We start from the raw sequence: 576,716 nt of genomic DNA on the forward strand, positions 1-576,716 counted from the left end.
CATTCACCAGTCATGCTTGGTTGGGGGGCTGAGCAAGACACATCCCCAGACACTCCCGAGAGGTTCCACAGTACTAAATGGGTTTTATTTTAAAACAAGGTGCTCAGGACTTGATACGTTATAAAATGTCCCTGTCACCCATTTTCACTCTCTGTGGCTCCGTGTCCAATTTCTTAGTCTCTTGATCAGTGAATTTTTTCTGCCTAAGTGAGTCTGTTGAGACTCATTTCTTCAGCAATATTTACGGAGTGCCTTCTATGTGCCAAGCACTTGGGGTGCTGGGCAAGAGGCTGGTACTAATCTATAACATGTGTTGAGTGTTTGAGGACCCAGCCTGGTGCTATGTATTTTCCATTTCCATTTATTATCTCATTTAGGCATCACTACAGGTCTACAAGCTAGGTTTCTTCTTACTCCATTTTACAGATAACATAACTGACGCTCAGAGAGGTTAATTAACTTCTTCCAGGTCATAAAGTCAATACATGAACCCAGCTGGGATTTGAGCCCCAGTAAATTAGTCTCTTCAGACCTAGGCTTTCAGTCCTTACTGTATGCCTTCAACAAGCCCACAGTCTAGGCAGGGTTCTAGCAATAGATCAGTGTTGAAATGATGAGGTGAAAAGGGCTACAGGGAGGGTCAGCTTAGGGTCTCTGGAAGTCCAGTGAAGAGATACCTAATCTAGGCTCAGGAGGCCCTCAGAGAAGGCTGCCTGGAGGAGGTGAGTTTGACATTGTTCCTGTCCTCTCTCGTGTCCCAGTGGTGACTTGGCCACACTAGTCAGTCTGGAAGGAAATGTTTGTGTGTTAGTATGTCTGCACCGCTTACTCTGTAGGTGTTAGGATATTCGGCAGATCTGTCCAGTCACTGAAAATGTCTGCTTCTTATATCCTACTCAGCGAAGTCCCATCTGGGCTGGTAAGAGATGGGACAGCCACATTCCTTCTACTTTTTAGATGGATTCAATCGCTCTCCTGTTCCTCCTTCCCCTCCCTATTTCCTCTCTCTTCCTCTTCATCCCTCCCCTCTTCGCCCCCACCCTCTTTCTCTTTCTTTCTGGTAGTTTAAAAAATGCCACTTTTCATTAATGTGACCAAAATGTCATCAAGTAGTTTAATGCTCTTTAATGTCCTTGTATCGTTTACGTTTTGCGAACAGTGTGGAAATGAATCCCATCTGTGGGTTCAAGAACATCAAAAAAGTTGGACAGGCTATTTAGACGTGCTCCTTCACATCGCATTAGTGTGTACAATGTCAGGGGGCTGAGCCAGGCACGGCCTGTCCGGGCCTCAGCCCGCCCCTTCCTCAGCTGGGGAGCAACAGATCCTTCACCTCGGGAACTCAGTCAGTCCTGGGGATGGGGCTCCTGGAAGGCTGCCCGGAGGCCCCAGGAAAAGTGTGAAGGCTAAATAAAAAATGAGAAATGATTCAGGAAAATCTCTCTCTTCCTTTCTGGTGCCAAGACGCCCCAACAATAGCTTTTTCATCACTTGGGTAAGAGGCTGGTTATAACGCTGTCTGACTTCTTCCAAATCATTAGCTAGTCTCTCTCTGTCTTTCTCTATCTCTCTCCTCCCCCGCCATCCTACCCCGGTCCCCCAGGGAAGGAAACTCTGGAGCCAAAATTAAGCTGATGGTTTGTATGGAGATGGCTATATCCCAAAAATGACTGCAGAGCATCAAGTTCAGGGCCAGCAGAACTCCTAAGAGAGGTGCTCTCCAGAGGACCCTGAGAGGGTCTCAGAAGCCCTGTCAGCAGGGTGATGATTCCAGGATGATGGATTTGCTGTGGCAACTGACAAAGGGTGCTGACTCTGGAGTCACCCTGCTAGAATTCTGGCTCCTCTATCTTCTAGGAAGACGGTCTTGAACAGGTGAACCCCTGTCTCAGTTTCCTTACCTGCAAATTGAGGGTACTAATTACATCAACCTAATCAAATGAGCTAATGGATGTACAGCACCCAGACCTGTGTCTGGCCACAGAGAGTCCCCAATAAAGGTTAATGATCAGCTGTTGTTAGCACTGCTTGGTGGCCCTGCTCTTGCCATATCCTGCCACCTACCCTGAGCCCCTTCGGTTGTACTTCCAGGTGGAGTCAGTCCTCCTTCCCTCCCACTGAGCACTCAGTCTGAGCCCTACCTCACCCTCCCCTGCAAGGGTAGTGGCAAGGGGGAGGGGCAGGGGACCTTGACTCCAAAATATCCTGGCTTTTTTCCAGCTCTGTGAAAACCCCTATTCTAATGCATTCCCTGGAAAGAAAGATGTAGCTTTTTATTTCAGGGGAAAAAAACCTCTCCAAAACAAAAGCTTCTATTCTTCCCCCAGACATAGAGCAAGAGTGGATTTTTAACTGTTAATCATTACAGCAGAATGAATAATAATCCACCTCTCTGAAGGCTCTTAATCAGTAACCAGTATTACAACCCCCTCCTTATTTTGCATTCGCTCATATGAATACTTAATCCTAAATATAAACATAAGCAAATAACTTCTGATGATTATTTCACAATTTTCAAGACAAGGTCATTCTGTTTTAACTTCTAAGGTAAACAAACAAATATGTTCCCTTAATGCAATTACCAGAAGGGCAATTTTCTTCTAAGTTCTTTATAGGATGTGGTTTCTAAGATGTGCATCTGTCAACCTGTTGGTTATTTATACTGAGGCAACTGGAAGAAGGCCAGGGGGTGTTACATCTGCAGTTCCCAGGAGACCCGTGAGCTCGGCTTATAGAAGCCCCCACTCCAGTCTTTGTGCTTAGCCTGTTGAGAAGGACACTGGATTCTAAAGTGCCGCCTGACCCCAGGCCTGACTCGAAGACCTGAATCATGCCTTACTTGCCGTGTGACCTTGGATAAGTCCGATAGTCTCGTTCAGCCTGATTTTCCATCAGTGTAAAATGCAGCTGTGCCCTGTGGGGCTCTCAGTGTCCTGTCTTTGTGGCATTAACATCTGTTCATCCTGCAGGCTTCAGCTTAGAAGGCTTTTCCTGACCTCTCTACTGGGTTAAATCCCAGAGCCTTCTTGATCCATCTACTTTCCATTTTAACTCTAGCAACACTGCTGTTGGCCCGTGGTTTCAGTGCTACGGCTAAGAGCACAGACTCGGGAGTCAAGCTACATAAGTTTGATTTCTGGCTTTGTTAGTTGCTGGCTGGTGACCCTGGATGAGTTCCCCAACTTCCAAGACTAATAATAGTATCTCTCTCAAAGGACTATTGTAAGGATTAATTGAGTTAATATGTGTTGGGCCCTTAGCCTAGTACCTGACACGCAGTGAAAGCTAGGTATTAGTACATCAGCTATTACTTTCTCTTCAATAATTTAACCTTTCTTTATAGCTACACTGAGAGTTCTCTGAGAACAAAGACCACTTCTGCTTCCACTGCCATAGGCTACCGCTGAACACGGTGCCCGGCACTTGGAAGATTCTCTCTATTATTTGTTGAATTGTATCGAAGTGAAATAAATGATATAGAAATGTGTTGTGAATCACCGTGGGAAAAATTGTTTATTATTAGCTCTGGAAAGAGTTTATTAGATGAACTATAGCTGCTGCCATTGAATATAATACAATGTCGATCCGTCGACTATTCGGTCTGTGAGTCACCTCTGTCATCAGCATTCTCTGTGTTTAGTTTTATCCTCCTTGTTGGCTCAGTGAGTAAAGAATCTGCCTGCAATGCAGGAGACACAGGAGACTCGGGTTCGATCCCTAGGTCAGGAAGATCCCCTGCAGGAGGAAATGCAACCCACTCCAGTATTCTTGCCTGAAAAATCCCCTGGACCGAGGAGCCTGGTGAGCTATGGTCCATAGGGTTGCAAAAAGTCAGAAGTGACTAAGCACAAATGCATACAGAGTATCCTGTGCCCCTGGACATAGTAAGAAATCAATGCCTGTTCCAACCCTGGTCAAAGTCTTTCCTCAGGAATTTATTTATGGTAACTGAGAGACGCAAGGTCTCTCTTTCCTTTGGGGTCAAAGACTGGTTAAATGCAAGCCTGGACATGTCTGGAGGCCATACTCACTCTTTCTATGTTGCCTGGGGGGTACCCATTGGAGGTGGCAAAAGATGAAGACAACTCACAAAGTGAAATGGCGGTGCTGTGAGGGAGAGCTCTGGGGGTCTTTCATTATTGTAGCAAAACCAGTCTACTCAGCTAACATAAGCTCAGTTCAGTTGCTCAGTCGTGTCAGACTCTTTGCGACCCCATGGACTGCAGCACTCCAGGCCTCCCTGTCCATCACCAACTCCCGGACCTTACTCAAACTCATGTCCATTGAGTCAGTGATGCCATCCAACCATCTTATCCTCTGTCATCACCTTCTCCTCCCGCCCTCAATCGTTCCCAGCATCAGGGTCTTTTCAAATAACTCAGTTCTTCGCATCAGGTGGACAAAGTTTTGGAGCTTCAGCTTTAGCATCAGTCCTTCCAATGAATATTCAGGACTGATTTCCTTTAGGACGGACTGGTTGGATCTCCACCCTGTCCAAGGGACTCTCAAGAGTCTTTTCCAACACCACAGTTCAAAAGCATCATTTCTTCAGCGCTCAGCTTTCTTTGTAGTCCAACCCTCACATCCATACATGACTACTGGAAAAACCATAGCCTTGACCAGATGGACCTTTGTTGGCAAAGTAATGTCTCTGCTTTTTAATAAACTCTCTCTTTCCTAAGTCTTTGTATGATGCCACATACCAAGGCCTGAAATTCCTATCGTTTGGAAAGCTTGGGCAATGAGTTAAAGGATTCCACAGCCGTGGAATGTGCAGGAATCTTGAGCAGGGCTCTGTTTGTATCTGTCTTGTTGTTGACATCCTGGTCCCTAATGAGGTCATTTGAACATCTGTAGCGTATCTGCCAAGAGCCAGTTAACTGGAAATGACATTAGTCACTGTTAGCACAGTGTCTCTTTCCCTTTCTCCCTTGGCTGTGTGCCTTGGGGACACTCCGGCACAGCTCAGAGGTTCTTAGGGCCCAGACATCAAAGGCAGGGATATAGTCATCAGCAGCCCCCTGTCAAAACATCCAGCCTTGTGCTTGCTGCCTCCCAACCTTGCTGATACTGAAGACCTCTTTTAGTAATCCCTCCCTCTGAGTTTTGAAAGATCGAGTCTTCAAACATAAAGCACTGATTAAGTCATAATATACTTATTTGCTCATTTGCTGTTAATCCACCTTCACATAGAGTACTGATCAAATAACACTAAAAACATGGAAGTGATATAATTTCAGACCAAAGAAATTTTAGTTTGGTGAGGTGGGTTTAAACTATAGTTAAGAGGAGGGTTTCCAGTAGGTCTCTTATTTTACTTTTAATTTGCTTTCAAAACTGAGAAATTGTTGTAGATCTTTTAAATGAATGAAATAGTCCAGAAATCACTACCCTTTAGCATCTTAAAGACTATGATCTCTAAAATGGCCTTATACTCTGCTATTAATGATCACTTTATACCCTGCCAGTAATGCCTGCAGGACATAGGACCAAGGTGCAAGGCAGTCTGCGTACTCATTGTGTCCCAGGCCTAGGACAGGGACTGTAGAGTATTAATTCCTTTTACTCATCCCCAAGCCCTGCAGTAGAACTACAGGCATGTCCCAGCATGGCTAAACTTTGGCATTATCAGGTTAGCTCTTAGCTCCTGGGGATAAGGGGCAAGAAAAGCCAGAAGCCCCCAGGACAACCCTACTGACCTTGCCTAGTGCCCCGCCCATCCCTCCCCACCCAGTGTACTTAGAAGGAGCCAAGGAGCAGCTTCTCTGAAAGGAAAGGCCTGGTGTCCCCTCCCAGGTTGTGTGTATGTGTGTGTTTGCACAGAGGAGTTGGAGTCCTTATAAATATTTCTCGCCTTGAGGTTTTCACAATTTCCATCAACACAAGTTACCAGGCAACTATGCTGTGACTTAATGGAAATTCATGTTAGACAGGACCAGAAATCTTTATTTCAGAGATGAGGAAATGATGACAGGGAAGAGCTCTGAGGTGCCGGAGGTCACACATCAAGTAGGGAAAAGTTTTTGGTTCCAAAGCCCATGTTCTTACAACTTGGTGGAGTGGCAGGGTCAGGTGGGCCCCTATCATTGTGCAGATAGAGAAACTGAGGCTCAGAGAGGGTATATCCATGACCAGGGTTACAATTAGTTCATAAAAGGGGCAGGAATAGGACCCAGGTCTCCGAACTCCAGTTCCAGGGCATCTAAAATTTTTGAATGGCCATCAGAGATGAATGGAAACTTAGAGATTCATTCATTCATCCAACTGACCAACCTTCACTCCTTGTTAGAAATGAGGAAGCCTTGCCCAGAGGCCTCCTTCAGCCATGTCTCATTGGCTAGAAATTGCACCCCATGCTGAAGTCTAACCAAAGCACTGGTCAGGGAACTAGGACCCTCTATTCTCCTGAATGTTACACTCCTGTATCTACCTGCAAGCCTACTTAATATTTGCACCCGAATGTCTAGTAGGTTCCCGCAAATCCAGCATATATCAACCCAAGTTCTGGATCTCTTCCCACTCAGAAGCGCTCATCCTCTGGTGTTCTTTATCTCAGTTCAAAATGGCACTCTTACTTATTCAGTCGTGCAGACCCAGTGGTTCAGTGGTAAAGAATCTGCCTGCAATGCAAGAGATACAAGAAACACGAGTTCAGTCTCTGGGCTGGGAAGATTCCCTGGAGGATGGCATGGCAACCCGTTCTAGTAGTCTCACCTGGAGAATTCCATGGACAGAGGAGCCTGGTTGGCTACAGTCCATGGGACTGCAAAGAGTGACTTAGCACACACAGCAGGCCCCAAACGTTCATTCTCCATACCAAATTCAGCAGCAATTCGTTTGCCTCTACCTTCAAAATAGGTCCCAAATCCAACCAGTTATCGCCCCCTCCCTGGCTGCCACCCTGGTTCACCATGCTCACTGGTCTCCTGCTTTCTCTCTTGCCCTGCTTCAGTCAGTTTTCCACATGGCAGCCATGGCAATCCTCTGAATATGTAAGTCAGATCAATTATCTCTCTTAGTGAAGAGTCCCTGGTAATTCCCTATCACATGTAGAACAAAATTCAAAGTCACAACCCTCCAGCCACTACAGCCAACACTTCAGCTAGTTGGCCTTCTAGCTCGTCTCAACATGCAGGTTCGTCCCATACCTGGGGCTTTTGAGCCTACTCTTCCCTCTGGCTGGACTGCTTCCCATCACCCCTGTCCCCACCCTTAAGAGTCACATGGCTGGTGCCCTGCCTTATTCATGTCTCTGCTGAAATAACCACCACCCTCCATCCCCTTATCTGAAATAGCAGGACTGTTTCTCTCTCTCTCTTTATCTGCATTTATTTTTTTTCATCAAATCTATCATTGCTTGGCTTGACACTGTATATTTACCATATAGCATATATTTATGTGTCTATTTCCTATCACCCCAACTAGAATTAAGGCCACATGAAGGTGAAGACTTTGTCTGATATTTTCATGACTCTACCTTCAGTGCCTAGAACAATGACAAACATAAATTGTTGTTTAGTCGCTAACTCCTGTCTGAGTCTTTGCGAACCCATGGACTGTAGCCCACCAGGCTCCTCTGTCCTTGGAATTTTTCAGGCAAGAATACTGGAGCAGGTTGCCATTTCCTTCTCCAGGGAATCTTCCCAACCCAGGAATTGAACCCACATCTCCTACACTGGCAGGTGGGTTCTTTACTCATGAACCATAGATGCTCCATAATGTTCATTGAATGAACATATGATGAATGATTAAATGGCTTAGACCCATGAGGATCCACCCCTTGAAGGTGGGGATGCACCAGTCTCTCCCAGAGGAGGGTACAGATGAGAGCAAAATGGGTTCCACCAGCTCAGGAGGAAAAGTATATGGATGTGGAATAGATGATCAGTAGAGTCTGCTGTATTTAGCTTGTCCAGTTTCTATTGTTACAGAGTCATGAGCACTTTTGGGCACGCTCAGCATGACCCACTCTGTTTTGTTTAAGCAGAGCAGCCAGCAAGTGGGTGTGCACTAGCTCTCCTGGGCTTGGTCAGGGTGGGAGCACAGGGTGTCTACTCTCTAGGCCCACAGTGAAGCCACAAAATGAACTGTTACTTCCTGGGGCAGTGGGGACTTAGGGCCGGTCTCCATTTGTTATCTCCCTTGGTGACAGGCTGGTCCCCAGTGATGTCATCTGAGCATCTGTAGGCACCTCTGCCAGGAACCCACTAACTGGAAATGACATCAGCTACCAGCAAAGTGACTTGGGCGCCCAGCAGACATGTCCCACTGATTCCCTGTCTGGAGCTCATCTCCTGCCTACCTGGAAGTCTTCTGGCTGGCACTTTGGCAAACAAAGAGGCATTTGAGAGAGAATTAAGTTGACTTTAAAAGATAGCCTCAAAGTGTTTCCCAACATGTTGATGCTTACATTGAATTATAGGTGCTAATAAAGCTGTCAGAGCCTTGGCGCGAGGACCAAACTCAAGCTAATGATCCCTGAGAAATGATGAGAATTCCTCTGGGCCTGGAATCAGTCCCTGGCCCAGCTGGAGGCTCACACACACACACTGCAAAGTTGAGGAAGGGCTGGAATTACCCATTCTTACTGCCATGACGATTGGCCCAAAGGGCTTGCCGTCATCTTACAGTGGAAGGCAGCTTTGCTGGAGTCCCCTGTGTATCCTTGTATTCTGGGAAGACCTGATCCTTTCCTTTCTAGAATACTCAGTGTGGTCATAGAGCCTGAGTGACTATCAGAATTTGCAGTTAAGAGTAGTGTTCAAAGTGTTAGGGAAAAGGAGGTACAACAGAGCACTCCTCCTGGGACTTAACTAAGATCAGGTCTGTGATTTTGTTCAAAAGACACACAGATAAGTCCCAGATGTCACATAGGTTCCTACTTCCTGGGGACTTATTAAATGCCAGGTCTGATACCAAGTTCTACACATTTTGAAAGCATTTAATAAACTGCATATGCATGTATGTATGTATGGATGGGTGAATGGAGGAATATATGTATGTATTCATTTCACCAAATATTTATCAAGAAACAATAATGTGCTAGGCCTTGAGTTAGACTCTTGGGATATAATGAGGAGCAAGAGACATATACTGTACCCCTGTCCCTCAGATTTGGTCACGTGAACCACAATCGTCAACAATTTTAAGTGTAGTGAGTACTAAGGAGTAGTCGAGGGGGCTGTGTGAAGATGTAATTGGGAAACATAAGGTTAAAGTGTCAAGGAAGGCTGCCTTGAGAAGGAGAAATTGAAGCTATGAGCTCAAGAGTAAGTGACAGTTAAGGAAGGCAAAGGATGTGCCAGAAAACACAGGCTGGGCTAGTGCCACTGTGTTAGTTTCCTGTTGCTGCTGTACCAAATTTGCTATAAGCTTGGCTGAAAACAAAACAAATTTATTCTCCTTCTTAAAAATTCTTGCAGTCTGAAGTCCAAAATCAGCTTTACTGGGTGAGAGTCAAAGTGTTGGCAGGGCTGTTTCCTTCTGGAGACTGGAAGACTTAGTTCCTTGCTTCTTCCAGCTTTGGGTGACTGCCAGCATCCCTTGGTTTGTGGCTGCATCACTCCAATCTCTGCCTCCATGCTCTCATTGCCTTCTCCATTCTGCAGTCAAATCTCCCTTGGCTTCTGTCTCATAAAGACATTTGTGATTACACTAGTGCCAACCCAGATAATATAGGATAAATCCTCTCATCTGAAGTAAGGATCCCTAACTTATTCACTTCCGCAAAGTCTCTTTTGCCATATATGGTAGCATTCACAGGTTCTAGAGATTAGGATGTGAATATAGTTGGGGACCATTATTCAGTCGACCATAGCCACAAAATGGGAGAAAATCTGTGGAATGCATTTACAGAGGTAGCATCGTGTAGTAGTTAACCTATGGGCTTTGGAGGTGTGCCTGTGTGTGTCCTGTCACTTCAGTTGTGTCTGACTGTTTGTGACTCTATGGACTGTAGCCTGCCAGGCTCCTCTGTCCATGGGATTTCCCAGGCAAGAATACCGGAGTGGGTTGCCATGCCCTACTCCCAGGGATCTTTCTGACCCAGGGATGGAATGCGTCTCCTGTGGCTCCTGCATTGCAGGTGGATTCTTTACCCCTGAGCCGTCTGGAAAGCCCTGGGCTCTGGATACTGGCATCTAGGTTTGCAACCTGACTATAATGACTCTTTACTGTCTGACATTGAACAAATTATTTAACCTCTCTGTGTTTCAGTTTTTCTTTTTTTTTTTCAAAAGAAAAACTTTATTTTTGGTCAGATCACAAGGCACCCATTTATCAACCTTTTCCACCTTTCCAATTTGCTTCAAATGCCTAATGACCACAGCATGGTCGACGAGTTCTGCAGCAACTTCTAGTGTAGTTTTAAGAGCATCAGTTTTGATGATGGCTCTCAACTGGTCATTGTCAACTTCTGATGATTGGCCACTACGCTCCTCATCTTCAGTTTTTCAATCTATAAAGTTGGGGTAATAATAGTATCTACTTTACAGGAGTGTCTTAAGGCTTCTGAGGTGATAAAGAATCCTCCTGCCAATGCAGAAGATGCTGTTTTGATCCCTGGGTCAGGAAGATCCCCTGGAGAAGGAAATGGAAACCCACTCCAGTATTCTTATCTGGGGAAATTCCATGGACAGAGGAGCATGGCAGGCTACAGTCTATGGGGTCACAAAGATTCAGACACTACTTAATGACTAACCAACATAAGGGTTAAATGAGTTATTTCAAGTAAAGTATTTAAAGCACTGCCTGACATCTTGTATGTGCCCAATAAATGTTCATTTTTATTATTAAATATTATTAACTATTTTTTTGCAATTTTATTGAGATATAATTGACAGCACATTTAAAAGCAGAGACATTACTTTGTCAACAAAGGTCCGTCTAGTCAAGGCTATGGTTTTTCCAGTGGTCATGTATGGATGTGAGAGTTGGACTATAAAGAAAGCTGAGTGCAAAAGAATGGATGCTTTTAAGTTGTGGTGTTGAAGACTTTTGAGAGTCCCTTGGACTGGAAGGAGGTTCAACCAGTCCATCCTAAAGGAGATCAGTCCTGGGTGTTCATTGGAAGGACTGATGATGAAGCTAAAACTCCAATACTTTGGCCACCTGATGCGAAGAGCTAACTCATTTGAAAAGACCCTGATGCTGGGAAAGATTGAGGGCAGGAGGAGAAGGGGACAACAGAGGATGAGATGGTTGGATGGCATCACTAACTCAATGGACATGGGTTTGGGTGGACTCCAGGAGTTGGTGATGGACAGGGAGGCCTGGCGTGCTGCGGTTCATGGGGTCACAAAGAGTTGGACACGACTGAGTGACTGAATTGACAGCATTGTATAATTTAAGGCATACAACTTCTTGATTTGATATATTAATATATTGCAAGTAATTACCACCATAGCTTAGCTAACACATGTCTCATGTCACGTAATTACCATTTCTTTTTTACGGTAACAACATTTAAGATTTACTCTCCTAGTAACTTTCCAGCACATAATACAGTATTAGTAACTGTAATCAACATGCTGTACATTAGATCCTCACAACCTATTCATTTAAGTGGCCTTAAACTAGTTTGAGTCTTCATTTGTTAAGTCGCTAAATTAACAAAAAGTGGGACTTAAACCAGTGAGATTTGAAATCAAGTCAGCTTGATTTCAAAGTCTGTACTCTTTACAGCACTAAATGGCTGCCATATCCATGGTAACATGCTTCCTAGCATGTTAGAAAGACTTGCTTCCTAGATACATCAGGAGTAACTATTATATGGTAACATGCTTCCTAGCATGTTAGAAAGACTTGCTTCCTATATACATCAGGAGTAACTATTAAGGATCTGATGGTAGACCCTTATATGAGAGAAGCCTTTGCTTTCCTTGTTGTTGCTCTAGCTCAGTTTCTCTCGCATTGACAGAGAAAGGCTTCTTAAACTATAATATACTTGCATTTCCATTTAATGAATCTCCCACTCTACATACACCCTGGTTCACTATTCACCTTGTCCCTTCAGGTTAGGGTGTCTTGGTCCTTGACAGCTTGGTCTTTTCCCTGAAAGTCCCCTCTCTTGATGGTTCAGTGGCAGTCCTGTCAACCATGGCCATTTTCTGTAGCCCTTCTGGACCAGGGCCCTCATATTATACTACATATTTCCAGATGTTAATGATAAAAATGTAAATCAATCTGGCTTAAGAATAAATGGGAATTTTTAAACTCATAAAACTAAAATAACAAACCTGGAGGTGTTGTCTTCAGACATGGCTAGATCTAGGTGTTCAAATGATGCTGAAGATTCATCATGCTTTATTTCTCAGCACTACTTTTATTTTTTATTGACTTACTTCTTGGAGTGATTCATTTCATAAGAAGACATTCACTAACTCTTACAACTTCTGGCTAACATTTAACCCAAGTCTAGTGGGAAGATGCTTTTAAACTGTGGTGTTGGAGAAGATCTTGAGAGTCGCTTGGACTGCAAGGAGATCAAACCAGTCAATCCTAAAGGAAGTCAACTCTGAATATTCATTGGAAGGACTGACGCTGGAGCTCCAATACTTTGGCCACCTGATGCTAAGAGCCAACTCATTGGAAAAGACTCTGATACAGGGAAAGATTGAAGGCAGGAGGAGAACGGGACAACAGAGGACAAATGGTTGGATGGCATCACCGACTCAAAGGACATGAGTTTGAGCAAGCTCTGGGAGATGGTGAAGGACAGGGAAGCCTGGCATGTCGTAGTCCTTGGGGTCACAAAGAATCGGACATGACTGAGCAACTGAACAACAAGTGAGAAGACGGAATCCAGATGGAAAGATGGAAAAAGTTTCAGTGTGAGTTTCATTGGATCTTCTTGAGTGACATGCCCCTATTTAAACCAATCACTGTGGTAAGGGGAATGAAATACCCTACTTTTCTGTAGCAGGATTATATATTTCCCCTGATGCTAGGTGGAGTGGGATCAGTCTTATCCAAACCAGGGGGACTGAGAGTAGGGGAGTGGGTGCCCCGGAAAGGTGAATTTCCATGCTTTTATCCAAAGAAAGGAAATTGCTGATGGGCTCATGAAGACCCAATAAACGTCCACTCCTTTCACAAATTCCATGTGCATTTCAGTCTTTCCACATTGACCTACCTAGTCACTTCTACTCAAAACTTCCTACCTTGACACTTTACTTGTTGGGCCATACTTAATTTCTTCTTCCCAGGCAACTCTCCTTTATCTCAAGGACAGTCTCCACCTCTTACTCTGCCCCATACCCCTCTAGTTACATCTTTATTCAGTTCAAAAATCTTTATATTACAGTTATCTGGGTCAGTCCTTCCCACCTCTCCTGACGGGGTATGGCCTGAGAAGAAACTAGAACATCCACATGGAAGTTTGTCCCCTCTGCACCAGGCACAGATGGGATAGTCACATGATATTTGCAAAATTAATGATTGTCCCTGATATAGTCATGAGAAAAAAGTCTTCCAAAGATACAATCAATAATGATAGCAATGAGTTACTCAATCAGTAATGAGTTGAAGTGAGAGACTTCACCACTCCTCATCCCCTTCTGCTCCCTTTCCTGCTCCTCTATCCCCTCTCAGGCATCCCTGCTTCGTGGAATTAGAGACTCTTCACCCTGGAAGAGGCCTCAGGGAGCATCTAATTCATGCAGTGCTGGACTAGATCTGAGTCTCCTAACAACCTGTTCAGCAATCTTCCCATTCCAACCCATTTTCCTTTTCTCTTTTTTTGAATATTTGCTTGTCCTCAATAAAGAATTTGCCTGTAGTGTAGGAGACCTGGGTTTGATCCCTGAGTCAGAAGGTCCCCTGGAAGCAAATGGCAACCTGCTCCAGTTTTCTTGCCTGGAAAACCCCATGGGCAGAGGAGCCTGGTGGGTTATAATCCATGGGGTCACAAAGAGTTGGACATGACTGAGTGACTTTCACTTCTTCACAACAATCTTACAAAAAAGATTCTTCTATTTTATGATGTGGAAACTGAGACTCAGAAAGATACAGTGGCCTGCCCTAATCCAGGTTTGGTTTTTATAACCCTGCCGCTTATATTCCCCTCATCTAGTCTGTTTAATATGTGTGCATCTTTTTATTTTAACTTTATTTCCTTATATTATGTTAAAAGTGTTTAGGGTGGACCACCTAGAAACCATTTTTTAAGGATGTAGGGTATGAACAAATATATAGAGTAATTCACCCCAAAACACATGACCTGGAGCTGAGGTCTCAGCCACTTAGATGGCCTGGGTTCCCCGGACTCCTTGCTGCCAGGATGTCCCCACACACTGGGGCTGGGAGGGGAGATTCCCCCAGAGGAGGGCAGGAGGATAGGATTACGCTTGGAGCCGAGTGACAATATGATTCACTTCCCATCACCCTCAGATGCCTTTTTCTTTCCCCACCAGACATGAGCTCATGGAATTCTGTTTCACGTTCCTTTCGATAGACTTTCCTTTTCCTGGGGTAAGGTTAAATGGAACCATCACAGGGATGCATTCATCCAGAGCAGCCATTGGATGGTAACGGGATAATTGTGCTGGTCCTGGGACCACAGAGATGATCACTAACGTTGCTTCAAGAATGTGCAGAGGCCACATTTACGTTTTAGGGCAGCCCCTCTGACAACTTTGGCAAAAGTCCCCAGCACTGCTTTCCTTCCCGCAGAGCGATGTGAGAACACTGCTACAGTACAATCCTTGTTTAAGCACAAGCCAGGCACTGTGCCGCCTGGGAGGTGGATTACGGCCCAGATGATGGCGGAAAGCCTCGGCGGGGAGGGATTCGTTTCCTCCAGGCTCGGTGTATATATTTTACAATAATGTCTGTTGCCCACAAACTCCGTGGCTATCATAGCCATGTAAGGAGCAGCTGAATCCACACTCAGCAAAATGTTTTCATTATTCGTATTCTTGGTCTTGACATTCAGGGCTCTCTGAGCTTTGATCCAGTCTCCTTTTCCACTACTGGCCTACGTGTGTACTAAGTTCCTTCTGTTGTGTCCTACTGTGTTATCCTATGGAGCCTGCCAGTCTCCTCTGTCCATGGGATTCTCCAGGCAAGAATATTGGAGTAGGTTGCCATTCCCTTCTACAGGGGGTCTTCCTGACCCAAGGATTGAACCCATGTCTCTTGCATATGTTGTTATATATACTTTAAAACAAGAGAGCAAAGAGGTTTCGTTCTACATTATCTGCTGTGATCATTTGGGAGTGGCTGCCTGAAACACTGTTGAGAAGCTTTCTTAGGCCGCACCCTGACTAAGGAGGATGAAGCTCTGCGATTGACTGGTGAGGTCTGCTATAGGTGAAGGTGAGGACTGAGTAGCACACACATCTGCCTTCCCCTCTCTCTGCCCAGCAGGGGCTTCCCAGCTGGCTCCGTGGTAAAGAATCTGCCTGCCGATGCAGGAGATGCAGGAGACTCGGGTTTGATCCCTGGGTCAAGAAAACCCCCTGGAGTAGGAAATGGCAATCCACTCCAGTTTCCTTGCCTGGGAAATCTAACGGACAGAGGAACCTGGCAGGCTACAGTCCACAGGCTCGCAAAGAGTCAGATGTGACTGAGCACACACACACGCATCTCTGCCCAATACATTACATTCACTTTATTACCTAAGGTGCAATTTCATACCCATTTGCCTTTCCCCATCTTTTTCTCACTTGTTTGGAATTCCTGTGAATATCTGTTAATATTCTCCATGGGTCATCACCATCTGCAGCTTTTCTCTAAAGCTACTATCAAGTCCTCCTAAGCAAGCATATTTATCTTTCTTCATCATTCCTTTAGCCTTTGGTAACACTCTTAAAGCACCATCTTCTAGTTTGAGCTAGAGAGTTGTGTATGTATGCACCTTATTTCTCCTGCAGGTTCATAAACTCTTTGATGGTAGAAATCAAATCTTTTATTTTTGTATCCCCATGGCCAGTTGCTGAAAGAAGAGCTAAAATCCAAGAATGAATCTAAGCACATTTTACAGATTGGAAAACTGAGACTTAGGAGAGGATGAGAGAGTTGCTGAAGGTCACGATGAAAGTCAGAAACACTGATTCTGACTCCAAAAGTCATACTCCTGGAATGTTAAATTTGGAAGGAGTCCCTTAGGCTGCTTGGTTTAGCTTTGGTGGCTAGAAAGTGCTAAGTGAAAAGACATTGCTCTTTTGATTGTTCTTCCTTATCCTGGTCTTTGATGTTCTTGTTTCATTGTGATCACTCTGTGGTAAACATGAACCATGACAAATCATTTTTGGACATAAACTGAGAGTAAACACTGAACAAATAAAAATAAATTCTATGCATTCATTCATCCATGGGAAATTATTGACACTATCCTATGTCCTAAGGATATAGTAGCCTACAAATTGGACAAAAGCCATGCCTTTATGGAGTTTAATTCTAGGAGTGTGTGTGTGTGTGTCTGTTTGGTTTTACTTGTATCAATTCATTAAATTCTCACAAACTATATGGGACAGTTAATATTATCATAATCCCCATTTTGCTAATGAGAAAATTAAGGCTCAGAGAGATATGGTTACTTTCCCAATGTTGCACAGTTAGAATATGATGGAAACAGAATTTGAACTCAACCCACTCCAATATTCTCATCTGTAGAATCCCCATGGACAGAGGAGCCTGGCAGGCTAAGGTCCATGGGGTCACAAAGAGTGGGACACGACTGAGCGACTAAGCACAGCACAGTATAGTCTGGCTATTTACAGAAAGAAAACTGAACTCAGAGAGGGTAAGCCATTAATCGAAGGTCACACAGCGGCTTAGGGTAGGACTGGTCTATCAGACTCTTAGATCAGGTTCTTTCCAGCCCAGTAGCCTTCCTTTCTTTCCCAAGCTATGGGGAGGAATGGGATAGCCAGAATCCATGGGTGTAATGGCCCGGTAAGATCTGAGAACACAAGATTTAGACATGGGCTGTTTGTTTCTCACCCGAGTGAGATGGTGGGAGGGTGGGGAACAGACTTCCAACACACCAAATATTGCCCTAATTGGCTCAAAGGCCATGATTGTATCAAGTTCCAGAAATTATGAGTGAACCAGACAGTTAGGCCACCGCAGCTGGTCGGCAAATTATTGGCTCAAGTGTTGTAATTATTAAATGCAGCAGAGAGAGAGAGCAAGAAACTCAGACACTTAGTCCGGGATAATTGATCCAAAAATTATGGGTTCCAAGAAGGCCAACACTTGCTTAAATTTAGATTTGGACTCAGCTCCTGTCACACGCACACAAATGACTACTGTTTCCTGGACACCCACTCAGCGCACACAATCGGCCCCTCAGCTCTGCCAGCCCGCAGGAACAAAAGGGATTTTGATTCTGATTATTTTTAAACTTTAATGACAAATCCTTTCCTTCTCCACATTAAAAAATAAAGGCTGTGCATAGTACCATTAAGGGACTGCTCACTGCCGCTTGATTCTCGGAGGCACTTACATTGTTTAAATTTTAATTTCCGGGTTGAAAATTTTATTGAAAACATCACTATCTTTCTAAACAACAAAAAAAAGTTTCTCCTCTTGTCACTGTGCTAGTTTGTTCTTTTACCTGCTCTCAATTCTCCTCCACAGGAGGTTTCCCTCCCTCTTCATGGCTCCCTGAAGTCTCCCTCCAGCCCTGTGATTGGAACTTGCTGTTCCTACCCCAAACAAAGGGTTTTTAGTAGTGTTTTTCTTTTGTAAGTGGGTTTGTCATGGGGCAGGCTGAGGACTAAAGTCTGTAAATCCTTGACCACCCAGGGGCAGTGTCCCTAAGTCGTCCCTCCCCATTGAAAACAATGGGGAGGAGGGGGATGACTGTGATATAATGATAATGATGAGACTTTGCCATGTGACAGGCCCAGTTCTAGGTGCTTATCAGGCACCATCTCCTATATCCTTCAACACACTACAGGGAAGAGGTTTTTACTCTCTCTTACAGAAGAGCAGACAGATTCTGAGAAGTCATTATCATTCTAGAATAATGTTGGCCATGACAAATGCCACTAGAAAGGCAGATGGGAAGGGCTGAGCAAGAACAGAAGAGAGACATGTTTTTAGTAAGTTGCTGGGATAAACCAGGAAGTTCAAGGCAAAGGGGACTTGGAGCCAAATAAGCAGGATCTTGACACACAGAGGAAAGGCCAGAGAATGCCCTTAGTGATCAGACAAGGAAACTGGAGGTGTATTTGGGACCCTAAGTGTCTTGGCCAATGAGGGAAGATAAAGAGTGATGTAAAGGGCAAGATTTAGGGATGTGATGGTACATTATTAGAGGCCCTTGAGTATCAGCCTGATGGCATTGGTCATTCCTCATGGGCAGAGGAATCAGCCAATGGTTTTAACCAAGGGGGTGACTACATTGGAACTGCAATTTTGAAAGACCATTCTAACAAAGTGTGAAAGAGAAATTGGAGGCAGTAAGACAGGAGGCTGGGAGATCAGGATGGCTGTTGGATAGACCCCCTCCCAGTTCCCTGTCTTAACGTGCCAGGGTCTTCCTGGTGACTGGCCTTGGGTTCCAGCCCTCCACCCGGGACTCCCAGGCGGCCCACCGGTCACGGCGGGCCCTCCGATAGCTCTCTGCTGCCCCCACCTGGCCCAGGCAGCCCCTGCACAGCTTGCTTGCAGGGCCTGGTCCAGAGTATGTGTGAGTGTACTTACCCTGCTCAGCTGTACTTGACTCTTTTGCAACCCTGTGGACAGTCGCCCACCAGGTTCCTCTGCCCGTGTAATTTTCCTGGCAAGAATACCAGAGAAGGTTACCATTTCCTACTCCAGGAGATCTTCCCAACCGAGGGGTCAAATCTGCATCTCCTGCTTGTCAGGCAGATTCTTTACCATTGCGCCACCTCGGTCCAGAGCGTAACTGGCTTCCCCAGTGGCTCAGCAGTAAGGAATGCACCTACCAAGGCAGGAGACGTGGGTTTGGTCCCTGGGTCAGGAAGATCCCCTGGAGGAGGAAATGGCAGCCCTCTCTGGTATTCTTCTCTGGGAAATCCCATGGACTGGGGAACCTGGTAGTCTACAGTCCATGGGGGTAACAAAAGAATCAGATATGACCGTCCAACTAAACAACAATTACTAGCCAAGATTCAGAGCATAAACTCTGTGCCAGACATTATTCGTGTCTATTACACTACTAAATGCTCACCTCCCATAGGAATTCATGGAAATGGCTACTATTATTGCTTCCATTTTACAAGTAAGGATGCTGAGGCTTGGATCTGCTCTATCTCCAGGGTCATAAGATATGGGAGTTTTGCCAGGAGCCTACCCCAGGTTCTGGGGTTCCTGCATTAAAGTCACTACTGTCCAGATCCTGAAGGAAGATCTGGTCAGAGTGCAGTGGGGAGACTTGCCCATGAGGGTGTAGCTATTTTTAGAGGGGTGGCCAGGCTAGAGAGGCATGAGGAATGAGGGTAGGGGTAGTGGTCTTGTCTAGCATCATAGTGCTGAGAACTGGGGTCACAGGGAGAGCTGAGCTTTATATGAGGAATGGAAGCAGCACTCCTTGGAGATACACAGAAAAAAGAAAGGAGCTTGGGGAACACCAGAGCAAAGCTTTGGGCTTCCAGCTGTGACTGGCATGTGGGTTTGGGGCTGGCTTTGTGTTTGTTGATTTCTTTAAGCAGACAAGTTTCTGACTGCTCAAAGTCATCTTTCAGGCTTGACAATATGTGGGGTGAAGGCGCTGACTCTTAAGAGATTCCTGTTAAGGAAAACCCTCTGGTATATTTCAAGCCGAGAGCAGGGCCCTGAGGAGGCTGGAGACGGACAGGGTAGTTTTTAATAGCAAGATGCAGGGCAGGGCGCAGCTGGCAGTCAGCAGGAAGGAGCGGGCCCAGAGAGGTGCGTGGAGAGCCAAATGCTAACTTCTCCCACTTCCCAGTTTTGCCTGGGGCCAGCCCTGGGCACAATGATAACGTTTCTATAAAACAATTCTCAGGAAGGCTGGTACGAGAAGGCAGAGTACCTTTCCACAGTTAAGTACATCCTGCCAAGTTAAAGAGCTCTCTGGGACCAGCTGAGGTTGGGAGCATGTTCCACATGAAGCAGCAGACCATTAGTGGAGGGGAAGCTGGCAGTGTGTGTCTGTGTGCACATTCTCCATGTCACGTCTTCCGTTTGTCCAACTGGTCATCTCACTTCCCCCAAACACTCACTGTCTCCTGGCTGATGGTGTAATACAGTAGCAGCTGAGCCCCACCCCAGACAGACTAATGAAAGGATGTGAATAAGAGTGGGAAGGAAACCGTGTGGGGAGTGTTACTCAGATTGTTGCTGGCAGGAAACAAAAACCATCTTAAGAGAGGTTTATTGTTAGGATGAGAGTAGACCAAAGCTGAACTTACATACGCTTCAAGACAGCCTATGGACACACTTCTCTCTCTCATGAGCTGTGAGAGGGCATGTGTTCACAGCATCTCTACTTCCTGCTCCAGTCAGATCCCAAGATGTGAGATGTGGTGGACAATCCTGTCCGTATGCTGCAGCCCAAGTTGTGGAGGGAGTCCATGTTTAATTAATGACTGTTGGTCCACTGGCGAATGTCCTTCATGACAGCCTCATGGGGATAGAGTCTGGCCAATGGGCAAGCCACCTTGGATGGGATGTCCTCCCCTAGTGAATTGCTGGTTACCTGGTACTAAGGACATCATGTGGCTACTTTCCTCAGCAGAGATGCAGATGGGCTGGTTTTGGATAGCTGGGGGGTCAAACACCATATAATACACATTATAAAGAGAGTTGCCTCTGATTTTAATCTCCATGCAAGTCATCCTATGAGTAGGAGAAGGAATTAGGGAAAGAAGAAACCATAAGGACATGCATAGAAACAAAAAAGTATTTTCTGAAACCACAAAAGTCATACCCGAGACGTACCTTAAAGAAAGCCTGGTCAAAAGTCTGTGTTACACATGAGGAAACCAAGCATGAGAGGAGGAAACCAACATGACCGTACACTGCTTCTTCCTTCATTGCTGTCTTCTCTCCTTCAAGCCACCGGCACAGGAGAAGAGAGTTCTCGGAGCAAATGATTCAATGAGTCAGTCTGTGTCTTTATATCTAGAGGACAGATCTGTCCTGTATTAAACTGGGATTCCTGAGACATGCTTAAGTAAAGACCTTGTCAAGGAAGGACACTTGAAGTACATAGGATTAGGAGTGAAGATCAAACCACAGAAATGAAAGCAAAATTTAAATTAAAATTTGATTAAATATCTGAATTAGGAATGGCTTTATAATCTTAAAACCAACACAGATACCAAAAGGAAAGGACATATTTGATTACATAAAAGTATAATACTTCTGTATGTGAAAATTAGCATAAACAAATTAAAGTGGAAAATGGAAAATTGGCACAAATGTCAAAGGATTAACATCCTCCTGGAGTATGGGAATTTTCTAAAAATTGATAAGTAAAACACTAAGGTCTCAATGGATAATGAGGAAATATGAACATGCATAAGAGGAAGAAATATATGATTAATTAGCATCCAAACAAAGTATCTGCAGTACTATTCAGAACAATGAAAATGAAAATAGCAACAGGATGCTTCTCTCCCCTTTTCTCTACCCAGATTAGTAAAGATTACAAACAACCCCTGCTGCAGGTGGAAAGACAGTGAAATAGCTACCTTCCTGAACTTTGGAGAGGAGTTTAATACAAGACACTCATTTTGGAAAATAATTTGGGACTAGTTATCTGGGAATTTGTCATAAAGAGATAATCTGGAATCTAAAGATGTTTGTTAAAGTACTATTTATCATAATGAATAATTAGGAAACCCCTTGTACCTCTCTTGAGGAACGTTAAAGTAGACCACAGTTCCTCTCTGTGCGAGCATATGTAGCCCTTAGAATTTTTCCAACAACCTGTGGAGATGTTAACATCGTGGTGTTAAACCTGTGTGCACATATAGTGAATATGACCATGTACAAAAAAGGCACAGGAGTAAAGCTCACTTGCCAACATGTTTGCATTTCATCTGCTTAATGGACATTCTAGATCATTCTATTTTTATTTAAAATGTGTTCTTTTCAATCAAAATAAGCACAAACAAAATTAATCAGAAAAAAAAATGAGTGTGAGAATTTATTTGGACTTGAGTGCAGCCCATAAAAGGGATTGAGCGAGTGAGAGAAGAAATGTAGAGGGCAGTGGGGTGGGTCCCGCATGCTGTCTCAGCATTGCAATTCGGGAAGGACTGACCCCGCGACCAGCTCTGGAGATGGGCTCTGATTGGTATGTCAGTGAAGGTAGCCCCTCCTGCCTGCCCAGGCTCAAGCCAAGGTGACTTTGTGGTTATCCTGGGGCCCCAGTGGAGCAAAGTGAAGCTACTTGCAATGATATGTAGGGGGCTCTCCTCTCTCTAGGAAGTGTGTGGCCCCCGCTGCTGCTGGTGGCCTACGTGCAAACTTGAGGGAAGCCAACCTGCAGGCAAAACCAATACCAAGAGGACGACAGAAACTGCAGGGCAGCAGAGGGGCCGTGACCTCAAACCTTTTCTACTACGGGGACTTCTAAGGCAGGAAGCTGGTTTGAGATTTCTGGTTTTCTTTCTTTCTTTTTTAATAGTGTCACTTACAACTGTAAGGATTCCTGATACAGAGAGATGTCAGAGATTGCTTTCCACTGACAGAATATACCAGAAATAGAAAGGAATGTAGGGAAAGGTGAGGGTATGTGTCTGACTTTGCTACTGAGAAAAAAAGAGCCTGAGTAAGAGGCCTAGAAAGCAGGATGAGCCTTGGAAACAAGCAATCTGAGAAAGAGGTAGAAATGCCCAGAAGGGAAAACCCTTTATGAATGATGCTTGACACCATCAGCCCTATGGCATCTCATCTTATCTCATCTGACCATCTTGATGGACCTGCTAAATCATAAAGACTAGAGAAAGAAAGAATGACAACTCCTGGGAAGGACATTTTTGGTTCCCTCTTGACTTGCTAGCCAGAATCTAGATAGTCTCTGGGAATTGGGATGTGCTCAGTTGGTCATCTGGATAAATCATGATGCCAACAAACACATAGCATCTTATGAAGGGGGCCAGAGTCCATGCTCTACGAATGACTGACTCTGCCAAAGAGCAACTGGTTAGGGATGAAAGCACAGGATATTTCGCAAGATCTTTACAGTCCTGATTTTGGACTTGGAACAGAAAATCCTCAGCTGGATTTGAGGAAGAAAATCCTTAGCTCATCTAAGTAATTCAACCTTTGAAATTAAATACAAATTGCTGCTCAAATTTTGCTGAAGGGTTGAACAAACACACAGACACACACCGATACATAGACAGACAGACAGACACACACACAACTAAAACAGTGATTTTCCTATTTGAGACTATGGTTTCTAGGAGATCTATGTGTCTCTAGTAAGTTTTCTCACTCTACTCATTCAGTTGAATGAGCTGATCTATTTAACCATTTACTTAACATATGTTTCCTTGGAACTACCTACCTAAGGCTTGGGGGAGGTAATAAGAATAATAAAAATAATAATAAAATTTACTTACTATAGTAAGTAAAGTGCTTAGTAAGCACTTCCATGGTATTATTTATTGCATTTCATCCACCAAAACAAGTATATAGTTCACCTCTATTATTTTTTCCAATTTAACAGATAAGAAAATTAAAAATCTGACAGGTAGTTTTCCCATGGTCAGATAGTGTCCAAGAGGTGGAACCAGCATTCAGTCCAAGAGCTTATGTACACTAATTTAATCCTTATGTCAAGGAGAAGACAGAAGCCCCCTAAATGAGTTAGATTCCCTTGGGATCCATATATATATTTGGTACTGGGGAAGCTGAGAAGGTGATTGCTAATCCTGTTAGGGAACACTAACAGGAAACCTGAAAGACAAATTAGCATTTGATCTGGATCTTAAAAACTATGGAGAAAAATAGTAGGTACTGGGGAGAACATAAATTCCTAGTAGAGAGTAGAACTGAGCAAAGGTGTGGAGATGAAAGAGCATGGTGGGCTTGTGCCTGGGTAGCACCTCAGGTTTAGCAGGGGAGCAGCAGGAAAAAGGATAATGAGAAAAGCTTTATCTGCCAAGTCAAAGAGTTTGAACTTGAACAAGAGGAGCCAAAGAGGTTTTCCAGCCTGGAGGCAACATGATCAGCTTTATGTTTTAGAATGATCTTGCAGCCAGTGTGCCAGGAGGGATTCTTAAGGAGGGAGAGACCAGATGTACAGAAACTTGTTGGGGTGGCCTCTCTTAACCCCAGGAAGCAAAATGTAGAGGACTTGTGCTATCCTGGCCCCCACCTCACAATCATAAGTTAGTTCCAATTTGGAATTTTTTTTTTCTGGAGTTAGGGAATAACTCATCATGAAGACACCTCCAACTCTTACACCGTATGACTTCAAATAACAGAGCTGGAGGAATCTCAGAGAGAACTTCCAGGTCAACTTTTGCATGGAACTTGGGTGTCCTGAATTGGCAAGTGACACGAGCTGCAGTCCATGGGGTTGCAGAGTCAGAAATGACTGAGCAACTAAACAACAACAGAGCATCGATTTTTGTCTTGACTCTTGCCTCTTTTACAGGAGAGTGATAAGGCTTCTATTAGTGCTCGACATGGGGTGGGCTAGAACAGAGATCGTTGGCTCATGGAAGATATTCCCTCCAGCCCCACATAAACTCACAAAGTAAATAGAACAATTTATGTTTCTAAATCACTATTTCTCTAATTTGGGGACTCAGCTCATGCTGTGCCAGAATCATCTATGTATGGAGTCTATATGTTCTATCCTAGATGTATTAAATCTATGAAAAAAGGGCTCAGGCATTTTCATAAGTGTTGAGCCCTGCTTTGACATTAAGCTCAGGAAAACTTGATCTGTTTGCATGTAATGGTTCATCATTGGTCCAGCACCTCTGGGGCTGGGCAGGATGAAGGTGGAATGACTGGGTGTGATTGCAAAGACTGAGCTTCAAGAGATGCCACTTTCAGGATTCAATGGGGAGCAGCTTCTGGTTAAGTATGGCCCTAGGGGAGTGGAATCACCCAGGGTCCCCCCTTCCTCAGAGGACTTTGAGAGCTCACATAATCTAAAAGAGCACTGGCCTAGAGCTGAGACAAACTAGGCATTGTTGTGCACACACCAGCATTGCCAATGACAGAGGAGTGGGCCAGTGCTCCACAGGGGCACCGCGTGGCAGGGAGAAGCTTTGCCAGCAAGGATGGCAGCTAGAGCAGAGAGTGTTTGCTCAAAAGTGGATGTTCTGTAGACCATTTTAGATTATGCGAGCTCTCAAAGTCCTCAGGCAACTGGAGGGCAAATTACTCAAGAGTGAGACACTGAATATATTATCTCTCTGGTGACTAAGAAGCTCTAGTACTTGAAATTGAGTTTGGAGAAATGGAAGAGAGATGCAGGGATCTGGCCCCTAGAGGTGTAGCAAAATTCAGACTGATTATACCTAGTTGGGAAAACTGAGGCCCAGACAGAAAGTTGACCAGAGCTAAAATAGTAAAAAGTGGCAGAGCTTGCTTTATCCCCAAATCGTCTTATCCCCAGTTCAGCGGAATTATGGAATTATGCTATTCACAGCAAAATCTTCAAAGTCAACAGCAACTTTGTTCACAGAGTTCAACCTCCTCCTTGTCAGACATGGAAAACCAGATACATGGAATTAGATATAGAGAATGGTATGTGAAAATTATTTAACCTCTCTGAGCCTAATACTCACAACTGTCTCATAGGATTAAGCAAAACATTGTAACACTTTGCCTCTTACAGGGTCTGACACATGTGTGTTAGTCACTCAGTTGTGTCTGACTCTTTGCGACCCCATGGGATGAGCCCACTAGGCTCCTCCACCCATGGGATTCTCCAGGCAAGAGTACTGGCGTGGGTTGCCATTTCCTTCTCCAGGGGATCTTCCTGACCCAAGGATCGAACCCAGGTCTCCTGCATTGCAGGCAGACTCTACCATCTGAACCACCAGGGAAGCCCTAAGTCCTATTGATGAGGAAAGCTGAAATGGGAAGAATCTAGGAAACAGAAACCCCAGGACTCTTGTTGTTGTACCCTTGCCAGCCCACCTGGGTGCTTGGCAAGTGTCTCAAGATTTGACATAGCTAATTCTGAAAGTCAGATACTATGATAATGAAACGTGGGAGGAAAAGCTGTTGACCTATTTCCTGGAGAAGAAAAAATTCTGCCAAAACAAAGATGTTTTCAGAGTGGGTTGGTTTTGATAAATAATTAACTTGAGTTGGTTTCATTGTGTCTGGAGGAGTAATTACAACAGCATGTTCATGCCCCTGGAGTTCTGTTGTCACATTTTCCATGATAAAAATCTCCTTTGAAAAAAATGTGTTCAGAAACTTGGCTGTAAAACAGTGCTCTGGTCTGAAGAATGCCATGAAAACTTTCACAGTTTATGGGCAACATTTTTAATTGGATCAAAAGATGCGCTATCATTTCCAACTGGCCTCAATTAAACCAAGGTAAATGAATTGTATTTCTTTGGGAGGTATTTCATGGTCACCAAAGTAGAACATTTCCTCCGATTTCCTATTGAGAATGTTGCTCCTTTCAACAGTTATTGAGTATCCTGTCATCCTGATATATATTTTTCTCTGTGTTAGGTGCTGGGCTGGTTGGAGGTGGATATAGCAGAAGCTTTCATCTGACGTTGAGCTCCCAATCTCACTAAAGAGATGATAGTTTACAATGTAGTAGAAAGAGTGCTGAGCTAAAGTTGTTGATTCAAATTTAAGCACCTCTATTTATAAAACTTAATTTATAAAAACCTGTTTATAAACCTAATTTATAAAAAACCTATATATAAAAAGAAGGCTGAGCCCCAAAGAATTGATGCTTTTGAACAGTGGTGTTTGAGAAGATCTTGAGAGTCCCCTGGACTGCAAGGAGATCAAACCAATCAATCCTAAAGGAAATCAATCTTGACTATTCATTAGAAGGACTGATGCTGAAGCTGAAGCTCCAATACTTTGGCCATCTGATACAAAGAGTGGACTCATTGGAAAAGACCCTGATACTGGGAAAGATTGAAGGTAGGAGGAGAAGGGGATGGCAGAGGATGAGATGGTTGGATGGCATCACGGACTCAATGGACATGAGTTTGAACAAGCTCCAGGAGATGGTGAAGGACAAGGTAGCCTGGCGTGCTATAGTCCATGAGGTCACATAGAGTTAGGCACAATTGAACGACTGAACAACAACAATGGATCTCAAGTCCCTTTTCTGTGAAATGGGATAATTGGATTATATGGTAATTGAATTCTTAGGCCAACTCTGGTGGTAGTGCCTGTTGTATGGAGTAGATTCCTGAGGTCATGTCCATGCTTGGTGAGAAAGGACATCACAAAAGAACAAAAGAATGCTTAGACTCTTCTGTATGAGATAATGAGGGGAAGGGAGGGAAGGGGGAGGCGAAAGGAGAAATATGAGGGAGGAACCAAAAAGATGGTATGGCAGGAAAACTACTGCATTTCCACCAATTTTTTGTTTTTCCTCTGGGATCACTCATTACTATATTTCCTAGCTTCCTCTACAGTAGCAGGGGCCAGGTGACTTAGTTCTGGTCAATGGAATATTGACTGAAAGAGTGTATGCCATTTCCTGGCTTGACCTCTGAGACATTCTGTAAGGTTCTCTATATTCAATTCTTCATCCTCACTTCCTTGTCTCCCAGGTGGATGAACAAGATCCAGAGGAAAGTTTTGAGATGAAAGTACTAGAGAAAAATGATTTGATTCTTGTATCACTGCAGGCAACTTCCCTCTAAATACCCATCTGGGCTGTGACATAGGTAAGAAACACATTTTCTTAAAGCCACTAAGATACTGGGGTTGCTTGTTACAGCATTTAACCTTCCCTGACTAATACAGATTGTGGGAAGCAGGAAACTATATGGGGAGAGGCCAAGGGATGCTCCTAAAGGTAGGGTTGTAGGAGAGATTTTTGGTAAGGGCATGCCCAAGATCTGATTTGAAGTCCTTAACCTAGATGGAATGGAAACTCTCCTTCATCTCAGTCCCACCCCTAAATCACAAGTGTTTTGTAAGAATCAGGTTTCAGTGAAATTTCACAAAAAGGATGAATGTCATACCTGAGCTGCTACAAAAGAGACCACACCCACAAACACAAGAACCTCAAGGCAAATATGACCAAAGTACGTAAGTCCCCTGGGAATTTGCAACAGACTCACACAAAACATGAAGATTTTGACTCATTTTTGTCTAGACGGTAATGGCACAGGGACACTGTAGCTGACCTTAGTGTTTTACCAGGACTTAGAGCTCAAAACAAACCAGCAATGTAGCCAGCCCTGAAGCTCAGGTCTCCCTTCAGGTCCTGCTGGACTCTCAGCCTGGCTCTTGTTTTGCCACCTTCCTCTCTGCTTTTTCATAACCACTCAGACCATGAGAATGCCAAACTTGAGAGAATCTTGTCTGTCAAGAAATCCAAAGGCCCTTTAGTGACACCCTTTAGTGATAGGGTTAGTGTCTGGCTCCAAAGTTTGGATAAGTGAACTAAGATGAGATCTCTGTGGAGCAGGACCGCCTATTCCTCATCCTTGGAGGTGGAACTGCTTCCAAAACAGGACTGGGTTCTAGGAAATTTCCTAGGATAGATGATTGTCTATTTTCTTAAACTATATTTAGATAAGGTTGGATTGGCTGTGATTAGCTCTCCATGAACCAGTGCCAATGGACAGTGGAATGATTTTCATTGGATCAAGTTTCTCCGCAAATCTCAAATAATACATATTTTTAGATGTGAATTTCAGATTCAGAGTCTTCTCCTTTTGCTACTATTTTAGAAGTCTTGCCAAGTGAATGTGTTAGCTTTCTGGGCCAATGGCTGAAATCAGAGCCATTGTTGCCCTTTGGGATTGTTTGTCAGACTCCTGCCATCACATGGCTGGGGATTCAAAATGTATCTTCTGAACTGTTACAGTTTGTGTGCTCTCAAATCCAGGATGATTCCCATACAGATAAGAACCCAACACCTTCCTGCCCTTCCAGCCCCTCCCTGGGCAGCCCAGAAACCAAGGAGGAGAGCAATGCTCAGAAATCCAGATTCAGTGTTTTTGATTTCATGGACTTTTAGCACTGCCAGTGTGCTGAGAGACCACCAAATGCAAACTGGTTACTTAGTAGCTGAGCAAAAGAATGCCCAGGGGGGTGAACTGTATAAAGAAGATTATACAGTGAGTCTGAGTCATAAACAGAAAGCAAAAAACGATAGTATGCTTTTCAGTACACTGTAATTTTATTAAAGCGCACTGTAAAATGGTACAGGTTGAACTGAAAAATAACAAAAGAAGAAAAAAAATGAACAGTTTGGAATTAGAGTATGAAAAAGAAATCAATGATAGGCATCCCAAAAAGAAGATTCATAAAATTTCTTCTTATCCAAATAAAAAGAATTAAAGCACTGGAGCAAAGCTAAACCATTAATGCAAAACTAAGGAAGTATCCCAATCTCATACTCTGAGTATTATGAAAAGGGTTTTTAGATTTTGGACAATTTGGACTGAAATGAAGGAAATGCTTGGCTGCATGGATGCATGACTCCCCTTGGAAACAACAGCACAAAGGAACAGGAAGTAAGCATAGTAAAGCTAAATTTTGTTGACATTCAGATTTGGAGAGATTAGGATTAAGGTATAAATTGTTATGGGTGGGGGGGATGGGGACTATCTTCTGTTGAAGAAGCCCTTTCTCACTGTTGATTTTCAAAAGCACTATAAGCGTGAGCTTGGATTGCTGCAGCTTTGCCTTTGGCCTTTGGCAGGGCAGATGGTATGAGAGACATGGAAGGAACATTTCTTGGGATTCCCTGTTTGAGCTGACCCAATAGCAGCAAACATGGTCTCAGTAGAGTGTAGAAATCAATGTATGTTGAACCCAAATCAAAAGCATGTGAGGAGCAAAGACAGAAATAAGGACAGCACCTCTTAGTCAGTCACCCAGAGAAGGGTGCAAACCCAAGACCAAAGCTCACCTCCCATTCTTCCATGAGACAGGGGAACTGAGTCACCAATATAGTGGTGTGATTCTCAGTTATTTCCAACAAGTACAGAGAAAGAAAGCAAAGCCAGAATTCTCTAATTGTGGTTACACAAAACTCAAGCTCCTTGTCCACACCCTTTGGACACTTGTGTGACTGGAGAGGAAAAAAAAAAATATCCAGTGCTTCAGCTCATATTCCAAGGAAAAGATTTACACAGAGCTCAGGGCAGTAGTAAATCCACAGCTTGGAAAACGAACAGCTTGAGATACAATGGCTCTGTTCAAAGATGAGTGAAAAGAAATCCCTACAATAGGAAACCACAATAAGAATTAGCAAAAATAAATACATGAGTAAATGGAACATAACATGAAAAAATACAAGTAAGTTTTGAAAAATGTATTCCAGGAAATAGAAAATCAGTTGCTACTACTTTCTGCTCTCAAGGCAAACATAGACTTTATGGAATGAAAGACATATTGATAATTATGCAACTAGCTAAAATAAAAAGGAAGCTGATAAATTTAAGAAAATAAGTTAGAGTGAAAAAAATATGTTGGGAACATTAAAATATACTTTCAAAGACCAAAATAAATATTTGAAAATATTAAGTCAATGGTGTGTGGACACAGCACTGAGTCAAAAAAAAAGGATGTAGAACAAACAGGAAAAGATTAAAATATTTACAAATATAATAACATGATAGAACACACTGGAGAGCAGCATAGGACATTTGCGGAAAGGAAACACTGTAAATAAAACAGAACACCTAAGAGAATGAAATGCTTCAGATTTAAAGGAATGACTGATTTTTCTAATTGGAAGTGTTTACTCTATTCCAGGAAACTTAACAGATAGCAAAAATTCCTCAAATATAACCTAGTGAAGCAACTAGATTTAAAAGAAAAAAAAAAAAAAGTAGCTTTTAAACTTCAAGTCATGTTACCTAAAGGGGAAAAATTAGGTTGAGCTCAGAATGCTGGAAAGCAATTGCACAAGAATTCTATAACTAGTTAAATGTGTAAGTAAAATCAACAGAAAGTTGTTCTCAAATACAAAAGGTCTTGGGAAATATTTTATCCATGAGAAATGGATTTCTCCTCCTGAGAAATGAACCAAAAATACAACTTAGCCAAGAAATTTTTAGGAATAGTAAAAGAGTTGAAGAATGGGAAAATCTGAGTATGAAAGGAAATTGAGAATTAAATATGATAGACACATAATTATACCTAAAGAACTGTGATAATTATAGTTAAAATGGTTTATAAATGTTATAATTTAAAAATAGAGCAATGTTGAATTAAAAACAAAGTGACAATAACAAGATCTTGAAAATAGCATGATAACAGATGTGGGGGGTGGGTATCCCAGAGTGATTACGTATTATATTTTATTTCATCATGAGGGTAGGGGTAGAACTGATGACTGTCAATAGATTTGGCTTGGAAGAACATACTGTTTGATCTCATTTATAAATATTGATATAAAAATCCAAAACGAATTGAATACTAACAAGATCTCTTCAAGAAAACTGGAGATACAAAGGGAACATTTCTTGCAAAGGTGGGCACAATAAAGAACCGAAATGACAAGGACCTAACAGAAGCAGAAGAGTTTAAAAAGAGGCGGCAAGAATACACAGAAGAACTGTATAGGAAAGGTCTTGATGACCCAAATAACCACAATGGTGTCCTCACTCACCTAGAGCCAGACATCCTGGAGTGTGATGTCAAGTGGGCCTTAGGAAGCATTACTACAAACAAAGCTAGTGGAGGTGATGGAATTCCAGCTGAGCTATTTCAAATCCTAAAAGATGGTGCTGTTATAAGTACTGCAGTCAATATGCCAGCAAATTTGGAAAACTCAGCAGTGACCACAGGAATGGAAAAGGTCAGTTTTCATTCCAACCCCAAATAAAGGCAATGCAAAGAATGTTAAACTATCATACAATTGCACTCATTTCATATGCTAGAAAGAGTATACTCAAAATCCTTCAAGTTAGGCTTCAGTAGTACATGAACCAAGAATTTCCAGATGTACAAGCTGGATTTAGAAAAGACAGAGGAGCCAGAGATCAAATTGCCCATATCTGTTGGATCATAGAAAAAGCAAGGGGATTCCAGAAAAAATACCTACTTCTGCTTCATCGACTCTGTGAAAGCCTTTGACTGTGTGGATCATAACAAACTGGAAAATTCTTAGAGATGGGAATATCAGCCCACCTTACCTGTCTCCTGAGAAACCTGTATGCAAATCAGGAAGCAACAGTTAGAACCGGATATGGAAAAACAGACAGGTTCCAAATTGGGAAAGGAGTACGTCAAGGCTGAATATTGTCACCCTGCTTATTTTACGTATATGCAGAGTACATCATGCAAAATGCTGGGCTGGATGAATCACAAGCTGGAATCAAGATTGTTGATCAATATCAATAATCTCATATATGCAGATGATACCACTCTAATGGTGGAAAGCGAAGAGGAATTAAAAAGCCTCTTGATGAGGGTGAAAGAGGAGAGTGAAATAACTGGCTTAAAACTCAACATTCAAAAAAACTAAGATCAAGGCATCAGGTCCCATCACTTTGTTGCAAACAAATAGGGGAAAAGTGACAGATTTTCTTTTCTTGGGCTCCCAAATCACTGGGGACAGTGACTGCAGCCTCGAAATTAAAAGATGCTTGTTCCTTGGAAGAAAAGCTATGACAAACCTACACAGCATATTAAAAAGCAGAGACATAACTTTGCTGACAAAGGTCTGTGTAGTCAAAGCTATGTTTTTTCCAGTAGTCATTATGGATGTGAGAGTTGGACCATAAAAAAGGCTGAGCGTTGAAGAATTTATGCTTTTGAATTGTGCTGGAGAAGACTTGAGGGTCTCTTGGATTTCAAGGCAATCAAATCACTCAGTCCTCATGGAAATCAACCCTGAATATTCCTTGGAAGGACTTACACTGAAGCTGAAGCTCCAATACTTTGGCTATCTGATGTGAAGAGCTGACTCATTGGAAAAAATCCTGATGCTGGGAAAGATTGAGTGCAGAAGGAGAAGGGGATGACAGAGGATGAGATAGTTGGATGGCATCATTGACACAATGACATGTGTTTGAGCACACTCTGGGAGATAGGGAAGGACAAGAAAGCCTGGTGTGCTGCAGTCCATGGGGTCACAAAGAGTCAGACATGACTTAGGGACTGAATAACAACAAACTCAATTAGTTTAATTTATGAAATATTTATTGAGCTTCCATTGTAATTTTATTCTAGAGATTTAACAATGATTATAAGATAAAAGGGCTTCCCAGGTGGTGCTAGTGGTAAAGAACCTACCTGGCAATGCAGGAGACTAAAAGAAGCAGGTGTATCTCTAGGTCAGGAAGAGCCCCTGGAGGAGAGCATGGAAACCCACTCCAGTATTCTTGCCTGGAGAATCCCATGGACAGAGGAGCCTGGTGGGCTATGGTCCATACTGTAGTGGGTCACAAAGAGTCAGATATGACTGAAGCGACTTAGCACACACGCATGCCTGCAAACATAAGATAAAATTCCTGTCTCTCCTGGAAGTTATATTCTACACAATGGTTAATAACGATTGATCCCAGGAAAGCAAATATGAGTTGACACTACAGTATCTATTAATACAATTCAGAATCTTAGAAAGTTTTCTAGTTCCACATGCAAGAATTTCCAAAGTCATCAACCTGCCCTAAGAATAAGGACAAAGCTGAACAGACTGAAAAATTTAAAAAATCTCCTAGAGTTTAAGAGAGGTGGGGACATAGGGCAAGCCACTATTTCCAAGATTGGATAGACAGACAGGGAAATATTAATACAAGAAATGACGGCTTACTGGAGCACAGATTCACAAGAGTAAGCCTCAGCGGGAACTAGCTTCAGGAACCAGTGCCAGGGAGGAAAACTTGAGCTGTAATTGATGAATTGCTAGAGGCTCACTGTGGACAGCTCTGAGAGTTAAAAACTAGGGGAATCAATCACAAGGGGCTCCCACAATTTTATGAGTTTTACCTCTAGGAGCTCAACCAGGTTCCCACAGTAAATATCACAGAAAAATCCCTTCGGCTGGGGAATAGGAAAAGGAAACAGCATTCTGTTCTGAACAGGGCCTGTCCTCAGAAGAAACTGGTTAATGAGAGCCTAGTCTATTGAGATATTATCAGAGCCTAACTGACCAGGGGGAGGGAAAATATCCACTCCAGGACACTCTAGCAATCACATCTCATCTAAGGAAGGAGGGGAAAAAATACTAGAAACTCCTGTGAAATCCACAGTTTGGAGACTCACTAAGTTGTTATTCAGTTGCCAATTCATGTCCGACTCTTCTTGACCCCTTGGACTGCAGCACATCAGGCCTCCCTGTGCCTCACCATCTCCCAGACTTTGCCCAAGTTCATGTCCATTACATCAGTGATGCCATCCAAGCTCTCATCCTTTAGACTCACTAAAAGACTAGCCGAAATCATAGGACTGTAGAACATTTCCCCTCTCCCACACCTCACCATCACATTACTAAAGGCCTACTTTTAGCACGTATTTTTATCTGGTACATCAAGTCTGCCTCTCAGGAAAAACTTACAATATATACTAAAAGGCAAAAAAACACAACATAAGTTATCAGAGCGAGCATCAGAAGCATACATGGCAGGGATATTGGAGTTATCAGACTGGGAATTAAAAACAACTATGGTACATATGCTAAGGGCTCTAATGGGTAAAGTGGATAGCATGCAAGAACAGGTGGACAATGTAAGCAGAGAGGTGGAAATCCTAAGAAAGAACCAAGAAAATCTGCTAGAGATCAAAAACACTAAGAGAAATGAAAACTGCCTTTGTTGCACCAACACCTTAAGTTTTTCCCCAGGAATACCACCTTTGGATGTCTTACTTACAGATCTGTAAGGCAGCACATTTGTATGGTTTAAGTCACTGATGGTTATGGCAACCACAGGATACTAACACATCTACCATCTCCACAGTGATTACTGAATACTGTCAACATGGAAGGGAATAGCAAACATTGCTTGCAGATCATATGGTTGTATAGCCGGAAAACTTGAAATAATCAGCAAACTATTGGAAAACAGCAAGTGTTCAGTCAAGAAGATCATTTAAAGATTAATGTAAAAAAAAAGACAATAGCTTTCTTATATTTCAGCAACAAATAGCACATATAATCTGGTAAAGATTCCGTTTATTGTAGAAAAAGTCTATGAAATACATAGCAAATTCATCAAGAAGTGTGTTTGAAGAAAACTGATATACAATAATGAACAATATTTAAAAAATGAAAAAATGAAATTAATTCATTGTTCTGGTATTAGCAGTCTTAATATTGTAGTCTCTAAATTTAACAAAATCCAAAATAATTTATACACTGTCTTGGTAATGGAAATGCTAAAGTTACTCTAAAATTATTGGGACTCATATATGCAAGATTAGGAAGAACAAAACCACACAAAATATTTTTTTAAATTATAAGCTCTATTATTAAACAATGTAATATTACTTTAGGCTAGAAAGATAATTCAGCTGACTATAATTGATCAATTCTAAAGTAGATTTAAATAAATATGGGACTATTATATGACAGGATGCTATTGCAGATGTGTGATAAGAAATATAGATGTTTAATAAATAGTATTAAGAATGGAAATAATTAGAACTGCCATATGACCCAGCAATCCCACTTCTGGGCATACACACTGAGGAAACCAGATCTGAAAGAGACACGTGCACCCCAATGTTCATCGCAGCACTGTTTATAATAGCCAGGACATGGAAGCAACCTAGATGCCCATCAGCAGACGAATGGATAAGGAAGCTGTGGTACATATACACCATGGAATATTACTCAGCCATTAAAAAGAATTCATTTGAATCAGTTCTAATGAGATGGATGAAACTGGAGCCCATTATACAGAGTGAAGTAAGCCAGAAAGATAAAGACCAATACAGTATACTAACGCATATATATGGAATTTAGAAAGATGGTAATGATAACCCTATATGCAAAACAGAAAAAGAGACACAGATGTACAGAACAGACTTTTGGACTCTGTGGGAGAAGGCGAGCGTGGGATGTTTCGAGAGAACAGCATCAAAACATGTATACTATCTAGGGTGAAACAGATCACCAGCCCAGGCTGGATGCATGAGACAAGTGTTCGGGCCTGGTGCACTGGGAAGACCCAGAGAAATCAGGTGGAGAGGGAGGTGGGAGGGGGGATCGGGATGGGGAATACATGTAAATCCATGGCTGATTCATGTCGATGTATGACAAAAACCACTACAATATTGTAAAGTAGTTAGCCTCCAACTAATAAAAATAAATGAAAAAAAAGAATGGAAATAATAAATAGTGAAAACAATGAAGATCAATTAATACTTTGTTTTATACAAAAATAAATTTCAAATAGCTATAACATTGAAATGTAAAAAGTAGAGGCATGATTACTAAAAAATGGTGATATTTTATATTCTTAAGGCTATGGAGGCCATAACTCATAAACCATAAAGGAAGAGACCAAAACATTTCTATATAAAGAAAAATACACGAAGTAAAAATTTTGAAATCAAAATATGAAACAGTCTCAAGTAAGAAAAACATCATATAATCCAATGGCAATTTGGGTAAAAATTATAGGAAATAATAAATATGAACAGCCCATAAACATCAGAAGATATATTCAACTTAGCCTCCAATAAAGTAAATGCATGTATACCTGATAACTTGTTTCTGTTGTACCATATCAGATTGGTACAGAAGGAAAAGAGAGATAACATCCAGGGTTGTAAGGTTGTAGGGAAACAGAAACATTAAATACAAGTTGATAGATGTGAAAGTTAGTACAGTCTTCCTGGATGACAGGATGCAAAGAGATTTAAAATGTATGTCCTGAGACCCTTTTAATATAACTTTAAAAGGTTGGAGATAATTAAAAATGAATTTGATCACACAGGCATGTTCATTAAAATGCTGTGTATAATAGTGTGATAGTAGAAATAGTCACAGACAATGGAATTGTTGTTAGTAGCTAAGTTGTGTTCAACTCTTTGCAACCTTATGAACTGCAGCCAGACTTCCGTGTCCTCCACTATCTCCTGGAGTTTGCTCCAATTCATGTCCATTGAGTCGGTGATGCCATCCAATCATCTCATCCTCTGTCACCCTCTTCTTCTCTTGCCCTAAATCTTTCCCAGAATCAGGGTCTTTTCTAATGAGTCAGCTCTTCGCATCAGGTAGCCAAAGTATTGGAGCTTCAGCTTTAGCCTCAGTCTTCCCAATGGATTTTCAGGGTTGACTTCCTTGAGGACTGGTGGGTTTCATCTCCTTGCTGCCCAAGGGACTCTCAAGAGTGTTCTCCAGCACCACACTTTGAAAGCATCAATTTTTTAGCACTCAGCCTTCTGGTCCAACTCTCACATCCCTACATGACTACTGGAAAAACCATAGCTTCAACTATATGGACTTTTGTCCACAAAGTGATGTCACTGATTTTAATATGCTCTCTAGATCTGTCATAGCTTTTCTTCTAAGAAGCAAACTGTCTGTTAATTTTGCGACTGCAGTCACTGTCTACAAGGATTTTGTAGCCCAAGAAAAGAAAAATCTGCCACTGTTTCCACTTTTTTTCCATCTATCTGCCATGAAGAGATGGGACCAGATTCCATGATCTTAGTTTTTTGAATGTTGAGTTTAAGCCAGCTGTTTCACTCTTTTCTTTCACCCTTATCAAGAACTAAAGAGTTCCTCTTAACTTTATGCCATTAAAGTAGTATCATCTGCAAATTTCAGGTTGTTGATATTTCTCCCAGCAATCTTCATTCCAGCTTGTGCTTCATCCAGTCCAGCATTTTTCATGATGTACTCTGCATACAAGTTAGGGTGACAATATACAGCCTTGATGTACTCCTTTCCCAATTTTGATCCAGTTGCTTCATGTCAGGTTCTAATTGTTGCTTCTTGTCCTGCATACAGGCTTCTGAGGAGACAGGTAAAGTCACCTGGTATTCCTATTTCTTTAAGAATTTCCCACAGTTTGTTGTGATCCACATGGTCAGAGGCTTTCACTGAGTCGAAGAAGCAGTAGATGTTTTTCTCAGATTCCCTTGCCTTCTCTATGATCCAATGGGTGTTGGTGATTGGATCTCTGGCTCCTTGGCCTTTTCTAAATCCAGCTAGTACATCTGGAAGTTCTCAGTTCACATACTCTTGAAGCCTAGCTTGAAGGATTTTGAGCGTCATCTTGTTAGCATGTGAAATGAGTGCAATTGTGAGGTAGTTTGTATATTCTTGGCTTTGCCATTCTTTGGGATTGGAATGAAAACTTACTGACCCTTTCTAGACCTATGGCCACTGCTGAGTTTTCCAAATTTGCTGGCATATTGACTGCAGCACTTTTTTTTTTCCATTTATTTTTATTAGTTGGAGGCTAACTACTTTACAATATTGTAGTGGTTTTTGTCATACATTGACATGAATCAGCCATGGATTTACATGTGTTCCCCATCCCGATCCCCCCTCCCACCTCCCCCCCCACCCGATTCCTCTGGGTCTTCCCAGTGCACCAGGCCCAAGCATTGTCTCATGCATCCAGCCTGGGCTGGTGATCTGTTTCACCCTAGATAATATACGTGTTTTGATGCTGTTCTCTCGAAACATCCCACCCTCGCCTTCTCCCACAGAGACTGCAGCACTTTAACAGCATCATCTTTGAGGATTTGAAATAGCTCAGCTGGAATTCATTCACCTCCACTAGCTTTGTTCATAGTAATGCTTCCTAAGGTTCACTTAGGAAATTGGAGTGCATAAGTAAAATTTTGTATATCTGTACTATGGAATATAGATGAAAGATCCTGATACAGATTTATATCTATTTAATTCTCAAATTCCATTAAAACCTATATTATCCTTAAAACATATAAATGCTCATATGTTATTGTTGAATGAAAAATAGAGATTAGATATCGAGGGGTCTAATAAAATACTTATCAAAAGCCTGACGGTGATTTTGCTGGATGATGATGAATTTTGTTGCTTTGTTTGTCATATTTTTGTTGTCTGTTTATATTTTTATGTAATGTTGGATTTTCCACAATGAAGGTGCACTTCTCTGTGTAGACATACAAAACAAGAACAACAAACTCACACCAAGTTTAATAAAGTTGGTGAACATACAAAAATAAAATCTTCAGATACCTTATTGCAAAATAATGATTCTGTTCAAATTATTTTGGAAGAAAACATTTCACTTACTTGTAATTCTCTTAACAAGAAAAATGCTTAATTTTCTCCTAACAGATCCTATTATGCAAAGATTTTAAAGTAGAAACAATTGCTTCAAGTTGAGTTGTGTAAAGACTTCTTCCTTGGGCTGGTAAGATTTAGAATTTAGAATTTAGAATCATCTGTTCTTTTTTTTTCCTTCTCAAATATTCTCATTGATATTATGGTGGAGAGATCATTCTGGTGGCCCCAAGTAATCACAAAATGGGTTAGTAGATGTAGTGATATAAGGAGGCATAGTGTTGTTGAGATGAAACAAGATGTATTTCTATTAACTTCACTTTATACTTCAGAAAAAAATCATGCTCAGAAGTATACATATAGCTCATGCAACTCAATACACAACAAACAACCCAATCACAAAATGGGCAGCAGATCTGAATAGACATTTCTTTAGAGAAGAAATACAGATAACCAAAAAGCACATGAAAATATGCTCCACATCACTTATTATTAGAGAAATGCAAATCAAAACTACAATGCGATATCATCTCACACTGTTTAGTATGGCCATCATCAAGAAATCTACAAACAGTAAATGCTGGATAGAGTGTGGAGAAAAGGGAACCCTCCTGCACTGTTGGTGGGAAGGTTAATTGGTACAGCCACTGTGAAGAACAGTATGGAGGTTCCTTAAAAAAACAACTAAGAACAGAGCTACGATATGATCCAGCAATCCTATTCATGAGCATATATCCAGAGAAAACATACTTTGAAAAGATATATACATCCCAATGTTATTGCAGCACTATTTGCAATAACCAGGATGTGGAAGCAACCTAAATGTCCATTAATAAAGGAATATGGATAAAGAAGAGGTGGTATAGGTATATAATGAAATGCTACTCAGCAATTAAAAAAAAGAATGAAATAATGCCATTCTCAGCAACATGGATGGACCTATCTACGGATTAACACACTGTGTGTGTGTGCGCTTAGTCACTGACTCATGTCCCACTCTGCGACCACATGGACTGTAGTCTGTCAGGCTCCTTTGTCCATCGGGATTCTCCAAGCAAGAATACTGGAGTGGGTTGCCTTGCCCCTCTTCAGGGGATCTTCCCAACCCAGGGATCAAACTCAGGTCTCTGTCATTGCGAGTGGATTCTTTTAGCATCTGAGCCACACGGGAAGCCCATGAATACTGGAGTGGGTAGCTTATCCCTTCTCCAGGGGAGGATTAACACACTACTACATATACAATAGGTCATCAGCAAGAATCTACTATATAGCACAGGGAACTCTACTCAAAATTCTGTAGTAACTTAAATGGGAAAAGAATCTGAAAAAGAATAAAACTTTTCTTTTTTTCAGTAAAACTGAATCACTTTGTTGTACGCCTGAAACTAACACAACATTGCGATCAACTCTAAGACAAATAAAAATTGTTTAAAAAGTAATGTGACTTGAGCAGAGGCAGACAATGAGTCAATAGCAGCCCTGAGACTTGTCTGGCAGCCATGATTTGCAAATTGCTCCCTGATATGTTTCTCCTAGAGTGTCTCTGATTTGCTTAAGGTGCCTCATGGGTAGGGAGGGGTCCATGTAGATGGAATTCAATCAGAGCAGCTCTGCCTCAGTCTATTTTATATATCAGGCTCCCAGCCAAGTTTGAAAATCAATCTACTAGGTCACAGTATTTTTCCACAGCAATTTGTTGTATGAATATAAACTAATCCCACTAGTGATCCAGCCCAGAGCACTTTCAGACTGAGACTTATTGCTATCATTTGTCTATGGCCTGATTTCCTCGGAATCCAGCCTGAAGTCTTAGGCTGGTTGGCCAGTGCCAAATGATTAAATCTCCTTTTTTCTCTTAGTCTTTTTGAGTTGTTTGGGGAGATGCTGCTTCTGGGTATGGTATAATTCACAGATCTTTAGGAAGCATGCCCTGTGTATGTACATGAATTTCATACCTGGGTGAATTATTATACCCAAAGTGGCAGGAGGAGAGTGAGGGCAGGCAACAGACTCTGTCCATGGTTACTATTCAGGCTCATATTTTTGTTGAGGTCATTGATAAAGTCACAGATGTTGTGCTACTCAATTTGTGGATAGTTAGAGCTGGAAGTAATAGTAAATAGCTTGGTTTAACAAGAATCAGGGACTTAAAGGACTTTAACAGCATGGGCAATGGAAATGAACTACATAATTATCAACACTGTTCAAAACTGCTGATTTTTAAGGTAGTAAAGGAAAGCTGTGACAAGCCTAGACAGCGTATTTAAAAGCAAAGACATCACTTTGCTGGCAAAGGTCCATCTAGTCAAAGCTATGGCTTTTCCAGTAGTCACGTATGGATGTGAGAGTTGGACTACAAAGAAAGCTGAGCGCTGAAGAATTGATGCTTTCAAACTGTGGTACTAGAGAAGACTCTTGAGAGTCCCTTGGACTGCAAGGAGATCAAACCAGTCATTCCTAAAGGAAATCAATCCTGAATATTCATTGGAAGGACTGATGCTGAAGCTGAAACTCTAATGTTTTGGCCACTTGACGTGAAGAGCTGACTCACTGGAAAAGACCCTGATGCAGGGAATGATTGAGGACAGGAAGAGAAGGGGTGACAGCGGATGAGATGGCTGGATGGCATCATCGGTACAGTGGACATGAGTTCGAGCAGACTCTGGGCGATAGTAAAGAATAGGGAAGCCTGGTGTGCTGCAGTCCATGGGGCCCCAAAGATTTGGACGCTACTTAGCAACTGAACAACAACAAAGTAGTAAAGTTCCCACTGCCACAAATGTTAAGTCAGTGCCTGTTTGTCATTTTCAGAGGAATTCTTGGACCTCTACCTCTAGTATTCTCCCCAACTATTGTATTCTTCTCCAGTATGTACAGTGAATTCTTCCTCAACATAACAGATGCTCTTCCATGTTGTTCCTAACAAAGAACCAATAGGAAAATTGTTGGTAAGATATTTTTGTGACTAAGGGCACTGGATTGATCTAAAGGAAACTTTTAAGGACCTTGCAAGCTATTACTTGGTGCATAGCCAAGTCCCTGGTTTGACAATCAGACCCCAGGCTTGTAGTGCAGTTATGGAGCTAGGTATGAAGAAAAGGAAGTCAGATCTTCTGAGAAGCCAGGGGGAGAGTCAGAGAGAAGTGACAGACTTGTGACAGTCAGGGTGGCTGCAGGCCAGTTTCTCATCTTCCCACTTCTTACAACAGGCATCTTCAGGCTTCTTGAAAATTGCCCAGAAGTAAAGCAGCCACCATTTCCAGTTCACAGATCAGTCAAAATAGAGACGTGGGAGGCAGATTTTATACTTTTTGAACTTTGATTATATGTCTGGTATATGCTAGATTCCCATATTAAAGAGACGGGAATACCAGACCACCTGACCTGCCTCCTGATAAATCTGTATGCAGGTCAAGAAGCAACAGTTAGAACTGGACATGGAACAACAGAGTGTTTCCAAATCAGGAACAGTATGTCAAGGCTGTATATTGTCACCCTGCTTATTTAACTTATATGCAGAGTACATCATGAGAAATGCTGGAATGAATGAACCACAAGCTGGAATCAAGATTGCTGGGAGAAATATCAATAACCTTAGATATGCAGATGACACCACACTTATGGCTGAGCAAAGAAGAACTAAAGAGCCTCTTGATGAAAGTGAAAGAGGAGAGTGAATAAGTTCGCTTAAAACTCAACATTCAAAAAACTAAGATCATGGCATCTGGTCCCATCACTTCATGGCAAGTAGTTGGGGAAAAAGTGGAAACAGTGACAGACTATTTTTTTTTGGCTCCAAAATCACTGCACTGATTGCAGCCATGAAATTAAAAGATGCTTGCTCCTTGAAAGGTAAGTTATGACCAACCCAGACAGCATATTAAAAAGCAGAGACATTACTTTGCCAACAAAGGTCCATCTAGTCAAGGCTATGGTTTTTCCAGTGGTCATGCATGGATGTGAGAGTTGGACTGTGAAGAAAGCTGAGTGCCAAAGAATTGATGCTTTTGAACTGTGGTACTGGAGAAGACTCTTGAGAGTCCCTCTGACAGCAAGCAGATCCAACAAGTCCATCTTAAAGGAAATCAGTCCTGAATATTCATTGGAGGGACTGATGCTGAAGCTGAAACTCCAATACTTTGCCCACCTGATGCGAAGAGCTGACTCATTTGAAAAGACCCTGATGCTGGGAAAGATCGAAGGAGGGAGGAGAAGGGGATGACAGAGGATGAGATGGTTGGATGGCATCGCCGACTCGATGGACATGAGTTTGAGAAAGCTCTTGGAGTTGGTGATGGACAGGGAAGCCTGACATGCTGCAGTCCATGAGGTCACAAAGAGTAAGACATGACTGAGTGACTGAATTGACTGACTGACATGCTAGATGTGTTATTAAATTTAACTTCTTATATTTTTATTCTTATTTGACACAAAAAGAAATTAAGACTCAGCAAATGTAGTAAAAATCCCCAGGACCCACAAACAATTAAGTGGCAGAACTTGAATCCTGATTTGTTTGATTTATTTTTATCTGAAATCAAAGACTATCAGAGGAGCATATAAATATATAAAGTAAATATTAACAGACTTGAAGTGTGAAATAGACAATAATACAATAATATTAAGGGACTTTAATATTGTACTTTTGACAATAAATAGATCATCCAGACAGAAAACCAATAAGTAAATATTAAACTATGTTAGATCAGATAAACTTAACAGATTTTGACAGAATAAATCTTTCCAACAGCAGTAGAATATATATTTTTTCTCAAGCATACCTCAAGCATAACTGGAGCATTCTCCAAAATAGATTGTAGTCAGGCCACAAAATATGTCTTAATAAACTTAAGAAGACTAAAATAATATCATATTTTTGACTACCATGGTATGAAACTAGAAATCAGCTATAAGAAAAAAACTGGAAAATTCACAAGTATATGGAGATTAAAAAACATGCTACTGAACAACCAATGAGTAAGAAGAAATAAAAAATGTTTTGAGGCATGTGAAAATAGAAAAACTACATACCAAAACTTATGGGATGCAGCAAAAAGCAGTTCTAAGAGGGAAATTCATAGTGATAAATGCCTATATTAAGAAGAAAGAAAGAGCAAAAATAAACAACCAAAATTTATGCCTCAAGGAACTAGAGAAAAGAACAAATTAAGCCCAAAATTATTAGAAGGAAGGAAATGACAGAGATTAGAATGGAAGTTAATGAAATAGAGACCAGAAAAAAAATAGGGAAAAAATTTATAAAACTAAGAGCTGTTTTTTTAAAGACAAAAATCAACAAACCTTTACCAAGAAAAGAGAGGATTCAAATAAATAAAATTAGAAATGAAAGAGGAGACATTACAACTGAAAGTACACTAATATAAGTGATCATTAAGAGACTATATGAGCAATTATACACCAATAAAAAGGACTACCTAGGAGAAATGGGTAACTTTCTAGAAACATACAGCCTACAAGACTGAATCATGAAGCAACAGAAAATCTGAGATCAATACTAGTAAGGATATTGAGTCAGTAATCCAAAACTTCCCAACAAAGAAAAGCCCAGGATCAGATGGCATCACAGGTAAATTCTACCAAACATTTAAAGAAGAATAAATAAAAATTCTTCTCAAAATCTTCCAAAAAAGAGGAGATGACACTTACAAACTCGTTTTATGAGGCCAGCATTACTCTGACACCCAAACCAGACAAGGACGCTAAAAGAGAAGAAACTTACAAGCCAATGTCTCTGATGTACATAGATGCAAACATCAATAACATATTAGCAAATCAAGTTCAACAACACTTTAAAAGGATCATACACCGTGATCAAGTGAGATTTATTCAAGAGATTCCCTATAAAAATCTCAGTAACGTTTTTCACAGAAATTGAAAAACAATACTAAAATTTATATGGAACTACAAAAGAATTTGAACAGCCAAAACAATCTTGAAAAAGAAGGGCGAAGCTGGAGACATCACACTTCCTGATTTTAAATTATATTACAAAGAAAATTGCCATAATCAAAACAATATGGTACTGGCATAAAAACAGACACACAGATCAATGGAACAGAATAGAGAGCCCAGAAATAAATCTATACATATATGGTTAATTCACGACAAAGGAATTAAGAATACATAATGGGGAAAGGATAGTCTCTTCAATAGAAGATGATGGGAAAACTAGACAGTCACATGCAAAAAATAAAACTGGACTCCTATATTATACAGTACACAAAATCAACTCAAAATAGATTGACGATGTGAATGTAAGAAGACCTGAAAGTATAAAACTCCTAGAAGAAAATGGGATAAATCCTTGATATTGGTATTGGCAAAGTATTTTTTAATTTGACACAGAAGCACAGTTAACAGAAGCAAAAATAAACAAACTACATCAAACTAAAGGCTTCTGCCAAACAAAGGAAACTGTCAATGAAATGAAAATGCAGTCTACAGAATGGGAGAAAATATTTGCCAATTATATATTAATAAGGGGTTAATACCCAAGATATATAAAGAATTCATACAACTCAATATAAAAATAAAAATTCAAGCCATCATATTAAAAATAGGCAGAGAAACTGAATACACATTTTTCCAAAGAAGATATAGGCTGACATGTACTTGAAAAGATACTCAACATCATAACCATCAGGGAAATGCAAATCAAACCCACAAAAAAATATCATCTCACAGCCTGGTAGAATGGTTGTCATTAAAGAGACAAGGGATAACAAGTGTTGGAGAGGATGTAGAGAAAAAGAAACCCTTGTGCACGCTGGTGGGAATGTAAATTGGTGCAGCCACCATGGACAACACATGGAGGCTTCCCCCCAAATTAAAATAGATCCACCATATGAATAGCAATTCCACTTCTGAGTATATATCTAAAGGAAGTAAGAACAGGACCTCAAAGAAATGTCTATACTCCAGGTTTGTTGCAGCACTATTCACAATAGCGAAGATACGGAAACAACCTAAGTCTGTCAACAGATGAATGGACAAAGGAGATGTGGTACATAAATACAGTAGGATACTATTCAGTCATGAGAAAGAAGGAAATTCTGCCATTTGTGACAATGTGGATGAAACTTGAGGGCATTATGCTTCGTGAAATAAGCCAGACAGTGAAAGATACTGCATGGTAATGCTTTTGTTGAAATCTAAACTCAAAAGCAAAATAAAAAATGTCAAAAACAGAGAATAGAAAAGTGGTTGTCAGTGGCTGGGGACTGAGGTGTGGGAAATAGAGTTTGGTTAAAAAGGTACAAACTTTTATTATAAGGTGCATAAGATTTCGGGAGTTAGTGTAAAACATGATGACTGTAGTTAATAACACTGTATTGTATTAAAGAATGTCTTTAATTAAAAAATTGAGTGACGTGCCCAAGATCAGATGCAGGGCTGATAACCCGATGAAGATAATCATGTTCTCCCTCCCCCAAATGGAATCAGCATTTTTGAAAAGATCTGTGAGAGATCAATAGATGAAGCACCTACTGTGTGTCAGGCAGTGTTCACAAAATTACGTATGTTTCATAACTCTCCATTTATGTGCAGCAAATCAAACATCAGATCTAGCGCCTTTGGAAGAAGCTTGAAAAGAAGTAAAACGAGAGATGCATACTCAGGTTGCAGGTGCCAGAAACTCGAAGAGTCTAAGAAACAGCAAACAGAGTCTTTAATGCATGGCAGCTTGTAAAGTTGTTTTTTTAGGGTCATTGTTCAAAGGTATAGCATGTCATTTCTGCTTCCATTTATAGCAGGGGTCCCCCAACCACAGTCTGTGGGCCAAATGCAGCCCTTGACCTGTTTTTGTAAATAAAAATTTTATTGGAATGTAGCCACATCCACTCATTTGCATATTATCTATGTCTGCTTTTGCATCACAATGAGTTTAATATTTGTGATGGAAAAATATGGCTTGCAAATCCTAAAATATTTACTATCTACAAGACTTTATAGAAAACGTTTGCTGACCCTGGTTTACTGTATTTTTCAGCTCACTTCAGCACTTTTTATTGAAATTTCTCACTTTCCCAAAGCCCAGGAATGAATATTAATTCTATTGCTGGTTTTTTAAACTTCTGGCAAGTTGGTTATTTGTAGACGTAAATATTCTGGCACGGTTTCTAGCACATGTGAACCCCTATGTATATACACCACAGTGATGGAATGATTTCTTAAGTTTCACACCCTTTTTATAAGATTTGCCTGTGGCTATGGGGGAGGGGTGGCATCCCGCTCCCTCACTACAAATTCTAATGCAGGGGAGAAAACAGAGCTGTGTGGTCCAGGGTCTGTTTCCTTTGCTTTAACTACTGGTGGACTCATTAAGGACTTGTTAGGTTGGGGAGCAGGTGCCCAGACAAGAATGAATCTTTGACTTTATTGTGCAGAAGCCCTGAGGTCTGAAAATATTAGGTTAAAGCAAGTCTTAGGCCTATATTAAGTGTTGCAAAAAGTTCCACACGAGTCTCTTTTTTAAATAGTGAAAACCAAAGACCTAGCTTTGTTTTAATTTTTGCCCTGGGTTGCAGGACAGTCTTGGTGAAATAAGATGCCCTTTCACGGCACTCATGTTGATCCTAATGATTGCATGTGTGTGCTCAGTTCAGTTCAGTTCAGTTCAGTCACTCAGTCGTGTCCGACTCTGCGACCCCATGAATTGCAGCACGCCAGGCCTCCCTGTCCATCACCAACTCCCGGAGTTTACTCAAACTCATGTCCATTGAGTCAGTGATGCCATCCAGCCATCTCATCCTCTGTCGTCCCCTTCTCCTCCTGCCCCCAATCCCTTCCAGCATCAGTGTCTTTTCCAATGACTCAACTCTTCGCATGAGGTGGCCAAAGTACTGGAGTTTCAGCTTCAGCATCAGTCCTTCCAATGAACACCCAGGACTGATCTCCTTCAGGATGGTCTGGTTGGATCTCCTTGTAGTCCAAGGGACTCTCAAGAGTCTTCTCCAACACCACAGTTCAAAAGCATCAATTTTTCGGTGCTCAGCTTTCTTCACAAGTTCAACTCTCACATCCATACATGACCACTGGTAAAACCATAGCCTTGACTAGACAGACCTTTGTTGGCAAAGTAATGTCTCTGCTTTTTAACATGCTATCTTAGGTTGGTCATAACTTTCCTTCCAAGGAGTAAACGTCTTTTAATTTCATGGCTGCAGTCACCATCTGCAGTGATTTTGGAGCCCCCCAAAATAAAGTCTGACACTGTTTCCTCTGTTTCCCCTCAGTTGTGTCCAAATCTTTGTGATCTATGGACTGTAGCCTGCCAGGCTTCTCTGTCCATGGGATTTTCCCAGCAAGAATACTGAAGTGGAGCGCCATTTCCTTCTCCAGTTGTTACATATTTCCAGTCTTTTTTTCTTGGTCTTGATTTTCCATGTATACTTGCATTTCCCAACGTTTTCATTTTATTTTTATTTCAATGTTTGTATTTTTGTTATACAGTCACTTCAGACACTTAGTGGGTAGAAATGGGGCATCAATATATACAAATATTCAGATAAATAAGGCTAATGGAAAAGGCACACTTGCCCCCAGTGAAGTCAAAGAGCCTATAAATATGTAAAGTTTCTGTGCTTTGGGATGGAATTTCTTTGACTGTGTCTGGTAATCCTGGATATCTCATGTGGAGAAGAAGTTCTGATTGTCTGCTGCTGCCATTGTAGGACTTTCTGAGGTCCCTGGGGGGAAACATGAAAGTGGTCGTTGGCAATGAAAAGCTTGAAAACCATGGTGTTAAAACACGTCTTCCAGACCCTGATGGTGACCACATTGTGGGTGTATTTTCTTTGGCACCGTCTATGAGCAATAACTTTGCAAATGCATGCAGGTGAGTGATACGGTTCCTTGGAGGAGTGAGCCAAGGCTCATGGAGAAAATCGGAGAGCTGAAAGGTCCTATTTAAGATTCAGGGCAGAAGAACATAGATCTAAAAATTACACATAGAACCGGCTTTGGGAAACAGGTGTGATGTTAACAAAGATGGTCCACAGTGCTCCTTGTTTCTTCATTAGCACTTTGTCCCACTTTATTCTCTGGGTTTCTTGCTGTCATATCTCAGTCTAAATTGACTTCTTGTAGCTTTGACTTGTCCCTCCTTCTGTCCCCCTAATGAAAGCTTATCAATCCTTAGAATTTTGCTTTTTGCTAAGGCTAATCTGATAAATGAATTTAAGTCAGAAAGAAATGGGTTCCAATTGTATTAAACCAAGCCCTTTAATAGGGATCTACTCAGAGGTAACCCTTGGGATGTTTGGCCATTCCGAGAACCAAAATAAATGAGTGGAGTAAAAGTAAGAGGACAAAATCAGTCATCGTAAGACCTGGGTTTTGTGCCAGCTCAGTCATTGATTATGTGGCTTTGAGCAAGTCCTCAGAACTCTTCAGATATTAGGTCTCTAATCTGTAATGTACGGTTAGGGATCCTAATGGACTGAGTTGCTGTGAGTAACAGAAGACTTGATTATGCATGCCAAAGGATAAGAACTCCCCAAATCTGCATGAATATAAGATGCCATTATTATTACAAATAATTACATTTTAAACTCCACACCACTATGACAGTTGACACAGAGCCATTGTGAAAAAGTAAAGGACAGTTCACAGTGGTGTTTCAAGTATGTCTCTGAAGGGCATCTTATTACCCAGTATTTTGGAGGACTCTGAGCAGGGACCACAGGCAGGGCAGAGGAGCTTTCCTGCCAGACTTTTAGTCAAGTGTGGGTTACATTATGATACGGTTACATCGGTTCCCAACTATTTAAGCAATTCTACCAATGTGGAAAGTGAAGCTAATAATAAAGTGCACCTGTATGTGACAGATGTCTTTCAAGGCATCATCTTGAACTTACTTAATACTCACAACAATCCTGAAAAGAAGAAATTAAAAATCACAAAATGAGAAGACAGAGATTTTGATATGCTAATGGGCATCTCCTCTTGGTGTTTTTTTCCAGCATGGTCAGAATCACCTGTTGGCTTACAGGCCAGTCCCTCCAAGCGGTGAGTCTCCTCGCTCATCTTAGGCTCATCAGTTCACGAGCACCACATTCATAGGTGACATACAGCATAGAATGATCACTGAGGCTTACATAGTAGGACCAGGAATCAGAATAACATTGAAGGGTTAAAATAATGAGCCCAAAGTATAATAGGTAGTGTGACAAGATGGACGCAATGTCTTTTATTTAGCTTTGAAAAATCAACTGTTCAGTTTAAAGATAAAAAAAATTGGTTCATGAGTATGTGTTGGGAATGCCCTAAGCATTTTAGATGAATAAAAAGTCAATAGAAACCAAAAGTGTGTTACGATTGAAACTAAAAAGGCTGTATTTATATAAGTAGATAGCTCAAATTAAAGGAGATGATACTGCACTGATTTCTGCACTGAATAAAAGCACACTAGCTATACTTCATTCAGATCTAAACCACTATTAAACACTGCTGGTAGGCTAGAGAGAATTCAGTATCTGACCAGGTTGGAGGAGGAATCAGAAACTATACTAAATGGGGAGCAGACCAAATGGTTACTTTTAGAAAGAACAGAATCAAGAACGTACTTGATACTTCAAGGTATATAAAGGGTTGTCACAGGAAGAGGAATTAGGCTCATTGATCAGATGTCAGAATAAAACCTATGAGGGAAAATGTAAGGGATGCAGAATTTGGCTCATATAGGAAATAACTTTCTTTTTCCTATTTTTAAAACAATTTAGCTTACTTCTTAAATTAAATTAAAATAAATTTGTTAATTGAAGAATTTTTATAACATACAAAAATAAAAGTATTAAGACAATGTAAAAATCAGCCACGACTCTACCATCTAGAGATGATTACTGTTAACACCAGGACTGATTTTGTAAGAAACAGAACTATGCAAAGCAGATGAGCTTTCCTTGGGGATTATGGTTATTCGAGCAGAAAGAGCAAGCTACTCTGAAAGCCTGTTCTAAATGCTGAGATTCCATTCTTTACAATTCCATGTAAAACAAATTCAAGCTAATGCACATTTCCAGAAAGCTTACCTGCATCATTTTCACAAAGACCTTCTACAGGGTGAGCCAGGGTCAGAACAAGCGTTGAGGGTTCCAGACTCTAGGACATGATTAGTATTGGGGGGGAAGAGAGAAGAGAGGGCTATTTTGTGTCTTTCTAACCACACATGGTGATTGATGTCATCTGTCAACTTGTTTATAATATATAACACCCACGCTAAGCATCCTATGGCATTCTGGCTTAAGCAAAAATTGTGTACTTCTCTCTTAACATCAAAAGACTGAGAACTCCTGGTGTTCCACCCTGACTAGAGCTGAGCATGGCTTCATAGGAAAAGTGGATTCTGAAGTCACAGCAGATGAATGGCACAGCTACTCAGGAGGGGCTGGGGAGGCAGCAGGAGAAGATACATCTGATGAACAACTTTAGGGTCTGACAGTGCAGACCTGAGCTAGTGTTTGCATAAGAGCTGAGGCTGAAAACTAGTAGGAACTTAATAAAGCAGTAGCAAAAGACAGGGACTGGAGGAGAATATCAGGGCAGACCAGTTAGATTCCTACAGAATATGTTTTGTTAACATGAGACTGTTTTTTTTCTCCCTTCTCTCCCAATAACAGGACTTTCCATTAGGATCCCAAATTCTAGTACTAATCTATAAATAGTAGATATGAAATGGGGAAACATGACTTGGAACAAGGATAGAAGACAGAAGTCCTTGTAAGTTGAACTGGTTTCACATGGCATTTTAATGATACAGGAACGTATGTGCTCACCCCATCTGCTTGGGTGCCAAGCAAGAGTCTGACCTTTGATTAACTGAAGTTAATCCAGGTGCTGGGAGATCAGTTCAGTTCAGTTCAGTTGCTGAGTCGTGTCCGACTCTTTGCGACCCCATGAATTGCAGCACGCCAGGCCTCCCTGTCCATCACCAACTCCCAGGGTCTACACAAACCCATGCCCATCGAGTCGGTGATGCCATCCAGCCATTTCATCCTCTGTCGTCCCCTTCTCCTCCTGCCCCCAATCCCTCCCAGCATCAGGGTCTTTTCCAATGACTCAACTCTTCACATGAGGTGGCCAAAGTACTGGAGTTTCAGCTTCAGCATCAGTCCTTCCAATGAACACCCAGGACTGATCTCCTTCAGGATGGACTGGTTGGATCTCCTTGCAGTCCAAGGGACTCAAGAGTCTTCTCCAACACCATAGTTCAAAAGCATCAATTTGTCGGCACTCAGCTTTTTTCAACAGTCCAACTCTCACATCCATATATGACCACTGGAAAAACCATAGCCTTGGCCAGACGGACCTTAGTTGTGCTGGGAGATGGTGGGCACTATATACCATTTTCCTCCTCCAAGACATACCATCATCAGTATCCAAACAGCCAGACAATCATGCTCATCCCAATTCAGTTTTCAAGCAGTAGTGAAGCTGACTAATTCAAACTAAAAGAAAAACAAAAGGAAAGACATTGGGAGAAGGGAAAGATCACCAAGGTTCTTTCTAGAGTTTAGAGTTTAAACCTTGACATGGCCTTGTTTTTACTGTTGCTGTTTACTTATAAGCAATTTGGGGTCAGAAATCCTTATAAGTGCTTCTCATTATACCTTTGATTTCCCCAGGAGTTGGCAGGATCATGGTCAATATTTGGATGCCTGCTTTGAAGGGGAAGTGACATTCACCCTGGTTCTCTGCTTCATCATGACCTGTTGACTAAGAGTGCACCATAGGCAGTGTGCCCCAGTGACCTGCCATGACGTCTGAGAGATAGGTAGGCAGAGAATTAGAGAAGTTCAGGTTTGCAGATTCAGAGTAGTTTCAGAATTAAGAAGTCCTGAAATCGTAGATTGGGAAGGGCATTGAAGGTCATGCAGTAACCACCTCCAGCCCCTTGCCTGAAAGGATTATAGTAGAAAAGAAAGGGACAGGGAGTCTAGCCAAATTGCAGGAGCTCTACTGAGAGAGATTTAATCCATTTCACTTAAATTTAATTTACGACTGCTTTAGATTGGTAACATTGTCAGTACAGAAAGCCTAAAATATGACTTAGTCTTTGATTCCAAATAATATCAGATTTCTTTATCCTGCAGAGGCATGGGCTTATTTTTGTTGTTGTTGAACTTTGTTCTAATGGCTAAAACAAAACATAGACCAAAAAAAAAAAAAAAAGAGAAACATGGCTTTTTTTTTCATTTTTAAACATCAACTGAAGGTTCAAAACACTTATGATAGATTTTAATAATGAAGAGAAAACTTCAGTAAGGTAGACTACTTAGCAACTCACTGGGAGCCACATGCCATTATAAAGAAGCACGTCTGGTTTGGTCGAAATCCTGCCTTTGTCTCCAGAGCTATTTTGCTGTAAATTTAGAACAGAAATACCCTTTCTGGAATAAAAATGTAGCTTTGTTGGCTACAAGTGCATGTTTGCTGCCTCACAATTTTAGAATTAGACGATGGACTTATTTAGTAGACATCGGAGGGTAAAAAGCAAAAGCCCATAATTTAAAACATTCCACTCCACCACAGTCCAAGAAAAACATGGACCGGTGAACAAAACCAGCAGTATTGTAATAAGAAAACAACTAGGTGCATTTTTTCCAAAACCTAAAAACCAAGAATCTAAATGTATGAGTTACTGGCTAAAAATTCCATTTTCATGTCTCAGTTTTGAGCTGGAAAAACAACGTAGACCCGATAAACATCGTTTTAAAAAATGCACAAGTTCGCCTGCAGCCCGAGGTGTGGACAGCAGCCTCACATCCATCTTTATGTACTCAAGGGCACTTTCTGTGGCCTGGAGGGAGCCTGGGCTAAAAGGATTTTACTTTGCAAAGATTCATAGGCTTCCAGTCAGGCTCGTGGTGACTTCTGAGGCTCCCTCCCCACAAGTTATTTGGCAATGCTGTTAAGGTATTTTATTTTCCCCCTAAACACTTTGAATATCTGTTCAAGGTCCATGGAGTTTTCCAGGGCAAATGATGTGGTAACTGTTAGTAATGCAGGTGGACTTACCCAGGCTGAAAGGCAGGAGGGATTGGCATTTCTTCAAGAAGAGAGCGGAGCAGGCCTCTGTTCTAAGACAATTATAAAATGCCAGTCAACCAATCAGTGGCATGAATGGCATTTGTATTTGAGTGTGTGCGTGTGTGTGTGTGAGAGAGAGACAGAGAGAGAACGAGAGAGAGAGAGAGAGAGAAAGAGAGGAGAGTGCGCACAATTCCTGAAGATGGCTGAAAGTTACTTGGAAACCATCAATGACGAATACAGAAGTCTATTGGCAAGAAAGCAACCTACTTGAGAGTTAAAACTTCAATTCAGTCAAAACTGGTCTTAGAGTTTTAGATGAGGCTGCAGTCAGTGAAGACAGAGGGGGTCTGGCTCTACTATAATGTGAAACATGGTAACGTTAAATGCTGAGGATGATAAAACTTTCGTGAGAGAAGAGGAACTTTCCAGAAGGAGCAAAACTTTCCCTCATCAGTGGTTGGTCACCCACCTGTGGTTGGTCACCCACCTGTGGGTACCTCAGGTCTCATCATGCAAGCAACAGGTGTGACACCTGAGTGGACACATCTATCATTTGAGTGTACGTGATGTCAGAACAAATGTACATGGTCCCTGAAGGTGTACACATATGGAGTTCAAGTCTATAAATTTTAACAGCAGAATCACTTAGCAATCATAATTTTGGTCACGTTCCCCTAAAGAAAATCTCCCGCTTCAAATTTTTGACAGGAGGAATGTGTAGGGACAATGAAAGTGAGGGGACCCGTTTGGGGACCTATCAATGGACTCTGTGTAAACATAGGCTGTCTCTTCTAATTCTTGCATCACTGCTCAAGGAACAAGTCAGGGTTATTTTTTTTTCCTTTTGAATCCTTTTCTTTTACACTTTTGTTGAAAGCAAAAATGAACAGTCCTAGTCACTTGCCATTTAAACAAGATGGGGTTTATTACCTTTAACCAGTTGTTATGGCAAGAATGCTGTACATGTCAGTGGTGGCTAAGTTCCCAGGTGCCCGTTTGGCTTTTCTGGCCTCCAGAGAATTCCTTTTCTGTCTACGCTGCCTACATGTCTGGAGTCTGGCCCTCTGGAGCACGGCCAACTGAGAACCACAGGCTGACACGCTGCTGCCCAGAGATGTTTGCCGAGTCACGTGCTTCCTGACTCCGGGGTCCCCTACTGTTTTCTTCATCACTCAGCTATGGCTTCTTCAGGACTGAGTGTTGCATGCAGAGTAAGTCCTCTTCCTCTGTTAGCCACAGGCTGGTTTAGGTAGGGCTACACTCACTCCTTTGACTATTGGTATGCAGGAAAAATGGAGGAAGATCACCATTGGCTGAATTTAGGCAACTGGTACAGTCTTGGGCTACCTGATTATGTCATAAGCATGAGGGAGATGTAGGGATGTTGATGTATCATGTTCCCTCAAGATCTCCACCTTATCTCTTTTATTTGAAGACCAACCACAGCAATTTCTCTGCTTAAGGACCAACCTACCAGGACATCATGTGGGCAACGTGCCATTCCGGGCATTCAGATAGGTGTACAGCAATTATTTTGGAATGTGTTTGTATGTAGTAAGGGCTTGAAAGTATTCTGCTAGACACTGCCTTCATACTCTTTTGAAAAGTTACAAAGAGACTTGGCAACTTCCACAGTTTTATTAAAACTGGTGATAAGAAAAGGAAATGCATCCAGAGAATAAACTAGAAAATGATCGTATCTGGCTGACCAAAGTTTTCTCAGAGACCTGCACCATTCTACTTCCAGACCTGCCTCCTTGTGACAAAAGCCATTTCCCCATCTAACTCCTATGGTGAAACATCCAGCAATCATTTTTCACATCTATATCCGCTAAAGAAAGTGGGGAGCCTTCTCCCACTTGCAAAAGAGTTCTTGTTTACTGCCTGAGGACCTGACTTTTTGCTGGAACCCTGATGACTGCTAGGCCACACCCACTGCCTGGTTTTCCAAACTTCAGGAAGATACCTTTGAGCACATTCACACTAGAGATGCATACAAACAGTAGTGGAGACAGGAGAGTTCTTTACTTGAAGTGAGTTACTTCTTTCGGAGTCTGATTGAATTGGACTTAGGATTGTGTAGGCACCTGTATTCTAGGGAGCTCATAAACTATTCTGCAAAGATTGTTTATCTGGCTGCCTTAACAAATGGAGTTTATTTTTGCATTTTACTCACTTACCTTTACTGTAAAGAATAAAACAGTAAAATAATAAAATAATTTTATATGCACATCCCATTTACTCTTTTTTATTATGAAGAGAAGCTATTAATTATCCCTACATAGATTACAGAACTGAAGCTTGAAGCAATGGAGTGACTTGTTACAACTTACATAGCTAGCATTCAATATGTATATAAACCTGGGACTGGTTTTAATAGACAGGTATGATCTGCTACCTCACACAAAACTTGTTGAAAGGATGGCAAGTGGCCTATTCGCTATGACTATGACATGTGTGTGTGTGTATGTGTGTGTGTCTGTTGTTCAGCCTTGTCTGACTCTTTGTTACCCCATGGACTGTAGCCCACCAGGCTCCTCTGTCCATGGAATTCTCCAGGCAAGAATACTGGAGTGGGTAGCCCTTCCCTTCTCCAGGAAGCCATGATTATTATTGTGTTAATATACTGCTTCTTAGACTATAAGTTTCATGAGGGCAAGGGTTAGAATTGATTCATCACTGTATCCTTGGTGCCCAGAACAGTACCTAAAACAGAATAAGCAGATAAACTATCTACTGAATTGGTGAGCAAACAAATATTTGGCCTGGTATATCAATACATAAATTATATTTTATAGTGTTGTTCATAATTATGGACTTTCATGTTTCTATAGCACTTAAACTTTGTAAAGGCTTTCCTTTTTCTTAATAAAGTTTGCCTTAGGAGGACAAAGTGAAAGTTAAGGACTCAGATACTGGGGATACACACTGGATTTCTAACCCATGAATAAGAAGATTAATCGTGAAGGAGACAAGCTTCACAAAATTGCTGCTGCAGCCTGTCTTTCTGGACCATATGTTCCAGGTTCTCTGGAACGGATCTGGTTGCTATATCTATTCCATTGTCCCCTTAAGGATATTCTTACTTGTCAACCATGTGTCCTGATTTTTCATTTAGAAAATATGGTCACCATATGCATGTTATAAAACTTGAGTCCCTAGACTAACTTCACCCTTCTGTGCAAGTATTACCAAATCCGATATTCGGCTAAATTTTCTACATGTGCTTCACATGAGTGCTGATTCCAGCTCTTTGCATTGATCATAAATAGATACATTAATAAGCCTATTTAAATTAATAACTTAGTTTTCCATAGAAAGATACTTTCGATGACTAGAAAAATGCATTTTTCAAAATGTATTGAATTATTTATCTAATGTAATTAACTTATCCTTTTTAGTCAACTTGAGCATTTTCTAATTTTCCTAAAATAAAAGATTCTCATAGGGATCCAATAAAATTTATTAAATATGTTGATTCTCATAGGGATCCAGTGAAATTTAATAATATATGGTTTGTCATTATATTGCATTTGTTATTTTACATATTGCTGAAATAAGATGGATCAAGTCAAATGGATATGTTTGAACAACTTCATTATTTGATTCCATGGATATCCTGGATAGATTTTAGAGAGAGAGAGAGTACAGAAGCCTCCATGTGTAAAGTCTGAGCAGACATTGTGTCTGGTTTAGTCTCTACACCAATTTATTCTGTGACTCTGGGCAAAATCCTTCCACTCTGAGGATTCAATGTGCCCTTTTGTAAATTAAGTAACTTAGTCTAGGTTAATGGCTCTCCTCCTTTGCTGTGGTAGCCCTGGAGTCTCTTGGAGGCTTAAGAATTTGCCTTGGAAGACCCCTTCCCCTGCCTTTCCTTCATTTGGAGCAGCTCAGCACATATCTGTTAAGTGCATAATGCCATTCCACTGTGGAAATATGGTTTGGAAAGAAAAAAATTACAACTAAAATAGTTTTATGGTCCTTTGGTGTCTGTTTTAGAGAAGGAAATGGCAACCCACTCCAGTATTCTTGCCTGGAGAATCCCATGGACAGAGGAGCCTGGTGGTCTACAGTCCACGGGGTCACAAAGAGTCGGACAGTGTCTGTTTAGTCTGTACTTCTACCTCACTTTGTTCAAATATATCACTGTGAGGGATATGGGGTTTATCTGTGTGGAAAAAAGGTCTAGGTATGTATATAAGCAGTGAATAGAATAAGACATCTTTTTATGTAACTTGCTAGGGTAGAGTAAGGAGGGAATCATTGACCGGCTTGGACCCTCAAGGGGAGGATCAACGTAGTGAAGGAAAAGTTTGAATCTGGGAAGGGGTCTTTGGATCAAGCACTGGCCGCAGAGAGATGTTGGGTCATTAGCCACAGCACTGAAGTGGAATTTAAAGTGTATTAAATACAGAGATGTATATGTACAGAGAGCTGGTCACCATGGGTATGAGCCAAGCTTTGATACGGTTATATATATGCAGGGATTGAATGGGTCTAATAGGGAAATTTCCAGAAAACTGGAGGAAAAGAAGAGCACTCTCCATCACTGACACGATCAGTCCTTGACTTCCCAAGTGGTAGGTACTGGTGTTTTCCATCAAGCCCATGCTCCTGGTGAAATTCTGACCAAGACTTGGCAGAGCAATTGTAGGGTCAGCCCCTCTATTGAGTGGAGCCTAGAATTAGCCTTGTTGCATTTAGCCCATTAGTCAGGGGGCCTGGAAGTCCTTCATGGCCCCATGTGCTCTCTGCATTGCTGATTTCCTATTATTCCTGATACATGGATCCATTCCAGCTGGGTTTCTTGTTGTTATACTGACCCACTCAGTACACTTTCTTTGATAGGAATTCCAGCCTAAGTCAAGCCTGGGCTCACCACACTGATTTGGGTACCCTTCAATGTTCCTCTTGGAGCAGTTGGGGTTTTTCTTTCATATCCCATCAGTCTGCACTGCTGAGGTCCCAGAATGTCTTAAGATATGTCTGTCCAACCATGAGTACCACATGCTGAAAGCCTTAGAGAGCAGCCAGGTTTTGGCTAGAACCTTAAAGCTCTGCTTTCTTAGAATCCTGTGTGTCTAGAGGAGGACTGTTTCATAGAGCGGGGTCAACCACATGGGGCAGGGGTGGGGGGTGGTGGTGGTGGGGAATGACAAAGAATGCAGCCCAGGTTCAGCCCTGGCAGGTGTCCAGGACCCAGTTTAGTCGTTCTGGCGGCTTGTGGATCTGCCCTAATGCTGCTGTGGCCACTATAACTGAGAGTGAATTTGACTTAAGCTTATTTCCTTTCTAGTTCCTGGCCCCACACATGTTGAATCCATGGTGCTGTCTCCCTATTAGTGTGTCCCTCATCTTGCCCCTGTTGTGGCTCTTTTCCAGGAATTTTTGATCTCTCTCCAAGGACTAGAAGGCATTTCCAAGAGCTGCAGTCTAATTCTGAGGGCAATTGGCTTCCAAAAGTTCCCTGTATCTCCCAGAGCAGGGTCGACCACAATTCCAGGACCTTGGGGACAGGGCTCCATCTTGTTTCTTTCTCCCCTCTAAGGTCCTATGTCAAAATGAAGTTTCACCAGAGGAGGCCATGACAAGTTACTTGATTTCCCCAGAATGTGCCATGACTAATCTGCCTCCCCAAGGAGAGGCGGTGTGACTGTTCATTATGTGTTCTGACCTTCAGAGGCACATATCCTTCCGCCCTGTCACCCACCAGTCGTCTTTGCTTTCCTCCCAGCCCTGTGGCTCTGACAAGGGCTGAGAAGAATGTCTCAGCACACAGTGTCATCTTTGCTCACAAGTTTGTTTTGTTGTCTCCAGTGGAGGGGTCTCCAGGATAGGCTTGAAATCCCCTTCCCTATGCCACCCACCATAGTCTGGCTGAATTCAGTGCTCAGTGCACACTTACGGTTGATTGAATGTGTGATAACACAAACCTGTGTGCTCACGCAGAGATTAGACAGCACCTTTCCAACCATTTCTTCATCTGACCTTTCACCACGGCTGTGGAAATCAGGAAAGCTTGACTAGAAGGCTGAACTTGGCTGGGATGCTGAGATGGCTGAGTCTTTCTTTCTGTCTTCATGTAATCTGGGACCTTCTCTTCTCTGAGTGGCCTCTCCATCTGGTTTCTGCAAGTGTACCTTTCAACAGCTAGCATGCTTTCTTACATAGCAGCAGCTCAGGGCTCCTAAAAGTGCAAAAGTAGTCATCAGGCATTCTTAAAGTCTATGATCAGAATTGGCACATCGTAATAATGTATTCTAGGCCTCCCTGGTGGCTCAGTGGTAAGGAATCCACCTGCCAATACAGGAGACATGGGTTCAATCCCTGGGTTGGGAATCTCCTGGAGGAGGGCATGGTTCAGTATTCTTGCCTAGAGAATCCCACTGAGAGAGGAGCCTGGTGGGCTACAGTACATGGGGTTGCAAAGAGTCGGACATGACTGAGTGAGCAAGCAACAACAAAAATACTGCATTCTACCCATAAAAGTAAGTTATAGACCAAGCCAGATCTAATGTGGGAGGAGGCTATATCAGGGCATGAATACTGGGATTACTGGGGTGGGGGGTCTTCTTATCTTTGAAGACTAGTTACTATGATTTTGTAATCATTTTCTTAGATATGATGCTCTCAGTGCTGTGTTTCTCTCATAATTTCCTAGCTAGTGAGAAGAATGACCAGGTAATTAAAGCAGCAACATAAAGCTCTCCCTCCTAGATAATCCTAGAGTTTATAGGGAGGTACTAATACTTCACGAAAAGATTCCCTTAAATAAAAGAAGTGCTCTGAAGTCCTTTGGATAAAGATAAATGTGACCCTGGACATGTATTGCCTTTTAGCCTTAATGAATAAGCCATGTTGCCTCTTGTAGACAGCATGTTTGAATGCATAGTCAGAGATAAGACAATGGCAAATGAGGATCTGCCTATGCCTGTTTTTATTAACCTCCAGTTAGCCCCAAAACAATGACTGTTGGAGGCAAAATTATAAGAGCAGAGGCATTTCAGTGAGACAGGCCTGGGTTTGGTTCCTTGTATTATCACTTACCAGCTATGGGAGTGATAGGCCCTACTTCAGAGTAGGAGTTTAATAAACATTAGATTTTCTTTTAATCAGATAATTTTGTATATTAACATAAACAACAACATTTAGAGATACCATACAATAAGTCAGGCAATGTTTTAGTTGCCAAGAATACTTGGAGGATGCAGGGGGTGAAGGAGAGGGAGAAGTAGAAGATTACTCATTTGTCTATTTGTAGCTTCAGGAAGCCAGATAGATGGTGAAGTCATTCACTGTATTAAGGAATACAGCAGGAGGAGGCAGTTTCCCCCCTCTTGCAGAACTTCTTATTACACCATCTCTGAAGCTTTGGAGCTTTTCCTTTGAGCTCACATTTCTAGTATAGAAGTATATAAGTCAATCTTCACTGGGTGTGAGGCTCACATTACACATGAACAAAAATAAACCACTGTTTTTGGAAGTCACTGAGATTTTGGGCTGTTACCATGGTCTTACCCAGTGAAAGCTGACTAATACAGAAATTGGTACCAGAAGTGGGGTGTTACCATAACAAAGCAAAATGAAACAAAAACAACCAAATTATGTAGCACTGGCTTCAGAGTCAAGCAGTGGGCAGGGAGGGAACTATTATTGAAGTTGACAACAAAGTGACTCATGTTAGGCTGTGGCTAAACACTTTGGTAAAACCATTTCCTGAGATAACTTGGAAGATAATTTACCTAACAAAGGTGCGGCTCTAGGTGAAGCTTTAGGCAAACAGAATGAGGCCTGTGGGCTTGTTTGTTCTTGGTTGTATGTGACAAGGTATTATAAGAAAGAGATGAGTTCAGAAGTAATTGTCCAGTTTTCAAGCATGAATAAAAGGGAAAAGAGAGAATTCAGAACTTTCAGGCATTGTAGGATGCAAGTGATTCTCCTATACAAGCTATAAAAGTTAAACTGAAAAATATGTTGAACAACAAAAGCTAATTATATTATGGCCCCAAGCAAAGTCCAAATCAAGGGTGTAGCCTCCACACCCTTTGTTAAAACCTGTAAATGAATTAAGGTGATGCTGAGTAAATAATTTAAATTAGACAAAATGGTTCAAGGAAAGGAAGTGTTTGCTCTCTCATGAACACATGATAAGTTTGAAGCACCTCTAATTAATTCTAGAACAAGAAGCATATCTTCAAAGGAATTCTGGGTGTGGCTGTTGGCACATAATGTTGGTTGGTGAAGAGCCAAATGAGGGTTTGAGAGATTTTTACTCCCAAAACAGCCACCAGCATGAATTAAGAGATTGTAACTGTTACATACATAACTAAATTTAAGGCCCCCAAATTTCTGCCATTCAGTTCCCAAGGATAGAATATCCCCTAATGTTCTCTATAGATATATCCAAAGTGGACAATGGCAAAGGGAGAAATTATCAAATTATGAAGGCAAGAGCCATGGAGAGCAATGACTGCACCCAGGGAGCAGACCTGGTATCTAATCGAAGAATATTTCTTACACTAGGTTATGGATTTGACAGAATTTGCCCATCTATATTTCAGAATTGCCATGGACCAGTGATCACCTGCTGCTTCTCCTTTACAAATGGAGAGTTCATTACAGTTATTCTGGCCTTGTTCTACCAACGCATGTTGAATTTGGAGAAAGAAAAGGTAACTGTCTTTTGGTTTGATTTGGTTTTGGTTCATGGCTCTCTGGATCAAGAGAAGCCACAGTTTGACCACCTTTAATGTAGAGACTTTCCATTTACTATCATATCCCATTGGACTTTTGGCCTTCTCATTTGGGGAGTGGTATATATTGTGTGTAGAAGGGAGGGAGCAAATATTTATGAACAAGATACTTATCGTGGAATATTGTATCATTGTTTCCAACATTTGCTTCCTATTTTCCAAGAAGATTATATATCCCTGCCTCTTATGGTGTGATTTGAAGAGCTTCCCTATGGGATGAGTATAGTTCTCTGCCCCATTTTCCACTTGGTTATGCAATTTCTCAGATTAATGAAATATGAGCAAAATTTTCACATGCCATGAGTGAACAGAAGTTTTCAGAACCACTGTGCTTTTCCAGTAGCTCTCTTGACCTTTTTTCTTTGCCATGATAACAGTATAGAGAATGCTTTTTCCAGTCTGATCTCCAGGATAGGAAGACCATACGCAGAATGAAGTCAATCAACAGTCCACGGGTAACATGAGTAAGGAATAAGTTCAATAGGATATTATGTTTCTGTTGTAAGAAATCTTGGAAATTTGAGGATTTTTGTATTTGTAGGCTTACTGAAGTCACAAAGCTGACTGATACATCTGGTATCAGGGCGCAGCATGATCATGTCCCAGGCCTCTGGGTTACATCCTCAGAATTTCACTAAGCAGTTTTTATCTGATTATAAATCATAACTTACCTTCACTGTTCAGAAGCTCAAGAAAGTGATGTTATTTTTCTGAAGGAAACAGTCATAATCTGTAGTACACGGGATATGTAGTACACTGGATATGTATGTACACGGGATATGTATTGCAGTTCAATGCATTAATGCACAATAATGTACAGCAGTACAAGAAATACAAAGTAAAATGAGAGTAGTATTAATAGAATAATATAAAAATCTTATTTCACATATGTATGAATGCACAGATGTATCTATCTATTTCACATATTAACTATAGAACACATGAGAACTACACATGTGCATGCTGAATTGCTAAGCCATGTTTAACTCTTTGTGACCATGTGGACTGCAGCCCTCCAGGTTCCTCTGTCCATGGAATTTTCCCAGTCAGGAATACTGGAATGGGTTGCCTTTTCCTTCTCCAGAGGATCTTCTTGATCCAGGGATCAAACCTGCATCTTCTGTATTGACAGGCAGATTCTCTACCGCTGAGCCACTAGGGAAGCCCATTGTCTAATATATAATCTTAATCAAATATCTCTAACTGTCTCAAAAATGCCTTTTGTGGCAAAAGAAAAAAAATCTGCTCCAAGATCTAATCTATGATCATGCATTGTATTTAGTTTTCATGCCTCTTTATTGTCTCAAACTGGAACAGTTAGCTTCCTCAGTCTTTATTTTCCTCCTTTTATAATCTGACATTCTTGAAGAGTGCAGGTCAGTTTTGTACACTATTCCTCAATTTGGTGTGACTTTTTTCACAATCAGGTTCAAATTATGCATTTTTGTCATGAACATCAGAAAAATAAAATATAGTGTTCTTATCATTATATTATATCAGCCAAAGGATGTAGATTTGTCCCATTACTATGGATGTTAAGGTCTTCCCTGGTGGCTCAGTCAGTAAAGAGCCTGCCTGCAATGTGGGAGACCCGGCTTCCAATCCCTGGGTTGGGAAGACGCCCTGGAGAAGGAAATGGCAACCCACTCCAGTGTTCTTGCCTGGAAAATTCCATGGACAGAGGAGCCTGGTGGGCTACAATCCATGGGGTCACAAAGAGTCTGACATGACTGAGTGACTACACTTTCACTTTATGGATGTTAACTTAGGTCACTTGGCTAAGGTGATATCTGCAGGATACTTCATATATAGTTACTCTTTTTTGCTTTGAAATTAGAGGATGTTTTGTGGGAAGATAGTTTGAGACAAAGTAGATACCATGTTTCTTATCAAAGTTTTGTTAGTTTTAGCATATACTGATAACTCTTGCTTGAGTAACTTAGTACTTTGGTTAGCAAACAGTTATATCTAATTTTATGACTTTTTATTCATTGATCAACAACAAATTCATTGTTGAAATTCTACCTAAGGAAGAACTTTCCATTCTTTTCAATTTTCATATTTAATTAAATTCATTAATTAACATATTTCCCTTATACATTATTTTTATAAACTTAAAACTGTCCCATGCTGAGATTAATTAATTTAAGCATGAGTTCATGGACTCTTACTTTATTTCATGGGTGATAACCCATTGTTACTGTTTTTCAGTTGCTAAGTCATGTTCAACTCTTTTCAACCCCATGGACTGCAGCATGTGAGGCTCCTCTGTCCTCCACTATCTCCCAGAGTTTGCTCAAATTCATGTCCATTGAGTCAGTGATGTTATCTAACCATTTTCACTCTCTGTTGCCCCCTTCTCCGTTTGCCTTCAGTCTTTTCTGGCATCAGGGTATTTTACAAGGAATAGGCTCTTTGCATCAAGTGGCCAAAGTATTGGAGCTTTAGCTTCAGCATCAGTCCTTCCAATGATTAGTCAGGGTTGATTTCCTTTAGGACTGACTGGTTTGATCTCCTTGCTGTCCAAGGGACTCTCAAGAATCTTCTCCAGAACCACAATTTGAAAGTATCAGTTTTTCAGGGCTCAGCCCTCTTTATGGACCAACTCTCACATCAGTACATGACTACTGGAAAAACCATAGCTTTTACTATATGGACTTTTGTCAGCAAAGTGATGTCTCTGCTTTTTAATATGCTGTCTAGGTTTCTGTTAACTTTTCTCCTAAGCAAGCATCTTTTAATTTCATGGCTGCAGTTACCATCTGCAATGTTTTTGGAGTCCAAGAAGATAAAATCTGTCACTGCTTCCTCTTTTTCACCTTCTATTTGCCATGAAATGATGGGACCAGATGACACGATCTTAATTTTTTGAATATTGAGTTTTAAGCCAACTTTTCCACTCTCCTCTTTCACTTTCATCAAGAGGCTCTTTAGTCCCTCTTCACTTTCTGCCATCAGAGTGGTATCATGTGCATATCTGAGGTTGTTGATATTTCTCCCAGCAATCTAGATTCCAGCTTGTGATTCATCCAGCCTGGCATTTCTCATGATGTACTCTGCATATAAGTTAAATAAGCAGGGCGACAATATACACCTTTCCCATTTTTGAAGCAGTTAGTTGTTTCATGTCCAGTTCTACTTATTGCTTCTTGACCCACATATAGGCTTCTCAGGAGGCAGGGAGGGTGGTCTGCTATTCTCATCTCTTTAGGAATTTTTCCAGTTTGTTGTGATCCATACAAAGGGTTTAGCATAGTCAATGAAGCAGAAGAATAATCTATTACCATCATTTATTCAGATTCTCAAACTATCCTCGACTTGGCCAGTGGGAGTTACTTCAATACGGGTTCTTTGTCCTTTTGAAACTCTCCTATCAGTCTTTGAGCACTTCATATTGTTTGAGATGAGACAATATTCCAAGCACATCTTAGGCTTTTCCAGTTTCAACCCTGAAACCAGCCATTTTTCTAAGGATTTCCGGTTCCTTCTAGTGGGGAATCGTATTTGGAAACTAAGATCTGGATGCTAGGCTGTCTTTTTGCTCCCAAAGAAGATGTCTAACATTTTGGTGTTTCTCTTTGCATTTTCCCCTATATATTAGTTTTACAAACTTGAAATTCATCCATCCTGAAATTCTTGTTCCTGATTTTCATAACAGCATAACATGAATATTTTCTGGTTATTCCAAACATCTTTGTAGATGCTTAAAAAGTTTTCATGAATGCTGCTGCTGCTACTGCTGCTAAGTCACTTCAGTTGTGTCTGACTCTATGTGACCCCATAGACGGCAGCCCACCAGGCTCCCCCGTCGCTGGGATTCTCCAGGCAAGAATGCTGGAGTGGGTTGCCATTTCCTCCTCCAATGCATGAAAGTGAAAAGTGAAAGTGATGTTGCTCAGTCGTGTCCGACTCGTAGTGACCCCATGGACTGCAGCCTACCAGGCTCCTCCGTCCAGGGGATTTTCCAGGCAGGAGCACTGGAGTGGGGTGCCACTGCCTTCTCCTTTCATGAATAGTTAATGCCAAAAGTTACTTTTGCATTTGGTATCATTGGAAAATTAAGTTATTCCCAATTTACTTTTGTAAATCACAGTAAGTGATAGTAATAATGGATACATTTATTTTTAAGATGCTTTCCCAAGCCATCTCTATCTTAATTCTCACAATAGTCCTATGATGCCCTTTTACAGCGGAAGGTCGTGGCTCAGAGATATTCCGTGATCCTAAGCTCAGTGGAGCTGGAATGAAGCCTAGATCCTCTGGTTTGCACGCATTGTTGGTCACCTGCTTAAGTGTATGCATTCATCTTCCAGACTTAAGTCTAAGCTACTAGATGGCAGAGGCTGTGTTTTAATGAGCATTGTGTCCCCACAGCTCCGTATACCACTATTCCGTATGCCACTATAGAAGTTTAACACTTGCTTCAGGAAAGTCTGAAAAGTCTTTGACCCAAGCAAATTCTTGGGAAGCTATTCCACTGGGAGTTAGCTATTAAAGCACATCTCCCTCCTTTTTGGACACTGGTGACCAGATGTCTTAATTATTGCAGTTCTTTGCAGGGAATGTCATCAGTGAGGGAGGAAGAGACGAGCAATCTGTTTGGATAGGGAGGGGTAAATCCAATATATTTGCCAGCTGCATTTGCTATCCTAGCAGTAAAACACACCATCCCACACTGCCTTCAACCTCAACAGGAGACAGAGGACATGGTGATAAACTATCCCGTGGTAAGGATCCTTATCTGCAGCAGATTAAGAGGCCCTTAGATCACACGGGGACAAATGTGTAGTTAATGATATTGTTCATATTAGGAACTGGTTCAGCCGAAAACTAAAAGCACAAAATCCAAAATCCCTCCATCCTTAGTCACTTCCTTGCAGACTTCCGGACCAAGAGGCTTTTTGATGTTGATTGTCTCCTTGTAGCTTTCAGTTGAGGATGAGCCAAATTGCAGCACTTGTGCTAATTATCCCTCTCCTGAGATTGCAAATTCCTGGTTAATAGGGGAATCAGTCCAACCTACTTACTGAGGTTTCAAGGTGGCAGCTCTGTGCTGGGGACCTGGGCCAGTACAGACCTCAGCTGCCAAGAGGCCACTGGCATGAATATTTCCACCTGAAGCCATTTAACCAGGGGAGTGAAGGACCTCAAGGCTTTGAAGAAAGAGTAGGAATAATAGGTGCTCCTGTAAGCAAAGAGAAACCATTTCCTCCCCTGGATCCCCTAGCTCATTCACGGCTTTGCCATCTTCCACCTTACTTTTCCATACAGACCCCCAACCTGTAAGTATCCATCAAAACCTGTTGCTTGTGCTGTTTAAGTGTTTCTTCTCTCTCACTTCACCTGTCCTCATTGCACCTAGTTCATTCAGCTGTTAGCATCATTCAGGTGGTAAGAAGTAGAACTGATACTTGAATTCAGAATTTAGGTGCCAAGTCTTTTATCCTTTGCAGTCTGGTGTGTGTCTAATTGCAACAAAATTCTAGTAGGATTTAATATTTTATAGAAAATACTGAATCGAAAAGTTTTTCACAAGCCACATTCTAGCTGAGAAGGCTTAAGGAGCAACCCTTATCCCCCTAATTATGGTTAGATTTGTTTTGCTATCATTGGTAAGTTTTCTGAAGGATATCATAGCAAAGTGAGAAAGGATCTGGTACTGGATCTTCTCTGCTCCTCCAGACTTTCCACCAGTCTCCATCCAGCTCTGTGCCCCGGGAGGCTCTCTCTGCCCTGCCTTGCCCAGACTCTCTTACTCTCTGGCTGTGGCTGGGTTTGGTCAATAGAAAGTACCAGCAGGAGCAAAGAGCACGGGGCTTGGCCTTTCTCCGCCAGGGAACTGTGGGTGGCTTTATCTCTTTCTGAAGGTTGCAGCTCCTATCAGGTGATCCTCTGACAGTTCTTGCTCCCTCTTCTGGCTCCCTTGACCTCTCCCCCTCCACTTGTCCTTTCAGACCTGCCCACACCTCTATAAATAGTCCCTCCATTAAATTCTCCTTTGTTACCTGTTTGAGTAGGCCATCTCTCTCTCTCTCTTGTTTTTTTTTTTTTTTTTTTTTTTTGCCTGGACCCTAATTGATGTAGGGGTTTGGATTACCCATATCTAGTCATGAGAACTAGAAATGTGTGGACAAGGATTATTTGTGGCATGCTTGATTCTGATCAAGTTCTGAGCCCTTAATATAGAGGTTAAGAACTTTGGCCATGCAAAATAACAATCTTGCTTACGATATTAATAGTAGCAAGCTTTGATTCTACTTTTAGCACATGCCAGGCACAGTTCTAATCATTTAATATGTATTAGCTCTTTTTATCCTCACAACAAGCTTATAAGATAGGTACTATTTTTATCACTATTTCCTAGATGAGGAAACAGAAGTATAGAAAAGTGAAGAATCCTGCTTAAGGCCCTGAACCTTAGCGTGTCAATCAAAATCAGGCAATCAGTTTCCAGAGTCCTTAATTTCTACACTAGACTTCTCCAAACAGCCAGGAAGTCAGTGTCAATGGACACATAATGAGATTGCATTTAATTGCCAAAATTATAGAATCATCTGAACATAACTTTTGAAGGAAATATCCATCATGTTGAAAAACTATTTTTAAGTTTGGGATTTCTAACGTAAATGCTAACACCCAGTAGTGCCATTTTTAGAAACGTCATTTACTTAGGCAGATGGAAACGGACATTGTTCTTAGGTTTAAATGTTCAACACTATCTAGGCAGCACAAGGCTGTGGAAAGGACTCAGAAGACGTGGGTGGCCCCATTCATTAGCTGGATGACCTTGAGCCAGTCACTCATGCTCTTGGAAACCAGCTTCCCTTTCTCAGGTTGACAAGGGCTCTAGCCCATCCCCTCCTCTGATGGACATGTTCCCTATGTTGTTGTCCGTAATGTGACTACCATCAACCCTAACATCAACAATTGATATCTGCTTCCTGTTTTGGCTTATAATGCCTAGATATGTGTTATTTATATATTTCGAACAAGGAGACGTTCCCCTTTGGCTTAAATATTTATGGGAATTAGAGACTTGTTTCCACCTCAGGGACTCAGTCTCAAAGGCTGGCCTGACCACTTGCAATGCAGTTAAAAGCCCCTGTAGGGAGTCCAGGTGGAGATGGTGTTATAGTCATTACAGTGGAGGAAGAGAATGGAGAAAGTTTAGGAGGTAGGAAGTGACAGTTTGAAAGATACAAAGGATGCTTTAGGATGAAGTCTCTAGGAGACACCCTTGAAACAAGCATCTGTTACCTGTGACAGGTTTCATGATGGCTTGGCTCGAAGCTCTCTGAACCTTCTCCTCCTTTACCCTTCCATACATTTGTTCATGCCATGCGGTCCGTATAAAAGGACCTCACCTGCCCAGTGAAACCCTCAAGGACAGGTGAAACCTCTGAGACCTCATGAATTCAACCAGAGGTAATGTTTCTCCCTCCTGCCAGAATTCTGTGTTGTTCTGTTTGGACCGCATTCATGGCACTCCTGTTAGGCTGTGTGCCATCATTATTTGTATAGCTACTGAGTCTCCCTGACTAGATGTGAACTCTTTGTGTATTATTTACATCTGTATGTCTGAGTGCATGAAACTGGCTGTATAATTTTTGCCAGGTAGATGGCAGGGAGGGGGGCGGGGTCTACAAAGCCCATTTCTAATGCTAATTGTGTTTACCCACACACACATGCTCAAACATACCATCTGCACATTCATACATACAAGTCTGGCATTTAAAATACCTGGGATGGTATGCCCATCAGTGGGCCTTTGTAATCCAGAGCTTAATCTTAGTTCTCAGCCCTAAGAGATACTGGGAGATGTCTTGGCAAACAGTAGAGGATAGGGTACACTTTTACTCATAAACCTGTGTGTGACACTTTCATCTTCAATCCATATTAGCTTTCAGGCCCACTGGTAATGCCATCCACTGTCAAAGGTAGCAGCCAGTCCCAAATGCTGCTGTCTCCTCGAATCATGATAATTACCAGATTTGCATAACACCCTTGCTTGCCAGCTACCATTCAGCGTACCTGCCTCCTTGGTTGGACTGACCATGTCCAGAGTAAAAATGGTCAGACGCTTTTAAAAATGGTGATTCTTCCTGCTCTGTAGAAATAGAAAAATTAACATAAGCCAAAGAAACTTTGGAATTGTTGGGAGCCGAGAACTGAGGATTGCTTTTTTGCCTCGTTAGCAGAAATGAGCCTCCGAGTTATCTTTTCTGGCTCCACTCTGGGGAACAGGAGCCAGCACCTGACAACCTTATAACTGAGAGAAAAAAGGGTGGAATGTTTGTGTGAGTCTTGGTGGTACACTCAGCCTACACCTGGCAACTCATCTGTGCTTGATAAGCACAGAATTTTTGGTTAAAAGCAATCAATCTCTTCATTTAAATAAATTGTTACCTTTTCTGTTTTGGAAAAATTCATAAAGAGGAAAATAATGTGCACATCTTGGAGGGAAAGATTAATTTGGAGACTAACCTTACGACGGGAGACCCCTCTCTGGGCCCAGGATGGACAGGCGCAGTGGAGGGAGTCATGTGTCAGATTAGTGACGATCAGGGCTGGACTTTGTGGGCTAACTGCAGAGTCTAGGGAGGTTCTGGAATCTGGCAGGAAGCCCAGGCCAGGGGTGGGGCACTGGGAAAGCTGCAGTGGCCTGAGCAAGCTGATCTGCCTCTGTACCTGGGCCCTTACTGGTGCGATGATTAGGATAGATTCAGGTTCCCCATGGGACCATCAGCTCCAGGAGGGTGGGACAATATAATTCAACTTGTATTTCTATTTCAGAACCTAGCACAGATGGGGAACGCAGTCCATCCACCATGACGACTAGTGTGCTAAATGAATCTGCCTCCAAATCAGATCCCTACCTTGAGGGATCTGCTCAGCCCTCATCATGTCCCAGTGCCCTCCCCTCCTCAGCTTGAGCCTAGCATCCTCTCTCCGCTGATCCATAGGAGCTGGGACCCATGGGGACCTAACTCGACCTTGTTCAGCCTGGTATTGGAGTGTGGAAGGGCACAGGGCAGGGACTTGTGAATTGAGGGCTGGGAGTCACTGTGGGGGCCTCTCTGAGAGCGACTCACAGAGGGCCGCAGCCCCTCCTCTTGACACCTCTTCATCTGCACCAGGAGGTTTTTTTTTCCTTGGAGCCCTCAAATGCTTGAAGAGGGATGGGTGTGGTGCAGGACTGCGCTTGCCAAGCCAGCTCCTCGGGTCCTGTAAAAGGTGCTGCAGAGGGCCTCTCCCTTCCCTCTGGCCCTCAGGTGCAAGATCAGAGGATCTGACAGTCATCTATTTATCAGGCGGCTTTCTGCCTTTAAAGGGGGAGCTGGGTGGCATGTACATGGATCTCTGAAAGGCAGGAATCTGCAAGCCATGGGCAGCTTCGGCCAAGCTGTTATCCTCTGGCCCCATCCTCTTGTGATCTGTGAGCTGGGGGCTGCCTTCCCACCCCCAAGGCTGCTAACTTGAAATGGGAACGCTCCACCCTGGAGACTCAGCTGGCCAAAGGTGGTTCTTCCTGAGTTTTATAAACAGCTTCCGCCTTCCCACTTAAGTCTTTGTGATCAAGAAAGAGAATTCTGGCCATTTGTGACTTCAAATTCAAATAATAATACTAATAATAGTGATTATGCTAACATTTATTGAGAGCTCACGCTCTGTGCCAAGCATGGAGTTGATTGTTAACTCATTCCTTTCAACTCAGGAGGAACACATTATTTATTAAGCTTGTTTTCAGATGAGGAAAAGAGGCTCAGATCACAGCTTGCCCTCAGTCACCCAGCTACTCATGAACAGAGCCAGAACTGAAAGCCCAGGAGTCAGGGCCCACACAGTTAAGCTGCTCTCTTCTGCCCCTTGCATGAAGCTTTTTGACCTCGGGACTTTGTCTTTCCTTGTTTCTAGAGATGTCAGCTTGTGGAGTGCCTTGATGTCTCTGTGTGGGGCTGGTCCTACCTACAAGTCAGGTCTCAGCATAAGTGTGACCGCTCAGATTCATGGGATGATACCTATTTATTCTCTCAGAGTTCTGGAGGCCACACTCTGTATAGACGCTGGGGGAGGAATCTGTTCCACGCCTCTCTCCTTCCTTCTGGCAGCTGGGTCCATCTTGGTTGTGAACATAGCCCTCCAGTCTCTGTATCCATCTTCACATGACTGTCACCTCTATGTATCTGTCTCCTCTGCTGACTCAAACATCCTTCTGCCATTAGCTTATAAAGACACTTCACTGAATTCAAGTTTCACCTAGACCATGCAGGGTGACCTTTCCATGTCAAGATCCTTAACTTCGTACATGTGCAAAGACCCTTTTCCCAAATAAGGTTGTATTCACAGGTTCTGGGCATTACGGCATGGAAATAGCATTCAACCTATATGTCATCTAATGCAGAGTAGATCCCACTGGCCCCTCCATCTCATTACCCTGTTTCTTTCCCATATAGTATTTTTTACTATCTTAGAGTCTTCTTTTCCTTTATGTGTTTCCAACCAGGGTGCTTCTAGCATCTGGAGAAGGGCATATCGTCACCATGCATGAACAAGTCTTTCATTACAGCACACTTGTCATTGCCCATTCCTGGCCCAACCTGAATGCCAGAGTGAGGGTGAGGTGGGGAGGGAGAATCTTTATGACAGCCAAACATTCCCCCACTGCCCTTCTCCCTATAGCCCGCAGACATGAGATGTCCCACCTGGCCAGCAATACCAACCCAAGGTCAGAACCACCAATCCATGTGTTTATCATCTGTCTCCTTTCACAGGAACGAGAGCCCCTATTGTAGGAACCTTTTCTGTCTTGCTTGTGCTTCTGCAGTCACCTTGGGTCTGTGGTCATTCTCGCAAGCCTCCTCCCAAGTCACTGCTACAGAATTAAAGGTTGAGCATCAGGTCAGTGTTTTGTGATATTGCCATCTAGCTAAGATGCAGTTTCTCCACCCCTGCTGGCCACCAAAGCAGGTAAGTCATTCTACCTCTGTGATCCTCAGAAACCTCATCTATAAATCAGAGATGATGCTTGGTGGATGTCTCAGCAACTGGGGCCTTTGGCAGATAGTAGTTATGCCATCAAAGCTTATTTTCTTTCCCTTGCCTTTGATAAGGGAAAGAGAGAGTGTCTTCCACCTCCTGGGCCTCAAAGACATCCCCAGTTCATTTGGAGGGGGTGGTGGCAGGGTGGGATGGAGGGATGTAAGCCAGGCCTACAGGTACAGACACATGTATGAAAAGAGGTTAGATTGGTGCAGAAAGGAGAAGGAACTATCACCCAGTGGCTAGACTGAAGTTTTGGAATCAGGAATCCCAAATGTGACCTTGGGCAAGGTTTCTGTAAAACAGAGAAAATAAATAACTTGCCCAAGGTCATACAGCTGGACATGACAGAGCTGGGAATTGACACAGCACAAGTTTATGCTTTTTCTATCACACCATTCTGCTCCCTGACAGAGTCTCTCAGGAACAATTGCTGCTATAGGCCCCAAGGCTGGAAAAACAGCCAAGAATGGTTTTGCTCTGCCCAGTGTATGACTTATTTGAAGGAATGCTCTGTTTTTTATTTTTATTTTTTGATACGTTAGGAAGCAGAGGCACAGATGATAGAAATCAATATGCACTCCCCAGGCTGTATATGAATCGGCTATGATAATCAGCTGGGAACACAGGATCGCGCCCCCCGCCCCGGCCCACCATGATCACCATCGTACAGACACCATCTCAGCTTGGGCCAGCTTGGGAAGTCAGCATGGGGCTGGACAACCACAGAAAAATCAACGCAGCTGAGCACAAGTTGTGGGCAGGTAATCGAGAGGTGATTGTGCAGGGATCATCGCCTCCATTTAGGTGTCAATTGTATAATTTCCAGCTGTTCCTCAGCTCAACAGCTGGAGTTCAATATGCTCAGGGCTTATCTGGAGGCCCCCAGCCAGGGAGCTCAATATTAAGCTGGCTTCCAGGACCTAGGAAAAGTAGCTACTATTGCAGCAAACCACAGAGGAGAGGCCTCTTTTTTCCATCCACTTAAGCAATGGCGGCTCTTTGGGAGCAATATTGGTGCTGCTTATAAATGGCTGGCCTGAAACAGAAGGGAGCTAGGGAGCAGATGATATCCTGACACAAAGATACAAAGTGTGTTAATCCCTTTACAGGGATAATTTCATTTTGTCCTGGCCTGTGGTGCAGTGGTAGTGTTATTTTTTTCCATATTGCACAAAGAAGATACATAGTTTGTCCTATGTCAAGCAAGGCGTAATTTGTAGAACTGGTCACTGAAGCCAGATCTGTTGATTTTGGATCCTAAGCTAGGTATCTCCTTGTAATCAGAGCCCGTCTCCAAGGGCTCCATTGTCTTTTGGAAATGTCACTGCCATGAGATCAGATTCTGCCACTTAGAGATCAGAGATACCAGAGGGCTGATGGGAGTGCTCAGCTAGGCCTCGAGCAAAAGTCAAATGTGAGCAGAAAGGAAATGTCACTTAGAACACAAGGATAATGTCTTCTCTTATGGGGTCGAAAAGCATCATCACTGGAGTCAGTAGGAGATGGAAGACAGTGGCTTTTAGTCTTCATCCCATATTTGCTTCTTGTTTTCATTCTCTGCCTCCTTCTGCAAAACCACAATGCACCCTTCCCTTATTCTCTCTTCTTCCCACCACTTAATTATCTTGCCTGGTGACAGAAAATACTGAAGCCACACCATGTGTCCCTGAGCCCAGGCCAGGCCTTACTAATTAATCACAACAATCTTTCCCAGAAAGCCCAGAAATTGCCCTAGAATTCTTCTTAAACAGAACTCGAGGAATTTATTTCTAATAGTTGTTGGCCCATAAGCTGAAACCTACTTGGATGCCTGGGTTATTCATTCACTTGCTCATTGATATTTATGAATCTTTGTGAAGAATGTACTATGTAATTGTACATTGTACATTTGTAATTGTACAATCTGGGGATTCAGAAGCAAACAGAAGTCTGCAGTCTTGGAACATATATTCAAGGGATGTAGCCCAATCTCTTCAAGTTACAGATGGTAAAAAAACATACAAGGAGAGCAAAGGGACTTGACCTTGGATTCCTGTTGAGGCACATGTTGCAGGGCTTGGGATGATGGAGAGTATTGTGGGTGATAGAAGGGATGAGCCTGGGCCTCCAGCATGTCATTCCTGACTGCAAGGCCTCCTGGGTTCATGGCTCTGGAAAGGTAAGTCTGGTGACCAGAACCAGGGATAAGGGCATCTGGGCTGGGGTATCTGGGTTCCACTGAGGACTCTGCCATTAACTTGATGAGCCCTTGGAGCTCTCTGGGCCTTGCTTCACTTTAGTTCATAGAACTGTCACTGAGCTTCCACTATGGGCCTACCACTGGGCTAGGCATTTGGGACAAAAAGACAAAAGGATGTGCACAGTGAGAAGAGGTGTTCGATTAGGAAACAGATACTTTTCAGTCTCAAGTTTCTCTTCTGTAAAAGAGGATTGGACTATCTATCCCTGAGGCTACTTTCATCTCTGATATTTTATACCAGGTAGGGCAGTCATCTCAGGAACATGACTCCTGACTCTGGCCAGGGAACCAGGCCATTTCATTCTGTATCTTGGGTTTTCTTTGGTGCTGCTGACTGGGAAGGCTTGGTGGTCAGGATGGTTTGCCTGAGGGTGAATCCCATTCTCACACACCATCCTGCATGACATTGCTCAGTATCTCAAGCACTGAGATGCTTGCTCAATTTTTTCTCCAACTGACCACCCAGAGGCACATGCCTTCTAACTTACTAAATGAGAAAAAACAGAAATAGTGTGTGTGCCTTCCCTGGCCTCTCCCTGATTCCAGGTCCCCTGTAGGTGAGCTGCTGAATGTACCATTCCACCCAGAATCATTCTAGAAAGAGTGACTCAAGAAGGAGCAAATTTCACTGGTAGAATAGGGTGGCAGATATAGAACCAGAGTTTAAGCAATCCTTCAATGAGATAAAAAGCTGCTTGCTGTGCCTATGACCAAGTTATAAGGAAGAAAATTAAGGAAAACACTGTGAAAATGTGTGTATTTAGAAGGTGTGTTTAAAATATAATGCAGAAGAGCCATAAATGCATGAAAATATTAATAAGAAAGTTCAGACCAGAATAAAAAAGAAGTAAGAAAAGAGAATGGAGAGCCTATATTAGACTGTATTTCCCCAGAGGGTGGAAAAATGATGTTGAAGGTTTTCTGCTGACAAAGCTCAATAGATTGGATTTGCAAGGTTCTCTTGGAGCTAAGATATACCTCCTAAGCCATCATGCCTGTAACTTGATGAGCAATGTGCCTGCTAAAATAGTTTGGAAATGCAAACTATGAAGAGGCCCATCTAGACCTATGGGCTAGTTGCTGATTTTGTGCTAAAATATATCTTTATATTAAAATGATAGCACGTGTAAAAAAATTATATATATATATATATGTTTGTGCTCATGTATATATATATATGTGTGTATATATATATAATGTGTATATACTATATAACTAGAATCATGATCACATTATTATAGAATCTATATCTTTATCAGTCCTGTCCCACATAATAACCCAGAACAATTTCTGGCACTTAGTTGGGCCTCATTACTCACTGAACTTTTCTTAAATAAATGCAGTTGGAAACAAAGCTTCTTTTCTATAGTGCAGTGATTCCTCCTGTCCTCAGGGGGCAGCCTACTTAAAGGTTGTACAAATGTGTTTATGCTCTTCTGTCCCTATTCCAGATGTTTTTATTTCACTTGTGACTCCCTTATCTATTAACACATGGAATTCCAGAATCCACCTCTATTTTTGTGTTGATCTATTAAGGACAATAGTTGACCATTGCAAAAAATAAAAAAATGATTTTAACTTGTGACTTCAGGGGGCAAAAATTGTTTTCTACATAACAGGATTCACTGTGGAATAATATGCTTGTTACATCCTTAGAGGCTACCACCAGGTAGGAACTAGACATGTTTCCTATATGAAAAGTGGTACTCTTATTGTTAAAAGTATTATTGAACTAAGACACTGAGCTAATACTTGTTTTATCTCATTTAACTGTCACTATGAAATAATTGTTATTATTTACCTTATGCAAATATTGAAATTGAGGCTCCAAGAGGGTTGAGTAACTCACTCTAAGTTACCCAGACAGTGAGAAGCAGAGCCAAAATTCACACCCAAGGAGAGCTGTCTCCAAAGTCAATGCACTTATTCATATGGGGCACTTATCAGGAAAGTGGTAGAAATCATGGAGGCATAAAAGTCACAGATTCTGGTGGGGAGATCACCGTAGTGGTCGCCTCCCAGGGTGGCCATGCAGAGTGGAAGAGATCATGTGTGCCAAGCACCCAGACTGATGCTGGCTAACGGGAAAGACTCAAGAACAATGGCCTCCTGCCCTCTCCCTGTGAAGCAGAAAATGTGACTAATACAATGTATGAAATGCTTAGATTTTCCTTTTGAGTGAGATGCTGATATTTCTCCCAGTTTTGATGGGGCTTCATCTTCAGTGCCTATAGAAATACTCGTAGAAATGCTCCCATTAGACTTATGCCTCTGTTCATCTCACATGTTGATCCTCACGGCAGAGGTTACTATGATAGACCAACAAATAATAAAGCTGATAATAGTCAAGTGCCAAACCTCCAAACTTTGTAATACTGTACGCTTTCTGCCTGAAAGATGTCATTTCTTTCAACAGCTTTAAGTTTCTTCAAGGCAGAAAACCATTGAAGCTGCAGTGTAGCTGAACATCTGTCTTATCATGTGGGCAGATATTGGGATTAAATTAACTAGAAATGAATAGAATGATGTATGACAGGGTGCAGATGTCCCAGGCACAGTGTGATAATTTCATTGCAAAACTATGTAATGAATTCCATACATTATGGAAGTACAAATGTACCACTTTAGGTAATTGTGATGAAAAGGTATAATGTGCAGTGCATAAACAGAGTGTGTACCCAGGGGCGTTTCTCCTCTGCTATTTCTCTTTAGCCATTTCAAAATGACTTTATTTGGTTTAATGTAAGCCTATTATTATTATTAGAGCCTTATTTTTTTGGTTGGCCCCTTCAGCACTTCTTGTCTGTTTGGTATAAGAAATATTTGGAATAGAAGAATAGAATTTGGGCAGGTCAGAGCTTTGGCCTCTTGGAGACTGAGGGCTGGAGACAGCATTTAAAGAAATATTCTGTTGTGAGAACTTCAAAGCAGAAGCTGACTGTCTTTTCTCCCCTCTCTCCCACTCTCTCTCTCTCTTTTTCCCTCTCTTTCCTTTCTTCCTGATGCTGGGGAGAGTGTTTCAGCATCTCCAGCTACTCTGTGCAAGGGAATTCAGGATGATATAATGGGGAAATATGTGGATCTAAAGCCAGAAAACCAATTTTCTTCTCTTGACTCTACTCTGGAATGCTGTGTGTCCTTCGGCAAATCACTCCACCTCTCTGAGTTTCCAGTGTCTCATTTGTCAAATGCAGCTACTATACTATATCATGGTATTGTCAGGTACAAAGAGGGGAGCTTGAACATAAACTCTGAAAGGAGAGGGAGGCATCTATCTCGCTTAGTGCTTTATCCCTATTGCTTAGCTAAATGATCATACAACATGGGCCACTCATAATTTTTAAAAAATAAATATATCAGTGATTAATGTGAAGGTACCTAGCACAATGCCTGGCACAAAGAAGACCTTTAATTAATATTTCTCGAATTTCAGTTGATGTGAAGGAGTTCCCTGAACAGCTCATCACACAAAGTCAAAGGCCAAGCACCCGGCTACAGCTGAAGCCAGAGATGGCCCAGGATCTCCCAGGATTGCACAGGTCAGTAGAGGCAGGGCCAGAACCCCTTCGAGATCAGCAGCCTCCTGTTTGCTAGCTGCACCAGAGGGAGCAGGGACCGGGACAGTGGGAGCCATGGTCAGCACTCGCAAGAAGTCTGCACTCCTGAGACAAGCAATCTTCGCTAACATATTTTTGATCAAGGAACAAGAGGAAGGTTTCATTCCACGGCAAATGGCTGGCCCACACTCCTGCTTCCCAAGTGAGGGTGAGATCCCCTTGGTCACAGCTGGGGCCAGTCCCAGCCCTGCTTTCTCTCCATTTCACTGCTCTGTTCACACAGTCCCTCTCTTTCCCTTTAAGCCTCCTCTCCACCAATTATTTGCCTGGGGTGACATCAGTGGAAAAAGTGAGGAGATGGCAGTAGAGCCGAAACCCTAGCCTTCCCTGGGAGGCCAGAAAAGCCTGTTTTTAATGCTCCGATTGGTCCCTGATTTCCCCAGCTCGTTTGTGCCATGTAATGCTTTCGGCACAGTGAAGCAGGATGCCTGGGGTGACTCGAGGCCACCGGGGGCCTGGGTCTGCCTGCCCACTGGACAGATGCTCTGCTGTCTGGCCTCCTTTTCTCGCTGGGGACACCCTGAAACCAGCCCAAAGAGTGCTCCCATGGTGGGAAAGCCACGTGATAGAGCTTCTTGTGTCCCCCAAGCAAATGTTGCTCCATTAGAAGCTGCGGGTTTGGGGTTTGTCACCATATATCTTCTCTCCCCTGCTCTATTCCTCCCACCCTTCTCCTCTCCCCACAAGCTTCAGGGCTGTCTGCAGGGTCTGGATTTTCTGCCAAATTTGGATGCCTTGAAAGGAACATTGTTCGAAATAGAGACTTGAGGAAGGTGCTAATCTTCTGCTGCTTATCAAATTTGAGCAAAAAATGTTGACATCCCACTTTCCCAAGTGCTAGCTCAGCTCTTTTGTGTTCAACAGCGAGAGGGACCAGCTGTGTATCTAGTTAGGGATTAAAAACTCTACTCTGACTCCCAGCCCTTCTCACCTGGCCCTGCCAGACCCAGAGGCGAGCAGGGGTGGTGGGTGGCTTGGTTTGGGAGTCTCTTCATCCCTGAGAGCCCAGCCCCATCACAATCTAGGAGAGGCCACCCATGGATCATTTCTGCCACTGCTTTGCTTAAACTCTCAAGAGAAAAAAAAAAAAAAATGCTACTGAGAAGTCACTGCTCTAAACGTGGAGAGAGCTCTTCATTTTCTCACGATGAAAGACATATTTGGGATCATCTGGTTTTCCAAGCAGATGCCCAGTTTATCTCACTTTAAATCAACCCTTTCTGACTGGACCCTTTTCTGGATGAATTAATTGAGCGTGGCTAAAACCAAAATGCTCTCGCGGTTAAGGAGCTAGGCAAGGGGCGCTGAGTCAAGGATGTCAGCTTGAGAAGGAGGGTGGCGGCGAGTTGCTTACTTCCATTCTCATAACAGAAGGAACAGGCAGGCTCAGCCCACTGGAAATAATTTTGAATAATCTCACTCTATTACTCGAAGCGAAATTGAGTCTGTTCAAGCTACCCTAGTGATCCGACATTTCAGCGAAACGGGAAAACTAATATCCAATTCATACAGCATAAAATAAGTGACATAAGGAAAAGCAGGATGAAATCTGGAAGTTTTTAGTTTTCAATTTGTATGGCTTGTCTTCTATTACTGGATCAACTCACTAATGCTCACACAGAAGAGGGGGCTTCATTAAGCTGCTGGTCATTAGTGGTGGTGGGCGCGTGTGTGTGTGTGTGTGTGTGTGTGTGTGTGAGCTATTGATGCCTGACATGGATATTGGATATATATTACCCTGCATCAATCAAAGCTACAAAGAGAATTTGTCTAAGCCATGGAAGTGGAGCCCTGATTTATCAACTGGATCTCTCCTGGCTGAAGGGGCAGATGGCCTGGAATTTAGATTTGAGCCTTTAGAAGATGCTCTCAGTGTGAGGGGCTCGACTCATTAGCTTCGCTCACCCACCAGCCATGACACGGTCTGCACTCCCATGTACACGCTTTCTGCTAAGGGAACTGTCATCCGTGAGTCTGGAGAAAAAACCTTAACATCTCTCTTAACTCCTTCCTCCATCACGGCCCTCACAACTTACCCAGAGCTAAATAATAGTTTCTGGCTTCAAATCATTGATGACTTCCATTCTCTCTTCTCTCTACCTGGTTAAGAGCCTGAGCCCATTTTTTTTTTTTTTTTTAGTAATCCTAATTGTTCTTTATCTTGCCCCATCTCCCTGCCTTCAGCTATCCTCTTTCTGAATGCTAAGTCATCCTAAGCACAGATCTAATACATCACTCCCTGCTCAAAAGTATTCAATGGCTCCCTATTGCCTAGTAATTCCATCCAAGCCTCCAGGCTTATCATTCAAAACTCTCTGCAGTCTGGCTCCCGTCCCTGTCTTCCTTCCTGACTGAACCTCAGACATTCCTCTTCACTCATACTGAGTTGCAGCCAAGTGAAAAGAACTCTGATTTTTCTCGCACGTGCAGCAGTGTTCTGCCTGTGTGTTTGCTCACACTGTTTCCTCTGCATGTAATCCCCGCCCTGCAGAGGCAGCTCTAGGCCACATGCTGCCTCCTCCAGAATGACTTCCTTGATCCTGTGGTTGAAAGGCATACCTTCCTCCTTAGAGGCATGTTCATTGTCCTGCCTCCTTCCCCTGTGGCCTATTCTGGCCCAGAGCAGTACATGAGATCATAATTAAGTGCAGAAATTAATTAATTGGGGCTTCCCTGGTGGTTCAGATGGTAAAGAATCTGCCTGCAATGTAGGAGACCCAGGTTCAGTCCCTGAGTCAGGAAGATCCCCTGCAGAAGGGAATGGCTACCCATTATGGTATTCTTGCTTGGAGAATTCCACTTACAGAGGAGCCTGATGGGCTACAGTCCATGGGGTTGCAAAGATTTGGACATGACTGAGCATGCACACACACACAATTAAGGGCATGGGCAATGTCAAATGTCTAAATGAGTATCATAGCTGTGGGGTCTTGTGTATGCCACTTATACGCTCTGTGCCTCAGTTTCTCTTCTGCAAAAGTGGGCTAATAAGAGTATTTACTTCTCAGAGAATTCTAAGGAATTAAGGGGGAAAATAAATGCAATGTTCTTGGCAAGATGCTATTTAATGGCAAGAGTTCAACAAATATTCTTTTTTCCTAGTTACCTTTCTCCTCTGCAGTAATACAAGCTTTATAAGGTTTGCTTAAACTCAGTTTTCAACTCAGCAACGATGAGTTGAATGATGAGCACCTACTAGAAGTCATATTTTTTAAGACATAGTGTTGGCCTTCAAGGAATTCATAATCAAGGGCAGAAGAGATAATGGCAGCACACTGGTTTTAGAGCTCTGATAGAGGTAAGAATGGGTGAAGTAGTGTGGTGAGATGGTTTAGCTCTCAGTGCTGGAGCCAGACTCCTTGGATTTGAATCCTAGTGTGGTCACTTCCTAGCTGTGTGACTTCAGGCTGTGTCATCTGTGTTAGTCTATCTGTGCTTTGGTCTCCATATTTGCAAAATGAGGATGGTAAATGGTACTTACCACAGAGGGTGGTTGTATGGATTCCATGGCTTAAGAACCAAATCATACCTGGAACGGGGCCTGGCATGTTGTAAGAGCTCAGTAAGGCTAGTTATTATCTCAGAGCTCTTCGAGTTCTAATTGGTGTTTTGACTTTGGGCCATTTCTTTCTCCATCTGAGTGGTGAGCTTTTACGAGGATGAAGATAGCATGGTTCACAGAAGCCACCATGGGAGGGTGGGGCATAAGGCTTTAGGTAGTGCACTTTGAAGCAGGTTTGGATATCCCCTTCCCAGACACACCCCCTCCCTCTTTTAGAACCACACACACTCCAGTCTGTGTCTTGGACAGAGACTCCCTTCCTTCTGCTGACTGTAGTTAGTACATGTCATTGCCCAGAGTCTTTCACTTAATCACTTGAAGTTTCCTAGTGCCAAGAAGTCCAATTCTGCCCTCCTGGGCTTCTGTCCAAAAAATTTCCACTCAAAGAATCCTACTCCCACCCTGCATTATGCACAGATATTGAGATCTTAGAAGGCAGGGAAGGGGTGTAATTTTATCAGGCAGGTTTAGCTGGCCTTAACTCTGATACTGCTTTTGTGGCTTTGCTAATTGGTCCTTCTGAAAAATAGAAACTCTTCCACAGTCCAGAGATTCATTTTCCCAAAACCTCATCTCCCTATGGGGTACCTGTATTTCACCCATTTCCCTCATAACCCCAGCAGAGACCCACGTGACTCACTGGCACTCCTTGGTGAGCATTTGGGTTCTGCAGCTCCTGTCTTGGATACTGAGCTCCTGTTTGGGCCTCTCTTGCTCTCATGAAGCAATGCCAATCCATCATTGCTGCTACATTTAGTCTGTGCTGCCCAGATCCTGCCCCAGCCTAGATGGAAAGGATTTCCTCCCACTAGTGTCCCTATTCATTTTTTAGGCTTCCCAGTGGAAGACTAAAACCCTTCTCATACATCCTTTTTTGAATCAGGGATCTTGGGAATGAGTGATAGATTAGAAGACCATTGGAAGGATTCTACCCAAAGCAATCTATAAATTTAATGCAATCCCTATCAAATTACCCAGGACATTTTTCACATAGTACAAATAATCCTAAAGTTTATATGGAACCATAAAAGACCCAGAATTGCCAAAGAAATCCTGAGGGAAAAGAACAAAGCAGGAGACATAATCTTCCTAGACTTCAGACAATACTACAAAGCCACAGTAATCAAAACAGTGTGGAATTGGCACAAAAACAGATATATGGATCAATGGAACAGAATAGAGAGCCCAGAAATAAACCCACATATCTATCGTCAACTAATCTTTGATAAAGGAGACAAGAATATAAAATGGGGAAAAGTCAGTCTCTTCAGCAAATGGTGTTGAGAAAGTTGGATAGCTGCATGTAAATCAATGAAATTAGAGCATCACCCTCACACCATGCACAAAAATAAATTAAAAATGGCTTAAAGACTTATATATAGGACATAACATCAAAAAAACTCCTAGAAGAGAACATAGATAAAATGTTCTCCTACATAAATTTTACCAACGTTTTCTTAGGTCAGTCTCCCAAGGCAATAGAAATAAAAGCAAAAACAAACAAATGTGAATTAATCAAACTTAAAAGCTTTCACACATAAAAGGAAATCTTAAGCAAAATGAAAAGACAACCTATAGATTGGGAGAAAATACTTGCAAATGACGTGACCAACAAAGGCTTAATTTCCAAGATAGCTCATACAACTTAGCAACAAAAAACCAAACAACCCAATAAAATGAGGGGAAAACCTAAACTGACATTCTCCAAAGAAGATACACAGATGGCCAATAGACACATGAAAGGATGCTCAACATAGTTAATTATTAGAGAAATGCAAAGTAAAACTACCATGAGATAGCGCCTCAACCAGTCAGAATGGCCCTCATTAAAAGCTCTATAAATAACAAATGCTGGAGAGGGTGTGAAGAAAAGGGAACTCTCCTATACTGTTGGTGGGAATATAAACTGGCTCAGCCACTTTGAAGAACAATACGGAGATTCCTCAAAAAACTAAAAGTAAAGTTTCCACATGATCTAGCAACTTCACTCCTGGGCATACATCTGGACAAAACTACAACTGGAAAAGACACATGCACCCCTATGTTCAGCAGCACTACTTACAATAGCCAAGACATGGAAACAATGTAAGTGTCCACCAACAGATGAATGGATAAAGAGGATGTGAGATACACATATGTGTGTGTGTGTGTGGTGTGTGTGTGTGTGTATAAAATGGAATATTACTCAGTCATAAAACATAATGAAATAATGCCATTTGCAGCTACATGGAAGGACCTAGAGATTATCATACAAAGTAAAGTAAGTCAGAAACGGAAAGACAAATACCATATGATATCACTTATATGTAGAATCTAAAATATGACACAAATGAACTTTAAACATAAAGTTTAGTTTGTGTCTGGGTCTATGTCTATGAGTCTGTCTATGAAACATAAACAGACTCACAGACAGAATAGATCTGTGGTTGCCAGGACTCGAGGGAGGGGAGGGATGGGTTGAGAGCTTGGGACTAGCAGCTACCAACTATTATATATAGAATGGAGAAACAACAATGTACTATTGTATAGCACAGGGAACTATATTCAATATCCTGTAATAAGCCATTATGGAAAAGAAAAAAAAGCTCATTTATTAATACTGTGAAAGAATTAGATCATCAGAGCTTATTCCTAAATTTTGGGAGCAAAGCTGAATATCAATAAGTAAATAGACAATTCAAAACAAATGGAAAACCCTTGAGGGAATACGGACTAGTGTCACAGTTCAATGTCCACAGGCCCCTGAATTCTTTCTACATCATGCCTGTCTGCCTGGGTAGCCTTTAGAGACGCCAAGTGAATTTGGACTTCTGCTCACTGCCTGGGATCCCAGAAGTGATGGAAGCCCCCCCAGTTCAGGGAAACCCCAGCCAGCCTGTCAACAGAGCAAACACCTACCTAACTGAGCAAACACCTACCTACCTACCCTTCTCGTGTGATGTCTGAGTGCCTAGAAACAGGCACCTTAGGTTCAAACCCCACCTCTGAACTCTTCGAAGCATGGGGCTTTGGCCAAATCACTGAATCATTCCAAGTTTTACTAAATACAAACTAGAAATAATAATCTGTCTTATAGGACTTACAAATAATAACTCATTGTCTTGCAAGATTTCTTGCAAGATTGTTGGGGGAGTCAGAGGTGATGCACGTCAAACGAGTGGCCTAGTGTCTAGCTGGCCGGGACAGTGCTAATATCAGCTGTCATTTACTTCATTGCTTACTGAGTGCCAGACACTAATACATCCTCCACATGTTTGAGTAGGGGTGGTTTTCATAGGCTACACATTCTGCAAGTCAAATAAATATGTGTATTTTTAAAATAATCTTTATTATTTTATTAATTACTTATTTGTTTATAAAACTTTATTTCAAGCTCCCATTGTGCACAATGGCAAACAGTCAATTCTAGTCCTGGCTGGGGCTCAGTAACCCCAGTGTTTTCTAAGTTACACTGGGCTTAAGCTCAGTAAATTCAGAATGTTTCCCTTTCTCGCCTTCCCCTTGGTGTGGTGTTTGCATTCTGGTGCTGAGTATTATCCTGGCATGCATGTAGGTGGAGGAAAGGCTGAGGCTTCTGGCTGCAAGTCATTCTTTTTCCAATGATGGCAGCTGCCAAGATGCATCTCCTAGTCTTTGGTCTCTGGTATCCTTGCCCCAGGCATGTAGGCACTCTGTGTCCCACCTTGTCCCTGGCTGCGCGATCTCTGCTGTTTCCTGCGTGGCATCTTTCTCTCATAATTCTAACACAATTCTATGGGGTACATGAAACCCTGGCTCTTTTCCAGTGCCATGCTGATGTGACTGGAGAGTTATCAGTGCACACAGACTCTGCCTGAGTATCCTGATGACTTTTCCTCTTTTGCAACTGCTACTCGGGGGCAGGAGGGTGGTGTAGCAAGGAAGAGCACCTTCTGAGAGCGCCATTGCTTCCTGTCACATTCTCTCTCCCCACCTTGGAAGATTTTGTGGAGAGTTTTATTGAGAAGATTTTATGGTGGTGAGACAGGAAAACCTGGTTCCACTTGGTCACAGATTTTCCTAAATATTTTCTGTTGTAGTTCTGGACTGAGAGTTTTGAACTTAAAACCCAAGAATGTGAGGTCAGTTTTCTCTGGTTCTACCAAGACAGTTTTCTCAGAGCGGTAGAGGTTTCTGTTTAACTGACTCAGTTTGGGGTGGGGGTTTGAGATGGAAGCAAGGAATGCGGGATGACTGAGTAAGGGGACACTCACCCTCCTACACACAAATAATTTTATTTAATTTTTCACACAATCCTATCCTCTAGCCATTATTATTAACCTCATTTTACAGTCAATGAGCTAAGGCTCAAAGAAAGAACTTGGGTGTCAGACCCAATTCATTTAACTACCAGATATTTATAGAATATCCACTATGTGTTGGGCACTCTTCTGGGCTTTTGGGGAATACAGCAATAACCTATACAGACAAAGCTCCTGCTCCCATGGAGCTTACCTCCAAGTGGAGTGGGAAGGGGAAAGAATAAGGAAAAAGATCAACAGGTAAACTATATAGGTTATCCTGTGAGGATGAGTTCTAGGAAGAAACATTAATCAGGATGGGGTCTTGGGAATTTGAGGGAGGATATATTGAACAGCATGACTTACCAAGACAGTAAGACAGGTGAAGAACCCCATATTGGAGAGAAGCGAAACCCAAAGAAAGGGACAAGAGGGAACCAAAAGTCTTGAGGTAGGAATCTACTTGGCTGAATAGCCTAGGAAAGGAGGGGCTGGGGTTCAAACCCACTTAGTCTGACCAGAGTCTATATTCCTTATTACCATCTAGTGGGGTCCAAAGTATTGACTATGATAGTCATTATTGCTCTTATTTTATTGCATATATATGCCTATCATTGCATTGTATTGTTGATATCAAGCCCCTCTTCTACTTCGGAGTCCTAGCTTTCTCTGTAACTGTGAAACGGTTATGTGACCCAGGTGTAGAAGTACCACCTGGCTGTCAAATCATTTCTAGTGATATGGGGAACAGGGCCCAGAAGGAAGCATCTCTTGTGGCCTGGTGGTGTAGGAGTGGAGCACCACTCGTGGCTGTATGCAAGTGGTGATGGACCTTGACCAGGGTGCCTGTGTCACTGGTGTAAGATGCAAGGTCAGGGCAAGGTGAAGCAGGACTTGTGCTGTGCGTGACCTTGGGCTGTGGCCCTGAGCCAGGTTCCTGAGACCTCATGGCCATTCACTGAATTAGCTATTATCCCTCTGTTTTCTCCTTCAAAAGTAACATAGGTTTATTTTTAGTTTAATAATAAAAAAAAAAGACTAGATGACAGAAACATTTTCTTTTTCATCTTGCAACCTATCCCTCCAAATTTGGAGTTTGCAATTTTTATAAGGTTTGTATGATGATAAATAAGAAATAGAGATGTTATTAAAATTGAAGTGAATTTCCTTTTGGGATGTGGAAAATAATGAAAAAGCTATTTCATCTGCTTTCTTTCCTATTTCAGAATATAAAGTGGAAGATGAGGCTGCTTGCTGTTTTGACACTGTCAGGCATGCCTCAAATGCCCTCCGTGTTCTCACATTACTCCAACAAGGTCTCCCAGCCACTGGAAGAAAGGGTGCAAGGGTTCCTGTTCCTCTCCCCTGCTTCGTCTTCCCAAAGCAGTCAAAAGACCAACTAGTCCATGTAACATTTCATTTTACCTGCAAAACAGCCTTTTCCTCCCCTCTAAAAATATATTTACTAAAATGAACTGGTTTAAGTAGGAAAAGGTCCATCTAGGTTAAAACTATGGTTTTTCCAGTAGACACGCATAGATGTGAGAGTTGGACCATAAATAAAGCTGAGCACTGAAGAATTGATGCTTTTGAACTGTGGTGTTGGAGAACTCTCAAGAGTCCCTTGGACTGCAAGGAGATCAAACCAGTCAATCGTCATATTGAATATTACAATTCAATATTGTCCTGAATATTCATTGGAAGGACTGATGCTGAAGCTGAAGCTCCAGTGTTTTGGCCATCTGATGTGAAGAACTGACTCATTGGAAAAGACCCTGATGCTGAGACAGACTGAAGGCAGGAGAAGGGGATGACAGGATGAGATGGTTGGATGGCATCACTGACTTGATGGACATGAGTTTGAGCAAGCTCCAGGAGTTGGTGATGGACAGGGAAGCCTGGCGTGCTGCAGTCTATGGGGTTGTAAAGAGTTGGACACAACTCAGGGACAGTACTGAACTAAACTGAAGTAGGAAAAACATTAACACAACTTCTTGGGATACCTCATCCCCAGAAGATTATAGTACTCTAGGTAAAGTCCTAACCCAAATCACAAGCCTTTATTTGGGCTAAGTTTTCCCCTTTAAATTTTTCTTTTGTTTTTAAATCAAGTTAATTATGGACAAAATTTGGAGAATTCAACAACTCTATAATATCAGTTACATCAAAGGAAGCATTCTGTCCCCATGTAGTCACCCCTCCTTCCCAGAAGCAAACACTTCACTCTAAAAGCAGACAGTTTTGTCATTTACCTCATACCTCTCAACAACATATTCCTACCACTGTTTTTTAAGGGTTCAGCATGAGCATCATCTAAGCACTTCCCACAGAAAGGAGAATTTAGCAATCTTTGCTCCCCCAACCCACTTCACACTCTTCCCATGTGCCACATCCTTCTGATTACAACACAGTAGTACTATAATTTTGAGAGATAAATTTTCAGTGCATTATATTCTTATCTCTATGCAATGATCTTTACAGGCGATTCATTTAGGAAACTGATTATTTTTCCTTTCCCTCACCTTTGGTTTTTCCTAGAGCTAATATTTGTCATATTTTTCATTTGCTCAGGATTGTATGTACAAATCAGTAAATAAATTCCAAATTCTTTGCCAAATGTTTAACTCTTCTTTTGAGAATTCCACTTATATCAAGTTTTCCAGCATTTTCTTTCCAGGAGCCTCCTGACCTTCTTCAATCACCTTTGCCTGGTTCACAGAAGTCTTCCTGGGATTTGCCTTCTTATCATTTTAGGGGCTGCCTTCACCTCCATCCTACTCTGCTCTCCCTGTTACTGTATCCCGTGTCACCATCTTATTCAATTATTCCCTCATTTTGTTGGAATACATCATCCAGTGGCTTCCTGAGAAATCTGAATGGAAGATAATTTTTCGAGAATGTACTGGTCTAAAAATGTTTTATTTTACCTCTGTACTTTAATTTTTTAATCTGTTTATAGTTTGTCTGGGAATGGAATTTGAGGTCGGAAATTATTTTCCCTTGGAATTTTGAAGGCATTGCTTCATTGTCTTCCAACTTCCAGTTTGATATTGGCCTGTTAGTCATTCTGATTCCCAAGGCTGGGGATTTTTTTTTGTGGTCCCTATTTTTGGAAATTTCACAATAATATGCCCTGTTTTGGGTCTTTTTTTTTTTTTTTTTTAATCAATTGTTCTGTTGTACTCTATTAGTCAAGAAACCCACACTCTTTAGTCCTGGGAAACTTTTTTGAATTACATTTTTGCTGACTGCATTCATCTCATTTCCTCAAATTTCCTAGAAATTCTATTTGGTTATTAGATCTCTTAGACTTATGTTTTAATTTACTTTATATTTTGCTCTCATTTTTCCTCTGCTTTCTTGGAAATCTTTTAAAATTTTCTGTTGTGTTTTTCATTTCTGTTATTTTTAATTTCCAAGATTTCCCTTTTATTCCTTGAATATTCTCAGTTTCGATTTTGTTTTTTTTAATCTTCCTACCTCCATTACTGTTTTGGAAATTTTTCATTCTATGTTTAGTCTTTCAGTTATCATCCTTAATTTTTTTTAACACGCTTGCCTGATGTCACCAGAATGTAAACAAAATAATAGCAAAAAGGTAATCTTAGAGTGCTTTAGTGCCAATCATACTTCCCTCACGTCACACGTCTTTAGTGGTAATTCTCTCTTAGTTTTAGTGTATCCAGAGATGTTTTGTCCTCAGTCTTGTGAATGAGAAATGATATTTAGCTGGACATAGAATTTTAGGTTGATAATTATTTTACCTTGGCACTTTGAAGATGTTATTCTACTGTATTCTGTTTTCTCATGTTCATATAGAGAAACATTCTGTCAGTTAATCTATTCCTTTTCTTGCTGCTTTTGAAAAATGTTTTTGAGTTCCACAGTTCATTATAGTGTATCTCTGTGGATATCTAGCTATCATGTCTATCTGATCTGCTCCTTATGCCTTTTATTAATTATAGAATATTCTCAGCCATTAGCTATTCAGGTGTTACCTCTCCATTAGTCTCAATATTGTCTCCTTTTAGAATTCGTAATAGATGTGTGTTGGACAGTTTCATTCTGATCTTTACATCTTTCAACTTTCCTTTATATTTTTTCCATTTATTTTTCTCTTTGTATTGCATTCTCTGTTATTTTCTTCAAGTTACACTAATTCTTCCTTTCTGCATATTTAGTTATTTAACTCATTCATTGGAGTTTTTTGTTTGTTTCAATGACTTTGTTTTTAATTTCTACTATTATTACTGGTTCTTTAAAAAATCAGCCTGTTTTCTTTCATGTCTTGCTTTTTTATCTACAGCCTATTTCCTCTTTTATGCTTCTAATGATGTAGACAATTATTTTGTAGTCACTTTCCAATATTTATATCATCTAATTTGTTTGAGAACAATCTTGTTTATTTCACCTGCTGACTTGACTTGTGGTAGATTTCCCCCTCATTGTGTTAGGGTATGGTTTTACTGTGAGTAACACAAATAAGGAAAATAATGACTCATACAATAGAAGTCTTTTCTCTCTCGTATAAAAGTACTGGTGTGATATAAATTCATATGGTACCATTTCACAGTCATCCTCACAGTCCAAGATGGAGCAATAGCCATCATAGCCATGCTCCAAATAGCAGAATGGGTAAAAAGAAGGAACAGGCACATAGCAGCTGTCTTTTGAAGAAATTTACTGGATGCTCTCACAGAATACTTTTACTTATAATCTATTGACCAGAATTTAGTCATATGGCTATTTCCAGTTGCCAGGGATCTAAGCAAGGAAGGATGGGAATTCTTGGGATAAGCAATAGAGAGTCTCCTCCATACCCAGATATTTCATATTGAATTATGTACCCACCCTTAGTGAGGTTTTATTTGTATAATTACCTGGATTGAAGGCCCAATCTTCCAGAAAGTTTTTGAGTACTTCTTCTAATACCAGGTGCCCCAAAGTGTCCCTTTTTGCGATCTAACTTTTTTGCTAGTGTCTTCAGTTGGAAGGGCAGCATTACCAAGCAACATTTGAATTCTAACGTGTGAGAGTTCCTGAGGGCTCAGTGGTAAAGAATCTATGCCATGGCTGTTGAGCCTGTGCTCTAAAACCTGGGAGCCACCGAAGCACGAGTGCTTTAGAGCCTGTGGTCTGCAACAAGAGAAGCCTCCTTAATGAGAAACCTGCAGAGACTAGCTCTCGTTGGGTGCGACTAGAGAAAAGCTGGCACAACAAGGAAGACCCAGCACAGTCATAAATAAATAAAATTATTTAAAAAATATATGGGGCTTCCCAGGTGGTGCAGTGGTAAAGAGTCTGCCTGCCAATGCAGGAGATACAGGAAGGAGATGTGGATTCGATCCCTGGGTTGGGAAGATTCCTAGAGGAGGAAATGGCAACCCGCTCCAATATTCTTGATATTCTTGCCTGGACAGTTCCATGAGCAGAGAAGTCTAATGGGCTTTAGTCCGTGGGGTCTCAAAGAGACAGGACTGAGTGACTGAGCAACTGAGCATGCATGCAAGTGTGAGTTATATCCTTATGATTACATGTTCTTAAAGAAGATCTTATTTTCTCTCTTAGAGCTCTATAAAGATGAGCAACCTTGTACACAGAAATTGGGTATATTTTTAAGTCACTTCTTTTACTCATGGTGTAACACCTTGAAGGTCCTGGCTTTATGCAAGGGCCTTTGTTCAAGTGTCAAATTGTCCAGGACCAAGGTTGGTCTTTTTGTTCCAATGTAGTCATTAAATCCAGGTCTTTAGCTCAATGAGACTGACACCCCAGGCCCCTTCTGACCTGCCTACCTATTTACCAAGGCAGTTATAAGGGCATAGTTTCTTCATTTTAATCCCCTTTGGGATTTCTTTTACATTCTCACAAACTCTTACAAGCTCATATACACTGTGTTTATCATTTCTTTCCAACATGTCTAGATATTTTGTAGCAGGAAGATTTTGGATTACCAGTCTACACTTTCACACTTTTAATTTTTGAGTATAAAAGCTAGAATTTTATTTCTATTGCTTGCCACCAAGACTACTAGCAGACAATATCTGTGTTTTAGGATATACCCCCACTGGGACTGGGCCTGGTTCATGTTGATTCCTGAGGTTTAACATCTTGCTGGAGAGCTCTAACCAAAGAATGACAGATGCATACTTCCAGGCTCCTGATATGATTCCCCTTAATAGTGTAACTCACCAAGGGGAACCTATCCCAAGCTGACTCAGGAACTCACTGCTCTCACATGCAAGCATTGGGGATCTCTGGCTCTAGCCCTCTCTCTGTCTGAATCTAGCAGCTTGGGAATTCAGAAAACCGTACCAAGAAGCATACTTGTTGCCTTGGAGGGACTGAAATTCAACCCATTGTTGCCAATTGCACTGAATAATCTTGCCTGCAAAATCCCATGGATGGAGGAGCCTGGTAGGCTGCAGTCCATGGGGTCGCAAAGAGTCAGACACGACTGAACGACTTCACTTTGACTTTTCACTTTCACTCATTGAAGAAGGAAATGGCAACCCACTCCAGTGTTCTTGCCTGGAGAATCCCAGGGATGGAGGAACCTGGTGGGCTGCCATCTATGGGGTCGCACAGAGTCAGACAAGAATGAAGTGATTTAGCAGCAGCAGCACTGAATAAACAGAATTTGGCAGTAAGTCTTTGGAGCATAGGGATGAAGACATATTTGTTCCATCAGGGTGGGTCGGGAAGACCCCTAAATGCCTACAGCTGGGACCAGGTGCTCTCCTAGCAGGCCCTGAGCAGCCATGGGGCAACAAGAAGGTACTGAAGTAGGTGGAGGGTCCCTGGGTGTCTTGGCAGGGGAGTTAGGCTCACCTGCTCTTTGGCCCTGGGTCTGCCTCTCATCTGATAAGTCCCTTTAAGCTCACTCTGCCCCAGGATAGCATCAGCTTTTTTTTAACGAAGGAAATGGAGATAAAGTTGCTGGCCATGCCTACCATGCAGCGTTGCAAGGACCAGACACTTTGCAGATGTTACATATAGTGGGAGAGGTAATGTTACCATCTTAACCTTACAAATGAAGAAACTGAGGCTCTGAGAGAGGAAATGAGTTCTCTGAGGTCACACAGCTAGTGAGTGGCAGAGCTGGGGCTTAGATCTGAAGCTTCTAACCCCAGAACTCATTCGCTTCCACAATGTTGCCACTGGGTAAATGTAAGATAAAAGCAAGAAGAGGAGGATTCACAGCTCATGAGTGCCTCCTCTCTGCCAGCTGCTGTAGGCACAGCGTATTATTTACTAAGGTTAGAGGTTAATTTTCTTACATCTGTTTTACAGTTGAGAAAACTGGGTATCCAAGACTTCCCATGAACTACGCAGGGCGACAGAGTCATTTCAAGAATGAGGTTTTGAATCTGGCAGCGTCTGATTGCAAAGCCTGTGCTCATTCTCTCTCTCAGTTCCTTTTAAACATACTCTCCAGACATTGGCATGCTCTCCTAAAATCCATATGCATTTAGACAAGGTTCAAATCAATTAGTTCACACTTTGCGGCTGAGGCTCCTTTGTGCCAAAGGTGATCAAGGTGCTTCCAGTTTTATGCATTCAAACCCAATGAGGCCTCTTTCTCTACTTCTTGCATGACAGCCCAGAATTGAGAACCACGATGCATATGGTGTTTGCAAAATGCTAGTTGTGTATGGGTGTTTAAACTTTAGTTTTGCAGCTTTTAATTTATTTATGCAAGCAAGCCTCCTTTCATGAATTTTAATCTGCTCTGCCTTAAAGAAGTGCTTGCCAAATGGGACAGCATTTGTGATCACCACTAAGCCATTCTAACTGCTTGCAGGCCTGGGGAGAGAGGCAGCGGAGAATATTAGCAAGCTCTGAGCAGTCCCTGTGTCATCCCGGGCATTGTGGCGTAAAATGCGCTTCGTGTCTAGGAAAAAAAAAAAGCCCTGTGACTTGAGTCTTTGGTTATTTTTAATGCTGAGCGGCAGAGCCACAGGGAATATTACAAGTTCCAAGATTTCTGACAGAAGGGACCTGCAGCCGATGTGCTTTCTTCAGTAGAGAGAGAGAGAGAGAGACTGCTACAAGTCTTTATTCATTTATTTATCACGCTTCAGTTCCCTAAAAAAGAAAACACTTCTCCTGTGCAGGGGAAATTGCTTCAATGGATAGATTGCATTTAAATAATTTAAGTATAAAATTACTCGAACAGGCCGACTGATATTTCGAAAACGAAGCCGTCACAATCACTTAAGAGCGCCGGCAAAGTTCGTGATTCGGTGTGTAGATGAGGTACAAGGAGAGGCTTCTGTCTGATTTGGGGAGGGGGTCCCTGTCCTGCCCACTGGCTGCCCCAGGTAAATGTGGTTTCTGCTCAGGTCCTGCAGGAGAAGATGGGTCTTGCAGATACCAGTCTCCTGAAAGAGAGATGCCTGTGTGTGCTAAGTTGTTTGTCGTGTCCGACTCTGCGACGCCGTGGACTGTAGCTCGCCAGGCTCCTCTGTCCATGGGATTCTCCAGGCAAGAATACTGGAGTGGCTTGCCATGCTCTCCTCCAGGGGATTTTCCCAACCCAGGGATAGAACCCATGTCCCTTATGTCTCCTGCGTTGGCAGGCGGGTTCTTTACCACTAGCTCTACCTGGGAAGCCTCGAAAGAGAGCTAATTGTTTCTAAATTTGGCCCAACCTTTTGGGTTTTACTTTTTAAGTGAGCAATGAGGAGAAGTAGAGAAGGCTAAATTGGTGTCCAGAAGATTCTTATATTGCCTGCTTGAGCTCACTGCCCAGCCTCTGTGGTCGTTGAGTTCCTTTTTTGTGCAATAGGATGATAATGACAACCTCACAGGGTTCTCGGGGGCTAAATTAGCTTTCTGAGAGGACCCAGCATGATGCCTGGCACATAACTGTCCATTGCATTCTGTCTATAGCTCATTTCTCCATGTATCTGGGAGGCTGTTCCTACAGAGATGCCATTTGGGCCTAGAGAGAGTCTTTCTGTTCTCAGGAAGACTTCATTTTTGCCAATGGTAGGCTCCCTGTGGTTTGCCCATTCACACCTATGCAAAATACTGTTAGACAGTGGAGGTTCTCTGCTGGCCTGTGCAGATGGCATTTCTTCAGTTGGTTTTATGTCCATTAGGACCCTGAAGAATCTGGCAAAGACAGGCCTATGTGGTCAAATGCATTTGCAAAATGCTACACTTAGCATGACCTTGTTGGAGATTGACCATGCACACTGGCTTACCAAAGGCTCTGAAAAGTCCTGCAGGTGAGAAATCCTTTTACTTTAAATTCAGTTTAACTTCACATTTATCAATCTTATTTGGCAATGAGAGCCTCCTCCCTGACCACCCCCCCACCCCCCTCCCAACACACACACACGAAATGTTTTATTAATATCCTTTGGGGTAGGACTTACAGAAACATACTTTGGGGAACTCTCCTTCCATCTAGTTCTATTGCCTTCTGTCTTATTTCCCTCTGGACATATTAAAGGACCAGCTTCAGGGGCTTTCAAGGTCTTCTTCCATTTACTATTAACTAATTAATTAAGCAAAGGCACTAAGTGCTGAGCTTAAGATCAATAAAGCATCATCCGTATCATGCAGAGTCAAGACAGGAAATAGACACATCACAGGGAAGGGTTAACCCCTGTGCCTGCTGTTATTAGTAACAGGAGTAAATGCTTGGTTGAGGGGAGACAGAGATGGGGATGATGAGAGACAACTCAGGACTGGTCTGGAAGTGGCAGGTGAGGCCACCTGGAGAAGTCCACATCCTCTTGTATGTTGCCATCGGTTCTTGTGGGGAATTTGCCTTGGAGGCGTTCGAAATTCTAAGGAAGCAGCATGGATGGGTGTGGGTGGCAGTGTCTCAGCGGCACCAATGTTTACTTTGAAGAGAAAATGTCTGCTTTGTAGGCAAATGTTTTCAGCATGGAAATGATCATTGCAATTGCTGTGGTTGTCACAAATGTTTCATCAGAGCCGATAAAGCAGCTGAGTGTTGGCAAAATCGATGAAAACATCTTGAGAAGTGTTCGCTGCCTACTTAGCCGTCTGTGGCTCATCTGGCGAGAGGGAGGAGGGGAAGGAGGCGGTGAGCTGAGGCCACACAGGAGACTCTGAGAGGCAGTGGGGTGTGCTAGATGGGCATGCAGGCTTTGCAGTCAGATTGCCTTGTTTGTTTTAAACTCAGTGACCTTGGACAGATTGCCTGACTTCTCTGTGCCTCCATTTCCTCACTTGGAAACCATGGATAATAATTGTACTGGTTCATGATATTGGGGCTCAGACGGTAAAGAATCTGCCTGCAATGCAGGAGACCCAGGTTCAATCCCTAGGTTGGGAAGATCCCCTGAAGAAGGGAATGACAACCCACTCCAGTATTCTTGCCTGGAAAATTCCATGGACAGAGAAGCCTGGTGGGCTACAGTCCATGGGGTTGCAAAGAGTTGGACATGACTGAGTGACTAACACTTTGCTTCATTTCATGGTATTGTTACAAGTACTTAAATGATTCAATAGATACTTAGCACTTAATAAATATTAGTTAATATGATAACTTAAGGTTCAAAATCCTTATACCCATTCACCTGATAAAGACCACTATTTATTTGACAAGTATTAATTCAGCACCTTTAATGTTTTTGAGTTCTCTTCCTGCTAGGCTAGACAGACTAATCAGACAAATAAATAAGGTGCCTTCAGAGAATGAAAAATGTTATAAAGAACACACATTACAGTAATTGAATGGAGAATGCAGTGGAGTCACAAATTGCCCACTCTGCTCAAATGGGCAGAAACGTATTTTACCTAAAACCTTTGTCATTTTTCTTGTGTTTCCTGATGTTTAGCATGGAAAATAGTTGACTTTCTTAGTCCAATCTATAATTTTGATCTGATAATTCTGAAATTATGAATATCTGAAAATATCTGATAATTCAAAACCTTGAAAATTCTGTAGGATTTTGCTGCCCTACCTTTGACTGAAAAATCAAAGTGAAAACTAGGAGGAATGTATCTTACCTGGAACCTTGTGCTAGTCTAAGAGAAGAGTTCATTAGATCCTTGAGGCATTCTTTTACTGTCCTCCAGCTTTCACTTGTCTTTGAAGCAATGTCTTCTTCTCTCCAATAATATGTATCCCATTTGTGCCTGAGTGTTTTCTTAGCTTGGCTTCTCTCTCGCAACTCAGTCTGGACTTGCTAGCCCTCTCTGGCTAAATGATCTTCATCTCAGATATCCTGGTAGACCCATCTAGGGCTCTGCCTCTGCTAAGACACCACAGCCCTGGCCTCCATCCTGTGTCCTCTGCTGGGAGTCATCCCTACCATTGTTACAGTGGACTCAATGACAGGTCTTCGGCTTCTAAATTGACTGCCTTTTGAGTTTCAGGAACTTCTGAGTTTTTTTTTTTTTTTTTAAATACTCTGTGGAAACCAAGAGAAACCTAGCAGAGTTATAAGCTAGCACCTCCTTCTGCCACCACCTTGAACTGTCAGAGTGGTAGGGGAGGGGACAGCTGCCAGCAGGTGTCGTCTGAAGCAGGGCAGAAAACTCCCTGTCCATGCTCCCCTCCTCCTAGTCTCTTTAAGCGTCAGCCTTCAGATGAGGTGAGGGGTAGGGAACACATGTAAACCTTGACATCAGACCTTTTCTTTCTCTTGCTCTGTCTCCATGCTTTCTCTCAAAATCCTTTAGGTAGAGGAGAATAGAATTCTCCTTCTTCTGTCATAACCTCCTTGTAGTCTAAGTTTAAAAGTCTCATGACTGGGCTCCCAGTGTCTGCTCTGATATGTAAAGAGCTTACAAGTCATCACTTCCATCCTTACAACTAGAAAAGCTGAGAAAGCCAATAATCAATGACTTTTCTTGGCCCATCAGAGAACTAAAATAACAAGGTAAACCAATACCCCAAGATCTGGAAAGACCAGTGAATTCAGAGAGATAAAGGTGCGATCTATTACCCAAAGCCAAAGCTCCTTGAGCCCTGGAGCCATAGAGTTGTAGGAATAGTAAAACGGTAATGTTGATGATTTGCTTGAGACTGACTATGAGCTAGCAAGAGGGTGGAAAACTCTTGAGGGATGCAGTCTTAGGGGAGACACATTTTCATGGTTTTTTTCCTTTAGAAACCCTACTAAGTTCTCATGGTGAAGATCCAAGAATTTGCTGTTGGCTCTGGCAGGGAAAGGGGAAGAGTAAGCATTGGGAAGCATATTCAGAGCATTCTCCATAACAGACACCAATTTCCAGGAGGGATCCAGAATTTGATCCCACCTAGGAGAAAGGTAGGGGAAGGCAATGGCAACCCACTCCAGTGTTCTTGCCTGGAGAATCCCAGGGACGGGGGGATGCTGTCTATGGGGTCGCAGAGTCGGACACGACTGAAGTGACTTAGCAGCAGCAGCAGGAGAAAGGTAAAGTAGCTAGCTCCAGCCCTCTCTAGTTTTCCTATCCCACCTAAAGGGGCAAAAAGCCATACCAGTACAAAAGCACTGTAAATGTGAAAGCCCAGCCCTTGTGGTCCACTGGTTAAGACTTCATGCTCCCAATGCAGGGGCCCCAGGTTCTATCCCTGGTCAGGGAACTAGATCCTACATGGCACAACTACAAGTCTGTGTGTGGCAATGAAGATTCCCGAGGGCTGCAACTAAAAGCTGTGCAGAAAAAGAAAAGAAAAAAAAAGACAGAAATTCTTTAAAAAGAGACCAAAATTTTATCATAAACTTACACCTTGCTTCCCCTCCTACCTACCTGGACACCACACCCACAGAGCTCCAGCAAAATAATGATGAATTTTGGTTGGAAGAACTGCAAGATTCTCTCTGAGGAAGAGTACTTAGGGAAGCCCAAAGACATAGGAGTCAAAGCCAAAGACATGGAAAGTGAAGGTGTTAGTAGCTCAGTCATGTCCAGCTCTTTGTGACTTCATGGACTGTAGCCTATTAGGCTCCTCTGTCCATTGAATTCTCCAGGCAAGAATACTGGAGTGAGTTGGCATTCCCTTCTTTAGGGGATCTTCCTGACCCAAGGATCAAACCCAGGTTTCCTGCATTGCAGGCAGATTCTTTACTGGCTGAGCCACTCTAGCACCTACAGCAAACATTAAACACAGCCAAATCCTAGCCAAATTAACATAAATTCTAAATAACGGTCTATTTGCTTTAGTTCCAACTACTCAATACAACATGTCTGGCTTTCAACAACAAATATTACAAGGCATAATAAAAGTCAAGAAAAAGCATGGTCCAAAGAGACAAACTGAGCATGAGAATCAAACTTAGATATGACACAGATGTTACAGTTAAGAGGCAGTGCATTTAAAATAATTATGATTAATATGTTAAAGGTCTAATGGAAAAAGCAGATAGCATGAAAGAAAGGATGGGTAATATAAATAGGGATCTGGAAATTCTAAAAAATAATCAAAAGGAAATGCTAGAAATTCAATAGACTTTAACAAGAATGAAGAATGTCCTGACAAGGTTATCAGCAGACTGGACACAGCCAAGAAAAATATTAGTGAGCTTCAACAGAAACTTCTGAAAGTGAAATGCAAAGAGAAAAATGAATGAAAAAAGCAAAAGAACAGTGGAATAACCAAGAATTTCTGGGAAATTTCAAGAGTTATGCCATATGATTATTGGAACACGAGAAGGAGAAGAAGGAGAGAATGGAACAGAAGAAATATTTGAAGAAATAATGACTGGGAATGTTCCAAGATTTGGGACAAATACCAAATCACAGATCCAGAAAGCTCAGAGAATGTCAATAAACACCAACAGTCTACACCTGGGCATATCATATTCAAGCTACAAAAAAAAAAAAAGAAGAGAAAATAAAGAAACCACAGCAGCAGATGGTTGTGGGAAGAATATTACCTATTAAGGAACAAGATGAGAATTATAGCCGATTTCTATGAGAAACCACAGGAGTAAGAAGAGAATGGAGCAGAGTATGTTAAGTTTTAAAGAAAAAAAAATACCAAACTATATTTCTGTATCCAGTAAAACTATCCCTCAAAGGCGAAACAGAAATAAGGACATTTTCTGATAGACAAAATCTGAGAGAATTCATTACCAACAAATCTCATCACAAGAAATGTTAAAATAAGTTTTTAAAGTAGAGGGAACATTTTATAAGTAAGAATTTGGAACTTGTAGAAGAAGAAATGAAAGTAGATGAAAAATTTTCACATTTATTTTACTTTTGATTGATAGCTGTTTACTCTAATAATAGTAACAATGTATTTGGTGATTATAGCATAGCGATAAATGAAATGAATAATGACAATGCATAAGGGAAGGAAGGGAGGAATTGGGAATATTCTGTCTCTCTCTCTGTGAAGCAGTATATTGTTATTTGAAGGTGCAATTAGACTAGGTAAAATGTATATTGGAAACTCCAGGGAAATTACTTTTTAAAGAAGTATAATTGATATGCTAAGAGAGGAGATAAATGGGATCATATAAAGTGCTATTCTAATTACGAGATGTTTTAAAAAGGAAAATTACAAAGACAATGAAAAGCTCAGTGGTCAACAGAGGCCTGGGGGGGGGAGACAGGAAGGGTTGAATAGATGATATCCAAGGGGTTTTTATAGAGCAGCGAACTTATTCTGTGTGATGTTGTAATGGTGAGTACATTACACCATACATTTGTAAAGACCCTTTATTGGTTTTACAGCAAAAGAGTAGCCCTTAATTATGCAAGTTAAAAATCATCTAGGAGATCAGGGATCCCAGGATGGAATGTAGAATGTGACAAAACAATATGACTGTTTTACAAATGTATGAAACAACTTCATTGAAAACATCGGAGTAAAAAGGTGCTGACATAAGTAACTTTGGAAATAAGAGGATTCTGGAAGACTAAAGTCAAATGAAACTGTATTTAAGCACTGTATTCTAGTCAATAAAATTGTTCCCCATGCTAGTATTTGTTAACAATTCTGATACCACTATATATGTATTTGGAATTGAACAAATAAATAGATGGTGGTGACACAGTAACTTCCAAAGAGCACAGCCTGGAAAGGGAGGAAAAAAGAGTAACTTTTTTTTTTTTTAATCTGCACTGGGTCTTTGCTGCTGTGTGCGTCTTTCTCCAGTTGGGGCCAGTGAGGGTTACTTTCCAGTTGTGGGGCATAGGCTTCTCCCTGCAGTGGCTTCTTCTGTGTGGAGCACAGGCTCCAGGCTCTCAGCGCTCAGCGACTGCAGCTTACTGGCTCTAGGGTGCTGGCTCGTTCATCGTGGCACACAGGCTTAGTTGCTCCGAGGCATGTGGGATCATCCTGGACCAGGGTTTGAACCTGTGTCCCCTACATTGGCAGGTGGATTCTTAACCACTAGCCCACCAGGGAAGACCAAAAAAGTAATTTGAGGAAACCTGACAATCTTCTACTTCAGCCAAGTGATCATGGTTAGTATCAACAATGTTAAATCATGTTAATGGCGTGTGTTCTTGATGTCATGTGATGAAAATGGCATTTTACCTTTGTGGTCTTCCTCTGTACAACACATAACAGAGTCTAATAATGAGAAAATCGTCTGGTGAATCCCACTCTACAAAATACCTAATCAGACTCCTCAAAATTGTCTAGGTCATCAAAAACAAGCAAAGTATGAGAAAGTGTCACAGTCAGAAGAGCCTAAGAAGACATGGTTACTACATGTAATTCACCATCCTGAATGAGATCCTGGAACAGAGAAATAATGATAGGGAAAAATGAAGGACATCTGAGTAAAGTATGAACTTTAGTTAAATAATCTATCATTGTTGACTAACTGTGACAAATGTACAAGTGTAAGATGTCAACTACTTCTTGTGGGGTATATAAGAACTCTCTGTACTATTTTAACAATTTTTCTGTAAGTGCAACATTTCTAAAATACAAAGTTTATTTAAAATTGGCAGCAATAACAAAAATAAGAAAGTTCTAAGGAGACAATCAGAAATTCTCTATTCTAGAGAATCATTGTGGATATCTGACATGATTTTCTTCTCTATTTTTTATAAATATGAAATGAATATATGCTTGAAATTCCAGATGTTCAAGCTGGTTTTAGAAAAGGCAGAGGAACCAGAGATCAAATTGCAAACTTCCGCTGGATTATCGAAAAAGCAAGAGAATTCCAGAAAAACGTCTATTTCTACTTTATTGACTATGCCAAAGCCTTTGACTGTGTAGATCACAATAAACTGTGGAAAATTCTGAAAGAGATGGGAATACCAGACCACCTGACCTGCCTCTTGAGAAACCTGAATACAGGTCAGGAAGCAACAGCTAGAATTGGACATGGAACAACAGATTGGTTCCAAATAGGAAAAGGAGTATGTCAAGGCTGTATATTGTCACCCTGCTTATTTAACTTTTTTTTTTTTTAATTTTTATTTATTTATTTTTTTTGCTTATTTAACTTATATGCAGAGTACATCGTGAGAAACACTGGGCTGGATGAAGCACAAGCTGGAATCAAGATTGCCGGGAGAAATATCAATAACCTCAGATATGCAGATGACGCCACCCTTATGGCAGAAAGTGAAAAGGAACTAAAGATCCTCTTGATGAAAGTGAAAGAGGAGAGTGTAACAGTTGGCTTAAAGCTCAGTGTTCAGAAAACTAAGATCATGGCATCCGGTCCCATCACTTCATGGAAAATAGGTGGGGAAACAGTGGAAACAGTGGCTGACTTTATTTTTGGAGGCTCCAAAATCACTGCAGATGGTGATTGCAGCCATGAAATTAAAAGATGCTTACTCCTTGGAAGGAAAGTTATGACCAACCTAGACAGCATATTAAAAAGCAGAGACATTACTTTGTCAGCAAAGCCCGTCTAGTCAAGGCTATGGTTTTTCCAGTAGTCATGTCTGGATGTGAGAGTTGGACTATAAAGAAAGCTGAGTGAAGAATTGATGCTTTTGAACTGTGGTGTTGAAGAAGACTCTTAAGAGTTCCCTGGACTGCAAGGAGATCCAACCAGTTCATCCTAAAGGAGATCAGTCCTGGCTGTTCATTGGAAGGACTAATGTTGAAGCTGAAACTCCAATATTTTGGCCACCTGAAGTGAAGAGCTGACTCATTTGAAAAGACCCTGATGTCGGGAAAGATTGAAGGCAGGAGGAGAAGGGGACGACAGAGGATGAGATGGTTAGATGGCATCACCGACTCAATGGACATGAGTTTGGGTAAACTCTGGGAGTTGGTGATGGACAGGGAGGCCTGGCGTGCTGCAGTTCACGGGGTCGCAAAGAGTTGTACACGACTAAGCGAATGAACTGAATTATAGAAACTTGGAATAACATAGAAAATATAAATTTTGTTGTGTTAAAAAATGCTCATGACTTAAACATGAAGGGGTGGTAGGGAATATAGGAATACAATCTAGTCAAGCAGACTTGGCATGTGACATGCTAAAAGGAGGGATTTAGAAATCTGTCTCTACAATCTTGAAAAGTCCGACTTGCAAGCCCTGATATTTTGCAAAATTCAAAACTCCAAAGGTAACACATCAACTTCCTTCATTCATTTTTTCTTTATTTCCCTTCTGCAACATTCTTAATTCTCCTACCAATTCACCCCCTCATATCCCACCTCCACATGTTCACAAGAAGGCAGATGAAAGAGAAGGTTATGGACATGAAATCAAAAAGGGAGACCATGCCAATATTTTTCAAAATATTTTTCCATTTTAAAAATGAGAAAGCAAAAAGCATTATTTAAAGTGGTCAGAGAAGACTTGTCTGAGAAAGTCACAATTAAACTGAGTCCTTCATGAGTAGGAGAAAGCGTCCACTGTGGATCTGCTTGGAGCAGAATGAAACAGGTAAGACAAGTGTGAAATGGGGAGAGATCAGATATTTAGATACATCATCACTGTATGTGCTCAGAGGATAGGTAGCCAAACCTTTAGAAAGGTGAGCACAGAAGTGGTTCCTCAGAAAGAGGACACATCATGAGAAAAAACTGTAAGAAGACATGGTGTATTCAAAGGATTTTGTTAGAGTCTGACTGAAGGAGAGTAAAAAGGAGAGATGAGGAAGTAAAGATATATGGGCAGGAGCTGGCTATGAATGCTGTTTTAACAAAACTGAATCTTAGTCTTCTCTGATGGTGATGCATTGAAAGTTTTAGAACAGGGAAAGCATGTAGTTCGGTTTATGCTTCTCAATCATCATGCTGAGGTGCTGGGGAATAAACAACGGAGGGCGAGGCTAGTGTGTTGAAGGAATCATCTTTCAGGACCTACTTATAAAAGCCTACTATCACTGTACCTCTATTTTCCTTCTACTTGATATCCTTGTATCATTTTATGATAGTATTTCTAAAGTCCATTTTGAAGAAAAATTGAAACAATGTCCTTTATATATATATATATATGTAAATAAAACAAGAACAGTATTTGCCACCCCAGTGCTAAATCCCACTGTGGAATCCTATCCTCAGATAGAGCCTAGACACAGTTACCATCTGGCTTAAGGGGTAACTGAATGGAAACAGTGTTTGTGTTGAATGTGGTAAGAGACACACTTTGCTGTTGCTCATCCTACATCCAGAACTCAGCTCAGACCTGGGCACAGGAACGGGTTCTTGCAGTGCCAGGCCCTGCCAGATGCCTGCATTCAGGAAGAAAGGAAAAGGTCCAGCCATGGACCCTGTTTTCAAGCAGTCCTAGGCCAATGGCTACTGTTGGAGAGGATTTGTGAAGGAACAAGGAGAAAAATCATCTTGAACATGTGAAGTGTGGGAAATCATGGTCACAACAATAACCATAGTAAGTGAATGTCTTACTTCCTAACTCCCTTTTGTGGGTGAGACACTTAGCTCTTTGTGCTCCAGGCTCCTCATCCATGAAGTGGTGCTGAGGGTAAGGAGAAGATCCGAATCACACCTTGCAGGGCTTCATCTTTTTTCTGGACACCTTTGGCAGTCTGTTGACCTTCCTGTTGGCTCTATCTTTGTCTGTGCTCTTCAAGAAGCAGATCCTGAATGCAATTAATTTCTTTGGGAGATACAGGAGGTAATCATAGAGCAATTTATTTGGTAAATACAGGAAGTAACCATAGAGAAGTGGGAAATGAAAGGCAGCCCAACGGTGGACAACTGGAGCTTAATCCTCCAGACTACTCTGGGACAAGGAGGGCAAAACCACTTCTCAGCATTTTCACACCTGAAGGGGGAGGGACCTGGGGTAGTTACATACCTGCCCCTGGCACGCCGCCCTGGCACTTGCAGCCTGCATGCCACATGGGCACCAAGCAATGCTCTTTTGCTAAGGTGGTGGGATGGAGAGTTCTCAAGCCCAGAGATGCAAAGACTGGCAGTTAGAAGCCAGCTGGAGCATCCAGAAAGGTCCGGGGATATGCAGAGGGGCGCTTCCAACATCTGCGACAGACCCCCTTCTCAGAATAATGTTTCGAAATGCAGAAAATAAAATTCATAGGATTACAAAGAAAACCAATTACATTGAAATTCAGTTCTATCCACAGACCCCTTGGGGGACCCCCGATTAAGAAGCCCTGCTAAGGTTTCTTTCCAACGTGAAATTATATGGTTTGATGACCTAAGAGCATGGATTGTGTTACTCTGCCAGGAGGTGGTTAAGTTCTGCACAGTCTCTGCAGAAACTATTTCAGAGGAAAAATGCATTCGCCCAACCTGACAATCCCCTGCAGCTCAGGGACTATGAGTGAGGCTGCTGGCCTCGCTCACTCTCTTTTTATTTTTTACAGTGTTTATTTTGCCTTGTTTATATTTCTGTGTTTTTAATGTGTCCTTTGTTAGCCCTGAAAGCACCGCAGGGCAGCAATTTGCCCGCATCGCTCTGGTGGCCTCTCTGCCTTCCTCAGCTGTCCCTGGGGAGCTCCATCTTTAAAGTTTTGTGTCTGAAGTACAAGGGCCCCAGAGCCTCTGCCATCCAGCCCAGCAGACCTGGGCCCATCCTGTGGCGTCATGGTGCCAACAGGTGTCTGCGTGCGGGGTGCCGGAGAAGGCGCCCCCTGGGAGCTGCATGCCACGGAGACACCACCCACCACCTCCTAATGTGCCTCCATGGCTCTGTTACTCACAGCTAAATTACAGTATTATGACTTCATTGTTGAGTCCCAATTCTCCTAATTATAGCCTAGAGATCTATTATTTGATTTGGTAACACCAAGTGCTTCTTTTCTAAATCATGTAATCTCTTGTAGCTTATTAATGTCAGGTTTGCGCACACGCAGGGACTTGGTTGTTTGCCAGACAGAATCAAATTTTCAAATTTTCACTGTGTTATGTTACAGGGCTTTGCTTGTTACAATCTAATTATATTGGCACTGAAATACCGAAAACCAATTTATATTAGAAAGCACTTTAACTCTTTCTTTGGGGTGAATTTACATGCAGAAGTGTCTGCCACACCATTGGTCTGTTTGTTTTTCCATGGGGAAATGCCTTCTGGGAAAGAGGTAGAACTAACAGTTCCCTTCTGTTAAAAAAAAAAAAAAAAAAAAAAAAAAATCTGCAGTTCATGGACCAGAACTCTGAATGCAGCCATTCTCTTGTTGGAATTATGGGGAAGGAAGGAAGCAGACCTCTCCCATCTCTCTCTGTGTTTCTCCAGGTCTCTCTGTGCAGAAAGACGCTTACCCCAGGTACTCAGAAATCCCTCTCCTGGTGGGTGTCACCTGCTGGAAGCCCCATCCCCAGCTTTGGACCGTTTTACCTCCTCCCTCCCGCCTTCTTCCCTTCACGTGTATTTTCCTATGCTCTGTTTTTTCACTAGGGACGAATCCTTTGCCCTGAAGACACTGTCCCTTGAAGACCAGGGGGCATTTGTTGCCTGTACTACTTGCTCCATCAGTGGGACCACCCTCATCATCCTACTTTGTCTTCTCAGGAGAATCCTGCGGCTATTTCCCCTGACCCTCAGGGTATTTGTCTTGCCACTCTGTCAGTCTCTCTAGTGATGACTGTGACTTTCTGCCCCCGAGAACGCTGTTCCTTGTCAGACTGTTATCACTAGGGAGTACAATCCATATCCAAATTATCCAGTATACTATCTTTAAAAAAGAGTCCCAGCTTCCTCCCAGCTTTTTTTTTTTTTTAATACTTCATTTTGTTTTAGAGTGGTTTTAGGTTCACTGCAATATCAAGAGGAAGGTGCAGAGATATAGTAATGTACCCCCTGCCCTCACACATGCATAGCCTCCCCCATTATCAATGTCCGCCTGAGAGTGGGAGGTACTTTTGTGACCTGCCTCCAACGGTAATTCACTCAGTTCATGCTCTTGTTCACTCCTTAACTCCAGCCACACAGTTTTGTTTTCTTTTCTCTCAATTTCTCTTTCCCACTGTAGGGCATGTGTACACATTCTGTCTGCAACACTCTTGGTATTTCTGACTAAGCTCAGATAAAATGTCACTTTCTTAGAGAAAACTTCCTTTCCCTCTATTTAACCAGGTACCCCACCCCCATTTATTTATTCTCAGTTCAGTTCAGTTGCTCAGTTGTGTCCAACTCTTTGCAACCCCATGGACTGCAGCATGCCAGGCTTCCCTGTCCATCAACAACTCCCGGAGCTTGCTCAAACTCATGGCCATTGAGTCGGTGATGCCAACCCACCATCTCATCCTCTGTCTTCCCCTTCTCCTCCTGCCTTCAATCTTTCCCAGCATCAGGATCTTTTCCAATGAGTCAGTTCTTCACATCAGGTGGCCAATGTATTGGAGTTTCAGTTTCAGCATCAGTCCTTCCAATGATTATTCAGGACTGATTTCCTTTAGGATGGATTGGTTTAATCTCCTTTCAGTCCAGGTGACTCTCAAGAGTATTCTCCAATACCACCGTGCAAAAGCATCTACTCTTTGGTGCTCAGCTTTCTTTATAGTCCAACTCTCACATCCATACATGACTACTGGAAAAACCATAGCTTTGACTAGATCTTTGTTGGCAAAGTAATGTCTCTGCTTTTTAATATTTATTCTACCTTGTATTTATTTGTTTTCAGATTATCTCTGCACGGCCCCATCTGAGACTATAAGATCCATGAGGACAGGGATTTTGTTTTGGTCACCATCGAACTTCTAGTGCCTGGGATATAGATGAAGATCAGTTAACAGCTGTTGAGTATGGGAGTAAGTGCATCCCAGGGAATGTGTATCCTTTGCTTTACGGTAGAGAAGAAGACCAGTTCCAGCTCTCTGGACTTGTCTCACATTCCCTCTGCCTTCCTGGCTCCAACCACGGGAGCCAGCCCCATTCTTCCCGAGGTTATAACGCACAGCCAGTTTGCCGCCCCAGAGCAGGAAGCCAAAGCCGTGGCAGCTTGGCACAGATGGGGCTCAATGTCCCCATCCCAACTTCCCTGCTGGAGTCTGAGCGGCTGACTCAGATTTTGTCTGAACCACACACCTCATCCTCCATGGCACTGTCTCTGTCCCTTCCCTGGATGTGGTTCTGGTGTGGTGCTCGCCAGTGGGTTAGTGGCAGCAGAAAACCTGTAAGTGGCCATGTCACGGATCACTTCTGTTTATCTAAGTGAGGGATGAATGGGTGCGAGGTCAGGAAATCCCCCTTTCATGGCAGACACTGAGTCACAGAAGGGGACGGATGGATGGGAAATAAACAAGACCTCCCCTGAAGCAGGGAGGTGAGCCAGGCACACACTGCTCCACAGAAGTGACCCAGCAGAAACAGCGACACAGTGAGCTTGCACCCACCACGGCTCTGATGAAGACAACTGCAAAGCTGATCTGTGGACTAAGGTGGCTGCTGAACCTCCATTCTAACAAAACATTGATCAAACTTATGGAATTAGCTGACCCATTTTTGTTCCTTTCTCTAGAATTTTCTCCACAACTGTGATGAGGTAAAGGGCTCGTAAGCCACATGTATGTACAAGAGAAGTTCCCCCAGGAGGCAGAAAGCTGAGGGCCTGTCTCCCTTAAACTGTGGGCCTCCAAATATCCAAGATGCATTAAGGATTGGAGAGGTGCCCTCTAGTCAGAGTGGAGAAGGAAATGGCAACCCACTCCAGTATTCTTGCCTGGAAAATCCCACGGACAGAGAAGCCCGTCTGGCTAGAGTCCGTGGGGTTGCAAGAGTCGGACACGACTTAGCGACTAAACCACCACCAGAATTCTGTAGATTCCTGTGCCTATTTCCCTGGAATAAAGGCTTTGAAACACATTTCACAAGCCCCTCCTGAAATCTCTCATTCTGAGATCCTGGCCTGTTTCTTTCTCAGTGCTCCATCTTCACCCAAAATGCTTCCTCTGCCTGGAATGCTCTCCTGCCCCATACCATTTTTGCTTGTAGGAATTTAACCCATCCTTCACAACCTGATTGAAAAATCACCTGCTCAAAGGAGTACTATCAGATCCACCAGATCAGAATTATGCTGTGTCTCCACTGGCCCAGTATTAAGTGTCTTGCGCTGTTTCTAGCTTAGATGATTATGTGTCCCAGTTTGCTTGGGACAGTCTCAGTTTATGCTTGTTCTTCCAGTATTTATTGATGGCATATTTTCACTCTCAAGAATGTCCCAGTAGAATAATAGATAGTGTGGTGTGACTGACACAGCCTCCAGTGACCCCTATTGAGTCATGCCTTTCTCTAATCTTTCTCTTGCATGTAGGCATGCATGGTGACTTGCCTCTGGCCAATAGAATATGGCAATGGTGACAGGATAGCCACTCCCTTGATTATCTAAGACTCCAAAGAGAGAGATTCTCCTGTGGACCCTGAAGAATGAGCTGCTTGCTGCCTATGGTAAGAGCCACGGACACTGTGGCCAGGAACACTGGGCAGCCTCTAGGAGTTGAAGGCCTCCATCTTCCAGATGCAAGGAACTGAATTCTGCTTGCGTTTGGAAAACTCCAAAAAGGAAACTGCTGACTTCTTGATTGCCGCCTTTGAGACCCTGAGCAGAGGCCTCAGCTGAGCTGTGCCTGCACTCCTGACCCACGGACACTGTGAGGTATTAAATGAGTGTTGGTTTAGGCCACTGAGCTTGTGGTCATTTGTTTTCAGCAATCAAAACTGATACATGTGATTGCCCTAGTCATAACACTAACCAAGGTTCAAATGGCTTTGACAGACTGGTCAAGACAAATCTCCCTGACAGACTGGTATTTTTTTAAAGTTGGGTGCATTCACGTCTCTAGTTTCCCTACATTCAAAGAGCAATAACTAATTCCTTTCCAGCTAATGGACCAGGTAGCACAGCACAGGATCCTTCAACAGAGAAAGGTCTCTGGCATCACAGTGTCCTTGTTTGAATCCCAGGTCCACCCCAGGTTATGAGCTATTTGACTTTAAACAAATTACTTAATCTCTCAAGTCCTCAGTTTTCTCGGCTGCAGAATGGGATTACAAAGTAGTGCTTTTCTCAGATAAGATTATTATTAGGAGAAATTGAATTAATATAAAGCTCACAGGGCTTCTCAGGTGGTGCTACTGGTAGAGAACTTGCCTACCAATGCAGGAGAGATAAGAGATGGAAGTCTTATCCCTGGGTTGAAGATTCCCCTGGAGGAGGGCACAGAAATCCACTCCAGTATTCTTGCCTGGAGAATCCCACGGACAGAGGAGTTTGGTGAACTATGGTCCATAACGTCACAAAGAGTCAGACACTACTGAAGTGACTTAGCAAGCACCCACACAGACTCACAACACTCATCACAGTGCTGTGTAAATTTGGTATGCCTTGTATTCTTTCTTTCACTTAATTCTTATATGAAATGTGCTATGATTATCTCCACTTACAGTTGAAGAAACTGATGCTCAGAGACGTTAACATCCTCAAAATTACACAGCAAGTGAGACAAGAGACTCAACCCAAATCCATAAGTGCTTCTCCACATACTGTTCACATTTACATCTTTCTTTTGGACGTACATTTTGGGAAAAAAAAAAAAAGTGGAGGAGGGGGTGCAGATTCTTCTCAGAATTCCATAGTGGATTCCTTAAGAATGGGGGCATACACAGATTTCAAGTTCGGATAAGGCTCATATTCAGGACCCACCCCTTCAGGTATTTCTGGAAGCTCAGGCAGACAATTTAGACTGTTTAGTGGGAGATGGCAACCCATAAATGAGCTCTGGGCCCATTAAGCTGACATACCACCTGACAAATGACAGGGACTTTTAGTCAATTCCAGTCTACTAAAAACTGGATATGAATGTAGGTGCAGACTATTGGGATCCATAGATAATTTGCTACCTGCTCATTTTTAATGTGTTTGTGAGCATTCATGAGAAGCTCATTAATTGTGAGTGTCTGTAAGCTTATTGTGTTGTAAACCAAGCCTGACAGCACAATAGGCGCCGATAAAAGGAAGCGTCCCCTTCGCCAGCCAGTGTTAATGCTGAGAAGGAGCAGGCGTTCCAATCAGTCCAGGGATAATTGACAAGATTGCTGGGATGCACAGGAGCCCCTTATCTGAGGAGCTGAACGTCCCTGTCCTTAGGTAACTGCAGAGAGACACGCTGCTGTGATAAGGGTGGTGCTAACCACATTGACCATGGTGAGGTGACAGGGGCAGGCACCCAGGCCTGGTAATCAGGTAAATCCGTGAAGTCCATGGCCTGACAAGGCTGAAATCCATTTGTTATTCTCTGCTTAGAATGCCCTTGCTCCCTCTCTAGACTGGCGGGTTCCGACTCCACTCTCAAGATGACTCAGTTCCTCCTTGAAGCGTTCTCTGGCTTTGCCAGGGAAAATATTTCCTCCCCAGCACTCTGAAAGCCCCTTGTGCGTCTTTCTGAAAGAGCTCTAAGTGGGCATCTGAAATGCCTGCCGCTTGCTCCATACCCAAGTGAAAGCAGAACTCCAAACTCCTTTATGGATGCCCTCCAGAAAGAAACGTTTTTAAGGATGCACTACTCAAGCAAAAGCATCCATGAGCAATGCAAACTTTGTGAATAATATGGGATCCAAGGGGGAAAATAACATTATCCAGTACCTTGCCTTCCACTGTTCAATTTGCTTCTTTCCCATTCTGGACCCTCTTCTTGCCTTGCAGGAAGGGGCTGTAGAACCCAAAGCCCCAGACGCCACCTCTGCTCCTACCAAGCTTTTCAAATACTCACATTTATTTGTTTTAACAAAGATGAGTTTCTAAGGGAAATTACCTTATTAGAGACTAAAATAATATACTTCCATTGAGCTTGTTATATGTATTCGTATGTACATTATAGTAAACATGGGACTCCAGAAGGGGAAAACATTCATATACTTAATAGATACACAATTGCATCCCTTGCATGCACTCATGCTAAGTTGCTTCAGTTGTGTCCGGCTCTTTTTCACCCCATGACCACAGACTGCCAGGCTCCTCTGTCCATGGACTTCCTAGGCAAGAATACTGGAGTGGGTTGCCATGCCCTCTTCAAGGGGATCTTTCCAATCCAGGGATCGAGCCCATGTCTTTTGCATTTCCTGCACTGGCAGGAGGATTCTTTACCACTGCGCCACCCTTAGCAGAGGCTATCTCTTAGGGAAGCCCTTGTATGCCTTAGTGCAGGATTAACTGCTATAACCAAACAACAACAGAATCAAACAATGTATGAAGGCTTAAACACAATGTGGTCTTATTTCACACTCACGTGGTAATCCCAAGTAGGTGTCCAGGTTGTGTGGAAGTCAGCTCTCTTGCACGCAGCAGTCCAGGGATCCAGTCTTCTTTCGTATTGAGTCTCTGTTATCTTGTACGGTATGGCCCTTGTCTATAACAAAATGACAGAAACAGAAAGAGTATGGAGTAGGCTGTGAGGGAGGTTTCAAGCCTGAAAACAGCAAACATATGACTTCCATTCATATCTCACTGGCTAGAACTTAGCCGCATAGTCATGCCCAGCTGCAAGGGCAGCTTGGATGTGCTTTGCTGTGTTCCTAGGAAGAAGGAATGGTTTTTGGTGGAGAACAGGCAGTCTCTACCACGTCAATCTAAAGTCAGTACCCTTCCCTGTTTCCCCTCCTCATGCTCTGCAGATGACATTGATCACAACGTGCTGGGGTGCACACAACCCCTCGCACAGGTACCCCTCATAATTAAGCATTCATGAAGAGTTTCATGTTTCCGGGTATTTTTTATATTTAACCATGTATTTCCCCCTTACTTCCATAATGATTTTGGAGATATGTTACCAAATGCAGAATATAGATCCCATGTATGAACACTTATATTTACCCCAACTTTGACAATGAATTTGATTCTCCCTACCCAAAATCTGCTATATGGTAACCAAATATACAGTTGGTCTCTATGACATCACATGTTGATTTCAATAAATTAATGTCTTTAATGACTAATTATTAGGGAAATGCAAATCAAAACTACAGTGAGGTATCACCTCACACTAGTCAGAAAGGCTACCACCAAAGAAATCTACAAACAATAAGTGTTGGAGAGGGTGTGGAGAAAAGGGAACCCTCCTACAATGTTGATGGTGGGAATGTAAATTGGTGCAGCCACTTTGGAGAACAATATGGGTGTTCCTCAAAAAAGTAGAAATAGAGTTGTCATATGATCCAGTAACCCCACTCCTTGGCATATATCTGGAGGAAAACATAATTCAAAATGATGCATGCACCACAATGCTCATTGCAGACTTCTTTACAATAGCTAGGACTATCATACTGAATGAAGTAAATCAGAGAAAGACAAATATCATGATATCATTTATATGTGGAATCTAAAAAAACTGTACAAATGAACTTATTAACAAAACAGAAATAGAGTCACAGATGTAGAAACAAATCTTATGGTTACCAGAAATGGGAAAGTGGGGTGAGGGGAGGGATAAGTTGGGAGACTGGGATTGACACATACACATTACTATATATAAAACAGATAACTAATAAGGACATACAGGGCAGTCTTCTCAGTACTCTGTAAGGACCTATCTGGGGAAAGAATCTAAAGAAGAATGAATGTATGTGTATGTATAAGTGACTCACTTTGCCATACACCTGAAACTAACACAGCATTGTAAATCAACTGTATCCAATAAAATTTTTTAAAAAATTAATGTGTTGAGACACAGCATAGGGCAAATAGCCATTTGCTATTTTCCTACTCCATAGGGATTGATTTATCCATCTGCCACAGCGGCTTGGTCATTGTGCTAGCAGACAGCCAGAATCCCTAACGGCAAGAGCCTCTTGAAGATTCGATTTCAGATACTTCCAGGGACTGCCTTTGGTAGGCTATAAGCTTACTCTCTCTAAATGAAGTTTCTGGGTAATGGGCCATATGGTGGTGTGTCTACCTGACCAAACATTTGCTGAACTCAGTGAGCAGAGATTCTGCAGCTGCTGCAGGAAATGACTGCCATGATTCACTTAAACTTGGGGTTCTTGAAACATGGCTGATATCTCCTCTTAGTGATTATGTACAATTAAGAATAACCCTTTTTAAAGTCCTTTCAGCTATTCTCAAACCAGTTGGATAAAGACAATAAACAGCAAGGACACGCTGAAAGGAAATACTAGCTCCTTGTCTTATCATTAACTAAGGATGCTTATAACTGAATACTGCAGAATGACTAGCTAAAAGTGGATTAAAAATGTTCATTCAGCTCACATAACAACAAGTTGGACAGCAAGGCTTTGGGTCAGCTTCTCACCAACTCCCTGGCTTTCTCCTCATGGTCACAAAGTGGCTACTGTAATACCATGCATTAAATCCTCATATACCATATAAAACAGAAAGTGGGGAATAGGGCTTTCCCTTGGAGTTTTCCCTCCCTTTTTATCAGGATGGTTCTCTGCACACTCATTCCAGCACACTGTTCCTTAAGTCTAATTATTTATTTCTAGATCAATCACTAACTTCTGGGCATGGAATTAACATGATTGGCTTAGAATTAGAATGATTCACATTCAGGGGATGAACATTTTGCTCTGAGTTTTGTCTGTTAGCTGAATAAAATTTAGATTATTCTAGAAAGAAGCAGGGATCATTATTGTATAAGCAATCAATGATACCTTCTGTATTCCTCAAAGAGTATCTAGATTTTTCTCTGTACTAAGCTAGATTGAAAGAAAACATTATTTCTGAATATTATCACTGTGACATATAAAAGCTTTTATAAAAAACTATGCTTTGATGTTATAATCTCACCTTCTGCTGAAGCATTTCTTTTTACTGCTAAAATAACAACTATAATTATTGAGTGCTTACTATGTGCTCAGCACTATATTAAGTGATTTAAGCACATTATCTGATTAAAGTCACCAAATAAACAAGATGAAATTGGTGCTGTGAGATCTTCATTTTGCAGATGGGGAACCTGAATGGTTAAAAGCCTTTGTGTAAGCTCCCATATATGGTAAGTGGTGCAGCTAAATTTGAACTCAAGTCCTCTTGCTTCAGAGTCTGAGTTCTTAACCATTGTATTCTATTAGTGTCATTTCTACATTTCTAAGTGCCCTTTAACAACATACCTGACTGACAAATTCACAGATTTCAAGACTTGAAAAATGTGTCCCTAGTAGGCCTTCTACAAGAAGATTAAAGCAATATACCTAATATGATTTTTGGTTTCTAGGAAGCTCAGAGGTATTTTTTGCATTCATTTGCATAATTTTCTTCAGTCAGAGATTCTTTATAAACTTTTTCTCTTCCCTTAACTTGCTCTTATTTTTTATACTTAACTTGCCTTTTGCAAATCTGTTAGTCCTAATATATCTATGCTTTCAGAAGTCATTTTGGAGGAAAAGGATGAGGTAAACAAATCTAATGGTCATATGATATATATGCTGAAGGTTAACAGATGAAAAACACTGAGGTCCAGAACTTATTTTGAAATGCATCAAACATAAGTTAAATTTATACATGGAAGGAGGAATGGATGAATGGATAAATATGTGATAAAGCAAATATTATAGAATGCTAATTGTAGAATCTGAGTTGCAGGTATATGGGTTTCACTCTGTAATTCTTTCAACTTTTCTGTGTTAAAAATATTCATCATAAAAAAATCAGGAAATATAGAGATAAGAATCTAGATTCACTTTTATAAAACAACCTTGCAAAAAGATAGTTCTTCCTAAGTAACCAGAGGTAAGCAGAGACCAAAAAATGCATAGTCTTACATACCAGGCTAAGAAATTGGGACTTAACTCAAGGCCACTGAGAGATCCTAGAGGATTTTAGTGGAGGACTAAAGTGTAAGACATAGGGTTACCCTGATAGCTCAGTTGGTAAAGAACACATCTGCAATGCAGGAGACCCTGGTTCAATTCCTGGGCTGGTAAGATCTGCTGCAGAAGGGATAGGCTACCCACTCCAGTATTCTTGGGCTTCCCTTGTGGCTCAGCTGGTAAAGAATCTGCCTGCAACATCGGAGACCTGGGTTTGATCCCTGGGCTGGGAAGATCCCCTAGAGAAGGGAAAGGCTACCCATTCCAGTATTCTGGCCTGGAGAATTCCATGGACTGTACAGTCCATGGGGTCACACAGAGTCAGACACAACTGAGCAACTTTCGCTTTCACTATTAAAGTGTAAGATGGGCTTGGTGAAATGGAGGAGGAATGGGTGGAAACAAGTTGGAGGCAGAGAGACCAACCAGGGGATTCTATAACCGTCCAATGAGAGTGAGACAACAGTGTCTGAGCAAAAGTGGTTACAGAGAAAGAGATGAGTTTAGGGGAAAAAGCTAAGAGAGAAATGAGGAAGACTTAACACGCTAAAGAGGTCTTCCCCGGTGGCTCAGTGGTAAAGAGTTCACTGAAGAATCTGCCTGCCAATGCAGGAGATGCAGCTTCTATCCCTGGGTCAGGAAGATCCCCTGGAGAAGGAAATGGCAGCCCACTGTGGGGCCATGGATATCAGTAGGACTCAGGCTTCTGACTTGAGGCAGCAGGGATGGTGAGGCTGTCCTCCAGGATGGGGTCCTGGGTGGAGCTTTGCTGCTAAGCAGGCTGCACAGGGAAGACCCATCCCCTATCACAGATCCATTTCTCTCTCTGGATCCCCACCACCATGGTCTGAGATTGGCTGAAGTGCTAGATTTCTCCTACATGGATATGTTTTTCTCTGTGGTGTGATATCAATCCATGCTCTGCCCTCCTATACGGTGACAGCCTGCTGGGGAAGAGCACTGTAGGTTTCTGGAATGATTTCCAAGCCATCTGGATCACCGACTGTGGGAAAGCCCCCCAGCACAGGCCCACCTCTGACTCCTGGGCTCCTGGATCCATACCCCTGGTCTGCTGTCTCTGAGAAGCAAAGCCTGGACTGCTTCACTTTATTATGAAATTAAAATTGTTTCCAAGGACCTCAAAGGGGAAAACAAAATTGTTTTCAGCTTTGATTGCGGTCATAATAAAATAGCTATTTAGGGGGGGATTGTGTTATTCTTGGATAAACGAGGATCAAAAATACTTTTTTACAGTTTCCCATAAAGACAGCAATAGGCCTTTTCACAAGACAAACACAATCAATGATTCAGGGAAGATGAGGGCATCTATATTTGTTCTTCCTTGGACATCATGCACAGTGGGTTATTTGGTCTCTACAAGCTGAGGAAGTGGCAAGGCAGCTTCTGGTCCACTTTCCCAGTTCTACCAGATCTGTCCAGAGGTAGGAGCCCTGGCACCTGGCCTCAGAGGGCCCTACAGGCTGGACGATGGGTCTTGCTGTCATTTACTATGCCCTGTACCTCTTCCGGGTAACTTCTTCCCTGCCTCCTTGTGAAAATTAGTTTCTGGAGACAGAATCAGATTTCACTTACTTATGTGGGACACTGACCATATACACTAGGCCTGAATAAAACACTCTTGCATGTTACCTCATTTGATCATCATAGCAACTCTGTAAAGTAAGGAATGACATTCTTATTTTCTACAATAGTAAAGTAGAGTTGCCCCAGACCTCACAATTGTTGAGCACAGATTCCTCTAAAGTTCTCTCTTCTACTCCAATCTTCCTCTTCTCTCCTTGGGATCCAGGTCTTTGGAGGACTGACACTGTGCAATGGAAATCATGCATGGTTTAGTGACCAAGCCCTGGGACCTTGGGAAAGTCACTCTGAGACTTTATGCATCTTCATGTTCTCACTGGTATAAAGGGGAGAAGTCAGTTTCACCTTAGAGGAATGGACTTTGTCAGGCATGATTGTTAGAACATATATAAAATGTCTCAAATCAGCTTGAAACAAATTAGTTCCTTAATAAGACAGGTTGGCTTGTTCTAGGATGATATAATGCCTCAACTTTAATGAAGATGAAGAAAAAAGATTTTAAAAATGGTACTGAAGGAGAACAACTTCCATATGATATCTTGGCAAAGAAAGTGGGGGTACTTTGGGCTCAAGGACCTTGGAGTAACTTACTGTATACGATAGGTCAGTCTACCTTCTGTCTCATCACTCTGGGCTTCAGCTTGTGCCCAAAGGAAGGAAAGAGCAGAGGCATTTCTTTCTTCCATTCTGAAAACAAAAGGACAGTGTTGTCTGTCTCAAAGTGCATTATGTACTATTAGACCACTTGCAAAAGTCAGTCTTTAAATCAGTGTAGTATTCACCTTCCAAATGAACCAAGTATGTAAGCATTTTGGCTGCTGACAATTAATTTTAAAGCAAGGTTGGATTTTCAGTCTCCTGAATTTTGAGACATCATTTACATCTTGGAATCTCCAATCTGCTCCCTTGTAAATGCTTAATGTAGGCCCACACCAGCCTTCTAAACCTGTTTCTGGGAGGAAAGAAGGCAACAGGAACCATGTGTACACACAGCTCAGTGCTCTTCTCTGTCTAAATCACCTCTACTCATCTTTGGTGTCTAAGCTTTGAACCAAGCTGGGGATCCTAGGAAATGTGCTGCCTCTTATCACACAGCCCTGGGTTTCTCAGGCCTGGTATTGAACCCTTAGACTTGAGCTGATGCCAAATCATATGCCTCTAGCTTTATGCTGGCATAAAGTATAAGGGATCTTTGATTTTCCAATAATAAATAAATCAGGGATTAGTGTAAGAACTGCTGAAATCTTAGAACTCTGCCCCCAGTTTATTGCAAATCTCTTTATATATTCAGATACTTTGGATATACATTAAAGTCTTTGGCCCATATTTATGGTTTTGAACACTGTCTTAACTTTTTACTAATGCATCAATAATTGGGATGGGAATTATAAGGGAATTATAAGGGACCCATGTAGCTCATGCCCCAAATACTGGCACCTTTTGGCAATAATTCCTGATGATTTTGAGGAGTCAAAAACATTGTAGAAAAATCCACATATTTTTCTCATGTGTACTGGGAACTCAGAAGCCCTTGGAGAAGTAAAATTATCCTTAATGTCATCATCAGGATGCATGGGGGTGATATGGACTCTCACCTATTAAGCAGGGTGGGAGGGTTAGTATTATGGAGATGCAAGGGGAAGTTGCTTCTGGGTACATCCAGGAGCCCACACTCAATATCTTCTCCTGCATCTGGACCAAGTTCAATAAAACAACCTTCCTTATGTTGGGCCATCAGTGAGGAGGTGTGTCAGGGGCACGTGAAGGCTCAAAGAGTTTGAGATTGGGATGGGAGAAGACAAGATGGAGAGATGAAAGGTACAAACTTTATCCCCCTCAGAGCTGACCTGCTGATTAGAGTTATGGCACTGTACTAGGATCACTGGCAAAGTAGGATACATGCAGATCAGGGAGACCAGGATAGAGGGGATAACAAACCATGCCACGAGGAAGCTGAAGAGTCCAGAGCTGTTTAATGTGGAAGAAGAGATGACATAGGGACAATGAGAGCTGCTTGTCAATATCTGAAGGGTGACTATGAGGAGGATTTGCCCTTCACAGTCAGAGAAACCAGAACTAGAAAGATGCAAGTGCAAATATTCCAACAACATTTTAAAGGCCCCAACAATCAAGAATAATCCTATTTATTGAGCACCTCTATAAGCCAGGGTCTATATGGGGCATTTTGTGTGCCTTTGATCATGAAGTCCTCACCTTGTTTCTGAAAGTTTGTTTGATGAGAGAACTGAAAGTCAGAGAAGTTATGGAGCTTGTCTGAGGTTCCAGACCAAGTGAAGTACTAGGGAAGAGCTTGGATTTGAACTTCCATCACTTCTCACAGACCCTATTATGGTAGGTTATCAGCAGGGTCTGTGTGACCTCAGGTTGCGGGAACTGAAGAGGGATTCCTATGTGAACCAAGGCTCACACTCACTGCTCTCTGAGGTCCCTTCCAATTCTGAAGCTCTGTGCACAGTCCTGGTGGCCCGAGGAGGCATGGCTGAGTGCTGAGAGCTGGGAGGAGGAAGGCAAGAAGAATGCTCTGTGGGTAAGTCATCTGTTCAGCAGAATTATCTGAATGACAAATGGGCCTCCCTTGGGGACTGATTCCCTCCAACTGTACCCAACAATAAAATGCTCCACAAAGAAACCTGACAATTTCGTTGCTAATTCAAAACATCCTTCTCCAAACTGCCTATAACTATAACCTAATTGTTGCAAGTTGGTGGTTTATTTAAAAAAAAAGAAAGAAAAGAAAGTAGAATCACATTAAAAACAAATGTGCATTTTTTCTGCAATAACTCACTCTGTTTTTATATTCATTTTACCCTGTAGTCTTTCATGTTGCCATCAGATTCTTAATGTATGCACTAAACATTTATTTCTGTAAAAAGTCTAATGTAATTTCAAGAAATGAGAGGTTTTCCACTCTCTTATGAGAGGCAACTCAGTAGTGGAAACAGTCTGGACCCTGGAGCATAGGACCTGATTTTAGGCCAGTTGCTAGCTGGCTAATTAATGTAGACAACTTATTTAACGTCTCTGAACTTTTGTTTCCTCATCAATAAAATCAGTTTAGAATTTATACATTACAGTTTTGGAGGGAGCAGTTAATAAATGATTTTCTATGAGAAAGTCTTTTAAGGTCTAATAGAAAATATTGATTTTTTTTTACTCTTTTCTAAGTCAAAGAACTTGGATCAAGAGGCATTGTTTGGGCTCCTGGGATGGATTTAGATTTACTTATTTAATGTCCATCTATCATCCATCCATCCATTCATCTATCTTTCCACCCCCTATCCATCCATGTCTCCATCCACCTATCTAGGTTTCTATTTAACAGATGTTGACTGACTTTCTGTTATATACCAGATACACAATCAGGAGCTAGGCACATAGGCTTGAATCAGATATAGTATGATTTCTGCTTTCAAAGACCTTCTTTTCAGAGAGAGAGGAAGGTACATTTATATATACTTATGTAATGAAGTAACCATGGTATAAGATTGTACCTCTTAAACCATGGTGGGAAAGGTAACCATCAGAGAATGTTTCGCTTTTCCAATTGTCTATTAGAGATAAGGGAGACAACTGTGAGAATTTTAATTGTGAATCTGTCTCGGGATGGGAAATAGAGCAAATATTAGGTGTAAAGACAAGAGAGACTTTCTCTGGCCTTGGAGGCTGGATGAGGTGTTGGGATGCTCTGGGAGACTGGGAAATGATTCTGGAGGTTAGCACATATGACTCATGGAGCAGGCCAGGTGAGCCGTGCCCCTAACTTCCAACTGTTCTATTCTTGGGCCTTCGGGATGGCAGTTCCAGGGACAGTAATTGTGGGGAATAATACTTCATTTCTGAACTGCTTGCCTTGACAAGCAACAATTCAGAGAACTGAGAATAATGAGGACTCAGGCAGAGCTGATACCACTCCCCAGTCATGGGGGAGAGCTAGTTCTTAGTACAAAGTTGCCCTCAACCTCTGGCAACCCACTCTGGTATTCTTGCCTGAAGAATCCCATGGACAGAGGAGCCTGGAGGGCTAGAATCCATGAGATCACAAAGAACTGAAGCAACTTAGCAGGCACACAGGCCCTCAACCTCAGTCACCTTGCCACATTGAGTGCTCCTTGGAAAAATGAGGAGCCTGCAAGTGAAAGATGAGCCTCGTTGCATGGGACTGGAATGATCTAGTTGTTAGCATTCAGATCAAATGTGTGGATTTCAGCTCACACTGTAGACTGAGCAGGAAACTAGAGTCTAAGCAGTAACTGGGGAATTAGACCCATGAGGTGAACCTTTGCAGTCGGCATCAGGGGAGCAGGAACTTATTCTATGGCCTAAGTAGCAACATTAATCACACTTGCTGGCATGATGGGCAGTTCTGCCCAGTGGACATTCTCATTGACTAGTGGCATGTTGAAGCTCTTTATTCTCTCAAACTTGGCTTGTTGAGATGGGCAGATGCTAGTAATTGTGATCAACTACTATCCTCTTCATGTCTTTATATACTCTTTTTATTCCTGTGTGTGTTCTCAGTCACTAAGTCATGTCTGACTCTGCAACCCCATGGCTGTAGGCCACCAGTGTTCTCTGTCCATGGGATTTCCCAGGCAAAAATACTGGAGCAGGTTGCCGTTTCCTTCTTCAGAGGGTCTTCCCAACCCAGGGATTGAACCCACACCTCCTGCATTGCAGGTGGATTTTTTTTTTTTAATCACTGAGCCCCTGGGACACCCTCTTCTTATTCCTATGTGTATACCAAAGTAACACATATTTTGAAGGGCTTATATAAGATTTAATTTCACTCTCCATCATTTCGTTCTGTGTAACTATAGGTGTCATTTGTGTTTCACTTATTATATGTCAGGTCCTACACTAAACACTTTGCATACACTAATAATATATCTGTTAAGATTCTTTAGGTGGCAAGTAGCCAGAAGAATAAACACAAATCAGCTTCATCAATAGAGAGGGCACTTTGGCTTGTGTAAGGGGAAAGTCCTGAAGCAGGATTAGTGCAGGGGATCAAAGATATCAACAAGAATGGATTTCTTTCCATCTCTTTATTCCACTTTTAACAGTTAGTTTCATCTTAAGGTCGGCTCCATGGTCATGGGATATCTATCAATAACTCCTGGGTCTATATTCTCTCTTGATCCATGTCCACAAAACCTCTTCCCCAACTAGCAGGCAATCTGGTTTCCATATTGGACCAAATTAAGTCAAAGCCCACCCATTAACAGTCACAAAGGAAAGGAGATAGAATTGTGCTGTTTGAAGTCTGCAGCTGCGATCTGCTTGGTCACTGACATTGTCTTTTTCGATTCTCTTTTTTACTCCCTGTTCCTCTCCTCAGTATACAAGATCTGTTTTGGAGGAATCTAACCCAACACAGTATCTTTATCCCACAGTTGTGGTATAGGACTCTTTAGCCATTCTTACCATACCTAAGAAAGTATCACAGACATAAGATGGTTGGGCTTATGAATTCCAACCCAGGAAAGTGGTGACTACACAAAATGTACATTGGCCCTTGCAGGCAGACTATAACCATGATCTTTCCCCACCCCATTTCATTATTTCTTCTTTGGGTCCCAGAGTGATGTAAGAAAGATAGATACAGATCTATCTCTCTAAACCTTAGCAGATTGCTTTGACTGAAGCTTCTACTGACTCCAAGGGAGCAAACTGTAATGGGTAAATGGTTACAAAGCAATCCCAGGGAGGAAACATTCATAGGAACTTTATAAATGAGATTACCACAAAATAGGAGCTTTTCTGACGTCCTCCCTATTACACTCTAGTCCGATACCATGACAACTCACATCTTGGAATATAGATTGGGCATCAGTGGAAGTGACTTCTGATACCCCAATTAAGCAATTTGGATTCAAAAGATTTCTAACCTTTCCAGATGCTCTATAATAGAATGTAAACAAAGTTCCTTAGGGAGTGATAAAATATTATTCATGAGAAAAATGGAGGATATAATAGAAGCATTGTAAAACTGCTAGCAGAGGAAATAACATTTAAGAAAGTAATGCCATATCCCTGGTTGGCAGATTAAGAAAGAAGGGAAGTAAATCATTTTTATTCTTCTGCTCTTCATAATGGTTTGTAATTCTATTGACTCTTGGGTTTCCACATGGCTAAAGTTAGGCCTATAATATTCATTGAAATTAAAGCCTAGAAGGATTTGTTTTTGTGGGTTCACATGTGTATTCAGGTATTCTGAATTAAAGTCAGGAGTAAGTTAAATTAAGAAAAGTGCAAGTTATGATGAGAAGACTTATGAAGGAAAATGACTTCCCAGATCTTTACCATCTAATTATTTTATCTATCAACATTGCTCTGAAATACATTAAATAATACTTAAGTGTTACATAAAAAAAGTATAGTTTGGATAGTCACTTTTGCCTGGACTTGATTGAAATATCACAGTAGCCCACTTACTGAAAGTGTTTCCCCAGGACAACAATGTGGGCAGAAGGAAGGTGGAGTGGGAGGAATTCCACATGTGTTACAGTGAACAAGCTAAACCTGTATGAATTCAGTAAATTGAGAAAGCAAACTACGTATTTGTTTTTTTTTTTTTAGTAACAGCTTTCCCAGGGGATATAATTGGCATAAAATGAACTTAAACGAACTTCTCATATTAGAAGACCCAAGGATAACTTTCAACATATACACACTCATGAAACCATCTCCACAATCACTCCTCAGAATTTCCTTACGACCCTTTATAACCCTTGCCTGTGTGAGTGCTCAGTTGTGCCTGACTCTTTGTGAGCCCACCAGGCTCCTCTGTCCATGGAATTTTCCAGGCAAAAATACTGGAGGGGGTTGCCATATCCTACTCCAAGGGATCTTCCTGACCCAGGGATCAAACCCATGTCTCCTGAGTTTCCTGTTTGTCTCCTGCATTAACAGATGGATTCTTTACCACTGTGTTACCTGGGAAGCCCCTCGTAACCCTTAGAAAAGAACTTAATTTTTAGCTCCTCTTCTTTTTTAAGGGGTTTTCCAGGTGGCTCAGTGGTAAAGAATCTGCCTGCCAAGCAGGAGACTCAGGTTCAATCTCTGGGTCAGGAAGAGCCCCTGGAGAAGGAAGTGGCAACCCATGCTTGATGGGTTCACATGTCTGGTGGTTATTATTGGCTGAGACCAAGCAGTCTAAGAGCACTCACTCTGAGGGCCTTGTTCTTCAACTACAGGTGTCACCTGTGGACTTCCAGGCCCCTGTTATTGAGGATATGGAGATTGGATCACAATTTTTTTCATTCCACAGCCTCAGGTAATTTCAATATCTACGTAAGTCTCTTGTCAAACGACCTGCTTCATAATCTCTGGGCTTCCTTGATTCATTTTACTATCTTGTCTACAGTAAAAGGGCTTCCCAGGCGCTAGTGGTAAAGAACCGTCCTGCCAATGCAGGAGATTTAAGAGACACAGGTTCAATTCCTGGGTCAGGAAGACCCCCCAAAGAGGAAACAGCAACTCATTCCAGTATTCTTGCTAGAAGAATCCCATGGACAGAGGAGCTGGGTGGGCTCCATGAGTCCACGGGGTCTCAGAGAGCCGGACATGACTGAAGTGACAGCACACGGCACATCCCCTCTGTATGATTCAGACCCACATCTTATCACTTGGAGCTGTTCCCTCAGAAAAGTGCCTCTTATGCTTCTTACTTGGCCACAGCTGCCAACCCTTCCCAGTAAATTCATCCCTCCATGTTACCACCCCCACCCAGACTGTCTCCTACCATTCTCTCTCCTCCTTCTCCGTCCATCGAGGACTCCATGGTTGATCACTGCACTTACTTTACCAGACATCCTCAGTTGCTCTGTCCTTGAATCTTTCTGCCATATCTGCCTGACGAAACTTCAACTCAAGACCTCTTTCATACTCTACTTCTACACCTGTGCAGCTGAGTAATGTTGGGGGAAGAAATGAATGACCATAAACTTTGTTACTCTATAGATTCATGATCTTTAACCTTATCTTTGGTCAATTTCCTCTAGCTTCTTCTTTGAAATTATCCCAATCATCACTACTCTGCAAGCCTCCTAGTTATCCTCTACCTACCTCACCCCATCCCACCTCTCAGCCAATAGCATTTTCTTACACTTTATAAAACTCACCATGTGCGTGGGGCCTGGATGTTGGTATTTTGTAAAAACTCCCCAGGTGGTTCTGAGGAGTAGCCACTCTTATGGACCACTGATGTCAAGACACTCTGAAAACACCTGAAACCCAGCTTAGGCAATCTCTCAGGCCTCTGGCTCTACATTGTCTCTACTTATTCTGTTCACCACCCCCTCAGTAGCCCATGATTCCAGCCACTGGCTCAACTTGGCTCCTGGGTGACTCAGATGGTAAAGAATCTGCCTGCAATGTAGGAGACCTGGATTCCATCTCCAGGTTGGGAAGATCCCCAGGAAGAGGGCATGGCAACCCACTCCAGTATTCTTGCCTGGAGGATCCCCATGGACAGAGGAGCCTGGCAGGCTATAGTCCATGGGGTCACAAAGAGTTGTACCAACTGAGCGACTAAGCACACACACCTCTTTTTGCTCCACTAGGATTTGATCACTTTAGACTATTGGCCTGGGTACTGCAATGGTGACCACAGGAGGTACTTGTGATAACCTCAGCTACACACCCACAACTACTGGCATGGGACAGCATGCTTCTGTGTCCCTGTCTATTAAGAAGGGGTATTAGACTGGCAAGATTGAGCTGTAAAAACCTTTTAAAAACAGGCTGCTGAATTAAGACTGTGTTATTGCTGTGTTGGTAGCACCACCACCAAATCCTTCTAAGAACAAATTTCCTTCCCTGTAGAGTTTTGGGTTAATTTGCCAATGAGAAAATGCATGGTATTTGGAAGGTAGGAATGAATTCTTTTCAGAAAGTTGTGGTAGTCAGACACTACAGGCTTCCTTCATGGTCAGAGTGGTTGGAGAACATCCCTACTCCAGTTCATCAGGATTCATTCTAGTCAATATTTCTCTGATCCCCAGATGGTAGATCCTTCTTGATCTTTACCCCCACCCAAATCTCCCTACATTTAAGTTCTTATTCCAGTATTAATCCTCTTATTCCCATACAGTCATAGAGATTACATTTTCTTGACTGAATGTAAACTGATAGAGGGGCTTAATATGCTGGACAGCAGAGAGCTTCTGAAGGTCTGGACTGGAAGGTCATACAATAAAAGAAATACTTAAGGTGAACTGCATATTGGGAACCCAGAAGCCTATCCAACAGTGATGTTGACCACTAACTGCCTGATTTGAGGATGCCACCTGGAGCTGTCTGATTACCTGAAGCTGAGGCCAGCTCTGTTTCCCCACTGGCTCTATTTGATGGTGTGTCAGCACGCACGTTTGTGTGGACCAGGGATGTGTGAGAAGGCAGCGTAGCTCTCTCTGTTGTACTTGGTCCTTTTCTATTGCGAGTCAGGAGAAGGAGCCGACATGTGTTCTCTGGCTCTGGCTCTTGCCAACCACGCGAGCTGGAGCAAAGTACTCCCTCTGCCCCGCCAGGCTTCACTTTCCTCATCTGTTAGTTGGTTAAGCAAGTTAGTTATCCCAGAGGTTCTTTTCAGTCCTAACATCCTACCACTTCATGAATCCATCAGAACACAGTTTGATTTCCTTGGCTCAAAATATTCCACTAGACTGGGCCTGCAACAATGCCAGCAAGGGCTAGGCCAGGTCTGGAAGTTGGAAGCTTCCTCCTGGACCTCTGGGGGCTGATTTATGCTCACGACCTTGTTCTGGGATGGGACCTGAAGGCAACCAGAGAGATGAAAACCCACAGGCACTAGAGAAGCAAATAATTACGTCCACAAAGTCAGGGCCTAGGGCGGATGTGGCCATGCCAGCTACTGATAGACAGACAAATGGATGGACACATCTCACTGTCACCTCTTGGCCCTCCCCTTGCCAGGAATCCTGCCACCTCTGAAGGTGTGATGATTAGGTTAAGAATAAGGCCTGAGTGCAAATTTATGATGTCTATAACCATTCTGTGTTTTCTCAGGGAAGATTCTTTCATCAAGCCTCTCCTTTCCCTTGTCCCAAGGCCCCAAGCCTAAGCCACACACAAATCTTGATTTCATCAGGAGCTCTCTGTTCCCTCAGCTGCTCCTGTTTTCCTTCTGAAGACACATGCCATTTCCTAGAAGTTTTATTGTTCCCCTGACACCTCATTTTCTCACGAGTTCCTTCCTGGGGAGCTGGGCCTCAGCCAGCCTCTTTCTGTGGTGAACAGGCCCAGTGCCCACAAGAAAGTCTTCCCCCCTCTACATTATATCTTCTGTTGTCATTAAAATAAAAGAAAGACAATAAAAATCTCTCTTCCTCCTAGTTCTCTTTATAGATTTTCTCATTAAGAGAATTAACAGCAATCAAAGACAAATCCATAGCTGCTTCTCTTGAGACAAATCAACTTTGCTACTCAAGTCAAAGATAGTGATTGCTGGCTGCCAGCACTGAGCTCCCAGAGTCAGCTTCTGTCCTCACCTCTGCAGTGTAGCCTGGCAGTTGATGAAGGAGAAGATGATGGTGTCAGAGGGTGTACTTTCAGGCCCACAAGCCACCTTCTGGGTAGAACAGGAAGTCTGTGCTTGTTGCTGACCAGGCTTCTGTAATGGGTCTCCACAATTGTTCTTTCTGGAAGCCATCCAGATTCAGAATGGGTTGATGTAGAGAGCTCCCCATTCCTGGAAAGGTTTGCACAGAGAATAAGTGCAGCCTGATGGGCTGAAAAATTACACTGGATGACTGCTGAAGTCCCATTTCACTTGGAAGTCTCCTCACTCCAGGGTACCTTGTCACCTGTCTTGCAATGGCATCAGAACAGAAGGTTCATCAGGGCAGGACCTGATAGGATGTAGATCCAAGGTACAGCCATCAGGGATGAGAAAGTCCTCAGGAAGAATCAGGAAGGAGGCCCCATGCTGGATATAAGAGTGATTCCAGGAGGAGTATCTAATAAGATTCCTTGTAGGTAAATCAGAACTTCTCAGGACAGATGTAAGGACTGCATAACATGACTTGGGCAATGCAATGGATGTGTTTCAGGTTCCCAGTACACCCTGAAGAACAGCTTAGAGTGACATTAGCTTAGAGTGACATTAAGTTGTATCAGAGCACACAATGATCTGAGAATCAGAAGTTGGCTACTGTTCTATTTCTTAGTGTGATTTAGGAAAGTTATTTTTTCTTTCTAGGTCTCATTTTCCTACAGAGTAAAAATTCAGGATTGGTCTGTATATACATTTTTCCAAAGAAAGTTCCAGGTAAACTTAGTTCCATTAGGTACTTCACATAAAATGATTTCATGGTAAAATATGTTTGAAAACACCACATGTAATGATGCTCCTTAGAGAATGACAACACCAATGTGCCTGTGAAAGGCTCTAGAAAACCCTATAGTGAAAACATCCATTTCTTTTTATTTAGCCTTGTGTTTCCAGAATATCTTTAAACATAGGAGTCTTATTTTTCCCAGTACAAGCCTTTATCACCCAATGGAACTAACGGTCCTTAGCACATTGTGTGTGCACTCAGGGAACCAGTGATCTAGGTAATCTCTGAGGATCCTTAGTCCTAGGATAGTATGTGCTTCTCTAGTTAGCAGGAGAATCATCAACAAAAAGCTTTATTGTAATGTGTATGAGCAAGACCCATGCTGCCCACATCTCTGGGTTAATGTCTGCGTCTCTGACTAGTGTCTCTGTTATGGGCTTCTGCACCTATCCTTTCCTCTGCCTAAAACAATGTCCATGCTTCTTGACTAGCTAACAGCCTTCTCATCTCAGATTCAGCAGTACTTCCTCTGGGTTGCCTTCCCTGTGCCTCTGGTCTGTGTAAGGTACTCATTTTATATGTCTTTTCCTTCCCAGATCTGTCTACACCAGAATAAAAGGGATTGTATGTGGTATTCTCCTTCTGTCTCCCATGCCTATTAATGGGTTTGACATATAGGAGGCCCTCAATAAATATTTATAGAATGACTAGATACAAATTAAGTGATATTGAGAACTGCTGCCTTAACTGGGATGGGGGAAGAGTGATTACCACTAACAGAAAGGGGTGGAAACATTTTCTAGTTACTCTAGGGAAGTCATAGATAGAAAGATATGAGTTGTTTGAGACAGAACTGACTGCCTCTCTTAGGACAGACCTTCCCATGACTGAACATGAAAGTGAAAGTGAAAGTCGCTCAGTCATGTCTGACTCTTTGTGACCCCATGGGCTATATGGTCCATGGAGTTCTCCAGAATACTAGAGTGGGTAGCCTTTCCCTTCTCCAGGGGATCCTCCCAACCCAGGGATTGAACCAGAGTCTCCTGCATTACAGGCGGATTCTTTACCAACTGAGCTATGAAGGAAGCCCCATGACTGAACTTGTTCACCATAACCATAAAAGAGGTGGTGGTGGTTTAGTCGCTAAGTCGTGTATGACTCTTGAGACCCCATGGGCAGTAGCCTGCCAGACTCCTCCGTCTATTGGATTCTCTAGAATACTGGAGTGGGTTGCCATTTCCTTCTCCAGGGGATCTTCCCAACCCAGGAATTGAACCCAGGTCTCCTGCATTGCAGGCAGATTCTTTACCAACTGAGCTATAAGGCAAGCCCAAAATTCAATTGGAATTTTGAATGAAATGACTTTGACATTTCCTGCTAATGCCAAAAATCTGGTATTTCATTCTTCTGTATTCCATATTCTGTGTAATTTACATGTTCCTACAAAGTAAGGGCTCTTTTGTCATATATCTTTGGTTTTTGAGAAGTACAACTAAATTTAAACAATAATTAATTTAGTAGCAACCTATTATATTAATAACAGCAATCTAATGCATTAATAAAGATGCAGTTTAAATCTGGAGTCAAGGAACAATTAAACTACATTATGCAGCTCTCAATGATAATAGAGACTAATTTTTTAAGCTTATGGTATAATATTAATTAAAAATACATAGATCTAAACAAGTGTTACATGAACACTATGATTGCAACCTGGTAACATGAAGGAGGGGAGAAGGCAATGGCACCCCACTCCAGTACTCTGGCCTGGAAAATCCCATGGATGGAGGAGCCCGGTAGGCTGCAGTCCATGGGGTTGCTAAGAGTAGGACACGACTGAGCGTCTTCACTTTCATTTTTCACTTTGATGCATAGGAGAAGGAAATGGCAACTCACTCCAGTGTTCTTGCCTGGAGAATCCCAGGGACGGGGGAGCCTGGTGGGCTGCCATCTATGGGGTCGCACAGAGTCAGACACGACTGAAGCGATTTAGCAGCAGCAGCAGCAGCAACATGAAGGAGAGAAAAAAGATGGGAAGAAAATGCACACAAATGCAGAGTATTTGGATAAGGAATATGGGACTGTTTTTTCATTTGCTTCTGCAAAATTTCTCTCCAATTCTTTCTAATGTGCTTGTCTTCTTTGTAAATTTTTCAAAGATAAAAATAAGATTGGAAACGACAGAAAATATGCTCGCTGGCTCTGCAAACATTATTTTGATTTTTTTCCAGCTGAGGTTTGGAGACTTGTTCAAAGATAACTGGACTATAAGAATAATTCTGGCCTCTCTCCTCTCTTCCAGCTGTCTTGAAATGTCCTTCATAAAGAGACAGAATGACAACGATCACCCTAAAATTCAAATATTTTATCTAGTCACTGACAACTTCCAAAGACCCAGAACTGAAAACTAGGCTGAAAGTGAAAAGTTGAGAAGTTTGGACTTCATCTGCCCTCGTTTTCATTTGTGATTTGGAAGTTATGTTTTTTGAAAGATGGAGGGAGGGAGGTGGGGACACTTGGCCCAGGTCAGCAACCCTTTTTCTTTGTCCTAAGACAAATCCCAAAAGCTATTACCAGAAAAAAGAAAAAAAATAAGTTTCTGTTTGGCTTTCTGCTGCTCTGGCCATAAACAACAGTCTGGGATCAAGGGTGTTGTGGGCGCACAGGATTTAATCTCCGCCAGGTTTTCTTCCCATAAACATCCTTTCAGCTGTCCTGGCCCAAGACATCTTTCCCTTTGTGAGGCTACATGGTTTTCGATGGAATGGCCTGCTACATTGCTCTCCATGGACCCAGCTACCATTTCTGACCCTTCAAGCTTGGAACTTCTCAACTCATTCATGCTTGAGATATTTGGACCCAAGACAGTCCCTGACTTGGTGGCTAAATATAATTTAATGGGACAGAGAGGCCTGGCATGGTAGAAAGAGCACGGCTTCAGGGAGTCAGAACAATCTAAGTTTGAATACCAGTCCCTCTGCTAACAAACAACGTGACTTTGGTTCACAAGTCACTTAATTTCCAAAAGCCCTAATTCTCTTTGTGATTCCTACCTTGAGGGCTGTTTTGTGGGCTGAATGAAGTATCACTGCAAAGTGACTGATAGAGCAAGTTTAAGCTCCTATTCCATTGGTCACTAGTGTCACAGACTCAAGTTTTGAAACCACAGTTTCAAAATATTTCTGAGGAGCTAAACTGGGTGCTGAGGAAACTCACCAAGATGATGAGAGGTCTGGAAGCCAGTCCCTATGAGGACTAAGTAAAAGAACTGGACTCATTTCATGGAGAGAAGATCAAGGAACTCTAATAACTGCCTTCACATCTATGATTCACTCAAATCTGAAAGAGGGAGCCAATTTGTTCTATTTTTTCCCTTTACGATAAAGAAATATTTATTGGGTGTCTTCTATGTGCCAGATTCTGTGCATATCACTGAGGTTAGAGTGGGCAACAAGAGATCACCTCCTGACCTCCTGGAGCTTGTAATCTAGTTGGAAAGATAAACACTGCATGAGTAATTTTAAGCGTGACTGGTAACAAAAAGATAAAAATAAGGAGAAAAGACTCTTGCTCCTTGAAAGAAAAGCTTTGATCAACCTAGACAGCATATTGAAAAGCAAACAGCACATTACTTTGCCAACAAAGGTCCATCTAGTCAAAGCTATGGTTTTTCCAATAGTCATGTATTGATGTGAGAGTTGGACAATAAAGAAAACTGAGCACTAAAGAATTGATGCTTTTGTACTGTGGTGTTGGAGGAGACTCTTGAGAGTCCCCTGGACTGTGAGGATTAAACCAGTCCATCCTAAAGGAAATCAGTCCTGAATATTCATTGGAAGGACTGATGCTGAAGCTGAAACTCCAATAATTTGGTCACCTGATGTGAAGAATTGACTCGTTGGAAAAGACCCTGATGCTAGGAAAGATTGAAAGCAGGAAGAGAAGGGGACAACAGAAGATGAGATGGTTAGATGGCATCACTGACTCGATGGACATGAGTTTGAGCAAGCTCTGGGAGTAGGCGATGGACAGGGAAGCCTGGCGTGCTGCAGTCCATGGCATCACAAAGTGTCACACATGACTAAGGGACTGAACTGAACTGAAGGAGAATCAGGGCACTGTGGGGTCTTACAACTGGTAAGAAATAGGATCAACAGACGTGGACTGTAAGGTGATTACATTCCACAAAACAGTCAAAAGAAAGGCATATAATTGCCTGTAGTTGGGCAGTTTGTGTACTGCACAGAGGTTCTAGTTGAGGTGATGAGCGAAGGTTGAAATCTAGGCGTCATATTGTGCATCTTTGGGTTGTATCCGCTTCAGGAGGTGCTTTTTCTAATCTGCACAGAGCCATCATATGGACTGGTAGTAGCCCTGAACTGAAGTCTACAAACTGTGGCCCATGACACATTCTGGGCTACAAATATTTGTTGTTGTTGTTGTTTAGTCACTAAGTGGTACTTGACCCTTTTGCAGTCCCGTGGACTGTAGCCCACCAGGCTCCTCTGTCCATGGGATTTCCCAGGCAAGAATACTGGAGTGAGTTGCCATCTCTTCCTCCAGGGGATCTTCCAGACTCAGAGATAGAACTAATCACTCCTACATTGGCAGGGAGATTCCTTACCACTGAGCCACCAGGGAAGCCCATTCTTTGCTGCCCTTGTGTTATTTTTGTTTGTTTGTTTCATTTTTAGATTGGTTAGATGTTGTATTTTAAAGTCTGGGCGATTTCCCTTTAGGAGCCAGATTTCTGAGCCCTTTGGAAAAGTTAGAAATCTGATAATACTGGCCCCCATGTTGCTACAAGGAAGGAATTAGCTAGAGACAAGTGATGGCTGCTCCATTTAGAGAAATAAAGAACTCCACTGACCCCAATCCTTTACCTCAGGTACTAAAACGAGCTTGCTGTCCCTGTTTTTCATATATACAGAATTGCACAGAATGGGCTGCCTGCTGAGGTGATGGATTCTGTGCCTGGTACTGCTGAAGCAAAAGCAGCAGGATCTGGCTCAGAGATGTCATACAGGGGCCTTCTATATCAGGTAAGAAGTTCTGATCACCCATTAAGTAAGTTTAGTAGGTGCCTGAACTCCTGTGAATGAAAGTCTGTCCTTGGTCTCATGACACAGTCACCGTATATATGGCACCAAAGTATATGAACCAAAATAAGAACTTTCCTTTGCATGTTTGTTTACATGACCATGCCAGACATCTGTATGCATTCAATAATCCTATAGTGAATTCCTGATGGGAACCTGACACTACACTGTATGATACAGAGGAATTACAAAGTTAATATATTTTAGCTTTATTATCCAGTTTATTCAATGATTCAGTGATCAACTAACTAACTAATATGGGCTAAATTTTGTCTCCTCCCCCCATAAAAAATGTCATGTACAGTGGATTCCATCTCTGAACGCAAAATGCGAATTGTGTCTTTCTAGCAACCTCAGAATGTGATTGTATTTGGAGATAAGACTTTTAGAGATGTAATTAAGTTAAAATGAAGTTGTTAGGGTAGGTTCCAACCTAATGTGACTGGTGTTCTTATAAAAAGAAGAAATTAGGACATGGGCACTCAAACATGTGGGTGACTATGTGAGGACACGGTGAGAAGGCGACCACTGGCAAGTCAAGGAGACAGTCTTAGAAGAAACTAAACATGCTGACTCCTTGATCTTGGACTTCCCACCTCCAGAATTATGGGAAAATAAGTTTCTCTAGCTTAAGCCACTCAGATTGTGGTATTTTGTTATGGCAACTGCTATAAACTGAATGTTTATATTTCATCAAAATTTAAATGTTGCAACTAATCCCCAATGTGATGGTATGAGGAGGTGGGGCTTTAGGAGGTGATTAGGTCATGAGTTTGGGACCATCATAAATGGACTAGTGCCTTTTAAAAGATACTCCAAAGAGCTCCTTCATCCCTTCCACCGTGTGATGATACAAAGAAAATAGCCATCTGTAAACTAGGAAGCAAGGTCCCATCAGGCAGTAAATTTTCGCTGGTGCCTTGATATTAGACTTCCCAGCCTCCAGAGGAACTGTGAGAAACAAATTTCTGTTGTTTATAAGCCACTCCGTCTATGGTACTTTGTTATAGTTTAGTCCTAATGGACTGTGATGGCAGGTCTAGGAAACTAAAACACTAACTAATACAAATTCTATGTCTTGCCCTCAAAGAGCTGATCTCATATGAGGGAAAGCTTAATTTGTAAACATTTCCACCAATAGCCCAAGTGATCTTCTTACAGTGAAAATCAAATCCCATCATTTTCCCTATTCTTAATTCTCCAGTGGCTTCTCCTTGTATTCAGAACAAACACCAAATTCTGTCTGGCGAAGTGTTAATGTGGCCTAGTACCTACCACCGAATGGCCCATTCAGTTTGGGACACCATCCTTCTTGCTCAGGACACACAGCCACCCTGACCTGTCTGTTCATCTCACAGGCAGACATCAAGCTCTTTCCCACCTAAGGTCTTAGCTCACTTTGTTCTTCCCTCCTGGAATAGTCTTCCTTCTTTCCCATTCAAACTCACTCCCATTGCTTCTCTCAGTTAGGGCTGGAAGAGGGGAGTTAAAGGAAAAAGAATGAGAACTTGCATTTCCTGAGAACACGTGAATGCTGCACCAAGGCACTGAGTTCAGTAATTTGCGTTTGTTTTCTAAATAAATATGAAACTTTATGAGGTAGGTAATAACCTCATTGAACAGAGGAGGAAACCGAGGTTCAGAGAAGTCACAAAGCCTCAGTAAAAAGGGGGATGAAATCTGCACTCAAGTCTGGCTTACTGGAGAGTCCTCCACACGCTGTCACAGCACATTGATGCATGTGGTGCCCGGTCACCTACTGGAGGGAACTGGAGGGGGCCTCCTGGCCTGTTCAGAAGGCTTACAGCCTAGGAGTCTTTCCTTTGGAGGAAACAAGGCTCTTCATAGGCTTTTCCATTGAGTGCAAAAGACCGCTGAAATCGTCACCATCCACTCCTCTCTGCTAAAGTTGAGAAATAATCTGTCCTACTTCAGAAGAGGTTCTGCCTGCAGCTAGGCTGGGAGAAAGGGAGATCGGGGAGGGCAATGAACAGAGAAAAGGAGAAGAGAGGGCAGAGGGGACATGAAGCTGAGCAGCAGGAGTCGGCAGGGCATGAAGAGTTGACAGTCAAAGCCCTGGGTTCACTTCCAACTCCACTTGCAGGGCATTGCCAGTCACCGTGTCACCCTGAACTTCAGCTGGAGAAGGGAATCGAGGGTGATGCTTGTCCTCTGGGGTGCTCTGTAAAAGCCCAGAGCATGGGTGGTAAAGAAATTTATAAATTATAAAGTAGCATAAAGATGAGAGGTGTTTACATTGTTATTATTATTTTTTTAAATGTTGAGGATGGAATGAACCCAGACTCAGTCCCTTGAACAGAGACAAGATTAGAGGGATTTGACTTAGCCAAAGAGGGCTTTGTGATCTGAAAGGTGACACAGTGTATAAGCCACAGGTATAGCAATTAAGCTTTATCCCAGCTGGATTCAGCGTACAAGGGGGTTCCAGCAGGTGACGGAGCTGTACTTTCCAAGCAGCCAAAATCCAACAGGTCACGGCATTCAGGTCTGAAGTGATCATTCCATGTACAGCATGATGCCAGCCAAGGAGCTGGGACACAGTGATTCTGTCCTATTTCCCAAGGTCAGGCAGAACCTGAAAATTGTTGGATCATGACCAGATAAGCTAGGGTAGAAGGTATGCTTGGGTAACTGGTACCCTGAATGGGGAACGGAGGATGAAGGCCAGGTGGCTGGGAGAACATACTGTGTGGATGCTGTGATGGGCCTCCCAGCTCCCTCTTCAGTGAAGAGCTTGTTGCCTCGGCCACAGAGAGTGTACTTGGCAGTTCGGCCTTCAACTGTCAGTCCCTCAGGATCTGCCCCTTGCCCAAGGTCACACTCTTCCCACAAAGTCCACATTCAGTGATTGATCAGCCCATGCCGGACAACCCTGAAGGGCCAGTCTATGGAGATGGAGCATTGCCTGAAACTGCCATCGGGCCTGCCCTGCAGCTAGACTTCTCCTTCCGCTAGTTTCTTGCCCTCCCTTCCCCAAGTGTTGAACCCAAGGGCACGCCTTAATAAACCTCCAGCCCTTATTTTGTAGGGATAAATGAGCCACACAGAATACTGATTAAAGAAGAATGAAATCCTAGATTCTTGCTAGGATATAGGTGGACAGAATCTAGATACCTCCAGGTGCCATTTTGGCTCCTTCCAATCATAGCTAATATCAACTAACCTCGTAAAGAACCAGATGCTGTGCTGTGTCCTCACCACAGAAAATCTCATTTAATCATCATGACAGTTCTATAGGATACTTCTTATCTCACTGCATATGCGAAAAGCCTGAAATTCAGAAAAGAAAAACAAAAGCTTTGCACAGCAAGTATTCTTTTGTTTGTATGGGATTTGTCCCATAAAACCCTTCAATTTCTCGAGCTTGTATCTTCATGGGAGTTTTTTTTTTTTCTTCCCTCTGCCTTGGAAGGGGCTAATGGAGTTGGTTATGTGCAGGCATCAGGCCACTGTGGGTGATGGAGACATGGGCTTCCTTGGATTTTGGATCCAGGAGCTGTCATTCTGCTTATCCACAAAGAGGTGGATTTGTTCCTTTCAAGGCATAGCGTGTGTGTGTGTGTGTGTGTGTGTGTGTGTGTGTGTGTGTGTGTGTGTGTGTGTGTGTGTGTGTGTGTGTGTGTGTGTGTGTGTGTGTGTGTGTGTGTGTGTGTGTGCGCGCGCGCGCACGTGCGCACGCACTAAGCCACTTCAGTCATATCCAATTCTTTGCGACCCCATGGATTGTGTGTGTGTGTGTGTGTGTGTGTGTGTGTGTGTGCACGCGCTGTCATTCTGCTTATCCACAAAGAGGTGGATTTGTTCCTTTCAAGGCATAGCGTGTGTGTGTGTGTGTGTGTGTGTGTGTGTGTGTGTGCGCGCGTGCGCACATGCGCACGCACTAAGCCACTTCAGTCATATCCAATTCTTTGCGACCCCATGGATTGTGTGTGTGTGTGTGTGTGTGTGTGTGTGTGTGTGTGTGTGTGTGTGTGTGTGTGTGTGTGTGTGTGTGTGCGCGCGCGTGCGCACATGCGCACGCACTAAGCCACTTCAGTCATATCCAATTCTTTGCAACCCCATGGATTGTGTGTGTGTGTGTGTGTGTGTGTGTGTGCGCACACGTGCGCACGCACTAAGCCACTTCAGTCATATCCAATTCTTTGCGACCCCATGGATTGTGTCCCACCAGGTTCATCTACCCATGGGATTTTCAAGCAAGAATACTGGAGTGGGTTGCCATGCCCTCCTCCACCAGGGGATCTTCCTCACCCAGGGACAGAGAGTGAGTCTCTTAGTCTCCTGCATTGGCAGGCAGGTTCTTTACCACTAGTGCCACCTGGGAAGCCCAAGGGATAGCAGCATAGGTCAAAGCTCTGATCAAAGGCAATAAAAATGTATAATAAGGAAATCAAGGCAGAATAAGATTAGAGGTAAGATTAGAAGGCTTATCCATGATAGGAAGGAAATAATATATGTTAAAGAAGCAAGCAAACAGAGGAATTTACTTGAACTTAAACAAGTCAGACAGTTAACTATATGTGTGCATTATGTGAATTATTGGTCAAACTGTAAGAGAAATCAAGAGGAAAGGTTCACATCAGAGCATTATTTGGTTTGAGCTGTCCCTATGATTGCATTACTCCTTTATTTGACAAGTTTTTTTTTTTCTTTTAAGTACTATCTTAGTCTTCTCAGGCTGCTTCAGCAAAACATTATTTCTCCCAGTTCTAGAGGCTGGGAAGTTGAAGATCAATTCAGCTCCTGGTGGAGAATCTCTTTTTGGCTCTCCACTACCTTCTTAATGTGCTCCCAGATGGTGTGCATGTGTGCGCATGCACTCACACACACACACACACACACACACACACACACACACACACACAGAAACAGAGAGAGAGGGACTATTTGGTCTTTTCTTCAGTTCAGTTCAGTCACTCAGTCGTGTCCGACTCTTTTCAACCCCATGGACTGCAGCACGCCAGGCTTCCCTGTCCATCTCCAACACCAGGAACTTATTCAAACTCAAGTCCATCCAGCCGGTGATGCCATCCAACCATCTCATCCTCTGTAGTCCCCTTCTCCTCCTGTTTTCAACCTTTCCCAACATCGGGGTCTTTCCCAATGAGTCAGTTCTTTGCATCAGGTGGCCAAAATATCGGAGTTTCAGCTTCAGCATCAGTCCTTCCAATGAATATTCAGGACTTTTCTTATAAGACCAGGTCTTTTCTTATAAGAATGCTAATCCTATACAGTAATAGGGATCCCACCATCATAACCTCATCAAAATATAAGTATCTCTCAAAGGCTCTCTCTCCACATACCATCTCACTGGGGCTCAGGGCTTCAAGATGAGTTTGGGGAACACAATTCAATCATTTGCAAGTACCCACTACCAGGTCCAGCTCTGGATAATTGAAATGTGTCAGTGACTGAAACAGATTAAAAATTGTGCATTTAGGGTACTTACATTCATGAATGCATGTGTGTTGCAGGGGGTCAAAGAGCAGAAATACAAATAGACGTGGTAAATAAGTAATCTGTTTTAGAAAACAAGAACTGTTAAGAGAAAACAAAAATAGAACTGTAAGTATTAAAGATGGTGTGAGACTTCACTGTAGTTAAAAGCATGGTCATGTAGGGCTCACCAAGAAGGTGGTATTCTAGCAGAGACACCAAGGAGGGAAGGGGGTCACCACAAAGATACCTGGAGGAAAAAGTGTCCCAGGCAGAGGGAACAACCTGTGACAAGGCCCGAAGGTGGGGACAGGCCTGAGGTAAGGAGATCAGCAGGCTGAGAGGAGTGGGTGACCAGGGGACCAAGAGGACAGTCAGAAAAATAATGAGGGCAGGACTGTATCATCCTCATTGGTCATGTGAGGATTTTCGCATGTTCTCTGAGCAATCTGGAGTTCATGGAAAGCGATGTGATGAGGAATGATGTGCTCCAATGGTTTAGAAGGATCCCTCTGGCTGCTGCATTGAGACAGAGCGTACAGGAGACAGGGCACTGCCGTCTGTCCTGCAGTCACTCCCCAAATGGAGGGAAGACACCTCTCCTTGACTCTGCAAATGTGTGGATCGTCATGGGATTCTGGGTTCTCCTCCAGGTTTAGGATTCCGACCCACACTGCTTCTGCAGGGATGGCTGCCCTGCTCTGCATTTCCTGGAGAGGGTCAGGTCCTATGCTATGGAGATGAGACTGCAAGGTTTGGTCTCATCTCCATGGATTCAGATGCTGGCCTTGCCTTAGAAGCAAACAGACCCTTCTGCTGGGTCCTCACTGCCTTGATCATGGTAGTCTTTACACTAAAGTATACTTTGTGCTTAAATTACTGGCTTTTTTGTCTGTTTTCCAAACTGACCCTGCAGAAATGGAAACTTCCTCACTTTTGTTTTAATCTCAAGCACCCAGCAGAGTATTTTACTCAATGAGAGTTTCAGTAGATGTTTGATAAATAAAAGAATGAATAAACTGGGCTTGTCTTCATCTTCTCAAGTTCTTATAACACAATACATAGACTGAGTGGCTTAAACAATAGAAATTTAGGTTCTGGAGGCTTGGAAATCCAAGATCAAGGTGCCAGTAAGGTAAGTGTCAGTCTGAGGGCTCCTGCCCTGCCTTGTGCTCACATGATCTCTTCTTTGTACTAATGAGGAAGGAGCGACTCTCTGGTGTCTCTTTTCACTAATCCCATCCTGAGGTCCCCAACCCCATGACCTCATCTAACCCATCTCCAAATCCCATCACATTGCAAGCTGAGGCTTCAGCATATAAATTTTGAGGAGACACTATTCAGTCCATTCATGATTCAGTCCATTGCAGAGCCAATGGGTGGACATTACAGGAAATTTCAGCCTATTCATTAAAAAAAGTTCTAGTTCCACCTCTTTTCATTGAAGAAAGCAACCAGAATCAGAGAGATGGAGTTAAAAACAAAATTAGTATGATGTTGATTAGAGAAAAGAACTGAGACCTCTAACCACATAGCCTCCCTAATTCCTCCTGCTCTGAGCTGTACTTCCCCATGCAGTTCTGGTGGAGGCGGATGGACCATCACAGACCCCTTGGGAGACTCTAACAAGAGAGAACTCAGAAGGGCAGATGGAGTCCTTCTTCCTCATTTCATCTGCTCCTTGAGAAGCAGTTAGGGGTTAGGAAAGGGTTTATACTATTCCTTCCTTGAGAGTAAAATGGGAATTCATTCCCCTCGGTGAAAAATTGAGGATGAGGAATCAGTGTACTGTTCCAAAGAATAGATAGCAAATCAGGCCCTAAATAATGGGTCCTTTGCTGGTTCCCTTTGCTTGAGACAGCCAAGTCCTGTGAAGGGTTAAAAGCAAGAGCTGTGCTTCTGTTTGACGGGGAAGAAAAGACTCCCACAATTGAAGCTTTTACTTTAAGACACAATAAAAGATACTGACATGCTGTGTAAGCATTGTTCCTGGCTGTAGTTATTCCAATTATTTTTTATGTTTTCTCCTTAAATGAGAAACATATCAGACACTAACTCAAACACAGAGATACCTATTTATGCTTCAGAACAAACAGTTTAAGGGCATTATATACAGATGTCTAAATATTTAGAAAGTGTCTGTTTATGGGAGCAAAATGAAAAGTACCTGTTTTCATTTGAAGGATTTTATGTGAAATTTGCATGTTAAAAAAGGCAACCCCGGTGGCAAAGGGGTGTTAGGGCTGAGAAGTGTGTGCACAGGCATGGAGCCAGGGAAAGGGGAGCAGGGGGGTTCTGTGGGGTTGGGGGCTGCCCTTAGCTGCCACATGTCCTACCCTGACCAGGAGTGGGAGAGAACTGGCAAACTAAGGCTGGAGTGATGCTTCTCTTTAGGGCAGGGTTATAAATAAATGCCTTGAAGACATCAGGGTATTTCAGTGATCCAGCTCACAGAAGAAGTTATCTTCTCAGACACTCTTCTTAGCCCCAGAGGGACATTTAAAAAGAAATAGAATTCTGACCACTTTAGAAGAGTATAGTAAACCGGGGGATTATTAAATGTTCCTAAAACTGAGGCATCATGGGAGCTCAGATGGAAATGCTAGAGTCTGACATGGAGGCAGGTTTCAGCTCCATTTAAAGAAGTATATATTAAAAAAAATAAAAATAAAATAAAGAAGTAAATAATGTGTGAAGAAGATGTGTATGGCTTTGTGAGGTAGTGAGGACTCTGTCGCCTGAGGTAGTCTCAAATAGGATGACCTTTGATCAGAGATGTTACAGAGGACTGACTGAATTGCAATGCGGCCCTGGACCTTTCAGTTCCAAGATTCTGAGACTGTGTGATTCAGAATAGTACAGGCTGCTCTCTTGTCTTCCATGCCTTCTTTTCTTTGGAGCATCATGCTAGCCTGGGAGGGTTCCCTGAGCTGGGTGGTGGGGAGGCTCAGCAGCTTACTGGGTGTAGCTGAAAAAGCCAGAGTTGTTTGTTAAGCAAATGAGATATGCTCCCTGTGTTGTCTTCCCCTTGGTGTCTCTTGGAAGACCTTGTCCGACCCATGTCCAAAATTCTACACTCCTTCCGAAAGGAGCTTCCTCTTGCTTGATACAGGGGATGGTCTCAGACTTCTCACCTTCTCCCAATGGACCAGGATCTTGTATTGAGGTTTCTTAGCAGAGTCATTTGCTGCAGGGTCTTGTGAGGACAGAGACCTATAGCACAGGGATAGATAGGATTTCTGGGTTTTCTCCCTTTCTGTGGCTCATCTCAGGATTCAGCGAGATGTAGGGCTGCTTACCAGGGCATTAGAGAGCAATGGGGATGTACTGAGTTCCACCAAAACCTCACTTAGTCTCCTCCCCTCAACCAACCTAGCATCATGGTTTGGGGAAGGGCATGGGTACAGAGTTGAGCCCTAAAGATACAGTGTAAATGGCTGGGGTGTCTGATATGGGGTTGCCAGTAAGGGCAGAACCTAAGGACTAGGGTCCCAGAACTCACTGATGGGGACATGCCTGGTGCCAGAAGGGACTGGACAAAATAGTGGAGGCAGAAGATTAGAGGTTGGGCATTGGGGGTGGTGTGGAGGAGGAGGCTTAGGTTGAGATGGCAACTCTTAGGATCAGCAAGAGGTGCTGATTAGATCAAGTGGAGAATGAGAGACACAAAATTGAGGTTTCCATCTGAAATCTCAAATAGTACGTTCACTCTGGTTCTCTTATCCTTTGGAGGTGAGCTCCGAGGCTGAGCATTCATCCTTCCATTTATTCATTCAATATTTTTTCAGTGGCATATATGCAACAGGACCTATTTCTATTTTGGAATGAACTCTGTCTTCAAAAATCTGAGTGTTCAGTGGTGGCTACCAATAATTACCACCCCCTTCCCCAGAGGGAACCAATCCTCTGACCTCCATCACCACATGTTAGGTATTGGGTGGCAAATTACATGGAAGTGTATATATGGAAGAGCTTCACAGGTAGCTTAGTGGTAAAGAATTTGCCTGCCAATGCGGGGGATGCAAGTTCAATCCCTGGGTCAGGAAGATCTCCTGGAGAAGGAAATGGCAACTGACTCCAGTATTCTTATCTCAGAAATCCCGCGGACAGAGTAGCCTTGTGGGCTCCTTCCTTAGGATCGCCAAGAGTTGGACAAGACTTAGCGACTAAACAGCAGCAGTCAGCAAATCCTAGTGAGGATTTTATACTCACTTTCTCAAGTCAGAGGTAGCTGCCATCTGGGAGCAGGACACAGAGGCTAGCTGGGTCCCAGGGGCAGAACTGAAGTAACAAGAGAAAGGGCTGGCCAAAACAAAGCTGGAACCAAGTGACTAGAGAAACTACCAGAACTTGGGGCCAAGAAAACCAGTCCTGTATAGCAGCACCTAGCAAGAAGCCCTGGCTCAGAACCTGCTTTCTCTGGAGGTGTTTTAGCTGGGGACAAGGGTGAAGAAGGTAGCCCAGGAGCCTGGGGATAACAGAGACCACCTCCCAGGTCTGGCCAATGGAGCAGTGACCCTGGAAAAATAGTGGAATCCTGAACTCATTGCTGGGGAAATGAGTCATACATGAGGCCAATAAACAGGGTGAATCAACACTAAGCTCTGCTGGACTAGATTCTGAAGATGCTTGAGGACTTCCTGCCCTGGTCAGGTTTGGTTTGGACCCGAGGCAGGGCCAGGCCTGCAGGTGGGAGCTGCATCAGCCCCAGCTGTGGGTCCCTCTGGCCTCTTCCTCTCATTCAGGGAACTGGCCGCACATACTGTCAACTACTGTTCACAAGAGATTGAATTCAGCTGCCATTTATTTTGTGCTTATCCTCACACCCAGACATAGAGACGAAAGAGAGAGCCTCTGCCCTACAAGAGGGCAACAGTTCGTGGGAGAGCAGGCCTCCTAAGCAATGAATTGCAATGCATTGTGGTGAGGATCTGATGAATTTGGATAAAGAGCTTGCGGGGCACACAGGGAGAACATGGGTCTGCTCAGAGCTGGCATCCAATCAATATGTACTGAATGAATTAGCAGTTTATTGTTAGTGATATTATTATCATCATCATCTTTATTTTTATTTTGGCGTGGGGATGAAAAAGAGTATCATTTAAAAGGTCAAAATTTGATCCAGGCTTTGAATGACAAGTGAAGTAGACAAGTCCAGGCAGAGGGAATATCTCACACAGTGGGCTTGACAACGGGTGAATTGTTAAGTGTGAGAAGGCCGGAGAGGGTGAGTGTAGTCATATTGAGCACAGGGTCTTGAAGACAGTATTAGTCAGTTTTGCTCTATAACAAGTACAGAATCACAGAACATAAAAAAAAAAAAAATCATGAATTTCTTGCATATGCCTGTTTAGATCATTTCAATGGCTCTGCTTCAGGCTTGGGAGTAAATTCAGGTCTGCACCACACACCTCACTCTGGGCCCAGTGCAAAGGGAAGCAGGTATCAGGGCTTTGTTCTCCTTACGGAGGGAGTTAGAAGCTCTCAGAGTAGCAATAAGGGTACTTCTCACGGTACTTCTCAAACCTTGGGCTCAGAACATAAACACTTGTCACTTCTACCAAAGCATGTCACATGGCCATCCCCAACATGAATGAGGAAAAAGATCTCTTTTCCAAAGGAAGTCAGGGGGAGTGAGTTAATAGTTGCTTAAAAATTCTCTAACCTACTCCAAGTACCATGCGATTTTGTTTTGATTCTGGAGAAAATGGTGGTGGGGGTGTTACTGGCTTGTCTTTTAGGTGGGATAATTCCATTTGAATAGGAGTGTCTGGGAACACTTGCCATAACACAAAGGGACACTTTGTTCATACTTGGATGTCGTTAACATGTTCCACGTTGTTTATATATCAGAGTTTCTGATGAGCAGGGGCTATGATTCATTAAACTCTGTAGCCTCAGCAGCCAGCACAGCTCCCAGCACAGAGTAAGGAAGGGCTCACAGTATTGGTTGAACAGATAAATGACCTCATATTGTCCTCAATGTGTGGTTAAAATTTAATAGGGAGTGCATGTTTCTCTGACCCCACTAACAGTTCAAGGTAAGGGTGGGGTGATGAGTGAAGAGCAGATATAACCTGCTGGGAGATGGGAATGAAACTGCTAAGCAGGGAAACCAGTAGCAGCAGGAAGCAGGTGGCCCAAACCCCACCTGCTATGGTCAAGGGGCCATTTGATAATGAGAGCCAAGATGGACTTTGGCACAGTAGACTTCTCCCAAATAAACATCAGCTTGAAAGATACGGGTTTTTAATGATAATGGCTAACATATATTGAGTGCTTCCTATGTGCCTGACATAATCTTAATACATTATATATATAATAGAATCCTCCCTTGTGTCAGTTATTAATGGAAGGCATTACGGAAGAGAGTAACAGTCTGTTTCCACTGTTTTGGAGTTGCATTTTCATATTCTGCTTCCATGGCAAACAAGGACAGAAGAGGCTCGAGCAGTGTAAATACAACTGAGCAGTGTAAGCACAGCTGATAAAGTCAGGAAAATGATGAAAGCAAAGTAAGCTTGAGCAATCACAGATGAGAGACCAAGAATGCACTGCAAATAGCTTCAGCTCTGAGACAAAAACATGGCCAAATCAATGGACAACAGAGGATGAAGATTAAAAAGTGAAGGGACCAGAAAATCCTTCCTGGTCACTTTTGGTCCAGAATCCCACCAATGTCCTGGTGAGGAGGGATAAGTGCCCAGGAACCCCGTGTGGCACTGTATCTCTCTCCAGACCCTTGGGGGCAAGACTGTCCTTGTTCATAGCTGATGCCCCAGAGCGTAGCACACCCTTGGCGCATGGTACTAACTCAGCACATTTTCAGGATCTGAACTGGCCTGTCATCACATGGAAGGGGCTTTAAAAATTCATCAGTGTCAGGGAGCAAAATTTGCCACCCCAAAATCTTTAGCATATGGATTATTTCAGACTGAAAACAATTTCAGGCCCAAAAGACTCAGGACAAAACTTTGATCTCCTTCATTAACTGCCTAATTGAATTTCAACAGAGGGAACTTTTCTACCCCTGGCAAAGGGCTATCAGCAGAGATATCTGCAAAAACTATGGGCTAGGTGTGGTGGGGGACATTCAGCTGGCCCTAGAGATCACCGTCCACTCTGTGCCCCACTGTCTCTGCAAGACCCAGCAAATATTTATGTGCCAAACATGTGCCTTTCCACCTCCACGTGAATTTCCTTCCTCTCCTTTGGAGTCCCAAGCCGCTACGCCCAACATCCTTTTTATGTCTTTACCTGAAGATAGTATTTAAAGTAAGGCCTTAGGCCATCTTGGCAAATCACTCAGTTCTCCTGGGTCTCTTCCATGTATGCATGTTATTAAACTTTTGTTTAATTTTCTCCTGTTAATTTGTCTCCTGTCAATCTAATTCTTAAGCCACCCAACAAAACCTAAAAGGGTTGAGGAAAATCCTTCCTCCAGAACTCAGCCTCTCAACTAAGTTTCTATAGATGGTGCCTCTTCCTGTCCCCCTCAGCAGACTTCTCAGTGGTGGAGGCACTATTGCCCCTGAAAGCCTTTTAACTACTCTTTCAATATCAATTGTAACTACTCTTTTGATATTAGAACATAACCCCTCCCTCAGTCTTCCACCTGCTCCTTACTTCTGGCCCAAGGTCCTGGCCTCCAAGAAACAGCCAGATGGCAAAAGGCCATTGAGGAAAGTCTTCTTGCGCTCTGAGAGTGTTAGACTGGGGGAGCTTATCTCTGAGGGCTGTGGTGAGAGCAACTTGAGGAAACACAAAGCCAGTTCTTTGTCCTCCAGTGTCTGAATGGCATGGGCACCCAGTCCATCACCTAAGCCACTGGGAATATAAAAGATGGTGCAAACATTTTTCAACTGTTCTCCTTAGGTCTTCTTCTAGTTCTATCAAGTTCACTTTGAATGAAGCCCCTCAGATCACCCCCTCCACCTCGTTCTCCCTTCTTCCTTCTTTCTCATCTTGTCTCTGAAGGGTCTGGGCTTTATCACTGTGCTCTGGTCTGCAAGTTCTGTTCCGAATTGCTACCCCTTAAGTCCAACTTGGCAAATTCTATTTATTTTTAATATAAACACAAAGGGACTAAATTGACTCTATCAGATAGCTTTTACTTTGAATGAAGAGGATAGACAGCTATCCAGTGGAAAGCAAGAGAGGGCTGGTACAGCCCAGACCCTGCCAGAGATGGTTGACTTAGAACACCACTGCTGAGGCCACTGTCTCCGGACACGTGGTTGCTTCCGGACACTTCTACCACACTGCAGGCCCTGGACCCCCACAGCTGTAGCTGGAAATGATCCTTTTTTCCTCCTTATCTCATAATTGTCAGAGAAGCTTATAGAATGCTAACAAACTTCCAAAATAGGATCATCTGGTTAGCAATATTTTGATGTGTCAAAGTGCCAAAACCCAACTTCCTTGCAGACAGGGATGCGGAGGGTGGTAATAGGCAGGACTGAAGGGATGAGAAGTTGGAGCACTTGGTTCTCCTACCAGGATAAAGCAGCCATCACACAGGAGGGGGCCAACAGATCAAAGCTTCTCTCTTCCTTTACAACCTGTGCTGAATGACTTTCCTGGGGGAAATTTGCCCTGTGGCTTTTGAGTTTTGACCACATTGATCTATCCTTAGCAGATGAAGCTGGTTGATTAAGCAAGCTAAAGACAGCTTTACATTTAAATTGCCTTTGCTCCTTGAAGCTGAATGTTAGGAAATATTATGGAAGAAGATATCAGGCCACAACTAAAGAGAGGAAGATGAAAACTGCTTCCGTGACTGTTGTGATGGCAAAGTTGTGACAGAGAGCCAGCACTTCAGTCAGTCCCAGAGTGCTCCTCCTTCCTTTATTCATTCTCTCACTACACATATTTGAATATCTACTATGTGCAAGATACCCAGAACTGTCTTGAAAATATAAACCAAATATATGGTCCTCTAGTGGAACAGTCACAGAGAAGGCAATGGCACCCCACTCCAGTACTCTTGCCTGGAAAATCCCATGGATGGAGGAGCCTGGTAAGCTGCAGTCCATGGGGTCGCGAAGAGTCGGACACGACTGAGCGACTTCACTTTCACTTTTCACTTTCATGCATTGGAGAAGGAAATGGCAACCCACTCCAGTGTTCTTGCTGGAGAATCCCAGGGATGGGGTCGCACAGAGTCAGACACAACTGAAGTGACTTAGCAGCAGCAGCAGCAGTGGAACAGTCAAGGGGCTAAATCACCAAAGACTGTTATTACAGCAGAAGCAGCTCCAGAGAATTATGTTTGCACAAAGAAAAGTCTGTGAGATTTGGGACACTCTTCAGAGAAGAGATGCCACTGAACCCAGTTTAAAAACATGGGCCCATTCAAGAGTCTGACAAATGCATGAATTGCATTTGGAGTAGAAGGAAGAGCATTTATAGAAGCACAGAGGGATAAAAGCATCATATTTGGGGAACTCTAAATTAATGTTTTTCTTTGGCATGAGTGCATGTATGCACATCTCCACATGGAGGCATAACAGGGGGCAAGACTTGACAGAGAGAGGCAGAGTTGCTCCACATCTTGGGCCAATCACGTGCCACATTCATGACTTTCAGTCAGTTCATTTATATAATTGGACTAGAGTTCCTGGCTCCCTTCCCCCTAATTCCTAGGGCTTAGCTTTAGAATTATAAATGGGAACAGGAGGGGGACTTCAATGTCATCCAGTCCTGAGATTTTTAAATGTGTTCCTAGTTGCTTCCAGCTGGACCTGAGGGTCACCTACCCTCAAGAAGGAGCCTCAAGGTTATCCCAAGAGACAGAGATCCCCACCTCCAGCTTCAGGTGAGGGTTGGGTTTTCAGGTATAAATTGAGGGGAAAAAGGTAAAGTTCTGCTGCTAGAAGGTGAAGTCTGAAAATCCCTCGATGAGTCCAGCATTCCTACTTTGTTGATGAGGAAAACTGACAGGCAGGAAGGGCAAGGAAATGACCTGTGGGAAATAGTGAGATGGGCAGTGGGCTTTGAGAAGAGAAGTCTTTCCCAGTATGGAAGCCACAGTCTCTCACGTGCTATCTCTCAGTCAGGCTCCAGGCAACAAGATCTTCCACAGCACTTAAAAGACAAAAGATCAAAGTGGAAAAACAAATGCTAATGCCCCCAACCCTGCTGCCCACCTGCTGGGCCCAAGAGGTTCAAAGCTAGCAGACCAGGGAGGAGAAGGCCAGCCCTGCTCCCATCACCTGGGCATCCCGCTGCTTCAGTGACCCCCACCCTGGCCCCTCCATCCACGTGGCTTTCCAGAACAACTCAGGTCTCTGACAGGCTCGGACCGACGAGGCTCCCAAGAGGGGTCTGTCCCCCGAGTCGGCGCCCTTACCTTGGGTCCTGTGTGTGTGTCTGGGGTTAACTGCAGTGGGTCACTCTCCCATCTGTTCAGAACATGTTTACAAGGTATAGTAGGCAGAGAAAAGGGCTGGAAAGTACACACACTTCAAACTGCTGAAGAATTGTGTTGAAGTGTTCTGTGTGTTTTTAGGCAACCCACTCCAGTCCTCCGGCTCTCAGCTTTCTACTTTTAGAAATGAGCAGCTGGAGGAGTTATTTCCAAGGTCCTTATTGGCTGACGAATGCAGCCCAGCCTTGTTCTTTTCTATTCTCTTAAAGTATTCTTTGAGGAGAGTTTTCCCATGAGGAAAGTGCTTCAGAGAGGAAAATAGGTCAGGTATGTATTCCCTGTGGTTATCTTTAGGACCACTTTGAGCACAAAACATCGTAAAAGCTGGAACGTGGAAGAAGGTTCATGCCTAGTCTGTAGTGGGCATCCGATCCTCGGAAGAGTGAAAAGGACCCACTGGGCAGGGAACTGGGCTCTGAGCCCCTTAGGGAAGTCCTGGAGCCCCAGAGATCACTTGATTTACTCAGGGTTCCTGTCTAGCCCCTGGCAACTGACCCCATTGGACTCCGGAGAAATTAGAGTAGGGACACATCCCAAGATTAAGCAGTAAGTGCAAAATGAAGATTAGTGAGAGGTCAGCATCTATGTGTTTTGTGCTTTTTCTAATTCTTGCTTTGGATGTTCTCTTTTAATGTTCATGCAAAAATGCAGGTAACTCACTTTTATACTATTATTTTTTTTTTTGCTTCAGAATTTATTTATCTTTTAATTTAATTGGAGGCTAATTACTTTACAACATTGTGGTGGTTTTTGCCATACATTCACATGAATCAGCCATGGGTGTACATGTATTTTAAAGAGCGTCCTCCAGGCAGGCTGTGTACGCTGGGTCTACACAGATAGTGCCAAATGGGTTGTTTACACCCTGTTTCTGATCTGATTAGTCAGTCCTGTTCAATACTGGATTGCTACAAATTTGTAATGTCTCCCAAACTTTCGGGACTTTTCACTTGGGGCATCGGAGCAGTAGTAACAGAGATGAAAACCCTCAGAAGTCTTCTCTTACTACACCCAAATTTACTAAGCACCTACCATGTGTCAGATCTTTAGACACGGTGTCTGCAGTCCCTAAACATCAGGTCTTCTACAGTGTGGTACTGTTGAAGGAACTGATTCCTCAGTATTATCAAATCTAATAAAGGGCTCAAAGAGCAAAAAGGCTGCAGAACAAACCAGGTCAAGTCCTAGAGTTCCTTATGCTGTCCTTATGCTCCTCCCCATCAAAATGTTTGCAATTCCCTGGAAGGAAAAGGAATTGCAACAATAGGGAATAGAATCCTCCTAACATTTATTTATCCAGAATTCCCTTTATCACTTATCTTTTGGGAAAAAGTTACCTTCTCTTTGAAGTTTTCATTTTCAGATCTTTATTTAGAATTGATTTCAATGTCTTTTGTGTTTCTACTGCTATTTGTACATTGCTGTTGAAATCTCCGTAACACTTTTCTCTGTTTGTCTGTTTAAAATGTCTTTCCCACCCAGATTGAGTCTCCTCTAAAGAGGGATCAAATATAATTTGTCTTTGTCTTCTGGTGCCTAAGAGTGTCTGGCACATAATGGGGCTTTATAAATACTTGTCAGATGAAAAACTGAATGACTGAATGAATAAACAAATAAAAATGAATGAATAAACAAATTCATTCCTAGTCTCCTGTATCCTGAAGGCACCACTAAGTTATGCTTCCTACCTGGCTCCTGGGGGCATTTGTGTTCTGGAACCCCTGCTGTATACAATGATTCATTAGAACTGGGATCAGCTGGAGTGTCAGAAAACTCTGAAATAGCAATGACTTCATCGGGATAGAAGTTGATTTCTTTCTCATCTGAAAGTTCAGAAGAAAAAGGCAAGGTTTGTGTGGTAATCCACAATATGCTTTTATCTTACTGTGCATGACTTCCATTGCCAGGGGCACTTTATGACCAAGGATGGTTACTTCAGCTCCAGCTCCAGCCATCACATCTGTATTCCATCCTTCAGAAAGGATGACAAGGGGGTGAAGAGCACACTACTTCCCTTTAAGACCACTACTAAAGATTGCACACTCCTTTTCTAGCTAGATATCATTGGTCAGACCTAAGTTATGTGACCGTATTTTGCTGCAAAGAAGGTTGGGAAATGCAGTTTCAATTTGCGTAGCCACCTAAAAAGTAGGGGTTGTATTACTAGAGAAAAATGGAGATTGAGGAACGACATACAATTTTTGTCATAAGAACCATTTAAGATTTTTTGTTTTTGTTTTTATCTTTTGGCCAAGGAGTGACTGAATAAAATCAGTAATTTAGAGAGCTTGATACGGGTGCTTGGAAAGGAGAAGGGATCACAGAAAGGAGAGTGAGGCAAGGAGACCAGTAGGAAGTAGTTGTCCATATCCAAACAGAGATGAGGAGGACAGGGACTGGGACCATAGCTCTAGGTGGGTGGAAAGAAGACGGATTTGTGAAGCAACTCTGTGGTCAATTACGCAATGCCTGGTGCCATGGCTATGGAGTGAGGAAAAAGGAGTCAAGAATTAGCCTCCAGTTTCTCACCTGGGGCCCGTGGAAATAGGGCAGCCATTTACTCATTTGGGGGAAATACAAGAAGACCTCAGAGGGTGAGCACTGTACTCAGAGCACTGCATTTGATTTGGGACTCTGGAAGAGCTGGGCCACCCCTCAGAAGGAAAGTCTTGGGGTCACAGGGGGCAGTCAGTAGGGGGCTCTGCAGTTGGTCCAGTTGGAATGAGTACAATGGAGCCAGAAAGCTCGGTTGGAAACAGGAGGTCAGATCTCTGTTCTCTCCCTGGTACTGGGGTCACCGCCCTGTCGGTGGGTCCTCATTGTCTTAGGGGCTGCCACCCGATCTTCTGGAGTTTCAAGACGAGAGTCATTTCAAATTCCCTCCAAGTAAGAGAAGCGTATCAGTGTGTGTGCTTGGAGTCCTGCTGCTGCGGCGGCGGCGGCGGCGGCGGCTGCTGCTGGAGAGGGGAGGGGGCTTCCCAAATCCATAGCCAAGCCTCTGGGCGGCATCCTGACTCTGGAGGGAGGAGCTGGGGTGGCTGGGGAGGGGCAGCCACGTGCCAGCTGGCGGTGCCAAGTGTAGGAGCAGCACGCCTGGGGTTCTGCCATGTGTTTGTTTATTTGGTTTGGCTGATGTAAAACATACACACACAGACTCACAGCCCCAGGGCCTGTGTGCAGAGCCCACATTCAATCCTTAACTAAAATCAGAAACAGCACAGGAAAGAAAAGGAAGCCAAAATCGGAGGATACAACTGGGTAGCAGAGTTCGTTCGTTCATTGGTTCATTCAGCAAATGAATGCCCGATAGTGCAAGGGACTGGGGCTGTAATAAAATTCAGTCCTTGAGGAACTCAAAGCCAGGGGAGGGGGACAGAGACAAGGACAGAGGCCATTTCAGCACATAGTGAGAGGTGCTTGATACAGATGATGGTGCATCTCTGATCTGGTCATTTCCTGGATTAAAATCTTCATGGGATTTCCCTTATATCTAACCAGCCTTTCACAGGCCCAACAATCCCACCCTCAATCCTAGCCCTGCTCCAAGTTGGGGTGTGCCAAGCAGTACCAGAATTGCCCTTCTTCTCAGGTCTCCTTCCTCTGAACACTCATTTCGCTGTTCGGCAGGTTCTTCCTTCTGTTCTCTGCCACTTTCCGTTAGCCTTGGGTCCAGTTGAACCATCTCCAGGGGTGGTCTTTACAGCCCATCCTTTGGGTCCTCCCTGCATTTCCTTGTTGCCAGCACTTCTCAACTGCTGCCTTCATAGTTCACCTGCCCACTTCCCCTGTGGCCTCTGAGCCACTCAAGCAGAGACAGATCTTGTCCACATCTCTATCCTGGCAGTTAATCGATGTCTGGCACAGAAACACTCTTAATAAATGCCTGTCCAAATGAACGGACATAATTCAGTGCCACTGTGGATTGCCTCGATGTGCCGCAATTAAAATGCACTTGGATTCTGGATTTAAATTTTGAATTCGAATTCTGTCACCTCTGACTAACCACGACTCCTCTCTGATCCTCAGTTTATTAAGCTGAAGCCGATAATGTTTCATGAGTGTGACTTACATGCAAAAGCTTTTCTTCACATCCAATTTTGCCTGGGATTTTCCTGGTTCTAGCACTGAAATTCCCGCATCTCAGGAAGTCCTGAGGAAGCTGGGAATACAGTCTTTCCCAACAGATGAGGACTAGGACTAGACAAACCCAATATGCATCCGGAGTGCCATATTTCCTAGTGAACTTTGATATCCATCAACTTGCTCACTTTGACCTTGTGAGATGGTGGGGGAGTGCAGGAAGTAATAGTCTTACAGAGCAAATGTCTCTGACTGGAAAACAAGAAGGGTGGGAGGGAAGCAGGGAGAGATGAAGGCTGTGTTTGATGATCTGCTCTGAAAGGCAAGGAGGGAAGCCATTGATTAGTGAGCTTTGTTTGATCTGCTCAAGGATCAAAGGGACAAATACCATATACGAAGATAAAAGTTGACCTGGAAACCCCGCATCCCAGACTGCTGGGGTACGAGGCTGCCCTGGATCCATGGGTCATGGAGGACTCTCACAAAAGCCATAGTCAAGATTGCAAACCCACCACTCCCTTAACTTGACCCCTGACCACTTCCCTACCATTGTGTTGCGAAAGGGCTTCCTCTAGTCTTCTGGGTCCTTTCTGAGATATGGGAGCTCAAGGTTTTAAGAGGGTTCAGGGCTATCACTGAAGGGATTAAGGATTACTTTCAGCTTTTGAAGAGCTCTCACAAGTAACCAGATAATGTGCACTGAATGCTAGGATTAGGTTGAGCTTGGGGAGCTGAAGGTTCACCACTGAGAAGCCCCTAAGCCTATCCTGGGGGCCACAGAAGAAGCTAGCCCCCTGATGTCTCAAGGAATAAAATGATAGTTGGAAGAATGTTATGCTTTTCTTTAGAGATACAGGAGAGGAGAAGTACATGCAAAAAGCCAAGGAAGTGACCGACACCATCGTACATTAAGGACCAGACAATATTGATTGAATGCCTAATCTGTGCCAGAACCTACATCATCTCAGAGGGTCCTAATGGCATCCAATGGAGTAGGCCCTGGGATTATTCCATGTCACCAAGGAGGAAAATGAGCCTCACCAAAGTTGAATAATTTGCCTAAGGACAGCTGATGTGTAAAGCCAGGGTTTGAACCCAGATCTGCCTATTTGAAAACCCAGCTTGTTACTAGCAGAGGTGTGGTCATATCCATGTTAAATAAATGACCTTCTGGTCCTGGTAGAGACTGAAGGGGTGAGGAGTAGAGGTAGAGAGACCAGCCGGGCACAACTGCAGTGATTTTAGGTAGCTGGTGAAATCTCCCAAGCAAAGACATGCAAAAATGAAGTTATTCTCTATAAATTTAAATCCTAGTCCACTCTTGGCAGAAGTTGAATCTTAGCTTGGGCATTTCTCCCTCTTTTCCTTCTCTCCATGGCTGTATCTAAGTTCTGTGTGGGGGTGGAGGAGATTATAGAAGCAGCCTAAGGGGTGAGGACTGGATGGGGGTCGGGGAGAGTGGCAGTGGCTCAGATCTATTGATGCTGGTGTCATATGGGACATTCAGGCTCTTATGTGGCCTCGGTCAATGATCCACACAGGCCATTGTGTGGCCCTTGCATCTTCTAGACAGCAAGGTCTATTTGGTCCACGGCCTTCAGATGGTTCTTTTGGAGGCTCTCTGACTACTGTCTATGCAAAATTCAATGGGCCTGAGTTAGCCCTTATCCTAGATGTCCCAAGTAGTTACACCTACTCTTCTGTTCCCATTCCCTGGTGGCTCACAGGAGAACTCTCCAGGTTGCCATCTTCCCAGGATGAAAATGGGAAGTACAGCACAGGGTCTCCTTGCTCTCAGAAAACAGAACTGAAGGGAAGAATTATCACACACCCCCTTCCTAACCCTGGGTTCAGTCTAGGCAGGTAGAACACAAGGACCCATCATAGAGACCCACACAGGCATATGCTTTATTAATTTCCCCTCTGACTCTGCCAATTCTCTCAACTTAATTAAGCTTTATGTTTTCAGTAAATATTCTTTCTAATCTGTTGTTTAGGCTAAGACTTTGGCTGTTGAACCAATAATAAACTTACTTTATTTCTCCTTGCATTGTTGCTATAACTACCTTTCTTTGAGTAAGTGGATGCTCAGGCTTTATGTTCTAGTTTTAATGGAAGAAATACCATGGAGTGTATAGAAATAATAACGGAAATAAAAACACTAAGGTTAATATTTCAAATTATTACTCTGTTAATACATACAGGGTATTTGAGTTTGATTAATAACAGTGGCACTGGGGAAAGCAAAGAAGGAATGGATTAGAGAAAGCATTAAGAATCAGAATCCAGGACTTTCTTGGTGCAGTGGATAGGAATCCGTCTGCCAATACAGGGGTCACAAATTCGACTCCTGTTCCGGGAAGACTCCATATTCTGAGGAATCACTAAGCTCATGTGCCACAATTACTAAGACCACACACCAGAGCCCGAAAGCCACAATGAAGAGTAGCAGAGTAGCCCCCACTAGCAACAACTTGAGAAAGCCTGCACAAAGCAACAAAGACCCAGCACAGCCAAAAATAAAGAAGTAAATACAATTTTTAAAAAAGACTCAGAATTCAAATGTTTTGCTGACCTGTGAGATGTGTTAATAGGGTAAGGTAGGAGGTAATAGAACTATTGGCCCTGCTCAGAGGAATCTAAATCCCCAGTGCAGTCTCAGAAGAGTAAGTGTCAGGATGGGAGGGGCTTGCCAGAGAGGCCAAGGAAGCAGGTGTCAAGGCACATCATAGGAAGACTGTGGATGCAGGGTTAGGATGCAGGATAACTCCAGTGTATCCTTGATGGCCCTGCTTACCTTAAATCACTGACAGACAAATGTCATGTCAGCTTCCACACCTTTGATGATGTCCCTAGGCTGCAACACTGGTAAGAAGAGTTGGATTTAGTAACTAACCTCAGATTCCACTAACCAGGGGTAGTAATGTTGAGTAGAAATTGGGAGGGGGGCAGTTTGCTTGCTTAGAGACTTTGTGTTGTTGGTCAAATGTGTGCATGTATATGTGAACCCTCCTAAAGCACTCTTCTTAGGGAGAAGCCAATATGCCACATGGAACACTGGCTTTGTGGGCAGAAGGTTAATGGGCTCTGCTTTGCAGAAAATGTGACTTGTATCACCACTGCCACCCTTGCTTTCAGATGACTGTTTGACTGTTCTAAGCCTGAATTTGTATGCCTGTTCCTTGCTTGTAGACTAATAGATGCTAGTTCCTGAATCCTCTTTAGTCCTAGAATTGGGTCGGGGAGGGGTGGCTTTTCCTTTCAACTAAAAAGCCTGTTGATGAAGGTAAAAGAAGAGAGTGAAAAAGCTGGCTTAAAACTCAACATTCAAGAAACTAAGATCATGGCATCCCCATCACTTCATGACAAATAGATGGGGGAAAAGTGGAAACAGTGACAGATTTCATTTTCTTGGGCTCCAAAGTCACTGCGGATGGTGACTACAGCCATAAGATTAAAAGATACTTGCTCCTTGGAAGAAAAGCTATGACAAAGCTAGACAGCATGTTAAAAAAAGAGAGAGTTATCATTTTGGTGACAAAGGTCCATATAGTCGAAGATGGTTTTTCTAGTAGTCATGTACAGATATAAGACCTGGACTATGAAGAAGGCTAAGTGTGCAAGATTTGATGCTCTTGAACTATGGTGTTGGAGGAGACTTTTGAGACAGCAAGGAGGTCAAACCAGTCAATCCTAAAGGAAATCAATCCTGAATATTCATTGGAAGGACTGATGCTGAAGCTCCAATACTTTGGCCCTCTGATTTGAAGAGCTGACTTATGGGAAAAGACCCTGATGCTGGGAAAGATTGAGGGCAAGAGGAGAAGGAGGCGACGAAGGATGAGATCATCGGATGACTGACTCAATGGACATGACTTTGAGCAAACTCAGGGATTTAGTGGACAGGAAAGCCAGGTGTGCTGCAGTTCATGGAGTCTCAAGGAGTTGGATATGACTTAGCAACTGAACACCAACTTCCTGTTTCCCTATTTTCTTTGTTGTCATTGGTGTATTATTTTTATAATGGAAACATTTGCTGGCTGATTAAAAGAGAAGATCTCAAATGAAATGGCAGCAAATAACGTGAGACATTGCTTTACAAAAAGAATATCTTGAAGGCTTGATGTCTGTGGCTTCAGGAGGTCTGGAGATGGAGGCTAAAGTTCTGGTCTCATGGAAACTGGAAATTTTGGTTGATTTACTGATTTATCTTCAGTTATACCCAGTATTAGCAGGGATATGGCACTCCTGGTTGCTCAGAAGTGCCTTTGAATTTGGTATAGGATATTGTTAACTTTTAACAACAACCTTTTCAGTTAGGTGAGGGGGTGGTGGTTAGTTTTCTCTTCATTTTACATCAAAGAACACTGAGGCTTAAAGAGGCAATGTATTGCTTGCTGGAGGCCATGTCGTCAGCCTCAGTTACTTATTCATTTAGTCACCTCAAATATTACCATGTGCCTAGAGTATGGCCAGACTCTGGGTTAGGTACTCACAGTACCAAAACAAACAAGATCCAGAACTGAACACAGTTTCTTATATTCTAAGAGAGGAGACAGATGCACAAAAGATCATTATAAGCCATCTACTCTACTAAAAAAAAAAATATTTGCAGAGAACTTGTTACTGGAGATATAGCAACAAGCATGTCAAAGCTGATACTATCATGTTGAGAAGTAAATAAGTATATATAATATATTAGGTGGTCATAAGTGCTACAAAGAAATGCCAGTGAGAAAATGGGACAGAATGTGACAGGTGTGGGACTATGCCATTTTAAATAACAACTAGAGAAGACTTCTCAGTAAGGTTGCAGTTGAGAGAGAACCAGATGAAAGGAAGGAATAAATCCCAGGAGTCCTGGAAGAAGGACCATCAAGTGCAAAGATTCTGTGGCAGGAACAGGCTTGATGTTTTCAAGGAGCAACAGGAGAGGCAGTGGGACTGGGGAGGAATGGACAGGGAGGAGGAGGTAAGAGATGAAAGCACAGAGTGAGCAGAGGGCCCCGGCATGGAGTTCCTGCAGGTGTGGCAAGGACTTTGGGCTTTTTATTTTCATCCTTAAAAATTTTTTAGTAAGATGGGAAGCCACTAAAGGGTTTTGAGCAAAGAAATGATGTGATTTAATCATGTTATGACAGGATTACCTTTATTATTGGGTTGAGGAATAGACTGTAGAGGTCAAGACAAGAAGTATGGTGACCAGTATGGAGACTGGCCCAAGTTGCAAATGAGCCAGAGGACAGGTAAGTTGTGACTCTGTACCAGACTGGTAGTCATGGAGGTGGTAATGGGATTTGGGGCAGAGTTTTACTAAATTTGCTGCTGTTTGGGTACTGGCTGTGAGGAGAAGAGAGAATTACATGGGGATGTGGGGGCACCAAGGAAAGGTGCTGTCACTGGTCAAGTTCTCTGGGAGACAGATTCTGAGTCTCTGAGATTTGAGTGCATAAGGCTTTTGGGGGAGTGTTTTCAGGAACAATACCTGTGAGGGAGTGAAAGAAGATGGAGAGAGGGAGACTTGCACTGTGATGCAGTTACAATAGAGGCCTCAGCTGATCCCATGGGAAGTTCTGGAATGGGGATTATCCCATTTGAGGCAAGGAGGCTGCACCTTTATAGCCCACATCATTGGATGCCAGTTGTCCCCGGGGAGGTGGGGTTCAATGCTACCTCTGGCTGAACAAACAACTTCTAAGCCAAGAGCAGCCAATACTTCCAGCAGCTGGTGGAGTGTATACCTCCATCCTGAAGGGAAACCCGATTGATAAACCACACTGTCCACTGCAGGTGCCCACTCCAGTCTGGTGGGGGCAGGTCAGGGAGGACTTCTCAGAAGAGATGATATTGGAGTGATTTTAAAAGACCCCATGGTACTTTTCTCAGTCATGTGATTTTGATCATGCAAGACAAGGTGTTTGAAGAAGATCCAAACTCGACTTGGTTACCAAAACTGGCTTATTTATACTCATTTGTGAAATCTTTACTAGGCCATTACATGTATACATATATATACATGTATTACATGTATTGCATGTGTATATATATATATATATATATATGTTTAATCTATTAATTCAAAGCATGTAGCTATTTTCTAAGGCAAAATTACTATTTCAACTGGTTTAAATTCCTGGCAACTAAATATTCCTCAATGAACAGGATTTTCTAACGTGCTAATATTTTTAATAGCTCTTGGGGCATAAAGTCCTTTCCAAGAGCTGACATGAATGCTATTTGCTACAATTTTGAATGTTTCCTCTAGATTTTTCTACAGAGGAGTTGGAGAGTGGTTGGCATCAGGATCTGTAGAATAGTCTATTAATGTATTTTAAAGGATATTTGTGAAAATTATTCTCACCCTTCTGAGAGGGAAATATCAGATTTGGGTTCTAGAAGCTGGCAGATTATATTGTAATGACTGCCTTCCCAAGTATGCATGCATGCCTGCATGCTAAGTCACTTCAGTTGTGTCCAACTCTTTGCAACCCTATGGAGTGTAACCTGCCAGGTTCCTCTGTCCATGTGATTCTCCAGGCAAGAGTACTGAAGTGAGTTGCCATGCTCTCCTTCAGGGGGTCTGCCCAACCCAAGGATTTAATTCGTTTCTCTTACATCTCCTGCATTGGCAGGCAGTTTCTTTACCACGTATGAGTAAGCACATATATGTGTGTGGTTACGTACTTGTAACTTTATGTGTATACTTGTAAATGTAGGCAAGTATGATGAGTATGAAAAAACAAGTGTGCATGTATGTTTTTGTGTGTTTTAGTTCGCATGAAAGTCTGCATGTCTTGGGGAATGTTTATAATACATGTATGTCTTGGGGGTGATTTGGGTGTGTGTATAATACAAGGGTGTGTGTGCATGTGTAATATATGCATGAGAGTGAATGTGTGTGGGCACATCAACAATTCTTATGCTACATGAGGTAATCAGATCTCATGGTTCCAAGGCAGAAATACAAATGCCAAGGTCAGGTTTCTAGCCTGCAGCAACTTTCCCGTAGTGATCCTGCTCCAAACATTTTCCTTAGGGGTCTCTCCAGTTCTTTCCTCTCTTCCCACCAGGGGTCAATGCCCAAAGGGGCCTCAGGCAGCTCCCTGGCCTTTAGAGCTGACTCTCTGATGTCCGCCCCCAGATCCTTGGCTGTGGCAGTCCTGTCACGTTAGACCTTCTGCTGTCACTGCCAAAGTGACAATAAGATGATCAGAAATGGGGCTGCCCAGAAACCCAACTTGTCAGGGCTCTTTGATCTGCCCGGCCTTGGAGTGGAGCAGAGCCTGGCACAAGCGCCTTTGATGGGGCTGGCCAATAAGGGAGCGGAGGCTAGCCGTACCTCATCCCAGCAGTCTTTGATGCCCATCCCGCCCTCCAAGGATCAACCTATAGAAGCAGGCACGTGAAGTAGGAGCCAGTCACACTACCGACTGTACCTCAGCCCCTGGCAAGTCATCTCTGAGTGTTTGGCCTGGTGATACTTGTGTCTTGGGAATGCAGAAGCCCATTCTTAGAAACCTTGCTTTTTAAATCAACCAGTATTTACGGAGCATTTACAGAGTTGGCAGGGCAAAATCATTACACGCACAGCCTGTCAAGTCAGAAAACTTGGATTAAAAGTGGCTACTTATTAATTGTTTCAACTTGGGTGTGCCCCCTGTGTCTTTATTTTCTCATCTCTTATGGAGTTGTTGTAAGGGACAAACTAGATAGTGCAAATAAAGCACTTACTAAGACACCTATCAAGCCTGCATAGACGTTAGTTATTATCATTGCAGGAAGTTGTGTGGTCCAGTGGTGAAGACACATATACTCCTAAAATTGTATGACCCGAGTTGCAATCCCAGCTCCATATCCTGGTCACATCCTATCATCCTGATAGGATAATTAGGAGGATTAAATGAGCTAATATATATCAAATGCCTAGAAGAGCATTTGGCCTAGAGTATATGCTCCACAGAAATTAGTTTTTAATAATTTGGTACAAGGGCCAACTTGGAAAGGGTGTATGAAGTCCTTTGCCTACCTCTGGAATAAATCTTCAATATTTTTTCTTCTTGATTTCCCTGAGATTATATCTACTTTTGTAATTTAAACTGTCACTCCCTGACTCTCAAAATTCTGAATCAATCATGTCACTCCTCAGCTTAAATTTCTTTAAGCTGGATTCCATTATCCAGGGAGTAGTCCAAACCACTTAGACTAGAGGGCATCCTACCGTCTGTTCACCTCCTCAGAAACATAACTCATAACTCCTCTTCTCTCTTCACTGCTCATGTCTTCAACTCCCACAGCTATCTGCCAGCCACAACAATGTAGGCTTGTGTTCATCTTTATGGGCTTGTCATTGTTCTCCCCTCTGCCTAAAATGCCCTTTCTTCCACTGTTGGCCTGTAAACACCTTTTATTCTCACATCTCAAGACCCCTCCTATACAAAGACTCATATTTAAGATCCCTTCTATACATAGCCTTTTTTGATCATTTCCCACATAGCAGAGTTGGCCATTACTTTCATGCTCCCTGCCCTGATCTAGGACTTGTCTTGGCTCCTGTGACATGGCAGGACACTTACTGTTCTACTCCTTTTCCAGACTATATGCTTCTTGAGTGGGACCCTGAGCTAGTCCCTTCTGGATTACCAGTCAACACTGTGCCTTCACAAGACACTGAGCAGGGTGCCTGCCACACGCTAGACACTCAGTGAATATCTCCTCAGTGGACAAGTCTCTTTCTATCTCTCTCTCATCTTACAGGTCTAGGAAACTCCTGGACATCCTCCTCTGGAGTCTTTGGCTCCTCAAGCTCAGCTGATTCATGATCATATTTGCCACATTTCCTCAAGCCACTCTTCCTTAATGCAAGGGGTGCCACCATCCATTCACCCAACCTTCTAATATGGAAACTGGAGAGTCACCTTTGAAGCCCTTGGTTATGATCCCTACACCACACTCCAAATCATCACGAGGACTTACTGAGTTGACCATGTAAATGTTTTTTCCCTTTATCCTTCCCCTTTGCCTCTCCACTTCCTCTCTGAGAAGGGTCCATCTCTTGTGGTGGTAAATCTCACCACATTCCTTCAGAACTTAAAATATTTCCCATCATTTCCAGGATAGCATTCAAACTCCTTGGCATCACTCATCATCACCCCAGGATCCGACCCCCACCTCTCTCTCTACAGTCACCTATTCTATCCAGTGCTCTTGCTATGCCTGACCACGCACCCTTCCAGAATGTGCCAAACTATGTCCCCACTCTCTCACTAGACAGTTATTCCTGTGCTACTTGGAAAGTCTTTTCCCTACCACATCCCTCCACTCCAATATACCTCCTGTCCCTTGAAGCCCAGAACAAATGCCACATTGTGACAGACACTTCTCCAAATTCATCCTTTATACCCTCCTAACCCCTCCCTCTGCCACCATGCAGAATCTCTCCTGGGGGGGTTTCACCACACTTAATAATTAGCTGGCTATGCTGTATTACTTATTCATTTCTTTTAAATGTGTTGATCCCCCTGTCTATACTATCAACTCTTTAAGGACAATTGTGTGAACTTAGCTTAATACTTCCCTCAGAATCTCAGGTTCTTCATCTACAAAATGAGGTGGAACATTTCATGCAAAGATGGGCTCAATAAAGGACAGAAATGGTATGGACCTAATAGAAGCAGAAGATATTAAGAAGAGGTGGCAAGAATACACAGAAGAACTGTACAAAAAAGATCTTCATGACCCAGATAATCATGAAGGTATCATCACTCACCTAGAGCCAGACATCCTGGAATGTGAAGTCAAGTGGGCCTTAGGAAGTATCACTACAAACAAAGTTAGAGGAGGTGATTGAATTCCAGTTGAGCTATTTCAAATCCTAAAAGATGATGCTGTGAAAGTGCTGCACTCAATATGTCAGCAAATTTAGAAAACTCAGCAGTGGCCACAGGACTGGAAAAGGTCAGTTTTCATTCCAATCCCAAAGAAAGGCAATGCCAAAAAATGCTCAAATTACCACACAATTGCACTCATCTCACATGCTAGTAAAGTAATGCTCAAAATTCTCCAAGCCAGGCTTCAGCAATACGTGAACCGGGAACTTCCAGATGTTCAAACTGGTTTTAGAAAAGTCAGAGGAACCAGAGATCAAATTGCCAACATCCGTTGGATCATCGAAAAAGCAATAGAGTTCCAGAAAAACATCTATTTCTGCTTTATTGACTATGCCAAAGCCTTTGACTATGTGGATCACAATAAACTGGAAAATACTGAAGGAGATGGGAATATCAGACCACCTGACCTGCCTCTTGAGAAACCTGTACGCAGGTCAGGAAGCAACAGTTAGAACTGGACATGGAACAACAGACTGGTTCCAAATAGGAAAAGGAGTACATCAAGGCTGCATATTGTCACCCTGCTTATTTAACTTATATGCAGAGTACATCATGAGAAACACTGGGCTGGAAGAAGCACAGGCTGGAATCAAGATTTCTGGGAGAAATATCAATAACCTCAGATATGCAGATGACACCACCCTTATGGCAGAAAGTGAAGAAGAACTAAAGAGCCTCTTGATGAAAGTGAAAGAGGACAGTGAAAAAGTTGGCTTAAAGTTCAACATTCAGAAAACTAAGATCATGCATCCGGTCCCATCACTTCATGGGAAATAGATGGGGAAACAGTGGAAACATTGTCAGACTTTATTTTTGGGGGCTCCAAAATAACTGCAGATGGTGATTACAGCCATGAAATTAAAAGATGCTTACTCCTTGGAAGGAAAGTTATGACCAACCTAGATAGCATATTAAAAAGCAGAGACATTACTTTGCCAACAAAGGTCCGTCTAGTCAAGGCTATGGTTTTTCCAGTAGTCATGTATGGATGTGAGAGTTGGACTATAAAGAAAGCTGAGTGCAGAAGAATTGATGCTTTTGAACTGTGGTGTTGGAGAAGACTCTTGAGAGTCCCTTGGACTGCAAGGAGATCCAACCAGTCCATCCTAAAGGAGATCAGTCCTGGGTGTTCATTGGAAGGACTGATGCTGAAGCTGAAACTCCAATACTTTGGCCACCTGATACGAAGAACTGACTCATTTGAAAAGACCCTGATGCTGGGAAAGATTGAGGGCAGGAGGAGAAGGGGACGACAGAGGATGAGATGGCTGGATAGCATCACCGACTCAATGGACATGGGTCTGGGTGGACTCCAGGAGTTGGTGATGGACAGGGAAGCCTAGTGTGCTGCGGTTCATGGGGTCACAAAGAGTTGGACACAACTGAGCTAGTGAACTGAACTGAACTGAGAGACGTTTCTGGTTGTCACAAAAGGACGGGTGCTACTGGCATCTAATGAGTAGTGGCCAGATTAACCACCCATGATAAAGAACTCTCAAGCCAAAAGTGTCAATAATGCTGAGGCTGAGAAACTATCATCTAACCTAACAAATCTGAAGTTTCCATAGCTTTTTGTGTATCAACTCAGTTAAAAAGGGGTTGAATGATGTAAGTTGGTCTGTATGCCAACATCTAAAAAATCTAACTCTGTTTTTCCCTGCCGACACTGCCATCATGGTGTGAGGAGTTCACATCTGTGACAAAATAGCTCATTTGTTCCATAGATTCAAAGATCATGCATAGTTTAGTCTGAAAGTTACGGGAAGCATAAGAAAGTGCCAACTCTGTATCTGCAGGTATATTCATATATATTTTATTCCATTGTAACCCAGATAACTACCCTCACATTACAGATGAAGAACTTGAGATTCAGAGAAGTTATCCAGCTTACCAATCACACAGCTGGTGAGTGACAACTCAGTGCCTACCATTACAAATGAGAATATATATCTTTAAGCTCATTAATACTAAGATATGCAAGGAAAACTTCTGAATCGTTAATGATATTTAATGAGGTGAGGAGGGTAATTAGCACTTGACCATATATCTATATACGGCAACCCACTGCAATAGTCTTGCCTGGGAAATCCCATGGACAGAGGAGACTGGTGGGCTACAGTCCATGGGGTCGCAAAGGGTTGGACACGACTGAAGCAACTTAACCACATATATCTATATTATTAGAATTTTCAGTAAGCATATATTACTTTCATTTGAAAACTAATACATTTTAAAAGACACAATTAAACAAATCATTGACATTTTTCTCATGTTAATTTTAGGATTCACGCTTGGCAAAACTGTAAAGTAGGAGATGGTCTCTGATGCATGTACCCATTCTCTTGCTTTTAACCCAATTTCCTACCCAGTGTCCTTATGCCAAAATATGTTTACCTACCTAGATATCAGAAAAGATGTTATAGTTATTCACATTAAGATTTAATATGCTATTATCTCATGGTGTTCACTGAGCATAGGATAGTATCCTAGGTCAAAAGAATGACTGTTTATCTCTAGTATCAGAAGGGTAGAAGAGGTTTGGGGGCAAGACTTTTCTTCTCTTCTGATCGTGCAACCATCTGCCCAGACAGTTCTTAAAGAGGGGATCTGCCTTGTGAGCCCACTGCCAAGAATGGTACACTTAATGGGGAATGGTTCACTGTCCTAAATGGTCTACCAATGCCAGCACATGTGTGAGGCTGCTTCTCATAGAAGAACAATGCTCAGACTCCCCTTTCTGGCATCCGAGGGTCCCCAACACAGACCTCTCCTCCAGCTTCATCTCCAGTGAACTACATTCACATGCCCGACACCTCATCCCATCTGCCCTTCTCAAATGCCACCTCTTCCATGAAGTTCCTCTTGGTTAAGTTCTTCTTGGTTTTTCCAATGAGACGGAGCCACTTCTTCCTTTGTCTCTTCCCACTTTACCTTTGGATGTGTATCTCAACCCTCCTCCCTACCCTGCACACCCTACATTTACTAAACTACTAAATTTCTTAGGGAAAATGTTCTACCTTACACATTATTATATTTGTGGTAGACAGCCTAACACATAGTAGGCTTTGATACACGGTATTTTTCCCCTTTATTATATATAAATCAAAGAGAATCTATAATTCCCTCAACCCAAATTTCCCTGCTTTAAAAAAGATAAAGTTGTAGGGAATGGGAACAGCCACCTAGCTGACAGTGGAACTTATAAATTTGGTATCCCCCCAAGCAGAGTCTGAGATAAAGATTTATTTTCAGAAATTGTAAGGAGATTGTTCCAGTAAGCAGGGATTGGAGAGGAAAAGTCAATAAATGGATGTATTGTTGAAGCTGTCTCTTTGGGTATTAGGAGCTATACCCCACTGGAAGCTTCAGAATGCCTCCCAGCATGACTCATCTGCAGGATAGGAGGCTGGGGGTTTATCTCCCAGCTCCTGTGTCCTCTCTGATGAGATTTTCTTCCTTGAGGTCATTAACTCCTCTGTAAAGCTCTGTACATATAGTCAGTTTACTTCTCATGGAGCTAGTGAGGACCAGATCAGAAAATGAAAAGACGTACAGCAGATGGTTGAGATGGGACCTGACTCACTTGGGGTGAGTCTGAGTTTGCATGAAGCATCCACTGAAAATGTGGCTGAGGAGGGCTTAGAGGATGTGACTTGAGAGACTGTCTTTGGTTGAGATTCCAAGGTATAACCTTCAGGTGGAAATGTACCAGTTTATTGAGAAATGTTCTGGAGAACAAGAACTGAGGGAGTGAGGGAATCAGAACTGGGCAGAAGCAGAGGGTGAATGCTAATGCACTCACAATCAAGACTTCTGCTGATCTTAGAACGATCTCTGGAGCTGAGACAGTCCTTCAGAGATGTTCTGAATCGAGACAGGGTGCCTCAACCTTGGTTCTCATTCATCAACTAGTAATTGCATGAGTGCTGCCCCAGAAAAATGATAAACTAAGCTTCCCTTCAGCAGATGGCAACTCCAAGAAAGAGTCTCAGTAGAAGTCATCAGCAGGTGACCCTTTTAGCTGCTGAGGGAAGGAGTGCTTAGGTCATGGAGCAGGGATCTAGGTGGTTCCCACAGAACCCATTGAAGGCACCTAAGTCATCATTAGAGTCCATCTTGGCACAGCTCTGTTCACCTGCATGTCCCATTATCTCCATGCCAACTGAGCCTCCAAAGTGTTTTCTAGCTTAAAATTCTGAAACCATTTAATTCAGAAGGCTTAGTTGAAAAAACTCCAATCACCACTGTATTTTTAAATTGACTTTTGTCATCTCCCTCTCCTCTGACTTATTCTAGATTTCCCTCCTCCTTGGTCAGCATCACAGTTGCTCAGGGTCCCTTTTGCTTATCTAGACTTTCATCTTGAGGAATCCTTGCTCTTATCAGGCTTTGGATGCTGCCATTGTCCAGTCACCACTTCTACTAGTGCAGAAGAAACAAAAGACACCCTTGTGAATCCTCTGGATTCTAGCCACATGCTTCAGCTTTGCATGCATGCTCAGTTGCATCAGTCACATCTGACTCTTTGCGACCCTATGGACTTGCCCACCAGACTCCTCTGTCCATGGGATTCTCCAGGCAAAAATGCTAGAGTGGGCTGCTGTGCCCTCCTCCAGGGATCGAACCAGCATCTCTTATGTCTCCTGCATTGGCAGCGAGTTCTCTACCACTAACACCACCTGGGAAGCTTCAGCTTTAGCAGACATTAATTTTGTTTCCTACTGGTAATGCCATTTCCCAGAGAACTGAAACTGTAACCCAGCAGAACCTAAGATCTCAGGGACAAAAGACACAAATTTTGCAGATAAGTAAGAGGGGGCTCCAGTGTTCTTGCCTGGAGAATCCCAGGGACGGGGGAGCCTGGTGGGCTGCCGTCTATGGGGTCGCACAGAGTCGGACACAACTGAAGTGACTTAGCAGCAGCAGCAGCAGCAAGAGGATGACCAATCCTACTTTTACCATTTGGCTCCTATACTTTTATATATAGCTACTGGAGATTGTAATAGGCTCAATAATGGCCCTAAAAGATATCACAAGGCAGTGTAAATGTTACCTCTTAGGTAATATTTGAAAAATTACGTGTATGTGTGTGTGTGCATTGTACGTGTATGTGTATGTGTACGTGCATGCATGTGTGTATGTGCCTTGGTCTCTTTTTCAACTCCTGGCACAGAGCTTCTAAAACCCATGTGATTTCTTAAGTAATAAGAACACTAGAAACATCTCTTGTCCCAATATTTATCTTGGAACCTATTCCTGATACAGGGCTCCTAAAAACCCTTATAATTTCCTAAGTGATAAGAGCACTAGGAGAATCTTTTTTCCCTGGGTGGGCTCCTGGATGATTTGTGTATGGGGCCTGATCACCAGAAAGACCAAGTCATGATTACAAGCTTGGACTTTTCAGCCCCCAGCCCCTTTCTCCAGAGAGGAGAAGAGCTTGAAATGGAGTGAATAATTGATCATACCTATGCAAGGAAGCTCCATGAAATCTCACTAGTAAGCAGTTCAGAGAGCTTCCAAATTGGTGAACACATCCACCCTGGGAAGATTATGTACCCAAATCACAGGGACAGAAGCTCCAGTGTTCAGGACCCTCCTAGACCTTAGGCATCTCTTCACCTGGCTGTTCATATCCATCCTTTAATCATACCCTTAATAAGCTGGTAAACCTAAGTAAGTATTTCCATGAGTTTTGCGAGCTGCTCTAGCAAATTAATCAAACCCAAAGAGGGGATCATTGGAGCCTCCAGTCTAGAGCTGGTTAATCAGAAGCTCAGATGATAACCTGGGCTTGTGATTGGCATCTGAAGTATGTGTGGAGCAGGGTGGTCTGTGGGACTAAGCCCTTAACCTATGTGATGTGATGTTATCTCCAGGTACAGAGTGTCAGAATTGAGTGAAATCATAGGACACCCAGCTGGTATCACTGAGAATTGCTTGTTCTCCACACAGGTGGTGTGAAAAAACCTCCTCATGTTTGGTGACCAGAAGTGAAGTGTTCTGTGAGAGTAGTAAAGAAGCCTCATAGGAAGAAATATATGCTAGGGGAAAACTGTTTTTTCCAACACAGGTGAATTATTTTTTATGGGAAAAGTGTATCTGCAGATAAATTAAATTAAAGATCTTGAGATGGCAAGATTGCCCTGAATGCTCTGGGTGGGCCCTGAGTGCAATCATAATTGTTCTTATAAGAGAGTGGCAGAGGGAGAAGAGATATAGACAGAAGAAGAGGTGATAATGAGAGGATGGTGGCAGAGACAGGAAGATGTGGCTACAAGCCAAGGGTTGCTGGCAGCCACCAGAAGTGGGGAGAGGCAAGATTCAGCTCTAGAATCTCTGGAAGGAGTATGACCTTACCAGCACTTTGATTTTGGCTGGTTGATACTGAATTCAGGCTCCTGGCCTCTAGAGTTGTGAGAGAATGAATTCTGCTATTTTAAGTCACCAGGTTTTTGGCAATTTGTTACAGTGGCCTCAGGAAACAGATACAGGGACATTGTGCAAACACATCACTCTTTGGTTTACTCTTACACCATGTACTAGAAAAGAACAATCTAACATCTCAGGGTTTCACTCCAAACTGGTATCTTGCTGAGTTTTTAATGGACCATTCAATTGTTTCAGTTGACCTAAATTCTCTGATTCATCACCAATATTTGACAGAAAATAGATATTTACAGACATCTCAGCAACAGCATTTCTGAGCCCACCAGATCTGAGGCAATGAGAACTGGTATGAATTTACATGCTCATGCTCAGTAACTCAGTCATGTCCAACTCTCTGAGACCCCATGGACCACAGTCCACCAGGCTCCTCTGTCCATGGAATTTTCCAGGGAAGAATACTGGAGTGGGTTGCCATTTCCTACTCCAAGTGTGAATTTACATTAAGTCCCTCTTCTCCAAGATTCAGAACAACTTTGTTAAAGGGAGACAAATGGTAAATAAGACATTAAGCCAAAATCTATCCTCTACTTCTTGTACTTTTCCTGCAGAATTCTCAGATCAAGGAGATTTCTCATTTTTAGTTATAAGAATATGCCTGATGGTAGTTGCTTTAGTTATAGAACTTTACACTTTTCATATGTTCTATTTTCCACCCAGGGCTCATGCTGAATTAAGAAGTAAAAACATCTGAATATCAGCAGTACCCTTTGTTTTCTCCTTTTCTTTTTTTCTTTTTCTTTTTTTCCTCTCAGTGTGGAAGGATCATTATAGCTTAAATCTTCCTCTGCAAAGCAAAATGAGTCCATCAATTCTTCCACCCAACAGAGCCTGGGCCTGTCTTCCTCTCTGTAGCTCAGAGCCCATGTCCTTCTTGGCAGGAAGAAAAAGAAAGGCTATTGAGTACTTTATTCTCCGTCTGTTTGATAAAAAAGCATGTTTGTTTTTGTTCATAGATTTAAAGCCCAAAATGGGCCAGTCCTGTAAATAAAACATGGGCTCTCATTTGAAAAATTTATTACAAGGAATTTTGCTTATGATTTCATCTTCTCCAGTAATAATTAATTGGAGGTCTTCTCTGGTCCCCAAAGACCAACCATCATTCAGACTATATGGAAGGATGATCCAACACAGCCTCTCTCGGTCTCTCATCCACAGCCAAAGGAGCCGTCTCAATGTGCTAGCACGTTAGCCTGCATTGGGGAAGTTGAGTTGATGGTAGAACTCGCATGTTCACGCGTCTGGGGCATATTTACTAAGTCTGTATGTGACACTGAGGATGGAGAACACTGTCAGGAAACTTTTCCTTGAAACTATCCTGATAGCTTATAAGCACCATGCTCCTCCTCCCTCCTCAACTGCTGAGAATGGAAGGTTATTCAAACTGTTTGGTTTAACAAAGGAAAGGCACACAACCCACATATATGCCATCATACAAGTAATAATAATAGCTGATATTTAGTGAGCATATTCTATGTGTTGGACACTAGGCTGAGAGAATTCTCCATGAATCATCTCAGTCCATATAGCAACTGTTTCAGTCAGGGTAGACTGAATTATGCTGTGGTAACAAATGACGCCTAAATCTTCATGGTTTTCAAGGACAAGGCTTATTTTTCTTTCTTGCTACAAGTCCACTGCAGGTTGGTGGGGGCTCTGACCATGTTGCCCTCACTCTGGGACCCCAGCAGCCAAGCAGGTAATATTTAGAACACAGCCTTTGTAGCAGAGCATAAGAGTATCCCAGAGGATTTCACATCAGTAATTGACACTCATCATTTCAGTTCACAACTTATTGGCCAAAACTAACTCTATGACCCTTCCTCTTACAAAGGGTTCAGGAGGTGCAATTTAATGTGACCCAAAAATGGGGAATGAATTGGGATGGCAACTAGAAATAATTACTGAGTAGAATTAGTAACCACACAACAACCTTGAAAGGCTTTTAATTCCCACCCCCTACTGTCACTTTATAGATTTATGGATAGTAGATTAGAAGACTGAGGAATAGAAAGGATATATAACTTGCTTGGGGTCATGCATCTAATACGTGGGGGGAGTAAGGGCTTCTCAGGTGGCACAGTGGTAAAGAACCTGTCTGCTAATACAGGAGACACCAGAGATGCAGGATTGATCCCTGGGTTGGGAAGATCCCCTAGAGGAGGAAATGGTAACTCCATTATTCCCACTCCAGTATTCTTGCCTGGAAAATCCCATGGACAGAGGAGCCTGAAAGGCTACAGTCCATGAGGTCGCCAAGAGCTGGACACAGCTGAGTGGAGCACAGTAAAGATTCAGACTCAGGAAGCCTGACAACCCCCTCCTCCAACCCCAACATGTTCACTCAGCCCTGCGCGTGCACACGCTTAAACTGACACTCTCACTCACTCACATCTTGGGGTGCCAGTTAAGTGGGTCCAGAGCCATTAAGTCAATGTTCTCTTCACATGAATCCTAGAGTGGAGATAGAGGGGTGAGGGTGAGCCAAAGTCCTTAGAGAGAATTGAAGGTCACATGAGAGGACTGTTTAATCACTGAGTCCAAAAGGCAGGATCAAGGCCAAGAAAGAAAAAAACTAAAGTCAAAGGTCAAGAACAAGAAAGGGGAATATGGTTGGCAACAGACAGAGGCTGGTCCTGTGCTGGATGTCAATCACAAGAGAATCTTCTGTGATTTTTTTTTTCTTTTTTGTAATGCAAGGGCCTGACTTAAGCTTTGATTGTTGAGACATCCACTTCAAAGAGGCATGCACTTTAAGGATGGCTATCTTAAATAAACACCTTGCCAGCCACATGACTTAAACATAGGATGCCTCCCTGGACTGAGGCTCCTTTGTACTAGAGATCTTGGTTGATTTCAATGACTAGTCATTTGGGTCCCTTGTTTTTCCTCCTCCAATGTTTTATGTTCCTGCTCTTATGTTTTAAATTAACCAGTATAGAGTAAGTCCATGAAACCTTTAAAACCCCACCCTCAACTCCAATAAAAGCAAAACCCCAGGCCTGCATGCTATTTCTCTACTTGCAACCTCACTGTGTGGCCCCAGAGGTGCTGTGTAATTTCCAGGTCTTGTAAATAATAACCCCCTACACACTTTTTTCAAGGTTTCTTGATGGTTATTGCTGAAGGGCATCTTATAACTTTAATAAGAACCACAGGGCTGGTTCAGTCATATCACTGGTTATTGATAGGCTGAAACTGATGCAAAACAATTGGCATAATAAACAGGACTGCAAAGTTTTTCTTGCAATTAACTGAGGCTAATGTCTTTTATCTTCAAGTTGCTTCAGTTCAGTTCAGTTCAGTTCAGTTACTCAGTCGTGTCCAATTCTTTGCAACCCCGTGGACTGCAGCACTCCAGGCTTCCCTGTCCATCATCAACTTCCTGAGCTTGCTCAAACTCATGTCCACTGAGTCAGTGAGGCCATCCAACCATCTCAAGTACTTACTAACCACCTAACTCAGTTCTTACTGGGGAAGGTGCACCGCTTGCTGGAGGTCTGTTGTGCGGCTTATGTGCTTTTGCATATTGTCTGTGTTGTGTGTTGCTTGTGGTATCCAACCTAAAAGGTCATGGCTTCCATAATAATCCAATGATCTCCCCAGAGCAGCATGATCAAGACCATAGGATCTAGAAAGAAGGTTAGACCATTAATTATAAAGGCCTTAATTGACCAGTAATATGCAAAAGGATCCTTCATGCCTCGAGGCGAAGGAGAACTAAGGAGGGTAGATTGGATTGCAAGGTCATTTTATCACCACTTAAAGAGAGGTTCTGGGCTACAGGCATGAGGAAGAGATTTCCATAGATGAGGAACTCAGGACACCTCCACTTGCATCACAGAGTCAGCGCATTGTGCCCAGACTACATGTCCTAACCCAGAAGAGTGAAAGAGCCTTGCATTTGGAAAATAATGACACCACCAGAGGAAAGTTACAACAGAGACCTATAGTCTGTGTCACCACTTCACTGACTACCACATCACTCTTTGTCCCTTGGACCATTAGGACATTCTGAGTCTGATCTCTGGCATGAGGATGCTAACAAATTAATGGACAGATATAAAAGTTCTAAATATCTGATACCAGCTCCTCCTAAGAACCCCATGGATGTATAGCAGCTCCTTGATAAATACAAAATGCCAAGGTAGCTTCCCAGGCATTGCTCAATACTATGGCATGTCAACATACCAAGACTCTGATTTTATACTCCAGAGATTTTCCAGAAAACTCTATCCATCACCTCAATGGAAACAAATCCCAATACTGGAAAGGTCTTTTGGTATAACTTAAAAAGGAAAATGACCACCTACAAAGATGGCTCATAGTGACATCATCCAAAATTTTCTGGCAACAATACACGAGATGAAGGTAATGAAAAAAATCAAGAAATAGAAACTAGAATCAGAAACGGTACCTTAACTGAAATTCAAATCTTTCTTAAAGATTTTATGTAGCAGGAAGAAGAGAGGTGACGTAGTGGCTATTGCAGGTTTTTCATTTTTTTTTGGGGGGGGATAGTCTCTGAATTGTTATTCATAGCTACCAAAGTGCATCAACTAACCAGTCTTTCTAAAGATCCTAAAATTCATATTTTCTTAAAGATTCAACTGGGCTGTAAGCTCATTTCCTCTTAGATACCACAGATCCTGTGGTCCCTCAACTGTCCCCTGAATGGGAAAGAACTAAGAAACCTGCCTCACCAGGCATCTCTGCCACCAAGGGAGATGTTGATAGGATTGTTGAGATCCCCGGTGGGGAAAAAAGGGAAAAGGTGAAGGCAAAGAACACTAAAGCTCTATTTGTACTATATTTGTACCAGGGACCTCCCTCTCCTCACTTGGATGTTTATTGCTTGGTGCTCTGCACACTTCCATCACAATGATCACTGCTAAGGCTCACAGTGAATGGGAAATATTAAAATGAAGCCTCTCTTCTGTTGCACAGAATTGACATGGTCCAACAGGTTTATCATTTCCATGACCACAGTGACCCAGGTGACCTCCTCTTCATTTCTAAGTCTGAAGAGGCCCCATTTGACCCTGAGTTCAGAGAATTATTTTTGCAGAAAGCTCCTCCTAATTACAGGGCTGCACTGCTACATCTTAATTGGGACTGCCAAAATCATGCAAAAAGCCCTAAAAGTCTTACAGAGAAACTAGATATTTAGATCTCCTAGTAGATATGTCCTATTTTACCATGAAAAATTGTATTATGAGGAAGCATATATTTCTAGAAATTATAAAATGCACTCATAAAGTTGCCAATTTTAATAATGATACACAATTGCTTACTTCTTAGTTTTCAACAGAAATTAAGTTTTCAAAGGGTTATGAATTCTAACATATATAATTAAAATTACTATAAAAATGAGGAAAAGAGCTCTATATGCAAGGAAAGTAGGATATGTTTGGGGGTAAGAAGTGTGGTATAAAGATGCATTTTAGTTAAAAGGAATTAATTTTGTCCTAAGACTGGTTATTTCATAATGGGAAAGAAGAAAAACAGAACAAAATCTGAATGTAAAAAATGTTATAAAGGTCTGTGGGAAAAGAATCTTGGGAAAGGAATTTTAATGTGATCAGGCTGGCTAAGATTAAAATTGATCTAATTAAGTTTTTAAGAATAAAGAATGAACAAATTTTAGTATCAAAAGTACACTGGTACCAAATTAGAATTTGGTTTTCTCTTTGTTTAAAAGGACAAAGTTTACTTGGATTATTGGTCTGCTGTTAATAAATGATCATGAAAGTTTTGTTTATTTGTTTGTTTTTCCTTTTGGGTAATCTATCTGGAAAGCAAAGACTTTGTGTCTTACCAAAATAATTTACTCTGCTTCAAATTACCTTTATCTACAGGTCTTTGATTATTTAAGTAAAGACAATCTTTTCAAAATTAAGAGCTAAGTTTTGCTTAGAACTATGCAACTTCCTGCATTTGCCTTTAAACTCTTTTATTATCACTTTGGTTAAATTAGTAATTAGTATTATTTCCTTATTATTTGTGACCCTATTTAGTGAAGTGTCTAAGATGTTTTGAAATATTTGACAAACTTCCTAAAATCAAATTCTAAATGAAAAATTTGGGCCTTGAACTAGCTTTGGAATTATCCAGAGGGTCCCTGGGACATGTTCTTTTTTTTAAACTTTTTATTTTAGATTGGGGGATAGCCAATTAACAAAGTTGATACAGTTTTAGGTGAACAGTAGAGGAACTCAGCTATACATATCCATGTACCCATTCTCCCCTGGGACATCTTAAAGATCTGTTTCTCTCTTCGTAAAAAGGCGGGCTTCCCTGGAAGCTCAGCTGGTAAAGAATTCACCTGCAATGCAGGAGATCCCAGTTCAATTCCTAGATTGGGAAGATCCCCTGAAGAAGGGGTAGACTGCCCATTCCAGCATTCTTGGGCTTCCCTAGTGGCTTAGCTGGTAAAGGATAGGCCTGCAATATGGGAGACCTGGGTTCGATCCCTGGGTTGGAAAGATCCCCTGGAGAAGGGAACAGCTACCCACTCCAGTACTCTGACCTGGATAATTCCATGGACTGTATAGTCCATGGATTCCCAAAGAGTCAGGCACAACTGAGTGACTTTTACTTTGTAAAAAGGCAGATGTTAAACTAATTAGGCTTACTGGATATGTTTAATTATATGTGAAGCATTTTTGAGTGATGCTAAACCTTCTACATTATATTTGTGTGAATACATGTTATAGTATTATGAGAGGTCTAGAAATTGCTTGAAATTTCTAAAAATTTGCTTTGTTCTGCTATAATATTATCCCTTCTAATTCTAGTTGTCATATGTTCAAAGTCACAGAAATAGCCAAATTTCCTTGTCAACTGCATCGTAATAAACTATAATCCAGTCTTCAGTCATGACCATTTTTAAGTCTTTTGTCATTTAAAGTTATTGTTTTATTCTGGTGCTTTTGCAAAAGTGCTTCATCTCCTGTGAGATTCATGGAAAGGACTTAACAAGTACCCTAGAATATAGGTTTTTGGTAACTTCCAGATCATACTACTGAACTGAGTAAGAAAGTACAGAACTGTAGGGAAACAGGGCTTCCCTGGTGGCTCAGACGGTAAAGCGTCTGCCTACAGTGTGGGAGACCTGGGTTCGATCCCTGGGTTGGGAAGATTCCCCTGGAGAAGGAAATAGCAACCCATTCCAGTATTCATGCCTGGAAAATCCCATGGACTGAGGAGCCTGGGGGCTACAGTCCATGGGGTCGCAAAGAGTTGGACATGACTAAGCGACTTCACTTCACTTCTAGGGAAACAAAGAAATAAAAACTGATGGCTTCATAAAACCACTAACAGATGATCAAGATTAACAAGAATTAATTATATGGGACTGAATGAACTGGTGAGGATGATCATAATTTTTACAAGTTTTTGTTTAAAGTGTTGATGGTTCTTTAATCATTTATTTTCCAGATAAAAGGATATCTTTTAAGCTAAGTAACACTTATAACAATTTGGTAAATTATACCTTTGTAAGCAAAATTGAAACATTTATCTTTTTCTCCCTACTGATCTCTCCAGAATTAGGAATCTCTTAGTGAATATTCTTAATTTTGTGGCGATAGAGTTATTTGCGTAAGTTCAAAATGAATCTACTCTGCCTGTAAGTGAGAGCATTTTGAAACATTGGTTGTATTACTGAGGCTTTGACTAGAATGCCATGTTTGAAAGAGAAATACATAGACTCAGATATGACCAGAGCACTTTATGGAACTAAGGTTGACTTTATGGACTCAATAAAGCTCCTTGCAAAAATCAGCCTGGTGTTTATAGGATTCCCAGAAGCCTTACCAAGAGATCCCTTCCTGGCAGGCACAAGAGACGAAGGATAGTTTGGAGACCTTAAGAAGATAAGAATTTACCCAAATCTATAGGTATTGTCTGATGTCAAGACCTTAGTTTGGCTTCTCTTCTTAGCCTCTGAAGGCTTTTACAAATTCAATCTGAAATTTCTTATGAAAAGCTCTAGCAAAGCAGACTTAAAAATGTCTATGTGGCCAATCACTATTTTTGCTACACTTATGTAAGTAACCAAGTTAAGTTTAGTGAGACTATACATACTTTACCAAAAAAAAAAAAAATTACTTTGATTATCTCTGATAGAATGCAGAGAAAAAAAATTATATTTTGTTAATACATCCATGTAGGTATTAAATTCTAGTGTTATTAATTGGCATTGAGGTTTTGTTTTCTACCTGTAAACCAGATTGGATAGTGAATTCTTCTTGTTTCCTCTGATATTTGGCTACAACTCTCCAAACTAATGTTTCCAATCTTTCTCCCACCCTTCTGACTTGGAACTATTGAGAACTGAAACTTCCCTTTTCCTGAAGCCATGCAAACTAAACTGGGTCTTCAGATAAACTTCAGAAAATCACCACAATAGCACATGTACAGACAATGTTTATACCTATTGCATATGCGCCACTCAGAAAGATCATCAGAGACAATCTACAAACCAGAAAATCTATCAGATTGCTACTGCCTGCCTTCACTCCATCGGAAGATGCTTCAGACCCAACATCTAGAAATCTTGACTGGCTGACTTCAGAACTCAGAAACTGGGATTATAATCTGCTCCAATCATTAACCATTTTTTTACCTTGGTTGTTTCCACAAAAATGCCTTTTATTAAATAATTTGATGCAAATACTTTCACCATATAAGCCTAACTTTGGAAACCCATCTGCATCCATACCTCCTGAAATGAAACACAAATTTTAACTAATTTGACCTATTCTCAGTATGAAAGACTAATTTGATGAGATATGGAATAATCTACCAACCCAGGACAGTTTGAAACCTACATAAACCAGATGGCCCAGCATGTTAAGATATTTCACAATAAAGGCTATCTCAGATAAACACATTGCCAGCCACAGGACTAGATAATGAGTCAGACTGCCTCCACCAAATTAAGCTCTTTTGTTTTAGAGATCTTGGTTGATTTCAATAACTATTTGGGCCACTTGTTTTTTATTCTCTTCTCATTCTTTAAATTTCGATTCTTATGTTTTAAATTCACCAATAAACAGTGAGTCCAAGAAACCATAAGCCCCCACCCTCAGCCCCAATAAAAGCAGAACCCCAGACATGCATCCTGTCTCCTACTCCTTCTACCCAGGACCTCACTGTGTGGCCCCAGGTGTGCTCTTTAATTTCTAAGTCTCATAAGTAATAAACCTTTATTTTTGTCAGTTTCCTGATGGTTACTGCTTAAGGGCATCTTGCAGTTATAATAAGAACCACAAGGGCTGGTCCATGAGGTTGTGAGTCTGGCACAACAGTAGTGCGGGTGGGCTTTGCTGAGTTCAACATCTAGGAAGGAAGCAGAGCTGGAGAAATATTTTTCAAGGCTGATCCTCTTATCCTGCCCCTACTTTCACTGGAAGGGTGGTGCATCCTCCTCAACTTCCAGGAGGTGGGAAAAGAATCCAAAGATAGTAGATGAAATCTCCTTTAAGGGCCAGACTTGACCCTGTTGCTGCTATTGGAGTTGTCTTGGGGGTGAGTCCTTCACCTGAAACTGGCCTGCCCCCTTATCAAATGGATTTCCAAGTAGAAACACTACTTTTCCACGATTTCCTTTCTTCCTGATTCTACCTTCTTGACTTCCTCATTCTTGCTGCTGGTCAAAGGGCTTTTTGAGCTGTGTCTGACAGAGTCTGACCTATCTGAGAAGGATGATGGAAAGAATTTAATAAATGGACTATTTACAAAGGAGTAGACAGGGTCAAGGCAACTAACAAGAGATGCTGAAGCACCCTGAGGCTAGCAACTGTGGTTTGCTGTTGCTACTCTTGGGTTAGGGGCAAGTGGAGACAGCAGTTACCAGACCTTGGGAGGGCTGTAGCTATAGGAGAGACTTCCTGATGGAGGTGAAACCTTCAGTAGAAAAACGTGAAAGGAAGGAGCTGGGGAATAAGTACTTCAACTTCTTTCTACTTCTACCTTCCAATCTACTGATAAAGGCTCCCATTGGCTGAACTCAGTTGGAAGCCAAAGGGTTAGGTAATGGGTCTGGAAAGTTCAATTTCCCAGGGTAGACAGCAGGGTGAGAAAGGTAGACAGAGAAAAAAAATATCCAGGAAATATGCTTTTCTGGGTTTCTGGTCTTGATGCTTCTGACAAATCTCCTTCCATGAGCTCACATCACCACCATCATTCCCTGTGGTTACTCCTATTGACAGTGACTACTGTTCTCTGACTGCTACTCTAGGGTCTGTCACTTGCTCATCTGTTGAGTCAACTACTCAAGAAATTTCACACACTTATTGTAAATCAGTTTTAGATGCTCTGGATCCAGTAGTGAACAGAACCAAGTAACTGCCCTCATGGAATTTACATTCTAGTGAAAATTGACAATAAAGTAGTTTACAAAGAACTATACTAGAGAACACCAGCTGAGAAAAGGAGGCAGGGCAAGAGGGTAAAGTGTGATGGGGGCTGATATTTTCAGATAGGGTTATCAGGAAAGCCCCCTCAGAGGAGATGACATGCTAAGCCACCATGTACCATGCACACAGGGGTGCAATGCATACATCATCTCTGTCACTTAGGAACTTTCAACACCTTTAGGAACAAGGCATTGCATTTAAAACATTGAAAGGAGGGCATTCCCTGGCAGTCCAGTGGTTTCATTGCTATGGTCCCAGTTGTTATATATATATTTTTAATATTTATTTATTTTTGACTGTGTGGGGTCTTAGTTGAGGCAGGCAGGATCTTCATTAAAGCATGCAGGCTTCTCTCCAGCTATGGCACACAGGCTAAGTTGTCCAGCGGCATGTGGGATCTTAGTTCCCTGACCAGTGGTTGAACTCGCATCTCCTAATCGCTGGACTGCCAGGCAAGTCCCAGACCCAGTTTTGATCCCTAGTCTGGTAGCTAAGATCCCACAAGTGTGGCCAAAAAAAAAAAAAAAGAAAAAGTTTTAAAAAATTTAAAATCGAAAGGACAAAAGATAGCAATTCAAAAGGAGAGTTTAACAAGTTAAGAAAATGAGGTATGAGGTACTCTTTGAAACCTTAGAGTTCAAAGGAAGAAGTCACTGCCCTAGAGAGATCAAGGGAGGCTTCCTGGAGGAGGTAGTGCCTTGAAGTTACATGATAGATGGGGCCATTGACTAGATAGAAGGCCCAGGGAGGATGTGTGGGGAGGAGGCAGGCCAGTGTGGGCAAAGTTACAGATGTGACAATGAGTTAGTGACAATGGGGGAGAATGTGAGAGAATGAATGGGTTTTACAGGCTGCAGGCAAGGATTCTACATATGCTTTGAATTACCCTTTAGTCAACTGGCATCAAAATGTGTTAGAGTAATGGCAGGTTTAGTAGCAGGGTCAGGCCTAGGTTGACATGCTCTCTCCACCCATAACAAACTGTGTAACTTCATGAAGTTTCTAGCCTTCCTTGAACTTCAGTTTGCTTATCACTAAAGTGGGGATGGTGGGGGGAGGCCTTATTGAGTGTGAAATATTTGGTACTTGGCACATAGTAGGCACTAAATGTCTATTATGTTTCTCTTTCTTGGCCTAAGAAATGAACAATAAAAGACAAGCTGCTTGTCTGGACCGAAAAGAGCAATTAAGTTTTAGGTAACAAGTCCACTTTCACATAGTGAAAAACAGGCTCTGGAGTCAGATGGCCTGGATTCGAAACTGGGCTCCCCCATTTACCAACAGAATGAACTGGGGTAAAGCTGTAAGTACTTTCTCTGGACCTCAGTTTTTTAATCTGTAAAATAGGATACTTGCAGTAACTGTTATGCCCTGTTGTGAAGAGTCAATAGCATGATAAAGAGCTTAGCATGGTCCCTGGCACTATAAGTGTAGCTATCTATCATGTCTTTACTTGGTTAACCATCATTATTGACTCAGAACCATCCATGAGGTGCTCTGATTCCCATCTGTTGCCAGGAGAGAGCTTCTACCCTGAGGCTAGAGGTGGTGGCTGTGAGGAGGATGGTATGTGTCCACCTCCCTTTGGTGAAATGTGAGAAGGACCCTCTTACATGCAGTTAAGAAAAGAATGTGTGTCAGTGTGGCAAGCACGTGTGCCAGCCTGTGCACAAGCAGCCCCGCTCTTGCCTTAGTTCTTACCAGGGCAGTGAATTACAGAGTTGGCTGCACCCATGGACAACCACTTATTCACACCATATTAACACTCTGTTGAGAAATGTCAGAGTTAGGTCCAACGAAGGGTAGTGACAAATGACCTCTAATTTTATCCAGCCCTGGGGTTGCAGGATATGGTGAAAGTGTGTGGCAGAATTATAATCAGATACAAACCCACTGAGCCTCTGGGCTATCCTTTTTTCCACCAGCATCTTCCCTTTGCTCCTTCCAAAATGCCCTGCATTTTTGGGACACCCTTCCTGAAAATAGCTACCTCAAATGCAATGCTGCCTTCAGGTTCCACAAGATTCTTTCCAGCAGAGAGGACCTGGAGGACCAGGGGCTGTAGAGGAGGAGATGGAACAAGAAATTCAAGCAGGAAACAAGGAGCAAGGAGGGGCTGGGGATCCCCTTTCAATCTATAGGTCTCCAATCCAAGAATCAGGCCAGGGAAGGGGTTGGGGAGAAATTTTAATTAGGATGAGCTTGAAAAACCAAATGATCTTATCTTGATTGACTTGTACTCTTTAATTCTCACCTTCATAAAATTTTGGATACCAAAAACGATAACTGAAGGAAAAGGAGAAGAAGAAAGAATAACCAGTGCCACCCCCATGAGAGCTGCTGAAGATAGAGTCAAGAGAGCGGATAAACAAAATACTAGAGAGCTCCCTTCAATGAAGGAGCTGGTACGCTGACTGCTTGGAGACTCATCAGCAGGCGTCTTCAGAGATTGCTTCAGTTGTGGAAAATCACCTCATCTCACCCCTTCCAAAGACTGATAGATTGCAGAAGCATAAAAACCTGACTGCCCTAACCCAACTCTGCAAATTCCCAAAGCCAGTTCTAGCTCCAGAGATCCCTGTGGGACTGGCCATGGCTGTCTTTGGTTCTCCATTACAATTTGATTTCTCCTGCTTCCCAACTACTGCTTCTTTCTCCTCACTTCTGCTGGCAGTGATGTCAAGGGCACTACTGCATAAACGCCCTGTGCCTGAATAAATAGTAGTAGAGAGTTGGAGAGAACTGTGGGTTTGAAGAGAGCTGTGGAGAGAGAGATAGAGACAGGGAGACAGAGAGAGACAGAGAAGGAGGCCAAGAGAGATAGAGGCAGGGAGAGAGAAAGACAAAGACAGAGAGACCAAGAGGAAGAGAGAGAAAGAAGGAGGGAGAGAGAGAGAGAAGGAAGAGGGGAGAGAGAGGGAGCAATATTTCCTGTTTTCAGGCCACCTTATCCAGCCTATTTAATAACCTTTTTATTCATGTGATAGTAGTGACATATGGTGAGTGTTTACCCTGTCTGTACACGCACTGTGCTGAGCATTTTATGTGCATTATGTCATTTACCCTTCATAACAGACCCATGATCTATGAAGTAGATCAATTTTATAACATATTACAATGTAGAAAATGAAGCCCAGAGAAGTCAAACAACCTTTTCAAAGGAAAGCTAGAGACAGGATTCTAACTCGGTTGGTCTAGTCACAGAGCCTTTGTTCTGAAATTACGTAACTCAGGGTTATTCTAAGCAATCTCAGTTTGGGGGAAATCCCATCCCCCTTACTTCACTTACAACCCTGGGAAATGCAGAAACAGGATTCAGCAGAATTCTGATGCCATGAGTTGGGGTAGGCAAATCAGGCAAAAACATCACTGTGGATGGTTATTTACTTTAAAACACTACCTGCTCCATCACTCCCAAGTGCTTCTGGTTCTGCAGCCTGGACCTGTTAGATCAAGCAAGGGACTATCTTATCCAATTCAGAAATGGTGTGTTTGCCAGGACACAGCCCTACCCAGCAGCAGTATTGCTTGGGTGAAGACTTATCACGCTCCATTTTCGAGTGTATGAGCTTTAAATATTCAGAGAACTTGCAAAAGAAAAGAATAACTTGACCCTCATTTCCATTAGTTTTGAAGCACACTTAGAAATAAATTTACCTAATAGTACATATATTGTTGTTGTTGTTTAGTTGCTAAGTTGTGTCCAACTCTTTTGAGGCCCCATGGGCTGTAGCTTGCCAGGCTCCTCTATCCATGGGATTTCCCAGGCAAGTACACTGGAGTGGGTAGCCATTTCCTTCTCCAGGGGATCTTCCCGACCCAGGGATCAAACTTGCATTTCCTGCATTGGCAGGCAGATTCTTTACCACTGAGCCACCTGGGAAGTCCAGTACACATATATCAATATCTATGCTGTATCAGTATTTTTAAATCTAAAAAGTATTTTAGCTTTTATTGAGGTATGCTAAGCTAAGTCACTTTAGTCGTGTCCGACTCTGTGCGACCCCATCCCCGGGATTCTCCAGGCAAGAACACTGGAGTGGGTTGCCATTTCCTTCTCCAATGCATAAAAGTGAAAAATGAAAGTGAAGTCACTCAGCCATGTCCGATAACAACATGCAATAAAATGCACAAGTTTTGGGACTTCCGTGGCGGTCCATGGGAACAACGGGACTCCATGCTTCCAATGCAGGGGGTGAGTGTTCAATCCTTGCTCGTGGAACTAAGATCCCACATGCTGTGCAGAATGGCCAAAATAAATAAATAAATAAAATTACGATGAGAATAATAAAATAATTTTTTAAAAACCCTACAAGTCTTAAGTATTCTGTTTGATGAGTTTTAACAACAGTATATGCCTGAGTATCATCCAAAGCAAGATATATAATATTAAATCACCCCAGAAAGTTTCCTCATGCCCCTTTCCAGGCAATTCTTGCCTTCCCTAAACCCAAGAGAATGTCCTATCCTCTTCTCTGATTTCTATCACTGTAGATTAGTTTTGTTTGTTCTTAACTGTCACATAAATGGAATCACACAATATGTATTTTTTATATTTGCCTTCTTTTACAGAACATAATGCTAATAAAATTCATTTATGTTGGATGTATTAGTAGTTTATTACATTTTTATTTTGGATATTGTGTTTATCCATCCTAAATATACACTATTTATTTTTTCAACTGTGGAATAACATTTAGATTGTCTCCAATATTTGGCTTTATGAATAAAACTACTAGGTATATTCTTACAAAAGTCTTTTGTGGACAAACTCTTTAATTTTTCTTGGGTAAACATCTAGGGGTAGAATGGGTAGATCACATGAAAGATATAGGTTTAACTATTTCTGAGACCTCAAAACTATTTTCCAAAGTGGTACCATTTTATACTCCCATCAACAAAGTATGACAGCTCCACATCTCCACCCCCTCAGGAATGCTTGATATTGTCAGTCTCTTTAATTTTATACATTCTATGTGAATGTGCAGTTATATTGTGTTATGGATTTTAACTTCATTTTTATCAGTTGATTATCTTTTTTATATGCTTATTTGCCATCCATATGCCATCTTTTGTGAAGATTTGTTTAAATATTTTGTCATATTTTGTTGGGTTATTTATCTCATTGTATTATAGCCATCTTTTATACATTCTGGATACCTGTTCTTTTTCTGACATACGTGTTAGAAATACTCTCTCCCAGTCTGCAGCTTGCCTCTTCATTTGCTTCATGGTGTCCTTCAAAAAACAAACATATTAAATATTGATGAAATACACATTATCAATATTTTCCTTCTGTGGTTCATATGTTTTATGTCTTATTTAAGAAATATGTTTTCACTTTGTGACTTTAAATGTTTTTCTCCTATTTTTTCTTCTTAAAGTTTTATTGTTTCACTCAAATTTAGATCAGTGATTAACTTCAAATTAGCTTTTGTATATGGATTTTGGTGAGAACTGAGGATCATTTATTTCCATATTGATATCTACTTGTTCCAGCACTATTTGTAAGTGAGTAAACAAAGAAGACAAAGAAAAATATATGCTCCTTTCCTCACTGAATTCTACTTGGTAGTTTTGTTGAAAATAAATTGACAGTACAAGTGTGAGTATATTTCTGGACTCTGTTTTTATTCTTTTGGTGTTTTCCAAATTTGATTATTATTTTGCAAAACCATATTCTCATTTTTAAATTAATTTTTATTGGAGTGTAGTTGATTTACAATGTTTTGTTAGTTTCTGCTGTATAGCAAAGTGAATCAGTTTGCAGAGGGAAGGGGCGGTAAATTGGGAGATTGGGATTGACATAACACTATCTATAAAATAGTACTGTCTTGACTACTTGACTTGCCTTGACAACTGTAATGTTATTATAAGCTGAAAAGTTAATGCAGGTCCTTCAAATTTGTTTTTCATTTTTCAAGATTCTTTTGGCTATTCTAGATTCTTTTAATTTTTATATTAATGTTAGAATCCTTTTGTCAATTTTTTCAAAAAAGTCTGTTCAGATTTCAAATGGGATTACATTGACTCTAAAGACCAGTATGAGGACTACAATCACCTTAATAATATCATATTTTCCAATTCATGAACATAGTATATACATTTGTATTTATTTATTAATTTGTCAACTATTTTTTGTAGTTTTCAGTACAGAAGTCTTGCATGACTTTTGTTGGATTTATTATTATAAAATTAGTGTTTTGTCATACTCATGTAAGCTTTAAAATAATTATTTTCCATTGTTTATCTCCTATATGGAAGTAAAATTGATAAATTCCTCATGTCCCTTTCCAGGCAATCCAGGCCTTCACTGCACTCACCTTCTAAGACTGTCCTAACCACTTCTCTGACTTCTATCATATAGATTAGTTTTGTTTTTTACTAGCTCACGTAAATGGAATAATATAATATGTATTCTTTATGTTGGCCTTCATTTACACAATATAATGTTTTTGAGATTTGTTTGAGTTGGTTATAGCAGTAATTTATCACATTTTATTTTGAATATTGTTTCTGAATTAGTTTCAGTAGTTTTGTTTGCAGATTTTTACAGTAGTTTCTATGTATATAATCATTCCACATGCAAAAAAAACTGTTTTATTTTTCCTTTCCAAACTTCACACTTTTTATTTCATTTCCTTGCCTTGTTGCACTGACTGGGCTTACAACGCAATTTGAATTGAAGACGTAAGAACAGAGACCCAATATTAGGGGAGAAGTGGGCACAGTCCATCACTAAAATGTTAGCTTACTTTATCAGAATGAAGAAGCTGCCTCCTCTTATGAAAGAATTTATGTAAATCACCTTTTTAAATTCTTTAAATATTTGATAAGATTCACCAGTAAAGTCATCTGGGCTTATAGTTTTCCTTGTGAGATTTTTGATACTGAAAAAAGTTTAGAGCAATTTAGATTTGTTTTTTACTCTTGTATCCATTTCTCTTTGAGTCAGTTTTTCAAGCCATTTGTTCATTTTACTTAAGTTGTTAAATTTATTGACAAAACTTTGTTTATAACTTTTCTTATCTCTTCAATATCTCTGAGATCTGTGGTGTTCTCTACCTTTTATTCATGAAGTTAATACCTTGTAGGGGGGTTGTCCTTTATTTATGTAACATTCTTACTAGTCTTAAGAGTTTATCAGTTATATCAGTCCTTTAGAAAACAGTTTGATTTTGCTGATTTTCTCTACTATTTCTCTATTTTCCATTTAGCCAAAATTTCTCTAATTTTTATTATTTTTCTTCTGTTTATTTTGAATTTAATTCTCTCTGCTTTGTCTTGAGTCTCAAGAAGAATGCTTAGATCACAATTTATACATCTTCATTTTTAATATAGACTTTATTTTTTTCTTTTAAAACTAGTATACAGTAAAATTGACTTTTTCTGGTATAAAATTTTATGAGTTTGACATATGTAAATATCCATATAAGTACCACACAATCAAGATGTAAAATACTTTCATCACTCCCCAAAATTCCCTCATGTTATACCTTTCTATAGTCACTCTCCTCCCATTCCCAACTCCTGACAACCACTTATCTGTACTCCATCACCGTACTTTTTGCCTTTTTGATATTATCATATAAATGAAATCACACAGTATGTAACCTACTGAGATTGACTTCTTTTTCCTCAGCATAATAACTTTGATAACTTTTAAGATTTATCTGAGTTTTTTATGTATCAATAGTGCATTTCTTCATAATACCAAGTGAAGTACCACAGTTGGCTTACTCGTTTACCTGTTGAAGGACATTTGACTGGTTTTATTTTTTGGTGATTATAAACAGAGCTACTATAAACATGCTCATATAGGTTTTTGTATGAATATAAGTTTATAAAAGGTAAATAGCTAGAAATGGGACTCATGAGTAACAAGTAAGTACATATTTAACGTTATAAGAAACTGTCAAACTTTTCCAGAGTGTTATAACATTTTGGATTCCCATCTGAAATATATGACAGTTCTAATTGCTCTGAATTCTCACAGCACTAGTTGCTCTGAACTCTCACAAAATCTTGACATTGGAAAGCTTTTATTTTAAAGCAAATCTATTCAAAGATAGGTTTGCAGTGATGTCTTATCATGATTTTAATTTGCATTTTTCCTAATAGTTATGATGTTGAATAGCTTTTCATGTTGTTATTAGCACTCTATATATCCTTTTTAGTGAAATGTCCATACATATCTTTTGCCAATTTTATTTTATTTTTTTTAATACTTCACTGTAATTTTATTTATTTTTTTCCCCAATTATTTTTATTAGTTGGAGGCTAATTACTTTACAATATTGTAGTGGGTTTTGCCATACATTGACATGAATCAGTCATGGATTTACATGGGTTCCCCATCCTGAACCCCCCTCCCACCTCCCTCCCCATCCCATCCCTCTGGGTCATCCCAGTGCACCAGCCCTGAGCACTTTTCTCATGCATCCAACCTGGGCTGGCGATCTGTTTCACACTTGATAATATACATGTTTCGATGGTGTTCTCTCAGATCATCCCACCCTCACCTTCTCACACAGAGTCCAAAAGTCTTTTCTATACATCTGTGTCTCTTTTTCTGTCTTGCATACAGGGTTATCATTACCATCTTTCTAAATTCCATATATATGTGTTAGTATACTGTATTGGTGTTTATCTTTCTGGCTTACTTCACTCTGTATAATGAGCTCCAGTTTAATATTGTGAAAATGAGTATATTACCCAAAGCAATCTATAGATTCAACGTAATCCCTATCAAGCTACCAATGGTATTCTTCACAGAACTGGAACAAATAATTTCACAATTTGTATGGAAATACAAAAAACCTCGAATAGCCAAAGCAATTGTGAGAAAGAAGAATGGAACTGGAGGAATCAACCTGCCTGACTTCAGACTCTACTACAAAGCCACAGTCATCAAGACAGTATGGTACTGGCACAAAGAAAGAAATATAGATCAATGGAACAGAACAGAAGGCCCAGAGATAAATCCACGAACCTATGGACACCTTATCTTCGACAAAGGAGGCAAGGATATACAATGGAAAAAAGACAACCTCTTTAACAAGTGGTGCTGGGAAAACTGGTCAACCACTTGTAAAAGAATGAAACTAGAACACCTTCTAACACCATACACAAAAATAAACTCAAAATGGATTAAAGATCTAAATGTAAGACCAGAAACTATAAAACTCCTAGAGGAGAACATAGGCAAAACACTCTCTGACATAAACCACAGCAGGATCCTCTATGACCCACCTCCCAGAATATTGGAAATAAAAGCAAAAATAAACAAATGGGGCCTAATTAAACTCAAAAGCTTTTGCACAACAAAGGAAACTATAAGCAAGGTGAAAAGACAGCCCTCAGAATGGGAGAAAATAATAGCAAATGAAGAAACAGACAAAGGATTAATCTCAAAAATATACAAGCAACTCCTGAAGCTCAATTCCAGAAAAATAAATGACCCAATCCAAAAATGGGCCAAAGGTCTAAACAGACATTTCTCCAGAGAAGACATACAGATGGCTAACAAACACATGAAAAGATGCTCAACATCACTCATTATCAGAGAAATGCAAATCAAAACCTCAATGAGGTACCATTACACGCCAGTCAGGATGGCTGCTATCCAAAAGTCTACAAGCAATAAATGCTGGAGAGGGTGTGGAGAAAAGGGAACCCTCTTACACTATTGGTGGGAATACAAACTTGTACAGCCACTATGGAGAACAGTGTGGAGATTCTTAAAAAAACTGGAAATAGAACTGCCATATGACCCAGCAATCCCACTGCTGGGCACACACACCAAGGAAACCAGAATTGAAAGAGACACGTGTACCCCAATGTTCATCACAGCACTGTTTATAATAGCCAGGACATGGAAGCAACCTAGATGCCCATCAGCAGACGAATGGATAAGGAAGCTGTGGTACATATACACAATGGAATATTACTCAGCCATTAAAAAGAATACATTTGAATCAGTTCTAATGAGATGAATAAATCTTTTGCCAATTTAAAAATTCTTTTTTGTTTTTTTTTTCTTTTTTAAATTTTTCTCTTGAATTCTGGAATTCTTTATATAATCTGCATAAAATGCCTTTGTTAAGTCTGTGATTTGCCAATATTTTCTCCCACTCTAGAGCTTGTCTTTTCATTTGTTCAAAGCACTTCACAGATAAAAAGTTTTTAATTTTCATGAAATTTAATTTGTGAATGTTTATTTTATAAAATGAATGTTCAGTTTCATGTCTAAGAGTTCATCATCATAACCAAAATCATACAGACTTTTTTTCCTAAATCTTATTCTAAAATTGTACAGTTTTATTTTTTACTTTTAGATCTATGATCCAATTTTAGTTGATTTTTATATAAGATGTGAGGTTTGAATTTATTGATTTTCTGGTTTTGTTTTGTCTTTTTGTAAGAGGACTTCAAATTGTTTCAGTAAAATTTGCTACAATTTGTTGAAAATAGTATGTTTTTTCCATTGTAACTTTTACATTTTATCAAATATAAATTAGCCATATTTGTGTGGGTCTACCTCTGGATTCTCTATTCCATTTAATTGTTTATTTCTTCCCCTTTACTATTGTCTTGATTACCATAGTTTTATAGTAAATCTGAAAAAAAAAAACAGGTAATTTATTTGTCCAATTTTATTCCTCTTTTCAAAATTATTCTGGAAGTTCTAGTTCATTTATATTTACACATAAATTTTAGATTTAGCTTGTTTGTATTGATAAAAATTCCTTTTGGAATTTTGCTTTGAATTACATAAAATCTATATATCAATTTGGGGACAATTGACATTTTCACTATGTCAAGTGTTCCAATCAATGAACTTGGTATGTCTATAACAAACTTCCAAAGCAATGTTGGACAGAGAAAGTGAAGGTGGACATCTTTCCTTTTACTTCTGATCTTATGGGGAAAGCTTTCAATCTTTCCCCATTAAACATGATGATTGATAGCTATAGATTCTAGTTCCCTTTATCAGGTTAGGAGAATTTTCTTCTACTCCTAATTTCTAGTTTGCTGAACTTTCCTTTTTTAATAATGATTGGATGCTGAATTTTGTCAAATTAATGGATAAATGGTCTTTATTCTTTAGAATATTAATAAGATGTATTATGTTGATTGATTTTTGAATATTGAACAAGTGCTACATTCTGAGGATAAGTCATATTGATGATGCTTTTAATACTTCTTTTAGACTCAATTGCTAATTTTATATTTAGGATTTTTGCATATATGTTCATGAGAGTTATTGGTTTTGAGTTTTTTTTCCTTGTGATATTTTTGACTTTTTGGTGTCAGGGTAATGTGGACCTCATAAAATGGATTGAAATTCTTCTCTCCTCTTCTAATTTCTGGACGAGAACACATAGAATTTGTGCTATTTTTTATTTAAATATTTGTGAGGCTTGCCAATGAAATTATATGTGCCTGAAGATTTCTTTTTCCAAAGATTTCAAAGGGTGAACACAAACTTTTAAAGAGTTACAGGACTACTTATGCTATTTTGGGCAAATTTTGGAGAAGGAAATGGCTACCCACTCCAGTATTCTTGCCTGGAGAACTTCATGGACAGAGGAGCCTAGCAGGCCACAGTTCATGGGGCTGCAAAGAGTTGGACATGACTGAGTGACTAACACACACTGGGTGAATTTATGGTTTTCAATGAATTGCTTCATTTCATATAGGTTGTCAAATGTAATATACGGATAGCATTGTCTTTAGAATACACTTATTAACCTTCTCATGTCTGCCAAGTCTGGCATGACAGTCTCTCCTTCATTCCTAATATTGGTGATTTGTAGTCTTTTATTCCTTTTCATTGTCAGCATTGCTATAGGTGTATTCATTTTTTTGATCTTTTTGAAGAATGTTTTAGTTTCATTGAAATTCTCTATTCTTCTTCTGGCTTCAAATTTATTGATTTCTGCTCATCTTGATTTTTGCTCTTCTTGCTTTGGGTTTATTTTACTCTTTTTTTCAAGTTAATATGGAAGCATAGCTTATTGATTAAAGGTATTTCTTCTTTGCATCTAAGCATCTACTGCTATAAATACTAATGCTAAGCAATACTTCAGCTGAATTTTACAAGTCTTGATATGTTGTGTTTTTATTAGTCAATTCAAACTATTTTCTTATTTTCACTGAGACTTCCTTTAGATCTATAGATGATTTAGAAGCATATTGTTTAATTTACAAGTATTTACAGACTTTCCTGTTTTCTTTACATTATTTATTTCAAGCTTAATTTCATTTTGGTCAAGGAACCCACTTTGTATGATTTCAATGATTTTAAATTTGTGAAGTTTTGCTTAATTACCCAGGATAATTAACTAGGTCAATGGTGTTATTCAGTTCTTACATAAGATTGTAGATTTTCTTTCTTTGTTCTATCAGTTATTGAGATAGGTATGTTGAAATCTCTAATTGTGGATTTGTTTATATTTTTAATTCAGTTCATTTTTGTTTCATACATTTGAAGCTCTATTGGTAAGTGCATATACATTTAAGATCATTACATTTTCTTAGTGAATTGATACTTTTATTATCATGTTGGGTCCTTCCTTACCTCTTATAATTGTCTTTACTCTGAAATCCATTTTGTCTGATAATGTTATATATACTCCAACTTTCTTTAGATGAGTATTTACATGGTATATATTTTGTCATCCTTTTACTTTTAAGCTTCTTATATTACTATATGTATATGTATATATATATATATATGAAGTGAGTTCCTTATTGAGGCCTTATGTGGGTCATTTTATAAAAATTCATTCTGACAATATCTGACTTTTATTAGTGTGTTTATATCATTTACATTTAAATATAATTATCTATATGTTTGGATTTAGGCTTACCATATTATTTGTTTTCTATTTATTATCCATGATTTATTTTCTTTGTTTTTCCTTTTCTTCTTTTAGATTGCTTGAAAATTAAAAAATATATATATTTCAGTTTAATTTATCTATTGTTCTTTAACTATATTACTGTATATTTATTTTTATTGGTTACTAAGAAATTAAAACATACTTATCTTTTCACAGTCTACTTACAATTGATGTTTTACATATCAAGTGGAGTGTTGAAATCTTATAACTACATAGGTTCCTTATCCTCCCCACTTTATGTCACATTTGTCTTCAGTGTTATATCTACATGCATTAAAAACTCAATCAATGTTATGACCTTTACTTTCAAACATCTTACATATTTTAAATAATTCAAGAGAATAATAGTTTATCATGTTTAGCTAGATATTTACCACTACAGTTGTTTTTTTTCTTATTTATGAGAGTTCAAGTTTCCCTTTACTATCATTTCCCTTTAATCTAAAAATCTTTCTATATCAATTCTTTTAAGGCAATCTACTGGCAACAAATTTCTCTATTCCACCTTTGTTCCTAAAGGATATTTTTATTTCTAAGTTGACAGTTCCTTTCTTTCAGTAATTTTAAAATGTTCCACTTTCTTCTCCAATGACACAATGTTGAAACTTTTCATATCATCTCTCATATCCCCAAGACTCTTTATTTTTACTCACACACTTTTTTATTCTGTTTTTCAGAGTGGGTAATTCTTATTGATCGACGTTAAAGTTCACTGACATAACTTTGTGCTATTGAGTTCATGTGATGAGTTGTTATTTTGGTCATTGTGCTTTTCAGTGTTGGTGATCCACCGTGTAGTTCAGTTTAGGGTCACGTCCACAGCTCCAGGGAGAATTCTGGCTAACAGGGCTTGCTCCCAGCTGGAAATGACTGTGGAGAATACCTACATGCTCTCCACTAGAGAACGGTGAACCAGAGCAGCCCTCACGAACCTGCAGTGATACCACGTAGGTGGCAGCAGATCATGGTGGAGTCAGGCCACCATGGTGGGTACTGACTTCAGGTCCACGGTTACATATGTATCTAACTCAGCCTCCCTTCAGAGCTTTCTCACTTGAAAAATGCATGTATTACTCACCTAATAGGCAGGTGGACTACACTAAATGACACAAGGGATATAAAGTATCCAGCCCCTCGTGTAGCGGTTAGCACATTGGAATATCCTGATTACTTTTGAGACTCCGTTTGACTCATTGGAATATCCTGATTACTTTTGAGACTCCGTTTGACTCAGTGGAGGAAGGCTGGCATGTCAGTGGTAGACTTCAAGGCCTAGGCCCGTGTGAAGTGGATTTTTTTGTTGTTGCTGTTGCCTTTTTTCTCTGGCTATAGTTAGGACTATAAGGGGACCCAGTCTTTCTGCTCCATATTCTCCTATCAGTGTGAATTGTAACCAGAGCCTGGAGACTACAAATGTTGTTCAGAGACCAAAATTGCTGTCAGATCCAGGAGGCAAACACTGCTTCACAGAGTTGCAGTGGAAGCTGTGTTGTGCAAATCACATAGCACACAACCCTCCACCTCCCTTGATAACCACAAGATGGGCCCTTCATATATAGGGTTTGAGGAGTCTTGGGGGTATGTTTCCATTTAATACAGAGATGATAAACTCAGCCACTGTAGTAGAGTCTCAACATAAGTCATTCAGGTCAGTCACAAAACCAAAAAAAATATTATTAACAATCCAAAGGATTTCCAAGACTAAAGAGGAGCTGGAAGGATAGGATGGGGAGAAGAAAGAGGTGCATGCATGGTCTCTATCTTGACCCGTGAGTTGGCAATGCCATGGAGAAGCAACTTGATATGTACTGACCTCTGTTCCTCTAATTCCCGAGTAATGATAACCATATTATATACTTAGAGACTACTAGACATAGAAGGATCAGAACCATCCTTATTCCGAGCCTAAGTCTGACATTACTAACCAAACATGGCATGCTTCCTTTTTGAGCCTGTTCATAAGCTTAGAATGCTCAGCATAGACATCAGAGCTGAGATTGAGAAGAAACATGTCATCCTGGATCCAGACCAATACTCCAGCAAGAGAGAGGCAAAATTTGGACTAAAATAGAAACCTTCTGATTTCTAGTTCCCTGCTCTCGCACTTGCAGCACGCTGTCTTTCTGTTTCTAAAAATCACAAATAATGATGGTAAGTGTTGGTAGGCACTTCACATCGAAAGGAATTAAGGACAATTCCCAACTGTTTTTCTAGAAACTCTAATCCAAATGGTGAAAAACCTGTTTTAACTTTTGGTCCCTGGAGGATTTTCTGAAGCATTGAAGAAGATACATATCCTGATGAGAGATGAATTTCTTATGCTGTAGTAATTCTTCTGTAACTTTCATGGCCCAGACATTAGCTGGACTTAATTTTTAATGTGTCTACATATGCTTTGAAAGCTAAGGGCTTGTGTGTGAGCCCATGAACATGCGTGGCTCTGCATGTATATTGTGCTTGTGATTCCTGCCCAGTATGACATGAGCTAGTGTCAAGTCAACATGCATGTTTTACATGCTGACCTATGTGCCAGCTCCCAGGGGTGTATGAGAGCATGTGTTGGTGTGTACTCATGTGTGTGTGTGAATGTATGTGGATCTGACTCACAGCGTTTGTCTCCAAAGCTGTAGGAACTGTTATGGCAGATGCCACCACACTGCTTCTTGGCTGACTCCCCATTCCTCATTAACAACCACAATTGCTCCACATCCTTCCTATCAGTAAGCTGCCCCCGCAGCTGGATGCCTGCCAGTTAGAAGCTGAAACGCCTGACGGTATCCTGGGGATCCACAGGTCTGTCCCTGTCAGCCCTGGGTTCACCGCAGGATAGGAATACTCTCCAGCATTAGAAAGGAGGAATTCACAGAATTCAATTAGTCTCACATCTGAAATCTCTCTCCTGCCAGGCCCCTTCCTGGGGCCCTCAGGCACCCGTGTCTGCTGCCTCAGCCCTCCACTGAACCTGTGCTAAGGACTGGCTGGGCCATGGACTTCAGCCCAGAGTGTGCCAAACTTGTCCTGGAGCATGGGCCCCATGGCAGACAGGGCTGTGACCCCGGTAAGAGACATTCCTTGCTTTGGGAAGCAGCTGAGGAAGAACTTTTTCATTCAAGAGAAGCTTTCCTCCCAGGATACAATCCAGCAGCTAACATGTTTCGATACATGTTAAATGGGCTTCCTTAGTGGCACAGACAGTAAAGAATCTGCCTACAATGCAGGAGACCTGGATTCGATCCCTGGGCCTGAAGGATTCCCTGGAGAAGGAAATGGCTACCCACTCCAGTATTCTTGCCTTGAGAATTCCATGGACAGAGGTGCCTGGCAGGCTACAATCCATGGGGTCGCAAAGAGTTGGACACAAGTGAGCGACTAACATTTTTTTTTCATATGTTAAATAAATTACTAACTGACTTACTGACAGTGGATGGATAATGCAAACTGAGAGAAAATTGGACTCTCTTTAGGAAGAGGGCTGTTCTCTCTCTGAAGTGCAGGTTGTACTTGAGGCTGATAGAGCTGGGGTTAGTAACAATGCACTGCTGTTCTTTTCAGGTTAGTGGTTACTAAGTACCTACTGTGTGTCAAGCACCGTGGTAGACACTCAAGAAGAGTTCCTTCCCTCAAAGAAAGTCACAGTGCGTTGTGGTGGTAATTGTATTTGTTTTCTAGAGCTGCCATAACAAAGGACCACAAACTGCATGGCTGACACAACAGAAATGTATTTTCTCATAGTTCTGCAGGTGTCATCGAGGTTAGTTCTTTCTGGGGACCATGAGGAAAAGATCTCTTCTAGGTCTTATTCTTTGGTTTGTAGATGGCCATTTTCTCCCTGTGTCCTCATCTCATCTTTCTCCTGAATGTGTCCATGTCCAAGTTTCCTCTTAGGAAGAAAAAACACTGGTCATATTGCATTAGGGCCCATCCTAATATCCTCATTTAATTTAATTACTTCTTTATAGAGCCTATCTCCAAATCCAATTTCATTCTGAAATACTGGATGTTGGAACTTCAACATATAAGTTTGATGGGGGAGAACTATTTGGCCCATAAGATATATTTAGATTACCTTTATTTTAATAATTTAATAATATCATGTTTCCCATGAAGACTTCTTGGGCTTTCCTTGATAGAATTTGTTATTCCCTTCTCTGAGCTACCATAACAATGGCTGTTCTGATTTTGTCCTGATCATTATGTGTTTAGACCATTATCTTCCTTACTAGTCTGAGGACTCAGGAGCCAGGCTTAGGGAGTTCAATACAGTTAGCACTTCACATTCATAGGTTCTGGTGTCGGTGAATTCAGCTAATCACGGATTGAAACTATTCAAAAGAAAGTCCCAGAAAGTTCCAAAAAGTAAAACTTGAATTTGCCATGGGCAGGCAGGTATTTATCTAACATTGTATTGACAACAATTTACATAGCATTTACATTGTATTAGGTATTATAAGCTAACCTAAAGATGATTTAAAATATGTGGGAGGACTTGAGCATTCATGGATTTTGGTATCCTCAGGGGTCCTGGAATCAATGCCCTGTGGATAATGAGGGACAAATACTCTATTTATAGACCTCTCTGGTGGCTCAGACAGTAAAGAATCTACCTGCAATGCAGGAGACTGAGGTTCGATCCCTGGGTCGGGAAGATCCCCTGGTGAAGGGAATGGCTAGTATTCTTGCCTGGAGAATCCCATGGACAGAGGAGCCTGCTGGGTGGATACTGAGGGACAAGTACTCTATTTCTAGTATCTGGCATATCACTCGGTACCTAGGGCTGAAAAAAATCCTCACTGTATGGACAAATGGATGGAACTGATAAAATCAAAAAACAAAAAAACTGAACAAAATGGAAGGAAATCACTGGGAGGTATTTCCGAAGAACCTCATGGCCCTGGTAAGAGAGCAGAGTGAAGTTAGGTGGGCTTGGGAGGGGGGGTACCCCTACCCCAGGTTCTATCCACAAAGTTAATCCTGCTTCACAAAGAGGGCAATAGGAAGAAAGTGCTCCCAGACCAGAATCTCCTCTGGTCTGGAACAAGACCGCATTGTTCCAGACTTCTCTAGCTACAAGGGTGTGATTGGTCTGATGGGCCCATGACCCGTGAGGTCCCCTGCCAGAGCAGTGGCTCTGAGCCACCTCTGGTCCTGTCTCAGCCCTAGTTTCGTTCTTTTTCTGCTTGCCACATTCCTTTCTTGGAGTCTGAAACACCTAGAATGGAGGTTGAAATAGCCACTGATGCTCCTGCCCCCAGGACAGAAGCCCTAAATATGTCAGCATGTAGCCCCCATCCCCACACCCTGGTCCAGAACATTGCTCTGGTCCAGCCAGCCTGCCTCCCACCCTCCAACCCCACTGCCCTGCTTTCCTAGGGCTCCTTTCTTCACTCTGCCCCCTCCTCCCAGAAGCCCCCAGGCTCCAGGGCAGCAGAGGTCCTGCTTGAACCACCCCCACCCCACCCCCAGGCCCTCAGCAACACACACATCCCAGAGCTATTTCTCCAGACTCTCCCCGGCCTTATCACTCGAGGCCTGGACTCTCATTCCTGTTGCCTTCTCTCCTGCAAGCACTCCCAGGAAGACCAGGCTTTGTAAACAAAGCCATTTAAAACCTTCTGCTCCACCTTCCCAAGCTACACCTTCATCCCTCCCCCTCCTCGCTGGGGGCTTCCCTCTGGGACACCTGGCCCAGAACGGAACTGCCCTTGCCTCTTTCATTTTGGGAAGTCTCAGCCGACGTCTGCTCCCTGAAGAGGCCTGCCCTTCCTGCCCTGACTTCCCCCTGACCACGTGGGCCTGCTGGAGCCTGGGCTCAGGGGAAGCAGGGACTGAGGTCATGGAGCGTGACCTCAGGAAGCTCCTAAGTGTGAGGACAGCAGGAGCACCCTGGTACCCCTGCCAGCCCTGCCCAGGGACCTCACTCTGGTAAATACAACCCTGGTCCAGACAAAGCCATTACACATCACACCAACATCCAAACCCCGCCATGCTCCTGGCATAAAGGGCCCGGCTAAATACCTCTGCAAAGCTCTTATTGTGCTGCATCTCGCACCGCCTTCCCGGCCATCCCCGCACTATCAAATCTTTCTAGGGCCCTTTGTTGTCAAACCAAATATAGCGCTACATTGTCTGGCCTTCCACCCATTCTGGCTGGATAAAGGGGCCCGGTCCCCAGACTGGGGGCGCGCGGCTCCGGGGCGGCCTGCTCAATGCTATCTCACCGCCGCAGCCCACGCCGGGAGCCCACAGCTCCCCCACCCACTCGCTCTGCTCCTGGGCCGGCGGCTGCGCCATTGATACGGTGTGTATTCTTTTCCATAGGTTCCCACGAGCATGTCACTAACCATTTCCTGGGCCTTATCACCGGGAGGAAAAAAAGGAGCGCCTTTGAAAAGTGGAAACAAAACATCAGGCCCCATTGTTGTGTGACTTCCCCGGCCACAATCTGGTCTCTCCATCGCTCTACACGCGGAGACTACAAACACGCCCTAATACAGATACTCCAATCGGCAATTTGACCAGGACATTTATTGTTCTGTATCTGCAATCTCTGCTGCGTGTTTGTGGCTTTTAAATCATCTGTTTTTTTATTACTCTTTCCAGGCTCCGAGCAAGTCAAAAGCCTCTGATGGCCATCAACACTGAGAGAAGCAACTGAGTCAATTTGCAAACTCCTGTGTGCCTTCTTGTTGTGGGGAGCTCACAGAGGAGGAGGCAGCCTTGCTCACCTTTTTCTGTCTTTTCAATTTCACTCTGTTCTCTTGTTCCCCTTCTCCAGCTCTAGACCCTTCTTCTCCTTCTCTCATTTCACCCTCTCTCTTTCTTCAGTTCTGCCTTGGTCTCTCCCTCTTTGATTCATTTGTCAACTCTTGCTTTGTACTTAAAGGATCGGGTTAAAAAGGGTGCTTCTGGTTAATTTCTTGGGAATGAATGAAAGGGAGTCGGGACTTTACTCAACAGTGTTCCCTAGACAAGGGCACAATTCTAGAGTATTAAATTTGGGGAAACTGCAGAGATTAACTAATCCAATCCCTCAGAGAATGAAGTGGCCTGACTAATGTCACACAGTGAGTTAGTGAGACCAAGTCTCCCCAGGCCTTCCCAGTTGCCTGACACAGCCAAGAATGCTGTGTCCTAGCATTCTTGTGCCTCACAATCTCAGAATTCTGATGATATCTCCCTATTTTTGGTGTCAATCTGAGTTGTGGGCCTAAAATTCATTTGTCAGTCATTTTCTATTTTAAAGAGCAGCCAGAAACATTTCCTAGAATAGCATTAAGTAGCCAAAATCACTCTCTGGATACAGAAAGGCAGGAATCTCGGCTCTGCCACTTACTAGCTGTGTGACCTTGGGTGAGTCACGAAACCCCTCTGTGTCTCAGCTTCCCCTTTTTTAAACCGGACATAAAGGCAGATTCTACCTCTTAGGGTCTTGGTGACGATGAGTAGTTGATTCATATATAGCACGTGACGCATAGTAAGCACTGTGTAAGTGTTAGTTATTGAATGATTCCTGGGAAGAAGCCCATGTCCAAAATAATCTATTTTTATATCCACACCGTCTCACTCTGATATCATGTAAGTAAATACAGACTTCTCAGAGTGTTTCTTACAGTAGGGTCCCTGAAGCTAGGGTCCCTGCTCTCTCTGTAGCAGCAGCGCCTGCCTTCCACTCGATAAACGGCCCTTCATCCATTTAACAGTATGTGCAGAGCACATGCTGTGTGCCAGACACTGTGGGTGATCTTTTTCCCAATGGAGATTATGGTCTAGTCAAAGAGGTTATATTAAAAATAAACACACAAATAAATATACAAGTGCAAACTGAAACAAAGGAAAATCACAAGGGGTGATTAGAACTTATACTGGAGCACCAAATCTAGATTGAGAGTTTAGGGAAAGCAGCCCTGAGAGAGTGACATATAAGCTGAGTTTTAAAAGAACGACTGAAGGTGGTCAGGCCGGGAGCAAGCAGGTACTCTAGGCTGAGGCAGGATGGGGCCCACTGGAGAACTGATCAGGGATGGAAAGAAGGCTGGCATGGTGGGCACGGAGAGAAGGAGAGGAGGGCATGGGGCAGCGGAGGGTACACGGATCACTCAGCGCTGAACATAAATTTGGGATTTCCGCCTCCACAAAGGCAGTGCAAAGCCTTAAGTACCTTCTGAGTAGATCCTTTGCTTCTGAGCAGAGAACAAATAGAGCAGGGGCAATAAGAAGGATAGTAAAGAGGCTATTTATCTATTCCAGGTGAGAGAGAATAGGAACTTGGACCAGAACAGTGGAGGTAGAAGTGCACACAAGAACTCAAGGGATATTTGGAATAGAATCTGTGAAAATTGGTGATGGTTAGACTACAAGTGCAATTCTAAGTGTAAATGGTTAGACTGCAATTTATACTAAAAGTGTAAGGGGATGACAGAAGATGAGATGGTTGGATGGCATCACCGACTCAATGGACATGAGTCTGAGTAAGCTCCAGGAGTTGGTGATGGACAGGGAAGCCTGGCGTGCTGCAGTCCACGGGGTCGCAAAGAGTCAGACACGACTGAGCTACTGAACTGACTGACCTGAGACTACAAGTGAGAAGGGAGAGAAATGATTCAAGGATGCCCTGAACATTGGGGCTAATGGAGGCACCATTTAACCAGAAGGGGGAGCCTAGAAGGAAGCTCTGGGTTTAAAGAGCTCTCATTGTGTCCAAGATGCCAAGAAGATAGTGGGATACATGGATCTGGAGTTTAGTCTAAGAGTCCAAGCTGGAGAAGTGCACAGGGGCATTAACAGCATTTTATGTACTGTGAATGTTTACATAGGAATGAAACGGTAATGCTAAGATCTGAACCCAGATTTGTCTGATTTAAAAGTTAATATCTTATACACTCTTTAGTCACCTTCCAGTAGACCAGATTCAGTAAAATGGAGACTTTTCTAGCATCCAGAGACAGTCAAGTTCAGGGCAAAATGGAGTCAAGAGAAGAGCCTGTATTCTCAAGACAATCCTCAAAAACAAGCAGAACCCAAGAGTCTCTAGAGCCAAGGGTTCTGGCATGAGATATGGAGATACAAAGGGAAAAGGATCTTAGGGGATGTAGAGATCCTATCACACCCCAAACTATACTTGGCCAAAACTCTCCCAGCACAAATGTTCATGAGATTGTTTTCAGATAATTTGTAGGAAATAACCTAGTGCCATCCTGGGTTCATAGGAGGTGCTTGGTGTACTTGTTGGGCTAGGCTAACCCAGACAGCAAGAACAAACAATCCCCAAATCTCAGTGACAGAACTCAACCAAGTGCCATATGGGTCAGGCAGCATTCTTGGAGGGACTTTTCCAACAGTGACTCGAGGATAGAAACTATGCCCACCACTCATCTCTGATATCCCGACCCACCAGAAGGGCAAGAGTGTGTGGAGAACTCACAGGGTCTCATAACAGCTTTGAGTTGGAAACAACACAAATGACTCCACTCCCAGTCTATGGACCTGGCACGCAACCCCAACCTAACTGCAGAGGAGACCAAAATTGTCCCTGCCTCAGGCAATATTCATACTCTTTTCCAATTAGAGAGCTGAAGCAGGGAACAGGATTGGAAGATCCAAAATGGCAGATGATTGGAGATGGTCAAGGGTGAGGGAGGTAGGGTTCGAGTAACCTTTGGCTCTAAGAGTCAGGATCAGAAGTCAGTGCCTAGAATCTTGTCAGTTCCTATGTCTCTGATTCCATTTTTCTTATATTCTCTACATATGCTACTCATTGGAAAATGCTGCTTCTGCTATGTCCTGAAGCAGAAGTTAAGGCAATTCACTCAGTCACAGTCTGAGGTCTATGCCTTCTCCTGCCTGGTAACACCCAGAATTTTATGAAGGGGGTGTCTGGGAAGATGAGATAAGACCACCCTAACTGAGCAAGATCCTAAGAGTCAACCATGCAGGGAATTCCTCATGGGCCCTACCTTCAGGAGCAAAACCTTTCCAAGCCAGTATCATTGTCTTGAGATGGGCCTGCTCATGACTTTCTGTATCCTTCTAGCATAGCGATCTTATCAAAGCAGATTAAAAATGAGAATGGGCTCATAAAACATGCATTATGGTCTCTCACAGCCTCATAAAACCAGATAAATGCCCTGATCCAGAAGCCCCTAGATTGAGTTTACACCTCTCTCCCTCCTCATAATGGAATCGTCAACAGCAGATAATTGAAGTTAAGAAAAAATCGGTAACTTGTAAATTCAACTCAGTGGATTGATTGTTTGGCCTCATGGATTGCTTAGAGTAAAAGGGATCCTGCCAGAAGATACCTGGCTTTTCCTGGCCTCAAGTAGTTCCTCTACATTTTCCACGAGGCTTGGCACAAAGGCAGCTAAAGAAATCTCCTGGGCTCCTCCCCTTTTCTGGGTTCCATCCCCCTTCCCCATTTTCCCACTGATACCTAAGTCCCCAGCCGCAATCCGAAGTGTTTCAATTCATGTATTTAGATACCAGGCTTCTCACGCTTTAGACAGTCTTCTGAACATTGGCCTTGACTCCAAGGAGGAAGGGATGATGGTCAGAAGTCAGGTTTTATGTTCCTGAAGCTCTTACTACCCCCAGGGTAGGGTTAGTTACCCATACGTTTCAGCTCAGCCTTGCCACCCTGTTTTCAGGCCAGGGACATTGAATGTGCTGGAATTGAACAAGGAGCCTAGTTTTTGGCATGCTCTGACTCTAGAAATGCTGCCACCTCCTGCCCCAGGCTTGGTGAGTGGCTCTGCTCAGGGTCCGTGCTGTGTGTGGGCTAAGTCACTTCAGTCATGTCTGACTTTGCAACCCTATGGACTATAGCCCATCAGGCTCCTCTGTCCATGGGAATCTCCAGGCAAGAATACTGGAGTGGGTTGCCATGCTCTCTTCCAGGAGATCTTCCGAACCCAGAGATCACACTCAGGTCTCTTGCATCTCCTCCACTGGCAGGTGGGTTCTTTACTACTAGCACCACCTGGGAAGTCCCCTTGTACCCAAATCCTTGAATTGATATTGTGTTCTCTGAGAAGGCAGACTGTTTCAGGGCTGGAAAGGCTGCCAGTGCTTAATCCAGCCCAAATGCTGGACTTCTTTGCAGTCCAATCTCCCCCCAGAATCTCACTTCCTAGGAGAGTGGCCTTCTTCCTACTGTTTGAATAAATGCTTCTACCAACTCCCCTCTCTGTACCTGATGATCTGAGCTTCTGGCCCGACCTGCCTCTTAGCCCACAGAGCTCCAAGGGCTGTTATGTCAGGGACAGAGAGGGAATTAAGGTACTGCCTAGGAGGGATTGAGACCAGGTTCGTGGCTTTCCTTTGGGCTGCCTGTGGTAGTTCAGCCACAAAGACATCAGCCCGTTTCCCCTACCAGACCAGAAGAAGACACGTCCTTCCTGAACTGAGTGCTTGAGCTTCTTCATTGCAACTCCAATGGGCTTCCCCGGTAGCTCAGGGGTAAACAGTGCTGGAGACACAGGAGAAATGGCTTCGATCCCTGGGTTGGGAAGAGACCCTGGAGGAGGAAATGGCAACTCACTCCAGTATCCTTGCCTGAAATATCCCATGGACAGAGGAGCCTGGTGGGCTATTGTCCACAGGGTTGCAAAGAGTTGGATACCACTAAGAAATTATGCATACACTCTTTAAGTGCTTGCTTGCACATCTGCCTCCTGACTAAACCATGAGAGTGCAAAGGGCAAGGACCAGTTTTGACTTATGATTACATCTCCAAAGCCTTACACAATGCCTGGCTCATAGTATGTGCTCAATAAACATTCACAAAATAAGTAAACCTATTTAATTGTAAGCATGCAAGAACTTTTGCAACATGCTGAGATTGCTTGCCTATAAAAGGTATACGGAGGCTCACTAATCCTGCGACCCCCTGGGATGGGCTCTAAAACACAACTGAGACAGAATAAATGTCTGGCTGTTCTGTTTTGACTGGTGACAAGAGTTGCAAGCTGATTAATACATTTAAAGTGGTGATCAATTTGTCTTATTCACATCCTCTTATCCTGATTGTAATGAGTAGATCTTTTAACATAATGAAAACGGCATATTTCACTCAAATTCACAGTTTTGCATTCCAGAGGAGATGAAATGCTGTTTTTATTTAACATTAAGATGAGGTGTAAGCTCTTGTCTTGGGAGGCCGGGAAGGTGACAAGTAGCCTCTCTCCTTGGAGGCCAGAGGTGTGACATCTCCTAAGATCTTAAATTTGACTATGCAAATCAGTTTCCAAAACTGTGGAATGGGATAGCACCTTTCAGTCCCCTGATCCATGTTTCGCCCAGTTTATGAATGATCTTTAAATCAGCCCTGACTAGAGGTCATCTAGTTTGGGCTTGAATACTTTCGAGTGATAGGGAGCTCACCACTGTTCATTTTAATTTTCAAAGCCTCCAATTGTAAAAATAATTCTTACATTGGTCCAAACTTGACCTTCCTGTTGTTTCCATTGCTTTCTTTTTCTCTCGCTTTCTCTCTCCCTTCTTCCATTTACACTTTTTCCAACTTCTTATTAGTTTTTCCCCGAAATGACTAACATAATAATCTCTTAAAATTTTATAAAAACTTAGAGCTTTCATTGTGCTTTTTACACAGCCTCTCAGAGTAAGATGAGTGAGTGGTTTCCTGTTGATTCTCTGCCAGTGCTGCTTCTCTTGGAACAACCTGTTCTCAGGGACAAGAGTGACCCCTCTGATCCATATACCCTTCTGTCTCATTCATAGCTCAGCACCCAGAAAGTGCCTGGCACACAGTGGGGTCTCACTCAATGGTGGCTGAATGAATGAATGAATGGTGGTACCTGGAAGGTGGTTTAGTAGACATGACCCTGTGCCCTTCTCCATGGTTGGTTGTGTGACAGGATCCTCTCCACTAAGCAGCCAGTACTACTCAGAGCAAGTAGAAATGGGGACAAAATGGGATATTCATGTTGTCTGCTATGACATCACTGTGTCAGGAGAGCTCGGGGGCTGCAGGGAGGCAGCTTTTGTCATGGAGTCCAAAGAAGAGATGGGAACAGCAGGTGTCCGGAGAAGAGCAGAGGTGACAGTCAGAGAGTGAGAGCTTACCAGCCCTGGGTCCCAGGGGCTCCTGAGGCCCAGCCATATCCCTGGGCAGGGCCTCAGGAGACGATCCAGTTGCTTACCAAACTTCCCCTTCATTGCTCAGGCCAACCCAATATAATTTCCTTTACTTGCAACCAAGCATATCGCCCTAAATCAAGGTAGGCATAAAGATGACTGTTTCTTAGCCTTGCAAGGGAGGCTCTGGAGGGTGGGAACTCTCCCAAGACCACACAGACAGGACTGCAGTGTCAGGGCTGCGCCCCAACCCAGCGCCCTCCTGCTGCACTTTGTTCTGTGCGGCCACTGGGAACACATGCCTGTTCCCAGCTCAAGCTCTCCCCCTGCATCTTGCTTCTAACAAAAGAAGAGTCACTCCTGGAACTGCCAGATGTAACCCAGCAGTGGAAACCCAAACCAAGAGGAATTCACTCTCCATAAATTATGCTTTAATAGATGTCAATTATTAATTCCTAAATAAATATTTGTTAATATTCAAAAGAGTTTGCCTACTAAGAAAAACTCAGGCTACACAGAATAATTAGTGCTTCTCACTGTGTGATGGCTCTAGCCCATAATGATTTTTTTTCCCCTGTTCCGCATTTTTATTTTTCCTGAAGTGTGAATGCCTGGCTGTGTCAGTTTTCCGGGGGGGGGGGGGGTTGGCGGTTGGCGGTTGGCTGGCCCTCCCCTTAGCAGTTTTGGTTGGAGGTGTGTGTATCGGAAGGACACAAAGAGCTGAATGCTCCCCTGAAGCTTCCACGCTGGCCAGCAAGTCTTTCTCTTTCTTCTTTGTAGAGCAAGGTTTTGTAAAAAGTAGAAGCTATCACATGTTTAAGGAGAAGAAATTATAGATCCAACCAAAAAGTGAGAAAATGCAATTCAGTTTAACAACAAATCCATTATCATAGCACTGAGCATTGTGCTAGGACTGGGTTAGCAGGCAAGGGTGTGGGTGGATACAGAACATGACAAATGCATCGCCAGGGTTCAAGGAGTGTGCAGATTAGTAAAGGAGAGCTTCCTGATAAGTTCCTAGCAGTAGGGAGGATGAAATCAGTTCATGAGAGAGGGTTGGACAAAACGCCAGGGAAACTTAGAGAGGCTGGAAATCATATCAAATTGGGGCCAAGGGAAAGAACGTAAACAGGAAGGAAGCAGTACTTCAGACAGACCTCAAGGAATGAATAGGATTTTGATGGGCAAAAATTGGCTTGCGTATGAGTTTGAGTGGGCACTCATTCATTTTCCCATCTACTTAAGAGACATTTGTTGTAGAGCACCTGGTAGGTGCCAAGCCCTGGTCTGGGTACTGCAGATATAAAAAATAATCAAACTGGGTCTGTGAAGTTAGAGTTTAGAGTCCAGTGACATATAGTAATGACAAATATACTGTCACCTAATAATGTCACATATAATGCAAAAATAGTTGCAGTACAGTGAGATATGAATTCAACAGAATGACTACCACCACCATGAGGGCAGAGGAAACTTCAAGAGGTGGGAACTCTTGATCTAGATCATGAAGGATTCATTCAGTCAATTATTTGTTCACAGCAAATATTTACTAAATGTCGCCTGTGCCAGACACTCGCTGTGTGTTGGAATAGTGCAATGAATGAGACAGACTAAGCCTTTTCTCAAGGTATTTACATCTTAAGAGTCCAACAAACTAAGGGGGCAGGGAATTCCACCAGAGAGACTAGAATATGCAGGCTGGAGTTGAGTATCACAGGACATGACCATAGCTAAGTGGGCACCAGGAGGGGGGTTATCAGGAGGTGAGGCTGGAGAAGAATCAGGGCTCACATTCAGAAGAACCTTGTGGGCTGAGCTAAACACCCTGAACTTTATCTACAGACAATGCAAAGTCAAGGAAGACTGATAAAGCTGAATTTGAGGAAGGGGTGGGAGTTGTGGGTTCTGTGGAAACAGAATTGGAAAAAGAGGAGGCTAGAGGCAAAGAGACCCGACAGAAGGTGATTGCGATAGTCCAGGACACCCGTGATGAGAGCCTGTATAAGGGGAAAAGGTGGGGGGAGTGAAGAAGAGATATGTTTGAACTGGAAGAGAAGTTCTTAACTGTGTGTGTGTGGGTGGGTGTGTCTAAGCTCTTTTAGGATCTAATGAAAACTTCTTGTCTCATAACTCAGAAACATGCTCATAATGCATTTACAAGTATCATTTTGCAAACAGCATCAAAGGGCATGAATTCCAGAGTCAGAACCCCTGAGTCATAAGCTGGGGAGCATGGGGTCCAGGAGTTGTGTACATAAAATAGGAAGTGGCAGCAAGTGGGCAGGGTTCCAGTGCTGTTTTAATTTCCCTATCAGGACCCAGCTTCTTGATCCTTCCTCTGACTACCTAGTACCCCATGCCTTTTGTGGGCTTTGATCCCCAGAGCCGGCAGCTGCCCCATGGACCTGCATGACTCCCATCCCTACTAGATCAGGGCTGTGATTGTCTTTGTTACTCAGACCCCCAGAGACTCAGAGACCAAGAGGGCAAGTTCCTTCCTGCTTTTCCCATTCTGGGGGAATGTTAGACTACTTCGCTGATGGTACTACTATCTCAGGATTTAGGTTCAAGAGCACTTCTTCACAGATGCCAGAGGACTAGAGCTGGGAAGGCCAGCAGACATCAACACATCCCCTTCCTTCATTGCCCAGATGGGAAAGTCTAGGGCCGGAGGGGAAGTCATTTTTTCAAGGCCACATGGAGTGAGTGGCAGAGCTGGAACCAGAACTCCTACCTGCTAATATCTTACTCTCATTACCCCTCATGGGAGGTCCTGGCTCCCGCCTGTTTGCCTCTAGCATGTGCCTTGCTAATGTCACCAAGATCAGCAGACAGCGATCTCTCTGTGTCCACACCCAGTGCAAGGACTCTGAGAATGTTGAATATGGACCATGACAGAGGAAGGGGTTCTGGCTGCCCTGAATGATCATCCGTTTGTTCTACCTGCCACACCATCCCATGCCAAGGATGCAGCCCTCACAGGGAACCTCCCTGAGACTCCTCAGCAATAATATGAGGGTAATGATACCCAGTTCTCAGGGGTGTTGCATGTATTAAAGGAAAAGAGTTCGTAAATGGATTCACAGCCCACTCAGGAAGTGCTCTTTCCTGCCTTTATTCTTGGCACTCCTTCCCACACTCACAGGGAACAGGAATAGTGCTGTGGGAACACCTGGGGCCAGGCAAGGTTGAGTTAGTGGTCAGAGAAGGCAGAAGCTGAGTTTGCCTTTGCTGTGGCCCACAGCTACATAATTTTCCATATATCATATTTTCACACAAACCAACACAGATACATTTAAAGGTACACTCACAACTTAAGTCAAAGTAGAACATAAGCACAAGAAGGTGGAGCTGGTATGTCTCTGGCATAAACCACAGGGTTTTTGTGGCCCCAGGGGCTGGCTGGGCCTGGCCTAACAGGCAGCCATGGGGAAACCACATCTCTGCTAAACCAGATAAGTGATCTCCCCAACAGCATGGCCCTGGCACCTTCTGAGGGATCTTACAGGTTTGTGGGTAGTCACGATGCTGGTCAGGACAAGAACAGGGAACAGAGAGAAAAGGTCCAGGGAGGCAGAATCTGGACCCAAATCAAAGAGAGCTGCAATGTTCAGTTGTCTGGGGTAATCTTGATTACTTTGATTCTGGAGTGTGGACATCAAGCGAGGGCTTGGGAGGAACACAGTCCTAGCACTAGATATTGGTTTCTGTTCGCTCATTTAAAAGTTGTGTGCATTTAGATGAGTTGTTTAGGTTCTCCAAAAATCATTTTCCCCATTTTCTCCCTCCATCAGATAGGGATAAGAATAGGACCCACCTCGAATGTAAACTGGTACAGCCACTATGGAAAATGATTTGAAGATTCCTTAAAAAACTAAAAATAGAGCTACCATATGATCCAGCAATCCCACTACTGAGCATATGTCTGAAAAAAATGAAAATTCTTAATTCAAAAAGATATATGCACTCCAGTATATACATATACTATATATATATATATATATATATATATATATATATATATATATATATATACACACACACACACACACACATATAATAACCAAGGCGAGGAAGCAACCTAAGTCTCCTCAACAGATGAATGGATAAAGAAGATGTGGTATACATATACAATGAAATATTACTCAGTCATAAAATAGGATGAGCTATTGCCATTTATGGGCTTCCTTGTGGCTCATCTGGTAAAGAATCAGCCTGCAATGCAGAAGACCTGGGTTTGATCCCTGGGTTGGGAAGACCCCCTGGAGAAGGGAAAGGCCACCCACTCCAGCATTCTGGCCTGGAGAATTCCACGGACTACCATACAGTCCATGGGTCGCAAAGAGTTGGACACGACTGAGTAACTTTCACTTCACTTCATTGCCATTTACAGCAATATGAATGGACCTAGAGGTTATCATACTGAATGAAGTAGGTCAAACAGACAAAGACAAATATTATATGATGTCAGTTATATGTGGAATCTAAAAATTAATACAAATCAATTTATTTATAAAATAGAAACAGACTAACAGACATAGTGTGGGTAGGGAGGGGGGGTAGGGATGAATTAGGAATATTAGATTAACAGATATAAACTACTGTATATAAAATAAACAACAAGGATTTACTATATAGCACAAGGAACTATATTCAATATCTGTAATAACCTATAATGGAAAAAAAAATCTGAAAAAAATATATACACATATAGCTGACTCTGCTGTACACCTGAATTTAATATTATAAATCAATGTCAATATGTCAATGACATATATGTCAATAAATCTTTTTTCAAAATTAAAAAAAAAATAGGATTCACCATCATGCTAAGTTGGGGATTAAGTGAGATAAAGCCTGTGAAGCAGTTGGCACAGAGCCTGTATTAGGTAATGGTCAAAAAATCTGCTAAGGCACAAACAAGGACCGGAGGGCAGGGCGCAGTCGCCCCTGGAGCCAGCTGGTGTTGTCTCTGCCCCAACAGCTGCCCGAGTCCTTCTGTAGCCTACTTTTTTTTTTTTTTTTTTAGCTAAACTGTTTAAGAAAGGGAAATGTACATATAGAGAAATGTGCAACTTACGTAGAGTACACACGCCCGTGAAACTGGTCCTCAGATCATGAAAGCCTCCGTCAAGTGCCTTTTAGGTCAACACCTAGTCCCCTTTCTCTACAAAACACCTTTCTGACTTTTAACAGCAGAGATTAACAGTGTTTGCACTTGAATTTTATTTAAAGGGAATCATGCAACATATGCCCTTTTGTGTTTGGCTTCTTTTAATCAGCATTGTGCTTGTGAGAGCTCTCTAATTTGTTGTACATAGCTGTGATGTAGTTATCCTCACTGCATGCACTGTTCTATGAACAAAGCATTATTTATTTATCCATGCTCTGGTTGAGGGGTTTTTCAGTGTCCAGTACTTGCTTACTATGAATAGTTCTGCTTGACCACTGTTACGTTTGACTTTTAATGCACATATGTACACGTGTCTTTTGGATAAATGTTGCTGCTGCTGCTGCTAAGTCGCTTCAGTCGTGTCCGACTCTGTGCGACCACATAGACGGCAGCCCACCAGGCTCCCTCGTCCCTGGGATTCTCCAGGCAAGAGCACTGGAGTGGGTTGCCATTTCCTTCTCCAATGCATGAAAGTGAAAAGTGAAAGTGAAGTCGCTCAGTCATGTCCGACTCTTCAAGACCCCATGGACTGTAGCCTACAAGGCTCCTCCATCCATGGGATTTTCCAGGCAAGAGTACTGGAGTGGGTTGCCATTTCCTTCTCTGATGGATATATATTGCTGCTGCTGCTAAGTCACTTCAGTCATGTCCAACCCTGTGAGACCTCATAGATGGCAGCCCACCAGGCTCCCCCATCCCTGGGATTATCAAGGCAAGAACACTGGAGTGGGTTGCCATTTCCTTCTCCAATGTGTGAAAGTGAAAAGTGAAAGTGAAGTCGCTCAGTCGTGTCCGACTCGTAGCAACCCCATGAACTGCAGCCTATCAGGCTCCTCCGTCCATGGGATTTTCCAGGCAAGAGTACTGGAGTGGGGTGCCATTGCCTTCTCCAGGATATATGTTAGGTTGAATCAAATCAAATTGCTATTTCTGTAGATCAAAAACAGCTAGATGTTGGCAATTTCATATGGTTCAATGGAGTACTTAGGAGTAGAGAAGTTGGGTCATGTGGCAACTTCAACAGATACTGCCAGTGTTTCTGCAAAGTGGTTGTACCAACCTATACTCCCACAGTAACATGCAGGTTTCCAATTTCTATGGCCCTTTAAACAAAGGCTATCTAGGACCTCTTTTGAGTCATAGCTACAAACATCTCTGTTCTTATGGGCCCTTTTGTGTCATGAATTCAGTGTTCTCTATGTTTACTTGCGTTGGGAAGGTCTTTTGGACAACTCTAACCCTGCATGAGCTGATTTTAGTATGTGAAGAATGTTCTGCACATAGTACTGGTGTGATGGTGGCAGAAGGAATCAGACTGAGAGGACAAGCAACAAAGATCATCACCCTTCAATGATAATCTTGGAGAACCTGAATTTGATTGATATTAAAGAGGGTGGCATCTTCCTACACCAATGATTTTCAGTTTTTGCCTAAACAGGAAATGGGAAATAAGAGTGCTGAAGATAAAGCTCTTCTCTCTTGCTCACTTCCAAAGAAGTGCAACATCTCCAGGGTTGATGATATTGGGGTTGATGTTCATCTACCAAATGGAAGCTGAGTGGGATCCCTCTGCTCCCTGGGCCTCATGCCCTTGGGCCTGGCAATGCCAATTTGTCCATTAACCACAGTAGGATCAGAGCCCAGGGCCCATTAAGAAGGGACTCACAAAAATATTTTCTTCTGAAATCAGAAAGAAAAAAAAAAGCTTTAGGTTGAAAAAATGTTGTATTTAATATTATTAATATATTCCTCTTTATATTAATGTAGTCATAAAATATAATTTTAAGTTTTTTAATTTTTTACTGCTTTATGGAGGACTTTCCCCATGGAGGCAAAAGTGCCTACCAGGACTCATGAAAGTCATAACGCAGCCCTGGGGCCTTGTTCAGAGAACCAGCTAAACTCTGCAAGGTGGATTATCCAGATTCATGATCCTCTCTGTTCTTAGCTCCCCTTGGGAATGGCCTTGGTCGACAGGAATGTCTTGTCTCAGTCAGGCCCCAAGGGCAAGGAAAAGAGAAGTGTGTCCACGTGTGAGCCAGACACTGAGAACGGCACACAGGGAAAGTCTTCATTTCACTTACTGTCAAAGAGTAGGCTAGGATCTAGAGGTCCCTCAGCCCTGCCTTCATAATTGAGGTGAAATCTGAATCTCCAGGGAGCCCTGACATGCTCCCTTAAGGGGCAGAGGAGAGGGGCTCTGGTAAGGACAGGACTGTGTATTTTCTGAATCCCAGTATGGGCATCCGGCCCCTAGAGTTGCCTCCACCTCAGGCCTGCTTTAGTTCCTGTTTGTTTCCTCTTTGTTCTTCCTCCCTACAACATACACATACCCAGAGACTAATTTAGGGGCTGGAATTTGAGACATCCAGATCTTATTTCTTCCAAACATGTCTCCGTTGGGCTGGCCTTCAAGGAAATATCGAATGATGAATAGCTGTTTGCTGGCTGGAGGAATTTGGAAAGGACAAGCTATTTAAAGCTCTAAGAAGAACAACCAGGTTGGGAATACATCATGTATAGTATTGGGGGGATGAAAGAGTCATTTTGCAAAATACGAATTATTCAAAACATGTCCAGCATGGACTGGATCTATTTTATTTCTATATTTCTATTTGAATTAAAGAGGAGGGGAAGATGGACAGGGAAGCCAATTCAGGAGAGTGAAAAAAGAGAGCAGAAGGATAAATGCAGAGTCAGGAAGCCAGGATTCTCTATGCAGCTTTGCCACACACTGATTCATGAAAAATTATGCAGCCTCTCAGAATCCCAGTTCCTATCCAAAATCAGGTGACGAAACAATCCTGAAGGTCTTCTCTAGCTTTGAAGTTTTAGCACATAGTAGGTGTTCCATCAGTAATTATGAGGGAGTGGGAAAGTGAGTGTCAGCGAGGGGACCAATGTCATACAGGTGTGAAATCTGGTGATGGAAGTGGTAAGTGCTATCAACAATAGTGGCAATGCTGGGAAGCTGAGCCCATCTGTAGACAGCATTTGTACTGCTATAAAAATAGCATAACAAGATTATATTGAAATATCCCACTATTTAACTTAATAATTTAAATGTTTGCCTAATGAGGTGGACTTGATTGGATTAGGGCATTCACAATTAATTTTGATAGATCATTTTACACATTGGAGGTGCATTCTTCTGAACCAGGAGGTGGAACGGAAGTGCAAAATGTTTACGTTCAAACGAGCATGTGATTTTGCAGAAAACATTAATCCCAGATCATGCACACTAAGTCAATTTCAGAAATGGCTTCTAGATATATTATTAGAAATTGCTCTTCAAATATAAAAAGCTTATAATAGAGTTCTGTCCATTTTTCCTTTGGCTGATGGAAGTTGTTTTATAAATATGCCTGTGATATGATGTTTTCTTCATCCAAGCCTTTTGGTACTAATTGCAACTTTTTAAACAGTGTAAGTAGTAGCTGTCATGAGCACTTTGAATCCTATTACAAATACCTATTTCGGAACAATTTCACATTTAGGGGCACATTCTTTCTTCAGATATTTTTAACTATGTTTTACCCATATTTTATTTTTTTGGAAAAGCACTTGAATTGGAAACTGTGAGTCCTCTCCCCAACTTTTTTTGTTGTTAAGGGAAGGACTTGAGTAAGTAATAGCAAAGTGGCACCACTCCATATCTCTACTCCCTCAAAAATCAAAGAGCCAAGAATGGTCACATCTGCCCTTGGAGTCAGGAAGAAGCAAAGGCAAATGGCTTTTGGAAAGGCGGATTGAAATCAGGCCATCCATTCTGCCCCAGAGTTCCAGGAAAACACGCTCCTCAGCATCAGGGCTGTCAGATCAGAATTCCATCTCTGTTTTCTCTCAGAAAGCAATCTGATGTAAGGTGTCCATGGGCAAAAGGCTTCTTGGAGAGTTCTCAGTGTCTTCCTCTGAAAAACTGGAGATAAATTGCCTAAACCAGAGGTCTGGGCTGTGAAAACATTTGATGAGAGAGAATGTGGCAGAAGTGGTAGAAGCACTGCTTTGGGACCAGCTGACCATGGATCAAACCCTGGCTCTGCTCTTATTAGCTGTTCACCTCAGGAAAGCCACTGACCTTTTCTGAGACTCGAATTGGTAAGTGGGGACAATCACACATAATTGAGAGTCTTATTAGAGTTAAAAGTCACATCCCTGGTGCACACTAGCAGCTCAACTAATTTAGTTTCCTTCTCCTAGTTTCCTTCTCCTGGTCTTCTTCTCTAGGAGAAAAGTAGTCCCAAATTCACGGTACCACTGTCATTTCCGTTTCCCGGTGTGGTCCGCAGAGGGCTATGGCACGTTACACCCAGGGCTCTGGTCTTTCAGGTCATGGTGAATACATGAGATTCACTCTGCAGGTTCCAAGGCACCTTTGTTGGTAGAACCACCTGAACCTGCCTTCTTCCTCTGAGGTTCAAGCTCTCTCAGCTTTGATTATACTCATCCTTTGCAAGGTTTAACTCATCCTCAGCAACCTTCATAATGAAGTCCAAATGCCTATACATAGCATTCAAGGACCTTAAAAACCTTCCCTCTTCGTGGCCTTCTAACCTTCTCTCTCTCTCACTATGTCATTTCTTAATTCACTCACAAAACACTCCTCTCTGCAACTTTCTCCAACTGAATGCCTGCCACCCCACTTCTGGGATGCCCTTTCCTCTGTTCTCAATTGAAAAAGCTCTATTTCCAGGTCTAGCTAAAATGCCACCACCTCTCATATGTCTTCTAGAATATAGCCAGCATAGTTTAATCAGGTCCTCTTTGGGTTCGTAACTTGTCTTTAGTGTAGATATTATTCTGCAGATACGAAGGTGTGACAGGATCTCTCAGGAAACTGTCACGACTTTTCAGCTCTGTGTCCCCAGTATCCTCAGAAACCAGGCTGAATATAAAACCCTTACAATCTTCCCACCAATCTGTTGAAGTAGTCACTGTTATTGATTCATTATGCACGTGAAAAAAACAGGTTTCAGAGATACTAGGTAACTTGTCCAGAGTCACACAGCTAGTGGGCCACAGAACAAAGTGTTGAACTAGAGGCTTTCACTTCCAAGTTCGTGTTCTTTCCACAACTCTATAATGCACTCCAGGATTTCTTTTAATTGTGCAAACAACTCTGTGAGGTGGGTGGTGGGGGTAAGGTATCACTATGGCTTCTTCACAGATGGGGAAACTGAGGCTACAACAGGAGCAGTCACTTCCTCAGCCTACATGACTAGATACTGAAGGAGCTTCTGACTCTGAATGTGGGCCTCTGCAGAGCCACAGGCTGCCTGCATTTCCCTCCGAGACTGCTCACCTGCTGTTGGGAGCCGACCAGAGCAAGGAAGGTGGGGCCTGAGCTATTACAACTCCTGATAAACTCCTGTGCCTCTCAGGGCCCCTCTGACTCCCTTACCCCGGAGGTGATGAGAAAATGACAAGGGGCATCTCTGCTCCCAAGGGATTCCAGTCACGCAAACTCCGCCAATTAAGGCTGGAACGATGTCATCTCCTGAAATAGCATTTTAATGAGTGATGGCTCTGGATAAATTGTCATCTTGTGATCCCTCGTTAGAGAGCTTAATTAGATCCATCATAAAGCATATTGATCGATGGCACTGAGCAGGTCTGCAGGACACTCACCATTGCCTGGAACATTCCTGCCCAGTGCTGGGTGGAGCCAGGGCAGGACTGGGCCTGTGGCTCCGAGAGCTGCGGGGGCACAGGGCCTTTCCAAGCACCTGGGCACCACTTCCCTGGTCCTCTCCTTCCTCCTTTCTTCCTTTTCACAAATATTTATTTAGCACCAACTGTATACCAAATGGGGCTTTGCAGGTGGCACTAGTGGTAAAGAACTCACCTACCGATGCAGGAGACATAAGAGACATCGGTTCAATCCCTGGGCCAGGAAGATCCCATGGAGGAGAGCAGGGCAACCCACTCCAGCATTCTTGCCTGGAGAATCCCATGGACAGAGGAGCCCTGGCAGGCTACAGTCCACAGGATTGCAAAGGGTCAGACATGACTGAAGTGACTTAGCACATATGCATGTATACCAGGCACTGTGCTCACCTCTCCTGCTTTAAGTTATTTTGTCTTCACAAAAAGCTGTCCAGTCTTTCCTTATTTTTCAGTTGGTAAAACCAAGGCCTGGAACCTGGAATTGCTGCTAGGTTCAGCTCCAGCCAACTGAGTTATCTTTCAGACAGTTTTTGGAAGAGTGGCTGACATAAGGACAAAAGGAAAATTGAAGGGGAAAATGAACTTTAACACTTGGCACATGCCTGGCTCTCTGCTGTGCATCATATGTATATAGATACATAGACATATATGTACACCTATATATCTATATCTACATCCCTAGTCTCCTTTAACCTTCATATCAATCCCACGAGGTGAGAATTTTAATTATTTTCTGGTTGAGGAGACTTTGTTGTTGTTCAGTTGCTCAGTTGTATCCGACTCTTTGTGACCCCATGGACTGCAGCACCCCAGGCTTCCCTGTCCTTCACCATCTCCCGGAGCTTGCTCAAACTCATGTCCATTGAGTCAGGGATGCCATCCAACCCTCTTGTCCTCTGTCGTCCCCTTCTCTTCCTGCCTTCAATCTTTCCCAGCAATGTTACTTGCTCAGATCATTCCTTCGGTAACTATCAGAGATGGAATGAGAACATGGCTTTCAGAGAGAACATGGCTGTCTGGATTTTCCAGACAGGGGAGGGTTCACACCCAAGCCCTGTCATATATTAACTGTATAATTTGGGACAAATTACACAGACCTTCTGAATACCAGTCTCCTTATCTATCATATTGGGAGTAAAAACTGAACAATGGAGTTATTGTGAGGATTAAATGAAATAATACCTATAAATTATGTAGGTAGTATCTGACTCATGAGAAGTGTTCAGTAATTAATGTTCAATAAATACTCCAACCGTTTCCTCCTGGAAAGAGGCTACCTATTTCCTTATCTGTAAAATGGGTGTAGTAATCCCGTCCCTGAAACAATTCATAAGGAAGCACTTTATACAAGGTAAAGTACTCAAATTGCACTTATCAATCACCCTCTATACAGAGGCAAAAAGCTTGAAGTAACCATCTATGGGTTTCCAGAGATAAAAGGAAATGCTTTCAATCAAATCTTATTTAAATTCTTTTAAAAATTATTATAAGATGATGCATTAGCTGACAATGGTAGGGGTGGGGTGGCAGAGTAGATCAAGAAGAAAAGGTAGGAGAAGGTTTAATAAGATCAGAGTATTAAGACCTCAGGGAATTCCCTGGTAGCTCAGACAGTAAAAGAATCTGCCTGCAATGAAGGAAACCCAGGTTCGATCCCTGGGTAGGGAAAATTTCCTGGAGAAGGTAATGGCAACCTACTTCACTATTCTTGCCTGGAGAATGCCATGGACAAAGGAGCTTGGCAAGCGATAGTCCATAGGGTCACAAAGAGTTGGACATAACTGAGTGACTAACACACACTGAGACTTCAGAGGGAGGCAGGGTGGCCTAGGAAATCTTAGCCATGGAGCGAGAGTGCATTGGTGCAGTGGCCTGGGCTCAGCAGGCTGTGCGCCTCTGTCCTGCGTCAGTGTGTGTGTGTGTGTATGTCTGTGTGTGTTGGGCCTGGGCTCAGCAGGCTGTGCGCCTCTGTCCTGCGTCAGTGTGTGTGTGTGTGTGTGTGTGTGTGTGTGTGTGTTGGGCCTGGGCTCAGCAGGCTGTGCGCCTCTGTCCTGCGTCAGTGTGTGTGTGTGTGTGTGTGTGTGTGTGTGTGTTGGGCCTGGGCTCAGCAGGCTGTGCGCCTCTGTCCTGCGTCAGTGTGTGTGTGTGTGTGTGTTGGGCCTGGGCTCAGCAGGCTGTGCGCCTCTGTCCTGCGTCAGTGTGTGTGTGTGTGTGTGTGTGTGTTGGGCCTGTGTTCTGTGTTTAGTTGCTCAGCCGTGTCCAACACTTCTCAACCCCATGGACTGTAGCCCACCAAACTTCTTTGCCCATGGGTGCCTGGTATACATCAGATCATAGAGTTTTTCAACAGAAAGGACATTGGAGACCCATCATGGATTGGGTAAGTGTGTGTGTGTATGTGTGTGTGTGTGAGAGAGAGAGCACACACGCACATGTGTATGTGTGTGTTCAGGTATGTACATTTCTGCCTGTGTACTAAGGCCAGCTTCCATGAGAGAGTAACTTTCTTCCCCTTTGCACACTTGGAGATTTTTCCTTTTTTATTACAGCAAATGCAGCTTGAAAGCTGGGTACAACATAGCTTTCCCCCAAACACAGATCACAACACAATGTTTCTTTCAGAGAAAAATGCTGCAAAATAACCCTCAGATGGTGAGTCTGCCTTTTTTTTTTTCTTTCTCTGTCTTGCTCTTTCTCTGTGTCTTTCTCTCCATCTGTCTGTCTCTATCTCTGCTTTGGCATCCCTATTTATAGCTTAAAATGCTTTCATATTTTCACAGCATATAAAATGTTCCTGTGCTACATAAAATAATACACGTTTGGGTTTGTAATTAGATCAGTGTTTCATCCCAAGTTTCACACACACAGTAACGCGGGACGCTGTTTTTCAGCCCCTACCCGCAAATATTGCCAGGCCTGAGTATACAAAGCCGTCTCGTGGCTTTGTTTTCCCAGCTCCTCTTGACAGTCCTCTCAGCTTACTCCCCACTCCTTTTTTTCCTTTCTTTCTCACTCTCTTTTTTTTGCCCAACCACTCTGCTTGTGGGATCTCAGTTTCCCGGCCAGGGATTGAACCCAGACCATGGCAGTGAAAACCCGGAATGGTAACCAGCAGACCACCAGGAAACTCCCGCTCTGCTTGCTTCCTTTCTGATCCTCTCCTGCTGCCTGCGAGGTGGGCTCAGCGTTCCTCCGCAGCAGTAGCTCAGAGCAGCCCAGCCCTCCTCTCTCCGCAGAGCCAGAGCAATCGCTCTGTCAGCGAACCGTCAGAATCTCTGAACGCAGTGACAAAATTCATTTCCCCAACTGGCCCAGTACAAACACTACCCAAAGAAGAGGGGGAGGTAGATCTCTTTCCCCTATAATGAAATACAATTGTTAAGAAAAAAAAAAAAAAACCAGAAGGAGAAATTGAGATTCATTTCTAACCAACTTGGACATGTGTTAGAGAATATTGTTGAGAACAATTAGAGATGTATGAGTGAGGGGTTTATTTCTCACTTGCTTGTCAGGTCAGAAGACAATCTGTTTATTTTCCTGCTACAATTTTATTCAATAAACTGAAAGGATGGGAGCTGGGAAAGAGGGTATGAACAGGATGTGTGCTATCAATTTGTCAAATAAATAATCGTGCTTGGAAACAACAGATTTTATTAATTAGACAGGATGGTGTATTATTACCATTAAAGTGTTATATTGCATTAATTTTTATATTTTACTCGGATACTAATTACTGTAAAAGATTTCGGGAATGAAGCAAAATAAAATCATGCGGCATTATACATAATGTAAAGATAGCATGAATTAATTTGTCCGCTGCTCCCCGCCCGCCCACCGTTGGCAGAGGAAGAACAGGAGGGAGCGGCCTCGCCTCCGGGAGAACTCTCTCACCGGCACCCCTGCTCCCGCCCGGTCCAGGGAGGCCGCTGGGAAGACTGGGGGTTCGAGACCCGCTCAGCCACGCACAGGCTGGCAAATCCCTCCTCCGAAGCCTCTCTTTTCTCTTTTGTAAATATAAACAGCCCTGCTCCGCCAGCCTCTCCGGGTGGTTGTAAAGATCTAACGAATTCTCAAGAGCAAAAGCGCTTCAAAATGTCAGAGGTTGTGAGAGGGGCTGAGACCCGGGATTACTTATGAGAGGAGGCGGACAGAGGAGCGGCCAGCTCTGCCAGGGTCCTCGCTCGGGAGATGGCCGGGCGGAGGCCGGGAGGCTGTGCAGTTAGGGGACGGGGAGCAAATTAGGGCGCTCGCTCGGAAGGCCACCCAGAGGCCACCGCAGCTACTCCCCTCGCTGGGCACGACCTCAGAGTGGAGTCAGAACCGGCCCGGGCCACACCGCGGCTGAGCCATGGGTTTTAAACGCGACCAGAGACCACCCCGCGTCATGCCCAGGCGTTCTGGCAAGGGGACCCTGCACTGGGTATTGGTACAGTAGAAGAAAGCACCGACTCATCAGACGGGACTGGGTTTTAATCCTCCAGCCCACGCCTCCTCTGTGGCTACAGCAATCCCTTAACCTCTCTGAACAGCAGTTTCTTCAGTTGGGAAAAAAAAAATAGTTATTTGCGGAGGAAATAAATTCCCACGCCGGGCACACATTCTGGCTGGGGAGGCAGGGGGCAGGGCCTTCACCAGGGTGCAGGGTCCCCGAGGGCCCCCCATGACAGCACAGTCGCCTGGGCACCGGGAGCCCCAGGGAGCCCGCCATGTCCGGCTCCAGGCGCTGCCTCCCAGGTCCTCCCTGACCTCGGCCGAGGCTAGAGCCGCGCGGGTCCCGGGACTGCCCGCTCGCCCCACCTCGGGGGCGTGTCTAGCCTGCGCGGCCGAAGCCCAGCCACGATTTTCTCCCGGCTGGGTCTCCAGAGCCCCGGCCAGGCGAGGACCGAGATTTCTCACGACCTACTGCCACCTACTGTCTGCATCTGGGAACTGCAGGGCCGGGCGCCGCAGGCCTCTGAAGCCGCCCTGGGGAGGGGTTGACCCCCAGGCCGGCTCAGGACTGGGGCTGGCCCAGGAACTGCGCTCAGGTCCCTCTGCCTGGAGCCTCCCTTCACGCTCTGTTCTTTTTGTTTGAGTGTCGTTTCTCAGTTGTGTGGGAGTAACTTAGCCAGGCCACCTGAAGCTCGGTTCTGTGGCTTGCACTGTTATTGGGGTGACTGAGCGCCCCACCCCCCAAAAAAAACAGGAGGAGTACTAGGAAAAGCCAGTAGCTCAACATCTGTCCACAGCTCCGTTTAAAGATCTGAAAATCCTGCCTCCAGGTTTGAAGGGCTGTTTCTGGTCACCCAGCTGAAGCAGTCAGTAGGTCTTCCAGAGCCTGGTTGTTGGCCCTGTTTCCAGCTTCCAAAGGGCAGGAATTTCACCTGTCCTGGAAGTCTGAGCAGTTCTGAATCAGGCCTGCCCTCTGCCTTCTCCATACCGTTAGGATCTCTCAAGTCACCTGTCACCCTCCTTAGAACATGCTTCCTCACCCCCAGAGTGCTCTTACTGGCTGTGTCTTCTTAGACAAGTCATTGCACTTTTGTGATTTTTTTTTTTAATCTGTAGAAGTAGGAATGATAATGATATGCAGGAAGCCCATCAAAGAAGGCTGCTGATGAAAGCAGCCTGCCACCTGGGGACATGTGCACATATTTTTGTTGGCATCAAAAGACTGCTCATTGCTATGGTCTGAATGTGTGTGTCTCCCAAATTCACATGTTGAAATCCTAACCCACAAAGGGATGGTATTAAGAGGTGGGACCTTTGGGAACTGAGGTCACAACGACAGAGCCTCATGAATGGGATTAGTGCCCTTATAAAAGAGGCCTGAGAAAGCTCCCTTGCCCCCTTCCCCATGGGAGGTTACAGTGAGAAGACAACCATCAATAAGGAGTTGGCTCCTGAATCTGCTAACACTAGGCTCTTGGACTTCCTACCCTCCAGAAATGTGAGAACTAAATATTCATTGTTTATAAGCCACCTCAATTTATGGTATTTTGTTAAAGCAGCCTGAATAGACTAAGATACTCACTGAGCCAAGATAATACAAACCTGTAGGGAGAAGAGGCCTGTGATCTTTTGAACAGCGATTAGTGGGTGGTGGGAGGTAGGGTGGTGGGGGCAGTGTGGTGAGGGAAAACGGGGAAGGTAGGTTATCTAGTCCTCTAGTGTGCCCCCACCAGCCCAATGCTGTATTTCTCTCTTGCAGAAAATTCTTCTTTTCCTTTGCCTCATAGCACATGTCACCATTTACAATAATGCATTTAAATTCTATGTGTATTTGTTCAGTGTCTGACTCTGCAGACAGCAAGCTCTATGAAAATCAGGATGGTATTCATTCTTTAAACCACTGTACCCCAGTGTCTAGCACTGGGACTGGCACATGGGATACATTTAATAAATATTTATTGAATGAATGAATGACTATAACCATTCGTTTATTCCAGAGACAATTAAATATCACCTGGGTCCTTTCCAGTTCTTCCCAAACATTCCATTTCCTTAGTGTTATTCATAGAGAGCTAATCTCCTAAGTCTTTCTTCCTCTTTGGGTGCTGTCATCCTCTTCCTAACAACCAGCCTCCCACACAATTTCTTTCCTTTTAAACAGGCATCTACACAAAATAAGCAGAGGAGGGTTGATGGCTATGTTTGACTTGTTTTTGGTTTTGATTTTATAAACTACCTAAGGTAGACCTGACTATTATTCCCATCCTCCAGAAGGGGAACCATGTAGCTGAAGAGGTGAATTGACTCGTCATATGTCACAGCCAGAGAGTGGTAGGCACTCATCTAAGTCCCGGCTCTCCTGGCTCTAAATCACATAACCTTTCCCCGTTCCGGCTGCTCTGTCCACTGACCCATGAGCAGTGCAGGCCTCTCTTCGTGCCCTGGGGCTGATGGTTCATGACAAACCATGTGAGGATGTTTCTCCAGAAAATAACTATGGAGAAAGATGATATGACTCTCAGGAACACTGTCGTGCCTACCTTTGGCCTCTACTTCCCTTCCAGTGGCCATCAGGGCAATTGGAGGACATGTCAACAAAAATACTTCATGGGCCCCAGCAAGGTCTCTGGAGCCAGACCTGCTTGGTTTATATGTTGGCCTTGCCACCTTCAGGCTGTCTTTGAGCAATTTATTTAAGGTCTTTGCCACAAAGTGCCTCAGTTGTAAAATGTGGATAATGAAAGTGACCCCCTCATAGAGTTTCTGTTTAGTTTAAATAAATACATGTAACATGCTTAGAAGACTGTACTCAATTAATGTTTTCCCTTTATTTCCTTCCTCTCTCTCCCTTTCCTCTCCCCTCTTGCTTTCTTTCTACTTTCGCTATTCCTTTTTTTTTTAATGTTCCTTTCTTTTTCTTTTTTCTTTCTTGCTCCCCAACTCTTATTTATCCCTAAATTCCTGTCTCTTCTCTGAATCTAACTTACTTCACTACATGCCTCAATAAATATTTGCTGAGCCAATAAATAATGAATTTTAAAAAGAGAGAGAAGGAGAAAGTTGGTGCAGGGAGAAGGTTTTGAAAAAGTGAAGGTAGAGCAATACCTTCAGCAATACAGCAATACCTGTTTTTTCTAACGTTTGTTTTTGTCTTAACATAAGAACCGTATCGTAAGAGCCAAGAAACCTCACATGGAGCCTTTCCCTCTCATGCTGTCTTACCTTGAGTGAGTCAAGAAACCTCTCTGGGCCTGCATGTTAGCATCTATAATACCGCAGAACTGAACTTCAACACCCCTTCATTACCTAATCTTTTCTGTCTCTAACTCTGTGAGCCTACAGTCCCATCAGCAGTAGGGTGATGCTGACTCTCCTTAGCATTTGCATAAGGTGAGGTTGGGGTGGGGAGAAGCCAAACATTCATTTCCTGGTGGAACCTGTTCTGCCTATGACACCCATCAGACACTTCACAGTTGAGAGGTGCTTTGATCTCAGAATTGTGATCAGTCGTTCTATCTCTAGCTCTGCCTCTTAATAACAATGGGACTTTGAAGAAGATGTTCAGCATCTCAAGGTCTCCCTTTCTCATCTGTACAATGGAGTCAGATGTTATTTGATGAAATAACAAATGTAAAATGCTTAGCACAGTGATTAACAGAGTAAGTGCTCATTCGGTTGCTATTGGGGTGCATTATTAAAGTGTGTATGGTATCACAACCCTTGACAGAGCCCTTCAGGCTAAGTGATCATGATTTTCCCATTAGCTGGTATTGTGACCTTTTTTCCCACTGAGCATTCATTGAAAACCTACTCTGTGTTAGAACTTGAACCAGGTTCATGGTAGAAAAATGAGTGGACCATGAGCTCTGACTCCAAGTTCAAAAGATTACATGCACTTTTCCAGGTCCTAATATGTTCCTGGTATTTTATTATATTATCCCCTTTAATATTCCTAACAACCCTTCAGGGAGGTTTTGTCGGGGCTAAAGAAATGACTTGGGCTTCCTTGATGACTCAGATGGTAAAAAAATCTGCCTGCAATGCGAGAAACCCAGTTTGTATCCCTGGGTTGGGAAGATCCCCTAGAGGAGGGCATGGCAACCCACTCCAGTATTCTTGCCTGGAGAACTCCATGAACAGAGGAGCCTGGCAGCTACAGTCCATAGAATTGCCAAGAGTCTGCAAGGCACCACAGAGACTGATTGACTAACATACACACACACACACACACGTGAAATAGAGGAAACTCCAAGGATGGAGCCTGAAGGGAGTGGGGAGTAATGAGGAGTTCATCACTAGACCACACTAGCTTTCTCCCAGCTTTAAACCACAATCAGCCAATATTCATGGAGTTCCCAATGTGGGAACAGTATTGAGACTTTCACTAGCTCTCCAAGGTGGAAAAAAATATGTGTGCCTCCCAGGATTGTCTCTCAGCCCTTTCTCTTGTCTTCCTAGCCCTTCTTTTACTTCTTTCAGGAAAGGCTTGGCCATAAATAATCTACACCTGAGCATGGATGAATATCAGTGCCCTCTTCCCTCTCCCAAGGGAAATTTTGATTTTGCAGCTTGACCTCTCATATCTTTGCACCAAAATACAAAGGCCTCAGATTAACCCAAAACATGTGTGCCTCCATGACCTGCCTGCCTCCCTTATTCCCACTCCAGATAGCTTAACTACAATTGTTCTTGTCTAATTCCAGCCAAAAGGTCCGAGACTACTTGTACATGTCCTCGTCCTTCCCATCTTCATGAATCTCCTAATGCTGCGCCCTCTGGAAGAATACACATCCTTACACCTAAACACTGCCTCTACATTAGGGCCTCATTCAGAAATCATCTCCTCCAGGATGGCCTCCTTGATCTCACAGCTGGAAATAATTTTTCACTCAGAGAAACTACTAAGGCAGCACTTCACAAACTTTATTTTGAATGTGATATTTTTCATGTGAGTCAGCCCAGAGATCCAGTGAAAATGGAGACTCTAATCCAGTGGGTCTGACAGGATCGCTGAGACTCTGCATTTCGAACATGCTCACCTATGATGCTAATAATTCTGGTCTGTGAATAGCACTTTGAGTAACAAGTGATCCCCAATCCTGTTGGCATATGGGAATCACATGACCAGCTTATTAAAACTCTGGATCTTGGGGCCAGAGGTTGGTCCAGGTTTTGTGGGGCTTGAGGTCATTCCATGTAGAGGACACTCTTTTAAAAATATAAAATTAATAATAAGAAATTGCTGGAGCTCCTCTCAGGACCCTGGAAGGGACTGTGCCTAGAAGGAAAAGATAGTTTAAGCTTCAGTAGCTTCAAGATAAATCCATCTTTTCCTGGGCCCCACCTAGATCAGAATCTCAGAAGGGTGGGAATGTGTATGGATTTTGTTTTGTTTCAGAATTTCTCCAGGTGAGTCTTAATGGCCAATCCCTGGGCTCCACCCCACCTTTGGGACCTGCTGTCTGGAATCTCTTGTTCTCTTCCTGCCTGTCTGCTTAACTCCTCAACCCCATTCATCACCAAAGGCCACTATGTCTGACATTGGTCTAGACCCCGCAGACACAAGGATCAGAGAAGGATACTCTTACCTTGAGGAGCTCGTGGTCTACTGGAAAGCTGGGCACGAAATGAATTTCACATCAACTGTCTGTCCAAGCTCTGTAGGAAAGAGAAGAGGGAACAGACCTGAGCCAGGATGAGAGGACACGGTCTCGCAGAGGGGCTGACATTAGCTAGGTCTTGCTATATTACTGGGGCTTTTCCAACCAGCAGGAAGCCCTGAAAGAATACAATCTCTTTAAAAACTAACCAATCACATTCATGTGTGGCAGAAGAGGAGGGCACATAATGGGGGCAAAGTTTGGGCCGTGAGAGGTGGGTCTGGAGAGCAACCATGCCCCCAGGAGACTGGGCTCAATGGGAGTGGAAGAGTGGGCAGGGAAACTTTTTGAGCAGTGAAGTACGTACCTCGATCAGGTCTGTGTTTTGCAACATGCATGCATTGCTTTCAACTTCCAACTATAATTAGTGTGTCCTATGACTTATCCAACTATTAGATCCAGAAAATTTTCTTTTTTTATCTTTAATTCTTTAACTACTATTTCTTTTAAAATAGTCACTGTATGTCAGGTAGCGTGCTAAGCATTTTAATCTTATTAATCCTCCTACCAACTCTAGAAGGCATACAAAATGATATCAATTTTACAGAGAAATAAACTGAGGGTCAGAAAATTTAAGAGACTTGTGCAAGGTAACAGAAAATTTTAAAAAGCTTAGTGACCCAGGGCCTACCACAGTGCCAGACACTCAACAGGATTAAAAGTATTTGATGAATTAATACATGAATGCTGAGATAAAAGACCCCTGATTATTAAAAGCCAATTTTGGGATGCATGTTTCAAGTAATTTGAGGGATGTGGGACCTTCCCGTTTCCCTGCAAGTCCCAGGTCCCTTCCTCCTGGGTGTTTAAGCACATTTCCAGCATCTAGGCTCCTTCCTCATGCCCTCTGCCTCAGTTAGGGAAAAGGCACAGTGGTGGGACAGACCGTGGAACCTGTGAAGATAGCTGATCTGGTGATTCTATTTTATTTGGACTGGGGGGAGGTGGGTTTTATTAGATTTCAAATCCATTCCATTCCATTCGACCCAATTCATCTGTTTCAATTAAGACAGATGAACTAAATTTTACAAATATTTAGTGAGTGCTTAACATTGCCACTGGGTGGCAAGAGATAGTGAGTAAGAACCTCGGAATGTTACAGGCCTGTCGAAACAGGATCTGAACCTGATAAGAGACCCTTGATTTTAGTTCTCATCCTGGGATCCATTCTAATTTACAGCAAAATGTAGCCTCTCCTTCATGGTTTTAACTTCAAGCCATTTCCTCCAGCGGGTTCAGCCTCAATTCCCCATTCTACTGTCAAAAGGTGATGGTGGTTGTGACATCTCATACAGTATACCACAGTGCTTGCTGTATTTGAGGGAATCCTTATACCCGTACAAGGAAAAAAGCAGAGTAAGAGCATGAGGATCCCTCTCTGACAACAGAAGCTCAGAAGCTCAAAATCTTGCCTGTACCACACAGCGTGAGCTTCCCTGACAGCTCAGTTGGTAAAGAATCCGCCCAAAATGTAGGAGACCCTGGTTCGATTCCTGGGTCGGGAAGATCCTCTGGAGAACCTGGGGATAGACTACCTCCTTCAGTATTCTTGGGATTCCCTTGTGGCTCAGCTGGTAAAGAATCCACCTGCAATGCAGGAGACCTGGGTTCAATCCCTGGGTTGGGAAGATCCCCTGGAGAAGGGAAAGGCTACCCACTCCGGTGTTCTGGCCTGGAGAATTCCATGGACTATAGACTGTATAGTCCATGGGGTCGCAAAGAGTCAGACACAACTTTTACTTTCACCACACAGCTAGAAATTTGGGGCACAGGGTCCAAAACCCAACATCTAATACTCAGCGAGGTACAATTTCAAAGTCACACTATCGATGAGTCACCTGGCTGGTCATCGACATCCCCTTAATGATATATTCAGTGGCATTTTGTTCTCTCCTTAGCTCATACTGGCTAGTTTTCTCCTTCCAAATAGACTGTAGACAACATATAGGAAGGACACCACTTTTATTCTTTCATGTCTCACACCTTAATGAACATTATATGCCAAACACTGGAAGAATTACTATTATGTGAGAGAGAAAGGATACAATTATGAATAAAACAGGCACATTTCTGCCCTCTGTGGGTGTATGGTCTAATGGAATAATAATATTTTATGACTTTTTGAATTTTTACTATGCCCTAAGTTTTGTGAGTATATTGAGATGCTGAAAATAATGAAGAACTTGTCTGAGTTGGGAGAACTGGGATTCCCATGGATTCCCCAAAGAGGCTGACCCAGGGCTGAACTGACATGGTATAATATACCACATAAGAACACGGCTCTAGAAGGCAGACAGATTCCATCTCAGTTCAGCCAAATATTGAAACTTGTGTGATCTTAGGAAGATGATTTACCTTTGTTCCTCAGTGTCTGTATCTACAACCAGCTCCCAGTTCTGTTCCTTGGATCAGTTGATAAAACATATGTAAGATCCTCAAAGAAATGCCTGACCCAGCACAAGAGCTCAATACTCAGTACCTGAAGGGCCGGAAAGCCTGGCGTGCTGCAGCCCGTGGGAATCACAAAGAATCAGACAGGACTTAGTGACCGAACAACAACAGCAACACTGTCAATGTGAACAGGGGCAGACACAGCCTGAGTGTGCATGCATTCGAGTGCATGATATTTAGGTAGCATCCCCTGCTCCCCCCAAGTTCCTAAGAGTAAAGCCTTTAAGTTCCCACACCCCAGCTTTGCACACGGCCCGTAACAGAAACCACTCACAACAGGCTCCATCTCTGTGACCACTGGATGCCAAGTGCCCCTCACTGGAAACAATGACAAGCCCAGCTCAGCACGTGAACACCTCTAACAGGCTTCTGAACCCTGCCAAGCCCTCTTGCCCACTTGAGCACCAGGGGGAGGGGGTGACTGTGGCGTAAACACACGTTTGCTTTCATTTGGCTTAGCTGACTGTGTGTTTTGTTAAACAAATTTAGGCTTGGAAAAGATTATTTTTGGTACAGTGCTGCATAATTAGATGAATTTTCATGAGTTTATTCTTGAAATAAACTTTGAAATTGTCCATGTTTTACTGTTTTTTAATCATCTGCAGATACTGTTTTTTGAGACTTAGCATGAAAAAAAAAACCTTGTTACATATCAGTTTAATTTAGATTCAAATAAAATAATTTTTTGAATTTGCAGCAACAACAAGTCTGCGAAAGTGGTTGTAACTGGTGCTGAGTTGTTTGAGGATCAAGATAATTACAGTATAAAGGATAAGAGAGAATATAATATCCTGGCATCCAGTGCCTATTCAGCTAATCCCCAGCCCTTGACAGATGTTCAAACACAGTATTTTTAAAAGCTGACTTTTAAAAAAACAGGGCGAGTCACTTATTAGATATAAACAACATGATAAGAAATTCAAAGTCTGACATCCGTGAGGAAGCGTCCATGCTGAGAAGCAGGAGAGACAGGTAAGAAGTCAAATGTGTCACGCTCATTGCTATAATGGGGGCCCCAGGCAGGACTGCAACTGCAGAAACGCCAAGCCCTGCCTTGGCCAGGAGCACAGGTTCCATCTGTACCAGCCCCGGAGGGGCAGAACCCCCAAGGCGGTTTCCATGATGATGTCAACCCACGCAGCAGTGGCCGCACCTCTCTGGCGGCTGTTTGAGGACTAGGATGCTGGGAGCCAGCACCAGGACAGTTTGGCCAGTTTTGAACAATAACAGCATAGTACTAGGTGGCCCCAAGAGATGGCCAGGCAGATGGAGGGGTAAGGAGCAGTCTGTTTGCTGACTCAAGGATCGCTCTTGTCCTTGGCCCCTGCCACTCCTGCACTCACTCATCCACAAACATTCTTCTGAGCCTGAGTATCAGCTGGGTATCAAGGCTGTCTACTAACCTCTAGGGTTCAGAGATGAATGAGACCTTCTCTCTGCCCTGCCTCCAAAATCTCATAGGATAGCAAAGGAGAGCAGTCAAATCCATTGATAACAACAGTAAATATTATGATTATTGAGTGTTGCCTATATGCTAAGCTTCATTCTAAATATTCTTACTAATTCCCACAGTAACTTTACAGAGTGGATACTACATAATAATACATAATAATGTCCATTTTACAGATGAGGAAACTATGGCACAGCATGAGTAAGTGTGGGATGAAGTGATTTCTGACAGGGTGGTGATGGCAGAGGTGGGATCAGGAAGGCCTCGTGGAGATGGTGGAGTTTGAGTGGGGTCTGTAAGGACAGATGGGATTTACAAATGTGAAGATGCTGGAGAAGGGCATTCAGGGCTGAAAGCACCATGCAGAGAGAACAGACAAATATTATTTGGTAAACTAAGACATCAAGCTTCCCCCAAAGATGGCATGGAGCTATCTTTTTTGCCTCTCTATTTAAATAGAATTCCGTGCAAAAAGCCCTTAGCACCCTGGGAAACACAAGTCAGATCCTGAATGCTGGTGCTTTCCTCCTTTGTGCCAAAACTTTTATCTGGGGCCCTTGAAGGTGCTTGTGCATAGCCATGCCTCCAAGGTGGCAGAGCGTTTGGAGAAAAGGTAGCCTCTGCAGGATGCTCCTCTCCAGACCAGGGCCTGGAGCAGTGGGTCTGAGCTGGAAGCGCCAGCCTTCAATAGTAGGAGGTGCTGGTGAGCCAGAGGTAGCTTGGCCAGGGCTGTAGATTTTGCAGAGTGCCAGTGCATGAAAAGGGAGACCCCCCTGCTCTACCTGACTCTGTTTTCACCCGATGCAATGCTTCCATTATGCGTTTCATTCCGCTCCCTCTCATCTTTCTCCAGCATTTGAATTTTACTTTCAAACAATTGAAGAAAAGGATCTTCTTTTAAAGGAAATTCTGTCCTTCCTTCAACCCCTCACCCTCGCCCAGAGAGAACATCTTTCCATGAGGATCTGCATCCAGGATCCATCCAAGGTGTGGGGGAAGCTTCCAAGAGACTATGAAAAGAGCCTGATGTGCCCCCTGCCATAGGGTGGCTGGAGTCTGACATGCTTTAGAACTAGACCTGATTAGCTGTTTTGTCCACAGAGTGAAGGAGAAGGTGGCAGGATGCTGGGTGCGACCCACACGCCCAGAGCAGAGTTTGCCAGAGCAAGAGTTACTTGAGTGTTTTCTGGGTACCAGATGCTGTTAGAGACAGCCTGTGTGGGGTTGCCTTATGTCTTGCCCAAGAAGGCCATCTGGAGGGGCTGTGGGAACAGATTAATTCCTCCATCTCAAGCTTACCCTGGGCACCATCTCAAGGGAGCAGAGGTCTCCACTGTGGTCTCGGTGGTGCACTCTCTTGGCAAGTTCCAGAAATGTTCAATGCCTCCAACGAAGTCCAAGGAACTTCTCAGTCGTGGCTTGAGTGGTGGGAAGAGGTGAGCCTGGGCATAGGGGTGGGGGAGTGGGGGGCATACACCAGGCTGCACTCTTCCTCCATCATTTCCTCCTAAAGTGTCCTTTGCTCAAGATTTCCTTCACTCTCCGCAAGCTTCCTATAACCATCACAGAATTCAAGGATCCAGTGGTCTAGTCACTGCCTCTAAGCTTTCCTGCATTTTTTTTTTTTTTTCTGATCGGGCATCTCAGATTCTCTGAGCTCAGGCTCAGTTTTCAAAATCTCCCTGTCTTTTGTCCCAAAATAATATTAGCCAGCCTTCATGGAGTGATTTCTAGGTACCAGCTACAGCTCAAGGGTTACATATATTATCTACTTTCATTCTCACTAAAATCTTAAGGTGTGAAACTCGAGATGCATATGTGTCCAGAGAATAATGAGTGCTTATTCTTCTCAACAGCTTCCTAGGTGGCTCAGTGGTTAAAAAAATTAAAAAGTCTGCCTGCCTATGCAGAAGCCGCAGGAGATGCAGGTTTGATCCCTGGTTCAGGAAAATCCCCTGGAGACTCAAAGGCAACCCACTCCAGTATTCTTTCCTGGAAATCCCATGGACAGAAGAGCCTGGCAGGCTAAAGTCCATGGTGGCGCAAACAGACATGACTGAGTAGAGAACACACGCATATTCTTCTCAACACTCAACAGAAATTTCACTTAGGAGGAACATCAAAAGAGTGACAGATAAATCTTTGAACAAATAAATCAAAGGTGGAAGGAAAGAAAGAAAGAAAGCAGGTCACCAAGAATATTGTCAAAGAATCCCTTAGACACTTACTGGTTGGGGAAGACTTTGAGTAAAAGTTTTTATCTCTCTGAGTTTTTGTTCTTCCCTTTGTAAAAAGGAGTTACTGGCAATAAAAGACTAAAGGTAAGTATAGGGTGTGAAAGTACTTTAATTTGCTTATAGTATGTGCTCATTTATTGTTTTGTTGAATAAATCTAATTTTTTTTTTTTAAACTTATTATGAGGACTAATTCCGCTTTTCTGTGTATCCTGTCTTTGGGGCAGGCATCAGAATCCTTAGGAGCAATAAGACAATTCTGATGTCCCATGATACACAATTAGAACCATAGCTTCTCACCGTCTTTGAAAAAATGGATGTCCAGTCTATGTTTGATCACCTCCAATAATGGAGAACTCACTACCCCTTGAGTTAGTTTAATCCATAATCATACAGTCATGGTTGACCAGTTGTTTTTTGCATCAGGCTGAAATTTCCTGACTACCTTGCTGGAAGAGAAAACAGCTTTTCTGGGCTGGGTTTCAACTTTTCCCTAAGTGGAATGCAAAGCATAGATTCACACAATGCCAGAGTTTAAAGAGATTTAGAAACTTTCTATTCTGGGGTCCTACTTCACAAATTCAGTTCAGGTGAATCATGTCCGACTCTTTGTGACCCCATGGACTGCAGCATGCCAGGCTTCCCTGTCCATCACCAACTCCTGGAGCCTGCTCAAACTCATGTCCATCAAATCAGTGATGCCATCCAACCATTTCATCCTCTGTCATCCCCTTCTCCTTCTGCCTTCAATCTTTCCCAGGATTGGGGTCTTTTCTAATGAGTCAGTTCTTTACATCAGGTGGCCAAAGTATAGGAGCTTCAGCTTCAGCATCAGTTCTTCCAATTAATACTCAGGACTGACTTCCATTACGATTGACTGGTTTGATCTCCTTGCAGTCCAATGGACTCTGAAGAGTCTTCTCCAACACCACAGTTCAAAAGCATCAATTCTTTGGCACTCAGCTCTCTTTATGGTACAACTCTCACATCCATACATGACTACTGGAAAAATCATAGCTTCGACCATATGGACCTCTGTTGGCGAAGGAGTCTCTGCTTTTTAATATGATGTCTAGGTTTGTCATAGCTTTTCTTCTAAGGAGCAAGCATCTTTTAATTCCTTGCTTACAGTCACTGCAATCATCTGCAGTGATTTCTTCACAGATTAAGAAAGTCTATATGCAAGATTCAACCTTCCAATTGGTTGGGAAGAGAAGAATTTCATCATTCAAACTGTTTGTTCAGATTTGTGGGTTGAATGATTTCTCTCTGGAGTTAATTAAGAGGGAAGTCACTTTGGCCATATCTTTTCAAGGCCTATTTCAGACCTTCTCCTGGAACTGGTTCTACTGTGCTTGTGGCAGATTGTTCGGTAATGTTCTCCTGTTCAGTAATGCTCACACCATCCTGAATCTATACCCCTGGAAAATTTCCCATATACTTACTCTGAGTTTGGCCATGTGATGTTGCTTTTGCCATCATGACACAAAGTAGAGACATGAAAGTTACTTCTATTGAGACTCACCCTCTCTTGCTGCTTTTACAGCTCCATGACTGCCACCACGTAATCAAATCTGGGCTACCCAGAGAGCTATCTCTCTGGGTAATGAGAGCCACGTAGCTCATTGCCTTCATCATACCAACCAACAGCCAGCTAACTCCCAGAAGCAAAGTCACCTAGCTGACTTGCAGTTGACTGCAGGTATGGAAGTGAAGCATTTGCAACTAGCAGAAGAACTGCCCAGCTGAGCCCAGGCCAAATTGGTAATCTTCAGTCATTAGTTAAGCAGATGGTTGTTGTTTTAGGTCACTAAGGTTTGGGGTGGTTTATTATACTATTTCCCCCAAATAAAATTTCATGGACCTAGCTTCCATAGTAGCTCAGCTGGTAAAGAATCCACCTGCAATGCAGGAGACCTGGGTTTGATTCCTGGGTTGGAGATATCCCCTAGTGAAGGGAACAGCTACCCACTCCAGTATTCTAGCCTAGAGAATTCCATGGACTATATATCCATGGGGTCACAAAGAGTTGGACACGACTGAGCGACTTTCACTTTTCAACCTGTCCATCAGTTCAGAACAGCCTTGGAAGCAGACAGATCACCAGTTACAAAGTTTAAAGATCACAAGAGGAAGAGTTTTTTTACTTGCACTTTTACCCTTTAATTCACTAACTTTCACATGCCATATACATACACATATAGGGCCTGATATCTTGCTTATGGTCACAGAGCTAGTCAGTCAGTCATCAAAAAACCCATGTTTTAAACCGATGTTGGCCTGTCTCCAAATTTTAAGCTCAGCTCTTTCAACAGAAACCTGCAGACCTTTTGTCATCGCCATCTTTAGGGTCTGTTTCTATGCAAGTCTCATGGCTTTCTTATGAAGCCTGCTTTGCTACCACCACACAGGAGTGGGAGCCACCATGATGGGGCTCTCATGAAACGAAGGGGTGGAAGACAACCACGCCAGACCATGCACTAATACTTCTAACCACTAACATTGATCAAGAATTACTGACCCTTAATTATGTGCTAGATTTTCTTCTAGTCCCTTAGATGAATTATTTGCTTGAACCCTTACTGCAGCTATCTATGAGTATTACTACAAGATCCATTTTGCAAACATATAACTAATTTGGCCAAGCAGGTGAAGAGTAAGGATTAAAACTCTAGCCAACTAGTATTGAAGCCAGTGATCACCACATGCCATGCTGCCTCCTGATGTGGTTCAGGGGCTAAGTTGCTCAGACAGGTTTCCAAAAATCAGGTAGCCAGAAAGCCTGCAAAATTATTTGCAGCTACTAGGACCAAGGCTTTCTGCTCTATGCCTGGATTGTTAAGTAAGAACAACTAAGGATTTGCTGCTTTTCTCTTCTCATTATTTTAAAAATCATCTCTGTATTTTTCCAAAGCCTGGAAGAGCGAGCGAACATGATCCCCAGCTCTAGGTCCCAGAGCCCTGTAAAAGAATAAAAGCAAACTCAGTGGTCGTTACTGTGCTAGGTCACCTCTGTACGGTATAGTTCACGTATTCCTTACCACCAGCCTGAAACATCAGTGTGATTATCCCCATTTTACAGATGTCAATTAATAGCAAGTTCCAATCAACAGAATTCTGGAGAAAACATATTTTACTGTAATTGGGTACTTTCCCAGTGCTGCGAAATAATTTGTTCTCTTTAGCTCCGTAAACATGTCACCTCCAATTTTATTTGCTTCATTTGCTTAGCAAACTCTTTTTCCATAAAGGTTAAATCTTGTTAAGAGAAAACTCCAGGGATATCCCAAATTGTTTCATTGGAAGAAATTCTCGTAATGAATATGTGATTGTGGTTCTCATTCCAAAGACATGAGATCTGGAGACGTAAACAAGTTAAGTGTTCTGGATGCAGAGTCCCAACTCCAGTCAGTTGGGTGACTGGGTCCTTTGACATTTGTGACTTATTGTATAGATTCTCTAACTCCTCACACAGAGTGTCTTCTTCGTTCTCTTGTTGCCCTTCAAGTTCTGTTGGTTTTGTTCAGATGTTTTTAATGAGTTTGTCCTGCAGCAGCCAGGGAATGGCTAACAAGTCTTCTGGGCCCTTAAAAACCTATTAGAATGTTATTTCTTACAAAGTGAAAAACTAACCTCATGCCAGATGCAAATAGGGCTCAAGCCATCAGAAATAAAGTTTGATTCTGAAGGAAAATTCCACTGAGACATGAAAGTTCTTCAGCTTGGAAAAATAGTCTTTGATGTTTAGTCCAGCTCGGCAGTCTAATATGATTATTAAGAGTATGAGCATTGAAGAAGTTGGCTAGGTTTCACATCCACTCTCTGTTCCTTACTAGCTCAGTGATCTAGGGCTTCACCTAACTGTGTTTCAGTTATCTCACCCTAAAAACCCGAGAACAATGACAGCAAAAAAGACCTACCTTGTAGAATTGTTGGAGGATTAAATAAAAGACCATAAGTGTATCAGTTAGGACTATGTTCAGTAGCAATAAAACAATAGAAAAGACTTAAATTAGTAGAGGCTTATTTCTCTCTCCTTTAAAAGGAATTTTAACATCAACAATATCATATTGGCCCAGGAGCTACATTGTCATCAGGGACCTTCTTCCTGGACTTTTCTGCTCCACTTTTGAGCACTGTCTTCCATTCTCAGGATCACTTCATGAACCTTATGGTTCAAAAGGGCTGCCAGGCATTGACTCTTAGTTCACATTCTAGACAGGAAGCAGAAGAGAAGAGGAGGGGATGGAAAACATGAAGTCATGTTTCTCACATGGGTCTCTTCACATGGGTCAGGATTTGTTTAGGATATTTTCTGGTAGTAGTTGCAATTTTTAGCTCTTTTGGGCCCCCGTAGCTGCAAAGGAAACTCAGAAATGATCTACAGTTGGGCATATTGCTACTCAGAATAAAGATGAAATTTGTTAGTGAAGAGGGGGAGAAAGGAGTTAGTTAGCTAGTAGTCTTGGCCATAATACTTAAAGTATTTTAAAAGGTGCCTGTTACTTACTTGGCTATAAATTTGGTGCCTAAACTAGGAGGCAGGCAGGGTGGTGAATTGAATATGTCTTTTGAGTCCACAGACTTGAACTAAACCCTAGCTCCATCTTTTACTCGGAATGAGCAACTTAATGATTTTACCTGTGAGCCTCAGCATTCTCAGTTATCAAATAAAATTATTATTGACATTTTGGGATTTGGGGGAGAATAGAGTGAGAATGAATATTCAAAGGGCCTGGCACATAGTAGATGGTCAGTAAGTGTGAGGTTCCCACTCCCTACCCCATAAAGTTCAGTGCAAAGCAAAATTCAGGGAGTCATCACCACCCAGCAGGGCTCTGGGAAGTGGTCAGGAACCTCCCCCAAACCAAGCTGTTCCTCTCCCAGGCTGCCTGCTCTCTGCCCACAAAGTGCTAAAGTGAGTGAAGCCAACCCTGTAATCAAACAATACCAGATACTTTAATTATAGTTTTTTGCCATGATCTGAATCACTGTTTTCATGTGCATTGCTGTGAATTAATCTCATAACAGTGGTGTTAATTCCCTGATGCATAAAGGAGTGTTTCAGCTCCCGAGGTATTCCACGGAGAAGGGAATGGAGTTCACATTTAATTAGCTCCTGCTCTCTGCCAGGCACTGCGCTGAGTGCTTTCTAAGCCTTAACTCATTTTTCTCTCACAATAACTCTGTTTGGTAGCTATTACCACCTCATTTAATAAGTGAGGGCACAGAGAATCAGAGATGTTAAGTAACATGCCCACAATGTAGTTCATACAAATTCCAGAACTGGATTTTGAACCCACGTGTATCTGATTCCAAAGCTCATGCTCTTGCCACCAAATCCTGCTGCTTTGCTGTCTTCCCAGCCGCAAGAACCAACCAGTCTTTAGAACTGGACTGTAGGGTAAGATGCTACAAGAAAAAACAGAAGACTGAGCTGGCTCACTACTTCAGAATGCTTGTTCTGACCTCCCAGCTCTGGGACCTCTTAAAGATGCTCTACAACTCTATTTTCCTTTCTGTAAAGAATGTGTTGGTGGTGGTGGTGGTTCAGGGGGTGCTAAACAGGATGCTTTGGGACCTCCCTTGCAGCTCTGGGCATCCACAATTGGATGATAAAATTTCACCTTCATTTCTGTATATTCCAAGGTATATTTCTGTATATATTCACCTACTATGAACTAAATTCATGATGAGGTAAATAAAGAACAAATTAGATGTAGTGACTATGAGGAAAGTTAAAGTGAACTTGGGAGAAAGGACAGCTGACTTTATCTAAATATACTGAGATACTTGGCAGAACATTCTAAAAACTGCATTTAACCCAAAGGGCAATGTCAAAGGGTTGTAGGCTTCCTGTCACTGGTGGAGGTCTCACACATCTGGCTGGACCACCACATGATAATGCTATGATAATGGTGCTATTATAATACTGAGCAACTGGGCAAAAGTGTATCTGAGACCAAATGCACACCTAATACATGGTCATGGAAAAGGACCAAGGATACAGATAGCCAAAGTGGAAGTCCCCATCTTCACTTTCCCTCTCCTATTTCAATCCCTAAAAACAAGTGTAGTGGGTTTCCTCCCAAATTCCCTCCCAAGATATTATCTAACATATCATCTGTTCTGAAATTTTTATTAATCATGAACACCCTTACATGGTAGTTCACAAATGATGGCTTTTATTCTTTTATATCAGCTGCATAACGTTCCATAAATGGCAAGGATGAAGACCATCATCACCCATGTATTTTGTACCCACTGTCCTCTGCACATTCTTCTACCTAACCCCTGCTTTTTGGAAAAGATAATTTTTTCATTACTGGCTCAGATTAATTTTGTAAGAATATATATTGTATTGTTTTCTTAGAAATTCCTACACAGCTTCAAGAATACACATGATCAAATCTGTCAATGTTTTACCCTTGACTTTTGGGTTTCATATCTTACTTCAGAAAATCTTTATCATCTTGTCTTATTTCACTATAGTCACAATAAAGTTGTATAACAAACCACCCCAAAATGCAGTGGCTTAAAATGCAGTCATTTATGTATCAAGTGGATTGAATATTAGCTGACTTATACTGGGTTTGGCTTTAAACGATAGCTTGGGTTCACTTCTGCTCCATGTGATTCTCATTCTCCTTGGATCAGTGGGCTAACTGGGGCAGGTTCTTTTCACGGCAATGGCAGATGTACAAAGTATCTCATGCCTTTACTCATGTCACATCCACTAACATCCTATTGGAAAGCAAGTAGCATAGCCAAGCATAATATTGATAAGGGTGGAGAAGTATATTTAGATCATACAGGGAAGGGAAGGGAGTGACTATCACATCTCTAATTTTTAAAATCTCATGTTTTTAGTTGTTTTACAGTTGTATTTATCTGTTCAAAACTTTATTTGTGTTTACCTGTGTGTGTATGGGAGGTGGGTGGTGCATGCAGACATTAGAGATCTAATATTAAACAAGGGAGTCATCCCAAGGTGTGGACAGGAGGTAGGCGGGTGAGTGTGTTGTCGCAAGAGGAGTGCTAATTAATGGAAGATGACTGAATCACCAGACCTCTACTTTCCAAACTGCAAGGTTTATGCCTCTCAAAGGATGGTTGCTTTTGTTTTGGGGGTTTTTTAAGAATTTATTCTTGGTAAGGTTTTTATGTCTTACTTAAAAAGAGAAATTAACTGTAACTGGACTATAAAATATGTAGTTGTAATAATCAGAGCTACCAGTAGAAAATATTCAATAAAACAGTAAAAGAAAAAGAATTTTATCTGAGTTCAAGAGTCAGACACAATATATATGATGTGGGCCTAGGCCTCAGAGAGCTAGTCCAAGAGAAGAATTTGTATCAGCTTGGTTTCAGAACTTTGGTTGATGATGGAGAATTCTACTCAGGCTTCAGCCCCCTAAATTACAACCATTTTCACAAAAAGTCCACAGGAGGCAATGCTAATCGACGTAGGTAGTTTGTTTCAAAGACTGGAAATATAAAAGCAATGAAGAGACACCTATGGACTGTGGTATAGAGGAGGAGGTGGTTGGATGGCATCACCGACTCGATGGACATGAGTTTGATTAAGCTCCAGGAGTTGGTGATGGTCAGGGAAGCCTGGCGTGCTGCCGTCCATGGGGTCGCAGAGAGTCGGACACTGACGGACGGTGATACAGTTTTCGTGGGGCAGTTTTCCTCATTGCACTCGTCCTGGGAAGGGTGACTATCTGCCCCATCCCCTCTCCCACACCAGACCTCAAGAGTGAGGGGCTGATGAATGTCCATGAGTAGGACAGCTGTCATATGCAGCATATGTCATATGCTCCTCAGGCAGGTAAGAATTGGCTCTTCTTCAAACCCATTGGCTTGAAGTAGTTGACGATAGTTTGACAGCTATTTGCAGCTGGGGTGAAGGACACAGGAGTGGAGACCACCGGAGCAGGGCTCACTTCTCTTCTGCCATACTGAACTGAACTAGTCTACTCAGCCCCAAACTTATACATTCCCTTAGCAGAGCAAAAGTCCCTCAGTTAACCAAACCACCATCCTTGGAATGCTGTTTAGCACGGATTTTTGAGATTTCGCCCTGTTACTGAGAGGCTGATCAAGTATCCATTTGTTATAGACACTATCTTAAGAAAGATGGCTCTGTTTTGTTACCACGCCCTGCAGATTGCTACCCAATTTAAGAGTTCTCCACAACCACTGGCCCGTCACCAAAGAGAGATGGCAGCCTTCAAAGTCTAAGACATCAACTACAACCGCCTGCGATTCTTCACCAGCTGAGCTACCAGGGAAGCCCAAGAATACTGCAGTGGGTAACCTATCCCTTCTCCAGCGGATCTTCCCACCCCAGGAATCGAACTGAGGTCTCCTGAATCGCTGGTGGATTCGTTACCAGCTGAGCTACCTGGGAAGTCCCAACTTGGATTATTGCTAGGGTTTACTCTATTTATACAGCATAATGGCTGTTTGTGGCAGAAATCTAACAAAATGGTGATAGGATATTGTGGCTTTCATCTCCAGGTTAGACACTTGGCTTCCACACTTCTCTCTTGGTTTCTATGTGTCCTGTTTGTGTCCAGTGACTCCATGTCAAAGTTAGACCTATAAAAAATCTTTCTGGGACATTACCATCTATTTCTCTTCTTTGTATAGCTTATCTCTGGGGGAATGTAGGAAGGCTGCAGGAATAAGGCACATTGGCGTCTGGGGTCTCATGAAGCTGAGCTTGTCATTCTCTAAGGAAATTACTTTCAAAACTGTGTGCCCAGGCTCGCATCTGCTCTGTGCAGCCCTTCCAAGCATATACAGTATCCTCTTCCAGGAGAGCTCTCTTAAACATGATCCCCACCTTCTTCCATTTCTCTAAATCTTCTAGTGCCCCTTGGAGATTGGCATGTTGGGCAACTTCCTACAGATCTCATTGCCTGTGTGCTTGAGATGGAAACTTGCAGCCTCATTACCTAGCTTTTACCCTTTCAGCATCCTTCTGAAGGCTCACAGGGAACCATGCATGGGGGACAGGGAAATAAGACAGCTGTTTGTGTGAGTTCTCTCCAGGCCCCAGGCTGGGAGAGGAGCCCCTCAGGAGAGAGCTGGGCACGTGCAGCGTACGGTGCGGCACCACTGAGAGTTGGTTCCCTTTATTAAAAGCATTAAGGGATCTGGTACTTCTCACTTGGCTGTAGAAGTGCTTAACTGTGACCCTTCATAAATACACTAACCTCAGCTGAAATAAGAAAAGCAGAAAATTATTTCTAGTTTAATAAGAGGCTGTCTTCGGAATTGTGGATTTATCAGTAAAGGCACTGCCTTAATATTCTGTCTTCTGGATTCCATTTAAATCATCTTTCTCCTACCCACAATCATTTGCTTGGGTGGAACATTGATCGGGATCCTTTTAGTTGCAAGTGACAGAAACCTAATCCCCACCAGCTTGAGCAGTAAAGACAATTTAAGTGGGGTTAGACTCAGAGACTTAGGGACTTCTCTAATAGCATCAGCATTTTTCTGACCTCTCTCTGCCAAATCCTCCCTCCCCCTGGAATTGGCTCAGCCTGTCCGTGAGTTGGTCCTATTCTTTCCTCTGACAACTTGGTTTCCTCCATGTGCCCCGGGATGGTGGTAAAGTGGTGGCTAGTATGGCTCCAGACGGTTAATGGTTTATGGCACCTCCACTTATAACACTAGAAATAAAGAGAACGTTTATCTCTCTCTCTTGAATGTGAATACAGTATCCCAGAGAAAGTTTCTAAATTGCCTTGCTTGGGACGGGCTCCTATTTGGCAAATGGATGGCTTATAGCTCTAGGTGCACATCTGCCTGGGATGCTTTTACAAGTACTAACCCCTGGGTCCTACACCAAGAAATTCTGATTCAATAGGTCTAGGTGGGGTCTGGACATCAGTAATTGTAATAGCTTCCTGAAAATGATTCTTATGAGTAGCCAAGCTTGAGAACAACTGCTTTAGACTCATTCAGTCATTCTTGAAAACAGTTTGTTGTTGTTGAGTACCTTCTTGCTGCCACGCAGTATTCTAAGTGTGGATAAGGCAGTAGACAGGGCAGATAAAGGCATGCTCATGAAATTCACACTCTACAGGGTAAGACAGGCAAGAAAACCAAATAAATAAATGGTGTAAATAAATACCATCCATAGGCTAAGAACAGGACTAAAATACATGTGATGGGAAGGAACCAGCCACACACAGCTCAGAGGGAAGGGCATTCAAGACAGAGGGAACATCTAGGACAAAGGCCAAGAGGCAGAAACAAGCTTGACTTGTTCCAGAAAAAAGAAAGAACAAAGGGGCTGAAAAATTGCAAATGAAGAAAAGAGGGACATGGAATGAGGTCACGAGACAGGCAGAAGCCAGCTCTCATGGAGCTTTGTCAACTAGGCAAGGGATATGGGTTTTATCCTAGAAGTGATGGAATGTGGACAGATATGGAAGAACGATGGGTTCACCTCTATTTTCAATTTTTTTCTGGCTATTATTCAGAATAAGGACTAGATGGATCAAGAATATAAACAGGCAGATCAAGTAGCAGATGAGTGCAACTGTCCAGGTAAGAAATGATGTTGGCTAGTCTGCTTGGGTTTGGGGGAGGAGTGAATGTTAAGGTTTTGAGATTGAGTTGATGAAACACCAGAATGTAAGCCTCTTAATATTTCCTTTCACATCCTCAGTATCTAGAGTGGAGAGTGGGGGACAATACACTTGGGCCAGTAGGCGCCTAACAAATATTTGTTGAATTAATAAAACTAGAGTCCAGAGGCAAGAAGATGGAGGAGAAGGAATGGAAATACGACTCTGAACTTGCAGAACCAGAGAGCAGACCTCACTACTGGAGCCCAGAGGCTAGCACAGTGCTTCCCACAAGGAGTAATTGAGGACACAAATGTTGCTAGAGGAAAGTCAGTTTAGTGACCCCAAACCTGTGTAGGAAACAAAAATACACATTGAAGAGATGGACTCTCAGCTCTGCTCCTGGGCAAGAGGTTTGACATGGGAAGACACCGCATCACCATCATGATAAAGAGAGGGTTAACAGCTGAACTAGCTGGTATAGCTGAAGTAGCCCCAAGACAGCAACTGAATTTTAGCTGGTAAAGAGGGACATATATCCTGAGACCCAGAAATCCTAGTCCTAGCATGTTTTCCAGAGAAATTCTTGCATAGGTCCACAAAAAACTGAACAAGGATGTCTGTCATGTTGTTTAGAGTGGAGTAAAGGCAGGCTAGGAATCCATCAGTAGAAGCGTGGATAATAACATGAAATAGATGCAAACTGTGGTCTAAAAAGCAGTTGTTAGTAGCATCAAACTCAGGGTATCCAGAACAACGTGAAAGACCTTAAAAACACAGCATCAAGTGAAAAATGTAAGAACAATACCACAGGTAGAACATAAAAAGTACCATACAAGCCAATTAAACACACACACACCAATGGCCCACTTAAAAGGAAGCATGCACATTTCAGGGCATGTGTCAGACACATTAACATAGATGCTGACAAAGACAAGAAACAGGAGGAGGATTGGGAATTATGTAGACAGAATATGCCCCCACCTCCACCTTCAAAGACAGCCACATCCTAATCCCCAGAACTTGTGAATCTGTTTTGTTACATGACAAGGGGGAATTAAGGTTGCAGATGGAATTAATGTTGCTGATCAATAGATAGGGAGATTATCTTGGATTATCTGAGTAGGCCAACAAAGGTATTTTGAGGTGAAAGGCGGAGGCAGAAGAGCCAGAGGGAGAGGTGACTATTTGACAGAGTAAGAAGGACCAGGTCTGAAGGTGTTAGCTTTAAAGATGGAGAGAGGGGACCATGAGCTAAGGGAAGTGGGGAGTCTCTAGAGGCAGGAAAGGGCAAGGACACAGCTTCTCTGCTAGATCCTCCAGAAGGAAATGTGCTGTGCTAAGTCGCTTCCATCATGTCTGACTCTGCAACCCTCTGGACTAGCCCACTAGGCTCCTCTGTCAATGGGATTCTCCAGGCAAAAATACTGGAGGGGGTTGCCATGCCCTCCTCCAGGGGATCTTCCCAACCCAGGGACCGAACCCGTGTCTCTTATATTTCCTGCACTGGCAGGCAGGTTCTTTACCACTAGCACCACCTGGGAAGCCCCCATAAGGGAATGCACCCTGCCAGGACTTTCATCTTATCTCATGGAGCTCCAAATCAGACTTCTGGTCTATAGAACTATAAAATAACACATTTGTGTTGTTTTAAGCTGCTAAGTTCATGGCTATGCATTAAAACATAATTAGGAAAACTAATCCAAGGAGAAAGGGACATGTGTGGACTGATGGTGAGAGCCAGTGTGCTATGAATCAAGAGTCTGAATAACTCCACCCTCCTCACCCAAGGTCCAAAAGAACAATATTAACCTTGAATGGAAAGAAGAATAAAATAAACCTCCTCAAAATATAACTGCAGATGTGATGGAAAACAGAAGATCTGAGAATGAGCATTCGTCAGGTCCCAAAGACTGAACTAGAACTTTACAAGCACAAACTTATTTTTGGTTCCTGGACAATGGTGAACTGGGCTCATGGGTGAGGGAGATTATTATTATTCCACGAAACCTGTCCATCCGCCTCCAGGCAATTCTTCTACTACCTCTTTAAACCTTCCCAATCTCTTCTCTACCTCTGCCCCCGCCCCAGCCCCTGTCTTCTGGACCACACTCAGCAGCAGACATGGTGCCTGGGACACAGTTAATCTCACGTGTGGGGAGCTGATCCCTGTTGATGCCGAGGGAAGCTTCTGTCTACCACGTTGCCCACCACATCCCAACGCTCTCATGGTATTCATGAAAGAGCCCTGGGACTTCCACGAGCTGTTTATTCCAAACAATTTAGAGCAACCCTGGGGCCCCAGTGTGATGTTTGTACGTCTAATTTCCGTGAGCTATTGATAAGAGCCCACTCCAAGCAGCTAGTTGTCAGCCTTGACTCCAAGGGCCTGGAAAATGTACTATTTGCAATTACTTGAAACTAATTAGCTTGAAGGAGGAAACCATAGGTAGAAATGTCTGAAATCAGCTGTTCAACTGTGCCTGGCAAAAAATTAAAAGGAGTAGGCGATTGTACCTCACATTCATTTCATTTGAAGGGAGAGTAGGAGGTAGGTAGGGCATTTAGCAGAGGGGAGAGAAAGTGGTATTTTCTCTGTGGGGAAAGGCTTCTGAGCAGAAGCAGTAGCAGCAGACCTGTTGGGCAGCTAGGGGGTTAAGACGTGACCTTGAAAGCTACATTTGGACTTCATTCAGTAGCAACAAAGCATCTGAGAAAAGGAGTGATGATCAAGTTGAGACCTTAGAAATGTGTTGATCTTTAGTCTAAGTGCTAGGTTTCTGCATAGGGTAAATAAATGCTGTGTTTTCCATTAGAAGAGGCCATTCTGAGTCATTTCTCAAAACAGATTTAAAAGCAATATATTACAATTTTGTGCAGTCTAGCACTCTGCTTGAAATATAGCAGGTAGTGATGAAATGAAGGGACAGCTCCTTGGCCATGGTCCAGGGGCCACACTGAATGTGAGAGAAGCTGGTGTCCACATGGGAGCATATTACAACAATCCAGAAAGACAGAGGCAACAGCAGCCTGGGAGAGAAAAGATAATTCTTGATGTGAATCAGAGCAAAGGCCACAATCCTCACTATTTTCAATAATTATAATAGAATTATATATTTATCGAGTGCTTGCTGTGTCCTATGCTGTACATGTGTTCACTACTATTACTTTCATCTTATTCTTAAGGAAACTAAAATGCAATCCCTTGCCCAGAGTTGCATGCGTAGTTAGTGGTAGGGTGACTGTTCTGAATACAGAAAAAGACCCTCGGGAAGGACGCAGAGATAAGTAATTCAATTGGGAGGGGATTCCAGGAAATGATCAGCAAAGATGTGAAAGATAGAATAGAAAGTAGACAATACGAGTTGTTAAACTTTATTTATTATGGCGGACCACTGGAGATCAGCCCTGCTAGGGAATTCTGGGCTAAAGAGTAGAACATTTTCAGAGTGATTATTCCATTGAAGGGGCAGGATGCACAAGCAGTCATTAACAGATTCCTCATCCGTTATTGGTTGATGCTGCTTTGGGGAGACTAACGCTACTTTTCCTGCCTGTCTGAGCTCAGGTTGCTCATGCGCTGTAGGTGCAGTAGATCTCAGAGTTGGAGGAGAGAACCAAGAAAGAAGAGCAGGCCAGCACTGAGACAGCCCCAGTTCGGGCTCGTTGTTGTTGTCCAGTCACTAAGTCACGTCCAACTCTTTTCGACCCCGTGGACTGCAGCACTCCAGATTTGCCGGTCCCTCACCATCTCCCCAAGTTTGCCCAAGCTCATGTCCATTGAATTGGTGATAACAAGCCATTGTGCTGGTTATCCTGGAAAAATTATAATTATTCCCCCTTTCACCCTCAGAGGTAGCCTGCTATGGATGATTTACGTGCCCACACCTGTGAGGGAAGGAACAAATGCAAATTCTGACGTGTGTGGCCCCGAGCCTGCATTTCCCCTCCTTGAGTTCTCTTTAAGTACAACCGTGGCTTTCCTCATCAATCATGGGGCGCTAGCCTGGGTGAGATGCAGGCCCTGGGCAGCCACGCCTCTGCTCCCCAGAACTTAGAGCGTTTCTCTAGGTAGGTCCTGGACCAGCATCACATATGATGCTAATTAACATCCAGGTTTTGAGTCTTATCTCTAACCTACTGAATTGGAATCTCTGGGGCTTGGACCGAATGACCTGTGTGTTTATGACTCTCTTGTTTAATCTACACAGTTAAGTTTGAAGACTACAGGCCCAGCAAAGGGAGACAATGAGTTTTAACATTTTCTGAGAAGCAACAAAGTGGAGTGTGATTCATAGCAGGGCCTCTGAGCTGGCCCGCCTGGTTCAAAGCCTAGCTCTGTCACTTATAGCCATAAGTGATTTCAAGCACGTTAGTGAACTTCTGTGTTCCTTGTGGGAAAAACGGGATAATAATAGCATCACTTTATCAGTGCTGTTATGGGGATTAGACAAGTTAAGCCACATAAAGCCCTCAGAACAGTGCTGGGCACGTAGCAAACACTTGAGATGTTAGTTAGTGTTATTACTGACTTTTAGCATTATGCCAGGGATCTTACCTGGGCTGTGACATTAATCCTCAGAACAACCACACAAGAAAGGTTATTATTAAGGACTTGGGGTAAATCATTTCACCGAGACGCAGAGGTTAAAGGACAAACTAAGGGGAAGTGGATAGTGGGATTTAATTCCAGATCTGTTACATCTGCTTCCAAAATCCTCGCTCTCTCCCTGACATCAAGCTATCCTTGGCAGGCTCATTCCCCACCTTCACAGGGGCACGCTGGTTTTCACCCCAGCCCTTGGGTCCACCCAGGACTTCTGGGCATGGGAGAGGCAGGAGGCTGGCGTATAGTAGCATTTACCTGCTACATCCCGCCCGCCTTGGCCAGGCAGGAGCTGCTCTCCGGGATCTGGTTAGCAGCTAATGATCAGTGGGCTCCCGCTATAATGATCGGATTAGCTGCGCTTTAATCACTGTCTATTGTTTCAGCAGGGAGAGAATTTCACAGCTCATTGACTGCTCTGACTCCTAATCTACACGGAGGAAACAATGTTGCAGCTCATCAAATGCAATCAGCTGCTAATTGAAAGGAAATGGAATTTTACAATTACAGGCCACCTTTCAGTGCTCAGGATTTCTAAGCCTTCTCCCCACCCTCCTTGGCCAGCTCAGCACTGGCAGGAGCACTTGACAACCTGCTGGAGACTTCCCTGAGAACTGCATTTAGGATCTGGCCCAGAGCCGCAAAAAGGGAAACAGCATCCTTGCCAGTTCCTAGACTGTCCTTCAAGGCTCAATGCAAAGGAAAGAGGCTGGGGTTGGGCATCCACAGACCTAAGCGCGTGTGCTGGCTCACCTTCCCGCCGCCCCTTTGACTTGAACAAGGTATGTCCTTGTTCCTCCCCGAGCCCCACTTTCCTTCTCTCCAAAATCAAGATTTAATGATTTCCAAGGTTCTCATTGGGCTTCCCTAGTGGCTCAATGGTAAAGAATCTGCCTGCAATGCCAGAGAAATGGGTCTGATCACTGGATTGAAAAGATTCGCTGGAGAAGGAAATAGCAATCTGCACCAGTATTCTTGCTTGGAAAACCCCATGGACAGAGGAGTCTGGCAGGCTATACAGTCCATGGGGTTGCAAAAGAGTCGGACATGACTGAGTGACTAAACGACAAAACAACAGAGCTTATTAGCTCTGAGGATTCTGTTCACCCTATTCCTGCTACTGTTCCCAGCCAGTGGAGAACATCTAAGTGGACATACTCTTGCTGGCCCAGATATCTACTTTCGCAAATGCTACCAGGGTGAGTGTCTTAAATCTCCCCCAAAGTTTGTGCTGATGAGACTTTAATGGAACAGAAAGCAACTTTGGAAAATATCCTGCTCAGTCTTAGGATCAGACATCTCTCTCCCTGTTCTGAATTTGTTCACTCCCTTGGACCAATATCAATCACAATTAATTCTAGAGACAGTCACACAGATTTTTCTGGGTTCTGTCTTTTTCCCATTGATATTCTATGGAGAAGAGGCTTGGATGAGGGCTACCAGCCAGAAAGAGCATTGCTGCTTTTGACCCTGTCTCAGAGCTCCATTTTCAGCTGGCCTTTCCTCTGAGAACAGGACAAGCTAGCATCTGCTTTGAGCTCTGGACTATGTCATCCCACAATAACACTTGTTCTGTCCGGGAATGTGCCCGACACTCATGTAACCTCTCAGTGCCGTTTTCTCTTGGTTCCCATGATCTGTGGGCTTGTCTGATGAGCTTATCAAACAGACACTAGAGTATCACCACTTTCTTTCAGGCAGATGAGTTATGGTGTGTCTCCAAAAAAAAGGGGGGGGGGCATGATCAAAAATATGTTTTTTATTTAGCCAGGGCTCATTCTCAGTCCCATTTCCCTCCATTTCAGGGTAAGGCTGTAACAGGGTCTTTAGGTCTTAGTCTGACTTGTTGCCTAGCAAGATGGGCTGTAAGCAAGGGAAAAAAGACAGAATTGGCTGGCCGCACCTACCCTATAACAACACTAGAGCGAACTGGCCTGGTACAGGTTACTTCTGTTATCTTTCGGGGACCCTGGCTCCGGAGAAGGGTAGGCAGAAAAAGGGACAAGGGTGGGGTCTGAGTTAAGATTAGGAAAGGCAAGTATGAAGGAAACTCTGGAGCTCAAGGATCTGCACTGGAATGTGAATAGGACAGAAGCTGGAAGTATGTTGTCTAGTTTGGGGACAGAAATAGAACCACTCAGAGAGATTCCAGCTAGGGAGGGAGGGAGGAGGGGATTCAGGCTGGAGGGGACATGTGTATGTATGGCCGATTCATACTGACATACAGCAAAAACCATCACAATATTGTAAAGTAACTATCCTCCAACTAAAATAAATTAATTTTAAAAAAAGAGAAAGATTCCAGCTATAGCTCCATGAGTTCAGAAAGCCAGCGTAGAGAGGAAAAATCAAACCAGACTAAAGAGACTGAGCGCATAAGAGATGTCAGAGGGTAGTGAGAAGAAACTGCTCATGCTCAGTGGGCATTTGACACCAGCTGCCACTCAGAGGTCTGCTCATGTTGGCAGAAAAGGTTTGGCTTTTGCAAGACCTAGGACTGGCTGACCATCAAGAGTAGAGTGGGCACGAGGAAAAATCCCAGTTGAGCAGAAGGTGGCATCCAGAGAGCAGGAAAATAGGCACCCTGTGGGATTCCAGAGACTTCACTGGCATTTGTTGTCCTACTCCAGATCTCCACAACATTTTGATAGGTAGATGGGACAAGTGATGTGGGTGCAGAAGCGGGCCTTGATCAGAGAGGCAGCCCTGGATGCCTAAGGATTTCTTAATCAAAGTTTTACTTTTTAAAAAAATAGTACCAAAGGATCAGGAATCTTATCTTTTATAGGGCTTTTAATCTTATCCTGTCTTGATCACAAGTGTAAGTGTAAAATTTAGCATTAAAATCTCAGCATTAAGTCTGAGATGCATTGAATTTAGAATACTGTTGGGAGAGAGGGAATACTGTTGTTTAATTATTTTTAAGAATGCAATTGGAATAGTGTGAGGATACCATACTTTTTCAGATGAGATAATGCCCATGGATAAATTTATACATGTCTGCTTTCAGATTTGGTGTTCCTTCTATTCAACTTTCTTCAATTTAAGTCTGAATTTTGCAATAAGGAGTTCATGATCTGAGCCACAGTCAGCTTCCTGTCTTGTTTTTGCTGACTGTATAGAGCTTCTCCATCTTTGGCTGCAAAGAATATAATCAATCTGATATCAGTATTGACCATCTGGTGATGTCCATGTATAGAGTTATCTCTTGTGTTCTTGGAAGAGGGTGTTTGCTATGACCAATGCATTCTCTTGGCAAAACTCTGTTAACCTTTGCCTGCTTCATTTTGTACTCCAAAGCCAAACTCACCTGTTATTCCAGGTATCTCTTGACTTCCTACTTCTCCATTCCAGTCCCCTACGATGAAAAGGATATCTTTTTTTGATGTCATTTCTAGAAGGTCTTGGAGGTCTTCATAGAACCATTCAACTTCAGCTTCTTTGGCATTAGTGGTTGGGGCATAAACTTGGACTACTGTGATATTGAAACAAATAAGCCACTCAGGTATGACCTAAATCAAATTCTTTATGATTATACAGTGGAAGTGACAAATAGATTCAAGGGATTAGATCTGATAGAGTGCCTGAAGAACGATGGATGGAGTTTCTTAACACTGTGTTGGAGGCAGTGATCAAAAGCATCCCCACTAAAAAGAAATGCAAAAAGGCAAATGGTTGTTGAGAAGGGCTTACAAATAGCTGAGAAAAGAAGAGAAGCAAAAGGCAAAGGAGAAAAGGAAAGATATACCCATTGGAATACAGAGTTCCAAAGAAGAACAAGGAGAGATAAGAAAGCCTTCCGAAGTGAACAATGTAAAGAAATGGAGGTAAACAATAGAATGGGAAAGCCTAGAGAGCTCTTCAAGAAAATTAGAGATACCAAGGGAATATTTCATGCAAAGATGGGCACAAAAAAGGGCAGATATGGTATGGATCTAACAGAAGCAGAAGATATTAAAAAGATGTGGAAATCATACACAGAAGAACTATACAAAAAAGATCTTAAAGGCCTGGATAAACATGATGGTGTCATCACTCAACTAGAGTCAAGACATTCTGGAGTGTGAAGTCTAGTGGGCCTTAGGAACCATCACTACAAACAAAGCAAGTGGATGTGATGGAATTCCAGCTGAGCTATTTCAAATCCTAAAAGATGATGCTGCTAAAGTGCTGCACTCCATATGCCAGCAAATTTGGAGAACTCATTAGTGGCCACAGGACTGGAATAGATCAGTTTTCATTCCAATACCAAAGAAAGGCAATGCCAAAGAATGTTCAAACTACTACACAACTGAACTCATTTCACATGCTAGCAATAGCAAGGTCATGCTCAAAATCCTCCAAGCTAGGCCTCAACAGAACATGAACTAAAAGCTTTCAGATGTATGAGCTAGATTTAGAAAAGGCAGAAGAACCAGAGATCAAATTGCCATCTGTTGGATCATATAAAAAGCAAGACAATTCCAGGAAAACAGCTATTTCTGCTTAGTTGACTACACTAAAGCCTTTGACTATGTGGATCGCAATAAACTGTGCAAAATTCTTAAAAAGAGGGGAATACCAGACCATCTTACCTGCCTCCTGCAAAACCTGTATGCAGCTCAAGAAGCAAAGTTAGAACCAGATGTGGAACAAAGGACTGGTTCAAAATTGGGAAAGGAGTACATCAAGGCTGTATATTGTCACCCTGCTTATTTAACTTATGTGCAGAATACATCATGTGAAATGCCAGGCTGGATGAAGCACAAGCTGGAATCAAGACTGCTGGGAGAAATATCAATAACCTCATATATGCAAATAGTACCAATCTTACGGCAGAAAGTGAAGAGGAAATAAAAAGCCTCTTGATGAAGGTGAAAGAGGAGAGTGAAAAAGCTGGCTTAAAACCCAACATTCAAAAAACAAAGATCATGGCATCCCGTCCCATCTCTTCATGGCAAATAGATGGGGAAATGAAACAGTGACAGACTATTTTCTTGGGCTTCAAAATCACATCAGATGGTGACTGCAGCCATGAACTAAAAAGACATTTACTCCTTGGAAGAAAAGCTATAACAAACCTAGATAGTATATTAAAAGGCAGAGATATTGTTTTGCCAATAAAGGTCCTTATAGTCAAAGCTATGGTTTTCCCAGTAGTAATGTAAGTATGTGAGAGTTGGACTATAAAGGCTGAGCTCTGAAGAATTGATGCTTTCAACTATGATGCTGGAGAAGGCTCTTGAGAGTCCCCTGGACTACCAGGAGATCCAACCAGTCAATCCTAAAGGAAATCAACCCTGAATATTCATTGGAAGGACTGATGCTGAAGCTGAAGCTCCAATACTTTGGCCACCTGATGCAAACAGCAGACTCATTGGAAAAGACGCTGATGCTGAGAAAGGTTGAAGGCAGGAAGAGGAGGAGATGACAGAGTATAAGATGGTTGGATGGCATCACCGACTCAACAGACATAAGTTTGAGCACACTCTGTGAGATAGTGAAGAACAGGGAATCCTGGTGTGCTGCAGTTCATGGGGTCACAAAGAACTGGACACAACTGAGTGACTGAACAACAATAACATTTATTCAATAAATACCGATTAAGTAATTTTTACATATTGGGTACACATCAGTGAAAAAATAGGCAAAAAATTCTTCTGCTCTCTGGAAGTTATATGCTAGATTTAATAAAGTATTTATTTAAATTAGTTCATCTTCATTTTGCTGTATTTAATAAACCATTTAATATTTTATCTTCTATGAAGCAAAAAATATATTTAAATATGTGATGCAAAATTTAGATGTCAGTCTAAAGATGGTCAAGTAGGTACAAAGTGGTCAAAAACTTTTAGGGAGTACCTTTAAAAATCCTATTAAACTGGTGCAAAAGTAATTGCACTTTTGCATTGTTGAACTTTGCTATTTGATATTGGAATATATTCTTAAATTTGATTATGTTATACATCATTTTAGTGCACATTTCTTACTCTATGTTTCTTTTTGCTAATGACTTTTTGTCTTATGTTTATGTTATATTTATTTTAGACTATAGAAATGATATTAGACAAAAAGAAAATTTGAGTGATTTTTTTATTTGAGTTCAAAGTAGGTCATAAAGCATTGGAGACAACTCACAACATCAACAATGCATTTGGCCAGGAACTGATAATGAATGTATAGTGCAGTGGCAGTTCAAGAAGTTTTACAAAAGAGATGAGAGCCTTAAAGATGAGGAGCATAGTGGCCAGCCATTGGAAGTTGACAATGAAAAATTGACAGCAATTATCGAAGCTGATCCTCTTACTACTACACAAGAAGTTACCAAAGAACTCAATGTCAAACATTCTATGGTTAGCATTTGAAGCAAATTGGAAAGGTGGAAAACCTTGATAAGTGGGTGCCTCATGAGCCGACCTAAAATTTTTTTTAAAAATCTTCATTTTGAAGTGTTGTCTTCTCTTATTCTATGCAACAACAGCAAACCATTTCTTGATCAGATTGTGACATGTGATGAAAAGTGGATTTTATATGACAACCGACAATGACCATCCAGTGGTTGGACCAAGAAGAAGCTCCAACACACTTCCCAAAGCCAAACTTGCACCAAAAAAGGTCATCATCACTATTTGGTTGTCTGCTGTGGATCTGATCCATCTGAATCCCGGTGAAACCATTATATCTGAGAACTATGTTCAGCAAATCGATGAGATGCACCAAAAATTGCCACACCTACAGCAGGAACTGGTCAACAGAAAGGGCCCAATTTTTCACCATGACAACACCCAACCACACATTGCACAACCAATGCTTCAAAATTTGGGCTACAAAGTTTTGCTTCATCTGCCATCTTCACCTGACCTCTCTTGCCAGCCAACCAACTATTACTTCTCCAAGCATCTATTTTGACAATTTCTTTTTGCAAGAAAACACTTCCACAACTAGCAGGAGGCAGAAAATGCTTTCCAAGTGTTCCTCAAATCTTGACTTTTACACTACAGGAATTAACAAACTTATTTCTTGTTGGCAAAATTGTGCTGATTGTAATGGATTCTATTTTGGTTAATAAAGATATGCTGGAGCCTAGTTATAATGATTTAAAAATTCACAGTCCGAAACGGCAATTACTTTTGTACCAACTTAATATTTATCAGAGTTCTCCTGATGACATCTACCAAGCTTACAGAATGGCTCTCTTCGGTTTGCACTCTCCCTAGATCCAATCAGATCCAAGGATGGTGATCTATGAAGAAGGAGCTCCCTAGAAAGATCTATACGTATGGTAGACCAATTAGCACATTCTACGACTCATCTATTTATTCTTCAGATATTGTCTGAGCATGTATTTTATCCCAGACATAGTCCCCAGGATAAATACAAATGTGTATATATAAGACACAGTCTCCTGTATTATAAAATTCACAGTCTAGTGAGGGAGGTAAGCAAGCAGAGAAATACTTTTCATAGGAAAAATGCTGTAACAAATATCTACACAGGATGCTATAGAGATGAAGGAAGAGAGATTAATTCTACTGAAGGTAATGAGGGAAGACTTCACCTAGGTGCTAATAATGCATTAGGGACTAAGGATGAGAAGAAGATTTTAGGCAGTAAGTTGGGCAGGGGTGTTTGCGAAGGAAGCTGGCTAGGCTGTCTTAGTGTGGCTAAGATAAGTTAGGGGGTGTTGGGCCAGAATGACATAACAGAGTAGGGACCAACTGACTGAGGGCTTCGTAGGCTTTGCTGAAGAGTTTGGCTATATTCTGTGGTACAAGAAAATCCTTGAATGACTTTAGTAGGGGAATATCACAGTTAGATTTATGTTTGGGAAGAAGGAGACTACCTTGGTGGCAGAATTGAGAGTGGACTGGGGTTGAATGACAACAGAAGACTTTGGCCAATTAGGAAGCTATAGCACCAAATGAAAAAATGAGGGTCTAGGAAAAGAATGGTAAAATAAGTGCCACACATGCTGCTAGTCTCTAACTGTGGTCCATGGTAGACATCATTAGTCAATCATGGCACTCCTCCATTGAGCCCAGATGAAATCTCATATGCTACGCAATGAGTCTACAGGGCTGACATCACCAATGGACAAATATATGAAACCTCTTCATAAATTGGGTCTAGTCTGAGCCATTGAGAGTGGAGATGGGGAGAAGAGGAAAGAGGCTGCAAATGTTTATAAAGCCACCCAAACCTTCAAGAGTCTTCTCTTTAAGTTGTCCCAGTTACTGTTAGCCAGATGTGTGATCACATCCTTCAGTGCAAATCGCTTACAACTGAGTGATGCTTTGCAGCTTACAATATAATATTCATATTTTAATTCTTACTCTAACCATGCTAGAAAGGGAGGAAAAGCAAGTCTCACTTTCCGTTCTTCACAGCAGGAGAAACTGAGGCTTAGAGCAAGTGCACTCCTTCAGCACTTTGTGATCTGAAGACATATTTGTCCCTTCAGCAGGCATTGACTGAGCAACAGTTATCCCCAACTTGTACCACACACACTGAGGATATAAGTAAATATGACTTGGTCTTAAGATTTCTTTTTATTGCCCTGTATTGGATTTATCTGAGTGTGTTTATTTTATACCTTTTTCCAGATTATCAGTTCCCTGAGGGCAAAGTCTCTGGAAAATGTTACTGCATCTAATCACAGCCTGGAGGCTGTGCAGGAGAACACTCCAAGAGGCCAGGCGTGCGGCCTGGATTTGCCTAACCTTGGCTGGAACTTCAGAACTCAGAGATTCAGTTGCAGATCAGCTCAGAGGTCTGTTTCTGATCAGCTCGACAGCCATATTTAATGCCTGCTAGTCATTTAACCTGGCAGAGAGTAAAGGCCTCTCCCCCAAATAGAGTGTAAAACCACAACCACAACCCACAAGACCTTGAGACGTGCAAATCCAGCCATTACCCAATGGCAAGTATGGAAGTGTGCCGGGAGGCGGTCTCTTCCAGATCCTTAAGTCCAGATTCACTTGGATCACATTGCACTGAATCACGGAGGACACAGTGGGAGGACTGACCTTCCAGTGTCACCAACCTCAACAGCTGCAGGACCCTGGGGATGACTCTGTACCTGAATGAGTCTGAAGGCTCAAAGGATCAAGTCACTTGGGGATTCGGTAAGGCAGAGGAGCTCTGGGATTGGCTGATGGTGATGTCATAGCCATGCCAGCACCACCTTCTAAGCAGCTGTCTGCCTCTTTAAGCAGCTTCTACCCCATCTTGATTTATACATGATATCTTATAATAGCCAAAGCGATGCTCAAAGAAATTTCCTCAGCCTCCTACCACCACCCTGGGCATGTAATAATGCCACAGAAGTACACGGCCTGTCATGCCTTATTACTTAAGCACAGGTCTGAGAAGCTTCTCCATGAGGCAGCATGATGTGAATGCTACCCAGGATCGGCCCCGTAGAACAGAGACAAAACACTGTCATCTCAGCGTTCTTAAGCAGAATTACTATCTCCAGGCTTTATTCCAATTAAAGCTGAAAAACATGGAGCCACGGTGCCCAGCTCTCCTTTCTGGCATGTTGGCAGAAACACAGGAAGGATAGGGACCCACAAGTCCAGCTTTGGGCCCCAGGTCCGCAGCTCCCCGTCTGAGTGTGTTGAGAAAGTCCCCTTCAGAGTTGCAACTTCCTCCCTCTAAAGAGTGAGGGTAAAGATACAGCTTGCCAGGTGAGTTCTTAAGAGGATCAAGTGACCCAATAGGTTGAAAAATGTGTATGTGTGTGTGTGTGTGTGTGTGTGCATGTGTGTGTGCATGCACGCATGCCCAAATGCTCAGTTATGTCCAGTTCTTCTGCGACCCCGTGGACAGCAGTCCACCAGACTCCTCTGTCCATGCGATTATCCAGGCAAGAATAGTGGAGTGAGTTTCCGTTTCCTACCTCAGGGGATTTTCCCAACCCAGGGATTGAACCCATATCTCTTGTGTCTCCTGCCTTAGCAGGCAGAGACTGTACTACTAGCACCACCTGGGAAGCCCCACTTTGTCAACTAAGCTATGCAAATTTTAGTTAGTAATAATAAAGATAATGATGATATATTTGCATTCCTGTTGGGCTCAGTGGAACACTTGTTTTGCAGGGAGTGGTAATATTAAGTATACAACACTTTACAAGTTCACAGAGGATACGGATAGCCACTCTCTCCCGATTTGTTATCCTCCACTCGTGAAAGAGGCTGGTATTTCTCACCCAGTTCTGTGAATCACCCAACTCACATGGGCAGCACAGGGGTAGAGTGCGGTCCTAACTCAGGGCCTCTGAGCCCAGCCCCACATTGTCCCTCATATGTTCTCCACGAGTAAGAGTGGGAGCAACGGCGGGGTGGTCATCTGTGTGGAGGTGCAGGGAGAGGTAGGGATGACATGGCCTGTCTCCAGCCTGGATACCTTGGGCCTGCTTCCTCTGAGCTGGGGAAACTCTAGGTCCATTTAGATGGGGGCGACTGCTCTACCTGCAGCTACTGTTCAAAGTGATGATGTTTGCTGGTCTTACCCTGCTCAGACCCCTGGTCCCCTGTGCACTGGTAACAGAGCCCTCTGGACTAAATTCACTGTGGGGATCCCGTCTACTGGGTTCCTGGTGCTGAAAAAAATTTGTGTCAAGCAGACCGTTGATGCTGAGGTAGCTCTGCCTTCTGGTCACTCTGTGCTCAGGCAGCTGGGTCACCTTGTCCTCCTGCTGGGTCTCTGGCTCCTTTCCTTTTGTTCTCAGGAATCCATGTGCTCTGGTCTTTCCACGTGCATTTTTGGGGGGCCTGCGATTTTTCTGAGGTTAATCCTTCTGGGTACAGGTGATTCCTGAGTTCCCCTGGAAACAGAGTCTGAGGCAGAGGCAGTTGTATGCAGGTGGTTTATTTCGGCAGAGAGAGCGCTGGAGAGAGGCCTGAAGGAGGAAAACAGCATTGGAGGGAAAGGCCACAGGAGGGTGTGCTCTGGAACTGGCCGCTGTGGTAAGCGTCTGACTCCCATCCCACCAGGGCCTTTGGAGGAGCCTCGGAAAATGTGTCTCAGAACTAAAAACTCAAGAACACAAAGGAAGAGTGTGTTTGACCATCAGCTTTTCTCCTGAATTGGTGGAGGGTGGTCCTCAGGACATTTGCTTGTCTGTGCTTCCAGTGGTGTGTGTATATGGCTAGCAAGCTGCATGGCTGCCTCTTACCTTCATGCCAGAGAAGTCCCAGGGCAGGAAGACAGAGGTGTGTGATGTGCAGAGAGGAGGTAACTCCATGAGAATTGATCACCGTCCAAGCAGAATGTGGGAGGGGGCATGCCTGGGATAAGGCAAGAAGTGGTGTACAAAGGGGTTGCAGGCCAGAATAGTATCATGTGGTCCTTCTGTAATTTCGAGGCAAATGCTTGGCCAGACTCTGTGTGGGCATCTGAACTGACCAGCATGAGTCCATCAGAGGGCACTGTCCCCTTGGCTGTACAACCCCAGAGCCCTGGCGTAGAAAGAGTTTGCCTGGATTGATGCAGACGTAGAATGAGCTTTTGAATCTGGAATGACCAGTTCTCTATGACCTGAGTCTGTTAACAGGAGCAGCACAAGCCATTCAAGATCTAATAGCTTGATCATGACAACGAGACACAGTGTGGGGAACAGAGAGGCACTCAGCAGCCTCAACAACATGCTCCAGGCCTCAGCGAGGGCCACTCCTTCAAATGAAGGGGGGTGTTGAAAATGGAGCGCAGAAAGATTGATAATTATTTGAAACAAGCTTAAACATTTGGATTGCTCCAACTGCCTTAAATCACTCTGCCATATTTATACTTGACTAGTGTTCTACATAACAACTTCCAAATCAAAGACTTTTGAAAAATTTCAATCACTGTGTTTTGAAGTGATTGAGAGCTCAGGGCGTGAGCAGTGTAGAAATAAGGCATATTAACATTATTAGTGCGACAAATTTCCTGAAGTAGTTACATTAAGAAATGATCAAGGCCTTAGCCTCTATAAAGGAGAGGGAGAGTCATGTGGCTCTGCATTTGGTTTTGAAAGGATCTTAACTCTTCTGATGCAGAGGGGAAATCAGTGGTCTAAAAATTGATCACTCCAAATGGATTGTGTTGTCAGGAAGAGACAGACGTTCTGTCCTTTTGAAGACTGAAGGAGAGGAAAATAGGGAGGGAGAGAAGTAAGAAAGAAAGAAACCATAAAAATAGCTAACTCTTGTATAGAATTTATTAGGCGCCAGGTGCTATTCTAAGTACTTTACATATATTAATAATCTACCCTTTTTTATTCCATGCTTAATCAATCCTATAAGGTAAATCCTATTGTTGTCTCATTTTACAAGTTCCTATATTTAGATAGTGAAAAAGCCATAACATAAACCAGACTCATTCCACAGTGCCTGCTTTGGCAAGAGGGAAGGAAATCATATTTCTAGCCCCACAATATTCCAGGGACATTCTCTCATTTAAATCTGTTAAGAATCTTCTGAGATTTTGCCTACTATTCCATAGATAAGGAAGCTGAGGTCTTGACAGATTGACCAATCACGTGGCTTGTGAGTGGCAAATGCAGAATTTTAATTCAGATCTCCTTGTGGGCTTCTAGTTCCTGTTCTGGATTATTTCTTAATGAGTGGGTAAAACTTGATGTGCAGAAAGAACTGAATAATCAAATGAATTAAATAGTGCCATTTTCAGCAATATGGATGAACCTAGAGATTGTCATACTGAGTGAAGTAAATCAGACAGAGAAGGAGAAATACCATACGACACCCCTTATATGTAGAATCTAAAAAAACATGATTTTACAAATGAACTGATGTACAAAACAGAAACAGACTCACAGACTTAGAGAACAAACATGGTTGCTGGGTCGGTGGGGGAGAATGGAGGGAAGAGATAGGGGGTTTGAGATGGTCATGTACACATACATGCTGTATTTAAAATGAATAATGAACAAGGACCTACTGTGCAGTGCAGGGAATTCTGCTCAATGTATGCACCAGCCTGGATGGGAGGGGAGGCTGGGGGAGAATGGAAACATGTATATATGGCTGAGTCCCTACGATGTCCACCTGAAACTATCACAACATTGTTAATTGGCAATATTCCAAAACAAAATAAAAAGTTTAAAAAAAATAAATAATCATAATATTTACATGTTGAAGTTTAAAACTTCTATTCTTTCTATCTGACATCAGACAGTCAGCACAAGGGGCTATAAAGCCAGAGAAAGCCAGTTACAGGAGCTGACCTGAGGCTGAAGAGTCCATGAGAAGGCAGACAGGACTGGGGATCCAATTAGACTCAGAACTGCAGATCTCCTTGCTGGCTGGATGGCCATGTGCAAGTAGAGCTTTTTGAGTTTCATTTGGAAAATGGGGGAAACAATGATTCTCTTGCTGATTGATGTGAGTATAAATGAATGAAAGTGTGTATACAATATGCCTAGCACAATGCCAGGCATGCAGTAGTTACCCAGTAAACACCAGATGCCAGACTATCATGAAAACAGACACCTCTGCCATTATAATTTCAGGCTACTGTACAAAGAACATCCTAACAGTAGTCCTCCCTGGAGAAAGTTTGAGTGAAATGTAAACTGTTAACAGGCAAAATCTCAGGGGGCTCTTGCCTTGGGACTCAGATAAAGCCCCAGGAAGGTAAGCTTTCCCCCAGAGTTTCACAAAGTGAGCACTCAGTCCCTGCCATCAGCTCTGTCTCCTTCTGAATGCATGAATGCACCCCCAAAGTCACCCTCTCTCTCTTGGGCTGAGCAGGGAGAGACAGAGAGCCTGTAGCCTCTTCCTCAGTTCTGAGATAGATGTCCATCGGGTTTGAGAAGAGAGGTTTCCTATCTCTGACCTCTTTCGCTATTCCAAAAGGGTGATGGTGAGAATTCTCGACACTTTAGATCATCCACTTCTAAAAAACACCTGGATTTTTAGAATACTAGCAAGAAGACATACAAGTTCTTGTTTTCTCTACCTCATTCTTGCTCGTGGCAGCTGTACCCTTATACAAGCTTAAATTTACCAACACCATTGTTACTTTGGGCTTCCCGGTGGCTCAATGGTAATGAATCCCCCTGCCCATGCAGGAGATGCAGGTTTGATATGGAGGTTGAGAAGATGCCCTGGGGAAGGAAATGGCAACAACTCCAGTATTCTTGCCTGGGAAATCCCATGGACAGAGGAGCCTGGTTGGCTATAGTCCCTGGAGTTGCAAAGAGTCAGACATGACTTAGCAACTACACAACAACAACAATTGTTACTTTACCCATATTTTCTAACTTAAACCTTTCATTAGTCCCAATGATTGGAATTTTACCATCCTTATTTTATAGATGATAAAACTATTAGGACAATTAAGCCTTATCCACATAGTCAGAGTGGTGTCATTTTAGGGAGACAATAGTTGCTCAATATGACTTTTGGAATGTTTTGATGATTAATAAGTAGATTAATTCCAAAGTGTGTTGCAGATTCCAAATCTATAAAATGAGAAAGCTTGGATTAGATGGTCTCATGTTCTTCCAATTCTTGAATTCTATCATCTCTACCAAGCTCAGGAAAAGGGAAAGAAAATAGAAAAGAAGAAACATTTTAAAAGCTTCGACTGTCTGCCAGATGGTATGCCAGGCATTTTACACTTAATCCTCACAAGAAACTTTATGAGAAGGGTATCACTGTACCCTTTGAACAGAAGAAGGACTGAAGATTAACAAGTCGAGTTACACAAGACCATGAAGCTTGCAGTCAGCAGATCTGTAGTTCTGATCCTGAGTACAAAGCCTGCAAACTTTTCTCTACTTTAAAGCCAAATGGGCTCTCCAATAATGCCTGCCCTACAAAGACCATATGCTTCAGAGATTATAACTGTCCTGTTTTTCTATGAGCTCCTTATAGCTATACTGCTTTTGGGAAACATGAGGGTCCTCTTTGGGCTCAGTAACTTCATAATTTAAGGATAAAAGTCTTGAGCTTTGCCAGATACAATGTGTTGTGAACACTAGCATTATATGGTCAGGTTCTGTAGAGTTAGTGTTAAGAACTTCCACTCCCAGTGGATTACATTAGCCACCTCTAATGTGAATAGTGCCTGCTGAAGTTGTTCAATACTACCTGCAATATCCTCCAAAAGATTTGGGAAGTCTCTACTATAACTACCATCCCTTAGGGCTAATTGCTCATTGAATGTCTGTCTTCCTAGATGGGCTCTAAGCCTCCTGAGCTTCAATTTTGAAGAATTGATGCTTTTGAACTGTGGTGTGGGAGAAAACTCATGAGAGTCCCTTGGACAGCAACGAGATCCAACCAGTCTCTCCTAGAGGAAATCAGTCCTGAATAGTCATTGGAAGGACTGATGCTGAACCTGAAACTCCAATAATTTGGCCACCTGATGCAAAGAACTGACTCATTTCAAAAGACTCCGATGCTGGGAAAGATTGAAAGCGGGAAGAGAAAGGGACAGCAGAGGATGAGATGGTTGAATGGCATCACCGACTCAACGGACATGAGTTTGAGTAAACTCCGGGAGTTGGTGATGGACAGGAAAGCTTTGCATGCTGCAGTCCATGGGGTCGCAAAGAGTCGGACACAACTGAGCAACTGAACTGAACTGAAGCCTCTTGAGGAAAGGGACTGTGTTTCATTTATTACCCATAAGTATTAGTTGTATCAACTTGCCTAATGATGAGTAAACTGGCTAACCCACCACATTTAACGACTCCAGAGCTCCTTGAGTCTTGTCAGTTTCTCTTTTTAGAGTTTGGTGCTCTTTTCTGGGTGGATCTGCAGAAGACCATACCAAGTTGTGGACTTATGGAGATTTCTCACAATTTTGCGGGATTCTTTTACCCCAAAGATTGATGTGTACATTTTTTTTTGGTGCATAAGGTCCTGTAGACTAGATTGAATTGGAAGAGAATGATACTTGAAGTAAGCTTCAAGCAGGGTAGCTAGGGTGTGGTTGACATTAATAAGAGGTCAGAGTTGTAATGCACATCTTAAAGAGGGGCAGAGGAGAATTCTGGGGAGAAGAAAGGAAGGAAGTATCAGTACTGCAGAGGGTGGCCCAGATATCTGAGAGCTAGGTGGGTTGAAGGGCATGATTCAGGACCAAGTCTATGAGCACAGATAATGCTCCAAGGTACAGCTTTTACTTAGTATCTGCTCTGTGCAACGGGTCTGGGTGTGTCAAGGTGCAGGGTGGTGTCAGTCTGGACAGGGAGACCGTTATGAGAGGTGCTTTTCTGCCTATCTGCCACGTTGTTGTTGTTCAGTGGCTAAGTCGAGTCTAACTCTTTGGGACCCCATGGCTGCAGCAGGCCAGGCTTCTCTGTCCTTCACTCTCTCCTGCAGTATGTTCAAACTCATGACCATCGAGTCAATGATGCCTTCCAACCATCTCATTCCCTGCTGCCCACTTCTCCTCTTGCCCTCAGTCTTTCCCAGCATCATGGTCTTTTCCAATGAGTCAGCACTTCACATCAAGTGGCCAAAGTATTGGAGCTTCAGCTTCAGCATCAATCCTTCCAATGAATATTCAGGGTTGATTTCCTTAAGGATTGAGTTGTGTTATTTCCTTGCCATCCAAGGGACTCTCAAGAGCCTTCTCCAGCAACACAATTCGAAAGCATCAATTTTTCGACACTCAGCCTTCTTTATGGTCCAACTCTCATATACTTCTGCCAAATGTCAGTGTGCTTGGCTGCACTCCAGTGGCTATAATGAGACTTTGCATTGACAGTAGCTGTAAGTGCCCACACTTGGATGATTTGCTGGACTTTGATCAAGTTGTCCTGCATATCACTTATGACCAGGATTCTTGGAGTGAAATGGGATGAAGAGGCATCCAACAAGCAATCCAGATCCCCTCGAGCACACACATACCCTACCTACCACAGGGCAAATGAGATGAGTGTGAAAGTGCTTTGTAAACTATAAGCTGCTAAACCAATGTGAGAGTCTTTATGGTGAATATCACATGTGATCTAGACAGAAGTGCTGGTGCAGCCCATGGCATAGTAAGTCCACCCCTTGCTCTAAAACTGTGTAAATCCTTAGTACTGAAAATCTAAGACCAGACTTTTGAACCACTACCCAAGTCTGGAAATTCACATGATTATTCAACTTCATCTTTGTTTCTTTTAAGTTTTGTCAGAAAGACTGGCTGTGTAAGGGAGGAAATGTACAGGAGAAGTACTACAAGGAAGGCAGCCCAAGGCTGTTTGCAACCCTCTCTCCTTCTCCCTCATTTGTCATGGCTTCTGTCCTCTTCTTAGTCAAGCCTTTTGCTTGGCGAGCTGCCTGGGTTGACTTCTGTCAAACTTGGATGATTATTGGAGTATTGGATTCCTATAGCCCTGGACAGAGCCCAGAGTCTGCACTGCTGTTCATGTTTGATCTTCCATTCAAGTTTCCGGAAGAAGCTGGCTGAACTAAGGATCAAAGTTTTCTCCACTAGCTTCTCCTTTTCCCCCATGACAGCCTCAGTGCTACAGTTTAGCATAGTTGCAAATTAACTCCTCAATGGATCATCTGCTCAGAATCTCTCCCATCCTTGTAGGAAGGGCAGTTCAGATGGACCCAAGGTTTCAGAGAAGGGGGATTTTTATTCCAGTTTGAATGTACCTGCAGGTAAAGATAATAGTTTGGTTGTCTTCCATGCCCAGAGGCCTCTCAGGGGAGCCTGCTTACTCTTGCCAACTGATTTTGTTTTCTGGACAGAACTCCTTATAAGGAGTTTTCCCAATGAACACAAAGAACTTGGATGCTTCTATTGGAACATCTTGGTTTCTTAAATGTTCAGACTGGAGACTGAAATTTTCAACAATAACTTGGGCTCTCCATGGAGGAATCATATTACTGCACAACAGACACATAACCAGAAAATCTCATTTCTGGTACCAATACTCTACTGACCATGATACTTTCTCATCTCTGAGCTTCAGTTTCATAAGTCAGGCCATCATTCAGGGAAGAACTAATTCTTGACTGCTTACTATGTGTCTGGTGCTGTGTTGAGCTGTGTCCCCAAGGTCCGAGGTCTAAAGCTTTATTCCTCAGTCTTTAAAGTGCTTACAAGTCACCCAGGGATCATTTTAAAATGCAAATTTTGGTTCATTTACCCTGGGATAGGGCCCGAGCTTCTATATTTCTAACAAGCTCCTGTGTGCTAGAAAGTGTCTGAAGGAGGTAGTAAACTGATATAGATTAAGATAATTTGTAGCAGATTTTAGCATCAGTTTAAATGGAAGTCTAATATGTAATAGGCAAAAGTGGAATTATTCTGATTGAGGGAGGGTATTATGGTGAAATCCTTGAATATATCCAGCTCAGGCTTCCTCCTTTGCCTCTGTCACTAGCCTCATCCACTGATGAGGAAACACACAAGACATTCCCACAGTATCTCTGAGTCTACACCAGTCACAGCTGGAAGCCCAGAGCACTGAGTGATCTCCAGATGTGCTTTTCACATTCTGTCGATGAGGATAATGTAGAAAGATACCACCCACATTTTAAGAGCAGGAAGGTTCATGGCCCCTGTGATGGCTAATTTTACACATCAAATTGGCTGGACCACAGTACCCAGATATTTGCTCAAACACCAATATAGATATCTCTGTGAAGGTAATTTTTAAGATGAGATGAACATTTAAATCAGCAGACACTGAGTAAAGCAGATTACCATCCATGCTTTGGGTGGGTCTCGTCTAATCAGTTGAAGGTCTTAAGAGAAAAACCGTCTGAGATCCCTAGAGAAAAGGAAACTCTGCCCCTGGACTGCTTCCAGACTCAAGTTGCAACAACAGCTCCTCCCCAGGTCTCCAGTCTGCTGGCCTGCCCTACAGATTTTGAACTTGCCAGCTTCTATAATTACATGAGCCAATTTCTTAAAATAAATCTCCCAATCTCTCTTTTTTTCCTATTTCTCTGGAGAATCCTAACCAGTACAACCCCTTCAAGCACAAAGGAGTTTATTGAAATAATGTCCTCTCTTCTAATGTATAATCTTGTGACCATTTGGATCTCAGATTAGTGATCTATGGTCTATGATGCTATGTATGGCCCTTGTGGCTTGAACTTATGGGAGACTCACAACTGGCCCTCTGGCTCCATCTGCCTTTGTCGTAGTGGAATCTGGAACATACCCTAGGCCTGGATTCAGAACATCTGGGTTGTTGTCTTGACTTTACCGTGAAGACACTATGACAAGGGCAAGTTACTTCTCCTGGTTGAACCATGATTTGCTGCTTTACAAAATGATATGATGATACATGATAAATGATTTTCTGAAGACTGTTAGGATTCTTTGGGAAAAGATCTTCTGTCTCCAAATAAGTGGAAAATATGCCATGAACTATCCCTTCTTCAAGAGTTGTACTGAGCATTCATTTCAAAGGCCCTGAAAAGTCCTGCCACAAATAATTCTACTTATTTTTTTTCTGAAGTTGATTTGATGCCCAGTGCTAACACTTAACTAAACCTAATGGAGACATATTTTGGGACATGTAATACTGGATGGCTGTTTTGGTCCTCTTCAGTTATCAGATTATTTATTCTTTTCATGGATTCAAAGACAGAAGCCAAGACAATAATTGGTCAAAATCTTTTCAATAATACTTGAAGGGTGTCCTATTTTTTTTTTTTTTTACATTATTAAGCAACAGTTAGAACTGGACATGGAACAACAGACTGTTTCCAAATAGGGAAAAGAGTACATCAAGGCTGTATATTGTCACCCTGCTTATTTAACTTATATACAGAGTACATCATGTGAAATGCCATGCTGGATGAAGCACAAGCTGGAATCAAGATTGCAGGGTGAAATATCGATAACCTCAGATATGCAGATGACACCACCCTAATGGCAGAAAATGAAGAAGAATTTAAAAGCCTCCTAATGGAAGTGAAAGAGGAGAGTGAAAAAGCTGGCTTAAAACTCAACATTCAGAAAACTAAGATCATGGCATCCAGTCCCATCTCTTCATGGCAAATAAACAGGGAAACAATGGAAACAGTGACAGGCTTTATTTTCTGGGCTCCAAAATCACTGCAGATGGTGACTGCAACCATGAAATTAAAAGATGCTTGCTCACTGGAAGAAAAGCTATGATAAACCTAAACATCATATTAAAAAGCAGAGACATTACTTTGCTGACAAAGGCCTGTCTAGTCAAAGCGATGGTCTTTCCAGTACTCATGTATAGATATGAGAGTTGGACCATAAAGAAAGCTGAGCACTGAAAAATTGATGCCTTTGAACTGTGGTGTTGGCTAAGACTTTTCAGAGTCCCTTGGACAGCAAGGAGATCCAACCAGTCCATCCTAAAGGAAATCAGTCCTGAATATTCATTGGAAGGACTGATGCTGAAGCTGAAACTCCAATACTTTGGCCATCTGATGTGAAGAACTGACTCATTGGAAAAGACCCTGATTCTGGGAAAGATTGAAGGCAGGAGGAGAAGGGAACGACAGAGGATGAGATGGTTGGATGGCATCACCGACTTGATGGACATGAGTTTGAGCAAGCTTCGGGAGTTGGTGATGGATAGGGAAGCCTGGCATGCTGCAGTCCATGGGGTTGCAAAGAGTTAGACATGACTGAGCGACTGAACTGAACTGAAAATAGGAAAATTAATAAAATTTACCGCATGGGGTTGTTGTAAGGATTATGTTAAATAATGCATGCAGAGCACTTAGCACAGAGCCTAGTACCTAGTAGACAGACAATATCTTTTTTTTTACATTGAGCAAAAAATGGTCATATTTGAAGAAGTCAGTTCTAAGAGGAATTCAAGCATTTAATCCTTCAAATCAAACCTAAACCATTTTATGCTTGGACTATTTCACCCTGGGTGAAGGGCGACTTCCAGGCATTTGAAAGCTCTGATTTCCCTCTGGCAACCCAGGAGCATTCTGGAGCCAAGATCCTAATGATTTAAGCATTAATAAATCCAGAGATAGGTCATTCAATTTTCTTTTAAATGCAGATCATAAAAGAGGGAGGGATATTTGGGTCAAGATGTACTGAATCTGAAGGCTTTAGAACATGTTTGTAGCAACTCACTTGATCCAGCTCCACACTGCATTTTCTACCCCAGTGTTTGGAGGGGAGGGTATTTGAATCTTGGGCAATATCCTGCTTTCCTTCTGCCTCTGAAAATGCTCTATGTTATGCTTGCATAGTGCTTTTGGTCTACCTAGGAATCCCACATGTATTTTCTTTCTTCAACCTCTAAAAACCCACTGGCTTAAGAACAAAGGATGTGTGTTAGTCGCTCAGTCGTGTCCAACTCTTTGCGACCCTATGGACTGTAGCCCACCCGATTCCTCTGTCCATGGCATTCTCCAGGTTGCCATTCCCTTCTCCAGGGGATCTTCCTGGCCCAGGGAATGAACCCAGATCTCCTGCTCTGCAGGTAGATTCTTTACTGTCTGAGTCACCAGGGCCCTCAAGAAGAAAAGATAGAATTTACCTATTTGACAGATGTGGAAACTGAGGTCCAGAAAGTGATATGATTTTTTTAAAGTCCCAAGTAGAGTTTCCCAAAGAGCCCAGACTAAAAATATTGACTCTTGACCCCAACTGGACCTCATACCTGCCCAGGGGCTCCTCTGTAGCCAGAACACAGCCCTAGGATCCGAGCACTTGCCTGTAGGATGCTGCAGATTGGTATGCAAGCTTGGTGGGCTCTGGCTGATCTTGCTGAGGGAACCCTTCAATCTGAATAACAATCAACAAGATTTTAAAGAAATTTGGGCCAATTTCCTGGAAGTCTATGATTAATCTAATTGCTGGGTTTTCCTCTGTTTTTGTTTCCCACTGTTAATTTCATTTATTTTTCTCTTTCTTCCCCGACACAGACTGCCTTGTCTCTCTGTGTGCGGTTTTGTCACTGTTTGTTATTTGTCCGTACATAGTTTATCATTGGCAATGCTTTCAATGGGATTGTTGTACTCTGTGTTTGGGGAAGGAGAATCTTTCAATAGAGACAACATCATGCAGCACGAAGAAAAAGCACTGGGCTGGATTTCAGAGGCCCTTTTGGAAAGCCTAGCTTTGCAGATACCTGCTACGCCTCCGTGGCTCTTCAGATACCCAGATACCGGACAGTGGAAGAGACCTGATTCTCCTGGCCCCTCCCTCTGTTAAAGAACACCTATGATTAAGCAAAAAGCATGGGGGTTGGGGTGCGGGGGGTTGTGCCATGTTTCCAGCTGTTATGAATAAAGGAATAAATTTGGGTCCAATATAATAGAAAATGCATCCTTTCATTAAAGGAGTTCTGTTCTCTAGAGCAGGGATCCCTAACCTCCAGTATCTAATGCCTGATGATCTACTATGGAGTTGATGTAATAACAATAGAAATAAAGTGCACAATAAATGTAACACACCTGAATCATCCTGAAACCAGCCCTCTTACCCCAGTCCATGGAGAAATTGTCTTCCACGATACCAGTCCCTAGTGCCAAAAAGGTTAGGGACCACTGTTCCAGAGCAGTGGTGACGATGGATGTCAGAAGCAAGTGAACGAAGGCACTCCAGTACTTGGATTAAGACGGTGGTTAGGAAATGAGGTGTAAAAAGATCAGAAAAGTAAAGGAAAGAATTGCCCCTGGCCATGGCACTCATTTCACACCCTAGGAAAATAATGCTTAAAATTCTCCAAGCTAGGCTTCAACAGTACATGAACTGAGAACTTCCAGATACTCAAGCTGGATTTAGAAAAGGCAGAGGAACCAGAGATCAAATTGTCAACATCTGCTGGATCATCGAAAAAGCAAGAGAATTCCAGAGAAGCATCTACTTCTGCTTCATTGACTATGCTAAAGCCTTTGACTGTGTAGATCACAACCAACTGTGGAAAATTCTGAAAGAGATGGGAATACCAGACTACCTTATCTGTCTCCTGAGAAATCTGTATGCAGGTCAAGAAGCGACAGTTAGAACCAGACATGGAACAATGGACCGGTTCCAAATTGGGAAAGGAGTACGTCAAGGCTGTATGTTGTCACCCTGTTTATTTTACTTACATGAAGGGTAAATCATGTGAAATGCCAGGCTAGATGAAGTACAAGCTGGAATCAAGATTGCAGGGAGAAATATCAGTAACCTCAGGTATGCAGATGACATCACCCCAATGGCAGAAGGTGAAGAGGAACTAAAGAGCCTCTTGATGAAAGTGAAAGAGGAGAGTGAAAAAGCTGGCTTTAAACTCAACATTCAAAAAACAAAGATCATGGCATCCAGTCCCATCACTTCATGGCAAATAGATGGGGCAGCAATGGAAACAGTATCAGACTTTATTTTCTTGGGCTCAAAAATCACTTCAGATGGTGATTGCAGCCATGAAATTAAAAGATGCTTGCTCCGTGGAAGAAAAGCTATGACCAACCTAGACAGCATATTAAAAAACAGAGACATTACTTTGCTGACAAAGGACCTCATAGTCAAAGCTATGGTTTCTCCATAGTCATGTATGGATGAGAGAATTGGACTGTAAAGAAAGCTGAGTGCCAAAGAATTGATGCTTTTGAACCTCAGTGTTGGAGAAGAGTCTTGAGAATCCCTTGGACTGCAAAGAGATCAAACCAGTCAATCCTAAAGGAAATCACTCCTGAATATTCATTGGAAGGACTGATGCTGAAGCTCCAAAACTTTGGCCACCTAATGCAAAGAACTGACTCATTGGAAAATACCCTGATGCTGGGAAAGATTGAAGGTGGGAGGAGAAGGGAATGACAGGGGATGACATAGTTGGCTGGCATCACCGACTCGATGAACGTGAGTTTGAATGAGTTCTGGGAGTTGGTGATGGACAGGGAAGCCTAGCGTGCTGCAGTCCATGGAGTTGCAAAGGGTTGGACGTGACTGAGCGACTGAACTGACTGATGGCTGCCCTCGTTAGAAGAACCAGAGAGGCCTCGGGGGAGATGCGGCTACTTTAACTTACCAACCAGGTGAATGAGTGAGGCCAATTTTATGCCACCTGTTTCTGCTAACTTGGTCACACCTAGCTAGGAAGTGCAACCAGTTGCTGACTCCCAGACACAGGAGAGCAGAGATTAGAGTCTGGTTTGACAAAACACCATCAGAAACATTCAACTTGGTGGGTGTATCAGTGGCATTGTTACTGAGAATGAGGCACGAGGAAAGTATGAACTTGGTTCTTTGGCAGCCTGTCACTTGGAGACCCCTGGTGTCCTCCCCACAGCCTGCCACCTATAGGTCCTATTCATATCCCATGGGGTTCCTGGAGAAATATGCCATGAGGCCAACTAAGGTCTATGGTTTTTTATTCAGCCTGACTTCTAATTCATCTCTGAAGCCTGCTGCTGCTGCTAAGTCACTTCAGTTGTGTCTGACTCTGTGCGACCCCATAGACGGCAGCCCACCAGGCTCCGCTGTCCCTGGGATTCTCCAGGCAAAAACACTGGAGTGGGTTGCCATTTCCTTCTCCAATGCAAAGTGAAAAGTGAAAGTGAAGTCGCTCAATTGTGTCCGACTCTTAGCAACCCCATGGACTGCAGCCTACCAGGCTCCTCCGTCCATGGGACTTTTCCAGGCAAGAGTACTGGAGTGGGTTGCCATTGCCTTCTCGCATCTCTGAAGCCTAGAGATGTCCTTTCTCACCAACCATCTAACAGAAAGCTGGAGAGGCATGAACTACTTGGTTGGTAACCCAGGAGGCAGTAATAAAAAATGGCTCTTAATATTAGGTCCTCAATGTATGCTGTCTTATCCCTTTGTTCCTCACCCTTACTCTTGTGATGAATATTTATTTTATAATAAGGGCCAGCTACATAATTTGCAAGGCCCAGCCTAGTTCAGAATAAAGATACAGGTCGCTTGTTAAAAAAATTAATGAAGAATTTCAGGATGGCGAAAGCAGAGCATTAAAGTGAAGGTGGGGTCCTTCTAAGCAAGGGACCCTTTGTGGATGCAGAGGTTACATGCTCATGAAACTAACCCTCTTATGATTTTAACTTAGAGAGATGTCAAGTAATTTCCCCAAGAAGAAAAAGCTAATAAGTTGAGGGTCTATCTAACTGCAGAGCCTGAACTTTTGACCACTCTGCTAAATCACCTCAAGCTAGATAGATGATGAATGGTGAACCCTCAGCCTTGCCAACTCTCCTTGATCTAGGCAACTGCAGGAGGAGCTGGCTGATCCCACTCAAGGGGCCTCAGCCTGGTTGTGCTGTAAGCATGCTCAGGAAGCTGTGGGCACAGCCACTGGTGCTTACCACCCATGCTTGCCCTCTCAGTCTCAAGGCAGCACCTGATACTAGACCACACTGCCTCATTCTAGGAGCAACAATAGCTGCAAGATCAGCGGTAACAGTCAGGAGCGAACCTGCACATCTGGAAATGGCTTGCTCAGTTGAACCACAGCCTCCCCTTGGTCTGATGAAGAGGGGCCCTACCCCACCAAACTCTCATTTCCACTCTCCAGGCTGTGCATCTGCTGGCTTCAATGGTTCCAATGGCTCATTTGTTTGTTTTTCCAGAAAGACAATGACAGAGATTGTGCAGGAGTCTTCTTTCTCTGAAATTTCGTGTCCTGGAGCCCCAGTTTCTCGTCTACAATTTTCTCCCAGGAGCCGAGAGCTCTCTATGTCTCCACATCTCAGAGCAGTTGAGATGTGGAAGGAGGCTGGGCTGTGGGCTACCTCCCCTCCCCTCCCGCCATCTGGGAGCTTGCGTCTTCCCTTCAGAAGCACAGAGGTGAAGGCTGTCACCAGAATGCCCGCTAACTGGACTCTGACACTGCATATGTGACATGGGGCACTGTCACGGACTGGACCTGTTGTAAAGACAGGAGGCTATCACGGCTTTTATCTGGAAGAGGAGGGAGATTTGGCAGTGGTGTGAGGTCACAGAGACGGTTAACCTGGTCATCTGTTGAGCATTGAAGATACAGCAATGACAAGACAGAGGTGGCTCCCTACTCCTAGAGCTCATGGGCTAGTAGACAAGATGGACGGCAAATACATAATTTGACAAATGGTAATACTTGTGAGAAGAGATGTGAAAACAAGATGATATGAAAGTATGCACAGAGATGACCCGCTCTAGTCAGAGAGGTCAGGAAAGGCCTGAAGAAATGACATAAAGCAGAAACCTCCATGATCAATAGAAGCTGGATAATAAATAGGGTGATAGAAGTGGCTGGAGAGGGATCCTACCAGGAAAAAAATTATTATATGATATCTAAGATTTCTTTGTAACTCCCATTGTACTTAAGACTGTATTCCTCTGAGCAAGCACAATAATGCAAATCAGAAAAATACTATGCTTTACAGACACATTTTTTAAGAAAGAAAACAGTGACCCTAAGCCAGGAATGTGGCTGGTGCTTCCAAATAGGGTCACTGGAAGAAATGCTGCTTCAGAAACTGCTGGAAGGAGCAAGGGAAAGAAGACGGGAGAGTAGGAAAAAACAAGAAAGGGGCCTGAATTGAGTGGGGCTGGAGGGGACAGCAGAGCCAGGGAAACAGGGAAGAGACCTGTGGGGAGGAATGAGAGTGCTGAAGCCCCAGTTCCTACGCCAGACCTCGGAGCCAACCCTCCCCTAGGGGAGAAGTAGCAGGTAGAGTTTAGAGACTTCAGCCGAGGTACCTACACCCTCTGTAGCCTTTCCTCAGAGCACATCCATTCCCTAAAGAAATCTAAAGGGTGGGTCAGCCGTGATCAGAGTAAAGGCCACTCACTTTGGACTGTGTAGCTCTATGAGTATTCTCTCTTTGCATGAGGATAGGAGTGGTTTCTGCAGGAGTGGCATGAAGATCAAGGGAGAGGATGCTTGTGGAGTGCCTAACAGGGTTCTTAGCATGTAGGAACCAGTCAAGAGCATCTGCTCCTTCTAATATTATGGAATGGGGAAGGAAAAAACTTAGGAGTTAGAATGACCTAAGTGTAAAACCTTCTTTTCTCACTAGTTTTGTGATCTCAAGCTGATAGCTTAACGTTTTGTAGCTCTGCTTTCATCATCTATAAAATGAGGATGATAGGAAAAGGCTATGGAAAAGGCTTTGGCACACAGTTAATAATTATATTCCTCTTTATTTTCTCTTAACTTTTTAATCTGTTTGTAAATTGAGCCCATGTCAATATTTGAGAGAATGAGGGTCTTTGTACCAGTGGTTTGCCATCCTCTTGACATTCCTTCTAAAGGACCACAGGTCCAGCCTAGAAGATGAAGAGTTCCCATGTCCACTGTCTGCAGTTTGCAAAATCTATCCATATGCTTTGCAAACTGCAAATCTCAGAATGGTCTCATAAACAGACCGGGAGATGGGATTTTATCATCTGCATTTCATGGAGAAGAAAACAAGCTTGGAGAGGTATATTTACTCCATATTATTAAATTTTGTCTATTCTATCCAATGCTGCAAGAGGACATACCCATTTATCAGTTGCAAAAAAAAAAATCAGAAAAGGGTCTTCCAAGATCCTGAGTATATAAGGCTATTATTCACTTCAGTCGTGTCTGACTCTTTGTGACCCTGTGCACCATAGCCCTCCAGGCTCCTTGGTCCATGGAATTCTCTAGGCAAGAATACTGGAGTGGGTTGCCATGCCCTTCTCCAGGGGATCTTCCTGACCCAGGGATTGAATATGTGTCTCTTACCTCGCCTGTATTAGCAAGCAGGTTCTTTACAACTAGCGCCACCTGGGAAGTCCCCGGGGTGTACAGACAGAAAAAAGTTAAATGAAGTTCCTTCAGATAATCTTTTGATAAGGACTTGTTTGGGATAGACTGGATTGCTGAAAGGGGTTAGGTAGGGTGGAGAGGAGGAAGGGATGGATTAAACTAGTTCATGTTCTGTAACCTTGACCTTCAGGAAAAATGGGGTCCCAGAGAGACCTAGAAGGGCTAGGAGTACCTGTGGGGACAGGCAGATCCCAGAGTTTTCGGCCACAGGAAGTCAATGCAGGCCCTAAACGCTCCTCCTGGCCCCTCCCTCCTTCCCCAAACAGAGCCTGCCTGCCAGCTAATCCCTGGGGGGGCCACTGCTCACCCTCCCACCTGGGCTCCGTCCAGTCCTCCCCTGCTCTTGCCAGGGGTTGGAGCACTGGTGGCCGGCTCCTCCAGCTCGCCTCCGCTGGCCTGAGTGCATCCTAGCCCACTCTGGATATTAGAGCATTCTCTCATTTGAAAGGCTCCTTTATTTTTAGTGCTAAATCAACAAAGCTGTTACTGTCATTTTCCATCAGACCGTCATCTTCCACGGATTCAAAATTACACTCAGCTGCAAACTATTGACACTCCTCTTAACAAAAAAATGGTTTTAATAAATCTTTACATTAGCCTATGAGATAAAAAAAAATCTTTACCATGAAATATACAAGTGTATAAGTGTTTTATGAAAGTTTTATTAACTTTACAAAAGAAAAATTGGCAGTGGACCATGAACATCCTGTACTCCTAACACGTGGTTATAAATTACATGTTCTTTCCAATAACATCTGAAAAAGAGACTGTAATTTAAATTTCAAAACCACTTGGCATACCTACTATATAGTGCTGACATGAAGTAAAAGGAGGAACTAGAGAGGCCCAGACAAAGAAGGGAAATATAAAGACGTCCTTAGCTAAAAAGCTGCTGATGGGTACAATCCCCCTCCAGCTGGACAGGGATCAAGTACTTGCTTGTCATATCATTCAATGCACTGTTCATTCTGGGATTCTTCCTTTCAACAAAAAGAGAACTTAAGTGCTAGTAATCATCGCTTGCAGAACTTTATCTCCCAGATACCTTCTTTATGTCAGGATTTCTCAATGACCGCTGCTCTGGCAGAGGGATCAAAGTTGTTATTAAACACAAATGCAATTCTCAGCCCATGAGGGAGGTGGGAGCGGTGATGCTCCCTCTCTGGGATGGAAGCTACCCTGGCCTTAATGCTTTTTCATTTTCTCTGAGACTTTGAAATAAAGTTCCTATAGGGTCTGTCCGATGTGCGGCTTGGAGACCAGCTTTTCTTTGCAAGTGAGTGCTTGAGTGTCAGGAAGACTTTAAGAAGTTAAAGCCACCCAGTGGGATGCCTGCCTTTTGGAGAAGCCACAGGAAAGTGAGCTGATGGCAGGGGATTCGGCTGTCATCTGCCAAGTTCAGTCTTTGGGGAAAGTAGATACCCGCCAGGATGCCTGCAGCACGGAGCCTGCTTTCCAGATAGCAACAGAGCAGAGAGGCTTAATTTGAAGTCATACAAACTTGGATTCAAGTTTCGTTATGATAGTTATTATGTGATCCTCAGTGAGGTCCTTCCTCTATCCCTTCTCTTGGAGTCATACTGAGAATGTCTGAATGTCTAAGGCGGCCTCCCATGGAGCACAATCTCACCATCCACAGGCTTGAAGATGTGGCCTAAAGGTCATTCCTTCCAGATCCAAGAACTTAACATCTGTTGGAAATGGTCCATGAGAGATGGAAGAAGGGATAGGGGCCCTCTAGCGCAGTCCCTGAAGGCATGATCTTCCAGGGCTGGAGATTTTGCAGCTTCATTCAAGGCCTTGAATCTTCCAGTTTGCCACTGACAAAATCTCAGCCTCAGGGAAGTGTCCCCAAGTTAGGGGCCCCAGGACAGGCAGTTCAGCACTTAGAAAACAAGACTGGGGAACCCTCTCAGTTGGGTGGTAGGTGGCACTGGCAGCTCCAGCAGGGCTTCTAAGTAGAGAGCCAGGGACCAGGTCTTGGAAAGAGTCCTTCAAATCATTCATTTCTATGGTAGGAAAATTTGAATAGGTTTGCAGTCAGATGAAGGGCATTCTTGGGGTTCTTTCAGAAATACCGTAGACAGAAGAATCGTGCTAATACACCTGCCTCTTTGCCTTGCACCATCATTTGTGTGATTACTTTTGAACCTATTTTCTTAGTTGTTGGATTAGTTCACGAAATAAACTGAAAAAGAAAAGCCTTACACTGGAGTAACCTTGGAGAATTGACTATGTGGGGATCCAGAAGGCCCTGCCTCCCATTACAAAAGGGAAATATGTGCCCTTGATGGAAAAACACAACTTTTGACCAAATAAATTATTTTCTTCCAGTTCAAAATAAGTGACGGTTCTTACAAAGTGGAACTTGCCCCCTTTCCAAATGTGTCGAAGAAAAATGGCATGTGTCTTGGATGCAGAATTACAAGGACATCATGTTAATCTGCTGGGGTCTCATCACCCCCTGATGGGAAGGCAGACAGGCGATGGAGGGGGCACCACAGTGCTGGGAGCAGCTGTGACTGCCTGGAGGTCACGCTCCGGGACCAGGCAGGAGCCGGCAATGACCAGCCAGGGCTGCCCAAACTTCATTATGTGGGGAAAATGCACCCAGTGACAAGATGCAGAAGATCTGAGAATCGGTGAGAAAAGTTCATTTGGACTGACGGGAACTTGATTAGTTTTAAGCCTGGTGTGTTGCTACTGCCTCCCTGACTTAGTCTTCAGAATATTAATGAAGAGTTTGAGGAAAAGGAGAAGCACAGGAGACCTACCTGGGGATGCCACACATCTTACTGGCAAGAGCAGCAACCACAGCACAAGGACACGGTCACAGCGACGTGGAAAAAGGCTCACTTTTATTGAAGTCTTCCTCTTCACTGGGCACTGGAGTTAATATATATTATCTAATATGTTCCTCATAACAATACCCTGACATGGTTATTGTGTTTTCTGAACTCTAGCTTGCAGATGAAAAACCCTTTGGCACAGAGAAATAAAATGAGTAGTCCAAAGACACATAGACGAGATTTGGACCACAAGTGGTCTTTTATTCTCCATGGCCTGATTAAGCTTGGATACCCAGTATGTGTGCTCACATCTGGATCTTCACTGGATGTGATCCCTGGCCTGGCCTGCCCTCTCCCATTCATCTCCAGATCTAACTAGGGTTGTCTGGAATGCAGAAAGAGGTTGAGCACTGGCCTGGGAATGACCTGAGGACTGGGCATGTGTTGGGGCATCTGACTGGATAGGAGCTGACATCAGGAGCTCCTGACATTAAGGAAATCTTGGCACAATAGGTTACCCTCTTCTGGCTGAGCTAACAGCTGGGTGGGACACAGAGACAGGGAAGCCTAGTTGATAGTCTTATCTGAGGGGCCTGTCCAAGGGCAACACCCAAGCCAGCAGGGTGGCAGGTAGGTGGGGGGAGGTCAGGGTTTGGGGAGAGGAGTGGAACTCCTTGGCCTGAAATAGGCCTGATCAGATCATGAGAGGGCCCATATCCTGGATGAAGGCTGGCGTTAGGACAAATAACTGTCACAGGGCCTTGGGACCAAGGTCCAAGGCTGATTCTCAGGGTTAGATTCAGATTATGTGGCATAGGGCTGTGATGCTATGAGCACAGGGCCTTTGAGCCCCATGGGGATGCAAAGTCAGCAATGGAAGAATAGTGAGAAGGACTTGTTCCTAAGATTCCTTCTGCAAACAGGCTGTGTAGAAGGAGGGGAGCATGTAGAGAAGATAACACTTGTTAAACCCCTACTGGGGACTTCCCTGGTTGATCCAGTGGCTAATACTTGGCACTTCCCATGCTGGGGGCCCAGGTTTGATCCCTGGTCAGAGAACTATATCCCTCACGCCATAACTGAAAGTTCTCATGCCACAACTGAAGAACCCGCATCAGGACTTCCCTGGTGGTCCAGTGGTTAAGAATCTGCCTTGCAATCCAGGGGACTCGGGTTCAATCCCTGGTTGGGAAACTAAGATCCTACATGCCAAGGAGCAACTAAGCCCTTGTGCCAGAATTACAGAGCCTGCATGCTCTGGAGCCCATGGGCCATAACCGGAGAGTCCTTGCTCAACTAAAAGATCCTGCATTACACAGTGGAGATCCTGCACATGGCAACCAAGACCCAGTGAAGCCAATTAAAAAAAAAAAAAAAAGCACCTACTGTGTGCCAGGAGTTGCACAAAGAATTTGATGGACATCATTTCATTCAATCCTTTCCACATGTCCCAATGTATGGTCTGGGAAATGTAGATACGGTAGCTGGATAGGGAAAGGGGACTGATATCTATTCAGTAGCAGCTAGTTTGTACTTACTGCCTTCCATACAATATCTTATGTATTCTTTTAAATATATATATGTGTGTACACATAAGATGGGGCTTCCCAGGTGGTGCTAGTGATAAAGAACCTGCTTGCCAGTGCAGGAGACATGAGACGCAGGTTTGATCCCTAGGTCAGGAAGATCCCCTGGAGGAGGGCATGACAACCTACTCCAGTATTCTTGCCTGGAGAATCCCCACGGACAAAGGACCCTGGTGGACGATGGTCCATAGGATAACAAAGAGTCGGACATGATGGAAGTGACTTAGCATGCACACGTAAGATACATACATTCACTTAATTTCCTGAGAGCTCTAGTATTCCCATTTTGTAGATGAGGAAGTAAAGACTGGAAGGAGTTCAGGATTTGCTCAAGGTCATGCAGCTGATCAGCAGCAAACTTGGGATTCGAACTCAACTCTTTCCGGCTCCCAAGTCAATGTGTCTTTCATCTCACTGGGTGGCAGGTGGGAAGAGGAACAACCTGGAAGAAGACTGTTCTTCTCCCCACAGGCACTTACTCATTTTCAACACTTTTCTCTGCCTTCACCTTGTCGTCTTAAGCCCCACGTCCTCCCCCTTCCCCGTCTCTAGCCCACATCAGCCAGCAAGACCCCATAGCTCAGGTTAGGACAGGAAACCTCATTCAAGAACTGAAACCCAGGCAGTAGCTCCTCTGTGTGTTTGTGAAGTGCTCAGATCATCGGGGCCCAGTTCTCAGTATAGACCTCAGCTCATCTTTCTTCTTGAGACTGGTCTCCATGTGGGGGAGGAGGAGGGGAGGATGTGGGAGCCGGGCTTCCCCTGTTAAGAAGGCCAACAGGGAAGGAACATGAGCCAGAAAGCAACTTGCTTTGAGATGCAAAGCTCAAATGTGAAAACTCTCTCTTACTCTCCAGCAGAGGTTTTCAATTTTCTGTTTTCAACACTAGGTATCACTCTTAAAATGAAATTCTACCTGGAAGCCCAACATATAAAACACATCAAAGAGATGCTATTTTTGTTGACTTGGGGGGTAGTGGTGCAGCCAGAGGTCCTAACCACTGAGTCCCCCACCCTTGAACCACCTTCCAGGACCTCAGGGCTTCTTTGAATCCAGATTGAAAACCAAGGATCTGTCCCATGATGCTAATACATAAATCATTAGGGCACAAGGACACAAAAGCCCTAATTTCGTTGGGATGCCTAGGTCCCTGTGGAGTAGGTTAACCCTGTGAACCCTGGACACAGGCCATGCCTCTTCAAAAACTAAGGAAGGAAAAGTGAACTCACATTTACTGAGCACCTAGTAGGTACAAAGTATCATTTTTGTACATGAAAGCACTGCCTCAATTATTTTGCACACAAGTCCCTTGAAGTAGGACTTTATCCCCATATCCCATTTCTCAGATGACATAACTCTGAAGGGTTAAGTGACATGACCCAACATCATTTAATCAGCAAATGATCAGCACAGGAATTCCAAACCACAGCCTTTTATACAAAGGAACATGTGCTGTGCTAAGTCGCTTCAATTGGGTCTGATTCTTTGCCACCCTGTAGACTGTAGGCAGCCAGGTTCCTCTGTCCATGGGATTCTCCAGGCAAGAATACTGGAGTGGGTTGCCATGCCCTCCTCCAGGGATATTCCCGACCCACAGACGGAAACCACATCGCCTGCATTGGCAGGCAGGTTCTTTACCACGTGTGCCACCTAAAAAGCACAGAAAGGAATGTGCTTGATGCCAAGCCTGTGCTCAGGGGCATTTTATCCTACACAAGGGTGCAGAAAGTACCCGGCATCTGCCAGGGCCTCAGAACTTCCCTCACGGTGCCAGGTATACTAAACGGATGAGTTACAGGCAAGCCTGGTGTTACACGGAGAGCAGTGGAATGGGAGTTGAGAGACTGGCTCTGCCCTGATGAACCAGACCATGGACCTCCCTGCTCAAGTTACAGGGCTGGGCTGAAGACTGGGTAGGTAGGACAAAGCTTTGGAGACTTGAAGCTTCCAAATGAGGAAATTTTGTAGCGTTGATTCTGAATAAGATCATTTGCTAAATCAGTTTCTAACGATCTAATATCATTCCATCTCAAAAAGTGCATAGTTTTCCACAAATAAACTCCATTAGTGTCCACCTCCTGTCAGCTCCAGAAGCCAGCAGCAGGGAACGAGCCAGGAAGTGGAGCCAAAGGCGCTGCGATGAATTTCTGGCCCCAGCACTTGCTGGCTGTGTGACCCTGCGTAATTGACTCAACCCACCCTTTTTGATCCTCAGTTTTCACCCTGTGAAAACTCCATCTCACAAGACCATTAAGAAAATTAAAATATGTAAATCTGTACAAAGTGTCAAAAGCATATATACAAATAACATGTATATAGCATGTATAAGCCACCCTCCTCGGCTTCTTCCTCCCTACTCTTTAAACAGAAAAATAAATCATTAAAATTAAATAGCAGTTTCTACAAACTCTTATTCATCCTCCAAAACCCAGAGTAGTTGTACCTTATTTCAGTAAAATTTCCTTGAGCCTCCAGCACAGAGCTAGCACCACTTCCAAGTTATCTGGGGACTCTGTACTTGCTTCTATGACTCCAAGCTATAATTTTACTAACGTTGTAATTTCTTGTTTTTACATTTGTTTTTCCCTAGTAGCCTAAGAACTCCCTAGTGGAAGCCTGGCACATGGGAGTTAGCGATCCATATTTGAGGAGTTGCATTTATAGTCGGTAACCCTTGGTAACCTTTATCATCATCCCAGCCAGCATTCCACTGACTCAGAAAATTAGACGGCCCTTCCTCCACCCAAATATCCATGAGCCCTCTTTTGTGAAGAACAATTTGAGAGGGCCCTCAGGAAAAAGTCTGAGGCTGTTTGCCTCTGTGTGTGTGTGTGTGTGTGTACCTGCATGTGCGTGTGTGTGTGTGCATGTATGTGTGTGTACCTGCATGTGCGTGTGCGTGTGCGTGTGTGTGTGTGTGTGTGTACCTGCATGCGTGAGTGAATGAATGGGAAAAAAACTCTGGAACCATCCTTTTTTGGCACTGAAGTTCTTGGGCTTTTAAAGAGGGAGGATTTTGCTCCTTTTGTATGACCACCCCCAATAGGATAAAAATATAATAAAATACCAAGACTGCTAGAGGCCAAATTGTTTAAATTCCAGCCCTACTGATGCAAGGAGCTGCCCTGCATCAGGAATCATCAGTAGAAAACCCTGGAAAGAGCAAAGACTTGGTACGCAAGTACTTGGTATACCTCGTCCCCGTGGCAAGTGTGGTCATCTGTAAAATGGGACTGTGGGACCGCCTTGCAAGCTCCGGTCAGGAGGCTCGGCAGAGGACCGGCAAGTCGCCACTCCCTACCCCGGGTTGGTTTCCATGTTGCCTCATGGAATCTTCACAGCCTGTGACTTGGGAGTGTGTAGAAGGTCCCCCAGCAGGCAGGCAGCACAGCTGGGATGGGAAGTCAGGTTTGTTGGATCCCAAAGCCTGTGAAAGGTGTCTCTCCTTTATTGGGAAGTCTGAAATGTCTCATTTTGATCCTGATCTTTAGCTTTACAATGGATTTGCCCAGAGTACCTCTCAGCCCGTGCTCCAGGCGCCCCCTTTCGGCTCTCCTCTTGTCGGCTGGCTCCCTTGACTAAGCTCCACAGGAGGATGCCTTGAACCAGAAGTCAAGCCCAGGCACTGTTTCATCACAAGAATCTGATCTGCTCCCCACAGAGCAGCAGCTTCCTAAGCTCTCCTTTTTCTTTATCACACAGTGTAGAGAGACCGAAGGGGACAACAAAGTCAGCGACAAGTGACTGTTCTATTGACGCAACAGCAGAGATAGCAGCGCTGGGCTGCCAGAGAACTGAGGCTCCAGACAAACCGCCTTCCCACCCTCCCCGCCTGAACCAGGCAGACCCCTCCCCAGCGGGTTCATTGCAGCAACCTCTGTGGAGCCAGTGAAACGGGTGCCAGATCCCAGCTGCTGTGCAAGGACACCAGACGCAGAGTGGGGTGGATGCTGGGTGTGCTGCCCACATCCCCCTTCAGGGCCAAGGCCTCTCTCTTGGATGTGTCTGCTGGGCTCACGGCTGAGTTCCTCTCGGGGGACTGTTCTCAGCTACAGGGTACCACTACATGCCAGGCCACATCTCCTCCAGGGAGGCACAAAGACTCAGCCCCTTTCTCCTCATTTGGGACAAATTTGAAGACCTCTCTGAGTAGATTTGACATTAAAATTCCTTTCAACCTGGGCTGACCTTGAGTTGTGCTGAAACAGCGTTGCAAGATCTGGTACCTTCTCAGTAGGGGGACCAGGCATCTGTGTCTGTGACCTTCTCAGGTAGGTCTATTGTTCAGGGTGCCGTTGTTGTTCAGTCGCTAAGTCGTGTCCGACTCCTTGTGACCCCATAGACTGCAGCCCGTCAGGCCTCCCTGTCCCTCACTATCTACTGGAGTTTACCCAAGTTCATGGCCATTGAATTGATGATGCTATCCAACCATCTCATCCCCTGCCACCCCCTTCTCCTTTTGCCTTCAATCTTTCCTAGCAACAGGGTCTTTTCCAGTGAGTCAGCTCTTTGCATCAGGTGGCCAAAGTATTACAGTTTCAGCATCAGTCCTTCCGATGAGTATTCAGAGTTGATTTCCCTTAGGATTGACTGGTTTGTTCTCCTTGCAGTCCAAGGGACTCTCCAGCACCACAATTTGAAAGCATCAGCTCTTTGGCGCCGAGCCTTCTTTATGGTCCAACTCTCACATCCACGGTGTTGTAGTTGTTAATAACATCTCTGTCTCTCTCAGTACTCTCCTGGTTTGGATGATGAATTTTTCGGTTATCCTACTTACAAGATACACTGGACATGAGGAGTGGGGGATGGGGTTGGAGAAGAAAGTGTGAAGCAAAGTCAGAAGGTCCAGAAGGCTCTTTTGCCTCTGTCTCTAGCTTTTCCTCCCTGGCCCGTTCTCTCCTAGCAAGTGCCAGACCTGCAGAGAAAGCAGCTTCGCCTGTCTCCTCTGCTGCCCCTTTGTTCCCTGGGATCCCCAGATGGAAGACACTCGGCACAGCGGCCTTGATGGGAGCAGCAAAGAGTTAACGCAGCTCTCAGGGGGCCAGCGGCAGCCTCATCAGCAGGCCTTGATGCTGATTAAGCAGCTGCGCTCACAGAGGAACAGAATGTATGCGAGTTGTGAGTGAAGGTGAACAAGTGTGGGGGAAGGTGTGTTTGGAAATAAGCATGTCTGAGGGGATGCGTGCCTGAGTGTGAGTGCATACAAGCATGTGGTGTGCATCTGTGTGCTTCTGAACGTGTGTCATATGTCCACGTGGAAATGTGTATTTGAATAGAAGTTAATCTATGCCTCTGTAGGACTGTATATAAGTATGTGCATGTGCAGATGAGTACACAGTCTATGTGAGTGTACAGAAGCATTTTGGAAATTACAAAGCATTTAAAAATAATAGTCATGGTTAAAATGTAGTGTATGGACACAAGCAGATGGTTGTGCATATGTTTGTAAATGTATGGATGAGAAGAGCTGGGATGGGCAGTTTCTGTGGGCATTTATGGAACATCCAGGGCAACATTCCCATTCTACAAATGAGGGGACAGGTTCAAAGTCACAAGATAACCTGTGAAGTAGTTTGACATATTCTTAGTTTCTCATTCCCTACTCCCATGTGACTTGCTGAGCAGGAGAGTGGGCAGTTTATTTCCCAGTCCCACTGATGATAGCCTTGACCATCTGACCCCTTTGACCAGTAGGATGTGAGTGGTAGGCAAGGGATACCAGCTAAAAGCCAGGAACTCAAGGATAGAGAGCAAAAAGGAACTAAAGAGCCTCTTGATGAAGGTGAAAGAAGAGAGTGAAAAAGCTGACTTAAAACTCAACATTGAAAACACTAAGACCATGGCATCTGGTCCCATCATTTCATGGTAAATAGACGGGGGAAACAATGGAAACAGTGAAAGACTATCTTCTTGGACTCCAAAATCACTGCAGACAGTGACTACAGCCCTGAAGTTAGAAGACACTTGCTCCTTGGAAGAAAAGCTATGACAAGCTAGATAGTGTATTAAAAAGACATACAATAATAGTTTTTCTCCCTCTGACTTACTTCACTCTGTATAATAGGTTCTAGGTTCATCCACCTCATTAGGCCTGACTCAAATGCATTCCTTTTAATGTGTGAGTGATAGTCCATCGTATATATGTACCACAGCTTCTTTATCTATTCATCTGTCAATGGACATACAGATTGCTTCCATGCCCTATCCTATACTAACACATACATATGGACTCTAGAAAGATGGTACTGATGAACCTATTCGCAGAGCAGCAGTGGAGACACAGACATTGAGAACAGCCTTGTGGACACAGGGAGGGGGTGAGGAAGGAGAGAGTGGGAGGGATGGAGAGAGTAACATGGAAACATACATTACATTATGTAAAATGGACAGCCAATGGGGATTTGTTATATGACTCAGGGAACTCAAACCAGGGCTCATTAATAACCTAGAGGGGTGGGTTGGGGAGGGGGGTGGGAGGGATGTTCAAGTGGGAGGGGACATGGGTAAACCTATGGCTGATTCCTGTTGATATTTACTAGAAACCACCACAATACTGTAAAGTAATTATCCTTCAATTAAACATAAATGAATTAACAAAAAAAGCAGAGATATTACTTTACCTACAGAGGTCAATATAGTCAAAGCTGTGGTTTTTTCAGTCATCTAAAAATGTGAGAGTTGGACCACAAAGAAGGCTGAGTGCCGAAGAATTGATGCTTTCAAATTGTGGTGCTAGAGAAGACTCCTGAGAGTCCCTTGGACTGCAAGGAGTTCAAACCAGTCACTCCTAAAGGAAATCAGTCCTGAATATTCATTGGAAGGGCTGACGCTGAAGCTGACACTCCAACACTTTAGCCATCTGATGCAAAGAGCCAACTCACTGGAAAATACCCTGATGCTGGGAAAGACAGAAGACAGAAGGAGAAAGGGACGACAGAGGATGAAATGGTTGGATGGCATCACTGATTCAATGAACATGAGTTTGAGCGAGCCCTGGGAGACGGTGAAGGACAGGGAAGCCTGGGATTCTGCAGTCCATGGGGTCGCAAAGAGTTGGACACAACTGAGAGACTCAACAACAAGGGGTACTTGCGCTTCTGTCATCATCTTGAAAACTTTCCTCAGGGAAGCTGCTACTCCCAGAAGGATGAGAAACTCATGGCAGCCCCAGATGCACGGCGCAGCTGGGAGTCCACACCAGCAGACCTGAAGCTTGAAGCAGAGCTGCCACCAGCATTTACCAGTCAAATCACAGTCCGTCATCTGCACTTCTGTGAAAATGACCATTAATGTTTGTTGTAAGCCGCAGAGATTCTGAAGTGGTCTGTGATAGAAACAGCTCACTAATATACTTGATGGGACTAGACCTTAGGTGGAGGCCCTATATAACTAGGTTCCTGGGCTTGCCTGAGGACACCAGAGGTGGACTCCTGGGTCTCTCACGGGATTAGGATTCAGTTGGTCGAGAGTGTGGTCTGGGCTTTGGAAATCCTGAAAGATCCCCAGGTGAGGTGAATGTGCAGACACATGCCATAGGCGAGACTAGGGCCAAGAGATGGGATGAGAGAGGTAAGTACAGGCTTCATGAAGCTTTAAATGCCAAGTCAGAGAGCTTGGACTTTATTCTGAAAGTGACATAGGGCCAGTGGAGGGCTTTAAGGAGGATGAGGATATATTCGAAACCATGTTATAGAAGGATCACCCAGGCAGTCCCAGGGCATTTTGGATATCAGGCCCTTACCTAGCTGGGCCCCTGCGTTTCCTGATAACCTCTGCCTGACCAGAAGTGGGATACAGACTTATACCTAGGAACTCTTTCTGCCTCAGAGCCATTTCCAGAGTGTTCAGTACACACTCAGGTGGCCCCATAGCTGGGAATGACTGTCTCAGAGAGGGGGAAAAAAATAGCAACTTTTCCCAGCAACTACATGGCTGGTGCAGGAATCCAGCCCTCACCATTGTCTTACGCGGTATATCACAACTCATCACTGTCTGTCCCACCTCCACACCTCCTTCCACCACGTCAAGCACAGCTGGCTCTACTACTGCCCCGCAGGCGAGGGCAGCCTGGATCTGCCTTTCCAGACTCAGCCCCCAATGCAGCTCTTCAGAGGCCTTAACATCAGTTTGCACACACCTGCCATTGCCTTCCTCTGTGCTTCTGAGCACACCAGTCTCTGCCTGAGTGTCCACCCCTGCCTTCTCCACCTGCTACAATCATACCAGACCTTCACAGCCCTGCTTAGGGCCGCTGTTCTCCTTGAAATATTCTTGGATTCCCAGGAACCCAGGCAGAACCTTAAGCCTATCATCTGTTCCCTGCCTGTTCTCCATGTGCGTTACTGACACCCACGTTTTCTTTAGCCTTCGTGAGCCCTTGGAGATCTGGGATGTCAGCTCTCGCATCTCCTCCAGCATCCCTGCCCACAAAAGTGCCAGACACTGGGGATGCTGGTGCATGCTTCTCAGATTTGACTGAATTCCTTGCCTCATGTCTGGGCTGCAGGGACAGCCAGGGCAGTAGGGCTGGCTGTGTGCCCTGGAGAGTGTTCCAGAGGCAGTCTCTCCTCCTTCCCCCTCCCCTCACTCCCAGCTGCTCAAGGATGCTCAATCTTTGCCTTCCCTTTGGGCTCATGGACAGATGCATCTCCTAGAATGTTTTGCCCTCTGTTATCAGGACAAGGACTGGGCCACTGACAGTTTTCTGGTCCATAGGCCCGAGTGCCCTGGAAGGTCCCAGGCTTTATCTTGTTTATGTCTGTGACTTTTCCTAGGCTCCTCACTTCTTGACAGTGTCACAGAGCAGGCCTGTTGCTTGGGATGTATCTGGACTGTGGCCCAAACCGCTGCTTCAGGGACAGGGAAGAGGGCCAGTTGTTTATGCTGGTGGGAATTTCAGGCCAGTCCATGGTCATTCTGCTCTCAAACTTGAAGGCTGGATCTGAAGCTGGGACTGAGTGTGGGCAAAAGTCAGGACATTGAGGTTAAGCAGAGCTAGGGAGCCTGGTGGTCTGCCGTCTATGGGGTCGCACAGAGTTGGACACGACTGAAGCGATTTAGCAGCAGCAGCAGCAGAGCAAAGAAGCAGCTAAGCCACTACCCACCCTTGTTTCCTCTCTGAGCACTTGTAATGACGAGCTCCTAAAAATTTCGGTATTAGGTGGGGATGGGAGTGGGAAGAGAAGGCAAGAAACGGAAGGGAAGGCAACTAAGACTTACTGCTCTTTGCTTGACGTTGGAGAAAAGAGCAAGTACAAAGGCCCTGAGGTAGAAATACGCTTAGTGTGTTTTAGGAAAGCAAAGAGGCCTCTGAGGCTGGTGTGGATTGGGCAAGAGGGAGAGTGATAGAGTTGAAGCTAGGAAGGTAAAGGAAGATAAGTTTCTGTAAGCCTTGGTAAAGACTGTGGCTTTTACTCTGAGTTGGCAAACACATGGTCCAATTGATTTTCCTCAAGGATCGTTCTGGCTGATTGAGAATCACAGGTGCCCCCTTCCTCCAAAGTGGGGCCCTTCCTCTCTTGTTTTCACTTGTCTTAGCACTTTGCATGGTACTTACTTCTCACAGAACAAGCACTCAATACATATTTCTTGAAGGTCTTGGCCAGAATCCAGTCCTTCACTTTTATTTAGGTTCACTGTGAGTGTGGAGGGCTTTGTGACTGTCACTCAGATGGACACTTTGCCTTAGTGCCTTGTTAGGAGTTTTTTCTCTTGTGGGCTCTGTTCCCCAGATGTCATATGGGTAGAAATTGACATATGGTACCTCCCACATCTGGCAAAAGCACAGCTGTATGCAGTGTTGTGCACATCTGGTACCCACATGTCTAACTGCGGACTTGATAGTTAGCCAGATATCTGTGAATGTGTTGTAGGCAAACCAGAGAAATGGGGAGTCCGAAGTGCTAGCAATAGGTGGTAAGTGCAAGCGGCTTTCAGGCAGCTGGTGGTCATTTTCCTGGAGTGACCTGGATGCCTATGCTATGGCCAAAAAGCAGAGCTTCAAGCCTAGGGCTCATTTTGTCCCCCAGATAAGCTCAAGTGTATATGGTTGGTAGGATCCTGGATGCCTCCTCTCCTCAGCTCAACATTCTCATCTGTAAAATGAGAGACATCCAAGGTGGAAGAAGAACTTAAAAATCATTTGGCTTAAGAATATCACTGCATAATTGGGGGTTTGTATTGGATGTATCTTTCCATTCTCTGGGCCTCTGTTCTCTACAACACAAGGATGATTGCAAATGGACCTCTCCCAGGGAGCCCCCAAGCCAAAGAGATTGAAATCCTTCCTCTGAAACTTGGGCCATTTTCTGCCGGGGACAGACTATGCCTCAAACTCCCATTGGTTTGGAGAAAAATTGACTTCTTTGCATTTCCCTTTTGCATCCTTCCTGTTTTACTTATAAGGAGGCCACTTTCTTAAATGGAAATGGAGACCCTTAGGCACAATTAATACTATAATTTTAAAATGCAATGTTATTGAAGTTATTTTCCTCTAAGCTGCTATTCAATTATAGGCATTGGAGAATTTACAGGCCCTATTTTAAGCCTTGGAGTCTCCAGTACGTTTTAGAGCTGTTCTTTAAAAGACACGGGCAGCATGTGAAAATCCCAGATGTTTCCTCAAAGCTCTCAGCGTCTCTGAACTGAGTGGGGAAAGAAAGTGTCAATCAGGCCCCTCTGGGGCAGTGAAACTTGTATTGAAATGTCTCACACTATTTTGTCTTGAAAAATCCCAGAAAGAAATGTGTTTCCTTCCTGGGGAAGGAAACTGGAAATCCAAAGATTCCTAAGGGAGGTGACCTTCCAGGAAAAAGGGGTGGACTAAAGGTCTGGAAGGGAGGCTGCCTTTGACCTCAAGCCTACTTGGGTTGAGCTTTCTTTTGGTCATCTCATTTAACCTTCACACTTGGAGGGAGGTGGTGTCACCCTTGGTTTGCAAAAGCGGAAGCTCTGAGGGACAACCCATCTAGAAAGTGATAACACCAGGACTTGGGCTGAGGTTCATGGACTTTTCACCTCCCTGGCCTGCCCAGGCAGCCTGCAGTGTTGTTAAGCCACAAATTCTGCAGCTAGACTTCCAGCCATTCAGCTTACAGACCCTGAGCAAGTTTCTCAACCTTCTGTGTTTCATCCAAAATGGGGCTAACGACTGTTTTTCTCATCTAATTGGGGCTAATAACTTTATCTGTCTCATAGGGCTGTTGTGAAAATTAATAGAGTTAGTGAATAGAAAAACCTCAAGTGTGCTAGCTATATGCCTGCTTGGCACATGGTAAGAGCTATACAGAAAAAAAAAAAACAAAAAAAACAAAAAAAACAAAAAAAACAAGCTCTTGTTCTGATTATCTTGACTCAACCTGGAGTTGTGAGCTGGGAATGTGACAAAACAGTGGAACTGTCCTCATTAACTCCCATGTTCCATCTTCAAGCTCCTCTGATATTTCACACCTCCAAGGTCTCCTTTGCTGCTGTAGCTTCCTCAGTTCTAGTCCCCTCCTTCATGACTTGTGGTTTGGTCTTCTTGCTCTTCACTTGTTCCTTACACCTTTCATCACTGATCATGAGCTTGGAAAATCATGGAGATTCAATCACTAAACTTGCCACTTAACATCTATATTGGCCATGAGCAAATATTTTTAGATTTCAAAGGCTTCATTTTTCCATCTATAAAATGGAAATAACAGTATTACACCTTCCATGAGACTGTTGTGATAATTCAATGCCATTAACATATGCAAAGGTCTTCAATGATTAATTGCTTGTTCTTTCACAATTATTATTACTTTTCATTGGCGAAAATGCTAAATTTGCTTTTTATTTTCTAATTTCTACTTATCATCTTAAGAGTCAATTAAAATCCTACATTCTATCTCCACCACCCTGCAACTTTCCTACAGCTAAACTTCTCCTTCCCCTAAATTTTCTGTGGCATCAGAGATTGTGGGCTCATCAGACCATTTGCTATGTGTCTTTCTACTTCCTGGGGAAACCTGCTTTTGTCCATCTGGAAGTGAGGGCTCAGCTTTGTCTATGATGCTTGAACCAACCAGGAGGTGGTTGTCTTATATGGCTACAGAAGTTCTGAATCCTCCGTGCTAAAGAAATAAAAGGATTCCAAGAAAACTGAACACGTCTCTCCATTGTACTGAGGCAGCCATAGAAATCCGAAAACAAAAATGATTTCCCCCAAGTCACAAAGCCAGAGGGAATCAGCACAGCCACTGAGAAAGGACAGAGGATTTGGAACAAGAGAACAATCCTCAAGTCTGAGCTCCTCTACTAATCATTATGACTTTGAGCAAGTCATTTACTCTCTCTGGACCTTGACTTTCACCTCTGTCAAATGGTTATAGGAACCCTTAACTCGCAAACTGTTAGATTTACTGGGCTGTGAGTGCTAAGTCACTTCAGTTGTGTTTGACTCTTTGCAACCTTATGGACTGTAGCCCTCCAGGTTCCTCTGTCCATGGGATTATCTCTGCAAAAATTCTGGAGAGGGTTGCCATTTCCTTCTCTAGGGGATCTTCCTGACCCAGGGATCTAACCCATGTCTCTTACATCTCATGCATTGGCAAGGTGGGTTCTTTGCCACTAGCACCACTGAGCTGACATAGAGATTCTACAGCGCATTGAGGCATAACTATTCTCATCACCCCATAGCACTGTGGTATACTGGATGAGCTCATCTTCCTTTCACTGCTCTTGGTTAACTTGCTTTTTCCTGAACAATTGGCTTCCAGTAAGACACTTTGGGGATACTGAGAGCCAAGCCCCACTAGAGCCCTGGTGGTCACTCAGCATCTGAACCCCAAAGTCCAGCATCAGCCTTGTGGGTGCTGTGCAAAGACCATGCTGGCCCCTGAAGCAGTGCTGTGTCTACACCCATCTGCTTTGGTTCTCATCATTTTCACAGAGAGGGTGGGATGCTCCTATCCAACATACTTAGTGTCTTTAAAAACAAATAAAACCACTCTTGCCCTGGACATTCTATTAGCTCTAATAACAGTCACCACTCCACACCCAGGGTGGAGGCCAGGGGAAATACTCTCTGGGAAGTTTTGTTTTCCAAACTCCTTTATTGTCAGTGCTTGGCTGGGAAATCAAGTGGCTCTGGCTGAAGGGAAATTCCTACACACACCTCCTTTTCTTTTCCTGGTGTGTGTAGATGTGGCGCCTCCTCACTCACCGCCTTCCTGGTCACCAAGACCCACACTGCAGGGAGGTGTTGGCCACAGGTGTGTCTGTTTGAGGAGCCTGGCACCCTTCCCTTGGCAAAGGCAGAAAAATCCTTCTAGGTTGGCAGGCCCAAGCATCCCCGTCTAAATGTCCACTGAAATGTCTTTGGCAGGTTCCAGAACTTGTATCTCATTCCTCCCAGCCTAGGAGATTCCAAGAGAGAAATCTGGACTTGCTTTCAAACCCTTGGGCTTCCACAATATTTGTTAAAAATAAGTATCTTCAGTGAATGTTTCTGAGTGGCAGCCATAAGCAAATACCCAGTGGGCATAATTTATTTCATAGATAGGCTAGACCCTCTGTTGGGCATTTATTCATGCTCAGAAATGAATTTATGGCTTTATCAGCCAGAAGATCTTGGTTGCAAGCAACAAAACCAACTCCTGCTGATGTAAGTATAAGAGGACTTATTGGAAGGATAACAGGAGCTTAATGAATCAGTGGGAAAGCTGGAGACCTGAATTTGGAAATAAGTCCGAAGCAAATAATGCAGAATGAGGAACTACAAGTACATTCTCATAGCAGGAGCAGTTGGGTTAGGGATCTTCCAGAAGCTGTGGCCACCTCTTTCATCTTTGAATTATTTACTCAGAAATCAGATAACTCTGAGAGGGCATCAGCTGGCCACTTATTTACCCCTGGGTCTGACTGAGAAGCCCTCAGGGACTGCTTTGACTCCCATGGTGGGAGAACAGGCATCTGAATTTACCAACCCATCAAGGTTGCAAATAACCAGGGAGAATTAATTTCTCCAAAAAACCAAGCTCCTGGTTGAAATAGGGAATGGAAGCTTTCCCTCTCCTAAAATTCTCTAGGTTTGGTTTCACAGTTTAGAATGGCATGTGTGCATGTGTGTGTGTGTGGTTTTGAACATTCAATCTCAGTGAACATTTTCTGAACATCTACACTCTGCCAGGCATGTGCTAACTACTGGGGATGTAGTGGTGAAGACAGTAACTATGTAGAAGGGGAAAGATGAGTCTCAAGAGCTAGAATACAATATGGCAATACACACATGCAAACAGGGAAGTGGAAAATAGTCCTGCTCTTCCTGATAAAGTCTAGCAAAACATTCCAGAAGAAGTGACACAAGACAGATCTTTCAGCTCTAGAATAATGGAAATAGAGATGCTTCATTTGTAATGCTAAACATTCACATATCCACCCATTCATTAAAAATTCATTCAACAAACATACATTAGGCCCCTGGAGTGTATGAGACTCTGAGTTTATAGGATTGAAAAGAATAACCACCACTGTACACAAAAACAACCAGTAAGCAAGAGATGGCAGAGACGTCCTGAATTATTTTCTCCTGACTTGTGTGCATCTCACTGGCCAAGGTCTGAGGCACTCCAACCATCCCTCTGGCTACTCACTCAGGAGGAGAGGAACCAGCCTGGAAGCCACAGAAATTCCCTTTGTGCCTCAGCTCCAGATTTTGAAGTACTTTGTCCTCCTTTCCAAAAAACTCTTCCTTCCTCTCACCTTGCCCCAGGGCTGGGACAAGTCCTGCTGGAACCCAGGGCGGGATGGAGGAGGGAATTAGGGGCTCTTTCTGTGATCCTAGCCTCAGCACAAACCTGCTGGCAGTGCTCTCAGCTCTGGGCCTGTCCAGATGGGTTCAGTTCAGTTCAGTCACTCAGTCGTGTCTGACTCTTTGCGAACCCATGAACTGCAGCACGCCAGGCCTCCCTGTCCATCACCAACTCCCGGAGTCCACCCAAACCCATGTCCATTGAGTCGGTGATGCCATCCAACCATCTCATCCTCTGTCATCCCCTACTCCTCCTGCCCTCAATCTTTCCCAGCATCAGGGTCTTTTCCAATGAGTCAGTTCTTTGCATCAGGCGGCCAAAGTATTGGAGTTTCAGCTTCAACATCAGTCCCTCCAATGAACAGCCAGGACTGATCTCCTTTAGGATGGACTGGTTGGATCTCCTTGCAGTCTAAGGGACTCTCAAGAGTCTTATCCAACACCACAGTTTAAAAGTATCAATTCTTCAGCACTCAGCTTTCTTTATGGTCCAACTCTCACATCCATACATGACCACTGGAAAAACCATAGCCTTGACTAGACGGACCTTTGTTGGCAAAGTAATGTCTCTGCTTTTTAATATGCTGTCTAAGTTGGTCATAACGTTCCTTCCAAAGAGTAACGTCTTTTAATTTCTGCTGCAATAACAGCTGCAATCACCATCTGCAGTGATTTTGGAGCCCAGAAAAATAAAGTCAGCCACTGTTTCCACTGTTTCCACATCTATTTGCCATGAGGTGATGGGACCAGATGCCATGATCTTAGTTTTCTGAATGTTGAGCTTTAAGCCAACTTTTTCACTCTCCTCTTTCACTTTCATCAAGAGGCTCTTAAGTTCTTCACTTTCTGCCATAAGGGTGGTATCATTTGCATATCTGAGATTATTGATGTTTTTCCCAGCAATCTTGATTCCAGCTTGTGCTTCATACAGCCCAGTTTCTCATGATGTACTCTGCATATAAGTTAAATAAGCAGGGTGACAATATACAGCTTTGATGTACTCCTTTTCCTATTTCAAACCAGTCTGTTGTTCCATGTCCAGTTCTAACTGTTGCTTCCTGACCTGCATACAGGTTTCTCAAGAGGCAGGTCAGGTGGTCTGGTATTCCCAACTCTTTCAGAATTTTCCACAGTTTATTGTGATCCACACAGTCAAAGGCTTTGGCATAGTCAATAAAGCAGAAATAGATATTTTTCTGGAACTCTTTTGCTTTTTCGATGATCCAGCAGATGTTGGCAATTTGATCTCTGGTTCCTCTGCCTTTTCTAAAGGCTTGAACATCTGGAATTTCATGGTTCACGTATTGCTGAAGCCTGGCTTGGAGAATTTTGAGCATTACTTTACTAGCATGTGAGATGAGTGCAATTGTGTGGTAGATTGAGCCTTCTTTGGCATTGCCTTTGTTTGGGATCTCTCATCCAAGCTCTGGGCATCATGTCACTATAGCATGTGTATCTGAACAAGCCCCTCCCTCTCTTGCTCCCTCTTTTCCATCTGAGAAATGAGATATGAGACTCCGGCTGCTCTGTACATCCCATCTCTTGGATTCTTTGGCCTTGCCTTCTCCTCTCTCGTGCTGTCTTGGGCCAAGTCTTCATCTCAAATACACCTGCTGTCTCTAGCTCCCTGGGGGCCCAATCCAGGTTTCCCTGAGAGCTTCTGAGTCTCACTTTGTACCCTCAGAGACTCAGCTTTAGCCCCCCACCCCATCACTAACCTCAGAATCCTCTACCAGCTTCAGTGGCGGAATAGCAGCAGGCACTTGCACCCCCAACCCTGCCTCACTCCACACAGATGTGTCTTGTCTCCACTGGCAGCAAAAACCTTTGGAATGCTTCAAAAGAGGTGGCTTCAAGGACAAGTTAAGAAGCCACACAAGTCAGGGGAAGCCCTGCTGAGGCTGAACTGTGTCCTCTGTTCCCTGGCCCTGCGGGGACCCCTCAGAGCATTTGGCCCTGCCAGGGATTTTTAAAAGAACCTGGCTCAGCCCCACCTTGGCAGAAACTCTCCCCGCTCCATGCTCTCTTTTTCTGTTGTGACAGATTCTGCTCTGATACCTTTGGTACCCAGCTCCCAAAGAAGAAAACAGATCACCCATCACTGGTTAATTATAGAGCAACTGAAAGGCAATTTAGCTACTGTGTGATAAGCAATAGACTATTTTAATAATAACCAATTACCATACATTATAGTGTATCATTTGGCATTTGATGATCTACTGGGGTCTCACCTGTTCCTTCCCTTATGGAGGGTTTCATGGCTGTTCACACCTTCCCCAACAGAAGTTGTGTCAGTTTCTAATTGAAGCTCTATTTTTAGGAAATAGTTAGAAAAAGTTTGTAGAGGTGGTGCAAATTATATCATGCCAAGTAGAAGGATGAGTACTGCCAAGTGTCTTTCTGACAGCTCTGCCATTACATCGCACGCGACAGGATGGAGAGTGAGATTTGTTTCGTGATCTGTGTTAGCCTTTAAACATTCAAGGAGGTGTAAACCTGGAGGCCTTCTGTCCAGGCAGACGTGTAGGCGATTTAAACAGCTGCCCTCTCTCCACTGCTGACGCCTCTGTCCTCTGCTAAGATACGCTCTCCCTGCTGGTGGAGCTGGAAGTCATGTGGCTGAGCACCCCGCTATAGTCTGCTGTTGATGTTAGAGCAGAACCTGCCCCAGATGCAGTGGTTCTTCAAGGGGGCAAGGATCTGCTCAGCCTGTTCCCCTGGCCTAGGATCCCCTCTTTAAATTCAGTCACTCAGTCACTTCCCTAGGTTACAAACTTGCCAAGGGAATAGCCAGGCCAGTTTTGGGTCTATCGTCTATTCTCAAGGTCAGGTATCCACTGAATTCTTCTTATAATCTGTCCCATGCGGAGGTTTAGTTCCTTATCCTTTCTTCCCAAGAAAGTACCTGGAGTCTTCATGAGAAATTTCAACCCTTTTTCACACACACAGTTGTGTCCAACCTCCAACAACCTTTTTAGCAAGTGTTAGCCACGATCCTAAGCTCATAAAAAGACCCAGGGAAACATAAATCCCTTCCTTTTAGCAGCTTACAAACCAAAAAGAAAGGGCAAACACACAGGGGTGAATTATTTACATATTATCAGTTAAGGAAATAGCTTAATCTACTGGCAAAAGCAGGTGTTTAGAGTCAACAGATCTATATTTGGATCCTGGATCCCCTACTTGTGAAGTTTACTTCCCTAGGTAAATTATTAAACTCTCTAAGTATTAGTTTCCTCAACTATTGGTGGTTCTAATTCTCTGACAATCCCTAATGCACCAAACGTGAGGGATGGGTTCTGTTTGGATAGATGTGGAGGTAGGACAAGGGTGAGGCCAAGAAAAATGAATGGAAATGAAATGGGTGTTTTCATAAAACCTCAGCTCTGAGTAATATTATCTAATGTTTACTGAGCACATATTATGTACCAGGCTCTGCTTTGTCTGCATTGTCTCATGTAACCATTAACATTCTGATGTGTGCTTGTGTGTGTGTGTGTACGCTCAATCATGTCCGACTCTTTCACAACTCCATGGAATAAAGATGGTCAGGCTCCTCTGCCCATGGAATTTTCCAGGCAAGAATACCAGACTGGGTTGCCATTTCCTACTCTAGGGGATATTCCCAACCCAGGGATCAAAACTGTGTCTCTTGTATCTCTTGCATTAGCAGGCGGGTTCTTTACCAGCTGAGCCATCTGCGATGCCCAACATTCTGATGAAGTTGGTATAACTGCTATCCTCATTTTACAGGAGAAAGCTTATCACAAGTCAAGAATAAGGTCCCACATGTAGCAAGTAGCAAGACTGGAGCTCAGCCCCTAGTGATCTGACTCAGGGCCTATGCTCTTAATCTCTACACACATTAGTGTTTGGTAAAGTTGGGTGGATATAACTGGATGAAGTTGGCATAAATACAGGTGACTCTCAGATGCCAGACGGAGTAGGTTATGTGATTGCAGAACTTAGGACCAAGTTTCTCATTATGTTGAGATGGAAACTGAAGTTCAGCGATGGAAAGAGGCTTGTCAGCTTACTCTGGCCAAGTAACTGAGCCAGAACTTGTCTGTCGGTCTCCTTTCAGCTGCATCAGCTCTTTGACTTGCTTCAAGAAGAGTCCCTCCTCCTTTTGGGGTCTCACTGCGATATGTGTACTTTCCCTTGGACTGAGCCTTCCCTGGGACCTCTCCTCTGGGGGTCCCTCCAGCCTAGCCTCTCCCTTGGGAAGCCAAGAGGAAAGCCATTTTGGCTCTTGGTCACCCACTGTCAGCTGGTGACTATACAAGTCAGCTTCCTCTCCTAGTTGCTTTCTCTTGCTCATGGACTTCTCCATCTTGGGTCCCATTGCCCACTCTGTCTCAGTCCCAGCTCCCATCAGTTCAGCCACTCAGTTGTGTCCTACTCTTTGTGACCCCATGGATTGCAGCACGCCAGGCTTCCTTGTCCATCACCAACTCCCAGAGCTTACTCAAACTCATGTCCATTGAGTCAGTGATGCTATCCAACCATCTCATCCTCTGTCGTCCCCTTCTCCTGCTTTCAATCTTTCCCAGCATCAGGGTCTTTTCTAGTGACACAGTTCTTCACATCAGGCAGCCAAAGTATTGGAATTTCAGCTTCAACATCAGTCCTTTCAATGAACACCCAGGACTGATCTCCTTTAGGATGGACTGGTTGGATCTCCTTGCAGTCCAAGGGACTCTCAAGAGTCTTCTCCAACACCACAGTTCAAAAGCATCAATTCTTCAGCACTCAGCTTTCTTTACAGTCCAGCTCTCACATCCATACAGGACGAAGCCCTTGTGGAGGAGTCCCTGGCATCTCTGGAAGAGTTCAGGAGTCTCTGGCAGAGGTGTGGGTCAGCGGTGGCCTGCTGCAGGGTCGGGGGTACTGAGTGCAGCAGTGTGCGTGTGGGACCTTTTGAAGGAGGTCCCCATTATCTTTATTACCTCCACCATAGTTTGGCCTCAGGTCAAACAACAGGGAGGGAACACAGCCCCATCCATCAACAGAAAATTGGATTAAAGATTTTCTGAGCATGGCCCTGCCCATCAGAACAAGACCCAGTTTCCCCCTCAGTCAGTCTCTCCCATCAGGAAACTTCCATAAGCCCAACTCCCATGGTCCCAATTTTTTCCACAAAAGGGATCACATGATACCAATTACAGGTCAGCTCCAAAAGAGGCTCAGAGACCAGTCCCGTCCTCAGCTAGAGGTGCTCTAAGTAGCTATTGTTGCGGACATGAGGTGACTCAGCATGGCCATTCTGTCTGCAGCGTGACACTAACATCAGGAGCCAGCACAAACCAGTTCCAGTTGCCGTGACCTGAGCCTGACTTGGACAGGCCTTGGACTCAGTGCCCACATCTCCTGTGTTGCCTTCAGTCAAGTCAAAGTGTACTTCTGCCTGCTCTGGACCCACCCTCTGGGAGGTTCCTGAGGCCTGAAGTTGACAGTCTGGAAAAGAAAAAATCTCCTATGCAAAAACATGGAGGCCATTAAATCATTTAGTAAAATTGCTTGGCCACTTACTATGCATCGGTTCAGTTCAGTTCAGTCACTCGGTCATGTCCAACTCTTTGTGACCCTGTGGATTGAAGCACGCCAGGCCTCCCTGTCCATCACCAACTCCCAGAGTTTACTCAAACTCAAGTTCATCGAATTGGTGATGCCATTCAACCATCTCACTCTCTGTCGTCCCCTTCTCCTGCCTTCAAGCTTTCCCAGCATCAGGATCTTTTCAAATGAGTCAGTTCTTCACATTAGGTGGTCAAAGGATTGGAGTTTCAGCTTCAGTCTTTCCAATGAATATTCAGGGCTGATCTCCTTTAGGATTGACTAGCTTGAGCTCCTTGCAGTCCAAGGGATGCTCAAGAGTCTTCTCCAACACCACAGTTCAAAAGTATCAATTCTTCAGCCCTCAGCTCTCTTTGTGATCCAACTCTCACATCCATACATGACCACTGGAAAAACCATAGCTTTGACTAGATGGACCTTTGTTGGCAAAGTAATGTCTCTGCTTTTTAATATGCTGTCTAGGTTGGTCATAACTTTTCTCCCAATGAGCAAGCGCCTTTTAATTTCATGACTGCAGTCACCATCTGCAGTGATTTTGGAGCCCCCAAAAATAAAGTCTGTCACTGTTTCCACATCTATTTGCCATGAAGTGATGGGACTGGATGCCATGATCTTAGTTTTCTGAACGCTGAGTTTTAAGCCAACTTTTTCACTCTCTTCTTTCACTTTCATCAAGAGGCTCTTTAGTTCTTCTTCACTTTCTGCCATAAGGGTGGTGTCACCTACATATCTGAGGTTATTGATATTTCTCCCAGCAATCTTGATTCCATCTTGTGCTTAATTCAGTCCAGCATTTCTCATGATGTACTCTGCATAGAAGTTAAATAAACAGGGTAACAATATACAGCCTTGACGTACTCCTTTCCCAATTTGGAACCTGTCTGTTGTTCCATATCTACTTCTAACTGTTGTTTTTTGACTTGCATACAGATTTCTCAGGAGGCAGGTCAGGTGGTCTGATATTCCCATCTCTTGAATTTTCTACAGTTTGTGGTGATCCACACAGTCAAAGGCTCTGGCATAGTCAATAAAGCAGAAGTAGCTGTTTTTCTGGAACTCTCTTGCTTTTTCAATGATCCAAGAGATGTTGGCAATTTAATCTCTAGCTCCTCTGCCTTTTCTAAATCCAGCTTGAACATCTGGAAGTTCACAGATCACGTAATGTTGAAGCCTGGCTTGGAGAATTTTGAGCATTACTTTGCTAGCACAGGAGATGACTGCAATTGTGTGGTAGTTTGAGCATTCTTTGGCATTGCCTTTCTTAGGGACTGGAATGAAAATTGACCTTTTCCAGTCCTGTGGCCACTGCTGTTTTCCAAATTTGCTGGCATATTGAGTGCAGCACTTTCACAGCATCATCTTTTAGGACTTGAAATAGCTCAACTGGAATTCCATCACCTCCACTAGCTTTGTTCATAGTGATGCTGCCTAAGGCCCCCTTGATTTCACATTCCAGGATGTCTGGCTCTAGGTGAGTGATCACACCGTCATGATTATCTGGGTCATGAAGATCTTTTTTGTACAGTTCTGCGTATTCTTGCCACCTCTTGTTAATATCTTCTGCTTCTGTTAGGTCCATACCATTTATCTCTTTTATTGTGCCCATCTTTGCATGAAATGTTTCCTTGGTATCTCTGATTTTCTTGAAGAGATTTCTAGTCTTTCGCATTCTATTGTTTTCCTCTATTTCTTTGCATTGATCACTGAGGAAGGCTTTCTTAACTCTCCTTGCTATTCTTTGGAACTCTGCATTCAAATGGGTATATCTTTCCTCTTCTCCTCTGCCTTTCACTTCTTTTCTTTCAGATGGTGTTAAAACAGTGAAAAAGAAAAAGGGCCTGCCCTCATGGAACTGAGAGTATAAGGCCCATTACAGACAAATAAACAATCATAGTGGGCAAGAGCTATGCCAGGGGAAATACCAGAGACTAAGAGGAAATACAACAAGGGCATTTAAACTTGACCTGGACATTAGGATTGGGGGCAGAGGGAGCTGTCCAAGAATTGCTCCTCACAGTAGCAATGTCTAAGCTGAAGAATAAATAGGAGTCTACCAGGCAATAAGAATTACGTGTGACTACATGAGGTGATGGGGCTATGGGTGGAGAGGTGGGGATATTTTCCAAGCTAGGGAAGCATATGTATTAGGTGTGAGATGATGAAAGGAACTCTATTGAGATATGGATTGAAAGTTGTACTATGTCAATGGAATAAAACTTACTAGGGGGTGGTGACCAATGAGGCTGGGGTGAAATCCATGACTGGATTACAGAGGACCTTGTAAATCATTGTAAGGAGTTTGGCATTTATCTTTAGGTAACCACTAAAATGTTTTAAGCCAAAGAATGCCATGGATGGCTTTGCAACACTGTTGAAGAAGTAAGTGTGATAATAGGAATGTCGGTGATAAGTTGGGGAGCCAGAGGAAAGGGTGGCTGACTCTGCCTGGCTTGGGGGTCAGAACAGAAATTCATTTCTGGGACCCAAGGTTTCCTTCTGAATGTATTTCTTCTTCTTCATTCAGAATCTAGCCCAGGCTGCCAGATATCCAGGCCTCCACTTAGCCTGGGCCCCAGCCCTGTGAGCGACCTTCAGACAGCTCTCAAACCTGTCGCAAATCCTGCTTCCTGTCCTGTTTCCTCCCGCCACTGGCAGTTGACTTCAGCATCACTTCTGCCTCTTCCTGATGTTCCATCTGCACAGTGAGATGCTTGCTCCCCACTTTACCATGTCAAGCTCCATGCTGTGGCCCTGCCACACAGCACATCTAGATTTCAGGCCCTTCTAAACCTGCTTCATTCCACAGAGATCTGATTCCAAACTTCCAATACCATAGCTTAAACTATAGCTGGTTTCAGAAGTTTCACTATGACGGAGCATAGGAAAGATGTCCTGAAAGAGATAGCCCTCAAACCGTGCCCTCTGAGGGGTCTAGCTTGGTAGCTTTGACTATGAGACAATTATTTATCCTCTCTACCCTCAAATCCCTCACCTGAAAATGGGTATGTAACAAGGCCTACTTCAGCATCCTGTTCATGAGGCTGTGAAGAAAGCAGCAGAGGGCAGGGCTCGGCGTGCTGGGGAAAGGGAAAAGCAGGGAATTTCCCTCAAATAAAACCACAGACTGTTTCCGGAGTTGAGCAAAAAGTCTCAAGAGAAAATGCTTCTATAGATAGGGCAGCTGCTCAACTGGTCTGTTGCTGTCAGCTTCTGAATTTTGCTAAATCCCCGAGTTCCCCTCACTTTGAAGAGTGAGGGCAGAAATAAGCACAGCCTTTGGATTCAGGCCAAACTGAGTTTGAACACCGACTCTGCCACCTGCTAACTGTGTGATCATGGGAAGCTCACTCGAACTGTGTGAGCCTCAGATTCTTTATCTGCAAAAAGGGTGCAAGCCCACCTACTCTCAAGTGGAGATAAAGAGAGAGGAGAGTTTCTACATGGCCTGGCAGGATATGGTGCTCATGTCAGAGGAGTTTCCTGCTCTCAGGTTCATATCTACCAGCTCATTTAAGAGGAATACCCTGCAAGCAAAAGGAAGGTAGAGACATCCTGGGGCTTGAGCAGAAATAAGCTCTCTGGAGGTGAGACTGGGGAAGGAGGGTGCTGAGGATACCTTCTGTTTCCTCATAGAGGACTTTGCTTCTCTCAGGTTCTCTACTGATTCCAGGGAGCATAGGGGGCATCATCATTTTCAGGCCAAGTCCTTTCCAGGACTGTGAGGGTCAGAGGGACTCACAAGGAGAAAGGCAGACCCCCTTCAGAGTTCCACATCCCGCTGCCTCCAAGCTGGGCTGCCAGCCCAGGAGTCATTAGCAGGTGGCAGGGCCGAGTGTGGGGCCATCAGTCAGAGGAGAGTGTCTGCAGCAGTTCCTGGGATGCGATGGTGCCCCGAGGAGCCATTGGCAGTAATGATGATGGGTATTTAAGCAAATGAACTGTTAATGACCAGGCAGAGGTGAGCTGCCTCCCAGACCAGCTGGAGCCCAGAGTTGGCAGAGGAGGGTGAGGCAGGAATGAAGAGAGTGGAGAGGAAAGAGACTTGATTTTCTTCTCAGAAATTGGTTTCCCCAGGGATTCTCAGTTGGCCATGGGGCAAACCCTCCTTTATCTGCTGTCCCTTACCCCAGGTTCCATCGTCACTTCCGTGAATTACTGCCAAGAAACAGCTGGTATATCGCACTCCTGTTATCACCCCCACCCCCATCTTTCTAGCTCAGTCCTTTCTGCCACATAGCAAAAAGGAGTACTGTCAGCAGGGAAAGAATAGTAGGGCCGTTGGCCAGCTGGTTCTGGTTCAGTGGATTCTGGGGGCTGGGACTGAGTGGCTGAGGTAGATGAAAAATAATATTAACAACTGCACCATCCACTGATAATACTACTGCTATGACAACTGTGTACACATGCCAAATATGTGCCAGGCATCATCCTTAACCCTCATTAATATTGTTTAGTTTATTACCCACACATTTCTTGAAGCAGAGATCGAAGCTCCCACTTTACAGAGGAGGAAACTGAGGCTCAGAGAAAGGAAATGGCTTGCCCAGGGATTAGGGAGCTAGAGAATTGGTACAAAACTCTAAGATCAATAGAGAGAGTAAAGGAAGAGAATTTTTTTTTTTTTTAAGTCACCCAAAGCACAATGTAGGAAAAGCAAAAAGATACCTAGCTGAAGCCTAAGAAGCTATTGGTTGAGAACAGGAGGCAGAGCCAAGATGAAGGCTTTGCACTCTTCACATCCACATAGGACAGTGCATTAAAGAGCAGAGGCATCACTTTGCTAACAAAGGTCCATATAGTCCATATAGCTATGGTTTTTCCAGTAGTCATGTATGGATGTGAGAGCTGGGTCATAAAGAAGACTGAGCATTGGAAAGTTGATACTTTCAAATTGTGGTGCTGGAGAAGGCTCTTGAGAGTCCCCTGGACAGCAAGGAGATCAAAGCAGTCAATCCTAAAGGAAATCAACCCTGAATACGCATTGGAAGGACTGATGTTGAAGCTGAAGCTCCAATACTTTGGCCACTAGATGCAAATAACCAACTCATTGGAAAAGACCCTCATGCTGGGAAAGATTGATGGGAAGAGGAGAAGTGGGGGACAGAGGATGAGATGGTTAGATAGCATCACTGGCTCACTGAACATGAATCTGAGCAAACTCCAGGATATAGTGGAGGACAAAGGAGCCTGGTGTGCTACAGTCCATGGGGTTGGACACAACTTAGGGAATGAACAACAACAAACATCCATATAGAGTTTGATGGACAGGGGTTAAGTTGCCTTAACATCCTGCAGGCATATGCTTTTGTTCCAGCCTCTATGTCTCTACATTTTTGCCTTGTCCCTTCCTACTAGGCACATCCAAAACCAGACTGGTGAAAGAGTGTACTCTCTGGTTTAAAAAAAAAAAGACATCAATTCTGTCTTTAGTCAGAGTCTACCACATTCTTGCTGTGTGATCTTAGGCAAATTTCTTAACTACTCTGAACTTGTTTATACATATGTAAAATGGAATGCTATTTATGTTGTAATTGTTAAGTAAAGAAACACACAAAGACATCATAGAACTCAATATGTTATAGAAAGCAGGCCCTTTTTATATCCTAGCTCTGATTCCAGCCAGCTGGGTGGATTCAGTAAGGTATTTAACCTTTATAACACTTTGTTTTCTCATCTGTAAAACTGGGACAAGTATTCCTATCCAGAAGAATCATTTCATTGATTGGAAGTGATATAAATTAAACACCTGGCATAGAATCAGTCAACAAAAATAGTAACTGCAATTAATCTTTTTATCAAGTCAGAGTGTATGGTGCCTAACCCAACGCCCGAGTCCCTGTTAGAAGTTCTTGTTCTCTTTCTTCTCTTCTGCTCTCATCTTTGAGAAACTTTCCTTGCACTTTCTCCAGGGAGGCTTCTCCTGTCACCTATAGCATGGCATTTCCTCCTAACTCAAAAATTTCTTTCAGTCAATGAGTGATTAACTTCTCTTGTATTGCCCACTGAGACTTCATGTGCTGTTAGCTATCACTGTGGAGCTTCATTAGCAGCCTGTAATGGGCTATGTGAGTTTGCACCCATAACTTTCCTTCTCTGAACCTCAGTTTCCTCATGAACAGATAGAGCTTTGGATCAGAGCCTGACCTTCTTTCTCCAAACCATGGGATTTTCCAGAATCCTGAGCACTGCCACATCCTCCTCCCTCCCAATTTTCATTCACATAATCTTCTCATCCTCAAGAGCCCTTCCTTTACCTCCACATCCCAGGACTCATTTGAAATGCCACTTCTGCCATGGAGTTCCTTAATCCCCTACAGGCAGAGGTGGTTGCCCTTATGAAATTCCAGAATCCTTGGTTTTATCCACCATCCCAGGTGGATTTTCCTAGACTATGCTGAAATTGTTACCCCTCCTAAGGGATCAGAGGAGTCTGAGAAGTGTCCCTGTGTCTTTTGAATCTTAGGTTCCTGTTCCAGACACTGGGGAGAAACCCAAAGATGTGCTATGCTACTCTTAACAAGGAGCGGACACATCCAAGTCACCATTTCTGCTAAAAGGGAGACACACTGATGTATGGGATCCCTGGATATCACTTTCACATGGATAGAAACCTGTACTCTGCCTTTCTTCATTCCCTGATGTCTTTCTTACTGTAAGATTATATTTATTTTATCCCATTTCTTTTGACATTTGTGCTAGAAGACCTAGACCAGGGGAAATCCCCTGACTCCAGGCGCTGTATTTTTCTTCTGCTGTAACTGGCATCTGTTCAGGTGGGTGAGTGAATATTTATTAGATCTCAACAGGTTTTGGTCACTTTAATTGTTTTCTAGTGAAATGTGCCCATTGCTGAAACCAGACCTTGTTGGCCATTTATCAGGACAGCTAAGTGAAAGGGGAGCTGTGTGGAGATGGGAGTTCAGGCAGGTCCAGGAAATTTTGGCTGCAGAAAGAAGTCACACCAAAGAAAACTGAGTCCCTGAACAGTCATTTGAAACTGATGGATTAAGAGATAAGCACCGGAGTTGTGATCTCGACACACAGAATCACTGGACCAACCATCCTCATAATTAGATGCAAGTGGCAAGCTCTTAAGTGTTTTTTTTTTTTTTTCCTTCCTCTTTTAAAAGTACATGAAGCAAAAGCCACTGGAAATAGCAATTGCCATTTTTTGAAAAAGATGTTGAGGAGAAGAAGGAGCTATTTATTAAATGCCTGATATCTACTGAATGCTAGCCATTGTGATAATTTCTAATGTTGTTTTCTTTGGGTCATTTTTGTTTGTTTTGGGGGGTTATTTTGCAAAGAAACATTTTTTCCACATGAATAATTCTCCAAGAGTCCAACATACAAAAGAGACAGAAGAAGAGCTGCACTTATTGAAGCCCTGGTGATGAACCTGAAGCCCATTCACTCCTTCAGTCTCTTCCTACTCAAATCCCCAGGCTGGGAATATATGGTTCTTCTGTCTAAAACCAGGGTATCCAGTCATTAAAAAGAATGCATTTGAATCAGTTCTATTGAGGTGGATGAAACTGGAGCCCATTATACAGAGTGAAGTAAGCCAGAAAGAAAAACACCAATACAGTATACTAACACATATATATGGAATTTAGAAAGATGGTAACGATAACCCTATATGCAAGACAGAAAAAGAGACACAGATGTATAGAACAGACTTTTGGACTCTGGGAGAAGGCGAGGGTGGGATGATCTGAGAGAATAGCATTGAAACATGTATATTATCAACTGTGAAACAGATCACCAGTCCAGATTTGATGCATGAGACAAGTGCTCAGGGCTGGTGCACTAGGATGACCCAGAGGGATGGGATGGGGAGGGAGGTAGGAGGGGGCTTCAGGATGGGGAACACATGTAAATCCATGGCTGATTCATATCAATGTATGGCAAAAACCACTACAATATTGTAAATTAATTAGCCTCCAACTAATATAAATTAAATAATATTTAATTAAATTTCATTATAATAATGAAAAAAATAAAATAAAACCAGAGTATCTGGTGGATGTAAGCATGTGGAATGGTGTGTGTGTATTTGGGTGTGTGTATGGTGGGGGGAATAGAGAGAGAGAGATTATCTGATATTTTAAATGATTAAAATGTTGACAATGCTGTGATACACACACATATATTTTTATATGTACATTCATATATATATGTGTGTGTATATATATATATATATATATATATATATATATATACATTTTTTTTTGACAGAAATATATGGCCATTGGCCAGTAACTCCACCTTGACCAGAACTACAGACTCTTTGGTGATTGGTTAACTGGGAAATGGTGAGGATGTATCCATCTCTTGGGGTGGAGGGTGGGATGCACATCCATAGGGATAGATACCAATGAGCAGAGGATCAGTGATCATGAGTCTCTTTCCAGAGCAATCAGGGTCCACCTCTACCATGCTGATGCCTGTGGGACGTGACTCAGAGACTAGAGTTGGTTGCTTGTTCCTAGTGGAGACAGCCTGCTCTCAGAGACTGTATCTTCATGACCCCCACCTACCAAAGCCTACTAGAGCTATTTTCTTAGAGGCTCCTTCTACTTTATAAAGTTTTTCTTTGTTTTCTTCTTACAATGTGTTCCAAATGTCCGTGTACTTTTTACAGCAGCAAAGAAGTCACTTCAGCCATTGGCAGGTGAGGAGACCCCTCCTCCCCTGACATCATAATCTAGGAGGTGGAATGGGCTTCCCAGTCTGACCAAGCCCACATGAACAAATTGTTTCTTCCCCAGACCTTACTCACATCCTCCTTTATCACTGAGCCACCCAAGAACAAGCCTCTCACAGAAGCTGTTTGATCTTGGGTTACCCTTTCCTGAGATCAAAATGCTTGCTGGGATTACCCAGGATAGATTGCGATTAACATGTGGTGTTTCACTGAATAGCCTCAGGCTCTTGGCTTGGCTTCCTTACTTGAGCTGCCAAAATAAATTCCCACCCACACACATCCTTGGTCTGTCTGGCTTGCCTAAAGTAATAGAGGCAGAGGAGCTGTTCTATAGCAGTCTCTCCACATTTACCAAGGGAGGCCAGAGCTCTTTCATCTTAGGTGGCCCTCAACTCCCCCACCTCCCCAGCTGAGTTTCTTCCCTTCCCATCCTAACCAAAGGCTAAGAGCCAAATGGCCATCACTGCTTCGAGTTGACACTCTTCTAGAGTCTTCTTGCTCTTTGTCTTGGGCAGAGCAGCACCGTTCATTCATCCCTCATTCAACAAATGTTCATTATGCATAATATTGCCAATATTTGTCATACCAGGCATGGTGCTAGGCCATGAGGACCCAGTGGTAAAAGAGACAAAATAGTCCCTGCCTGTGGTTTACACCAGTTTACACACAATAGTTTGGTTTCGTTCCTCTCTGATGCCTGTGCTTTGTTTGTAAAAAAGAATCACAAAGGAAAAATGCCAGTTCCTCAACCCATAAGAGGGGATTCACATTTAAACTTATCTAACACTTAGTGAAATTCCATGTGACAGACTCTGGGTTACAGACAGTTTCACATATTCAGAGTGCTTAGTAAATGTCTGTGGAATTTGATTGTTCATTAACATTATTACAGCTGTGAGGGGTATTATTTGCCCAGTTTTCAGTTAAGATAAGGTGTAGTAGAAACTTTCCTATGGCATCCACAAAATGATCATTACCACTACTATCATTAAACACTACCATTGCCAATACTATTACTACCCCTACCATTAGCACCACTATTATTACCACTACCATTAGCATTACTATTACTACCAAATTATTAGTTCAAAATTAGGAAATTAGTGCATCAAGTACTCAAGTATGTCAAGACTTGTTTGTCACCCTGTTTATTTAACTTATATACAGAGTACATTACACAAAATGCTGGGCTGGACAGATCACAAGCTGGAATCAAGATTGCTGGGAGAAATATCAACAAACTCAGATATGCAGATGACACTACCCTAATGGCAGAAAGCGAAGAGGAACTAAAGAGCCTCTTGATGAGGGTGAAAGAGCAGAGTGAATATGCTGGCTTAAAACTCAACATTCAAGAAACTAAGATCATGGAAACTGGTCCTATCACTTCATGACAAATGGAAGAGGGAAAACTGGAAACAGACAGATTTTAATTTCTTCGGCTGCAGATGGTAATTGCAGATGAAATTAAAAGATGCTTGCTCCTTGGAAGGAAAGCTATGACAAACCTAGACAGCGTATTAAAAAGCGGAGACATTACTTTGCCAACAAACGTCCATGTAGTCAAAGCTATGGTTTTCCCAGAAGTCATGTAGGGATGTGAGAGCTGGGCCATAAAGAAGGCTGAGCACAGAAGAACTGATGGTTTTGAATTGTTCTGGAGAAGACTTCTGACAGTCCCTTGCATGGCAAGGAGATCAAACCAGTCAATCCTAAAGGAAATCAATTCTGAATATTCATTGGAAGGAATGAATAGCTGAAGCTGAAGCTGAAGCTCCAATACTTTGGATACTTGATGTGAAGAGTCAACTCACTGGAAAAGACCCTGATGCTGGGAAAGACTGAGGAAGAGGAGAAGGGGGTGACAGAGGATGAGATGTTTGGATGGCATCACTAACTCAATGGGCATGAGTTTGAGCAAACTCCAGGAGATAGTGAAGGACAGGGAAACCTGGTGTGTTGTAGTACACAGGGTCACAAAGAGTCAGACATGACTTAGCAACTGAATAACAACAACATTACTACCATTACTACTACTTTTACTGCACTATCACCACCATTACCACCACTATTACTATAGAACTACCATCACCACCACTATTACTGCTCTACCATTGCTACTTTCCTACAACCACTACCCCTTCTGTGTCACTACACACCACTAAAACTCACTGGCTATTAGTTCCAAGCCCTGTGTTAATATATTAAATTTATAAATTTAAACACCACAATAACCTGATCCATTAGAGATTACGTTCTCCTCTTTGCAGATGAAATAATTAAGTGATAGTTACATAGCTACAAGTGACAAAATCAAATTGTGGGTCCAGGCAATATGTGATTACAAAGTCCATGCCCTTCAACACCATTTTCTACTTCCTATCTAGATTCCTTTCTAGCACCCAGAACTATATGAGGCAAAGCCATGCTCCTGACCATGGGATGTGTCTCAAGTATAGAAAGCAGGGGGCAAGTCCACGAGACATGAAGTGTTGGGAGCTGAGCCTGAAGCTGGTATGGATTCAGGGATCACAGTACACCTCCTAGCCCAGAACATTCCAGAGCAAAGAGGAAGTGAGCATAAAAGGTTAGGCTGAGGAAGTGACAGTCTCTGACCCCCAGAAAAGGAAGGTGAAAGGATTGCTGACAGAGAGCAGAGACCCACTGCGCATCCAGGTCCCTGAGCTTAAGGAACCACCAACACTTCTGATGGCAGCAGTATCTGAGTGGAAGCATTGCTCCAGCCACACATAGGACAAGCTAGCAGGGCCCCAACCTCTCAGACCAGGAGAGATATTGACAATAGACACCTGGGCCAGATCCCTGCTGCCCCTTCCTGCTCTCTTCAGGTCATACCTCTCACTCACTCATCCCAACACTGCTAGCCCTGAAACTGATGCTGTAAGGCAGCCCTGCTAGGTCAGTCCACTCTCTAAACCCTTAACCCCCTCATACCCTACTAAAGATATGCTCATGATAGGTTGAAATCACTGACCCACACCTTGTCTGGAATCCCTGACCCCTTTTGTCCACCTGCAAGCTTTCTGTGTATCCTCTGTGATCTAGTATCTCAAAGGTCACATCCCCTGTGAAAAATTCCTCTCTGCCAGGACCCCAGCACTTCATGCATCCCACTCTTAGGGCAGCAATCAAACTCTTTTACTATTTTGCAGGGTTTCAATCACTTCTGGACTAAATTGTTGACAGCTAGGAATGTGTCTTGTTTGTCACTGCATCCCCTATCGTGCCCAGTCCAGTACCTGCCATAGAGTAGGGGCTCAGTAAATGTGCAAGGAAGGAGGGGAGGAAAGGGGTGGAGGAGAAAGAAGGAGATGAGGAGGGAAGAGAAGTGGGAAGGGAGGAGGGAGGAAAGAGCAGAAGAAAGGAGAGAGAGAAGGAAGAGGGAAGGACAGGGGGAAAGAAAAGAGGCCCCGGCATTTATTACGCCATATCTCTGACCTTTCTTAAGCCCAGCACCCAAGTCACTCAAACTTCAGTTTCCAATATGGAGACATACTGGTACCACATGGAATCTGGTCTTGACTTGTGTTCATGTCTCTAGATTTAGAGGCTAAAGGAAGCACATCTCTCAGAACTTCTTACCCACCAGGGAGCCAAAGGAAGTCACTAGAGGTAAAAGAGAGGCAGCTGGGGTAGGAAAAGGACATGGAATTCTAAGTTTCAAGATTTATGTTCCAATCCCAGCCATTTTTAGGTTGGATCTGTCCCTGCCCTTCAGCTTCCCTCTTTATAAAAGGGGGATAGTGTCATCTCCTTCCAGGGAGTGCGGTGAGGATAAGATGCTGTTTCTTATTCCAATGAGCGTCTCCACCAGGTCAGACTCCCTCAGAGGCAGAACGATGTGAGTCACGCCCTCAAGGGAATCTGGCTCAAGGGTAACCACCTGCCTTTTTCAGGGTCCGTGTCCTCAAGCCTCCCCATGGCAGCCTCAAATGTGGAAACCAACCCAGGATGCGCTTTGTGTAGCTCTTAGAACTCACCTCAGCTAACCAAGAAGGAGAAAGAAGGAAGGAGGAGATGCAGCAGCCGCAAAAGCCTCCTGGGTGCAAGCCACTCTAGAATAGCTCTTCCCAAGCTCTGCAGAGGCCTCGCCACTGAGGAAAATGCCGGAAAAATGCCGGCTAATTTCAGAGGCTCCACGTTGGTGGGCCAACAGCCCAGGGAGAATGAGCAATTATGATTTCCATCTAAGCAACATATGCTGTTTGCTGGCCTCTTTCGAACAGCTGTAGGTTAGTTGCTGTTAAGATTAGTCTCCTTCTCTCCTCCATATTTCAGAATTCAAATTAAACTAAAATAACAGCACCTGCTGAACAAAAACCCCATTGGAAATGTGTCCTCGTACACAATTACTGCAGGGAGGCTGGTCACCATTGTTACCCGCCTATTCTTCCTGAATGGGAACGGCAGCGAAGTTTCCCAGGCAGCTGCAGCAATTCAATTGTATAACTGGAGCTGGCCCCACGCCAACCCTCAAGAACTCAAGTGGCACCAAAAGATACTATATTGATTTGCAATCGAACATAATAGGCCATCAGCTTAATTATTACTGAAGTGACAAGGTTCTGGGTATTTCATATTTATATTTCAGGGCCTGTGAAGGATGAATGTAAATCTTTTAAATGCACAGATTTGCATATCTTCAGAAGGGTTGAGTGCTCTTATTACATTCATAGCCTTTGAAAGACCAAAAGGACTGGCTATTGAACTCAGGTTGCCAGATCCCATCGGCATTTGCTTGGATGAAGAGACAAAAGGCATAAAATGGAAATTGCTTTTAGTCCAAAAAAAAAAAAAGAAACCAAAAAAGTGAAGCCCACTACTCAACTGCATCAAGCTCAGACCTCTACTGGGCCTTTGAAAGCAGATTAGTTACGGGTCTCATTGGGACAGAGGCATTTGGTCACTGAGAAATAAAATCAATGACTTCTTGGATCCATGAGGCCCCCTTCTGTTCTCTCCTTCCAGCCTGTTCTGGGCTTTTGCACATGGGTAGAACCTTCAGCGCTGCTGAGATGTGGGCAAGGAAAGACAGGATGAAACAGAAGTTGACACTCCAAACAGCTACTATATACACATCTGCACCACACTGAGATCAAAGTTGCAGAGAAATGGTCTCATCTAATCCCACGATCATCATCAACCCTCCTTCCCATACCTTCTATTAGGACTTCTCACCCTAGCAAAATTTTAGATGCATTCCAAATTCCCCCCATCCCTCACTCTCTAGATCCAATAAGTTGTCGAATTTTATAGATTCCTTCTCCTGAGTCCCCCTTAATCTTTGCTCTCTGTCCCCTCTCAGCCAGATCTCAAGAAAGAGCCTGGACTTATGGAGACCTTCCTCTTACATATTCCTGCTTCCCTCTTACTGGACCTCAGTATGCTCTCTATCCTGCCTTCAGAGGACATTTCTGAAAAGGCTGAGAATGTATGGTTCTCCTGCCTAAAACCCTTCACTGGCACCCATAGGATAAAATTCAACTCTCTTCATAGTCAGGCTTCAGTCCTCACACCAGCCAACTATCCCCTAGTTACATACTCTCAGTCTTTACATGTGGCATTTCAATTCTCTTTGCCTGAATGCCACCTTCTCCTTGTCAGTGAAGAGGTAAGAATCAGCTTCTAAGATTCACATGATATCACTACATCCTACCTTACCTGAGCCTCCTTGTCAGCAAGCCCATCTCACTTTGTTCATCCATGTGCTATAAAACTGACTTTACTAAAGCTGCACTTTATGCTTTACTCGTCTTCTGCCTCCACTCAGAGGGCCTCACAGTCAGAAAATGTTCCTTTAATTCTCTTTATCCCTAGGACCTAGGTGAAGACCTATAATATAGGAAGCGGTCAGCAACTGTTGGTTGATTCTTTATCCCCAAGGAACACCAGACATGTACTGAACAAATAGCCCTTGCCATAAGGGAATTCAAGGCCTAGGACCAAGACACTGCCATCAGCACAGCTGCCTATGAATGACCAAAGGAACAGTTAGAGCATCAGATGTTCTCAGAACATAGATCAGCAGATTTGTGGCCTAGCATGTTTTTGAGAAAACAGAACTAGAACAAAATCTAAAATTCTGAAATCCTATCATTGAAGAAGTAGGGCTATTTAAATTACCTCTTCTGATCTCTATATTTTATAGATAAGCAAATTGAAAACCAAAAATGTAAGATTTATAATAAGAGCAGTAGGAATTCTAACTCCTAAATCCAGATTCCTTTCCACTATGTGTTATGAGATGTAGGACTTGATTTGACATAGAATAGGGAGAATATTCCAGAGGATGGCTCTAACTATCTTCACCATCCTCAGAAACACTAATATCACCACTGCTTTCATCAGCCCAATCCCCAGTGGCATTTTTTTGACCACCATTGTTTGTACTTCCCTGACAGTGTGCCAACCCCACTCCTTCCTTCATCCCCAGCACCATGACTTGCACCAGAAAGATCTCTGGGTTGAGGAAAAAGTAGAAAGAGAAGGTGTTTTTGTTCCCATCATCTTTACCACTTTTATCCCTGCCTCTGTTCTACTCCATGTTTTGGACCATCTGGACATTTCCTGACTTTTCACATCCTGGGCTCTGACACTGTCAAAGGGCCATTATGATAACCTTCCTACTCTAGGAAGCATTTTTAGTCACCTGAACTAAGAAATTCTCTTTTATTCCAAGGGAACTAGATCAAAGAGGGTCCAGGAAAGAAAAAAGAAAGAAGAGAGAGGGCATTGTAAAATTTGGGAAACCAGAATTCTCTCTACAAAGGTAATGGGGCAATAGGAGTTAAGATCTAATAAGCCTTGAAGGCTCTGGGATTCTGGAAGGCCAACTTTACTCAGGTCAGAAAAGTTCTGCAGGAGCAAGTGGAGTCCATCTCTCTGACTCCTGAGTTCCCCACTGCTCTTTCCGACATCTTCCTTTTGGGGGGACCCCACACAGACCTATGGCACATCCCTGGGGACTTAGTGGTAAAAAGTCTGCCCGCCAACGCATGAGATGTGGTTTGGTCACTGGGGCAGCAATATCCCCTGGAGAAGGAAATGGCAACTCACTCCAGTATTCTTGCCTGGGAAATCCCATGGACAGAGGAGCCTGGTGGGTTACAGTTCATGGGGTCACAAAAGAGTGAGACATGACTTAGTGACTAAACAACAACACTTAGACTTGCTCCTTTGGCTTATATCCTTGGGAAAGGCCCAGCTTCTCCATCAGCATCACCCAGGAGAGAAATCCTGGGCTGGCAAAGACTCAATCCCTAGAGTCCTCAGCAGCATTATCCCCATGACAGCCACTCCTGCCAGGCTGAGCACAAAGGCAGGCATTATCCCGCGAGAAGCAGAGGAGGCGCGGAGGACACCTGCTCAGGCAATTCTGCGATAAAAGGAAGCGAGGCTGAAAATTGGACAATTGTTACTAAGTAGCTGAGGACCCAGCTGAGTGGGATTTTCCTTAATAAGGATGATAGAAGCCAGCTTTAAAGGCAGATGGAGATTTTCCAGAATCTAGGGTTTCACCAGGAAGAGCAGGAGAGGAAGGTTGACCCAGGAAAGGACATCGCTCTTATTCTCATGAAAAGGAAGGCACAGTGTGGGTCTTTCTTACAGGCAGTGGAAGTATTTCACATGGGGCAGTATTGTTAAAGGCATAGTCTGCGTGAGCAACTTAGGGAGGCAGTGATCTCTGAGACTGACTGTGGGCTCTTTGACAATGAGCTACAAAGGACCAGACTCTTCCTTCTCTCTGCTTCCTAGGCCAGTAGACTGCGGAAATATAGGACGGCACATACATCTTGATTACAGCAAAACATTTGACAAAGTCTTTTTTTTTATCTGGGATTCCCAGGTGGCTCAGTGGCAAAGGTTCAATCCCTGGGTGGGGAAGATCCCCTGGAGGAGGAAATGGCAACCTACTCCAATATTCTTGGCTAGAGAATCTCCATGGACAGAGGAGCCTGGCAGGCTACAGTCCATGGAGTTGCAAAGAGTCAGACACAACTGAGTATGCACGTACCTTCTTTTTATCTTCTTGGAAGAGACGGATGATAGGCTAACTAGTGGGATTTAGCACTAGTTAGTACCTACAATTTATTGAGTGCCAAGTACCCTGGTGGCTCAGATGGTAAAGAATCTGCCTATAGTGTGGGAGACCCAGGTTCAATCCTTGGGTCCGGAAGATGCCCTGAAGAAGGAAATGACTACCCAGTCCAGTTTTCTTGCCTGGAGAATTTCATGGACAGAGGAGCCTGGCGGGTTATAGTCCATGGGGTCACAAGAGTTGAACACAATTGAGCAACTAACACTTTCACTTTCAAGTACCATACTGAGTTTTCCATCCATGGCACCATTAAATCATCTCACTACCTCTTTACAAATGAGGGAAGTGAGGCTCAGAGAGGTTTGGTAAACTCAGGGCAGTCCAGGTGGTTCTGTCCCACCCTACTCTATAATGTTGTCTCCAGTCTAGAACGGTAGCTGGTGCACACAAAATGCCTGCTGTTCTTACGCCTGTAGACACACCAGAAACACACTCGTCACAATCATATACTGCTCTGCCTAATACGCCCATGAGTGTGCACATGTGCACATACATGTTATGGGGCTTCCACATTATAACCTTGCAGTCTTGCATATTTTTACCTCCTGTCTCTGTCTAATGCACACAGCTCCTCTCACCTCACTGCTAAAGTCAGGGCAGTTGTCTCACATCTCAGGAAAAAGGCATTGATCATCTGGGATAATATTCTAAAATTCAGTAGGCTGTGATGGATAAGGGTGAGGGAGCTTGGGCAGTGAGGCAAGGCCCTGCCACCACCAGCTTTGCAGACCAGAGAACACTCAAGGCCAATCCCTGTCCAGACTGCTGTCCAGGGGTCAAGGGGAAATGAGACAGAAAGACCCTGAGGGATCCACGGGCCAGGTCTGCATTCAGATTAGCAGTGTGACCAGTGAGAAGCAGTCCCCGCATATCTCCAAACCCCAGTGCCTCTATTGTTAAGAAGGGATGAGACATGCTCATCAAGCGTCCCTGGTAGCTCAGCTGGTAAAGAATCTACCTCCAATGCAGGAGACCCCAGTTTGATTCCTGGGTTGGGAATCAACCCAGGAGGAGAATCTTCCCTGGAGGAGGGCATGGCAACGAATCCAGTATTCTGGCCTGGAGAATCCCCATGGACAGAGGAGTCTGGCGGGCTACAGTCCGTGGGGTCGCAGAGTTGGACATGACTGAGTGACTAAACACAGCACAGCACAGACATGCATTTCACACGGCATTGCTCCGAGGACTGTATCCAGTGTTGGTGAGTACAGGGTTGGTGCGGAGTGCCTGTGCCTGACTCATAGCTAGCCCGGCCCATTCTGCCATGTTCCCATGCTGCCACCTTCTGATGCCAAAGCCTTCTCCATGGCAAGCTGCACCGCACACTGTCAACAGCCCCCAGGGAAAAGCAAGTGGCAGAGAGTCAGGGGGGTTGAGACCCTCAGCTGCTCCTGGAGAAGCAGGGCTGACAAGGCGAGGATTGTTTTTCTCCCCTGGTGTGAAGCATGTTGACTTGCTGTTGATAGATGGTGGGATGATACTAATTAAAATGCAGGCAGGTGTGAGGGTGCCTCTTAGAGCTGTACTCTCCCCGGGGGGAGGGGATGGCATCAAGACTCTGTTTTGTCCCCACAGCAGCAGGAGTGTCCTCTTACCCTCGCCTTCCCCTACTGAGAGCGGGAACGGCTTGGAGGAAAGGTCTCGGTTTTTCTTTCACAGAGGCACTGGGGTGGAAGCCCAGGCACATCTTCTCATCCTGATGGGCAGGGGAGGAAAGGGAAGCAGACTTTTACCATCTTTCATATATGTCACAAGGTCTGAAAAGGTTCAGCCTTTGAAGAAACTGCTCAAGAGAGCGCTTGCCTTCTCCGCTCTCTGCCGGCTCTGCCTCTGGCTCTAGTGGTCAGGACTGTGTGCAAAGGACTCCCTCAGAGGGAAGAATCTGATAGTCAAAGGCAGAGCCCCACAGGTGCAAACTTTGCAATGCTGGGTTTAGGTCCGGAGGTGCAGGGGCTGGATTTTGAACCGGGAGAATCAGTGATCAAAGCAAGGGCAGAGCAGGAGTAAGAAAGCAGAGAGCAGAGTGGCTAATTCCTATAGCCATGGGCATGCCTAGCTCAGTTGGGGGGTGGGCTCCTTGTGCCTGAGCTAAGCTAGACTGCAAAAGACACAGATAAGCTTCCCTTTGATTCTCCTTCTTGCCTCTTCCTGAAAGAATAGGAAGTGACTCCTGTGGATTACTATTGAAAATGATAGAAATTATTCAGGATCGCAGCTGCCAAGTGACATGACTGAAGTGGTAAAATCGAGATTCAAACACTTCCTTCATTGCTGGAAACAAGAACCTTGAACCACTCCATTTCCTTACACTTTATTTGAACAAGAGCCAGTGAGACTTCCCAAGGGTAAGTCCATTCAATACCCTATCTCTGCAAGCCCTCAAAAAAAAAAAGAAAAAAAAGTGGAAGGAGATAAGGGGGCAGATAAGGAGGCAAGCTAGAGACTCCAGACTTGTTGGTCCCTAAGCTTAGAACTCAAACCACAGACTTGATCTTCAACTTTCTGGGGCTTTCTTAAATGATTTGTAGAAAGTGATGAATTAGGTTAGGAAATATCTCGCCATTCTTCAGTTCAGTCACTCAGTCGTGTCCAACTCTGTGTGACCCCATGGACTGCAGCATGCCAGGCTTCCCTGTCCATCACCAACTCCCGGAGCTTGCTCACACTCAGGTCCATCAAGTCAGTGCCACCATCCCTCCCTCCTTCCTTTTCTTCTTTCCATCCTTCTTTTTCTTCTTAACTTTTCTCCTCCCCCAGCTCCAGGAATAATTTGACAATCTTCATTTGGGGGTTCTTAAATATGTGTAATCATTTCTCTACCATCTGATCTGTAAATAGCAAGTTTAATGAGGATTGTCAGGAAACATTCCCCAGGGATGGGAATGACTTATAATGAAAATTGAACTAAAGTCCTCTCTAGGCCTAAAAGCTAAAACTGCTAATACTGAGGATTATTTTGGAAGTGTTGAAGAAAAGACAAGGTGAAGCCCAAAAGAAATCTCTGTAGATTCAGGAGACCTTTCCTGTGAGCCCCATCTCACCTAGGGACACATTTCTTGGTCCCTAGAGCTCAAATTCCTTCTCCCAGTCACAAGTCAGGATGTCTCATATCCTTAGACTATAATTGAGAATATTATCCCAAACTATGCTGCTGGAAAGCAACATTCAATGAAAATAAGCAGAAAGATATTTCCAAATATAGTTTTAACCTCAACTTTTTGCTGGGAGATGCTGTTGTCTCTTCTGTTCATTTCCACTTCCCAGGTCAGGTTGTATTACTGTATTTTTAAATAACTATGGAAGAAAACTGAACAAAGCAGGGAAAAGTTCTAATTTTGGAGTTTGGGCCTCTAGAACTGTGAGAAATAGGTTTCTGTTGTTTTATAAACTACTCAGTCAATAGTATTTTGCTATAGCAGTCCAACTAGACTAAGACACCATTTATATTTTATTAGTTGGAGGTAAGACACCATTTATAAAAGGATTCCAGAAAGTGAAATAAAGCAGATAGACGATCAAAGAAAGAATAGATGACTCCCTCACACTAAGGACAAATTTAGGCCTGTAGAACCAAATCCGTGATTGAACACCCTGGTAGAAATGATAAAAGGAGATATGCTCTAAAGTATATTCTGGCAACAAGTTTGAATTTCCAGCAGTAGAAAACAAAAATTTTAAAGCTCAGGATTTCTGATGTTTAAAAAAAAATGGCAGATTGAACACTTGCCTTTAGTTTTATTTCCTCTTGAAATCTCACTAAAATGAGAGTCAAATAATGTTTAAAAACAAAAAATTTAAAATGACATAGAAAGATAATGATAAAAATAATAGCAATGAAATTTGGGAAGCTAAGAAGTAGATGGATGAGTGTAACTGACTCCACAGACAGAGGAAAGCTGGATCCTAACTGCCAGCAGGGAAAGTGAAGAAGAACATACCATAGAACACTGTAAAATCTCAAGAATCAGTAGCTACTTATGGGATTTGGGTAGATGGTGTTATCGAAGAGACTAAAATAAGGACTGGCTAAATTCTGTTAAGAATTCAAATAGCATATACTCATACTATTTAAAGTTATAGAGTACATTTCTTAAAACCAGCTTAAAAAGTTGAAAGTTGTGCTCTGTTTAGCAGAAAATGGGAGAAGGTTAGGGCTATATTATTTTCCCTTGTTTTGGGTTACAAGTCTTTATTTATATGACAAGCCTTGTGAAAGACACCAGAGGACCAGTACCTGTCCTCATGGCTACTAGAATTTACGGGTGAGGGTGGGATAGAGGAATTGTTATATAATGTTCATGTGCCTCGCTGTCATGGAGAAATAAAAATTCAATATACTTTAAGAAAAATACAGATAATTATTATTAGAATAAAATAGAATGGATAGTTATCAACAGAAAATTTTTTCTATTGATATATAGAAATAGAAATGAAGTTATCTAAATACTATTTATAGGTAATGTTCTAAAACTAGATTGATCTAGAAGGGTTCTCAGGAATAGAGATATACTAAGGAAACACACACACAAATAGTTCTATTAGAACTCAAATTAAAATTCATGTAACACAAAGATAAAAGAAAGTAGCATGTTACTTAATATTGATTAGATTATACAATCTAGAATTAAGTATTATTACCATTTTAAGCTACTAAATACTTTAGCATTGAAATATTTTAAGCTGTTAGAATTATGAAGAGAAGTTAATAAAATTGTAGTGCGACTCAAAAAATCTCATTTTTTTTATAGTGCAAGTACTTAGCAAGTGAACAAAGTAAAAATTAAGTTGAATAAGTTGCTTAAACTAAATGGAGAAATATATGTACTACAAACAGAAGACTCATTATTTTCCAAAATTCATCACATTTTCACAAAAATATTTTTCTCCTAATCTACTAATAAAGCCTCAACAAACTGTTCATGTTTGAAACTATACATTCTGTTTTCTAAAAATACAATGCAATAAAACTAGACATTAACAAATCTCACCAGAAACCATGAAAGCAAGAAGTGGATGGAATATTTTAGAGTGTTGAAAGGAAGATCATCAACCTTGAATTTTATAGCCAGAAAAATGTATCCCTCAAAACAGAAAAATAAAGACTTTCTTAGACCAACCAAAACTGAGGGAATTCAGTGTCAGAAGATCTGCCCTGAAAGAAATGTTAAAAGTTCTTCAAAGAGAAGAAAAATAATATAGATCATAAATTTGGATCTACATAAAGAAATGAAGAATGTCAGAGAAAGAATAAATGAAGATTAAATATTTTACTTTTCTTACTCTAATTAATCTAAAAGGTAATACTTTATTTACAGTAATAATGTAATATTTTGGATGATAACAGAATAAGTACAAGTGAAATGTAAGACAACAATGTCCTAGGAGACAGGAGGGAGGAATTGGGAATACTCCATTGAGTACTTATACTATAAATGAAGTGTTATAGGAAATCATAAAAAAAAAAATTTAAGAAATATAATTGACATACTAAGACAGAAGATACAACTAAATTGTACAAAGTGCTCAATTAAAATAAGTGGAGGCATAAAAAGGCCAGGGAAAAGAAACAAAGTACAATGAATAGACAAAATTACAAACACAGTGGACATTAATCCAACTGTATCAATAATCACTTCAAATATTAATAGTCTAAATACATGAATTCAAAGACAAAGAGTGTTAGAGTACATCCAAAAAAAAAAAACAGGACCCAACCTGTGTGAAACTCACTTTCACACAGTTGTGTCCAGTCTTGTTCAACTCTCTGTAATCCCGTGGACTATATATAGCCCACCAGCCTCTTTTGTCCATGGAATTCTCCAGACAAGAATACTGGCGTGGGTTGCCATTTCCTTCTCCAAAGGGTTCAAAGTAGAGGAATAATAGATATATATTTTATATATATATATATATATGGATATAGATTTGACCAAAGCAAATCTAGAGTAGTTCTATAAACCAGAGGCAAAGCCAATTTCAGAGCAAGAAAAATTATCAGAGGAAAGGAGGAGCATTACATAATAATATAGTGACCAGTTCTTCCAAAAGATACCACAGTCTTTAATATGTATGAACTGCAGCCTGGTCTTCACTATCTCCCAGACAGTAGCCTGGCAGGCTAGAGTTCATGGGGCGGCAAAAGAGTTGGACACAACTTAGTGACTAAACAGCAACAATAATGGAGAGGTAGCTTGGAAATTCCCAAATATTTAGACATTAAAGAAGATAGTTCTGAATAACATATGGGTCAAAGAAGAAGTCTCAAGAGAAAATTTAAAATATCTTGAACTATAATTGACCCTCAAACAACAGTTATACATCTGTAGATATGGCCCTCCATATCTACAGTTCCTCTGCATCTATGGATTTAACCAATCATAGACTTGTAGTAAAAGTAGTATTGTAGAACTGTAGTATTTGTTATTGAAAAATATCCATATGTAAGTGGACACATACAATTCAAACATGTTTTGTTCAAGGGTCAATACTAAGTGAGAAGGAAAAAACAACAAAATTTGTGTAATATAGTAGGAGTAGTGCTTGAGGTGCAATTTATAGAATTAAATCTGTATTAGAAAACAAGGAAGGCCTAAAATCAATATTCTAAGCTTCTGCTATAAGAAACAAGAGAAAAAGAAAAAGCTCAAACAAGTAAAAGAAAGGAAACAATAAGAACTAGACGAGAGAGCAATGAAATTTAAAACAACCTAATAATAGAGAAATCAGCAAACCAAAAGATCAATAAAATTGAAAGGTTTCTAGATATAATGACCAATAAAAAAGAATACATAATTACTAACATCAGAATGAAAGATAAATTATCACTATCGACACCATGGACATTTAAAGGGTAATAAAGAGTACTATTAATATGAACAACTCTATGCTCACAAATTTGACAACTTATATGAAATAGACTAATTCCTTGGAAACTACAAACTACCAAAACTCATACAAGGAGAAATCAATCATCTTAATAAGCCTACATCTATTAAAGAAATTCAATGAATAAATAGTAAACTTCTAAAAGTAAACATATCAAACTTAGATTGTTTCACTGATGAATTTCTAACAACCATTTAAGGAAAAAAAAAAAGATACCAATTTTCCATAATTTCCCTGAGAAAGTAGAAGAAATGCTTTCTTATATCATGAACTTGGAGCATCTTGCTGTACCAGAAAATAAGTAAATGCTATTAATAAAGCAAAACCAGAACCAAAAACCACACAATGATGTGGAAGTGTCAAAGGGACACAGGGGACAACTGGAAGAGCTCCCAATAGCCAAAGCTGGAATAAGTGTGTTGTTATTGTTGTTTAGTCACTAAATTGTATCCAACTCTTTGTGACTCCATAGACTGCAGCACACCAGGCTTCTCTGTCCTTCAATACTTCCCAGAACTTGCTCAAACTCATGTCCACTGAGTCGGTGATGCCATCCAACCATCTCATTCTTTGTCACTCCCTTCTCCTCTTGCCTTCAATCTTTTCCTGCCTCAGGGTCTTTTCCAATGAGTTGCCTCCTCACATCAGGTGGCCAAAGTATTGGAGCTTCAACTTCAGCATCAATTCTTTCAGTGAATATTCAGGGTTGATGTCCTTTAGAATTGACTGGTTTGATCTCCTTGCAGTCCAAGGGACTCTCAGGAGTCTTCTCCAGCACCACAACTGAAAAGCATCAATTCTTCAGCACTCAGCCTTCTTTATGATTCAAGTCTCACATCCCTACATGACTACTGGAAAAATCATAACTTTGACTATATAGACCTTTGTTGGCAAAGTGATGTCTCTGCTTTTTAATATGCTGTCTAGGTTTGCCATAGTTTTCCTTTCAAGGAGCAAGTGTCTTTTAATTTCGTGGCTGCAGTCACCATCTGCAGTGATTCTGGAGCCCAAGAAAATAAAATCTGTCACTGTTGCGACTTTTTTCCCTTCTATTTGCCATGAAGTGATGGAACTGGATGCCATGATCTTCGCTTTTTGAATGCTGAGCTTTAAGCCAGCTTTTTCATTCTCCTCTCTCACACTCATCAAGAGGTTGTTTAGTTCCTCTTCACTTTCTTCCATTAAAGTGGTATCTTCTGAATATCTGAGGTTATTGATATTTCTCCTGGTAATCTTGATTCCAGCTTGTGATTCATTTAGCCCAGCATTTTGCATGATGTACTCTGCATATAAGTTAAATAAGCAGGGTGACAATATACAGCCTTGATGTACTACTTTCCCAATTTGGAACAAGTCAATTGTTCCATGTCCAGTTCTAACTGTTGCTTCTTGACCTGCTTACAGGTTTCACAGGAGGCAGGTAAGGTGGTCTGGTATTCCCATCTCTTTAAGAATTTCCCACAGTTCATTTTGATCCACATAGTCAAAAAGCTTTAGTGTAGTCAATGAAGCAGAAGTAGATGCTTTTCTGAAATTCCCTTTCTTTATGATCCAGGGAATGTTAGTAATTTGATCTCTGTTTCCTCTGCCTTTTCTAAACCCAGCTTGTACATCTGGAATTTCTCAGTTCATGTACAACTGAAGCCTAACTTGAAGGATCCTGAGCATTACCTTGCTAGCATGTGACATGAGCACAACTGTACAGTAGTTTGAACATTCCAAGGCATTTCATTTGTTCATCGGGTTCTCGAGTGGTTTGCCATTCCCTCTTCTAGTGGACCATATTTTGTCAGAAATCTCCACTATGACCCGTCTGTCTTGGGTGGCCCTGCATAGCATGATTCATAGCTACACTGAGTTGCTCAAGTGCCTTCACCACAAGGCTATGATCCAAGAAGTGGGGAATAATTAGAGCAACAAAATAAATTCAATTATAGTCCAAAACATAAAATGAATATGCATGTATTCTTACTGATATAAGAAATGATTGCATAAATAAATAAATAAATAAATGGAGAATGCAGAATAATTCCAAATAATTTATCCCAAGGAGATGGACCATAACTCCTCGTTCCTCAGGGACTTCCTCCAATGAGGACAGCATGGGATGGGAAACAGAGTACCTTTCCAGTAGAGGAGTCTGACAAATACTGCCTCAGCCAGTTGATTACAGTTAACAACAGTGGTAAGTCATGTTGATAGTATATGTATCTTCGATATGATGTGATGAAAATTGTACTTTGTCTCTGGGATCTTCCTCCCCCAAATCCATAAACCCCATCTAATCATAAAAAAAAAAATCTGATTAATCCCAGTAGAGGGATATTCTACAAAATACATGACTACAATGTACTCCTCAAAACTGTCAAGGTCAGTAAAACCAAAAAAGTCTAAGATTCTGTCACAGCCAGGAGCAGCCTAAAACAACAAAATGACTAAATGTAATGCGATATTCTGAATGGAATTCTGGAACAGAAGAAGGATATTAGGAAATAACTAAAGAAATCTGAATGAAGTATAGACTTTAGTTAATAATTATGTATCAACATTGGTTCATTAGTAGTAATAAATGTATCATATTAGTAATAATGTATATATGATACATTATATACAGTAGTAATAAATGTATCATATATACATGTAAGGTGTTAATAAAAGGGGGGGTGTGGGGTAAATGGTAACTCTCTATACTTTCTTAACAATTTTTCTGTAAACCTAAAATGTTCTTAAAAATAAAGTTTATCAAAATAGAGTAGATAAATAACTGCAGTACAAATTGAGACTCTTGGAGCCATTAATTTCCAATGTGGAGTCTATTAAACTTTAAAAACCTCAGTATTTTTGATTTCTAAAATTATATATTTACACTGAAAATAGACTATTGGAAATATAATACTTTTCTGAAGAATACTGAAAGATACAGAACATTTCTCAATTCCTTTTATGAGGTAGTGACAAAATTTAGTGACAAAAATTTGACAAAGTAGTACATACACCACAAATACATAACCACACAATCTTACAGAAACAACTATATTCATGAATACAGATTTCAAAATCCTATAAAACATACACAAAATGAATGCACTGGTATTTAAAAATAATAAGCCATGGCTGTTCAATATATATTTGGTAAGTTAATGAATGATAGGTAAATTCTAGCTGAGAATTAAAGGATATTTAGAATAACAAAGTCAATGTGCTCCTTCTCTCAGTTGTACCCAACTCTTTGCGACCCTGTGGACTGTAGCCTGCCAGGCTCCTCTGTCCATGGAACTTTCCAGGCAAGAATACTGGAATAGGTTGCCAGTTCCTACTCCAGGGGATCTTCCCAACCCAGGGACCTAACCTGCACCTCTTGCATCTCTTGCATTGGCAGGTGGATTCTTTACCACTCGTGTACCTGGGAAGCCCCATGTCAGTCAATATTGACTTGTGTCAACGATACAAAGCCATACAATCATATCAGTAGTCATTTGAAAAGGCATATTCAACAGCCATTTCTGCTTTTAAATTTTTTGCCATAGTAGGAAAAATTAATTTCATTTACATGCAAAGAAAAATACTATCTGAAACCAAGAGGTGGCATATAGCACGATGACTCAGTAGAAAGACACAGGGTTATTCCTATCAAAGATGTGACATCTATATGTACTATGACCTCTGTAACTAAGTATCATTCTGCAACTGAATTATTCAATCAGGAGATATAGGAAAATGCAAAGTCCTATTGACACCCTCTTTATACAAATAATTATTTAATATGAAACAAAAATACAACCACTTTCACTTTAGGAATGGGTTAGTGACTGCGCACTACTGGAAAGGAAAATTTCACACCTTGTTCACCTCAGAAAGAAACATTAATAGTTCGGAACAGTCTTCTCATTCCCTGACAACTCAAATAAATGGTCTATATTTCATATATTTGCTAATATCATATTTTCTGTATCCAGTATAATATTCAGCAGACAAATATATTGAGTTGGTTAATAATGTAGAAAATGACCTCCTCTGTTTCAAGGTATCTGAGGAGTTCATCTAATTGGCTTGGGTGGGTATTAAATATCAAGGGACATAGAGGGTGGGGATGAGGATGAGGAAATGATATGGGTTACAGTACGATTTCAACTTTCAGATTGGATGGAACATAAATTTCTCAAAATTGTCTCAATGTATTCACTATTATAAAACTTAAAAAAAAAAAAAAAAAAGCTTTGAAAATAAGAAGAAGTCTAGAGACCAGGGGGGAGAGAGATAGTGAGAAATGTGGCTATTGCACAAGGGAAAACCTTGGAAAAAGTGGAGGAAATTTAAAGATATTTAGGAATGTTTTACACAATTTGTTTCCCCAAGAAACTTCAGTAACATAAATATTAATCATCAATGATTCTGGAGTTGAATTTGTCTTTATTCCTCTTTTCTGATATGAAGACATGTGGAGATTGCTGTCGATGGAGAGCAAGTAGTAAATGAGTGCAAGATTTGGGAACTAAACACGATAAACTACAAACATAGTAAATGTTTATTTGGAGCTTTATATTTGTGTGTGTGGACGGGGTGTCAAATCTCTTACAACAAACGTCTTAAGTAGCTGCTTTTGTTTTCTGCATGTTACAGATTTGGGAAGCACATGTAGATGAAATAATTAGCCTCAGTAACAATGCCTAATAAATAACAGAGCTGAGATTTGAACCTAGACAGTCTGGCTTCAGAGTTTACAATTTAGGCCACTTCAATATCAATCTCTTGTTCTCCCTCTTTCTCATTGTTAAAATTTTAAAATAATTTAAGAATGAAATACAGTAGGAAGTAAATCCCCAGTAGTTAGAATGAAAGTTAGGGAAAATTTAATGGTCAGCTGAGTCTGTTAAAGGCAATACTTAGTTTAAAAAGAAAGTGATGATTCTACAATTTATTAGGAGCTTAATTTTTCTTCCAAAATTCCAAAAGAGTTTCCATGTTAAGACATACATGTCAAAATAATTATTTAACCAACGTAAGTACCGTAAATATCATGAAAGAGGAGGCAACATTAATTATATTTATTCAGAATTAAGATTGTCTACCTAGAAAACATGGGAATTATTTGATAAACAGAATAAAAGCATTTCATAGTTTCCAGTTACCAAAATAACATAAAAATCAACAGCTTCTTTATACCGTAGAATTAGCTATTTAGAAATATATTTAAAAATCAGATTAACAATAGCAACAAAAAATGTTAAATAACTAGGGCTAATCTTAATAAGAAATATGACAGATATACCATAGAAATATTAAAAACTTAACTTACAGACATAAAAGATGTTAACACATCAGTAGACATTTCATGTTTTTAGATGAGAAGCTTCAATATTTTAAAGATGTCACTTCTCCCCAAATTAATTTATAAATTTAATGCAAATCCCAATTAAAATTTGATGAGATTTTTGTTTGGAACTTGACCAAATGATTCTAAAGTTCATTTAGAAGAATAATTGTGTTAGAATGGTCATGAAAAGACCAAGAAAAATGAGTAATGAGATTGACTTGCCCTATTAGAAATAAAATTATCACTGTGATATGGTACCAAAGTAGTCAGACAGATCCATAAAACTAAAAAGAAAATTCATAAGTTAAGCATGTATAATAATTTGGCATATATTAATGATGTCAGGTTGAAAATATTAGGGAAAGAATCAACTATTTATTAAATGGATTATTCAATAAAATATGATCAGGGGCAAGTATATACCATTTTTTAAAAAGGTTTGATTTATACCTTAATTCATACAAAAATAAATTTCAGTGTTTCAAAGTTTTTATTGGAAAAGAGAAACCATTAGAACAGTAGGATATATAAGTAAGTATTTATGTAATCTTATGGTGGTAAAACACTTAAAATGTTTCAAGTGCAGACTCAATGGCTGAAAGGAAAAGATTAATAGTGTTTTTGACTACATAAAATTCCACAACTTTTGAATCTCTAACATAAAGCCTGATCTAATTGTTCACCTAAATACCATAAACAACATTAAAAGACAAACTCTGAAAATTATTTGCAAGAGATATTACAAAGAAAGGTTTAGCTTCCTTAATCTTTCCAGGGCTAATGCAAATCTTTAAGAAAATGAGGATATTCCAAAAGCAAGTGGCCTAACAACAGGTCAAGCAATTCATAGAATCAGTTCAGTTCAGTCGCTCAGTCATGTCCAACTCTTTGCGACCCTATGAGCCGCAGCACGCCAGGCCTCCCTGTCAATCACCAACTCCCAGAGTCCACCCAAACCCATGTCCTTTGAGTCAGTGATACCATCCAACCATCTCATCCTCTGTCGGCCCCTTCTCCTCCTGCCCTCAATCGTTCCCAGAATCAGGGTCTTTTCCAATGAGTCAACTCTTCGCATGAGGTGGCCAAAGTACTGGAGTTTCAGCTTCAGCATCAGTCCTTCCAATGAACACCCAGGACTGATCTCCTTTAGGATGGACTGGTTGGATCTCCATGCAGTCCAAGGGACTCTCAAGAGTCTTCTCCAACACCACAGTTCAAAAGCATCAATACATCGGCGTTCAGCTTTCTTTATAGTCCAACTCTCACATCCATACATGACTACTGGAAAAAACATAGGCTTGACGAGATGGACCTTTGTTGGCAAAGTAATGTCTCTGCTTTTTAATATGCTGTCTAGGTTGGTCATAACTTTCCTTCCAAGGAGTAACGTCTTTTAATTTCATGGCTGCAGTCACCATCTGCAGTGATTTTGGAGCCCAGAAAAATAAAGTCAGCCACTGTTTCCACTGTTTCCACATCTATTTGCCATGAAGTGATGGGACCAGATGCCACGATCTTAGTTTTCTGAATGTTGAGCTTTAAGCCAACTTTTTCACTCTCCTCTTTCACTGTCATCAAGAGGCTTTTTAGCTCCTCTTCACTTTCTGCCATGAGGGTGGTGTCATCTGCATATCTGAGATTATTGATATTTCTCCCGGCAATCTTGATTCCAGCTTGTGCTTCCTCCAGCCCGGCGTTTCACATGATGTACTCTGCATAGACGTTAAATAAGCAGGGTGACAATATATAGCCTTGACGTACTCCTTTTCCTATTTGGAACCAGTCTGTTGTTCCATGTCCAGTTCTAACTGTTGCTTCCTGACCTGCATACAGGTTTCTCAAGAGGCAGGTCAGGTGGTCTGGTATTCCCATCTCTTTCAGAATTTTCCACAGTTCATTGTGATCCACACAGTCAAAGGCTTTGGCATAGTCAATAAAGCAGTGACAGATGTTTTTCTGGAATTCTCTTGGTTTTTCGATGATCCAGCAGATGTTGGCAATTTGATCTCTAGTTCCTCTGCCTTTTCTAAAACCAGCTTGAACATCTGGAAGTTCACGGTTCACGTATTGCTGAAGCCTGGCTTAGAGAATTTTAAGCATGACTTTACTAGCGTGTGAGATGAGTGCAAATGTGAGGGAGTTTGAGCATTCTTTGGCATTGCCTTTCTTTGTGATTAGAATGAAAACTGACCTTTTCCAGTCCTGTGGCCACTGCTGAGTTTTCCAAATTTGCTGGCATATTGAGTGCAGCACTTTCACAGCATCATCTTTCAGGATTTGAAATAGCTCAACTGGAATTCCATCACATGTGCTAGCTTTGTTCATAGTGATGCTTTCTAAGGCCCACTTGACTTCATTCCAGGATGTCTGGCTCTAGGTGAGTGATTACACCATCATGATTATCTGGGTCATGAAGATCTTTTTTGTACAGTTCTTCTGTGTATTCTTGCCACCTCTTCTTAATATCTTCTGGTTCTGTTAGGTCCCTACAATTTCTGTCCTTTATTGAGCCCATCTTTGCATGAAATGTCCCCTTGGTATCTCTAATTTTCTCGAAGAGATCTCTAGTCTTTCCCATTCTATTGTTTTCCTCTATTTCTTTGCATTGATCGCTGAGGAAGGTTTTCTTATATCTCTTTGCTATTCTTTGGAACTCTGCATTCAAATGGGTATATCTTTCTTCTTCTCCTTTGCTTTTGACTTCTCTTCTTTTCACAGCTATTTGTAAGGCCTCCTCAGACAGCCATTTTGATTTTTTGCATTTCTTTTTCTGGGGGATGGTTTTGATTCCTGTCTCCTGTACAATGTCACGAACCTCTACCCATAGTTCATCAGGCACTCTGTCTATCAGATCTAGTCCCTTAAATCTATTTCTCACTTCTACTGTATAGTCATAAGGGATTTAACTTAGGTCATACCTGAATGGTCTAGTGGTTTTCTCCACTTTCTTCAATTTCAGTCTGAATTTGGCAATAAGGAGTTCATGATCTGAGCCACATTCAGCTCCTGGTCTTGTTTGTGCTGACTGTATAGAGTTCCTCCTTCTTTGCCTGCAAAGAATATAATCAATCTGATTTCAGTGTCAACCATCTCGTGATGTCCATGTGTAGAGTCTTCTCTTGTGTTGTTGGAAGAAGGTGTTTGCTATGACCAGTGTGTTCTCTTAGCAGAACTCTATTAGCCTTTGCCCTGCTTCATTCTGTACTCCAAGGCCAGATTTGCCTGTTACTCCAGGTTTCTTGGCCTCCTACTTGTGTATTCCAGTCCCCTATAATGAAAAGGACATCTCTTTTGGGTGTTAGTTCTAGAAGGTCTAGTAGATCTTCATAGAACTGTTCAGCTTCTTCAGGGTTACTGGTCAGGGCATAGACTTGGATTACCATGCTATTAAATGGTTTGCCTTGGAAATGAACAGAGATCATTCTGTCGTTTTTGAGATTGCATCCAAGTACTGCATTTCACTCTTTTGTTAACTATGATGGCTACTCCATTTCTTCTAAGGGATTCCTGCCCACAGTAGTAGATATCCTAGTTCGCTGATTCCTAGAATGTTGATGTTCACTCTTGGCATCTCCTGTTTGACCACTTCCAATTTGCCTTGATTCATGGACCTAACATTCCAGGTTCCTATGCAATATTGCTCTTTACAGGATCGGACCTTGCTTCTATCACCAGTCCCATCCACAACTGGGTGTTGTTTTCGCTTTGGCTCCATCCCTTCATTCTTCCTGGAGTTATTTCTCCATTGATCTCCAGTAGCATACTGGGTACCTACCAACCTGGGGAGTTCATCTTTCAATGTCGCATCTTTTTGCCTTGTCATACTGTTCATGGGGTTCTCAAGGCAAGAATACTGAAGTGGTTTGCCATTCCCTTCTCCAGTGGACCACATTCTGTCAGACCTCTCCACCACGACCCGTCCGTCTTGGGTGGCCCCACATGGCATGGCTTAGTTTCATTGAGTTAGACAAGGCTGTCGTCCGTGTGATCAGATTGGATGGTTTTCTGTAACTGTGGGTTCAGTCTATCTGCCCTCTGATGCCCTCTCTCAGTGCCTGCTGTCTTACTTGGGTTTCTCTTACCATATTTCTCTTATCTTATTCATAGAATAGAGACCCACATTTTTAGCACTGAAAAATGCTGACCCTCACTAGCTATTAAAGTAACACAAATTAAAACAGATGCCATTTCTTGCCTATTATTAATAAACTCAAAATGATGAAAAATATTGGTATAATTCAATGTTGGCTAGGGCATATGTAAACAGGCATTTTCATATGCTTTGTTATAAATTCAGATTGATAAAACAAGAACTTTCTAGAGAATGGTTGGATAACATATTATCCAAATTGAAAATGTGAATTTCCATTTATGCAGCAAGGCAATTTCTAGAATTTAACCTTAGGGAAATAATAGGACAATTGTCTGAATATACAGGTCCAAAGAGGTTCATTTCAGCATTAGTACAACAGGAAAAATTAGAAAACCATATTATCATTCAAAATATAGTAGTCGTTAAGTATATTATGATATCATCACATAGCAGAATACCATTGTAGTAGTTTTAAAAGATGATGAGAGATCTATATTCATTATATAATATCATCCCCAAAAACTGGAAGTGAGAAAAGTGCATTAAAAGCATTTTGTCTAGTATATCATTCCCTTATATATGTATTTGTATGTATGGTTATTATGCTAATTATTTCTGAGGATGTCTTTCTCTTCCTTTATGCCTGTGTATGTGTAAGAAAACCCAGCTCTTTCACTAAATTTCTGTCAAACACCATGCCACAAGTAGCCTTAGGCAAGTTCTCCCCTATGTTCCTCAGTCTACTCCAGTAAAATAGCTTTGCCTTGTAGGGTTGTTCTGGGGATCAAATGAATTACATATAAATCACTTAGAATGGTGTCTGACACATAGCAACCATATTCAACAATTCACCACTATCATTCCTACAATAATCATTATCATTGTCGTTTTTATGACGACTACCCTTCATGAAATTACAAGAGAAAAGAGGAGAAGCAGCATTCTTGACATCAAGACAAAATGCTGAGCATCTTAGGCATCTTCCCATCCATGCTGTATTGATAGTGCACTCTTAAGGATACAGAAGAACCCTGTAGATGCTGGGAGAGGGATGGAGAACCAAGGCCATACCCAGTGAAAGTGGATTTAATTGTGAGTCTTGCTTAAGATGGGCTTCCCTCGTGGCTCAGTGGTAAAGAGTCCACCTGCAATGCAGAAGATGCAGATTTGATCCCTGGGTTAGGAAGATCTCCTGGAGGAGGAAATGGCAACCCAGTCCGGTATTCTTGCCTGAAGAATCCCATGGATCGAGGAGCCTGGTGGGCTACAGTCTACGGGGTCGCAAAGAGTTGGATGTGAATAAAGTGACTGAGTACTGATGCATTATACACCACCAGCAACTCTTGGAATTACCATCTGAGAGGCAGGGTTGCTGGAAGCATGGAGTCACAGGTTGCGGCAAGATCCAGTGCAATTTCTATGACACTGTATTCTTGCCATGCCTCCATTCCAGCCTAGAGGCTGTATATGATTCTACCATTCACATATGGCCAGATGACACAGAGTCTGAAAAACCTATTTATTCAGGTAAATTAAAGGCAAATAAATATCATGTATGCATAAGTTCTCTATTTAGGGAATTATACTGTCTTTAATATATGCTTGCATGCATGCATGCTAAGTCGCTTCAGTCATGTCTAACTTTTTGCGACCCTATGGACCATAGCCCGTCAGGCTCCTCTGTCCTTGGGATTCTCCAGGCAAGAATATTGGAGTGGGGTGCCATTTCCTCTGCCAGGGGATCTTCTTGACCCAGGGATCAAACCCACATCTCTTATGTCTCTTGTACTGGCAGGCGGGTTCTTTACCACTGGTGCCACATGAGAAGCTCTCTATTCAGGGAATTAAACTGTTTTTTAATACATGCTTAATACCTCTCAACTGATCCTGCTTAAAAAAAAAAAAAAAAAAAAAAGGGAGAGTTCATGGCTTCCTGACCAGGGATAGAACCCTTAACTACTGTATTGGAAAGTGAAGTCTGAACCACGGATAGCAAGAGAAGTCCCTAATCCTGCTCTTTTCAAGTCTGAATAAAGATCCACTGCAGATACTGATACGGACAGTCTTTCTCCTGAGGGGTTTCAAACTACCCAGAATTGGCACAGTTGATCCCATTTCATAACGTTCTGTTTTTGTTTTAAGCAATTACTCCTAACCATGCCTAAAGTGAGCCCCTCACAAGGAAGCTGATCCTTCTTCTGAGCCTATTTTTCCCTTAGAGAAAGGAAGTGACTGACTTTCAGGATACCCACCAGCAGCAGCAGACACAGCAGGATCTTTTTACCATGGAGAAATGTTGATTTCATATTTGCCTGTATGTGTGAGATGAATGCTGGGCATGATTTACTTACTCCAGAAAGTGTTGCCTGTAACATGGAGACACAGGACAGTTTAAAAGGAAGAGTAATCACAGCACACAGCTATTCATCTTCGGCTGCCTCTGGGTACTGTGAGCTGATTAACTCTTGCAGTGACTGGCTGCTAGATGCTGTCAGCTCCCACCTCTATGTGTCTCTGTCATCCCGAGGATCCTTCACTTTCTGCCCTCAACACCTGGACCCCTCTTGGCAGAGTAGGGTATTAGGACCCTCTGTTTTCTGAATTAATACTGACGAGATTTGGCACTGCTCATCCTCACCAAACTGTTGCTACATGCCATCAGATTTGGAAATCTATATATTCAGGGCTGATTGCTGGTTAGCTGTCTTGCCTACGACATACCTTCCTTTTCCTCTTCTACACTGGCTTGTCCATCCCCGGATTAGACCTCTTCTCTTTCTCCTTAGTCCTGATTGATTCCCTTTCCTAATACTAGTCTTCCTATAGGCTGAGACCACTGAAATCTCTAACCCAGAGTCGGGGCCCCCTTGCTCTTTCCTGGTCCATTCAAGATCCAAAGCCTGTTGCTGGTGGCTGAAATTTTGTTGCCAATGGAAAAAGTTCCTTGGATAACTTTGCCTGTCTAGCCCTCCATTGTTCCACTTGAAATCTTTGATGCTCTTATTGTTATCTGACCTGTCCTTTCAGTACCAGTCAGTTTACAAGGCACCCAAATGTGCTTTTAGAACAGTGTGTATTATTCATCCGGATAGTATTTTGGAGACTGTTCTATATACCAGTCACTGCTCTGGGCACTGAAACACAAGTCCCAGCCTTCACTGCAATAACATTTTAATAGAGAAGACAGATGCTGAGTAAGTATACAACTTTAAATAAGATCATTTCAGAGGGATAAGGTCAATGACGAGAATAAAACAGGGTAATAAAAAAGTGGGCAGGTAGATAAGCTTTAATAGAATGGTCAGGAATGTTCTTTGTAGAGGCACAATATTTGAGCAGAGGCTTGAATGACAGGAAGTCAGTTATGAGAAGGTCTCAGGGAAGTGAATTTCAGGTAGAACAAACAATAGTGAAGGCTCTAAGTTGCAAGAGAAGAGAGTGCTTAGGAAACAGAAAGAAGGGCAGTGTGACCGCTGCCAAGTGAGTAAAGAGAACAAATGGCAGGTAGGTTTGGAGAGGGCAGCAGGAAATTTCACCTAAGGCCTTGCCAGCCATGAGAGGTAGCTCGAATTTTCTGTCAAGTGCATGGGAAATCACTGGAGCATTTTACATGGAGAAGTGGCTTACCTGATTCATCAGCTACATGCTGGTTTTCTCTGCCCTTTCAGCCTGGTGATTATCATCATTTCCCAAGTCCTAGTGGCTCAGATGGTAATGACTCTGCCTGCAATGCAGGAGACCCAGATATGATCCCCGGGTCGGAAAGATTCCTTGGAGAAAGGAAATGGCTTCCCACTCCAGTATTCTTGACTGGAGAATTCCATGGACAGAGGAGCCTGGTGCAAAGAGTCAGACATGACTGAGTAACTAACACGTCATCCAAACTATGATACCACCCATTTTCAAATATGGACCAAAGGAAATAGAGACATAACCCAGGAGGGCAGGTGATTAATCACACTCCTGTCACCATGGCCCATCTATGGGTCTATTTAACTGGGGTTTGATTGGAACTTAGAAGAACTTCAGAGAGGAATGTGATCAAACAGCAGAGTCAAAACTGAAGACTGCTGGCTGAAATGTGGGCAAGAGCGTGACTGTGGAGGAAGGCTATGGATCTGTACAAATATGCAGAGGTCAAGCTGGAATAGCCCTGGAGGCTCTGCCTTATGCCGGTTGCTGAGACAGGGCCAGAAAGGAGCTGTAGTGTACCCACTGCTTGGATGAGAACTCAGAGCCAATCCCCATCCTCTTCCTGGGGCAGCACTTTCCCTGGAACCTCCTTCATCCTATAATGCATTAGGACTAGATGCCTGATGCTGCTTACATCCCTATCTCAGTTGTCAGCTCAAATGCACTTCTTGGCCTGAACTCAGCTGAAGTGTGTAAACTAGTGAGTGTGAGGTGGGGCTAGGTGAAAGTTAGGTTTGATCTGAATGGAAGGTTGGTTTTTTAAATAAGAATTTTCCATGACTAGGAGTTACAAAATTGCTCATAGCTGGACTCTGGTGTGTTATTTCTTAGGACTTTAATCTTGCATAGTTTCTGCTGTCCTAAGGCTTTGAAGACAACATATGGATAAATGGAAGAAGGTGAATACATTTCTTTTTCTTTTTTTAAATTAATTTTTATTGGAATACAATTTCTTAACAATGTTGTGTTAGTTTCCACTGTACAGAAAAGTGAATCAGTTATATATATATTTATATCTCCATATATATATCTCCACTCATTTTAAATTTCCTTCCCACTTAGGTCACTGAAGATCATTGAGTAGAGAGTTCTCTGTGCTATACCTAGGTTCTCATTAGTTATTTACTTTACACATAGCATCAATAGTGTATATATATCAATCCCAAACCCCCAATATGCCCTCCCCACCTTCCTTCTTGGTGGTGGTTTAGTCACTAAGTCGTGTCTGACTCTTGTAACCCCATGGACTGTAGCCCACCAAACTCCTCTGACCATGGGATTTTCCAGGCAAGAACAATGGAGTGGGTTGCCATGCCCTCCTTCAGGGGATCTTCCTGACCCAGGGATTGAACCCAGAACACCTGCATTGTAGGTAGATGCTTTTATCAACTGAGCTGCCAGGGAAGCCCACCTTCCACCTGGGTAACCATAAATTTGAGAGATGTGCTTCATATGAATATACATCTATTAGAACGTAGATTTTGTGGAAACCAAGTGCTAATATACAGATATGTTATGTAATTCTTCACAAAGGAAAGGAAACAAGCTATGCTTTTTGTGTATAACAACAAAGTGATTTCAAATCATACCAAAATTTCTATTTCTAAGGTCAATTAAAATATTTCCTCTGTTATTCTCATAGATAGTTTGTTGACTTTACTATTGCTGGCCCTATATATGCTTAGAGTTTTTTGTTTGTTTTTATTTACTTATATTTGCTGCACAGAAGATTTTTACAGTTACGAAGAAATTGTAAGCTGCTCCATTTTTAGAAGGTTTAACAAGTATTATTCTAGATATTTTATTTTGTTTTTTTCCACATTCCAGGCAACTTTCATGTTAAAACACCTTAAGTTTTGGTCTAAAAATTAAGTCACTATTCTACGAGTGATGAAGGGTGGAGAGGAGCCAAGGACACAAGATAAATGACTCCTATGTTCTAGCTGTGATCTCACAGTTGGTGGAGTTGTGAACTCACAGATCACTCTCTCAGTTCAAACACAGGAAGGTCTGGGACCTCAGGCTACTGATAGATTAATCTAAACCAAAGAGATTCCTTTTCAAGAAAACTAAAGGCAAGAAAAGACAAAAAAGATGTGGAATGGCCCACATTTGGAGTTGGCAGTCAACATGCATAGACTCACGGTTCCCTTCACATTTAACAAAGAAGTGGACTTCTAGGCAAGAACAGGGAACAGTTGCCCAAAGCTACTCTGCAAATGAGAGCTAACAGAAAGTGAACAAATTGGGGAAAACAGACACAGGGAATCCAGGGAAAGTTTTTAAACAGATGCAGGCCTTGGAAAGACATCTGACTCACTTAAGAATTCTGTTTCTGCACCATCCCCCCATGGCTGGAGTCTCACGGCCCGCTCTGTCACACATGCAAAACCAATCTGCTCCCGTGACATGGAGCATGAAAGTTCATCTCCCAAAACTTTACACCCTATTGAAAGAATATAATAGTGTTAAAGAAAAGCTAATTCTGTGATCCTTTCGCATGGGGCTACAGATGGGATGCCATTTTCAAGGGATATTTTTTTTTTTTTTTTGCCCCAGTTCCCATCAAATAGCTCCTGAAATAGGCATGATACAGCCCCCTTGAATAAAATAAAATACCTTATTTAATTGCCTGAATGACACTTGGGATTGTGCTGCCAAAGCAAGCCCAAACAGGCCCAACCAGAAGCGATATCAAGGAGGTGACTTAACTATGAGGCAGCGCAGGCTGATGGAAATAAAAACCGGTCTGGGGAAATGCAAATGAAATCTGCAAAGGAACTCAAGGGATAAGAAACCATTTCCCAGGGTAATGAGCTCATTGATTGCAAAGATGGCACCTCAGCCGGACCTCCAGACCTCAGAGCACCACTATACACAGAAGACAGGGTCAGGATGGGGAGAGTCTGGCAGGGCATCTGAGCAGCCACAGCCGTGACCACCAAGTCTGCCCACCTGCCTGCTGCCCAACTCTGCCCCTCTGACTTGAGAATTCTGGGCCCCGTTTTTATTTCCTTTGTGTATTTCTGCCATCTGTACAGATTTGTCAGGGTCCATTGGATTCTTACTAAAAATTTTTCAGAGCAGCAAGTCTTGTACCTTCCAAGAAAGCCCCAACTATATTTATTTATTGAGTCTAACCCAATTTTAAATATATTAACCAAGTACAGGCATACTGACTATCTATTCTTTCTGTGTCATTCATTGTGGGTCTCCAAAGAACTTGGCTGAAGAAGTATGTAATTATCCTATTTTGTTTACATATATATATATATGTACATGTATACGTGTGTGTGTGTGTGTATATATATATATATATATATATATATATATATACATGTTAAAAGATATTTATTACACTAAACCAGGTGGTGATCTTTCCCCAGCACATATCTTGCAAGAGCTACTCAGCAGAATTATGTTAGGAAGACTTATAAGCAAAATGTGCAATATTTAACAATATCCCAGTGTGCAATCCTTGTAAATTCTCCACTGACCCCAGCTTCTCTTAACAGAAGTTATGAGACATTTTCAACATGGGCTTCTTTCCTGGGCCTTGCTTATGCCTGCAAGGTGTTTGGCCCCCTCCCCACTGTTCTCAAATCCAAAGGCTCCTCCAGAGTCACTGATTCAGAGTGGCCATTTCATCTGCTGTCATATTTTGGAACAAGAATTCAGAAACAAGTAGCTTAGTAGAATAGCTGTTGTGAACTGAACTGCTCCAAAGAATTCATGCCTTGAAGCCCTAATCCCATAAAGTGACAGTAATAGGTAATTAAGCTAAATCTAGGTTATTAGGGTAGGCCCTAATCCAATTACTGGTATCCATAATTATAAAAGGAGGAGATTAGGACATACATAGCAGCACCAGGGATGTTCATGGCCAGAGGAAAGAAGAAGGTGACCATCTGCAAGCCATGGAGAGAGGACTCAGGAGAAGTTAATCCTGTTGGTACCATGATCTTGGACTTCCAGCCTCTAGAACAGTGAGAAAATAAATTTCTATTGTGTAAGTCACTCAGTCTTTGGTAGTTTGTTATGGTGGTCCAAATAAACTAACATAGGAGGTAATTCCAGGAAACAAATAAAGGAGATGGTAAAATAAGAAATGGCCAAGAAGAGGCCAAGAAAAAATATGGTACCAAGAGAGGTCCCATTGCAGGGAACTGGACTTGCTGCTGGGGAACCATATGAGCCTGTTTATCCTGTGTAGAGGGCTTGCTCTAGAGTTACGGTGCCTGAGAGACCCGCCATCTGGGCTATGCGGGCACCAATTTTCATCTTGGTGCTCACTGGATAAGGACTGCTGGAGGAGGAACATTAATTCTCCAGTGATCTCGCCTGATGTGCAGAAGGGCATGGTGGGGCTCCAATTACCAAAGAAAAGACTCAGGTAAAGAGATGTAGATGCTGGCAACTGGCTGTCAGATCCTACAATGAAAGACGTAGGGGAATAAGGGAGAAGCAGTGCTACCCTTGCTCCTACAGTCTCAACGGAATCCTCTCCGGCATAGGACTAGGAGCAAAGACCTTATCTCTTTCACCTTGGCCATTTTACTGGGGAGACATTTTATTTCCTTCTTCTGTATCAAGTAGTTAGTCCTCTGCTATCCAGAGACATCCGAGGAGGACTGTTGAGAGAAGGCTGTTAAAGGAAGGGCCACACTGATAACCCAGGAAAACATCCCCGGCTGGAAGAATGATACCAAGGTTTCCAACTCCCTGTGCAGATTTCCCTGACCTTGAGGTACCCAGTTGGGAGGCAGGCCAGGACTGAGCTCCAAGCGTGTTTTGATGCAGGGCTATAGCCACCAGGTGGAAGGTACACATTGTTTTTCTCACAAAAAATGCAACTCGCTCATCATGCATGTGTCCAGAGAGAGGGGGAGTTTGTTGTGATTTGCACGAAGTCAGTGCAGGATCAGCTATGTGACTATGCCACCTGCATCCCAGAAATGAAAGGACATGTCCTTATGGTCCTTATGGTAATTTTGTCCAGTAGCAATGATCTCTTTCCAGCGGAAATCAGGGAATGAAGGCTCCAGGATACCTGCAGAGCAGTTAAAATCGTGCCAGACTGCACAATTTCCTACAAAATGTTACCTAGAGAAATAAAGATGGCAGTACCAACTCAAAAGGGTGAGGCAGGTATAATCCAGGTAGAAACCAATAGCATGGACACCTACGGCATTATTTCCCATATGACAAGAGGGACCAAGGAGGACATTATGGGGGGTTCTAAGACTTCTAGAGTGCCAATGGCTTCGACTGTGTGATATTAAAAATACTATGCCAGTCTGGGGAGACAAACTTCCTGTGATTTTTTTTTTTCACGTGTATTTTGACAAAGGAGAGTAATAATTTGTTGAAGTGGAAAAAGCCCTGAAATAGAAATCTAGAGACAGAAGTATTCCTAATTTGGTCTTAAAATATTCATAACTTATGAACCAATGATTTCACAACTAGGTACCTATGCTAGGGAAAGAATCTAAAATGCAGTCCTGGATTTATGCACAAAAGTGTTTATTGTCGCATTATGTGTAATAAAAATCCCGGAAATGGTGAAATAGCTGGTGGTTAAGGTATGGTTAATTAATGCAATTAATGTTTGAAAAGAATTTTTAATAACACAGAAGAGTAATGGTAAGTGAGCAAAGCAGAATACAAGTATAGTATATAAAACTGGGAGGTAAAGAGGAGTGGAAAAAAGACTGAGGGAAAATGTGACAAAACATTAGTTTTTTTTATTTTTTTTTTTGCCTCTAGGTAGGGGGATTATGAGTTACACATTTATTTCTGTTCTTATAATTCTTATAATTTTTATATTTTCAATTTTTCTATAATTAAGCCTCTTACACGTTCTAAAAAAATAAGCAGAATAAAACTAGTATTATTCTAGCTCTGAAATGCCAGTTCTAACCACTGATAGTTGTGGAAGGCCCAAGTCTTTGCAGGAATGACTGGGTCATGTGTGAGCCCATGCACTGAGAAAGAAAGGATTTAGTGATAACACATACGTATATGCATATGATGTCTAGTGATGAATCATGAGAGTCTATTGAGCTCATGTGGGGCATTCCTTTTGAATGCATTCAGTTCTAAGAGAGGTACAAAAATTGTCTTTTGACACCTCTAAGTGGGGAGACCCCTGATTAAGACCATGAGGAACTTGCCTAAACTTTACTTCGCATGGAAGTCCTCTCTGGAAATGACCTTGGGTCTGTCTGTGGCTTCTCTGTTTTAGCTCACTGTAGTTGTAATGCTGACATCTGAACTGGGTTTTAGAGGATAAATAGGACTTATTCAACAAATTATTGTTGAATGAATAAAATAGGATTTTAAAGAATAAATAGGACTTCCTCTACTCAACAGAGAAGCAATAGAGAGCAGTCATTTCAGGTAAAAAGCTCCATGTGCAGAGATAAAGGGGTGTATGAAAATACTGGGGGAACAGTGAGGACTTTCATGTGACTGTGTAGGATATACAGTTTGGGGAATGGAATGGAGGTGACAAAAGGAGACACTAAGTAGGTAGTTAGCAAGCAGCGGGGAGAAGATTTCCACTCAGGAGTTTGGATGTTATTCTCAAGGCGATGGGAATCTTGGCCATGTTTTAGCCAAAGTAACACTAGTAGTTGTTTCCAATATTGGTTATTCATACTCCGTCATCATGAATCTTTATAATGTTTTCATACCGTTTTTAACCCTGACGTCCTTCTGTGTTCTCCACAAGGGCTCTCTCTTCACTTTAGCCACATCCTAAATGATATCTACAATATCATAGACTTGATATATTAGTTACATTTTCTATTATATTTAATATAGTGATTTATCTATACAAATAAAAATGATTCACCCACACACCACCCTAAATCACTTTTCATGCCCACATACCACACTTGAGAAAGCTGTTACTGTTCATTCATTCAACAAAAATTTTGAGTATTTACTATATGCCAAGAGAAGAAAATAAAAGAATAAAATACAATGAAGACAATGCTTATGGCCTCAAGCAATTATAATACAGTTAGATGAATGCATTGATCAAGGAACTATTAATATATTTTTAAAGATCCATATAGAAATACTGTACAAAATGGCTTATAGTAATAAACTTACAAATGGAAAGATTTGTTTGAAAGCTTTTGCAGTTTTCCAGGTCAAAATATGAAGGAAATTTGGTCGAAGAGACTGGCAGAAGAAAACGAAAAAAGAGACCCACGTGAAATGTTTTATGCAGCAGAAGTTGATGGGTCCTGATGGCCAGTTTGTTGTATGCTCTCTGCAAAGGAGAGCAAGACAGGAAGGCATCAAGCTTTCAAGGGTTTAGTTCACAGGTTTTCTTCTTTTTCTGATGCCACACCTCCCTTAAGGGAGACTGCCCAGCTCACTCTCCTCCTGCACTGTGGAGGCCTGGAAAGCTAGCAGCTGTATCCCAGGCTGCTTCACAGTTACAGTTTCACATGGGCCTTAGATTCTGACAGTGAAGTGCACTCTTGTTAGTCACTCAGTCATTTTTGACTCTTTGTGATCCCATGGACTGTAGCCTACCAGGCTCCTCTGTCCAAGGAATTTTCCAGGCAAGAATACCGAAGAGGGTAGCCATTTCCTTCTCCAAGGTATCTTCCTAACTCAGGGGTCAAAACCGAGTCTCCTGCAATGCAAGCAGATTCTTTACCAATTGAGACACCAGGGAAACCCAAATGCATTCTTGGGAGACTAGAATTTGGAAGTGAGTTAACTAGGCGGAAGGCATGGCAAGGAAGCATCTTTTTTTTTTTTTTAAGGAGATCTAGAAGCCACAGACAGCCTGGCTTTGGAGACAACATTTCTGGCCAAGGATCATGACTCACAGATCTCTGCTGTGTAGGTGTGCTCCTAGGGCTGGCAGCTGGCTCAGCAGTTTCATGATATTCTTTCTTGTCAAATTATGCAGCAGAAATGGAATCTCTTTCAATGGATGACATTCTAGGATTGCCACCCCAGAATCATCTCTGGAGGTCTAACCTAGCCTAGAACCTCCTTCTTGAGACCTTCTAGTGACTTTGCAAACACCTAATTCCTTGTATTAAATTTCTCTTTTCATAAAGTCATTAAAATGTTTTTTACCCATACCTACTCCCTGACTGATATCACCACTCAACATTTAGTCAAAGACAGTATTATACAACCCGATAAAAATGTGTGTGTGCTCATGTATGCATGCATGCATGTGCATTCATGTATGTTTGTGTGCATTTGAATCCTTTATATTCAATCAGACTGTGAGGTCTTTGGGACTTGTCTGTCTTAATCTTCTCCTACATTACATATATCCAATGCTCCATATGTGGCAACTATCATTAAGTTTATTTTGAAGAAAGTACTACTTGTCTTTTCAATTCTGATTCCCAAAATAAATCAGGATCACACAGGAGAGAATAAAAATTGTACTGTTGACTCAGAGGATAAGAGACCCAGGACCACTGACTGGAAAATGATGTTCATTTCTGTGGGCGTATCTTAGTCATAGAGGAAGAGTACTGCCTCTGCTGTTAAAGCATCATGGTGACATTAGATTTCACCATAGTGGAGATGGAGGAGGGCATGTGACAGATTTTAGTGTTCTGTGGGGTCTTCTACTCATGTCTTGTTGATGGGGAGGAAAGAGGGGGCTCTGTGACTTACTTCACTCAGCATAGGGGGACTTTTCTCCTGAGTCTGTAATTACTTAGCGCAGTAGCTCTGGACTCTGATTGCCTATTAGAATTTCCTTCTGCCTGGCCCTTAGAGATTCTGATTTATTTCATTGGTGAGGAGTCTAAAAATCACTATTGTTTTAAAGGCCAAGTAAGTCTAGTGCTGCAGGGTTGGGAAGTACTGACCTTGTGTCCAAATGTTTTCCCATGCATTTGGTCATGGTGTTTTCTTCTAGTTTCTTACATCTCTACTGTATTTATTGTTAGGTCTGCTTTTTCAGTTGTGGCATTTTGCATTTATGCCTTCTCTTCTTCACTTTTTCTTGTCAGAATAGTTTTCAATTTATTATTTTCAGTTTTATTTATCCTATAATTTAGCTGCACCCCACAAGTTTTGACATGTAGATTATTTAGCAACATTTAGTGCTAAGTATTTTCTAATTCTCAATATTATGATTTATTTTACAACCCATAAGTTGAGTTGTTGCTGTTTTTTAATGTGCTTATTTATGTCTGTTGTGGGTACTTTTGGGTTTTCTTTTATAAATTGATTTATAACCTCATTGAGATGTCAGAGTACATGATAAATATGATGCTGACTTCTCAGAATTTGCTTTGAGATCTGTTTTGTGGATGAGCAGATGCTCAACCTTTTAAAATATTTCATGTTTACCTGAAGGAATTTATTTACTTATTTATTTATTTAGTTAGTTTTACTATAGCAGTTTCTTAAAGTGTGGCCCCTGGACCAGTAGCATCAGCAATACCTGGAGGTTGTCAAAATGCAAATTCTATTAAGCTAGACATTGAAGAAATTTACAAAGATATGAAACAATTCCACTATTTTGTTTTGGAAAAGAGTTTTTAAGAATAAAAATGTGTTATTTATGTTAATGTACAATGGATTTATTACTATTTTAAATGAATATATACATATTTAAATAACTTTTGATTATATTTCTAAATGACTAGGTATCAATTTTTCTAACTCAACAAAAAACTCTTTAGGTTCCCCAAAATTTTAAGAGTCTAAATTATTCTTGAGATTTTAAAAAAGTTTTGAAAATCACTGGCTTATATGGAAAATCTAAAACCTCTACAAGAAGTGCTGAAATAAATAAGTAAATCAATAGCTAAGTTACAGATAAAATAACAATATACACAAATAAATTGCATTTCTACATGCTAGCAATAAAGATGAAAATATAGATTTAAAATTATATTTACAATAGCAAAAAACCATAGAATACTTCAGAACATATTAATAAAAGTTGTGTAGGACTTTGTCACTATTAATACAAAGATTACTGAAAAAAATTTTTAAATATCTAAATACATGGAGAGATATATACCATGTTCATGGACTGATACACTCAATATTGTTAAGATGTCAATTCTTTTCAAATTCAGGTATAGCTAGAATGACATCTCATTCAAAATTCCGGTGGCATTTTATTATGTATGTAAAAATTCACAAACATTCTAAGATGTATTTGGAAATGTAAGAGACCTAGAATAGTCACTAAGAAGAAAATCAAAATTGGAAGCATTACTTTACCTGATTTCAACACTGTTAAAAAGCAAAACAGTATGATAGTGTTGAAAGTTTAGAGAAAAAATAAATAAATAAATAATAATAAAAAAAGAAAGTTTAGAGAGTTAGATCAATGGGACAAAGTAGAGAGTTCAGAAATAAATGCACACATATGTATAATCAATTGATTTTTAAGAAAGGAGATTCAATGGGAAAATAAAATTCTTTCCCTTAAATTGTGCTAGAACAACTGGATAGCCACATACAGGAAAATAGCAGACTTAGACCCCTACCTCACACCATACTCAATATTAATTCAAAGTGAATCACAGATCTTAAAAGCATAAGCTAAAATTGTAAAACTTCTAAAGAAAATTTAGGAGAAATCTCAGCAATCATGGATGTAGGCAGATAGGACACAAAAATAATAGATTATAAAGAAAAAATAAATTGGACTTTATTAAGATTATAAACTTCTACTTTTCAAAAGACATCATTAAAAATAACTCAAGCTACTGATCAAGATTTTTAAAAAGTCATAATAATATTTTATAGAATTTGTCTCTAGAATATACTTTTTAAAAAAACTTTTAAAAATCAATAACTAAAGGACAATCAATCCAATAAAAATAAAGATACTTCACAGAAGCTATGATGACTAATAAGCATATGAAAAGATTTTGGACTTCAGCTGCCAGGGAAATGCAACTTCATACATACTATAATGACTAGTTAATAATGATGTGGAAAAACTGGAGTTCACCAACTGCTGGTGGCAGAGTAAATTTTCCAATCATTTTAGAAAATAATTTGGCAGTTTTTTAGTTAAGCAAACACCTCTTCTATGACCCAGCATTTCCTCTCCTAGACATTACTCAGTTCAGTTCAGTTCAGTTCAGTAGCTCAGTCATGTCTGACTCTTTGCAACCCAATGGACTGCAGCACACCAGGCTTCCCTGTCTATCACCAGAGTTTGCTCAAATTCATGTCCATCGAGTTGGTGATGCCATCCAACCATCTCATCCTCTGGCGTCCCCTTCTCCTCCTGCCCTGAATCTTTCCCAGTATTAGGGTCTTTTCCAATGGGTCAGCTCTTCGCATCAGGTGGCCAAAGTATTGGAGTTTCAGCTTCAACATCAGTCCTTCCAATGAACACCCAGAACTGATTTCCTTTAGGATGGACTGGTTGGATCTCCTTGCAGTCCAAGGGGCTCTCAACAGTCTTTTCCAACACCACTGTTCAAAAGCATCAATTCTTCGGCACTCAGCTTTCTTTATAGTCCAGCCCTCACATCCATACATGACTACTGGAAAAACCATAGCTTTGACTAGATGGGCCTTTGTTGTCTAGCCAAATGGCTAGACATTACTAGTAGTTTAGTCAAATGACTAAACATTACTTAATGACTAGACATTACTCAAGAGAAAGAGAAGTACAAATATATACTCACACACATGCAAAAAAGACGTGTACAAATATTCATAGAAACTTTATTTATAGTAACTAAAGTTGGGAACAATACGAATGTTCATCAACAGATGAATAAATAATTTTTTGGTAAATTCTAGTATGGAATTCTAGTGAGCAATAAAAATTAACAAACTGGTGATACATGCATATGTTTAGGCTATGACGAGCCTAAGGCACACAGTTTAAGAAAGCAGCCACTTGCAGGATTCTGAGCAAATGTCTCCTTAAATTTTGCATCCTAGTTGCTTCATCCAGTTGTTTATTTGATACAGAAGTGAGAAAATTTCCTTTAGAAAGACAGCCAGTGTGCCAAGTTATAAAGAAAAAGATACAAATTTGACTACATTAAAAACTTTAAATGTCCATTTAAGAAGATAACCTATAAACAAAGGAAAAAGATAGCCATAAAATGGGGAGAGTTACTTTCAATGACTAATAACCAACCAACATTCAAGATCCAGGATATATATAGAATTCTTACAAAGCAAGAATAAAAGGATAAGAAATGAGGCAAAGGATATAAGGATATATAGGATATAAAGGATATCATATAATTATCATCAATAAGCATAAGAAAAGATACCAAGTTCTGTTAAATTAAAATAAAAATGAGAATTTTAAAAGTTTGTCAAATGGAAAACTTAAAATATTCTGATAATACCAAGTGTTTCAACAAGGGCTTGGTGAAAAGAATATTTTAGCTGGTCACCGCTAATAAGGAATGTAAGGTAGTGTAGCTACTCTGGAGAAGTTTTGAATATTTCTATTGAAACTAAAAATGTGCATACTTTTTGACCCAGCAACTCTATCATTAGTTATTTATCCAGAAAAATAATCAGACCTATAAGCACTGAGACCATTGCATGAATGTTCATAATATCATTATTTGGGAATTGGAAAAACCAGAAACCATCTACGTGTGCATCAATTAAACAAAAAAAAAAGGAATGAAGAAAAATTGGGAGTATATAACTTCCATGCAGCAATTAAAGTAAACATGTAGGTCAATATGAATCAACATGGAAAGATGTTAAAACACACTGTGGCTTGAGAAAATTCAGTTGCAAACTCCTATAAACATTGTGATTATATTTACAACCCTTAAAAATATACACAAAATAATATTATAGAGTTCTATGGATACCACAAAAATGCATAAGTATGTTAAATTTTAAAAGGCCGGGAATAAAACATAAAAAAGCATAATAATGAGCCCATATAGGAGAGGGAGTGAAGATCAGATTGAAGATGGAAATCAAATGGGTCTAGAAGAAAAGAGTACATGAAAATGTTAACACATTCAACTTTTGATAGAGGGAATATGAGGGATTTTTAAATTTTTGTATTTTATAGTATTTTGACATTAAAAATTTTGTTCACATCTAAAATGATAAGAGGTCTGAGTTCAGAGCACATCTCTGCCATTAACCTAAACAAGTAACTTCCTCCCTCTTCATCTTTCCTTATTGGTTCACTCAAATACATTCTGAATGATGGAATGACCTTTAATCTCTACCCTAAACCTGATGTTTCTCCAATTCTATGTGCCTGGGAGAAATTCTTCAATTTTCCTTGGCTAACATGGAAAGCTTTCTGATTAACCCAGGGATTAAGGTCATTTTTCAGTGACAAGGGTAGAAGGTTCTTTTCCCCCACCAGTCTCACAATTTTAAGACTATACCCTTGTTGTCTGGTATCTGACCTAACTCCCCTCAATTTTCCTTCAGAACAAATCTTTCTGCCAGCATTCACCATCCCAGAGAAGGGTTGCAAACAGAAATAGAAAAGTCCAAAGTGAATTAAAATACCAGGTTGTTGACAGGGGAGAAAAAAATAGCCCCCGCTAATAACCTGATTTGACATCTGATTTATGTGGTCCTAAAAGGACAGTCATAAAAAATGTGTAAGTGAAGGAATAACATCCAGTGATTTACAAAGGCCCTGGGAGTGTGGGCGACAGGATGCAGTGAAAGGGAGAGTAATAAATCTGGCCAGGGGAGCCACGCTGATCTTTTTCCCCTCCAAGGCCCAAGCACCAGGGATTCTCTGCTTGCAGGACACTGCGTTCAGTCTTCCACTCAGCAACCATTTCCTGAGTCTCCCAGCCATGAGCAGCATTGGGCAAGCCAAGATGTATTTGTGTGTATAGCTGGTAGAACAGGTTCATAGAGAGAACATACAAAGTGTGATCTAAAGTGTTGATGAGTTCACTGTATGATTAAACCAAACAGCTAAACCAAAGATGCTTCTGTGTGTAAGTGGAAGCAACTGCAGACATTTAAGAAAAGAAATTTCAGGGAGAAATTTTTTTTTTCAAATATTTGAAAGCTTCACTGAGAAGAGGAAGAAAAGTCTCCAGAGGATACTGAGACTGATGAATTAAAGAAATGTAAATTCTGCCCACCAAAGTTTATTGAGAATTTTCTATGTGCCAAGTAAGCACTATTCTAGTAGCCAAGCATCCAGCAAGGACACAAAAGGCTAACGAGGTCCTGTGGCCGTTGGAAGTTACATTTTAGTGGGTGGAAGAACTATACTATGTCAAATAAATAAACAAACAAGTCACTTCAGATATTGGTAAATCTTATAATTGTATGAGGCCAGGTGATAGAGTATGGGCAAGGGCAGGAGGGAGAGGGAAAATTTATTTAGGAAAGGTGATCAGGAGAGTCTCTGAGAAAGGGGCATTCGATCTGGCATCTGAATAACAAGAAAGCTCTAATCCTGTGTTGATCTGGGGAAGAGAGATCCAGAGAAAAAGAATAGCAAGTACAAAGATACTGAGACAAGCCTGGAATGTCTGTTTTCAAAGGAACAGAAAGCCTACTGGGACATAATGAGCTAAGAGAGTGGAGAGATAAGACTGTGAACATAGGCAGGGAATGTGGGCCTTGTAGACCTTGATAAGGAGTTTGAGTTTCACACTAGAGACAATGGGATCAACATAGCGTGAGCATACCCTGTGCCATAACAAGGCTTGTTATAAAGCTACAATAGCAAAGGTAGTATGGTATCAGTCCAAAGACAGACAAAGAAACTAATGGAACAGAAGAGAAAATCTAGAGACAGACCTGCACACACGGCCACTTGACTGAAAAGAACAGTGGCGCTATAGTGCAGTATGGGGAGGATGGAGTTCCAGAAAGCATAGAACTACATGTGAAAAGTAAAACAGTAAAGCTTCAAGAAGAAAATACAGGAGAATGTCTTCATGACCTCAGGGAGGCCAAGAAAATTCTTCCAGTAGGGCATACAAAGCATAAATCATGAAGAAGAAGTTTGGTACACTGGAATACTTTTAAATTAAGAATTTATCAAAGAAGATTGGTTCAAGAAATTGGAGAAAAATATACCATTAGAATGGGGGAACTGAAAACCACAGAGTAGAAGATATTTATAATACATTTCTGGCAAAAGATTAGTATCCAGAAATGTAAATTTGTACAAAACAATAAGAAAATGAAAGATAATCTAATAGACAAAAAGGCTTTAAGAGGCACTTCACAGAACAGGGTGTCCAAATGTCCAAAAGAAGTGCTCAACATCATTTCTTGTTTTAGAGAAACAAATTGAGACCATAATGATATATCACTATACAAAAACACCCACCAAAATGACTAAAATTAGAGAAACTTATCACACACACACACACACATAAGAGAAAGAGGGAGTTTTTAAAAGATTTTTTTAAATCCCTTTTGATTCCACTTTCTTCTTCCAGCATTGCAGGTATTGGGAAGAGCACAACAGGCAGAGATGCACAGGCAGCAAGATAAAGAGAAGCAGGTGATGTGGCTGGAGGAAGTATAGCAGACAAGACCTTGCAAATCAGATCTGTGAATGTTTACTGGAGAAAATCTTTGAAATGTTTTGAGCAGAGGACAGAAGTGACACAATATTTAAAGCTTTACTTTAAAACTCTCCTTTACCCCTTCCTAGTTCTCTTATTCTCCTTTGTGCCTCATTTATTCAACGTCTAATTTTTTTCACTCATAACAAATATGATTGGGCAGTTATCATGCATCATGCCTCCCAGCCCACAGGGAGCCCAGAGTCCAATGGGAGATGGCACAGGCTTACCACGCCTGAATCGCTGGAGCTCCACAGGACTCAAGCATGGACTGGCATCTCTGCACACTCTCCCCGTGATCCCATAGTCATGCCATGACTTCCACCCATGACATACACGCTGACTGTAGGGTGATCAACCAGCAGTTTGTTCACGGCCAAGGAGTTTCCAAGGCCTTGGGACTCCGTGCTTAAATTAGGAAAAGTCCTAAGCAAACTGGGAAGAGTTGGTCACCTAGGGCTTGGAGCCTCTGTGCATGGATAACTTTGCAAACCCATGTATCCATGTGGCTACTAGACATCCCCTTTTGATGTTTTTAAAGTTACCTTACATTCAGTCTGTCCAGTTTCAAACTCCTGATCTCTCCCAAACCCTTTCTCCTCCAACTTCCTCATATCAGTTAATGGCACCCCCAGCTACCCTACTTTATAAGCCAGAAACCTGGGAGCTGTGCTCAGCACTGTCTCCTTCCTCACTGCCACGTTCTTCAAATCATTCAGATGGTGGATATTTCTGACCATATAACAATAAATAAAGCACTATGTCTGCTCTTGAGGAGTTCACATTCCAGTTGAGCAAAGCCGACAATATACAAAGCTATCCAGTGTGTCAGGACTCTGAAGAAAGATGAAGCAGGATCAGAAGACAGAGGCTGGGAGTGTAGCAGTTCTCTAGGATGGTCAGGGAGGATGTCTCTTAAGCTGACACATTTGAGTAGACTGGAATAATATATTCTGATCATGAAATAAATGAAGCAGGTCATGCAAAAATTTAGGGGAAGAGTGTTCCTCACAATGAGAATAGCAAGTGCAAAGGTCCTGGGTACAGTGAGAGAATGACAAGGAGGTGAGTGTAGCTGAACTAGAATAAGCAAATCAGACAGTGGCAAGAGATATCAAAAATAACAAGACTAGATCACATTTGGCCTTGTGGACCATTGTTAGAACATCTGAGTGAAACAGGAAATTGTTAAGAGAGTTTTGAAATGAATGACTTTGATTTACATTTTAACAAGGCCATTGTGTGAAGCAGAGCGAAAGTAAGTACAGAAAGAATAGCTAGGAAGCTACAGCGATAATACAATGATGTAATAATAATACCTTGCAGATAAGAGATGATGGGGACTTGGACTGTGAAAGTAGAGGGGGTGGTAAGAAGTGATTGGACTGGATATATTTCAAAGGTATAGCAAACAGATTACTAATGGATTTGATGTTGGGTGTGTGAGAAGAATGAAAGCTATCTCCTACACTGTCTAAAATGCATCTACCTCTTAAAGTTTCAGCTGCCACCACTCTGATCCAAGCCACTATCATCTCTCCCTGGAACCTTTGCAACAGCGAATGGCCTCCAGGTTGGCCCATCTTCATCTCCTTACCCCTTTATGAATCATTCAACACAGAACAATCAGTGTGATGTTTTTTAAAAAGTCATGTGATCATGCCACATCTCTGCTCCAACCACTTCAGTGATTTTGTCTTACACAAAAATTCCAACCCTGAATGAGACCTTTGAGGGTCTGTGTCATCAGCCTTTGGCCATTTTACCAGCCATATATCATAATTCTGCTCCCTACCCTGCATAGCATCTACACTGCCTTTCTTTCAAATTCCATCCATCCTCAAGTTCTTACATACATTGCCCACTCAGGCTTCTCTCTCCATGGAATTCCCCAGGCCAGAATACTGGAGTGGGTAGTCATTCCCTTCTCCAGAGGATCTTCCCAACCCAAGGATAAAACTCGGGTCTCCTGCATTGCAGGCGGATTCTTTACCATCTGAGCCACCAGGGAAGCCCTAGAATTTATCACTCCTTCCTAAATAAAACACTCCACGTCAGTCATTCATTTTAGGTGTCCTCATTTAATTATTACCCTTTCAGAGAAGCCTTTTCCATCCCCTTGCTTCTCTCCTGACTAGACCTCTGTTGCCTCCTTTGTTACTATGATTACCAGTAATTAATTCTGGAATCAGCCGTTCATGTCTGTTTCCTGCACCAGAGTGTAAAATTCATGAAAACGTCAACCGTGCAAAGTTTACATATGGCTGTATTCCGCATCTAGCACAGTACTTTGCTCAGGTTAGCATTTGTTTTTTTTTAGGTAAATGATTGAATACTTAAAATTTGTGGTTTATATATGAAGTCAACAGACCAATAACCTCAGTTATGAAGGACTAACAAAGTATTTGACTTATGCATTCTTCCTGAAAAGTTGAACTTCAAGATCTATTTCAGGCAGCTGAAAGAAAAAATAATCAAAATTTAAAAATCATAAATAATAACATCATGGTGTGGAAGAACTGGTAATGAGCAACTAAAAGCATTCAAGCACATAATTTATTCTAAATAACTGTGGTAAACATGGTTACAAAACAGAATGAAAGTGTCATAAATAATTCTTGAAAAAGAGGATTCTTAATTTATAAAAGGAGCAAAAATTAACTTGGTAAAACTATCTTACACCAATTAAAACTGGTGGTAGTATGTAAAATAAGGATGGGAAGAGATGTATTATCCATCTTCATTGAAGGAGGTAAATAATTACATATATTTTCATCATATAGGCTCAAGGATGTTTTCTGACAAAAATAAAAGTAGTGACTGACTTCAAACTTATAGATACAGAAATCAGATTGGTAGTTGCCAGATGCAAGGTGTTGGGGGAGGGTGGGAAAAATAGGCAAAGGGGGTCAAAAGGTAGGAAAGAAAAATATCAACTTTATAACATCCCAAATATCTATTAATAGGTGAGCAAAAAAAAAAAAAAAAACCAAATTTTGGTATATTGATGAAGTAGAATATTAGAAATTATTGATCTGTACAATAACATGGATAAATCCCAAAAGGATTGTTTTGAGTGAAGAAAATATTTATTCATCATGGAAAAGAATCACAATGGTGGTTGCCATAAAATTGGGGGATATCCTGAAAAAGGAGTTTGAGGACACTTTCAACAGATGAAAATATTTAATGTATTGATTTTGGTGTTAGAGACCTAGGTGTATACACATTTCATAACTTGTTGAACTATATGCCCCTCCCCCTAAAATTGATGGATTTTGTTTTAAATTCTACCTTAATTAAGCTAACTGAAAAGAAAAACAGATCAGTAATCTAAGCTCCCACTTTAGGAAGCTAGAAAAAGAAGAGCAAACTTGACATAATTAAGAGGAAAGAAAATAATGAAGAGAAAAAAATCAATGAAATATAAAACAGATAAACAACAGAGAAAACCAATGCAACCAATATCTGGTATTTGGAGGAAAGGTTAAAACAAAACAAACAAAAAAAGAAAAAAAACACTGTCAAACTTCTAGCTAAACCATCAAGAAAAAAGAAATCACAATTTGCCAATATAAAAAATGACACAGGGGACTTCACTACAGATTCTGCAGATATCAAAAGGGTATGGGCATATTATGAAAATTTTTATTCCAATAAATTTTACATCTTGGATAAATTAGACAAATGTCTTGAATGATGCAAACTGTCAAAACTAGCTCAAGAAAAGATAAATAGCTGTATAGTCCCATACTTATTTAAATAACCTGAACATGTAACTGACAACATTATTTTAAAGAAAACGCCAGACTTAGTACCTTTATTAGTTGATTTTACCATATTTTAAAGAAAGAAATAATGCTACTTTGACCAAAACTCTCCAGAAAATGGCAAAAACACATTTGAAGTAATTTTAGGAGGCCAGGAAAAACCTTAATGCCAAAATCAGGCAAATATACTATAAGAAAAGAAAATTACAGAACAATAATCCTCATGAACACAAAACATACTAAAATGTCATTAATAAAATATTAGCAAATTGAATCCAATAATATATAAAACTAAGAGAAATTTGTTCTAGGAATACAAGGTTATATAACTTTAAAATATTAATTGGCAGACTAAAGGAGATTCATGAACAAACAAGAAAAAAGTGATAATTTCACTATCTAACAGAAGCAGAAGAGATTAAGAAAAGATTGCAGGAATACACAGAAGAACTGTATAAAAATCTCTTAATGACCCAGTTAACCACAGTGATGTGATCATTCACCTAGAGCCAGACACCCTGGCTCTAGTATGAAGTATGAGTGTGAAGTCAGGTAGGCCATAGGAAGCATTACTATGAACAAAGATAGTGGAGGTGATGGAATTCCAGCTGAGCTCTTTCAAATCTTAAAAGAGGATGCAGTTAAAGTGATGTACTCATTATGCCAGCAAATTTGGAAAACTCAGCAGGGGCCATGGGACTGGAAAAGGTCAGTTTTCATTCCAATCCCAAAGAAAAGCAATGCCAACGAATGCTCAAATTACCATAAAATTGTACTCATTTTACATGTCAGCAAGATTATGTCCAAAATCCTTCAAGCTAGGCTTCAGCATTATGTGAACCAAGAAGTTCCAGATGTACAAGGTGGATTTACAAAAGGCAGAGGAACCAGAGATCAAATTGCCAACATACGCTGTATCATAGAAAAAGCACAAAAATTCCAAAAAAACATCTACTTCTGCTTTATTGACTATGCTAAAGTCTTTGACTGTGTGGATCACAACGAACTGTGGAATATTCTTAAAGAGATGAGAATACCAGACCTCCTTACCTGCCTCCTGAGAAATCTGTATGCAGGTCTAGACGTACAGGTTTCTAATAAGAAGCAACAATTAGAACTGAACACGTAACAACGGACTGGTTCAAAATAGGGAAAGGAGTACATCAAGGCTATATATTGTCATCCTGTTTATTTAACTTATATGCAGAGTACATCATGCGAAATGCCACGCTGGATGAAGGACAAGCTGGAATTAAGATTGCCAGGAGAAATATCAACAACCTCAGATATGCAGATGATACCACTTTAATGGCAGAAAGTGAAGAAGAACTACAGAGTCCCTGGAAGAAGGTGTAAGAGGAGAGTGAAAAGCTGGCTTAAAACTCAACATTCAAAAAATGAAGATTATGGCATCTGGTTCCATCACTTCATGGCAAATAGACGGGGAAATGTGGAAACAGTGTCAGATTTCATCTTCTTGGGCTTCAAAATCAATGCAGACTGTGACTGCAGCCACGAAATGAAAAGATGCTTGCTCCTTGGAAGAATAACTAGGTCAAAACTAGACAGTGTTTTAAAAAGCAGAGAGATATCACTTTGCCCACAAAGGTCCACTAGTCAAAGCTATGGTTTTTCCAGTAGTCTATAGATGTGAAAGTTGGACCAGAAGGAAGGTTGAGTGTCAAAGAATTGACGATTTTGAACTGTGGTGCTGGAGAAGACTCTTGAGAGTCCCTTGGACTACAAAGAGATCAAACCAGTCAATCCTAAAGGAAATCAATACCCTGCATATTCATTGGAAGGACTGATGCTGAATCTGAAGCTCCAATAATTTGGCCACCTGATGCAAAGAACTGACTCATTGGAAAAGACCCTGATGCTGGGAGAAACTGAGGCCAAGAGGAAGAGGGGAAGACATAGGATGAGATGGCTGAATGGCATCACTGATTCAATGGAATGGGTTTGAGCAAACTCAAGGAGATAGTGATGGACAGAGAAGTCTGGCATGCTGCAGTTCATGGGGTCGCAAAGAGTCAGACACAACTTAGTGACTGAACAACAAGAGAAAAGCATTTGAAATATTCAATATACAGTAATGATAAAATCTCTCAGCAAGCTGGAAACTGAAGGAACTTCCTCAACTTGAAAATGCAGAACAACCATAACTCTTATATATTTCTGGTAGCAGTGTAGATGGTACAACCTTTTTGAAAAGTAGTCTGGCAGTTTCTTATAAAGTTAAGCATATGTATATTCTATGAACTAGCAATCCCTTTCTTAGGCATTTACTCAAAAGAAATGAAAATTTGGGTCTGTACAAATGCTTGTACAAGAATATTCATAAAACCTTTAGTCAGAGTAGTCTCAACTGGAAACAGTATAAATGTCTATCAACTGGTGAGTACATATATAAATTGTGGTTTATTTATATGATGGAAACTGTGCCAAAACAAAATGGAATATTTCTTATTCATGTACCAACATGAATGAATTTCACAGATTTTACTCTAAGCTGCATACAAAAGAGTGTATATTGTACAAAAGAGTATGTACTGTAATATGTAAATAAGCAATAAGTACATGGGTACATAACTCATCTCTTTTTACTATTGCAAAGGATTAAAAAAAAACTGACTTAGGACTCTCTGAAGTGATGAAAATATTTTGTATATATTTAGGGATATAAGCATCATATTTATATGAACTTGTTAAAACTCACTGAAGTACATTTTAGCCTATATCATTTGTAGTTCAAAAAAGAAGAGAACAAAAATCTGATATAACCACAGTAATTCCAGACAAGGAAATTTTTAGTGCAAATATACTTTAAATATATATAACCCATAATGGCAAATGACAAATCCCCCCATGAAGATATAAAAATTCTAAATCTTCTAAAATTTGCAGCAATTTGGTTAAGATTCCAGAGAAATGTAATCTATGAAAAAATATCAAGCTGAAATTATAGACTCAAGAACAATATAATGATTGAATTTAAGAACTCAGTAGATGAGTTTAACAGTAAGATTATCTAGCCATACTGTGCTGGAGAAGCAAGATTAGAAACTTTAGAAGAGAACTTTCAATAGTTCTCTATTGAGTACTAAGTTTAAAAGGAAACATTAGTAGAGTTAAAAACAACATATATACCTTTAAAACTACCATGGGGAAAAAATAATGAAAGAGAAGATGATCCAAAGAAAACAGCAAGGAAGGATCAAATATAATAAACATAATAGAACAAGAACAAATGAGCATACCAGTTATGACAAGAAATATAAATAATTTAAACTTTCCAATTAAAAACAGATGTTTTCCTCAGCAATATTTATACTGTGAAAATATTAGAAACATATATGTCCAGCCTCAGGGAAAGGTTATATGAGTGATGTTTCAACCCTCAATAGAATATCATGCCATAATTAAATTTTATAGGAATAAATTTTTTTAATAATTTGGGAGATGCATATGTTAACCTATTAAAAATAAGGATTCCCAATTCTTATACAGTATCATAATATTTAAATATAAATGTAATGAAAAACAAAGTAGAATAAAGATACCAAATACAGATATATAGATAACAGCAGTTACTTATAGACAGAGTTACAGTTTGTTCTTTTTGTTTATCCTTCCTATAAATATACAAGATTCCTCCAATGGAAACATGTTGATTTTGTTTATTGTTTTTATTACATAAGCAATACATGAATAAAATAGTGATGTAAAAGATAGAAGTACCAATAATAAAAGTTCCTTTTGATATTCTAGGCTGCTCCCTTCCTACTCCCACCTTAATCCCTTCTACAGAAGTAACCATGGTTTTCTTCTATCCAGATCATTTTTATGTATTATTTTGATAATCAGAGGTAGTAAGTTATAAAAATGGAAATGACATCCAACAAACTCAGTTGCTCAGTGAGGCTCAGTGACTACATTTGTGGGGTGTCATAATGGAAATGTCTGCATTGTGGAGAGTTACAGTAGATGAACGCTCATCGTCTTCCGGTTTGAGTTCTATTATACAAATCTACCAAGAATTCTCTGAGAGGAAGTTTCTGTCATACAGGTCAGTCAGTGTGGATGAAATTAGGATTGATCTGCATCCAGAAGTTCAAGTGGGATTGGACACAGGGAGGATAAACTGAGAGTCTTCTCAGTTGGCTGTGAGCAGAACGAGGCTGTTAGAAAAAACATGGTGGAGAACAGTTCAGCTGGAGGAAAAGGTATGAAGTAAGGAATAGAGAGAGAAGGCTAGATGGAGGATCAAAGTCAGGTTTCAGAAGGCCTTGGCTTGCATCCTGGTGCTTCTTCAGAAATTCGCTGGTCTTATCACATCAGCCACAACTGAGTCCTGCCTGAGGTTCAGTTTTCTGTTTTATAAAATGGGGATATGGGTTCTTTGAAAATTAAATCAGATAAAGGATGTAAGCACACTTGGCAGTGTGAGTTGATACTCTCTGTAGAAGGTTGGACAGAAGGAGACACAGCCCTGGAACTAGGCTCTGGCTCTAGGAAGCTGTCTCTGTGACTTCTCTGTTGCTATTTCTGGAAATCATGCAAAGCTCAAGCCAGCTTCCTATGACCAGAAAGATCCTAGCTGGTGTTGGCACCCACTTCTTGGGGAGGAGCATTACTCAATTTTCTGATGCCCTAAGGCACACATTGTCCCTGCAGCCCTAGAGAACCGCACATATGTTTTGGTGTGGTTTCTTTGAAAACACAATTGCTATACATTTAATCATTTCTTTTTCAAGGAAAACATAACATTAGCTACTGTACATGGGTATGTAACTCATCTCTTTTAATTAGATGCTAATTAATGACTCACTAGCTTTAATCATATCAATCTGGTAATACTATTTATGTCCCACAGAATAATAAACTACTTTATAAGAAATGAACATGGCACATGTTGACATAGGAGTGCATCCAGACATAATTCGCCCTGGGTAAATATCCCACCCAGACTTGGATTCTGAATGATTTACAAGGCAACATTCACATGATACAAGGTGGAGAGTGGCGGAGACTTCCATGTGGAGAGGGAGAAAGGAGCGAGAGGCAGAGAAATGACACCAGAGAGTTTTTCCCTGGAAAAGGGCCACTGTACTGGTCGGTTTTGTCCTGGAGGTGAATCAGAGACAAAATCTGTATGAAAGAGTCCACAGATGAGTTCCGCTGCTTATGTAGCACCTGGAGAAATGGCTTTCTGGATGAGGAAGAATGTGGTGGGCATGTGGCATGATTCTACTAAGGACTGGCTACAAGTCCTGCTAGGACCAGCCAGCCTTGTAGGATGGCAATAGGGACAGGGCAGGATAGAACCTCTGTGGACATAAAAAAGGCAGTTCTCAGGTTGTTCTCCACAACTGGAGGAATGGTCAGCAGCCAAACAGTCCATGTCCAAATAGGTATGTCATCAGGCGCTGATGTGTCAACACGTCAACAGGAGTTGATGTGTCATCAACTCAGACAGGATTTAAGAACCAACAGGATGCAATTCATCTCTTGAGAAGGAACGGAACAAGGGTGACAAAGGGCCAAAACCCAGGTGACTGATGACACTGAAAGTCCAAGCATGCAGCAGCTCATGGCTCTTAGAAATCAGGTCTCAGCCAGTGCTAGGGAGAATAAAGAACTCTGTCAACTCTAGGTGGAGAGGATTTGCAAGAAATATCCAGGAGAGTGACTAGTGAGGGATTATTCCATGCTGTGCAGTTTATATGCATTCTTGTATAGCACACTATGGAATAGGTTTTCTTGCTCCCATTTAACAGATGAGGAAAATGAAGCTCAGAGCAAGTAACAACCCAGTGCTATATACATAATAAGTGGCAGAGCCATAGTTCAAATACAACACTTTGACTCAGACCCTGTCCTTGAATATTAAACTCTACCCTTTCCTCTACCCTTTGCCCATCATCCTCCAACCTCCTGCCCCCTGAAACCACCCCCAACTCCCATACAAGGAGCTGTAGGTTATGTCAAAGGTGTCAGAGTGTCAGCAGAGCTAGCTTGTCAATTGGAATTGTTAACAGAAAACTGAGGCAGAAGTCTACTTTCATAACTTGGGATACATTAATGAGAAAGATGATAAATTGGTGGGAACTCAGGGTCCCTGTTTCAAGTCTAATCCTAGCCCCATTATCTCCAGAGACGGATAATGCATTTTTGAACAGTTCTGGATTGCTTCAGGAGTTGGATAGAGGGGTTGAGGAGTAAAAGCTAAAGCCCTATTAGCCTCTCCATGATCTGGCCATGGCACCTTTCTAATATCACTTCCTCCATACTCCTTTTCTGCCACACTAGCCATTTTGCTGATCCTGTGATAAGCCAAACATACTCCTAGTTCAGGGTTCTGCACCGGCTGTTTCTTTAGCTTGGAACTCCCTCCTCCAGATTCCCTTCACAAAGATAGATATTACTGCACCTTTTTTTAAAAAAATTGACTTAGCCCTGAGGCACTGAGACAGTATCTGGTCCTTAGTAGATACGCAGCAACAACATGTGTTGAGTGATCTTGGTTTGCCAGTGCCCTCCTAGAAGAACAAGTTTTTCTGTTAACTTTTCCTGTGAGTTTCTCTGTTCCCCTGCCAACACTTTCACCACTCTCCTCCTTAAATTGGCCCCACATTTCTTCCTATTATATCATTCAGTTGGCACAGAGAGCCGAGAATTTCAACTCCTTAGAAAAGGCAAGCCTGCGGTGCTCTGTGTACCTAGTAGGTGCTCAATAAATATTTGTGGAAGGATGAGGTGAGCATTGCAGATTCTGTAACAGAGATGTGTTTCAGCGCTAAGAAAGTAAAGACAGGCAGGGATTTGAGAGGGATCACTGAAGAGGGGCTTTTGAAGCACATCTTAAAGGATAAGCAAGGATTCATCATACTGACAAGGAAAAGGAACTATTTCAGGCAGCAGAAACTGCTTGCATGAACACATTACAACAGATGCGTCTGTCCATCCCCTTCTATTGCATGTTTATCCTTCTTTTAACAACATAGACATAAATTTTCTTGGAGTGATTACTTTCCCCCCACCCTTAGTCTATCCTTCAACTCCAAGGGTGGATGTGACTGCAGCCTGGCAAGTCAGAACACTTCCTGCTTCTGACTGCAGTGACTGGTTCATGGACAGGTACTGACTTTAATGTGGAACAAGGAGAGTCAGGCCCAGGAACATTGCTCAAAAATACATTCATGACTTTTTGGGTGGTTGATTTCGGAGTAGGAAGGATGTGAACAAGTAGTATGTCCATCTTGCTGAGACAGGCCTGGGACCTGGGACCGTTCGCTGCAGTGCTTACATCTGGACACACTTCTCCTTGAACACAAAATACAAAGAAACTATATGGGACTAGAGATGGCTGTGTGCATGTGCAGCTGGAACAAATTTTGGACCAAAAGATAAAAAAAGACAGACAACTCAGTGGCCATTTTCTGAAGAGCTGGGAGCAAAGGAACTGGGTGTCAGGAGCAAAAACAGGGTACTGTGCGTGTCCCCCTGCACTCAGCACCACAAAGGGGTGGGCAGACCACCTAAGCCACCCCTCCAGCCCACCTCTGGACACTCCCCTATCCTCACTCACTTGGAGAGTGAGCAAGGGAACATGTTAACTTGTTTTCATCCCTCCAGCAGTTGACACAGGAGCCCTAGTAAAACCTGAATTTGTCTGGTCTCTAGTCAGTTCCTATTGACTGGGGAAAGCCAAGAACCCTGGTCAGTATCGTTGCCACCAGGAGAAGAGACCACCAAGAGAATTTGCAAATGGACTCAATCCTAAGGGGGAAGTCAGTTCTGATGTCAATGCCCATTGGCAGATTTTCCTCTGAGAGTTTTTTTCAGAATGTAAAGTAGTACAGTTGAGGAGCAATGAATTCTCATATTTCTTAGGCCATTTTGTGTTGAATTTTTCTTTTTTCTTTTTTTTTTTTTTTACTGTTTGTGACCCCCAAAGTCCTGACATATAGGAAGGAAAGCAAAAAAGCGCATATTGTGCTCAAATAGTACCAAGCATTTAACTTTAAAGGACAAAGAGACATCCACCTTGATGTGCAGAATAGGGGACTGAAACCTGGAGAGAAGTGTTTCCTTGAGTTTCAGATCTGAATAAAGAAGGACAAAGTCAGGAGGATGGAGGAGCAGAGCAGAAAAGGAGCAGATCTTAGGTGGAGGGTGGCAAGAGATGACAGGCATTTTACTGTCCTCATTTAGCTTGTAAGCAGTGGGATTTGAAATCACAGAGCCAAGCTGAGTGCATGTCCCTGACATCACCTACCACTGTGTAAGAAGGTTCCATGAGCACTCGGTCAGGGGATGGCCAATAATGGCCTCGTGGCCAATGCTAACATGACACTCAGACTGCAACTTTCCAAGTTTCCCAAAGCCTACAAACTAGCTTTGTGTGACTAAGACATGAAATTACAGACCTTTGCTTTATGAAGCTGTTTCTCAAATTAGAAAGACCCTCACACAAATCCTGCACCAACGCTTTTAGTATCACGTATTTTCAAAACTGCAAATGGAGAACCAGGATAGATCTCAGAGCTCAATGCTTTTTTCCCAATAGATGGATAGACAAGTGACTTATGCAGATGTGGTATATACATTCCGCACAATTTGACCATGGTTAAAGGGTATTTATATTCTGATGCAGATAAAATTGAATGTGTCAACACTAATGCATTTTTCGAGGAGAATCACTACTTTCACCATAATTTCCATGGAAAATTTGTGTGCACACGCAGTAATAGACACATTTATAACATCAAAAGGATTCAATTTTCTTTTCAATCATACCACAGTATGAATCGCTTTTCCTATTGAATTTAACAATGAAGCACATTACCAGAGTCTAAAGGATGGGACACTTCGTCTTGCTCTTATGAAAGTACGTCAAACAATGGGTAATACATCACACAATGTCTGGGGTTAACTGAGCCTTTACACAGGCTGGCTGCTAATTTGCTTGGGCCAGCAGAATGTCACTTTTATTTAATTTTGCCAATAAGATCAGCAGGGATCCAAACTCTGTTTAACTCCCAGTTATTAAAAGAGGTTTTTCTTGTTACACGCAGAACTCATTAATTCATGTCTCTCCTAATTCAGAATTTGAGGTCTTTGGAACAGGAGGTAGGCGGTGCTTTGTCTCTGCTATGAAGGAAGCAATTTCATCCAGTACGCAAGCTTCTGTGCAGGCTGCTTAAGCAGCAGAAGAGACAAAGTCTTTCAAGGCCTTTAGAAGAATTTGATATGTTAATTACAAATTGTCCCTAGGTAGTTACCAGAGCAGATCATCTAAAGGACTCCAGTAGGGAAAACTTTATCCTACCATCATTCATTTAGTCACTTGGTTATTCATCCAGTCATTTAATGACCCATCCATTCCCTATCCCTACATCCATGCATTTACTCAGAATTTATTAAGTCCTTTCTATTTGTCAGGGCTTGAGTTTGGAGCTTGGACTACAACATGAAAGACACATCCTCTGTTGAAAAGGCTTTCACAGTCTTAAGTGCAGGAGGCCAGCATTTTGTTCTGAATGTTGCATTCACTGATGTTCCACCCCCACACCCCTGAGATTCCCTTTCCACTCTTCTTGACCCCACTCTGTTCCAGAAGGCTGCTGAGCTTCAGTGTGCTCCCTTGTCTACTGGCTTCTGGTTTGGTTTGGTCAACAAGAAGCACTGGAAATCAGATGGTGGAAGAGAAAGGAGATCAGGTATTTATCCCCAGCTCCTTCCAAGCAGAGATGCCAAGAGTCAGCTGAGTCCCTCTGTCAGAGGTCAAATTCCTGTCGGTAACCACGCCTTCCCCTTCCAGCCCTGGCGTGGTAAGAGTACCCCATGGGGTCCTGCACCAGCTCTCCTCTTCTCCTTAACCCCTGTTCCCATCTTTGTAAATGCTTGCTTCTTGCTAAATTCTCCTCAAATTACCCACTCCAAGTGTTTCATCTTTTTCCTGACCAATACACAGGTGAACCAAAAGTCATATACAAAAAGTAGTATGGGCTCTGATAAATGACCTAGGAGACTGGGGAAACCAGGGGAGAAAGGGGCAGAGGTTACAGGATTCATTTCCTATGGGTCAGTTCTATTCTCATCAGCACTCTAAAGAATCAAGTTGCTTTTGCTTAAAAAAATAGATCAATAATTGGACCTTTCACAAATTTCAACGGCTCTTTCCTAACCAATCCAAGAAGCATATGTCTCTTTTGTATAAAGGCTTTCAGTTCTTAAAGTCAAAAATGGTAACACTCAAATGGGTATTGAGGTTTAGAACTATGGCTAAGGAGTGAATATAGATCAGGTTTTAGTCTACTTAAGGTGTCTTCTATAATTACTGGTTTGTGTCAAAAGCCTCATTTTTGCTGACAGGAAGGGAAAGAGTTGCCTGAGAAGTTGGAGCCTGAGGAAATGCCCAGGGCCTGCGTGGGTTTAATGTGCTATCTTCTTTCACAGTGCCATCAATCTCTTCAGCATTTGCATGAAGAACGTCAATTGGCCTAACTGTCACATTCAGAGAACCCATGGGTTTTTTGTAAAGCAGCCAACTCCTAAAAATGCATTTCAACTTCTTCAGGCTGCTATTCTATCACTTTTATCATACAAACAAAATAAATTTAAAGAATTATCTTTCACATGGACAAGTAGCTAAAAAGCTTCATTAACAAATGTTTTTAGTTTGCTGATTGTTAGGAAGTAAATCAGGTTAAAGATTTCTTTGCAGATTAGACCAAGTTGACCAGACATAAAACAACTTAAGATGCTTCACAGTTGTACTGATATAACAAGGATTAAAGGTACATACTAACCTGGGAAATAAAAGGTTTGGCTTCTAGGTGCCTCTGCCCTGTGGCAGAATTTCTGAGATCACAACAAGCCATTTAAGAAGGTCATTTCAACAACTGGGGGGTGGGGTGGGGTGGTGTGTTACATGATATGTTCACATGGCTCTTTTGCTACAGGGAAATATGTCAAGTTGTCATTTGAAGAGTCTTTCCTTAAAGAGAAATAAGTTTGTCAAAGTCTAAAGGCAAACATGAAATATGTATCTTTTTTTTTTTTTAATCCTGGTAGACTTTTGCATTCAAGAAGCCATCCTTTATTCCTCATGTATCTTGGGGTCATTTGTCTAGTAATTGCAGCCATGGCACCAGGAGGGGTCAGGGTCAACCATGGAAGTGTCAGAGCGCTCAGCTCCCCTCCACCGTCCCATTCCATCTCACAACGCCCTGCCCCGCTGTCATGGTCCAACCACTCTAGCTTCTGCACTTGTGGATAAGCCAGATCCCTAAGGAACCAGGGTCTCTGCATGTGCAATTCCCCTTTCTGGAATGTTGTCCTCACTTCTTTCCTCTGGCCAACTTCTGTGTATCCTTCAAGTTGCTGTGTAAAACATCACTTGCTCTGGGACATTTTCCTAAGTAACACTTCTCCCACACCATCACAACTCTTACTAGGTCAAGATCCCTAGTTTCACTGCCACAGACCTCACTTTTGACCCTCCTAGTGTTTATCACAATTGTACTTGAAACTTTGTTAGTGTGCTGTTGCATTTAATGCCATGTAACCTCATTTGACTGTAAGAGTTATCTGGAATTAAATCTGTCTTGCCAACCAACTTTAATACTTAGTGTGACGTCTGCTGCAAAACACGTGCTCAGAAATATTTGCTGAATTACTGAATAGATTAAGGCATCTTTCTTGTTCTGATTCCTAGAGCTAACCCCTACCCTATAGCTTAGACCTGGAATTCCACTCCGGATGCCCAATAGACTGGTTGTAAGAATTACATCTTATCTTATGTGGGAAAAAGTGTGTCTTACATGAGCCAACTCCGGGGGTTTGGAGGACATCCAGGGAATCTTCACAGTCAAGCCTGATTCTTACTGGAGAAGATCCTAAGAACCTCTTTGCAGAGGGGACCAGTCTTCTACTTCCCTCACCAACTTCCTAGGTCCATTTCACTCACATGTCAATCTCTACTAAGTATATGGAAGGAATAGGAAAAAAAAAAAGTGAGCATTTCAGGTTCATTTGGGTGCAAATAAAGACTTAATGAGAAAATATAAAACATATCATTGAAGTAGTAAAGTTCAACTTTCTCTTTTACCTAAGTTCTATCTTTTAGCACATGAGGGGGGAGGAGCTAAGATGGCGGAGACCACTTTGTCCCCTACAAATTCATGGAAAGAACAATTGAACGCTGAGCAAACTGCACAAAACAACTTCTGATCGCTAGCAGAGGACATCAGGCGCCCAGAAAAGCAGCCCATTGTCTTCGAAAGGAGGTAGGACAAAATATAAAAGATAAAAAGAGAGACAATAGAGTTAGAAACGGAGACCCATCCTGGGAATGGAGTCGTAATAGAGGAAGTTTCCAAACACCAGGAAACCCTCTCACTGGCGGGTCTGGGGGAAGTTTTCAAATCTCGGAGGGCAACCTAACTGGGAGGAAAAATAAATAAAACCCACAGATTACATGCCTAAAAGCAACTCCCAGCAGAAAAGTACCCTAGTCGCTCGCATCTGCCACCAGTAAGTGGGGGCTGAACAGAGAGGAGCCGGCGGCATTGCTTAGGGTAAGGACCCGCCCGAATGCCCTGAGGGCAATGGGAGGGAGCTAACATGAGACAGCAACTTAAACTGGGGGATAGCGAGAGAGAGAAAATTAACCAGCCCAAACGGTTCTGCCAGCCGTTCACAGAACAAAGGGACTGAGCAATTCCAGAGAAGAGCTAGCCGGCTTCGGACCAGCCCATCCACCGCCAGAGGCAGGAGGCAGGGGGGAGGGGAAAGGGGCAAACACGGCCCCAGAGACGGCATCTCCTACCAAACTGCAAACAGGCCTCCAGTTTCTAACCAAAGACTTCCTGAGATTCTGGATGGTCGACATCCGCCAGGAGGGTCGTGGCTAGAGGCCAGCTCCCCAGAACAGACACAAGGTGCACCCGACTGGCGCGGGTGGAAACTGAGGCTGGGACCGCGGAGCGGATAAGGCGCGCTGCACCTGGGGAGAGTGCGCTCATCAAGCTCCTGGCTGCCTGAGCTGCTTGGGCCGGGGAAGGCACAAAACGCAGGCCCAACCAAATCTGCGCTTTTGTGGAGTACCCGAAAACTGGAACCGCTCGCCACTCAGGGCCCACTCCCTGTGGAGCAGCCTGGAGCCTGAGCAGTGGAGACGGGGAAAGCACACACCCGTGAGCGGGGGCAAACCCAGTGTGGCCGGAACACTGCGGGTGCTCCCCACACAGGCCAGTGACATTTGTCTGCAGCGCCCCTCCCTCCCCGCAGCGCGACTGAACAAGCGAACATAAACAAGAGACCGCCTCCCCCGCCTGTGTCAGGGCGGAAATTAGACACTGAAGAGAACGGCAAACAGAAGCCATATAAACAAAGGGAACCGCTTCAGAAGGGACCGGTGCAGCAGATTAAAATCCCTGTAGGTAACACCGACTACACCAGAAGGGGCCTATAGGTATCGAGACGTGTAAGCTGGAACGAGGAGCTATCTGAAACTGAGCCGAACCCACACTGACCGCAACAGCTCCAGAGAAATTCCTAGATATATTTTTACTTTTTTTTTTTAATTAAAAATTTTTTTTCGTCTTTTTTCTTTTTTAAATTTTTTTCTTTTATTTTCTTTTAAAATTCCCTATTATTCCTCTTTTACTCCTTAATTTTCATTTTCATATATTTTTACTATTTTTTAATTAAAAATTTTTTTCCTTTTTTCTTTTTTTCTTCTTTTATTTCCTTTTAAAGTCCTCTATTGCTCCTCTATTACTCCTTAATTTTCATTTTCATTCTTATATATTTTTACTATTTTTTTATTAAAAATTTTTTTCTTTTTTTTCTTTTATTTTCTTTTAAAGTCCTCTATTACTCCTTTATTTCTCCTTAATTTTCATTTTACTTTAACCTTGCAAAAAAAAAAAGACCCTATTTTTAAAGCAAACTTCATATTTATTTCTTAAATTTTTTGTGTTTTTGTTTTTAATATTGTATTTTTAAAAGTCTAACCTCTACTCTAGATTTTTAATCTTTGTTTTTCAGTATTTGATATCAATTTTGGACATTTAAGAATCCAAAATTCAGTACCCATTTTTACTCAGGAGTGTGGTGATTACTCTCTCCCCCTTTTGACTCGCCTTTTTCTCCCCCAGATCACTTCTATTTCCTCCCTCCCCCTTCTCTTCTCAATCCAATTCTGTGAATCTCTGTGGGTGTTCTGGGCTACGGAGAACACTTAGGGAACAGAGTACTGCATAGATCTGTCTCTCTCCTCGAGTCCCCCTTTTTCTCCTCCTGCTCATCTCTATCTCCTTCCTCCCTCTCCTCTTCTTCATGTATCTCTGTGAACCTCTCTGGGTGTCCCTCACTATGGAGAATCTTTTCACCACTAACCTAGAAGTTTTATTATCAGTGCTGTATAGTTGGAGAAGCCTTGAGGCTACTGGAAGAATAAGACTGAAAGCCAGAGGCAGGAGACTTAAGCCCCAAACCTGAGAACACCAGAAAATTCTTGACCACAGGGAATGTTAAGAGATCTTCCAAAAGCCTCCATACCTACACTGAAACCAACCACCACCTAAGAGCCAATAAGTTCCAGAGCAAGACATACCACGCAAATCCTCCAGCAACACAGGAACATAGCCCTGAGCGTCAACATACAGGCTGCCCAAAGTCACACCAAACACATAGACCCATCTCAAAACTCACTACTGGACACTCCATTGCACTCCAGAGAGAAGAAATCTAGTTCCACGCACCAGAACACCGACGCAGGCTTCCCTAACTAAGAAACCTTGACAAGCCAATCGTCCAACCCCACCCACTGGGAGAAACCTCCACAATAAAAAGGAACCACAGACCACCAGAATACAGAAAGGCCACTGCAAACACAGCAATCTAAACAAGATGAAAAGGCAGAGAAATACCCAACAGGTAAAGGAACATGAAAAATCCCCACCAAGCCAAACAAAAGAGAAGGAGATAGGGAATCTACCTGAAAAAGATTTTAGAATAATGATAATAAAAATGATCCAAAATCTTGAAAACAAAATGGAGTTACAGATAAATAGCCTGGAGACAAGGATTGAGAAGATGCAAGAAATGTTTAACAAGGACCTAGAAGAAATAAAAAAGAGTCAATTAAAAATGAATAATGCAATAAACGAGATCAAAAACACTCTGGAGGGAACCAACAGTAGAATAATGGAGGCAGAAGATAGGATAAGTGAGGTAGAAGATAAAATGGTAGAAATAAATGAAGCAGAGAGGAAAAAAGAAAAAAAGAATCAAAAGAAATGAGGACAACTTCAGGGACCTCTGGGACAATGTGAAACGCCGCAACATTCGAATCATAGGAGTCCCAGAAGAAGACAAAAAGAAAGGCCATGAGAAAATACTCAAGGAGATAATAGCTGAAAACTTCCCTAAAATGGGGAAGGAAATAGTTACACAGGTTCAAGAAACTCAGAGAGTCCCAAACAGGATAAACCCAAGGCGAAACACCCCAAGACACATATCTTTTAGCACATGAACATGAAGTAATGGGAAAAAAGAGCTGTAGAAAGAAACCACAATAAAATAAAGAAGGTACAGAGAATGTGTGTGTACATCTCTGAGTGCAAGTGCATACATTTCTATCCATGCATGGATGAAGGTCTGATGGGAATTCATTTTGCAGATTTCAGAGTTGAGGAGCGAGGGTTAATGGCCCACCTTTAGTTACAAATATTCTGAAGAAACCCAAAGGTGTTAACGTGGGTGAAGGAAAATGTTGATGGTAGTGACTGAGCTGAACAAACTCCTCCCAGCATAGAACTAAAACCTAGAGTTTACTGGAGAGAAACTGGGCAATCCAGAAGGTATCCTAAAGGCAAAGTTTGAAAAGCAGGAATAAAAATTCCCAATTTGAATCAACTCAGAACCCTTGACACCTAGTGATAAAGGAATGCCTATCTTCTGTCAACCATCTCCCTGTAGGGGAAGTGAGTATGGAGCAGAGGAAGGTAGTAAGCTATGGGAAGAAAATAAATAAATACATACAAAAAAGAGAGTGAAAGCCAACAAAGAAAGAAACAGATCTTCAAGAAACTTGTTGCCAGTATTGTTCATGTCCATGTGGATGAAGAAAGCATGAAGAGCAACGTGGCCATAAAGTATGCATGCATGTGGATGTGTGTGTGCATCTGTGAATATGTTCATACTTAGCGTACAGGTTCACAGACATGTATATTTGAGTATAGTGAAGACAGATGCATGTGTTGATACCCAAATATGTGTATATCATCTTTCTATATATGCACATGCATGCCTACGCTAAAGGGAATAACATCAAAACTCAGGATATTATAGGATTTCTTATATTTTAGAGGTAAAAGATGATGACAGCACTGGCCATCACATGCTGTTTTTTGTTTTGGGACAAAGATTTTATATCTGTTTTCTCATTTAATTCATAAAGCCCCTGAGGTTCAAACCAGTGTCTCTGTTTTGCAGATAAATCCTCTGAGGCTCCTGGAGGTCATGTGACTTAGTCATGTCATATAGCGACTGTGCTGGCAGTGTTAGGACATGAACCTACATCTCTCCGGCCTTGTAAGTGAGGCTTATCAGCTGATCAGTCCGGCAGGACTTCAGGTCAGCAGAGGCTGCATGCTAGGAGCCCAGAGCTTATCTGACAGCCCACATATGGTCACGTAGGAGTGAGCTCGTGAGGCAGCCTGGTGGTCCACCCTTGCCAGGTGGGGGTGTCCTGAACACCACTCTCTGTCTTCTAGGTGTGGTGTTCTAGGTACCAGGGGAAAGGCAGCATGGGGAAGGAGGAGGTGTGGGGTGAGGTCCCAGGACCCAGACTACGTAACTATGGGAAAGTGTTTCAGATGCTCTGAGCATATAATCACCTACGTATAAAATGAGGCTGATGATAAAATTTCATTCTCATAGAGGAAGAAGTAGATTGCATAACCACTAACCTCATACCTCATTTCTAGCTTTCATTTTGAAAACAAGCTATGGCATCAGCTGTCCCAGGTTTGCCTTCCAACAGAGTTTGTAGAAATGGATTCTATGAAACAATTTTTATTTCTTCAAACTTGTCCTATGGGGACATCTCAGCTTATCCTTCCCACCTGACTTCAGCCTGATACATCCTGTGGCCTGTTGCCTGTTCCATTGCCTGGATGAGGGTGGCACCGAGAGGCTTAGGCCGTGGCTGCTCTCAGGCTGAGCAGGTCGGGCTTAGATCCTGGCGTGGACACTCCCTCACTGACTGACCATGGCCATAGGGTTTCACCTCTCTGAGCTTCAGTTTCTGCATCAACGAAATGATAAGAATAACCCCATTCATTCATTTATCCATCCATCCATTCGTTCTTCCCTACAAGTATTGCTATATGCCAAGTGTTATGCTAAGTGCCAGGCACATATCTCTGATCTGACTCAAATATGCTTAGGTTCTAGTGGAGGATGATAAAACATAAAAATCATAATAAAGAAGTTATATACACACACACACACACACACACACACACACACACACACACACACACACACACACACACACACACACACACACACAGATAGAGCAGTGGTAAAGAATCCAGCTGTCAATGCAGGAGATGCAAGAGACGTGGGTTCAATCCCTGGGTTGGGAAGATCCCCTGGAGGAAGAAATGGCAATCCATTCCAGTATTCTTGCCTGGGAAATTCCATGGACTGAGGAACCTGGTGGGCTATAGTCCACAGAGTAGCAAAAAGTCAGACACGAGTGAGCATACACACACACACACGTTATTCTCGATATTTCTATGGCAGTAGAAAAAACTTCTATGCTAAGTTGTGTCCGACTCTTGTGACCCCATGGACTATAGCTCACCAGGCTCCTCTGTCCATGGAATTTCCCAGGCAAGAGTACTGGAGAAGGTTGCCATTTCCTGCTCCAAAGAAACTTCCCAACCCAAGGATTGAACCTGCGTCTCCTGCACTGCAGGCGGATTCTTTACTGACTGAGTCACCAGGGAATCCTATATATATATATATATATTTGTATTTATATGTATATATATTCACAATGGAATATTACTCAGCCATTTGAAAGAATGGTATATTGACCTCTGCAGCAACATGGATGGACCTAGAGAAATATACTAAGTGAAGTCAGTCAAACAGAGTAAGACAAATCCTACAAGACATCACTCATATGTGGGATCTAAAATGTAATACAAATGCATCTATTTATAAAACAGAAATAGACTCACAGACACAGAAAACAAACTTATGGTTACCCCAGGGGTAAGGGGGAAAGGGAGGGGAGGAGGGCTATATTAGCAATATGGGGATTAACAGGTACCAACTGTAATACAGAAAGTGAACAAGGATCTACTGTATAGCATGGGGAATTAGATTCAATATCTTGTAATAACTGTAATGGAAAATAATCTGGAATATACATATACATATAAAACTGTATCACTTCGCTGTACACCTAAAACTAATACAACATTGTAAATCAACTATACTTCAATTAAGAAAAGAATTTTTTGTTTTTTTCCTTCTCATGGAGCATATGAATTTTAAAAACCTAGCTGAAGTTGCAATTTAGGGACCAAAGAAGTTGATGTGGGCTTCTGAGGACCATACCTTTCTTCCCACTGAGGTATCTGCCATTCTACTTGCTTTGAGGGAGGATGGCATTTCTTAACCTGAGTTCCTGAAGTGTTAGTGAAGTATCAGTCGCTCAGTTTTGTCACGTTCGACTTTGTGACCCCATGGACTGGGGCTCGCCAGGCTCTTCTGTCCATGGGATTCTCCAGGCAAGAATATTGGAGTGGGTTGCTATTCCCTTCTCTAGAACCTGCCTTCCTAGGTGGCAGCTATTTCTGCTTTGACAGCTACTGATATTTTTGTGTGTTTCTGTGCCTGGGGCCCTTACTAGAAATGTTTGGTCCGTAGCTCAACAGACATTAGCCCCCACCAGCAGCCTCCTTTGGGTTTCAGCACTTCAGCAATCAGTCCTGAATATTCATTGGAAGGACTGATGCTGAAGCTAAAACTCCAATACTTTGGCCACCTGATGCGAAGAACTGACTCATTTGAAAAAGACCCTGATGCTGGGAAAGATCGAAGGCGGGAGGAGAACGGGACAACAGAGGACGAGATGGTTGGATGGCATCACCAACTCAATGGACATGATTTTGAGTAAACTCCAGGAGTTGGTGATGGACAGGGAGGTCTGGCATGCTGCAGTCCATGAGGTCGCAAAGGGTCAGACACGACTGAGCAACTGAATTGAACTGAACTGAACTATCTCAACAGAATTTAGCCCCCACCAGCAGCTTCCTTTGGGTCTCAGCACTTCCCTGGCAGGGGTGATACTGTGACTTATAGGAAATATTTATTTGGTCTCTGTCTGAAGCTCCTGGCTCACAACTCCCCAAAACCCTTGGAATTCCCTGAGTGATGAGAACAATCTTTTGTTATGATATTTGGCCTTCTGTCCTCAGTTTCTGAAAACCCTTCTGAGCCATAAAGATGAAATGAGTGTCTTGTTATTCATAACAAGTCCCTTTCCACCCCTACTGGGTTTATGTTAATGAGGTGACTTTTAGAAAACACCTAAGAATGGAAGTGGGGGGGGGGCTGGCTATCAGGTGAACCAACCATGAATAAAGGGGTGGAACTTTCAGTTCTGCCTCCAGATCTCTGGGGAAGGGAGAGGGGCTGGAGGTTGAATGAGTCACCTCTAGCCAATGATTTAATCAACAATGCCCATGTAATGGAGCCTCCATAATTTCCAAAAGGAGTGCATGCAGGGATATTTCAGGTTGGGAACTAGAGCAAGCTCTTGTGCTACCAGCTGAACCCCAAGTTCCATGAGGACAGAAACTCCTTTGTTTGAAACCTATGAAGCATAGGGTGCTATGAATCACTTTTTCTGGCTGTTGATTTGTACCTTTTAATGTCCTTTGTAATAGTGTGTTAATCTAGTGAGTAAATGGGCCTCCTGAGTTTGCAAGGTACCAAATTAATCAAACCCAAAAGGAAATTGTAGAACTGTGATGTATAACCAGGCAGAAGTGCAGGTAGCAATATGGACTAGTGATTGGCATTTGAAGTGGGGACCATCTTGTGGGACTGAGCCCTTAATCTGTGCAATCTGATGCTATCTCTTCATAGACAGTGTCAGAATTGAGTTGAACTACAGGACACCCAGCTTGATGACCAAGAATTACTTAGTGGTATGGTGGACAGAGGATGAGATGGCTGGATGGCATCACTGCTCAATGGACATAAGTTTGAGTAAGCTCCAGGAGTTGGTGATGGACAGGGAGGCCTGGCATGCTGCAATTCATGGGGTCGCAAAGAGTTGGACATGACTGAGCGACTGAACTGAACTAAACTGAACTGATGGTGGAATCCATTTTGCCCTAACAGTGGGATTGCATCTTCAGACTTTTTTAGCCGGAAAGTAGGGATTCTGTTTAGGCTGTTTTGATGTGGGTTGCAAGGATGAGATAGAAGCAAGTGAGAAAATAATAGTATCTGTTGTACTCATGACTTGATAAGAGAAAATGAGGAGAACTGTATCAAAATGTCCCTAGCATTAAAAGCAGTAAGGTTGCTCTAAATGACTGGATTGTAAGGTCACCGCCTCTCTGAATATGGCTCTGACCTCTTGAGCCATCAGTATTTACAGATTCTTCAGTTCTCCGATCCATCTGACAAGGAACGCAATCAGGACAGATGAATCTTGGGAAAAACTAGAGACAGTGGAACTAAAATAAATCTCTTGCTAATTTTCGGAAGAATCTAATAACCATTATTATAACAAGGCCTTTTAGAACTAACACCCAAAAAAGATGTCCTTTTCATTATAGGGGACTGGAATGCAAAAGGAGGAAGTCAAGAAACACCTGGAGTAACAGGCAAATCTGGCCTTGGAGTACAGAATGAAGCAGGGCAAAGGCTAATAAGAGTTTTCCCAAGAGAACGCACTGGTCATAGCAAACACCCTCTTCCAACAACACAAGAGAAGACTCTATACATGGACATCGCCAGATGGTCAACACCAAAATGAGACTGATTATATTCTTTGCAGCCAAAGATGGAGAAGCTCTATACAGTCAGCAAAAACAAGACCAGGAGCTGACTGTGGCTCAGATCATGAACTCCTTATTGCCAAATTCAGACTTAAACTGAAGAAAGTGGAGAAAACCACTAGATCATTCAGGTATGACCTAAATCAAATCCCTTATGACTATACAGTGGAAGTGAGAAATAGATTTAAGGGACTAGATCTGGTAGACAGAGAGCCTGATGAACTATGGACGGAAGTTCGTGACATTGTACAGGAGACAGGGATCAAGACCATCCCCATGGAAAATAAATGCAAAAAGGCAAAATGGTTGCCTGAGGAGGCCTTACAAATAGCTGTGAAAAGAAGAGAAGTGAAAAGCAAAGGAGAAAAGGAAAGATATTCCCATTTGAATGCAGAGTTCCAAAGAATAGCCAGGAGAGAGAAGAAAGCCTTCCTCAGAGATCAATGCAAAGAAATAGAGGAAAATAACAGAATGGGAAAGACTAGAGATCTCTTCAAGAAGATTAGAGATATCAAGGGAACATTTCAGGCAAAGATAGGTTTGATAAAGGACAGAAATGGTATGGACCTAACAGAAGCAGAAGATATTAAGAAGAGGTGGCAAGAACACACAGAAGAACTGTACAAAAAAGATCTTCACGACCCAGATAATCACGATGGTGTGATCACTCACCTAGAGCCAGACATCCTGGAATGTGAAGTCAAGTGGGCCTTAGAAAGCATCACTATGAACAAAGCTAGCACATGTGATGGAATTCCAGTTGAGCTATTTCAAATCCTGAAAGATGATGCTGTGAAAGTGCTGCACTCAATATGCCAGCAAATTTGGAAAACTCAGCAGTGGCCACAGGACTGGAAAAGGTCAGTTTTCATTCCAATCCCTAAGAAAGGCAATGCCAAAAAAGGCTTAAACTACCACACAATTGCACTCATCTCACACGCTAGTAAAGTAATGCTAAAAATTCTCCAAGCCAGGCTTCAGCAATACGTGAACCAAGAACTTCCAGATGTTCAAGCTGGTATTAGAAAAGGCAGAGGAACCAGAGATCAAATTGCCAATATCCGCTGGATCATCGAAAAAGCAAGAGAGTTCCAGAAAAACATCTACTTCTGCTTTATTGACTATGCCAAAGCCTTTGACTGTGTGGACGACAATAAACTGTGGAAAATTCTGAAAGAGATGGCAGACAGTGAAGAGGAACTAAAAAGCCTCTTGATGAAAGTGAAAGAGGAGAGTGAAAAAGGTTGCTTAAAGCTCAACATTCAGAAAACTAAGATCATGGCATCTGGTCCCATCACCTCATGGGAAATACATGGGGAGACAGTAGAAACACTGTCAGACTTTACTTTTTTGGGCTCCAAAATCACTGCAGATGGTGACTGCAGCCATGAAATTAAAAGACGCTTACTCCTTGGAAGGAAAGTTATGACCAACCTAGATAGCATATTAAAAAGCAGAGACATTACTTTGCCAACTAAGGTTCGCCTGGTCAAGGCTATGGTTTTTCCAGTGGTCATGTATGGATGTGAGAATTGGACTGTGAAGAAAGCTGAGCACCGAAAAATTGATGCTTTTGAACTGTGGTGTTGGAGAAGACTCTTGAGAGTCCCTTGGACTGCAAGGAGATCCAACCAGTCCAACCTAAAGGAGATCAGTCCTGGGTGTTCATTGGAAGGACTGATGCTGAAGCTGAAACTCCAGTACTTTGGCCACCTCATGTGAAGAGTTGACTCATTGGAAAATACCCTGATGCTGGAAGGGACTGGGTGCAGGAGGAGAAGGGGAAGACAGAGGATGAGATGGTTGGATGCATCACCGACTCGATGGGCATGAGTTTGGCTAAACTCCGGGAGTTGGTGATGGACAGGGAGGCCTGGTGTGCTGCGATTCATGGGGTCGCAAAGAGTCGGACACGGTTGAGCGACTGAACTGAACTGACTGAAAACCATTATCTTATTTAGTCCTCACAACAACCCTATGAGGTAGATACTAGTAATATTCCCATTATACAGGAAAAAAAGCAGTAAGGGTCAAAGAAGTTAAGTATTATGCCTGACACCATACAGCCAGCAAGTAGTGAAGTTGGGGCTCAAAGCCATTTCTGTCTGACCCTATAATGATTTCATGCACTGCTTTCTGCAGACACAGAGGAGTGTTGACATGGTTCACAAGCCTTCAGGTTTCTACTCCGCTAGCACTAGAAATAACCTAGTGCTCTAGAGAGCTTTAGGAAATGAGTAAATCAAACAGTGATTGAGAGTCACCTCTGTGCTTAGAGCTAGTTTAGTGTCATAGAGAATTTAAAAGGAAAATACTTTCTCCTTCACCTCTTGCTTGTACCTTCACTGCAGACAGAGAGAGAAGAACACAGTGCTGGAGGGAATGCTGATGTCCAAGGAGTTGCAGCTGGGAAGGCCTCCGGCAGAACTGACACAGAAGCTGGTCTCTGACAAGTGACAGATGCTCAGGCACAAACACAGTAATCAGAATACTATGTTGGGGCAGGGTGGCAGCGAGGGAACCAGAGATGCCTAGATCAGAGGCTGGGTGATGGGGCACATGGAGGACGGTAACCTCCCAGGATTAGCAGGTGTTCCGGGCACTGCGGTTTTGAGAACTTGTAGCTGACAAGATGCCATCATAGTGTCTTATCTCATTTAATCTTCATCTCAGTCTAGTAAAGTAGTCTTGACCATCCCTAGGTAAGGCAGCAAACTCTCTGAAGTCAAGTGTCTTACCTGAAGTCTCACAGACTCTAACTAAAGCAATCCCTGATGCAAACATACATGTCCTGACTTAGACCCTCAGGCCTCACATAGCGCGGTACTGTAGGATTAGACTTTAGCCCAAGACTGGGGATATGAGGCAGAGGAGAAAAGAGAGAGCTGCTGATTTCCTGTCATAACAAAATGAGATGCCAAAGACCAATGAGAGTCACAGTCAAAAGTGCTGTCCTGCTGGGGACTGAAGGCAAAAGAAAAAGCAAATGTTTAAAAAAGAGGGCAAAGAAGAAAAAAAGAGAAAGGAAGATACAGAGAAAGAAGAAAGAGGAGAAAGATAAAAGCAGAAGATGAAGAAGAGGCAGAAGGCAGAAAGAAGGAGCAGGAGGAGGAGGAGGGGAAGAAGATGAGGATGAGATGGGTAGTTATTCTTACACTGAGTCCATCAAGCACAGAGAAACCCTTGGCCCCCGCCCTGGAGGGCACAGTGAGATAGAGCATAATAACCACCAGGTGGCACCAGTGAGCCTCTCTCCTCTTCCTCAGTGTGGAGGCTGGCATAGTGGTTGATTTCAGTTAACCTGCTGGCAGGACAAAGAATCTTGGGTACTACTGGAGAAAGTATTACCATATTGGATGCATGCATACTCAGTTGCTTATTCGTTTCTGATTCTTTGTGACCCAATGGACTGTAGCTCCTCCATCCATGGGATTTTTCATGCAAGAATATTGGAGCAGGGAGCCATTTCCTTCTCCAACCATACTGGATGAGACCCTGGCTATTGAAATTTCTCTACCCTGCATGCTACATGACCCCACAAGACTCCAAAGAAGGAAACCAGGCTTCCCAAAGCAGTGGTCTGGTTTCCTCCTAACAATAATGTAACCTTAGGTAAATTAGCTATCTCTAGGAGCCTTGGTTTCCTCACCTATAAACCTGACATATATGTGAAAAAGCTTAGATGCAATAAATTAAAAAGTGTATTCCAAATATTATACATATTTCAAGGAGAATATGGGGTAAGATGAGACCAGAGAGTAAGTGAACTGACCGAGGGGGGCAAAAAAAAAGGCATTTTTAAGGAGTCTGTCTGTTATTCCTCAGATTCTATCTTTGCTCAATCGAAGATTCTCTTCTGCTGACTTCACTTTGTGTTTCTGCGAAATCTTATCAGCCTCTCAACACTTGCTCAGTCTTTAAGTTCTTTCCTGAGCCCCACGTTCTTCCAAAGGGATCTTCATCAGGCTGGAGACTGAGTTCTCATTTGGAGGGAAGGGTGGCTTCATTCTGAGGTGGGCCAGCTTCTGACCTGGGATGAGGCTGAGAAAGGCTGAGGAGACCTACGGCAGTATTACAGAAGTTCAGAACAGCTTCCTGCACTAGAAAGCATACAGGCACCCCAAAAGGTATCTGGGGGTGCTCTGCTGTGGAAAGTTAGCCTGTCTCCTAAGGGTTTCTGGCAAGACCACCTGTCTTCCTGGCACCAGGATTCCTGACGTGATATGGTGGAAAGTGCATGGAACCAGGAGTCTTGACTCTCTTTTCCTTCTTTGTCTCAGATTTCATGTTGATTTAGGGCAAAACAACCTTCTCAGAAGGCACTTGTGTCCTCACGTTTAAAACGAGGGAGTGAGGCTAGTTTGGGCTTCCCTGGTTGCTCAAACAGTAAAGAATCCACCGGCAATGCAGGAGACCCGGGTCCAATCCCTGGGTCAGGAAGATCCCCTGGAGAAGGAAATGGGTCCCCACTCCAGTATTCTTGCCTGGAGAATTCCATGGACAGAGGAGCCTGGCAGGCCCCAGTCCACGGGGTCGCAAAAAGTCAAACATGACTATGCAACTAACACACACACAGACACACAGATACACACAGACACACACACAGATACACACATACACACAGACACACACAGAGACACACACATACACACAGACACACACACACACAGACACACACAGACACACAAACACACACACACAGACACACACACACAGACACACACACACGCAGACACATTGCTAATTCAGATGATTCTGACTTTTTTTTAAAAAATCACCAAAGACCTCTTATTCTCATAATCCCTGCTGAATCTTATGTTTTGATTTTTTTTGTTTGCAAATAAAGCGCACCAATTATGTAATAATTTATTTTCAGCTTTATAAATCAAAAGTAGCTAAAACTGGGTTCATTTAATTTGGATGCTGGGATGATATTTTCCTGTGATTCACCACATGAGACATCTGCGACAATCCAGTCAGAAGTTTTGATGAGTATGGGATAACCAGGGCGGCCACATTCATCGGATGTCTTTCCGGTTCAAAGTCAAGACTCACCACAATAACTACTTATTAATTGAATGGGTGAGAAGATCAGTGAATGAATGAATGAGCAAAGGAACAAATGAAATAATAGCTTATGTATTTGAAACCAGAACATGAGCTAGAGGTCTCATCTCTATGTTCTTGTTGGGATGGTCCCAGGAAGAACATGCTGGAACCAAGAGCCCATGGCAGTACAGCCCTATGGGGTAGTTTTGTTTTTGTTTTTGCTTCTTGAAGGTTGTCCACTACCCCCAAAACAGTCTGGCCTCTGACTCTACCTATCAGTCCAGGATTATGATCCTCAAAATGCTGTGCTTTCCCTTCTTCCCCACTGTCTCTGAAGGAGATCTACTAGAGCCCCTCCTCTTCTCTCTGCATCTCTCCCCACATCTCTTGCCCCTCACACCTCCTGTAACAATCTTGCAAGTCCACGTATCATGGGCTCCTTTGAAGAATGAGCTGTGTGGCTACAGTTACGTCCCAGGTGATGCCAACTCATTATTCTCTCTCACATTAATAGTGTTCAGGCTCAGGTTGATGCATTTCTGATTAATGAGGCATTTGTTCTGCACCACAAAACAACTGAAGAATATCCTTCTCATTCCAATGAGTTGTGTCCCAAAGTTAATTACAAGATGACCTTCCCTGGTTCCAGGCAGAGGAGACCAGGTGTCCAAGCCTCACCTGACAATTGTCTCCCTGAAATCTTGGCCGAAGGAAACAAAGACTCAGAGGCACATGCAAGGGGGCATCTGGGACCTGAGCCTGACATTCAGAGCTGCAGATCTTACTGCTGCAAGTTTTCTGCCCTGAGATCAGAACCCAGTGGCCCTTTCCTCTCGGTCTCTTCACGCCCCTATCATCCCTTCCCATGTCGAGCAGCATGCTAACAGAGAAGTCTCATCTTCTGATAGATCTAGACATGTCACTTAAGGTCTCTGAGTTCTTACCTTGGTAAAAAGTGGGAGCAAATACCACACAAGACTTATCAGGGTTTTGGGAGATAAAGCAGCAGTGAGGAGGGCACAAACAGGATGCAGGGTCTTTCTCCTGCCTTGCTGCCTTCTCTTCGGACCTGGCTGAGAGCTCCTGTGGCAGGGAAATTTCTTCAGTTTCTTGGTTCTGCGCCAAGAAGCCAGGAGACTTCAGTCTGTGCAGACCACAAAAGGAGGTCTGGTTAAGAGCTGGCGGATGTCTGTGGGGACTATCTTGAGAGCTGCAGCACAAAGGGAAAGCCTAGCAAGTGCCTGTCCTCTGAGGGCCACAGGACTGTGGCTCTTGAGTGCTCACAGATAGGAGGCTCTGAGCTCAGATGGAAGGTTGGAGAGTAATTTGCGGGACTGGATTCTGGGGCAGCAGAATCAGCCTAGCAGAAAAGACTCAACACTGTGTTCATTGGGACTACTCCTCAGTGAGAAGCTCTCTAAAAACCATCCCTTTCATAACATGGATTCAAGGAAACCAATCTTAGTTAATCTTCTAAGCAGCAGGCAATGGGCCGTGGACGCCCCATACTTCATCCTTACAGGAACTCTGTGTTCTGTCTTGGAACAATTTTCCTTGTTTTGCGAACGTGGTGTGGGAGTACCAAAGAAGTGAAGTAGTTTGCCCAGGTCACACAGCAGTCAAATCAGGATTTGAACTCTGCAACTGTTCTTAGAACCCTTTGGACTGCATATGCCTCAGAGACCCCATCACCTCACTCCTAATGGTGCTGTACTCCCCCAAGCCCTGATTCACCCACGTCAAAGCCTCCCTTTTGCTTTTCTACTGTGCAGAAATACTAGGAGCTGCATGAAAAATTTTGACTACTGGATCTGGCCAGAAGCCTCAGAGAACCTATGGTTATTGAGATAAATCACAGATGCAGATGAAGTTCAAAGCATTGGAGTGCCCATATCAGGACAAAGGAGATCAGGAATTGGGAGAAGCGAAAAGGTCAAAACTGAAGGACTAAGGGTGAGGATGGGGTGTTCCCATAGTTGTTCAAGTTCAGAGAATGGAAATTCTTGGTGAGTTGGGGCTCTGGGTCCAGGGAAGACAAAGTCTCTGCTCCCTTCTTATCAGCTGTGTAGTCTAGATACATTATTTAACTTCTTCAAGCATCAGCTTCTTCATTTGAGAAATAGAGGGGTGATTCTGATTTCTGTCTTATCATGAGGATTCAAACACATCATGTCTTGAAGCACTCATCACAGAACTTGGTACACAGGAAGTACCCAAAACACTGGCTGAGATTATGATTTCCAAGAAGCTGATTATGGCTGAATGGCACCACCTAGGCATGGGAAAATCTGCATGCTTGAGCTGGGATAAAATGAACTGAGGCACACACCAACACAACTTCTAATCTGAAGGGAGTTGGAGTGGGAGTAGGTCTTTCCAGCACAAATTCCAGTCTTCTGGAATACTGATGCCTTTAGCAATCTGGAGTCCATTACTGGGGGAGTTTTCTAACCTTGCCTTATACCTTTCCCCTGTCCCAGTTCTATTTCCCCCTGTAAGGCTTGGCCTCACCCTGACACCAGTGCTCAAGTGGAATATCTGAGCACTAGATCTGGTGACAGACTGTGGTCGGTGGGCCTTGCTGGAGTGGCTGGAAGGGAGGACAGATGTTGGCGATGCTGATGGATGCAGCCTGCTGCCTTCCCTACCTCCAGGCCCACTCACTCGGGATCCATAGCGTGTCACAGATAGATTTCTCATGTCCTCTCTTCAAACTTCCTCCAATTGCCCAGCTTCCAGGGGAGGCAGGGATTTGTTGAGGTACATCCATCAAACCAGTGGAATCACTTCTGTTCATTTCTGATCAGTTTCATAAATTTGTTTTTGCCACAGTTGTCTCATTCAGAGAGTTGACAAGCTCTTCCTGAATTCATGAATTTGGGAGGAAATGAACCAAAGGGACCGAGAAGGCCAATTCTGAACTGAACTGTGGTTTGTTTAACTCCAACTTGCATTAACAATTTCAGAAGAAGGATTACAGAGCTGTGAAAAGGACCAGCATATTGTTGAACTGGAACACCTGCACTAGGCATTAACCATTTCAAAGTCTTACAGAGAAACAAGCAAATATACAGCCAGGGACTGATATCTATTTTTCCAATTTATTTGCATGTCCATTTATTCACAAAGTAAATTGACAAATTTCATTCATCCATTGAGCAGATATTTATGGTGATCTGTTATATACTAGATGCTGTTCTATAATAGAGACTTGCAGTGCCTGAGTAAAAAATACAGACAAAGCTTCTTCCCTTCAATTGGATTGGAATATAAGCAGAGTGAACATTTGTGATTAAGGAAAGGAAAAGTGTGTGTGTGTGTGTGTGTGTGTGTGTGTGTGTGTGTGTGTCCAGTTGTCTGAATTCTCAGATGTCCTCACCAATTTTTTATCTTTTTCAGAAATTAACACCACTCTAGATCCTTTCTGACATGGCATATTGGACTCTGCAGTGCCTGGTTGGGGGAAGTCAAGAGTTGGTGACAAATTCAGAAATTTTTGGAAATACAGTCATGAGTTCTATAGAATCCTAGTTCTATTATCTACTAACAGTGTGACTAGAAGCAAGTCACTTGTTTCCAAGTCTCAATTTCTTCATCTGTAAAGTGGGGGTAAAGGTGCCTACTGAACAGTAGAATTAAACGATGTAACATAATTCATGCAGCCAACCCACCACTGGCATATAGAATTTGGCAAACTCCTTCCTGACTTTAGCTATTAAAAAATTTTATGTTATTTCTTAACTGGGTAACATTTCATTATTCTGTATATACCTAGCTTATGAGGAAGGAACACAAGAGAGGAAATCCTTATTTCATATTTCTTGAATATCTACTTAGTTATTTCTGCTAAAATAGAAATACTAGCTCAGTATCAGCCAGTCTTCCCAAAGTATTTTCATGAAGTCCGAATTTCAGTGATTAACTGGCAATGTTAACATCTGACCAATAATTAAAATGCTTCATCTCTCTGTACATTTTCATTCTTAGCCAATTACTTTGATTAGCATTAAATTTAATAATATGAACATCATGCATTTGTATGCTACTTTATAATTTTTTTAAATATATTCACATATCTTTGGATCTTCCCAACTACCCTGGGAATTAATCAAGACAGATATAATTATTCTAGTGCTACAGATGAAAACACTGAAACCTACAGAGGGGAAATAATGTGCCCAAGCTCCATGGAGTTAAAGACAAAGCTTAGACCAGAAATAGACTAGCCTAGGACCGTTGTTCATACCAGCTACTGACCACTAGAGATCTAGACCTTAGAATGAAGTGACCCTATCTTCTGTCTGCTTCCAATTTTTACTGAGTGTGCTAAGATCTTGCAGGCCATCAGAGTCCATATGGTTACTCTCAGAGAAGGAAAGGAAGGATTATGTGTGTGTACCATAGCAATAAATAAGATCTAACTATAGAAAGTTAAAAGACTTAAGTAAAAGAACTATAAGGAAATATAAGAAAGTAACATTAACTCTTAGGAAAGCTGTCTAAACTGAGAGAGTTCCTTGTATAATGAGGTCACCAGGAGTGAAACACCAAGCCAGGCTGGAAACTGGGCTGCCATGGGACAGGTGCCTCTTCTCCAAGATTGCTGTGAGTCAAGCCAGTGAGCTGGTGGGCGGCCTCTAACAGGGAAATTCTGATGGTCTGATAAGGAGATTCGACAATTCATGGATTACCCAAGAAGTAGAGTCAAGGTATGAGTCAAGTAGATATTTCAAAGACAGGTCACTAAATCCAAAGTTGTCAGTTCAAAAGCTGGACTAAAACTTGAAGCCAACCAAGTATTAGTAACTTGGGAAATGACTGAACGCGGAACATGTGCACGCGGTCACTTCAGTCATGTCTGACTCTTTGCGACCCTGTGGACTGTAGCCTTCCAGGCTCTGCTGTCCATGGGATTCTCCAGGCAAGAATACCAGAGTGGGTTTATCATCTTTAAGCAAATAACCAGTCATTCCCATGAGCAGACTGTTCGCATTTTAAAGGCTGAAAGACTCAGACATCAGTAGAACAGATATGACTCTTCTTGCTGTTTTCTTCAAAACAATTGTCTTAAGAGCCAGTAAAAGAATAGTTATAAAATTATAACTAAGTATATTGGTATATTATATATTCTAATATGTATTAGTATACATGAAGTAAATTAATTATGGGATTCAAAGAGCATTAATGTTTCTTTAGTGTCAAATGGACAGAAACGAGATAGATGACACAAACTCAAGTGAAAGTGAGGCACCACTTATTGAACAGATTTTTAATGCATTATCTCATTCCTGCTTCATTACGACACTGTGATAGGCCCTATTTCTATTCCCATTTTACTGATACTGAAATTTGGGGAGATTGAGTCAAACAGCTACTAAGATAAAGCAGGCTTCTACCTAAGTCTCTTCCTGGCTTTTGAAGATTATAGCCCTTCTTCCTCTGTGGTTAAGCTTAATCCTTCTCAAGAGAGCTGTTTGTGGGCTGAAAGTGTATATGCACAGGAGGATCAGAGTCCCCTGAAGGTCCATTCAGTAGAGGAAGCAGAAGATTGGAGATTCAGACACAAATATGGGCAATTTCCTAAAACTGGGACAGAAGCTGAGCATCCTGGATGAACAAAGGCCCAGGGATGAGTTCCAGGAGTGAAGGCTAGTAGCTCCAAAAGGAACCCACAGATGGAAGTCTGCTAAGATGTTGAGAATCCCCGTGCAACAAAGCAGCCTTCAGCTGATGCTTGTGTTTCCCTATTTAATTGCCAGCCCCATTTCTTAACTGGGACTTTAAAGGCTAATAAGAATCTGACCAAAATCTAAAGATGACAACAGAATGGGGTTGCAGAATGAGCCTGACCATCTCCTCTGTCTTTGGGAGGATTTTACCAAAAGCACGTGGGAGCTCAGAAAGCTGTTGGAGGTCTGGAGAATCAGGCTCAGCAAATTCTCCAAGACACCTGCTTCTTTGCATTCGTTACTCCAGGTTCGAAGTCAAGGATTGTGAGACTGGCTAGGTCCAGGTCCTGAGCTAGGATTTGGTCATGTGACTGGGCTCAGTCAATCAGACTTGCAAAGGGTTTCCTCAGACCCAGGTGTGAAAGCTGAAAACAGAAAGCAATTCTGCTTAAAGAGAATGGCATCCAGGATTCCTCTTGGGAGCTTCTTTTGGGGAAGCTGAACTCTTCTGTGATTCTAACACAGACTGGGAGTCTGGTCTCTGGACCTCTCAGATAGGATGATGGCTCAGCCTGGAGGCAGCAAGTCAATTCTCCTTTCTTAGAATCATCTTCATGTCTCTCCAAGCATTTGGCTCAGTGTCTAGGGCATTCATTTTAAACAAACTGATTCTATTTAGTAAAGGAAGGTCCCTTTATCCTTTGTTGTACTTTCTAACCCACTGGACTGTCTTGAACACGTTTAAGATGGTGAGGGTGTCAGCTGGGATGCTCTGAGAACAAAGGGATAGAGGGAGGGCTGGGGTCTAGCCTCATTTTATTATCAAACATAATCCAGGAACTATAGCTTCTTACCTGATATAGAACCTTGGTGTAATGAGAACACTGACTCTGCTATTTACTAGCTTGTGCCTTTGAATTTGCTGAGTCTCAGCTTTCCAAATGAAAATAATATTGCCTACTACATAAGATTAGCAAGATTAAATGAGATTAAATTGTTTTTCTGGCAGAAAAAAAGGTATAGCCTCTGAAAGACCCTATTTCACCCCCCAGGGTTATCATGGAACTCTATTTCTCCTTTCTCTGGCAAAGAACCAAGAAGGTTAACAGTTCATGAACTCCCTGCATTTTGGTGACAAGTCTCCACAAATCACCGAAAATGTGAGCACTAAAACTAGACTCTATAGCTTCAAATCTGGGCTGGGCCACTTACTACCCACATAGCCTTGAACAAATTACTTAAACTCTTTGTGCCTGTTTCCTCCTTTCAAAATGGTAATAATGAAAGTATCTGTGCCTTAGGGATGTCGTGAAAATATAAACAAGTTAATGTATATAAAGTGCTTAGGCCAGCCTGGCATATAGTAAGCATTCACGAAACACTAGCTAGTATTCACTCAGTAAACATTCATTGGATGTCCACTATGCCCAGGCTCTGTGTTAGGCTTTGGGGTAACAAAGATGAATTAGACCCAGCCTGGCCCTTAAGGAGATGACAGTCCCAAGAAGCAGAGCTGCATGTTCTACCTTTCCTAGAGTTCCCAAAGTTCCCTTAGCGTACTTTTCAATGACTGAGTTTTCTCTCATCTCCCCATTCTTTGGGGGATGCTCTGCTTTTCCCAAATTCTGTCTGCAAACATCTCCCAGCTGGACTCTTCAGGACCAAGTCTTTTACTTCTGCTCCTCCCTTTGAATGACAGGAACCAGGTTCCTCAGGCTATATCACTAATGATCCTGTAGGGCTTTAATCACCAAGGACTTGCTCTACCAGAAAAAGGAAAAAAAATAAATCTACGAGTATTAATCATACTAGTCTAGTGTTTAGCTCTCTAATACTAAATTGCTTAATTTCTCAAAGTTATATTTATTTTTGATTAAATTCTTTAAGTTCTGAATCTATGCAAAATACATTCCAAGAATTTTTCATCTTTTTATGTTAATCAATAGTTAAATGAACAAAATTGTTTGCAATCAAATAATCAACACGTCTCCCCCCCAAAATGTCATTTAATGGTTCTCTAGTGTTTATTTCAAAGACCATGAAACAAGTGTGTTTTAAACATATAGGACTTCAAGCTTTTCTCACAGAAAATTTCTATAAGCAAGTGAGTTCCAAAAGCAGGTTTTACTTTTCGAAGTGGATGAGCATCTGGTTTGTGGAACCCTTTGCATAGAAGTTTACACTGAAGGTCAGGTAGTGATAGGCACTCATTCTGTGTGCTAAGTTTCATTCTCCACTCTGGTGAGACTCTGGCTGCCAAGGAAAAGCTATAGCATAGGTCTCTCCATCTAAGTGGACTGGGGTACTGCTGGGTAAAGGGAGATGATCCGGTCTCTGAGCTCTTGTCGTGGCTGAGGGTAACTCCTTGATAAGCAACCTGGATAGCTGCCCACCTGTCCAGACATCAGGAGGACCGTGTGTGTATTGGAAATGGGCATCAGATTGTGGGGCACAGTGAACAGAGGCTCATCCACAGCCAAAGAACTGGGAGTGGGTGGAGACCGGACGCAGAGCCATAAAGGAGTGATGTAGATTAAGTCTGTTTTCCTAGGGAAACACCACTGGGCTGGGAAAAATACAACGGAGAACTGAAAGGAAAGGAAGGAAAAGAGGAAATATGAATTGGAGCAAGAGATGGAATAGAAGCAAAGGGAAAAAAACAGTGGAGAGGAAGACTGGGAAAGAAAGAGAGGAGAGGGAGAAAATGAGAAATAGAGGAGAGTAGTTAATGGAAAACCTAGACAGAAAAGTAGAATCTGGACAGAAGAAGGGAGAATCCGGGAGCAAGAGAGAGGGAAAGAACCCAGGGAGATACCAAGGGAGGCAGGCAATTCAGGACTCCAAGTTTCTTGAACAAGGTGTTCCACCACCTACTCTTTGATGTCCCTCACCCCACCCCCTTCTCTGGCCTCTTTGGTAAAATGGTGGGAAGTTACCCATCTTGTGGGCTTGGAGCAAAAGAATGAGAATGTGAACCTAAAGCATCAAACACAGTGCCTACCAGGACAGATGTTCTGTAAATTAAATCCATATTTTGCCACTTAATCTCAATTTCCCAAACAAATTCTTTGTTCTCTAGCAGTCAAAAGTAAAGTGAGCAGAATGAGAAATGGGTGGGAATTTAGATGAGCAAAATACCATCTTTGCCCTCTGAGAACTCAAAGTTAGAGTAGAAACAGCCGCATGCTATGGTGTGTTGAGTTCTAATACAGAATTCTACCAGGAGCTGTGGGAGTATGGAGAAGAAAGATTTGGCCACATGCAGAGGTCATGGAGAGCTCCCAGGGGAAGTGACATTTAAACTGAGGCATAGAGAAAAAGAATTTTTCCCAATGGAGAAGGGGAGGGAAGGGACTTTCACCCACAGCAAATGGCATGAACAAAGCACAGACAGGAACAAGCCAGGTGTATGCAGTGAGAAAAAAGTTAGATGGAAGGAAGGTGTTGGCATGAATATCAGCTGGAATCAGATCTTGAAGGATACTGTGTGCAAGACTGTGAAGTTGTGTTTCATTTGTGAAGACATCAGGAGCCTCCAAAGGATTTCAAATAGAAGAGTGATGCAGCTGGATGTAGAAATGATTTTGGAGCTTTGTGGATTAGAAGCAGTTACACCTGGGCTTCCCTCGTGGCTCAGATGGTAAAGCGTCTGTCTGCAATGCTGGAGACCCGGGTTCAATCCCTGGGTCAGGAAGATCCCCTGGAGAAGGAAATGGCAACCCACTCCAGTACTCTTGCCTGGAAAATCCCATGGACAGGGGAGCCTGGTAGGCTACAGTCCATGGGGTCGCAAAGAGTCAGACACGACTGAGCGACTTTACTTTATACCTGATACAGAGAGACTGGCTATTGCATTCCTCCAGAGAAGCTTGATAATGGCCTGAGAAAAAGCAGTCACAGTGGGAATGGAGAAGATATAAAAGATATGAGTGAGGTAAAATCATCAGGTACATTCATAGAAACCCCCCACAGAGGGAAGCTACAGACCCTCATGAAGCTTCCTGAGAAGCTTCTGAATGGTTGGTGGTGGTTTGCCCCAACCTTTTAATCACCAGATGATTTTACTTCCTCCAGATGATTCTTCTTTTCTTGAGATAAGACCCAAAATGAGTTTTTTTTAATTTATCAACATTTGGTTAATACTGTATTTATTAAGCCATTTATAGAAGTCACTGTATATTTTAGTTGTTTGTTTTTAGGTATGTTGCATAATTCATTAGTAGCAAGTGCTTGGAGGATGAAACTGCTACAGACGCAAGAGAAATGTGTTAGGATAAAGAATCAGATACTTCTTACAACTAGAAGTTTCTATCAGACCTCCTAGACTGGGCCTGTGAAACCAGCCATGCCTATAGAATATACCTTCATAGACGTCCCCAGCAATCCGTTTCCATTGTACATACACATATGAACTTTCAGATATGGTTTTCAGGCTGGTTTGTGGTGATAATTAACACAATCAGTGTGCTCGTTCAGTCAGCACTGGGGATGTGCAGTGAGATTAGAATAGTCAAAGCGATGTGATGTTTGTCTGACAATTTCCATCTTATGGAAGAAGCAGCTTTGTTCTATGGTCTTCAAAGAAGGAACAACAGCCAGTGGGTAGACGTCCCCTGGGGACAGATTTCAGCTTAATCTCAGACTAACTGGGGAATAGGAAACCTGTCAAGTAGGGATTGGATGGTGTAGCCTGCAGAATAGGCTACACATTTATGAAGCACCTACTGCATTCCAGGTACTGTGCTAGGTCTCTCATAACCACTTTCTCTTTGAAACCTCACACCTCCTCCATGGGTTAGGGAAATGATCCCCACTTCACAGATGAGGCATCCAATGCTCACAGGGATGAACCAGGGTACCCAATCCAGGATCTAATGCCTGACAATCTGAGGAGGAGCTGATATAATAATAATAAAGTGCACAATAAGTGTAATGTGCAGTTTTTTGAATCTCTCAAAATCATCCCCCCACAAGCCCAGTCCATTATAAAATGTCTTCCACGAAACTGATCCCTGGTGCCAAAAAGGTTGAAGACCACTAGATTAAATGACTCGCCCATGGTCACACAGGTAAATGATAGTTCTGGGACCCAAGTCCAACCCCTGACCCCAGCATGATGCTTCCCTGCTGAGTGTGTGGGTGACCAGTCCCTGGAATTATGCAACTCAGAGGCAGAGTCACCAAATGCCTGAGAAACTGTAGAGGTGTTCAGTTTTGGATAGGACATCAGACCTGACAAACCCACACCTTCCTCCTAACTCTGAGTATCTAATTCTCAAACGACAAAATAAAACTGAAATGAATAGACTGTGGAGACCCCAAATGCAAGGAGTGGCAACAATAACTAAGGGGAAGTTATCTGCAACATAAATGATTTTTCCCTTAAGGAAAGTGAGAGACAGCAAAAATGACAAGAGTAAGCCAACACACATTTTATAAAACATTTTTCATCACCAAAAGTCCTGTTGAAGGTATTCTTCTTGCATGTTTTCATGCTGAAACCTATTTGCAAATTATTTTCTCACTTTTTTTTCACATGAAATGTACCCTCGATTATATGACAAGAAATTATATGGTGCTAATAATTTATTTAAAACCAGATCCATGTATCACATTCATTCTGTGTTGTGAAATCAAGTAGATGCAGAAGGGGAATTTTTTTTTCTCTGAACTTTCTGACCATCTCTATTGTGGAAGAGAGAGTAATAGCAGGTATTGAGAGTGCCAATTATGTGGTGATGTACAAACCCGCTGGAGAAAAATCTATATGATATTTTAATGCTAGTCAAACAGAACGATGAAGTTTAAATTAGCTTGAAGCTACTAAAAATTCTAACTATGGCTCTGCCTTCATTGTATGGGAGGGTGAAAAATAGCTTTACAGAAAAATATATGTCTATCTTCTCTGTGATGGGCTGCCTTATGCCTCTTTCTTCTGCTGGTAGGCAAGGCTCCATTTTTGTTTGTTCATTGCTCCCTTTTCTTTCCATTTCTCCTTTTCTTTTTCTCTCCCACTGACCAGTTCCCTTCCCTTCTTCAACAATCATTGTATCCTCTACTTCCTTCTGTATTAATTCACCTATCAGTTTCATAAGCTTACAGAATTCAGAGAGCTCTGATTAAAAGTTGGAGGAGGGACTTTGGAAAAAAAAATCAAATCTAACCACCTCATGGTGTAGATAGGTGGGTAGGAGAGGAGGTGGGTTTGAGAGAGGATGCAACTTGCTGAAAACCACTGAACAGTTGTGTAAGGGAGCTAGCTGTCTGATCAGGGGGTAAGTCAGAGAGGAGTTTGGATGGGAATAGGACACCAGAATTCTGACCTCCACAGACTTTGTTCATTATCAAGAAAATTCTGGTGTGATAATCGTATTTCCAAAAGAATTTTTTCTTTAAAAAAAAAAAGTAAGAGGGTATCCAAGCCTCATGCAACCCTACCAGAAGTGAGGTAGGTAGGAGCATCTCTAGTACATAGTTGATGAAACAGGTGGGATGTAGTGAATGCTGCCTGTAAATCAGGCACTTCCACATGTTATGTAATCATCAGTCAGCCCTGCCATTAAGTATTTATAACACTGTTCTATAGCCTGAGGTTCAGCAAAATTAACTGATATTCAGCTGGAGTGTGAGGTGAAATTGAGCCTTGTCAAAAAACTGTGTCCTCACGAGCTGTGGCCAAACCCTCAGGTGATGCCACATGCCCATGGAGGAGTCAGGGCTGAAGACTCGTCTTCTAGCCCAGAAACCTTTCTAGAGTGCCTCGGGAAATAAGCTCAGAGACCTCACCAAGGGACAACAATTAGCACTGAGTCATTACTGATATTTATACTCGTGACCACCAGGACAGAGCTGAGAGGTAAGGGCAGAAGAGTCAAGTTGAACTTAGAGAATATGTATTGTTCACTTGGAAAAATTGGTTGCATGAAAGAGAAAGCAGAAGAACTAGTGTTTAAAAAGCTAGCTTTGTTTTTTGTTCTATATTGTAGAGTTGTAGAAGATTTCCTCTTCTTTTTTGTCTTTTTCACAGCAAATAGCCACATTGTTCAGAAAAATCAAGCAATATAGAAAAATTCAAATAAAATGGTGGAAATCATCCAGAATGCCACCATCAGGTGGTATTCATTGATAATGATTAAGTATCTAGCTCCCTGGGCTTCCCAGGTGGCGCTAATGTTAAAGAATCTGCCAGTCAATTCAGGAGAGGTAAGAGATGCAAGTTTGATCCCCAGGTTGGGAAGACCCCCCTGGAGAAGGAAATGGCAACCCACTCCAGTATTCTTGCCTGGAAAATCCCATGGACAGAGAAGCCTGGGGTTACAGTTCATGGGGTCACAAAGAGCTGGACACAACTGAAGCGACTTAGCACACACACATACACACACATGTCTATCTCTCTAGATTTTTTTTTCTTGGCCAGGAAATATACTCATGTTTTCTTCTTTATATTTCCCTATACATTGCAAACTCTTCATACATTCTGTATATTTGTTTTATATTAAGAAATTTTAATTGGAAAAGTCATTTGAGGCTAGATGATAAAGAACTTTGGATAGCAGGGTTAGTTATGTATCTGGCATATTTATCTGTTCCTAAATTCTGTCTCCTTCCAAAAATAGTTGGAGATGAAATGATAAGACATGTAAGACCTAACTCTGTAAATGACTGGGAAACCCTGAAGAACTTTAAGCAGATGTGAAACCTGACTATATTAATAGAATACATATTAATGATTCTTCTCCCACAATGTGCTCAAAATGTAGTGCCTACACTACCAGCATGAGGGACTTATTAGAAATACAAGTTCTCAGACCCTGCCCCAGATTTAATCCAAGATTCTGGGAGTTAGGGATCCCAAAATCTAATTTTTAACAAGGCCTCTGCATGAGCCATCAAGGTGAGATAAAAAGACAGGCTGAAGTTGGGTGGGAATCATAGTTCCTCAGAAGGTATAAATGGGAGAATGGCTGTCAGAAGCCCACTCCAGCCATGCCAACATTTGGGTTTGGTTGAGCTGACAGTCCTAAACTTCTGAATTATCACAACCATGTGCATTTATGTATTACCACAGCAGGACTTAACTAATCCATTATTTTTGCATCTATGTATATCTTTCTCAGAACAAGGCAGGTTAGGTCTTCAACAAATTCATTTTAAAAATTGGGTTTGACTATTAATTGCTACGTCTAAGCACTTGCCTTCTTGTGCACACTAATATAAAATATTTAAACACCCTCCCAGCTTGTCACTCAATATCCACATGTTCTGCAAAGAGAATGTTTTTACATGTGCATGTAGTTTCTTCATTTTTTTTCAGTCCTCTAAATATGGACGTGTTGGCAGATCAATTTTAGGTCTTTCATCAGCTCTGATACGAGAGCCCTGATTTTTTGTTTAAGTTCACTACCACAGGCCCCCTCCCCCAAGTTGAAAGATGACATTGTTCACCACAACGATTCCCCCAGGATTTTCCCACGTCATGCCTGCCAAGCCCCAATGACAAGATATAGGGGGCAGTTAGACTATTACATACTCTCCCTGCCACTTTCAATCAAGCCTAATGCAATCAGAAACACATGACTACATCAACACATCTCCTTTAATCAAATGTGATTAAGTCAGTCATTAGTTTCTCAAGACAAATAAAGGATACAAGTGCTTGTATTATAAACGTAACCGCCCCCCTTCTTAAGTGATTTGTTAGAAAGGAAGCCCCCCGAGCAAAGAACCCAAGACCTTCAGAGGTCTTTGTGTTTTTGCTGCTGGTGTTTATTATGATAAAGCATTCTGCATTTATGCGCACAATTCCTCCTTCACTGTCCCCTCTCGCAAAGCCCCCATGTTGTCAAGCAGAATTTGGCTTCAGCTTGATCAGGATGGTTTCATTATCCCATTGTTACCATTATGACTTGGGCAATTAGTAGTTTATAAGTATAAATTTATGGCAATCTGTGATCCAGGCGCATTGGCAGTAGTCAGGGCATAATAAAAACCCAATCAATTTCTTTCATTTAATATGTAGGCTGTGACCCTAGTTTTGATTAGAACTCTTAGCTATTTCATCTTTAAATAAAAAAGAATGTCTGCAAGCAATTATATGGTGTGTTAATTGGATATTCCTTTTTATCTCTTATACTACTGAATGCATTGCTAACGAAATCCTTGTTTTCTCTGTCTCTTTCTCAGTATCTCTCTGCTTCCCTCTCTCTGACTCTGTTACAGTCTTTGTCTCCCTACTCTGGGTCTCTACCCCATCCCTTCCTTCTGTCTCTCCATTGTGCATCTTCACTGACCACATACAGCTTGGCTAAAATAAGCAGGGGACTTTCCACCACGCTGACTGTGTTCTATGAATCCCACTTTCCATCTAGACATTCAGACATTATGGAGCTGAGGTCACCAGACTGCCTAAGAGGTCTGGTACACAGCAGGTACTCAATAATTGGCAAATGAATGAATGAGGCCACTACATTCCCTGTGTGTCACACTGTCACTTTCTGACCCAGGATACTTTGCTGAGATCTGCTGTTTTTCCAGGGAAATATTTCCCTTACGGGTCTACACTGAGAAAGGTGGCTGTACCGGGGGAAGAGAGGATTCTAGTCCTACAGATAGGAAGCCCAAGCCCCCAGAGTCTCCACCTGCCACGCAGAGATGATGCTTCTTATCTCTATCATGTGGAATATGCCCTTTAGGGGATGATTTTGGAAGCTGGGAAGAGTCAGTATCTGTAAAGTGCGGTCTATAGCTTTTTGAGTGTTGTTTTTCTCATTTACATTTCTTTAACAAATATTTCTGTAGTGCTTGATATCCCTCAGTTATCTGCAGACCAACAGAATTCTAAACCTCTCTTCTTTATACCGCACCCACTGCCCTCCAAGACCTTGCTCAGAATCCTACGGTTTCTCTCACAAACCCTTGTCTCCTGAATTCTATGTTTTCCTCATTTTCTGCTTTACTCCTTTGCTTCTACAAAGTACATTCTGCAGAAGCATCCTGAGAGTGGACACGAGGAAGGCAATTTTTTTTGAAACCTGGTTTGTCTGAAAATACCTTTGTTCTCATCTGATATATGAGGATCACTTGGCTTTGTCAGAATTTGAAGCTTTTTTTTTTTTTTTTCTTTTTTCTCCTCAGAATTTCTAGCATCTCTCCAGCATCCCAGGCTGCTGCTAGGACACCTGAAGCCCTTCCTATTGCCGGTCCTCAGAATGTGACTTCCTTCCGCTTCTCCCATAACCCCAGGAGCTTCTAGAATCTTCTCTATCCATGAGTTCTGAAATTCCACAGTGGTGCGCCCTCGGGTTGGGCTCTTGTTCATTCCACTTCTCAACCCTCAATAAACTCTTCTAACTTGAAAACATATTTTTTAATGGTGGAAAATTTTCCTATATGATTTTTCTGATAATTTCCTCTCCCCTGTTTTATCTGGAACTCATGTTAAGCAAGGGCTAGAAGTGTATTTCAATCTCTAATTATCATATCTTTTCTAATTTCCTAATTTCCATCTCTTTGTCTTTTCTTTTTTACTTTCTTACTTTTATCTCACAACCTTTTCATTGGATTTTTATATTATTTTTACTATATCTTTAATTTTTAAAGTTTCCTTCTTTTGTGACTACTTTTATTCATAGCCTCCTGTTCCAGAGGCAGTGGTTTCTGTTTTCTATCCAAGAAGATTGACCTGTCTGACCCCAGAGATCATGTTCTGATGATGACATTCTACCTAAAACAAAACTATATTTTCTTGGTTATCAAAGTCTATTCCTTTGAAAACCTGGAATCAATTGCAATTGCTTCCTGATGCAGATCATAGACTAAAGTATATGCTACACAAGGGCAGGGGCCATGTCTGTTCTTGGAGAAGGAAATGGCAACCCACTCCAGTATTCTTGCCTGGAAAATCCCATGGACTGAGGATATGTCTGTTCTATTTAACAATAAATACACTTAAAGTCATTCCTCATGTGAATAGGTATTCTAAAACACTTGACAAATGAATGACTGAATGGTGTAAGAACTGGAGTTCCCTAACTTCAGTAAAACAGCCAGATAAGAGGAAAATATATGCTTTCTTGTTTTTGTGTTGTCACAGCCATTCAGCATCTCTTGACATGATAAAACAATTTTTGAGAGAGTGTGGCCCCTTCCCCACATCTGCCTAATGGAAATGGAATTCTCTAAGAAATTGCAGAAGCAGGAGATACAAAGTGTTTAACAAGGCTGCCCAATGAGTTCATTTATAATATTAACAAACCAAATTCCTGAACAAGCTCAGAGGCCCTATTGGACCTGTCAGCCAGGAGAGACAGCTGTCGGTCAGAATTCATGGTGGGCACCCGCCTGCCCTGAGGGCCAGCCTGGCAAGGGGGGCTGGTGGAAGGGACTGGGTAGATAACAGAGATAAATCTAAATTCATTCGGGAAGCAGTCACACTCAATGACATATTCACTGACTTCTTCAACAGCTCATTTGATAATGTTCTCTCTGCACTATTCATTTTTCTGAAAGATGAAAGCTGGCTGAGGATCTCATCTGCTCACTGATGCAGGGAAAGGATTTGAAATTAGCGCGCGTGCGCGCGCACACACACACACACACACACACACACACACACACAACCGAAAGGGGAAGCGTGGGGGTGGGGGGAGTAGGAAACGTTGTGATAACCAGTTTTGTGGTTGGTCCTGACCCAGGAGACCTAGCAGCCTGGTGTGAGGTCACCTTTAATTAGTAATGCATTATAATTCAACAATATGCCAATGGGCAGAGACAAGGCTCAGTGGGGAGGGGGCCATCTACCACGATAATTAATTGCTTAAAGAATGTGCTCAGCCTGGTGAGGGGCAGGTCATGTTTTGTGTGTGACTGGAGAGGAGAAAGGTTGAAGCCCAGAGCCCGGTGCTACACTCTTTCTCGTGTGTCCCATGTCTTACTGTGCCTATAGCACACACAAATCCAGGGGCATTTATCAAGTGCCAGAAGCTAGGCACCATCCAGGGCACAAGAGAAAATGAGATATGGGCTGGGTTTTCTGCTACCACCTCCTGGTAGGAAGACAATACAGAAACACGGAACCCCAATGCTTATATTTGCTGTTCTACAGTGAAGGATCTCGTTTGATAGCACCCTTTGGCCAGGAGGATCGACAACTCTTTGTTTTAATTTCATACTCTCACATGGCTTCTTAAATAAATGAATGTTTGGCAGTAGACTATGAAGCGTACACGTTTTGAAATCAGGCAAATCTGGATTTGAATCCTGACTCTTCTATTTTATAGCACTGGAACCATGAGCAATTGACTTTTATGTGTAGGGCACATGCTCCTCCTTGGTAGAAGTGAAGTCGCTCAGTCGTGTCTGACTCTTTGCGACCCTATGGACTGTAGCCTACCAGGCTCCTCAGTCCATGGAATTTTCCAGGCAAGAGTACTGGAGTGGGTTGCCATTTCCTTCTCCAGGGGATCTTAACCTAACTTATAGGATTAGATGTCAGGAGGATAGAAACCTACGGTGCAGACGCCATGGTGGTCATCCCCCTGTCCTGGCGAGCAGGGGTCTGGCTAAGAGTATGGGGAGACCCAGACGCAGGGGCAAGATATGGTAGGAGAGGCCCTCTGCCTCATTTACAGCAGTGGTGCTTGGCACTTGAGGACTCTTTTGGGGGAAAAAAAATGCACCAAATGTTCATGGCATGTATTAGTTGCTTGTTCATGCTTTGTTCAATGAATAGAATATGTTTTTCTTTGAATTCTGGGGAAATGCTCTTTAAAAGGTTCATTAATCCAAGTCAAGATAGACAGAGAGAAACCAGATATAAAAGCAAACAAGACTGAAATAGAAACAAGACAAAATTCAAGAGGCCTGAAGCAAACAGATAGGAAGTAATCCCTTAGCAATCTCTGAGCCAAAGTTTGGATGGCTGCAGCAGCCTTTTATCAGATTCCTAAAATCACTGATATGGAATAGTTTCAAGTTTTTGAAAGACCAGGCAAGGAGTCTACGCTTAGTAGGCACTCTGTAAAATGTTACTTCCTTATCCAAGTTCACTTGGCAACCCCTGAGCTGACCCAGGGGCTGTGTTTCAAACACACATGAAAAAGCCATCACTCTGTTTCCAGATAAACTACATCTACAAAGATTCTGCTTCTTCTCCTTGCCATCACTATACTATCCACTGCCAGACACAAAAGATCTTATTTACTGGTAACCACAAATTCATTACGGGACAAGAAGGAAGTATATCAGGAAAATGTTCTTTGCTTTTCAAAAGATGACCGCCTGCACTTAACAATAACACCACCAAACAGTGGTGACAGGGTGGACAGCAGAGTAGAAATAGGTTCCAGCTCTCCCACAGTGCAGGAGCCACGTCATTTCCAAAGTCATCTCTGTCTTATTCTTATAATCAGATGGCTCTTCACCTTTCACGGGAGCGATGGAGCAATCTGAGAATTGTTATTTGTATTATTATTTTTTATTGGGAACTTCTAACATCGTATCATATCTGATATGAGGACTATTAAACTTCCTATCACCAATGTTGTAATATTTGTTGCTTTCATGTTCCATTGCTTTTTCTTTTGCTAGGGGTAGTGACGTTTAAGGATCTTATTTATAAGGAACAGAAAGCTCTACACTTTCTCAGAGGTGAAGCAGTTTTCTTGTCTTTATATAGAAAGACATCATCTATAGATAAAAGCACTCACCTCTTTCTTCTGGGTGCTTGCTCCATTCTGAAGCTTATTTCAGCAAGTCACCTCTCCTATTTACACACAGCACTCGGATCAGCTCACCTGAGGCTGAGGTGACCTACAGAGCTAGTCCAGAGGGAATACTGACCAGAGTCTTCACGTTTTATTGTTCAAATTTCCAAGCAGAAAAATGTGATGGTTCAGGCCTACCTCTGAACTGCATCCTTGGTTCAGTCTTCGCCCTGTTGTGTGGGTTCAGTGGCATACTCTGGCTGCTGGGGCTCTGGGCAGAGTACTGGTTTTCAGAGATGGCACCTATAAAAAGGAAGCGGTGATTGACGATTGCTGTTTCTAGCAATGTCTTTTTTAAAATATTGATTTATTTGGCTGCATCAGGTCTTAGCTGTGGCATGTGGGATCTTGCATTGCGACCCTCAGGCCCTTCACTGCAGCACAGGGGCTTGCGCACATAGGCTCGAGAGAGCATGGGCTCAGCAGCTGCAGCTTGTCCCCGTGTCCCCGTGTCCCCGTGTCCCCTGTGCTGGAAGGTGGATTGTTAACCACTGGGTCACCAGGGAAGTCCTTCTACTAATGTCTTTTTTATTTTTACTTTTCACTCATTCAAAAGGAATATATTACTTTTTATTGTATTAGAAAGTATCTTCAAGTTTCATTTTAAGACTTTTCATCAGTGTTGAAAATGAATCATGCTGTTTTTTAAATTTTATTTTTTATTGAAGTATAGTTGATTTGCAATGTTGTGTTAATTACTGCTGTAGAGCAAAGTGACTCAGTTATACCTACATATTCTTTTTCATATTCTTTTCCAACATGGTTTATCACAGGATACTGAATATAGGTCTCTGTGGTCTATAGTAGGACCTTGTTGTTTATCCATTCTATATATGTCTATTTGCATTTGCTAATCCCTAACTCCCAATTCATCTCTCATCCACCCCCCTCCCCCTTGGCACCTACCAGTCTATTCTCTATGTTTGTGATTCTGTTTCTGTTTCATAGATAAGTTTATTTGTGTCATCTTTTAGATTCCACATGTAAGTGATATCATGTGGTATTTGTCTTTCTGACTTTGCTTAGTATGATAATCTCTACTTGTATCCATGTTGCTGCAAATAACATTATTTTGTTCTTTTTAATGGCTAAGTTATATTCCATTGTATATATTTACCATATCTCCTTTATCTACTCATCTGTTGATGGACATTGTTTCCATATCTTGGCTATGAGTCAGCACTCTTGACTCCTGCCTGTGTTACATGAAGAACTGAGTACATTTCTCCCTTTGCTTTTACGATCTTGGATTTGAGACCCTGATTATTATTGGATTACTACTGATAGTTATATATCATTTTAAAATTATCTCATTTCAATATATGTCTGTCTATATTCTATGCACTACACAAATCCATACTTCGTCGATTTTCTTTGTTCACCACTAGTTATTTTATACTGTGACATTTCAGTTCTTGAGTTCTTTACATAATGGTTCACACATTGACTGAAATCTTTCCTCATAACTTAAGGTTATAAATATCACCTTACTTTACCATCACACATACTTTGTTTTTAATCAGAGAGGGTTCAAGAACAGTTTACCAACTCAGCCCTTCCTAAACCAAGAATACCCTTTTCTTACATTCCTATAGGAAAGACTACTTAATTTGCTTTAACTACTTCAGTCACAATTCTAATTCTTTTTCTTATATTCTGTAGAAGTAATTTTTTGACTATTGGAATTTAGTCGGTTTGTTTGTTTGCTTGTTTTTCCAGAAGTGTCAGTCTAGCTTGTGTTGTTTACTTCTTTTTCTGATGACTGTTTTTCTGTCTACATGCCTGTTGTACTTTGTCTACTTCTAATATTTTTTAAAAGTCACCAGCGTAAATCCAGATGTTTAATTGTTTTATTCAGTTTGCTTGGTGTACACTGGGCCCCTCTAATCTAAAAATAAATTTTGCTCCATCATGAGTAGTTTTTTCCTCTCTTGTTCTGTTTACACAGTTCTCTCCTCCCTGAATTATCATATGTATTTTGAACCTCCTGAATCTGCTTGCCATGCTCCTCCCCCAATTATTTCTTTTTCTCAGATAATTTTCTTAAATTTATCTTCTAGCTCTGTTATTCAGAATAGTTTTGTGGGTTTGTTTGCTTTGGTTTAAGCTGAAGGGCAAATGAGGCATTTCAACAGTTCAGTGAGTAACCAAAGTATTTGAAAAAGATCATGAAGATGTCAAAATTCTGAGAAGATAATAGTGAAGTTGATTATCTATGATTATTTATGAGAATCTGGCTTAAAAGAAGGCCAGAATTGGCTGAAAAAAAGGGATTTGTTGGGAGGAACAAAAAGGTTTTTTACCATATGCAGGTGTGGACATCACAATAATGAAAAACTGTCTAGGATTCAAGTACCATCTTTTGGCTGTATTGGGTGCATGAAGTGAAGTAAAAGTGTTAGTCGCTCAGTCATGTCCAACTCTTTACTACCCCATAGACTGTAACCCACCAGGCTTCTCTGTCTTTGGGATTCCCCAGGCAAGAATACTGGAGTGGGTTGCCATTTCCTTCTCCAGGGGATCGTCCCAAGTCAGGGATGGAACCCAAGTCTCTTCTGCATTGCAGGCAGATTCATTACTGCCTGAGCTACCAGGGAAGCCCACAATGGATACATATGCATTACTCAAATGTGAATTCTAAAATAAGAACCAGTTTCTGAGACCAGACTGAAAAGAATTCTGTCAAAAAAGAGAACTAATACAGTTGACCGTTGAAAACCAGGAGGGAAGGAGCACCAACCCCTGGCACAGTGGGGAATTTGCACGTAACTTCACAGTCAGCCGTCCATATCATTAAGTCCACATCCACAGCGTCAACCAACTACAGACAGTATATTACTATAGTGCAATTTTTTTAAAAAATCCATGCAGACGTGGACCCACAAAGCTCAAACCCATGTTGTTCAAGGGTCAACTCTATATTTAAAATATTCTACTTTCTGTTTAAAAGAAAACAACGTGGAGATTTTTTTTGTCTTGTCCAAATAAATGATTCATTGATTTTTAAAAAACCACTTTGTGTCTTTAACAAGTTGCGTATCTGTCACTTTCCCATAATTTCTAGCAGTAAAGCTTGCTTTTTCTTTTTTTTTTTTTTAATCTTCTTGATCATTTTAATAGGCACATAGAAAGCAGAGGAGGGTTAGACTAATGATCTAACCATTATGTGATCTTGCAATCCCTTCTAATTTCCAGTTGCTGTTTCTAGGTATTTGCTGCCAAACTCATGGCAGAGGAGGGGGATAAGATTCCACACAGATATTAATGCTGACCAAAAAAATAACAAAGATCAGAACTGGCTTGGGTTAAAGACCTATTCAAGGAAGACAAAAACAAGGGATAAACTGAAGACAGAGACAGAAATAGGTCAGATTTGAATGAGTTTCAAAAAAGAATTGAACCATATGAAAAGGGCCTTAGGTCAGGGTCAAGGGCATACCCTATTCAGTTAGTTACTTGCTCTTCTGAGTGATCTCATGTCCTAAACAATGAGAAAAGCCCATCCTCATTTCTTTTAGCATATCGCCACAAACCTAGCCCAGGTTTCCTCAACTATAATAGGTCCCCAACTGATGATTTTACCTGCAGAGCTCCTTCTTACACGTAAGATGCAAGTTACACCCCTTCTCAGATTAAAACTGTCTTCAACTTCCCCTTGAAAGTGAAAGTATTAGTTTACTCAGTCATGTCTGACTCTTTGTGACTCCATGGACTGTAGCCCTCCCGGCTCTGTCCATGGGATTCTCCAGGCAAGAATACTGGAGTGGGTTTCCATTCTCTTCTCCAAGGGATCTTCCCAACCCAGAGACTGAAGCCGGGTTTCCTGCATTGCAGGCAGATTCTTTATCTCTGAGCCACCAGGGAAGCCCCTATCCTCAGAATATATCCAAACTCTGTATGGTCTGCCAGGCCCTGCTCTATACGGCTTCTCCATCACCACAGCCCCCATGCTGTCTGCCCCGCAATCCTGCTCTTCTTTCTTCTCCTAGATGGCCACCAACAGTCACCCTTGCCGCCAGGCCTAGTCACAACCTGTTTCCTGTGCCAGAAACACTCCCTCACCCATCTTTCTGAATACAACCTTAGCTCTTTCTTGACCTTTAACTTTTCATAAAATATACCACTTAGTTTCTCTTCATCCTGTTTATAGTGCTCCTGAGAAAATTTGCCCAAGGTGAACTAAAGACAATTAATAGTAGCAGATCGAATGGCAACCCCTAAATAAGTATGCCTTGGTGGGAAGAGCAAGAAGGATTTTACCATACGCAGGTGTGGACATCACAATAATGAACAACTGTTCAGAAACTATGAATGTTACCTTATTTGAGAAAAGTGTTTTTATAGATTTGATTAAGTTGAGGATTTTAGATCATCCTGGATTATCCAGTTGGGCCCTAAATCCAATGACAAGTGACCTTATGAGATAGATAGAAGAGGAGAAGACAGCCACACACAGAGGAAACGGCAGAGGCACAGACTGGTGTGAAGCAGCCACAAGTCAAGGAAGCTGGCAACCACCAAACCCTGGAAGAGGAGCTCATTCTTTTCTAGAACCTCTGGAGGGAGTATAATCCTAGACACACCTTTAGATTTCTGTTCCTCAAAACTCTGAAAGAATAAATTTCTGCTGTCTCAAGCCACAGTATTTGGAGTTACTTTTTATGGCAGGAATAGGGATAGGAAACTAATAGGAATAGGAAACTAATACATGAGTCCTGGGTCAGGAGTGCGCATGGACTTGCCTTATCTGTGATGGACATTCTTTTTAAGTTTTATTTCATACTGGTCTTGAAAGGCAAAGAGCTGGAGCTCAATGTCTGACATTTTCTTCGCTCTTCACCTCTTTTAAAGGCAATCTGAGTCGAGTGCCTTGGCACTAACCTTGGATACTTATACAAGCCTATTGGGCTAATAAGATTCTTTCAACTACTACTTTCTCTCTGTCTAAACCAATAGTTCATTCTAGCCGAGTGGTTGGTATCTTATGTTTCTTAAGCTCAGCTCACTCTCCCCTCTCTCCTCTTTCTCTGACTCATCTCCACCCTTCTCACACTTCAGCAGTTTCCTTGAAATTAAAGTACACAGCCAGTGTGCCCTGTCTCAAGTAGACAGCCAAATTTCATTACCACTTGGAGCACTTTAAATCAATATTTGGGCATTTAATGATTTTGCTCATTTTATTTGAATACATTAGAGAAGTCTGATAGGCCCATTAGGGTCCCTGTGATTAACATCTTCGAATCAGCAAAAGGTGCCAATTTAAAAAAATCGGCTTGTTTCAAGCCCACCATAAAAATCTACATAATTTAGCAATTATTTTATCATTTTGAATATATATTAAAAAGTAGTTTTCAGTGTTTAATTAGAAGATATAGTCAACATATTTTAAAATGAGCTACCTCCTCTACATACTCAGAGTTGAAAGGATGAAATATTTGGAGCCAGGTCCAATTTGTAAACTGGCTTCACATCATATTTCTGCCCAAGGCACACATGACCCTCAATCATCCTACGTGCCCTTCTCATTTACAACTAATCAGATAAACTAGAATCTCCTCTATAGCCTTTGGATAGTGGCACCACAACTGATGAAGAGGATGTTTCCTCGAAACTCAGTAACTTTTTAAGACCTGTGGTACATTCTAGGAGGCCCAGGCTTAGCCATCATTCTGTTGCCTTCCTGCAAGAATTAGAGCTGAAAAGATGGATGCTACCTACCCGCTTCATCCTTCCTAGCCTTCCTCACTCAGAGCCCATAATACAGTCATATCTGTAAAATACAGGCTTACAACTAACTATAAAAAATACTGAATGATTGTCACTATAGCTGTCTGGACTTTTGCTCAAAGAGGCTTGGATAGGTCTGATTAGGACATCAATAAAGTCAGCTGACCAACTGACCAGTGGGGTGATTTGGATACAGCCTTAAGGCTAGAACCGGGCACTGACCTGGTATGATACAGATGTTGAGAACCAGAAAATATCATAAAGCAATATAAAAGGATACCTAATGATGAAAGCAAAAGAGGAGAGTGAAAAAGTTGGCTTAAAGCTTAACATTCAGAAAACTAAGATCATGGCATCTGGTCCCATCACTTCATGGCAAATAGATGGGGAGACAGTGGAAACAGTGTCAGATTTTATTTTGGGGGGCCCCAAAATCACTGCAGATGGTGATTGCAGCCATGAAATTAAAAGATGCTTACTCCTTGGAAGGAAAGTTATGATCAACCTAGACAGCATGTTAAAAAGCAGAGAAATTACTTGGCCAACAAAGGTCCATCTGGTCAAGGCTATGGTTCTCCAGTGGTCATGTATGGATATGAGAGTTGGACTGTGAAGAAAGCTGAGCACTGAAAAATTGATGCTTTTGAACTGTGGTGTTGGAGAAGACTCTTGAGAGTCCCTTGGACTGCAAGGAGATCCAACCAGTCCATCCTAAAGGAGATCAGTCCTGGGTGTTCATTGGAAGGACTGATGCTGAAGCTGAAACTCCAGTACTTTGGCCACCTCATGCGAAGAGTTGACTCATTGGAAAAGACCCTGATGCTGGGAGGGATTGGGGGCAGGAGGAGAAGCGGACGCCAGAGGATGAGATGGCTGGATGGCATCACCGACTCGACGGACACGGGTTTGAGTAAACTCCGGGAGTTGGTGATGGACAGCGAGGCCTGGTGCTGCGATTCATGGGGTCGCAGAGAGTCAGACACGACTGAGCGACTGAACTGAACTGAATTGAATCTTTAAATGCTGGCAAGAAAAGATATGGAATGGGAAATAAAAAGCCAACACTGGGCAAAACTGGGTGGAACATCAAAAAGGCTGGGGAGGAGTGGTTGCAGGGTCTGAGCCGTGCCACCTCATGGGGTAGTGGGCACAAGGGTAGATCAGTCATGCCTACTTAATGATCTGGGAGAACACAGAAGCAGACAAGGCTCACTCAGCTGATTTCATCTCAAACCCTGTTCCTCCTTCATCATTTCTACTCCTCCCCTAATTCTGTGCTATAGTTCACCCACCATACCTGGCTCTAGTTTCTTTGCCAAGCCTTTTGACTAGTTTGAAAAGCAACGCCACTTTCAAAGTTTGGATCCAGTTGCTTCTGTTATTTGATGTCTGCTCCTGAGCCTCCTGGGACCTCAGCACCTTCTAAAGTCCAACCATGATAGTATCAGCCAGGATAGTATAGAAGAGTGATGCTTTCATATAACCACTCAGGGCGACCGAGAAGCAGAAGGAACTGGGAGCTGCCATGAGGTCACCCTGAAAGGAAGAGTCAAGAACCATGATGTAGACCCAAAAGGCAGAGGGACTTCCACTAAGCAGGTGAAGCTGTGTTCTAAAGGTTTCACGTCTGACTCAGTTATTGCTGTCTGTATGCTAGTAACAGATTGAGCTAGAGAGGATTTACTATGCAAATATCACCTGGGAAAGCTACAAGCATTAACAGAGCAGCAAGGTGGTTATGATGACAGGCAAATAGCCAAGGAAACTTCTGGGAAAGAGATGAGAGACAGGGCTGAGAAGGAAGAGTTATAGAGTTCCCTCAGTAAAGAAACCTTCTAGTGTATGATGCCTCCAACTTCCCTCAACATTCAGTTCCCTCACTAGTTAACAACGCTTGCCTATCTTTGAGCAAAGGACACACCAGCCAGTGCTTACTTACCTGTACCAGGAAGACCACTTTAAACAAATGAATAAGACTGACAATTCTAAGCCTGGATAGTACCATGGACTACTGTGCAGCTACTGTGCAGACTTATCCATCTCTTCCAAAATCTGTTATGCTAAACACTTTGTTTCCTAATATGAATTACAGTTTCCAAATGTCTTATGTGAATCACAGACACCAGCCTGTGAAAGTATAAAGCTGAATTCTGTTACCACCTGACTCTTCTGTTTCAATTTGGACCTCTGGATACTGAATTTATGGAGGTATGAGGAAGTCATTCTGGCTTATCCATGGCTTATCTATGATTTGACTTGAACTTTATGCTAATTAGAACAGCCTATCTTGTGGTCTATCAAACACACATATATTCAATATCAATGGAAACAATCCCCTTTTGTCAGACCAATAAAAAAAAAAAGAGAGAAGACACAAATGACGAGTGTAAGGAAATAAGGGACATAACTACAGGTACTAAAAATATAAGTTATGAAAAACTTATGTCAATAAATTTGAGAATTCAGATCAAATGAACACATTTCTTGAAAGACACATCACAGTCCTCTCAAGAAGAATTAGACCATCTGAAAACCTCTAGATCCATTAAAAATTTATATCTACAGTTAAATCCTTCTCCTTGTCTCATTCCCTCAAAAGCCCTTTAGGTTCAGACAGCTTCTCTGACAAATTCTAGCATCTAGGAATGCGAGCATTTGAGGAAATTATGCCAAGTCAATGCAAACTAGAAAAGGAAGGAATACTTTCTGACTTATTTCACTCCAATACCAAAATATGATAATGCTATTAAAAGAAAATAAACTACCAAAAAAAAAATCCTTATACACAGGGAAGTGAAAATTCTTAACAAAGCATTAACAAATGAAATCCTGTAAAAAAGGATAATGTATCATGATTAAGTGGGCTTTCCAGGTGCACAGTGGGAAAGAAACCACCTGCCAAGCAGGAGACACAAAGACGCGGGTTCTACCCCTGAGTCAGGAAGATCCCCTGGAGTAGGAAATGGCAACCCATACCAGTATTCTTGTCTGGAAAATTCCATGGACAGAGGAGCCTGGTAGGCTACAGTCCATGGGGTCTCAGAGTCAGACACGACTGAACACAGCACAGCAAGTAGGGTTTATTTTGAGAATGTGAGCTTGCTTCAGCAACTAAAAATCAATCAATATGACTTACCATATCAACAGATTCTACAATAAAAATTGTAGGATAATCTCAATGGATACATAAAAGCACTTGAGAAAATTTCATTTTTAGTTATGACAAAAAATTCTGAGTAAAATAAAAATACAGCGAGTCTTCCTCAAACTGAAAAAGGGCATCTATATAAGACCTTTAGCTAATATCATGTTTTATAATGAAAAACTTAATATTTTCCACCTAAGATAAGGTGTCTGCTTTCATCACCTTATTCAATATTGCACTGGACATCTTGGTTACTGAAATAGGCAAGAAAAATAAATAAAAACCATGTAGATTGCAAATGAAGCATAACTGTCCTCACTCATAGCTGGCATAATTACATAAAAAAATCCCAAGAAATCTTCAAAAAATTATTTGAACTAGTAAGTAACCTTAGTAAGGATATTACTAGCTCAAATATAAAAATTAGTGTCCTTTCTACAGTCTCACAAGAAATTATTAAAACTGAAATTTAAAAAATAAAATTAACAATGCTATCTATAACTGCACCAAAAACCATAACAAGGGTTAAATTTCACAAATACTTGCAAAATCTATAGAAAAAAATCCATAAAACAATGCTGAGAAATTATAGAAAACCTACCTAAGTAGGAAAATAAATATGCCATTCAATATTGTCAAAATTTCAGTTCTCCATAAATTAACTTACGGATTCAATGTAAGCCAAATCAAAAGAGATTGTTTTTAAAAACCTTGACATGCTAAATCTAAAATATGTATAGAAACACAGACTTTGGAATCAGACTGCCTGTGTTTTGAATGTTGACTTTACCACTTGCAAACTTCAGCAGATTCTGAGAGTTGTTTACCCAAAACTCCATCCTCCTTATCCTGACTTTTCTAGTTGACAGTCCATTATTTTCTTTACATGCCTACCTTTCTCTTTGGTGGCCCTATCCCTGTTTCCCAGATAAATCTTGAGTTGTAATTGCATTCGTCTTACCACTGATTGGTTTAAAGGTAAACATGTGATCCCATATAGCCTATGATATACGAGTAGGATTCTATCAGATGACTGCTGAACCGGGCTGCCTTGTTGATAAAAGGAGACATATCTCTTATTTCACTGGATATGATACGGATGAATGTGAGGCCTGGAACTATGGCTCTCATGAGATGAATCAGCTGGAGGAAGGGTGTGACAGACAGGGAGGTAGAACAAAAGGTGGAAAAGCCTGCATTATAGATGAAGATTTTTTATAGTTCTTTTGTGTATTCTTGCCACCTCTTCTTAATGTCTTCTGCTTCCATTAGTTCCATACCATTTCTGCTCCTTATTGTGCCCTTCTTTGCATGAAATATTCCCTTGGTATCTCTAATTTTCTTGAAGAGATCTCTAGTCTTTCCCATTCTATTGTTTTCCTCTATTTCTTTGCATCGATCACTGAGGGAGGCTTTCTTATCTCTCCTTGCTATTCTTTGGAACTTTGCATTCAAATGGGTATATCTTTCCTTTTCTCCTCTGCCTTTCACTTCTCTTCTTTTCACAGCTATTTGTAAGGCCTCCTCAGACAACCATTTTGCCTTCTTGCACTTCTTTTTCTTGGGGATGGTCTTGATCCCCGCCTCCCATACAATGTCATGAACATCCATCCATAGTTCTTCAGGCACTCTGTCTATCAGATCTAATCCCTTCAATCTATTTGTCACTTCCACTGTACAATCTTAAGGGATTTGATTTAGGTCATACCTGAATGGTCTCGTGGTTTTCCATACTTTCTTCAATTTAAGTCTGAATTTGGCAATAAGGAGCTCATGATCTGAGCCACAGTCAGCTCCCGGTCTTGTATTTGCTGACCGTATAGAGCTTCTCCATCTTTGGCTGCAAAAGAGATCTTCACAACCCAGATAATCACGATGGTGTGATCACTCACCTAGAGCCAGACATCCTGGAATGAAAATTCAAGAAGGCCTTAGGAAGCATCACTATGAACAAAGCTAGTGGAGGTGATGGAATTCCAGTTGAGCTATTTCAAATCCTAAAAGATGACACGGTGAAAGTGTTGCACTCAATATGCCAGCAAATTTTGAAAACTCAGCAGTGGCCACAGGACTGGAAAAGGTCAGTTTTCATTCCAATCCCAAAGAAAGGCAATGCCAAAGAATGCTCAAACTACCACACAACTGCACTCATCTCACATGCTAGCAAAGTAATGCTCACAATTCTCCACAACAGGCTTCCACAGTAAATGAACTGTGAACTTCCAGATGTTCAACCTGGATTTAGAAAAGGCAGCAGACCCAGAGATCAAATTGCCAACATCCACTGGATCATCGAAAAAGCAACAGAGTGCCAGAAAAACATATATCTGTGCTTTATTGACTACGCCAAAGCCTTTGACTGTGTGGATCACAATAAACTGTGGAAAATTCTGAAAGAGATGGGACTACCAGACCACCTGACCTGCCTCCTGAGAAATCTGTATGCAGGTCAGGAAGCAACAGTTAGAACTGGACATGGAACAACAGACTGGTTCCAAATAGGAAAAGGAGTACGTCAAGACTATATATTGACACCCTGCTTATTTAACTTATATGCAGAGTACATCATGAGAAACGCTGGGCTGGAAGAAGCACAAGCTGGAATCAAGATTGCTGGGAGAAATATCAATAACTTCAGATATGCAGATGACACCACAGTTATGGCAGAAAGTGAAGAGGAACTAAAAACCCTCTTGATGAAAGTGAAAGAGGAGAGTGAAAAAGTTGGCTTAAAACTCAACATTCAGAAAATTAAGATCATGGCATCTGGTCCCATCACTTCATGGGAAATAGATGGGGGAACAATGGAAATAGTGACAGACTTTATTTTGGGGGGCTCCAAAATCACTGCAGATGGTGACTGCAGCCATGAAATTAAAAGATGTTTGCTCTTTGGAAGAAAAGTTATGACCAACCTAGACAGCATACTAAAAGCAGAGACATTACTTTGCAAACAAAGGTCCATCTAGTCAAAGTTATGGTTTTTCCAGTAGTCATTTATGGATGTGACAGTTGGACATAAAGAAAGATGAGCACCGAAGAATTGATGCTTTTGAACTGTGGTGTTGGAGAAGACTCTTGAGAGTCCCTTGGACTGCAAGGAGACCCAACCAGTCCATCCTAAAGGAAATCAGTCCTGAATATTCATCAGAACGACTAATGTTGAAGATGAAACTCCAATACTTTGGCCACCTGATGCGAAGAACTGACTCATTTGAAAAGACCCTCATGCTGGGAAAGATTGAAGTTGGGAAAAGAAGGGGATGACAGAGGATGAGATGGTTGGATGGCATCACCAACTCAATGGACATGCGTTTGGGTAAACTCCAGGAGTTGCTGATGGACAGGGAGGCCTGGCATGCTGCAGTCCATTGGGTTGAAACAGTCAGATACAACTGAGTGACTGAACTGAACTGAACTGATAGACAAAGTTGTTAACCCGCTGAATTATGCAGTCCTCTGTAGCTGTCATTTAGAGGAACTTGATGTTTTATAAGAAAATAAATTATCCCTACTTTTTAAAAGCATCTTACTTTTGGGTTTCTGATACTTGCAGTCAGAAGCATCCTAACTGATAAAACCATGTCTTCAGATAAGTTATTACTGCTCTGTGCTTCACCTTCTTCACCTCTAAGGGATAACAGTAATACCACTTACTTCTTAGAGTTTTTAGGATGGTTAATTGAGATAATGCAAATAACTTATATAGTACAATGTCTAGTATGTACCAATACATGTTAGCTGTAATTATTATTAGTAATAGTATTATTATTATTAATAACTAATATATTGACTCTCTTCCCAGAAAATGAGGGAAACTCATGACTGAAAGAGATTTAATCCAATCACCAAATATTTATTGGCTACCTGCAGTATGTCAAACTGCATCACAACAGCTGTGAGTGAGTCCCTGTCTTCCAAAGCTCACAGGCTAAAGGGGAGTAGAGTCAAGAAAAAGGGCAATACTCCTATGTAAACAATACTTATGGTAAAAGTACTTTGCAACTTACACTTGATTTGACTTGTTAAGTATAAGGTGTCAAGATTACAAAGAGAAAGAACCTTTAACCATGGCTTGGTAGAATGTTAAATCAGTAAGACTTATAGGAAGAGATAGTATATAAACTAGGAACTTGAGAACTTGAATGAAATATCCACATGAAGGGAACCCAGTAGAGTATCTGAAAGGTGTTCTAGGCAGAGGGGGAAAAAAAATCAACAAAGGTTGGGAGACAGGAAAGAGCACATGGCATTCAGGGAACTCTAAGACAGTTCAGTGTGGCTAAAAGAGTTCAGCGTGTCAGGCTAAGAGTGGATGAGCGCTTTGAGGACACAAAGGTAGAATCTTTCTAAGCCATGAAAAAGACAAGCCCGCAGTCTCCATGGAAGGATTTCTAATTTAGAAACCAGCATAAAGTAGGTCTTAGTAATGAAAACTGTGCGGCTCCTGGTTCATGTCTCTAAATATGAATTTGACCTGTTATTTATTTAAGATGCGAAGCTCTTGCCTATAGATCAAAGACCTCAGTTTAAAAAAAACATAAAATCTGGCTCAAGTTAAGATTGGAACTTTTAAAGTGGGGCAAGTTATAAATTAACAAGTTTTCTACTGTATGCATGAATTGGAGGCTTATGCTGAATTAGGTCACAGACCTGGACCAGACTAATTGGCCTTGATAATTTGGGTCCCCAAGCTGTGACAGATATTCTGGGAAAGGCAGAGAGGGAGATTAGGGGAAATGGGCAAGTAGTAAGGTCTAGACAAGAGTAATCAAAGTTAGAAAAAATCAGTTTGGAAAGGCTATCAGAGATGCTCTGCTCAGAGTTCTCACACCTGCAACATCATGGCACTCTTTCTTCACATGTTCGAGTTTATCTTGTGCTTAGTCACTCAGTCATGTCAACTCTTGATCATAGACTGTAGCCCACCAGGCTCCTCTGTCCATGGGGATTCTCCAGGCAAGAATACTAGAGTGGGTAGCCTAACCCTCCTCCAGGGGAGTTCCTGACCCAGGAATCAAACCCAGGTCTCCCGCATTGCAGGCAGATTCTTTACTCTCTGAGCCACCAAGGAAGCCCAAGAATACTGGAGTTGGGTAGCCTATCCCTTCTCCAGGGGATCTTACCAACCCAGGAATCGAACCGGGGTCTCCTGCATTGCAGGCAGATTCTTTATCAGATAAGCTACCAGGGAAGACCTAAGTTTATCTCGGTAGGGTGCGAAAATGGCCAGAAATTCCTCCAATCAATCCCTGTATGCATGACTTCTATGCTGTGACTTTGCAGCTTGTCGTATCAAGAGATGGAGTCTGTGTCTCCACCCCTTAAATCTCAGTTTGTCCCTCTTTCTTGTTTTGACAAATAAAATGTTGGCCAATAAGATACAAGAGATACTTGGAAAGTGTTTGCTCATTGCAGTTTGTCCTACTCTTCTGCACTTTGTAACCTTAAGATGACCATGTTAATAAACCCACACTAATCTCCTGGAGGAAAGTAGGCTATATAAGAGAGATCCAAACACCCCAGCCATCACAAGCAAAGGTGTCATAAACTGACCCCCACCTGCCTCAGTCTGATGAGTGAGCCCTGATGAGACAAGCAGAAGTACTACCCAGCTGAACTCAGTACAGATTGCTAAGAATTCTTTAGAAACATGAACTAAACAAACTGCTATTGTTTTAAGCCACTAAGCTTCAGCATGTTTTGATAAGCAGTGAAAGTGAACCAATACATCCACTAAAAATTTCAACATCAAAAACAGGTGAAATAAGACCTGATGATTGAAACAGTGATGAAGGAGATGGAGTTTAGGCCACCCTCTTCCTAAAAGCCAAGAGTACACTGCTCTCCCTCAGTAGTCACTAAAGGGGGTCTGCAGAACCACTAGATCTCTGAATAAGACTTTGCCATATTTGTTCAAGCCAATATCGATCTTATAGATTACGACCCTGAGGCCCAGGCATGATGATAATTGGCTGATGTCAATCAGTACACTGCAAATGTCTGGCCATGGTTCATAGATGAGTATGGTTCATAGATGAGTATCTAAAAACGAATTAGACCAAGGAGAAACTTATTTTAAGAGGGTGTAAGGTAAAAATCAATTTCAGCCATCCTTGAGAGACAAGCTTACCCAAGAACAGTCATCGCAGCATATGGTAGAGAGAAAAAATGAAGAGAAGTCAAATCCCAATGATATCACATGCGTCCAGCTGAACCTGAGCAAGACCTGCCCTTAGACTTTCCAATTATATGATGAAAAAATTCCCATTTAATGATTAAGCCAGTATGAGTTTTTTTCTGTCACTTATGACCAGGATTCCTAATTGATTCATTTATGGTGATACATTTATTCAAATTCACTTGGATGATCAGTACCCAAACTTAGACTCTATCCACTTGATTCCAACTCCTTCCTGCTCTCTCTCCAACAGGACAACACAAAATGCAACATATTCATTCCTTGTGTATCTTCTTGAAGAGAAGAGAGATATGGAAACTTTTTCACAGAAGAAGGTAAAAGTGGAGATCAAGAAGGAAGAATCTTAGAATGATGTCTCTGGAATCAGAAATACACAGAAACCTATAAGAGTGAACTGGCTATATGAGGGGATATATCAGCAGGTAGAAGGAGTAACTTGAAGCTGAGTCCAAGCAGTTAGCCTGAGCCATTGAATTACGATTCTTTAAATCTCTCTTGCCTGGGATCAGAATTGGTGTGAGTGGGAGGAAGGGGAGCTCGGCTCTTTGTGGGAATTAGGTGATCTTTGGTATAAGGAAATAGTGGCTGTACGGGACAGGAAGCCAGACTAATAATGCAAAGTAGGCAGATACATGACATGCAGAACAAGGTTACCAGACTGTGATGTCAAAACTCAGAGCAGAACCCTGTCTCTCTGACGTGAACTCACACCACAGTTGGACAAATGTATGCTCTATCTAATCATCAGAAAGTAAAAATAGGCCTTTCCTTCTTCTACTTGTTTGCAAATTGAAAGTCTAACAACTTTACCACTCAACTGCTTGATGATTAGTAGGCGGTAATTTAAACTATACACATTATGCTAAGTATCCTTATATTAATTCAGTCTGAGTGAGTTTTTATAAAATGCTTTGTTCTGCTCAATAAAGTTAATTATATGTTCTATGTTTCATAACTGAGTGTCTTGATTTTTTTAAACATAATGGCAGCTTCAATTGCATTTCCTTATAAACTCAGATGTGTAACAAAAAGCAATCCATATAAGGAAACAGAGAAGGCCATCCCCACCACCCTGACCCTCTACCCCCAGAGGTAAGGAATGTCCTATATGTTTACAGGGGCTGTCTGTACTCAGGGGACCCTGGAGCCAATGTCCTGAGCAAATAGGATCCCAGGAAACCTCTCTGATGTGGAAGGGGAAGATAAGTTCTGATCTCGGAGCTTTTAGCATAAGCACCCAGGGTTGATTCTAGTGGGCTTTGAGAACAAGAGGTCAAGAGGTGGTATTTACCCAGTACATAAGCAATTCCACAACACAGGCTGTTCTGGAAAATGTGTTTATTCATGGATCCTGTTCAGATTCTCTTGCAGAAAAGCAGGGGTGTAGGCTATATCTGGCCTGGGTCTAAGATCCCAGACAGGAACATGAAGGCGAGATATCACTTATATGAAGATTATAGAAGAAATATTAAAGTGAAAGTGAAAGTTGCTCAGTCATGTCCGACTCTTTGTGACCCCATGGACTACACAGTCCACAGAATTCTCCAGGCCAGAATACTGGCATTGGTAGCCTTTTCCTTCTCCAGGGGATCTTCCCAACTCAGGGACTGAACCCAGGTCTTCCATGTTGCAGGCAGATTCTTTACCAGCTGAGCCACATAGCTAGCAATTATTGAACTGTTATTCTAAGCACCGTATATGCATCAACCCATTTAATCCTTTTTAATATTTCATGAAGGAGGTATTACCCACAATGTAGAGATGAGGAAAACTGAGGATGAGAGAGCTTAGGTGATTTGGGCTTAGGGCCAGGTAACTAACACAGCGAGTCAACAGGGCTGACCAGGAGTCAGCATCCTGAGGAGAGAGTGAAATCAAAACCAGGATCATTACAGAGAGAGTGGACAGAAACAGCACAGCCAAACAACCCCCATAGTTCCCTAGGGAATCACAGGGACATGGCAGGGTTAGAGGTGGAGGAAGTAGAACCCCAGTGGGTTTTCAGAGCAGATCCTCTCGCTTTGCGCAGAGCACAGGTGGCTTCAGGCACATACAGAAAGGAGGCCACTAAGCAGTCAGTAGATGATGCTAAAGGACAAGAAAACATATGGCCCAGGAAATGAAAGAGGAGATACCCAAGTCATTATCTCATTTTTATAACAGTAACCTAGTAATGTATTTTTTATTTAATCAGCACAATGTACATATTTAGTGAATTGGTTTATTTAATTAATGATGCAATCACACTCCACCCAGCACAGGATTTGGCATGTGATAAAAACTGAAGAAATATTTGCTATTTAAATAACTTTATGGGTGGCTATTACTAAAAAATAACTTATAGGTACACTGCTAGATGCAGTTTATTTTAGTAGAAAGATGATAGAACTGATGGAAGAACAGTATTCGAATATAGATTCAAACATTTTTTCTCCATGTGCTCTTGGACAAGCCATTTCACCACTCTGGGGCTCACTTTTTGCAGCAGTAAATGGGGATAATAATAACATTAAACTTACCCTCAGGCCTGTTTCTGAGATCAAGTGAGATAATGCATCTGAAAGCATTTTAGAAACTATAAAATACCATCTTCGTGTTAGGTTCCATTAACCTAATTAACCTTCCTATTTACAAATACATTGCATTTTGGCAGTTAATATTTCACTTGATTTGTCCATTGGCAATGACATTCAGAATAGAGCTACAGATCACTAGACAGGGGTGGCCGTACACAAACTACTATTTCTTTATCCAGTTGGAGTGGAAATATCCCCGGCCAGCCACTCAGAAAATTCAGGATTTTAGCCCCTAGCTCTTCCATTCAAGTGTTTTGTGATCATAACAAGTTGAGAAAATCTCTGAATCTCAACTGTCATCCCTCAAAAACACAAGTGAGAATGATATCTGCCCTATTCACTTTTTAGGGCTGTGGTAAGGAAACTAGGAGAGTAGAAAACCCAAGTGTTAAAAGGTAGAAAAAGCCATAGATGAAGCCAGTAGATAAAGCCACAAAATACTCTAGGTCAGCACTTGAAGAAGCAGGAACCAAAAAAACTGGACTCAAACCCTTAATAAATGTTTTGAGCATCTCGGGGTGGTCAAATCCAATTAGGGAAATAAAGGTGCATTTCACAGAGGAGAAAGGTACCAGAAGTAATCCAAAAGTATTAGATAGTCCTCCTCACCTGACTACTAAAGCATTCTTTGTCTAGATTTAAGACACATCTGCCGACCTATGAAGTGCTGGTACCAGATTCTCCCAGGCGCATTTTCATCTGTATTTTCAGTAATCCTCTCAATAAGCCAAGGAAATCAATGTTATAGACCTATTTATGAGGGGGGAAAAGGGCTTCTCAAGTAGCTTAGTGGTAAAGAATCCACCTGCACAATGCAGGAGACACAGGAGATGTGAGTTTGATCCCTGAGTTGGGAAGATCCCCTGGAGGAGGGCATGGAAACCCACTGCAGTATTCTTGCCTGGAGAATCCCCATGGAGAGAGGAGCCTGGTGGGCTGCAGTCCATAGAGTCACAAAGAGTCGGACACAACAGAGAGACAGAGCACACATGCAAGAGAAAATGTGTGTAATGTAAATGCCACGTGTCAGGTTCACAGTCTCCAAGGTGATGGGGAAAGTTCAGAGCAGTGCCAACCTCCAAGCCTGGGAATGGACAGTGGCCAACAGCCCAGCTGGATCTCCCTCTCCAAGCCTCAGTTTACCCATCTATAACAGCAGGGGTGAGGGTCTTTTGCCTGTGACTGTAGTGGTCTGTGATTCTGAGAAAGTGGCAGCCTTGTTTCTATTCTGCTCACATGAAGGACCCTCTGAATGATTTATGACCAAAGTCTTTTATTCTCACTATCCCTCTTTGGACTTATTTTTAAGTGTTTGTCTGTTTGGTTATAGGTTCTATTGAGAGCCAACTTCATCAACCACACCTGCAAACCCATGGAAAAAGACAGACTGAATGTTCCACTCAATTCTCTTCTCCAAGGAGAAACTCCTTTTTCCTTTACCTTCTAAGGAAAAAAAAGAGAGAGAGAGAGAGGTTTTAACCACTAATCAGAACTAACGGAAGATGCACTCTGCTGTTTCTGACTACAATGACTGGAGGCAGAACCCAGGGAAGTCAATATTAGATCGATTCGTAGACAGAAGTTGGGGAAGGTGTAAAAAGCTCCCACGGTAGGTCCATTGTAGAGCCCTGTGAGGGCTGCACTTGACTGGGAAACGTTTAAATCTATTTTCTTTTGACCTCTGAGAACTCTCAAGTAAAGGCGGCAAGCAGGGGGAAGCTGTTTGCAACAGGTCTGGTGTTCTGACCTTCATTTCAAAGGGCGCAGGGTCTTTCTGAAGGAGGAGAGGGCGGATGCTTACAGTTAGTGGAAGCCATGCTGAGCAACTGGTGTCATCAGACTTCCTGGCTGAGTTCAGAGCAGGGAATTCAAGGAGACACCAAGGGGTGGCACAAAGCTGCACCGCATAGAGAGCCAGGGGAAGACAATGAGAGGTGTGGACAACCTCAACGAAAGACAGTGCCCAGACAGTGGAAGGAGCTCTTAATAGCAGATAAGGACACTTGGCTTCTCATTGCAGCTAGCTTTTAATAGGCACTCTAGTATTAACTGGTTTGCATGAACCACTTGCTCAAAACTGCTTTCTTTCCTCATATTGTTATATTTGTATCTATTAAAATATTCCATACCTATCTAAATATTCTATATCATCTAAATATTTTTATATCTATATAATTGATATAGATATGTTCTTTTTCTCTGGAAAACCTGACTGGCTGCCTCAGCCATTTGTGGGCTGAAGGCTAGAATCCTACTGAGGACTCACTGGGTGGGGATTCTCTCCTGAGAGAAGGTGGGAATCAGTTCAGTTCAGTTCAGTTTCTCAGTTGTGTCCAACTCTTTGTGACCCCATGGACTGAAGCATGCCAGGCTTGCCTGTCCATCACCAACTCCTGGAGTTTACCCAAATTCATGTTCATTGAGTTGATGATGCCATCCATCTCATCCTCTGTTGTCCCCTTCTCCTCCTGCCTTCAGTCTTTCCCAGCTTCAGGGTCTTTTTAAATGAGTCATCTCTTCACATCAGGTGGCCAAAGTACTGGTGTTTCAGCTTCAACATCAGTCCTTCCAGTGAACACCCAGGACCGATCTCCTTGCAATCCAAGGGACTCTCAAGAGTCTTCTCCAACACCACACTTCAAAAGCATCAATTCTTAAGCACTCAGCTTTCTTTATAGTCCAACTCTCACATCCATACATGACCACTGGAAAAACCATAGCCTTGACTAGATGGACCTTTGTTGGCAAAGGAATATCTCTGCTTTTTAATATGCTGTCTAGGTTGGTCATAACTTTCCCTCCAAGGAGTAAGCTTCTTTTAATTTCATGGCTGCAGTCACCATCTGCAGTGATTTTGGAGCCCAAAAAAGTAGTCTGACACTGTTTCCACATTTATTGCCATGAAGTGATGGGACCAGATGCCATGATCTTAGTTTTCTGAATTTTAAGCCAACTTTTTCACTCTCCTCTTTCACGTTCATCAAAAGGTTCTTTAGTTTTTCTTCACTTTCTGCCATAAGGGTGGTGTCATCTGCATATCTGAGGTTATTGATCTTTCTCCCAGCAATCTTGATTCCAGCTTGTGCTTCTTCCAGCCCAGCGTTTCTCATGATGTATTCTGCATAGCAGTTAAATAAGCAGGGTGACAGTATACAGCCTTGATGTATTCCTTTTCCTATTTGGAACCAGTATGTCATTCCATGTCCAATTCTAACTGTCGCTTCCTGACCTGCATACAAGTTTCTCAAGAGGCAGGTCAGGTGGTCTGGTATTCCCATCTCCTTCAGAATTTTCCAGTTTATTGTGATCCACACAGTCAAAGGCTTTGGAATAGTCAATAAAGCAGAAATAGATGTTTTTCTGGAACTCTCTTGTTTTTTTGATGATCCAGCGAATGTTGGCAATTTGATCTCTGGTTCCTCTGCCTTTTCTAAAACCAGCATGAACATTTGAAGTTCATGGTTCACATATTGTTGATACCTGGCTTGGAGAATTTTGAGCATTACCTTAATAGCATGTAAGATGAGTGCAATTGTGCAGCAGTTTGAGCATTCTTTGACAAAATGTGGTCCACTGGAGAAGGGAATGGCAAACCACTTCAGTATTCTTGCCTTGAGAACACTATAAACAGTATGAAAAAAGATGGGAATATTGGGGCACAAATGAGGATAGATATAAGGTACCTGTTTTGGTTACCCAATGTCTACCTCTGGTCAAGTGTTTCTCCCTTATGTGGTTGTTTATTAGTTAAATATCCAAGAGCACAGTCTAGTTCTAGTTCAAAGAGATTTAACCTATTTGCCTGAACACCCTTGAATTCTGGTGAGAAGACAACATTAGAACTCAATAGTAAAGGATGGGATGGCTGTGAGTCTAGTCTCCTAGGTTCCTTGAGGGACTTAGAAATGGGAAGAAACTAGATAGGATCCAGATGAGTATCTTGGGGCAGTTGTTTTCCGGACGGAAACAAGAAGAAATATGGTATAGTGGTAAAGCACTCAGCCATGTGGATATGATCCCAGTGAATCTGAGGTTCTTGATATCTTGTCACACAAAGAATTCAGTGAGAGACAAAGTTATCGGAAAGAAGTGGGTTTACTTACAAAGAAACACACTCCACAGACAGAGTGTGGGCCATCTCAGAAGATGAGAGCCTCAAAATATGGCATGGTTACTTTTTATGGGCTGGGTAATTTCATAGGCTAATGAGTGGGAGGATTATTCCAATTCTTTTGGGGAAGGGGTGGGGATTTCCAGGAATTGGGCCACAGCCCACTTTTTGACCGTTTATGACTGGCCTCAGAATTGCCATGGCACTGGTGGGTGTGTCACTTAGCATGCCAGTGTATTACAATGAGTGTTTGAGGTTCAAGGTCCACTGGAAGTCTAATCTTCCACCATCTTGTACCTAGTTGGTTCTAATCAGTTTTTGTTATGTCCTATGGCCATGTCAAACTACCGCACAATTGCACTCATCTCACACGCTAGTAGTGTGATGCTCAAAATTCTCCAAGCCAGGGTTCAGCAATACATGAACCATGAACTTCCAGATGTTCAACCTGGTTTTAGAAAAGGCAGAGGAACCAGAGATCAAATATCCAACATTCGCTGGATCATCGAAAAAGCAAGAGGATTCCAGAAAAACATCTATCACTGCTTTATTGACTATGCCAAAGACTTTGACTGTGTGGATCACAATGAACTGTGGAAAATTCTGAAAGAGATGGGAATACCAGACCACCTGACCCACCTCTTGAGAAACCTGTATGCAGGTCAGGAAGCAATAGTTAGAACTGGACATGGAACAACAGACTGGTTCCAAGTAGGAAAAGGAGTACATCAAGGCTGTATATTGTCACAATGAACTGTGGAAAATTCTGAAAGAGATGGGAATACCAGACCACCTGACCCACCTCTTGAGAAACCTGTATGCAGGTCAGGAAGCAACAGTTAGAACTGGACATGGAACAACAGACTGGTTCCAAGTAGGAAAAGGAGTACATCAAGGCTGTATATTGTATATTGTCACTTCTATGCAGAGTACATCATGAGAAACGCTGGGCTGGAAGAAGCACAAGCTGGAATCAAGATTGCTGGGAGAAAGATCAATAACCTCAGATATGCAGATGATACCACAGTTATGGCAGAAAGTGAAGAGGAACTAAGAAGCCTCTTGATAAAAGTGAAAGAGGAGAGTGAAAAAGGTGGCTTAAAGCTCAACATTCAGAAAACTAAGATCATGGCATCTGGTCCCATCACCTCATGGGAAATAGATGAGGAAACAGTGGAAGCAGTGTCAGACTTTATTTTTTGGGGCTCCAAAATCACTGCAGATGGTGACTGCAGCTTTGAAATTGAAAGACGCTTACTCCTTGGAAGGAAAGTTACGACCAACCTAGATAGCATATTAAAAAGCAGAGACATTACTTTGCCAACAAAGGTCCGTCTGGTCAAGGCTATGGTTTTTCCAGTGGTCATGTATGGATGTGAGAGTTGGACTGTGAAGAAAGCTGAGTGCTGAAAAATTGATGCTTTTGAACTGTGGTGTTGGAGAAGACTCTTGAGAGTCCCTTGGATGGCAAAGAGATCCAATCAGTCTATCCTAGGGGAGATCATTCCTGGGTGTTCATTGGAAAGATTGATGCTGAAGCTGAAACACCAGTACTTTGGCCACCTCATGCAAAGAGTTGACTCACTGGAAAAGACCCTGGTGCTGGGAGGGATTGGGGGCAGGAGGAGAAGGGGATGACAGAGGATGAGATGGTTGGATGGCATCACCGATTCAATGGACATGAGTTTGAGTAAACTCCGGGAGTTGGTGATGGACAGGGAGGCCTGGCGTGCAGCAGTTCATGGGGTCGCAGAGAGTCAGACACGACTGAGCGACTGAACTGAACTGAACTGACTGATGGCCATGTCATTCTTTTAAAGGTTATGCCCTGCCCTTCCCTTCTTATTTCAGATTCAGTCAGACCTAGGTGCAAATTCCCATTCTATTCATTACTATATGAGCAAATCATGGGATTCCCAGGTGGCTTAATTAAATAAAAGGTGCTTACTCCTTGAAAGGAAAGTTATGACCAACCTAGACAGCATATTAAAAAGCAGAGACATTACTTTACCAACAAAGGTCTGTCTAGTCAAGGCTATGGTTTTTCCAGTGGTCACGTATGATTGTGAGAGTTGGACTGTGAAGAAAGCTGAGCACCGAAAAATCGATGCTTTTGAACTGTGGTGTTGGAGAAGACTCTTGAGAGTCCCTTGGACTACAAGGAGATCCAACCAGTCCATCCTAATGGAGATCAGTCCTGGGTGTTCATTGGAAGGACTGATGTTAAAGCTGAAACTCGAATACATTGGCCACCTGTTGCAAAGAGCTGACTCATTTGAAAAGACCCTGATGCTGGGAAAGATTGAGGGCAGATGGAGAAGGAGACAACAGAGGATGAGATGGTTGGATGGCATCACTGACTCAATGGACATGAGTTTGGGTAAACTCTGGGAGGTGGTGATGGACAGAGAACCCTGGCGTGCTGCAGTCCATGGGGGTTGCAAAGAGTCAGACACAACTGAGGGACTGAACTGAACTGAATACAGGTGGCTCAGTGGTAAAGAGTCCGCCTGCCAATGCAAGAGACACAGGTTCAATCCCTGGGTGGGGAATATCCCCTGGATAAGGAAATGGCAACCCACAGTGGTGTTCTTGCCTGGAGAATCTCCATGGACAGAGGAGCCTGGCAGGCTACAGTCCATGGGGTCATAAAGAGTCAGACACGACTGAGTATGCAGGTACCTCAACAGTTAGGCTTCAATTTCTTCATCTCTAAAATGGATGTCTGTGAAGAAGACGTACTTTCTAGAGATTTGAAAAATGCAGAGATGAGGCATATATCCGCTTAGTCTACTATACAGCAAATGTTAGTCATTATTATCACCTCTGATGAATAAAACTTATATTTTATGGCAAGACAAGAAAAATTTTAACAAGATTTTTCTTTGCCTGTTTGGGTCTCCTCCCTTGCTTTTCATGTGGATTGTGCATCTGCATTGACCAGACCCCCTTAGGAGATAACATTCCTTCTTAATCTTGTAAAGGGTCAGGATGACTCACTACTCACTTTGTAGTGCAGATCTGAATTGTGTAAACTGTCAGTACATCCTTTGACATATAATCCTCTATCTCAAAACCTATATAGCTGTGCTTTGACCTCTATCCTCAGAGCTTTCTGAAAGACTATCTTCCAGGTTATAATCCTCAGTTTGGCTCAAATAAAATTTTCCATTTATTTCTTAGATGACTATTGATGAACTTTTTCATCAACACCTCCACAAGTGGATGTACAGTGGCTTTGGAGAAGGAAATAGCATTTGAATATATTGAGAGCATAGGCAACAATAGCAGAGAAAGCTCAACCAGAGCATTTGGAGTAGCTTAGTGTCTATGGCCCCATTCTACAAGGAGGAAAGGCACGGTGATCCTGGCCATGTTTGTCTTACTTTCAGTGAGCACTTCTGGCACTTGAGCAGAGGAGCCTAGAGTAACAAAAGACCCAGAAAAGAAAAAGACAACACTGGACGGGACAGAGTAGATGTGGAATAGAGACAGGACTTGCTAGGGGATAAAATGAACCTCAATTAGCATTGAAGGAGAGGACTTTGAAACATAGTCCACTGTGGTGGTAAGGAAAGGCAGCAAAAAGTGGACTTGCTGAATTGTTTGTCAATGCAAACATCAGAAAAGAAATTATTCTCATTGATCTACAGACAGTGGAGTGGGGTTTTCTCTTCTATATCCACTCTCCCTGTGCTATGGAAGCTTTAAAGTTTGGAAAGGTTTGAAGCTACTCCAGCTCCAGGAGTGGGGCCTGATTAATGTAAGCCAAGGATCAGAATCCCATAGACAGATGAGCCATGCGGGCTAGAGTCCATGTGGTTGCAAAGAGTCAGACACGACTGAGCAACTAATGCACACACACACACACACACGGATCAGCAAATTTTCCTGCACACACACACACACACACACACACACACACACACACACACGGATCAGCAAATTTTCCTGCACACACACACACACACACACACACACACACACACACACACACACACACACACACACACACACACACACACACACACACACACACACACACGGATCAGCAAATTTTCCTGCAAAGAGTAAGACAGTAAACATGTTAGGTTTTGTGAACCAGATGTTTGGAACTACTCAATTCTGCTGCTTCACTGTGAAAACAGCCATCGTCAATAAGTAAACAAAAGGATCTGACTGTGTTCCAATAAAACTTTACAAAAACAAGCAGCAAAAGGAATTCGGCCTGTGGCCATAGTCTGATGGTCTAAGCCAATCAAGGTAACTCCAATCATCCTCTCCCTAAATGATGCCTAAACCAAATAATGCATCACATTCCAATGGCTACAATAATTGGCTCTGGAATAGTCTAGTCAGAGTGAATATTAGGAATTTCATTTGATGGTTGGGATAGGGTGGAATAGTGGGGAGGAGGAGCAGGAATAGAGGGACAATACACTGTTTCTCCCTGTACCTAAGTAAGAAAATGATAAGGAAAGAAGCTAGCAAATAGAGAAGGAAAAAGCTAGAGTGTATCAGAGAAATCAAACTGAAAGAAGCCCTGATTAAATAATGCCTGCAGCCTGCACAACATCTTGGCTTGATAATTATGAAAGCAAATAAATTCTTATTTTATAAGCCATTTTGACTTAGATTTACTAGTACCATCAACCTACAACATCTTAACATACAAATTGGAAGTCATATTAACTAACTAATGGATGCAATACAACACTGTGTTTTCCCCCAACTTAAAACGATAAAACACTAAAAATGTGTAATGGTTAATTTTTTATGTGTCAACTTGACTATGCCACTAAACTCTCAGATACTTGGTGAAATACTGTTTCTGGGTGTGTGTGTTAAGGGTGCTTTGGATAAGATTAATACTTGAATTGGTAGACCAAATAAAGCAGATTGCCTTTGAGAGTGGGCCTCACCCAGTCAGCTGATGGCCTGAATAAAGTAAAAGGCTGAGAAAGAAAGAATAATCTCTCCCTCCTTCTGCTCAGGGCTTCCCTGGCGGCTCAGTGGTAAAGAACCTGCCCGGGAAACCTATAGACAAAGGAGCCTAGTGGGCTACAGACCATGGGGCAAAACAGCCAGACACAGCTTAGCGAGTAAACAAACAACAAAAAAACCTTCCTGATTAACTGTCTTCCTCTACCTGGGACGTTGATTGGTCTTCTGCCTTAAGACTTGGACTCAGAATGAAACTCACACCATTGGCTCTCTAAGTTCTCAGACCTGGACTGAAACTTACATCATCTGTTCTGCTTCTCAGGACCCTGGACTCAATATGTGTGTGTGTTAGTCACTCAGTCATGTATGATTCTTTGTGATTCCGTGGACTGCATTCCACCAGGCTCCTCTTGTCCATGGGATTCTCCAGGAAGAACACTAGAGTGGGTAGCCATTCCCTTCTCCAGGGGAACTTTCTGACTCAGGAATCAAACCTGGGTCTTTTGCATTACAGGCAGATTCTTTACCATCTGAGCCACCAGGGAAGCCCCTGGACTTAGACTGGGACTAAATCAACTCTCCAAGGTATGGACTTCTCAGTCTCCATAATCACATGAGCCAATTCCTTATAATAAATCATATGTATGTGTGTGAGAAAGTTGGCTTAAAACTCAACACTGAGAAAACTAAGATCATGGCATCTGGTCCAATCACTTCATGGCAAATAGATGGGGAAACAGTGGAAACAGTGACAGACTTTATTTTGGGGGGCCTCCAAAATTACTGCAGATGGTGACTGCAGACATGAAATTAAAAGACGCTTGCTCCTTGGAAGGAAAGCTATGATCAATCTAGACAGCATATTAAAAAGCAGAGACATTATTTTACCAACAAAGATCCATCTAGTCAAAGCTATGTTTTTTCCAGTAGTCATGTATGGATGTGAGAGTTGGACTGTAAAGAAAGCTGAGTACCAAAGAATTGATATTTTTGAACTGTGGTGTTGGAGAAGACTCTTGAGAGTCCCTTGGACTGCAAGGAGATCCAACCAGTCCATCCTAAAGGAGATCAGTCCTGAACATTCATTGGAAAGATTGATGCTGAAGCTGAAACTCCAATACTCTGGCCATCTGATGCAAAGAAATGACTCACTAGAAAAGACCCTGATGCTGGGAAAGATTGAAGGCAGGAGGAGAAGGGAATGACAGAGGATGAGATGGTTAGATAGCATCACCAACTCGATGGACATGAGTTTGAGTAAACTCCGGGAGTTGGTGATGGCCAGGGAAGCCGGGCGTGCTGCAGTCCACGTGGTCACAAAGAGTCAAGACATGACTGAGTGACTGAACTGAGATATATATATATAAGTGTGTATATATATATGTATATATATAATATATAATTTTATTGTTGTTTAGTCACTAAGTTGTGTTCAACTCTTTTGTGACCCCATGGTATTGATTCTGTTTCTCTGGAGAACCTTGATTAATATAAAATAAAACTGCTTTTGATGTAGCTCAGGTTAGGAAATTAAAGTGGGTTGGGCTCCACACACTCCCTGCCCATGCCCATCCCCACAGTTCCTGAGGCATCTTCCTTATCACCTCAAGTTCTAAAAGGATGCTTTGAAAAACAAGAAGTTGAAATTATCTTTATAGGGTTTTTGTTTCTGAAGATATCTCTGAGAGAAGGAGACTAAAATCACAGAAGTTCTGACCTGCATTTCTTCCATATGGTGACTTGCTATAGGAGTCCTCTGTGGGCCTCTATTTCCTCGTTTGGAAAATAAGCATCTTGAATGAAATGAGCATTTGGAAAGACTCTCCTCCCTCTGTACCTAATATCAGAATAAGAGCAAGCTGATCATCTCTCTGGCAGAATGAGAATTTGGGTAGTTAAAATTATTTTTATTCCTTATGCAGAAGTCATACAAAGTCTCTGGAAATATTTAGAAATAAACATAAGGTAAAAAAGTAGAAAATCCAAATCACCCATAATGCCTCTCTTGAAAATAACCTCTGTGAACATTTTGATGTAAATATATTCAAGCTTCCTCCTCTCACTCTCACACACACATTAGAAATCATACTTATATCTGTAAGTATGTACATGCTATTTATAACCTGTTGAATTATCTTAAAAATATAATATCTCTCCATACCAATAAATATTCTTCTGTAATACTGTTTTAATCGCTGTAAAGAATCTCAATTGCATAGATACACCAAAATTTATTCAACTAATCTTTTTCCGTTGGAAATTCAAGTTTATCCAATTTTCTGCTATTTTAATAGTATGATGAACATTATTGTAGCTTAATCTCTACACATTTGCATTATCATATCCTTAGGATTTATTTTTAGAAATGGAATTACTAATTCAAGGGGTATAAACATTTTTAAGTTGTTTGATGCATTTTACCAAATTATTCAGAAAGTTTATGCAAATTTAAACATCCTTTTCCTGTGTATGGGAAAGCCTATTCATACACAGTCTCACCACTATTAGGCTGTTATGCTTTAAAATTATAATAAATCAGGGAAAGTGAGAAAAATGGGACTCTGCATTCCTTATGAGATGATTTCTTGAACTTTAATTCATGTGTGTGTGTGTGGAGAAGGGGTACAGCTTTGATTTGTAACTGGACCCTAGAGTTACATTAGGATCTAATTCTAGTTATGTGCCTAGAGTAAAGGGTGGTGGCATATGAAGACGATTTGATTCCTCTTTCAAAATCTAAAAATAAAGAAGAAATAGCCTCATGAGACACAGAGGAAAGGATGCATGGTGGACCAGAGGAGGACAGTGGCTCATGGACTATAAGGACAATGCAAAGTTTTCTGAATCCTCCCACACTTACCCTTTCAACTCTCAGAGCCTCAGTCTTTACTGATCAGTGCCATATTATGACAAAAGAGCTGATCCACATTCAACTGATAGGGCTTTCTTGAATATGATTATCTTCTCTGTGACTCTTCCTGATAATTTACCTGAGGGCATTGTATGACTGTATTTTTTAAAAATCTGAGCAAAAGTTTAAGATTTGGCAAGTCATTCTCTTCCATTAACCAGTCCAGTGCCTTCAGAAGTAACCATTCCACTCCAGTATCTTGCATTTTCCTATGTACTGTTGTATGTCAGTAGCAAGACGGTAGTCAAAGCCTTGGCCTTGTTGGCCACATCACTGCAGATGTCTACAAGTGATAACTGCCTTGCCTCCCTGTGAGGTGACCCTCCAGGTGTTTCATTCTTGAATACTAACAAAAGTTTTTAATTCCTTCTATCCGTTTTGAATGCCTTCTATCCCAGCGAAGTCAGATAGCCGAAAGCATCTTCCTCTCTGCAGCAAATTCTACGGTGGCATCCAAAGTTCACTTGGTGTTCACATCTTTGTCTAACCTTGAGTGTGGGCAGGAGCTGTGACTTGTTTCTAACCAACAAACCCATGCAAAAGGCAATGAGATGCCATTCCCATGATAAGGTTACCTTATATGACAAAAATCACAGGCTGTCACTATCATGAACACGTTACAATACACTATATACTCTGTACATACTATATTATACATCTATAAGTATATGACTAGAAGCAGTCTCTCCTACTCTCTCTCTCCTCCCTCTGCTCCCTCTTTCCTCTCTCTCCGTTCCCTTTCTCTCTTTCTCCACTGGCCTTGAAAAAGCAATCTTGCATGAGTTCCTCTGCAAGAACATAAATTCTATCAACACCTTGAATGAGTTTGGAAGAAGAGTCTTCTCCAGCTGAGCTTCTGATGAAACCTCAGCCCTGGCCAATACTTGGGCTATAGCCTGATGAGATCCTGAAACAAAGAACTCAGATAAGCCATGTTCAGATTTTTGAGAAACTGAGATAATAAATATGTGCTATTTGAGGTTGCTAACTTTGTGGGAATTTGTTGTGCAAAGATAGAAATCAAATACACTCACACATGCCTCCTGCTGTTACTAATTTCTGTAGCAAGGTTCTCAATTACAAACCAATTCTAATTCAGACATAAAGCAATTCACTGAAAGCCTACCAGATACGCCACAGAATCACTAGAAAGGCTATAGAACTGGCCTTGCTCAATGAGCAAGAGGCAAAGGAGAGTAGCAGTAAAAACCACGGTCAAAATGATTCCACATCACTCTGGTAAGATACCACCAATGGCACGTCACCACTATTCCCACCCCTTCTGGACAACATTCCCACCGGGTCATGTTGCTGCTACTGCTGGACCCTCAGAGCAGTGCCATTACCCCTGGGTGTGCTCACCATGCAATTCTACTGTTACATTCCTTATTACCTTGCATCTTCGCATCACTCTGCTAAGATTCAAAGCATCAGATGAGAATATACTGTTGGCCAAGTTTAAGTCACACACCCACAACCTAACCACCAGTGGGTTGGCGTATCTTCTCAGGGTCACAGAATTGCTCAAATCTAGAGTACACATTCATGTTTCATGTTAATAGTGCTACAGTCAATTTGGGCTGCTATAAAAAATTGCTGGACTGGATGCAGCACAAGTTGGAATCAAGATTGCCGAGAGAAATATCAATAACCTAAGATATGCAGATGACACCACCCTTATGGCAGAAAGCAAAGAGGAACTAAAGAGCCTATTGATGAAAGTGAAAGAGGAGAGTGAAGAAACTGGCTTAAAATTCAACAGTCAATAAACAAAAATCATGGCATCCAGCCCCATCATTTCATGGCAAATAGATGGGGAAACAATGGAAACATTGACAGACTTTATTTTCTTGGGCTCCAAAATCCCTGTAGATGGTGACTGCAGCCATGAAATTAAAAGACGCCTGCTCCTTGGAAGAAAAGCTACGACAAACCTAGACAGCATAGTAAAAAGCAGAGGCATTACTTTGCCAACAAAGGCCCATATTGTCAAACCTACTGTTTTTCCAGTAGTCATGTACAGATGTGAGAGCTGGATCATAAAGAAGGCTTAGCACTGAAGAACTGATGTTTTCGAACTGTGGTCCTGGAGAAGACTCTGAAGAGTTCCTTGGACAGCAAGGTGATCAAATCATTCGATCCTAAAGGAAATCAACCCTGAATATTCATTAGAAGGACTGATGCTGAAGCTAAAGCTCCAATACCTTGGCCAACTGATGTGAAGAGCCGACTCATTGGGAAAGACCCTGATGCTGGAAAAGATTGAATGCAGGAGAAGAAGAGGATGAAGATGGATGGCATCACTGACTCAATGGCCATGAGTTTGAGCCAACTCCATGAGATGGTAAAGGACAGGGAAACCTGGTGTGCTGCAGTCTATGGGGTTGCAAAGAGTCAGACACAACTGAGCGAATGAACAATAACAAAAAATACCATCGACTAGGTGGCTTATAAACAACAGAAATTTGTTTCTCACAGTTCTGGGGGCTGGGAAGTCCAAGATCAAGGTGTCAACAGATTTGGTGTCTAGTGAGGGCCTGCTTTCTTAGATGGCTATATTCCCATCATATTCTCACATGGAGGGAGGGTCTAGAGAAATTTTTGAGTCTCTTTTAAAAGGGCTCATTCGTGAGGACTCCACTCTCATGAATTCATTACCTCTCAAAGGTTCCATCTCCAAATACCATAACACTAAGATGTAGATTTCAACACATGAATCTGGGAGGGAACAAATATTCAGTCTTCAGCAAATGACAAGCCTTGGAGTTTTAAAGGACTCAGCTATTCATAGACTGTACTGTCTAGAATTGTGTGTTAGCTGCTCAATCATGTCTGACTCTTTGCAACCCCATGGACTGTGGCCCACCAGGCTTCTCTGTCAATAGAATTCTCCAGGCAAGAATACTGGAGTGGGCTGCCATTTCCTTCTCCAGGAAATCTCTCCAACCCAGGGATCAAACCACGGTCTCCCGCACAGCAGGCAGATTCTTTACTCTCTAAGCCACCTGGGAAGTTCACTCTCTAGAATTAGGCAGTCTATAGCTCTCTGCAGATATTATTACGAGAATGAGAGCCCCTCAGAGTGGCATAATACAGAACTCTGTCCTGCCGTCATCTAGCTTCTGTTGTGGAAGTCAAAAGTTCCATTATCAAGACTTACACTCTGAGATGCCCCACCTGCCAACCCATCTGTGCCATATGAGGTATTAAGACGCAGTGAAATCATGAAAAAAAATTTTAATAAATATAAATGATTCATATCAGTAAATAGATGGCAACTGAAGCCATATGTATGATTAAGATTACTTCATATAAGAGGAAAGCATGGGAACAGAAGAGAAACATGAAAAAATGTCAAGAGACTCCAATATTCCATGGCCAGAGAAAGTGTTAATAAGTATTCAGAAATGCAGAAGTGATCCATACCTCTCCAGGTGTGACTCTGAGGAAGAATTTCCCAGGGAGGCTTCAATCCTATACAACAATTAATTATTTTTAGTTTAAAAATATCACTGTGTTTAATAAATATAACTTGCTTCAATAAAAGTAACTGTGAAAACAAGGAGGAAAAATGTGTTTCTTTCAGACTCTGTGTCCTGATTTGGGATTCGAAAGTTATGATTACTTCAGAGGCAATATTCAAACTTTTACTTGTAGTCTGGTGCTAAATTGAGAGATCAGGATCCAGATTTGTGGTCCAAACATCTTTAATGGAGCCAAAATAATTTCCATCAAATTTCCAGCCTATCCAGTCTCCTAATTACTAACATATTGGAAAATGCAATATATTTGTAAAGTTGAATGAAATCTTTCCTAAAATAAGCCAAATGGGTTTTCTTTAATTATTGAGAACATAATGTGGTCATGATCTAAACCTGAAAAGTTAATCAAGAAAAGTTACAGAACTTAACAAATTGGACGTGGCAGGCCATCTCATTTCTCTACAGTAAAGCAAGGATAATATAAAATTTTAATCAACTGTGTCTGATTTCTCTGGTTCATAGAGAGAATGGAAAAAAATTTACTGTAAAAGTTGAATGGAGAAGAAGACAGATATAAAATAGATACCTGTGCATGTGAAGGGAGAATATCCTTGCTAGAGGGTGGATTAAATAAACAGTGAAGAAATTCCAAAGAAGGTGAGGGAAGGTGGCAGAGGAAGAGCTTCTTGACCGAGCAGACATGAGCCCAGGGAGATAAATGGCACACAGGACAGTGAGACAGGAGGCAAGTGCCCTAGACAGCTAACTGGCACTGGGAAAGCCAAAGGGATAGAGTATTCTTACAAGATTGATTATTTTAAAACAACTCTGTATTGAAAATCCCATGGACTTTCAAAGCCAGTATCTTTCCTTTGCCTGGGAGTAAATCCAAACATCTTTGTGTGACCTCCAAAACACTCTAGTCAGATGGTCTCTGTTTCTCTTTGCTCTGACCACACTGCGGTCAGCTGTGCTGTTTTTCTTCCAGACCACTGTTCACACCAGAATCCTGTCTTGATTTACTATTTCAAATCTCCATTTAGCAACTCCCTGTCCTTAGAAATCCTGCTCCTGTCCAGTTTCTTTCCAGAAGCAGCCATCACCCGGTCTTCTGTGCCACTGTCCTAGCAGTTAGCACAGATTTCCTGGAATCATTTAAGTCAAACAGAGTTTTTCACAAAGAAAGGCAACAGAAACAAGCAGGTGAGGGAAGAATGCAGCAGATAGGACCATTTTGGGAGAACCATGCCAATTTTGAGGCCGGTCCTCACTTGGGTTATCCAGAAGCTCTGAACAAGATGTTTAAGGAGGTACAGTGAATTTATGATTGATTAAGGCTTGTGTTAACATCAAGCAAGAGCAGAGCTGATGTTCTGATCAGTCTATCTGGAAGAGAAAATCAAACTGCCTCTGAAGAAAACATATCTAGCCACATGGGAAGAAGCTGGAATGACCACAGATGTGTAACAGACCTTATTCACTAAAGCAGGAATCCATACTCTGTGGCAAGAACAACTACAACCATTTTGGCTATTACTACTACTGCTAACAGCACTAATAGCTACCATCAGATGGATCCCTTCGCTGCATTAGGCTCTATAGCCAGTTACCTCATTCACTCCTCACAACATCCTCCAGGTGACATATTATCATCTCCTTTTAGCAGAAAAGTTTTACGTACTGGATCAACACAGCTAGAAAGTGGCAGAGGCAGGATTAAAACCAGGATCGCCAGAGTCCAAAGTCCACAGATTGTCTTATACCTGTAAGTTGCCTCTGCAAAAACTGTCAAGCTTGAAAGGAAGCTGAGGCCAAACTGTGCCTGAGGAGGAATTGGGAGTAGTCTTCAATTAAAGGGCAACTAACAGTCTGGGGTAAGCCCCAAGCACATTGGCTCTCAGGCTTTCCCTGTATGCTGGAGGAGATGAGCCTTTAAATCACTACTTCCTGTCCAGTAGGAACTAGGCTAGGGACGGAGTATGGCTGAGACTGTAGCTAATAGTTGCTGGGGAAGGCAAGGGCTGGCATAGTCTACTCATTTTCCCAGCTGGATCTCCTTGATAAGAGGGGCCGTGGCTTGCATATTTACTATCCATCCTAAGGGCTGGCCCACAGTAGGTCCTCAATATATGTTTGTTGATGGATTGATTAGTTGATTGATTGATATGCCAACTGATGGAATAAAAAGGCATTAGGGAAAGCCACAGTGGGTTTAGTTCTTCCATTATCCATCCATGCTTGCTCAGACATGCCTCACAGAGATGTGACTTATTGCCTCACTGCCTCCCCTCCTTCTCAGAGAACAGGATATGACCTTTCTAGTTCCATAGAATATATTTACGGTCCTCCTGGGCATTTCAATTTGCATTAAGTGAAACAATGCTTACTTTGCTTTCTCCTTTTCAATGGGAGCCCTGACTATCCTGGGTCCAGACAAATCAAAATCACATGAGCTCTGAGCAGAACTGAGGGCACAGCTTAACAGAACCAATGGCTGCACACACACCCCATCCTCCACTCCCACCTCACACTGCAATACTCTGGCTAACTTGTTTAAGACATGAAGGATGGTACTTAAACTGAATGCCTGCAGGACAACTTATTCCTGTCTCTTACACTGGCCAAGAGAATGGTTAGGTACCAGTGTACAGAAAGCCAGAGGTACAATAGGGCAGACCTGCATCACAAGTGTTGGTCATCAGTGGTACTAGGAATCAACTCTATTAGCTCCTATTAGACAAGGTCAAGTCCTTGTCGGTTATATGCCAAACAATCTCTGACCACTGGGCTCCCTGTCTTACTAGGATGCTGCAAGTCTTCTTCCAGGCATCCTGAGGTTCCCTAAATCCTGAGAAGCACAACTTCTTTGTCCCAAGCCCTTGGAACATTTTTTCTTATCAGAATATTCACTTGTGAATACCTTATTATTAATAGTAGCAGGGTGAATCTTTAATTTACTTTTTTGAATGAAGAAAGCTTCTAGAGTGATAGAGGTCACTAATAATAAGTATACAGGGATAAGAGACATAAGTTGGGACCATCCTAGGCAAACCAGGTTGTGTGCTAACTCTACTATTGGTTTCTCAAATTATAATGTGAGCTCCCTGCAGACTGAGTAAGTGCCCCTTCCTCCTCTGCTACTCCTCCTTGGCCTGTGAATCGCCAGTCCTTATTCAGGGTGCAGTTAGAGAGCTCTCCACACACCATTTTTAATGACCCCTGTTAATCTTCAGGTTTAAGTGTATAAGAATATCATCTTCAAAAAAAAAAAAAAAAAGAATATCATCTTCAAGCTCAGAACTACTTACTCCTGACCAAAGCATGAGCATGAATGCTCCAAAGAATCTCAAATGCAGTTTTCCAAGCTCTTGGTCAATTTTTGATGAGTTCATTTTTTCTTCCCCTATAAGCAGTCTGACTATGGTCAGAGAGGGCTGACAGCTCCATGAGTATCATAATAGGTTCAAGAACTGGGAGAGAGGGCAGTTGGGCCTTTCTGAAGCATTAATCTTAAGCAGCAAATGCCAAAGTCAGAGAAGGCCAAGGGCCTGCTAGATAAACGCTCCCCCTACCTGAGCTGGGCCTGGGGACTCTCTGCAGCGGTGCAGCTATTGTAGAATTCCTGGCCCTCCTCGCACAGCCTCTCAAGACCAGCCATTTTGTGTGTGCTGTCACACCACAGACTTTCTCTATTTCACATTCAGAACCTGGCCCTGCACCCAGTGTCTGGGGCTCTTGTACAGAAGTAGGAGGTTAAAAGATCATCTATCAGTCTTAACGTGGCCTCCTGGCCTCACAGTATCAGTCCTAGGTATCTGGCTCTGAGTGCTCCCCAGGTGCTCTTCAGGGTGGATCTGGAGAGTGTGCTCCCTCCATTCATCTTCTAAGGCTTCACTCTATCCCTCTTTCATCCCATCTTCAACAAAAACAGCTGATTGTCAGAGACAGGAATACCCAATGCGGGAGAAAGCCAATGCAGGCCAATGGGAGGAATACAAGGAACTTGAAGAGATCAAGCCCTGAGCCTTTGCAGTGGGAGCACTGACTCCAAGACCCTAGACTACCACAGAGAACTAACCCTAGGGAGTATCAAATAGTGAGAACTCACACACAGGAAACCACTTGAATACAAGACCCAGCATCACCCAATCACCAGTAACACCCTGTGCAGGATGCCTCATCCAGAAAACAGAAAACAAAAACACAAACCGAATCATCAGCAGACACGATTACCACCTCACTCAGCCTTCATCAGAGGAAAAATCAAACAAACAAACAAACAAACAAAAACTCAGCACAAATCTCACCCTATATGAAGCTTACACAAACCACTGGATCAATCGGAGAAAGTGGAAACCAAAAGGAAGAAAGAATTAAACCTTGAAGCCTGGGGAAGGAGCCCTCAAACACAGTAAGTTAAACAAAATAATGAAAAGGCAGACAAATACTACACAAATGAAGGAACAAACCAGAAACACAGAAGCCCAAATAAATGAAGAGGAAACAGGCAAACTACCTGAAAAAGAATTCAGAAAAATGATAGTAAAGATGATCAAAAACCTTGAAAAAAATGAAGAAAATGCAAGAATCAGTTAACAAAGACCTAGAAGAATTAAAGAATAAACATACAGAGACAAAAAACAATTACTGAAATTAAAAATACTCTAGAAGGAATCAATAGCAGAATATCTAAAGCAAAAGAATGAATCAGTGAGTTGGAAGATAAAATGGCGGAAATAACTTCTGAAGAGCAGAATAAAGTAAAAAGAATGAAAAGAACTGAAGATAGTCTCAGAGACCTCTGGGACAATATCAAATGCACCAAAATTCGAATTATAGGGGTCCCAGAAGAAGGAAAAAGAAAGGGTATGAGAAAATTTTTGAAGAGATTATAGTTGAAACACTCCCCAACATGGAAAAGGAAACAGTCAATCAAGTCCAAGAGGTGCAAAGAGTCCCATACAGGATAAACCCAAGGAGAAACATGCCAAGACACATGCTAATCAAACTAACAAAGACTAAACACAAAGAAAGAATATTAAAGGCAGCAAGGGAGAAGCAACAAGTAGCATACAAGGGAAACGCCATACACTTAACAGCTGATCTTTCAGCAGAAACTCTGCAGGCCAGAAGGGAATGGCAGGATATATTTAAAGTACTGAAAGGGAAAAATCTACAACCAAGATTACTGTACCCGGGAAGTATCTCATTCAAAATTGGTGGAGAAATAAAAAGCTTTTCAGACAAGCAAAAGTTAAGAGAATTCAGTACCTCTAAACCAGCTTTACAACAAACATTAAACAGACTTATATGGGTCAAGAAATACAAAAGAAAAAAGACCTACAAAATCAACCCCAAACAATTAAGAAAATAGCAATAGGAACATGCATATCAATAATTACTTTAAGTGTAAATGGATTAAATGCTCCAACCGAAAGACACAGATTGGCTGAATGGATACAAAAACAAGACCCATGTATAAGCTGTCTACAAGAAACCCACTTCAGACATAAACATACATACAGACTGTAAGAGAAAGGATGGAAAAATATATTCCATGCAAATGGGAAGCAAAAGAAAGCTGGAGTAGCAATCATCATATCAGATAAAATAGACTTTAAAATAAAGAAGATTATAAGAGATAAGGAAAGACACTACATAATGATTAAGGGACCAATCCAAGAGGAAGACATAACAATTGTAAATACCTATGCATCCAACATAGGAGCACCTCAATACATAAGGCAAACACTCACAGACATAAAAGGAGAAATTGACAGTAACACAATAATAGTAGGAGACTTTAACACCCCACTCACACCAATGGACAGATCATCAAAAAGAAAATTAATAAGGAAACACAAGTCTTAAATGATACATTAGATGAGATAGATCTCATTGATATCTTCAGGACATTCCATCCAAATGCAGAAAAATACACCTTCTTCTCAAGTGCACATGGAACATTCTCCAGGATATCACACATCAAACCTCAGTAAATTTACAAAAATTGAAATCATATCAAGCATCTTCTCTGACCACAATGCTATGAGACTAGATATCAATTACAAGGAAAAATATATAAGAAACACAAACACATGGAGATTAAACAAGACATTTCTATATAACCAACAGGTTACTGAAGAAATCAAAAGGGAAATAAAAAAATTTCTGGAAACAAATGACAACAAAACATGACAACTCAAAACCTATGGGAGGCAACAAAAGCAGTTCTAAGAGGGGAGCTTATAGCAATACAACTCTACCTCCAGAAACAAGAAAAACACCAAATAGACAAACTAACTTCACACCTAAAATAACTGGAAAAAGAACAACAACAAAAACATTAGTAGAATGATAGAAATCATAAAGATCCGAGCAGAAACAAATGAAAAACAAATGAAAGAAACAGTCAGTTCAGTTCAGTTCAATCAATCAGGCATGTCCGACTCTCTGTGACCCCATGAATCGCAGCACGCCAGGCCTCCCTGTCCATCACCAACTCCCGGAGTTTACTCAAACTCATGTCCCTCGAGTTGGTGATGCCATCTAGCCATCTCATCCTCTGTCATCCCCTTCTCCTCCTGCCCCCAATCCCTCCCAGCACCAGGGTCTTTTCCAATGAGTCAATTCTTCACATGAGGTGGCCAAAGTATTGGAGTTTCAACTTCAGCATCAGTCCTTCCAATGAACACCCAGGACTGATCTCCATTAGGATGGACTGGTTGGGTCTCCTTGCAGTCCAAGGGACTCTCAAGAGTCTTCTCCAACACCACAGTTCAAAAGCATCAATTTTTCAGCACTCAGCTTTCTTCACAGTCCAACTCTCACATCCATACATGACCACTGGAAAAACCATAGCCTTGACCAGACGGACCTTTGTTGGCAAAGTAATGTCTCTGCTTTTTAATATGCTATCTAGGTTGGTCATAACTTTCCTTCCAAGGAGTAAGCGTCTTTTAATTTCAAAGCTGCAGTCACCATCTGCAGTGATTTTGGAGCCCAAAAAAATAAAAGTCTGACACTGCTTCCACTGTTTCCCCATCTATTTCCCATGAAGTGATGGGACTGGATGCCATGATCTTAGTTTTCTGAATGTTAAGCTTTAAACCACCTTTTTCACTCTCCTCTTTCACTTTCATCAAGAGGCTTTTTAGTTCCTCTTCACTTTCTGCCATAAGCATGGTGTCATCTGCATATCTGAGGTTATTGATATTTTTCCCAGCAATCTTGATTCCAGCTTGTGCTTCTTCCAGCCCAGCGTTTCACATGATGTACTCTACATAGAAGTTAAATAAGCAGGTGACAATATACAGCCTTGATGTACTCCTTTTCCTATTTGGAACCAGTCTGTTGTTCCATGTCCAGTTCTAACTGTTGCTTCCTGACCTGCATACAGGTTTCTCAAGAGGTGGGTCAGGTGGTCTGGTATTCCCATCTCTTTCAGAATTTTCCACAGTTCATTGTGATCCACACAGTCAAAGGCTTTGGCATAGTCAATAAAGCAGAAATATAAACAATAGTAAAGATTAATAAAACTAAAATTTGGTTCCTTGAGAAGATAAACAAATTGGCAAACCTTTAGCCAGGCTCATTGAGAAAAAAATAGAGAAGACTCAAATCAACAAAATTAGAAAGGAAAAAGGCAAGGTTACAACAGATAATGCAGAAATACAAAGGATTATAAGAGAGTATTATGAACAACTATATAGCAATAAAATACAGATAGCCTGGAAGAAATGGACAGATTCTTAGAAAAGTTCAATCTTCCAAGACTGAACCAGGAAGAAATAGAAATTATGAACAACCCAACTATAAGCACTGAAATTGAAACTGTGATCAAACATCTCCAAAAAAACAAAAGCCTGGGACCAGCTGGCTTCACAGGAGAATTCTATCAAACATTTAGAGAAGAACTAAGGCCTATCCTTCTAAAACTCTTTCAAAAAATTGCAGAGGAAGGAATACTTCCAAACTCATTCCAAGAGACCACCATCACCCTGATACCAAAACTAGACAAAGACAACACACAAAAAGAAAACTACAGGCCAATATCACTGATGAACATAGCTGCAAAAATCCTCAACAAAATTTTAGCAAACAATATTCAGCAACACATGAAAAGCTCATACACCATGATCAAGTTGGGTTTATTCCAGGGACGCAAGAATTCTTCAGTATATGCAAACTGATCAATGTGATACACCATATTAACAAATTGAAAGATAAAAACCATATGATAATCTCAATAGATGCAGAAAAAGCCTTTGACAAAATTCAGCACCCATTTATGATTAAAACTCTTCATAAAATGGGCATAGAAGAAACCTACCTCAATATAGTAAAGGCTATATATGATAAGCCTATAGCAAATATTATTCTCAATGGTAAAAAACTGAAAGCATTCACCCTAAGATCAGGAACAAGACAAGGGTGTCCACTTTCACCATTATCATTCAACATAGTTCTTGAAGTCCTAGATACAGCAATCAGAGAAGAAAAAGAAATAAAAGGAATCCCGATCAGAAAAGAAAAAGTAAAGCTCTCACTGTTTGCAGATGACATGATACTGTACATAGAAAACCCTAAAGATAGGATCAGAAAATTATCAGTGAATTTAGCAAAGTTGAAGGACACAAAATCAACACACAGAAATCAGTTGCATTTCTATATACTGACAATGAAAATCAGCAAGAAAAATCAATGAATCAATCCCATTCACCATTGCAAGAAAAAGAATTAAATATCTAGGAGTAAACTTACCTAAGGAGACAAAAGAACCATACATAGAAAATTATAAGACACTAATGAAAGAAATCAAAGACAATATAAACAGATGGAGAGATATTCCATGTTCCTGGGTAGGAAGAATCAATATTGTGAAAATGACTATACTACCAAATGCAATCTACAGATTCAATGAGATCCCTATCAAATTACCAGTGGCATTTTTCACAGAACTAAAACAAAAAATTGCACAATTCATATGGAAGCACAAAAGACCCCAAATAGCCAACGTAGTCTTAAGAAAGAAGAATGGAGCTGGGGGAATCAACCTTCTTGACTTCAGATTATACTACAAAGCTACAGTCATCAAGACAGTATGGTACTGGTACAAAAACAGAAATATGGACCAATGGAACAAGATGGAAAGCCCAGAAATAAACCCATGCACCTATGTGTATCTTATTTTTGACAAAGGAGGCAAGATTATACAATGGGGCAAAGACAGCCTCTTCAATAAATGGTGCTGGGAAAACTGGACAGGTACATGTAAAAGAATTAAATTATAACACTTCCTAACACCATACACAAAGATAAACTCAAAATGGATTAAAGACCTAAATGTAAGACCAGAAACTATAAAACTCTTAGAGAAAAACATTAGCAGAACACTCAGTGACAGAGATCAAAGCAAGATCCTCTATGACCCACCTCCTACAGTAATAGAAATAAAAGCAAAAGTAAACAACTGGGACATGATTAAACTTAAAAGCTTTTGCACAGCAAAGGAAACTATAAGCAAGGTGAAAAGACAACCCTCAGAATGGGAGAAAATAATAGCAAATGAAACAACTGACAAAGGATTAATTTCCAAAATATATAAGCAGCTCATACAACTCAATGCCAGAAAAACAAACAACCCAATCAAAATGTGGGGAAAAGACCTAAAGAAACATTTGTCCAAAGACAAACAGATGGCTAACAAACACATGAAAAGATGCTCAACATCACTCATTATTAGAGAAATGTAAATCAAAACTAAAATGAGATATCACCTCTCACTGGTCACACTGGCCATCATCAAAAAGTCTACAAACAATAAATGCTGGAGAGGGTATGGAGAAAAGGAAATGCTCTTGAACTTTTGGTGGGAATGTCAATAGATATAGCCACTATGCAAGCCGGTATGGAGATTCCTTAAAAAACTAGGAATAAAACCACCATAGGACAGAGCAATCCCACTCCTAGGCTTCTACCCTGAGGAAACCAAAATTGAAAGAGACACATGTATCTCATTGGTCATTGCAGCACTATTTACAATAGCTAGAATATAGAAGCAACCTAGATGTCCATAGACAGATGAATGGATAAAGAAGTTGTGGTACATATACACAACGGAATATTACTCAACCATAAAAAGGAATGCATTCGAGTCAGTTCTGACAAGGTGGATGAAGCTAGAACCTATTATACAGAGTGAAGTGAGTCAAAAAGAGAAAGATAAATATTGTATTCTAACACATATATATGGAATCTAGAAAAATGGCACTGAAGAACTTATTTACAGGGCAGCAGTGGAGAAACGGACATAGAGAATAGACTTATAGACATGGGGAGAGGGGAGGAGAGGGTGAGATGTATAGAAAGATATACATGGAAAATTATATTACCATATGTAAAATAGATAGCCAATGGGAATTTGCTGTCTGGCTCAGGAAACTCAAACAGGGGCTCTGTATCAACCTAGAGAGGTGGGATGGGAAGGGAGATGGGAGGGAGGTTCAAAAGGGAGGGGACATATGTATACCTATGGCTGATTCAAGTTGAGGTTTGACAGAAAAAAAAAATTTCTGTGAAACAATTATCCTTCAATAGAAAAGTAAATTTAAAAAAATTTAAAAAAGAAAATAAAATCAGCTGATTGTTGGCAGACAATATCCATTATCTTTTCATCCCCTGGATCCTATGGGGATCTTTGCACCCTGGGGTTTCCTAAGCTGCTAGAGACCAGGAGAGGACACTGAGTCTTCCTGTAGTAGCACACGTGGCCATTGCTGTAGGCAGGATGCCCGCATTATCTGACTGACTTACTGCCAGGCCTATAATATATAATATCATATATTGATACTTTTGAATTGTGGTGCTAGGGAAGACTCTTGAGAGAGTCCCTCAGACTGCAAGATCAAACCAGTCATCCTAAAGGAAATCAACCTTGAACATTCACTGGAAAGACTGATGCTGAAGCTGAAGTTCCAATACTTTGGCCACCTGATGCAAAGAGCCGACTCATTGGAAAAGATCCCGATGCTGGGAGAGATTGAGGGCAGGATGGGAAGGGGATGACAGAGGATGAGATGGTTGGATGGCATCAGAGACTCAATGCACACAAGTCTGAGCAAACTCCACGAGACAGTAAAGGAGAGGGAAGCCTGGAGTACTGCAGTCCATGGAGTCGCAAAGAGTGGGACACAACTTAGCAATTGAACAACAAACAACACACATGTATATATTTTACATACATGTGGAAAATATATATACATATGTAATATCTCCTTTGTTTATACCTGGGGAAAACAAGCTAATCAAGTTGAAGCAGTTTGCACAGTCACAGAGCTTTCTGCTACACTGTAAATAAAGTGGGGTTACTTGCTGAAAAGAGACTGAACCTTCTTGCAGAACCACAAACATGTATTCAGGAAGTAAAATATAAGACTAGGTAGGTCAGTCAAGAAATCCAGGAAAGAGGCTGAAAAGGAGTTATAGTTTGGGAATCCTTGGCAGAAAGACACAGCAGGATCATATCACTGTGAGGGAGTTATATTCTATACCCTGCAGTCAGTAATAAGTAAACAAGTCTCCAGGGTCTGCTAAGATCTACAACTTAGAAAGTTTCTATGCAGAGAATTTCCTTAACTACTGTCCAATGTTCAATAAATGGAGGCGAAAATTTTAATTCTGAGAACTCTGGCAAAACTATTGCTAAGAAAATATTTCTTTAATGACTTGAAGAATAATGTTCCAAATGGTGCAATTACAAAACTGTATCCAAAACCATGCAAATGGAAAGAAAGACAGCAAGAAAATACATCAGAGAGCTAAAAGTGGTGACGAACAATTAATTTTCTTTTCCAAAAAAAAAATCTAAGTTTTTACAAAACTATCCTACTTTAATTCTTTTTTTAAGTTTTGGTGAAGGCAAAGAACATGAGACTTGAACACAAGCTCTACCTTTTACTGAGTTTATGGTTTTTCTTACTCTGAGTATCAGTTTCTTCATTTTACATAATGGCTATGTAATTTTGGATACAAATGGCATAACCCACTGTCTGATGCTCAGTGTTACTCTTCTGCTCTTCCTAACATAAGTGAAAATGCCCCACCAAGATCCACCAGGTCAATCATTTCCCAGTCTTTTCCTGAGAAGTGTTCCTTCAAAGCCAGGAGGCCAGCGTTAGGACCCAGCTCAGGGCCCAAAGATCCATCTCCTTCCACCACATGCAAAGCATCAAAAGAACAGCTCTGGCCATGAAAATCATAGCACTAGGAGGAGGGAAATCAAACCCAAAATTAATCAAACAGGATGTAATTCCCAGAGCAAACATGCATCAATTAGGGGAAATGTTACCGTCAGGTACTGGGTTTGGAATTTCACGAGGGACTCATAAGGTGAATAAACTAAGCTCTGGCATTGATTATGGAAAGCAGCAGCTGTATGATGTCAGGACTGCTGTGATCAGTTCAGCCAGAAATTCACTTTTCAGTGCCTTGATTCTTGGGATTACCTTCGTGCTGACTGACAGCCAAAAAGAGAAAAACTGCATGGCTAAATGGAAAACTTTCTCTGATCTGTTCATCTAACAGTGGGCTGATGCACCAGTGCTGATTTACTTTGCCTATGTTTCAGCTATACTCCAATTTATATTCTTTACATTGGAGCAAGTCAAAGCAAGCAACTCTTCATTGCCCCTTCTATGTACAAGGCACTATAGTGACACAGTGAAGGATAGAGAGACGAGAGAAAGTCTCTCCTCTGTGGGAGGAGAGGGAAGAAAAGCCGATTGCTACTGGAACCCAGCTGAATGCCAAGCACTATTTCCCAGGCTTGAGGTCTATTATTATTTAACCTTTTCACTCAACAATCTTACGTGGTAGGTTATATTATTCTCATTCTCTGGATAAGGAAACGGAGGCTCAGAGAGACCACTGATCTGAGCCCTGCTTGGTGAACTCTGAAGTTCCTCTGCCACCTGGCCTTATAACCTGTTCTGAGACCAATGTCCAAAAACCATCCTACCTCTACAAAAGCACAGAAGGGGATAGAAGACAGGGAGCAGCAGGCCATTACATCAGATTCATTTGCACCTCCTGGACACCAGGCATCTGCCTCTGCAGAGTGTTTTCCCTCCTCACCTGTCCAAGTCTGGGTAACATGACCCATTCCCTGAGAAAGTGCTCTCGTCTCTCCAGTGAGAATTAGTCCCTCCTTCCTTTGAGTTCTCACTGCATTTTTTTTTTTTTTTCTCTCACTGCATTTTGATTGAACTTCACTTAGGAAACTTATTCTTTCACTTTACTGAAAAAAAAAAAATCACCAGTAGATTACACGCCAATTCCTTTCTAGAGATTCTGCTTTTTGGAATCCTATTTATCCATTTATCCTCTAAGAGTTGATGCAAATCACAGATTTAGTATCTAGCTGCTCTCTACTCTGAGCATGTGTGTGTGCGCGCGTGTGCACGCGCGCACACACACACACACACACTGTAATTCCTATTTCTTAAATCAGATGTGAATTTCAATCCATCAGATCAGCTGTGAAATGTGACACACACTCCCCTCACAATTCAACTAACCTTTGAGATCCTCCTCACCTTATTTTGTCCTCATTGATAACTCTCTGCTGTCACTGCAAACCTATCCCCCATCCCCATTTACAGGGTGACTACCCCTTTTACTTCTGAGCCATACTGGGGTTTGCGAACTCTCTGACAACCTCAAAGCAGCCAGTTCATCTCTTTGGCCTTGCCAGAGAAGCAGAAACCCTCTGCTCTTGGATCCCACAAATCCATCTCAAGTCTGAGCTCCTCAGGGCTTCTTCTGGCTGGGAGACAGTCTGGAACCTCCTTCTCCAGGACCAATCATCATCTTTACTCACATAGCATTTTCCTTTACTTTCAACACTGCCAAGACCAGGAGAATTCTAGTTTCTAGTTGGAAGTCGGAGAGAAAATCTTTTCCTTCAAATCCTCTAACACTTTGCTTATAACTACAATCCTCTTATTTCTCCTAAAAGCACAAGCATTTTGTAACTAAGGACCTTCATATCCTTTCTTGAGGAAGTGCATTCATAAGGGAAGACTAGTGCGATTAAAATGAGCAAGAGAAGGCAGAGAGGAGACTGGCAAAAAACGAAAGGCCTTAATTTAAATGTCAAAATATCTTTCTATCCTCTCTTACTGGCAGTTAGTTCAGAGCACTATGGCTTATTCAGAGCACTAAGGTCTTCCCTGGTGGCTCAGAGCGTAAAGCATCTGCCTGCAATGCAGAAATCTGGGTTTGATTCCTGGGTGGGGAAGATCCCCTGGAGAAGGAAATGGCAACCCACTCCAATATTCTTGCCTGGAAAACCCCATGGATGGAGAACACTGGTAGGCTACAGTCCATGGAGTCACAAACAGTCGAACACGACTTTCACTTTCATGGCTTATTACTTTTGGCTCTTCCCCCACACTGCTTTATTCAGTGTTGCTAAAGTTAGGAATATAGCCTGGGATGGTGCACAGAGCTATCGACTAGGTGTCTGGAAACTTGGTCTGCATTTCCTGTTCTGATACTAATGGGATGTGTGGCCCTGAGAAGGTGATGTCTTCTCCAATTCTCCTGTGCATGAACCATAAAATCAGAGGACTGCACCAGATTAATATTCCTAATTCTTAGTCGTCCTCATTCCATCTTTCCAATTGTGCCATATCTAATTTTCACACATATTATTTAATATTTTCCTTAAAGTTTATTTAATACTTTTCTTTTTAAAAGCCAATTAAATTTATCATCAAAGGAAACTTTCTATGACTGTCATTTCACTTAACAAGTCTAAAAAGTAACCAAAAAGAAAAAAATTAAAATAAAACCTCAATGATACACAACAATGTCATTAAATTCCAGCTGGGCATTTTTGCCTGCCGAATTCTTTTTGCTTTGTAAAAATGTGAAAATAGCACTTGTCAGAGAGGTGTTAAAGACACACTAACAATAACCTAACGCTTTCCTCTTGGTAAATAGGAGAATTAAAGTAGATCTGAAAATAAAGTAACATTCTCATTAGAGATTCAATGTTACTTAAAGACATGCCCTTACACTAGACAAAAACTTCTTGTGCCACCAGAGGTAGGCGTCCTGGGTTGAGCACTAGACTAAGTGATACTCAAGTCTCTTTGAAGGTCTCTTTACAGCTCTAACACTTTGCCTATCTTATTATCTTTGCACACCATCTATTTCTTGACCAGATATTCCTACCTCACTTGTATCCTCAGCCAAGCTGCCCTGCCTCCATTTCCTCTAATTTTAGTTCCCCCCTGAGAGTCTGGAGTGTTCGGGAGATCCCACCTCTACCTCCGAGGTCTAACAGCCCCTCATTCATCTTCACAGGGCTTGTGCTCTCCCTCTGTGCTCACTCCACTTTATTCTGGCAGGAAGAGCCCAACCCCCCAGGGTTCAGTGGCCAGATGAGCTCCTGACACACCTGGCCATGCTGCTGAAGCCTGTATTTTTCCTATCTCACACTTGTCTGCCCACATCACTCACACCTGTGGTCATCACTGCCTTAAAAACACACCTGCTCCAGAGCCAAGCCTGCAGAGAAGCAGTGTCAAGCATGGTTAATGCCCCAGCAGGATCTGGGCTAAGCTTGCAGGAAGCCTGCAGAAACTAGTTTTAATCGTTTCCTTTCCAAGGCCAACCTGAACCCAGCCATCCAAGGAAATGGTCCAGCATGTTCCCTGTCATAGGTAGGAGAACACTAGCGCAGACTTTAAATTGATATCTAGAATAGGATCAAAAATCTGTTACCATCTCTTGAACTTCTTCCTTGGCCACTGTAATTCCCATCCTTTCCAGTTTTGAGAGATCAAGAAAAGGTGACTTGGCTTTCAAAATTATGACAGTCAGATACTCAGCAGTGCTCTCAATGGACACCAACTATGTGCTGTATAAAATGTACTACTGAGTGCACTGCTGGGCTTCAGAAAGTAAGAGAAATCTCCAAGCACTAGTCCTCCCACTCAAAGGCAAAAAAGATAAAACACACGAGCATGATCTATATGCAAATATGGAAGGCAACATTTTTCTGAAGCAAATGCCAACATTAGCACTCTATCTTGGGGACTATGGCTTGGGCCAGAGTTTTTTATCTTTGGACATTCACACTAAACTAGAAATCCAGGAAGGAATTTAAAGAGTCCAGATAGGAGTTAACTCTCTGGCTCCCAGAAGAAGCAAATACATTCTTCTTCTTGAAGAAAGCATCCTGGATTTAGGCTACACATGATTTCCAAAATTTAACATCAAGCAACAAAGAACTTATAATAAGAATATAAATAAATAAACCATCATAAGTAAGAATCAGCAGAAACACCACATACCAGATGTAGACACTGCCTCACCCATCTCTGAGATAACAGCTCTGGTGCACTTGACCTCACCTCTCACATTCTGGTCACTGCTCTCATGACCAGTTCTGTGTGGGTTCTGACCAGCTTCATGCAGATCCACCTCATGCTTGCATTACATGCTTTTCAATTCCTGTCCCAGGGCTTTCTTGTTGCTCACTTCAGTTCAGTCACTCAGTCATGTCTGACTCTTGGCAACCCCATGGACTGCAGCACACCAGGCTTCCCTGTCCATCACCAACTCCCAGAGCTCACTCAAACTCATGTCCATCTAGTCAGTGATGCCATCCAACCATCTCAGCCTCTGTCATCCCCTTCCCCTCCTGCCTTCAATCTTCCCCAGCATCAGGGTCTTTTCTAGTGAGTCAGTTCTTCCCATCAAGTGGCCAAAGTACTGGAGCTTCAGCTTCAGCATTACTCCTTCCAATGAATATTCAGGACTGTTGAATATTCCATTGCTACCAAGGTGAAAAACACTGAGAGATCCTGCTCAGTGTTCACACATGGGGAAACCAGGATTGTGGATGCCCCGTGGGTCAACCTTTGACCAATAGGAAAAGGAGCCAGTGGGAAAATTCTTTCTCATGACTTTCTCTAGATAAATGATCCTGGAAAGAAGTTTAAATGGTTTCTTGAGAGGCTACTATATAGCATAATCACATGCTACGACATGCACTTAGGGGCAGCCAACTGGTGACACATCCTCATTTAGATGTCTCTCTTCCCTGTCTCACTCCTTTTGCCTTCACTCCTGCTACCTAGGAGTGTGCTCCTTAAAAATACGATTGCATACAACCTTTGATTTCTGGACAACATACGCTAAACCAATCAGGAACTTCACATACTGCAGTTATCAGATAAAAGATATGAGAACTATATATGAATTATTTTTTAAAATTAAAAAGTAACTGAACACTATAAAATAGCCACACAGATCAGAAAAAGTATAAAGTAGAAAAACATACAATTATTAAAAATATGTTTATACTCACTGAATGATAGATAGTAAATATGATTAAACTGAAGAGAGAATTAGTGATGGATGACAGAATTAGTGAAAAAAGAATTTGTGAAGATATATACGAAATAATTACCCAGAGTGTAACACCAAAAGCATCAAAAATATGGAAAGTTAAAATATATGATGGATAGAATGAGAAGGTCTAACACATGTTTAATCAGAGTACCAGGAAAAGAGAATAGAGATATGATGGAAAATAAATATTTTAAAGTGGGTGAGAATTAGGCCTAACTAATGAAACACATAAATCAATAGATGCAGAAAGCACTGAACTTAACAACTAAGACAGATTTTTTAAAAATTTATACCAGTTAAAGCAGAATGCCAACAACGAAAAAACAAAACCAGCCAGAGAACAGGGAAAAAGATAAATCACACACACACACACACACACACACAATGATAATCAGAAAGACTACACCAGTCAAGGTTCTCTAGAGAAACAGAACAAATAGGTTGTATGTGTGTCTATATGTGCACATGTGTGTGTGTGTGTATGTCTAGAGAGAGAGACAAGAAGATTGATTCTATTATAAGAAGTTGGCTTTCATAATTATGGAGGTTGACAAGTCCTAAATCTGAAAGTTGGAGACCCAAAAGAGCCAATGGTATAAATTCTAATACTTCACAGGCTGACAGTTTCCAGAATAATAAAGAGGTGATATTTCAGTTTGAATCTGAAGTCAGAAAAAGAACCAATGTCCAAGTTAAAAGGAAGCCAGGCAGGAAGAATATTCTCTGGCTCATGGGGGGGTCATTCTTTTTGTTCTACTCGTACCTTCAACTGATTGGTTGGGGCTCATCCACATTAGGAAGGGCAATCTGTTTTACTCATGTTATCAATTTAAATGTTAACAGCACACAAAAACACCTTCACAGAAACTCCCAGGATAAAGTTAGACCAAATGTCTGAGTACAGCATCAGACAGTCTAGTTGACACATAAAATTAACCACCACACTGACTATAAACTCCTTTACTGAAATGATGGATGTACAAAGACCTTGACAAAGGTCCATATAGTCAAAGCTATGGTTTTTCCAGTAGTCATGTATGGATGGGAGAAGGCAATGGCACCCCACTCCAGTACTCTTGCCTGGAAAATCCCATGGACGGAGGAGCCTGGTAGGCTGCAGTCAATGGGGTCGCTAAGAGTCAGACACGACTGAGCGACTTCACTTTCACTTTTCACTTTCATGCACTGGAGAAGGAAATGGCAACCCACTCCAGTAGTCTTGTCTGGAGAATCCCAGGGACGGGGGAGCCTGGGGGCTGCCGTCTATGGGGTTGCACAGAGTTGGACACGACTGAAGCGACTTAGCAGCAGCAGCAGCATGTATGGATGTGACAGTTGGACCCTACAGAAGAATTGATGCTTTTGAACTGTGGTGCTGGAGAAGACTCTTGAGAGAGTCCTTTGGACTGCAAGGAGATCAAAGCAGTCAATCCTAAAGGAAATCAACCCTGAATATTCTTTGGAAGAACTGATGCTGAAGCTGAAGCTCCAATACTTTGGCTACCTGATACAAAGAGCCGATTCACTGGAAAAGCCCCTGATGCTGGGAAAGATTGAGAACTAGAGAAGAAGGGGGCAACAGAGGCTGAGCTGGTTGGATGGCATCACCAAATCAATGTACATGAGTTTGAAAAAACTCCAGGAGATAGTGAAGGACAGCGAAGCCTGGTGTGCTGCAGTACATGGGGTCGCAAAGAGTCAGACATGACTGAGCAACAGGACAACAACAAAGCAAAGACAATATCTTCAGTGTTAAAGGAAAATAACCGTGAACTTAGGTTTGTCTAAGCGTTAAAACTTTCTTTTGAAAATATAGATAAAATAGAGATTCTTATATCAATATTTGTCACCAATAGACATTTGTTTTTAAAAAATCTCTTAAAAATGTTCATATATCCTAATCAGGAAGAAGGAAAACTGTACCAGAATAAAGAGAAAAACTATCCCAGAAGGACATTTTGAAAGCCAATAAGATATGGTGATTGCTAAAAGATCCTAAAAGATGATGCTGTCAAAGTGCTGCATTCAGGCTGCTATCCAAAAGTCTACAAGCAATAAATGCTGGAGAGGCTGTGGAGAAAAGGGAACCCTCTTACACTGTTGGTGGGAATGCAAACTAGTACAGCCACTATGGAGAACAGTGTGGAGATTCCTTAAAAAACTGGAAATAGAACTGCCATATGACCCAGCAATCCCACTCCTGGGCATAAACACCAAGGAAACCAGATCTGAAAGAGACACGTGCACCCCAATGTTCACTGCAGCACTGTTTATAATAGCCAGGACATGGAAGCAACCTAGATGCCCATCAGCAGACGAATGGATAAGGAAGCTGTGGTACATATACACCATGGAATATTACTCAGCCATTAAAAAGAATTCATTTGAATCAGTTCTACTGAGGTGGATGAAACTGGAGCCCATTATACAGAGTGAAGTAAGCCAGAAAGAAAAACACCAATACAGTATACTAACGCATATATATGGAATTTAGAAAGATGGTAACGACATCCCTATATGCAAGACAGAAAAAGATACACAGATGTACAGAACAGACTTTTGGACTCTATGGGAGAAGGCGAGGGTGGGATGATCTGAGAGAACAGCTTGAAACATGTATATTATCAAGTGTGAAACAGATCGCCAGTCCAGGCTGGATGCATGAGACAAGTGCTCGGGGCTGGTGCACTGGGAAGACCCAGAGGGACGGGATGGGGAGGGATGTGGGAGGGGGGTTCAGGATGGGGAACACATGTAAATCCATGGCTGATTCATGTCAATGTATGGCAAAAGCCACTACAATACTGTAAAGTAATTAGCCTCCAACTAATAAAAATAATTGGGAAAAGAAAAAAAAAAGACTCTAATGCTGGGAAAGATTGAGGGCAGGAGGAGAAGGGCATAACAGGGAATGAGATGGTTGGATGGCATCATCAACTCAATGGACAGTAGTTTGAGCAAACTCCAGGAGGCAGCGAAGGGAAGGAAAGCCTGGTGTGCCGTAGTGCATGGGGCTGCAAAGAGCCCGACACAACTTAGAGACTGAACAACAACAAAAATAAGCAAATCTTTTCTATTTAAAATAATAATAATATCTAATTTGTGTTTAAAAGAGAACTAAAATACTTGACAATTAACAGAAGTGTTTCAAATTGAGTTGTTCAGTTGTTGAGTTGTTGTATTCACAACCTTGTAGATCTCCTCTCCTTGAGTAGCTTGCTTTTAATGAATAGAATATGGCAACATTGAGGCAAAGACAACTCCATGATCCCATTATAAAGATTATAACTTCTGTCTAGCTAACAAACTCTCCATCCTTTGCTGGCTTGCATACCTTGAGGAAACATGCTGCCATCTTGGAGGGGCCTGTATGGCAAGGAACTGGGAGCAATCCCACCAGTGAGTAACTGACGCCCTCATTCAACTTTCCACGAGGAATCAACTGTATGCTGTTGACAACCACAGACTGACCTTCAAAATAACCCTGGTCTGACATTGTGATAACTAACATTGTGATAACATTCACACTGTGAGAGACTGTGAAGCATGGATGTGGCAAAGCCATGCCCAGATCCTGGCTCATAGAAACTGAGATAATAAGTAGGTCTTATTTTAATTGTGGGGTTCATTTGTTACTCAGCAAAGATCCACCTTCTAGAAGCATTGTTAGATACGAAAGTATTATCATTGATCACTACTTAAGATAAAGACTTAACTCACTATGACGACATAGAAATTTTAAATGCATATGAATCTACTATTATATAATAGACTCAAGATACTAATGAAATTGGAACTTTGGGGAACTGCAGGTGCAGTGAAAAGAGAACTCGTTCAAGAATGACAAACCAGACTCTAAGTTTCAGTACATGTTTCCATATAATCTTGTGTAAACTACGTCATTTTCCTGAGCCTGAAATCCTACATTTTTGTGATTGTCCAATATATTTTGTTTCCTTTTCTAAGTTTTTTGTTTTTTTTTTTTTTAGTCTACAAGTATTTACTAAATGAAATAACTTTTAAATGTTATTACAAATGCATGTGTTTCTCTTTCATTAACTAACATTGCTGTGGAAGTTCTTTGGGGCTCCTGGGCCAGTTCAAGCAAACATTCCACTTTGTTAGCTATAATACACTGAATAACAGAGCCAAGTATTATTGTAGAAAGCCAGACCAGGAGAGTTTAGTTAAAAAGAATCAAACAAGCCCCTTTGGGACATGGCCCACTCCACCCCAAGTATCACAGAAGAGCTTTGTGCAATTTGCCTCCTCCCCTCAACTTTTTAATCAATAGGTTGTCATCATGATTGAAGAACCCAAGCTAGAGGAACAGCAAGTAAAAAAGCCACATTCGTGGTAGGGCAGCATACCTCAGAGGATTTGCTTTTGGAGATGAAGTAAAAGAATCCTCTGCAGGAATTTAAAGACCATGGAAGTATGATCATACAGAGGCTGATAGTACCTTGTCTCTCCCAATAGGTAAGGACATTAAATAATGCAAAAGTCAGTCCGCCAGGTATTGATTTGGGATAAAAGTTAAAAAGTCTCACCGGTGAAACAATATATTTATGTATAAAATATATATATAAAGCTACAATACAAAAAATAAATATACATTCAAAAAAAATCTATATATACATGTATTGCTTTTTCCTTCTGTTTGTAAATATACGCCCTGATTCTTTGTCTTCAGGCAGAAATTTAGCCTATTCTGCTGCAGGTAAGTCGTCTACAAATTCTAGCCTGAGGGTAGACTTTTCTACTTTGTATTTAATGCCGTTTGAAGACGCCTGAGTAGTTCTGAGTAGAACTTATGAAATTCCCAGCATCACAGAAGAGGTTTGTTTTTTCCATTTAACCCCTGAGTTCTGCCTCCTTTTCACAAATTGTCTCTATGCTGCAGGCCCTTCAGCCTAGAGTTGCCTAGGCCAGGGGAGGCCTGTCTAAATCTTGCAGGACAGCTTTTGAGTGTGGCATAATATTTTCACCACATCCAATGCCAGGTGAATGTGAAATTTGGGAATATTTGTATGAAGTCAGAGCACATTTCAAGCCCAGAAACAGAAGCTGATCCTTTATGTTCAGAACAAAAAAATAGACTATTTAATACCAACTTCTGGCATCAAGCAGGCTTATTTTCAAATCCTGGCTCAGCCACTTATTATTTAAATTTTGGTAAATTTCTTAATCTCTTGTACCCTAAGATGACTCAACTGTAAAAGGGAATGATGATAGTACCAGTTTCAGAAGCTTTCTCTGAAAAAATAAATATAAAATGTATGTAAAGTGCTGAACATAGAAGTGGGCATACAAACATTTTAATAAATTCAGGTTACTACTAATAATATAATTATCATGAAAAAGAAAAACACAAGAGTTTTATTGTGTCAGAACTCCCCATCCAGTCATAAACCAGCTAATCCAGTGCTGCATGGACCACAGAGATAAACTTCTCACTCTATTTAATAGACCAAAAACCTGAGTCTCAGAGAGGTCAAGCAAATTGCTCAAGTTCACACAGCTAAGGCCATGCATAGTCTTACAGGCAAATAGCAGGATTCATGTTAACCAAAGAAGAATCAGTAGGGATCCTGCAACATTAATTCAAATAGCTCACCCCTAAAGTTAATATATTTTTAGGACCGATAAAGCTCCTGTAATGGGGATTGCTCGGGAATCCAAATCTACTTGGCATTCTCAGAAGCGTCCTTGGGCTGCTTGAAGATTCGCAGCCTATAGCTTTTGGCAGTCCCCAAAGAGGGAGCTCTTTCCACTAACAAAATACAAAATGCAAAATTAATAAAAAGACCCTTTGAAACTGACAAATGTGCCTCAGGCAAACTATCTGCCCAGCAGCTGGTTAAAATTTAATCAGTTTTTTTTTTTTTAATTTTTTTTTCAGGCCTGTACATCTTTTGTATGGAGCTCCCAGTCTGAGTGTGGTCAAAGTTTGTTAAACAAGAAATAATAGCCAAAGCTTTTTAATTCTGCAAATAAGCAGTGGATGCTTTAAGTGGCTGTGCAACACTGAAGAAATTAATTGCTCAGGTCTCAACAAAGCTGGATAATTCTTTAATAATTTTTGTTCTTTCTTTTAGAAAACATAAATTGGCAACTCTGTACCATACAGTGAATCTTAACAACAGTTTAGGCTTCTGAATTACACTGTGCTTTTTTCTGGGAAGTTGATCATGCCCTAAAACAGAGAGGTAGAAGAGAGGGAGGGGAAGAATGAGAATGAATATGAGAATGAATCAACTGGCATAATGATGAGTTTTGTAAAATAAACAAACAAAAGCTCCATAAGAACTTAGTGAGGACCTACTGCTGTCCTTGTCACTCGGACACTGGGACTAGAGGATTTTTCAACTCTTGGACAAGCAAGCGTTTTCCACCAAAAGAACAGGACTAAAAGGCCTGAATTTGTTTGTTCTACCTCCTCTTCTCCCATAAATAGGTATGCTATTAAAGACCCATATACCTAAACATCTAAGATGGAAACTGTCCACCAAGAAGTAAATCAGACAAGTCCTTGGTTGTCCAGAAACCGTAGTAACAATCACACAACTTCTTTGAAAGTGAAAGTGTTAGTTGCTCAGTTGTGTCCACTCTTTGCAATCACATGGACTATATATAACCTGCCAGGCTCCTCTGTCCATAAGGAGAGAGGAATTCCATAATTCTCCAGGAAAGAATACTGGAATGGGTAACCATTCCCTTCTCCAGGGGATCGTCCCAACCCAGGGACTAAACCCAGGTCTCCAGACAGATTCTTTACCCTCTGAACCCTCAGGGAAGCCCTTTCACTTTCCCTTTCAAGATGGAAACCGTCCACCAAGAAGAAAATTAGACAAGTCCTTGGTTGTGCAGAAACGGTAGCAACAATCACACAACTTCTTTAGTGCCTAATAAAGAAGGAGAAATGGGGGTTGGAAGAGAGAAGTTCTGGTCAATGGTGAACAAGGAGTTATTTTAGAAGTATAGCCCTACAAGAGAAGAGGGAACTTGAGTCTGAAACACCAAGGCCTTGGAACTGAATTCCTAGGGTATGACAGATGTATCTGGGGAGTGTGGAGAGTTGAGGGGAAAGAGTCAGGTTAGAATGCCCTCCAGGTGCTGCTGTGGCCTGGTTGGGGCCAATCTCTTATCCTGGAGGTACACACTTAAAGCTTTCTGAAGTGATGAGGGTTTTCCCTCTCAATACATTGAATAATTGCTATGTCAATTTAGTTGCTAAGTCATGTCTGACTCTTCTGTGACCCCATGGACTGTAGCTTGCCAGGACAGAGGAGCCAGGCTCCTGCCAGGCAGGCTCTGTCCATGGAATTTTCCAGGCAAGAATACTGGAGTGGTTTGCCATTTCTTTCTCCAGGGGATCTTCCTGACTCAGGGATTGAACCCAGGTCTCCTACATTGCAAGCGGTCTCCTACACTGCAAGCAGTCTCCTGCACTGCAGGCAGATACTTTACGGGCTGAGCCACCAGGGAAGCCCAATTGCTATAAATGCTTATCTTATCATAAGAATCCAAGTTATTTGTATGTTTTTACCCAACACTATATCCCACGCTGTCCCATTTGGGGACGTGGTCTGGCACCTCTTCTAATAAGGGGAAGGATAATACCCATAATGCTCAGCTCTCAGCACTATGGGAAGCAGGCTGGTGGAGAAGGTTGTTTGTGGGCTTCAGAGCTAGGTCTATATCTCAACTTCATTCCCCATGCACCAACTGCTTGATCTTAGAAACTGACTTCACCTCTTTGAAGCTTGTTTTCTTCATTATAACTTGAAATAATAATACCTGAGTTTCAGGGTTATTGGGAAAATAAAATCAGATAGTGGTTAGAAAGTGAATGGGGCTTCCCAGGTGATGGCTCAGTGGTAAAGAATCTGCCTGCCAATGCAGGAGATGCAGCTTCAATCCCAGGTTGGGAAGACCCCCTGGGAAGATCCCCTGGCAACCCACTTTCCAGTATTCTTGCCTGGAAAATCCCATGAACAGAAGATCCTGGTGGGTCAAAGTCCATGGGGTTGCAAAGAGTTGGACATGACTTAGTAACTAAGCATGCACACATGCAGAAAATGAATAGTAGTGTATCATCTATTACTGATGAGAGTGAATGACAGCCTCTTACATGTACTTACATATACGTACTATCCATACACCCAGGAGCTCAGACAATTGCTATTCTCCTGTCAAAGTTTTGAGTTCTGCTAACTCACACACTTGCTTGTTTTCAAATTCTTGGCTGCAAATTCTTGGCTCCTACTTCATTCCTGTTCAGTGGCACTTATGGTCATTGAAAAACCCAATAAATAATTCCTGGCTTCACTCTGTGATCACTCTTTGCTTCTAAGGCCACATTTAACATAACTATGGAAAACTCAGAGAGTAAAATGACAATATAATTACTGACCATTACTTAGTGCTAAATATTAGGAAATGTTCTAATGGGTTTAGGTATTAAGCCTCAAAACAAACACATAAGATAGGTATTATTTTATCTTCATTTTGCAAATGAGGAAACAAAATAACAGAGAAGTGACTTGTCTAAGCTCACACAGCAGAGCCAGAATTTGAACCTAGGCAGCTGAGCTCCAGAAGCTTGTTTTTAAAATATGGTATATTCCAATCATTCCACAACTATAATTGATTTAAAGATAGACACATGATCCAGTTCATGATCATGGAGAGTCAGGAGCAGAATTAGAAAGAAAAATCTCCAATTACCTATTGCTATCCAATAGACATCTTAATTTTAATGTTACTAAAATGGAAAAACAAAATCAATTGCTTTGAACTTGTCATTTTCTTCCCCTCTCAATTTTGTTCTCCATATATCCTTGCCTAAAACCCACTCCTTGCCCAGTCTATTCCAATCAGTAAATGACACCAATATCTTCCCAGGTGCTGTAACAAAAAGCCCAGGGAACTCAACCAAGATGCAACATAGGAGAAATCTGAATTTCCCTCTTCCCATGGATATACCAAATATTCAAGTACTCTTGGAGCAATTCCCTTGGGGAAAAAAAGCCAGAAACTAGTTGAGTGACTCATATACATCAAGCTGGGACTCTTATACATCAAGCCATATTGAAACGGGTAGGAAAGGGTGACACATTCTCACCATAAACCCCATACCCATCATAGTGCCATACAATCAGGAAGGAACTCCCAGCTCCCCACTTCTTCCTAAGGAGGGAAGGGTTTGGACCACATATCTAGTGCCCACATATCTAGAGCCCCCAAATTACCTACATCTGAAAGCCAGTGGGGTTTATGTTCACAGGTTCTTTATGACTTTAGCAAACAAAGCAGAAGTTCTTAATTAAGAGTGTGAATACCTGCTATGGCTATCCCCCAAGAGGTATATTCAGTGATTAATCCAAGTCCATCTGACTTCCGACTTGCTTAACTAAAATTATACCATTACATATATAAATGCGTACATACATTATCTAAGTTGTCTTTCAGAAAAAGTCCTAACATGTTAACAGTCATATATTGAGTAAATATTTCATATTCAAAGACTTTCGTCCTAACCTCTAATTATTTCCTAGTTGGCTGAACCAAATAACAAACAAATAACCAAAACAAATAAGAGAAATCCAACTTAGAAAGGAAGAAGTAAAATTATCTCTGTTTATAGGTGACATATTATATATAGAAAATCCTAAAGACTGCACCAAAAAACTGGTAGAATAAACAATTTCAGTAAAGTTGCAAAATACAAAAATCTTTGTATTTGTAAAATATAAAAATCAGTGTCATTTCTACAGACCAACAGTGAACTATAAGAAAGAGAAATTAAGAAAACAACCCTATTTACGTTAGAATCACAAAGAATAAAACCTTAGGAATAAATTTAATCAAAGAGTAAAAGGCCTGGAAACCAAGAACCATAAAACATCAATGAAAGAAACTGTGTAAGATATAAATACAAAAAGATATTCCACATTATAGATTAAAAGAAGTAATATTGTTAAAAATGTTCACTCTACCCAAAGCAATCTACAAATTCAATGGGATCTCCCATCAAAATTCCAATGGCATTGTTTATGAAAACAGAAAAAACAACCCTACAATTTGTATGGAACCACAAAAGACCTCAAATAGCAAAGCAATCTTGGAAAAGAAGAACAAACTTGGAGACATCACACTTCTTGATTTCAAACTATATTACAAACCTATAGTAACCAAAACAACATGGCAACTGGCATAAAACAGACACAAAGATCAATGGAAGAGAATAGAAAGCCCAGAAATAAACCCACAGATTGCCAATTGATTGTGACAAAGAAGCTGAAAATATATAATGGGAAGAGGACAGTTTCTTCAATAAATGGTATTGGTAAAACTAACTGCCACAGGCAAAAAAATGAAACAGGACCCCTGTATTATACTGCACACAAAAATCAACTCAAAATGGACTGTGGACTTGAATATAAGACCTGTAACTGTAAAACTCCTAGAATAAAATACAGGGAATGATCACCTTTGTATTGATTTTGGCAATGCTTTGTTGGACTTGACTTTGAAAGCAAGGGCTTCCCTGGTAGCTCAGCAGGTAAAGAATCCACCTGCAAAGAGGGAGACCTGGGTTTGAGCCCTGGGTTGGGAAGATCCCCTGGAGAAAAGAACAGCTACCCACTCCAGTATTCTGGCCTGAAGAATTCCTTGGACTACAGTCCATGGGGTCGCAAAGAGTTGGACATGACTGAGAAACTTTCACTAAAAAGCAAAGGCAACAAAAGCAAAAATAAATTAAAACTAAACAAAAAGGATTCTGCACAGCAAAGAAAACCACCAACAAAAGGAAAAGACAACCTATGGAATAGAAGAAAATATTTACAAATATATATTGCATAAGGAGTTAACATCCAAAATATAAATATACATGGAATTCACACAACTCAATAGCAAAAAAAAAAAAAAAAATTTAAAAACAATTCAAAAGTGGGCAGAGGATCTGAAGAGACATGTTTCTTTATAGAAGTGAAACCAAATAATATGCATATTTTGGTTTCTGTTGTACAATATTATGCTTGTGAGATTACTTCATGTTACCATGTGTTGTGGTTTACTCATTTCTATACTCTATATATCCCACTGTATGAATAAAACCACAATGTATTTATCATTTCTAGTGTTGATATACTTTTGTTTTGTTTCCAGATTTTGGCTGTTAGTGCTATAATGAATATATTTCCACATGTTTTGGAATGGAAAATCTATGCATTTCTCTCAGGTATCAGTTAAGTTCTTTTCAAAACCTTGTAAATGTCTTTCTTTTAGAATGCTGATATGCCTTTTGGAAAAAATATTGCCAGGGATTCTGAAAGGTGCTTTTATTTCTTCGTACATGTGGAGAAAGCTTAAGGATTCCGTATCACACAAGTTGTGGCTGAAGTTCAAACAGCAAGAGGTCCCCATTAGCCCACTAATCTTCATATTTACCAGAAACAGTCATCACAGTGTGAAAATTTCCACAGGGAAAGCCCAATTTTCTTGGTGTTGGGTGCCATAAGGATCAGAGACACCTATGAGGTGCTAATGATTCCTGGCCTTTAATCGTGTGAATTTAGTGATAACAAGGCTGCCAGTTTGGGGCTGTTCTGCCTAGATGGAGCTTTATCCAGACCACCCTGGCTATCTTCCAGAGTTCTAATGGTTTTTCTTATGCTTCTGTACTAGGCTGGGTTTTAAAATTCACAGGAAACACTCTCTCCTGGGCTCCCCTTTTTCACTCGCTAGGCTTTCCCCCACCTATCCTACTCCATTCACCTATTTCAGTGCCAAGAAAAGGAAAGTGTGAAATTCTACCCAGCTGGAGTTTCTCTAACTACACATATCAGATGTCATTAGATGGGGAAGTAAGTCCTTGGGGGCCAGCAAGTCTATAGGAAATTCCAAGTCTGGCATTCAAGCCTCTCTGCAATTTGGCTCCCACATCATTTTCAACATCATTTCCCATTGGTTCCAATATACCCTTTTCTGATACAATCATGCTGCTTTTTCCTTCCCTGAAAGTCTTACTACATGCCCCTCCTATTTTCTTTAAATATTTCACCTTGACTGTGTGTGTGTGTGTGCGTGCATGCATTTGTGAGTGAACTCCCTATTCTTGAGACACTTTGTTAGGTGTGTGGGAATAAAAAATGAGTAAAGCATGGATCTACTTTCAAGACACTTTTATTTTGACGAGGGAGTAGGAGAGCAGTATTGGATACAAGCACTCCCTGTAACTGGGAAGGGAGGTACCTAGGCAATACAAGGATGACTGCTGAACACTTGTCTACCAGAACTTTCTAACCAGAAAACTCTGGTAGACACGAAGGACTACATAATTTGGAGGGTGCAGTGCAAAGTGAAAATATGGGACTCTTTATTAAAAATGTACTAAGAATTTAAAGGTGAAAATAACAGAGCATTAAACCAAGAAGAAGGTCGTGTGCCACTGCCCAGTTGTCCAAGAAGCCATCTCTCTGATAGAGACTGTATCAGGAAGATGAAATCAAGAGAAAACTTCATGCATCTTCCTGTCTCCAGAGGAGATTTAGACAATCAGTCAAAATTGGGACTGAATTAGTGATGAGTAAATAGAAAACTAAGCAAACAACAAGAACAAAATAAGACAACTGTTCCTTCTAGACAAAAAGAGAAGTTGGGAAGAAACAGAAAAGTAATTGTTTATTTCCTTGGCTCAGTTGTAAATATGGTTTGCATAGTATATTAGCCAGCATTCTACAGAGAAACAGAACCAGTGGGAGAACCAACAGGTATACCTACATCTATTTATACTTATATAAACAGAACCAGTCGGCGTAACTGTATCTATTTATAATAGATATAGATAGACACATGCATGCACACCAAGTGGCTTCAGTCGTGTCTGACCCTTTGTGACCCCATGGATCGTGGCCCTCCAGGCTCCTCTGTCCATGGGATTTTCCAGGCAAGAATACTGGAGTGGGCTGCAGTGCAGTGGGAAGATCCTCCAGGGGATCTTCCCAACCCAGGGATCTAACTGGCATCTCTTATGTCTCCTGCACTGGCAGGTGGGTTCTTTACCACGAGCACCCCCTGGGAAGCCCACAGATATGCATGTACATATACATATAACAGAAGCAGAGAGAGGCTGATTGCAAGGAATTGGCTCACATGACTGAGGGGCTTGGCAAGTCCACAATCAGCAGGGCAGGCCAGCAGGCTGGAGACCCAACAAAGAGGTGAAGCTGCAGTCTGAGTTCAAAGGCAGCCTGGAGACAGAAATCCCTTCTCCTTAGGGGACATCAGTCTTTTATTCTTAAGACCCTCAAGTGGTCAGATGAGGTTCAACCACATCAGGGATGGCATATGTTTTACTCAAAGTCTACTTATTTAAATGCCTGTTTCATCTTTAAAAATGCCTGTTCAGTGACATCTGGACTTGTGTTTACCAAAGATAAGGGTATTATACCCTAGCCATGCATGCATGCATGCATGCTCAGTTGCTAAGTTGTGTCTGACTCTTTGCAACCCCATGGACTGTTGCCTGCCAGGCTCCTCAGTCCATGGGATTTCCCAGGCAAGAATACGGAAGTGGGTTGCTATTTCCTTCTCAAGGGGATCTTCCTGACCCAGGGATCAAACTCGCGTCTCTTATGTCTCCTACATTGGCAGGTGGATTCTTTACCACTGAGTCACCTAGGAAGCCCGCACCCTAGTCAAGTTGATACAAAAAATTCACTGTCATACATAGTCATAGAATTTTAAACACAAGATATTTATCTAACCAAAGTCATGATAAGCTATTTTGGAAGGATGGGGAGGGCAGGAGGTAGGTATGACTGTGTGTATAGTGGCGGGACTCGGGGAGAAAGAAAGGTAAATCTCACCTTCCACCCAGCACAGGGATAATGACAAAACTGGCTGATCAAGAGGAGGCAATACAGCCATGTTTTTTAGAGGAAGGGAAGTCAACGCCAACATGATGAGCTAAAAGAGGTGAAAGGGTTGCCTCTGGAGAGGTGGGTGAAACAATAGGAAGGTATGAGAAAACACTCTTTTACATAACACACCATGCAGACATATTTGGCTTTTTAAAGAATGTGCATGTATAACTTTGATTTTAAAATATAAACACTTAAAGAAAGGAAAAAGAAGAAAAGGTATCCACAGGAGACAAACAATAACAACTAAAACATAAAACAATGGGAATCAATGAAGGGCTAACATACAGTGAGGCTTATCTGATGAGAATAAAGACAGGCCCACTGAGGATTGAAGACTGGGAAGTTTCCTTTAAGTAGGACTCGCTTCAGCCAAATTAAGAATTTTCATGGAGAACATGCTTGAGAAAGGCATTGCAGGCAGATGTCTTACATCCTACTTCCTGAAAGTGCCATTTTGCTCTTGCACAGAAGCTTACTGACGGCCCCGCTCAAACCTCCCCTCATCCTTGACATCTTCCTACATCCTCCTAGAAAGCTGATACTTCCTTTCTCATAATGCCTACTGCATATGAAGTTCATACAACCTCCTCCGGATTGTGTAGTAAGTGGATCTTTCCTTAACAAGATCCCAAGTACTCTGATATCAGAGTCCTGTCTGATGTTAATAATATCCATTTAGTTATCACCTACTTCTGTCTGGTCCCAGGCTAAGTACTCTGAATCTGTGACACTTTAATCTACAGCTGCCCTGGGAGGTCAGTGTTATAATGATCTCCGCCTTTGGAAAAAGAAAATTGAGGCTGAGAGAGTTGACTTAATGTGCTAGCTAGGAATCACAATCAGATCTTTCTTTCTCCAAAGTCCATGTTTTTAACCTCTTTGTTATGTTCTTTTCCACTACCTCAGACTGCCTGTTTTATCAACATGTGCTTAGGACAGTATCAAGCACGTAGTAGGTGTGTGGAATATGTTGGTTGATTGAAAGAGAGAGAGTGCAGCATTTGGAAGGTATCCTGCTGCACCCGTGCAGAAACACAGGAAGTTAAATTTCCGTAACCAAGCTAAGCTGTCATGGCTACAGAACATAGCTCTTCTGACCCTGCATAGGTATCTAATGACAGCTCACTGTGTGTAAACAGATGTCAGGTTTAAATCAATCTTGCCTCCTGACACCTTACTTAAAAACAGTAATTACATGCTCATTTTTGAATATGCAACCCTAGGTAAATTATCTATCTCCACCTTCCTCACCAAGTTTTAATTTTTTAATATCAATTAAGTTTTTTTTTAAGGCACTCCCAGCAGGAGACACACACACAGTGAGGCCAAAACAAAAGAGTGAGCATCTGCAGAAAGTGGAAGAGAATGGAGGGTAGTGAGGCAGCCCCAACTGCAGCAGCAGAGCAGGGTGACGTGAAGAGCAGATACCACACAGGCAAGCACAAGGGTCATGGGCAGAGGACGAGGACTCACGGGGCTCAAGGTTGGGCATCCAGGCCTGGTCAGATGCAGCAACACTGGCAGGTCCAGCAGGGAAAGGCACGACATCACGCAGAGAACCCAAGGGGGATCCGCTCCGTCATACTCTGAGCTCTGCAGACTTACAGACTGTGGGCCTGCCCATCTGAGACTCCTTAGTACCCCATGCCTGAGACAGGGACCCATCCCCAACGTCAGTGGCACCTCCTCTTCCACCTTCCACCAACAGATACCACTGCAGGAGGCAGACATTCCCTGGTTGCCCAGAAGAGAGCAAAGGCTTTTCATTGCATCTCAATTCTCAGCTGTGGGATCACAGGCAAACACTTAAGCTCTCTGAATGAGAGAAGATTAATTTTGGAGCCTGAGAGGTTGTGTTTTCATTCAACACTGTGTAACTTTAAGCAAGTTACTTTACATTTCTAAGCTTCAGTTTCTTCAGCTGTAAAACTGACATATTAACGGTTCCTATCTCATAGAGATATTGGGGAGAGTAAATGTTAGGCATGTAAATCTCTTACAATATAGTCTACTATTTAGAAAGTATAATTTTCATTCTTTAGGACTTTAATGGGTATAAAATTGACAAGGATGCATTTGAAGTACCAGGTTCCTCCTCCTTTCTATAAGTGTGTGTGTGATCAGTCGTGTCCGACTCTTTGTGACCCCATAGACTGTAACCTACCAGGCTCCTCTGTCCATGGGATTCCCAGGCAAGAATATTGGAGGGGATTGCCATTTCCTACTCCAGGTTCTATAGGTATGTTAGCATTTAAACATGGATTCCATGGGCCTACTTTGAGTTCTGTTAGATGGACAGTCCTGGTTGGGAGGAGGAGTACCTAATCTTGGCATCAGTGTTGTATCATTGGCAAAGAGAGCCAAAATGGAAGGAAGGGACCCTAACAGACAGAAATGCAATGGGACAGGCTAACTAATGATAGGATGAGATAGATCTGAGTGAGAACAAGGGCACACTCTCAACCTGAAGACAAAACATTACAGAAAATGAAGAGACTATTATCCAGTTATACTCAAATCACAGCAAATGTGACTCCATCTCTGCCTTCCCAAATCACACCAATCCAGAGTGGATAGAGGGAGGGACTCCTGCTATCCCAGCCATGGTTAGCTTACTAAAAGCCTAAGCTAGGAGATGTGCAGGTGCCTCAAGAGGCAACCTCTCACCTCTGCCTGGTCTTGTGGATCACCCTGCACCACTGCCTAGGTACCAGCACTGGCACTGCTTGTCTTAGGTCTGAACTACTTGCTAAGACCTAGACCACCTTTCTCCTTTTTAGTTTATGCTGCTCCACATCTTCCTAGCTTCTGACCTGCTCCCATTTTCAGACCTAGTTCATCTTCCAAACAGGGCTTTGCACTGGTTCAGGGGCTACAAGTTGGTTTCTCCAACCTATACAATTGCCAGGGCCCCCTCTCTCTATTGCCACATCTGCCCTGGTAAGGAACTTCTCTTGTGTCCTCCAAGGTTTTGTATCTGCTTCTCAGTATCCCTGGGGGGGTCACAGGGTCTCCAGCTCCAAGAGTGAGTCCTCCCTGTACTTCAGATGCATTTTAAACTCTAAAATGCCTCTAAATGATGGGAGATATTGTTCTGCTCCTCAGAGCAACATAGCCATTTCTTGAGGTCCAGGATTATTTTTGTTTAATGCTTGCTTTTTTGTTGTTTTGTTTACTCAGGACAGAAGCCCCAAGTCATGAATTTAACAGGAAAAAAAAAGTGCTGTGGAAACTCAAAGAAATTAAGTGTAGGAGTAAGCTCAAAAAGACTCATGTCTGAAGACTCAGAGACCCCAATGTCTGACCTGGAAGTACCCCATAGGTCCATCTTTCTAATCTCCTAATTATATAGAAAGGGGTTGTGGTCACTGGGGACCAAAAACCCCCAAGTGCAGTGGGATACATCTAGGATTATCTCTCAGAATCCATTTTCCTCACCCACTACAATCTCATCATGTGTGTCCCATTTGACCTGGTAGATTTTAGCCAAAAGGACACATCCATTGGTCTCTAGGAGCAAACCAGTCTCTCCCACAGAGTGTACAGCACTCATCAGGAATCTCTGCTGGTCCTCAGGCTGCCTCTCACTCCAATCCAGGTCCATCAGTTGAGTAAGTCACAGCTCTAACTACTTGGCCCTTTGAACTTGGATTTTGTTCATTATTTGGCTTCTCTTCCAGTATTCTGCAATAGTTCCTTAAGTAGGATGTCTCTCCTTGAACTCCCTGGGACTCACACCTTTAACCTGATCCACTGATAAGTGTCCAGTCTGGGCCCACCTGCTTCCTCAAAAAGGGGACATCTTAATATTCCTTTAAACAATGCTCCACAACTATTTGCCAATAGCACCTTTATCTGCAGGCTAACAGTAGCAGTAAAGACTCTCTGAGCAGGAGGATGGGACAATGACCAGAGCCACACTTTATTTGAATCTATAGCTGTCAAGGTATGGAAAGTGTCTCATCAGTGTCTGGAGGCTTGTATTTTTCTCCTCCTTCACTCTTTAAATGCCTCTAAATATCCAGGATGAGTAAACTGCTTAAAGAATTTTCAGTAAAGTAGAAGTTGCTTTGCAGATGTCCTCTAAGAGATGAGGTGTCCAGGATTCTCCCAGACAAGTACAGGATGTCTTCCAAGTACTGAAGGGACAGGTTTATAAACACCAGCTCCAGTACCTTGCAAGGGACTCAGGCCCAGAGCCAGGCTTCTCCACCCTATGATGAGAAAACCATTATCACTTCATAAGCCTTCTCCCTGTGCCTCCCTGAAAACAACTGCCTGAATGCAGTACTTTGGCCAGGCAACCCCAGCCCCCCTCCCTCCCACAGTCCTGGACAGAAATGAGAGAGAAGCTGCTAAAATCTTTCTGAGGGGGTCAGGTAACTGATATCTGCTCTGGGAGCCATTTTCTTTCTCCCCACCTTCACAAGGCTGCAACGCCATGGCCTGGGGCTTTCCTCAGAAAGCCACCCTGGGGCCTGGGAGGAGAAGGTACAGTGGCCCCTATTGTTCCTTCCTGGCAAAGAAGGTTCCTGATGAAGTGTATGAGGTCAGGGATGCAGAGGCAAGGCATCTCCAAGAGGGTTTTTGTTCCAGTTCAATTTTGCTTTCAGAAAAGGCTACTTAAAGATTTGGCAAATAGCAAGGTGTCCAGTATTCATGCCTGGAGAAATCTACGGACAGAGGAGCCTGGCGGGCTACAGTCCATGGGGTCGCAAAGAGTCAGACACGACTGAAGCGGCTTAGCACACACACATGCACACACAAGTTGTCCTGAGACCAGAGCAAACACAGATACGCATGTACTCAACAGCATCCTCTTCATGTCTCTGTCACCTCTCTGATTTATTCGGGAACTGCCACTGTAACAGGGATTCAGCTGGGCCCGGAGGAGCCAGCACACTGTATCCAGCTGCCCTCTGGCTGCATCCCTCCAGCACCTGAGACAGTAGGAGCACAAAGCCTGTCCCTCCCCGACAGCTGATCCTCCAAAAGAACTTCAACTGCCAGTATCTGAGACAGCCTGCCGCACAATGTTTTTATTCATTTATTCATTTAGCACTTGTTTATTGAGCCCAGCAGTTGGACTTGTGAAGAGCAAATGAGATAGTGATTGAGCTAGATAAGCACAAGATCTACTTACAGAAACTTTTTAGATACAGATGTATTATTTTAGAATAATAATCACAGTAACATTTAAGAGTTGCCTTATGCTTGAAAATTAAAAATCATTCTTTCAGAGCTGAAAGGGGCTTTATGTACTACCTAACGTCCTTTCGAAGCCTCATTTTTGGCCACATGGTCCAGCATGTGGGATCTTAGTTCCCTGACCAGGGATCAAACTCATGCCCTCTGCAGTGTGGAGTCTTAACCACTGGACCTCCAGGAAAATCCTAAAGCCTCATTTTTAAATGGTAGGAGCTCAGATCCAAAAAGATTGGCATTTACACTGCTAACTAATGGCTTACCAGGAACAATGCCAGGTCCTTCAGTCTTTCATTCCAATGGCAGAACTTGGACATACCAGAATTAATTCACTGACCACCAGCCTCACAGTTTAAAGGTAAGCCTTTCCTTACCACACACCTACCTATCTTCCTATTCCATGATTCCTAATATGCCACAGGTGCAACCTTTGGGTTATGCTATCTAGTCTTTGCCTGTTTCTCAAAGAGCAGCAGTTTTTTGCCTCATAGACATATGTGTTTGTTGGCACCCAATCCTTTTATGTTCCCAACCAGGTCATTCTTGACCTACCTGCTGGGAATGCCTGTCTCCCCAAATACGGACTCTGTCCAGTGACTGCACCCCACAAGGAGGAAGAGATAGTTCTTCCTTCTCATCTTACTTCACTACACATTCTTACTGCACATCTTACTGCACCACGCATTCCTAATGGGGTGAGATCATCCTTCTTCTGAACATTTTATGATTTTACAGTTAAAATGGTATATGGTTTGGACCCTGTGCCTAATCTTTCTTGTAAGTAGTTTTTCCCCAAACACTCAAAACCTCACATAGATGAGGTGCGTGTCCAGGGAGTTGTTCTGTTGGTTCGACATATGAATGAAGCAGAGAAGTGAGATGTGTGAGGTGAGATCACATGTGGAATCCAGACAAGAATATCTGGGTAAGTATGAAGGCTGTGATTGACTCTGCTCTGTGTTTAAGACTCCTGTCCCCTCTGTTCCCTACCACCTCATACACTGGCCTCACCAGCAGCCTTCTGAATTGCTACCATCATTTCCTTGCTCAGCTCACTACTTTAAGCTGTCCTACTCTAATTCATCCTGTACACTGCTGCCATAAGCTGGACTGTGCTCAACTATGTTATTGAAAGGCAACATTTAAGTTAAAAAAAAAAAAAGTAGATCATTGTGTAATCCTAACACTCTATGCAACTCTACATAGTGGAGTGAGGGGCATGGATCAGGCCTCCATAGGAGACTAGGCTTGAGAAGCAACCTCCAGGGACATCTAGAGAAAGATCAGCCTAGGGCACAGCCTCAAACACATGTGAGTACTAATGAATATATTCTTGGCCTTGGGTCCAGTGTGGGTTTATTTCAGGAAGGGGCTCGACATTGCTGCTCCAGGACTCAGCAGAGAGGCCGAGAGTCTGCTCCTTCCCTCAGGCTCTCACCTAAGTTGTCTATCATGTGAAGGACGGACAGCCCTGTAGACTCGGCACCCCTGTGTGAGGAGCAATCTAAACATGATAATGGTGGGCAGTGGCTTCCCGCTGCCTTCTAAACAGAGTTCAAGCCACGTGGAAGGCCTTCTCCAATCAGCCCTACAGGCCCGAAGCTGCCATCATGTAGCTCCTGCTCTAGTGAATATGAATTTCCAGTCTCCCTGCCTCTCTAGTGTTTCGCTCCATCATGCCCTACTCAAGTTGTTCCCTCTGTGTGACACGTCCATGCCCCAGTGTTCACAGGTCTAACATCTCCTGCTCCAGAGCCACTGCGACTGAAAGGACCCCTCTCCACCGCTCAGCATTTACTCCTATTATAATGACCCAGCCATTTCTGGTATTCCAGGTGTATTCTTCTCAACTCATAGACTGTCCTGCACTCCTTGAAAGTAAATTTTAGGCCTCATTAAATTTAGAACACCTAAAGTCTCATGCTCAGACCCTTAAACTGTCATTAATTTGGCCTCTACCCTGTAACTGTCCTACAAGCTCTCAACTGACCTCCACCCTCTGACTTGCCAATGCCTTATCATTTCTTCCACCCTCTGACGTGCTCTGTGCTCTGATCTGACATCTGCCCCCTAACTCTGGTGCACTCTTATCTAACCACTAGCCTCTGGCTTTGTGCTTCTCTGTGGCTTCTAAGCAGCCTCTGTCTCAGGGCCCTCTATCCTCACTTGTACAGGCTTAGAGCTGTGAGATCCTAATGTCTAGGAGTCTGGCTCTCATGCTCCAGCCACCTGACCCTGGGCAAGTCACTTAACCTCCAATGGCCTAATTGTCTTCATCTCTAAAAAGAGCAAGTTAACCCAACTGATCTCTGCGCTCCTTCTCAACACTCAACATTTTCTGGTTCTAAAATCCAAGTGGTATGTGTGTTAATCTTCTATATACACACATTTACACTATCATTATATTTATATTAAAGGGGGCATGCAACAAAAGGCAAGCAGCAGTTCTAATAGATTTTCCTGACCTCCCTGTTCCAATGGGCCCTTTCCTTAGGGAGCGCTTGTTTTTCCCGCAGTCTTTGAACCTCTCACAGGCCTGCTCATTATTTTGTTGTCTGAAGTTGGGCAGGAACATTTCTGTGATTAATTAAGCAAAAGGCCCTGGTACTAGTTGTGCAAGAACCATCAGATAATCACGCCTTTGGGGTGCTCACCAGGCCTGGGGAGCGGCCAGGCTGGGGTCCTCAGAGGGTTGATTAACTCTGGGAATCTCAGGCCTGCCCTAGACATGTAGTTGCCAGAGACACCGTCCTACTTTATAGAAACAGTTAAAGGCTCGCTGTGCAGGGTGATGCAGGCAATGGAGAGTCAGAGCCTCAAGTTCCACTACTGTGAGGGGCCCAGTGGCCGAACTTGGAGATTAGTGAAACGAAGTTTAAAACAAGGACTTTCAAGCTTTTCCTGAGGAGTCTACAATCCACAGCAGCATCTGAGGAGCAAGCAGTGGGCCTCTACCTCTGATTCAGCTTGGCTTTGATCAGTGTATCAGTTTTCTAGGCCTGCTGACACAAAATACCGCAATTGGATGGCTTAGAATGATAGAAAGGCATTCTCTTGTATCACTGGAGGCTAGAAGTCTGAACTCAATGTGTTGGTTATGTCAGTTCCTTCTGGAAGCCCTGGAAGAATCCATCCTCTCTCTTTGCTGCTGGTGGTTGCCACCAATTCGTTGCATTCCCTGGCTTGTAGACACACAGCTCCCATCTCTGACTCTGTCTTTGCCAGGCCTTCTTCCCTATGCGTCTGTATCTCTGTATCCAAATTTTCCTCTCCTTTCTCTTATAAAACCCCAGTCATTGAACTTAGCATCTGCGCCATCCAGTATGAATTTAAGTTGATTATATCTGCAAAGACTATTTCTAAATAAGGTCACATTCACGGGTACCAGGGATGGGAATTTGAGCGTGTGTCTGGGGGAGACAGTTAAACTCCCTATAATTTGCCTTTTGTATTGAGCATCTGAGTTAGATTTCATTTGAAGAAAGCATTCTATAACTAAAATAAAGTTAGAAATCAAGGCTGTAAAATATTGGAGGGATTGTGATATAAGTCTCCCTGCTCTAGAATCTCCCTTGAGCCCGGAATGCCAGTCTCATAAGGACTCTATGAATAGAAAATTGCGCCTCTCACCAGTCTTCCCTGTGGGCCCTGCCCCAAACTTTGGTCAGTTGTTTAAGTCAGGATTCTGTCAAAGAAGCAGAACTTTGTGCAAGGTGACTAAGCAGACTCTGTAAGGTTGTCATCTTCTCATCTGACGCTGGAGCTTGAACAGTGCAGGCAGAAAGGGAAGACAGATGTAAAGTGGGGACCGCAAGAACAATCCAGAACCCAGAAGCATTTGCTGGAACCCCTGAGGACAAACCCAAACCACTACGATTCTTGTGACCTCTGACCTTGAGGATATGAATATTCTGCAGAAACCAGGGCTCAGGGAACTAAATACACACACCTGGCCCAAGAGTCTGAAAAACTGAAAGACAATCCAGGGAAGGGGACACAGTGGCAGGCCTGTTGTGACCTCGCACCAAGGAGGTGAACCCACAGATAAGGGACAGTGGGTGTGGCTGCTTTCTTACAAGAATTTCACTGGTAGCCCACCCTAACTGGTCACAAGGGGAAAGGAATCCCGGGAAATGTAGTTCAGCCTAGCCAAGCTGGTAGATTACAAAACTGATTCCCTCTGTCAGTTCCTTCAGACTCCCTGTCCCTCTCTCACAGGACCGTGAATTCAGGACTGAGACAAAGCTCTTGCTCATCTCTATAACCCCACGTTGTGAACAGTACCTAAGAGTCAATTATTAGGTGCTCACAGAATGATAATCAAACTGCAGAGACCTGAACCACAGACACAGATGTCAGAATAATCTTGGTATTTCAACCAGGCCAGACTCAATAACCATCTACTGAGCACTAACTGCATGCTAAAAACTATGCTATCATTGAGAAGGAAATGGCAACCCACTCCAGTATTCTTGCCTGGGAAATTCCATGGCTGGAGGAACCTCGTAGGCTACAGTCCATGGGGTCACAAAGAGTCGAATGACTGAGCAACTTCACTTTAGGGTTTATATATATGTGTATAAAATAATAAATGCTCACTGTAGGAAATTTGGAAAATAAAAGTCATTCATCTTCACTCCACTCAGAAAAAAAAAAAAAACTATGCTATCATAGATATTGCCTGTTTAATTCTGTGGCAATGTTGTAAGGAAAGTACATGCATCTTTCTTTTCAGATAACACAATCAAGCTTCAGGGAGGTAAAGTCATTTGTTTGAGGACACATATCAAGACAAACGCAGGTTTAAGTTTAAATCCAAATCTTCTGAAGCCATGTCCACTTCAGGCTCAGAATTGGCTAAGTAACCTTCATCCCTGCTTTCAGGCAATATTAAAAATAACAGTAGCATAACTCATACAGGAGAAAATCTAATTTGACTTTGAAAGGCTGGACCTAGTCTCAGTGGTACTCTGGAGAAAGTGGAAAATGCGGTGCCAGAGGCAATTAACTCTGAGTAACAGGAACTTTTAGCAAACCAAATGGGCCACATGCTAGTGTAGAAGAGGCTGTTTCCAGGGGAAGATGATGAACTTGCAAATCAATCTTAGACCTGGCTATGTGTTTACTAAATTAATTAATAAAAAGGGTTTTTCTAGAGAACTTCACCAGAGAGAGATGACAAAAGCTAATGGAGGATGAGAAAAGCAAGAAAAAAAAGATAGGAAAAAAGAATCAGAGGAATAGTTCTTTCCCTAGAAGCCTTCCAGGTGGGGAGACTGGATTAGATTCAGGAAAGAAAACGAAGATTGGCCATCTTGAGCTGAATTAGATGGATGGGTTAGAGAGAGGGTCTGAAAGATCAGTTCCAAAAATTGTTTTTCCTGTTTCCCTCAGCAGAAGAAGGAGTTAGGGGGTTACTGGGAAGTTTGGGCTTAGGGACTTCCTGAGAGTATCTGTGGAACTAACAGGTTTAGATCTTAAAACAAGTTCAGTTAGAGAAAATGATAAAGTAGCGGGGAAAGGGGGCTTGTCAGAATGATAAGTCATCTACGAGAAAAGATGAATTTCTCTGGCAAGAGAAGTCAAGAAATAAAAGTAGAACATGCAAGTAAACATATACCAATGAAACAGGAAAACTAACCAACCTTGGGGGGCAGGGAAGAGGTTAAACAGATTCTAGTCTTTTACAATCCTGTTTGAAGTGGCGTTTTTGGATAGGCCATAGTCTCCTGCCAATGCAAAGATGCTCTCAGCTCTTCTGAGCTGGAGAGTCCATGAGGACCCCCGAGTCTCCTGAGTTACACAAGCAGAGCAGAGGGAAACAGCAGCTCTGCACAGGCTTACCTGTCTCTCATCTCCCAGCGCGCCATCATCCCACAGCACACAGAAAGGTGTCTCATGGAGGGCTTTTCTGAAAGCCTCTTGAAAGCTGAACCTTCAAAGGATGCCTAGAGAAAAGTATCACTCGTGCTGATGGCCTCAGAAACAAAGCTGGGTGTTCCTATGTCCCCTTTCTTCTGATGCTGGGCATGGCAGAGGGTGGGCAGGGAAATGCGAAACTTGGACACTTTTTATCTTTCTTCTTTATCCCTTAGGATGGAAGGGGAAGTCTCTTCTTTTTCTATCAGGTCTAGACCTCCCCTGGACAAACTTCTGTGATCTTGTCCACAAAGCCCACATTTTCATACATAAAGCAACAGAAAAAGGAAATTAGAAATATTTTTCTTTGTAATTTCTGTATAGTAGTCCCCCTTATCTGTAATTTTGCTTTCTATGTAGTTTCACTTACCCACAGTCAAACATCGTCAAAAAGTACTAAATGGAAAATACCAGAAATGACCAATTTATAAGTTTTAAATTGTATGCCCTTCTAAGTAGCATGACGAAATCTCATGCCATCTCATTCCATCCCACACAGGATGTGAATCATTCCTTCGTCCAGAGTGTCCTGCCTGCCCATTGGTCACTCAGTAGCCACCTTGGTTACCAGATCAACTGTTGAGATATTATAGTCAAGTAAACCTTACTTGGGGCTTCCCTGGTGGCTCAGCTGGTAAAGATTCCGCCTGCAATGTGGGATACCTGGGTTCGATCCTGGGGTTGGGAAGATCCCTTGGAGAAGGGCATGGCAACCCACTCCAGTATTCTTGCCTGGAGAATTCCATGGACAGAGGAGCCTGGCAGGATACAGTCCATGGGGTTGCAAAGAGTCCAATACAACTGAGCGACTAAGCACAGGAATTCTACTTAAGCACATTATTCTACTTAATATAATGGCTTCAAAGTGCGAGAGTAGTCATGCAGGTGATTCAGATATGCCATAAAGAAGCTATGAAGTGTTTTCTTTAAATGAAAAGGTTGTTCATGTAAAACAAGGAGACTGTCAGTTATTTCTCCAGCAAAAATGGGTTCGAGGTCAACCAAGAATTGCCATTTGAAGCCCGCAACCATGATGAGTTACATGCAAGTTCCCACACAGCAAGGAGAAGAGAACTCTATTAAAATAAAGAGCGGCGAAGGAAGCTGGGAGGACTACAGTAAACAGAGTTCATTGGAGAAACTGAGAGTTTGAAGTACAATGGCTTTTCATTGACTGAACTGTGACAGTTTCAACTGGCTGAAATCTTGCCAGGCAAGGAGAGGAAGTCTTTCTTCTGCCCATTGGGCTCTGTTATCATCATAGGTTGTAAGAAATCTTCCTCCTGTCTTCCCAGTTCTATCTTAACTGAGGTTTCTGTTTATTAGTTTTTACATTTCCCACTTTTGATTAAGATTTTTCTCTGAAAGCACCACTGATCAAGAGTCAGGTTTCACTGGCTTTTTGTCCCTCTCTGTCAGGAAGGATCTTTACGGAGTGTGGTGTCCCACCTTACTGAGAAAGCACAGAGTGGAAACCTACTGAAGTCACACTTCAGTAGCAGGGAGGTAGGAGGGAGAACTCTCAGACACTTTTTACATGGAGTTCAGAAGTCATCATCATAGACATTGGAAATCATCTGAAGCATTGGGTCATTGCCAAAAATTTGGAAAACAAACTTCCAAAGTATAGATCTTAATATATATTCCATTTTCCAGATGGTACATGACTAAAGATGAAATTCCTAGCTGACCCAAACTCAGCTTTTTAAAAAACTTTTTTTAATAGATTCACCATCATAGACACTATTATTCACTTTTAATCAATTTTGGTTAATGTTTTATTTTTCTTTTTGCCCTCATCAGGTTTTTTCTTTGTATAATTTTATGTTAAAACCTATATAAATAAAAATGTACTCTTCATTCTATTTTTCTCACATTAGTTTGATTGTTAAAAGTAATACAATCTCTGATTTTCTTTTATTTGCCTTTGTTAAACTTGTATTTTATTCAACCATATATCTTGCTTCTTTCTGAGTCACTTTTTTCATATAATATTTTTTTAATTTGAGATTGCTACTTAATAGAAACATTGAACCAACCTGCAATGGTTATAAAAACTGTTGTACTTCTATCATCTTTTAAAAATGTTTCCTGTGGTTGTCTTATCCTCTGTTCAGTTTTATATTTTACTATTTGGGCTGAGTTTTACTGATTTAAAACAGACAATAATGGTTACTTTAATATCAAAAAATAACTTTAAGTATATGTTTTTCCAACTGTCAACATTTATTATAAAACCATGCTTATTAATTCTCTTTAAAAAGGTAGTGAAATTTCACATTTTTAATTCTTCTTGTTCTTCCTTCTTCCTACTATACCCTTTGGCTAAGAGCTGCTTTTATGATTAGTTCATTACTCCCTCATTTTACAGGTCTAAATTTATCAGGGCTAGTGCTATATGAGTTTTATTTTATAACCAAATCATAGACCTAAAGTTGGGTTTAAATTTGACCACTAATCCTTCTACAGAATGTATTTGCCATTCATAAGTACTCTGTTTTGAGTAATTTTTGGTTGGCTAAAGCACAGGTCTTCAGAGTAGGTTATGAGTACTTTGGGGAATATCAAGACTTTTCAATGGCTATACGGGTAGAGGTAGCTTGAATGCAATCATTTTCCAGATCTTTAAATTCCATATACACTTTTTTTCTGTAATTTATCTGCTTAAAAATTCTCCTCTCACTGAGGCTTTAGACAAGCTCTCCTTCACATCACCATTTAACTCTCATCTTTGGCCAAACTTTTCACACATCTAGTATCTCCCTATAGTTCTATACTTCCTATAGAACTAATCCATAATATGAACTTCCTATACATGAAATATATGGATAATTTAAAATATTTGGTAGTGGGGAAGCTCATTCAAGCAAGAAACCATAAACTCACCGTTTTCTTTCTATTTTTTCAATAAAACTACTTTTTGCACTTATTATTTTTTCAAATGTTTTAACATATTTTTTGGATCATGTGCACACTAATTATTACAATGATGTCAATTCAGAATAAGTCTTTCAACCCTTAGGACCATATATTGTCAGTAAATAAAAATAAATTTGTGTTCATATTTTTAGCTGCAGAGAAGTATAATAGGGAAGTTTTATATATAGTTCTAATAGTAAATAAGTAATAACAGTCAATAAAAGACTCCTGAGCATAAAAATATATTACATTAACATATAATTCTTGGAGGATACAGAATAAATAAGCGAGGGAAAGAAGAAAAAGAAGTAATGCAGAAGTTCTAATAGCTCAAAAAAGAGTTTATTATTTTATTGTAGATGATTTTTGTTGTTCAGTTGTTCAGTCACTAAGTTGTGTCTGACTCTTTGTGACCTCATGGACTGCAGCATGCCAAGCTTCCCTGTCCTTCACTATCTCTTGGAGTTTGCTCAAACTCATGTCCATTGAGTGGGTGATACCATCCAGCCATCTCCTCCTGCAGGTAGAAAATCCCTATGGTTTTTATATCCCATTGAATGCCACTGTATGTATTTTTTTTTAATTGTAGTGGTTTTTGTCATACATTGACATGAATCAGCCATGGATTTACAAGTATTCCCCATTCCGATCCCCCCTCCCACCTCCCTCTCCACACGATTCCTCTGGGTCTTCCCAGTGCACCAGGCCTGAGCACTTGTCTCATGCATCCAGCCTGGACTGGTGATCTGTTTAACCCTATATAATATACATGTTTCGGTGCTGTATGTATTTTTTTAAAGTAAAATATTCATTTAAAAATATTCATATGGCCCAGCTCTACCTCTCCTCAGTATTTATCTTAGAGAACTGAAAATATATGCTTATACAACGACCTGTTAGTAAAAGTTCACAGCAACTTTATTCATAATCATCAAAAACTAAAAATAGTCCAAATGCCCTCAACTGGTGAATAGATAAACAAATAGTGTTACATCCATACAATGGAATACTGCTCAGCAATGAAAAAGAACAAACTTCTGATGTATATGCAACATGTAACAACATGGATGGCTCTCAAACATATTATGTTAACTGGAAGAAATCAGATGCTAAAGGCCATATATGAAATGATTTCATTTATATGTCATGCTGAAAAAGGAAAAACTAGAGACAGAAATCAGATCAGTACTTGACAGGTGCTGGGTGGAAAGAGAAATTGACTCTAGAGTGTACAGTGGTACTTTCTAGGAGGAAAAAACTTTCGTTCTCTTGATTAATGTGGTGATTATATGACTACATACTTTTCTCAAAACACATCAGACTATATACATCTGAAAAAGGGAATTTTACTCTAAGTTATATTTAATAAAGCTGACTTTTTAAAAAAGTTAGTATTTATTTTTATGTCATTTACACCTATTATAACTTATAATGCAAAATTTTAATCAGTTAAAATATGTTAAGACATTTTTGATAGCATTCTTTTTAAACAGTAGGAAAATAAAATTGAAAACCATTGGACTTTGCAAAAAAATGAGTATCTGACAACATATTTTTGTTTGCATCTAAGGTTAATGATAACTTAGCCGAATACAGAATTTCTGGCATATAACATGTTGTCCATAATATCAGAGTTATTGCTCCATTGCTATCTGCATTTTAGTTTTCTGATTAAAGAACATGATCAGGCTAATTCACCTTAGGGAGTTTGATTTTACTTCTTTCCTACATGGATACATGTTAATCACTTTTAAATTTAGTTTTTCCTAGAGTTCTTTTCAATTGGAAAACTGTGAATTTGTTTTGCAATTAAAATACAATTGACTTGCAATATTATATTAGTTTCAGGTGTACAGTGATTCAATATTTTATACATTATGAAATGATCATGATAAGTTTAGTTACCATCTGTCACCATATAAAATATTTCAATACTATTGACTATATTCCCTATTATGTACATTACATTTCTATGATTTACTTCTTTTGTAACAGGAACTTTTATCTCTTAATCTCCTTTACCTATTTTGCCCATCTTCCCATCCCTGCCTTTCTCCCAACTACCAGTTTGTTCTATCTATGGTTCTGCTTCTGATACAGGAGAGAAGAGGGCAAGACACAACCTTTAAAAGAATCACATAGCCATTGAGAATATGGTATAAACTGGTTAGAATCAACAATCCAAGATGGTGGATGATTCAATTCCCAGTAAACCTTGAGCCTCATTATATGCTCATTATAATGCATCAGCATGCTAAATGACATACTCACAGGTGTCATAACAGTTCCAAGGACTACCATAAAAGGCTAAAACGTGGGCAGTGGCCCAAATCCTGGAAATCCTCACTGCTTCTCCAAAATAGTTGGAATAATCCTCCACTTATTAGCCTATGAAATTACTGAGTCCATAAAAATTAACCATCCCATATTTGGGGGCCTCTAGGCTTCTGAGTGGAGAAGGCAATGGCAACCCACTCCAGTACTCTTGCCTGGAAACTCCCATGGACGGAGGAGCCTGGTAGGCCGCAGTCCGTGGGGTCGCTAAGAGCTGGACACAACTGAACGACTTCACTTTCACTTTTCACTTTCATGCACTGGAGAAGGAAATGGCAACCCACTCCAGTGTTCTTGCCTGGAGAATCCCAGGGACGGGGGATCCTGGTGGGCTGCCGTCTATGGGGTCGCACAAAGTTGGACATGACTGAAGCGACTTAGCAGCAGCAGCAGCAGGCTTCTGAGAATGTTTACACTGTCTGTGGAGTGAGTTTTTCCTAGGACCATTCGCACCCTTTGAGACAGACTGCATTCTGTCTTTGGAATGTGTCTCTCTCTAAATAAATCCACCGCTTACCCCTCACTCTGTCTCTCACTGGATTCCTTCTGCAAAGCGGCATAAAGAACCTGAGCTTTACTAAGTCCTAAGACTTAGTAAAAGATAGTGGGTTCAATCCCACACTGAGCTGTACAGTTTCATTTGCGTCATTATGTTTGTTCATTTGTTTTGTTGTTTAGATTTCACATGTAAATAAAAATACATGGTATTTATCTTTTTCTGACTTATTCTACTTTACATAATTCCCTTAGAGTCAATTCATGTTGTCACAATGGCAGGATTTTATTCTTCTTATGGCTGATAATATTCTATTTTATGTGTGTGTATGTATTGAAGCTGAAACTCCAATACTTTGGCCACCTGATGTGAACAACTGACTCATTTGAAAAGGCCCTGATTTCCTCAGTGTGTATGCCCAGGAGCGGGATTGCTGGGTCATATGGCAGTTCTATTTCCCGTTTTTAAGGAATCTACACTGTTCTCCATAGCGGCTGTACTAGTTTGCATTCCCACCAACAGTGTAAGAGGGTTCCCTTTTCTCCACACCCTCTCCAGCATTTATTGTTTGTAGACTTTTGGATAGCAGCCATCCTGACTGGCGTGTAATGGTACCTCATTGAGGTTTCGATTTGCATTTCTCTGATAATGAGTGATGTTGAGCATCTTTTCATGTGTTTGTTAGCCATCTGTATGTCTTCTTTGGAGAGATGTCTGTTTAGTTCTTTGGCCCACTTTTTGATTGGGTCATTTATTTTTCTGGAATTGAGCTGCAGGAGTTGCTTGTATATTTTTGAGATTAATTCTTTGTCCATTGCTTCATTTGCTATTATTTTCTCCCATTCTGAAGGCTGTCTTTTCTCCTTGCTTATAGTTTCCTTCGTTGTGCAGAAGCTTTTAATTTTAATTAGGTCCCATTTGTTTATTTTTGCTTTTATTTCCAATATTCTGGGAGGTGGGTCATAGAGGATCCTGCTGTGATTTATGTCAGAGAGTGTTTTGCCTATGTTCTCCTCTAGGAGTTTTATAGTTTCTGGTCTTACATTTAGATCTTTAATCCATTTTGAGTTTATTTTTGTGTATGGTGTTAGAAAGTGTTTTAGTTTCATTCTTTTACAAGTGGTATCCCAATGTTCATCGCAGCATTGTTTATAATAGCCAGGACATGGAAGCAACCTAGATGTCCATCAGCAGACAAATGGATAAGAAAGCTGTGGTACATATACACCATGGAATATTACTCAGCCATTAAAAAGAATACATTTGAATCAGTTCTAATGAGGTGGATGAAACTGGAGCGTATTATACAGAGTGAAGTTAAGTCAGAAAGAAAAACACCAATACAGTATACTAACGCATATATGTGGAATTTAGAACGATGGTAACGATAACCCTGTATGCGAGACAGCAAGAGAGACACAGATGTATTGAACAATCTTCTGGACTCTGTGGGAGAGGGTGAGGGTGGGATGATATGGGAGAATGGCATTGAAACATGTAAATTATCATATATGAAACGAATCATCAGTCCAGGTTTGATGCATGATACAGGATGCTCGGGGCTGGTACACTGGGATGACCCAGAGGAATGGGATGGGCAGGGAGGTGGGAGGGGGGTTCAGGATGGGGAACACATGTACACCCATGGAGGATTCAAGTCAATGTATGGCAAAACCAATACAATGTTGTAAAGTAAAATAAATAAATAAATAAATTTTTAAAAAAAGAAAAGACCCTGATGCTGGGAAAGGTTGAAGGTGGGAGGAGAAGGGGACGACAGAGGATGAGATGGTTGGATGGCATCACTGACTCAATGGACATGAGTTTGGGTAAACTCTTGGGAGCTGGTAATGGACCGGGAGGCCTGACGTGCTGCAGTCCATGGGGTCACAAAGAGTCAGACACGACTGAGTGACTGAACTGAACTGAACTGATGTGTGTGTATATGCACTCCAAATATTGTCTATTTATCTACTGATGTACATTTTAGTTGCTACAATATTTTGGCTATTATAAATAATGCTGCAATGAATATAGAAATGCATGTATCTTTTTGAATTTGTGTTTTCATTTTCTTTAGAGAAATACCCAGAAGTAGAATTCCTGGATTTTATGATAGCTCTATTTTTAATTTTTTGAGGACTCTCCATACTGTTTTCTGCAGTGACTATACCAATTTACTGCTAACAGTGCATGAGGGGTCCCTTTTCTCCATATCCTTGTCAACACTTGTTATTTCCTGACTTTTTGATGATAGCCACTCTTACAGGTGTGAAGTGAAAAATCTCATTGTGGTTTTGATTTTCATTTTCCTGATGATTAGTGATGTTGAGCAACTTTTCTTGTGCTTGCTAGCTGTCTGTATGTCTTCTTGGAAAAAATGTCTAGTCAGGTCCTCTTCCCACTTTTTAATAAGATTGCTTATTTTTTATATATTGAGTTATATGAATTCTTTGTATATTTGGGATATTAACTCCTTATCAGACATATCATTTGCAGATGTCCTCTTTCATTCAACAGACCACCTTTTTGTTTTGTTTATGGTTTCCTTCCCTGTGCAAGTTTTTAGATTTTGTGTCTTACTGCTTCAGTCCCATTTTTTTTCTGGTTCCTATAATGGAAACCCAAAATATCTATACATTAGACTTCTATTCTCTGCCCACCACATCTATCGATTTAGAGCCTAATATTTTAATCTCTCTATCCTGTTGTTCACATTTTAAGAGAGACTCTCACATTTGTCATCTATCTCATTGACTAGATTTTTCGCAATGCTTATTTTGTTCTTTAAACCTTCCAATACAATTTGAGCTTTGCCAGTGCATTTTCAGCACTCTATCTTATCCAGTTGCCTTTTGCAGTTTTGCCTTTCTCTCAGTTTGCTTCATTTCCAGTCTTGTGGCTTATACAGAACTTTATTAAAACCCCAAGGCAGAAAGAGAAACATTTACTTCTGTTTCTTCTTTCACTCAGCCCATTCAGAGCTATGTTTTTCTTTATGTTACACATTATTTTGAATAGGTGTTTTCTTTTATTGTTGTGTTTTATATTCTTGTTCTTGAATGACAAAAGCTCTTTCAAAACCAGATATTTATCAAAAGAGAGGGTAGTTGAAGATACTCCTTTTGGATTGTCTCACTGTCCCACTTGATGTGGTTAGAACTTTCCTTTTAGACTGTAAGATGTAGGTCTGGATAGACATCATTTTGTATGATTTGTTCAGAGATGCAGCTGCCTGGGAGGGCCCAACCTGAAAGCAGTCCCAGGGGGAAGAAGTGTCTCTGCACATCCTAGTGTTTGTCAGAAGGTACTGCAAGACTACCAGACCATATTAGCTTTTTTGTGAGACTGATCAGTATTTCAAGCACCCCAGACCTTTGGCTTGGAGTCAAAGAAGCACTGGCACCCATCAGCTTCCTGGGTGGATCTTCTGCATATTGCTCATATATCTGTGATCTAGCTACCATGGCAAATTTCATTGCAGGTCAGTACCCCCCAGCTGTTGTGAACATGATCCCATGGTCAATCATTAGCATTCTAAAATAGGAGACAGCACAAGTTTCTCCAGTACTCTCTTGCCAGACTACCATGTCACCTCCTCAGGAGAACATGTGAGGATCAGACTTTGTGTCCTCCTTCATTCTGGCCCCAGCTGCATCCTATGCAATAGAAACTTCCTGAAACTTCTGTGGATAACATTCTCTTTAGGTTCTAGGCACAGGTTTTCACTTTATCTTTCTGAAACCATTAAAAATATTTCTAAAACATTTAATTTAGGACTTGAAAATGGGGCATTTGGTATATAATTTCAAAACTCTAGCTCAGAAATCTGCTCCTGCTTTTAAGCATGGGTAATTGAAAGGTTAGGTAAAAAATTCAGAAGAGAAAATGGTGACTAGATGAGAGCCTGGAAGCTCTGCTGTGATAACTGTGACAAAAATGTGATGTGCCATGTTGAAAAGAGCTACTCAGACCCCCAACCAGGGCTCCAGTCCCAGCTATGCCCCCTGTGTAAAGTGCTTTTATCTGACCTCCACTTAACTGACTCACTGGATTAAGACACTCTTCAGTCAAAAAAGCATTGACTGATTCCCTCCACACCCTGAATTTCGGCAGCCAATAGTCTGCTCCCCGTCAGGCTCCACACAACTGCTCTCATCATTTATGTGTACTCATCTGCAAACCTGTTTGTGCCACTAATACATGTTTTTAACTGTATACTTAACAAAATATCACACAATCAATTAAATAAAAACATAGGAGAAAAATCTGCCTCTATGAAAACTAAGTTAAATGGAAGAGTTGGGAAGGAAAGCTGCTAAAGCAATATATTGCTGTGAATTATAAGAAAACTCTAACAGATCTGGAAAGTTAAATGGTAAAATCTGGAAGGATTTTTCTTTCAAATGGCTTTGATTGTATCATTAAATTCTACATCCACTTTAATAGAATCAAAACTTAGGATCGGAACTGACACATTATAGAAATGATTGATGCAAGAAAGATGGTTCAGAAATCTAGTTAAATGAACATACATAAAAGAAAAGTCTTATTAATAAAATTATGAAGCTAACTGTCAATCTGTTCAGGCTGCTATAATAAAATACCATGGACTAGGTGACTTGTAAACAACAAACATGTATTCCTCATAATTCTAAAGGCTGGGAATTCTAAGATCATGATGCCAGCATAGTAGGTATGGGAAGTAAGTAAGTAAGTGTTAAGTGTTAGTCGCTCAGTCGTGCCCAACTCTGTGCAACCCCATGGACTGCAGCCTACGAGGCTCCCCTGTCCATGAGATTTTCCAGGCAAGGATACTGGAATGGGTTGCCATTTCCTTCTCCAGGAGATCTTCCCAACCCAGAGATCGAACCCAGGTCTCCTGCATTGCAGGGAGATTCTTTACTGACTGACAGGCTTATTTCCTGGTTCATAGATGTTATCATGTTTCTGTGTTGTCACATGTTCTAAAGGGACTAAAGATCTCTCTGGGGCATCTTTTACAAGGGCACTAATCCTGTTCATAGGGCTCCACCCTCCTGACTTAAGTATCAAAGGCTCCACCTCCTTATACCATCCCCTCTGAGAGCTAGGATTTCAACATATGAATTTTCAGGGGATGCAAGTATTCATACTATAGTTCTAATGTGCATTTATTTTTTTTCCATTTATTTTTATTAATTGGAGGCTAATTACTTTACAATATTGTAGTGGTTTTTGCCATACATTGACATGAATCAGCCATGGAATGTGCATGTATTTTGCTGGTTATCACTATTGCTTTACACGATTGTCCAATGGCACTTCTCTCTGTATCAATCTCTTTCTTTCATTCTCATTCTCTTTCTCTCCACACATTCCATCGTCCCCCTCACCTCCATCTGTCTTTCATAGTTTCTCTTTCTGTCACAGATCTATTATTACCTTTGCCCCATATTCTGTTTCTTTGTATATGACTTGTGTGTCTTCCCTTTTCCCACCTTCTCCTTCAGAGACATAAGATGACTGTCCCTTGCTCTGAATGCTACAGAATAACCAATGGAACATGAGGAGCAGACTACCGAGTCACTCAGTCAAAGCCCACAGGCATTTTCTAGTGAACCACTGTTAAGCCAGGCTCTGGCTCCTCTGTTCCAATATCCCAACTCTCTTATTCAGAATCAAACCTTCATTTTGTGGCCAGTACCTGGAATTCAGGCCTGGAAAATTTGAAGAACAGACATAGGGGGAACATATATTAAAAACTCTGTTATCAGAGTCTGCTTTGGTTGATCAAAAAGTCTATTAAGGTGTGGAATCATAAGAAAATACATATTTACTTCAATCTATTTGATGGTGTGATTAAACTTGGTGAATGATGTCCTTGAGGAAACACTGCCCTTCCCTCAATGGCCCTTAGTTGGAAAGAAAACCCTCAGCAGGACAGACCAGGCTTTGAACTATATCTGTATTTCTAATGTGGTTCTACCCTCACTCTAGAATCCGAGCACACAGTGACCAAGTCAGAGTATCTGGTGTTGTGGAAAACATACAAAATGTGAAATAAGACAGAATTCTAAGACCCTGGGGAAGTTCTTTACTTCTCTCACACTCCATTTTCTCATCTATGAAATGGACATGCCATATCTCTTAGGACTCTTAAGAGGACTGAATGAGATTAAGACATGCACAATGATCAACCAATTGGTTCAGCCACCCAAGCAACAAATCCTGCACTAAATATGTTTGCAATAAATCCTGGAAGAGTCCTCTTCACTTCAAGATTACGGATACTGTACATGTACCCCACTGTTCACTGCAGCACTATTTATGATAGCTGTGGAACCAACCTAAATGTCCATCAACAGAGGAATGCATAAAGAAGATATGGTATGCATAAACAGTGGAATATTGCTCAGCAATAAAAAAGAAAAAGTAATGTCATTTGCAGCACTATGAATGGACCTAGAGATTGTTAGACTGAGTGAAGTCGGACATAGAAAGACAAATATCATATGATATTGCTTATATGTAGAATCTTTTTTTTTTTAAAAAAAAAGGTACAAATGAACTCATTGACAAAACAGAGGTAGATTCACAGATATAGAAAACGAACTTCTAGTTCCCAGGGGATAAAGGTGAGAGGAGGGATAAGATGGGAGACTGAGGCTGACATATATACCCTACTATGCATAAAATAGATAACTGATAACAGCCCTCTGTATAGCACAGGGAACTCTACTCAGTACTTTGTAAAGACCTATATGGGAGAAGAATCTTTTAAAAAGTGGATATATGTATAAATATATATAACTGATTCACTTTGCTATGCATCTGAAACTAACACAACATTGTAAATCAACTATACTCCAATGAAGTTTTAAAAAAAAAAAAGATTATGGCTACTGTAGATCCTAAACCATATGATCACAGAACTCCAAGCACTGAGGTTCATTTCATAAAGATATCAGCAACCTTGAAAAGTACTGTGTACAGGGAAGCCTAACAATTGAATTCAGGTTACAGTTTTGGTGTGAGGTATGTGGGTGTTGTCTGAGCTGAACGTGCTGTAAGAATCTGCCCTTCAGACTTTTTCATGGATAGAGTAGTAAATTTCATTCCACACCTGTTCTACAGCACTAGGGATTTGGAATGGAAACTTCCTCTTCCTCTCTACACAACTCTACACAAAGATGATGCCCCAGAGGAAGAAGAAGGATCATTCTTCTGTCAAGAAAGGGCATGTGAGCAATTATGCCACATTGATGGAAAATCTCAGTCCGATTTCTCCCTTCCCTCTCAACACACACGTACACAGCATCTTGTCAGCTGTAGAAACAAAAATGCCTCTTGGAAGTGAATACCTGTGATAGTAGAACATAGTTAACAGTGTGGGCTTTGGAGTCAGACACACCTTGGTTTAAATCTGGATTCTGCCACGAAACTGCCTGTGTGAAGTTGGGAAACTCAGCCAACCTTTCTGAGCCTCAGCCGCGTGTCAAACAAGACTAATAAAAACAACTGTGCAGGGCTAGCGTTTAAATAAAGTGATACCGTAATGCTCGGTTTACAGTGCCTGGCATCCATGGTAATACTCAATCAGTAGTAGTAATAGTAGCAGCAGCAGCAGATATAGTTATCACTGATGACGTTGTTGATGCTGTTAGTGCCTGACTCGGGATCCCAGCACCAGCTTCCTAGGCAGTGAAGGGTAAGGACAAAACAGACAGCTCTAAACATGGGATCATCCCAGAGTGAGCGACCACTTGGGCTTTTTCTCTTTTTTCTCCCCTTTCAAAGGAGAGGACTGAGTGTTTTCACAGTCTTCACAGGATGGGCATGAAATCTACACCTGATTTCTGTCCCGACCACCCACACCGGTGATATATGTGGCAACAGACGCACTGTGAGCCTCTCACCAACATTTAGGATTCTGAAATGGAAATGATGGATGACTTTATCCTGCACCCTGGCAATCTCAGCCCTTCCAACAGTTCCAACAGCTTCTAGTCATAACCCTGCGATTTGAGAACAATGAATCTTAATATAATTGAGTTAACTGTATCATTTTTAATGTAAGACAATCTTGATTACAGCCAAAGGGCACCATTAATACGCTGAAGGAATGGCCGAGATTTTAGCATGTGAATGTTGTACAGAAAATAGAACTAATTAGCACTAATTTAATTCGAAGATTAAAGAAAATTCTGCTTTTAATTTTTAATTTAAGACAAACCATTTTACTTCGAACAAAGAAAGAATAATAAGTACATTTTTTTCCATCTGAAAGGCAATTTTTACTTTTGCATTATTACACTAATATGGGACTATGGGAATCCTGACCCCATTAGAGATCAAATAATCAGCATTTAATTATTGACAGCAAATTAATATTTAATAAAGACACAAGGGTTCCTGTATATGAAAGAAAGGCACCAAGGTTCTGCTGACCCAGAAACGTCCAGAAGGTCCCTTAGTCAGAACGTGATCTCCTTGCTGAGGGTAGCGAGTCAGGATCCCCAAAGGGTCCTGGCAGTTTATTTCCATCCCAGATACCAAGACAAGGAGCAGGAAGACCAGAGTCTGAGCAATTGCCCCTTCCAGTTCCTATTCCACAACCCCCCAACAGTTCTTCCTTAATCAAGCACTTAAGCTAAATAATACATCGAATGTCATAACCAAAAGGAGGACAGTCATAATAAAAAAATAATAAAAGAAGTGGCCAATCCCCCTTTTTATTCTGCAAAATAATACTGACTTTTCTTTGCTGTGGGACTGCTTGTCAGGGATAATTTCTAACCAAAGAAGACATAATGGATTTACAATGAAACTCTGATGCTTTCCCCTGGCCTCACAAAGATTCTGAAAATAAGTACTATTACATTAGCAGTCCAAGGAAAGCCAAGAAAAAGCTGTTAGGCCATTTCCTGAGAAAGCCAAAGCAGTGTGCAGAGAATGGCCTGTGGGTGACCTGGTGTTGGATCTAATACCTATCTGCACTCCCTTCAAATCTCAGCGATAAAAATCAGACCAGGCCTTCTCTGGACTTGTTGAAGTGATGGCAGCTGGCCTGGAGTAGAATATCCTTAAACCAGGCTAGAGGACTGTGTACTCAGCATGTGCTGCCTGACTCCAGGCCTCAGTCTCTTAAAGCATTTCACGTAGACACCTTCAGGGCTTACCATTTGGACATGCAAGGTAAATCCAGCCTAACAACTTGGAGATGCCAGATTAGACTGACATGCAGGGTCTGTGTTAAAACTGACCTAGGGGACCTTTCACTTGGCAATTCCATTCAGGCCTTTGGTTCCACTCCACAGTGCAGCTCAGTCTTGGCAAGCTCTAAATATCCTGTGTTTTATCTCTACCAATTCCTCATTGATAAGCTATACAAGGAAAGTTAACAAGCAGACACTTTGGTGGACACTCTCTGTCTGGCCTGATTCCATGTTGTAGAGAGAGAACACAGCAGTCAGACTAAAGAAGTGTATGTATTGTGGCTGTTTGGACTGGGAGGCAAAGGGTGGATGCCTGATGGTACTTGTCTGCCTCTCAGTGAGTTGATTTCATAATGTTTGAATAAAGCAAGCATGGGATTTAGCCTGAGAAAGCAAGTGGGCCTGAAATCATGGGGTGATCCAGAAGGTAAGAGGGGCCTGTAGTAGAGGCACTATTTACAACAGGCAGCTACAAACAAGGTTATACAACTAAGGGGAGGCTCTTCAAGCAAGACTAAATGAAAGAATGCATGAAAAATTCTTAGCACATTAGTGCTAGATAAACCACAGCTATCAGTATCACTTTTATTGACCAAGATCTTTCTACTGTTTCTTCATTGGGGTGATACCGAGTTGAAAGAACCCATAGCTCTAACCTAAGCCAACCCCTTCTGAATGGGGAGGTGGAAGTTCAGGGAAATCAACGGTTGACTTGAGGTTGCACAGTGAGTGAGGCAGAGCCAAGGCACATATCTGCACTGCTTCAACCAGTCTGGAGTTTTCACCAGGAACCTTCCCCGTCCCTAGGTTGAGACCTATAGGAGTCAACAGATGAAGGAAACTGAAGCAGGGCCAACTTTGTAGGCTGGACTGTGCTGGGCCTCAACTGGGTTTGAACTCCAAACTCTGAGGCTGTCTCTGTAGCATTCTCCTAACATATTCCCATGGAACCTAATAGCAAAGACCAAGGACGAAAACGGTCAGTGCATCTGGAAGAGACTTCCCAAATGGTCATTTCCAGGGGTCAGCATCTTCTGGCTCCAGAGAGTGCTGCTAGCAAACCAGTCCCTGGAACTCCCTAGCCACCAATGCATTTTCCCACAAAATAGCTCCAGGGCCAACAGAGGGACCTCATAGAGCTGTTCTCTCTAGTTTGACTCCTGCATGAAATAACAGCTGTATGTAGGATAAGCCCAGACCTGAAAGGGACAAGTATAGAACTCTGCAGATAATCACCAGCTTTTGCCCAACCACTGCAAAGGAACCTTCATGGCTGTCTAAAGGCAGCAGACTTTATAACATGGTTTTATCTGCTTCTTGCTCTAACCCGGGAGCTAAGGTAATAATGGCTTAGACAGGCCACTGTATTCTCTCCCAATACCAACACTTTGTTTGTGTCCTGGGCCTGTGTACCCTTGGATCTATTTTCTCCCTTTTTGGGGGGTCTGGTCTTATAGCACATGGATACTGACCCCTGCAAGTTATTTTTTCAGGCTCTCTTCTCACCTAGTCTCCAGATGGATTCAGACAATGGGAAGCACTAAGGGGAGACTGGAGAAAAGGAAGGAGGGGCCGGGATATTTCTCTGCCTCTGGTAGCTTCTCTTGAAGCAGATACATATTCCCTTGGGCTCCAGCTCATATAGACAAACTTGTCCTGGTTTCAGATTCTACCAGGTGACCCAACTGCTGCTTCTTCCTTCTGTCCCTTCAGGCCCAAAACAGTACCTTCCTGATTTTGCTAACCTGTGGTTACTGCACTATCCTGTTTGACTTAGCTCCTCCAAAATTTCCTGTCTTAAAACCTCTCCACCATATAAACACCTGAAATGATTTCCTTTTTCTGATTAGGCCTTGGTTGACACATATGGTGCCTGGAACATGGCATATCATCCATATAATATTTGTATTTGTATTCATGTACAAATATAGGCTCCTATGACATCCACCAAACAATATTTTAATTGCCCAGCCCACCTCCCTAAGAAAAGGGAGACAGAGAATAGACATTTGTTTAGTGTCTGTTTTATGCCAGGATCAGTGGTGATATTTCCATTCATCATACTATTTAATCCTTGTAACAATATCACAAGGTAGTTCTTAGTATCCAATGTTTATGAATGAGAAAACGAAGCCCAAAAAGGTTAAGATTATGTCACCAATGAGTTTAAGAACAAGAATTCAGACTCCAGCCCCACGGAACTCCCAAGGAAGCCAGCCAGCATCCTTTCTCCTCATCCAGAATTCTTAAGGTGTTCTTGTTTTTCTTTTTGTTGTTGTTGCTGTTGACAAATCACTGTGTGAATACAATCCGATTCTGACTACCATTTTAAAAAATTTTGCAAAGCTCAGCTGCTCTGACGGCTCTGGCTGGATCAAGGATGGGCCCTGGAACTTCACCCTCTCGTCTCCCCATTGCCGCCACAAGGGCTTCTTGAACCACTTTGGAAACACTGGCTCCTGTACACTAAGCGGACAGCTATTTGGCTCCCTTGCATTAAGTCTCTTCCATTCTCAACCTGTCTTGTACTGAGATGCCCAATTAATTTTCCTAAATTTCACCTCTAATTGCATTGCTCACTACTCAAAGCTGGCATTGCCTGCCAGCTTGAGAAAAAATTTCTCTTACAGGCATTAATGATCCACAACAGGCCAATTTTATCATGGTATATACCCTTATTACTCCACTTGAAGAATTACTCCTGCATTCCAAACATTCCCATGTACTTCTCCACATGATGTTTCCCCCTCCTGGAATACTTTTCTACATTCTCCCACTGGCACCTACCCTTCAAAAGTCATCTATAATTCACCTTAGCTTCCCAGGTGGCTCAGTGGTAAAGAATCTGTCCACCAAATCAGGAGACGCAGGAGAGGCAGGTTCGATCCCATGTCAGGAAGGGAAGATCCCGTGGAGAAGGAAATGGCAACCCACTCCAGTATTCTTGGCTGGAAAAATCCCATGGACAGAAGAGCCTGGCAGGCTACAGTCCACAGAGTCACAAAGAGTTGGACACGGCTGAATGATTGACCATGCATACATAACTCACCTTCTCCATGAAGCCCCCACAAATGTGGTATAATTTCCCCTTTTTATCAGGTCCTCTATCACTCTTTGCAATATTCTGCCCCATATTAGAGTTATTTGTGAGCATGTCACATCCTTTTATGAGAACTGAGAATCATCCCCATGTTCCCCACTGCACGTAGCATCATGCTTTGCAAATTTTGAGTATTCAGTAAGGGTTTGTTGAATTCAGTAGAGCTGGTAGTATTTAATTTAATTTAGTGGCAGGTCAGGAAAGCGCTCTTCCCCTAAATTGTAAACCAGGCAAAGTTTGACATCCCTCCATCCCATCAGTGTCTTCTTTCCCTCACTGATGCCTCTCTCTCAGACATCACCTGTCTGCCCTCACCCCAATTAACCATTAACAGATTCCTGAAAAAACAACAACAACAACAACAAAACATGATTTAGAGATAACTAAAAGCTTAAAACTAGGAAGAGCCTTTCTCTAACCTCCCTAAGAAAGGTGCCAGCTGAGCCTTCCAGCCTCTGTGAAGACAGGCTCCCCGCCCCACCCCCTCACACACCAGAGGCAGTGAGCTAAGGATACCTGTCACACCACTTCCCAATTACCATCACCCTTGTTCTTCGTAAATAAGTAAATCGGTCCTAGATGCCAGCTTCAGGCATTCTACATCCAGGGTCTGTCACCTACTCCCACTTCCGTGTTCACCAGACCACCCTTACAAGGATGATGTTTTTTCCTGTCATTTTGCAATCTTCATACCCTTGAATAAAATGCCTCCTTCCCATTACCCTTCTTTCTCTTTGACCCATTCTCAGAGTACCTGGTTTGTAAAATCAGGGAATTTTTTAAATTTGCTTTATCAAAGGAACACTTAAAGGAACTACAACTAGGCTTCACAGAAGCCAAAAATTCATCTGGCAGGTTTTCGTCTTTTTCTCTCTCTCTACATGGTTTCTCATCACTGCTTGAGCTTGTCTCTCATTGCATCATGGCTTCCCCTTGATATCACAATTCCCATTATCCCATCACAGTGACAGATAATACTGCCTTTGGTTTGCCTTGGTACCAGCTCTTGCCCTGACCCCACCACCAGTCTTTTTCTTTTTATACAGGGTCTCAATATTAGAGAATCTAACTGACTTAATCAAGTTCCAGAATTATTTACCACTGGACCAGTATTATCTGTTGTCAGGATCCTGGGCACATACAAAGATGTCTAGTCCCATCCTTTGCCAGGGGTCCTGGCTAACATGTAATTACAAAGATGAGAGTATGGATACACAATCTGAGATACTTGTAGGGATCTCTAATGAAACTAGTAGGCTTATGAAAATAGACTAGAAGATGAAAGAAGGAAGATAGGAAGGGAGGAAAGGAGAAAGGAAAGAAAGAAAAGGGGGAAGGAAGAAGAAAAAACTAAAAATTGCTAAACCTGTTACATGCTAAGCACAAATTCAACACTTACACTTACATCACCCTATTTTAGCCTCATAATAATTCTTCCAAGTAATTACTATCAGTTCCTCTTTCCATGTTAAAGGATTCAGTCTCAGAAAAGTGAACTGATTCATCCCATAGTTAGTAGAAGAATGATGATTTGAACTGTAAAATATCTGACTTCAGTTTCATGAAAGGTGGAAGTTCTATGTGATAAGTTTGAAGAAATAACATCAAAAACAGTTTTCCTTAAAACAATCAAAACAAAAGAGTGATTATTGAAGAATGTTAATTGATATCTCTGCACTGGTTACTTCTGCCTGATGGTTTAATTATTAGTAGCTCAGTGAGTTTCATTAGAGACCTATTGTGCCGCTGTTGGCAAAACAACACTGGCATCTCATGTTCAATAATTAAAAGCAGGAAAAACAAACATTCTCTTTGGAGCCCTGGATTTATAAATAGCAGTGGTATGTGATTCCTTTAATCAATAACGAGGCTACCTAGCCCAGCTTGGATGATGGAGATGATGGGTCATCCTATCTCTTAATTCCCTTTGTCTGCTCTAAATTTACAAAATCCAGCTGGGCACAGACTGGGCTGGTGGGTAGCCCTCCTATCCTGAGCCCTACCTTTGGGCCACACAGCTATTAGAAGATAACACTCTAAAAAAGGCAACATCATGACTTTCTTATATACATAAAAATATAATATGGACATGTGTGAAAGAAAGAATTGGAAAAGACGATACCATCTGTTCAAAGGGGAAATCAAAGAACCATAAATTGATATGTAGTAAAGGATTATTGAAATGAATTTATAAATAAATGTTAATTTTTTTTTTTTTGAGGAATTGAGGGGGAGAATCAAGTAAACTAACACTGGAGAGAATTTATTTACATCTCTACAACTTACCCTATACAATATTTAAAAATCAATGAAAGGTGAAATTCAGATAAACCTCAAACAAGTGTGCTCTAAATAATGCATACTTTTTCCTTTGGATACATCCAGTTATCTTTCTTGCTTATTCCAAATTTCCCTACATGGTGTGGTGAAAAACATGTGCTTTAAGGTCAAATCAAATTAACTCTACTGTTCCTTTGCTCTAGGTGACCTCTGACAGGTGATTAAATCATCATAAAATAGGGACAGAATACTCATGTTTAGGATGAACATCAAGTTAATAACTAAGAGCCTAATGTAGTATCTGACACAGAATAATACTCAGTAAGTGTTCATCCCCACAGGACTTTCCCCCAAACTCGGCAGCCCGGGAACTCTAGAAATCAGTCTCTTCTCGTGGCTGCCAGGAAAGCTGAGTTAGTAAGGTGGACGCTGGGCACTCCAGGCCTCTCTGGTCCTTGGCAAAATGATACAAAACCATCTGATCGCAGTAAGCCTGGGGCTGAGCTGATATTTAGGAGTGAATATGTAATCAATGCAGCCAGATGCTGTTTTCCTTGAAGAGGAAGAAAGAATAGAGGCAAAAAGAAAGTCAATACTGCTCCAGGGAGCTGTTCAAATCCTCAAAACTGACACACGAGAGATTCAGACCTGAGGAAGAGGCACATGGGAAAGAAAGAGTCTAAGGACTTCCCTTGTGGTCTAGTGTTAAGACTCCACCCTTCCAATGCAGGGGGCACGGGTTCCATCAATGGGCAGGGAAATTTCACATGCCAAAAGGCAAAAAAAAAAAAAAAATTAAAGTCTGCTTGATATGTTAATCTGTTAACTCTGGCTTTGCTACTTGTCAACTGTCACTGATATTATTTCATTCAACAAACACACAGGACACTGTGGGAGGTAGTACAGCCAGTGGAAATTGCCCCTGATGCTATTTCATTCAATAGACACATTGATCATTGACCATAGGACATCATGGGAAATGGTGCAGCCAGTGGTTCTGATCACAGGCACTGGAATCAGGCAGACCTAGGATGAAATCCTAACTCTGCCACTGACTAGTTTGGTGATCTTGGGTGATTTCAGTCATCTCCTTGGCCTCACGTTCCTCCTTAGTAAAAAGTGATTAACAATAGCAATTTACATAAAGTATTATTTTCAGGATTAATGAGATAATATTTTTGTTGGGCTTAGCAAGTCAATGAACATCAAATAGTAGTTAAAATAAATAAAGGTCAAGAGAAAAGTTGTGTCCACGCTGTCCTGTGTTACACTAGTTAAGAAGTACTTACCAACCAAGCTGTTGACAGACTTTAAATACAAAGGTAAAGAGAACTAAACTGAGGAGAAGCTTCATCACCTGTAGTTTCTCACCTGTGCACATCCAGTTAGTCAGTCTTGGGACTCAGACAGGATTCCTCAGCCATTCAGAGGAGGTATGACCACAGATATGCAGCCTGAATCCACTTTAGGCCAGCCTAGTAGTAGTGAAAGTGATGGCTGTTCAATCGTGTCTGACTCTCTGCAACCCCATGGACTGTAGCCCACCAGGCTCCTCTGTCCATGGGATTCTCCAGGCAAGAATACTGGAGGGTTGCCATTCCCTTCTCCAGGGGATCCTCCAGCCCAGGTAGAGAAGTCAGGTCTCCTGCATTGCAGGCAGATTCTTTACTATCTGAGCAACCAGGGAAGCCTTTGGGCCAGCCTATGTGTTCCCAATGTACATACAGGAACTATGGACGATGCTGTCCTTGCAAATTGGTCACAACTAGAAAGTGAGTATAGTTAGAGGCAGTGCTACTGCCTTGTGCCCTTATGTGAATCTCAAACCATTAGTCCTCTCCGAAAAATACTATTTTTGCTCTCACTCTACTAAACCAACACTGAGGCGCATCCTACCACGATGTCAGCTGGCAGGAGTTTCCCACGCTCTCCTCTCATCAGAGAGAGGATATTGAGGGAGAAAGCAGCGTGTTCTCCTGTGCCTGCCTCTCACTTGCATGTGAATCACTTGTGCTTCCTTCTGGAACTTCCTAATATGTAGATTTCATCCCTTTACCTAAGAGCTGTACTCCTGCCCTGCTACCCTCAATTATTGATGAGTGAGTCTGTGTAACAAAGATTCTGAGAGTTTATTAACACTAACCAATAGCTGTGAAAAGAAGAGAAAAGCAAAGGAGAAAAGGAAAGATATCCCCATTTGAATGCAGAGTTCCAAAGAATAGCGAGGAGAGATAAGAAAGCCTTCCTCAGTGATCAGTGCAAAGAAATAGAGGAAAACAACAGAATGGGAAAGACTAGACATCTCTTCAAGAAAATTAGAGATACCAAGGGAACATTTCATGCAAAGATGGGTTCAATAAAGGACAAAAATGGTATGGACCTAACAGAAGCAGAAGATATTAAGAAGAGGTGGCAAGAATACACAGCAGAACTGTACAAAAAATATCTTCATGACCCAGATAATCATGATGGTGTGATCACTCACCTAGAGCCAGACATCCTGGAATGTGAAGTCAAGGGGGCCTTAGAAAGCATCACTACAAACAAAGCTAGTGGAGATGATGGAATTCCAGTTGAGCTATTTCAAATCCTGAAAGATGATGCTGTGAAAGTGCTGTACTCAATATGCCAGCAAATTTGAAAAACTCAGCAGTGGCCACAGGACTAGAAAACGTCAGTTTTCATTCCAATCCCAAAGAATGCTCAAACTACCACACAATTGCACTCATCTCACACGCTAGTAGTGTAATGCTCAAAATTCTCCAAGCCAGGGTTCAGCAATACATGAACCGAGAACTTCCAGATGTTCAAGCTGGTTTTAGAAAAGGCAGAGGAACCAGAGATCAAATTGCCAACATCCGCTGGATCATCGAAAAAGCAAGAGAGTTCAAGAAAAACATCTATTTCTACTTTATTGACTATGCCAAGGCCTTTGATTGTGTGGATCACAATAAACTATGGAAAATTCTGAAAGAGATGGCAGTACCAGACCACCTGACCTGCCTCTTGAGAAACCTGTATGCAGGTTTCTGGACATGGAACAACAGACTGGTTCCAAATAGGAAAAGGAGTACGTCAAGGTTATATATTGTCACCCTGCTTATTTAACGTCTATGCAGAGTACATCATGAGAAACGCTGGGCTGGACGAAGAACAAGCTGGAATCAAGATTGCCAGGAGAAATATCAATAACCTCAGATATGCAGATGACACCACCCTTATGGCAGAAAGTGAAGAGGAACTAAAAAGCCTCTTGATGAAAGTGAAAGAGGAGAGTGAAAAAGTTGGCTTAAAGCTCAACATCCAGAAAACTAAGATCATAGCATCTGGTCCCATCACTTCATGGCAAATAGATGGGGAAACAGTGGAAACAATGTCAGATTTTATTTTTTGGAGTTCCAAAATCACTGCAGATGGTGACTGCAGCCATGAAATTAAAAGACGCTTACTCCTTGGAAGGAAAGTTATGACCAACCTAGATAGCATATTAAAAAGCAGAGACATTACTTTGCCAACAAAGGTCCATCTAGTCAAGGCTATGGTTTTTCCAGTGGTCATGTATGGATGTGAGAGTTGGACTGTGAAGAAAGCTGAGCATCGAAAAATTGATGCCTTTGAAGTGTGGTGTTGGAGAAGACTCTTGAGAGTCCCCTGGACTGCAAGGAGATCCAACAAGTCCATTCTAAAGCAGATCAGTCCTGGGTGTTCATTGGAAGGACTGATGCTGAAGCTGAAACTCCAATACTTTGGCCACCTGATGCAAAGAGTTGACTCATTGGAAAAGACCCTGATGCTAGGGGTGTTGGGGGCAGGAGGAGAAGGGGACGACAGAGAAGGAGATGGTTGGATGGCATCAGAGTCGGTAATGGACAAGGAGGCCTGGCGTGCTGCGATTCATGGGGTCATAAAGAGTCGGACACGACTGAGCGACTGAACTGAACTGAACCTTCTAGATAGCTCAGCTTCTCCCTCTCCAGGACCACCAGGAGTCGGTTCCCACCTGCACCTAAGGCAGATATGTAAGCCATTCCTTAAATGCCAGCCCCCTGATAAACTGCAAGTGTCCTGCATCCATACTATGTTGTCCAAGACCCTTGAATGCCAAGATGAATTGATTACCCCTAATTCTGTAGGTCCTAGGGAGATAGCATATGTTTCCCAACTGGAGACTGACATTATCTGAATAGGTGTCAGTGACCTGTTTCAAACCAAAAGAAAGGAAGCAATTTGAGTATTAAAAGGAGAATGAGAAGGCTCTACATGGGGCTGACTTGTTTTTTGTTTTTTTTTTTTCTTTTTTTCTTGTGCATGTGACAAAACCTGCCCTGAGATTCAATGATGGGACAATAGATTGTTTTCCTGAACCAAAGGGCCAAGGAGAGAAATAGTCAATAGATTACAAAATGGACACCTTCCCCCCTGCCACTGGGGCCTGAGCCCTAGAAGCACTCACTGGTCCAGAAGGCCAGACAACTCATTCTCCTCTCTGAGCCCTGGGGCTGCTCCTGGTCCTCGTGTGCTGCCCAGCTCCATGGATCTCTGTGGATGGGGGATAAGGTAAGCAAAGCTAGTGTCAGATCAGGCATGATGGAGAGTGTATATCCCTTCTTGAGATACTTTATCATTCAGACTGAGTGTTTTATGGCCCTGCATAGAGGTTGCCATAAAACACCATTTTAAGGAGCTTGAGGCCATATTTCATCCATTAACGTCCTCCTGCCCCAAGAGGCAAAACAAACTAGCAGGTGGCTCAGGATTAACATCTTTATTACAGATGACCTCACTATTGTGTTCTCTATAAAGAAAAAATATTACAAAGCATTAACGCACTTTAACTATTAAATTAATACAGATTTACGGCTCATATCCGGATCTAAATTTCTAGGCTTGCAGGGTCATTATTTTTCTGTGATTTTTTTTTGACAATATTGCTAATGGGGACCAGAACAAAATTGATATGAACTGTGATGGTGGATGCATGAATTCAGGGAGGCAGCAGGTTATGCCTCTTCATAAATCACTCCTGTGGCAGTTTTGCACTAGAACTTACACAAGTATTTTCAATATTTGAGCAATAGCCACAGAAGGACATTTAGCTGAGAGGATGCAAGTATTAAGATTCCAATATTTACTTTGTTCTGACTAATGGCAAAACATGAAGACTATGCTTTAATTACTTGGAGAGGCTTTGGCACATGACTCCTCCTGCCCCCACTCCATTTCTAATGCTTAAAGTAGCCATTACTTATTTTATCTCGATGGGTTGCTACTGAATGTTTGTGTTCATATATGCTAGATTGAAGTTGTCTTCACTTCTACTCCTTTCTGGAGTTCTGAGTCATAGTATATACCGGTCACTAGTTAAATAGGAAGCAAATTATCAGTTATATTGTTAATGGCCAGCAAGCACCCAAAGCCCCAGAGTCTGGTGAAAATGGATTATAGAACAAGGCTTAATACTGAACATAGTTTTCCTCCTGCCTTCCAAATTAAAAACTTGGGAATCCCTCAGTCATTCACACTTAAGTGTGAAAGATACATCTATGTCTATTGATCATGTCACAGAGGTGAAAAGGCATTAAGAAGTTCAAGAGAAAGTTGAAAGTTAACAGGAGCTTTGCATGAACTCTGATATTATATATTTTCCTTGAACACAAGCCCCTCCCCTGTATATTTTCTACATTCAGATTAGCCACTTCTTTGCAGGGAGATGCAAGGTATAGAGAGGCAGTTATGGTCCCATCAGTATCCTGGGTAGGGGGTTAGGGGGTGGAGAGAAGAGGGTCCTTGAAAGAAAGTCTGGGCTCTCCATGGCCTTAGAGGAAAAACCCTAGGAAAAGATAAAACACGGAGACTCATTTCAGAGGATTTGCTGTACAATTTATCACCATCTAGTCCAAGTTTCACGTATCATTTAGGGTAAGACAATATCTTGACACGTGGGCTTTGAAAATGGATAAACTATGACTTGGCTCAGTAACTTCCTCCCTGTAAGTCCTTGTAAGAAATATGCAAACGTGAAACAATGAGAAAGCATCTTGAGAGTAAAAATACTTGTTTTAGCCAAGGGGCATGTGGGATCTGGTTCCCCAACCAATGGCCCCAAATTCTAATGCTGACCTCTAGCCAGCTAGGCTGAACTAGGAGGAGGAATCTTTGGGATAATCTCAGCCTCTCCTACCCACCCTCACCCCTTCCTGGCTGTTGAGAAAAGGGTAGATCCATACAAACCACAATGAGAGCAGAGAGTGCGCGTCCTAGAGGTGAGTATGAGAAGGTCCTCCAGGTCGCTCTATAAATCATGGAAGTCCTTTCAAAATTGCCACTCCTGGAAAACCACAAAGGTCACTTTAAAAACAGGATGTGAGATGAAGACAGTGTTTATGTAGCCAAGAACTGACTTCTAGAAAAGAAACAAAACGTGAGATGTTCCCAACCCAAAACTACCACTGGTAACAGCTGCCATCTAAGGAGTCTAAATCTTTAAGCATGGAGCTCTCCTTCCTCTCAGATCAAGGTTGAAAATCTCTCTCTTCTCTTTTCCACACCATCATGAGGAGTCTAGAAACCATTCAGGAGAGCTCCAGAAAACACTCAAGCCCATCCCAAAAACACTCAAGTCTCAGCAGAAGAGGTTGACAGATACATGTCCCCAATATGTTCTAACAGCTTTGGTATTTGGAAGCCAACTGAAAAAGAAATGATCACAAATATCTCAATAAGAGATAATATAGTAATGTGAAAACCACTGGCTGGTGTTTCTTGACATCTCCCATGAACATAATCCCAAGAAACATTAACTCTCCCCTTCTCCTTCCAAAATATGAATATTCATGGGCATGCAGTCAGTGTGCACATGCATGTGCATGCTCTGTGTGTGAGCATACACAGGACTCTGCACTCTGGGCATGCACTGGTAGTCAGATGCATGCCCGTCGGTGTGCTTGCACATACACCTCATGAATAGTCAGGCACCTGTATGTGTAACTTGTTCATCAGTGATCAATGGCTGCACATGTGTGCAGGTATTTTGTGCATATTCTGCACACTATTTTGCATGCATACACACCCAGGTGTGTCTTACATGACCAGGAAAGAATGTCACGTGCATGCACAGGTGCATGTGTAAGTTCTCTGTCTGTGTGTTTGCACGAGTCTGGGTTCTTAAACCCAACCACGCACCAGGCTGTTTGCAGCCAATGTTGAGCCGCTAATGATTTTAATGAGAGTGCCTTCTGGATTCATATTTTTTTCATAAAATACATCACACTAAAAACCAAATCAATGAGAAACATTAATTAGGGCCTTTGTAGATGCCTTCTGTGGTGGTGTTTTTCTTTTGAGAAGCACCAGACGAAGAATGCTGGGCTTTATTTAAGCTAAGTTGTTTGACATTTAGATGAGAGAAAAAAGAGGAAGAAACTAGCCAGCCCAGGAACCGTTTTTGACAGCTCTTTGTCATGCAAGAGAGAAAAAAGGCGCCGGCTGTGAGAGTCTACTTTGAAGCCCTGGAAATTTGTAATGAAAAATTTAAGATACAAGAGAGGCAGAAAGATGAGCTATTCACGGGGCTCTGCATATATTAACACTTGTAATGCAAACTAAAGGTTTGCTATGTGTTTTTATAATTTGGCCGCTAATAAATATCTTCCAGAAGCGCTTTGATTTTCTAAGCTCGGGTGTGGAGTTCGAATCCATTAAAAAGTAAAAGAAACAATTGGCATTGGACTTTGGTCCCTGATTAGGGGACCGTGCACATCAATTATTACAGACAGACCACTGACAGATTTCAAAGGATGCTGGAAGCCCTTGTGTGCTCAGAGGAAGCCATGCATCTGAGGACATGTCTTCCACTGCAACTGTCTCCCATGCTGACCTCCAGGTCAACTCTTCCTGGGTCCCTGAGCCTCTCCTCTTGCCCACCTGGGCATGATTACTAAGGATTCTTTCTCCAGGGACAGGCAGATGCTAGGAATCCACTGAGGAAGTTCTCAAAATGCAACATCTTCATTGCTGAAAGGGCAGAGTTTCTGTGATGTCAAAGCAACTTTTACAAATTTGGGATATGGAAGCAAATCAGTTCTATCCATGTATTATTTCCCCATGGGCCTGGATCATGTTCATTTTGCCCAGTGCATTTGATTACATTCACTGGCATCTTTGCTTCCTCTTTTCTTTCTAGATCTTCCAATGATCTTCTTGCCCCTAGTTCTTTTTGCTTTCGTCTGGAACTTCTATTTCCTGGTTAACAAAAACTAGACATCTTCACACATTCTTCAAAATTCTTTTCTCTTTGCCTCATGATTGGGCAGGCTAAGTCAGCGGGCGGAATGTAGGCTTGGCAGTCAGATGACTGCCTCAAATGAACATTCAAGGAAGTTCCAACCTTGAATGAACATGATGAGAGGGAGATGATACATGGAGGCCAAGGAGTGTGGGGGGAGCAGGCTAGCAGGTTTCAGCCTGGGCTTGGGGCTCTGGCCCCCACATCAAAGCAGCTCTGGGTAGCATTGACATTCAGTGGCCAGGGCCTTCATCTTCCAGGTCTAACAATGCCATTTCCTTGGACTCCTGCTCTGGCTATACTGATTTTGGTCTCTCTTGGAAAAGTGTTCATCCAGAATACTCTGAGTCCCAGAAACTTACACTTCTTCCTCACTGCACCCCACCCGCCCCCTCCCACCCCCCGACCAAAACACCAATATAGGTTCTTCCAATTCTTCAAGCAGAAACAGATCAGGTGCAACAGATCAGGGGTTTTCGACCTCTGTTCTTTGGACAGTTTGGATTAGATAATTCTTTTTTGGAGGGGCTGCCCTGTGCATTGTAGGATATTAGCAGCATTCCTGGTCTATTCATCTTGTTAAAATGGACAACACCAAGTGAATTGCAGGTCACTGGCTGTTGTCATGAGACCCAATGTGGCAATCCAGGCTCCAAGCAAGGTTCCTCTTCATCATAGTCATGGTTTGTGAGGCTGGAGAAAAACTACCAAAAGACATGAAGTGGAAAGAATGCCTCAATCAGGGACCTGACAAAGGGGTAGCACAACTGATCTGGTAATTTAAAAAGAGTTTAGCCAAAGAACTATGAATATTTGTAAGAGTGTGTACAGTACTCTAGAGCTACTGCAGTTGGGAGCCGCTATTACCTCTGGACCAGAAGAGAAGGGAGGGAATAATTAATCAAAAAGCTGTATGGAGAGGGGCTTCTGAGAAGAGCTGTGGTAAATGGCCCACTCACAATAATCCAGAAGGGAAAGGCCAGAGAATAAACCCCTTCCCTCCCCACCAACCTATGTTCCTCCGAAATCCATTGCTTCCTCCAGAAGCAAAGGATCCATTGAGGCACTCTGATTGCTCAGACTCCCAGAGAACAGAGCACAGGCATACCTCATTTTATTGGACTTTGCTTTGTTACACTTTGAAGCTGTTTGCATTTTTCAAATATAAAGGTTTGTGGCAACCCTGCATTATCAGATGATGGGTTATCATTTTTATCAATGAAGTATTTTTTAATTAAGGTACATTCATTTTTTAGACACAATACTATTGCACTCTTAATAGACTACAGTATAGTGTAAACATAACTTTTATATGCACTGGGAATCTGAAATATTTGTGACTCACTTTATTGTGATATTTGCTTTATTGCACTGGTCTGGAATCGAACCCACAGTATTTCCGAGGTATGCGTACAGAGTGGAGGGAGAGTGAGTGGATTGAGGGGCAGTGGGAAATATCCAGCACAGGTGAAAGGTGTCCAAGAGATAGTTTCTGGGCTGCTGCCTTGGCAGAGATATATATTCAAGGAAATGAGGAGAATAATTACCGGCAAGGCCTAGAGCTTCAAAGGGCACAGCTAAAGCACTAGCCAAAAGCGAGTGGTGAAAAGTGACCCAGCCAAGTTCTTAATGCCTGAGAATGACAGTCTGCTGGCTGCAAAGCTCACATCCAAAGGGGTTAGGTTTATTACAAGCAGGCTAGGAGAAAGGAAGTCACATCCAAACCAAACTCCTTTTGAATGTGAATATGACAGTCCAGGCTTTAGGATTCTCAAGTTGTACACCTTAAATCTATATAATTTTTATTTGTCAATCATACCTCAATTCAGTTGGGGGAAAGAGAATTCCTAAGAGTCACTGTCAAAGCAAAGGGCCTACATTCTTTCTTTCCCTTCAGCAGAGGAGTGAATCCTTCCCACGAAGTGTGTACAGTTCAAGCAGAGCCCCAGCACCTGCCCCCCTCTCACGCATTTCTCAGGGTACCTGGTCAGCGGGGGCAAGGATCTGGAACTTGGGGTTTTTATGTTTCTTGCCCCTCAGTCTGGACAAACAGTCACCTGAGTCCTTAGGTAGGGAAAGCCACTGGACATCTTTCCAGCAGCAGGCACTAAAATCTTGGCTGATTCCAGCTGGTAGGATGACGGACAAGGATGTACCTCTCTGTAGTTACAGAACTTAGCTCTTCAGACACATTTCCAGTTCTATGGCACCACGTCACTGGACTTCCTGAGCATGACAAACTTCCCTTGGTTCTGACTCCTACAAAAACCTGGACAACAGTCTACACCCAGATCCTATGGCATATGCCAACAGTCCACTCTCCTAGAGCATGTTCCAACTGTCTCCCTATGGAACCTCTCCCAGGCCCTCTTTTCCTGGGCAGGAGGCTAGGACCAACCACAAATTGCCTCCACGAAGTCTGTGAGTGTGTTTGGAATCTCAGATTAAAAGCATTCGTTGTATTTCTACCTGGACGTTGGTATGATGAGGGTCACAGAGGGACCTTAAAAGTAATGTATTACCTCAAAAGGATTATAGTCCAGCAGGAAATGTTTAAAACAAAAGTTTACATGTTTGTGCAGCAGAAAAGAACCTCAGAAGAGAGACCTCCCTTGCTGGTACGGATAGAGAGGTAAAGGAGTTTGAAGCTGGCAGGTAAGGAAGGGGTGGAGAAGGGGATACTTAAGCCACACCTCGCCTACAAGCAGACTCTCATCACTTGGGATTGCTACATCTTTTTAGTTATAACCCGTGTGTAAGACATTCCCCACTCCCTTCCTGCTGCCTCCTCTCCTTGTGATCTCTGGAAAACATTTTGGGAAAGAGATGTTCTAAAGATGTTGGTTAAATAGCTCTGTCTCTGGTTCTCCATTTGAAGCCGACTTCTTAATTAAGGCACTACTGCCTGCCTGGACATAAGTGCATTTATGTATATTAATTTTTGCTCCACTTAGCAGAGTGGTCACTTAATTAAATGTCTTCAGTTGTTTTATTGGAAAAAACATAACCCATCCTCCCCCCCAAGGCATTTGTCCTTCCCACTTAGCTCCTCTGTTGTGCTGTGAATTTAAACATACTATTTGTTGCTTCCCATTCAGTTCATTTGTAATCCTGATGCCACTGCATTTGTAGGAACTGATATTAAAAAGTAATATCCGAGACTAAAGTCGCTAGACTGTTTAGTAGATTTTTAAATTGAAACTAAAATTATACAGATTTTTCATTCTGATAATTCCACCAATTCACTAATTCTTTAATCTTTACAGGTCATTGAACAGTTCCACATTAATGAGATGTAGTTAAGAACAAATTTTACACTTTTTCCTTTTTTTTTTCTTGAAAAATGTTTCCTATCATTTGTAAATTAGAAAGAACTTGTTCCATTTATGGTCCATTTATTTAAAATAATCGAATGCATGGGATCTGGCTGAACACTGTGTGTAATGATGCTTTTAAACAAATTACCATTTATTTATAAGCAAGAAATAGACTTTTAAAAAGCACCCAGACTTGGTTACATTATTAATGATGTTCTCCAAGCCCAACAGCTCTAGAGTGTGTGTGTGTGTGTGTGTGTTATGTATGTGTGCATATGCACACACACACATACATGTGGATTTTATTCCAGTGAGAAGGTTAAGAATTTGGGAGTAAAACTGAAAGAAAAAAAAAACCCAGAAAGCTTCTAGAAAAGCAGTATATTTTTTCTTTTTCAGAAAGTTGCAAATGTTAATGAAATTCACCCATGATGAGCCAACACTCCCAAAATCTTCACTGTAAATGTGTGGCTCTCATCACAAGCACCCAAAGTGAAAATCAACCCTACCCTCGTTGTTCAGCATGCCAAGGATATGGAACAAACAGAAAAAGTCCTTCATCCCATGTATGCAAAGCCCATCTCTTCTGCCAGTGGCCCAGGAGTTCCTAGAGAATAATTGCATTTTTATAAAATGCTGTGGAGTTAATTGCTTGGATTCAAGTATTGTAAATTACCATTATTCCTTGCCATACACTACTGCAGGGAGGAAAGTGTTTATCCTGTTAAGTGGTAGCTAAAGAGCTTGCATTGTAAAGAACCAGGGGAGATGGCTGACTATGCTAAGAATTAATGGGGTGAGATTATTCTGGCTTCATCAGCTTTGGTTCTATCCATTTATAAGACTATCTTCATTCCCTTTCTCCTATCTTTCTTCTTCTATGCAGACCAAATAAAGAATAAATAAATAATAAGTAGTGCCTGGGACTTCCAATATTTAATCCTAGCCCCAGTCCTGCAACTGCTAACAAGTATGTAATCCCCAGAGAGCATTTGGCAGCTCCAGCAAAGTCAACTGCAACAGCCCTTGTTCACCAATATTTTTTATTTGAGAAGGGAGTCTACATGCCTAGAAAGAGTTAAGGGGGGTTGGAAATATATATATATATACACACACACACATATATGCATGTGTATGTATATGGAAGGAGAAATAAGGGAAGAAAGTGGAATAAAAAATATGAATCTAAGATACCAGAGAAATCAAAGCTGCTAAGCAGAGTAAGATATTACAAGTTTTCAAGACTGAGAGAATAAGTGGATAAGACTACTTCATGCCAGTGATTTTTTGAAAAAAAATCATTAAAAAAATTTAATGAAAGGAAAGGTGCTTAAAGACAAAATGAACACATATAATGCATATAATGATAACTCTTATACTGCTAGCACCAAGAACAGTGTCTGACATACAATGGACACTCAATAAATATTTGTTGACTGAACAGTTTTCCAAAAAGTTAGAGGTAGATCTAGAATCTAAAAGCAAGTTACTTCAACTACTAGCAAAACAATAATTATTAAGTTGGTGGTTTTGAAAGCCTAGAAAATAAGTAATGATGTGAGTGAACGTCACTCAGTTGTGTCTGACTCTTTGTGATCCCACGGACTAAACAGTCCATGGAATTCTCTAGGCCAGAATACTGGAGTGGGTAGCTGTTGCCTTCTCTAGAGGATCTTCCCAACCCAGGGATCGAAACCAGGTCTCCCACATTGCAGGCAGATTCTTTCCCTCTGAGCCACAAGGGAAGCCCAAGAATACTGGAGTGGGTAGCCTAACCCTTCTCCAGGGGATCTTCCCAACCCAGGAATTGAACCAGGGATCTCCTACACTGCAGGCAGATTCTTTACCAACTGAGCTATCAGGATGGTCAGATCCCACTAGGACAAACCTTTCAAAATAAATCTAGTGGCCATTTTTTCACTGAGTTATCTGTAGACCAATTATATACTGTTTTCAGTTAAGTGGTTGACAAACTATATTGTGCTATGTCTGCAATCATGAAAATATGGGAATTTGCTGAACATCTAAAGGTGAAAAATTATAATTACAGATAAAAAATCTCTAGTGCAATCCTATAGGTCCACTGACTATTTGTTGTACCAGAAATTAAAGATAATAGAAGAGAGTATTTATGGTTGGTGCCATGATGAAAAAAGTTCTGGAATTTATGATGATATTTAGTAATAGAGTTCTGTCCTCAGCCCTAATGTATTTCATCTTTTTCTCAGAATCTTATATAGATGTGTCTAACATGCCAATCAAAATTCATAGATGACAAAAACTTAGGAGAACAGCCAGGTAGCTGAATAAATATAGGCAATTATCAATCTGACAATGATAAATATAATTTTTTAATAGGTTCAAAAATTCAGCTCCTCATAGATACACATGGAGAATACCTAGCCAAATAACCGTAGTCACTGAAGATAAAGAGAGAACCTTAAGCTGTTTTAATTTGTTACAAGATTGATATGCAAAAAGGATAAGATGGGATCATCAAATAACCCAAGTTGTTGGAATTTGTATCGATAGAGACCACCACTGGGAGGTGGCAGTTGACAAAAGAAAACAACCATCTGAGTTAGACTAAGTAAAATAACCTAGTCTAAGTTTCGGAAGGAAAACTCTCTCTTCAGTATTTCTTTATTTGAACTGTTTAAAGGTGCAGGTTAAATTGGGAAGAATTAGCATCATTTCCTATTAAATTTTTCCATTCAGGAACATGGCTATTGTTCCATTTCCATTTATTCCAGATTTCTTTTGTGTTCCTCACTAAAGTTTTATAGATTTATTCAGATATAAGCCCTGCAAAGTTACTCTTGATAATATTATTTCTAGTATTTTAAAGTTTTTCTTGCTCTTACAAATGGTATCTCTCATACTACACTTTTTTCTGGTGTTCATGAAACCCACTTTAAAATATTATTTTATAAATTAAATTTTATTGTACCTTTGTATTAGAGTGATGGTTTTAGCTGGTTCACTTGGATTTTTCCAAAAATCTTTATGTCTATTCTTTGATAATATTTATACCTTTTTTCTTTTTCTTATTGCATCAGCTAGAAATTTTCAAACTATGTGAAATAAGAGTTATGACAACGTGCATTATTTTAGCACCCCTTACCTTTGGGGATGGCCTTCCCAGGTGGCTCAGGATAAAGAATAGAAATCTGTCTGCCAATGCAGGGGACACAGATTTGATCCCTGGGTCAGGAAGATGCCCTGGGGTAGGAAATGGCAACCCATTCCAGTACTGTTGGGTAGTAAATTCCATGGACAGAGAAGCCTGGAAGGCTGGAGTCCATGAGGTCGCAGAATAGACACAACTGAGCACACATATACATCTATTGGGATAGCTGCAGCATTTCTCAAGCAAAGAAACAGGGGCATTAGGGGGCTGGGTAATAAACTCCTGGTACAGAGGGCATGGAAGTAGAGCTATCACACTCACCTCCCTGTGAGATTTTGATAGGCTGTATTTGAAGTGCTGTCAGTTGCAATTTAGAATCATTGCATAGTGATGTACCATCAGCAAAATTTGTTGTATCATTCAAGTACATCTGAGTGCAAAAATGTTGAGAAAATGAAAAACCTGTGTTATACTTCACTACGTGTTTGATGTTTGCTCTTTATTTACAGTATTCTATAGGATTGCATCATATACCTACATTACTAACATGAGTTTTTGTTTTTTCAGTCTGAAATATCAATAGATATGAACTTTATGAAATGTGTCTGGGAAATCTGATATGATTACATGATGCATTTTCAAATGCCTAAAGAATAGGATCTTACATTAAGCTAGTGGTAACATCTTCACTACACTGTTGCTCACAATTTGCCAACGTTTTGTCTAAGAGTTTTGCAGCTCTATTTGTCTTTATACCCTTGGCACTTCATGTACCCTATGCTTTAGTCAAACTGGTGTATATACTTGCAATGTGCTTTCCAAATTCTGTGCCTTGAATTTATTTACTTTCCTTTATTTACTTCAGTCTTCATTTCCATGTGTTCAAACCCAAATCAAACACCACATCTTCCATGAAAGCCTCCCTGAAAACTTCAATTACATAGTTCTTTCCCCTTCTATACTTACTTTAACTTGTTTCTGCACCTTCCTAATGACACTTATTTCTGTGTGCATCACTGTTGATTTAGTTTATCCCTTCTCCTAGACTGTGAACTTCCTGGAGGATCTACGTCTGACTCATTTGCATCTTCTTTACAACATTTTACGATGGTGCTGAGTAGGTACAATGTGATAACATACCAGCTCTGCCTCTTTCTAGCTACATGACCTGTATAAGCTACTTAACTTTTTTCACCCCCCATTTCTTCTACAGTGTGGAAATCAATAGAGAGCACTTGGAATAATTCTTAGCATAGCTTTAGTCTCCAATATCTTTTATTTATCATAACTTATTAGAAATAAGCTTAACTCTACATAGAAAACCCTAAAGACTCTACCAGAAAATTACTGGAGCTAATTAATGAATACAGTAATGTTGCAGAATATAAAATTAACACACAGAAATCCCTTGCATTCCTATACACCAACAATGAGAAAACAGAAAGAGAAATTAAGGACACAATACCATTCACCATTGCAACAAAAAGAATAAAATACTTAGGAGTATATCTACCTGAAGAAACAAAAGACCTATACATAGAAAACTATAAAACACTGATGAAAGAAATCAAAGAGGACACAAACAGATGGAGAAATATACCATGTTCATGGATTAGAAGAATCAATATTGTCAAAATGGTTATACTACCCAAAGCAACCTATAGATTCAATGCAATCCCTATCAAGCTACCAACGGTATTTTTCACAGAACTAGAACAAATAATTTCACAATTTGTATGGAAATACAAAAAACCTCAAATAGCCAAAGCAATCTTGAGAAAGAAGAATGGAACTGGAGGAATCAACCTGCCTGACTTCAGACTATACTACAAAGCCACAGTCATCAAGACAGTATGGTACTGGCACAAAGACAGAAATACAGATCAATGGAACAGAATAGAAAGCCCAGAGATAAATCCATGTACCTGTGGACACCTTATCTTTGACAAAGGAGGCAAGGATATACAATGGAAAAAAGACAACCTCTTCAACAAGTGGTGCTGGGAAAACTGGTCAACCACTTGTAAAAGAATGAAACTAGAACACTTTCTAACACCATACACAAAAATAAACTCAAAATGGATTAAAGATCTAAATGTAAGACCAGAAACTATAAAACTCCTAGAGGAGAACATAGGCAATTCACTCTCCGACATAAATCACAGCAAGATCCTCTATGACCCACCTCCCAGAATATTGGAAATAAAAGCAAAAATAAACAAATGGGACCTAATTAAAATTAAAAGCTTTTGCACAACAAAGGAAGCTATAAGAAAGTTGAAAAGACAGCCTTAAGAAGGGGAGAAAATAATAGCAAAAGAAGCAACAGACAAAGGGTTAATCTCAAAAATATACAAGCAACTCCTGCAACCCAATTCCAGAAAAATAAATGACCCAATCAAAAAATGGGCCAAAGAACTAAACAGACATTTCTCCAAAGAAGACATACAGATGGCTAACAAACACATGAAAAGATGCTCAACATCACTCATTATCAGAGAAATGCAAATCAAAACCTCAATGAGGTACCATTATACGCCAGTCAGGATGGCTGCTATCCAAAAGTCTACAAGCAGTAAATGCTGGAGAGGGTGTGGAGAAAAGGGAACCCTCTTACACTGTTGGTGGGAATGCAAACTAGTACAGCCACTATGGAGAACAGTGTGGAGATTCCTCAAAAAACTGGAAATAGAACTGCCATATGACCCAGCAATCCCACTTCTGGGCATACACATCGAGGAAACCAGATCTGAAAGAGACACGTGCACCCCAATGTTCATCGCAGCACTGTTTATAATAGCCAGGACATGGAAGCAACCTAGATGCCCATCAGCAGACGAATGGATAAGGAAGCTGTGGTATATATACACCATGGAATATTACTCAGCCATTAAAAATAATTCATTTGAATCAGTTCTAATGAGATGGATGAAACTGGAGCCCATTATACAGAGTGAAGTAAGTCAGAAAGATAAAGACCAATATAGTATACTAACACATATATATGGAATTTAGAAAGATGGTAACAATAACCCTATATGCAAAACAGAAAAAGAGACACAGATGTACAGAACAGACTTTTGGACTCTGTGGGAGAAGGCGAGGGTGGGATGTTCTGAGAGAAAAGCACTGAAACAAGTATACTATCAAGGGTGAAACAGATCACCAGCCCAGGTTGGATGCATGAGACAAGTGCTCAGGGCTGGTGTACTGGGAAGACCCAGAAGGATGTGATGGGGAGGGAGGCGGGAGGGGGGAGGGGGGATCGGGATGGGGAACATATGTAAATCCATGGCTGATTCATGTCAATGTAAGAGAAAAACCACTACAATATTGTAAATTAATTAGCCTCCAACTAATAAAAATAAATGAAAAAAAAATAGAAATAAGCTTAAGGAAGGCAGATATTTCCTATGTTTTGTCATTTGCTGATTTTTAATACCTAGTGCAGTTCTTAGTGGACTACCCTGGTGGCTCAAACAGTAAAGAATCTGCCTGTGATGTGAGAGACCCAGGTTCAGTCCCTGGATTGGGAAACCCCCTAGAGGAGGAAAGGGCAACCCACTCCAGTAATCTTGCCTGGAAAATTCCATGGACAGAGGAACCTGTGGGCTACAGTCCATGAGGCCACAAGGAGTTGGACATGACTAAGCAACTAACATTCACAGTTCTTAGTACATAGCAGGCATTAAATAAATATTTATTTAATAAAGATTAAATGAGTAAATAGATAGATGGGTCATAAAATTACCCTCTGTAAATTTGAATTGTTATGCTGGTTTCACTTCTCTGTTATTTTACCCAGAGAATGTAGATCCCATGTCACAGAATCCACTAAGTTCCACCCTGTAATTTCTCTTTCCCTGGAAGTTATATACTATCCCTAAGATAAATATGAAGCTGAGACAGAAAAAAAGTAGTTGGGGAACCTCTGATAACCTACTGAGCAAAGCTGAGACCTGATTACAGCAGACAAACACAGTATTCTGTTCCAATCAATATCTTTGTGATTACAATGAATCAGCCTCTTTAGTTTTGAAGTGTTGGATAGTTCGGGTTATTCTTCTGCTTTGTCAAAATGTCTGAAGGATAAAACTTATGTGGCAAAGAAAGAAGGAAGAGGCCAAGTGCTAGAAACAGAATATAATCCATTAGTGGCAAGACAGTGGTTAAGATAAGAAGACTGAAAAGAGACCTCTTCATGAACCTATGAACAGCTATACTATGAACTACTTCAGGAGACTAGCACACTGAATTGCTCCAAAAATGAATAATTATGTTATACTTTCTTTTATTGCTTCTATGTTCCACTTTAGTATTAAAAAGACAAGTCTCTGAAATCAAACCACCCTTAGAATGAATTACATATAATCTTAGAAAAGTAACTTCAACCCTCTGAGCCTCTGTTTTCTCATCTCTAAATATTTACCTCATAGAACTACCTCATGACTGAATGAGATAATGCATGTTCCTGGCCCATTTTGGGGCATATAACAGATGCTGGCTAAATGTCAATGCCCTTCTCCCTTCTACCACTGTCACTTTTACCATCATTAGGAGTAATGTATGTCTGTAGTTCAGAAATATTCTCTTTATTATTGTCATCATTATGTTCAAAAGCTGAAAGATCGTACTAGTACAAAGTACTAGGTATCATTTTCAGCCATGGAGTATAAAACATAGCATTTGCCAAACATCTGGCTGTAAGTTTTGAGCTTATAAAAGAAATGGGTGATTTTTACTGATCATTGGTTTTTTTTTTACTGAAGTATAGTAACAATATTGTGTTAATTTCTGCTATACAGCAAAGTGATTCAGTTATACATATATATATATATATATATATATATACTTTCTTTGTTATATTCTTTCCTATTATGGTTTATCACAGGCTATTAAATATATTATCCAGTGTTACACAGTAGGACCTTGTTGCTGATCATTGATTATTTTGTTCCTAGATGGCACACATGAGAAGTTTTCAAAGACCACTGATTTTAAATTAAGCAAACTGGTAAAATTCAATCTTTCCTTAGGGTCAATACAGAATATTTTGAAGGAAAAAAATTTTTTAAACACAATATATCAAAAATCTGTGAGATGCTGCTAAAAAAAAGACTTGGAGGAAAATATAAAAATTAAATGCTTAAATTAGAAAGTAAAAATCTCAAATTAATAATCTAAGATCCTACTCTAATAAACTAGAAAAAGAAGAGCAAGTAAAACTCAAAGTAAGCAGAGGAAGAAAGTAATAAATATAATAGCAGAAATCATAAAGTGAAACAAGAGGGAGGAGGACTTCCCCAGTGGTCCAGTTAAGACCTTGCACTGCCACTGCAGGGGGCACGGATTAGGTTCAGTCCCTAATTGGGGAACTAAGATTCCATATCCAGCACAGCACAGCCAAACACACACGCGCGCGCAAAAAGACAACCAAGGGGGAAAATAGAGAACATAAAATCAAGGGCTGGCTCTTTGAAAAGATCAGTTAAACTGATAAATCTCTAGCCAGACAATCCAGAAATAAAGAGAGAAGATAAATAAAACTATAGCAGAAATGAAAGAATATACTTACACATTCCTCAGACATAATGAGTATAAGGAAGTATTGTGAACAAATTTATGCTAATAAATTCTGTATCTTAGATGAAAGGAAAAATTATTTGAAGTATTTTTTTTAAAGTTCATTCAAGAAAAAATCAATAATCTGAATAGCTCTCTACCTATTAAACTTACTGATGGTTCCATCAAATATGTAAAGAAAAAATAATGCCAAACCTACACAAACTCTTTCAGAAAATAGAAGGGCAAACACATCCAGCTTATCTGAGGAGGCCAATGTTACCTGAAAACAAGGCCCAACAAAGAAATTACAAGAAAAAATATCACAGACCCATATTCTTCATAAACATAGACACAAAAAAGCCTTTTAAAAACGTTAGCAACTACTATTTCAACACTGTCCTGGAGGCTCTAGCTAACCCAATAAGACAAGAAAAGGAGATAAAAGGTATACAGGTTGGGAAGGAAAACATAAAAATGTGTTTGTTCACAGATGACATGATCATCTATGTAGAAAACCTGAAAGAACAGACAAAAACAAACAAAACAAAAGCTCCCACAACTTTTGTTTAAGTGATTAAAGTAAGGTTGCAGGATACAAAATTAATACACAAAAAAAGTCAATTATTTTCCTGAAAGTGAAAGTCACCCAGTTGTGTCCAACTCTTTGTTGGACTGTATAGTCCATGGGATTCTCCAGGCAAGAATACTGGAGTGGGTAGCTGTTTTCTTCTCCAGGGGATCTTCCAAACCCAGGGATTGAACCCAGTCTCCCACATTGCAGGCAGATTTTTTACCTGCTGAGCCACAACGGAAGACCAAGAATACTGGAGTGGGTAGTCTATCCCTTCTCCAGGGTATCTTCCCAACCTAGGAATCGAGCCGGGGTCTCCTGCATTGCGGATTCTTTACAAACTGAGCTCTCAGGGAAGCCATCATTTTCCTATATACCAGCAATGAGCAAGCAGAGTTTAAAATTTAAAAAGAAACCATAACACATTCAGTTCAGTTCAGTCGCTCAGTCGTGTCCGACTCTTTGCGACCCCATGAATCGCAGCACGCCAGGCCTCCCTGTCCATCACCAACTCCTGGAGTTTACTCAAACTCATGTCCATCGAGTCAGTGATGCCATCCAGCCATCTCATCCTCTGTCATCCCCTTCTCCTCCTGCCCTCAATCCCTCCCAGCATCAGGGTCTTTTCCAATGAGTCAACTCTTCACATGAGGTGGCCAAAGTACTGGAGTTTAGCATCCCCAAAAGAAAACTTAACTATAAATCAATAAATCTAAAAAAATATGTTTGTGTGTGTGTATGTTAGTCACTTAGTTGTATCTGACTCTTTCTGAACCCATAGACTGTAGCACTCGCCAGGCTCCTCTGTCCATGAATTCTGTCCAGAATACTAGAGTGGGTTGCCATTCCCTTCTCCAGGGGATATTCCCCACCCAAGGATTGAACCTGGGTCTTCCACATTGCAGGCAGGTTCTTTACCATCTGAGCCACCAAGGAAGCCCTAAGAAAATACATACAGGATCTATATGAGGAAAACTCTGATGAGTAAAAAGAATTAAATAAATAGAATTATTTCATGGTTTATGAATAGAAAGCCTCCATATAGTCAAGATGTCAGTTCTTCCAAACTTGATCCAAGAATTCAATGCAATGCCAATCAAATTCCAACAACTTATTTTATGAATATAAGCAAAATGACTATAAATTCCTATGGAGAGGCAAAATGCCCGTAATAGCCAATAAAATATTGAAGGAAAAGAGTAATGTAAGAACACCGACACTGCCAATGTCAAGACTTAGTATAAAACTATAGCATCAAGACAGTGTGGTCCTGGTGAAAGAACAGATAAAAAAGGTCAGTGGAATATAACAGGGATCCTCAAAACGGACCAACATAAATATAATTAAGTGATCTTTGACAAAGAAGCAAAAGCAATGCAATGGAGGAACAATAGTCTTTTCAACAAATGGGGGGAGAGCAACTGGATATCCCCATTCAAAGAAATAAATATAGACATTTACACTCTTCACAAAAATTAACTGAAAATGGAAACACAATTTTAAAAGTGTAAAGTTAAGTGTAAAACACAAACCTATAAAACTCTTAGAATATAACACTGGGGAAAATCTAGATAATCTTGGGTATGGTGATGACTTTTTAGATATAACCCTAAAGCCATGATCCATGAAAGAAATAATTGATAAGCTGTGCTTCATTAAAAATTATAAACTCTGGTCTGTAAAAGACAAAGTCGAGAAAATGAGAAGACAAACCACAAACTGGCAGCAAACAATTGCAAAAGACATTTGGTAAAGAACTATTATCCAAAATATGCAAACTCCTAAAACTCCATAATAAGAATACAAACAACCTGATTTTAAAAATCAGGGCCAAAGACCTTAATAAGACCTCACCAAATAATAAATGTAAATGAAAAATAAGCATCTGAAAAGATGCTCCATATCATGTATCACCAAGGAAATGCAATTTAAATCAGCAATAATACACTATTATATACATACCTATTAGAATGGCCAATATTTTGAAACACTGACAACATCAAATGCTGGCTAGGATGCAGAGAAAGAGGGACTCTCACACACTCCTGGTGGGAATGCAAAATGGTATTACCACTTTGATGGTTTCTTATAAAACCAAATTCTTGTCATCCAATCCAGCAATCAAACTCCTTGATATTCATCCAAGGGAGGTGAAGACTTATGTCCATACAAAAATCCTCAACATGGATGTTTATAGAGGCTTTGTTTGTAATTGCCAAAACTTGGAAGTGACCAAAATGTCCTACATCAGGTAAATGAATAAACTATAGTATATCCAGACAGTATAATATCATTCAGCACCAAAAAGAAATGAGTTACCAAGTCATGAAAATACATGGAGGAACCTTGAGTGCTTAGTCCTAAATGAAAGAAGACAATCTCAAAATGCTACATGCTGTATAATTCCAACCTCATGACAACCAAAAAGGCAACACTATGGAGAAAGTAAAAAGATCAGTGGTTGTCATGGGCTTGAGCCAAAGGCACAGGGTTTGGGGGATGAATAGACAAAGCACAGAGGATTTTTAGGGCATTGAAAATACTCTGTATGATAGCATATATGGATATATACCAGTATATATTTGTCAAACTCATCAAATGTACAATACCAAGTATGAACCCTAAGGTAAAGAGCAGACTTTAGGCAATTTAGTTCAGTTCAGTCCAGTTCAGTCGCTCAGTCATATCCGACTCTGCGACCCCATGAATCGCAACACGCCAGGCCTCCCTGTCCATCACCAACACCCGGAGTTTACTCAAACTCATGCCCATCGAGTCGGTGATGCCATCCAGCCATCTCATCCTCTGGCGTCCCCTTCTCCTCCTGCCCTCAATCCCTCCCAGCACCAGGGTCTTTTCCAATGAGTCAACTCTTTGCATCAGGTGGCCAAAGTATTGGAGTTTCAGCTTCAGCATCAGTCCTTCCAATGAACACCCAGGACTGATCTCCTTTAGGATGGACTGGCTGGATCTCCTTGCAGTCCAAGGGACTCTCAAGAGTCTTCTCCAACACCACACTTCAAAGGCATCAATTTTTTGGTGCTCAGCTTTCTTCACAGTCCAACTCTCACATCCATACATGACCACTGGAAAAACCATAGCCTTGACTAGATGGACCTTAGTTGGCAAAGTAATGTCTCTGCTTTTTAATATGCTATCTAGGTTGGTCATACTTTCCAAGGAGTAAGCGTCTTTTAGTTTCATGGCTGCAATCACCATCTGCAGTGATTTTGGAGCCCAAAAAAATAAAGTCTGACACTGTTTCCACTGTTTTCCCATCTATTTGCCATGAAGTGATGGGACCAGATGCCATGATCTTAGTTTTCTGAATGTTGAGCTTTAAGCCAACTTTTTCACTCTCCTCTTTCAATGCAGTTACCACATGTCGATTGGGATTCATCAACTGTAACAAATGTACCACTTTGGTGAGAGATGTTTATAATGGGAAAGGCTATGCAAGTTTAGGGTAAGGGATAGTAGGGAAAATATCTGTATTGTCCCCTCAATTTTGGTATGAACCTTATATTACTTAAAAAAAAAAAGTTAATTTTGAAATGTTAGCAAATCAGATACTGCAATACAAAGAATAGTACATCGTGTTCAAGTGGGATATTTCCAAAAATGTAATATTGGTTTAACATCTGAAATATAATCAGTATAGTTCATCACTTTAACACACACAAATAGAACAACTATAAGATAACTTCAATAGATACATAGAAAGATTTGACCAAATTCAACATCCATTCATGATTTTTTTTAAATATTCTCACTGTCTTACACCATCTGAACTTTTATAACAGAATACCATAGACTAGGTATTTTAAAGAACAAACACTTCTTATAGTTTTGGAGGGTGGGATGTCCAAAATCAAGGCATCGATAGATCTGGTATCTGTTGAGGGCCTGCTTCCAGTTCATAAGTGTGCTACGTGTGGTGGAAGGGGAGGGCAACTCTCTGGAATCTTGTTTATAGGGCACTACTTCCATCCAGGAGGGATCTTCCCTCATGATCTAACCACTTCACCAAAGTCCCATCTCCTAACACTGGTGCATTAGGGATTAGACTTTCAACATGAATGGGGGGGGTGTAAACGTTCAGCCCATTAGACTCAGCAAACTAAACAAAAGGGGGGCTCAGTGGAAATATCCAGACCTAGCATAGGATTCCATGAAAAAAACTAAAAACATTTAACCTAAGATGAGGAATAAGGCAATGACACCTGTTTGTACTATTTCTGTACAATTTTCCTCGAGTGTCTAACCAGTACAAAGGAAAACAAAATAAAATTCTTACAAATTGAAAAGAAAGAACTGTCATCCTTCTTAAGAAGTGTCATCTTCTTAGGAAGATTACCTATGTAGATAATTAGATTACCTTATTATAATTAATCACCTTATTAATTATTGATTACTTTGTTAATTATTACCTATAATATAATTACCTTATTATAATTAAATAATAATAAGATTACCTATGTAGATAATCCCAAGGAATCTACCCAAAACAGTCACTGAAAATAATGAGTTTATTAAAGTTGCAGGATACAGGGCCAATATACAAAAATCAACTGTATTTATATACACTAGAAATGCATAATTGGGAATTGAAATGAAAAGCAATATAATAAAAAAAGATGAAAACCTAGACGTAAATTTAGCAACATAAGTTTAATATATCTTTGTAGAGAAAAGTGTAAAACATTACTTAGAGAAAGTAAAGAAGACCAAACTTGATAACAAGTTACATCATATTCATTGATCAGAAGAATCAATAGTGTTAAAATATAAGTTCTCCCCCAATTTATCTATATACTCAAAGCAGTCTCAATAAAATGTAAAGTTTTTTATTCAAATCTAGGCAAGCTGACTCTAAAATGCATATGAAAATGAAAAGAACCCATACTAGCCAAAATGGTTCTGTAAAAAAAAGAATAAAATTGTAGGATCTAAACTCCCTGATTTCAAATTTTATTATAAAATTGTAAATATCAGGACACTGCTACAGTCCCATAAGACTAGACCTATAAATCAGTGGAAGAGAATGAAAGTGAAAGTCGCTCAGTCCGTTCTGACTATAGTCCATGGGATTCTCCAGGCCAGAATACTGGAATCTGTAGACTTTCTTTTCTTCAGGGCATCTTCCCAACCCAGGGATGGAACCCAGGTCTCCCTCATTGCAGGCAGATTCTTTACCATCTGAGCTACAGGGGAAGCCCAAGAATATTGGAGAGGGTAACCTATCTCTTCTCTAGTGGATCTTACCAACCCAGGAATGGAACCGGTGTCTCCTGCACTGCAGGCAGATTCTTTACCAACTGAGCTATCAGTGAAGAGATTAGAAAGTCCAGAAAGAGCTCATACATATCCTCAGTTCATTTCTGACAAAGATGTGAAAGTATTTTAATGGAGAAAAGTAGTCTTTTTTCACTGGTGGAACAACTGGATTTCCCCATGTGAAGAAGCAGGTGAGGGAGGAGGGTGGGGAGAGATGGGGGACAATGGGGATGAGGAGGCAGTGGGGGAAGGAGGAGGAGGAAATAACCTCAACCCTAACCGCATGTCATAAACAAAGAAAACTGACAGAAACTGGATCGCAGGTCTAAATGTCAAAGCTAAAACTATAAACCATCTGAAAGAAAACACAGCAGAAAATCTCTGTGACCCTGGGGTAGGCAAACATTTCTTAGAACATAAAGAGCACAAAACATTTTTTAAAAAAAAGCAACAACAACATATGTTGTACTTTATCTACATTTAAAAGTTAAAAATTTTGCTTTTGGAGAGGCACTGTAAAGAAAATAAAAAGGCCTTTCACAGGCTAGGAGAAAACATTTGCAAATCACATAAAGGACTTACATCAGAATATACAAAGAACTCTTAGAACTTTTAATAAGAATGAAACAATCAGTAAAATAATGGACAAAATATTTGAACAGACACTTTAGCAGAGAAGATATATGAATGGCAAATAAGCACATGAAAAGATGCTCAACATAATTAGTCATTAGGGAAATGCAAAGTAAAAGCATGAAATACCAACACCCACTAGTATGACTAAAATTAGACATACAAAGTGTTAGGATGTAGAACAACTAGAAATCTCACATACAGCTGGTGGAAATGCAAAAAAAAAAAAAAAAATGCAGTCACTTTGGAAAACAGTTCAGCACTTTAAGTATACAATTACTACATTACCCATGATTACTACTCCTTGTATTTCCTTATGAGAAATGAAAATATATGTCCACACAAATACTTGTACGTTAAAATTCATAGAAGCTTTATTCATAATAGTTAAAAACCTGAAATCACCAGCTGAGAAGTGGATAAGTATATTGTGGTATATCCCTGAAATGTACCTGAGCAATAAAAAGAACAAACTACTGAGATACAATGTATATATCATATGATTGCATGACCTGGATGAATCTCAAAAGCATTATGTTAACTGAAAGAGGCACAAAAGACTCTATCATCCGTTTCTGTAAAATTTTAGAAAATGTAAATCTATAGTCATTGAAAGCAGATCAGTGGTTGCCTGAGCCTGGGGATGAGAACGGGTATTGACTGCAAAGAGCACAAGTGAACTTTTTGAGGTATGGAAAATATTGATAATGTTTATACCAGTGTACATATTTGCCAAAATTTATGACACTGTGTTTTATACCTCAATAAAGCCAACTGTCAACCAGTCAATAACCATAAGTTAGATCACATCATTCCCAGGCTCAAAACTCTCTAATAGCTTCCTATCATGTTTCTAATGATATCCATAACCCCTGCCTCAGCTTATACTGATGCACATGAGCTGTTTCTACAATCCCTCCAGTCTCCTCCATCCACTTCTCCTTCAATGTTTTCTGTCATACTGTCCTCCTTAGGGATTCTAGTACAAATCAAGGATGTTCCTACATCAGAGTATTTGCATGTGCCGTTCCTTCAGTTTGGGATATTCCTTCCCTTTTCATTGATTCCTCACTTTTTCTAAGTCTCTGTTAAACTATCAGCGTATCAAACAGTCCTTTCCTCTACATTTTTTTTTTTTTACAATAGCACCTCCTCCACATTCTCCTTATGTTTTATTTTATTCATAGCACCTATCATTGTCTGATATTATTTTATTTACTTACTCATTTTATTTTCCCCACTTGAATTATCTCCTTGAGAGCAGGGATTTCTAAGGTCATATCTTTACCCACTAGCACAGTATCTGGCACAAAGTGGATCTCAGTGAATCCAGGTTATTCCATGAATAATCCTGAAATCTCTACATATTTGAATCTTGTAATATAGCCAAAGCAATGCACATAGAAAGACACAGTCATAAAAACATATATTATTGAACAAGAATGAAGCTTAATTAAACACTGAATTGAAGAAATTAAAAATAAAATGAAATAATTCTAAGGAAAACAGAGAAGGAACTAATAAAAATGAAGAATTAAATTAGAAAATAGGCTCGGAGTTGAAATAACAAATCCAAGAGCTATTTCTTTGGGGAAAAATAATGATGAAATAGGTAAATCACCAGCTTATTTACTCCTGAGTAAAGGGAATAAAGTTAGAAATGAACATCAAGGAAAATAGAATAGAGAGGAATTGTTTTAATCCTAAGAAAAAGATTTGTTCTATGAGGCAAATGTATTTGAAGACAAAATTGCTTTGACCCCTCCCAACCTCCTCACTTGGTTGACATCCTTTGGACCCATTGCTAATCACTAGCTCTCATGTGGCTTCATTCTGCTCTCGGGTCTCTAGAAACATCTCTGCAATATGTTAACCATGAGGGAGCTCAGAGAGGCAGCTGTTTTTGGTTAGGCAATCGCATTCTAAGCATCGCAATTAGGCTGTTGAGTCAAGACCATCCATGCTCTGCCAATAAATAACTGCGTGACTTTAGTACCTCCAAATCCTAGTGTCCTCATCTGTAAATGGAATAATAATGCCTGCCTCACAGGTGTGGATAAGTGAGTGATCAGGTAAAGTGTTGTGCAGAAGTGCTCATTAAATGTTACTTAGAAGTACTGTATGATATCACTAGTGGAATATAAAAAAGTTAAACCTATAAAAAACAGAGAGTAAAATGGAGGTTACCAAGGAATGAGGGATGAAGAGTGGTGGATAAAAGTGAAGATGTTTAAGGGTACAAACGTGTAATCAACAGTAAATAAATCACAGAGAGCTAATGTACTGTATAATGAACACAGACAATAATATAGTATAATAAATTATATATAGTTATATCAGCAATCCCATTATAATATATAAATGTATCAAAGTAACATGATACACCTTAAACTTACATGATGTTACATATCAAACTTATTCAATAAAATTGTTAATTAAAAAATTGAAAATGAAAGCCTAAGTGTCAACTGTTATTCAGTTACATGTGTGTTCTGAGTCTGAGTAGCAAGGGTAGCCTGTGAATTCTGGGGAGGTCTGACCACTGAACCATCTAGGAGAGGTATTGGGAAGCCTGAATCACCATACTTTCCTGGTCCCTTCACTATTCAGTCAACACTGACTAGACTGCAAACTCATCCTGGACATACTTAAGAGACATGGGACCTGGCTCAAGCTAAAGAAGTCCTCATTAGCTATGACCTCTGCTTGCTGGGGAACTTGGCCTCCACAATTTGCAGAATGCATTTACAAAGATGTTTTCTGGTGCAAGCCACACCACCGCTGCCTCTTTTGAGTGGACAGGAGGAAACTCTCCCAAGAAATGTCCAGAAGAATGGCTCCCTTAATGTTTACCCCTGGCTACCTCAGCTCACCAATCCACATGCACCTATCCTGGGCACACACAAGCATGGAGGCAGCAGTTAGCATCTCTCAGAACTGCACGTTTTTCATTTGTGATGGGCAGAAACTGGAGAAGATACTAAGGCATTCCGAGATTATTTCCAATCATTTCCAAGGAGTATAAATAGCCATATCCCAAGGCAGGCTCACAGACGTCCTTGAATCCTCCAGGGCCTGAACCACATGAAAAGGGAAAGGAAAATGCTTTTTCCATCCCAAGGACTTTGCTGCCATGAAGTTCCAAGTAGAATTGGGTTGACTGTTCTCTGATAAAGAATACAGAGTAAAATCTTCCTAATTGACACCTGTTTGAGTGCAGTTGATCACTCTTAAACTTGAGATGCAGGTTCTCAGGGAGGTTGTTCTCATTTTTAAAACAGAAATTTAAATAAATGACAAAAGAGAAAACAGTTGCTGCAGTCCAAATGCTTCCCAGAATCCTTACCAAGGAGCCTGGGTCTGAGTAAAATGAGAACTGCAGGCTGTCAGAGGTGGAAGGATCCTCAGAAAGCATCTCCTCCATGCCCTTTATTGTATAGCAGGGAGGCTGGGGGCAGACAAGGGGCCTATGATGGGGTCCAGCAAGTCAGGGATGGGACCACAGCAAGAAATCAGGTCTCCTCACCTTCCTATGACACTTCTCAACTGCACAGCTCCACAGGCCTATACTGACGTAGCTCAAAAACTGCAAACTGTGAATTCAAATGATCTGAACAATTTGCGAACTGTGGGTACCAGATGTTCTGCTCTTGTCCAGATGTTGTGCAACTTGTTAGAGGAAGGTCTCAGGAGATCTTGTGACAAAGTGCCTTTGTCACCTGCAAAACCCATTAACAATTCCAAGGAAATAAAAATAGAATGTGGATAATCAAGTCCAACTTTTTTTTTTCTTTTGTGCTTAGTTTCACTTGTTCATGGGGTGCTGCCTGCAGAATCCTTGCACCCAGGCCTTTAGACCAGAGTTCTCAGTGCAAAAGGGCTGCACCCAACACCTCTGAGACACTGTGCTTAGCACTGCAATCTGGAGCTGAGAGGACAGCTACACCTGACCCATCTGATCTCAGCCTCCTCCCCACTGACAAGAATCCTATAGCGCAGCTCTGCCAATTGTCTTTCAGTGAGTGTGTGCTCTAGAGTGCAAGCTGGCACCTCTCCATCCTTCGATCAAAGAGTAAAACTCTCCTGTGTTTCTGAACCAAATTCAGTCTCGTTCTATTGGTTTGAATGATACTGGGCAGAAGGACCCCTTTGGGGGCCGATGTGGGAGGGTTGGTAAGAAACTCCTTGGCCTTTTTGCCTGTACCTACCCACTTGGTTTCAGGCTGCCCCTGGCTCCAGCAGAAGGACAGTGGATGCTTTGGGAGGTTCACAGGAGGATGACTGACTCTGATCTTTGGGTACATTTTGATGGGTTAGAACAATGGCAACCTTCAGCCAAATTCAGAGCAACTCTGCCCAGCAACCTGATACCCGACTGTGGTTCAGGCACAGCACAGCCCCCAGAGTCATCTGGACTGTAGCCCCTGGGGGAGATCACACTATGGCATCATTGGGAACTGGAGACGGAAACTAATGCATGCCTGCCCACTGCGTCTGGGGGGCCTGCCCACAATACCAGATGCCTGGGGATGGGGCCAACCTGTGGATGAGAGGGAGCCACGGCAGTCTCACCCACTATCTTGCCAACAGTGCTGTCCTCTTGTTCCCTGTACAAGGCAGTAGTGGCCACACCAAGGCTTTTGCCCCCACTTACTGACCCCCAGGAATCAACAGTAGCATTGTCTAGTCACTTTCCATTTAGAAAAAGAGAGGGGTCAGTCCTGTGAGCCAAGAGGCAAGACTGGAGAAAAGCCAGGTAATGAGGACCACCTGACAAAATGGAACAAGGATATTCCATCAGATTTCAGGAAAAGGTACCAGGGTGCCCACATGTGAAAATGTTCCTCCAAGGTAGGTACAGGCCCAGTAACTTGACCTCTTCCAATCAGCACTAGTTTCTCTGAAGCGGGCTGGGGAACCCTGCGAGCTGCTCGCAGAAAAGACAAGGAACCCCAACATCAGGAAGCCCTCTGAGCTTCAGGCAAGAACAGGGAACACCCATCACCTCATCTCTCCTCTCAGCTTGTGAGGCAAACCTTGGGAGATTCTTTATCAACTGAGGTTCCTATGGGCAGTTAGCAGCTACTATAACCCTGCTAAAGGAGCTGAAAAATTAATGTTTGGTCAGTCAGTCACTATATGGGCTCCACACCAGTTTCAGGCTTTAGTAAGTTTTAAGGGAACAGAATGGCTATCTCCGAGAAAGTCAATTCAAGTTCAAATACTTTCATTTCTAGGAAAAATGGAATGTGTGACCATTATTCCCTTGCTATTAATAATATCTGGGCCTTGCATCCTAAACTGTCTGCTGTCCTCTGTCTCCAAGTAGCTAGAGTTTCTGAAAATTACAAATGATGGGCACTCAGCAACGCTAACAGGACGGAGGCCTGTGACAACCAAGTACATGTAAAGGCAGCTGGAGAAGCTCTGCTCCTCTACTCGGGGTTATGATGGTGCCCCAAGCCAGCTAAGCAGTTATAGAAGATGGACTGGCCACCCCTCAGTGCCCTTCTAAAGTGAGGAGCGGGATGAAAAACCAAGGAGGGATTTGTCACCAGCAAAGCCCATTCACAGTTCCCAGGAAATTAACATAGAAGAAAGTCTAACCTTTTTTTTTTCTTTTTCCTTTGTGCTTCCTGTAGTTGCACTTGCCCACAGGATACAGAGCGAAGAGGCCTCCCACCAGGAACTTCAGACCAGAGTTCCCAAGGCCAAAGGGCTGAGCCTGCTTCTTAGCTTGGGGCCGTGTGCAGAAGCTCTGCGCTCAGCACTGCAATTCAAGATGGCTGTGGCGGCCGCGCGCTGCGTGCAGACACTGCGCTGGCGCTGGCGAGCTGCCCCTGCCCTGCCGGAGCCCCGCCCCGTCGGCCCTCCCCGTCGCCCCGCCCAGCACGCGAACTGTTATAAAGGAGCCTGGCCCTTTCAGGCAGCTGCGTGCATCAGGAAGTCAGGCAGTTTCTGGGTTGACACCAGCTATCTGTTGATACCCCGTTGCTGGCACCCTGGTGTCAGCCACCATCACATCTTGATGTCTTACTGAGATGGCACCCAACTGGCCCCTGCTTCCATCCTGGCCCTCGTATAAGGTGGTAGTCAGAGTGGTCCTTTTCAACATAAATCAGCTGCGTCACTTCTCCACTCTTAAGTCTTACTGGAGAAAGCATTCTTTGATCGGGTGTATCCTGGTGGGTCATGCTCCCTTGCTAAGATATACCCTTTTATGTTGCTAGTTTGCATATAAAAGTTAGACATTTTCTGAGCCTGATCTTCCCCCTTTAGCTTCCTTCCTGCTCATTTCCTGATGTCTAACCAACTCAAGCAGAGACAGTCCTCAATGAGTTGAACAGAGGAGAAAAAAACCTGGGCTCCAGCAATTATGACCATATTTAATAGTGTCACACTTGAAGTCCATGACCTCCACACAATTGGAAAGAATGTTTCAGATATCACTAAACCTAGAGATTGTCCTCTTCTGCCTAGAATTCCAGGAAAACTTTCCACTAGCACAAAGTTCCACTAGCACAATGCAGAACATCAAAAAGAGAGACCCAAGCCCAGACTTGGGCCTCAGTCCAGCAGATAAGAATGAAAGGAAGTGACAGAAGGACAGAGATGTTCCCACAGTAATAACAAGCAGGCATTTTTCAGAACGTGATGTCTAACAAAAAACAAATACTTGAAATTCTAACATTGCATGGATATGTACAGCAGAAAACTCCAGAAAAGGAATGGCCAGAGCTATACCTAGAACGAATAAATTGGACATAAACTGAGGAGTTGAGGGCAGAAAGACTGAGAATTATCTATAGTCAATAACCATGTCAATTACAATGAGCAATAAATTCAGCCAATATTGTAGAAGACATATTCCTAGAATATTCCTCAATAGAGTAAGAGGAAAGCAGGTTGATAAGGTAAGGGTGCACCTGGCAACAGACCAGGGATCTGGTTTTACTCACAATTGGCTAAGGATTCCACCATAATGGGAAGGGATCAGTGGTAAAACCTCCACCATCTTGAACTTTAGTTGATCCTTCAGGAGTAATGATCCCTCAATTTTAGAGCTACTTCACTGGAGATGTTTGATGAAATGCAAATTCCTGGGTCTGCCCAGACCAACCAAATCACATCAACTACTGGAATCTATTATTGTTAATAAGCAAACCAGATGTGTCTAAGTCATCAGAGTTTTGTGTTGGCGGTCAGTGGATCCCACCTTAGAAACCTCTGCTCTTTAATGTCTGTAGTCTGTTATGTAAATAATGTGGCCCATGTATTCACGTGTGCTCTTATACAAATAATTGCTTTGGGGAAAGAATCATTGAATGAACTGTTTATAGTCATTACCTTTGGGGATATGGGATGAGGGCCAAACTGGGGATATGACGGCACTTTCCTTCAATCATTTCTGTTTTGTTTTACTTTTTTCACTTTATTTATATGTTACTCATATGGTGGCAGTGGTAGTTATCTGGACATGGAGTTTAGGGCCGTGGTTTTGTTCTCCTCTTTTTGCATTTTTAAAAATTTTAATTAGACAGTAATTATTCTACAATATTATGATGGTTTCTGCCATACATCAACATGAATTGACCGTAGGTATACATATGTCCCCTCCCTCATGAACCTCCCTCCCTCTTCCCTCCCCATTCCACCCCTCTAGGTTGTCAAAGAACACCAGCTTTGGGTTCCCTGAGTCATATAGCAAATTCCCACTGGCTATCTATTTTACAAATGATAATGTGTATGTTTCAACTTCTCTCAAACGCTATTGTCTTCTACTCGCTCCTTCCCCCACTGTGTCCAAAAGTCTGTTCTTTATGTCTATGTCTCCTTTGCTGCCCTACAAGTAGGATCATTAGTACTATCTTCCTAGATTCCATATATATGCATTAATATACGATATTTGTCTTTCTCTTTCTGACTTACTTCACTCTGTATAATAGCCTCTAGGTTCATCTACCTCATTAGAACTGGCTCAAGTGTGTTCTTCTTATAGTTGAGTAATATTCCACTCTGTATATGTACCACAACTTCTTTACCCATTCATCTGTTGATGGACATCTAGGTTGCTTCCATGTCCTAGCTATTGTAAATAGTGCTGCTATGAACAGTGGGGTACATAAGTCTTGTTCAATTATGGTTTCCTCAGGGTATATGCCCAGCAGTGGGATTCCTGGGTCCTATAGTAGTTTTATTCCTAGTTTTTAAAGTAATCTCCATACTGTTTTCCATAGTGGCTATATCAATTTGCATTCCCAATCTTCTTTAAAAGTGGTAGCAAATTTTCAATTCACTATTTCTTTATTCAAAACGTATTGAGTGCCTACTATGTGCCAGGCACTGTGCTAGGTACTTGGACTATAGTGTTTGCAAGATATATACAAAACTGAGCCTAAACCATCTGCTTTGTTGTAAAATAATTGTAACTCAAACTTTGCACATGGTCAGCTATCTATGTTTTTATTTTCACAGGTTGAAAGAGTTCCTCTGGGTTGATGAGCTGAGCCCTCAGGACAGAGAGAGGCCAGTTGACAAATGTAATCATGGCCTAGGAGCCCAGGGGTACATATCAAGTAAGAGACAACTTTGCCCACCTTGTCTTAAAGAATGGTGTGTGGAAAGGACTTATTATTTCCTGCTGTGTTGCATGTTATTCACACAGTAGAGCAGAGCCTGGAGAATTGGAATTGCAAACTTCTGGTTCATGATAGAAGTGGGTAGAAAAGTGAAATTGAGATGGGATACTGAACAACTAGTTTGAGGGGCAAGAGTCTACATTTTTCCTTGCTTTCCCACCCAGATTGAGCATTCTTTATTTTCTTTAGAGAGAAGAACCAGTAATAGGAGGTGAATGGGACAGTTCTCATTTGCAAGAGACCCTCTCTTCTCACAGACCCTCTGCTTCTCACAGCATGCCCACTTTCAAAACCATGCATCAACTTCCCCAAAGCAGGTATTTTGTAAAATATGCATTGCATTAAAAGAAATAACTTATAAAATACTGTATGCAGGTTCTCAGAAATATACTGGTTTTACAGCTGAAATATGTTATAAGTTTACTGAGCTCACAAAAATATTATCTTTATTACCATTACCAATGATACCAATAATTACAGCTAGTTTTTATAATAAGTACATATGTTTCATCTTATTTCACCTCCCTAGTCTTATGAGATAAATACTGTTGTCATCCCCATCTTTTAGAGGAGGAAACTGAAACACAGAGAAGTCAAACAACAGGTCCAAGAGCACTCAGGATACTCTCTATCAATCCAACAACTTGCCTCCACAATCTGCAGTCTTACCCACTCACTCTCTGTCCTTAAGTTTCTCTACAGTGATGAACCCAGACCATCTATTAATGAGTGTCCCAAAGCACAAAAGAGGGGTGGAGGGACCCACATGAAGAAAGAAAGAAAGATCCAGTTATCAATGATCCCTGTGCCTGGTCACAGCAATCAAGCAATAGACTTCAAGCAAACATTTACAAGATAAAGACACTCTGTAGACAATTGCTATCGTTGGGCTCCATGAGAAACCTCTGGTTGTCAATTTATCTACTGGTCAGTTTCACAGCACTCTAAATTTTTTTTTTCCCTGCAGCCAAAGGACTGCCCCCTTTTCCATCTCAAATCTTTCTTTCTCTCCTCTACTCTCTTCTTCATTCTTCCTATTCACAAAGATAAAAAATACAGGTCAGTGAAAGTTTGGAAGAGAACTTAAATTGTAGATTTAACTTTTCAAGTCAAATATCCCTTTTGCCAGAAATTTTTACCTTTTAATCCAGCACTTCCCAAATTTTATTTTATGAAACACTGTTCCAATAGATATTAATAGATATATCTTAGGGTGGCCCATGGTCAAATAAGCTTAGGAAACAAGGCATGCCAAGTCCTCCTCTTGGAGCTATGTTATAAGCATAATAAGACTGAGAAGTCAAGCAGTAAAGAAAGCTGTTTAACTTAAATATGACAATTAATTTAAATATTTTGGGTGCCTACAATGTGCTAGTCTCTATTTTGATACAGGAAAAATACAGCAGTAAACAAAACAAAGTCCCTCTTTCTATGGATCTTTGATTACAGTAAATGTAATCAAAATGTTTTTTGTGATATATTTTTTGTGATATATTAATTTTTTAATTAATTAAACATTTTTTGTGATATATTAATACCTTGGAAAATGTGTTCCATTGGTCACAAACTTTGTAAATGCCTATCTAGAGACATAAAATTGTTGTTTAATTGCTAAGTCATGTCCAACTCTTTTGTGAGGCCGTGGACTGTAGCCCACCAGACTCATCTGCACACGGGATTTCCCAGGCAAGAATACTGGAATGGGTTTCCATTTCCTTCTCCAGACGATCTCAACCCAGGGATTGAACTCCAATCTCCTGCTTGGCAGGCAGAATCTTTACCACTGAGTCACCTGGGAAGCCCCCATCTGCAGACATATAGTATTTATGTAATTTGAGTTTTACTTTCACCTACTGATGCCCAAATAGAAAAGGATATCCATAAATATAAGAGATACCCTTGGTTCTGTATTTATACAGAAGATTATTATGTGCTTATGGAGAAGTGCTATATTTCACAAAATTCAAAGATGAAAATAAAAACGAAAATTATTTTTTTTAAATAAAAATTGTCAAATAAGAACTCACCGAAGGAAAATCTTCAGATTAAGGGAAAAAATCACATTTGTAGACTTGCTTCATTTGTCTGTGGAGACATCTTACATAAGCCTTTTTTCTAAACATATCTATTGGACTAGACAGGTTATTCAGTTCTTGTACCATGATTCCCACACGTATTATAGGGCTGATAACATTTCCTAGGTCGAATAATAAATACTTTCTACTACTCTGCTACTCTGTTCTGATTGGCAAGAATTGGTAAGTCTGGGACTTTGGGCAGGGGAGGTGGACATATGAGTGAATTGTCTTTGGTAAGCAGACATAAAGAAGAGTCAACGTGGGAATAGCCACAATGGGAAGAGCCACAATGGGAATGGCTACAAAGGACTAACAATCAATTAGCAGGACAGAAAACACACTTTTCATCCCATCTGATGGTAACTGATGTGCAGACCCCACAGCCCCAGGCTAGGATCCCCCAGTTCTCCAATGAGGGAAAAGCAAGGGATTTTCATAGTTGAACTTGCTTTTAAGAGTGATACTTCACCATCTCCTTCAGAAGAGGGATAAAGAGAACCTTAACTAGAGCAGTCAATGAAAACAAGTGTCAGAAAACAGTCAGGAGGCATTTTAGAAATTCAATTAATGGACTTGTCCGCTAAAGGAAGTTCCCAGAGGCCCCCATGTTTGTGGCATCATTCATTCAGTTTAGAACGCACACACACATAACTCTTCACTATCCAGCAAATATTTCTTTCAGTAAACTCCCAGACACCCAAGTCTCTAGGATGAAACATTCACTTTTGTATCATAGTCTCCTGCAGCCTAAATACCTGTTCTAACCTGATTCATTCAGCCTTAGCCAGATTTCCATCACCCTCATAGCACTCACTCTTATCAGGTCGGTCAACTGATACTTTCTCCAAAGTTTAATTAGAATACAAAAAAGAAAAACTAGACCAGGAAAATCATAGCAGACAAATACAACAGTTGAGTTTTGGGCCCAATAATTCTGTTAGTCATTCAAAAATACATACAGTTGACCCTCAGACAGTGTGGGAGTTAGGGGTACCAACCCTCCATGCAGTAGAAAATTTGCATATAACTTATAGCTGGCCCTCCATACATGTGGTTCTTCCATATTCACTCCACCAACTGAAGATTGTGTAGTACTGTAGGAAAAAGTTAGTGTGTGCATGGACCCAGGAAGTCAAACCCATGTTGTTCAAAGGTTAACTAGATGGGGCACCTGTTAGCAGCCAGATATTTTGCCAGGTGCTGGGCATTCAGTGGTGGATTAGAGAGATGAGATTCCTCTCTCATGAAGCTTACAGTGAGAGGAAGACAGACATTAAACAAATGAACAAATGAGACAATTTCAGAAAGTGAGAAATACTCTGAAGTTCATCAAACAAGGAGAAGTGAAGCAAAGCGACTAGATGGGAACATTCCCACTTCAGAAAGGAGGGTGGTCTGCAGGCAGCAGGACCAGCAGGTGCATGGGCTCTGGGGAAAGCACAGGCTTAGCTTGCTTACATGACAGACAGAAGGGCCGCGAGCCAGACCACAGATGAGCTGGCTCAAGAGCAGCTCGGAGAGGTGTGCAGAGGCTGGATCATGCAGGACCTTGAAGGCCATGGTGAGGCTCAAGTTCAAATTGTATCCTAAATCCTGTGGGATGCCATGGGAGGATTTTTAAGGAAGGATAGGTTATGATCTGTCTTCTGTTTCAAAAGATGATTGTGATTTCCATGAGGAGAGGGATGGTAGGACTGCAACGATGAAATGTAAAAGAAGTTACAAGTCTATTTTAAAAAATTTTCTCATAATTCTGTACCAAGATGAATGTTGCCCTTAAAGTGAATTAATTTATTAAGTGAAAAAAAATGGTCAAAAAGCTTATTCTGGTTTTTCCACACTACCTTACAGAAAAACCAGAACAAACTTTCAGCCAACCCAATATTAATACTGGTAAATGTTTTAAAATATATACATTCACATACACACATTCAAAAACATAACACAACTTTACCTGTAAAGAGTAAAAACAACTCTATTTGCTCCAAAGTGCACTTTCTTATGTATTGGTAGATCTGATAAAAGGCATCATTAGCTACCTTTCCCCCTTGGATCTTTCATGAATACTTCACTGGTAATTGGTTAGGTCCCTTCACAACGGGAAGAGGATTACCCAGCATGACATCCATTGCTGTCAGGAACACACAGCAATTGCTGATGTTGAAGAGATAAATGGGGTGAAAATTGCTCTCACCACTCACTGCCCATCTCTGAGAGGTGGCTGGGCCATCCCATCTGTGAGGGGAAGAAAGACTTGGAAAAGCAGTGTGGCCATTAGGAGACCTTAAAGAAGTCTAAGGCCACTGTGAGGAGACCAGAAACTTGTATCTTCCAGATGTCATTAATTGTCCTAAATATCAGGGATTGCCCCTGTTCTTTACATCAGGAAAATAGTAATTACAGAAGCTATGACGGTAAATATACTATTTCTTCCAAGAATTTACAGGCACTCCAAACTAAGGCTTGCTTAGTGTGGGTTCTTTCAGACCCTGCTTGAATGACTAAAAGAGCACATTTAATAAATTCTTTGATTTGATTACATTATTTCCTCACTCTTTTTCAAATAAGAATTTGAAGTGGCTTCTAGTGCTTTGTTTAAATGGAAAAAAAATAGTGCTTCACACATCACAGGGTTGGATCATTTTAAGGTGGTTCAGCTATTTCTTCTTGATTCCTTTCATTTTTTTCACAAGCTTGGTCAATCTTCAGAAACAATATAAAAGAAAAATTCAGCACTATTGTGGTATAAGTTCACTCTAATCCTGAACTTTCTGAATTCAAATGAATGAGGTGTGAACATTATTTACATTGGTATGGTTACATATAGCTCCCATAAATTAGATGTTTAAAATTTCAGGAGGATGTTTACTAAGCATTAACTAAATATGTTGAGACTGGCATATAATCCAGGAAGAAAAAGAAAGTGAAAGTGTTAGTCACTCAGTCGTGTCCAATTCTTTGTGATCCCATGGACTGTAGCCTGCCAGACTTCTCTGTCTGTGGGATTTCCTAGGCAGAATACTGGAGTGGGTTGCCATTTCCTTCTCCAAGGGATCTTCCCAACCCAGAGATTGAACATGGGTCTCCTGCATTGCAGACAGATTCTTTACCATCTGAGCCCCCAGGAAGGCCCCACTCCAGGAAGAAAGACCTACCCAGATACCTAAAGGTCAAATTCTCCATTGAGATAGACAGTCATGGTCAGAAAGAGAAGTTCCCTGGGACTCTACAGCGTTCTTGGATACCGTGGAGGGGAGAAGAAACTTGAGATTCGACCTCCTTCTCTCATGAATGGGGAAACTGAAATCAAGGTAGCAGAACCCTTGCCAATGGTCACATAGGCTGAGGGATACAAATAGGCCCAGGATTTCCTGAATCCTGGGTGATTTCATGGTGCTGCCTTTTTTCATAATTTCTCAGATTTCACACCCCAGGTGCATTTAGAGCTGGCTCATCTTTAGGGAAGGTCGGACCCTCTAGGGATCCTATGAACAGAGATGACAAGAGACAATTACAGCCCTAAGGCATGCAGGAGACCCAACCAGACAGCCAGAGATAATAGGAAGTTTGCTACTCCAATCAGGGCCCCTCAGTGGCCACAGATCCACCTGGTACTCCTGCTGTCTTGCCCGTCACACTGTTCACTGATCCCAGGGTAGATAAGGCGCAACCCGGGAAAATGGAAGAAGACTCAAGGAGCTGTGGGGACTGCAGACATGTTTACTCGCTCCAGGCAGCAGCAACTGGGAGTCTTCAAAGACTTCTGATATACTAAGACAGACAAAAGTGGCCCATGGCCAAGTGGGCACACAGGCGTAGTGCTACCAAGGTCAGCAATATCACTGTTTACAAACATAATAAGTTATGAGGCTGTGAGAGCGTGGGGCAGGAGAGCCTGACTGACGCCGTGTTGTCAGTTAATTTCTTCACACCTGCGTCATCACAACTCACCATTACCACTTGCAAAGACTCCCTGTGGGTGCAATACTGCACTGAACACCTTCCATACATGACTTAACTTTGAACTTTACAGAAATCCTACAAGGCCAGGCAGGTTAAGAGATAGGCTCCAGAGACAAGGCAGCCTGCATTTGAATCGCATTTGCCCTGCTTAATATCTCTGTGAGTTTTCCCCCCACATCTCAGTTGCCTCTCTGTAAAATGGGAATAATAATGTTACTAATTTTAGACAGCCATCATGACAAGTAAATGAGTAAGTTCATGTCCAGTACTTAGGAAAGTGCCTGACACATAGTAAGTGCTCCATCAACACTGCTATTATTATCGTCTTTTTTTACAGATGAGGGAATTGAGGCTAACAGAGAACAACAAGTTCAAAATAGCACAGTAAGTAGAAGAAATAGCATCTGAGCTCCAGACTATATCACTCTAAAGACTGTGTTATTAACCATGTTTCTAGACCACTTCCCTCTGGGGAGACTCAGATGTAACTTGTGCTCTGGGCCCCATAGGTTGTCAATCCACAGAACACCAGTTCTCTACAACCAGCAGGGAGTCAATCCCAAGACAACAGAGCTACCTTCCTCACCTGGCCCAGCCAAACTTTTCAGCCTCTTCCCAGCCCCTCCTTCCCTCATCATTTATGAGCCCTTGATCTACCTTCACTGGTATCACCTACCTTGGATCAGCAAGTATGGACACTCCCTACGTGTTGATTAAATTGAATCAAACAATCAGCCTTCTTCATCCATAGAGCAACCTTTGAGAACTAAGGGAAAGATCATGATTTCATTGGGACTCATGTTCCTATAAATAATTAGAATATTCATGCAGTTAGTTATTAAAGAATTCCCTGAGATCAGGGCTTTTCAAACTTTAGTGGGCATTGGAATCACCTGCAGTGCTTGTTAAACCAATTACTGGGCCCCACCCTGGAGTTTCCTACTTGATAGGTCTGGAGTGGGACTTGTTAATTTGCATTTCCAACAAGTTCTCAGGTGATGCCCATGCTGCTGAAATAAAAGATCACCATTAGAGCACCACCACCCAGGGTAATGATTGCTACAGGCAAGATCACCGATAGATGCTAATATTAGTAAGCAAAGCATTAAAGAAAAATAGGATATTTGTACAGTCTCAAAGTGTCTCCAACAAGTATTTATTCACTATGGAGGTGGTTTTTATACTTGTTCACCAATTGTTTGCTTGTTCTCCCTCCAGGAATGGAGTTTAATTCCCCTCCCCTGAATGTGGGCTGGATTTAGTGACTTGCTTCTAACAAATAGAGTGTGGGACATGGGACAAGCAGTATAGTAACTTCATCGCGGGAAAACCTGGCAGATGCCACCCTCACCAAGTGGTCAAGACTAAACCAGAAATAAGTCACATTGATACCATGTACTTCCTAACATGTTGTGATAAGGGTACTTCACCTTTATGATAGTCTTCCCCAAAATCCATAGCCTCAGTCTAATCAAGAGAAAACATGAGGCCAATCGAAATTAAGAAATATTCTACAAAATAACTGGGCAACTCCTTTTTAGGTTATCCCTGGTGGCTCAGTTGGTAAAGAGTCTGCCTGCAATGCAGGAGACCTGGGTTCAATCCCCGGGTTGGGAACATCCCCTGAAGAAGGAAATGGCAACCCATTCCAACATTCTTGCCTGGAGAATTCTATGGACAGGGTAGCCTGGTGGGCTACAGTCCATGGGGTCAAAAACAGTGGGAAACAACTGAGTGACTAACAATTTCACTTCACTTTCATAAGTTTTAAAGTCAAAGAAGAAAGACCAAATAAATGTCACATATTAAAAGAAAATAGGAAATATGGTAACCAATATAATACAGTATCCCAAATTGATCTTGAAAGAGAAAAAGGAAATTAATAACTTTTAAAAAACTGGTAAAATCCAAATAAAGCCTGTAGTTTAGTTAATAGTAGGTCTGCTTCTCAGTTTAGATAAATGTACCACAGTCATGTAAGATGTTGACACTGGGGCAGGACTGGCTACATAATTTCATGGGTATAGGCAAAGCTATGGTTTTTCCAGTTGTCATGTATGGATATGAGAGTTGAAATATACAAAAGACTGAAAAAAAAAAAAAAAAGACTGAGCACCGAAGAAATGATGTTTTCCAACTGTGGTGCTGGAGAAAACTCTCAAGAGTCCTTTGGACAGCAAGGAGATCAAACCAGTCAATCATAAAGGAAATCAACCCTGAATATTCACAGGAAGGACTGATGCTGATGTGAAGAGCTAACTCATTGGAAAAGACCCTGATGCTAGGAAAGATTGAGGTTAGAAGAAGGGGGCAACAGAGGATGAGATGGCTAGATGACGTCACCTACTCAATGGACATGAGTTTGAGCAGACTCCAGGAGATAGTGAAGGACAGGAAAGCCTGGTGTGCTGCAGTAGATGGGGGTCACAAAGAGTCAGACATGACTAAGCAACTAACTGAACAACAAGTGTAAAATGAAACTCTGGGGCCACTTGTTCAAAATTTAAAAGATTTCAAGACAGCAACAGAGAAGAAAACCAGGCACAGGCCGTTCTGAACATGGGGTGCAGTGAGACCACACAGGTTGTATGCCATGAAGCCTGCCCTGCGTTTAGAGGAAGCAAGGTGTGAAGCATATAGTCAGGACTTTAGCTGAGCTGAGAGACAGCACTGAGCTGCCAGGCATCTGAGTAGCTGATTAAAGCAACAAGCTTTAAGAACGAGTTAAGCCTTTAATCACTTACTCTGATGATATAAGAGGAGAAAATGTTGACTCCCCCTGCAACCATGCCCAGGTTGAAGGTCAGGTGAATCAGTGTGGATATGGAGTTCATCTCACTGTTGAGGGAGCCCCAAGGAGCAAAAGGCCCCAGCAGTGAGAGGTGAGAAAAGTTCAGAGTGGAAAAGAACTAGGGGAGGGTGGGTACAGAGTCAGAGTGGGGAAAGATTCTTTAAGCTTTTCCCTCTTCTCCCTGATAAAGAGCATTTAGCAGAAGTTTCTGAAAAAGACCTCAACCAAAGCCTTGGATAAAAGGAAGGAAGGTGTCTGGGCTAGGAATGTAAGTATGAGAAAGATCTCCACCATGACAAGTGGAAGGAGGGGGTCTGAGACCCTGATTGCAGCTCCCTTCAGACGGCTGTGCACCTACGGGCAGGAAGTATGGTTAGGGCAGTGCCCCTCACAACCCCCGTGAGGCTTGCCATGTGATGCCTTTGTGTTAACCTGCGGTTGGGCCTGAAACATCACATGTAGGTTTTTAGCCGGGAGCTGGACTCTTCATTTTTTTGTACTATGTTTGCAAGTCTTCTATAAATCTATAACTATTTCAAAATAAAACTTTTTTTAAAAAGGGCTCTCTCACCATTCTCCCATTCTTTCATCTCCCAGGCCTACTAGCCATTTTGTCTGTAACTGAGACTAATAAACTAAGTTTCTAAGAACTAGTTTCTTTGTCCTTCTCTCCACAGGTCTTAGACATGAATCACTGAGGCTGCACCAGGGACCTCTGAACACCTGGATCATGGTCTACTTTGCCCTTCCCCTCTCCGCATCAATAGGCCTCTTTCCCAAATGCAAATTTTCAGCTTGTGGGAATAGATGCCTGTGAGTCAGCTGCCCTATCCAGACATACCTGAACCTGGATGGATTGAGCACCACCCACAAGTCCTCCGCCAGGTGTTCACTGAGTGGACTGCCCTTGCTTCTCTCCACTCAAATTTCTTTCTCCATCTCTGACATCTCCACTAAGTTCTCGCAAATACCTCAATGTAGTATACACTGCTGCCTCATGTTCAATATGTCCAGAAAGGTATTTAACCCATCACTACCCATGCAAAAAATAAAAAAACAAAAAACTGCTTTCCTCCTAACATCTGACTTTTAATGACAATTTTGTGTTTTTAATCACCTGGGGATTAGAACCTTAGCTACATTTTGAGTTCACCCCATTTCCTACCACATTCCATCAGTTATTCAATAGTTTCTACCTCATCAATATGCCTCATCTGTTAAAGCCCCACCTATGCCACAGGTTTTAATATCTTTCTTCCTGGCTTATAACAATAGTTTCATTACTCATTCTATTGTCAAACCTGTGTGCTATACCCTTTGCAGGCATGCCCTTCTTACCTCTGAGCCTGTTCAGACCATCCCTGTTCACACTCTTCCCATCCTCCAGCCATTAAGCTAGGTAGTTCTCATTTAGCCTGTATTTGTTGATCATCATTTTCTTCCCTGATCCTTCCCAGGCCTGGGTCAGATGACACCCTCGGCCCCTGGGTTTGCCCTGACACACTGTACTGGTTTTTTGTCCTTTGCTTTAGGCATGAAGCATGACAGCAGGGACTGTGACGTGATTATAGCCATAGCAACCAACACGAAGTGGGATACACAGTCTTAGTTAAAACTTACTTTAAAAAAATCTTATCGACTGAAGGTATGAATGCTGGGCACTGTCCTAGGACTGGGGGTTATAAAGAATAAACCTTAGTTCTTCTTTTCAAAGATTTCACACTCAAGTGGAAGACAAAAAAAGTACAACAAGCACTTATGGAGTACTTTATAAGTTAGGTACAATATCATCCCCATTTTACAAGGGAAAATTGAAATGGAAAGTTTAACTGCCCAGTTTAACAAGTGGCAGACTAGGAATTTATTATAATCGAGAAGAGGAAATAATCCAAATGTCTGTCAATAGAACTATACATGAACAAACTGTAGTCATTCATACAATAGAATTCCACTCAGCAACTAAAAGCAGTAAGTTACTGATACAGCAGCATGGGTGAATCTCAAAAATCTCCTGCTGCGCAAAAGAAGCCAGACACAAAAAGAGTACATGCAATATGATTCCACTTATATAAAACTTCAGAAAAAAACATAAATCTAATATGTGGTATAAGAACACAGATCAGTATTTGCCTTGGGCTAGGGCAAAACATGGATATTGACTAGCAAAACATTCAAGGGAATTTGAGGTTGATGGTAATGTTCAGTATGTAGTTATATAGGTACATATATTTGTCAAAAATCACTACTGTATACCCTGAAAAGTAGTGAATTTTACCTGATGTAAATTATATCTACACAGTTTATATAACTTTTTTTAAAAGTAAAAGTAAAAACTCAGTCAAATTTCAGAATCCTTGTTTTTAACCACTCTGCCGCCTAACAAATATGACATTTACACATTCGTAGAGACTGTATCAGGCATCACGAAATATAAAACTTTGGTTTCTACCAAAATAGTTGACTATTTCCCCCCTTCCCACCAAAATTAACACTGAAAAAAAAAAATATAAAAGCAAGAGGAAAATATGTGTCAGAAATCAACAATGGTAATAATAACAAAATGTGAGCCCTCTGGGGACGGGGTCTGGATTTTGTGTGTCAGGAGGTGTGTCAAGCTACAGCTTGAAACTGACAATACCCAGGGATGGTGTCCCCCCGGTGTGTGGGAGGAAGGTTCTGACATTTCGCTCTCACCTCCCTGCTATACTGCCTTGGACAAACCATCACCTATTCCTTCACAGTCCAGCCGAGTCAATACCTAACGGTATGGCAGAAAAGTCCTTTGGGAGCAGGAACAAGCAAAGAGCTGATAAATTAAAACAACACTGAGATCCTACTACACATTTATTAGAATAACCAAAATCCAGAACAATGACAACACCAAATGCTAGTGAGGATGTGGAGCAAAACGAATTTTCATACACTCCTGGTGGGACTGCAAAATGGTACAGCCAATCTGGGAGACAGTTTGGCAGTTTCTTAACAAACTAAACACCCTCTTACTATGTGATCCAGCAATCACATTCTTTGGCATTTATCCAAAAAAGTCGAAAACTGATGTCCACACAAAAACCTGAACACAAATGTGTATAGCAGCCTTATTCATAATTGCCAAAAACTTGGAAGCCAGCTAGATACCTTCATTAGGTGAATGGATAAATACACTGCAGTACACCCAGACGATGAACTATTATTCAGCACTAAAATGTCCCTCAGCACAGAACTTTAGATACGTATGACTAAGTGGAAGAAGCCAACATGAAAAGCTACATACTAGGGCTTCCCTGGTGGCTCAGTGGTAAAGAATCTGCCTGCCAATTCAGGAGACTCAGGTTCAATCCCTCCAGGAGGATCCCACATGCCACAGAGCAATTGAGCATGTGCACCAGAACTATTGAGCCTCTTCTCTGGAGCCTGGGAGCTGCAGCTGCTGAGGCCCATGCACCTAGAGCCCATCCTCTGCAACAAGAGAAGCCACTGCAATGAGAAGACTGAACACCACAACTAGAGGAATGTCCACGCAGCAATGAAGACCCAGCATAGCCAAAAATAAATAAATAATAAAACTACTTTTTAGAAAGCTACATATTGTGTAATTCCAACTCTATGACATTCTGGAAAAGGCGAAACTATGGAGACAGTAAAAAGATTAATGGTTGCCAAGAGTAGGTGGGGAAAGGAAAAGAAGAAATTGGCAGAGCACAAAGCATTTTTATGGCATGAAGAATATTCTGTATGATATTATAATGATGGATATATGTCATTATACATTTGCCCAAACCCATAAAATATACAACACTACCAAGAGTAAACCCTAAGGTAAACTATGGGTTTGGGGTGATTATGGTGTGTCAAGGCAGGTTCATCCTGGTGAGAGATGCTGGTAATGGAGGAATATGTATAGGTGTAGGGGCAAAAGGTATATGGGAAATCCCAGTATCTTCCAATCAATTTTATGGTGAACCTAAAAAAAATTATCTTTAAAAAAAGTTGATGAAAATGAGTTGAATCTGCTCTGCACCCCCTCTCCCAAACCCAGACCAGACACAACCCACAGAGGCCACCCTCTCCCCATGTCAATTCACCTTGCAGGTTTAAAACGGAACTCCAGTTGTGGGACCTAAGGGACCTTGGGCTTTCTGCCCTCAGACTCATCTGTTCCCCTCTCCTTAAATCCATGGAGACAGTCACCTGAACGTGAGATCTTTCCCCAACACACCTTACCAAACGACCGATTGATAGCCTCAGGGAAACATGACTACATAAACCAAAAGAACTAGATTTGAGGATATAATTACTATGAAGAAAGGCAACATACAGAACAACACCTGAAGCAGAACTACTGAAACAAGCCTTCCAAAAATGTAAAATAAGCATGGAGATATAAGGGAAAATATTAGCCGTAGGCAGCAAAGACAAGAAATTGACAAGATCCCAAGCAGAAATGTTAGTATCAATACTAAAGCCAAAGTAAATAACACAGTCAATGGAATAAATGGCAAGATGAATTTGAAGAAAAATGAATTAGCGAATTAGAAGAGCAGACTGAGGAGATGATGGCAAATATAAAAGAAAAGCTAAAAGATGCTTCTGGATGTGAAAAGATAGACTCGATATTAAAAATAGAATAGAATAAGGGGAATATAGGAGTACCAGGGAGATAGGCAGAAAAGCTGAAAGAGTAAAGAGCAGGGAAACCCACGAAAAGCTTCATAAAGAGAAGTCTTGAGATGAGACAAAAAGAAGGGTAGAAGTTTGCCAGGTGAGCATGGGAAGGAAAAACATTTCAGGCAGAGAGAAACAACGCAGGTAAACGCAGGGAGGCATGAATACAAAGGATCACTTGGATAGGATCTAGCAGGTAGTCTGGTGTGTCTGGAGCAAAGGCTATTTGAAGGAAGGTAAAGAAGGTTAACGTTGGAAGGCAAGCAAGAATCAGGTCAGGAAAACTCTTGGGAGATCTGTAGCATAATTATACCCCATCTTAAATACCAGGAAACTAAGTCAAGCTCAGACAGTTGAGTGAGTTGCCCCAGGTCAGACTTCCAACAGTCAGGCTCGGACCAGTTCACTGCCTTACACTCAGTGGTGGCTCTGAGTTTGCTTGTAGCTTGGATGTCTCGGTGTTCTGCAAAGTCAATTAGAATTTTTTTTTAAAATAAATGAATTTAGGAAGTAGAGGAGTTGTGCATCCAAGATGAGGTGCGTTGTTCTGAAGTTTCAGAGTGTCCAGTTGACAATTATTAGTTCAGGGTTAAAAGTAAGAAGATCAAGACAGTTAATACAAATTCGGATATTCCCAGCATATGGAGATAGATGGGAGTGGATGGAGTTGCAACAATAATGCCGCTGGTAACCTCGGCAAACATTTCCTCAGGACAGAAACATCTTACTGGGGAAGGAGGACACAAGTGAGGAAAACTGAAAGGCCCACAGTCACACTGGCTTGGTGCTTTATCCGTTAGTCAGATCTCAGCTCAGCTGTAGCATCTTCTGCCAGCCAGATACAGCCAGCCCATCAGATAACTCTGATTGGGATCTGAGTGCAGTGCAGTGCTCAGTCAGGACAGAATCTTTGTGACCCCATGGACTGTAGCCTGCCAGGCTCCTCTGTCCGTGGAATTTTCCGGGCAAGAACACTTGAGTGGGTTACCATTTGCTATTCCAGGGGATCTTCCTGACCTAGGGATCGAACACACGTCTCCTTCATCTCTTGCATTGTCAGGCAGATTCTTTACCACTGCACCAGTAAACCTGGGAAGTGAAAATAACCATCCTCAGGTGCATATCGTCCAAAGTCTGACTTCTTCTAAGTGACACCCAATTCTGGGATCCAGGAATACAGGAGCACTACAGTTGCTTGGGAAACCAAAACTGGGGAGATGTATCTTTGAATGCCAGGTACCCTGAAACATATCCTTTTATCCAGAAGGAAAATAATATTACTTTTATCTTGTAGATAAAGAGACCAAATCTGAGATAAGTTAAGTGACTTGCCCAAGATCATTCAGCGAAGAGGCAAAACTGGGATTCAAATCGAGGGGAGGCTGGTTCCAAAGCCAAGGAGATGAAGATTAAACAAGACTGTGCTGGTGTACACAGCATTCACTCTCATTCTTGCTTTCTCAAAGCCCAGTGTTCAGAGTGGGTCAGGAGAAAAAGGTCCATGTCCTTGCTCCTAAGAAGCTTGAGAACTGAAGTCACCATTTTCTGGAAAAAAAAGAGCTTTGGGTTACAAATCAGAAGAATTGGGTCCAAGTCTGATCTGTGCCACAGCTTGCCGTGTGACTGTGATCAAGTCACTCACCTCTGCGGTCCCCATCCCCTCTGCAAAAGGAAGAGTCTGGAAATGCAGGTGTCTGTGACTGGCAGGAGGCTTCCCTGAGACCATAAGCCCCACCCAGCAGAGCTGGCAGTACCCAGTTCTCTCCTCCCAATGCCTGTCCTCTTATCCATTCATACCAGCCATTACAGCTAGGGCTTCCCAGCTGAGGGCTGGGTGTGGATTGTTTGAGAAGCCATATGGCATCCCAGTGTAGCCGAGAGTCCAATCTCAAGGGGAAACCATTGTTCATTCATCTGGACCGAGTGACATTCTTTATGCAAGAATAACTCTTGATTAAAGGGTGAGTTTTAATGGAAACTAATTAGGCAAACTCTTTAGCCTGGGCATAATGATCAAATGAGCTGTCACACCATACCTGATACAATGATCTCACTCGCTACAAGATTTTATTCCTTAGCAATTACACTCCCACATGGCACTGCGTGCCGTTATTGCCTGGAGCACACATGTCAAATTAAAGAGCAACTTATGCACCTGATATTTAATTATTGCCTAGTACTACAGACACCCGGGGAATGTCAAAGTGAGCAGTCCTGCTCAGGAGAAACGAAAACTGAAATCTACTTCTGCAAGGGAGTGAAAAAAATAGGGATAAAATATGTATAGGCTACTATAGTTCCTTATTCAGCCGTCTTACAATTCAGTTACAAAACTTGTTCTCCCCAACCTTTAATAATTTACCATTTTTTTTTCCTTCATCCAGAAAAAGTCAGCAGTTGAAGAGTTGTAGGTAAAGATACAGGGGTCCAATTGGTACTTGTTTACCTACATGATTGATGTGGTCAGATCTGGTCAACATTGAGCTCTTCCTGTAAGTCATTCTCTCCCTAACAGACTCTGACAGGAAAGAGGGTGCCTGGCATACCTTTTTAGCCCAAAGGGAAATATCTTCCCTCAAGGCTGAGCACTCAGGAAGCCACATCTCACACCAGTCACACGAGCAACACATTTGAAAATTTGACCGAAGTTTCCCCACAAGTTGGGACAGTGAGAGGCCATGAGAATGGAGGCTCTATCTCTACTTTGGTTAGAATACTCTGGAGAACTTTGCAAACATACGGATGCTCTGAATCCCATCCCAGACTATTTACATTAGGATCCAAGGCTTTAACTTTTGGGGCTTCCCTGGTAGCTCAGCTGGTAAAGAATACACCTACAATGCAGGAAACCCTGGTTTGATTCCTGGGTTGGGAAGATCTCCTGGAGAAGGAATAGGGTACCCACTCCAGTATTCTTGAGCTTCCCCGATGGCTCAGCTGGTGAAGAAGCTGCCTACAATGCAGGAGACCTGGGTTCGATCCCTGCATTTGGAAGATCCCCTGGAGAAGGGAAAGGCTACCCACTCCAGTATTCTGGCCTGGAGAATTCCATGGACTGTATAGTCCATGGGGTCGCGAAGAGTCGAACATGATTGAGTGACTTTCACTTTCTGAAAAGGAGGACTGGGTAATTTGTAAGCCTCCTCAGATGATTCTAATACTCAAGTAGGGCCAAGAACAACTGGTCTGGATTTGGAACAAGCCAGGCCAGAGCTTAGTGTTATAGGAGCTGCTTTCTGCCCTCAAAAAGACTTCCACACCTCAGTGCCTTTGGATGTGCTGTTCTCTCCTCTGGAATGTTCTTTCCCATCCCTTCTTTCTACCTGGAAAAGAAAATTATCCTTCAACATCAAATACATATGCTATTTTCCTCTGAGGTCTCCCCATGATTTCCCCAAGCAGAGTTGCTTCATCATCCACCAGGAGCCAGACACAAGGCTCAAAGGATCATTAAACTATCCTGCTCTCCTCAGCGGGGGTTCAAGAAGGGAATCCCCATGTCTCTAGCAATCATCTGTGAGTCCCAGCTGAGCAAACTCTGAGAATATCTTGGTCCCTTTGGCTCCAGATAAAGAAATTCAATTACTCATTATCAGAATTGCACTGCCTAATACTAAAATGCCTTAATATGAGAGCTTTTGTATTTAGTAAACTGCACAGCTTGTGAAAACCCCCTCCAAACATCTGGCAAGAGGCCCAGCAGAGGTAGGGCTGAAACCTCTAATGATGGCAACATGTAAACAAGTGTTTTGTTTCAACTGATAATCATTAACTTCCAGTGTCAGGCTTACCCCTAGAGGGCTGATGCCTCAGCCTTGCAAAGGCCTCTGGGAAACAGCAGCTGGGACAGGGCCTATGCTGAGCCGATGGGGAGGGAGGGGGTGGGAAGGCCTGTCACTATCAACCTGGAGAGGCAGGAGGTGACGGGAGCAGATGCCTCTGATGAAAGCGAATGCCATCAGGGAGTCCTAACTTCCTTTCAGGGATGTTCATACTGGGCAAGGGTTGCTTCTCGACTATACCTGCCTAGCTGTGTGACCTTGGCAATAAAGCTCCAGTTTCTCTATCTGCCAAATAGAATAACAAAGGTTCCTACTTTATAGTTGTGAGACATATGTAAGAAAACATGCTCCAGCCAGGCTTTTGGCACTGCCCTGACTTACAGAAAGCAGTCAATAAAAGAAATTTCCAATTTCTTTCTCCATTATTTCCCTTCAGATGTTTCTAACTGGGAACTAGACTAGTCTGAAGACCCCTGTCCTAACTCACTAAGTAATGGCTATTTGACCCCAGGATCACTGGGCTGAAGTTTGTGGTGTTTGTACACATGAGTATCATAATAGAAACTGATAAGGGAACAGATAGGTTTTTATTCTCATTGAACATTAACAAACACTGGTGCTGAGTAATCCTTCACACTATAACTCATGTACAAATATTAATTCATTCCATAAATATTAACTGAGTAACTACTATGTTCCAGATACTATGTGTACTAAGATGATTAAGAAGTGTGTTCACAGCTTGGGTTCTGGGAAAGCAGACACTGAGACAGAGCAGAGGTCACCATGGAGTGAGTCTAGGACACACTTGTGTGAAAGGGAGATGTTATGGACTGAACTGTGTCCCTCCAAAATTCATATGATAAAGCTCTAACCCTGAGTGTGACTGTATTTGGAGATAGGGCCTTTAAGGAGATAATTAAGGCTAAAATTCCCTGGTGGCTCAGAGGTTAAAGCGTCTGCCTGCAATGCGGGAGACCTGGGTTTGATCCCTGGGTCAGGAAAGATCCCCTGGAGAAGGAAATGGCAACCCACTCCAGATTCTTGGCTGCAGAATCCCATGGACGGAGGAGCCTGGTGGGCTACAGTCCATGGGGTCACAAAGAGTCAGACACAACTGAGCGACTTCACTTTCACTTTCAAAGTCAGAAAAGGTCTTCCCAGGTAGCTCAGTGGTAAAGAATCTGCCTGCAATGCAGGACACTGGGTTCCATTCCTGGGACAGGAAGATCCCCTGGAGAAGCGAATGGCTACCCGCTCCAGTATTCTTTCCTGGAGAATCCCATGGAGAGAGGAGCCTGGTGCGTTACAGTCCATGGGGTCGTAAAGAGCTGAAGATGACTAAAGTGACTTAGCATAGCAGAGCACATACAAAGTCATAAATGCGGGACTCAGACTTGATAGGACTGGTATTCTCATGAGAAGAGGGAGAAACTAGAGCACTCTCTCGCTCTCTCTGCATAAGCACAGAGGAAAGACCAAGTGAGGATACAGTGAGCAGGGGGCTGTCTGTAAGCCAGGAAGAGAGAACCCAGAAGCAAAAACCCAAACCAGCCAGGACCTTGATCTTGGACTTCCAGCCTCTAAGACTGTGAGATAACAGATTTCTGTTGTTTAAACTACCCAGTCTGTGGTATGCCATTACAGAAGCCTGAGCTGACAAACACAGAGATGAAGGAAGCAGGAAAGGGGGGAGGCAGACACTGAGCTGTAACTCAGGCCCAATAAAGACCTCAGGTGACCACATGGGGAACTCTGGAGCGGAGGGCCTTTCTGAGCCTCCTCCCAATCCAGAGAGGGTCCATTATGCCCCCTAGGTCATCAGTCATTGGATGCAGGCTGCCCCTGAAAAGAGGTGTGACCCTGGAACAGGTAGTTTCCTTCTGCAGAGCCAATCCCCAAGAAGGCTGGCGGGACTCTGTACATCCCAGCCTCCCGTCACAAGGAGTTCCCTATGGCCTCGTGACTATCGCCCTTTGTCCAGCTCCCACCATGTGCCAGAAGCCTCATAAATGTCACTTACTTGGTCTTCACAGTTCTCCTGTGAGAAAATACCCATTTCACAGAGAAGGTGAAATAACATCCAAAGCCACAAATCTGATACATAATGAAGGCAGAATTGAAGAGACCTCTCTTTCCCATCAATCCTAGTCTTGTCTTGACAGCATGCTTCCTCCCCCTTGCAAACCGTCATTTTCCACAAGAGGTTTTCCCTGTCCTCCTCCAGCAGGTATATGTGCCCATAACACCCTGTGCCTCCCTCTTCAAAGCCTATAGCACTTTGCATTATCAGCAGTCACATTGTACGTGTTAGTTGCTTAGTAATGTCCAACTCTTTGCAACACCATAGACTGTAGCCCGCCAGACTCCTCTGTCCATGGAATTCTTCAGGCAAGAATACTGGAGTGGGTTGCCATTTCTTCCTCCAGGGGACCTTCCTGACCCAGGGATCGGACCCAAGTCCCCTACATTGCAGGCAGATTTTTTACCCTCTGAGCCACCATGGAAGCCTGGTCACATTAGCTGACACAACCCTGGTGGCTCAGACAGTAAAGAATTTGCCTCCAAAGCAGGAGACCTAGGTTTGATCCCTGGGTTGGGAAGATCCCCTGGAGGAGGGAATGGCAACCCGCTCCAGTATTGGCTAGAGAATTTCATGGACAGAGGAGCCTGGTGGGCTACAGTCCATGGGGTCACAAATAGTCCAGCACAACTGAGTGACTAACACTTTCACTTTAACATTTACCATGTCTCAGGCACTGTTCTGGCACTTTTCAAACATTAATTTATTTAATCTTTTCAATAGCCCTATAAGATATTATTTTTATCATTCTCATTTACAGATAAGAAGGCTAATAAGATATGAAACTGTTAAGTAACTTTCCCAGAGATACCCAACCAGGGTTTGAACCCACTCGATCTGGTTCCAGATATTATACTATTCTGTCTTGGGGTCATTTCTGCCACCCTTCTGATCTGCAAATGTTTGGAGAACATGGACGAGTCTCATTCTTTTTTTCCACCCCAGTGACTTACCTGGGACTGACAAATACTAAGCTTTTCGTAAGGTTTTCCTAAACAACTAAATGATGGCTTTCACATGAACATTTTGAAAATAATTGGATCTGATCTATATGGACAAAGCCTAGAAGAAAAGAGACAAAAAAATTCATTTGGTCTGTTGAGACATTAAGATCATGGGTGAATTTTAATTTTAATTACCTGGATATTGAGAGAATACTGGTTTTTAAGAATTCAAAATGGGTGATGGCAACTTTATCTGCATTTCCTATTGCTGTCATGAGAGTGGACCTCTAGTACATTTCAGATGGCATTCCTACTGGGATGCAGGCTTCTCCAGTCCATGAAGCTCAGGTCCAGAAAACATCTCAGGTGTCATGGCAGGGCAATGTTTTTCCAATGACCCCATAACCAATTCTAAGATGAAAAGATCAAGATTCCCATCATCACAACTCAGAATTACTGATACTCAGAAATGATGTAAAGAATATTTTGGTGGCCATTTAAGCCTGTTTCTAAGTGAACTCTAGTGACTGGGCAGATTCCCCAAGTCTTCAGATCTTCAGATTCCCACTAGGACATTTAGATAAGCAGACCCTCACGCAGCTGATAAGTAATCAAAATGAGCCAGTGGCCTGGGAGGCTCTGAGAAATTACATTGCGTTCTCTCATCCCACTCCCGTACTTGCTGTTTACCTTATATTCATTTATTAATTCACTCATTTATCCGTTCAACAAATGTAACTGGGGTCCTACTAGATGTCAAGAAGTTTTCTAATCTTGAAGAATACATAATGAACAAGCCAGATGAGTCCTTTTTTTTTATGGAGTTTATAGTCTAATGAGAGAATATGGACAGTAAACAAATGATAGAACTTCAACTCATGATAATTTCTATAAAGAAAATAAAACAGGGTGACATCCTGAAAAGTGAGTGAGGAACAGGGAAAAACTGATTTTGACAGGATAGTTAGGGAAGGATTCTCAGGGGTGACATTTAAATAGAGACTTGATTAAGTGGCCAACTTTCAGGAAACCTGGGAGAAGAGGAGTGCAAAGTCCCTGAGGCAGAACTAGGCTTGCCAGTGTCCTGGGGGCAGAAATCAGACCAGTGCAGGTGAGCTGGATGAGCATGGGGAAGAACAGCAAGATACAAAGCCTGAGAAGCAGAAAAGAAGTTTGGGTTTTATTTCTAGCATGATGAGGAATTATTGGAGAGCTTTTAAGAAAGACAGAAATGCAATATGGTTTAAGTATTTAAAAGATCACTCTGGCTGCCAAGTAAAGAATGAACTATAGGAAACAAAAATAGAATCTTGGAGACTCCGTTCACTGTCTACTAGATGTCTGGTCTGCTGATTTGGCTCTTGTTTCCGATCCCAAAGTTACTGCCAGCAATTCAAATTGCCTAGTTCGTTTCACCTCCACCCCTGACTTCCCAATACTTGAGTGTTGCTGCTCACCACTTCAGCCAACACCCCCATCTGCCCAACTGGCTCTGCACAGTGGGGGTCAGATGGGTCCTCTAGATCACAAAAGGCAGCAGTTTAGCTCATTAATGTCACTTGTAAATTAATGTAAAACCCGAAAATGTCAACTGCAAGATCCATGAAAACAGAGTAAAGAATTGATACTGTCTACAAAGTTTCCCCAGTGCTATGCAGAGTAGGTGCTCCAAAGATATTGGTTAGATGAACAGATGGATCTAGATGGGCTGGGTGCTCATTGTCTGGCTGAGATGAAGAGAGCCTCCACTTGGGAGCCTGGGGAGAAGCTACAAGGAAGCTGCAGTCCAGCAAACATCACCTCAACTTAAAACCTCCGTACTGGCTGGGATGAAGCTGCCCAGGGGCCCCTCCTTGGATCAGGTGGGACTTGCTAGACTGCCAGGCTTGTTCATTAGTGGCCTGACATTACACATCTGCAACTGGGTAATCTCTATGTTAACTGCTCCCTCCCGCCACAATGAGAGCTCATAACTATGTTTCATATAAAGCCGATTATGCATTTGCACAGAGACCATAAAGGGTCAGTGACTGTAAAGTGTGTTGGGAGTCTCTGGGGTAACCATCATACTACCCAGTCCAGACCCACCCTGTGGGATGCATTTGAATGACATGGGATGGGTGGGTTGGGAAGGAAGGGCTCTGTAAGTGCAGGACTCCTAGATGACCAGGAAGGGCTTCTGGGATGTGGCCCTCTCTTAAAGCATGCTACTACCACCTATTAGAATTCAAGACAGACTTATAGCTTGCTGAAAATCTTAGGTCTAGGAGAAGGTCATTTTTTAAAATCTTTTTCATTTCTTATTTTTTCATATTTATATATAAATATATAAACATATGCATATGCATATTTGATTCTGCTTTCACTGAAATTTTTTCAGAAAGGAGCCCACTCTTGTCTGTATGATAAAGGATTTTCGAGGACTGGCATGAGGTCTGATTTTTTTCCCTTGGGTTCTGTTATCATCTCCACACCTACTAGCTGTGTTACCTTGAACCATACACATTACTTTCATGGGTCTCATTTTCCACAGTTATAAAATGGGATCACCATACCTCACATTTTTGGCAGGACTGTTTTGAGAATTAAAGCATAACACCATCTATTGAAACTGATTAGTTTCAGGTATTGTCTATGTGTCAGTTCATTTAAACCTCTCAACAACCCTTTGAGGTGGGCCCTGGTGACATCTCCAATTTTAAAAGGTAGAAACTCAGAAGTTAGAAGGTTGGCTCAAAGTCACAGAGCTGATTAGTGGTGAAGCCAAAATTCAAGCCCAGACAATCTGTCTCTGGAGCCAAAGAACCCAACAACAGTGCCCAGAGCAAAGTAAACATTCAAAAAATAAATGAAAGTTTCCGTCATTTTTACCGATTTCAAGGCAATTTCATGCACAAATCTTTACTACTATTATCACACCTTGGGTATGACTCCAGGTCCTATTAAAAGGGACAGAGATAAAGTGAGGGGCTATCGCAGAGTCAGAATCGTCTGGTACCCCCAGAGGGTTGACTCTTGGGCTACTGAGGGGATAGAATGGAGCCCTGACAGTGAGAGCGAGACAGAGACAAAGACAGCAGGAAAAGGACACAGGAAATTCAGACTCTAGTCCCATCACCAGCCCACCATGGGACCTCGAGCAAAGCCAGCTGCCCTCAAGGTTCTGCCCAGGGTACGGCAGAGGCTGATTCGGCTGGCTCGGGGACTAGACGTGAGGGTCAAAGCACAGGCCAGTGAGGATAGGCTGCGCACACGGATCAGGAAGATCCCCTGGAGGAGGAAATGGCAGCCCACTCCAGTATTCTTGTCTGGAGAATCCCATGGACAGAGGAGCCTGGCAGGCTACAGTCCATAGGGTTGCAAAGAGTCAGACACGACTGAATCGACTTAGCACACACACACTGGAATAGGAGTTAGACTGAGCAAGGGGAGTCATGGGCCCCTTGCCAGATTTTCCTCCTAGAGGTCACCCAGCGCGTCTGGATGGCCCAGACTCATAGCTGAGATTAGCTGTAACCTAGACCATGAAGACCTTGGCAGAGAGCGTCAGGGAGCCAGAGCTCTGGCCCAGCCCACCAAGGATCTGTGGCATACCCCAGCCCAGTGACAGCCCCTTCTGGCCTCAGTTTTTCCCATCTGAAAAATGAGAGGGTCAATGAAACAAATTTTAACGGCTCTAACATCTTGAAAATCCCACATCCCCAAGCCTGACTTCATCCACAGCCTTATACTAACATCCCTGGGGCACAGCGATTTCATTTAGGTCAGATGATTTCCCTGCACATAAGCAGAAGTGAAACAAAAGCCCCCTTTCTCCCAAGTCGTTAGCTCTCTCACACACAGGCACACACACACACATGCATGTAAACCCTCATAATGCTTACACAGGCCACCCCCTCCCCAGTCGTGCACAAAGGCTCACACACAGGCGCGCAGAGGCACAAACACCTGGACTCCCTAAGCCGCTCCTCCCCCCACCCCACCTCTGCTCACTCCCCACCCCCAGTCCTTCCAACTCCCCTACTGGGAAGCGGAGCGGCCCCACCAACCTCCGCGAGTTACTTAACCTGATGGGCTGGTGCCACCTAATGGTCAGGATGAGAAATGCACCCTTGGTCCCAAGAAGCAGAAGGATTGGAAAAGGTCCAGGGTCATTACGTTCACCCCTCTCCCTCCAACAGGGCTATATCCAGAGCTGCCTTAGACGGATGAGACTTTCTTTAATCTTTAAAACCTTTCAGACAAGAATTTCCTTTCATGATGCCCCTAAGGTGGATCTTCTTTTCCAAAGATCAGGGTATTGTCATTAACACTCAGAGTAGGCTTGCACTAGAGCTTAAAATGATTGTGCATGAATTCTGTGTTCAGCTTTGGATGTGTTATCTCTTTAATCCTCACAACAGCTGTCTTTGCAGGGCTTGTATTACTGTCTTCATTTCAAAGAGCTGCAACCAAGAAGGAGTAGCCCTAAGACAAACACTAGCTCTAACTCAGCAGCCACTTGGCCTCAGTTCTGTCAGTGTGTACAAGACTGGTTCCAGTCATTCATTCAGTCATTCTTCCCTTCAGTGAGCATTGATTGCACACCTACTATGTACCAGGAACCGTGCTGGGGCTTAGAATTCAGCAAGCACTTGTACATGGCCTTTGCCCTTAAGGCGGTCTCTCAGTCCACTGAAGTCAATGACAGCTCTCATCCTTCTAGGTCCCTGACTTTCAGACTTAGTGGATCTTCTCTGCAAACTAGAACAAAAGCCCTGAGGAGAAGTCAAGGGAAGAAGAGTGAAAAGCTGTGACCCAGCCGGGGTGGGGGTGGGTGGGTGTGGGTGTGGCAGCCAGCCTACAGAGCCGGAGGAAGGTCAGTGTCCTTGCTCAAGAGTCCCCTGGCCCACACCCTGCTCCTCTGGGATTGGTCAGTCTGGAACTGCCTCAAGCCCTTCCAGGGCCCGTATCCTCTCAGAAAGGAAGGTGAGGAACTGCGGCCATCTGACTTCAGAGCAGATCGCCTTTGTGCCACACCAGGACTTTGGGGAGCACACCAGAGAGATCGGAGCCAGAAGTGGGGAGCACCTCAGGGGCCTGGAAGATGGAGTGAGGGAACCAAAGCTTTATTGGTAATTGTGGCTGTTGCTCTGACAGTCAGAGCCCCCATGACCTTCCTAAGCACCTGTCTCTCCATCTACTTCCTCACAGATTCACACTGCCCCAGAGTCACTTCCTATGCTCCAAGCACCCCACGGTCTACCTGTGCTTAGCCTTTGCTCTCTTACAAATTAATAGACAAAGTACTTAGAATAATAGACTCCTTGAATGTCAAGCCCTGGAGGAAATCATCTGATCCAAATGTTGTGGATGAGGAAAATATAATCAGAGAGGGGTTAGGACATGTTCAAAGTCACACAGCCAATGAGTAGCATGGTCAAACCTAGAATTCAGGCACCCCCTTCCATTGTAAAGACTTTTCCCTACTTTCTCTCTTCTTTTCCATTCACACACAGACACCTATAAGAGTCCATTTCCATTCTGAAAGTTCTTTTTATCATTCTTCTTCTTTTCACTTCTCCCGTTTAACCCTATTAGATCATAAGCCCCTGGAAAACAGAAAATCTCTTTCCTTCCTCCAAAGCCTTACTACTTAGCACAATGATAAGCATGCAAATGTTTAAAACTGGTTGGATGAAAGGATGGATCAATGGATGGATGGAGAGAAGCATGAATGGGTAAATTCTATATGGAATTTCTGCACTAACCTCTTACCTAGTCTCCTGGTTTCCAATTTCCCCACAATCTGGCCTATCCTCCACAGTGGTATTAGAATGACCCTTTTGAAAATAAAAATCTTTCTCTTCTGTGTGCAAAAGCATTTGAAACATTTCCTATCATCTAATAATGCAGGAGTCCCCAACCTCTGGGATCTAATGCCTGATGATATGAGGTGGAGCTGACATAACGATAGTAGAAATAAAGTGCACAATAAATGTAACACATTTGAATCATCCCCAAACCACCTCCTCCCTCCAGTCTGTGAAAAAATTTTCTTCCATGACACCAGTCTGTGGTGCCAAAAGGTTGGGAACTGGCCATCTAATGGATAGTCAAGACCAGTTGACTTACAATATCCTAAATGGGTCTGTCACCTACCATCCCAGCCTCATGTGCTATTAGCCATGTAAATACATCATACACAATCATGCCCTAAACTTTAGAAATACCAGAGTTCTCCATTCCCTAAATAAAGAAATATACATGGCCTCATCTCCAGGACCTTCTTGTGTCATTCCCATATTCTCAAAATCCTTTCCTGCCAATACCAGACTCTTAACATCCTAACCAACCTCCAAAGCCCAATTCAAATGCCACCTCCATGAAGTCCTCCCTCATTCCCTTAACAGAACGGCTATGCTCAGAGCATGTAATCCTTCAGGCTTTGGTAAGCATGGTACACCTCATTGTGCCCCTCCTAAAATGACCTTTTGAAACCTTCTCCCTGGGCAATGTAGCTGGTCGTTTTTATGTCCATAGCTCCCAAAAGAGGCTTAGCCACAGATCTGAGGATCTGACACAAAGTAAATGCTTGTTCAGCATTTGTTGAACGGACATTCTTCTAACTACACCATTTGCTCCAATTGTCCCCGAGGGTGCAGTTTTATTTTATTCTAAAACCACTTAAGTTACTTTCTAGGCTATTATGAGTGAGAGCCCTGCGGGAACAGAACACAGATTCTCCAAAGAGCCAGAGCTCTAGGGTGGGGACAGGGCAGGATGGTAGAGATGAAACTGGCACTCACAAAGCAGATCTCTTAAGGAGAGAGGAAGGTGAGGGGAAAGAGCTCAGTTCCACTGGGGGACACCCAAGGAGTCAAATTTTGGTTCAACTTAAGGACCTTATTCATGATGAAAGCTGTACAGGAATGGATTAGACTGCCCCAGGAAGTAGCGAGCCCTCTGGTCCTGCAAGTATGCAAGTAGTGACTAGAGATGACTGTTGAGGACAAATCTAAGAATATACGGTCTTGCATAGGGGACCACGGGCTTCCCAGGTGGCTCAGTGGGTAAAGAACCTGCCTGCAATACAGGAGACGCCGGAGATATGGGTTCGATCCCTGGGTTGGGAAGATCCCCTGGAGGAGGGCACAGCAGTCCTCTCCTGTATTCTTGCATGGATTATCTCCATGGACAGAGGAGCCTGGTGGGCTACAGTCCACAGGTCTCAGAGTCAGACACACGACTGACGCGACTTAGTGCAGCACTGCAGAGGGGACCATAGCAATGGGAGTGAGGTCGGATCATACACTTGCAAGGTCCTCTCCAGCACTGAGAATCTGGGATCCCAGCAAACCTCTAGGAGTGGCCCAAGCAAAATTACTAAAAGTTGGTTTTGGGGGGACTATTATTGCTCTTTGTCTCCCTTCCTTTCAATACGTCCTCTCACCCTGAACCTCTAAAAAGTCTGTCATCACAGAGCTGCTGAAAGAGGAGACATTCTGGGCGCCCCTCTCATATACAGCCCACCCTGGCAGTCACCTGCATCTTGATGGACAGTTCTCATACAAGCTAACCTCTCAGGAGGCCCGGTGGGATTAAGGCCCATGGGCCCACAGCAATATCCAACCCACCAATCACCTTCCCTTCGCTTCTCTCCTTTTCTAGTGCTCCCCCACTACCTCACTTCTTCCTGGAATCACTTTCTAATTAACCTACTTGTACCCAAATCTTTGTCTCAGAGTCTGCATTGGGGGGTGCAACATGTTCTACATGGTGAGGGGTCAAAACACAGATTTTGTGGTTACTAAACCCTGGATAGGAAATCCAGTTTGGTGACCTTGAGAAAGGAAATAAATCTCTCTGAGCCAACTTCAATGGATAAAAAGCAGCTAGTGAGAACTACTTCTCAGACTTCATAGCCCTGTGTGTGACACAGGTCTATATAGTTACATTCACTGAGTGCTTACTTTATGCCAGGAACCATGCTAAGATAAATGCACTCAGCTGTGTCCGACTTTTTGTGACCCCGTGGACTATAGCCTGCCAGGCTTCCCTGTTCATGGAATTTTTCAGACAAGAATAACAGAGTGCTTTGCCATTTTCTACTCCAGGGGATCTTCCCAACCTAGGGATCGAATTTGCATCTCTTGCATCTCCTGCATTGGCACGATTCATATATGTGATCCTCACACCAAAGGAAATGCAGGAAGAAGACTGAAGTAGACTGATGCTGCTAAGTCGCTTCAGTTGTGTCCGACTCTATGCGACCCCATAGACGGCAGTCCACGAGGCTCCCCCATCTCTGCGATTCTCCAGGCAAGAACACTGGAGTGGGTTGCCATTTCCTTCTCCAGTAGACTGATGATGGCCCCCAAAAGATATGTCCACATCATAACCCCCAGAGCCTGTGACCTCATTTGGAAAAATGGGTCTTGCCCATGTAATTAAGTTAATGATCTCAAGATGAGAACATCGTGGATTATCCAGGCACACCCTAAATTCACTGAAGAATGTCCTTATAGGAGATAGATGAAATCACAGAGGAAAAGATCATATGGAGGCAGATGTAGTGATGCATCCATAAGCCAAGGGACACTTGGAGTCACCAGAAGCTGGAGAAGGCAAGAAGGATTCTCCCTTGAAGATTTTAGAGGAAGCTCAACCTTGCTGCCACCTTAATTTTGGGTTTCTGGCTTCCAGAACTGTGAGGGAATGCATTGCTGCTGTTTGAGCCATCAAGTTTTTACAGTTTATTATGGCAGCCCTAGGAAACTGACACAAAGGTTTTATTGTCCTTGCTTTTACACATAAGGAAACCAAGGTTTACAGAAAAAGCCCTACCCAGAGGCATCCCACCAGAATATGACAGAGCTGGGATTTGAACCCAAGCTTGACTAACCACATAGGGGCCACTCTTAGCCACCAGATCAAGGGAAATCAGTCGTGGGACATGCCTAGCACTGTGCCAGGCATGTCATAAATGCTCAGAGAGTGTCAATTTGCTCACTGTATCTAAACTTTCTTTTTCCAGTGCCTATTTTACCCCTGACCATTACTAGATAGTCAAGAGTTAATCAGACAAACCTGTTCCTGCCAATCCACGAGCTCTCCTAGAGTGGGCTTCTACCTGGATACAGTTACATCACACACATCGAGAAGGTCCTTAAGAATCAACTTGTCTGGTAGGCATTTCGGCTCCACGGCAGCTGGTGAAAAAGATAGATTGGGGCCTGTGCCTTGAGTTAATGTCAGTCTGAATTGAAGATGTGCCAGCATCATCAGGATAGATCCTTTAATTAACCTGCTAGTCCTGTCAGGGATTGGGTTCACTGTCTTTCTCCAGAAATGTGTTATGTGTCTCTCCTTTCACCACTTTGTCATTTGCTCTATTTTAGATTCAAGGTGTCCTTTAGCTGTGCTTTAAAAGACTCTCTGTCCTCTTGAGTCAACAGCTGTTGGCAAAGTGGCCCCTCAAACAAGATCTCATTGCTTAACCATCACAGCTCTTCTCACAGTGTCTGCAAGAAACAAACCTTCAGCAATTTTGATGCAACAAATACCTTTTGAGCAACTGCTGTGTGCTTGCTCCTGAGTTATCCATTGCAGAAGATGAATAAGACCCAGGTCCTGCCTTTCAAGAATAAAACAAAACAGGTGACTAGTGTTGCAGTCTTTTTACTTCATGGTAGGCACAGAAAAATGATAATAATTTTAAAGGGAAACTGGGAGAAATTCACAAGGCTGCTAGCAGTCTGAGGCAATCAGCCCAGGGGTTCCAGCTCCCGAGGCTCCTCCAAATAACCCCCATGGGATTGGGCGTCCAGCATTCCCACACACTAGTGATCCATTCACCTTCTACCTTTCAGGAAAATATGCTGGTAGAAAAACCATAGTTCTTACCTTTGCTCTTTGCAGGAATTTGTGTCCCACCATTTGAACCTGGATTCTGCAGTTGAAATCCAACACTGTCAGTACTTTTCCAATTTGTAGAATACATTGTATTATGAGAATCATTTTTGTAGCTACAATTTTTCCCCCACAACTTTTTTAAACTTCAGTCTACCTCTGAACTTCTAGACCAGGCTCCCAGGAAGCAAAATGAATGGGCAAGAAATAAGACACTAACAGGAAAACTTAGAGACAATTGAATTGTTTTGCTTCTTGCTTAATGTGAGGATATGGGGATGGCTTTATAGTTTGTTTTCTGGTATATGCATTTAGAAAGAGGTTATTCCAAAGATATATAAAGAGGGCCCTGATTTCAGGCATTCCACATCTTCAACAGGTTTTGAAATCCACTGAAACAAAGCAATAACTAATACATTTGTCCTCCAAAAAAGTACAAATAAGGTGCTCTGGACATTATAAAATTCCTGTGTGTGACGAATGAATGGATGAAAAAATGAATTTTCCTCCCTAAAGTTATCCTTAGTTATACTCATTACCCTGCTGTTTTTATTTTTTTATCAACACAGTACCGTGTTTTGGGGCAAAGGAAGTCACTGAGAAAAACCAGCATCGTGGATGACGTGCTAAGAACATCCCAGAACACCAGTGGCTTCCTGCCAGAGACGTGTGCTTTAATCAGGAGAAAACACCAGACAAACCCAGAGTGAGGGACGTGGTACAAAGCAGATGACTTACACTCTTAAAAATATGTACATATTTCAGACAAGGGACATTTTCCAGAGAAAAAGAGACTAAAAAAATCACAAAAATTAAGCACAATGTGTGATCTCAAATTGGATTCTGAGCCAGAAAAAAAATAAAGTGCTATAAAAGACGTCATTAAGATAATTGGTGAAATTTTAATAATGTCTGTAGATTAATATCAGTCTTAAATTTGATTTTGGTAGTTAACTGCAGTTACATGAGGAAATAGCCTCATTCTTGGGAAAGGCACAGTGAAATACTTAGGAAAAAAGAATATATATATATATATATGCGTGTGTGTGTGTGTGTGTATAGTGAAAGTCAATCATATCTGACTGTTATCCCATGGACTGCAGACCACCAGACTCCTCTGTCCATGGGATTCTCCAGGAAAGAATACTGGAGTGGGTTGTCAGTCCCCTCTCCAATATATATATATATATATATATATATATATATATATATACATATATACATACACACATATATATACACATATATTTACATAATTATAATTATATACATAGTATATATTAACTATAAAGGATTGTGGCAAATGATGACAACTAGTGAAACTGGATGTAAGGTATATGGGAGCTCTTTCACTATTAATGCAACTTTTGTGTAAGTTAAAATTATAAAAAGTTAAAAAATTAAAAAGTTAGTATATAAATCATTAAAAGTTATATCTTGCATTTCTTTTCACTGCTTCCCATTGCCAATATTCTTTGCTCCTTTCCCCTCTTGCTTTCAAAACTTCCACAAAAAGTAAATAAATAAATAAAATAGGGAAAGAAAAAATAGGGAAAATAAATCTAATATTTTCTAATTCTTGGTAGTAGGAACAATTCACTGATGTTTTACACAAATATGTTGGATGAGTATAAAACAGAATCACAAGGGAAAGAGCTCAGCTCTTTGATGAAGAAGGGATCACATATGAAGAAGACTGAAAAACCTCTTGAAAATAGTCTCCAGTGCTGAGATTCTTCATATCTAAACAAGCCTGCCCAAAAGCACTGACCATCTTGCCTAACTGCTGGTGGTCTGGGTACTGATTTAGGCTTAGGTCTCAGTTTACCTACTGTATTAGTTTGCCAGGGCTGCCATAACAAAACACGACAGATAAGCTGGCCTAAACCACAGACGTGTCACAAGCCTGGAGGCTGCAGGTCCAAAGTCAGGGTGCTGGCGGCATTGGGACTTTCTGAGGGGTGTGGGGGGAGGATCTGTCCCAGTTCTCTCTCCTTGGCTTGAGAAGAGCACCTTCTATCTGTGTCTTTTCACACCATCGATTGAAGGTGGAAAGAGAAGGGGACGACAGAGGATGAGATGGTTGGATGGCATCACCGACTCAATGGACATGAGTTGAAGTAGGCTCTGGGAGTTGGTGATGGACAGGGAAGCCTGGTGTACTGCAGTCCGTGGGGTCGCAAAGAGTCAGACATGACTGAGTGACTGAACTGAATTGACCCTCTAGAAGTGTCTCTGGTCCAAACTCTTCCTGTTCATCAATCACATTGGAGTAGAGCCCACCCTAATGATCTTATTTTAACTTGATTACCTCTATAAAGGCTCTATCTCCAAATAAGGTTTCATTCAGAGGTATAACGTATGTTGAAATTCATTCAACATTTGAATTTTAGGGGGGACACGATTCAATCCATAACACCCACCTCTGAATGGAATCCCCAAACTCCAAAACTCCAAACGTCCAATCAATATATATTGACTGGCCAAAACAGAGCTCCAATCTATTCCCAAAACATGGAATTTCACGTTTCCAAATCTGCAATGGGAAATAAATCTAACTTTGGAGACAACACATCAGCAGATCATCTCTACCATCTTCTGAATTATCAGAGTAGTAAAATGGGGACATTGAACATGACCACTGGGGCTTAATATCTACCATAGTCTTTCTAGTATATTTTCTGTGGCTGAAGTTAAAGGATTTGTAAATATTTTCAATCATTTTTACATAGATAATGACCAAGTGCCTGCTACATGTCAAGCACAGTGCTAGTGTTGAAACAAAGGTTTACAAAGACCAGCGTTCCAGTGGAGCTTACATTTTAGTGAGAGTGAATGAGGGTCATGCTTGTGTGTGTGTACTGAAGTGTACTGAAGTCGCTTCAGTAGTGTGCGACTCTTTTCAACCCCATAGAGTGTAGCCCATCAGGCTCCTCTGTCCATGGGATTCCCCAGGCAAGACTACTGGGATGTGTTGCTATGCCCTCCTCCAGGGCATCTTCCCAACTCAGGGATCGAAGCTGCGTCTCTTAGGTCTCCTGCCTTGGTAGGCACGTTCTGTAGCACTAGTGCCAACCTGGGAAGCCCAAGAGTCATGCTTACTGCCAATTAAATCCTTCTGTTTAGATGGAATAGGGAGGAAGAGAGATGGAAACGTAGGGATACTGAGCAAGATAGACTTCAACACAAGACTATTCCACTAAAAATTAGGGTGTGTCCTGGAGGGAGCCTGAAATGAGAAATTGCTTTGAATCTACTATCCTTTCAATTTGTTCAGTTTCCATTAGCCTCTCATAATGGAGTTTCTCCAATTTTTTGAGTATGATTCTATGGGATTTTCAAGGATAATTTTGACTATAAGATTTTTGCCTTAAATTTTGGAGTCATACACCCACCATCTGTAAGGTGAAATCAGCTGATGAAATCAACCAGTGTGACAGTTTATGGACTTATGATCAGTCACCAATTTTGGTGGTTATAGGGCTTCCATGGTGGCTCAGATGATAAAGAATCTGCCTGCAAAGCAGGAGATCCAGGTTTGATCCCTGGGTTGGTAAAATCCCCTGGAGAAGGGAATGGCTGCCCACTGCAGTATTCTTGCCTGGAGAATTCCATGGACAGAGGAGCCTGGCGGACTGCAGCCCATGGGATCGCAGAGTCGGACATGACTGAGTGACTAACACATACTTGGTAGTTATAAGGATGAGAGAGATGGAGAGAGAAGAGAGAGAAAGTAGACAGTTTACAAGAAAGAGGTAGCTAACTAAAAAACTCTCTCGTTTCTCAACCCCTTGAACTGGTGTTTCCTTGTTTATTTTTGTTTCAGAAAGTAAGACCTGTGTTTGATTAGAGGCTTCAGGTACCATGATCATGAAGGACTTGGCATTCTCAGATGTAAATTTTAAGGTGTATAAAATTTAAGGCTAACTGCAAAGTTAAACCAACTTTGGACTGAAATAAAGTCCAGATTTTTATCTCGAAGGCATAAGGGCCCTGCCCCAGTTCTGAGTCCACAGTAGGCCTGATTAAAAATCTGTTGGTTAAAAACTTGCTTTCATTATAATGCATTTTTCTCATTTTTCTTCCATATTGAGAGTGACAATTTCCATTTGTGATGATCAGCCACAACATAGATGCAAATGTGCTAAGTAAAATTAGGTGTATCAGAGTGGCTATCTTATAAAAAAGATCATTTTACAGCCTAACCCAGCAAGTAGAGAATTATTCCTGCTCTATGTACTATATGCAAATGCTCAGATTATAGCTAATTATATTGTTGCAAAGCAGAGCCAAGAAACTGCTACAATACTCCTAGTCTCCTTGGGGAACACGCCATGAAAATAACTTTTTTTTCCCTCCTTTGTAAATTATACTATGATATAATTGGGTCTCACTGTTCATGTAACATCCCGCTCAGGGATAGCGCAAGAGAAACGAACAATGTCTTACTAAGTCCCTGTTAAGATCATTAAATGTAGATCACAACACACTAGCAGGCGCCCAAATCTTAATGTGTCACAGTAACAAAACCGGGAAAAGAAAAAAAGTGACAAGTTGCCTCATATTATTTTTCTCTTACAATGGAGTTTAAGGTAATAAAGTGTTAATGAATTCGGCCCTGTGTAGTTGGCATTGTGAGAGAATTTTTTTTTATTTTTTACTACTTTGTAGGAAAAATTGTCATATTCTTTCAGGCAGCTGTTTAGAGAAAAGCTTTGACAGTGTATAATTGACTCTATTTTTACTGCATTTTCACACAGCATTGTTAGGATTATATACTGTACTGAGTTCTGCTTTTCAGTTTTACGCACTAAGAAATTTTCCCCTCAGACAATTTTTCACTAGGGATAAACGAGAGTCCAACCAGACAGGCAAAAATGCACATCCCCAGCTTCTCCCATTGGATACCCTGAGAGGAGTTACTGAATTATTGTTAGAATGCTTTCTGAGGGAAAAGATCTCTCAGATTGACCCCCTCAGCCTACAGCTGGAGTAATACATAAATATATTTCTAAAATTACACACACACACATACAGAGCACCAAAATGGTAACCACAGTTCTCAGAGGTTTTTTCTAGGAGATAAGAATTTGAGAATCGTGGGTGATATTTCATTTACTTATTTATTCATGTATTTATTGCATTTCTCATTTTGTTTTCAAAAGCATCTTTCTTCAGGGGTTAGGAGGAGTGTTTTTAACAAGTCAGCTCCCTGACTCCCACCAAAATGCCCTTTCCTCCCACCAGGCTGGTTAGATATTGAAGATACAGTTGTCAACCATTTCAATCCTGAGATCCTGTGCATTTAAAGTTTAGCTCTGTTTCTTTTTCAACTCAAATCAATTTGTCGTAGATTCTAAGAAGATATTCCACAACTGTCTTTTATTTTTCCCCTCCCACGTTCAATTATAACAATGTAATATTGCCTCCAGGTTGAGAAGAACAGTGATAGAAATATTTGCCAGCCCGTACAGCAGGGGCCAAGGCATCAGAAAGGACTATGGTTACAAATTTCCTATGCCATCTGGGCATGTCCTGGATGGACATCAGCCCTAGTTAAGACCATGACCTTTTGGAGTCAGAAAAGCTTGTGTTTTAATCTGGGCTCTATCATATACTGGCCATGTGACCTCAGGCCAGCTAATCTCTTAAAACCCTTTTAATGCTACTGACCATTGAAAACCCACTAGGGTATTATGAAGATTAAATGAGATAATTCATTTCTAAAGCACTTAGCAACATGCCCAACACATAGTGAGTATTCAATAAGTGATTGCTATAACTGTTACTATCCATGACGGACAAGGATCCAATGTATTATTTTTTTAACGTAAAAAGCAGGCTTTAAAACTCATCTTAACAAACTGTAAATTGATTCTCTGACTCTCCCACCCCCACCCCTGTTTATCCACCTTCCTCTAGCCTATTCATATTCTTCTGTGAACTTGTGGTTGCTGCTAAATGAGTAGAGCAAAATGGGAGCTCAATTTAATTGAAAATGCATGTGTCAATGTCACAGTGTGGAAAGGTGCCATCATTCAGGCCATCACTTCTCATCACACACGCATATGGGTGGTTGTGTGTGTGCGCATGCTAACATACACACACACACACACACACACACACACACACGATAAAATGCAGCGCATGTGTCTGAATTATTCCGTGGTTCTCCAAGAAAGGAAATGTCTCTACTTCTCAGTGTAGGGGTGATCATATGTGGAGGTGAAATGATTATGTGTCTAATAGTGATATTAAAGCTACAACTTACATAGTACTGTTACATGCTCTTTATACATGTTAATGGATTTACTATTCACTGCAATCCTACAAAATAGGCAGTAACACGATACCTGTTTCCCAGATGAAGACACTGAGTCACAGAGTGGTGAAGTGACTTACCCAAGATCACACAGGCAAGGACTGAGCTGGGATTCGCCCCAAGGAATCTAGCTTCAGGAAACACACACTGACTGTCCTCTTACAATCTAACAACTCCCTACTGAACATTTCCCGTGTGCCAGGTACCCTGCTGTGTTGATGGTGTCTCACTTGCCCGCCTTTACTAGATGTTGTAATTAGTAAGGGGTAGAATCCAGCTCCAAACTTAGTCCTATCTGACTCTAAAATTACACTGTTGGCCCCTGGAATATACACGCAAATGTATATATGTGTTCATGCATGCATGCTGAGTCACTTCACTAATGTCTGACTTTTTACGACCCCACGGACAGTAGCCCACCAGGCTCCTCTGTTCATGGGATTCTCCAGGCAAGAATACTGGAGTGGGTTGCCATGCTCTCCTCCATGGGATCTTCCCGACTCAGGGATCGAACCAGCAACTCTTAAACTCCTGCCTTGGCAGGCAGATTCTTTACCACTAGCACCATACATACACATACACATATACACACATACATATATAATATATGTACATACATACATATAATATATTATAATGTATACATATATGTGTGTGTATATAATACATATATGTATATTCCTCTTTTGAGGAAATTCTAGGACACCCAAATCAAGTGCCACCTCCCTTAAAAATGTTTTCATCAACAGTTGCCTATACTTAGATCATTTTGCCAGGAATCCACACAAAACTTACCACCTGCATCTCAAGAGTTTGATGCCTTTGGTTTCTGCATCTGCATCACATAAGTTCCTTGAAGCTCCCTAAAGAAAAATGTAGGTTATTTGAGAGCCAGATTCATATCTTTACCCTTTTATATTCCCAGGGATTCTGGAACAGAATTAGGCACATAATCGGCAATCGCTCATTTTGGTGAAGACTTTAAATGAAATCTAAAAAAAAAAAAATCTAAAAAAATAGAAGTACCACAGAAAAAGAGTTAGATAATCTTTGTGCCCCAAATTCTCATCTTTTGTCCATTCTCCAGTTATCACCTCAGTAAAACAGAAACTTGTCACTTTATATCCACAGCAAAACTCACAAGGCAGCAGGGACAATGCCCTCCTCAGAATAACTTCTAATAATGAAGCAAGAGTCAAATCAGGAGACATCCCTGATGCAAGATTCATGGTAATTTTACTAAAGGACTTATCAAATCAGTGCATTGTTATGTGACTTTAACTTCTGAGTTTCATAATAGGCTTATCAAATTATCTTCCTGCACTGATGGCTACTGCTATGACCTTGGTACCTGTTCTCATGAATTCTCCTAAGTTATTTCCCTGTCTTAGTCCATGACCTCTCCCTTCCATCTTATCTATGGCAAAAACAAAGAGTTGTGTGGTCACCAAATTCATTTCCTTTTTCCTCTGGGCACCCAGATGGATAATATTCATCATCCTTGGCAGTTACCTGGAGCCCACACAACTAGGTTCTGACCGATGAATCATGGAGTATCATCATGCATGCCACCTCCAGTGTGAGTGACCTGTAAACCCCCCCCCCACTTGCTCTCTTTTACTCCCCTCCCATTTCACAGTGACCATATATTGATGCTGAAAATGGGACCACAAAGTGGAAGAGTTCAGGTTCTTGAGTTAACATTTGGCAAAAAAAACAAGAAAAACAAACCTGCCTGTCTTTCACTGAACTGATAGTGAAGAGAGAAAATTGAATTTTTATTGAATTATTTCACTGGTCTTTGAGGGTTGTTTGTAACAACAGTTAGTGGTTATTTACGACTTACTCTAGGACTGATTACTCACTCTAGAACTGGTTACTTACTCTAGGACTCACTCCACGATGGCAGTTGAGTCAAACTCAAGGGGAGCGTCAATTGCTTCACTTTCAGAAATTACCAGGAATTTTCTATCCCACTTTGAGAGTCTCCTGACCAGAGACCATGTCTCTCTCATCTGTGAATCCCCAGGATTCCCCACACCATCTGACCCAGAAAACAGAAGTTAAACAATAGACTTCTCTATTTAGGAATATTTGAAAGTGTTTACCATGTACCTGACATTCTCCCAGGCACTGGGGAGACCAGGTGAACCAATATCCTGATATCCCAGAGCTATTATTCTAGTAAGGGACACAGACCACAACATACCAACCAAAAATATTTTAATATAGTATTAAGTATTTGTATTATGAAGGAAATGAAATATAACAATGGTGTAGAGATGACTTGAAATAAAAGATTGTTGTCCATAACTTGGTTAAGAAAGAGGCTTCTCCAAGGAGATAACATTTAAACTAAGGCTTAATTATCCATATATTCATTTAACAAATAATTCTTGACCATTTAGTTTGTGTTACTGTGCTAGAAACTAGGAAGTGATGGATGTTTATTGAGTGCACTAGCAAATAAGTTTAGCATGAAATTCAGTTCTTTAACTTGGTATCCTTTATGTGGCTTCAACTCACTTTCGACAAAGAAAGAGGATCAAAGCGATAGGAAGGAAGGAAAAGACAAGAGGTCAGAGTCAGAGAGAGAAACGGGAAACAGAAGGAGAGGGGACACAGATAGGGAGGTAGTTTGATCCTGTGTCAATCCATTCTCTTTGATCAGCTGCCTCTGCAGCTCCAGATAATAAATATCTCCTAATAGATTTGGAAGTTTCCAGTCTGGATTGTCCCACTCAACTCACTGAGGGCACCTGGGATCCCCTTCCTAATGACCCTTCATGCTAGACCAGCATCCTCTGAAAGGGGCTCTCTAGGCCCATCCAACTCTTCGGGACTCCAGATGGGTCCCCTTTATCTGACCACCTCCCTACACTCTTCAGATTTCTTCTAAAAACTGGCTGCTTCCAGGCCCATCTTTAAGCATTCCCTCCAGGCCAAGGCCCATGACCACTAAACAAGGCAAGAAGTTTCCAGCAACCCCTGCCAAGGAAACGAAAGTCAACATTACCCTAGAAAATTCTCAAACCTGCAGACAATATCCAGGTTACAGTCTTGGAAAAGTTGTGCCTAGTGCCAAGGTGTTCACGCCAAAGCTTCCCCTATGCCCTACAGAGGCTCCCAGATGGGTTGATCCCAGTTATGGGCTATGACTTGAGAATATGACTTCCAAATATCCCAGTGACACATGATCTTTTCTATAATATGCAGGAGAAATAGCCTGCAAATGCTATTGTGTGGAGAGTCTAACCCACATACCCCAGCCTTCATTTTTTACTCTGATAGCAAAATATTCTTCTCAAGCCATGTATTACTCTCATTCAGCTCTCCCCTCTTATCCTTCCCTACCTGATGCCACCCAAGTCCTGTCAACCAAATATGTCTCCCAGACATTGCCACAAGTAGCCGGTGGGGGGAAAGAGGAAAAATCACTCCCAATTGAAAACCAATGCTCTGGTTGGAGAAAGATGGTCTTTCCCTATATCCCCATAACATAGGGAAGAGAAGAGAAGAGAAGAGGGGAGGGAAACATGAGCTATCCTGGCTGGGTCTCTATGCCCTGCAACCTATGGAGACTGACTAGAACAGCTTCCTGTGAGGCTGGTAGGAGCTCGGCTTTAGTAGCTATTATTGCAGTCATTGCCATTACAATGACTACTTATACAGGGGATTTGAGCTTGGAGGTGGGATTGGACCGGCTGATCTTTACAGCTCCTTCAAGCCCCTGGAGCCCCAGATTTCTCACCCAGAAAGCCCCCAAGTGTGACGCTTCTTTCTTGGTAGCAGTCTTAATCATCTCACCTCCCCTGTCCTTCACTGCTGTCTCTTCAATCTTTCCACCTCACCAATTCA

The 576,716-nt window shown here is 42.0% G+C and overlaps 1 non-coding gene across 1 annotated transcript; it reads left to right on the forward strand.

Moving 5' to 3' along the window:
• Positions 1-543,925: 543,925 nt before the first annotated feature.
• TRNAC-GCA lies at positions 543,926-543,997 on the forward strand. Its single transcript has one exon. It is a non-coding gene; the product is annotated as a tRNA-Cys (tRNA).
• Positions 543,998-576,716: the final 32,719 nt, after the last annotated feature.

Source organism: Cervus elaphus, chromosome 1 (genome assembly GCF_910594005.1).
Source record: "Cervus elaphus chromosome 1, mCerEla1.1, whole genome shotgun sequence".
NCBI lineage: Eukaryota > Metazoa > Chordata > Mammalia > Artiodactyla > Cervidae > Cervus > Cervus elaphus.